We start from the raw sequence: 488,905 nt of genomic DNA, 5'->3' as shown, positions 1-488,905 counted from the left end.
GGGTCAGAAAATGAAAAGAAGGTTGTGTTCAAAGCTAAACAGATCCTTATTGGCCTCTGGCTCTGCCTTTTATCAGCTTTTATTGCCTGGCTTTGCCTTAGGCAAATCATTCTGTCTTCTTTGAGTTTTTACTTCATCATTACCTATATTTTTAGTGATGGTATGAAAATGAAAAAGATAATGTATGTGAAGTGTCCTTTGAGTGGTAAATAACACTGCAGATAATTAAGTTTTAGGTGAACCAGTACAGATGTTTAAAATGAACTGAATGACTCATCTGTTGAGACTTTTATGTGTGAATGGGATGGAACTGCAACGGAATGACTCCTGAGAAAGCATCAAGCTCTGTTCATCCCTTTTATAGTTGTGTCTCTAGGAAGTACATACATAGTTTGACAATGAGCCAATTGCTTACAACAGTTTGGAATTCCTGTTGTGACTGCCTTCAAGAGCAGTTCTGAGTCACATATGAAAACCCATCACACTGTTGCATAATCAGAGGCTTTCAACCAAAAATAGTATTGCCTAAACTTGATCACTCACTTTAATCACCAGACTTGACCCCCAGTGACTTTCCGCTGCTGTCAGAAGGATGGAAGTCTGTTACCAAAGGGGAAAAAACTGCATACAAATCAACCATGTTAAAGATGCACAGCCTTCCTCCCAGAAAGTTCATGTCTGGAAGTTTATTCTGAGGATATAATTGTGGGTTTAAAATTTTAACTACCAGGACATTTAGAGAAGCATTTGTCTGTAATAGTGATGGATAAACTACCTAAATATCCAGCAGTGGGTCATTAGTTAAATAAACTAGTATCGCCATCCAGCAGATTGCTGTGCTTACAAAGTCTGCAGGAATATATTCATACTATATTAAGTAATAGAAGGAGTGTAGAATAACCTTGGGGGGGAAAAGTGTAGACGTACAGAATATGTTTATGGCAGGAGGACTCGGAATGATCTCGTACCCGGGCTGCACACTAGCGCTTCTGCCTGTATGATTGAGGGTCAATTCTTTTCTCTTTTTATGATTTCTGATTTATTTTTAGTAGTAAGTGTATGTTGCTTTTGTAAATGAAAAAGCTATTTGGTTTTGCTTTAAATCAGAAACAAAAAGAATTCTGCAGAATTTTAAATTGCTTTTTGTAATTGAATGAGTAACTTGTTATGGTACCTACGTTTAAAGGAGTTGATGTTCATTTGCACTTACAGATTCTGGTGTGTTCATTTAAAAATCAGTCTTAACAATTTTAAACATGCTTTGTACAGATGTATGTAGAACTAGAATACTGGAAGAGGTCTTAGTAATTTGTTCTTAGCTTTTTGCCTATCCAGGCGAAAACCGAGAGAATTTTTGACTCACGGTAGGAACTATGGATAAGTTTTAAAGTTAGGATGAAGATGATTCCTTTTTGCTACTCCATATTGTGTCTCCGTGCTTTACTGGTTTTATATCCGTTCATTTAGCAACTACTTTTTGAGTGTCTGATGTGAGGCATTGTGCCGGTCCTGCCGGTACTCAAGTTTCTATTGCCAAAGAGCCTTTGATGTGAAGGAGAAATACAGGCAGGGAGGCTGGCAGTCTCAGTCTAGGGTGCTAGAGGAAGACATAGGAGCCTGTGGAACCATTGAGAGAGGGTGCATTTCCTCTCACCTTCCACGGTCCAGCCCAGGGACATCTGGTCACAGAGTCAAAGTGAGTTTCCCTTCGAGGCAGTCTGGGGAACAGGACTGGTTTCTCTCGAGGTACCTGGATTTACAAACCCCTGAGATCTGAGATTGATTTTCCTAGAATAGGAGAGCATGTTTAAAGTTTTATGTACTATCCTAGAGTTTTGCCCTGTTAAATGGTTTGAACTGTACCTTGCAGCTACTGAAGGATTTAAATTTTAGGTGTGCAGCATTATAATCCAACATCTCTGTACACTAGAAAGTGATGACCACCGCAAGTCGTTACCATCAATCATCGCCATACAGTTAACCCCTTACCCACTTTGCCCAGCCTACCTACCCTCTGGTAACAACTGACCTGTTCTCTGTATCTGAGACTTTGTTTTTGTTTTACTTTGTTTGTTCATTTGTTTTATTTTTTTTTAGATTCCACGTATGAGTAGTATAGTTTCTCTGTCTGACATTTCATTCACATAATACCTTCAGGGTCCGTCCATGTTGTTGGAAATATTACTGCATGTTGTAACATTCTTTGTTATATCTGAGTATTATTCCACTGCACACACATACCATATCTTTATCCTTTCATCCATCAATGGTGACACTTAGGTTGTTCTCATATCTTGGCTATTCTAAAGAGTGCTGCAATGAACATAGGGGTGCATATATCTTTTTAAATTAGTGTTTTTGTGTTCTTCAAATAAATACCCAGAAGTGGAATAGCTGGGTCATATCAGTTCTAATTTAGATTTAATTTTTTGAAGACATTCCATACTGTTTTCATAGTGGCTACACCAGTTTTTTCAGTACTCCCAACAGTCGACTCTTTGCAACTCCATGGACTGCAGCACGCCAGGTCTCCCTATCCATCACCAACTTCCAGAGTTACCCAAACTCCATTGAGTCGGTGATGCCATCCGATCATCTCATCCCCGTCCCCTTCTCCTTCGGCCTTCAATCTTTCCCAGCATCAGGGTCTTTTCAAATGAGTCAGCTCTTCGCATCAGGTGGCCAAAGTATTGGAGTTTCAGCTTCAACATCAGTCCTTCCAGTGAACACTCAGGACTAATCTGCTTTAGGATGGACTGGTTGGATCTCCTTGCAGTCTAAGGGACTTTCAAGAGTCTTCTCCAACACTACAGTTCAAAAGCATCAATTCTTTGGCACTCAGCTTTCTTTATAGTCCAACTCTCATATCCATATATGACTACTGGAAAAACCATAGCCTTAACTAGATGGACCTTTGTTGGCAGAGTAATGTCTCTGCTTTTTAATATGCTATCTAGGTTGGTCATAAATTTCCATCCAAGGAGCAAGCGTCTGTTAATTTCATGGCTGCAGTGTACAAGGGATCTCTTTTACCTGTATCCTCTCCACGTTCATTATTTCTTTTCAGTAACAGCCATTCTGACAGGTGTGAGGTAGTATCTCACTGTGGTTTTGATTTGCATTTCCATTATAATTAGTAATGTTGAACATCTTTTCATGTTCCTATTGACCGTCTGTAGATCTTTGGGAAAATGTCTGTTCATATCCTCTGCCCACTTTTTAATTGGGTGGTTTGGAGTTGCCTTGTTATAGTTGTTATAGAGGGTATTTTTTCTTAAAAAGGTGAAAGTGTCCTAGTCTGGGCCATGGATTGGATGGAACCAGTAAACCCTGGCACATGAAGGCAATCACCGTATCTTGTTACATGTGTTTACAGTGCTGCTCATTTAGCAGATAGACCAGCTCCATATTTCTTCCAAAAGATTTCAGCCCAGATCATACATGATTTGTTACCCTGTTATGCAAAGACACTGAGATAAAGCCTATGAAAAAGACAAGAGCATTGAGAATAAAAGCAGAAGGGACTGGGGCCTGGGTAGGAGAGAAAAGGAGCTTTTTCTGGATATGCTCCAAACTGTCCACACTTGCTGTCCACTTTATCTTTTCATCTTGACCTCTGGAGTTGGCCAGAGGACACGTAGGTAGCCAGGTTCCGTTTAGCAGAGATTCAGACTTCTGTGAAATTACATCCTAGTGGATTTGTTTCAATCCTAAATTTTTCTGTATTTCTCTGATTTTGTTCCACATAGAATTTGAAGCAGGCATGTGTGCTTGGACAGCATATTTTTCCCTCTTAAATGGCAGGGCTCCATTCCTGCTGGGCTGAGAAGGCTTGCTGGTGGTGGGCTGTTAAAGCAGATGAAGGAGCACCAGTAAGGAAGCAGCACCAAGGGCACTTAAGAAACCTCGGCTGTTTCCACTTCTTGAATCACAGGTTTCCGCTGTAAATTACTTCACTGTTCATAAATCTTTGCGTAGTTATACCATTCCGGTTTTGGTTGAAAACTTGCTCTGAGATAATTAGCCTATGCTTATTTAACCTCCCTCAGTCCCGCCATTCCTTAGACTCCATAACTAAATTCAAAGAGTTCATGTGTTTTGGATATTTTTTACTGTCTGAGCCACCAGGGAAGCCCTTTGGGATATTTTTAACCAAATTTTTCTTTTCCTCCGTGTACATAGAGCTGATCACAGTTTCTTCTACAAACAAAATTTGCTGGAGTTTGAAAGTTGGACATTTCTGATTTATTTCTTTATGTAGCTAATAAAATCACTGACAAAAATCCATGAGAAGAGTTGATTTACTCATGTAATTTTAGTAAAAAAAAAAAAAAAAAAGCTTTGTATTTTAAATACTTAAGCCAAAAATTAGGTGATGAGTTATGTATGTGCTGTGTCCACATAAAACCCTTTCTTTGTGAAGTGAGAATGTACTGTGAGGAAGAGTACGAACTGTGATAGTACCCACAGTAAACAGAACCTTTGGCCTGCTTAAATCATCTGTCTTTGAATTTGTTTTTCTGGTCTCATTTTATAGCAAACTCCTCAAAATTTGTTTTAGTTACCCATTTCTATACAACAGTTTACCCCCAAATTTATCAGCTTAAAATAGCAAACATTTATTATCTCACACAGCTTCTGAGGATCCACGAGCAGCTCAGCTGAGTAGATCTAGACCACGGTGTCTCTTGAAGTTGCAGTCAAGGTATTGGCTGGGGCTAGAGGATGCCTGGCTGTTAGCCTAAGGCCTCATTCAGTTCCTTCTCAGGAAGGCATCTCCATAGGGCTGCTTCAGCACAGCAGCTCGCTTCCCCAGAGTGAGTGAATGAAGAGAGCGAAGAGCACACAGAGGAAGGAAGTCTGAGCCTGAAGGGACCTGCTATCACTCTGCCGACGTTCTGTTGGTCACACAGGTATAATAGCAAAAACTTAGAAACAACCTGAATGTCCATCAGTAAGGATAGAGATGAACTGGGACCACACGATGGAACGCTACACAATAATTAACATTAATGAGTCTGAATGTTATCAGTGCTGGTAGAGCTCAAATAACGTTGAATGAAAAACAAAAGCCATTCTGGTGTCTTTGTAGGAAATGTTTAACTACTGTCAGTAGATACTAACTTCATATAGTTATGTAAAGTTATATGAAGTTCTTATGCTTCTGGGATGATGGTGGGAGAGAAATAAGAGACGTGAAGGAGAAACAGAAGGGACACCAGCTTTAACGGACATAAATGCTTTCTTTTTGTTTAAAAGCACATGTGACAGAATTTAATACTTGTTCATTTGGGATGACAGGTGCAAGAGTGTTGCCTATATTATAGTCTTATGTGCTTGTGTTTGAAGAAAAGAGTTCTGATTAAATAGACCATCTCTGTAAGAGTGGTGTATTTTACTTACGCAGGCTCCACTGTGACCAAAGTGTCGGCGGTAGTTGGACAGGTTTCAGTTGAGTAACCTAAAATCACCGTCTTTATTTTGCTCGGTATTGTGCCTTTTTTAAAAAGAGCTGTTTTAAATTCATTAATACCGTTTTATGAAATGCTGTCATTCTTGTGGGCGAAGGGACCATATTACACAGACTTTCAGCAGCTGGGCCTCAGGCAGGCTGACAGTATTCCTGATAATTGCCGCTTTGGCAGGAGTTGCTGTGAAAGTGAGAAGGAATTCTTAATCAAGCAAGCCCTTTTGTGTCATCAGCTAAGGAAGGAGCTTACTGAGTCAAGCAAGTTGCTCTTGGCCTCCCAGAAGCCTCTGCTGCAGCCTTCCCTACAGCTGCAGCCTCCTGATTGTGTGGAGGTATTGGCTAGGGCGGATAGTTTGTGGAGCTGGTGACCGGAAGTCAACGTAGGAAAATCAAGTCTCTGCTAGTCTGTCTGTCCAGCGACAGTGAGCCAAGCTGGGTGTTGCAGAGGAAATTGACTAGAAAGCAGAGAGGGGTACCTGATTCTTGGCTCCAGATGATTACATGCCCGGCATGACTATTGCCATTATCTTCTGAATTGTCAAGAGGACTGGAAACTGGACTTTATGTTCACTTTCCACATAAAAGGGGAGGGGAGAATGCACTCTGTGAAGCAAATAAAACATATCTGCAGGCTTTTTTTTCTTTTGCCAGTGTGACTAACAAGCTGGCCACCTCTGTTCTAATCAGGCCTAGATTTGTAAAGTACCAGAAGTGACTTATGCCAGAGTTGGACTTAGAACAATAAAAATGTTCCAGAAATTTTGGAACTAGACTTAGGGTTGCCAACATTTTATTTTGTCGAGCAGTAACATTTTAAATTTTTATTATAAACAAACCACAGCTACTATTTACTTTGACTCTAAAAAATAGGATGCATCTAATAGTGGTCTGTAATTCCTTATGAAACCCTGGAAGAAGCCAGATTTGTTTTGGGATTGAAAGTTTGTACATTTTGAAAGGTAATGTGGTGCATAGAATACTTCATAATAACATGTAAAATTTTTGCAGTGAACCATATGAATATTCAACTAAGTGGAATACGTGAAAGCTATAAATAACCATGTGTCAGTTCAGGACAGGATTATCTGCCAGATGAGTTTTGATGCCAAACCAAAGACTTGGTTTTCAGAGCTCTTTGGATTCTGGGACCTGTATCAAAAAAAAAAAAAACAAAAAAAACCAGAAGAACAGTCCTTTAAATGGACTAACTCTGTGAAGCCCTCAGCATGCTGCCCTTATGTTTTTCAGGTCACCCTACACCCTCATAGACTGCCCTGAGGATTGGACATTTGGGAGCTGCTTTTGTGGGCCAAGACAAATCTTTATATGCTTCCCCACTTTCACTTGGCTCCCTCTTGGCAATGGGAAGCACATAGCCAGCCGCATGTGGCAGCATCTCCTGTAACAGACAGTGTTCTTGCCACCAAGTCCGCAGTCCTTGTGTCTCCTGACTGCACGGGTCCCAGTTCCATCTGTTTGCCCCTAGAACTCACCTCCTCCTTCCATGACTACTCTGCAGCCAGGGAATGCACCCACCCAAGCCAGCCTGAGGTCCAGTGAGCTGGCTCCCCCAAACTGTCCCTGCCATGTGGCAAGGCCACCTCCCAGTCTGAGGCTCCTTCTCCAGCCACCAGTGCTTCGTCAGGATAGTCAGAAATGGCTCTCAGAGGGTCTGCACTGCAAAGAGTGTGGTAGGATTGGTCAGTTCAAAATAGCTTCCTCCATGCCTCCTGAGGAAGTGTCTACTGAACCCTAAGGCATACTGACGCCTCTCCTTTCAGAATCAAATGACTTCCAGGGAACAGCTGGAGACATTGGTAGGCGGAAAGGCTCTGACAGGCTTTGAAGGAAAGATTTGAGCTTTTGGGAGGATGTTACAGGAAGGCAGTGCAAAGGGGAAGGGAGGAAAATGTCAGGTGTGTGAGTGGTTTCGCGCACACTGGAGTGAGGCCTGGAGGAAGAGCCGGGTTTGGGAGGACCCCTGACATTTATTTGAGGTGGAATAAATGATCGAGACAGAGGGAGCAGGGTGTGCAGAGGGTGCCCCTCCACACTGCGCAGAACCAGCAGGCCAGCTTCAGCTGAAAGGGAATTTATCATGAGGCAACATTATATGCAGGGCATTTGTTGCTCTGTCTCTCCCAGTCGCCTTCAAAAATGCCCCAAGCAGCCTCCCTGCCCTCAGCCCCTGGAGGACTTTTTCTGTGACCCTCCTCCTTCCCCAGCACTTTCCATCCCAGGGGTCATCTTTGTGTAGCTTCAACCCCCTATTAAAATGAGCTTCTCCTGGCAGGACTGTCTGCTCGCCGCCCTGCCGCAGCCCCACACTGCCCTGTGAGTTTTCCGATTTTCTCCATGTTGACCGTGCTTTGGCCTCCCTGTGGGGAGATACCAAATTTCCCCTTCCAATCTCCTACAGTCCCTTCCAAAAATTCCGATCTCAGGCTCTGGGCATTTATTGCATTTTTATGATCAAAGCTCTTATCCAAGCGGGATGTTTTCCATACCAGGAAGCTTACGAGGATCCAGAGTGACTGACGGGAAGAGGAGTGAGATGATCAGTTTTCTCCAGTTCCTGGGTGAGTTTAGCTCAAGACAAGGAATTGGACTTTTAGTGTAGCTTCTGTGAACACTAAGCTAAGCACATTAGTTAATTCAGCACACATCTACTTCCTTTTCTTTGTAACTTTTTATTCTGATGTGATTTCAAACCCACAGAGACACTGTAAGAACAACACAGGGAGCTCTTGTTTACCCTTCACCCAGATTCACTGACTGTTTACACTTTGCCCCATTTGCTTTATCATTCACGCACACCTTTTTTTCCCTGAATTGTTTGAGAATGTCAGCTCGTCCATCATGTTCCTTTGCTTTAGTATGTTCCTAAGAACAGACACGTTCTTGGCTTTTTAACTTTACCAGAAGTGCTAGTTTCTTGACCCTACTGTGGTGCTTACTGACAAATCAGAGGATTTCGGCCCAGAGTTGTCCCAGGGCCTCCTTCCTCCTGACTAGACCCTGCAGGGACAGCAACTCACACCAAGGTGTAGAGGGCTGGGTTGTCTTCTTGGAAAAGTTTTGGATAAAAAATGCAAGCCCTGTGACTTCCCTGAAGGTGCAGGGGCTTGAACTCTGTGGTCCCAATGCAGGGGGCCCAGGCTCGATCCCTGGTCAGGGAACTAGATCCCAAATGCCACAACTGAGAGTTCGTAGCCACAACTAAAGATCCCACATGCAACTAAGGCCTGGTGCAGCCAAATAATTTTTTTTAATGCAAGCCAGGTCACAGCTTCAAAGCCAAGCATAATTTGGGGAAGGTGGCATAGATTAAGCTGGGATCAGACCTTGTAGCATATTTTTTTCTGGCTACGTGTTGCCAGAATCAAAAAGGTAAAAAAGTTGCATGGTTGCACATGCAGCGAGCGGTTTCTCTCCCATCTTACCCCTTGCTGCTTCTGGTAATAGTTGCGGTCCTCACAAGTGACCTAGAAGTTGTCTTTCTTCCACCGCTGTCTATGCAGGAGTCCCTAAATCCCTCCTGCTCTTAACCAGGTTCCCAGAGATTCTGGAATTCAGAGGCTCCCAGAAGGGCAGTGGGCAGTCGTCTTCTTCAGGGTCCCCACTTTGTGGTCAGGCATCATGGACAGATGGGCAAGCAAATCAACCTTTTTCTTTCTCTGATTGTAAAATTAATACCTGCTTATTGGACACTTCCCTGGTAGTCCAGTGGTTAGGATATCACCTTCCAATGTAGGGGGTGGGTGTTTGATCCCTGATCTGGGAGCTGAGATCCCACATGCCTCAGGGCCAAAAACGTAAAACAGAAGCAGCACTGTAACAAGTTCAATAAAGATCTTAAAACTGGTCACATTAAAAAAAAGTCTGTAAAAGATACCTTGTTACTGGGAGAGAAAAGCATACATTTAGAAAAATATGAAAAAGAGTTACAGATTACCTGTAAGCCTACTATAGTTCTTGTGTTTATCTTTTTAGACTTGCTGCCTCAGGAATGAGTGTCGTGTAGCTAGGAATCCACACTCCGGAGTCGTCAAATCTAGACAGTTCTGTCTCTGCCATTATTACCAGAGTTTAGAAACTAACCTCTGAGGTACAGTTTTCTCATCTGCATAATGGGGTAATGATAGTACTTGGTTAAATAAGCTGATGCATGGCAAGGGCTTAGTCCAATGCGTGGTGTAAAGCAACTGCCAACAAATGTCAGTTCTGGGCAACAAAAAGGGGGCTTCCCAGGTAATTCAGTGGTAAATAATCCACCTGCCAATGTGGGCTGGAGACAGATTCGATCCTTAGGTCGGAAAGATCCCCTAGAGGAGGAAATGGCAACCCACTCCAGTGTTCTTGCCTGGAGAATCCCATGGACAGAGGAGCCTGGTGGGCTACAGTCCATGGTGTTGCAAAGAGTCAGACACGACAGCAACACAGCACAGGTAACCGAAAAGGACTCATGCCGGAAAGGAAGCCTGCTGTTTTAACAGTGGTTTATTCATTTCAACAAGTATTTTTTGAGCACCCACTGCACGCTAGGCATCGTGCTAATCACTAGCAAGCTAACTAAACAAATCCTTATCTTTGTGAAACTTACATTCTCTTGGAGAGATAACAAACTTGTATATGTGATAAAACATGTCATGATCAGAGGAAAGATCTGCAGGAAAATTCGGCATGATACAGCAGATAGAAACACCATCAGGCAGTTGCCATTCAAAGCAGGAAATTCCCTGGCCATCCAGTGGTTAGCGCCCCAAGATTTCAGGAACTAAGATCCCACAAGCCGAGGGGAGGGGCATGGCAAAGAAAAAATTCAACAAAAGAAGAACCAACAAAGCCGTCAGAGAAGCCCTCTTTGAAAAGCTGATGTTTGAGCCGACGTCTGAAGGAAATGAGGGCTCTGAGTGACTATCTGGGGGAAGGCAGAGAGAGCAGCTTGTGCAAGAGCTTTGAGACAGAAACATGCTTGTCATGTGTGAGGGCGAGTTAGGAGGCCAGTGCAGCAGGGAGGTCAAGGAGGCATGGGGACCCAAGCTCTATGAGCCACTGAAAGGATTGTAACTATTTCTCTGAATGAGATGAGGACCCGGGAGAGGGTTGAGGAAGAGGAGTGATGTAATCAGACCCTCATTAGATCTCAGTACTTGTGTGTCGCTTTTTTTTTTCACTGTAGTGAAAAGCTACACACCTTAGTCCTCCAGACTGTCAACCAGCACTCCCAACCCTGTGGACGCCCACCCCACCCCCTGACCTGCAGCATCACTCAATCCACAGCCTGCTTCACACAATGCTCCCCGACAAGACCTCCTCCCCCGGCCCCCGCCTGCAAACCTGGACAGGATTTACATTCCGGAAACATGCCCTGGTGCCTCCAAGGCCAGGCCATACCCCCAGCCTTGCTGTAAGCTCCTCACCAGCCAAAACAGCCAGTGGCCAGCATCACCCCGGGTCTCGCCATAAGCCAGTTCCCTTACCTGGGAGCTTGTTCTCCACTCTGATCTGCCCTCGTGCAGCTGGCGTCATGACCGGTTAACCTGCACAAGATAAAGCCAGAGGGCGCGGAAGACAGGACCCCACCCCAACACTCAAGGTTGGGCAAAGCAGCGTGCCCTCAGGGCCACCCAGACAGCCCCCGGGAAGGAACTCTGTTCCTCCCCAAGCTCTCGCTCTGTGGAGAAAAGGGCCGAGAAAGCATTTTACAAGTTTGTGTAGAGCATTATGCAAATAGGAGAGCAGTTAGGGAAATGACTGGAGTTTAAAATCCCAGGTTCTAGTTTAATACCCCATTTTTCTGATAGCTGCCTCCTCCCAGACGTTGGTGATGTCAGCCCCAAACACCTGAACTCCCCCCAAACCCCAGCATATTCCCCAGCTTCTCCTTTGCTGTGCTTGACACAAAGCAGGTCTTGTATAAAGCGAGGTGGGGGCAGGGAGGGGAAGGTGGCCTTGCTTTGGAGCACACACTTTCACCTCCTCGCAGTTCATTGTTTTCATACAGAATTCCAGATGCACAGGGCAGGCAAACAGAAGTCTCATTCATAGCCAGCGGGCCCCTGGGCTGCTGTGTTTCCCCGCCTCCTCCCTCTTGCCTCTCATTTCAGTCCTGTGTGAAAGTTATGAAGGTGGTAGACTTGGGGCAGAGCACGCTGAGGGTGTCCTCCCCGGAGGCTCTGCTGGCCTCTGGACGTGACTGGATTCCAGGCACGTGCTGCTGACCACTAGTGAAATGACCTTGAATGAGTCACCTTTCCCTTCTTTCTTGAAAAGTGTGGTTCTCAGATTCTTTCACAGTCTGGTGCTCCTGACAGCTGTTCATCAAAGTTGACGCGTACTTATTATAATACTTCATGCCTCCTCCTTCCGTTCAATTCAGTTGGCACAGAGCTGAGCATGAGAGCTCCTGATGGTCCTGGGGAATCTTATCATGGGTTAAAAAGCCTGTCCTTGCATAGGACACACATTTCTGACTTCCCACCACTTTCTCTCTCTTCAGACAAGACCCCACACTTCCCTGTTCTTGTTACCTGAAACTAGTAACACTACAAACTGCACTGCACGTACATTTTTTTGTTTAAAGGCTTACGTCATGGACTCCCTCAGCCCCACACCTTCAGGTCCGCACAAGGCGCCACACTGATGACGGGGCTGGGCAGCAGGGGAGGCTCCAGGCCTGTGGGTCGGGGTGGGGAAGGCATCTGATCACAAAATCCAAATATGCACTGTGTTGCCCTATTTATCAATTTATTTATTTCTTTAGCAGCATCAGATCTTAGTTGCAGCATGTGGGATCTTTGTTGCAGTACACGGGGTCCCCGCAGAGCAGGGGTCCCCAGCCTCCAGGCCATGGACCGGTACCTCCTGTCAGATCAGCAGCAGCATTACATTAGAAATAAAGTGCACACTAAATATAATGTGCTTGAATTATCCCAAAACCACCCCCTCCACCCTAGCTCCGTGGAAAAATTGTCTTCCACAAAATCGGTCCTTGATGCCAAAAAGTTTGGGGACCACTGTTCTAGAGCACACAGGCTCAGGAGTTGTGGCACAGGCTTAGTTGCAATATGCCGGATCTTAATTTTCTGACCAGGGACAAACCCATGTCCCCTGCACTGTAAGGGGGATCCTTTTTTTCTGGCTGTGCTGGGTGTTTGTTGCTGTGCTGGCTTTTCTGTAGCTGAGGCGAGCAGGGGCTACTCTCTAGTTTCTGTGTGAGGACTTCTTACTGTGGTGGCTTCTCTCGTTGCAGAGCACAGGCTCTAGGGCGTGCAGGCTTCAGTAGCTGCGGTGTGTGGGCTCAGTAGTTGCAGCTCCTGGGCTCTAGAGCACAGGCTCAATAGTTGTGGCACACAGGCTTAGCTGCTGCGTGTGTGGCATGTGGGATCTTCCCAGATCAGGGATCAGACTCGTGTCTCCTGCACTGGCAGGTGGATTCTCTACCACCAAGCCACCAGGGATGTCCCTATGGGTTGCCCTCTTTAGGTGAGCATTAATTTAGCTCTGGCGCACTGGAGGAGGTGTGGGTGACTGGTCCGTGGAGATTTTCTGGGCAGTTAAGAGAATGAAAACTGAAATGTGCAGTCTCACACAAAGTGGGCTGTCTTCAGGGAGTGTGTCTTCAGGGTCTTCTGGAAAGTGGAATTTGGGCAACATTTATCATGTACACTTCCTTGTGTCTAAACGTTATACAGTGAGGATTTATCCATTTTAGACCACATTTCATAAATCTAAGATGCTATTGCTTGAAAGCTACACTACCATGAAGAAAAACAGTTACCAAATTATCCCTTTATGTCACCAATTAGTAAGACATGCCTGGGTTTTTCAGATGTTAAAATGTGTGTGGGGAGGGGAGTGGGGAACATGTTAGAATTCGTGAAATGCAGTAATTATTTTTTTCTGGAGGCTTTTAGAGGGATCTGTTCCCTGCCTCCATCCCAGCTGCTGGTACTTGCTGGCAGTGCTTGGGGTTTCTTGGCTTGTAGACATGTCAGTCCAATCTCTGCCTCTGTCGTCACATGGCCTCCTCCTTGTATTGCATGTATCTGTAGTTTCCAGACCTCCCTCTCCTTATAAGGATGCAGGTCATTGGATTTAGAGCCATCCCTAATCCAGCATGACCTCACTGTAACTTGAGTCCATCTGCAGAGAACCTACTTCCAAATAAGGCAACATTCATAGGTACCGGTGTTTAGCACTTGACCATCTCCTTCTGGGGTACACAGTTCAGCTTGTAACAGCACTTACCTAACTCATTTCCCAGGACTCACCATCACAGACCCCTGGCTTCTTGGGACAGTTTGAAGTGCTGGAAAGAGCAGAAAACTTGATAGTTCTGGTGTCAGCTACCAAAGGTCTCAAGTAGACCTGAGACCTTGATTGGTCTCGGGCATTCTAGGATTCCATGTAGGCCTATTAACAAGCCTCCAGGGAGAGCTAGGCAGCTTCATGGCTGAAGTCAGTACTGCACTGGGTAGAAAAATGGAGCTATCTTGCAGACTTCAGCTCCACTCCTCACTGTGTGTGGCTCTGAACAGTCTTCATCTCTCTGGACCTCAGTTTCCTCATCTGTGAAATGGAGGTGATAATGGTACCTGCTCCATAAGGTACTGTTTAAAACAGAACATATGACGCTGTAAACAAATAAATGTTCATTGTTATTAGTCTAATAGCTCCCACTCACAGACTCACAACTTTGCTCCTTTTTAGCGTGAGAAAGGCTGTCCTACTAAACCATTGGAAAGTTCCCCTTCCTTCCTAGGCCAGTCATTGAAGAAAAAAAAATTTATAAGTCTGTCTTCAATCTCCAGCATACACAGCAAGTTCCTGATTAGGGTGAAGGAGGCCGCTCTGATTTTCACCTGCCCAGGTGATGTGTAGGCAGATGCCAGCCCAGCCCCCAGCCTTGCTTCCAGACTTGCCCTGCTTTTGTGACCGGCCTCTTCTCTGGCTGGTTGCTCTGGGTCTGATGTGGAAGCTGATTTCGCTGGTCCCTTATCAGCTGATGCAGCTGGCAATTTCCTATTCAGACACTGGTGAACCCCGGTGAGTTAGACAGAGGGTTTGGGGCCTAGTAACAAAGGTTGGAAACTAGAGCCTCTCCAGCCAGAAGTAAAACTGACTGGCTAAGCCTGAAAGAGCAAATTAGAGGCCTTGGCCTTTGTGATCCCAGTTGGGTGGGGCGAGACCTCTTTGCACGTAGTGAGCACCTCACACACTGGTCCTTGGGAAGAGAGCAGCTCCTGCCCTCTGCAGACAGATCCACCCTCCCTCCTCATGTAGCCAGCACGGCCAGGCCAGGCCAGCACCCATCACTGCTGCAACTTTGATCATTGTCTGCGACATAAAAGCGCCAGCTGGTAAAGTGCAAAGGTCCCTCCCACCCGGGCCTCTTTGACCCTAAGTTCATCTGGGAGTTCTTTGAGAACATACCTTTTTGCCCTCAAAGTGTCCCCCTTTTCAGCCCTGGGATAGAGCAGGATTCTTTCTGGGCTTTCAACTTTTCTTTTAAGAGAGTGAGGATTTCTAGAAAAGGGAACATTATAGAGAAAGGAAACAGACCAGTAATTGCCTGGGGCTGGGAGTGGAATTGACTGCAGATGAGCAAACTGGGTAATGGAAGTGTTTGAAGACTGGCTTGCACTGGTGAATGAGCCACTGTGTAATTCACTCATCAAACAAGATTCTTCCTGTGGGTGAATTGTACAACACATAATGTACTCTGAGATAAAGGTGTTTAAATGTGTGTGTGTGTGTGTGTGTGTGTGTGTGTATGAATGTGTGAAAGTCACTCAGTCGTATCCGACTCTTTGTGACCCCATGGACTATACAGTCCATGGAATTCTCCAGACCAGAATACTGGAGTGGGCAGCCTTTCCCTTCTCCAGGGCATCTTCCTAACTCAGGGATTGAATGCAGGTCTCCCGCATTGCAGGTGGATTCTTTACCAGCTGAGCCACAAGGGAAGTCCATATATATAAGCTCATATACATAAAATGGATTCTTTTAACATTAAAAAAATATATATTCTTTGGCTGCATCAGTTATTTCTTCATTTAGTTATTTCTTCAGAGGGAATGGAGATCATAATTTTCTGGGTAAGTGGATGGAGGTTTGAGGAAAGGCTTCCTGGAGGAGGTGGCATTTGAGCTGTCCTGATATTCTGACAAGAATGATGGAGGCAGAGAAAGAAGCAGGTGATTACCATGTGGGCTTCTCTCTAGTTACAGTGCTTAGTTGCCCAGCCAGGGATAAAACCCACAACCCCTGCATTGGAAGGCGGATTCTTAACCACTGGACCACCAGGGAAGTCCCTTGAATGAATTCTTTTAAAACCAGAGTTGGTGAGGGATTGCCATCTTCTAGGTACTTACAGGATGTCCTCAGTCGATAGCTATGAATTTGGTTAAAAAAAAGAGTGGAGGAGAAGTAGAATTGGAAGTCTTGATCTTTGTGAAGTGACCAAGGGCAGGTCCACACTCTGTGACATCCTGAGATGATGTTCTTAGATGATGAGGGGTGCTCGGCTGAGGGAGTCTCTGCTGGGAATCCCTTGCCCGGCTCTCGGTGCTGCTGACTCTCCAATCATACCAGGCACCACTGTGAGCTTTGCCTTTGCCACAGAGCTCCTCTGTCTTCCTGTCTTTGTGCAGAGAATTTCCTCCCTCCAGCCCCGAGGAGCAAACGCAGCCAGGAACAATTGGAAAATCCAGATTGGCCTGGCCTTGTTTTCCCCTAAGCCTGGCTTAGTCCTTTGACTTGGACTAGAGAAGCAATCCCGAGAAAACCCCCTCACAGATGGAATGGGTTAAGCACCTACTGGACATTTATATACTTTTTAGGCTTTTCTCTCTCCTGGCAGTTCTGACAAGTGGCCTCACAAGAGATCAGAGATAGACACTTATCTAAGGCCACACTGGTGTTAAGTGCTGAGCTTCCTCCTCTTTGCACTAGAAGCCACCTCCTGGAAGGAGACCAGGCTGCATGTTCAGGTGGAAGGTGATTTGACTTGTTTGGTAATCACCTGCCTCCTTCTCTGCCTCCATCATTTTTGTCAGAATACCAGGAGAGCTCAAATGCCACCTCCTCCAGGAAGTCTTCCCTCAAACCTCCACCCACTCACCCAGAAAATTATGATATCCACTCTCCCTCTGGGTGCCAGCAGCAAAGACCCAGAAGCACGAGAAGTTTCTTTCCAGAAACTGTGAGTAGCTCCATCTGGAGCCTGATAGGAATGAGGCTTTGGGAGTCAGAAGAAAACGTGGTCTCTCCCCCAAGGGCAGTGGGGAGCTACAGCAGGGTTCTCAGCTGGGGTGGTTCAAGCAGATGTGGTTTTAAAGAGGGTGGTTCTAGCTGTTGGGTGGAGACTAGATGGATCAGACTGGGGCCAGGAGGGAGGTTAGGGGACCAATGAGGAGACTGCAGCCGAGACCTGCCCCGGGAATGATTCAGCAGGAGGGCACGGCCCAGCCCTTCCCTTCACCTTTTTCCTCCTTCTTCACCCTGTTCCTGTCCCATGTCCCACTCCAGAGTTTATCTGATGAGCTCCAGGAAGCACTCCATGGCTGCCTGGCTGCTCCTACAAGACTTTTTATCTGGCTCCTTCTGGAAAGAACGCAGAGCGATGAAGGGCAGACCCGCAGGGCAGCATGACTGTGGAGGAGAAGTGGAAGTACAGGGCTCTGAGCTCCCAGGTTGGGCTGGAAACAGGCCGCAGGCCAAGAGAGAGTCATGAAACAACTACTCCTGGCTGACTCAGGCCCTCCTGCCCTTCTTATCAAGCCCAAGGAGCGATAAGGGTGCAGTTACTGGACCGCAGGTTCTAGGCCTTTGTTTGGAGCGGCCAGGAAGTGACTTGTGGGTTTTATCATGCCTTAAGGAGAAGGGCTGACTCATAGGGGTGGGGGTCTGGGTGTGTCGGGTCCACAGGGTGGGGAGTGGGGTGCAAACGCCAGGCCCCGCGCCACCAACCACCAAAGGCCAGGGGAGAGAGGTCCCTGGTGGGAGAGGGTCCAGCTTCCACACCCACCTCCTGACAGCTGGCCACAGGCAGGAGGAGTCCTTGCCCTGCTGGCTTAGGATGGGAGGGGTGGCCCAGGGCGTCTCCTTTCCTTTTCAAACAGAAAATATTTCCAGAATATTATTCTGTTGACTATCTGCTAAGTGCCAGACACTAAGGGCTCTGCTGGCACCCATTTCCTTTCATATTTACTCCAGTAACAACCCTGGGGGGTCAGTGTTACCATTCTCCATGTTTTGCAGGTGAGGAAACAGAGGCTCAGAGAGAGGAAGTGAATCGCTCAGATTGATGCATCTAGGAAGCAGTAGATTCCAGATTCAAGCCCAGCCCAAAATTCACAGACAACTCTCTTGAAAAACCAAAATAGGCAGGAGGAGGGGATGGGCATCAGTTTTGTGAACCCCTGGGAGCCATCCATAGCTTGCATCGAGTTCTCAGGGAGCCACAGAAGACCACAGCCCCAGGGAGCCCTCCTAGTGAGGTGGGCAGGGTTCTTTTCCAGCTCAGTCCCCTCACCTGTATGATGTGGTGACAGACTGGCTCAGGTGTTTTCCACAAGCTAGAAGGGAGGTGATCAACCCCCAGTCATAAATGAGCTGTTGGATGACTGCAGTGGGCGGGCTCCTCTTTCAGGCTTTTAGAAGGGGTGGGAGGCGGGGAGGGGGGGAACGGGTGTGGCGGGGTGCTTGGAGATGAGATAAAAGAACAGGAAATTCCCAACCCAGTGGGAGAGACAAGGCCCTATTAGTCAAGACAGAAAAGCAATTTCCAAAAAAGGGAAGGTTCTGGTCTATGTCACTGAACCATCTATTTGCCAACAGGCCTCTGCCCCCTCAGCATTTCTCAGTCAGGTCTGACATTGATCTCTGCTCACTTGCTGAATGCCCCAGGCTCATGTCCTCCAGCTCGCTGGCCCTGGGGGAAGGACAGTCTCTGGCCCAAAAGTCCCAGAGCAAATTCTGACTGGTTTATCTAGAGTCACATGCCTCATGGGGTTTTATGATTGGCCAAGCCTGAGAAATCTGTATGTAGGTCAAGAAGCAACAGTTAGAACTGGACATGGAACAACAGACTAGTTCCAAATCAGGAAAGGAGTACATCAAGGCTGTGTATTGTCACCCTGCTTATTTAACTTATATGCAGAGTACATGTGAAATGCTGGGCTGCATGAAGCACAAGCTGGAATCAAGATTGCCGGGAGAAATATCAATAACCTCAATTATGCAGATGACACCTTATGGCAGAAAGCGAAGAAGAACTAAAGAGCCTCTTGATGAAAATGAAAGAGGAAAGTGAAAAAGTTGGGTTAAAATTCAACATTCAGAAAACTAAGATCATGACATCCGGTCCCATCACTTCATAGCAAATAGATGGGGAAACAATGGAAACAGTGACAGACTTTATATTTTGGGGCTCCAATATTACTGCATATGGTGACTGCAGCCACGAAATTAAAAGATGCTTGTTCCTTGGAAGAAAAGCTATGACCAACCTAGACAGCATATTAAAAAGCAGAGACATTACTTTACCAGTTAAGGTCCGTCTAGTCAAAGCTATGGTTTTTCCAGTGGTCATGTATGGATGTGAGAATTGGACTATAAAGAAAGCTGAGCGCTGAAGAATTGATGCTTTTGAACTGTGGTGTTGGAGAAGACTCCTGAGAGTCCCCTGGACTGCAAGGAGATCCAACCAGTCCATCCTAAAGGAAATCAGTCCTGAATATTCATTGGAAGGACTGATGCTGAAGCTGAAACTCTAATACTTTGGCCACCTGATGCGAAGAAACGACTCATTTGAAAAGACCCTGATGCTGGGAAAGATTGAAAGTGGGAGGAGAAGGGGATGACAGAGGATGAGATGGACATGAGTTTGAGTAGGCTCCGGGAGTTGGTGATGGATAGGGAAGCCTGGCATGCTGCAGTCCACGGGATTGCAAAGAGTTGGACATGACTGAGCAACTGAACTGAACTGAAGTTTTGTCTCATATGCCCATCCTTCCTGGGATCTTGTGCAGAAACAGCAGCAGAACCACACAGGATGGATGGGAGGTGGAAGGGGAACAGATGGAGGGAAGCAAAAGCCACAGGATCCCAGGAGCTCTCTCCACCCATCCACCCTTTCCACACCAGGGTTCTGCTTGACCATGCCTGTTTGTATGCTAGAAAGTTATCACCAGGGAGGGGCCACTCTTCATTTTCATTTGTTATTATTGTTCAGTTACTAAGTCATGTCCGACTCTTTGCAACCCCATGGACTGCAGCAAGCCAGGCTTCCCTGTCCTTCACTATCTCCTGGAGTTTGCTCAAATTCATGTTCATTGAGTTGGTGATGCCATCCAGCCATCTCATCCTCCCCTTCTCCTTCTGCCCTCAATCTTTTCCAGCATCAGGGTCTTTTCCAATGACTTGGCTCTTTGCATCAGGTGGCCAAAGTATTGGAGCTTCAGTATCTGTCCTTCCAGTGTATATTCAGAGTTGATTTCCTTTAGGATGGATTGGTTTGATCTCCTTGCTGTCCAAGGGTCAAGAGTCTTCCCCAGGATCACAGTTTGAAAGCATCCATTCTTAGGCACTGCTGCTGCTAAGTCGCTTCTTGTCCGACTCTGTGCGACCCCATAGACGGCAGCACACCAGGCTCCTCTGTCCATGGGAGTTTCTAGGCAAGAGTACTGGAGTGGGTTGCCATTGTCTTCTCCAATCTGTACATGACTCCTGGAAAAACCATAGCTTTGACTATACAGACTTTTGTCGGCAAAGTGATGTCTCTGCTTTTTAATACACTGTCTAGGTTTGCCATAGCTTTCATTCCAAGGAGCAAGCATCTTCTAATTCCATGGCTGCAGTCACTGTCCGCAGGGATTTTGGAGCCTAAGAACATAAAGTCTGTCACTGTTTCCACTTTCCCCCATCTATTTGCCATGAAGTCATGGGACCAGAATGCCATGATCTTAATTTTTTGTATGTTGAGTTTTAAGCCAGCTGTTGTCACTCTCCTTTTTCACCCTCATCACCCTCATCTTTAGTTCCTCTTCACTTTCTGCCATTAAGAGTGTTTAGTCAAAGATTTTCAGCCTCAGCACTATTGACATTTCAGTTCAGTTCAGTTCAGTCACTCAGTCATGTATGACTCTCTGCGACCCCATGAATCGCAGCATGCCAGGCCTCCCTGTCCATCACCATCTCCCAGAGTTCACTCAAACTCACATCCATCGAGTCAGTGATGCCATCTAGCCATCTCATCCTCTGTCATCCCCTTCTCCTCCTGCCCCCAATCCCTCCCAGCATCAGAGTCTTTTCCAGTGAGTCAACTCTTCGCATGAGGTGGCCAAAGTACTGGAGTTTCAGCTTTAGCATCATTCCTTCCAAAGAACACCCAGGGCTGATCTCCTTCAGAATGGACTGGTTGGATCTCCTTGCAGTCCAAGGGACTCTCAAGAGTCTTCTCCAACACCACAGTTCAAAAGCATCAATTCTTCAGCGCTCAGCTTTCTTCACAGTCCAACTCTCATATCCATACATGACCACTGGAAAAACCATAGCTAGATGAACCTTTGTTGGCAAAGTAATGTCTCTGCTTTTGAATATGCTATCTAGGTTGGTCATAACTTTGCTTCCAAGGAGTAAGCGTCTTTTAATTTCATGGCTGCAGTCACCATCTACAGTGATTCTGGAGCCCAGAAAAATAAAGTCTGACACTGTTTCCACTGTTTCCCTGTCTATTTCCCAAGAAGTGATGGGACCAGATGCCATGATCTTCGTTTCCTGAATGTTGAGCTTTAAGCCAACTTTTTCACCCTCCTCTTTCACTTTCATCAAGAGGTTTTTTAGTTCCTCTTCGCTTTCTGCCATAAGGGTGGTGTCATCTGCATATCTGAGGTTATTGATATTTCTCCTGGCAATCTTGATTCCAGCTGTGTTTCTTTGAGTCCAGCGTTTCTCATGATGTACTCTGCATATAAGTTAAATAAGCAGGGTGATAATGTACAGCCTTGATGTACGCCTTTTCCTGTTTGGAACCAGTCTGTTGTTCCACGTCCAGTTCTAACTGTTGCTTCCTGACCTGCATATAGTTTTCTCAAGAGGCAGATCAGGTGGTCTGGTATTCCCATCTCTTTCAGAATTTTCCACAGTTTATTGTGATCCACACAGTCAAAGGCTTTGGCTTTGACATTTAAGGCCAGATAATTCTTTGTTGCTGGGGACTATTCTGGGCACTGTAGGATGTTTAACAGCATCTTTCCCCTCTGCCGCTTGGACAGTGAAAACTGTCTCCTGACCATGCCAACTGTCCCCGGGGACAAGATTGCCCCTGGCTGAGAACTACTGGCTTAGATGATCCCAGAAGGCGGTCTTGAGGCAAGGATCTCGGGAAGCAGGGAAGTGGATGGGGAGGAGAAGATATTGGTGCCGCGTGTGTAAATGAGCAGGTTGTCATTGTGGGGCTTGGTCCTGAAGCCGAGTCCCTCTAAAACAGAGTTCTTCTGCTGAGTTTATGACTAACCTGTCTATCGAGAACTTTTTTTTCTTTTTTTTTTTGTCCTCCTCCCTTTCCCCTGAGAATTGAAACACGTCAAAGAAAAGGGGGAACTGAAACCGTGTGTGGTAATATAGAAACGAAGGAAAAACAACTGAGAAAAGCAATACTAGCGTGAATAATAGATAAAACAGAGTCCTAGTCTCTCCTCGAGGAATATACCTAGCCACCTGACCCATATCTGAACTGCTCTGCAGAAACTTAAGACCCGCACCCACCCACCCTCCCACCCACACAGATGGAGGATGGTGACCACATGCTGAGTACAAGCACTAGACCCCAGATTGATTGGAACCAGAAGGTTGATTTCAGAGAGTCCTGAAACATCACCCTGTTCCCTCACCACCAAACAATCAGAAGAAAGTCCATGAGCTGACCACACACCCTGCAGCCCTCGCCGCTACTGTTGCCTCTGAAAGTCCTTCCCTGAAGCCATCGGGCAGTTTGGCTCTCTTGAGCATGAGCTGCCCATTCTCCTTGCTTGGCCGTGCAACAGACACCGTACTTCTCCTTTACCACAGCCTGTCTCAGTAGACTGGCTTTGCTGCAGACCCGAGTTTGGCTTGGTTACAGCCCCACAGGGGAACTGGGAAATGGTGTGGATTAGGCAGACTCAGGAACCGGGGAGCTGGAGTATTTGGGTGCCATCTCCCATCAGACTCCTTGAGGACCCTGGGAGGGAGGGAGGTGCTGTTGGTTCTAGGGCACATGAGACCTGCTGTGTGGCACAGGGTGACCCCTAGCAATGCAGAGAAAGCAGGTGCTGGCAGCTGAGGATTGGGCCAATGGTGAGGGACAAGTGAGAACACACTCAGGAACCCTGAGCAGCGTTCCTGTTGTTTCTTCCTTCCCTTGTTTCTCCCCTTCTGGCAGATGTAACCACGCCAGGATCTGCTTCTCAGCAGGGTCTATGGGCTTCCTTACTCCCAGGTTCCCATGTTTAGCACTGTCTTTCCTAGCACTCCAGCCCCATCGGTCAACTAGAATCCTGATCCTCCTGCGTCCAAGCTGTGTGACCTCAGGCAGATTTCTTAACCTTTCTGGGCTTGAATTTCTCCTATGTAAAATGTGGCTAATGAGCTAATGATAACCTGGTACATGGTTCCAGGTTATGAGGCTGAAAAGAAATAGTGTGTAGACACACAACTAGCTTCACTGTCCGCCTGCCCATTAGGAATCTAGGGGCAAACTTCCCCACAAGGCACTGAAAGCAGGGCTGGCAAGCATGCCTCTGCTCAGGGCAGGGAAGCCATTCGGAGGAGGGCTGAGTCAGCAGACATGCTAGACAGGGAGTCAGGAGCCCTGAGTGATTACAGCAGCCGAGGCAGTCTGAGCATTTGTCATCCGTACCCAGATTCCTCATTCAAGGCCCAGGGAAGCTGGTGATGCAACCTCAGGGCCCTCTGTCGGGCCTTCCCACACTGTCTCTGTGTGTTTTCCTTTCTGAAAAATGGAGACAAGTTGGCCAAACCGGAACAATATTATCACAAAACCTGACATTTAGGTGCCTGCTGTATGCATGCTTGGCTTCCCAGGTGGCACATGGGCTCTAGTAGTTGTGACTCCCAGACTCTGGAGCACGGGCTCCGTAGTTGTGGGACATGGGCTTAGTTGCTCTGAGGCATGTGGGATCTTCCCAGATCAGGGATCAAACCCGAGTCTCCTGCATTGGCAGGCAGATGGATTCTTTTCCACTGAGCCACCAGGGATCCCCGATTTTTATGTTTTGATTCTGGGAAGATATAAGTCAGGCTGGGTACCATTTCTATGTGACAGAGCAAAAATTTACACCATTATACAATGGCTTTTGTTTCTTTTTCTCCAGCTCTTAAAGTTGACCATCGGTTAGGTGTAATCAATAAGATCAGCTCTGCATCTGGAGACCAGTTTCTGGTCCTGGAAAAGGGCCAGAGCAAGTTGGATTTGTCAGGATTTCTGGTCCCAGGCAGATGGCAGGACCAGACACTGTGCCCTAGCCCCAGGCCTGCTTCTGTCATCCCGGGTGGAGAGCCCCGACCTCTCAGCCGGCTTCCCCACCTGTAAAGTGGGAGATCTGTCATCCTGGGTGGAAAGCCCCGACCTCTCAGCCAGCTTCCCCATCTGTAAAGTGGGAGATCTGGCCTATGCCTGTGTCTCACCAAATCCAGTTATTTGTAAACAAACCACCTTTATTCTTTTTGCCATCTCCCATGTCTCTTATTCCATTTTCACTCACCACCCCTCCCCTGCAATTGACTGACTCACTTTTAAAACAAACGTATTTGAAAAGGAGACCTTCTGTCACTGTCACAATGGAAAAGCATTGTCATCAGATAAACGAAGGTAACCATAAATAAACCCCAAACAGTGTCATTAAATCCCAGCTGGTGCTGTTGCCTGTTCTCAGAGGGAGGCCTACTCTTCTGGTTAAAAGGGAAATTAGCCAAAGGTGAAGAGGTGTTCAAAATCACCTACAGCATGCTCGGAGAAGGCAATGGCACCCCACTCCAGTACTGTTGCCCAGAAAATCCCATGGATGGAGGAACCTGGTAGGCTGCAGTCCATGGGGTCGCTAAGAGTCGGACACGACTGAGCGACTTCACTTTCACTTTCCACTTTCATGCACTGGAGAAGGAAATGGCAACCCACTCCAGTGTTCTTGCCTGGAGAATCCCATGGATGGAGAAGCCTGGAGGGCTGCAGTTCATAGGGCTGCACAGAGTCGTACATGACTGAAGCGACTTAGTAGTAGTATAGCACACTCAGCCTTTTCCTTGACCTAATCCAAAGAGTTGAGAAAGAATTGAAAGGAGAATAAAGTTTTCCACCTGTAGCACAGAGTAGTAATATATAGATACCTTGTTCAGTAAAGACTTGTGAAGCTTCGGCTGTGCACCGGGAGCTGTGCTGGAAGCTCGGAGCATAGAGGGGATTGGGGTTTGGAAGAGTGGCCAAGAAAATGATTTTTGTTGTTGTTGTTGTTGTTGAAAATGATTTTTTAAAAAAATCTGAGTGTTTTGAATGAACAATAAACCTCTTTCAGTCCAGAATAATTCTGGGCTTCCCAGGTAGCTCAGTGGTAATGAATCCACCTGCCAATGTAGGAGACGCAAGAGGTGTAGGTTCGATCCCTGGGTTGGCAAGATCCCCTGGAAAAGAGAATGGCAACCTAGTCCAGTATTCTTGCCTGGAAAACCCCATGGACAGAGGAACCTGGTGGGCTACCATCCATGAGGTTGTAAAAAGTTGGACACGGCTTAGCGACTGAGCACACATGCATATGCACGTTTGTGTTACTGAATCATGAATGTGTTGTCCCCATTCTACATAGGCTCATCGGAAGTACTCTGTCCAGCTCCTGAGAGTCCATTCTTTGGTCCTGGAAGAACTCCTACCCCGCCCAGCACCAGCACAGTGCCTGGTCCCATCAACCGGCTCCCATTCCCAAGTGCCCACTAGCTGCCAGGTGCTATGCTGAGCACAAGGCCCCCAGGCCTTGTCTCCACGTCCTCCCGGAAAGACTGCAGAGTCAGTACTATTAACACACCCATTCTGGAAAAGAGGAAACTGAGGCTTAGCATGGTGAGCCGACCTCATGCTTGTGAATGACAGATCTAGGGCTTGAACTCAGTGCTACCTGAGTAATCATGAACAGACCAGTCCTGGATCCAGGCCAGCCAAGGAGAAGACGGCGGCAACCTCAGTACGGAGGAGGCACCCTTGCTGGCAGGATCTGAGACTTGGTGGCTGTTCCTGCCCAGACAGAACACCAGCTGGGCTGGGTGTCTGCTCTCTAGGAGGCTCCAGGCATCGTGTTCCCCTGACTCGTAGCCTGCCAGGCTCAGGAGAGAGGCCACTGCCAAGATTAGGGCTGAATGCCTCTGTGGTAACCAGGAAGGGTCAAAGCAAACTGTGGGCAAGGGCACCATTTCCCTGCACCATCTGCCTCCTGCTGTCTCAGAGAGCAGCTGCACTGTTAGATCCTGGTTGAAGTCCCAGAAGAGGGTACTGGGTTTACATTACTACCTCTGTGAAGCCCTCCTGGATTGTTCCATGGGCCAAGCCCCTCCAACCTGCTCATGCATGCTAAGTCACTTCAGTCGTGCCTGACTAGCACTTAAAGTTGTGCCACCGGGGAAGCCCCCAGTCTGCTCCTACTATTACTTAAAGGACCTAGTTGGCACTGATATTATCTGTGACCATTATCTCAGGTGGTGCTAGTGGTAAAGAATCCACCTGCCAGTGCAGGAGAGGCAGGAGACATGGGTTCAATCCCTGAGTCAGGAAGATCCCTGGAGAAGGAAGTAGCAACCCACTCCAGTATTCTTGCCTGGATAACCCTATATACAGAGGTACCTGGTGGGCTACAAAGAGTAGCCCACCTAGCTGGTGGGGGGGGGGTCGCAAAGAGTCAGATGAGCTGAGCACGTGCACGCTCATACACACACATGGTGGGAGAAAGTTCTATATACCTAGAAAGGCCTGGAGCTTCTTCACCAGGATTCCGCAGTCCCCAGCACAGGGCTGACTCATCACACAGTAAGCGTACAGTAAGTGCTCAGTGAATGCGGGCGCACTGACATCACCCCACGAGGTGTTTAAAAAGGACATGATAACCACAGTGCCACTCTTTGCTCCTGGAGTGGGAGGCAGAATGGGCCAGTGGTTAAGCTCTGGTGTGAAAATTGTTGGTCAGGTCTTGGCTCTGCTTCTCACTAGCTGTGTGACCTTGAGAAAGTTACTTGATCTTTCTGTGCCTCGGTCTCTGCATTCATGAAATGGGAATATAATATTTAGGGAGTGATTATCTAGGTTATTAGGTAGTGTGTGTAGAGCCTGGAAAGAGTGCTGGTTAGCTGTTCTCACTCTTGGTCATCAGAGGCTCCTAACATACTATGTTTCACTGACTCCAAGATGTTATGGATTATAAGAACACATTAGTTCATGTGCCACTAAGAATAAGTCTGCTGATTAAACTGACAGAAAGCTATTATCACTTAGGATGTTTGGGTTTTTTAGCATTGGGAAGTTTCCTTGATCATACAGTGTATGATCTATGAGTACCTTAAAAGAAAAACAGAGTTGACGTAAGTAGGTCAAGATATTTTTTAGGCAATGACAATTTTACCCTGACTGCCACTGTGTCAACAGCAATGGTGAGATTTATTGACTTGACTGCAGAGGTGGTAAAAATTTGGGGAAATGTGCATCTTATAATCAATGAAATACAAAATTCAGCAATACAAGAGGAAAGGCAGAACAATGTTGAGAGAAAAGGCTGTATCTTTTCATTCTTTGGTTCATGCACTCATCATAATTACTGAGCACATACTCTGTACCAGGAATTGCCCCTGAGGAGACCTAGGGGTGGGTAGGGAGGGGTGTGGGGGGCCTGAAGGAGATAATCCTCATAAAGGGCATGGTAAATGCCAATTGCACATTAGCCCTCACCAGATTTCCCTTCTGAGGCCCAGGCCCGGATCTCCCCCTGGGTCCAGCTGACAACCACGCTCCACCCCAGGCTCTTCTGCTTCTTTCCTGCTGATGGGCACATGCTGTCTTCTGGCTTATTTCACGTGGCTCAGTGGTAAAGAACACGCCTGCCAATGTAGGAGACCCAAGAGACGTGGGTTTGATCCCTAGATCAGGAAGATCCCCTGGAGTGGGAAATGGCAACACACTCCAGTATTCTTGCCTGGAAAATCCCATGGACAGAGGAGGCTGGCAAGGCTACAATCCATGGGGTTGCAGAGAGTCAGACACAATTGAGCACGCATGCAGGCTTCAGGGCCTGTTTAGGGAGTTTCATTAGTTCTCAGGGTGGCAAGGAGGACACTCTGCTCTCTCCTGTTAGGAGAGAGAAGTGTTTGCAGGTTTCCCCTAGGTTCCCCCCTAGGGTTTCAGGAAACCCTAGACAGAATAGACACAATGAGCTCCTTGTGTGACATCTACCATGTGGGTATTGGTTAGACATGACCTCTTGCTCAGACCAGTGGCTGGGGCTCATTAAAGTCTTGATCAGAGTGAGGGCTGTGCCTTCTGGGTCAGTGGGTGGCTCAGGGTCACCCTTGGGGGTTGGTGCCCTCCAGTCTCCCAAGTGGCCCAGAAATCCAACACCTTCGTATCCAAAAGGAATCATCATGACTACCTTGTCCACCAAAAAATGACACCCAACACACACGTGAGACCCTGCTTTGGATGCTCAGATTGGGAACTGTGGTGGCCATCAGGGGGAGCTCACCTTGGTTCCTAATGATAATGGGTGTGAGAGGTGGCTGCAACAGGTGCGGGGAACAGGTGCTTCCAGGGCCAGAAGGGCAAAGGGCCAGGCAATGGAGCCCCATCCAGTCTACACCCCTCTCAGTGTTCACATCAACAGATGCCATCGCCCAGTGCAGCAAAAACAATGTCTAAATGAAAAGCTAGGCAAAATCTGAAAACCCTCCCAAACTGAGAAGAGACTGGGTCCTAAACATGAGATGGCATGCCCCACATAGGCAAGGCTAAAGCCATCCCCCAGGCTCTGTCAGGTCTTACACCATGAAGGTGGGCAGGCCTGGAGGGGATGATGCCCTGAAGTCATCTGGTCTGACTCCTGGTCTGACATCCCCCTGACTCCAGGCAGGACAACACCCATTCAGGCCCAACCTGACTCACCCTCAGCTGTCACTGGGAAGTGGAGTTGATCCTCCTTATCCTGCCTTCCAGGAAAACCAGGCTTTCCAGAAACCCAGAGCTTGCCTCTTCTAGCCTGGGGGTGCTGGTGAGGGGAGTGAGTAGGGGAATGGTGGTGGAGGGGGTGGTAGAGGGAACTGGCTTGGGGCCAGCCCACCCTGAGCTCATCACACTCTTGTAGGCAGGGAGGGGCCAGGCCATCCATCATCCAGCCTCCCAAAGTCTGCTGCTGTGGACTGTCGGCTGGCTTCCAGACAGAAGAGCCCAGTGGGCCCAAGGAGCCAACTGTCTGCTTCCATTTGGGAAGGAGAGCAGCATAAGCCTCAGTTCAAGTCCCCACTCTGCCTGGTCCTCCTGTGCAACCCCGAGCAAGTGATCTAAGCTCTCTGAGCTCAGTTCCCAATTGCGAAATGGAGACAACAGTAATGCCTAACTCCTGGGGTTGCCTTGAGGAATAAAGAAGATCTCTTACTCTTTTGCATAGTTCCTGGGGCATTCTTTTTGCTCAGTAAATATTAGCTACCTGGAAAGCTAAAGTATTTAAAGACAAAGGGCGTTTTCCTGGTGCCCCCACTTCCAGAGGAGTCAGGAGAGCTGGCAATGGCTCAGCCCAGACCCTGGGGACAGGGGGCAGCATGGTGGTGGTGGCTGAGGGCTACCAGAGCTAGTGGGGAGGGCACAGGTTTTGCACCCAGACAGCCTGGATTCAAAACCCAGCTCCACCTGTCACTGTGATGTTGGGCAAACTGCTTAAACAAACAACCTCTGTGCATTTCAGTTTCCCCCTCTATAAAATGGGGGAAATAATAATACCAGCTTCCCAGTTATCATAAGGATAATACGACTCCTACTAAAAAGCACTTAGAACATGGCCTGTAACACACACACTAAGTCTGCCTGACCATTACTGTCTATATTTTTTGAGTCTGTCCAGAACCCTCTTCATCCACCCCCAGTCATAGCAATAACAATAATAATAACACTGACAGCCACAGTTAATTGTCCTCTCCCTTGTACATTCTCTCAACAAACCCACAACACCATCCGCACCTTCCAGGTGGGGAGACTGAGGCTCAGGGAGTCTGGGTATGGTGGCCAAGATCATACTGGTAGAGACAGGATTTGAACTCAGGTCTCTGACTGCAGAGCCCACACCCTTAGCCACTGACTAAGCTGTGCTTTTATGGGGACTGCAGGGGAGGTGGAGACCCAACATATAATCCCTCGAAAACCAGCAGCCCTTGAGACGGTGGCCTGGCAAATACTGACTGTCCCGGCATCCAGGTGCTGTCAGTGTCCAGAGAGAGGGGGTGGATGTAACCCTGGCCCTAAGGACTAGGTAGGATTTGAAGTGGAGCTTTGGAGGCTGTGGTTTCAGGTGGGGGCAAAGGTGTGGAGGTGGGGCTGGGCGGGGCGCAGGTGGGGCCACAGCGAGAGGCCTGGTCGGGGATAAAGTCAGGGGCAGGCGAGGGGGCTGGCCACCCTCCAAGTGGACTTCTGGCACCAAGTAAAAGGCTGAGGCCCAGAGCCGCCTCAAAAGCCCAGAACTGGAGACCCAAGAACAAAACAGATCCCCGGCTTGCACTCAGCCTAGAAGCAGGATCAAGGAGAATGGCTGGAGCCCTTCCACCCTGCTTTCTTAGTCTGTATTCCTCTCTGGGCCAACACACCCAACATGGCAGCTGGAATCCAGGGCTCACCCAGCGCACGCCGCCCACCGCACCACGCCCCCATCCCAGTCCTGACACAGGACTCCCTGTGAAAATAGATCCAACCCACCGTCAGCAGTGAAATGTCTATTGGCAGTTTCTTAGGAATATAAAAGGCAAGCTTCCTCATAGAACAAGAGTTCCCAAAAAACCCGACCTCCCATTCCCAGCTTCTTCTCTAGAAGTTGCTTCCCAAGGCCACAGCTTCACGTCTCCTCTCCAGCCCCAGCCACTCCTCTCCTTGCTCGCGAATCCCCAGTCGGCCTGTAGCCGTCACACACGCACACCGAGGGCGGTGAGCAGGACAGGCTACGTAGTGTGCAGGGCCTGGTGGAGAATGAAAACGTAGGGGCCCTCATTCAGAGGGTATGGAGAATTTCAAGACGGTGACCTCAGAGCATTAAGTCAAGTGTGGGCCCTTCCAAGCAAAGGGGGCATCCCTGTGGAGCTGACCCTGGCCCTTAGAGCGTGCCCTGTATGGACTAGAACGTCAAGTTCCATGACTTTTTTTTTCACTTTTTAAAACAGATTTGGTAACTTTACTCCTGGACTTTTTTTTTAATTGGAGGATAATTGTTTTACAATGTTGTACTGGTTTATGCCATACAGCAACGTGAATCAGCCATATGTGCGCATGTCCCCTCCCTTGTGGACCTCCCTCCCACCCCAAGTTTCATGAATTTTAAAACTGAAATCTGAGATTCCTCTCCTTCCAACCCCTCTCCCCCCAGATAAATGCATATTTTAAAGATAGCTGCCCTGGGCCATGCCCAACTCCCACCCTCAACTCTCAACAGCTCACATGCTGCCCTCAATCCCACAATAGAATTGTTTGAGGTCTCCTATTTGAACTGATCATGCCTTTTGCAAAGTGCTTTTCCATGTTCTTTACAAGAGAGGAGTTTATCATCTCATTTTACAAATCAGGCAAACTGAGATTCAGAAACGCCCACCTGAGCTGGCACCTTGCTGGCCAGTAGACCCATGGCACCAAACCTCTGGCCTCCAGACCCCTCATCCTGAAGCCACTTCCACCGAAGAAAACATCTGGATGCCATATAAGGTGAAAAAACAAGTGCAAGCCTCAATACCAAGGAAATTCATTTTATTTGTCTGGTAACAGCAATTTCTCATGTTGAAAGAGCCTCACCCAACCCAGACACACACCAGGCCTGAATCAGACCTGCATCAGCAGAAGTTCTGATGGAAATGTGGGAAATGTCCCCGTCCTTGCCTGACTCATCACACCTGATGCTCCTGCAACCACAGACAGAGAAGGAAAAAGGGGGCCCCAAGCTTCTACTCCAAAAGGGTATAGGAGGGTTAGCCACTTTGTTTTACTCCTCTTTAAAACCTGGGAAATCTTTTTTTTTAAGTGGACTGTTACTTTTGGAATCATTTTAGATTTACAGAAGAGTTGCAATGATAATATGGAGAGTTCCCTTAGCCAGTTTTAGCCATTAATTTTTTCTTTTAACCTCTAAATTTTCCAGCATTTATTTCCTGAGAAGGAAGCCATTCTCCTATTAATATATAACCATACACCATTATCACCCCATTATTAACATTTATATTTCCGAAGTGGATTTGTCATAGCCAAGAAACTGGCACGCGGCTATTAACTAAACTCCAGGCTTGATTTGGATTTCAGTTGCATTTTTCTACTAATGTCCTCTTTTTGTTCCAAGACTCAGTCCAGGGAAGAGCATGACGTTTACCTGTCACGTCTTCCCTCTAGTCTGCAACAGTTTCTCCCTGTTTCTCAAGACATGGATAGTCTTGGAATTTCCTGGTGGTCCAGTGGTTAGCACTCGGTGTTATCACTGCTGAGGGTCTGGGTTCAGTTCCTGGTCAGGGCACTAAGATCCCGCAATCACATGGCATGGCCAAAAAAAGGACATGGACAGTCTTAAGGAGGAATGGCAGGTCTCCTGTCGAGTGCCCACCCATCTGTGTGGTTTTTCTCCCCATTAGACCAGGGTTATACAGTTTTAATGTTTGAGTAATCTCGGGAGATGGTGATGGACAGGGAGGCCTGGCGTGCTGCAGTCCATGGGGTCACAAAGAGTCGGACAAACTGAGCGACTGAACTGAACTGAACTGATACATTTTTAAAAAGAACACCACAGAGATGAGGTGCTCTTCTCATCCCATCCTATCAGGGCTCTGCAGCACCCACACAACACCACTGGTGAGATTCTCCTTGAGCCTATGTGTAAGCTGGTATCTGTCAGGCTTTTCCACTGTGAAATGACTATTTTTCACTTTCCAAACTCGACTTTTGGAAATGAGTCCATAAGTCTAAGCCACCCTCAAGTGGGACAGGGCAGGAAACCTGGATTTTTTTCCTTCTCTTTTTTTGGCATGTAGGATCTTAGTTCCCCAACCAAGGATTGAACCTGAGCCCCTGCAGTGGAAGCTTAGAGTCTTAATCACTGTGAGGTGGACTGTGAGGGAAGTCCCAAAAGCTTGGTATTTTTAATGTTAATTAAAGTAACTTAAAAAAAAAAATTCTGGTTTAAAGTGCAAAAGGTATCAAAGGATACAAGGCAAAACTTTTTTCCCCATCTCAAACCCCACAAGTAACAATGTTAACCATTTTCTTATGAATCATTCCAGAGGTATTTTATCCACAGACAGGTAAACATACATACTTTGTTCCACCTTTTTTATACAAAGGTGGCACACTGGCCACTATTCTGCACCCAACCACAATGAGACCCTATAAACCACACAAATTGTTTGACATGATGGATGATTAAACAAATCACAATACTGTAGAGCAAGGGCCTGGCCACCACACCAGCGGTTACACAAATAAATAATATCTGTTATCATGAAAAAGTAATATGTCAAATGAAAATAAAATCAAGTGCAGAGCACATATGATTTCTTTTGATGAATGATATCTTTCAGGAGGATAAAGTTCAGAAGTCACAGGAGGCTGTAAATGCCCATGAAAATACAGAAGACTAGTGAGTATAATGTTTTGCAATATGTGAAGAAAAATAAAACGATGGGGTTGTGAGCTTTAGGGGAATGCAAACTTGAGGATCCTGAAGCCAGCCACTGGTAGATGGCAAGACCTTGTCAGTCTTTTCCTCCTCAGGGAATGAAGGGCTGTTTGACTTTCTAGAATCTGCCTCCTTGGAAGGAGGGTGTTTGCAGTTAACTGCATTGTGGAAATAGGAGTAGAGCAAACACCCCACCCAGGGCAGGGACAGGATATAAATTCCTCAGTCCTGAACTGTCAGGCTCCAGGCCACACATTTGTGGATGCCCCACACCCCAGCATGCCCACAGCCTGCAGGATGAGGTGCTATCTTTCAGCCTGGCATTTCTTCATTCATTCACCCATTTATCCACTCAGCCATCCATCCATTCATCCATCTGTTCATTCATCCATCCATCCACCCACCCACCTATCCATTCATTCATTCATCTGTCTGTCCATCCATTCATTCATCTATCCATCCATTCACCTTTCCACTCATTTGTTTCCTTCTTTAACTCAGCATTTATTATGTGGCTGACCCTTTTCCGGACAGAGGGACACAGCTGTGACTGAGATGGACCCAGGCCCCCCTCATGGAAGGTACAGTCTGGTAGAGAACTAACCCAGTGTGGGGAGTGCCTCAGCACCTCGGGCATTTTAAGATCACAGAAGGAACTATACCACCTGAGGAGCAGGGCTGCTCCATGGTGGAGATTACAACTAGGCTCACTGGGAGTTAGTCACTGAGCTGAAGGGAGAAAAGGGAAATTCCAGATGAAGGGAGCAAGAAAAGACCCACAGACCAGAACTAGCACCCAGTAACCAAGCCCTTACCCTAGTTTGGACCCTGTGCCAGGCTCTTGGCAGTCAAAACCCCTCAGTTCACCCAGAATAGCCCTGTGCGGAAGACAGTATGATCTCTTTTCTGTCCAGCTTTGTTGAGACATTATTTACATACAATATGTTAGTTTAAGCTATACAATGCACTGACTTGATATATATATGTATATTATGAAATGACTGTTACAATAAAGTTAGTTAATACCCCCACCCTCTCACATAATTACCATTTTCTTGTAGTTCTAACATTTAGGATCTACTCTCTTAACTTTCAAGTATATAATACAGTACTGTTAATTACAGCCACCATGCTGCATGTTAGATCTCCAGGATTTATTCACTGTGAGTCTGGAAACATGCACCTCTGCACCCAGCACCTCCCCATTTCCCTCACTCCCTGGCCCCTGCAGCCACCAATCTACTTTGTATCTCTATGAGTTCAACTGTTTTACATTCTACCAGTGAGAACATAGAGTATTTGTCTTTGTCTGCCTTCTATAGGGGCTTCCCTTGTGGCTCAGTGGTAAAGAATCTGCCTGCAATGCGGGGAGCCACAGGAGACGCGGGTTCGATCCCTGGGTCAGAAAGATGTCCTGGGGGAGGGCATGGCAACCCACTCCCGTGTTCTTGCCTGGAGAATACCATGGACAGAGGAGCCTGGCAGGTTATCCCTATAGTTCATAGGGTCGCAAAGAGTCGGGCATGACTGAAGCGACTTAGCATGCATACGTGATGCCTTATTTTCACTTAGTATAATGCCTTCAAGGTCTATGTATATTGTTGCCAAAGGCTTTTTTGCTTCACAATGTCTTTATCCAGTCATCCAGTGCTGGCATGCAGGTTGTTTCCACATCATGACTATTGTGAATAATGCTGCAGTGAACGTGTGAGCTCCTCTCTCCGAGAAAGTGATTTCATTTCTTTAGGATATATACCCAGAAGTGTGATTGCTGGGTCATATGATAGTTCTATTTTTAATTTTTTTGAAGAACCTCCATACTATTTTCCTGAGTGGCTGCACCAGTTCACCTTCCCGCCAAAAGCACACAAGGGTTCCCTCTTCTCCACATTTTGCCAACACTTGTTATCTCTTATTTTTTTTGATGACAGTCATTCTAAAACGTGTGAGATGATATCTCAGGGTGGTTTTGATATGCATTCCCCTGACGATTAGTGGTGTTGACTATCTTTTCATGTACCTGTTGGCCATTTGGATATCTTTTTTGGAAAAATGTATTATCTCCCTTTTAAAGATAAGGATGCTGAAAGTCAGGCCTGAGGTTTACTTTCTATTCTCTGTCTCTCCCTGGTGCCCAGCCCAAGCCCTGACATACAAAGTGTGCTCAGGAATTGCAGCATGGGCTGGAGTATATCAGATGCCCTCATTACCACGGAACATGCATATGTCCCCAAAACCCTCCACCCATCGCTTCCTGGTCCGTAAAGCAGGGACACTTTCAAAATCAACATTTGTAGAGCACTTGTGTGCTGTGCTGGGAAAAAGAGCGAACGATGCAGAGTTCCTGGCTCCAGGAACTTCTATATGGGAGGATCTGAAAAGTTCGCTGGAAATTATAATTCACCCCTAGGAGCTCACTCAGTAAAGAATCTGACTGCAATGCAGGAGACCCGGTTTTGATTTCTGGATTTAGAAGATCCCCTGGAGAAGGAAATGGCAACCCATTCCAGTATTCTTGCCTGGAGAATCCCATAGACAGAGGAGCCTGGCAGGCTACAGTCCATGGGGTCGCAAGAGTCAGACACGACTTCGTGACTAAACCACCACCACCATAATCCACCCCAGTGAGGTTTGCTCTGAGGGGGAATATAGTTCTCCGTGTGAGCACAGCTTGACTTGCTATCAGAATTAATGAGATGATACACACTAACTAGAGAAGTCAATGGTTATGCTTGGCACTGTGCTGAGTGTTTTCCATGAACTAACTTGCTTAGTCATCACAGTTCTACTAGGTCGGTATGATTATGATCAGCACATATATTGACAGGAAGATAGTGGAGGCTCAGAGGGGTTAGGTAACTTGCCCTAGGTCACACAGCTGGTGAAAGGCAGAGCTGGAATCAGAACCCAGGCTGTCTCGTCCTCAACCGCAGGCTGTCCTGGGTCAGAGAGGCTAACAGGCAGCACTGAATTTTCCTCTTCTGCCTCTTAAAAGACAGATAAGGATCATAGCTACAGATCATGGAGCCAGGGAGAGCCCAGGGTTAGAGGAGTACCTCAAAAAAGGCCTATTTTTTAGAAGCTCAAAAGAAGTCAAGATCTGCCCCAAATCCCAGTTCTCAGCAGTGGGCCACATTCTGTCAGCTGGACTTCTCCAGGGTTTATTTTTTATTATTTATTTATTTTTCTGAAGGTTTTTTTTTTTTTTTTGGCCATACCAAACAACATATGGGATACAGTTTCCCAACCAGGGATGGAACCTAGGGCCCCCTACATTGGAAGCATAGAATCTTCACCATAGGTTCACCAGGGAATTCCCTTCTCCAGGGTCTAGAGCAGAGAGATGCCTGGGAAGATATTGGGGTGCAGTGTCCCATAGCCTCGGCCTGATGTCAGAAACCAACCTTGCTCCTTGGGCTTCAGCCCATGGCCTGAAATACCTGCCAGGCCCTGAAATTGGAAGCAGCCTCACCGCTAAGGGACAGGCCTCCGAGGCTTCAAGTCGCAGTGACTGCAGCCTAGCTGGCCTTTCCCCGTCTCCTAGGACTAATCCCCACTTTCTGCGTCCACCCCTGCAATCTGAGCATTATTCATGCCTGAAACATCTCAGAAAGCCACAACAGCCCTGCCCTCCACCCAGACCCACACAGCCTCATAGATGGTGTTCTTTAAAAGGTCATCTTCCTCCCTGCCCTTACTGACAACCCCCCTCCCCTCCTCCCGCGGCCCTTCACACCTCCCTGTTTCCCTGTGCGGACCAGGGACATGCCTGCCTTTCCAGTTGTGTGGCCCCCATCAGGAGTTTGCCCGCAGACACCACCTTCCTATCTATCTCTAGGGCCCTCTGTGCCGAGCTGGCCTGTCAAGCACCTGCAGTCAAGACCTGTGGAATCTGCTCCTGTTTCCACCCCAGCCTGTCCTGGAGAAAGTATGTGACATTGAGTACAAGCCTGTCCCACCTGCTTCAAGGGACCCAGAAGGCCCTGCCCATTTCCAAAACAGGGAGCCACTTTATTTTATTTATTTACTTAGGCTATGCCTTGAGGCATGCAGGATCTTAGTTCCCGGGACCGAACCCGTGCCTGCCCCCTGCATTGGAAGCATGGAGTCTTAACCACTGGACTACCAGGGGAGTCCCTGAGCGGCACTCTTCAGTCATGGCCACTGCCGCGAGTCCCCAGGATCAAGGCTCCTGGGCGGGATGGTCCCTGTGAGGACAATACCACACACTCAGCGCACACCCAGATCCCTTCAGCCTATGCCAGTTACTTCCAGCTGCCAGTAGCCATGTCCTTCTGCCCGATGACTTTCTGGTCGCTTGCTCACCAGGTGAGTGCTTTCCATAAACTAACTTGTTTAGTCATCATGATAAGTCCCCACTCTGACTGCACAGGAGAGCCAGAAGGGCCTCAAAGGAACACCCCCACCCCCACCCCGATCAGTAGCCCTCCACCAATAACTGATGGCAAAACCCCCAGCTCCTCCCCATGCCACATTCCAGGAGCAGCCCTCTCATTAACTCACCCTTTATGGGCTGCCACCTTGCCTGTCTCACCTCCCACCTCCCCTGCCAGTACTTCCTGGGATCACTTTCCAGATAAATGTCTGGCATTTGAATCCGAGGCTTGGGTCTGCTTGCAAGGAAACCCCAACTAAGACAACACCTAATGTGCAACGTGTGTCGAGCGCTTTATGCCAAGCTCTGTGTTCAACACTTCACACGGCTTGACTCATTCCATCCTATGACAGGCAGGGCTCTGAGGTAGGGACCGTTATTGTCTCCATTTCGCGGATGCAGAAACTGACTCAGAGCTGGGGCTTGAAGCCAATCGACTCCTCCCTGACCCCATCCTCCAGCTGGCCTGAATTGCTTTCAGTTCCTCAAACTGCTCTGCTCACTCTCCTCCTTCCCTCTGCCTTCTGAGGCACAGGGAAGATAAGTCACTTGGTCACAGCAAGTTAGAACCACTTGGACTCAAGAGGAGACCTCCAGGCTGGAAGCCCTTACACTTCACCCTTGTGGTAGGTGAACAATAGCCCCTCGGAGTCCACGTCTGGACGCTGTGACTATAATTGTGCAGACATGATTAAGTGAAGGATCTTGAGGTGGGGAGATGATCCTGGGTTATCAGAATGGGCTGAATGTAATCACAACAGTCATTTTAAGAGGGTGTCCTCCACCCATCTCTTTTAGACAAAAGATGATGTGATGACAAAGCAGAACAGAAAGAAACTTGAAGATGCTACGCTGCTCCCTTTGGAGATGGAAGACAGAGTCTTGGACCAGGAGATGCAGGAAAAGGCGAGGAAACATTCTCCCCTGGAGCCTCTAAAAGGAACCAGCACCTTGACTCTAGCCCAGGGAAACTGACTTTGGATTTCTGGCCTCCAAAACTGAAAGAGAACACATTGGTGTTGAGCTAAGCCACTGCATTTATGGTGGTTTGTTACAGCAGCCACAGGAAATGAATGTAATACTGAATCAGTTCATCCCCGACCATCGGCTCAATAGCTGTGGTTCAGGACAGCTGACACCTGGCGGGCGCTTCACCAAGCCCTGGGCCAACTGCAACCCATCCCTGGGGACGCCTGGGGCCGGGAGCACAGAGAAGGATCAGGGAAGACCCCCTGGGCTTGAGTGCACTTCAGCATAGGCTGGGAGGAAAGGGCAAGGAATGCTGCCGAACAAGGAGCAAGCGAGTGCAGACGCCAGGAGGTGAGAGAAAGCTCAGTCATCTGAGGAACTGAAATGATTCAGCGTGGCCAGACTTTGAGGGAGAAACGGTAGAGGCCCCGTGGTGCGGTAGGTCGGAGGGCGGGCTCCGTGGGTGCCTGGGCGTGAGGCCGTGCCTTGCTATCTCCCAAGTGTGTGATTTGGGCAAGTAACTTGACCTCTCTGCGCCTAGTTTCCTCACCTGCCTGACGGTATTTTATGTGTCTGTTTATCTTCATTTATTTAAAAAGTTTTATAATTTTTATACAAATTTTAAAGGCTACTTTCCATTTACAGTTACTACAAAATATTGGCTTTATTCTCTGCATTATACAGTATATCCCTGAGCCTATTTTACTGTAGGTCATTTCTACAGCGTCCCCCACCCGCAACCTGATGGTGTTTTCCTCACTGGGTTCTGTGAGGTGTGAGTGCATCTACAGCAGTTGGAACAGTGTCTGGCAGAGGAACTGTAAGTCTGTCATTGACGCCCACCCCTATCAACAGCAAGGTGCCTTCTTTCTCTTTTATTGGGAAGCAGCATGGGATGAAGATTTTCTGGATACTGACGTGATGATGAACATGATGACAGCTACCGCTCCCTGATCACCTGCTGTGCTCAGTCCTCATTACCTACCCGATTTTGTAAGTGTGAGGTGGGCATTACTATTATTCCTGCATAACTCAGATTTGAACGTGGGTCTGAGTCTAGAGGCTTCCCAGGTGGCTCAGTGGTAAAGAATCTGCCTGCCAATGCAGGAAACTCGGATTTGATCCAGGGGTGGGGAAGGTCCCCTGGAGATGGAAGTGGCAACCCACTCAAGTATTCTTGCCTGTAAAGTCTCAAGGACAGAGAAGCCTGGTGGGCTACTGTCCATGGGGTCACAAAGAGCTGGAACACGAGTCTAGAATCTCTGCCTTGCCTGGACTGCCTATGTTTTCCTGGGAGGCAATATGGGGCTGTGACCCAGAGCAGGGGCCCTGGAGTCAGCCCTATTAATAGCATGCTTGGTCAACATCTCAGTTAACCAAGTTCTACTTCATGCGGCCTCAGTTCCTACTTCATGGGGTTGTGTAAGAATTAAATGTGTCAAAATGTGTTAGCACCCTGGTGAGCTGTTGCCATGTTGTCACCAGAGAAGTTTTGCATTCTAGAGAGCCACATGGTCCAGTAGACTCCCTCTGGTCCTAACCAACCTGGGATTGAATGGCTGGTCAACCATCGATGCCAACAGAGGTGCAAATTTCTCACACTTGGAGAACGGGGGCCCCTCAGAGACCTCGTTACGCTGGGCCAGCCATGTTCTGATTGTTCTCTTGTAACTTCTCAATGAGCTTCTGTAGCCAAGAGCTTTCCCTCTGCTTAGCAACACTAAGGAGAATGCTCTGGTTACTGCCAGCCCTTCCCCTCGCCTCAGTACTAAAGATCTATATGGAGCTTTTGAACAGGGGATTGACCTCCAGCTATTTTGGAAGGGCCTGTCTTCTATCTGGACCAATTCTGGTCTGAGCTCAGAGTGTATTTACTGGCCAAAGTCTGCTCCAAAGTAAACACGCCGTCACATTCCTCACAGCCTGTAACCTCCGTGGGGAGAAGCTGGGGGCCGTCATGGAGCGAGGAAACCTTATCTGACTTCGTTTCAGCAGGATTCCACTTAGCTTCACTTGGTGGGGTGGGGGACACGGGGAAAAAAAGGGAACAGATAGTCTTAAAATGAGCTGAATTAAAGAGCACATTGGATGCATTCCATGCAATGACAGGTCGAGACTAGGAGATTTAGAAGTGAAGGAGCACACATTTTAATATGGGTGTGCCTTTGCTTTTTTCTACCCATAAACATAAAACGGATCTGTTTTCTTTCCTTCCTTCCTTCCTTCCTCCATTCTTCCCTTCCCCCTCTCCTTCCTTCCCTTGCTCCTCCCCTCTCGTGTTTCCTTTTTCTCCCTTCTCTATTTCGTTATGATATACTCACAGTACCAGCTACACATACCTGTGCTGTTGTTGTTTAGCCTCTAAGTTGTGTCTGACTCTTTTGTGACCCCATGGACTGTAACCTGCCAGGCTCCTCTGTCCATGGGGATTCTCCAGGCAAGAATACTGGAGTGGGTTGCCATGCCCTCCTCCAGGGGATCTTCCCAACCCAGGGATCGAACCCAGGTCTCCTGCATTGCAGGTGGATCCTTTACAATCTGAACCACCAGGAAACCCATATATATATATATCCATATATATATATATATATCTCCATATATACACAAATATGTATATTCATGATACCATTACTACAATCAAAATGGAGACTATATCCATCACTCCAAAAATTTTCCTCATACTTTTTTGTAACCTCTCCCTTCCATCCCTTCCCACTTTCCCCCTACATCCCCAGGCACACCCTGATCTGCTTTCTGTCACTATAAATAGCTTGCATTTTCTAGAGGCTTACATAAATGAAATCACACAGCATGTACTCTTTTTTTGTCTAGCTTCTTTCATGGAGGTTACTAATTTTGAGATTTAGCTGCGTTTTGCGCGTCAGATCCTTAGTTTCTATTGTTGAGTACTGACTAGTTCATTGTATGGATGCACCGCAGTGCATTCGTCAATTCACCTGTTAATGGACCTTTGGGTTGTTTCAGTTTGGGGCAATTACAAATAAAGCTGGTGCAAACACCCAAGTACAAGTCTTTTTTATGGACACATGCTTCTATTTCCCTTGGGTAATTACCTAGGAGTGAAAGAGCTGGATCATAAGTTTAATTTTTCAAGAAATTGCTTTCCAAAATGGGTTTACCATTTTACATTCCCACCAATGATGCATGTTTCAAAACAGAGAAACATTTAAGGTAGAAAGTCCTTAAGGTAGAAAGTAAAACTTCTTATAATTCTACTTCCTAGGTAACTGTTTCCTGTAAGTCCTTCCAAAGTTTCTATTTTTTTTTTTTTTTAAGTACACACAGAACCAGACTGAGACATAGAAGTGCTCCTGCTGCTGCTGCTGCTAAGTCGCTTCAGTTGTGTCCGACTCTGTGTGACCCCATAGACGGCAGCCCACCAGGCTCCCCCGTCCCTGGGATTCTCCAAGCAAGAACACTGGAGTGGGTTGCCATTTCCTTCTCCAATGCAGGAAAGTGAAAAGTGAAAGTGAAGTCTCTCAGTTGTGTCTGACTCTTCACAACCCCATGGACTGCAGCCTAGCAGGCTCCTCCATCCATGGGATTTTCCAGGCAAGAGTACTGGAGTGGGGTGCCATTGCCTTCTCCAAGAAGTGCTCCAGGCAGGCTAATAATCTGGGATCCCCTCAACTTGATATTTTAAAAAGTGTTTCAGAGTGGTTCAAGGATGTGGAGAAACTGACATTTCTGTTCATAAAATAGATAATTTCTTTTTTTAGAAACAAAAAATTTTATTACATATACAGAATAAACTGTTGTCTTTTCCTTGGAATTTTCCTGAAATTGCAGTTGTCCAGGCAGTTTTCTGGGAGCTAAAGGGCATATGGTTCAGGTGACGAGTGTTGTGTGCTCAGCCGTGTCTGACTCTTTGCCACCCCATGGACTGCAGCCCGTCAGGCACCTCTGTCCATGGGCTTCTCCAGGCAAGAATACTGGAGTGGGTTGTCATTCCCTTCTCCAGTGGATCTTCCCGACCCAGGGATTGAACCCTCCTGTGGCTCCGGCACTGGCAGGTGGTTCTTTACCACTGAGCCACCTGGGAAGCCCAAGATTCAGGTGATGAATAAACAAACCAGCATGCAGCTCTGACCGGGACCAAGCTGACAGACCAAGGCTCTGAGAGAGCCGTCGCCTAGCTGGACTCTGGCGTGGTGGTGCCAAGGACGGGAATGTTCTAGTTTCCTCCAGAGGAGGCTATTTCCCTCTGAGCGTCGGTTAAGTCTCAGTGAGCGTGAACACTCAAGTTAACCAGCACTGTGTTTTGATCTAGACCAGTGCTATTTGGGTTCCCCTTCTAGTCTTGCACCCTAATAGGCTGCCTGGCTGATCAGTTCTGTGCATATATTCACATGTATTAGTTCTACCTTCATTTAAAAAAAAATGTGTACACAAATTGAATCATATAAAGTCACATTGATCTGTAACTTGCTTTTCTTTTTCCCCACATTACAATAAATTCTGAGATCCTTTCACATCAGCCTATGTGTAGATCCATCACATTCTTGTGTTAAAAAAAAAGAAAAAAGTACCAAGGTGGTCCACCAGATGGATGTACTGTAATGTGGGACTTAGCAACTTTAATGAGCACATGAATTGCCTCGGGGACCTTGTTAAATTGCAGCTTCAGATTCGGCAGGTCCAAGGTGGCACCTGGTGCCGTGGGAGCTGCTGGCAGGATCACACCACGTGACCTCTACCCACAAGCGAGGGACACTTGGCTGTTAGAGACAGTGTGCTGCAGGAAACAGGCTTGACTATCTGAAAGGAGTCCTAGAGAACAGGCTTGAGAGTCAGAAGACATAGTGTTGAACTCTGACCCTGACACTAACCATGTGACCTTAAGCAGGTCACAACCTTTCTGAGTGGCCAGTGACTCCCTCCTCCCCCAGCAATTCAGTAAGTGGTCACAAAGGCCTCCACTCTCTTAGACCCTAGGGATAAAGATAAACAATCGCTGTCCTTGAGTGCTCTGAGTAATACTACTAATCCTGGCCTGAAGAGCAGTGGGGGAGGAGGGAGTCAACAAGATAAGGATGGAAAAGGGCTTTGTCAGTGGTCCAGCCATCCACAAAAGGGCAGTTCTATTCCAGTTGGAAGGCTGACTGGGTTTGCCAGGTGAGAGTGGCTAGACAGGGTTTTCTTTAGCTGAAAAGTACTCTGTGACATTTGTCTGCACTTTAGAAAAGCAGACCAGACTCACATAAATCTTCCAAAAAAGTCAAAGCCAGATGGGATTGAGGAAGAGGGCCCAGTCATCTGCAAACTTTTTTTTTTTTTGGTGATTCCAACAAGACTGGGGTGGGGGCTGGGGCAGTGAGTTCCATCTTGGCCTAGGAAATTGCGGGAGGAATCCAAGGCCCTCAGTAGACCCTGACTCCTGCTCCTGCCGAATGAATACCACACGGATGTCCAGTGGATAGTGGCCACTGTCTTCAGTCCTTTGCCACCACTGGGCAAACTGTGCTCCTGGCAGTTGCGCTTAGAGACTCAGAACTGGCCTCTGGAGTTTGTTAGTTCAGGGTCTGCATCCAGGTTCTGACACCTGATTCCCAAGGGACTCTGAGCAAGTGACCTGATTTCTTCTTCTTCTTTTTTTTTTTCAGCCTCAGTTTCCCTACTTGTAAAATGGGGCTGATAATAACACTTCGAGCATCAAGCTCAAAGTGTTCTTGAGAAGATTAAAAAACTAAGCCCCAGGGCTTCCCTGGTGGGTCAGTGGTGAAGAATCTGCCTGCCAAAGCGGGGGACACAGGTTTGATCCCTGATCTGGGGAGATCCCACATGGAGGAGCTGCTACGCCCGTCAGCCACAACTATTGAGCCTGTGCTCCAGAGCCTGGGAGCTCCAACTACTGAGCCTTATGTGCAGCAACTACTGAAACCCACACACCCAGAGCCTGTGCTCTGCAGCAAGAGAAACCACCACACTGAGAAGCTACTGCAAAGAGAAGTCCGTGCACTGCAACCAGAGAGTAGCCCCCAGCTCTCCGCAGATAGAGGAAAGCCCGGGCAGCAACAAAGACCGAACACAGCCCCCCACCCAAAAAAGTATTAGTAGTGATAAGGATGGTATTAAAAACAAAAAAACAAAAAAACCCTCCCAGACGTGATGCTTAGCTCAGTACCTGGCACTAGGAAGTGGCCAAGTACTACAGCTGTAGGATCAGAGATAAAATCACGATCACGTAGCCCATTGAGTGGCTCCAGTAAAGAATGGCTTTCATGAACACTGCTCTGCCTGTTCTGAGCGTTACCTTAGCCAGTGGGTGAGTGGGAGAGTTGGGGTACCTTTTCGCAGCAACCTGCCTCCTAGCAGCCCCCACCTAATCTTAAAATCTCAGGGTAGGGTTGCCTGGTGGGGCCCCTGGACCTGTAAAACACCTCTGCTGTTGCCACCACTTTAGAGGAAGGCCAGCTCTCCCAACACCCCTCTGTCACCCTCCCCGCCAGAGTAGGCTTCCTCTTAGCACCCGACCCACGTGGCTCCAAGGACCTCTGCAATCAGGGCTGGCAGAGGAGGGTGAACCCTCCCACTTCTCCAGGGAGCTCCTGAGAGAACCAGCTCCTCTTCCTCTAGCGGGTGGAGACAGAGCAAATATTCTCAGTTCTATTTTGCTTCTCTTTCTTTCTGGCAGGGTGTGGACATTGGTGTAAAATTACAACTGAGGAGGCCCCCACCCTAGCAGAGAGGTGCATCTGGTGAGAATGGAAGTTCACCTTGTAAGTCCTGGTTCTTCGTCTCTGTTCCCTTTGGAAAGTGGGCTTCTAAACCTGGAACCTTCAGATTTCACTGTTTGATGTCTGTGACAATAATAGCAGTATCGGCCCTCTCAGCTGACATGTACCGCCAAGTGTTATACACGTGGTTTCTCATTTGTCAGAAATTCCTAGGAGGTACACTGTTAATGTAGGTTACAGCTAAAGAAACAAAATCAGGGTAGCTGTGGGTTCCTGCTCTTAATCATGATTACTGTATTGTCTTTCTTAGCCCTTCCTTAGAATCTAGTTTCTGTCACTCTGTGACCTTAAGTATCTGATTACTCTTCTCAACTTCAGTTTCCTTACTGGTAAAATGGGGATAATAACATCTTCTGGAGTTGCTGTGATAATTAAATGAGAATATCAGCACTTAAGAAGCAGAAGCTTCCATTATTATTTTTACTATTACTACTATTCTTATTATTTCTATTATTTTTTGTTAAATGAGAGCCTTGTCGACATAACTGTGGAATGCATTGGTGAAAATGCTCCCTGCAGAAATGCCTGCCCTCTTCTTTTATCAAATGTTGATGGAGAGCCCTTTGAAGACCTTGTGTGCTTCCTCCCCTTGCACCAAAGCCACTGATCACCCTCCTCCACCATGGTTATGGAGTCCCCTTCACTCCGCATAAACTGCTCCCTTGGGTGTCTCCTGATTGGATGTGGAGAATCACCAGACTCATCCTAAGACAGGGATGTCTCAGCTCAGAGTGAGGTGGACTAGATAGTTATATGCAGAACTTAGTTATTTGTGTCAAGACTTGGTGAAAACAGACATATCTCCTAAGAAAGCAGAACCTTAGTACATTATCAGCTGCTGAGTGAACTGAGTTGATCATATTAGCTCCAGTCTCACCTAGCAGGGAGGAGATCCCCTTGGGAATGAGACACTGGCTGATAAGTTTTGATGGATGCCTTTGGGTGGAAGAAAGCTTGAGGAACTAGAAGGCTCGCACATGGGGTAGGCCAGGTTACCCACAGTGCCTTTAGTGAATCTGCTGCTCAGGTTGTGTAGACAAAGACAAGGTCCAGGCTGGGAACAGCATGACAGCTTTTAGGCATAGTACAGACTTTGGTGTTAGACCCAGGTTCACGTCCAGCTTTGTCCAGTCCTTACCAGCTGACCTCCAGCAAATTTCTTCACTTAATCACAAAGAAGGGGAATGATTCTTCCAATAGTTACTGATCCTAACAATGGGCCAGAGCCAGGGCCAGGGCCAGGTAATACCTTCTCTTCCTCAAGACTCTTCTGGGCATTTCCAGTGAGTGAGGCACTCTATCTGAAGAAAGTGCTTCACCTTGTACACAAATGATCCGTTACATAAGGCTATAACCATACATCTGCGGGCTCCTCCCAGAGCTGGAAGCCCTTGACAGCTATCCATCCTGCCCAACCTCTTCCCAACTGGGTCCTTAAAAGAATTAGATGTGACTACAGAGAACCAGAGAGAAGACAGCATGAGAGACTCCGCCTCATGTTGCTGGCTTTGAAGATAGAGAAAGCAGCCTCTGCCAAGGAATTTGGGAAGCTTCTAGAAGCTGGAAAAGCCAAAGAAATGGGTTCTTCCCTAAAGCCTCCAGAAAGGAATGGATCCTTCCAATACCTTGATTTTAGTTCAGTGAGCCCTCTGAGGGACTCTAAACTACAGAAAAGCAAGATAACAATGTGTGCGTGTATGTTTAAAGACAAAGTTTTGGTAGTTTGTTACAGCAGCATTAAGGAACTAATATACATGGCAAACTATGGTTCATTTCTATCACCACCATTAGGGTGTTTGTGATAGTTGATTTATACTTTTTCTCCCATTAGTCTATGAACTCCTCAAGGTTAAATTATAAGTTTGTCTTATTTACCATTTGTTGGCAGGAGTCTGAGTAAACTCCGGGAGTTGGTGATGGACAGGGAGGCCTGGTGTGCTGCGATTCATGGGGTCGCGAAGAGTCGGACACGACTGAGGGACTGAAGTGAATGATAAGAAGGCTGATAGCCCTTCAGTTAGTAGGCAGTCAATAAATACTATGAACGATAATACTATAATTCATATGTGTTCAGTTAATATGAGAAGGAAAATGTCCATTTCAGGGACTTCCCTGGTCACAGTGGTTAAGAATTCGCCTTCCAGTGCAGGCGACAAATTTCAATCCTTGGTTCGGGACCTAAGATCCCACATTCCACCTGGCAACTAAGCCAGCGCGCCCCAACTACTGAGCCTGTGCTCTGGAGCCTGAGCGCTCCAACCAAAGATCCCACATGACGCAACTGAGACCCGAGGCAGCCAAATAAATTTATTTTTTTTAAAGTCCATTTCCTTCACGATGCTCCTAGTGCCTAACACGGAGCCTGTGGACTGTGTTAGTCGCTCAGTCGCGTCCGACTCTGCGCACCCGTGGATTGTTAACCCGCCAGGGTTCTCTGTCCGTGGAATTCTCCTGGGAAGAATACTGGAGTGGATTGCCATTCCCTTCTCCAGAGGGACTTCCCAACCCAGGGATCGAACCCTGGCCTCCTGCCTCGCAGCCAGATTCTTTACCGTTTGAGCTACAGGGAAGTCCTTAACACAGAGCCCACCTAGCACACAGCAATAGCTCAATAAAAGGTCTTATTGAAACTTATTGAACCTGCAGGTGGATGAAATACCCCTCCCCGCCAACCTCTCCCGTGTGACCCATGCCACCGTCCCTGCCCATTCTGTCCAGGTTCCTACCTCTGCACGTCCCCTCACTCTGGAACCGGGTGACCTTCTTGAGAAGCCGGACATCTCCCGCCTAGCTTCCTTTCACCGAGGCGGTGAGCACAGAAGGCGGGGACCCCAGAGGACTTGGGAGTTCTCGGGCCGCAATGCCCGCTTCGAGCGGCAGGGGGCGAGCGTGGCCCGGGAGCGCCCTCCTGAGGGTTGGGACGGGGCGGGGCTTCAGGGGCGGGCCGACTCAGTGCGCAGGCGCGGGGCCAGACGCCTCGCGCGGCCACGGGCAGGCGGGCGCAGAGCAGCCCTAGCTGCGGCTTCGGTAGCAGCGAGTTCGAGCCCCGCTCCCGCTCCGCTTTGGTTTTTTTCGCTCCCCGCGGCCCTTGGGCTTCCATACGCCAGTCTCCGGCAACTCGCTGCGCATAGCGCTCTCCCCGCCGCCAGAATGCCCGTAACCGAGAAGGACCTGGCGGAGGACGCGCCCTGGAAGAAGATCCAGCAGAACACCTTCACGCGTTGGTGCAACGAGCACCTTAAGTGCGTGAACAAGCGCATAGGGAACCTGCAGACCGACCTGAGCGACGGGCTGCGGCTCATCGCGCTCCTGGAGGTGCTCAGCCAGAAGCACATGTACCGCAAGTACCACCAGCGGCCCACCTTCCGCCAGATGCAGCTGGAGAACGTGTCCGTGGCGCTCGAGTTCCTGGACCGCGAGAGCATCAAGCTCGTGTCCATCGGTGAGTGCCCTGGCCCGGCCGGTACCCCTCGCCCTCCAGCCTCCACCGCGCGTGCGCCCCTGTGGAGGCTGAAGCTCCCTGTCGGGTGCCCCACCACCACCACCGCGCCGAGCACCCGCGGGCTCCGTGTGGGCTCCGGGACCGGGGGACATTGTCCCCCGAGGGCGCGAGGACAAAGGGGACCTAGGCCCCTTCGGGAGATCCATCCTCCAGGGCGCTCTCCTCGTGTGCTCGCTCCCTGCCGTGCGCCGGGGCTGTGCGCCTATTGGGGGCGGTGGGTTGAAGGTTCGGGTTGAGGCCGCACGGGGAGAGTCGGGGCTGTGGCATTTCTCTGCAGCTGGGGTGTCGCTGCAGGAGCTGGGGTGTCGCAGCGGGAGCCGGGGGACTGGAAGCCTCAGGTCCGCGGTCCCTGGGGGGTGGAGCCCTCCTCCGGCGCTCCCTGGAGCGCTCGCCCCTCTGCGTCCCGTGGCCGCCGAATGGGCGTTGGCTGGGAGGCCAGGTGGGAAGGCCCCGGGAGGGACTGTTCTCTGAATCCTGGGCCTCCCACCCAGGTGGAGACGGGGACCTGGCGGTCGCCGGAAGGGGTGTGGGCCCCGAGGTGGGAAGGAGAGCCGCGGGGGTGTGTCTTTCTCGCTCCCAGCTCGGCTCTGCCCGCGTTGTCGCCGCCGAAGGTGTCATTCAGAGATGGGTGGTGGTCACAGTAACCGCTGCCTTGTAGGAGCCCCAGCTAGTGCGCGCTGGGTGCCCTCAGCCTTCCCAGTCATCTCGCTCCTCAAGCAGCCTGCGAGCTGGGGCGCCGTTAGACCCCTGTTGCAGACGAGGCGGGGCCAGAGGGTTAATGGGCTTGCCCAGGCTAGCGAGGGTCCAGCTGAGAATTGAAGGAAGTGGGTGACAATTAAAGGAGACTTTGCCTTCCTCTCCCCGCCCTCCCCACACCAGGGTCTTCCTGAGAGGGGGGAGGGAGTTGGCGTTGGGTTCCTCTCCCTCGCCTCCCCCCGACCCGCAACGGGGGAGGAAGAGTGGGGGTGAGGTCCCCACTGTGACCTCGGCTGGTTGAGGGCTTCTGGAAGGGTCACAAGGCGGCCGATGGGTGTGGACTCTAAGGATCGGGGCAACGGGCGTGTAGTGTGTGTGCCCGCGCGAGTGTGTTTGTGTGCAGAGTGTATGTACACAGAGCATGTGTGTGGAGAGCATGTCATTGTGCAGAGAATGTGTGTGCAGCTACATTGTGTGTGTGTGTTTGCGTTCTGCCAGACGAACCTCGTGCCGTGAGTAGCTGCCTCAGGTCTCTTCCTGAGGAAAGCAGGCCTAAAGCTGGGTTCCGAGGCTGAGCCTCCTCGTCCTCTCCACCGCCCTCCCCCACGCCTGTCTTGGCAGGTAGGGCTGCTTCCTGGGCCACCGCCCAGTCAGCCTCCCATGGAGGGTAGCGTCCCTGCCCTGGGAAGCTGTGTGACATGCTGTCGCCTTTGGGGCACCAGTCTCCTGCAAGGAGGAAAGGAGAACCTCAGTTTCTCTGGGAATTATTTTCTTTTCAGATTCCTCAGATCCCTCTGAGGAATCTCAAAGGCCGGCTGGGCTCAACATGGATCCCTTCTTCTTTGCTTTGAAAATGTGTATTTATTTAATTAACTGAACAAAGAAATTTAAAGTAAACCAGGAGTGTCCGAACATGACATGAAATCTCTTTTAAAAAAAAACAAAAAAAACAAAACCACAGTACTAGAAAATCCTGGACCGACTAGTCTGCCAGCTGTTTACAGAGGCTGCAGCTGCCTGCGGCATGGTTTCCCATCAGCGCCCCCAAATTGAGGGCCTTATTCTAGACTTTGTCTGGCCCCATACGTCTTTCCCCTTAGCCCTCATGATTTTCATTCCTGAACCCAGCCAGGCCACAGCGACTTCTACCGTCCTGGCATTCCAGGGTTAGCGTTCCCTTCCCTGGTTGTGGTCTGTGGACTTTGGCAGTTTCTCGCTATGAACCTCTTCCTACCACAGTTTACACTGTTTTATTTTCTCCTTTTAAATAATTTCTTGGATCATATTCCCCAGAGTGGGATTCCTGGGTCAAAGGGTGTGATCACATTTATGACTCCCGTCACTGGCTGCCTAGTTGTTCTCCAGAAAGATCTTACAGCAAACAGGTTTTCCAGCCTCTGGAGCCTGGAGGGAGAGTTGCCAAGGGCCAGGACTCCCTGAGGCGGTAATGCCTGAGGCCTCTTCCCTCTGCTCCTGGGACTGTGCAGGATAAAGGCCCTTCAGAAAAAAAATCACATCCTGCGAGGACTTCAGTTCAAGCTTTCCCTGCTTATGCTGTGTTACATTGTGCTGACGATGACAAATGAGCTCCAAATGAGTGTGTTCTGTTGATGACCCCGCTGATCGCCACCTTGAATCCTTGAGATCTGGTTTCCTTGTCTATGTAATGATCTTCCCACCACTTCCCAGTCCAGGCCAAGTGCTTAGAAAATGGTTGTTATTACTGGGGATGGTGGTTAATATCATTGTCTTCAGTCGAGTCAGTCGAGTCCGACTCTTTGTGACCCTGTGGACTCTAGGTTGCTACTCTAGGTTGCTATCTATGGACTGTACTGCGCCAGGTTGCTCTGTCCATGGGATTCTCCAGGCAAGAATACTGGAGTGGGTTGCCATACCGTCTTCCAGGGGATCTTCCTGACCCAGGGATTGAACCTGTGTCTCCTGCATTGGCAGGTGGGTTCAAATTGGGGAGGAGCCTGGTAGGCTACAGTCCATGGGGTCCCAAAGAGTCAGACACAACTGAGCAACTTCATCTTTCACTTTTCTTTACCACTAGCACCACCTGGGAAGCTGGTTAGTATCATTGCCTCTATTTAAAGTTGGGGAAACAGGAGTGAAGTAACTTCTTGTGAGTGTCACCCAGCTGGTGAATGTTGACTGGAACCTATGTCTGACAAGTTGTTGATCTTGAGGCTTAACTGACCTATTTTTCAGGGTCAGAAATGAGTAAAATACAGCCCCATTGTCCCACCAGAGAGCTCATATGAACACAAAGTTTTGTAACTCTGGGGTGTAGGGGTTATGGTTGGACATCCATGCATTGAGCCTCTGACCTTGAACAAAGGGAGGGCTTAGGTGAGGGATGAGAACTCTGAACTGTGAAGAGGGTCCATGAGATGAGTGTCATGTCAGGAAGTGAGCAGAATCAGTTTGCACCTTTTTTTGTTTGCTTGGTTTTTTGCTTTTCTCTCTCCTTCCCTTCTCTTTCCTTTGTGCTGTGCTCAGTTGTGTCTGACTCTTTGCACCCTCGTTGTCTGTAGCCCGCCAGGCTCCTCTGTCCATGGAAGTTTTCAGGCAAGGATACTGGAGTGGGTTGCCATTGCCTTCTCAAGGGGGTTCTTCCCAACCCAGGGATCAAACCCTCATCTCTTGCATCTCTTTCTTTGGCAGGTGGTTTCTTTAGCACTAGCACCAGTGGGAAAGCCTGAGTTTGCAACTTATATCTTGTTTTGAGGTGAATTTGTTGAGGGAATAGCTGCCCTGTCTTCAGTGGTTTTGTTGTTTGTTTGTTGGAGATTCCTACTACCAATGGGAGAAATTTCCCTCCTGTGATCTGGGAAAGTAGCTATGCAGGGTTTTGTATACTTTGGGTAGCTCCCAACAACATAGGTTGTGGGACTCATGAGAGCTGGGTATAGGCGCCAGTGTGTGACATAGGTGGTCGGATGCTGAGAGCAGTGTGGCTTTTCTGCCTCGAATTCCCTGGCTGTTGTTTGTGTGTGTGATTCCTTGTAAGGTGGGCCCATCCTCGGCTTCATCCCAAAGTTGAAGTTACTTCTTATACCCTGGGCAGTTCATAATGAGGCCTCAGCATATTTAATTCCAGTTGTCTGCCAGGAGCTGGCAGGTTTATTTACTTGTTTTTCCAAAAGCTTTTCTGATCCTGGGCAGTGCAGCCAACTTGGAGAAGGAGTCTCCCAACCCAGGAATGACAGTCAGGGCAGCCTAGAAATTTGGGTGGTATGTTTTGGTTTGATCCTTTATATAAAGGAATTCTTTCCTTTTTAATGGATGTGGTCTGACCCTGATGTTTGCTTAAAGTACCTGTGCTGGGCCAGCACCCCAGAATAGGCGGGGTGCATGTTCCTAAGATCTCCGGTCACTGGGCAGAGTTTCCAGGGTGGTAGGTCACTCACTCTGTTTTCTTTCCTTTCGTCCCACTCCCACCAAAATAATGTGCAAGTAATAGTAAATCCTGCTCTGTCCTGTAAATATTTAGCAAACACCAGTGTGTCTTTCAGGCAGTGTAGTTCACATCTAGAAAGAAAAAGAAAGTGTTAGTCGCTCAGTCGTGTCTGACTCATTGCGACTCCATGGACTGTAGCCTGTCAGGCTCCTCTGTCGGGATTTCCTAGGCAAGAATACTGGAGTGGGTTGCCATTTCTCCCAGGGATTGAACCCAGGTCTTCTGCATTGCAGGTAGATTCTTTACCATCTGAGTCACTAGTTCTCATCTAGGAAAGGCTTAAAGAGCAGCAAGATAGCAGGCTTCCTGAGAAGTTTCTGGGCTACTTGTAACAACGTAACACATTAGTGTCAGTTTGTTAAGAGCTAGGATTCTTGGTTCAAATCCTACTTGCCACTAAGTAGCGATTAAGAAACTTCTGTGCTTTGGTTTGCTTATAGCTTAGATCGGGATAATAGCTACTCCTTAAAAGGTTGTTGTAAAAACTAAACAAGTTAATATTTTTTAAAGTGCTCAGAGCAGTTCATGGCACATGAACTGTCGGTGCTGTGTGTTTGGTTAAATAAATAAAGTGCTGTCCAATAATATTCTCAAAAGTCACACTGGAGAGTTTGCACACCGAAAGGACATTTAAAATTGATACCATGCTGGGGAGACCAGCTTGGTTGGCTAATGGCGATTCCTGTTGCTCTAATAGGGTTATGGATTGCCCAGAGGGTGTCCCCTCCTTTGCAGGGGGTGACCTCTGGTTGTGTTATGATTTTTTGCCTCCAGGACCCATTCATTCCGGCTTTGTTTCTGAGAGCTGGACAGGAGTTTGGAGTGGCTGGTCATTCCAGTCTCCCACCCGTTCAGGAATCCCAGGGCCAAATCATTTCCAGATGGTAGTTCGACGTCTGCAAGCTCCTCCAGCAATGGTGGGGCCAGCATGCCAGTCAGCAGCTGCCTTCTTTCTTGGAGAGTCTGTGCTGAAGGAGAGCTTTGATTTGGAGCCAAATTATGTCTCCTGGGCACTCCCTCTTCGCTCCCCACCCGGAGAGGGGGTCCTGATTCTGTGCTATGAAGCCGTATCTTGGGTTAGTCAAGGATGGCTGCCTTGCTCCTTGGGCAGCAGCTGCTCAGGAGCCTTGGGGCCCTGCTTGCATTGGCTCCATGGCCAGGGTACTGCATCGCCCTGCTTTCTCTATAAACGGACTTCAGGGTAGCACATACCTGAAGCTGTTTCTCACCGTCATTCTGACCCATAACCGTTGTGCAACTCTGGTCCACTGCATTAACCTTTCTGAGCCTCAGAAAGGTTTGTAAAATGGAGGCGAATGATAGTTCCTATCATAGTTTTGCCGAGAGCATTCGATTTGAATTGGTTAAGTTACAGCATAATGCTGGCGTCGTCATTATTACTATAGTGGACTTTGTCTTATCCTCAGTCTATTCTCTGGCCAGTCCTGCTGCCGTCAAACGGTGTGTTAGTTATCCCCCTCCCTCCAGCTTGGAATTTCCAAGGTGCCTCTCAAAATCCTTTCTCTCTTCCTTTCCTCATTTAACCAGCATATGAAAGACCAGCCCTGAGCCAGGCTTGGTGCTAGGGCCACAGGAATATAATGAGAGTCATGTCCCTGGCTTGCCTTACTGCTCAGCACAGAGGAGAGACAAGTCAGCAGGGAGTGTCCTTCTCAAACCTTCAGGCACACACAGATCACCTGGGAACTAGAAAATGGGGGCCCGTTAAAAATGTCAGCCTGATTCACTAGATATGGGGTGAACTCTGAATTCTGGTCTTCCAGAACAGACTGGCTCCCAGTTGTCAGTCTGCGGACCACCATGTAATAGTAAGGCCTAAGATGACAAGCCCTCTGAGGGGGAAGAGCACCTTCTGTCAAGCTGGACTGGGTAGTTTGGAGGGCTTCCTGGAGGAAGGGGCTGTTGTGCTGAAACCTGAAGCCTGACTATAATTAGTCAGGTGAGCCCAGAAGTAGAAGAGTGTGTCAGGTGGAGATTGGAGGGGTGGTGGAGAGGTAGGCAGGGGCTGGCTCACAAAGGACCCTTTGAGGCTTGAGGTTGCCAGTAGAGCATCTTCCTTTAGGGAGCCTAGGGGGAAGGTAAGTGAACCCAGCTGAAATGGCTCAGCTAATCTGAGGATCTCTTCACTGTTGCTCCAGTTACTCCTATCAAAAAAGAAAAAAAAATTGAACGTACCCCTTTCTCGTACGTGTATGTTTATAAGCTGTATACATATACCACTGTCAGTCTGTATATTAAATATTACTAAAGTTTAATTTCTTTTTAGGTAGCAAATCCAACTAGAAGATCTGGTTTTTCTTCTGCTGTAATGGATTATGTTTTGCATCCTTGGGGTGCATATACCCTGTTTGGGGGCCCCTGACAGCTTGCATATCTATATTTCCTTTTCCTTTTTTCCCCATATTGTTATTAATCTGTATTTGTTTATTTTTAAAAAATTTACTTGACTGCTCCAGGTCAGGATCTTTGGATGTGGCCGGTGAACTCTTAGGTGCAGCGTGTGGAATCTAGTCCCCTGACCAGGAATCGAACTCGGGCCCCTGCATTGGGAACTCAGAGTTTTAGCCACTGGACCACCAGGAAAGTCCCTGCATTTAGTTTTCATCTTTAATTTTTCTCCATTGAAGAGGTAGATCTATAATTATAACCTCTTCCCCCAACAAATTGAACCAAATGATTAAACCCAATTGGATGAGCCATTTCCATCTAATTGTGTGGTATTTCCTGCTCTTAAAAAAAGATTAAAAACTGTCTTTCATGACATTCTAGGCTTCCCTGGTGGCTCAGATGGTAAAAGAATCCACCTGCGATATGGGAGACCTGAGTTCGATACCTGGCTTAGGAATATCCCCTGGAGAAGGGCATGGCAACCGACTCTAGTATTCTTGCCTGGAAAATTCTATGGACAGAGGAGTCTGGTGGACTACAGTCCATGGGGTCACAAACAGTTGGACACTGTTGAGCGACTAAGTAACACTTTATGATGTTCTGCTACAAGCCATTTTACATTACTATTGTAAATCTAGTTATGCATTAAACATGTTTGATAATCACCAAATGGACTCACGTTATTGTATGATAAACAGCAGTACTTTCTTCTTTGGGGGCTGGGAAAGCGGCCTTGAGTGTATAAGGTGCCTGACTACTTTTCTTCAGAAATTGAGTCCCTGTTCTGGGAAGAGAGTCTGTTTTGACAGAGTGTTGACTTCTTCCTTCCCCCACCGTCCAATCCTGGCGCAGATAGCGTGGCAAGGAGGACGCTTGTGCTCCTCTGTTCTTGGTTGCAAGAATGCCCACCATGATGCCCTTCGTGTACCGAATGTTGCTGTGTGCACACATATCTCTAACATAAGATCTAGTGTCTCCCTGTGCCTGCTGTGTGCTAAGCATTATCCTGAGTGCCTTGCTTTGATTACTTCTAATCCTCGTTATGAACCCTGCACAGAGAGTGGCTTTATATCTATTTCCAAGTTATAGATGAGAAAACCAAGGCTCAAATCTACCTCACTTCACATGCCAGCCATGATCCTTGCTTCCATTAAGCTGTAGTTTTTGTTTTGTAGTGTCAAAGTTGGGTTCCACACTCAGAAAATAGATATATTGTTGTTGTTTAATTGCTAAGTCATGTCCAACTCTTTTTCAGCCATATGGACTGTAGCCTGTCAGACTCCTTTGTCCATGGGATTTGCCAGGCAAGAATATTGGAGTGGGTTGCCATTGCCTTCTTTAGGGGAACTCCCCAACCCAGGGATTGAACCCACATCTCCTGCATTGGCAGGTGAGCCCTTTACTGCTGAGCCACCGGGGAAGCCTGCAAATGTTACAGTGAGAGATTTTCTACTGCTTTACTCCTGTTCATTTCTATTTTATTTAAAACACTTTTATTTTACTTGAACATTTGGACTTGGTTAGTGTGAAATTGAAATTTCCTTCTATAAAACACAGCTTTGAGGGGCCCATTTGCCTTACCTCTTCTGGCACCATGAAGCTTTCATGGGGGTCTTCTTTCCAGTTCTTGGAGACGGCTCTCTGGTTCTTTCCTGCCTTTTTTTTTGGTTTTCAGGGGCAGTGATTTCATTGCAGGTCTGGACAACAGGGACCAGTTGAAAGTCTTCTTGGGGGAGCCAGGCAGAGCTTTCTTTGCGAGGCCTGGAAGTCAGCAGTGTGGAGGAGGCTGCCTCCTTGCTGCAGTCCTGTGGGGCTTGCAGTGCCCACCACCTGTGGGTATATGGGTGGGCTTTGCTGAGACCCAGCTATACTGGGAGATCCTTGGTGACAGTCGACATTGGCACAGCTGTGCTTTGTCAGCAGTGACCTCACCCCACATCCTTTCCTTCTGCTACCTGTAAACATTAACTGGCAGGAGCAGCAGGGTGGAGGTGGGGCATTGGGTTGCGATTGCCACTGAGCAGAACTTTTCTTTCCTGGCTGGCACTCAGCCTGTATCAGTCGAGCAGCCCTTGTACAAACTTCCAATCCAAGCCAGCTGTTGATTGCTCATATTCAAGGAGCCTGGGGGGCAGGCCCCTTACTGCACCACCAGGGCACCAAGCCGTGTGCTCCAGGCCTGCATTTGTGTCCCTAAGGGGCTTCTCCTGCAGTACAGCTCCTGAGCGATCAAGCTGGTCTTGCTGGCCGTCTCTAGGTGCTCAGCCTCCCCAGAAATCGCAGGGCTGGCTTGTTGAAAGGTCTGGGCGTTAACACAACACTCCTGTTCTCCCTCTCTGAAGGCCCTTTATGCTGGCATGAATTCCTTTTCTCATGGAGATCTGAAAGCTCTTTTGACTAAATGGGTCACCTTTCTGGGTATTTTCATAAGGCTGGTCAGCTTTTGCCACGCCAGACAACTTTTCTGGAATTTCCGTTTAGATATAAAGGCAACCAAAGAGGTTGGAATTATTTGGAACCCCGTGTGGAATTTTGGCTTTTGAGCTATAGGGAAATGGGTGGGGACTGTGGCAGGGACTGTGTAAATTCCCTGCGTCCCATAAATTAAGATTTTGAGATTAGCAGAGGCAGGCAGCGGTCAGCTTTCCTTCAACAAATGGGAGTGGTGCGGCTTTCTGCCTCGTGCTTATGGTGACCCAGGCAGAGGCAGGCCTCCCATGAAGCCAGGGGTATGAAAGGAGTCTCAGTGACTAGAATCAGATTCCTCCATCTCCCCTGCAGCCTCGAAGAAAATAACCAAGTTCTTATCATGCTGGTACTGCACTGCTTGTGCGCACCTCCCTGAAGTGATTTATCAGATATTCTGGGAAAACAAGAATTATTTGGCATTCTACAGCCTGCTGGGAGCACAGCTCAGACTGGTGCTTTTTTTTTTTTTTCCTGTCCTGGACCTTCATAGCGGCACAGGGCTTTCTCTAGTTGTAGAGCACCAGCTTCTCATTGTGGTGGGTTCTCTTGTGGGACGTGGGCTCTAGAGGGCAGGGTCGGTGGCTGTGGCACACGGGCTTAGTTGCCCCCTGGCATGCGGGATCTTCTCAGACCAGGGATCGAACCTGTGTCCCCTGAATTTCAGGGAGACAGAATTTCAGGCAGATTCTTAATCCTGGATCATCAGGGAGGTCCAGCTTGGTACTTCATGCACAGGAAGAAAGTGATTGTTCCCTCAGTGAGGTAAAAGCAAGCCAGAGGAGGAGGACCAGGCCCTGCTGCCCCAGGGGTCCTCAGGTGCTGAGGCCTTGGGGCTCCAACCCTAAAGGGCCTTTGTGACTTGGCAGTTCTGTTAATTGAACAGAATTAGTTCTGGGTTCTGTTTACAGGATTCCTTGTCAGAAGAGGCAGAGGCTGGAAGACCAAGGGTGTGCTGCTGGTGGGACTGGGGGCCGCTCAGTGCAGCTTCCAGCCATCCCAGGGCAGAACCCAGAAAGTGTTCTGGGAGAAGGAACCTTGGTGGATCCTGGCTTGCAAGCACCGGGCAATGGCTTGTCACTTTCCCATCTCCACTACAGCTGGATCTTGGGGAATGCCTCTTCTGCTGGGAAGTCCTTTACAGGAAGTGATTGAGGTGTTACGTTATACTTCCAGAGGGGCACAAATCTCTTACCGTAATCACCTCTCCTCTTCTTAGGACTTTTGTTTGAAAGCCGTGGGGAGTCACAGCCAAGGTGGGAGGGCACCCACAGCTCCCCCCTCCCCTGGTGCCCTTCCAGTTCATAGCTGACTGAGCTGTGTTGGTCTCCTAACTTGCCTGTCTTGTTCTTCTACTGGCTGACGACTGCTCCAGGTCAGGTGCTGTCTCTGGGGCCCTGGGCTTGGCTTTTAGTAGGAATATAATAAATAACTTATCGAATAAATAAACAACCTCCAGCATAGATGGGTTGAATAGTAAGTTTGGTACTTTGACTTGTTTGCAGCGTATTTGCTTTCAAAAAATGTATGATCATCAGGCTACAGAGAAATAGGAGTTATGTGCGGTGGACAATTGGATCTGGGGTCCCAGCAGAACACCTCAGTTTTGGGGACAGTGAGTGGTAGTCGCTCAGTCGTGTCTGACTCTGTGACCCCGTGGACTGGACCTTGCCAGGCTCCTCTGTCCATGGAATTCTCTGGGCAAGAATACTGGAGTGGGTTGTCATGCCCTCCTCCACGGAAATCTTCCCAACCCAGAGATCGAACCCAGGTCTCCCGCATTGCAGGCAGACTCTTTACCATTTGAGCTACCCGGGAAGCCCCAAAATGTTCATCTTTTGGGACAGTGATGCTGAACATAAAGAATTCAGCATTTTGTAGTCATTTTTCGAACATCCATAATTTACTTCAACTGTTAGAAAACAAGGCGTTTTCCAGGTTGGCCATGTGAGAGTCAGAAAAATGAACATCAAAAGAAGCCACTGAAAGACACTATGATCATAGTAATAGTTTTGTTAATAGTAAATATATATTGAGCATGTGCTGGTACCAGGCATTGGGATAAATCCTTTTCAATAATGGCTAAATGAAACTCCATTGCAACCCCGAGCTGTGGTTATTGTGGTAACCCCATTACACAGACAAGGAAACTGAGGCACGGCCAGTTCAGCCAGTATGTGGCAGACTGTGACTCGAACCCTCTCCTGAGATTTCAGTCCTCAAAGGAGGACATGTCAGCTCAGCATGTCTTTGAAACTCACTGCTAATAAGTTGGTTTTTTTTTAATGAAATGAAAAGTTGCATTTGTAGTTCTTTGTTTAAAAAAATTTAGAAACAAGAACATAGAAATATAAAGAAAAAAATGCATCACCTGTGAAGAATGTTAAGTCTTTTTTTTTTTTTTCTGTTTTTCCAGAGTTTTGCTTTCAGCTCTCTTTTGATCAGAATGTGGAAGAGGGGATGCATTTTCTTAGGAAAAAGACTGTGGGCTGGAAATGTTTTGTGAAATCATTTTGATCATACTGATGGTTGTAACAAGATTCATCCTTGAGTTATTGCTGAACTGTGGTCAGCATTAAAATTGGAGGTCTTGGTTGAGGCTCATCATGGTTTGCAAGTCTCCTTTCGTCTAGAAATATGTTTTGGTCAACCACAGAGTGGGGTGTTGCAGCCACTTCTGTCTCTTAAAAGTTTTTAGGATCAACTTTTATTGGGACTGCCAGGGTCTCTTAATAATAGTAATTATCTTTGGTTACATTGTGACCTTGTCTTGTGAACTGAAAGATACCTGTTAGTTGCTCAGTTCCCTTAGCTGTTTAAATGTCTCAAATATGCTCGGTAACAATGTAGTTGGTTCACTCTGGCGTGCTAAGTTGCTTCATTCGTGTCTGATCTTTGTGACCCCATGGACTGTAGCCTGCCAGGCTCCTCTGTCCATGGAATTCTCACCCTTGCCTGCCTGCAGACTCTCAGATGTCTGAAGATTGTCTGAAGCCCTGAGTTGTTCTTTGGTTTCTTGGAGACATTTTCTCAACAGCGCTCAGGACACCAGATCCCTGCAACCATCCTGTCTTGGTCTTGTTTGAGGCAAAGGAGATAGACTGTAAACCACTTTTAAATATAAATTGAGTCATTTCCTCAAGTGCTTAAGAGTATGGGTCAGTTAGACCCTGCTACTTAATACCTAGGAGACTCGCGGCAAGATGCTTGACTTATCCCAGGTTATGTGCCCCAGGCTGTGTTAGTACCCCGCTCTTGGTCTTACTGAGGGTAAATGATACAGTTCCTGTAAAGCACTCCACCCAGCCCTTGGTGGACACTAAGGGACCTGAACTGGTGGTCACTGCCTTCCTCCCTCCTCTTAATTCCTGGGCTAGTGGTGGCCACTTTTGACTGGAGGAAGACATGGCCTGATTATCTTCTAAGGGGAAGGGTGGGTCAAAGAAATTGGTGACTCAGAAATTGGTCAAAGATACCTTGTACCTTTTAGGGTGTTTTTTGACAAAGAAGTAGCCTGGATTTTTGAGGGCAGGAGTCATAGGCCAGTGGCATTTCCTAGTCTTCTGGACAAATCTCCCTTAAGAATAGAAAATAGGTGCCAACTGTTCTTGACACAGTCCCTGACTTTCCCTTTTTTCCTGTTTGGCTAGTGTGTATATATACATAGACTAGCTCCTTTGTCCTCCTTCCCTTCTTTAGCCTTTCTTTTTGTCTCCTAGCATGTCCTTTGCTCCCATTTCTTTCTCTCCTGATATTGCTCTCCTGGAAGTGGCTGTAACACCGTCCAGAGTCCAGGTGACTGCTCACGGGTTTGAGTCTTGACTCTGCCACTTGAGAACTGGCTGACCCCAGCTCACTGTTCTGCCTCTTATTGTTGTTCTGTCGCTCAGTCATGTCCAATTCTTTGTGACCCCATGGACTGCAGCACGCTAGGCTTTCCTGTCCACCACCTCCCAGAGCTTGCTCAAACTCAAGTCCATCGAGTCAGTGATGCCATCCAACCATCTCATCCTCTGTTATCCCCTCCTCCTGCCTCAGTCTTTCTCAGCATCAAGGTCTTTTCTAATGAGTCAGTTCTTTGCATCAGGTGGCCAAAGTATTGGAGCTTTAGCTTCAGCATCAGTCCTTCCAGTGAATATTCAGGATTGATTTCCTTTGGGATGGACTGGTTGGATCTCCTTGCAGTCCAAGGGACTCTCAAGAGTCTTCTCCAACACCACAGTTCAAAAGCATCAATTCTTCAGTGCTTAGCTTTCTTTACGGTCCAACCCTCATATCCATACATGACTACTGGAAAAACCATAGCTTTGACTATATGGATCTTTGTTTGCAAAGTAATGTCTTTGCTTTTAATATGCTGTCTAGGTTTGTCATACCTTTTCTTCCAGGGAGCAAGTGTCTTTTAATTCCATGGCTGCAGTCACTGCAGTGATTTTGGAGCCCAAGAAAATAGTCTGTCACTGTTTCCATTGTTTCCCCATCTATTTGCCATGAAGGGATGGGATCAGATGCCATGATCTTAGTTTTTTGAATGGTGAGTTTTAAGCCAGCATTGCATTATTATACTGAAGCCCTGCCCCTCCCACTAACCCTTTTCAGCCCCTAGTGGAGGAGAATGAAGAGAAACCAGTCGTGCTGGAGGAGAGGTGATGCTGACTGCCTTGAACACTTTCCGCCTGAAGCGCAGCAGCTTATCTTAGCTGCTCTCGCAGCCCCAGCCCCACTCCTTCAGCCTGGCTTGTTGGCTGACCTGGCCCTGGGCGCCGCCATCTTTCTCTTCTAGTCCTGGCCCTTTGACATCTGGGATCATGGTGGATCATGGCCTGAGCCACCTGTCAGGATTTGTGCGGCCCTGTGTGTGGTCTTGAACCCAGCACTGTCTAACCTCGTCTCACGGAGCCACCAACATGTTTTTACAGCAGTTCTTGGGAACTGGACTGCTGGGCTGACAACAGCCTGTATAGACAGCATCAAGATTGCCCGAATGGGGTGAAGGAAGGCACCTGGCACTGCAGACTGTGGTTGCTGAGACCAGGGGATGTGGGAGGTTGGGGGGCAGGCAGCATTCTCAGTTCTTGTCAGGAGTATGCTGGTCTTGGCCCAGACAGACTGAAGGGATCTGTGTCTCGTGTAACTACCTGCTTCTCCCAGTTACCCCTTGAGTGCAGCTGCCTGCTGTGTCCTTTGTTGGGCCACGTTTCTAATACTTGACTTTTAGGGAGTGTCATTTTTTTAGGTCATCTTTTGTGGGGGCAGGGAACACCCAACATCTTTCCCAGAGATAGAATTTGTGGAGGGTGGGGGGTTACTTCACTGAGTGACTAGTGCAGATTTTTATTTTTTATTTTTTAATGATTGTATTTATTCTTACTTCTTTATTTTTGGCTGTTCTGGGTCTTCATTGCTGCACGTTTTTTTTTCTTGTTGTGGCCAGTGGGGGCTACTGTCTACTTGGGGCGCGTGGGCTTCTCACTGCAGGGGCTCCCCTTGCTGTGGCTCCCGGACTCTGAGCCCAGGCTCAGTAGTTGTGGCACACGAGCTTAGTTGCTCTGAGGCATGTGGGATCTTCCCAGATCAGGGATCCAACCCGAGTCTCCTGCATTGGTCGGTGGATTCTCTACCACCGAGCCACTAGGGAAGCCCGATTTTTATGTTTTGATACTGGGAAGATATTAGTCAGCCTGAGTACCATTTGCATGTGATAAAGCAAAAATTTAAACCATTATACAATGGCTTTTGTTTCTTTTTCGCCAGCTCTTAAAGTTGACCATCGGTTAGGTGTTATCAATAAGATCAGCTCTGCATCTGGAGACCAGTTTCTGGTCCTGGAAAAGGGCCAGAGCAAGTTGGATTTGTCAGGATTTCCGGTCCCAGGCAGATGGCAGGACCAGGCACTGTGCCCTAACCCCAGGCCTGCTTCTGTCATTCTGGGTGGAGAGCCCCGACCTCTCAGCCTGCTTCCCCATCTGTAAAGTGGGAGATCTGGCCTATGCCTGTGTCTCCCCAAATCCAGTTATTTGTAAATGAACCACCTTTATTCTTTTTGCCATCTCCCATGTCTCTTATTCAATTTTCATTCACCACCCCTCCCCCGCAGTTGACTGACTCACTTTTAAAACAAATGTATTTGGAAAGGAGACTTTCATAATATGGAAAAGCAGTGTCACTAGGTAAATCGAAGGTAACCATAAATAAACCCCAAACAGTGTCATTAAATCCCAGCTGGTGCTGTTGCCTGTTCTCAGCAGGAGGCCTACTCTTTTGGTTAAAAGGAAAATTAACCAGAGGTGAAGAGGTATTCAAAGTCACCTACAGCACACTCAGCCTTTTTCCTTGACCTACTCCAAAGAGTTGAGGAAGAATTGGAAGGAGAATAAAGTTTTCTTACCTGTAGCACAGAGTAGTAATGCATAGATACTTTGTTCAGTAAAGACTTGTGGAGCCTCTGCTGTGCACAGGGAGCTGTGCTGGAGGCTAGGAGCATAGAGGGGATTGGGGCTTGGAAGAGTGGCTAAGAAAATAATTTTTAAATTTGAGTATTTTGAATGAACAATAAACTTATTTCAGTCCAGAATAATTCTGGGCTTCCCAGGTTAGCAAAGTGGTAAAGAGTCCACTTGCCAATGCAGGAGATGCAGGTTCAATTCCTGGGTCAGGACGATCCCTTGAAGTAGGAAATGGCAACCTGCTCCAGTGTTTTTGCCTGGACAGAGGAACCTGACTGGCTACAGTCCATGGGGTTGACCTGCAAAGAGTCGAACAAGACTGAGTGAGAACATAACAAATCCAGAATAATTCTAAAGAAACAAAACATATTGAAATTATATCATACTTGAACTATGATACATTGTTTCAACTATTGTATCCTAGTTGAAATTGTGTCATAGATCTTACAGTAACAATCCATCTTAACCATTTATGTGATGGTAACCGATTTTGCCTCCCTAAAGCTTGCTTTGAGTTGAAACTCTCTTGGAGTCCCTGTCAGTAGATAAAGTAAAACAAATATGCTGGATATACTGTTTGCAGTATGGTCCCTTCCCCTCAGATTAGCATGTCCCATAGTTCCTACAAAGCACGATGAACACAGGATTGGATCTCTGAATTACCTCTGGCTATTCTCCAGGAATGGATGGTATGCTCTTAAGTAGTCTTAAGATCTGAGAGGGAGCAGAGGGTGTGGACATGACCCCTGGGTATAAAACAAAGGGGCTGAGGGAGGTAGAGAGATAGAGGATAGGGGTATGAGGCTGAGTCAGATTTTTCTGTCCATCTGCTAGTTGATGACATGACGTGCCTCCCTTGGGTTTCTGGGAATGGGGAGCTCATGGTTAAGAGTGAGGACTTGGGAGTCGGGCAGCTCTGGGGTCGAATCTGGCATTTACTGTGTGATGTAGTATTGGGTTACCTGGTTTCTCTGGGTTAGTGCTCAGAGTTCTCACCAGTAAACTGAGGATAATCATAGTTTCTACCTGCAGGAGTGGGTGTGAAGATTTAATGAGTAAAGTACTTGCCACATGGGAAGTATTTGGAAAACACTGTCAGGGAATCAATCCCACACGTTTCTGGTTGAAAGGGTTACGTTTTTACTGCTCTAGGCTGGTGGGTGAGTGAGGTGAAGGGAGATGTCAGATTTGGGGTTTGGTTTGTTGGTGCTGATTGGTGTTAGGTTTGGGACAAATGGTGTCAGGACCCCTAAGACATTGTGTATGGATGAAATGGATGGCAAGAAGAGCCCTCGGGCTTCCCTGGTGACTTGGTAAAGAATCCACCTGCAAATGCAAGAGACATGGGTTGCATCCCTTGTCTGGGAAGATCCCACATGCCACAGAGCACTAAGCCCATGCGCCACAGCTGAGGAACCTGAGAGCCCGCAGCTACTGCAGCCTGTGCGCCTACAGCATGTGTTCCACAAGGGGAGCCACGGCAATAGAAAGGCCTCACAAAAAATCTAGAAGTAGCCCCTGCTTGCCACAACTACAGAAAAGCCCACACAGCAGTGAAGACCCAGCACAGCCAAAAATAAGTAAATAAAATTAAAAAAAGAAAAGAAGAGTCCTCAAGGAGAAAATGGGGCATTTAGAATCCTTTCAGTTGCGAGGAATGGGACCCTGAACTGGCTCACTTACAAAAAAAATTGATTGTGCATGTCAGCAAGCCCAGACAGAGTGGGTTATGGGTTTCTGGGACACAGTGACTCAGTGATGTCATCAAGGACATAGGTTCTTGGGGTTTCTGCTCTCATGGATTCGTTGTTCCTGAGACTGATTCCCCTTGTGTGTTTTCCCATAGCAGAGATTTCTTCCTTTGAGGTTGAGAGACAGTTCCTGGGAGTTCTTATAAGCCAAGAACAACTTTCCTGGAAGGTGGTAACAGATCCTCCTTATGTCCCATCGTCCCAAATTAGATCACATGCCTACTTTTGAGTCCATGTCTGGCAAGCAGGATGGTTTGTCCTGAGACCATGAGGCCTTTTTCAGAGCTGAGTGCACAGTCATTTCCTTGAAGGTGCACAGGTTCTATTCAGACTTCTATCAGAACTGTTCCAGGAAGGACAAGTAGGCTGGGTGCTGGGTGGGCCTGTTGTAGGAAGTGGAATCAGAAAAGGGGTTGGGACTTGCTTGGGGGGAAGGAGGAGTGTGATGGGGAAGATGTGTGTCTTATTCCACAGGCGTCTTCCTCTATCTCTCTACCTCCCTCAGCCCCCTTGTTTTATACCCAGGGGTCATGTCCACACCCTCTGCTCCCTCTCAGATCCTTCCTACTGTTTATCCTGCCTCAGTTCAGTTCAGTCCAGTTCAGTTGCTCAGTTGCGCCCGACTCTTTGTGACCCCATGGACTGCAGCACACGAGGCTTCCCTGTCCATCACCAACTCCTGGAGATTGCTCAGACTCATGTCCATCGAGTCAGTGATGCTATCCAACCATCTCTACTTATCCTGTCTTCTTAAGACCTCTGCCTTCACACAGATTTTTTGGTAGGAATCCTACTGATTGCATATCATTTGTAAAATAGAAATAATTTGTATTTATTGTTTCTTTCCTAGTTAGGAGTAAATGTACATTTTTGCATAGAAGTTGGAAAATTGCATAAAAATAGTAAAAGGGGAAAAATTGCTGATAACCTCACTGTTCATAGATAACCAAGGAATTGTTACCATCCCCTTCTGGTTTTCTCACCTGTATTTATATAACACGTTATAAATAGCTTAGGAGTCAGACTGGATGTAGTTTTGTATTTCATCATTTGATGATACTTTGTCATCAAGTATCACTTAAAAACTTGATTTCTTAAAGCACTCCATCATAAAGGGCATATCCTTTAAAATTATGTCAATAAAAATGGAGTACAGAGCAATAAAAATGAATAAGCTATAACTCTGCTTAGTTTGACACGACTGAGCGACTTCACTTTCACTTTTCACTTTCATGCATTGGAGAAGGCAATGGCAACCCACTCTAGTGTTCTTGCCTGGAGAATCCCAGGGACAGCGGAGCCTGGTGGGCTGCTGTCTATGGGGTCGCACAGAGTCGGACATGAATGAAGCGACTTAGCAGCAGCAGCAGCAGCTGCTTAGTTTGGGGTCTTCTGAGAATCGGCTGGGTGCAAGGACCTGCCTCCAGGTGGAGGTGCCTTTTGGGAGTAGGATGATCCCAGAAAGTAGGAAGGAGGGATGATGAGTAGAAGAGAGGAGGAGAAACCAATATTAAGGTAAATTATCAAGGTCATTGCTGTGGGCAGCAGGGACTGAGTTCTGCTGGGATCTCCTGAGGAGTGTACAGAATGCATCGAGAATTGTCTACCTGGAGAAGGACAGGAAGCTGGAGACCCACCAGCTCCTCTTCTCTCCATCTCCTTAAAGATGGAGACGTGAATTCCTTTGAACTTCCATTCTGGGTGCACACTGCATGATGAGTCTGGGGCGGGGGCAGGGGCAAAAGGGAAAAGAAGAGACCTGTGCTTGTGTAGACGGGTGGTTCCAGCGAGGAGATCTCAGCTGGCCCAGGAGTGCCCATCATATCTGTGGCTTAAATCAGACATGGGTCAATTGAATGGTCACAGCCATCAGCAGCCATCTCCAGGCTAATCACCCTGCATCAGTTCCACAATGTTTACAAGAAAAAGCAAACTGCAGAAAGATAGCCACTCTGTGATACTGTTTATATAAAGTTTTACATAGATAATAGAAATACAGCTCTGTTCATGGGAATAATTACCACCACACTTTGGATAGTGATTGCCTGCGGTAGGGGATAAAGGGTGCTGTCATGAAGGGATGTGCAGGGGTTTTCCACTCTTTGTAACATTTTAGTTGTTCAGTTGCATGGTGATTGTATTGTTTTTCTGCCTTTATGTGTGTGTGTGTATTATTTCCCTTTTATACTTTCAGTGGGCTTCCCCTGTGGCTCAGCTGGTAAAGAATCTGCCTGCAATGTGGGAGACCTGGGTTTGATCCCTGGATTGGGAAGATCCTCTGGAGAAGGGAATGGCTACCCACTCCAGTATTCTGGCCTAGAGAATTCCATGGACTGTATGGTTCATGGGATTCCAAAGAGTCGGACACAGCTGAGCAACTTCACACACTTTCAGTGCCGGTACAGTGTATTATTGAAAGTGATCAAGGGAAGTTAAAAGGTTTTGTTGTTGTCTGCCTGTTGGGCCTAGCTTGTTAGAAAGAAAACAGATCATCCTCAAGATGTCAGGATGATATTAGGACAGAAGACATTTATACTTTGCAAGGCTTCTACCCTCCCACTCCCCAAGTGTGTGTTGAAACTCCTGAGCTCATAACCTTAGAATGTAAGGCCCCTCCATTGTTTGTGAACACGGCAGGCTTGGGTTTCTCAAAGGCAGAGAGAATGTCTAATGTTTGCCTCTGGGAGCTTCTAGTCAATGGCTTTTTGTCTAAGTGAAGGCAGTATTTCTCAAGGAGCTATCTCAAGGGATTGCTGGTATGTTTGCATTGTCTTTAAAAGTAGGGGAGAAAGTCCAGAGTTGGGGATGGTTTGTTGATGAAATGAATGTTACCAGTTAGCTACTTTCTAAGAACACCTTTGCATTGTGACCAAAATCAAGCTTATCTATTTTGTGGTTTTGTGGTTCCTATCTATGGGGGCTGTGGTCTTGGTGTTCCAGGCAGCTGAACGTATAAGCTCAGAAATTTTTAACTTAAAAAAAGATTACTTTATTGAGTTATAACCAACATATAACAAATGACACGTTTAAAAGTGTACAATTCAAAGGCAACAAAAGCAAAAATGAACAAATGGGAATACATCAAATTGTTAAGTTTCTGCGTAACAAAGGAAACCATCAACAACGTGGAAAGGCAACCTACCAAACAGGAAAAAATATTTGCCAAAGTCTGTATCTGATATGGAATTAATATCCAAAATATAAAAGAACTCAAAAGCAGAAAACCCCTGACAATGGTGCCAGAGGATTTGAATGGACATTTTCCCAAAGAACACATACAAACAGCCAGTGAGTATGTAAAAACATGCTTGGCATTGCTAATCAGTTCAGTCACTCAGTCGTGTCCGACTCTTTGCAACCCCATGAACCGCAGCACGCCAGGCCTCCCTGTCCATCACCAACTCCTGGAGTCCACCCAAACCCATGTCCATCGAGCCGAAGATGCCATCCAACCATCTCATCCTCTGTTGTCGCCTTTTCCTCCTGCCCTCAATGTTTCCCAGCATCAGGGTCTTTTCCAATGAGTCAGCTCTTCGTATCAGGTGGCCAAAGTATTAGAGTTTCAGCTTCAACATCTGTCCTTCCAATGATTTTCAGGACTGATCTCTTTTAGGATGGTCTGGTTGGATCTCCTTGCAGTCCAAGGGACTCTCAAGAGTCTTCTCCAACACCACAGTTCAAAAGCATCAGTTCTTTGGCGCTCAGCTTTCTTTATAGTCCAACTCTCACATCCATACATGACCACTGGAAAAACCATAGCCTTGACTAATCAGGGAAATGCAAATCAAAACCACAGTGACAGACTTCCCTGGTGGTCCAGTGGTTAAGACTCTACTTCCACTTCAGCGGGCATGGGTTCCATCCCTGATCTGGGAACTAAGATCCCTCATGCCCCAAGGTGCATCCAAAAAAAATGAAAGGGAAATGGAGCAACAAGCTGTCACTTCACAATTGTTAGAATGGCTATTATCTAAAACCAGAAGAGATAGCAAGTATTGGTGAGGATGTGGAATAAAGGGAACCCTTGGATACTGCAGCCACCAGAGGAAAACAGTATGATAGTTCCTCAAAAACATTAAAAGGGGGACCACCCTATGATCCAGTGATTCCACTTCTGGTGTTTATCTCAAAACAGGAACACTCAGGAAAGGAATATGCACCTGATGTTCGCTGCAGGATCATTTACAATAGCCAAAATAAGGAAACAGCCTAAATGTCTAACAATAGATGAATAAAGAAAATGTGATATATGTACGTCACATATTCAGCAATAAAAAATGAATTCTTGCCATTTTCAACAATATGGATGAAACTTGAGGTCGAATAAGTCAAATACCATCTGATCTCATTTGTATGTGGAATCTTAAAAGAAAACACACATATACGCCCACACATAAAAAAACCAAACTCATAGATACAGAGAAGAGATTGATAGTTGCCAGAGGCCAGTGTTGAGGGGTGGGCAAAATGAGTGAGGAGGATCAAAAGTTACAAACTTCCACTTATAAAATAAGCGAGTCCTGGGGCTGTAGCATACAGCATGGTAGCTATAGTTGATAATACTGTGTTGCTGCGTATGGTGACAGATGTTAACTAGAATTATTGTGATCATTTTGCAATGTATATATACAAATATTTTTTAAAAGAGATAGAAATGATTGTATGTGCTGAACTAAGGGCAAAATCTCAGCTTCTAAATGTCAGTCATGTGCCATGTTTCCCCTATTTTGCTCTGAAAGAAATCTTGCTGAGTCTCTATCTCAGTGTCTATATAAAAAAGTGTACAGTTTGATATGTTTTGAGATACACACACACACCCATTGTGAAGCATTGTGAAACCACCACCATAACCAAAGTAATGAACATATCTATCCAGCCTCCAGAATTTCTTGCATCTCTGTAATTCCTCCCTCCCATCTGCACACAGTCACTGATTTGCCTTCTGTCAGTAGGTCAGTTTACAATTTTTAGAATATTATATGAATGGAACCCTACAGTATATACTTAAAAAAAAAAAAACCAAAAACCTCCTTTCACCCAGTGTAATTATTCTGAAATTCATCCTTGATATTGCATGCATCAACAGTTCATTTCTTTTTATTGCTAAGCAGTATTTCACTTTATGCATATACTGTAGTTCTGTTAATGATGTCTGGATTGGTTCCAAATAAAGCTATTATGAACACTTTGTACAAGTCTGTATATGGACAGATATTTCCTTTTTTCCTGAGTGAATGATTGGATCATATGGTAGGTATATGTTTAACTTCTTAAGAAACTGCCAAACTGTTTTCCATTTTCCGTTTCTACCAACAGTGTATGAGAGTTCCAGTTCTTGTACATCCTAGCCACAAGAAGTGATTTTTTTTTTCCCCATAAAAGAGAGTACTTTTTAAGCTAGTTCGTAAAAGCAGCTGTGGCTTTAGTCACTTTTCATTTGTCTGTCCTCCACCACAAATGTTTTCATTCTCACTGTCAAAAGATTCTATAACTAGTTTACTTATAGGAAAAAGTTCCTGAAGTCCTTATACCATGGTGTAAGTGGTGGGTGCTTCTTGAGGATAAAATAGAGTGTCTCAAAGCCATCATTCAAGGAGAGGTAGGAGAACTAACATCTGCTGTGTGCTGGAGACTGCTAAGTGGTGCTTTTCATCAAGTATCTCGTGAATTCTAACAGCCCTATGAAGTATGTATTTTCTGTTCTTTACAGATGGGGAAACTGAGGCACTGAGCTGTTTAGTGACTTGCCACATAGCCAGGAAGCAGAAGACACAGACTGAAAGCAAATGTATCAGTGAGGGTGTGCATGGTTCCATGTCATAGGAAGCCCAGCTAATCCTGGCTCATCCAAAAAGGAAGCTCATTGGCTCCTGCAGCTGGAAAGTCCAGCAGTGGGGCAGGCTGCAGGTACCTTTTGATCTAGGGGTTTCCGGATTGTCAGAACCTTGGCTCTGTTTCTCTAAGATTCTTTTGTCTCATGGACAGGCTGGTATAGAAGTTCCTGGCCCCCATAGCCACACCTGCGCTTCCCACAGGCAGGCCCTGGTCCAGGAAATCTCAGGAAATCCCTGAGGTTCTCTCTGATTAGACCAGCCTATGTCATCTGCCCTCTTTTCAACCAATCACTGGTGTTGGGATAGGCTTAACCTAGATCACATGTCCTGTCTTCCCCCACATCTGGGAGAAAGGACCTCAGAGGGGTTTCTCATACTGAATCATTTCTACCTTAAGTTGCTCTTTGTTATTTAGAAACCTCCTTCATTTCATGAAACTGGTATCATTGGCTGTGGTATTATATGGCCTGTGACTTAGAGTGATCACTTCTGTCCCCCCTTGAAGCAAGACTACCTCTTCACCTCACAAGCAGATCAAACAGGAAAAAAAAAAAAAAGAGCATAAATTGTAGCATGCTTGAGGTTTCTTTTACGTTATCATCTGTATAATTAAAAGGTGTTAGTTAGACTTGGATATTAAAGTTTGCCTTTAAATGACATAATTTTCATGCCTTTGAAAATTAACATCGTTTGTGACCCTTGGGATTGCAGATTTGTTAGAGTGCCATCTCAAGAATGTATAAAATGGCAGCAAGAGGCACCCCATTCCCCTTTCTAAGGGGAAGAATTGAAAGAAGGAATGAGTGAGGAATAGGGGATTTGATTACCTTCCAGAGTCTTCATTGAAGGAGAGGAAAATGTAGCTCAGCCTTGGTGACTTTTCCCAATTAAAAACTAAAAAAAGATCGTGGTTATGGGGCTTGGACTTCTGACAAACCAGCAGCCTGGGTCATCTTGAGTGTTATTCCAGATTGGAAGGTTCTGTTAGGTGTAAAGTGGAAGCTTCGAGAATTCCTCATTGGAGAGTCAAGACTGTTCCCTTATCAAAGCCCCAGCCAGAGGAGACCACCCTAGTCACTGGACAGATGAGTTGACCACATCTGATGTCTGGCTCAGCACAACATACGTGACCTGAGGCGGCAGCATGGGAATGAGTCTTACTGGGATTAACTTTCTATTGTGATGTACTTTCAAATGAGACCATCCTTTTCTCTCTGGTGATCTCACCAGGGCCCTTATGCTATAAAGCATAATTGTTTTGGACCCATAATTTTAAGCCTCTTAATTAATTGACTTAAGACCTAAGAGCAGATTTGCTGTCTTTGTAATGAGTCCGTGGCTTTGCATGCTCTGACTCAGATGAAAGGGGACTGCGGAGCCCAGAATGAGAAGAACTTGGAGCTGGCACACCTAGCTCTTCTGACTGTGCTCTTTGTCAGCCCTGCCCTTGGGCCTCCGTTTCCTCATCTGCAAGCTCTGAGCACTGACCCAGAATCAGGGCAGCAATTAGCGGGCTGCACTTTTCTCTCTTCTCGGCAGACACTGCTGGATGCCCATACTGTTCTTTCCTGCCGAGCCCAGACTTGACTTTCGAGTGCCTTTGCGGTGTGGTGCTCCGGGTAACCATTTAGTTCTTAACTGTCTCCAGGAAACTACCTGAACTTGACCTCCCCTTCATCTACAATGGCTTGAATTTTACCCTGTGAAGAGCCTACAAAGCCCATTGTGCCCAGTGGGCTGCTGGTGATGGCCTCAGTTTTCACATCAGCTGCCCCGAGCACCTTACCCTGACAGCATGCTCTCCTTCATAGCCCAAACCTTGGCCCTTACTCTTCCCTCTTCTATTTGAGCACTCATTTAAAAAAAAAAAAATATATATATATATATATATTTATATTTATTTATTTATTTATTATTATTTATTTATTTGGCTGCATCAGGTTTTAGTCGCAGCATGTGGGATCTAGTTCTCAGGCTAGGGATTGAACCCAGGCTCCCTGCTTTGGGAACTTGGCATCTTAGCCACTGGACCACCAGGCAAGACCCCACTCATTTTTTTCCTCTTAGTTCGGGAACCAATTCAGGTGCCTCTTCCCTTGGAGAATCTGTCTTCAGATCCCCCATGTGGAGGTCATCATTTTTTCTTGTGTTCCCACAGCACCGTCCACACAAATTGTAATAAGTATTCTTATTACAATTATAAAATGGCCACAATGCTGTTTATGACCACAGCCTTCCACCAGACCAGCCTCAAAGTCCTTTGATCTTCTTATATTACCATCATGATTTCCACCTGCTAAGAGTGCCAGGATTATTTTCTGCATGTTTTTTCTTTATATCTACTCATTTTGTTGTTGTTGTTTTGTTTGTTTGGTTTTTATCCTCATGACACCTGAAGGCATGTGGGATCTTAGTTTTCTGACCAGGGATCAAACCCATGCCCCCTGCAATGGAAGCTCAGAATCCTAACCACTGGACCACCTATATCTACTCATTTTTATGTTCTTTCATTTCAAAAGGAAACTATAGAACACAATCATAAATGGAAAACCACTATCACTTGCTATAAAGGATCAGATCAGATCAGATCAGTCACTCAGTCGTGTCCGACTCTTTGCGACCCCATGAATCACAGCATGCCAGGCCTCCCTGTCCATCACCAACTCCCAGAGTTCACTCAGACTCATGTCCATCGAGTCAGTGATGCCATCAAGCCATCTCATCCTCTGTCGTCCCCTTCTCCTCCTGCCCCCAGTCCCTCCCAGCATCAGAGTCTTTTCCAATGAGTCAACTCTTTGCATGAGGTGGCCAAAGTACCGGAGTTTCAGCTTTAGCATCATTCCTTCCAAAGAAATCCCAGGTCTGATCTCCTTTAGAATGGACTGGTTGGATCTCCTTGCAGTCCAAGGGACTCTCAAGAGTCTTCTCTAACACCACACTTCAAAAGCATCAATTCTTCAGCGCTCAGCCTTCTTCACAGTCCAACTCTCACATCCATACATGACCACAGGAAAAACCATAGCCTTGACTAGACGAACCTTTGTTGGCAAAGTAATGTCTCTGCTTTTCAATATGCTATCTAGGTTGGTCATAACTTTCCTTCCAAGGAGTAAGTGTCTTTTAATTTCATGGCTGCAGTCACCATCTGCAGTGATTTTGGAGCCCAGAAAAATAAAGTCTGACACTGTTTCCACTGTTTCCCCATCTATTTCCCATGAAGTGATGGGACCGGATGCCATGATCTTCGTTTTCTGAATGTTGAGCTTTAAGCCAACTTTTTCACTCTCGTCTTTCACCTTCATCAACAGGCTTTTGAGTTCCTCTTCACTTTCTGCCATAAGGGTGGTATCATCTGCATATCTGAGGTTATGGATATTTCTCCCGGCAATCTTGATTCCAGCTTGTGTTTCTTCCAGTCCAGCGTTTCTCATGATGTACTCTGCATATAAGTTAAATAAACAGGGTGACGATATACAGCCTTGATGTACTCCTTTTCCTATTTGGAACCAGTCTGTTGTTCCATGTCCAGTTCTAACTGTTGCTTCCTGACCTGCATACAAATTTCTCAAGAGGCAGGTCAGGTGGTCTGGTATTCCCTTCTCTTGAAGAATTTTCCACAGTTTATTGTGATCCACACAGTCAAAGGCTTTGGCCTAGTCAATAAAGCAGAAATAGATGTTTTTCTGGAACTCTCTTGCTTTTTCCATGATCCAGCGGATGTTGGCAATTTGATCTCTGGTTCCTCTGCCTTTTCTAAAACCAGCCATAAAGGATAGGTCACTCCAAAAATAAAATCCATGGAAACAAATGTTACTACATTTTTGAAAACCTTGTTTAACACTCTGAGCCTGAGGCCTACCTAGACTTGGGATGTGAGTCTTCATGAACCAACCCAAATCTAGCAATTTTCACCTCAGTCATCTGTCCTGCCCCTTCTTGGGAAAAGCTGCCTTTTCTTGGAAATGGCTGTTGAGTCTCAGCAGGAGCATAGCACCCAGAAGAGACAGATCTCTGGAGATGCTGAACGATTTGATTCTCTAACCCCTTTGTTTACTGCAAAAGTAAGAATTGTTTAAGGATCATGAGAACAGTGAGTGGAAAGTATGTGACTTGGGTAGCCTCTGACTCCCTGATGGCTCAGCAGGTAAAGAATCCGCCTGCCATGCAGAAGACACAGCAGATACAGGTTCAGTCCCTGAGTCGGGAAGATCCCTTGGAGAAGGGAAATGGCAACCCACTCCAGTATTCTTGCCTTGGAAATCCTATGGATAGAGAGAGGAGCCTGGTGGGCTACAGTCCATGGATTTGCAAGAATTGGACAACTGAGCAACTACGAAAGCCAGACTGATAGGAAGGACTTGGCTAGATTAGGATTTGATAGTTAAAAAAAAAAATGATAGAAATGTGATTCCACGTTTAGTAAACTCTTATGGAAAATGATGTCTTGGGTCTCTGTTCTTTGCAATTTACATCTAGCGAAGGCCTGATGATGCAGATACCCCCATTTCATAGATGGGAAAAGTGATGCCCAGAGGCCTGACTGGGTGGGAATAGGTCACCACTGTCACACCTTGATTTCCCATGTAGGATATTTCCTATTAGACTTATGTTGTTTACTCACTGAGTCGTGTCCAATTCTTTTGCGACCCCATGGACTGTATTTCGCCAGGCTCCTCTTTCCATGGGATTCTCCAGGCAAGAATACTGGAGCAGGTGGTCATTTCCTTCTCCAGGGAATCTTCTAAACCCAGGGATCAAACTTGTGTCTCCTGCACTGGCAGGTGGATTCTTCACCACTGAGCCACCTGGAAAGCTCCCAGACTTTTTCTCTACTGTAAGTCAAGTTGCTGAGCAACAAACTAGAACCACAGTGGCTTTCTTGGAAACTTATCAGACTTCTTGGAAACATATTGGGGCTTCTTTTCCTTGCAAAGAATTCAGAAGTACTCTGATTTGCCCTTGAAAGAATGCCAGTGAGTTTATTGCCTGTTCTCCTCTTTGCCCAGAATGGTACCATACCATTTTATTGGTGTTTTATTAGTAGGTGGGGAGCTTCAGGGTTTGGCCTCAGTTATTCAACACTTGCACATGTTCCCAGCGAGAAGGTGAGATCTCACATTGTGAAGAGATGCACCAGAAGCGAGCCAGATCCTTGGGACTCTGCCACAGCAAAACTCCAGGCTGTGCTGGGATGTCTCACCTCTTCAACTTGCCTGTAGGATTAGTATTTGTTGGATAATAGCACCCCACTCCAGTACTCTTGCCTGGAAAATCCCATAGATGGAGGAGCCTGGTGGGCTGCAGTCCATGGGGTCGCAAAGAGTCAGACACGACTGAGCAACTTCACTTTCACTTTTCACTTTCCTGCATTGGAGAAGGAAATGGCAACCCACTCCAGTGTTCTTGCCTGGAGAATCCCAGGGACGGGGGAGCCTGGTAGGCTGCCATCTATGGGGTCGCACAGAGTCGGACATGACTGAAGCGACTTAGCAGCAGCAGCAGCAGTACACTCTGACCCAGGGAGCAAAAACCAATAGGACAATTGCTGAATCTGGAGGGGTGTGTGAGTAAACAGCTGCGTTCCACCCCCATGGAACTGGCCTCTGACCAGCAGCCTGATGGCTGTTTACCTTTCACTGTTTTGGAGCGTTTGGCCTTCTCCTTCAGTGGGCTGGGCAGCCTCCTGGTCTATGCATGCAAGTCCTGATGGGGAGGGAGGGACTTAGATCTCAGGGCACAGCTTCTTTAAAACATATTCCCCCTCCATCCCATCCTCTTCATAGGTGAAGGTTGAGTGTATTTGATTTTTTTCTTTTCTCTCTAAATCTTCATTGTTTTAGATCACAAAATAGATATTTGCTTGTTAAAAAAAAAAAAAAAGCTGGAGTATTATGCATTATAAGTGAGGTAGGATGTGACTTGAGTACTAACCTTAGTGACTGAGTGCCTAGTATGTACTCGGTGGCTTTTTATGCCTCATTTCAGTCTTCGCACACAGTCAGAGGAATAGTGTTAATCCCCATTTCACAGATGAGGAACCAGAAGCTCCAGTGAAGATCACTCCACTGGTACGCAGATGACTGAGCTTGGACTAGTAGCACCAAGTCCGTGGACTCCGGAGACCAGAGCTCTGTGCGGTGTCTTTCTGGAGGAAAGAATTTAGTTTGATTCAGTATCACTTTCCTTGTAACAGAATGAGCTTGTACTGTGTGTTTTCAGAAGAGAAGCCATACAGATTATTGTCATTTATAAAACAAGAAGGCATGTGAGCAAAGATCTCCAGAGATGAATTGTCAGCTGTGTGCATCCGTCTCAGGCCGCCCAGTGCCCCTGGTGTGCTGGTTAGTCTTGGAACCAAAGCATACCCAGGCTGGGATGCTGGCAGGCTTTGGTAGGCTGTGACTCCTTGCTTTTCCTGAACAAGCCTCCCCACTGCCCAAACCACACCACCAATGGGGCAAGCCCATGAGGCCTAAGCCAACCTTTGCATTCCTAACTTAGCTTCCAAATAACGGGAAGCTTATCCACTCCCACTGCTTTGGTATCTCAGGCAGTCTTCAGCTGGAAAACAAACATTACCTGCCTTGAACCTTTGCCAAGCAGCCTCAATTGCAGCCTTGGGATCTGTGGACCCTCCTTGTAGCAAGCTGAGGCTGCAGCAGCAGTGTGATTGTGCAGAGTCCTCTGGGCTGTGCTTTACAAACCCACCTCACACATCCGTGCGTGGCTGTCTTTGCTGGCTTCCCTTGGGAGGCCTCACAGCCGGTCTGGAGTGTCAGCGGCTGGGTGGTCCCAGCTACACACACTGTCAAGCAAGCCCCGTAAGGGACTCGCCCCGCTGGCTGCATTGCCCTGGATGGCCTCACTGCTTTCTTTTTAGAGAATCTCATTAGAGAGGTTAGAGATTTTAGCATTCCTGAGATTCTTTCTGCGGCCAGTTGGGTAAACCATTTCATTTCTTCAGTTTCCCAGTTGACCCCATTCTTTTCTCGACCCTCCGTGGGACTGCCAGGTGCAGGCCTATTTTGTATTCTCGGCAAAGCCGCCTGGGTTTGGTTTCTGTGGGTTTTCTGCCACCGAGGTTGAACACATCTTCTTGACTTCTGAACAGTTTCTGACCCATCCCAGCTTGATTTCTAAATTTGGCCTGGAATGCAGCTGTAGAGAACTTACTGTCCTCTTTCACACTCTTGAACTCCTGATTCGCATTCGCCGCTTGATTATTGTGTCTCTTAGTCTTTGCTGTGGTTTGTTCCCCTTGTAGGAGCTTTCGTGTCTGTAAGTTTGTCCTCTCTTTCATCTTACGCCGTGAAGCAGTTCTCAAGTTCTTACCCTACAGGTGATTTAATGCTGGGAATATTTATGGCAGCTAGCATGGTGCTGGGAGGGAATTCATTCTAGAAGGCCAAGGATTGGATCATGTTGTTCTGTTGACCAAAGTCATTAGACTTCTCTTCAGTTCTTCTGATGGACTGGAATGGAATTGGGAAATTTCACGGAATTTTCTCTGCAGTGTTGAGTAATATTGAGAAAATGTGCTTCTCACTTTAGCTGTGTAGACTGGATAAGTCATTCTCGTGATATATTAGGCACCATTTTTTTAAGTGAAGTGAGAGAAACTCACTTTGAGCCTGTTTAAGTGATAAAATTGTTCTTTTGTTAGGAAGGTTTATCAAGTTTTTGTTTTTTTTTTTTAAAGTGGTGTGTGGTAGAAACCCATATGAAGCTACTTAAAAAAAAGCCACTTTTCCCAGGAATTCAAAAGTCCCAAAGTAGAGCTCCTCCCAAGCATGGCTGGGTCCCCAGCTTCAAATGAGTCATAAGGGTTTGATTTTCTCATCTCTTTTGGTCCTTTTGGGCTCCATGTGGTGGCAGAATAGCTTTTGGCCTCCCAGATTCAAGTCCAGCCAGAAAAGAGAGAGAATGAGTGGCAAACACAGAATTGTTGTTTGTGACTCCCATACAAGTCCCAGGATTTGATGACCCCTCTAGTCATATATTGGAGAAGGCAATGGCACCCCACCTCAGTATTCTTGCCTGGAAAATCCCATGGACGGAGGAGCCTGGTAAGCCGCAGTCCATGAGGTCGCTAAGAGTCGGACATGGCTGAGCGACTTCACTTTCACTTTTCACTTTCATGCATTGGAGAAAGAAATGGCAACCCACTCCAGTGTTCTTGCCTGGAGAATCCCAGGGACGGCGGGCCTGGTGGGCTGCCGTCTATGGGGTCACACAGGGTCGGACACGACTGAAGTGACTTAGCAGCAGCAGCAGCAGCTAGTCATATATGCCTAGCTCTGAACCAACTTCTGTGCTTAGGGGCACCTATTACATTTACCCTACCCAGTGCCTAGCATCAGAAACAACCAGTGACCCTTACAGACAACTGTGGGTTCACAGACCTGGGGCAGTCCTGCGGTGGGGCTCAGGAAGGCTTGGAACCAGGAATCAGGAAGCCATGGAGACTACCTCTGGTTTCTGTTTCCCTGGAGTCTATTTTGTTTCCTTTTCTCTTTAGACGAGCCCTACTAGCACCCCACACATCACGACTGCCCCACGGCTCCTGACTGTTTCCATTTCACTCACTCCTCAAGGGAGAATGTGATTCAGCTCATATTGGAGATCCCACCCCAGTTCCTTTAGCTGTGGAGATTGAGACTGGGGCCCTTTAAGACAAATCTGGGTGGGTGGAGCCGATTCTAGGAGAAGATGTGATGTAGGCTGATGGTTCAGGAGGGACAGATGCTTCTCCTCATCTGGGTGAGAAGCCTTCTCTCTGCATCCTAGCTGTTGGTATAAATAGTGTCAAGGGCCTGTCTCCCAAGCTAGACTTCATTGGACGGAGTTCCAGTCCAGCAACAGGGTCCCTACTTCCTGCCTGGAAGCACCGCCCAGGCTCAGCACCTCGGGACCTCTCTGAGCACTCCTGTCTGCTCCAACGTGGGCCCTTCCTTCCTGCAGAGGAGACGGCACCGTCTAAGAGGCATGAATGGGAATTTCCTCCTTCCAGGCCCCATGACTCGGGATGGCTTCGACTGGAAAAACTGAATCAAAGAGTGTGCTTAGGCCAAGGATTTCCCCAAACACTAATCAGCACTGATTACTTCCAGCGTGTTGCCTTTGGCTCTGCAGAGAGTTTTGTCCGTTGTGGCCGCAGTGTCTGGCTCCTGCTGCTTAAAAGACAAGAAATGAGTTTGTAGGGATGAGCCCGAGCGAAGGGCTGTCCCTTTGCCAAACCGACCTTTACTAGGTGTGAAAAACCCTAATTACTGAATTCATAGGTCATTGGCTGGCCTTTTCCTCCAGCATTAACACTTGGGGGTGGAGGGTCATGATACTGCTGCTGAAATGAAATCCTGAAAATGTGTTGAGGGAAGCTTCTATAAAAATCCTTGCTCATTGTTGAAAATGACTTTTCTCCTCTGTCTTTATGTCTTTTGAATTGAGCCCAAATGCTAAGTATGAATAGAGATGCCATGCTCCAATCCCGAGGTCATCTAAAGGAAGTAAAGCAATTCTGTGTACCTGAAACTTGATCTTGGATGAACTGAATGCAGTTTTATTATTGAATCTGTGAAAGTTCACTAACTGTGCTGTGTAAAACAGTGGTGAAAAACTGGTAGTTGGTTCTCATAGAGTGGCGTGGAGAGCCTTGAAATGCTTTGTGGTCAGCTCTTGAGTTTACAGCCTGGAAGGTAAGAGTCTGAAAGGGACAGGATGTGCTCAAGGTCACACAGGGCATTGTGGCTAGGTTAGATCCCAGACCACCGGGTCCCAGGCCTCGGGGATTTGGCTTGTCTTGGTCCTGCCTGGTCAGGTCTTGAATTTAAGGCTTCTCTGGTGGCTCAGATGGTAAAAAATCTGCTTGAAGTACAGGAGACCCGAGTTTGATCCCTGGGTAGGGAGATCCCCTGGAGAAGGGCATGGGAAGCCTCTCCAGTATTCTTGCTTGGACAATCCCATGGACAGAGGAGCCAGGTGGACTACAGTCCCTGCGATCACAAAGACCAGACACGACTGACTAACACTTTTTCTTTTCTTTTTTCTTGGTCCTCCCTGTAACTGCCTTCTTCTGGGAAGGATGAAGCAGAACTTAGAGTCTGGAGTAATGGATAGGATTAAAAAAAAAAAAGCAGCTTTACTGAGATATAATTCAAATGTCATAAAATTCACCCCTTCAAACTGTGTTATTTTTAGTATGTTCACAGAATTGTACTACCATCACCAGTATAGAATTTTAGAACACTTTTATCCCTGCCCCCTACCCTGCAAAGAAACCCATTAGCAGTCACTCCCCATGTTTCCCTCCACCCAGGCCCCAGTAGCCACAAATTTGTTTCTCTGTATAGATTTGCCAATTCTGTACATTCATATAGTAGAATCATACAACATGTGGTCTTTTTGTGATTGACTTCTTTTACTGAGCAGAATGTTTTCAAGGTTCACCGATTTATATCTATGTTTCATCCCTTTTTATGGCCAAATGATGGAACATATAGGGATTGAATTTGAAAATAAAGCTTGAACGGTTTCAGATTTATTTTTCCTTTGCTTGGTAAGATTTTTCCTGAGAAACCAGTCTCTAATGAGAGACCTTCTCAGCCTCCCTAGATCTAAGCAGTTGCTATTGATACTGTTCTTAAATATTTTGACACCTGGGAGAAAAGTTGGTCTTTGGAAGAAAGTGTACTCTTTCTTGTATTGCCAAGAAAATTAATACATGCTAATTAACGCAGATGCTCAAAAGTCAGAGTTGTAACGAACTTTTTCCTTATGTTTATTTTCCAAATACTTGACTTGTTTAAACATTTTTAATTTTAGCAATAACGTAATTTTTCTTGCTGTACCCAAATTCACTGGAAACTTTCAACCCTGCAGACGATATGAAAGAACAGTATAATGTACTCCCATGTAAATTTCTCCTGGAGTCTCCGCTTGTTAACGTCTTTCTACATTTGCGTACTTTTGTCACTCTCTGTAAGTATAAACGTCTTTCTACATTTTATACTTTCCATAGGAGAGGACCTAGATCATGACCGTTCACTCCCACATACTTCAGCAGGTGTCTCTAAGATGAAGGTCAAGGTTCCTAACCACAGTGTCACTGCATACCCAAGAAGTTAGCTCTGATACAGTAATAGTATCTCACATAAAATCCCATGTGTCCTTTATGGTCAATTAAAAAAACCTAGGAACCAGTTGAAGATTATTCAGTTGAATTTGGTTTCAAAGTTACTTCAGCCTTTTTCTTTAATTTAGAACAGCCCCCATCTTTAAAAAAAATAATTAATTTTTTTTTTTTTTTTTTACCTTGACATTGCCATTTTGGAAGAAGTTGGGCCAGTTGTCTTGTAGAATGGGTGCTTCTTAAATGTGACATGCGTGAGAATCACAGAGTTGGAGGATGTCTTGGTGAAGCACACACTCTGATTCTGGAAGACACCGAGGGGCCTAGGAGTTAGCATTCCCAGTAGGCATCCAGGTGATGCCAGGGCTACCTGCCTGCAGACCACACTTGGAGAACCGAGGCTGTAGAATGTTCTATATTTTAGATTTGACTGTTTCCTCAGGATTAAGTTCAAGTTAAACATTTGTAGCAGGTGCACTTCCCAAGGTCATGGGCACTTTCCCTTGCATCATGCCAAGAGGCCCATCGCATCAGTTTGTCCTATGATTTGTGATGCTCAGTGCCATTGAAATGGTGTTTGCCAGCTCTCCATTGAAACAGCACCTTCCTCCTGGTGTAATCAATAAGTGATCTTTGAGACTGCATGAATATCTTGGTCCCCAACAGTTTTCACCCATTAATCAGCTTCTTGGGGGGTGGGGGAACATCTTGGGTTATAATCTCCAGCTGGCAACACTGCCTCTTATGTAATTAGCAATTAATTATATGGGTGTGTGAATAATTTTTATTTTTTAAAATGTAGCTAGTGGCAGGTTCATTTCCATTTGTACTGTTAACATTGGCTTTTACAGTTTCCCAAATTTGGAAGCTTTACAGTCCTATTTTGTATGATTCCCTTGAGAAGTATTTACATCCTGCAGCCACGGGTAGTATGGCGTATTTTAAATATCCACTAAAATAATTTTTTTAGCACCTCCTGCAGTTGCTTGCTAGGACTATTATTGGGACTCTTAAATATCCCACTGACTTCAGAAAATCACTCTTCTATGCTGGACAGGCAATTCTCACATGTTATAAGCTGTTTTTTTGTTTTTTTTTTTTAATTGAAGTAAAATGTTGGGTGGCCAGGGAGGGAGTGTTTGAATAGGATCCACTGGAAAAGTGTCTCAGAAAGGTCTAGCCCTTCCCCGGCCCCCGGTCCCTAAGAAGCTGCCGAGGAGGGATTTCCACGTGAGGGCTGGGTTGGAGTGCATGACAGTTTTTCTAATCAGTCTAGAACCTTGAGCAGCTCCTTCACTATGTGGTCTGGAGGTAGAAAGATTAGGGCTGGAGAGTATTCAAACATCCCCCTGCCCCCCGCCCCCTGTCAGAAAGATGCTGTCCGAAATTCCACCCCTACGTCTCAGCAGCAGTATGACCAAGTTTCTGAGCCTCAGTTTCCCTGTCTGTGAAATGGGGATAATGATGGTCTTGGCCTCTTAGGGTTGTTGGACACATGAAAGGAGATGACTGTGTGGAGTGCTTGACACAGGGCTGATTACTCTGTGGATGCATGTTGATTGAATGGATTTCTGATCCTTAAAAAAGAGGTTTAAATCCTATTTTCACTTAAAACCTGTAAGTATATATTTTCAAGTACACATATTCTTGATTTTATTTTTCACTGTTCAACAAACGAGTATTGGTCCATACTAACAGATTCTGTATAACATTTTGGTTTACTGAGCTAATTTAAGAAATGAGATCTTTAAGTTATATATATTTATGCTTTTCTGTGCTGGGTATACTTAAGCTGACAGCAGGTTAAGTGAATGGATTACCACTGGCCACTTTCAGAATCACCATTATTCTGGAAATAAGGTGCTAATCAGGGAGATTCATCCCACAGATGTTACCTGAGCTTTTCACTCTGTGTCAGTCACTTCTTCAGTATCTGTGGAACCCATGTGTGGTGGCAGATCACCACTGTTTTGTGTAGAACCAGGATGTTTTCTGACAGTCACTGCCTTGGCTGGAGGCCCATGGTTTTCTTGCAGAAACCACATTCACAGTGCATCATCCAGCTTCTAGCTGTGGCATCTTTAAGGTGGGGTGTGCTGTGCTGTGCTTAGGCTCTCAGTTGTGTCCCACTCTTTGCAATCCCATGGCTTGTAGCCTGCCAGACCCCTCTGTCCATGGGGATTCTCCAGGCAAGAATACTGAAGTGGGTTGCCATTCCCTTCTCCAGGGGATCTTCCCAACCCAGGGATCGAACCCAGGTCTCCCCCATTACAGGTGGATTCTTTACCATCTGAGCCAGCAGGGAAGCCCAAGAATACTGAAGTGGGTAGCCTATCCCTTCTCCAGGGGGTCTTCCTGACCCAGGAATTGATCCAGGGTCTCCTGCATTGCAGACAGATTCTTTACCAGCCGAACTACCAGGGAAGCCCCAGCGGGTGGGGTAAGTTGGGGTAAGGACCTGGAAAACATTGCAAGGGAACCCGAGTCTCCTGCATTGGCAGGCAAGTTCTTTGTCACTGAGGCACCAGGGGAAGCCCGCATTGATTTTTACCTACAGGTAATTCAACAGCCCACATCCCACCCCCAGTCTTTGTTTCCCCTAAAAACTACTTGATATGTGTGCCTTTTTTCCCCCACACCGTTTCACATTTTGGGAGTTAGAGCAACTTACACATTTGTTGTAATGTGTAACTGACAGTTTAGGAAACGGACGTCAAACGAAGGGGTTAAGAGTCCCCCGTGGTGGTCCCCCAAGACTGCCAGAGAAAACAATTATATTTGAAGTTCAGATAAACAGTGAATAACTGTTTAGTAGAAGTATGTTCCAAAAATGGCAAGCGGTTCTCTCATATTACAAGTCATTGAACAGGACACACACTAAACAGTTGCTTGTACGAATTTATATGTAACTGGATGTTCTGTATTTTATTCGCAAAATCTGGCAACCCTAGGTCCAGCTGTCTGCTCAGAAATGCCCAGGGTTTTCGTGTTTGCTGCAGGGTGCTATTTGCAGCTTCAGGAGTGTCCTAGGAGAGATCTGCTAAGGCATCTCATTAGGCTGTGGTTTAGCACGCCAGGGTAGGGGCCAGATTAGTAATTAGCTAACCTGACCTCACTCGTGAGGAATGTGCTCTTGCTAGGTATTAGCGGGAGGTTTAAGCTCTCAGCCATTGTCAGAAGCCTGTCAGTGATGTCATCAGCTGGAAAAGCCAGAGCTCCAGTTTTGGTAATAAATGGAAATGGAGTTTCACAGGTGGGGCGTAGAGGAATTTATTCTGACAGGAAGCCTGATGGAGCCTCTCAGCCGTACGCAGCCCCCAGCCAGGTTTCTGAATCCTGAAGAACAACCAGAAGCTTCTGACGCGGGGTGCGATTACACCGTTGGCCCAAGGCCCTGGAAAAATTGGCTTGCTCTCAGCGAACACGCCAAGAGCTACAAAGGGGGTGTCAGGACTGTTTTGCAGCTCTGAGTGGGCCCATAATTGGGGAGGAAGGGAGGCTGATGTGGATATCGTTCATTAAACTGCTCAGAGCAATTCTCAAAAATGTGCACTTGGTACCACCTGGGCCTGCACCATCTCTGGCATCTTGCCCTCTACTGGGTGCGTGTGTGTGGGAGAGCTTGGGCAGTGGGCACAAGTCCTTAGGATTTACTCACTCACAAAACTCCCTTTTACCTTGAAATAGAGTGAACTTTACTTATTTTTTTTTTATAAGGGTAATTTGTTATGCATGAGTGGGCTGTCAAACAAGTCCTGAGTGTGGTAACTATAGCCATTTCATTTTATCTGGAATCTCCCATAAAACATTCCGGAAAAAGACAGGTGGGAGTTCTTTCTGATCAGGTTTTGCATTCAGGTTTCTGCGTCCTGTTGGAGGTTCCGCTTAAGCCGCTGCCCACAGGAGCAGGGCTGCTCCTGGAAGCGTTGCTGGCAGGCATGCTCTGCCAGGTTGTGAAGGCTCTGGTGAGCAGGCAGGAAGCTCAGAGCATCGTTTCTGAAGGTCTGGCCTCCATGGTCTCTGGCTTTCTTGTTAAATTAGAATTTGGAAGCATTGACCCTGAGTCTCCTGGTTGGCTCACGTAATGGGGAGGCGGAGATGGATCTTCCCAGGCCCCTCTTTTCTTCCACATCATCCCCCTGGGGCCCCACCACTCACTGGGACAGTGTCCCTGTGTGCTGGGCAAATAGTACAGCCTCTGGGAGCCTCTCTTTTGGCATCTGTAAACCACGATGTTTATGCCTCCTGTGGGCAAACTGCCATAGCCAAGATGTTCAGTATTTTGTGAACTCTTACTCCGTGGGTGGCTTTTGTTGACTGGGTATTTTAGAGGATGTCATCGAAAGAGTTTGGCCTGGTCAGACTTTAGCTTTTGAGTATACCTTGTCACAGCCTGGCCATTTATCATTTGGGACCCTCACCATCTCTCTGACCTGTCTATAAAATGCAAGTGCCTCAGGCATGGCTTACCCCTCACTTCTGCAACACCCTTCTACTCCTGTGTACGAGAGTTCACTGTTAATGTTGTTGTTCAGTCACTCAGTCGTGTCTGACTTTTTGCAGCCCCGTGGACTGCAGCACACCAGGCTCCCTGTTCTTCACTATTTCACATAGTTTGCTCAAACTGATGTCCATTGGTTCAGTGATGCCATCCAACCATCTCATCCTCTGTCACCCCCTTCTCCTCTTGCCCTCAGTCTTTCCCAGCATCAGGGTCTTTTCCAATGAGTCGATTCTTTGCATCGGGTGGCCAAAGTATTGGAGCTTCAGCTTTAACATCAGTCCTTTCAATAAATATTCAGGGTTGATTTCCTTTAGGATTGACTGGTTTGATCCCCTTGCTGTCCAAAAGGTATTACCCATTATTCATGGGTATTCTCTAAAAAAGAAAAAGAATTGCAGTGCAGTTCTAAGAGGACCCTTCAGATTCTTTGCAGCATCATTCTTCCAAGGAACTGGCAGGATCATCCTTTCTTTGTTTAGAATATAGTTTCATTACTTTAAGACAAGTCTGTGAGAAGGGAGGCTTGACCCAAGAGCTGAGGGCTGCACTGGGCTCCAGGCCACACTTGTTTTCTTTTCTCTCTCCTCGTTCACTCCTCTTGGGGTCTGACTCAGCCTCATTCGCTGTCAAAGAGAGGGACGAGGGATGACCTCCTGGGTGGGGATTCTGGTGTAATTGGATTCACGTGTGGTCTGGCTGCTGCGTGGTTCTGAACCCTGGCTGCGACCTTAGAACCAATGGGAAAACTTTAACCATTAATGGTATTCTGGCCCCACCTCCAAGAAATGCAAATTGTATTTTCTTTTGGAGAAGGGGCAGTGTGCTTTTATATTATTACTGTATTTTCTGGATTGGAACTCAAATGGTTTCTGTGAGTAGAAGTGTTGAGGGTTAAAAAGACAAGTTGGACTAGCGAAGCCTGATTGGGACCACAGTCATGACCATCGTTAACAGTAAAGCAGCCCTGATCTCTTAGGGGGCTGCCTGGAGGGATGGGATCGCTGGGGGAGACTTCTTTTCTCACACTTCGAATATAATTTGAATTGATTGCAACACACTATTTGATAACTAGGGAAATTTGATGATGATCAGGAAAAAACACTTTATAAATATATATATATATATATATAGCAGTACAAACATATGAAATGACTGGGATTCCTTCAAATTTAGAACTCCTTCCAACAAGGCTGCCGGAGTTCAAAGCCTTTCTTTGTAACTAGACTTAAAAGGGCCCCAGTCCCAATCATTTGAATTCCCTCAGAGGTGGCTGATCTCTCCCCCTCCTCCCTCTGAGGGTGGATTTGATTGTTAACAATGGCCCAGCTACTTGGCACCCAGCCTGGTGAGTAAGACAGCTGAGTAAGAGGGGAAAACAGGGCCTTGGGTCAGAAAAACCAGGATAACAAGTGGCAGGATTTTCTTATCTGTTCAGAGAGGCCCCAGAAGCTGCAAAAAGCTGCAGCCTCTGGACTGTTCTGTGGGCAGTGGCCGTGACATTTCTGGGGAGGGCAGGCTGTCATCTCAGCAGCTGGGGCAGCGGCCCTCAGCTTAGTGGCTCGTGGGCTGGTGACCGTCTGCTGTGCACAGTGACCCACCACTCTAAGTGACTTCAGAGCTGGTGTGGCCAGAGTGCTCAGAGGACACGAGGACGCGCAGCTGCTGTGTAACACCGCGCCCTGCCTGTCCTGAGACAGACCGTACAGAAGGCTGCTTCAGATTCCCGTGTTCGTCCTGCTGCTTTTGCACTCTGCTCCTGCCAAGTCTGGTTTATGTGCCTCCTCCATTCCCATTCCCTGTGTTCATGGAGTCGGGGGCAGGCATTTGTGTCTCCCAGGACACTGCTGCTTATGTCTCTCGGCACTGATGCCAACAATGAATGGGAGTTAAGTGTTCTCTGTTTCTCCCAGGTCTAGACACTGTCAACCCATTTTACAGATGAGGAGAATTGAGGCTTGGGAGGGTAAGGTCTTGTGATAGTCAAGCTGGGTGTTAACCCAAGTGGTAGTATCCCTCTGTACTTGTAGATCTGAAATTCATCTGGTAAATCTTTTAATTTCTGAAAGAAGTCTTTTTTTTTTTTTGGCTTGTGGGATCTTAGTTCTGTGACTGTGGATCAAGCCTGGACCTGCAGCAGTGAAAGCATGAAGTCCTAACCACTGAACAGCCAGAGAATTTCCCCAGAAAGAAGTTTTTAAATGACAGCTTGTGTTAGGTACTCAGGTCTAATTACAGTTTGTTCATTTCACAAACTTAGTGCTTTCTTTTTAATTTTAAAGCCCCTGTTCTAGGGATATGGCCTTATCTTCAAATCTCTCACAGAGAAGAAAAACAGCCAGAGAATGTGCCCAAGTTGCTATGGCAGGTTTTATAGGACACGGCTTCTCACAGTGCCTCCCAGAGAGCAGTAAATTTCATCTGGGGTGTCTAGGAAGGCCTGAGGCAAAGGTGGCGTTGGATGGGGCAGAGTCAAGAGACAGGACGTTCTGAGCTGCAGAACTGCTCAGGCAGAGTGTGGGGAGTGTGGAATGTGAGAGCGTCTGGAATCAGCCTCTGGCCTCAGTGCTTCGGACTTGATGAGGCTGGGATGGACCATCCATTGTGCCATTGGCCAGGTTGTGAAGAACCTCAGAAGGGTGGAAAAGGTCTTGGATAGGACTGTCTAGACATGTGCTACCTGCCAGCCACTTAGGGTGGTTAAATTGAAATTAACAAATTAAATAAAATGTACAGTTGAGCACTTCAGTCACACTAACCACATTTCAGGTGCTCAGGAGTTCTGTGTGGCTTGTGGCTACTGTATTAGAAGGTGCACATATAAAACATTTCCATCATGGCAGAAAGTTCTAACAACAGAACAATTCTGTTGTTAGCAGTGGTGCTGTAGTTTGAACTATGGTCTTTGGGGCCAAATTTGGCCCTCTGCCTGTTCTTGTAAAATTTTATTGGCACACAGACCACACCCATTCCTGCATATTGTCTCCACTTTCTCACTCAGACGGTAGTTTTGAAGAGTTCCAACAGAGACCTTATGGCCAATCAAACCTAAAACTTGGTGTGCAGTTGCTAGGTTGTGTCTGATTCTTTGCAACCCCATGGACAGTACCAGGCCAGGCTCCTGTGTCCTCTCCTATCTCCCGGAGTTTGCTAAGATTCGTGTCCATTGACTCAGTGATGCTATCTAACCATCTCATCCTCTGCCGCCCTCCTCCTCCTTTTGTCTTCAACCTTTCCCAGCATCAAGGTCTTTTCCAGTGAATCTTCGTGTCAGGTGGCCAAAGTATTGGAGTTTCAGCTTCAACATCAGTCCTTCCAATGAACACCCAGGACTGATCTCCTTTAGAATGGACTGGTTGGATCTCCTTGCAGTCCAAAGGACTCAATTCTTTGACACTCAGCCTTCTTTATGGTTCAACTCTCACATCCGTACATGACCACTGGAAAAACCATAGCTTTGACTATACGGATCTTTGTTGGCACAGTGATATCTCTGCTTTTTAATACGCTGTCTAGGTTTGTCATAGCTTTTCTTCCAAGGATGAAGTGTCTCTGGCCCTTTAATAGAAAAAGTTTTCAGGTTCCCTACTATAGACCCAGGGGAACAATAGAAGCTGTCCAGGCAGAAAGTGACAAAAATGGCTGTCTATGGCCTGAGAGGATAACTAGGGTGGTGGTAGGTAGGCCATATTGGTGAAGACACCCATTCATAGTGACCTCCAAGTGTCCCATGAGAGAAAAATGAGACCTTGCCCTGGCAGATATACTTCCACTGATCTGTGGTCCACTTACAAAATGTCCGTCACTGAAGTCCTCTAACTTCTGGTTCTAAAAATTATTAATTGGAGCCAGGATTCTTGTCTTTGTGTGTCTTAGACTCCTGTGACTCTCTGAAGACTGCACTTTTTCTTTATGCATCAGATACTATACATGGGGTTACAAAGGAAACCAGCTATGTTGAAATACAGTTACCAGAAATAAATTTTGGATCTAGTAAGAAATGCACATCTGTATTGAAATGTTTAGTAACAAAATCTAGCAGCAAGTCTAATGGCTACCATAATTTTGACATAGTGTTGAGTACAGAGGATATTTTGAGATATTGCTGACACTGTAATATGATGGGAAAAGACTGATTTCGTTGGTGGCAAAACCACAGGTGCTTCTAATAGTACACCTGTGTTTTATGGTCTACATTCATATAGAAAAGACTTGCTACATTGTAGTCAGAGGTTACTGAAAACAAAAGATTAAACGTTTTTTCCTATTCCAGTTCATAACCTTCCCCCACCCCAACCCCAGCTACCCCACCTTCTCCTGCAAGAGTCCCTGACTTAGGCCATCAGTCATGGGAAGTTAGAGGCCAGCTGAGGATGGTGGCTTGTCTTGCTAAGTGTCTTGGACACTTAATTTCATTCTAGTTCCACTTCTGTCTAGTTTGTGGGAGAATATTTTTTTACTTTTTTGGCTGCACTGGGGCTTTGTTACTTTGTGCCGACTTTCTCTAATTGGGGTGAGCAGGGACCTCTCTTCGTTGAGCTGCGCTGGCTTCTCATTGTGGTGGCCTCTCGTTGCAGAGCACAGGTTCTAGGTGCTTGGGCTTCATGCGCTCTAGAGCATGGCCTCAATAGTTGTGGCTCACAGACGTAGTTGCCCCACGGTGTATAGGATCTTCCCAGATCTAGGATCCAACCTGTGTCTCCTGCACTGGCAGGTGGATTCTTTACCGCTGAACACCTGGGAAGTCTGGGATATTCTTGATGTATATCATGAAGCGTGATGCCAAAGGGAAAGGGAATGTGTCAGAGGAGACTGAATCTTGAACAGCATTGGCTAAGAAAGAGCCACGGAGTGAACGGTGGGAGAGGAGGACATTCCCTGCAGAGGGACAGCCTGTGCAAAGACCTGCAAGGGTGTGCGGGTGGCTGCTGGCCCAGCCGCTAGGGCAGGGAAGAGGACATGTGGAGGCGTGGGGTGAGGGCTCCCCACTAGGGGAGCCAGGCAGAGACCTGTTGCAAGGGGCCTGAGACCTTCCAGAGGAGTTTGGACTGTGTCCAGAGCTGCTAGGATGTTTTGAGAATTTTGGCCCTGAGCCCATCTTATCAACTATAATAAAACACACCCGTTTCTCACTTTGCAAAAAGAATATATTTATGTGTAATGTATAATAATTTGAAACGTAAAAGAAAATAGTTTTGCCTCTGCTTATATCTGTTCTTCGTTATATTATTCGGCTATGAATACTTCTTTATTTTACTACTGACTGATGTTTCAGCAGTCATAATGCATATTTGGGGATTCCTGGGATATGAGAAAGCTAACCTATAACTCATTTTCAAAATGTAGTGAAATTTAGGACTTCCCTGGCAGTCCAGTGGTTCAGACTATGCTTCCACTGGTGTGGGTTTGATCCCTGGTTGGGGAACTAAGATCCCACATGTTTTGTGACGTGGCCAAAAAATTTTGGGGAAAAAAAGGTAATGAAATTTCTGTGAATGCCAAAGTTAACAATTACTAAAGAATATATAATGTTAAATGTAGGCATTTAATAAAACATTTATTAATTTCAATTTCTTTTGCTTATCGTACTTTTGGGTACCAATACCCCTAATCTGACTATACCCAGCTTTCAAATTGTTTTGTAGATCCCTGACAAGGAGCTGTGCCTGAGGGCCATGAGACGGCCCTGGTAGGGTCAGTGGGGAAATTTGGGTAGAGGTTTGATATGTGGGCTAAGATCAAGTAGCCAGTAAAGTGGGCCTGACATTAGCTGATGGATGGTGAGCTGGGGATGCATTCAGAGGTGGTCAGCAGTTTTGGAGGAGAGAGGGGATTTGGTGACTGAGGGTTGTTAAGGGGTCCAGTTGGGCTTGGTAATTGGTTGTTTAGAAGATTTGTTGTTTACTGGTTGTCTGGTCAGGTTGGCTGGTGATGATCTGAGGTGGCCTCAGCCTGCGATGGTTTGGAGTGGGACTTGGGTTCCCAGAGAAACTGAGGCTAGGTCATGGTGGTGAAAACACCAGATCCTGTCTACTTGGCCAATGGTCAGTGACAAGGGCCCTGGCCTTCGACTTTGCAGAAAAGAATTTCCACAAAGACGGAAAGCAGTGAAGCAAAGTATTTATTAACAGGAAAAAAAATACAGTATGTGTAGATAGACACATGGGCAGATGCAGAGGGAGAGTCCCTGAATTGTGCCCTTGTAGTGGTCTGAATTAATTTATGGGGTATTTCTTCTGGTTTCTTTTGGCCAGTCATTTTCATTTGCTTGGTTCACAGTCCATATTTGGTATACCTCAGGATTCTCCCACATGTGCACAGTTATCTCCTAGCCAAGATGCATTTTACTGAATAGGCAACTGGGTAGAACATTCCTTGACATAACTACCCTTTGGCCTACCAGGAGGTTTTCTGCGCATGTGTGGTCAGGGAGATCTCCTGACTTCAAAAACGAGAAGTATGTGGTCTGGGCTGGGCCCAGCCTTCTCCCTTAATTGTCCTGCTATTCTTATCTTGGAGTTTTAGGCAATAGGGAATGACTCTCCAGTTGCTTTATCCTGTGGGGTGGGGATAGGGGGTCATCTGCCTCCTGCCTCAAATCCCCGCTGAGAGACGTAAACCCCCAAAAGTCTTTTTTGGGAAGATGAAGGGCGAAGGGTCTGACTTTTGACTTCTTCAAGCTTGGAGAACATACCTAGTTGAGGTCACAGAGCTCTTGACCCTAAAGGGCCCAGGGCGACTTCTGCTGTTGAGTCAGAATCTGCTGTGGGGAGTGGCTGGAGCACTTGCATCAGTGGGTTGTTGACTGGTTGGTTTATTGATGAGTGGGTGGTTGTTGCTTGGGTAGAAGATGCCTTCTTCTTCCTATGTGAGTGGCATCGTACTGAGTACCAGGATCACATTGATGCTGCAGACAGAGTCTGGGTCCTGACCCTAGGACGCTTTATTACAGTTGAGTAAACCTCAGATTCGGATCCAGAACTACACAGAGAGTGGATTTAATTAGCACCCACACTGTATTAGCACTCACACTGTGTGGCTAGTTGCTATTACTATGCTTATGAGTATTTCATTCCTCAGTAGCAACTAGGAATTGGGTTTGGTTCAGTTATTTCACAAATATTTTTGTTAACTTTTCCTAAGTTCTCCCATCTCCCCTGTATAGAACATTGAGAGCTAAGTGGAATTTGGGTGGAGGTTCTGGAGATTTCCCCAGATCACATAATTTAATATTCCTCTTGCTCACATCAAGATGACCCTCCCCACCCCCCACCCCCCACCATTTCTCCCAGTCCAAATTGCTGGGTTCAGTCTCTGACTCTTCTTGCTTGACAATGCAATGTCTGAAGGATTTTGACATTAGAAGCTCTAAAGCAAACCCAGGCAGGAGGAGGCTGGCTTGCCTCTGTTTAAGAATTGCAATTTTCACAGGATCAGTAAGACGTTTCTTAGTGTGGTTTCAAAGTGAGAGGGTTTGGCCGGAATTTCATAAACACCGTGGTTAAGGAGCGTGCCGCCCTTTGACACTATCAGCGAGAACCGCCCTTTGACACTATCAGCGAGAACCGGCCTTTTGAGACCTTGCCTTCATCTGTGGAACTGGTGGCTTCCAAGTCACAAGAGTCTAGTTTCTTAATTACTGCCACCACCGCAGTTGTAGATTAAAGACAGCCTTTGTAAGTTCTTCCTGTTTTCTTTTTGTGTCTCTTTGTCTCCTTCAACCCCACACCTACCGGTTTCTTAAAACACAATTTCCCAGCCTATGGGAGGATTTAGGAGGAGTATTTATAGAGATCTGAAGGCAGTTTACTGTAGACTTTCCAGAATATCTTCTGGAGACTAATAGTGTCCTTTGGGATAGTATTTAAAAAGTTATCTAGTCACATAAAGTTGGGAAGTCCCGTGTGACATCCTAGTGTTCTCTTGGAGACTGTCCAGGTACATTGGCTACTAGAGGCTCTGAGAAGTCCTGCTGCAGGTTAAAATTGCTCAGCTCCATATGTCTTCAGCTTGTTTGGCCACAGAAACCCTTTTGTCTTAGAAAACTGGTTAGTGTCTACTGCACTCATTTCTCAAGTTGTGGTGCTTGTGATACTCGAGATGGTTTCAGGTGTTATGCGACTGACATTGAAAGTTGAAACAGTTACGTGCGTATTTCCACAGGTAGTTTAAACAAAAAAACAACTAGTGCATCATCCACTCATTCTTTCATTCATTTGGCTAAAGAGAAAAAGTTTGTTTAAGGTGGGGTAGGAGCGGGGGAGACTAGTAAATGGCCCAGAAAAACATCTACTTCTGCTTCATTGACTACACTAAAACCTTTGATTGTGTGGATACCAACAAACTGGAAAATTCTGAAAGAAATGGGAATACCAGACCACCTTACCTGCCTCCTGAGAAGTCTGTATGCAGGTCAAGAAGCGACAGTTAGAACCGGACATGGAACAACAGACTGGTTCCAAATCAGGAAAGGAGTATGTCAAGGCTGTATATTGTCACCCTGCTTATTTAACTAATATGCAGAGTACATCATGTGAGATGCCAGGCTGGATGAAGCACAAACTGAAATCATGATTGCTGGGAGAAATATCAATATCCTCAGATATGCAGATGGTAGCACCCTTATGGCAGGAAGCAAAGAGAAACTAAATAGCCTCTTGATGGAAGTGAAAGAGGAGAGTGAAAAAGTTGGCTTTAAAACTCAGCATTCAAAAAACGAAGATCATGGCGTCCAGTCACATCATTTCATGGCAAATAGATGGGGAAACAATGGAAACAGTGACAGGCTTTATTTTCTTGGGCTCCAAAATCACTGCAGATGGTGACTGCAGCCATGAAATGAAAAGACTTTTGCTCCTTGGAAGAAAAGCTATGACCAACCTAGACAGCATATTAAAAAGCAGAGACATTACTTTGCCAACAAAGGTCTGTCTAGTCAAAGCTATTGTTTTTCCAGGGGTCACGTGTGGATGTGAGAGTTGGGCCATAAAGAAAGCTGAACACTAAAGAATTGATGCTTTGGAATTGCGGTGTTAGAGAAGACTCTTGAGAGTCCCTTGGACTGCAAGGAAATCAAACTAGTCATTCGTAAAGGAAATCAGTCCTAAAGATTCATTGGAAGGACTGATGCTGAAGCTGAAGCTGCAATACTTGGGCCACCTGATGCAAAGAACTGACTAATTGGAAAAGACCCTGATGCTGGGAAAGATTAAAGGCAGGAGGAGAATGGGACGACAGAGGATGAGATGGTTGGCTGGCATCACCGACTCTATGGACATGAGTTTGAGCAAGCTCTGGTGTTGGTGATGGACAGGGAAGTGTGGCGTGCTGCCATCCATGGGGTTGCAAAGAATCGGATGTGACTGAACTGAACTGAAAATGACCCAGGTGGTCAGAAGATAGAGCCAGGTTTCTGAATGTGACTTGTGGGACAGATGTGCCTCAGAGCCAAGTTCAGGCAGTGCTGGTGTTCTTGCTAAGGCAGGAAGCAGCTTCTGACCCAAGAGTGGGACTCTTTAGATGAAGAACTGGTGATGAAGACATTTGACAGCAGGGTGTGTGTCTCTAGCCACGGCGGCAGCTGCGGTTGGGTGATGTTTTGCGTGTTTAGCGTGTCACTCACCGGCCCTGCACTCGGACCCTGTGCCTCAGGAATGTTAGGACGTGTTCCCATTTTAGCAGCAACGCCGACCTGCTGTGTGCTTGGTCTGTTTATCTTACTGCCGTGGCCATTTATCATGGGACAGAGTTCAGGGCCCGGAGACAAATCTCTTTTAGGAGGATGATGTAACCCCTCAGCGTTTATTTCCTCCTTGACTTTTGCCGGTTTTGAAAGCCTGTGCGATACCATCATGTCCACGTCTGGGTCCCCTCCTCTGCAGCCCAGCCTTGTCTCCAGGCGGAATGATCAGTGCAGATACTGGAGTTCAGATCCCCTCCTCTTCTTACGTGCTATGTGACTCTGGACACTACTTTTGTTCTTACCAGTTTTTCCATCTGGAAAATGGGGCTAACAGTGATACTTCATAAAGCAGTAATGAGAAGTCAGTGGGAGGAATTGCACTGGGCTGGACCCCAGGTCTTCATGTGTAACTGAGAGGCTGGGCCTCTGCATCATGGGAAGGACACTCTTAGGCTACAGGGATGTGAAGGGAGCAGGAAGGTGGATGGGTTTTTTTTTTTTTTTGGTTGGCTTGAAAGACATGCCCAGAGGCACCCAGATGTCTCCATCTTTGTGCAATGTAATCCTCAACATCTTCCACTCCTCCAGCAAGCTATTTGGAAGTGGCCAAAGGCCACCTCCTGAGGCATGGAGCTTGCTTGTCTGGGATAGGTGTACCTAGCTGGGGAATGGGAAAGCAGTTGGATGGCCAAATATGGGAAGATGAGCAGAGGAAGTCACCACAAGGACAGCCTTGCAAGCCTTGCAAGCCTCATGTATTCATTTGTTGGTTGGTATCATCGCCTAAGGTGACGATCAAGGGTGTTGTGAAAAGGTGAGAAACTGGCTCCCTTCTGCTCCCCTCACCGCTGTCCCCTGCTTCTCCACTCAGATGCAATGGCAGTGTTGGTGGGAAATATCTCTTTTAGAGCAGTTTTATAGATATATGAACCCAATTATGTCCTTTCCCCTGGCTGGCCACCCCTTTACTGCAGTTCCAACTTGTCATACCCATGGCTTTCATCATTTGATAAAACCTGTCAATTTTCCCACATCAGTGCCTATAGATCCCGACAAGCAACTTTGTCCAAACAAAGAGTTCCTTAATGTTTGCATTACTATGCTGCTTTCTTCTGGGGAGTGTTTGTCAAAATTTATTATAAAAGTGGAGGGGAATTTGGGGGAGAATGGATACACATATTTATATGGCTGAATCCCTTTGCTGTTCACTGAAAACTATCACAACATTGTTAATCATCTATACCCCAAAACAAAATAAGTTAAAAAAAAAATACAAAAAAAGGAGTAAGGTTTAAATTAAAAAAAAAAAAATTCAAACGACATAGGAGCATGTAACAACAGGACAGAAAGCCCATCTTTGCCATCACCCCGAGTCTTTTACCCAGGGAGAGCCAGTGAGCACTGTTTGTGGTGCAGGCTTCCAGATCTTTCTGCTCAGACGGAGAGTCATGCCTTGTCAAAACCAGGATTGCACAAACTAAGCTTTTCTACACATTGCCCTGTTCCCTTAATATATCATGGAGGCCCGTCTCTGCTGGAATACACGTATCTTTCTCCTTCTTTTCACAGAGGCCTGTTGCCTGTTATTCTCCTGCACGAGAGTGTTCTATATCCTTTATTTAACCATTTATTCTTGGGAAGGCATTTAGATTGTTTTCAGTTTCTGCTCTCCCTTGCGCCACCCCCACCCCCACCCCCGCCATTTTATTATAGTTATGAACTGCTTTAATGGTTAAAGGCCATTTTCATACCCAGACTTCTTCTTTCCTCCACTAGGAAAAGAAATCACGTTAGGGAACCTCGCTGAATACTTTGTGCCTCCAGTTGAATTTTTTGACTTTGCTTTTAATTTTCTGTCAGCAGTGGCCCAGCCTGGCCTCTGCAGACTTCTTAGGAATCTGCTGGAGGAGTCGGGGTGGCCTGAAGATTTTAGCAAACTGCCAGTTCATTCAGCAGTTCCCTGAGCAAAGAACATCTTGATTCTATCAGGCTTAATCCTGGGTCCCTGATGGGCTGGCTTTTGTGGTTGTTAGCAGATGGAATGCTGCGTTGGAAGGCGGAGTTCTGGGGTATTTGGTCTTCGGAGTGGTCTGGAACCAGAACTGAATGGCAGTGAATCTTTCCCAGTGCTCACGGGACATGGGGAAGTCCCCACACTCGTGTGTGTTTACAGTGACACAGTGGTGGTCGTCACAGTCCTTGCTGAAGAGGCGGCACCCTCATCGGTCAGACTGCTACCTGCTTTACTACGTTATCTCACAACTGTTTGATGAGAAATGAGACGAGTCCAGTTATGACGCTCCTCTTACAGATGAAGAGACAGAGCAGGGTGGTGACCCATCCTAGTCCCACGGGCAGGGCGTGGCTGCGCCTGGGAGGGGGACCAGGCTCACTGACTGACTTAGGATCACTGGCCTCTGGGCTACTTGGCTACCAGTTATTTCAGCAAGTGAGCGCCCCTTTATTTAAGTAGGTTCAGCCCTGCCCCCCACGCCCATGCTCTTTACACGGTGGAGTGGGAGATGCTGGTGGTGTGGAATTAATTTACAGGAAGGAGCCCCATGTCTGGGCTGAGACAGCTCTGTTGTGATTGGGTGGCATGTGTATCCAGAGGCTCATGTAATTGTGGGTTGAAGGTCCAAATTCAGGGATTTCCCAGCCTTGAACAGAGCTGAAGACCCGATACAGAAAATGGCAATATAGGTATCTGTCCCTTGAGAACTTCCTCTCCTCCAGTCTCATCTTCTTTCTGTTGGTAATGGTGAGAGCCAGCAGTCATAAATTATTTGGAATTTCCCTCAGCTTGGTTCCCATTCAAGACTTTAAATTGGGAGTTTTGTTCCTTTTATGACTTCACAATCTTTGGGCAGGCTGCCATTTCTATAACTGGTTCATATGAGTTGTAACATGAGGTGAGGTATGGGGGGAAAAATGCAAACCGATTTCTCTCTTTTAAAACTGAGGAAGTCACCTTGATCTGATTTTTGTAACAAGGCTCAACTTTTACAAGTTTGCAGAAGAATGAATCCCTATCCTATTAATCATCATTATTATTTTTTAGTTTTTATTCTTAATTGTAAAAGGAATAAAGAACCCTCAAGGGACATAGCCTAGCATGAGACACAAAAGGCAAAAAATTATGTGTGTGTGTTTGTTTGTTTTTCTTTTCTTTTTCTTTTTTTGCCTTAAAAGGTCTTCAGTGTCTTGCCTTGGGGTGGGAAGCTAATGCTGGTTTTCATTATAATGATGCTGTATCTTTTTGTGGAATATTTTAAAGCCAATCTAACTTATTTTCTTATTTTAAAGTGTAATTTGTATTTGGCACAGGGCCTGACACTCAGTAGGCAGTTAGGAAGTTATTTGTTGGCTGCAAGAATAGATGAGTAAAGTGAGCTTTTCAAGCATGCGTCCTAATTTCTGTTTTCCAGGGAGAATGCAGGTTAATATATTGGTTTGGGTCCGCAAGAGCAGAGCTGAAGCGTCTCCCTTGTAACTCAGTTTCCCTGCCGAGCAGCCGTTCTGCGTGGAGGACTTGCCAGATGAAGGGCCAGGGTGGGGATTTTAGAGTCTCCAGTCCCGAGGGTGCCACGGAGGCTGAGTCAGTCATGGATGAGGCAGAGGGGACTAATGCTCCCGCCCCGCCTCCTGCTTGCACCTCCCAGGTCCTGAGCTGTCTCTTTCCGCGCTATTTACCACGTTCTTTCCCTGGAGCCTCAGCAGTTTGGGGGTGGTGGGAATGACTGGGGCCAGATCAGAAGGCCTGCTGCACTCCCCTCCCAAGCTCAGCTGCTCACTGGCCATGCAGCCCGGGGGTGCGGCCTGTGCCTGTGCACAGTCTCCTCATCTGTAGAGTGAGAGTCATAACTGTGCCTGCCTCGTGAGAGTGGTCATGACATCACGTGTGTTCAGAAAAGTCAGGAGGATAAGAGTTTGGGCTCTGGGGAATTCCATAATTTTTCTTGCTAAAATGATGCATAAATACATTTTCATCAGTTAACATTACTATTACAGAAGACTTTAGAAAATATCTATATAGCTTGATGACTTTATGCACTGAAAGAAATAGTTCTGCTTTATCCTCTTTCTCTTTAGAGTAGTATTGATAATAAAAATAAACACTGGGTTTTGATATCTGAGAAGAAGCATATTGTAGTTCCTGAATGGGAAAGAAAACAGAAATCCTTGATAGGAATTTTTTTTTTTATGCCAGCATGTCCTAGATCAGCTATTCCCTGGTAACTCAGTAGGTAAAGAATCTGCCTGCAGTGCAGAAGACCCAGGTTCAATCCCTGGGTCAGGAAGATCCCCTAGAGAAGGAAATGGCAAACCCCTCCAGTATCCTTGCCTGGATAATCTCATGGACAGAGGAGCCTGGTTGGCTGCAGTCCATGGGGTCACAAAGAGTCGGGCATGACTGAGCGACTAACAGTATCAGCATCTGAATTTAAAAAAATAAAGAGTTTGGGCTCAGAGCACAGCAGAGAGAACTGTGGTTAAATTTAGGCTCTCCTATGTCATTTTCGGGAGACACCTCTGTGAGCCTCTGCTTTCTCATCTGTAAGATGGGGTTAACTGCAAAAGCCATCCTGTTAGGGTGGCTGTGAGGGTCACATGAGGCAATGCCTGTGGCCCAGAGGAGAGGTCTGCAGGGGGGCTGCTGTCCTGCTTTGGCTGCTGTTGATGTCAGGAGAGGACGTGTTTAGAAGTCTTTCTCGGGTCTTTCCTCCTGCCCGTGCTCCTTGCCTTGTGGGCTTCCCTCTGGGCTCTGCACAGGATGAACAGTGACAAGCTGAGCTGGAGTTAAAGGTGATGAGGGCCTCCATTCACAGCCAGCGTTTATTATTTCAGCTGGATGTGTTCTCAGAGCATTTGTGGCCGGAAGCTGTGAGGGAGGGACAGACGCCTCCATGCTGAGGCCTTTCCAGCTCACGCTGGGGTTTACCCACACCTCCCAGTGGCTGAACTCTGGGCTCCTTGACTCGGGGCTCAAGCTCAGGAGTCCCTGCGGCCCTTGTCCTGCTGGCCACTCAGGAGAACTGTGAAGCGGCAGTGGGATGACTTAACGCAGGGACCTGAAGTTTTAGGGTCAAAAAGCTAGTTTAGATGCGCTGCTTTGACCATTTTGGAGCATCTTTCCATGTTTCCTTCTTTCTTTTACCTTTCTAACAGGTTAGATTCCTTGTTATAACTTCTTAGGGATTTCCTACTAATAGTAAATGGGAAGAGACTTACTGTCTATAAACCATCTTGTTTAGTTCAGTGTGACTTCATTACTGAATATAAAATAATCCTCAAAAGTGGTAACTTTTCAAAAATGGCATTGAAAAGAAAACCCACTGGGATAATGCAGATAGTTCCCCAACCGGGGATCAAACCTGGGCCCCTGGCAGTGGAAGCACAGAGTCCTAACCACTGCACCATCAGGAATTCCCATAAATGTAACTTTTAAATAAAAGATACCTCTTAATCAGAAAGTAGGTGTTTCAGATAAATTATGAAGCAATGCACTATCATAGTACCTAAGATCTGAAAGTCCACCCAAAACTGTGTACCAAAATAAAAATAAGATGTTTATGGAATACTGTAATTTGTTCTAATTATTCTCAGCAAAAATTGTCCAGCAAGTGAGAAAGAACAGAAGGAGTAGCTGGCAAATTAGAAAATTTGACGTCTAAAGTGACATGCAAGAAATGTTTTATGGACATGTAGGTGAAACCTCGAAGCGGGGATTTTGAGAAGGTTTACTCTGTTCTGCTGCAAAGAAATACTAGCCACCATTCCTCATGCCATGCCCAGGGCAGACATTGCTAATCTGCACAGTGATCTGTGTCTCTATATTCCTCGTGCCTTGTTCATGGCAGGATTACTAAGCCACTTCAGCAGCCTTTCTCACTGAATCCAGATGGGGCCTCAGCACCTTTCTCAGCTCACCTCATGTGCCGACACCAATGACCACTCTTGGTCTACTGAATCTTCTCGTGAAAAATTGCTAGCATGAAAAGGCCTTCTGAGTGAACTCTCTTAACTGAACCCTGACGCAGGGATGTGTAAAACGTGTTCATTCAAACAGCTCCTTTGTCATCCTTGAGTAGTTCATGAGTAAGAAACAGAATCAGAAATCCAGCTGACCCCCATGCCCCGATCCACCCTTATTTTCATTGTGGTCTATATTTTATCTTACTGACATAAATGGGAATAGGCCCCTGTGACTTCAGGTCTTCAAAGCCCAGAGCATCTTCTTATTATAGTCAAACTGCTGTGACAAAGAGCTTTTTAGAAGAATACAGTGGATTTTTTTTTCAGTCTTTAGGTTGGTGGGATACCCTATTCTGGGACCCAGGTTGCTTCCATCACCTGCCTGGCCTCTTTTAGGACAGGTCCCGTTCCTGGGACCCAGGTTGCTTCCATCACCTGCCTGGCCTCTTTTAGGACAGGTCCCGTTCAGTGACTGTGATGCTGGCCTGAGAGGAGGCCCACCCGCTGCCCAAGGCTACGTGACTTGAGACAGAGTGTATCAGACACAACTGAAGGATCTGAGCACACACACATGGCCTTGATGAGTTGTCCCCAAGAGCACATTAGAAGGAGGTTTCCTGAAACCCCTACCTGTCCTGGACTCCTTCAGCCACATGTCATCTGCTTCTGACCTGGCAGCCGGCTGCACTGTGACTAGTGAATGCCTTGCTGTCCTTATAAGGGATGGTGTCCCCCCCAGGCCTCTCCTCCTGGGTTGCCACTTCTGACACCCTGGCAACAGCTGGGAGAGAAGGTTGACATCATGAAGGTAGCAGGAGTATTGATGGTTGTGTGGGTCCACACACCTCTACTTGTAAGAATAGAGAGAGGTGAAACAGCACCGTCTTTCTGACCCAGTGGGGACTTGTCCACAAAGGAGGTATTTCTCAAATGCTGCTGAAGATTGCCTAAGAGAAGCTGGTTTCTGTCCTCATATCTGCACCCATTCCAAAATGCTGCTTACCAGGCCTGGGGAACTGACGTGCTGAAAGGATGTGTAATAGATGGGGTTTAACTTTCTAGCTTTAAAAAACCCAAAAAACAAACATAAAAGCACTAACACGACCCTCACTTACATATAACTCAGGCTAATTTGAAGTAGTTGCCGAAGGTATGTTCACAGAAGGTGTTTGTGGCTTGAGAGCTAGTGTTGTCTCGAGCCATTTATGTGGGGACTGTGATTGGCTGGATCTGGGGAGGAGAAACTTGTGGCCAGTTACCAACCCGATCTAAGCAGATTATAGGAGCTTGGGCGTTGCCTTATTTTATTCCTAAAAGAGGCTCAGTAACTCAGAAGGTGGAATGCTGCCCAAGAGGCTTCCAGCTGACCTGGCCCTTGCCTCTTTTTACGTCTCTGCTCCATGTTTACACTCGGCATAAACATCCCAGAGCACGCTCACGGCTGCAAATTCTGTAGTCAACTGTGATGGTTACACAGGGACACTGTGACGCTGTGTAGCATTTCATTTTCAAGGCGCAGGGAGTCTCCTATTTCATGTGGGTGGAAATGGGGGAGGCCTTTTGGGCAAGTCGCCATCTTTTTATTGTTCCAAGAGCTCGGTGAAGCATTTGAACTCTCACCTGTCAAAATCACTTTTGGAATGAGGACCGCTCTCCTTCCAGCTTCTTAGAATAGCAGAACGAAAGTATCATTTATCCCAATGAGACCTTAATGGGGGCTTTCCCGGTTGAACACCCACCTTGAATTCATTGGAAACAGACGTTCTGGGCATTGTACATTTCATAAATTTGACTCCGACTTTTACTGGGTCATATTTCCCCCAAAATCGTTTTGGAAAAGACTCATGTCTCATTCCTTTAAACCAACATGTGTAAGCTGGGTAAAAATAGAGCAAACTGGTTTCATGTTTTGATTTATGGATGAAATCTGCAAGTTTGCATTTGTAAAGCAGTTAGCACATCACTCAGGAAAGTTTGAGCTTTGCACATTGATGCCTGTGGCTGGGTGACACTCTGACCTGTTAGATACTGCCTGCTGCAAGATCTGACCCCGCGTGTTACACTCGTTTCCCTGATTAGCAATAAGTACGCATACTCTCTGCTTCTATCCCCTCCCTTCCCCCCATAAAACTGCTCTGTGCTCTTTAAGTTGAATAAAGGAAGTGGACATGGAAAATTGTTTGACCCAATTTTTTTTTTGCCATCCATAGGTAGTAACTCACTAATCAGTAGCACTTTAAAGACAGACTTGTAACAGGGCATCTAATCCAAAAATCTCAGTTATGGTCAAGGACTGGCAGTTGGTCCAGGAGAATGAATATGAGCATCCAAGGATGCTCATATGGAGGGTTCAGTGTTTCATGCAGATCGCTGCTCCTTTATTGACTACAGGACCTCAGGAGCAGAGCTGCCTTTGTGGTTGCACAGACTGGGCAGCTGTACAGGGCCCCATACTCACAAAGGTTCTATGTGCTTGGTTTCATGCTCTGCTGTTGCCGTCTTGATATTCTTAATGCTTCTGGACAAAGAATCCTGCATTTTCATTTGTTACTGGGTCCTGTGAATTATCGGACAGTCACGTGTAAACGTTAGTCGTACAGTTCATCGTGTAGAAAATCGCTGGGTACCTTAACTTTGAATGAGGATCACTTACATTCAGTGCGTCTTACCAGCCCTTAACTCTGTCATTTTATGGGATCAAGTTTTGTTGTGACTAAATCTGTAACCATGAAATTACCTTTGATTTCTGTGGGTTTGGGTGTGGGGTTTTAAGAGGGTTTTTTTTTTACCTTTGTAAGAGGACATAACAGTAAACAGTTTGATTAAAAACAAGAAATACCCACCCTTTCAGTTTTGAATGGCATGCCATTTACTCCTGCAGAGCATGTGAGTTTATTTTTCATGTGGTTGCAGTTGAGTTTCATTCAGTGAATTTTGATGTGTGTTTAACCAACATTCAGGTGGCTTGCGGTCAGTGGGTGGGAGGGACAGGGCGTGGGGAGCTGCAAGATGAAGAAGCTCAGTTACTCCCCGTCCGGTGCTCACAGCCCTGGGGGTTGGAGGAGGCTGAGGGTAGAGTGGTCCTTGCCGTAAGAGGACCCTGGTGTGGTCACACATAGGCTGGTGGGAGTGAAGTGCACTGTTTGTAATAGATATGGCCCTTGAATGGTGCCCCAGGGTTTATCCTGCAGGAGGTTAGGGTAAAGGGCCTTCCCATCAAAGGGGATACAGAACAGGTGGAGATGTCCAGGGGGTTCAAAGCAAGATGTGCTTCAGGAATGGGAGTCTTTGAGCCTGGATTGTAGAGGGTGGTGGGTGATGGTGACAGAGGTAGAAAAGCAGGTAGAGGTTATGTGGGTCTGTCAAGGTGCTGAATGTTTAAAGAATTTGACTCTGGGCAGTTGGTGAATTGGGAGGCATATAGGTACCCTACCAGAAGGATGGGTCTGGGTTCTGTGAACAATGGTGGAGTTTTATGGCTGTTGAGGAATCAGAGGGGAGGAGGGGCTCCATATTTGGGGGACAGTGTAGAAAAGGATTTGCCAAGAGGTAGGGAGGGAATTGTGAGAACTGCACCAAGGCTTTGAAGGAGAGTCCAAGAAGGTTCTGACATTTTCACTTTGGGGTCCTGGCAGAATGGGGGATTGCAACAGAGGTTGTTTGGTGGGAAAAGGTTATAAGACATGGAGAGACAGACAGACAGATAGTTATCTTGGAGATAATGTTTGAATTTTGGTGGGTGTAGTTGGAGGTTGGATAGAGTCACAGGGAAGCCAAGGGGAGTGGGAAGTAGAAACAGTTTCAGTGAGAGTTCCAGGAGGGGCTGGCCAGTGGCAGGGCATGTCCCGTTAAGCTGGGAAATGACTAGAAAGGGGGCCATGCCTTTGTCTAGTCACCTGTCCTCCTGGCAACACTTTGCTCAACTGTTAGTGACTTCCTTTTATGAATGACTAACTTGTCAGAGAAACAGAGATGAACATGATTGGTAACACCCAGTATTGGTGAGATTTGAGGGACAATGGCCTCTGAAATCTGTAGATGGGTGTGTAAACAGAAGCAACTTTTTTTTTTTGTCTGTACCAAGTCTTAGTTCTCTCATGTGGTATCTTTTTAGTTGAGGCATGCAGAATCTAATTCCCTGACCAGGGATCAAACCTGGGCCCCTGTATTGAGAGAATGGAGTCTTAGCCGCTGGACCGCCAGAGAAGTACCAGAAGTATCTTTTTATAGGGAAAAGATATCTGTGACATTGTGATTAGTGAAAAGAAAGATTTCAAGACTGATCATGTAGTATAATGTAAATTCAGGACAACAAACACACATACATGTATACACAGTCTGTTAGCTGGCATACTGCCTGGTTAACAGGAATGCAGCCACCTCTTTTCATTGTCTATATTTCTGAAATGATTTCTTGAAATTAAAAAAAAGATTTTTTATAATGGAAAATTTCAAATGCATCTAAAAATAGAAACAATGGGGGAGCTTCCCTAGTGGTCCAGTGGTTAAGAATCCACATTTCCAGTACAGAGTGTGGGTTTAATCCCTGGGCAGGAACTGAGATCCCATCATCTGTGCGTCAAAAAAAACCAAAACAGTGATCAAAACTAGAGACCACAGAATAATGTGTTCTTACGTACTCATGATCCACTGACACCAGTTAACAACATTTTGGAATTTTATCATCTCTGCACCTCAAGTATTTTGAAACTGATGCCAGTATGACATCCTTTCACTCTTAAATAGCTCGGTGTGGGTCTCTAACAGTTGAGGCTTTCATTTACTTTCTAAAAAGACTGATTCACACCTGGGTGGCTAGAGGCTTGACCCTGCCTGTGTTTCTCTGCTCAGACAGCAAAGCCATCGTGGATGGGAACCTGAAGCTCATCTTGGGCCTGGTGTGGACGCTCATCCTCCACTACTCCATCTCCATGCCCGTGTGGGAGGATGAAGGAGACGATGATGCCAAGAAGCAGACGCCAAAGCAGAGGCTGCTTGGGTGGATTCAGAACAAGATCCCCTACTTGCCCATCACCAACTTCAACCAAAACTGGCAAGACGGCAAAGCCCTGGGAGCCTTGGTAGACAGTTGTGCTCCAGGTAAGTGCCCATGGCTGCCAGAGCCATCTCTTCCAGAGTGGGGGGATTGTTGACCCCTAAATCACCTGGTTTTCAGTGGGAAAGCTAGGTTTGCTGTGACTGCTGTATTTGTCCTGGTTTTTAGCTGATTGCAAGGTATCTAAAGGAACTAAAAATGGCTTCATTTGCCTTCTGATGAAAAGTCGTACAAGACTTTCCATAGACTTGTTTGAGCATGGAGTTATTTACCCAAATTCTGAATGAAGGCCTTCATGCTCTAAGCAGACCTCGAGTGTAGCTTCCAGACCCCAAGTCCTGCTTCTTCCCCGGCTTCCCACAGTGGTGCCTAGTTTCCCGTTGGCTTCAACATGTGCCCTATTAGGTGGTTTGGCATGAAAATCTAAAAACATTTATTGAGTGGAAAGTACCCGTTTTTATCAACCACTGGGTTGACTATATATGGCTTTCTACTCCCTTTTCTTTCTGCATTGCTGTGAAATAGTTCTTGGTCAGAATCCAGTTGGAGCCTTTTCCACCCTTGATGGGCTCCTCTTTTCTGAGTGGTTGAATGTACACCAAGGTAGTAATTACCCTCACTGGAGGGTTTAGATTGATGAGTAGAGTTTGCTGTTACACTCAATAGAAAAAACAGAGCTTGTGTTTGTGTGCACCTCCAAAATTGTTTTTAATAAAAAATCTACTCTAACAATCATATTTTTGATTTACTGATTGCTTTGTATATGCTGGGCACATTAGTATTAACTAAGCTAGTGGTTCTCAATGAATACAACTAGCTGGTGTCAACTGGAGAGAGGGAAGGAGGATGGTCCCAGTCCCCAGTCTTCCTTGAGAGCCTGTAAGCTGTGCCATCCAGAAGTAACTAGAAGCTCAGCATTAGTTCATTTCCCAGTGCCCTTATCCTTGCTTTCACCCAAAGACACATTTTAGGATGCCTCTTTCCAGTTTAAACCTGGGGATTTTTAGTCCAATCCTGTACTTCTTGTGCGTACAAAGATTTTGAGATGATTCTAGATTTAGATCTTTGAGCAAGTGAATGTTTTAAATGTACAGGATCCTAGTCCAGTCTTTGTAGCTATATCCAGGCTTGGAATTTTGATATTGTAACTTATAATAAGAAATATATGTTTGGTCTTTGTCACCTTTCCTGGCACAGAGCTCTTAAAACCCTTGAAATTTACCAGGTGGTGTCTTTCAACCATGCCTGAGTTTATTAATGAGGTAACTTTTGGAATGCCCTTAAGGATGGGGGCTGGATGTTAGGGGAATCAACCAGTGATTAGAGGATTGGAACCTTTGCCCCTGTCTCCTGACCTCCAGGAAGGGAAGAGAGGATAAAGACTGAGTTAGTAACTAACATTAGGTGATGTGATCAGTGCATGTAATGAAGCTGCCATAAAAATCCCTGAACTACAGGGTTTGGGAAGCTTCCAGTTGGTGAACGCGTGGTCCTGGGAGGGTGGCATGCCTGAAAAGACATGGAAGTTCCTTGCCCCTTCTCCCACCTGCCCTATGCATCTCTTCCATTTTATAAGATCCTTTATAATAAACCAGTAACCCAGTAAGTAAACTGTTTTCCTGAGTTCTGTGAGCCACTCTAGGAAATGATCCAACCTGAGGAGCAGGTGGTAGGAACCTCTGATTTGTAGTCAGAAGCCCAGCTCTGAATGAGTTAGGGGTCAGGGAATCTTGTGGAACTGAGCCCTTAACTTGTGGCTTCTGATGCTATTTTTAGGTAGATACTGTCAGAATTCAGTGAAATTATAGGACACTCAGCTGATGTCAACCCAACACATTTGGTCACCAGAGCAGAGAAATAGGAGTGTGATGTGTCAAAAAAATCTCACTTCCTAAAAGACACCAGGCCCAAATGGTTTTATAGGCTTTGTTTGTTTATTTATACCACCCCGTCAAGGAATGGATAATCTCTATCTGAATGCAAGAAGAACAACCGGAAGAAGTCTCAGCTCAGGCAGAGTGATTTCTACCCTGGTGTAGTCATACCCATGATACATTTGGCCCAGAAAGCATACAGTTCACTAAGATTTTTGGAAGAAACTGTTCTCTCAAGAGACTGAGTTTAGTTTAGGCACCGAGTTGCTTTCACCTCTCAGTTAGTTAACACCAAGAGCATCTTTTGTGTGCTGTTAACAGGTCTTTGCCCAGACTGGGAATCCTGGGATCCACGAAAGCCTGTGGATAATGCACGAGAAGCCATGCAGCAGGCAGACGACTGGCTAGGCGTCCCACAGGTACGTGTACAGCATGCATGTCCCACCAAGCTGCTTCCTCTGATGCCCTGTGCATGCCTCGTGGTCTTGCAGGCAGTCTGACCTCCCCAGTGGTCAGCTTTCAGGGAGCATTGTCTGGGGCCCTCTCCCATCTGTCTCAGTTTATCCATTTTAATAGATTCTCATTGACTTAGATACTTGTCTGTCTGTCTGCTCAGTCGTGTCCGATTCTTGGCGACTCCAGGGACTGTAGCTGACCAGGCTCCTCTGTCCATGGAATTTTCCAGGCAAGAATACTGGAGTGGTTTGTCATTTCCTACTCCAGCCAATCTTCCCAACCCAGGGATCAAACCCACATCTCTTGCATCTCCTTTACTGGCAGGCAGATTCTTTATCACTGCACTGCCTAGGTACATGTAGATTCCCTAAAAATCTTTACTGTTACATGTGACAGATTTTCTAGTATATTTCTTTTCCAAAGATCACAGAGGCCATGTTTGGAAGCCAGACTGCAAATCTTGACCTTAACCATAAGAAATTGCCAATATTTGACCATTTTTCAGCTATGAAACATTTGTAAATCCAGTATCTTTAAGAAAGTCACTTAGAACTCTTAAAGAAATGTAAACCAAGATAATCTGCCATTAATGGAAATCGTGGGAGAATTTGTATTGCCTGTAATCCTAACACAGGAATATAACAAGGGAACTTAGAAATTGAATATGTCCTGGACACCATCTGCTGTAGCCACGTTGCTTAGTTGAGGTCCAATCTTCTAAGCCCTCCAAGGAGTTTAAATAGCATCTCCTGACATCATGACTCCCATGTTCAAAGACTTGGTCAAGAAAAGTTATGGGTAGCCCGTGCCAGGCAATGAATGACCTCATTACAGACTCTTTTAAGGTCTTAAGTTGGTATTCAGAGCTGAGGTCAGTGTATTTGTATCAGGATCCCTTGGAAGGTAGAAAATCTTGCCTGTATTTCTTTGGTTTGGCTTTGGCATCATGTCTCTGCTCCAAGGCCCATTCCTTGGCTCTTCCACCTTCAAGAAGTTGTATGATTTGTTTTTCATCTCCCTTTAAACCGAAATCTATCTCCTTTTGGTGTTCATGTGATTTTGGCAGTGTGTAAAATTGTTGAAGGAGCTGCCTAAAAGAAATGCCAAATCAATGCACATCCTGCATTTTGCGGAATGTATTGGAGGCAAGTGTGCAAACCCAAATAGCTATCTTGTTGCCGCAGGCTAATTATCAGAATATTTCCTGTTTGGGCTTTTTTTTTTTTTTTCTTTTACCATGGAGTGGGAGAAGCTGGGCACATAATGTTGTTCATCTGAATTTGGTTGATCTGGTGCATGAGAGACTTCTGTTACTCCGAAGAGGTATGGTTTACTGGGTGCAGGTGCAGGAGAACTTGTTTTTGCTATTTAGGGCTGGATCAAGTGGTGGAACTGGGGCTATGACACCTTTAGGGAGTCCACCTATTTAGCAAGGATCTAATCTTGCTCCTAAGCTGAATGTCAGGAGAAATTTTCCCCTTTCCTATTTTGAAAATGGCTTTAAACGTATTGAGACGTGTCTTAGCTCAGGCTGTTTTAACAATACTATTGACCAGGTGGCTTAGACAACAGACATTTATTTATTTCTCAGTTCTGAAGGTTGGGAAGTCCAAGATAAAGGTGTGACAAGAAATTAGGTTCTTGGTGAAGGCTCTCTTGCTGGCTTGCACACAGCTGCCAGCTGACTTCTGGCTGTGCCCTCAGGTGGTGGTGAGAAACTGAGCACAGGCCTTTCTTCCTCTTCTTGTGAGGGTGCCAGTCCCATCGTGGGGCCTCCACCTGCATGGTCTCATCCAGACCTACTTACCTCCCAAAGGCCCCACCCCCTAATACCATCACACCCGGGGTTAGGCCTTTAACATATGAATTAGGGGAGGACACAAGCATTCAGTCTGTTTCTTAGACCACATATCTAATGTCATTGCATTATCTCATTTTGGTTTTATTTATTTATTTGTTTTTAGTAGAAGCTGAGTAAATAGAAATGTAGACACTAGATAAAAGAGTAAATATTTTGGCAATATGCTTTAATCCCATATGTTCTTGTTTCTTCTTCTGCCTTACTTGATAGAGATTAGTCTTTCTGGAACGGAGAGTGGGTAGCCTTTTTTGTGGGGAGGTTTGAACCTCTGGAATTTACATACAGAATTGTCTGGAGAAGGTCTTTAGCTTCCAAAGGTAATGGTGACACTTCTAAAAGGTTTTTTTAAAAAAAAAAAAAAACACACACACAAAAACTAATCTTGGCATGCCAGTTTGATGCAGTTTCACTTTATTGAGAAGCTGACTCAATGTCTTTATACTTGTAGTTTTTAGTTTAAGAGATGTTTGCAAAAACGTCAGTACTTGCCAAGTGCTATGTTCTGGGTGTTCATCTATCCTGTTATTATTCTAGGTCATCACTCCTGAAGAAATTATTCACCCGGATGTGGATGAACACTCAGTGATGACTTACCTGTCCCAGTTCCCCAAAGCCAAGCTCAAGCCTGGAGCTCCCCTTAAACCCAAACTCAACCCCAAGAAAGCCAGGGCCTATGGTAGAGGTAAGCACTGGTCATGTTGGATTCGAGGCTTGTCCTCTGGTCTTGATTATTCATTTTTATTTGTGTGTTTATTTAAATTTGTTTATTTTTAATTGGAGGATAATTGCTGTACAATATGCTGTTGGTCTCTGTCATATAGCAACATGAATCAGCCACTGTGGTCTTGATTATTCAGGATCGAGAATGTGTAAGCTTAATATTTAAAGACATCCCAGGCCTCCTTTGTCAGATAGCTTTTTTTTTTTCTTCTTTACCTAAAGGTCCTTGTGTTTATTTCCATCCTTTTCTGTCTTGTGAATCTAGGCTTCCAAGAACAGTGCTACTTTAATGTAATGGAGATGGATGAGTTTATACTTTGTGATTTGGATGCAGTAACCCTGAGATAAAGAAAGGGCTCTTCCTTCCATTTTTCAGATGAGCAATCAGAGGCCCAATCCACAAAGGAAAGGGGATGTTGGCGTGGAGGGAGAAGGTGAATGGGGAGGTCTCCCAGATTACCATGGTTGGGTGTAGCAGGAGCCTGGGTCTTCTGACTGCAGATTCATTTCTCCTTTTGGTTATGTGAAAGCTCTGCAGGTTTCCAGATGCAGTGGGAGCTATTGTTAACCCCTGGCAGATACTTCCTTGCTAAGACATCCTGTTTATAATCTCCCAGCCAGCTGCCAGGAGTGTTCTGCTCGAAACGTTAGAGTAGGTCAGAGGCATTCTGAGGAATTTGGTTTTCTGGTTGGCACCTGACTTCAAGCCTGTTAGCTTTTTTTACAGAAAACAGTTGCATTTCAGCCCAGTGTGGTTTCTGGTAAAAATTAGTACAACAGGATACAATTTATTCTCTTTTCTGTGGTGACGGGGAAGAGTACATTCTATTTTCATAATTGCAATTAGGGTAACACACACACAAAGTATTTCCCATGTTTTCCCAGATTTCCTATAATCTGCCTATTGCTCTTAACATTCTAATGTGTTCTCTTGCTATGTGTGTGTGTGCATGTGTGTGATTGTTGAACTGTTCAAAGATATATTGCAGGCATGGCAACATTTTGCTCCTCAGAACTAAGCAAACCTTTCCTAAGGATAGAACATCCTCTTATGTAACCATAGTATTCATTATCACACATAAGAAAACAGGACAATAATTTCATAACAGCTCATATGCAGTTTATAATTAAATTTCTCTCTTGTCCTACAGTTGTCTGTTTTACAGTTTTTCTTGTTTTACACACCGAGATCTGATTAAGACTCACTTTCTACATTTGCTTGTTACTTTATCTGAAACTCTTAATCTAGAATAATTTTCCCTAACTTTCTTTTCTTCTTTTTTTAAATGGCATTGACTTTCTAAAAATGTAGAGCACTTGTCTATCCACTCATTCCCTTTGAAGTTAGCAGTGCCCTACTTGGCATCAGCTTAGTCTTGAAATGACACACGACCAGGGCAGTGTGCTGAGTGTGCGCTGTTGTAGCCCCATTCTTGTCTTTTTCAGCATGATTAAGAGGACGGAGAGTTCTGGAACAGACCTACTTGCCATTTGAAGTCCTTTTGGCAATGAAGTGGGCTCTGTGCCATCATTTGTGTTATATCGAGACAGGGGACTTTGTTCAAAGCCGTACCCACAGTGCAGTCGAGTGAAGGTTGGCACGTCCCTGCATGCTTTAAAAGTGCTCTAAGCCATAGTCAAAGACGCTGGCAGGAATAAGGAATCTGATTTGAAAGGTTATGCTTCCCTTAAAGGCAGAAAAGTTGCAAACAGCCAAACCTCTTTGTCAACAAAATTGGTCAAATGGATTGAATCTAATCAAGGCATAAAGTGCTTGTTTGCAATAAGCTTATCGCTGGTGTCCAGTTTCCCTGTTGTTAATGTGAAACGGTTTCCTTTCACAGTGCTGTTTTCTAGAAAATGACCTCTTGTTGCAGCTAAGGAATGTGGCTAGTCATTGCCATTTCCTTCGTTTGACTCTGTAAGTTTTATATACTTAGGGAGGAAACACACACACACACATATATGTATCTTTTGTATTTTTGTACCATGGTAAAATGCCTATAACATAACATTCACTAATTTAACTCTTTTTAGGTGCACCTAAGACGTTAAGTATATTCCTATGTTCACTGTGTTGTGAAACCATCACCTCTCTCCATCTCCAGAACTTTTTGCATCTTCCCGAATTGAAACTCTGTATCCACTAAACGCAACTCTCCATCCCCACTTCCCCGGGCCCTGGCAAGTGCCATTCTGCTTTCTGTTTCTATGTTGTTGTTGTTGTTCAGTCACTGAGTTGTGTCCAACTCTTTGCAACCCCATGGACTGCAGCTCAGCAGGCTTCCCTGTCCTTCACCATCTCCCCGAGTTTGCTCAGACTCACGTCCCTCGAGTTGGTGATGCCATCCAACCATCTCATCCTCAGTCGTCCCCTTTTCCTGGCCTCAGTCTGTTTCTATGGCTTTACCTCTTCTGGGTACCTTGTAAGTGGACTCACACAGTATTGATATTTGCCCTTTTGTGTTTGGTTTACTGTATGTAGCATAGGGTTTATAAGATTCATTCATGTTGTTGCATGTATAAAAATTTCACTCCTTTTTCAAGCTGAATAATATTCGTTGTCTGCATATTCCACATTTTGTTTTTCCATTTTTCTGTTAGTGGACATTCAGGGTTTTTTAATACCTTTTAGCTATTGTGAATAATGCTGCTGTGAGCATATGTATACAAGTATCTGAGTCCCTACTTTCAGTTTTGGGGGGATATATGTACAAGTGGAATTGCTGGATCATATGGTAATTCTATGTTTAATTTTTTTGTTAAGTAGAAAGACAGAATGGTCATTTTAGGGAACAGGGCCACATGTGAGGCCACGTGGGCAGCACCTTAGGTATTACCTTGTCCTTGATGAAACAAAGGGGAGGGGCAATTTGTTCTCTCCTGTGTGGCCATGTTGCTTTGTTTCTGCTGACAGAACCAAGACCTAGAGAATGTTTCATCTTCTTTAAAGAATTGGTGTTAACCAAGTTGCAGTTACCAGCTGGTCAGCATTTGCAGATCTGTTCACTGAGACCCATTGACTGGAAGGAGGGAAGGCTGGCGTGATATGAACCTACAGCCACAAGCAGGCCTTTGTGATGGGCTCCCTGGCAGGGTTCAGCATGCTGAAAGCGTGTATCCATGGGCAAGCAGAAGCCTTTAGTGAAACCTGTGTTCTGTATGGAGCATCCACTGCATAGGAAGCCCTCAGCACATTTAGTTCTGAGTAATCCTAGGGAACAGTGGTTTCTCTGCACGGGAAACATTGTCTCTCAAATAGATGTGGTTCTGCTTCCTAACCAACCATGGTTAGCCAGAGATGAGCCCAGTCTCCGGCCTTGGATAGGCTGACTCTGCAGGCTGTTGGAGTTACATGGAGTGGGTATTTATAAATATTTATAAATATTTTAAGTGCATGATCAAATCTCTGTTAAATGACATAATTGTTATATAAATTTTAAGCAAAAGAAAAAGTTAGAAAGCAACAATTCAAAGTCCTATTTCTTAGCTGCTAGCCCCATTTTTTCCCTTCAGAGTTGGAGGTATTCCTTTCTAGCCATTTTTCTATGCTGAAATGAGTTCAAACTGTATATTTTCTTCAATTTGCATTTTTTTACCTAACAGGATATGTTATATAACTATCTAATCACCAGTTTTTCTTAAATTATTTATTGGAAAGCTAATATACATCCAGCTATAGTAACAAATGACCCAATGTCTTCAAGCAGACCAATGGGAAAGAAAAGAAGAGATGAAGAGAAATCTAGGGAGTACATGAGGTTTGAGAGGTTTAGCAACCAATTGTAACATGTGAACATTATTTGGTCTTATTTAAACTGTTAAAAAAAATTTATTAGACTTTTTTTTAAGATCCAAAATATTTTATTTATTTATTTTTGTGATACTTCTAAGACACTTCTAAGACTTTGAACACTGAAAATTTGATGTTATTAAGGAATTCCATTTGATATTATTAAGGAATTATCTTTATTTTTTGATGTGGGCATTCTAAAAATATCTTCTAAAGATACGTAGTGAATATTTATGGATGAAAACTAAGAGGACTAGGGTTTGTATCCAAATAATACAAGAGGAGAAAAGAGGTGAGAATGAAGCGGTGAAACAAGATAGGCTGTGAGTTGACAGTAGTTGAAGCTCAGTGATAGGTACGTGGGATTCATTTTAATATCTCTCTTTGTCTGTATAGGTTGAGGATTCTCCATAATAATAATAATAAAAACTTTTAAAAAAGTAATACTTCTGGGAAGATGGAGTAGAAGTACTTTTTCTAATGCTTCCCACTAAGTGCAACTAAAACCCCTGGGAATTTTCTACAGGGTAAATGTAAGGAGTCTCAGAAAGAGATTAAGGCAAAGCAGCTAGAGATCCTGGGTCTGAAGACTGGCACTGTAGTGAATTCCTTGAATGGTTGAAAAATTCCTAAATTTGGCAAAAAAAAAAAACAGAACATAAATCTACAGCTTCAAGACACTGAGAGAAACCCAAGCAATTTCGCTCCTTAACATTTAGCCAGAGGAATAAAAGCTTAACATTTGCACACAGTCCTGCGTATGAATGTTTATAGCAGCTTTATCAGTAATAGACAACTGGAAACAACCCAGATGTCCTTCGCTGGGTGAATGGTTAAACAAGCAGTGGTGCGTCCATATCGTGGAATATTACTCAATGGTAGAAAGAACAGGCTTCTGATACAGGCAGCATCCTGGATGAAACTGCAGAGAATGATGCTTGTGGATAAAGCTAATCCCCAAAGGTTATGTAATGTGTGATTCCATTATATGACATTTTGAAAATGATAAAATTAGAGATGAAGAGCAGATTAGTACTGTGAAGGGTTACAAAAGGGATAGCTATGAAAGATCGCTATGAGAGTTCCCTGTGGGGTAGAAATGTTCTGTATCTGGATTGTGCCGTGACTTGTGATATTGTACTAGAGTTTTGTGGGATGTATCCATTTGGGAAACTAGGTAAAGGGTATTATTAATTCTTACACTTGTATGCTACTCTATCTCAAATTAATTTGCTCAATCATTCAACTTACAAATTTAATTTAAAATAAGTTCAATATTTAAAACATTTTAAGTAATACAAAAATGATCTTTAGGGAATTCTCTAGTGGTCCAGTGGTTAGGACTTGGAGCTTTCACTGTGATGATCTGGGTTCAGTCCCTGCTCAGGGAACTAAGATCCTGCAAGCTTCATGGTTCAGCCAAAAACAAAACAAAACAAAAATGGTCTTTAACAAAAAATGAATCACACTTTGTCTTCTTCCCCAAGGCAAGCCCTACTTCTAGTTCCCACATCATTTTCACAGTCACACAATGTAGCCTTTTGACTGAAGTTCTCTGAATATTTCAGAACTGAATATTGCTTAAATACCAAGGGCAAGATTTGAGTTATTTTACAAAATTTATTTGGATGCATTGAGTCTTAGTTGTAGCATGTGGGATCTAGTTCCCCGACTAGGGAACAAACCTGGGCTCCTACATTGGGAGCATGAAGTCTTAGTCACTGGACCATGAAGGAAGTCCCCAAATTCATGAGTTTTTGACCTGATTATCCCCATCATGGTTTGTCACCATCTCCCACATGGCAGAAGCAGGAATGGGTTTCCTGTCTCATTTCCCTGAAGGAGACACTGTTGGGGCCTGAGCCAGTTTGTAATGTGCTTGTGTAAACCTGTGAACAGGTATCGAGCCCACTGGGAACATGGTGAAGCAGCCGGCCAAGTTCACCGTGGACACAATCAGCGCCGGGCAAGGTGATGTCATGGTGTTTGTTGAGGACCCAGAAGGGAACAAAGAGGAGGTATGTTGGAGGAGGCTGCCTCTCCTGTTAGTATCCCATGGAAACTTTGGCCCTTATAACAGGGCCAGGAACTAGTTGTGTCTCTATTTTTCTTATTAAAGCTCGAAATAAAAGCTTTTTTTTTTTTATTTAAAAAAAAAAAAAAAAAAAAAAGAATCCTGAGTCTTATAGCAGTTAAATTCACTTGCCTAAGGGTTGTGTTTAAAGTATCATATAAATTGATACCCAAGGACACACATTATATAATACAATAAAATATTGCATTTAACTATTGTTACTGATAAAGTACAGTCCAGTAGCAATACTGATTCCCGACGCTTTCCCCATGCTGATCATCCTCTGGTTCCTCCCTCAGGACCTCTGCACATACTGTTTCTTCTGTCTGCCTATCTTCTTGAGACTGTATTTTATTCCTAGCGCTGAGCACCATCTGAAGTCCTACGTTTATTGGTGTGACTGTCTGTTTCTCCCACTGAGGCAGGAATTGTGCCTGATTTATTTTTGGCACCTGTCCCTGGGCTTGGTGTTTCATAAGCTCTTAATAACTACTGGGCCAATAAAGGGTTAGGTTCCTAGCTTCATAGTCTCTCTCATCTGGAAAGGTAACAGCCCTGAGACGATGGAGGCCTGACTTGTGTGCTAATGTGACATGGTTTCCATAACTTCAGGCTGCTCCTCTCGGAGCTTCCTGCAGGAGTGGTGGGCCAGAGAAGAGCCAGGGCAGGTTCTTGGCCTGGCACCTTGCCATGGGCCCTTGGTGAGCACAGCACACTTTTACTCACACCGGTGCCTTCCTCTAACTGTCACTCATCTTCCCTCCTAGGCACTCGTGACCCCTGACAGCGATAAGAACAAGACATACTCTGTGGAGTATCTGCCCAAGGTCACTGGACTGCACAAAGTAAGATAAGACATCATGGCCTTTGCTTGAATGCTCTCTGTGCTTGCTTTGATAGATGCAGAAGAAGCGTGGTTTTCTTAAGTTCGCGTCTATTTATCATCTATCTATCTATGGTTGCACTGGATTTTCGTTGCTTCTTGCAGGCTTTCTCTTGTTGTGGCAAGTGGGGGCTTCCTCCAGTTGCGTTGTGCGGGCTTCTCGTTGCGGTGGCTTTTCTTGCTGTGGTGCGTGGGCCCAGTTGCTCCATGGTGCGTGGGATCTTCCCCGACCAAGGGTTGAGCACTGGCAGGTGGACTCTTCACCTTCGGACCATCTGGAAAGTCCCTTAAATTCTCTTCTGATTTCTCTTTCTGTTTATACAAGTATCCATGTTCATTGTCAAAAATCTCAGATCCCTGTGAATCAGACTTGAGATAATCGCTACTCCATGCAGATTGGTTCAATTCCATTAAATTCTTTGCAGTGTCGTAAGATTTTTCTGACTCCACTGAGATGACTAATAACTGGAACTGCAAGCCTGGCGTGTAAATGCTGAGCTATGGGCTCTTTGTCTTTAGCGCTTCCTTCAGTATCGGTCTTCACAGTGCTCCGGAGGCTTTGTCAGCATCAAAGCCTGGATGCGGAGAAGGCCAGCTGACTAGAGTGGAGGCCAGTGGCCCACCCAATCCGATAACCCTAAGAATTTAAAAGATGAGGACTTCGACTCAGAGTTTAGATAGAAATCTATCTTATGTCTCAAATCCATGTATCTGAAAATGGTCTTGTTCCTGTGAAAAATACTTTGACTCTTAGATTTGAAATCCTACATGATATTCCACAGGGACAGTGGTCCCTTTTGCAGCTGCCTTAAAGAATCTGGTGTCTAGAGACTGAAGTGCTTGTGCATATGCCACTATAGAGGCTAGTCTAGGCATGTCTGGTGTGTTTTAGTTGGCTAAAGGCCTGATGTCCCAGGCCCAGCTGTGTGGTTGGTAGAGTCGGATGGGAGTCCCACTGAGGCCGCTTCCCCAGAGCTCCTGGTTCCAGGACCTTTGTGTGTATGATCAGGAAGATGGAGGAGGAGGTGGTCTCACCGAGCAAGAAGTGATGATGTCTCCCCTGCCTGTCATTTGTAGGTCACAGTCCTCTTTGCAGGACAGCACATCTCCAAGAGCCCATTCGAGGTGAATGTCGACAAGGCCCAGGGAGATGCCAGTAAAGTCACTGCGAAAGGCCCAGGCTTGGAAGTTGCCAGCAACATCGCCAATAAGCCCACCTATTTTGACATCTACACAGCAGGTACACCTCTCCTCTTCCAGAGCCGGAGATAATCCTTAGAAACCTGAGATGCTGGACTTTTTGTCTTTTGAATCAACAACAAAACTACAAAATTGCTTTTTCAAATGTGTTGGTTATATTTCTAGATTTTTCAAAACCAGCTTTTCTTCTCTAAAATCTCATATTCAATCTTAACTTTGATTATTAATAATCAATTTCTGACTTGACTAAATTAATACTCCAAAGAGACTAAGGTTTAACAATCATCTCTTGGACCAAATTCTATGCAAGGTCCGGTGGGAAGGAGGGGTAAGCAAAGGAATGAATAAAACACAATTCTTGAATTTTCAGCTTTCTTTTCAATATAGAAATTTTAGGAAATAGGGATTGTGGGAAAATGAAAGTTGGTTATGACCCTCCTCCCCATAAGCAACTTTCCTTTCTCCACCTTCCTTATTTCTGCTAGGAAACAGGTCTGGGTATGCATCTTCTGAATGCCTCTCTGTCTCCTGTGGTTTGCATTTTATACCTGCTTTTGCTCTCACCAACAGGGAACTTTCTAGAGGGCGACTTGGACTCATGGCCTGTTCTCTCTTTCTCCTAGGTGCTGGCGTGGGCGACATTGGTGTGGAGGTGGAGGATCCCCAGGGGAAGAACACCGTGGAGTTGCTCGTGGAAGACAGAGGAAACCAAGTGTATCGATGTGTGTACAAACCAATGCAGCCTGGCCCCCACGTGGTCAAGGTTTCCTTTGCTGGGGACACCATCCCCAAGAGTCCCTTCGTTGTTCAGGTTGGGGAAGGTGAGTGCTGGGGTAGCTGACCACCTCTGGTTCTGGCATTCAGGCTGGCTGTGCATGACAGGGCCCAGCACTGAACTCAGACTTGTCATTTTGCTGCCAGGGCCCCTTTGGCAGGAAGTATCCTCAAGACATTAATACTAGTATCTACTTTGTCCTCAAGATACTAACACTAATAGCTTCCTACACGCTGTACAGTGACCTAAGTGCTTTACTTATATTAACCTGTTTAATCCGCCCCCAAAACACGTCTGCCGGGATTCATGGTCCTTACTGAGAGATGCAGGATGGAAGCTGTGTGAGGAGAGGGTGTCTGTGGCTGAGGTTAACAGCAGGGACATGGCAGGTCCCCCGTGGCCTCTTTTACTGGCTGTCAGGCAGATAGCATGACAGCAGCTAGTCACGACACCAGCCACGGTGACCCAGGGGCTGTTGCTGTTCCCCGTGGGCGCCTGAGACACTGAGGCTTAGGTGTCGTAAGGTATGAGTATGGACTAGACCAGTGGTCCCCAACCCCTGGAACCGAGCTGCACAGCAGGAGGCGCGCGGCAGGCCAGGGAGCAAAGTTTCATCTGTGTTTACAACTGCTCTCCATTGCTTGCATGACTGCCTGAGTTTTCCCATCTGTCAGGGCAGCAGCAGCATTAGATTTCTTATAAGAGCATGAATCCTACTGTGCTTGAATCATCTCCAAACCACTCGCCTCCACCCTGGGCCATGGAAAAATTGTCTTCCACAGAACTAGTCCCTGGTGCCCAAAAGGGTTGGGGGCCGCTGGACTAGACGTCAGTAGGAATAGAACCGTGGTCTCTGTCAGCTCCTTAACTCCCGCTGCAGCCAGAAGCATGCATTTTTCTCTAATGTTAGACTCTGTCCTTCTGACTTAGTTACTCTCTTTTTTTACCCCCAACTCTGCTGCCTTTTCTAACCAGTACTTGCCTTTCCTGTTCTGTTCTGTGCAACTGCGTCTGCAGACCTGGCTTCCTCTTCTGAATCCTGCCTCTTGGCCAGCCTGGAGCCTGAAGCTGCTGGCTTCCTAGTCGAAAGCACTGGGCCAGAGGCATCTCACTGGGTAAGGGCTGGTTGGGTGGGCATCTCTGCCAGTCTTTGTGCTGCCTCCGGTGTCCACCGGGCCTGTGCTCTTCATGACTGTGGGAAATTGCAGTGCAGGTGTTAGCCCCACCTGTCTGGCCAGACCCCAGACTCACTCTCTGATTACATCTACACATCTCTAGGTCATCTCAAGATGCTGGAAAATCCGGTAGTTTCCTTCAAACTTTTTAGTTCCATTTAGTGTTTATATGAACTGAGCAGTTATCCTGCTGATGTTGAGACTCTTGCCCATACTCAGGATTTCCATGACTTTTATTTTTTTAAAGATACATTTAAACCTTCCAGGGGAAGTCCTGTCATCCTGTTGTGACTTATTTCTGGTATGACCAACTTCTCTCCCCTTGACAAGGGAAAAAATAAACGTATTCAGAAACAGAACTTCATTTGACACAATGCAAGAAAGAATATTGAACAGCTTTCCTAGTTTTAATGATGTTTTCTGACTTCCTTTCACTTGTAGATTACTTTTTTCATTTCTGGCATATCCATCTATCACTTGTACTAGTTAATACTTAATAGAGTTTTTCTGTTGATGTACTGACCCTTCCTTCCTCCACTTAAATGATTTTATAATAAACAATCTTGTCTTCTGGAGTCTGTGACACCCTAGTGTATAGAGGGAGCCTGTCAAATATGCAGTGTCAGGTTTGGAAAGGAACCACCTGACATTTTACCCATTAATCTCCCATTTCTGTATTTAATAAGGTTGCTCATGTTACCAAAAAAGTCCCAGGCACATCGATGTCTTTTATCAACCTTCGACAAACCCCATGGAATCGTTTTGTGAACCTCTTATGTAGGAATGTTAGAAGCTACCTTTGCCCTAGACTTACAAGTTTAGGTTTTTTAACTGGATCCAGAAATCAAATTGAGAGTGGAGTTTACTCCTAATTATAGAGTAGCCGCCTGCATTCCAAGGACCTTGTAACAGCACTGATATGTTTGCCTGCCTTGGTTGAGGTGGGGTTGATCTGGTCTCTTTTTGCACCATCCTCTGGCTCTTCCTGTGGAAGAGAACAACATTTAGACTTTTAGAAACGACTGATCCAAAGTTTGGAACCAGGTCAGATGTTTTCAAGTGCTACATTTTCCAAGTAGACCTGAAAAAGCCCAGTCTTCCCAATTACTGGACCCTTGAGTATGGCAGTGAAGTTTGAGCAATGTCCAACCCCAGGTCTTAACTCTCTTTTACCACGGAGAGGATAAATGCCAGGATTCAGCAAATACCAGGAGTCCAGCGAATTCATGCTGTGCGCTCCTGCTTTCTTTGCCAAAGTAACTTTTCCCCAGTCCCTGGACAAAGTTATATTGTGTCTTTATTTGCTAGCCTGGTGTGCTCCCTGAACGAGACCCCTGGTCTCGGGCAGCTGCTGCACACTGCAAAGCAAACGTTTTCTTGGCGGGTGGCTCAAAGTTACCTTGGCTTACTCAACTCAGACTAAAGAATAAAAGGTTAAATTGATGTCGAAACTGTGCTTGCAGCCTGCAATCCAAACGCCTGCCGGGCCAGTGGCCGAGGCCTGCAGCCTAAAGGCATTCGCATCCGAGAAACTGCAGACTTCAAGGTTGACACCAAAGCTGCTGGAAGTGGAGAGCTCGGCGTCACCATTAAGGGTCCTAGTAAGTGCTCCTTTGCTTCCCTGTCTCAGTGTGATTTCAGCTTGACAGCCATGACATATGGGTCTCATCACACAGCCAGTTCTGATCAATTTATCCCAGAGAGCTGTGTCAGAGATTGGAGGCTCTCTCTGCTCATGTAGAAGGAAACTGATTGTTTAGTAATGTCTGCCCTGGATGTGGGAACAGTGTTGGATTGACAGCCTCACATTATGTTAGGATTTCCGGAAAAAGAAATAAATATTGGACCTGGAACAGCAACATGAAATGGCCCATTTTTTTAATCTGAGGAAACCTAGGCTCAGAGAGGAAGGGTCTTGTCCACAGTCACAAAGCTTTTAAGCATCTGAGCTGGAATTAGCCTGATCTCCAAAGCTGGAATAAGCCTGATCTCCAAAGCCAGTAATTTACCCCTCTACAGGTTACATTTTATAGACAATGAAATTATGGCAGATACCTAATTACTTTGATGAGTGCTTATAGAAGGAGAATAAATTCCCTACGATTAAGTCTTCTCCGTAGATAAATGCCACCTGTGGAAGAGTGCATTGCACCTTGCAACTCATTCTCGCTCTTTCTTGAGAAAGGAGACAGGGGAACAGGTATCTACTCTCTTCATGAGTTCCCCGCCCTGGGTCAGAGAAACAGCTCGACATTTTCCAGTTGTGAGTGCAGTAGCCTCGGCAGTTTTACTCCCAGGCTTTGTAAATCCTCGCTTCCTCTTCCGGGACTGTTCTCACTCCCCTATGTTCCTAACAGGCTGTGGCAGGAGTGTTCTGAGCTCCAGAAAGTTAATATTTGATCTCAGAGCACTGAGTTTTGGGGCAGCTGTGCCCTGAAGGCAGCCAAGGTTCTAGACTGCCCAGACCTGGAGTCAGGCTGCTCTGGGGCTGGCCTCCCTCTTGGCTTGTTGCTACAGGAACTGAGGAGGCGTTCTTTTTTTTTTTTCTGACCTTGGATTCTTACTTGACTAAATGGCTTTCCCAGCCAAACCTCAGGGCTCAACATAAAACAAGTTCCTGCCTGATGGCTCAGTCTGGAGTTTGTGAGGTAGCCTCTGAAACCTGTCTTCTTGGAGATAGCATGCAAGAGCATTCTTGCTTTCATTGTCCAGCTTTAGTTGAAAAGGATATGCCAGGATCCTAATGCCAAATACTCATAAGCATTTACTCCTTCTACAATTTTTAAAAACTTTTCTTTGCCTTTTTTGTATTGGAATGTAGGCTTCCCCAGTGGCTCATTGGTAAAGAATCTGCCGATGCAGGAGACATTGTTGATTAACAATGTTGTTATATTAGTTTCAAGTATACAGCAAACTGATTCAGTTATACATACATATGTATCTATCCTTTTTGAAATTCTTTTCCCATTTAGATTATTATAGAATATTGAGTAGAGTTCCCTGTGCAATTTTTGTGGGCAGCTAAAAAGGATGGCTTTTTGATCATTGAAAAATATTACCTGCCTCAGGGGTTTAGGACCTCATAGGCCCCTCATACATGAGAAAGCTTTCTAAAGCCAGTGAGTTGGGAAATCTTCAATTTCCCCTTACTTTGAAGTAGACATGTGTCTGTTTTCAGCTTTGGAGTAACCTCCCAATTTGGGGTGGGGGAATCCCACACTCTGAGACCATCCACATGGTTTTATTTTGTGGCTGTTGCTATCTTTCTGTTCCTGTCTTATGGATTCTCGTTCTGAGTCTGGATGCCTATTGGAAAGACGGTGTGCTTCCTTCCCACAGAGGGTCTGGAGGAGCTGGTGAAACAGAAAGGCTTTCAGGATGGAGTCTATGCATTTGAGTATTACCCCAGCACCCAGGGGAAATACAGCGTCTCCATCACGTGGGGAGGACACCACATTCAAAAGAGGTGAGTCTCTAGCCGGAATTGTGTCATCTCCCAAGGCATGCTCGGCCCAGGACAGGCTTGTGGTGCTCATTTCCCAGGCCACAGGAGGGAAGGGGAGCTGCTCTGTCAAAAGCTTTTTTTTTTTTCTCTTTTTTCAGAACAGTACACAGTCATTTGGCCTGTTCTCAAATGCAGCAGAAAGTCGCTGTGGTTTCAGCTGCCTCGTTTCAAATCAAAAGCTGGCGGTTTAAAGCTGTGGGGAGGCAGACAAGCCAGGAGGAACAGTGATACAGAGCAAATGGGCTGTGTGTCTATACCCCTAATTTAAACAGATTCTCTTTCTTTCGATGTGTGCCTCTCTGTTCATGAATGCCATGGGTAAAATGGCAGGATCTGCTATGGTTGACATTAGAATCCTCACTGTGAGTGTGGTCAGGATGCGAGGGGCACAGTCTATAGCTCTGCCTTGTGGGCTTCACTTGCCTTCCCTGTATTCACATGCTTTCCAGCTTTCCTGGGGGCAACTTTAGGCTCTGAATAAATTCCATTTACTTCAAGAGATGTCTGTGTATATTTTAAGCTTCTGAGAATCTAAGCAATGTTTTTTAAATCTCCTGTGCCGAAGTTAAAGCACGTTTATTCATGTTTGAGATAAAGCATATTCAACCCAGTTTTTTTGTTTTAGCACTGGCAGCAGATGGAATGTAGGCACTCGCTTGGCCTTCCAGGGCTCACAGTCTGGTGTGAATACAAGGCAAATGACCAGGATAGTGCCAGGCAGTGTGGTTTGAAACAGTCCTATTACATGATATTGTTGACATAACAATGGTTGTGGGGGAACCTGTATGGAGGAAGGGCTTGGCTGGAGCTTGGGGCTGCAGATAAAAGGATAAGGCCAGTGGAAAGAGCGTGTATAAAGAGCTTGTGGTTGTATGTAGCCCTTTCTTTGCTTCTCTTTAATGCTTCCTCTGTTCCTTTCCTTCTAGCCCTTTTGAAGTTCAAGTTGGCCCTGAAGCAGGCATGCAGAAAGTCCGTGCATGGGGACCTGGCCTCCACGGCGGGATTGTTGGGCGGTCAGCGGACTTCGTTGTGGAGTCCATTGGTTCTGAAGTGGGGTCTCTGGGTAAGTGGAAGTGGCTTCTGGTGGCTGAGATTGCAGGGTGACTGAGTCACGTGTTAGGCTGTGTATTGAGGCCTCCTCTGAGCCTCCTAGCCTCCTGACCACCCAAGACCATCTCTGGACACTCCTGATGAATTGCAGTTCCCATGTTCTGCTTGTCCTCTGCCTCTGGCACCAGCATTCATGCATTCGCTAGACCATGAGGGCAAAGGCTGCCTGTGGATGTTGTGCCTAAAACAGTACCTGGAAAATAGTTGACACATGGAGGATATATTATTGACTGATCCTTAGTTTAGATGAATGAATGAAGTTTGCTGACATTAGAAATTTGGAAAGTGAATACTCTTTGGAGCATAGTTGAATGTATTTTAAGTAAGCATCTGATGTAGATTTGATCATTTTAGAACAAGGGTCGGCACCTCTCCCTGTTAAGGAACAGATAGCAAATATTTCCGTATTGAAGGTCATATTCTCTCTGTCACAACTATGTGACTGTCATTGTAGCCTGATAGCGACCATAGATAATGCGTAAGTGAAGGGGTGTGGTTGTGTTCCTTATTTACAAAAACATGCATTGGGTCAGATCTGGTTCAACAGTTTAATGATGCCTAGGTTAACAAATAGAAATAAGCAAAGAGGAAAAATTAGGAAATCAGATTTAATTTTTCTGTTTAGAGAAATGATAAACATCTTAGTATATCCTTATAGACTAGAAGCAGTATTAGACCTTTCAGTATATCCTTCTAGACTTTATTCCTGTACATAGGCATACAAATGTTGATCTGCTGCAGAAGTATCTTTATGTCTTTCTGCCTCAGGCGAATATAGGACTTGTCTCAATTTCCCATGGCATCTATGGAAATCCAAGGCGTGGATATAACTACTGTTAGGCCCTTCAGCAAAATAGCTGAAGAGTTTTGCTATAAAAACAATGCTGAATATATATCCTTGTATCTGACTGTTTACACACATCCTTGGTTATTTCCTTCAGATAAAAACCCAGAAGTGCATTTGGTGGGGGCAATGGGTGGGTATTGTTTTAAGGTTTTTGGCTCGTGTTACCATATTGCCAACAGAAAGATCTGCTGGTTGACCTTTCCGTTCAATGATGTTTAAAAAAAATATGTTAAATCCAACCTTCCATCTCTTTTGAAGACTTAGTAAGCTTGATTTTGTGGGAAAGGGACCCTAGCAGATATCAATCTTCTGGCTAGCACTTGGTTTTCAGGGAGGCAGAAGGAATGGGTTGGTAATAACCCAGACTAGATACCTTGTAACCAGAGGGTCTTCCCACCCCGTCCCCAGGGTTTGCCATTGAAGGCCCCTCCCAGGCGAAGATTGAATATGACGACCAGAATGACGGGTCATGTGATGTCAAGTACTGGCCCAAGGAGCCGGGCGAATATGCCGTTCACATCATGTGCGACGATGAGGACATCAAGGACAGTCCCTTCATGGCCTACATCCACCCGGCCTCGGGAGACTACAACCCGGACCTGGTGAGTCAGTGTGTCGTGTTTGTATCCCCTCTCCTCTGGCTCCTGGCATCCTTTCCTGTGCCCACAGAGTTTCCTTGTGTAGCATGTGAAGAAATCACAGAGAAGAGCCTTTTAAAGCTTAGGAAGTTTCGGAAAAGACCTGAATTAGAAGCCTGGTAGTACCTCTTGGCGGCCTTCCCAGGTGGTTCAGTAGTAAAGAATCTACCTGCCGTGCAGGAAATGTGGGTTCGATCCCTGGATTGGGCAGATCCCTAGGAGAAGGAAATAGTAATCCACTCCAGTATTCTTGCCTGGGAAATCTCATGGACAGAGGAACCTGACAGGCTACAGTCCATGGGGTCGCAAAGAGTTGGACGTGATTTAGTGACTGAAAAACAAGTACCTCTAACATGTGGCAAGTAACTTACCTCTCTGGCTTCTGTATCGTCCTCTATAAAATGGGAACGATTCCAGTGGCTACTTCCTACAGTTTCTGGCATGATTCAAGGAGGTAACATGAACAAAACCTGCTCTTATTAGCATAGTGCCTGGCCCACAGAGGGGGCTCCATAAGCTACTATTTTTCTTGTACCCCAAGCATCCCATTTCAGTTTCACCACTTTCTATAGGTGTTATCTCAAGGTGCTCCTTAGATAAAGACTTGTTAATTTTTACCCCCAGCTCCCTTTCTCTTCAGTTGGAGCCGTGTTTGCAGTGTCTTCAGGAGCTTCTCTGAATCGTTTTGCAGGCTGATAAGCATGAAGTCTGAGCCAGCTGGGCTTTCAGCGGCACCCCCACCCCCCACGTGTGCTGTTTTTGGCCCACATGGACAGCTGACCGTAGGCTGACATCAGTCCAGCCTGGTAGCTGCTCCTCTTTGTCCAGCTGCTGGTTCTTTGCTCTCTGGGGGCTGCAGGCTGTTGGGATGTTGTCAGTGGGAAAGGCTCTGAACCCCCTCCAAGCAGGAGCGTTGAAACTGAGCACAGCTGGAGGTCTGTGCACTGGTTACTGCACACATTAATACAGGGAGCATGGGCTGGTGTGGGGCCAGGTTTTACAGTTCTTCTCCTGCATGTTTTTAAGTTCTAGGTTGCGTGTGTGTGTGTGTGTTCAGTCGCTCAGTCGTGTCTGACTCTTTGCGCCCCCGTGGACTGTAGCCCACCAGGCTCCTCTGTCAATGGAATTCTCTAGGCAAGAATACTGGAGTGGGTTGCCACTTCCTACTCCAAGTTCCAGGTTACGTAGCATTTTAACTACCATAACCATCCTGTTATGTAGGTACAGTAAGTCTCTTATATACGAATGAGTTCTGTTCTTAGAGCACTTTCCTAAGTCGAAGGATGTTATCCTGGGTGCCTCACTAACACAATCAGCTCTATGGTACTGTACTGTAGTAGGGCTACCCGGGTGGCACAGTGGTAAAGAATCTGCCTTCCAATGCAAGAGACGCAAGAGAAGCAGGTTCGATTCCTGTGTCAGGAGGATCCCCTGGAGGAGGGCATGGCAACCCACTCCATTATTCTTGCCTGGAGAATCCCATGGACAGAGGAGCCTGGTGGGCCACAGTCCATGGGGTTGCAAAGAGTTGGACACGACTGAGCATTCATGTATGTACGTACTGTAATAGATTTATAATACTTTTCATACAAATATGTACATAAAAAACAAACACAAAAAATAGACAGTTTTAATCATACAGTACAGCACCTTGAAAGGTGCAGTAGTACCTTACAACAGATGACATACAGGGGCTGGCACGCATATTCCCATCTTTGAAAGTTCACAACTTGAAAGTTCATGTGTAGAGGACACTGTACTGTGAAGCCAGACGTCGTTTCCTCTCTCCCCCTTCCCTGGGCGCCCGTCTTCTGATAGTGTAGTTAGCGCATTACAAAGACAGGGAGTCACTATTAACCCTTTGCCCCAGGTGCAAGCATACGGGCCAGGTTTGGAGAAATCCGGATGCATTGTCAACAACCTGGCTGAGTTCACCGTGGATCCTAAGGATGCCGGAAAAGCTCCCTTAAAGATATTTGCTCAGGTAAGTTTCGACCTGCCACCTGTGCAGGTAATTGTCAGGTAACGGGATACATATAACAGCGAGTGACCAGTCCCTTGGATCTTCAGTTTCCTCATTCACACGTTGCAAAAATGATTATTTATCTCAAAGGGTTTATGTGAGGACTAAAGGGGATTCTAATATGTAAAGCAGGGTGCTTTTCTCATCTTTATGATTTGTGTTCTGTGGAAATCAGGCTTGTCTGTTTCAGATCTCCCCGTAAATGTCCTGTAGTGTGGCTGTGATGGGAGGGTTTGTAAACAAGAGTGTAGCAAATATGTTTCTCTCATTTAATTGAATTTTGGCCCCAGGATTTGAAGGCAGGACTCACAGTTAAGAAGCACTGAGTGACCACGGCTTTCCTTTGGGAGACCGTTTGTTGTTAGCAATTAAAGATAATAAATGCACATAGTGTTTTATCACTTGTGTTCACTGTATTGAGAACATGGCCCATCGTAGGCGCTCCGTGAAATTTGGTTGGATGAGTGAGTGGTGATTTGGGAAGACCCATGACCCTGTTTGATGGAGACAGTGTGAGAGCCAGCTCTGTACTTGGCCCCTGCTCTTCTGCAGGACGGGGACGGCCAGCCTATTGACATCCAGATGAAGAGCCGGATGGATGGCACCTACGCCTGCTCATACACCCCAGTTAAGGCCATCAAGCACACCATTGCCGTGGTCTGGGGAGGTGTCAACATCCCGCACAGCCCTTACCGGGTAGGTTATGAAGTGGAATCCTGGTCGTGGTATGAAAAAGCCCGGTCCTGAGGCAGGTCTGGACTCCATGCTTGATGGTCAATGCAGATACATGGAAACACCATGCTTGGTGTGCCTTGGAAGATGGCGTGGCCAAAAGGGCCGGGTGCTGTCGATTGCCCCCACGTATAACGTTCTAACAACTGATGGTGTCTTTACTGGGTCCTCATGGAGCAGAACTTGATTACAGCTTTTGTCCCTGTCCTCTCTAGGTCAGCATCGGACAGGGTAGCCATCCCCAGAAGGTCAAAGTGTTTGGGCCAGGAGTGGAGAGAAGTGGACTGAAGGCACACGAGCCTACTCACTTCACCGTGGACTGTACTGAGGCTGGCGAAGGTGAAAGGGGTTTCTACCCAGTGCGCTCCTTGTTGCTTCTTGGGAAAGAAGTTCTCTTTGTAACGTTTCAAGGGCAATGAACTTTGAACTGAGAAACAGTCCACCTGAATAGATGATTGTTCATCTAATGAGTGTCTGAGTCAGTTCGGTGGTGAGATCTTTGCTAATCCTCCGTTCCTGCTCCAAAACCCTGATTTGAATACCATCCCTTTCTCAGGTCACTTACTGGAAAGTTCCCAGCTGCTTTTCTGGGGTGTGAGCTTGAGCTGGAAGTGATTACATGGGACGTGCTGTTTCTTGTAAATCAGTGCTAATAGGCTGGTCTGTTCCAGGTGATGTCAGCGTTGGCATTAAATGTGATGCCCGGGTGTTAAGTGACGAGGAGGAAGACGTGGATTTTGACATTATTCACAACGCCAATGATACATTTACTGTCAAATATGTGCCTCCTGCTGCCGGGCGATACACCATCAAAGTTCTCTTTGCCTCTCAGGTGTGTGGGCATGGGTTCTTTCTGGCCACCTGTGTGTGTATATTTCCTTTTTTTTTTTTTAGCAACAGAGAAAGTATCTTGAGAACTGTGCCCAATAGTTTTTCTCTCTGGTTGCTTAAAACCAAGAAGGAATAACAACACCCAAAACTAAAATGTTACCACTTTCTAATGAAAGTAGGGATGCATAGTCAGTCAGTGGTTGAAAGCCAGGCTCTGGAAAGAAGTTAGATTTTTATAAACTATCATCTAGTTTTTGAATGAAATGTAATGAATTTCTAGATTGTGTTCTACTTCATTGTCTTTGAAACAATGACCTTGGCCTCAGCCTTAATAGGAAGTGTTTAGAAGTTTCAAGTAGGGTTCATATTTACATGTGATAATGAAGACCAGGAGGAGCAGTACCCGTTTTAGGAACCATGGAATCTTGATGATTCAGATGCATCTTACATAAACATAGGGACCTCAGGAGAAAGCTCCGTGCCTCAAATATTGGTCTTGAGTTGGCTTCATCCATTTGACCTGTCCTGCCTTTATAGTATAAGGTGTTTTTTTTTTTTTTTCTAACATCAGATTTATTATATTTTTAAAAATATTTTGCCAGGAAACTTGACATTTGGCATCATAGTTGCCCGACCAGGGAGCAAAGCCATTGCCCCCTGCAGTGGAAGCATAGAATCTTAATCACTGGACCACAGGGAAGTCCCTGCAGGATTCTTTTGGAAGCATTACAGTCAGTGCCTTGCTAATCAGTTCCTTGCATTCCTCTAACCCTAGCTCTCTGCTGTCCTTGAAGGACATTTCCTTCCTCTGATCCCATGTATTATTGTTTGAGGTTTTATTCTTGTTAGTGTTTCTGCATCCTAAAAGTACTCAGCATTTGGTATTAAAGGCTCAGAGTTTTCAGGGTGGTTTATGGACACTCAGGACCTTTAACTGTGAGGTCAGGGATCCAGGGATTCATGAGTGACCACTGATGGCCCTTACCTGATGCTAGCATGTAACGACTTGACCGATCATTACTTAGAAGTTACTCACCACCCGCTAGACTGGAAGTGCTGAGGTCTCCCTCTTTGCTTTGGGCAGAAGTTTAAGCTCAGGCAATGGCTTCAGGGACTTTCCTCCTGAGACTGTATCTCTGCTACAGGAAATCCCCACCAGCCCTTTCAGAGTCAAGGTCGACCCTTCCCACGATGCCAGCAAAGTGAAGGCAGAAGGCCCAGGGCTCAGCAAAGCAGGTAAGAGGGCGTGTGCGCGAGTTCACCCTGGAAGCAGTGGGCCCAGGGCCGGAAGTGACCTGCCTCCCCTAGAGCAGGCGCTCTGTCTGGGCTTCAGTTCAGCAGAGGCTGTGCTCAGCTGAGCTGCTGGCGTGGCTGAGTGCCAGCCCCTGTCTCCACCTCCTGCCTTCTGGAAGCTGCTGTTGATGAACCTGTCAGACTAGTTCTAAAAGTGAAACTCCTCCAGCTGAGCCTGTCTCCTCACTTCACTGTCTCCTCCCAGGTGTGGAAAACGGGAAACCCACCCACTTCACTGTGTACACCAAGGGGGCTGGAAAGGCCCCGCTCAACGTGCAGTTCAGCAGCCCTGGCCCTGGCGACGCCGTGAAGGATCTGGATATCATCGATAACTATGACTACTCTCACACCGTTAAATACACACCCACCCAGCAGGTAGGGCCCTGCCTGGCTGGGCTGGGTCACTTTGGACACCAGGGGATAATCTCAGCTCAGATCCGTGCTCCTATGTGAGAGAAGAGATTCACCCTTTCCTTATGAACCTCTCTAGGAATGCTGACACAAAGCCTGGCTGGTTCTACCAGGAGGGCCAGGAGGCTTCCCCAAGGACCGGCAGGAAGCTTGCCGTCCCTCCTCACCCCAATTTCCCGCCTCCATTCTGGGTTTTAGCAGAGAAATGCTGAGCTCTTGAAATTGGACCTAGTGTCTGCCTCTCTCTCATAGACATTGTCCCCTCCTTACCAGCTGCCTTTGAGTCTTTTGTTAGTTACTCAGGGGGAAAGAATCGCCACACCTCTGTTTATCCTTGCTGGTCTTTTTGCCTTACCTCACCCTTTTTTTACAAGGGGGTACAGTGGGGTCTTTCTCAAAGAGCTTTTAGTCCCTCAATCCTGAAGCAGTCCTTCAAGCTCTAAATTATTCCCTTTTACAAAATAGAGGAATACAGACAGGATTTTGTCATGCCACGTGCTTTGCTGTTTGTTCTAGACAAGAAGGGCCTACAAATCTACCTCTCCATATGAATTTATGCCTACTTGTTTAAAATGTTGTTTTGATTCATGCCTACACCTCTAGGGTCTGTGGAGCATGTACTCCTGTAGAAAAAACTAGATTATGCTACTTCTGCATAGTGTTTCAAACAGTCACTCCAAACCTCTGAGAATCCTTCATTTTTTAAAACAATTTTTGACAATGATTATTATTTTTTGACCACACCGTGTGACATGCAGTATCTTTGTTCCCCAACCAGGGGGTGAACCCACACCCACTGCAGTGGAAGCGTGAACTCTTAGCCACTGGACCACCAGGGAACTCCCCCTTCATTCCTGAAGCAGAGCCCCGCCTATACGAGAAATGCCATTTGTAAGAGAGGAAGGGCAATGTTTTCTGCCAAAGCACTGTTTAAGAAGCATCACTCCTACCCCGGGCCTTGTCAGTGAGGACCTCGCTGGAGTGCAGTGGGGCAGAATGAGGGGTGCAGTGAGGATGAGGGAATGGTGTGGGTGTCCCCGTGCAGTGGGGGCTACACATCCTTGGAGATGGAATCTTTTCTATGAAAACCTCCCTGGCGGTGCGAGGTTCTCTAGGGCAGGTTCTTGTGTGGCCTTTCATCTCCATGTCTGCTTCTTTCAGATCCTGTGTCTATATACCTTTTTGTGTTTCGGCAGAGCTGCTAGAAATTAAGTTGCCGACATCAGGACAGGTTTTGACTTGCACCCCCAGAAAGGACTTTGGAACTACCATTGCCCTGTCTCTATGGTTTCTTTCTGTCCTCAAGAGGGTTCATTATTAGTAATGGTAAAAGGGAAGCTCTCGTAGGTGAATGCCGTTTTCTCATTAGGACCTCAGTGCTATGTAGGTCATTGTTTTCCTGCTGATGCTTATCAGGGCTGATGGAAGCCTCAGCACTGGCGACACCAGCTCGATAGCATCTTTGTTTTCAGTTCTCCACATTCCTGAGGAGAAGGTACATGGCCACGCTCACTGGTCAAGATCACAAGATCATAAGTTCTTCTAAAAACATTCTGAGACCCTTGATCCTGTATCTATAAGCCTTGTTGGGTTTCGGCTGAGCTGCTGGAAAGTGGCTAAGTAGCAGATGTCAGGGCAGCCTCAGGTTTTGACTTGCCCCCTCAGAAAGGACTTTTGGACCCAGTGCTCTATTAGTAATATGGCATTACTAATAATATTAGTAATATATGTGTATATATTTTATTTACTTATTCATTTTTGGTTGTGCTGGGTCTTCGTTGTTTAGTCACAAAGTCGTGTTTGACTCTGTGACGCTGTAGACTGTAGCCCGTGAGGGTCCTCTATCCATGGGATGTCCCAAGCAAGAACACTGGAGTGAGTTGCCATTTCCTTCTCCAGGGGATCTTACCAACCCAGGGATGGGACCCACGTCTCCTGCATTGGCAGGTGGATTCTTTACCACTGAGCCCCCAGGGAATCCCTAGTCGTGGCATGCAGGATCCTTATTGCAACTGAGAACTCTTAGTTGAGGCATATGGGGATCTAGTTCCTTGACCAAGGATCAAACCCAGGGCCCCTTGCATTGGGAGCGCAGAGACTTAGCCACTGGACCACCAGGGAAGCCTTGAGATGTGACACTCGTGGGGCAGGGAACCCAGTGGTTTTGTGCAGAATCCATCCTAGAAAGTCAATACTCCCTCCTTCATAGAAGCACCTCATTTTTATCTTGGCTTTTCCCTGCTTCTTTATTACAAAAGGAATATAAGAAAATATTCCATAGGTCAAAAGCTACACCCTTTTAAAACTCCATCCGTGACAGCTTTCAGCGGGGGCTGAATTCCAGCGAGCCCTCTGGCGATTCCCCCTTGCTCCTTCCCCTCCCACATCCTCTTACGTGATACCCAGACGTTTGAGGTGAGGACACCTTAATCCGCTGAGACAGCTGTGGGTTTTCATGGGGCCTTGGTGTGGATGGAGGCACTCAGCCGACCGTGGCAAGAGGAAGCCAGCCGTGAGTGGGCCGGGACTGGCCGTGCCTCCTCGGCCACAGTGCTGCTGGCGGGGGGCCTGCTGAACTCATAGGCACAGTCCGCCTTCTCACTGGCAACTCTTCTCTCCTTGACATCGATGTGGGAGTTTCCATACTGTGCAGGGGGTCTTAGAACAGCTCCAGGCGAACTCTTGCAAATTCGTTTTTGCAGCGTAGTGGCCTGAAATCCCAGGCCATGGGAAAGAAAGATTTTGTTCAGTTAGAGGCCCCCAGTCAACCCCTGCCTTGCCCGTGGCCGGGCTGGGTGTGTGTTCGATGAGGAGCTTGTGTGGCAGAGCATCTGGGACTCAGGTTCAGCTGCCACAGGTGTGAGGCCTGGCTCACACTTAGGACAAGTGACTTCATCTCCCTGAGTTGTAGTTTTATTGCCTGGAAAAATGGTGACCACCTCTTAGCACCGTTTTCAGATGGAATTGAGGAAATGCTTAAAAGCATACCTCAGTGGTGTGCTCTTGAAGCTGTCCCTCTTGTTGAGAGTTGCTTTTTTTTTTTTGTCTGATTTCTATGTCATTCTTGCCATGGGGCTAAAAACTTAGATATATCTGAGACACCTTCTAAATCTACTGGGGTTATATACCCTGCATTTCTGGGAAGAATGAAAATCCTGGAAGGCAGGTTGAAACATCGAGTGAGTCTGTTGGTACCCATGTGTGTCCTTGGTTTTCTCTCTTGTTCCAGGGCAACATGCAGGTTCTGGTTACATACGGTGGTGACCCTATCCCTAAGAGCCCATTCACTGTGGGTGTGGCTGCTCCGCTGGATCTGAGCAGGATAAAAATTAATGGACTGGAAAACAGTAAGTGTGTCAAGAGTGGAGGGGGAGACGGGTCATTGAAGAGCAGTCAGAGTCCCTTCAAAGACAATTCGCAGAGGAGCAAATTTTGCCGTATGAGACTCTGCAGTCAGGCAGACTTCGAGATTGAATTAGGGCCGTGCTGTGGAGTAGCTCTGTGACCCTGCCTGTCCCTTCACCTCACTAAGCCTCCCTTTCCTCCTTTGTTCAGTGGAGGTCGGGGAAGAAGACTCACAGGCCTATTGTGAGAATTAAACGAGCCAGTAATTTAGGAGCTGACTCAGAGGCAGCCCTCAGTAACTGCTGGCCTCACAGGGAAGGTTTTTATGACAAGGAGAATTGGAGGCATGCCGCTTTCCGCTAAATGTCTATTGTACCAACTGTTTTTGATCGCTGAATCTACCTTAGGGTCAACAGTCGAGCGTAAAAACCAATGCCCAGGCACTCAGAAACCACAACTATGATGCATCTCCCTATTCCCATCCAGATGATCCTTTAGTTTGTTAGGGATCTTATTAGTACAAGCTCATTTCACGTAATGAAACAACTGAATGAATCAATAATAAAGTAAAGAGAATAGCATAATAGAGGCACTGATATGCTGCTCACTTAGCTTCTCTAGTTTAACACATGATCACAGAGTACATCATGAGAAACTCTGGGCTGGATGAAGCACAAGCTGGAATCAAGATTGCTGGGAGAAATAGCAATAACCTCAGATATGCAGATGACACCACCCTTATGGCAGAAAGTGAAGAGAAACTAAACAGCCTCTTGATGAAAGTGAAAGAGGAGAGTGAAAAAGTTGGCTTAAAGCTCAACATTCAGAAAACGAAGATCATGGCATCTGGTCCCATCACTTCATGGCAAATAGATGGGCAAACAGTGGAAACCGTGGCTGACTTTATTTTTCTGGGCTCCAAAATCACTGCAGATGGTGACTGCAGCCATGAAATTAAAAGACGCTTCCTCCTTGGAAGGAAAGTTGTGACCAACCTAGACAGCATATTGAAAAGCAGAGACATTACTTTGCCAACAAAGGTCCGTCTAGTCAAGGCTATGGTTTTTCCAGTAGTCATGTATGGATGTGAGAGTTGGACTGTGAAGAAAGCTGAGTGCCGAAGAATTGATGCTTTGAAGTGTGGTGTTGGAGAAGACTCTTGAGAGTCCCTTGGACTGCAAGGAGATCCAACCAGTCCATCCTAAAGGAGATGAGTCCTGGGTGTTCATTGGAAGGACTGATGCTAAAGCTGAAACTCCAATACTTTGGCCACCTGATGCATCTGTACATACTTAACTGCCAACAGAAAATGTTTAGCAAAATTTACTGCGCACTAAAGTTGCCCTGAGATACTCGCATGTCTTCAGCTTCCCTTTTTGCCATCAGTGTATCTTGAAGAACATTCATACCTCGATCCTTTTTTCGGCGTAGCCACAGCCTGGCTGCATTTCAGTGGCATGTGTTTTCCTAGTTTCGGGGTCACATGGGGCTGTGTATACACCCATAGGACAGCATTCTTGTGCTTATGAGGGTTTCTCTGGATTTTGGGGGAACCCTTGGTGAGCACTTTCAGGGTGCTGTGACCCAAATGTACAAGTTGTGAGTGAGGCTAGCTCCCAGATCCAGGGCCTCTGAAGCAAGAGCTTGATGCTGGCTTTTGTCCCTGGGGAGCAGCCACTGTCTAATCCTTCACGTGTCCCCTTGGTACTCCTTTCTCCAAGACACTGAGGATTTTGACTCAGACTAGGATGAGAACGAAGCCAATTAGAAAGAGTCTTTGGGATGTGGATCTCTGAGGCCTCTTTGTTTGTGGCTTGACACCATTCATCTTGGCGTGCCCTGTATTGCCCCAGTCAGGACTTCCATGGGTTGTGCTAGAGGCCCTGGGCTCCCAGTGCTTTTGTTTTGATGCAAAGTCCCTTCCTTGTTATTGTCAAGTGGAACACATGGGTGTTCTGTGGCCCTGCTTTGCAAATACTTTTCAAGTATCAGCACAGTACAGAGAGTCACTTCTCAGGACTTGCTTCAGTGCCTCTGCGTTGGCCAGCTCTGTGACTTCTGCCTTCTTTGGCTGTAGAAAGGAATTTGCTGCCAAGAACCAGTAAATAAAACATTGGCTTCTGGGAGTGTTTTGATGCAAAGTTAATAATGAAAGTAGGCAGAGAAGCGGCAACAGTATCAGGTTATAACTTACTGCAGATCATGGGTCAAGTCAATTTAGATCAGTGTCCCAGCTTTGTGGTCTGTGAGATAGGTACCTCAGATGACTCACTTCACACCCCCTGTCCCCCAAGGCTCAGTTTCCCTATCTGTTAAATTCTTTGGTTGCTAATACATACACTGCAGGGTTGTGATGAAAATTAAGAGAGATGATATGCTATCCGCATGCCTGGTATAGAAAATGCATTCAGTGCATGATGGCTGTCATTATCATCAATGGTTACTTCATGTTCTTGTACTGGTTATTATTGAGGCTAGAATGCTGATTATCCTTATTCAGTCTTGCCTCTCATCCTGAGTCAACCGTTTGTTGCAGAAGCTGAGAAAACATTCCGTGTCCAAGGAACCATGTCTGCTCTCAGCAGTGTTTTTCCTGCAGGGTCAGCTCATCCTTCTGGCTTGTTTCTCTTTGCAGGAGTCGAAGTTGGGAAGGACCAGGAGTTCGCCGTGGACACCAGGGGAGCAGGAGGCCAGGGGAAGCTGGACGTGACGATCCTGAGCCCCTCAAGGAAGGTCGTGCCGTGTCTGGTGGCACCCATGGCAGGCCGGGAGGGCAGCACAGCCAAGTTCATCCCACGGGAGGAAGGGCTGTATGCCATCGACTTGACCTATGACGGACATCCTGTGCCCGGAAGCCCTTACGTGGTGGAGGCCTCGCTGCCACCTGATCCCACCAAGGTCAGTTTTTCATTTTTGTTCCAGAACGTGTCGTCTCTTGGCAGATGTAACAGTCCTTCTTCGGTTCTGCCTGGTGAAAACCTTTAGAAAAGTCTTTTGTAGTCAAAGGCAGTTCTAGGTTTTTCCTGGTTATCCACGGGTTAAGACTTTTTGCCCTCAATGTAGGGGGTGCAGGTTCAATCCCTGGTCAGGGAACTGAGATGCTGCATGGCCCCCCCAATAAAAAAGACAACACCCATGAAATTAAACTGCACTAAAACCATTAACAAAATAGAGAACAAGCCCATAAGTCAGTGCTCAGTGACTGATAATAGCTGTCTCCTGTAATCCAGCATGAAGGGTCCTATGCGAAGCTGGGTCCTAGTCCTGCTCCTCCTCTCACTCTGGCTGTGAACCTTTGGTGAGGGACTCCTGTCCTTCATTTATCAGCATTATAACGGTACTCCCTGCAAAGTGGGCCTTCAGGGTGAGGTCCTATGGTGGGTGTGGAGGCCTCAGTCTGGCGTCTGGCACATGCAGTGAGCTCATCCTACACAAGCTATTATAATGAAACTCGGCTAATACAGAGAAAAATAGATTCTTCTCATTATCATGTCTTCCTTGTGGCCCTGAGTCAAAAGTTCCAAAGTATTTCCAGTGTTCTGCATGGCATGAATCCTATAAAAGTGTCTCATTTGTTGGATCTCACATGAAAGCCCCATCCTCTCCCTCTTTTACAAGCATTTTTTTAAAATGTTGTTCTTTTTTTTTAATCTGACTTTATCCTTTAGAGCAATTTTAGGTTCATAGTAATATTGAGAGGGTGGCACAGAGATTCCCCTCGCCCCACATGCTAACCTCCACATGGTCACCACCCTCCCCAGGGTGCTACAGCTGTTACAGTGGATGAATCTATGCTAACATCGTTGTCACCTGAAGTCTGTAGTTCATGTTAGGGTTCACTCTTGGTGTTATGTGGTCTATGCGTTTGGACAAGCATATAATGACATGTATTCACCATTACAGTTTAGTATTTTATTATGTTGAATTTGTTGAGGGAGGTGTGGCAGCCAAAGCCACAGTGAAATCTACGAAAGGCATTCAGCGAGTGCTCAGCCCAGGAAACTGGAGTGCGTTTGTTGGACTGGATGTTGGGTGTCCAGCTTCGGCACTGGAGGCGAGGCTGGCAGGACATGGGACCACGCCTCTGCCGGGCCCTTCCATGCTGAGTGAGTTCACAGTCAGGTCTCCCTTTGTTGGCCATTTCAGCGTCCACTAAGGGAAACATGGCAGTAACTTGGCACTGTGGGTGAGCAAGTGTGACACATTAGTCCCCAGGGAGAAGGACCACTTCATCCAAGGGCAGTTGAGTGCCGAGTGCAGGCTTGGCTGTTGAAAGCAAGGCTTGCTCGGTGGCTGATACCAGCATAAAGCCAAGTCTGACTTTTATCCTGTGTTCAAACAGGTGAAGGCCCATGGTCCTGGCCTCAGAGGTGGTCTTGTGGGCAAGCCTGCCGAGTTCACCATCGACACCAAAGGAGCTGGAACTGGAGGTCTCGGCCTAACCGTGGAAGGCCCATGCGAGGCCAAAATTGAATGCTCAGACAACGGCGATGGGACCTGTTCTGTCTCCTACCTCCCGACAAAGCCCGGGGAGTACTTCGTCAACATTCTCTTCGAAGAAGTCCACATACCTGGCTCTCCCTTCAAAGCCGACATTGAAATGCCTTTTGACCCCTCCAAAGTCGTGGCGTCCGGCCCGGGCCTCGAGCATGGGAAGGTGGGCGAGCCCGGGCTGCTCAGCGTGGACTGTTCAGAAGCTGGGCCAGGGACCCTGGGCCTGGAAGCTGTCTCGGACTCAGGGGCAAAAGCCGAAGTCTGTATCGAGAACAACAAAGATGGTACCTATGCGGTGACCTATGTGCCCCTGACGGCCGGCATGTACACGCTGACCATGAAGTACGGCGGGGAGCTGGTGCCACACTTCCCCACCAGGGTCAAGGTGGAGCCCGCCGTGGACACCAGTAGGGTCAAAGTCTTTGGGCCGGGAATAGAAGGAAAAGGTAGGTTTCGTGAAAAAAGAAGGAGGCCACCAGAGTAATAGGGGATGCCCCTGAAGCTCAGAATGTCAGGGCTGCAAACTCAAATGTCTGCAGAGATCAGGCCAGGGAGAAGAAAACTCACCTGTGGTCTCTGCATCAGCGAGTGGTAGAGGAGACCAGAGCGGAGGGGTGAGCACGTGGTGTTTCTGATGCCCAGCCCCACTTTCTTCAGAATCCCGGCACTGTCAGCAGATTTCCCCCGCCTCTTTTCTTTCTGGCAAAGCTAGAGATCTTAATTTTTTTTTCTTTCAAATATGGATACAGAACATATTGCATTTTTGGCACTTATCTGAAAAAGGTTTAAAATGTGCTGCTGGCTGATACCGCTCTTGCTGTCTTCACCCTTTGGCCTGTCCTGAGTCTCACGTTTCTCTCAAGAAGTGGGCAGGTGGTTATGTTGTTACTTGGGGAGCCTACCCTGAAAGAATCATCTTTTGCCAGGGAGATTGACGGTCGGGGGGAGGGGCATTAATATTCCTGATTCTGAGACAAAGAAACTGGTTGTTTTAGCAGTCACTGAAATTAGAATAAAGTGCTGAGAACCATGCCTCTAGGGTTTGCTGCCGAATAAGAGGTGTTAGCTACATTCTTTCTGTTTTTTTCCTTTTTGGCCACACCACACATGTGGGATCTTAGTTCCCTGACCAAGGATACAGCCCGAGCCTCCTACCGTGGGAACTCGAAATCTTTTTTTTTTTTTTTTTAATTGGAGGATAATTGCTTTACAATAAGAAGCTTAGACTCTTAATCACTGAACTGCTGAGACAGCCTCTGTCTGAGATATTCATTCTTTTTAAAAAATATTTTTAAAAATTTATTTGTATGGCTGTGCTGGGTCTTAGTGGCAGCATGCAGAATGTGAGCTCTTTAGTTATGCCACAAGGGATCTAGTTCCCTGACAAGGGATCAAACCCGGGCCCCTGCATTGGGAGCTCGGAGTCTTAGCCACTGGACCACCAGGGACCTTCTTACCTGTGTGATTGTTCTACAGACGTGTTTCGTGAAGCCACCACCGATTTCACGGTGGACTCACGGCCCCTGACGCAGGTCGGAGGCGACCACATCAAGGCCCACATTGCCAACCCCTCCGGAGCCTCCACGGAGTGTTTCGTCACAGACAATGCTGATGGGACCTACCAGGTGGAATACACGCCCTTCGAGAAAGGTGAGTTGTCTTCTTGGAACGTGATTCTTGCTTAGATCTGTGCTAGACCGCCTCTCCCGGTGACTGGCGCTAAGTCCAGCCCCCTATGCTTTGCCTGCCTCAGCAGAAGTATGGGCACAGTGACTGGGGAATGTGGAAACCTGCCTCCCCAACAGAGCCCTCTGCCTGCTTGGTGCCTGGTGTTTTGGCTCTGTTGTGTAACAACAGTTGGGCTGACTTTAGCCTCAGACTCATCTGAGCAGGTTATGGGGTGATGTCATGGCATGTTGCTCATTTGTGCAATTTCTTAACATGATTCTTTTTAAAATTTATTAATTTTTTGCTGTGCTAGGTCTTCGTTGCTTTCTTTGCATGGGCTTTCTCTAACTGTGGCGAGCAAGGGTTACTGTTCTCATTGCAGTGGCTTCATTGTTGAGGAGCATGGGCTAGAGGCATGTGGCCTTCAGTAGTTGGAGCAGACGGGCTCAATAGTTGTGGCCTACGGACTCTAGACTGGGGCTCAGTAGTGGCACACGGGCTTGATTTCTTCTTGGCATGTGGAATCTTCCCAGACCAGAGATCAAACCCTAGCCCCCTGCATCAGCAGGCAGATTCATATCCACTGCACCTCTAGGGAAGTCCAGTTTCTTTCTTAATATTAGGAATTATTAAAAATTTTGATAAATCATAAAATCATTAAAAAAATATAAGCAGCATATGTCCTCATTCCCTGTGTATATAATCCCTGGACGTTATGGTGTAGATATTTTCTGTTTCTTTTCGTGAATGCTTTTCTATTTCATGGCTTTTCTTTGTCTTTTGATTAGTGACTGGGTATTTTGTCATATCAAGATGGTGTGTTTAAGATGACTGTCTTGAAAATAAACTTAGGGATATTTGCTTGGTCAGGCCTTGTGTGTGTGTTAGGAAATGGGATTGGTATGTGATTGCCAAGTGAACAAAAGCATAAAGAGTTTGTATTTTTTAAACTCAAATCATAGCAGCATTGCTATTTATTTAACCTGTCCTTTCCGAATAGCTTGAAGTAGCACATAGACTTGAAAGCTAGAGTGCTATTTTCTGCAGACAAGTGGCTCTTATGCAAGTAAAATTTTTTGTGTTGTGTTGAACAGGCCTTCACGTAGTGGAGGTAACCTACGATGACGTGCCTGTCCCAAATAGTCCCTTTAAAGTGGCCGTGACCGAAGGCTGCCAGCCTTCTCGGGTTCAAGCTCAAGGACCTGGATTGAAGGAGGCTTTCACCAACAAGCCCAACGTTTTCACGGTGGTTACCAGGTAAGCAAAGGCCTGGGATTTGTGTGTTGACTCTGTAAAAGGAGAGTAGCCCTAGGTATTTTAAGTGCTCTCAAAACGTTTTATAGGTGTATCATGGTTTCCCAACTCTTTTTTTCTTTTGAATTTTCTCTTTGTTTTGGGGTATAGCTGATTAACAATGTTGTGTTAGTTTTACGTGAACAGTGAAGGGACTTAGCCATACGTATATATGAACCTTCTCTCCCAAACCTCCTCCTATCCAGGCTTCCATATTACACTGAACAGAGTTCCGTGTGCTATACAATAGGTCCTTGTTGGGTTTCCATTTTAAATGTAGCAGTGTGTACGTGATCTTCCCAAACTACCCCTTCCCCCAAGCAACCATAAGTTCGTTTTATAAGTCTCTGAGTCTCTTTCTGTTTTGTAAGTAAGTTCTTACTTATGATTTCCCAACTTTTGAGAGGCTTTTTATTTCATGATTTGTGAGACATCTTCCTCTGTAGAGACTTATTACAGAGGAAGACCAGGTATGCTTTTAAAAGTACCAAAAAGCTGTTGATAATGGTCATAAAACTGCTGAGAAAAGCAGGCCTAGATGGAAGCTCATTAACTTGATAATTCAGAAATGTAGAGCCAATGTCATAGTTAAGTGAAATATTAGAAGTATTCCTATTAAAACTGGTCACAAGTCACATACCTGAATTGTCCTTTCATTTCCAGCCAGTACAGTTAGATAAGATAAACAAATGAAGGGTAAGCGTTGAAAAGGAGGGGTTAAAGCTGTTTTTATTTGTATTACACTGTTGAGAAATTCATATTACACTGTGAGAGGTATCACAGAAGTTGAGTCCAGTTGGCTAGGTTGGATAGTTTATAGAGGGATTTACATGAATTTTGGCAGTAAGCAGACTGGCATGAACCACTAGGACAACTTGGCCTTATTTCTCACACTTCGCAGAGGGGCAGGAATTGGGGGTCTCGGCATAACTGTGGAGGGACCGTCCGAGTCAAAGATAAACTGCAGAGACAACAAAGATGGCAGCTGCAGTGCAGAGTACGTTCCCTTTGCTCCGGGAGATTACGACGTGAATATCACATACGGAGGTGCCCACATTCCTGGTAAGCTGTCCTTCTGAGGGGAACCCAAAGGAGAACTGAGTTTTGCATGAAAGCAGGTTTGATTTAGCTTATCTCTCTGAGTAGGAAAAAATGTCTGATATTTAAAGTAGCTGCAAAGGGAGAATTTTCCTTCGGGCTGCATTTCCAAGAATATTTCAATTCCCAAGAGGATCAGTAATAGGGCAAAAAACATTGGCTTAGAGTTTTGACTGTGAAAATTCAGTTTTGACTGAACAGCATGGTTGTTCACATGTTGAAGGACCTAGATCTTAAAGAAAAGCTGATTCTTCACAAAGTTAAAAATTTCCAGTTTATTTTGTGGTTAGTTCTTACTCATCTTATACACATCTTATTTTCTTTCTTCCATTGACAGTCCTGGTAGCTAATAAAGACGCACAAACTCAAATTTTTATATGTAAATTTCTATTTAATGATGTAATATGGACACTTACTGTGAAAAATAGGAATAATTTAATAATAATTTCCTGTTCATTACATGGTATTTCTGTATTTCATATTGTGACAACCAAAAATGTCTCCAGATGTTGTCATAACATCTGTTGTGTCATAACATGTTGTGCTAGGGGACAACGTCACCTGTAGTTGAGAACCACTGCTATAGATGATTCAGACATTTAAAAAAATGACTTATATAGTGAAGAGCTCTCTAACTTTCATGCTCCGGCCAAGGAATCTTCATAGATTCTAGTTCTGTTTATTGAATGAAGTGGTTGCCACCCAGCACCCATCCAGAAAGTAGATGAGTGCGCATGGTGCCGGACACAAGACTGTGGACTCCAGGGTTGCTCTTGGTCAGCTTATCTCGGGTCACTCTAGAGGTAAAGAACCCACCTGTCAATGCAGGAGAAATTAGAGATGCAGATTCAGTCCCTGGGCCGGGAAGATCCTGTGGAAGAGGGCCTAGCAACCCACTCCAGTATTCTTGCCTGGAGAATCCCACGGACAGAGGAACCTGGTGGGCTACCATCCATAGTGTTGCAAAGAGTTGGACACTACTGAGCAACTTAGCACACCTTGTCTCAGGTGTGGTGAGAGCAGGAGAAACCTTGGGTGGGTCATTTGTTCTGAAGGCCATAAGCCAGGACGAGACTGCAAGGAGGGGGCAGGGTGAGGGCCCTACCTTTGGATTTCTGGAATGACTTCCAGGAAGGTGGGATGTCCCCTGACTGCTTGCCGGTTATCATATACAAACATGCACACACACCCATAATCACTCCTCCTTTTGCATATTGATTGGGAAATATTGACATTCAACTCAAATTCATTCTACTCAGATGTTTGTTGAAGCCTTCAATTCAGTCGCTCAGTTGTGCCTGACTCTTTGCAAAACCCTAGGGCCTGAAGCATGCCAAGCTTCCCTATCCGTCACCAACCCCAGAGCTTGCTCAAACTCATGTCCATTGAGTTGGTGATGCCATTGTTGAAGCCTTAATTCATTTAAAATGACATTTCTCCTCAAACTTGTCCTTACAGCTCTTTCAATATAGAGTTTTTAATTTCTATAATCACTTGCCAAAGAGAATTCAGCCACGGACAAGACAAAGCTCCTGCCGTTTGTGAGCTTCTTGTCTAGTATTTACAAAGGCAGCCAGGCTCAAGACAATACAGAGCCAAGGGGACCTTTTGGAGCTTTGCAAGTGTGCAGTTCTTGGGATGGGAAAGTAGAGCTTTGAGAATGGGTGGATGGCTGTCACCAGGGGGATGACCTGGTGACTCCTACAGGGAGACAGCAGTGGGGATGAGCATCTCTTGGTTTTGATGGCAACAAAACTATTTTGACTTTATTGAGAAGGTCTTCTGGATGCCTTCAGCTTTGGAATTCCCCGTGCAGAATCAGGTGAGAGGTTGGGCCCCTGTGGCTGACTCATGAGCTAGATTTAAATGGCCGAGTTGGAGCATAACAACAGCAAGAGTCCCGATTGGAATTTTCTCATCAGATGTAGATGGTGCCTCTTTTTTTTTATTTACATTTTTCAGGCTTTGTTGCCTCCCAGAACCAAATGCCAACTTCTAGACCCTAGAATTTTCCCAGACAGAATCATTCAGTAAAGCATTGGTTGGTTGTCTTAGTGTCAGGCTTCACAGTGAAGAGAATGCAGAGTTTCTGCCATGAAACATTCAACACCCTGGTTCTAATTTATTTTCCTAGGAATTCTGGTTGGTTAAATATTAGCATGGTTTTTCCTGGTGTGACACAAACAAGGTATCTGTCTTACCCACAGTGGCATATTGGTTTCCTCTGGTGGGCCAGCTGTGGTCTGTTGGTGGTGACTGTTTCAACCACCAGATTGACTGGAATGAGTGCATCAGGAAGAAAGACTGTTGTGATTGATTGGTCATGTCTGCCTGGATCACAGAGCAGGAGAGTGGCATAGATTGCTTGATAGCTACCACTCTAGATCTTAAGTTACCTTGTTGGTTCTTGGCTACTCTCCTGCTAAGTTCAGACCACTTCCATGGGAGGCTAACTTCGTGATTGGCTTTAAAGTTTGTTCATTGCCATTGCATTGAATGCCTCAGCTGTATTTAAAATAAAACTCCTTTTTGTTTCCAGCATGGAGCATGGTGCTTGCCTTTGCCAGGGTCAGCTGTTTACTTCACTTAGCCGAAAAACCAGATGCCACTGAAGCCTGGCTGTTATTGGGGGGAAAAAAAAAAAGCCAGAGCCTTGGTTCTTTGTATGGTCTTTGTTATTTACCACCCTTGATTCTATAAAGTACAAATGTTGTGTGGTGCAAAGCAGAGAAGCCTCAACTTACATGGCAGTTAACATCATTAACTTTGCCAGGTGTCTCGAGGAGCCTGAGGTCTCCTGTAAGAGGTGAATGTCGCTCCTTGGTGATGGACTTGACAGCCTGAGGTGTGGTCCTGGGGACACTGCAGCTCCTGTCTCTGGCTGACCTCTGGAGAGGTCTTTCTTGGTCTTCCTTGATAGAGGAATCCCTAAAGGGTTCTGGCCCAGCTCTTATTTCTGTATTTAGTGTTTCGCTCAAATCTCAACCTCCCTGCCTTTTGCAAGTTTCAATAGTCTTTTTTTTTTTTAATTATTTCTCTTATTTGCCCACACCCGAGCAACTGAACTGAGCTGACCTTAGTTGTGGCACAAGCCCAGATTCATTACCTTCAGAGTCTACTGACACCTTGTACACAGCCCCAGTCTGTGTTACATGTGATGGTGTAGTGACTGGTTTACCTAAATCTTAGAGTGCTGTTCAGTACTATGGGCCTAGCACCTGGCACCATGTCTGCACACAGTAGGTACACATGGATGCACACAGCAAGGCAGAAGGAGCTGACACAGTGAGAGCCTAAGTGGGGCAGCAGGGCGGTTCTGGGTGCACACAAGCTCTCCAGTCACTAAGGAGGTTGTACTTAGAATCCCGTGACCTCTTTTCTAGGCAGCCCCTTCAGGGTTCCTGTGAAGGATGTTGTGGACCCCAGCAAGGTCAAGATCGTTGGCCCTGGGCTGGGCTCCGGTGTCCGAGCTCGCGTCTTGCAGTCCTTCACGGTGGACAGCAGCAAGGCTGGCCTGGCCCCTCTGGAAGTGAGGGTCATGGGTCCACGAGGTAGGTACACACCCTTCCTTCCTGCCAATGCTCTCCTGCCCAGGACAGGGACAGCCTGATCCAGAGCAGGCTGTTTGCTTATGAGTTTAGTCATGAACTTAAATTTCTTAAATTACTCTATTGCTCTGTTTATAGCTAAACAGTGGAAGTTCATGCTTAAAAAGTAGGCAGGTCTGTTATTTTTCTAGCAGCCTATCTTTCCCCTCCTTTAATAATGTAACCCTAAATGTCTTGTTAAAATTTTATGTGTATATTTTTTCTGAAGTAGTGACATGAAGCAAGCACTATTTGGGCTCTCTCATATGAAATGATCAGAACTGTGTGTTTTGGCGTTTGTGGGACTCTCTTCAGGCTGCCTTGGTGCTCACGTAGGATCACACTCCAGATTTCTGGAAAGGACCAACACTTAGTCCACGTGGCACACCGCCTTGTCGTTGTCCCAGCTCCCAAGAGAGAGGTCTCTTAGGGAATGGGCTTCCTTGGCAGTCTGACCTGCCCTTTTGCAGCCTGGAAAGCAATTTGGGTTGGGTGTGGCCAGCAGGCCCTTTTGGGACAAATGCGGATGTGTGTTGAAATTTACCTTTTTTGGTAGGTGATCGCACGTCCTCTCCCAGCATATAAAAATGTGCTGTTCTCTGCCTCATCTCTTGAGTTATCTGGATTTTCCCTCAATGATGTGTTCTTGGTTTCACAGAAGTGGTGAATAAGGGCTTCCTACTTTGAAGAGGAACTTTCTCCTTAATGGGGTTCAGCATGAGGTTATGCCCTTTGAAGCTCAGTGCAGAAGTGGTTTTGGGGAAATGAAGTCATAGGGCTGGAATTTGATTCCACTGACTTGCTGAGCTTCAAGACCTCTGCACATGCGTGTGTGTGTTGGGGGTGGGGTGTGCATGAGAGAGAGTGAGGAAGAAGAAGAAAGAAAGAGTGAAAAGCTCTATTTAGACATCTACCTCTATTACAGAGGACACCGAAATAACAGCCTTTTAATTTTAGCTGATCAGACGATTTCCTGGTCAAGGCGCAGCCCCTTGAAAGCCATTTCAGGGTTCTTTAAGCGTGACCGGAAGGGTGACTTTATGGAGACAGGTTTGCATTTTCCCACTGGCTGCTGCTCTGATGTATGGGACCTGAATGCCTCTTGCTGCCCTTGCCTCTGAAACTGCCTTGGGCCTGCCTCATCTGCATCATGAGTATGGCATGCTTTGATTAGGCTCCCCTTCAGTTGACCATTTCTTGACTCTTGATTAGAACTGGGATCTAGAATCTATCAACCTAATGCATGCCTTGACTATGATTTAATGTACTCTCACTTGCCCTGCATGCTACACCCAACATGCTGGCGCCATAGTGGTTTTTGCTCAAAGGTGGATACAAGTCTTGACTGGCCGGCCCATTGGTTACCTTTTGCGGTTCGGAGTTCTGGATTCTTTGGCCTTCTTTCGGCTGTAGACTGAAATTGCCACATCCCAAGCATGCCTAACCAGCTTGAAAGGATAGCATGTCTGCAGCATGCACCCTCCAGCAACAAGTGCAGGCAGTCTCCTTAATTATACTCTCGGTCTGACTGAGTGTACTTGAGCCAACAAAAAGCTAAAGGTGTCTCTTAGGTTCATGGTTGCATTTGTGCAACCATGAATTGGCCATCCTGTCTCCTGTGATTTCTTAGACCTCTGATTATGGCCTGCTTGCCTGTGTGTTACTCATCGGTGGAAACCCATAGCTCTCAGGGATGAATGTAATGGTTTTTGAACTCAGCCCAGGGCAGAGTGAAGGGCAGGCCAGGCAGTTCCATCAGTCCTCTCGTCTGTTTTTAGGCCTGGTGGAGCCAGTGAACGTGGTGGACAATGGCGATGGCACACACACAGTGACCTACACCCCATCCCAGGAGGGCCCTTACATGGTCTCTGTTAAGTACGCGGACGAAGAGATCCCGCGTAGGTAAGCTCCTGACCCTTAGAGAAGGGGTCCAAGTCAATTTCAAAACCTCCTGTCTCATGATTAGCTCTGCTCTGGTGGCCTACCCATCTGTTTATCTACCCATGTATCTATCCATCTAGCTATCCTATCCATTCATCTATCCGTGTACCCATCTATCTATCCATCCATCATCCACCCATCCGTGTATCCATCTGTGTATCTATCCATATATCCATCTACCCATCCATTTGTCTATCCATGTATCCATCTATCCACACATCCATCTATCCAAGTATCCATCCATCCAGTCAGCATCGCTAAAAATCTGCATGCCCTACACAAGCGTTAAAAATACACTAGCCTTGTGTCTCCTTCTCTCTTGGTGCTCCCTTACATTTGTTCCTTTCAGCCACCTTTAACGTAAAGATGAAATTAAGAAGTGCATTAGTTCATTAAAGTCTTCTTTCTGGTGACTGTGCAACTTGTTTTCTAATCAGGGCAAAGATTTTTTTACTTTTTTACTAGGTGAGAATTTGGTTGACAATAGCATTCTCAAGAGATGTTGTTCATATTAATACAAAGCATGTTATATAAGTTCTTTATCTCTCAGAACAGTCTACAAAGAATTTTTTTTAGCATAGTTAAAATTTGAAGTTTCACCTATACTCCTAATATATATATTTTACATAAAGCTCTAGCTCTGTGGAAATGTATAAATCATAAGTTACATTTGTAGTATTATTAATGCTTGATTAATAGGTTTTGAATCATCTAAAACACACTAAAATATATAAGAGGACGGGATAATATTGAAAGCATCAGTTTTAATATTTTTTCTTTCCATTTTGGTGACCATTGTGTTAGCAAAACAAAAGTGGGTTATATGTGTTTAACCCCATGTTTCCCAAAATATTATGGATATTAGTTGGTGTCCCATGGAATTCAGTAAGGGAAAGCTGATTTGCTATATGATGGTTACATGGTTGTAAATTTCTCTGGATTTAAGGCTCTTGAGTCCTAAATGCTGTAGAAATCCTGCCGCTCGATCCCAGTCTTTTTGTGTGAGAGAGGTCAGATGTAGCTGGACTGAAGTGTGTCTATACTGACTTGGGATGTGCATGTGTCTGTCAAGTCCCTTTAAGGTCAAGGTCCTTCCCACATACGATGCCAGCAAAGTGACCGCCAGTGGTCCTGGCCTCAGTACCTACGGTGTGCCTGCCAGCCTGCCTGTGGAGTTTGCCATCGATGCCAGAGATGCTGGGGAAGGCCTGCTTGCTGTTCAGATAACGGTAATTTTGAGTGATTTTTCTGGAGCCAGACTGCGTTAGTAAGATCTCATTTCTCAGTCAGGGATAAGAATCAGATTTTAACAACCAATTCCCGATCTCACGAAAATGTTTGTCAGATTTCCCCACTGGAGAGTCAGTAATTGTGCAGGGAACAAACATGCTCGCCTGAGAAATCTAAGGGGTTTAACTCCAGGCACCACTTTTGCTCCCTAGTATTTTGTATTTGTATTTGTATTTTGCTCCCTAGTATAACTGCTTCTACATTTTAAATTTTTGAATGTTTAAAATTGCTCTTTGGATTAGTTAGGACTAAGTTCTGCTGTATATCACAGTAAACCCCTAAATAAAAGTGGCTAAACACATTCATAGTTCTCTCTTGTTAGAGAGGTTTGGAGGCCAGGTAAAGTCCCTGTGTGCTGCGTGACTTAGGAAGGAAGTAGGCTCCACCTCTCTGCTCCTCTGTTCTAGCATGTGGCTTCTGTCCCTGAGTTCTCCTCATGAACCTTGAGGCTGCTGGTGTGCTGGCCATCCAACCCACTTGGCAAGCAAGAAGGAGGAAGAGAGGCAGAAGGGACCTTCCAACTCAATCAGCTCTCTTAAGCAGCCCAATTAGAAGTCCCTCCTAAGACTTTCACCTTCTTCTTGTGTACTGGAAGTTTGTCACGAGTCATGGCTGTACCTTGTGGCCAAGGATACTAGGAAGTGGCATCTCATGTTCTGGGAACAGCACACCTAGCTAAGAATTAGGGTCCCGTTAGTAAAGAGAGAAGGGGGAGTGAAGGTGATGGTGTGCATGCAGGAGCCTCTGCCCCCTTGTCTCCCTACATTTCAGTGGATTTGGAGATAGAACTATTTGTTCCTTTGACAGAAAAGTCACTAAAATTATTCATGTCCATCACAGTGTTAAAAGATCTGTGACCCTCTGCTTCCCACCACTCCCAAAATGGATTAAACCAGAAATTCTTTCCCCACATTAATTAATGTGTCAAGGTTTTTCTTGAATGGTTAGATGACAACATCCTAAATAGCATTTCTCTGTGATCCACAGGACCAAGAGGGGAAACCCAAAAGAGCCATTGTCCACGATAATAAAGATGGCACATATGCCGTCACTTACATCCCGGACAAGACTGGACGGTATATGATTGGGGTCACCTACGGTGGGGATGACATCCCATTGTCTCCCTACCGCATCCGGGCCACACAGACGGGTGATGCCAGCAAGTGCCTGGCCACGGGTGAGTGCAGCTCAAGGACTTGGCCATCACAAAGCCAGCGCATGGCATCTCATCCCTGTGTGATCAGGGCAAGATGCTCAGCTATTCTCAGCCTCAGTCAGACTTAGATGGAAGGCCTTTCTGGAAAACATTTAAGTTCATGAAGTTTTTCCAAGGATCAGAGACTTTCATAGGGCTATTACAGAGGGATCAGATGAGGTCATACTTGAGAAGTGGTTAGCACAGTGCCTGGCACGTAGAAACTATTATAATTACTTTCAAAGTGGGTGATTTGTTGAGATTTCAACTGTCATGGCAGCTCTCATAAAAAATATCAAATGTACGCCTTTCATGAGTAGATGGTTTAGTTTTAGAGATTTACTCAAGAGCATTTCAAGCCAGCACTAGAGAAACCCATTAGAGAACCTAGGTTTTTCCTCAGTACTCAGGACTAGTTAATATAACTAGTTTATAACTGTTTGAGTGTCTTGGGAATTTTCTAGGAATATTTGAGCATCATAGTTCCTTCCGTTTCTAAGACACAACCATTTGAATATCATAGACAACTCTGATGCTGCTTCAAGCAGATTTCAAACCATGAATCCTTTCTCTGAAAGGAAACAGATTTGCTTCTCTTTAAATAAAACTTTAACAGAGGTCCACCCTGGATGTTTCCTGTTTCTCTCATCTTATTCTGAATGGAGAAATGCTTTTGGCTTTTAGGTTATAAAAGCCAAACCTTTGGCAAGGTTATAAATTGTTCATATTGGCTCAGCACCCACCACAAAATTGAGAAATTCTCTAACACTGGCTAGTCTGCCCCCTGTTAGGTCTGTGCTGTTCCAGGGACAGCTGGATTGTGTTTTGGTAATCTGTTGTTGTTGCTCAGTCGCTAAGTTGTGTCCGACTCTTTTCAACCCCATGGACTGCAGACGCCAGGCTTCTCTGACCTTCACTATCTCCTGGAGTTTGCTCAGATTCATGTGCACTGAGTCGGTGATACCATCCAACCGTCTCATCCTCTGTCACCCCCTTCTCTTCTTTCCCTCAGTCTTTCCCAGCATCAGGATCTTTTCCATTGAGTTGGCCCTTCGCATCAGGTGGCCAAAGTATTGGAGCTTCAACTTTAGCATCAGTCCTTCCAATGAATATTCAGGATTGATTTCCCCTTAGGATTGCCTTGCTTGATCTTCTTGCTGTTTAAGGGACTCCCAAGAGGTAGGGACTTCCTCCTGGCTTTCCAGGCTCTTCTGCTTCTCCCAGCTGAGGCAGGAGACTGTTCAGCCTGGGGTCTCATTTGGCCCCTCCTCTTAGTCTGTCATTCAGGGCCAGACTGTCATCTTCCCTCTACTGCTCACTGTCTCAGTATGCTCTTATCACTCCCTGCTGCTTCCACACACTTTGGTTTCTTTCTCCAGCGTGCTTCTTGCACTCCCTGATCTGTGGATCATCAGTAAAGGGGTGCCATAGATGAGGGGAGGCAGACACTGGTCATCATTTGGAGGCAAAGGTTGTGAGTCTTCCTTAGCCTAGAGTGCCCATCCTTCAGAATGCCCTTTCTCAAGAATGCCTCTGTCAGTGGGGCAACCCTGGGATGTATCTTTAAACTTTCACCTAGGAGGCTTCTCTGAAGAACAGCCATTGACTGCTTTTTGTTGTTGCACCACGCCGCTCTTGGGGTCTTAGTTCCCCAAACAGGGATGGAACCCACGTCCTGGGCAGTGAACGTGAGGAATCCTAACCACTGGACTGCTAGGGGATTCCTGGTTATTATATTATTATTTTGTGTGTGACTTAGTCCTCCCTCGGTGTTTCCACTGCAGACTGAACTGTCATTCTTTGTGTCCACCTGCCTCCATCGGCCCAGTTAGATTTTGAGCATCTAGAGAGCTGAGACTGTGGTGTGCTCCCCTTTGTATGTATCTGGCACTTAAATGCCCAGTATGTGTTTGCTGATGAAAGTCAACCTTCATGCCCATACCCTGGAATGCCAGCAAAGCAGGTTTAGCATACTCAGAACTCACAGATGTTCCTTATTTAGTTAATAAGTGATGGATAGAATGCTCTCTGGAGAAGCATCTTCTCTCTAGGGCATTTCTGGGTCATCCCTCTGCACAGCAGCAGCTGAGGGTCTGACGTTCGTTCAAAGATACAACAAAGGTGTGCGGTTTGTTCTTGGGCCTCTACGGCAGATGTCTGTGGTTTAAACTCCCATACTTTCCTCTTAAACTTTTCTCCAGGGCCTGGAATCGCCTCTACTGTGAAAACCGGCGAGGAAGTGGGCTTTGTGGTCGATGCCAAGACCGCCGGGAAGGGCAAAGTGACTTGCACAGTTTTGACCCCAGACGGCACCGAGGCTGAGGCCGATGTCATCGAGAATGAGGACGGCACCTATGACATCTTCTACACAGCTGCCAAGCCGGGCACCTACGTCATCTATGTGCGCTTTGGTGGCGTCGACATTCCCAACAGTCCCTTCACTGTCATGGTAAGGAAACTCCCTTCTCTAGAGCATGCAGTTGTTAGCACAGACAGTAACAGCTGCTGATTGTTAAACCCCAACTGAGACTTCCTGGGCCAGTTTTTTTTTTTCTGTTAAAAAAATCTCCTTAAGCAATCAGGACCTTGCAATAATCTCTAGAGACCCAGGGACACTTTGTCTCTAAGTGGTTTTAAGGAATCATATTGTCAATCAAAGTATCCATCATGCTACTGGGTCTTAGGCCATGTTGTGGCCTAAGCCCAGTTCAGAAAAATTACACTTTGACCCAAAAAATGTCCATAAGTAAAACATTACAGTTTTTCCTTCTGCTGGTTCTTCCTCCTCCCTTCTCCCCTGGAGGAGAGAGGCTCCCATGCTCTTGATATTAGAGACTTGTCTCTCATGTCCGAGGACTCAAAGTACCTCCAGTTGTGTTTTGGAAAGATTCAGAACTTTGATGATGAGAGGGAAATAGCTTGTCTTTTGAAGCTGGGAACATCTGCAATAAAAGGAAGGCATTATGCAAATCCTCTGGGCCAGAGAATGGCTAGACCCTTTAATTTTCAAGTCTCAGTGACATTTAGATCTTCCTTTGATTACCTAGGTTCTTACACCAGGAAAGGGGGTTAGAAACCTTAGGAGCAGTCCTTCATTTCACCCCTAAAACGAAGCATTGTTGGCCCTGTTACAAATGCCACATAGGAGCAGGGAGCAGACTGAAGTCTGCTGAACTCAGACTGCCTGCTCGGCACTGTCGCTGAGCACTGTCCTCACTGACGTCCTTTGATGTAACAGGAGCAGACCACAAGGTTCACAGACCTCGGTGGTCTGGCCCTGTGCATGGCCTGCAAAGCTCCTTCTAATGATTTGACTTTACACAGCAACAGAGAAGGGTGTGAAGACCATCGCAGCAGAAGGTCACGTCTGTCTCCCACTCTATACACAGCTGTACCTTTATTCTTTTCCATAGATGTTTGCTTATCTGTAAACATTGTGCCCGAGACCTGGAGCCCTTTTATGTCTCAAGGATGGAGATTCTTGTCAGCGTTTGACACTGTTGACTTGGGAGTGTTTTTCTCCTTCAGGAGAGAAAGAGATGCAGCTAGAGAGTTTATGTCCTAATTTACAGAGAAGTCCCAGTTGTAGCTTTAAGGATCTGTTTTAGCCCACAGGAGTCTTTTCTGGTTGGTTAGATTGGGCAGAGGTTGCCATCCTACTGGAGTAATGTGCTGGGGATTAGAGACCACATTTAGAGGGTGGGAATGAGAAAATCTGGAAGAGAACACCAAGGACCATTCTAGCAGATGAGTCAGAAACCTGAAGTGGGGGCCGCCAAACTCTTTAGGAATGAATGTCTCTTCAGCCCTGGGATGCATACAAAGCAAGACTGCTTTGTGTAAATGCTCCCCTCCTCGCCCAGCGACTGCCAAAGGCAGAAGGGGGTGACACTCAGGGCACAGATTTAGGTCTTCATTCTTTGAACTTGCTCCAGCCTTTCCTGGCTGGGGTGACTTTTTGTTAATTGGCCTCTTGTGGGTAGTTTCCCTGCCTCCCCCTATAGGCCTGGGGCCAAAGGGACATGAACATCCAGTACTTCCTTTGTAGCCAATGTGTGCGGGAGTCCCAGCAGGCTGGTTCATTTACATACATCACATGGGTGCGCACAGCAAGGCATGGGTTTTGCAGCTTCTCTGCCTGTTGCCACTGAGGAGTCATTGATCAAAGGCTATAGCATAGCCATTGAAAGATCTTACTGGCTGAGGTGTCCTGGACTCACCTCCAATCTGAGATGGTCCGGGAATTGGGGAATAGGGCTGTTTCAAATGTTGAAGTTTACCAAGCTGCCTTTGTAAGTGAAGCACCTTTCTGAAATGCCAGAATTCACAGGAAAGACCAAACTTGGGCACAGAAGTTTTCCTCCATAGAGGAGGATTTCTAGTTCTTATATTTTTATTTATGTTTTGGCTGTACCGTGTGGCATGTGGTCTTCGTTCCCTGACCAGAGATGGAACCTGTGGCCCATGCAGTGGAAGCATAGAGTCTTAATCACTGGACCACCAGGGAGGTATCGACGCATACCAAGTAACAAGAGACCCCTTTCCTAATCTCATGCTGCAGGGGTGGCCAGTGTTAGGTTTTTTTTTTTAAAACTTGTACAAGAAACATATCAGTTTCGGGATTTTCCTGGCGGTCCAGAGGTTAAGACTTCATCCTTCCAATGCAGGGGCCACAGGTTCAACCCCTGGTCAGGGAACTAAGATCCCACATGCCATGTGGCATGGCTAAATTAACACCACCACCAAGAATACGTCAGGGACTTCCCTGATGATCCAGTAGTTAAGATGCTGTGCTTCCAATGCAGGGGCTATGGGTTTGAACTCTGGCCAAGGTACTAAGATCCCACATGCTGCATGGCCAAATAAATAATTTTTAAAAATAAATGGCAAAATATTAAAAACAACACATCAGGTTACACCGTGCACATTGCTTTGCATTTTGCTTCCTTCACTCAATGTGCTGTAAATGCCCTTCTATATTAATTGATCAGACTTGATCACCTTTTCAGAGTGGCTACACTGGGGTCCGCTGTGCACACTTACATAATTTCCTTAACCAGCTCCCTTACAGAGGGACATGTGGGTTGTTTCAGCCTCTCCCAACAATGAATAGCACCAGTAAAATCCCTTGCATACATCACATACCTATGGACTCTCCCGCTAGTTCTGCTTCCTAGAAGCGGCGTCACGGGTCCAGGGGGCAGGTGGATATGAAATTTGAAGAGAGGAGGCCAGCTGGCTGGCCATAAAGGGAGGGAAGAATATGGGCTCCCGCTGCAGTGAGTGGGTCCCTGCTGGGCAGGATAGATGGGGGTGGAGGGGAGACCTTGGGTGGTAGAATCTACTGAGTAGTGATGTCCCTCCAGTGTGATTCCCAACTAACTTGCATTTGCCACTGACCAGGCCACAGATGGGGAAGTCGCAGCTGTGAAGGAAGTACCGGTAAATGCATGTCCCCCTGGATTCAGGCCCTGGGTACACTTTTGGTTTTTGTTTTTACGTTTTCCCTTTTCCACGTCTGTGTTTACTCACCCTTCATTTTAGAAAAGCTACAGCCTGCTTTTGGGGGACTGCTTAAGCCCTCTGGGTGTCCTGGTCATTGGTTTGTCCCCACTGATCAGCCCATCACCATGACCCCCGCTTTCTCTCTAATGAGACCCACCCGTGTCATCGTCTGCGCTCCACGAATCGCCCGCACCCATGTCTGTGATCACGCTCGGTGTAGTTGGTCTCCACATTTAAAGAGAAAGACGGACAGCTGTTCTCAGCCCCCCTGCTGACTCTCAAAGCCGCCACTTGCACATCTGGTTTCTGTTCAGGGAGAAAGCCACTGCTGCTCCTTTCTGCCACTTAAAATGCACCTTCTTTTCCAGGCCACCAGCAACTAAACCTTTCCAGGTGGAACCTCTTGGGACTCACAGACATTGCTGTCTCTCACTTTTCCACTTTCCTCATGGGCACTGCTGGGAATTTCACAACCAAACAGCCTAGGAATTTTTAGCAATTGGTCAGCATGACTCCTCCAATCCCTCAGGTGCTGTCCACTCTGGCCCCAGAGCCAGTTAGCAAAGCCCACAATGCATGGGCAGCCATATCCTTGAATCCTGGCTGGACGAGCTTGCAAAATTCCCAGTTGCTTTGACCTGCCCCCTGCAGCTTCCTCAGCCCACACTGGGGAGGTGTTGTCCACTTTACCCAGTGACCGCTGCTTCCTGTTTCTAGGTAACAGAAGAGGCCTATGTCCCAGTGAGCAACATGAACGGCCTGGGATTTAAGCCTTTCGACTTGGTCATTCCATTTGCAGTCAGGAAAGGAGAAATCACCGGTAAGCGCTATTGGGAAAGCCCTCTTGTCCTCACCGGCTCTCACTAGCTATCCATACGGTGCCCAGGGGCTGGTTCCACCTGTTCCCCAGACCTGGGTTCAGAACCCAGCATCCCTGGCTGTAGGGAGTCGGTCCATGAGCCCCTGAGATCACAGAATGTTCTGTGTGTTTCTGAAGAGCGGGTTCATTTATAACTTGCATGCTGAAGAAAGGGCCAGAAATTGTCTATAGGGGGAGAGCCACTGTGTTGATATCTCTCTCGATTGTCAGGTTCCTCTTCCCCGGCCTGTTCCTGCCTTTTCTTCCTCTTCCACTCTTCCAGATGTGACATTGTCCCTGATGTCTGCTGTGTAAGAGTTACTTTTCCTTGCCTTCTTTCATTGCCTGCTTCTCTCTGACTTGATGCTTTACTGATCTGATTGGTCTCGTGGTCTTCTCAAGTCCTGTTTAAGCTTCTGATGGCTGTCAGTTCAAAAGACGATTTGCTTGTGAGTTGCCTCCTGCATTTTGTAGAAACATAAGAGAACAGAATGAAGGCAGGTGTGTCTCTGCTTCCTGTTATGGAGCTTGGTGTTTTACGCAGCAGTAAGTGTTCTTGAGTCTGAGAACCTTTGTTGTGAAGGCCACCTGTGCCTCTGTGCTCGGCTCCTCCAGGGACAGTCTTTGGTGGGGTCACCGCCCTGTCTCCTGTGCTCCAACAGGAGAGGTCCACATGCCTTCCGGGAAGACGGCCAAGCCCGAGATTGTGGACAACAAGGACGGCACAGTCACTGTCAGATACGCCCCCACGGAGGTTGGCCTCCACGAGATGCACATCAAGTACATGGGCAGCCACATTCCTGGTGAGTCGGGTTCCGTGCCGCTGCCGCGCGGCCCCACAAAACTGCAGGAGTCAGGGCGGAAACACCCGGGAGGTTGTCTTCAGTCATTCAGTCAGATGCCGTGCGGTTCTTGGTGGCAGATTTGCAGATGCAGTGTGGGCCTCCCTGCAGAACCAAGCAGCCTGTGACCCCAGCAGATCCAGCTAACTGCCAGCAGGGACGATGTGGCTGAGTGTCCTGGGTCACAGTGCAGGCCCTTTGGTCTGGGATTGTCTGTCTTTGTCACTGTGCCTAGCATGGCCAAGGGATGAAGCAGGGAGAAAAAACGTGAGACTTGTCGAGGGACTTTCCAGCCTGGCCTGCAGAGCCTGAAGCAGCATCAGGGTTTGGGACAGGAGAAGAGGTTGTGAGAAGAGGATGTGTTGTTTTATTGTCACTCTGCCCTTGACAAGGAAAGCCAGCTCACATTTCACCTCCATCTGGTGGCACATGTGTGCTTGTGCTCAGCTGCGTCCGGATTTTTGTGACGTGTTGGACTGTAACCAACCAGGCTCCTCTGTCCGTGAGGATTTTCCAAGCAAGAATACTGGAGTGGTTAGCCATGCCCTCCTCCAGGAGATCTTCCCAACCCAGGGATGGAACCTCCTGCATCTCCTGCACTGCAGGCGGATTCTTTACCACTGAGCCACTGGGGAAGCCCAGCACAGTGTTACTTTCTTTTTCTTTAAATTGTTTAAATAGTTCTTTATTTTTTAGTGTAATATTTTAAGTATGTAACCTAGCCAGATAATTTAAAAATGATGTGGAGGAAGGTTTCTTTCCCACCCACATCCCCTATCTGCCCTCTCCTTGAACCCTATCATTACTGATTTTTTACGTTAGATTTCCAAATAAGTTTTAAGACCTTCGAGAGATGGGAATACAGATTTTTAATCCCCCTTTGTTTGTTTTGTAAACAGTAGCGTTCACTGCTCATTATTTCAACCTTACTCTTGTCATCTAATGTTATAACCTGGAGAGCTTTGTACGTCTGAATACAGTAGACTGTGTTCACAGTGTCTCACCGCTCAGATGGACATCACGTGTGCACTGTTTGTCCGTGAGACAGGGTTCTTCCCTGCCTTTTGCGACCACTGGTCCTGCTGCAGTGAATAGCCTTTCACATCCATCCTCTCACACCTACAGGGTGTATCTGAGAGTTTGGTTTTCAGGGGAGAAATCGCAGGATGCAATCACAGCCATCTGCTTGACAGGTCTCAGCAAAGCACCCTTCACCCAGCCTCCTCCTGTCCACACATCCACCCACCATGTCACAGAGCACCTGGTTTTCCACCAATTTGCCAGTGGAATATGCCATCAAATTTCTAGATCTTCGCCAAATGGATAGTTGGGAAACACTATTGCTTTGTTTGCATTTCTCCTATGAGTAACCTTGAGCAACTTTCTATATCGCTAAGTACTGTATCTGTTTCTTTTTCTTTGAACTAGACATTTGTATCCTTGGCTCAATTTTTCTGTTCAATTATTGACCTTTGTCATATCAGTTTCTGAGGGCAATTTAAATATTGGAGAGATTAGCCCTTTGTGATAGGAGTTGCAAATATTTCTCCCAATTTGATGTTTGATTTAGTTTATGTGTAAGGATAATATTTGTTCAAAGGAACAGTATATTTACCTGCTTCTATTTAAATATTCTAAAGATGCAGATACAGAAAAAGTGAAAAAATGTCTTTCTACCATATTCTTTCTGCTTCCACAACTGTCTCTCTATACCAACAAATACACATGCGATTTTGTCCTATTTTGGACTGGGATAATGGTATTAATATTACATAAGGATCTATTATAATGGGTATGTATTACTATATGGACTATAGCCCGCCAGGCTCCTCTGTCCATGAGATTCTCCAGGCAAGAATACTGGAGTGGATTGCCATGCCCTCCTCCAGGGGATCTTCCTGCCCCAGGAATCGAATCCAAGTCTCTTATGACTCCTGCATTGGCAGGCAGGTTCTTTACCACTAGCGCCATATTACTATATAGGGTGTTATTATATAGATATTATAGCAGGTATTAATACTATACATGGTATTACTATAATGAGATATGATATTAATATTATATAGCAATTATCCTATTTATTTTTGTCTTCTACTTTTACCAAGTATTTAATTAATCATAATTAGCCAAAGCATAAAAGAATAAAAATTTCCCATTTAAAAGTCTTTCCTTGGGACTTCCCTGGTAGCCCAGTGGCTAAGACGCCACACTCCCAGTGCAGGGGGTCCAGGTTTGATCCCTGGTCAGGGAACTAGATCCCACATGCCACAACTAAGGGTTTATATGCTTTGCAGCTAAGACCCAGTGCATCCAAATAAATAGATATTAAAAAATAAAATAAAATAAAAGTCTTTCCTTCTCCAGCATACCAAAAAAAGGACACAAGTTTTAGGAAGAATTGTTAAATTTTAATTTTTCCCCTTTTGCTAGTTCCCTACCTTGATCTGGTTAATATTAAAATACTAAAAAAACCCAGTCATCTTTCAACTTGGTGAACAAGTATTTTCATTGCAAGTGAAGTATGTCTTATAAAAGATTAAACAGTAGTAAAAACACCTTTTTCTCTTTTTAATGCAACACATGTGGATAATCTCTTGAGTTAGTATACATAGATCTCCCTCATTATTTTTAATGACCTACAAGTCCAGTGTTTATTTAACCAACCCCCCATCATTGGACTGTGGCATCTTGTCCTAATTTACATCTGACCACTTTGAAAATGGAAGTCCTTGTGCAGGGTTGGGGGTTGGAGTAGGTGGGCCAGAGGACCACAGTGAGATGGATTCCTGGGGCTGAACGCACAAATTTTGAAAGCCAGAAGCAAATGTCCTTCCCAAAGGCCCTCCCAGTCACGTTCCATGCAGTGGGGGTCATTCCCACCCTGTGGAGCTGTTCCCTCCAGCTCAGGACTGTTCGTCTCGTGTGATCACAGAAGGGTCCACAGTGAGGAGCCCCGCCTTGGTGTCCTAGGATGGAGCCCCGCAGTTTCCTCTTGCTTCTGCTCTGCTCAGGACATGCCTTCCCCTGCTGTTAGGTGAATCATCCTTCATGAGTTCCAACACTGTGTGTGTTCTTTGCAAACCCAGAGAGCCCCCTCCAGTTCTACGTGAACTACCCCAACAGTGGGAGCGTGTCTGCGTACGGCCCAGGCCTGGTGTACGGAGTGGCCAACAAAACCGCCACCTTCACCATCGTCACCGAAGACGCCGGAGAAGGTACTGTAGTTCTGGGCTATCGGAGAGTTTAGGGAATGCAATTCCACGGAAGCCTTTAAAAATAAGACTCCTGAATGGTAGCATCTATCTTGTCTTTTCTCTCATATGAATCTCTTATTAGAGCTCCTCTGTCTTTCACCCGAAACTGAAATTTTAAAGTCCTTTATGTTCTGATTAAAGTCACAGTCATACTATGAAGTGTTGTTTGTGACTCGCCTGAAATTTAAGTGTATTTCATTAGATACCATTTTTCTTTTTTTGTACCTATACATGTATCCCCAGGGCCACGTGAATGATGTAGCAGTTTATTCTAGATAAAGCTCTATGCCTGTGCCCTCTGTCACCACAGACATTTCTCATGTGTGGTTCCAATGGGATCTTCTTGGTGGCATCAGCCAACCAGCAGTGAGTCTGTGTGTGACACTGTCTCCTGTATGTGTGATTGGCCTGTGGGGTTCCATCCCTTCCTCGTCCCACACATCTGGAAGAACAGAACCTCTGGGTCACTTGCAGGAAGAATTCAGAGGGTGGAGTGTCCTCCCCGTGACACTTACACTGTGTGTCAATCACTTTATTCTGACCTACGTGCCTTGCCTGTGGCTTCCATGGCTTGTGTCTGTCTGTCTGTCCTGGCATCAGGGCTGTTCCAGATGAGTGATGATCCACTTTAAAACAAAGAAACCCTATCCCTGATGGTCTCTCCCTCTCCTCCCATTCACAGGTGGCCTGGACTTGGCTATCGAGGGACCCTCAAAGGCCGAAATCAGCTGTATTGACAACAAAGATGGGACGTGCACGGTGACTTACCTGCCCACCTTGCCGGGCGACTACAGCATCCTGGTCAAGTACAATGACAAACACATCCCTGGCAGCCCCTTCACAGCCAAGATCACAGGTAGAGTCGCCTGGCTTCCTGGAGGCTCTGCTCCGATAAGGACCTCTCCCCTCAGACCTGGAGCAGCAGGCTAGGCATAAGTCTGAGATTAAGTCTCACAGCAACTCCCTGGGAACAAACTAGGGGTGCAAGGCCAGCACTGGATGGGCTAAATTCCTCCTTCAGCTGGCAATCCCAGGAAAAGCAAGCGCACCATATTTCAGGCACTTATTTGTTCCAGTCTGACTTCAGGGTCCAAAAAAGAAGCCCTCAAAGAGAGGCATTCAAACAATATGTATTGCATGAGTGAATGAGCTCAAAGATGCCCATCAACGTCACTCCTAGATAGATTTTTGTCTCCCTTTTAATGATGGGGAAACTGAGGGTTGGAAAGACAGCGGCTCAGCTAGGTTCATGGGTATTCTGGGATTCAGGTGGAGATTATCTGACTCAGAGCTCTGCTCCTGACTCCCATTGTGCTGTGTGTTTGAATCCTGCTCTCAGTGGGATATAAACATGGTCTGTGTGGACCCAGGTCTCTAGTTCCTGCCAGCTACTAGTCTTCCCAGTAACCAGGCATAAGTAGCAATCATTCTTTCTTGGTTAGGTCTAATCATTGTCTGGGGCACTTTTTTTTTTTCCACTTAACTTTGCTTAACTAATTCTTGCCTATCCACCTGTAAATGGTGTGTGATATGAGGGCTCTGGAGAGTCAGGGTGACCATGTGTAACCGAGCTGTGTTGGGGTGGTGTTTCCCAGACGACAGCAGACGGTGCTCTCAGGTGAAGCTGGGCTCAGCCGCCGACTTCTTGCTTGACATCAGCGAGACTGACCTCAGCACCTTGACGGCCAGCATCAAGGCCCCGTCCGGTCGTGACGAGCCTTGTCTCCTGAAGAGGCTGCCCAACAATCACATCGGTGAGCCCAGGTTGCCATCTTGAGTGGGAGCTGGGGATTCCCACCATGTCGAGGATCCCAGCCATTGCATGGGAGATTGGTAGCATCCTGAAATATGATGTGATAAACCTGCTGGGTCACATGCATGGTCAGAATCCAAACACTTCCACCTTGGAATGTTGACAACCCTCTTGGACATTGCTAGAAAGTAAAGAAAGAAGTCCTGTTTCCATTCTTTCAAGCTTGTCTCCCTTCTGCTTCCTCCCCTTTACTTCACCCTCCCACCCACAAACCCCAATTTGTGCTCCGGTCCAGGCATCTCCTTCATTCCCCGGGAGGTGGGTGAACACCTGGTCAGCATCAAGAAGAACGGCAACCACGTGGCCAACAGCCCCGTATCCATCATGGTGGTCCAGTCGGAGATTGGGGATGCCCGCAGAGCCAAAGTCTATGGCCGTGGCCTGTCAGAAGGCCGGACTTTCGAGATGTCTGACTTCATTGTGGACACGAGAGATGCAGGTGTGTATGGGGGTGGACCCAGGGGAAGAGGCCCAGTCCTTTGGAACTGGCTTCTTTTGCTCAGATTGTTTTGCCTTTTTATCCTGCCAGCTTTCTTTTCTTTCTAAGCATCCTTCAAGCTATCGATCTTTAGACATGGTTATCATTGCAGCCCAGGGTTAGGCGTGAGCTGCTTCATTATCGATACTCCCACCATTGTTCTCAGCTTCCCAGGGTCTCCTTGCCTCATCCTAAGCTAAGAATGTTGGGCCAGCTGGCCCAAGGTCATGTTTAGCTGAGCAGGACTTTCAAGGAAATGAGGAGTTTCTTCCTGTTTGCTCTTGGATGGTCTGGATTAGCTTGGCGTGCTCCAAGCTACTCCACCTTCCAGAGTCATGATCTTCTGCCTTCGTGAGTGAAGGACTGCTTCACTGACTTCTGGACAAAGTCACATTCCCCAGGGAAGGAGCTGGAGAATTTCTGGTCCTGATAGGCTGATGTTCTCTGTTGATTCCTCAAGTTCTTAAAGCTTTAAATCTGCTGTCTTAGTGGGTCCCTGGCAGGACAGCCAAGGCATCTAGGAGCAGTTAGAAATGTCAAATTCTCAGGCCTGCAGCTGGTAATAAACCTCCAGGCAGTGCATGCCTTTCTTGGAGGCATAGGGGGAATGTATCTTCCCCAGGTGGTCGGTGGGATGTTAGTAGAGAGCCTTGAGAAAAAGGTATGGTCAAGGCCATATTCAGCCAGGTTATTTATTTCAGTGCAGAAACCTGTAGTTGACTCTTCTGCCCAGGGCTGTCCCACAGGGCCACTGTTACTGTCTTTTCTGTTGTCTGGAGCATTTGCAGGGGTGGAGGTCCTTTATGCTCCCCTTGGTGATGAGTTGCTGTCACAGCGGCCCCGGGCAACTGTGTTGCAGGTTACGGAGGCATCTCCTTGGCGGTGGAAGGCCCTAGCAAGGTGGACATCCAGACCGAGGACCTGGAGGACGGCACCTGCAAGGTCTCCTACTTCCCCACTGTGCCTGGGGTTTATATCGTCTCCACCAAGTTCGCTGACGAGCACGTGCCTGGTGCGTGTGGTCTCTCTGCTGTCCGTGTCCCTTGCTTGGTTTTCCGTAGACACTGTTTGTGGGCTCTGGGCTGCTCTCAAGGGCCCTCTCGGTTTTTGCAGGGAGCCCGTTCACCGTGAAAATCAGCGGGGAGGGAAGAGTCAAGGAGAGCATCACCCGTACCAGCCGAGCCCCGTCTGTGGCCACTGTTGGCAGCATCTGTGACCTGAACCTGAAAATCCCAGGTGAGCCTGAGGGGCTCGTGGGTCCAGGCAGTGGGCGCTACTGGAATCCAAGTCCGGGCTTGGCCCAGAAGGTACCGTCCGTGTCTGCTATGGGGGACTACTTTTTGAAAGTGAAAGTGAAATCGCTCAGTCGTGTCTGACTCTTTGTGACCCCGTGGACTGTAGCCTACCAGGCTCCTCCATCCATGGGATTTTTCAGGCAAAAATACTGGAGTCGGTTGCCATTTCCTACTTTTTGAATTTAATTTTATTTATTTACTTGTTTTCACAGAGGCCTATCCATGAAAAGTAAATCTATTTACTTATCCTTCTTCCAGGTGAAAATAGCTTTATCACATCCCATGGGGGAAAAATAGATAAGCTTTGAGAATTTACTGTCTGTTAGCTGGACTAACAGTGAGAGAAGTGACCCTACTGATATTCATATTTGCAAAGAGGTGTCAGCCCAGTGACATCTTTCTGATTCCCATTTGTCCCTTTCATTCTTAAAATTGGAATGAGGGCTGGGATGCGAGCCTGGGTGGGTGGCTGGGCCACAGCTAGCCCTTTGCCCAAATTAGCCAGTCAGCAGCCTTAGTCTGTCTGAAATGTGGCCCAGTTTCTTTCTATTAAGCAGTGACTGTGTAAGTCACTTGAGGCTCCTCTGGCATGCGGTGTGTAGAGTTGTAGATTTTATGAGGACAGAAAAACAGTCTTCAGATGAAGCTCACGTTGTGATGAACTTCTGGCTTCTAGATAAAACTCCAGTGTCTCGCATCTTTCCTAACTTGTCCCATGTCCATTTGCTCTGCCTTCGCAGCAATACTTGATGGTTTCTTCCTTTCTGGATGTCGGTAAAAACCTCATTACTGGAGTGTCCAGACTAAGAGACCTTAAAGAGAGATGCATGGATTATGATCATAAAAATTCATGTGCCAGACTTCCCTGGTGGTCTGCTGGTTAAGACTCTAAACTTCCACTGCAGGGAGTATGCGCTGGTTCAATCCCTGGTTGGGGAACTAAGATACTGCATGCCTTACCATGTGGTCAAAAAAAAGAAAGAAAGTTCATGTGTTCAAAACCGGGGGAAGTAAGTGTCACCTGGTATCCCACCGTCCATGGAGACTGTGGTTCATGTTTGAGGTCCAGAGCTGGACCTTGGGTGGCTCCAGCCTCCTAGACAGACAGGTTCCATCTCTGGTCGCACTGATGCAGTTCTTGCTCACTATATTGTAGGCATCTTTCCACACTAAAATACACTTCCCCATCATCTTTGATTGGCTGCGTAAGAGTCCATTTCACCTCTAGGTACATACACCATCATTTCAGGTACTCTCATCTCCATCCCTTGACCTCTTTAATCAGTGCCCTGTGACATCTCTCATCACGGTGGACTGATGCCCAGGAATGGGATTGCTGGGCTCACACATTTCAAATGCCGCTATGCCTCAGCAGCCAGTCCTCCAGAAAACATATTGGTGTTTCTCCCTTTCCCCACCGGTACTGAGTAGCACATTCTCACACTGATCAGTCTGATGGAAAGAAAGTTTGCAGCTCCATTTCTCCAGTCACTGGGCAGATGAACTGTGTTTTCATTTCTTCACTTTCCTTATTTGGGGAATTATGTTTCCTGTTCCCTTTATCTGTCTGTGTCTTCTCTTTGTGTGATGAGGACGGTTACCCTTTCTCTAAAGTCTCATCTGACTCTTGACTCCTTCCTCTTTTCAGTGTTCCCTGATGACTCTGGTGGAGACTCACTTTCCCCCTCCTTACCTAAAGCATCCCCTCTCGCCAACTAGAAGGGAGCAGAGGCCCTGCAGACCCAGGCCGTGTGGGGACACCTCCCCTCAACCTCCTTCCTGCATCCTCAGGGCTCAGAGTCATGAGTTGCTACCCGGAACCCGTAGGGCTGCAGGATGCGGTTTTGTGCTGCCCTCGATGATGGCATTACTTGGTCACCTTGCTTGCGGCACGCCTGACTCCACCGTGTCATGCAAGCACAAGTCGCTGGCATGGCTGAGCACGTCGTGTGGAACAGACACAGTCTGCTTCCTAATGCTGGGGACCCAAGGCGCTGTGTTTCTGGAAGCGCAGCCTCTGGTCTTCAGTTTGCTCAAAGCTTTGCTCACGCGTGGTTTTCCCTTTGCCACTGGAACCAACCCAAGTTCACTTTCTCCTCTAAATGCATTTAGACTTGTTACTTAGAAGAAATGCCAATGCTTCTTGACAGTGCTTTTTGTGTTGTTACCTGTGGAAAAGAGCCCCTGTAAGCATGCCGATAGCCCCATGTCACGTTGGCTTAGAAACATCTGAGCCATCATCGTTGTTATTTACACCCTGTGACTATCAGCTCAGGCTCTGGTTTGATACCTCTGTATGGAATTAACTCTGAGTTACTTCTGACTGAATTAACTCAGCTCCAGCCAGGAGGGCTGTACAGTGCCCCCAGAACGTTCTCTGCACTGAGTGGCCGGAGGGGCCCTGCTCTCTCCATGCTGACCACAAGCACCCGGGGGTTTGAGGGAGACAGGAGGGCAAGCATCCAGCTGGGATGAGAGGAAGCCTGAGCACCCCACACCCCTGGGCTGCACTCACTTTGCCTTCTTCTGCTTGCCCTGCATGTCCTGTTCCACCTCAGGCCCTCGTCCTGACCCTTCTGTTTCTCCCTGCCCCCTTTCAGAAATTGACAGCAGTGACATGTCAGCCCACGTCACCAGCCCCTCTGGCCGCGTGACCGAGGCGGAGATCGTGCCGGTGGGGAAGAACTCGCACTGCGTCCGGTTCGTGCCCCAGGAGATGGGCGTTCACACCGTCAGCGTCAAGTACCGTGGCCAGCACGTCACTGGCAGCCCCTTCCAGTTCACTGTGGGGCCGCTGGGCGAGGGGGGTGCCCACAAGGTCCGGGCAGGCGGCCCTGGCCTGGAGCGAGGAGAAGCCGGAGTTCCGGGTGAGCGTTCTGGGCAGCTTTCTTTTTGTTTGAGAAGACTGAGCTCAGCCTGGCGGCGTGAGCACCCTGTACCCTTCACCCTGTGCTGAAAGGAAGACTTTGTATGTGTGATTCTGACTGGTGGTATGAAGGGGCTTTCTTTAAAACAAGGCTTCCGTGGCTAAAGACATTTGGGAGTTGCTTGCTAATCCAAAACTAAACAAGTGTCTCCCTGAGGGACTTCTTGGAGCCTGTAATTTAAGGGTGAGTGCTGTGAGTGTCTCAGAGAGGATCAGGGTCATGAAACTGTTTGCAGAGCATCTTGCAGGTATGGAACATGCTAGAATTCTTTAAAACTGATGGCAGTGGTCCCTTGCAGTAGTGGTTGCTGGGTGGGAAAATCTGTACAGTCTGCACAATCTCATCTTGTTCTGGCTTGGTTTGCGTGTATTCAAAAGACGCTCTGATGCCATGAACTTTGTGTAGTCACGGATGGTGCTTAGCACACATCTGCAGTGCCCTTGCTTGGGCTCTGCTTGGGATTAGAGAAAGAGGAAAGCGCTGGGAACAAACGAAACCCAGCACCAGGGCTCAGTCACTGACCAGATGTTTCTCTGTCTCAGCGGAGTTCAGCATCTGGACCCGGGAGGCAGGCGCCGGGGGCCTCTCCATCGCCGTGGAGGGCCCCAGTAAGGCCGAGATTACATTCGATGACCATAAAAACGGATCTTGTGGTGTGTCTTATATTGCCCAGGAACCTGGTAGGTACTCAGGGGCCAATGGAGGACATCATCCTTGTTTGGGGATGGTTGGTTGTAAGGAATAGAAACTCGTCAGGCCAGCACCAGTAGAAGAGGAGTTTTTCTGTATGGGCACATGGGCATGTCTCCTAGAAATCCAGTTGTGGTGTATCCTCCAGGCCTTGCAGGGGCAGGAATTCTTGTTCTCCCTGTCTCTTGGCCTCTCTCTTGGCCTCACTCTGTGTGCTGTTGTTCAGCTGGTTCATTGTCCCCACTGAGCAGCCTCTCTTGACCCGCCCTTCACCAGTGGCCGGTGTGTCTGCCCCGGAAGAGGGGCCTCAGCCTCTGAGCTCCCTTGAACAGGGGTTTCAACCTGTCCTGTGCCATGGATTCTTTGGCATCTGGTGAGGGCCCTGGGGACCATCTCAGGAAATATCTTTAAACACATGAAATAAATTTCTTTGGATCATAAAAGAAATCAATTAAAGTATTGTTTTCAAAATCTTTTTAAAGGAAGAGATAAGTAACTTAGCAATATATACAGGTTTTCATGAATACATTAAATCATATGACTCGGTGATGGTCTGTTAACTCCTGTAGTTTCTAAGTGGTAATGAGTATAACTGCTGTGTCAGGATACATATAAAACTGAAAAGTGATTGTTTTTTGGTGACAAAAATCACAATTCTTAATGCACTGTGGTTTCTTGTCAGCATTTCTAGGAGAGGGCAATGCTGAAGTACAGTTAGGGGTTAGTAGAAATAAAGATACAGGTTTCTCCCATCCAAGTTTGGATCTCCTGAGTCCTGCGCACAGACCTTCGTGCAGCAGCCCTGCTGGGTCCAGGTTAAGGGTCCCCGCCCTTCCTCTTTGAACTTTCTTTAGTCATCACTCTGCTTCTACCCCTGTTGTCACAGTTTCTGTCCTACTCTTCATCGTTCAGGATCAATAATGGGATCCTGGCTACATGAAACATTCTTATTCATAAGTATATAATTTCTGATACAACGCTTGGTCATAAGCCTCTCTTTTGCAAAGAAATTGGGCATACAGGCCAGATGTTGATGTGTGTATGGGCTCACATATACGCAGGCAAAGCACAAAAGACACACTTCAGTGATTTAGTCTTTGAAATTGTTAAACACAGTATCTAAGATGGAAAAAAAATAAAAGAATACGTGCCCTCATTCAACTACAAAAATCGCGTTGGCCTGGTGTGAGCCGGGTGACCCTCTCTGAACCAGCCAGTTATACAGCCATGGGCAGGGGGTGCTGTGGGCTGTGCCGGGGGGTCTCTCTTCTCCCAGAACCAGGCAGCTGCTCTGGGACTGCCCTCCCGGGATCTCTGACACTGTGGGACTCTCCTCTGCCCACAGGTAACTACGAGGTCTCCATCAAGTTCAATGACGAGCATATTCCCGAAAGTCCCTATGTGGTGCCGGTGATCGCGCCCTCGGACGACGCCCGCCGCCTCACTGTTCTGAGCCTTCAGGTGAGACGCAAGGAAACATCCATCTCCTTGGCCACAGCCTGACCAGTGAGGCCCTGGACTCCCACGGCCCCTTCAATCTCCGACTCTGTGCCAAGGGCCCCGGCGCATTCTGACCACAGATGCCGCCAGTCGTAGGGGAGCTTTCCCGGGGCAGAGTCACATTTAGGACAGGAGACTGTTGGGGCAAGCAAAAAGCAGCCATGGTCAACAAAACTCCTTAGCATTTGGGAATGAGTTTGTTTTCTAAATATTTATCCAAGAGAAACAAAGAAGGCCTGTTAATCGTCGGTTAAGGGATAAGGAAGGCTTTTAAAACAAAACAAACGCAAAACTAACAGTTCTGTGATGTTCAGCTTGCTATCATTGGCTTCCTTTTCCTCGAGAAAGTCAATTGTGATTTCTTTTACGAGGCTGATTTATTTATAAGTGTGTGCAAGCCACTGTGTTAAGAATTGTATTGGTGTTACTTCCCAGTCCTTGCAACAGCCTGGTGAATAGGTTTTTCTTGACCCTCCTTTTAAAGATAGAAAACCTGAGGTGCAGAGAATATACAGCTCATAGGAGCCAGCTAGAGTGAGGCTCCAGAACCTTGCTCTTAATAGCCACCACCTTAATGCCAGTCCTGGCATTGTGGCAGGTGGTTACGTAGCCCAACCTATTAGAATGGCAGGAAGTGCAGTTTCTCACCCTGGCTTAAAGAGGGCACACCATTCAAGGTTGCATTAGAGTCTTCAGCAAACTAAGAACATTGGGGATCCCTTTGGGTCTTAGGACACTGAAGATAACTAGCTGTCTGAGTCAGCTATAGCAATTTGGCTGTGAAATAATACCAGAATCCCAAAAGATGATTTCTGGTTAAAGGGATTTCTCTAGAACCATCGGTGGCCCCTGGGTCTTGAAAATAATGGATGGATGAAAACTCATCCTTGTATCTCAGATTGATGATTGGTATCTTTGGACCTGGGTCCATGCACTCGGTTTAAAATATTTGAGAGTCTGACTCTTCCTGAAGGGAAACTGGTACTGCTAGCTGTCCCAAACATTAGGGAACCCAATCAGAACCCCAGCCAGAGTCACAGTCTGCAGATTGGAGCGGCCTCCGGTGAGTGCCACGGGTGCTGACTGGTCATGGCAGTGCAGATGTTTTTCTTGTGTTTCATTTAAAGGCTTCTTAACAGAAGTCGCTTCTGTGGCCAACTTAACTAAAACCTACGGAGGGAGATAAACCCAGCGTTTGTTGAGGGGCTCAGAGCTGCCTTCATGCATCTCGAAGATTTCTTTTGGATCTTCCGAGGTGTTTATCTCCCTCTTGAGGATTTAGTGGCAAGCGGATTCAGGTAACGTAAATGGTTCCATCCAAAAGGAGCTGATGTGGAGTAGTCACCTCCAAGAGACTTCTGTCGAATCCTCTTACGACAGCTTGGTCATGAAATACTGAAATAAGTGTGCAGTAGGCTGGTGTGTCCATTAAGCTTGTGTAACCCGCTGCCACAACAGGACGGACTTGTGTGTCAACTTGGTCCCCTGTTCTCCCCTTGTTACTTGATGCCAAGGGATATGTAAAGTATTTTCTGGAGGTTTACTAGCAGGCTACATGGCAACATCTGGGCCTGGTTAGGAAAGACAGGCTTGTTTTTGTCTCGCGTTTGAGACTTTTTAGAAAATTGGAGTCGGCTGGCATTCTGTAGGGGAGGCGGTTGGATGGGGGTGGTCTGGTGATCAAAGACTCTGTAATTTTGGGTTCGTTCCTCCCTCGTCTGTAACTCTAGGGCGGCTCGGTCTAGTAGAATGTTCTGCAACAGTGGGAATGTCCCATATCTCCAGGGGCAGCCGTGAGCCACTTGCAACTCTTGGGCACTTGAAATGTGGCTAGTGTAACTGAGGACTTAATTTTACAGTTGAACTGATTTCAGCTTATATATATGTTTGTTTATATATATATATTTCAGTTTATATATATATATATATAAAACCACATGTGAGTAGTGACTACTCAACTAGACGGCACTGCTTTAGCGCCTTGCCAAGGTGTAATCCTTGGACCAGCAGCCTCAGCATCGCATGGGGACTTACTAGAAACCTGGAATCCCAGGCTCTGGCCCCAACCTACTGAATCAGAATCTGCATTTTCACAAGACCCTCGGGTGCCTCGGTGGCACGTTGAGTATGAGCCGTGCTGCTTGAGAGTTATCATCTGAGTAGCCGTCCGACCAAGTTTACATCAAAACTGTTGCCTTGTAAAATTTTGCTCTTCAGGACTGGCCAATCTTGAAATACCTCAAGCATCTGAACTTCTAATCCCTTTTTCCCAGCAGAGGATACAATTTCCAGGCGAAACCATGGAGAGTGAAACTCATCCAGTAAAGAGCAAAAGCTATACTTCTCCCATGTTTTTTTTTGGTGGAGGGGGGGACACTGAAAACTTCTAAATGTGTGTTAATATATAAGGAGAAGCTGACATTTCTGTTTTAAAACTATTCGATGTATGGGCCAGGTCCTATGCTGAGTGCCTTGAATGCACAACTTCGTTTAATCCTTGTACCAGCTCTCTGAGGTAGATTTTAGTTATCATGCCCATTTTTACGGATGAAGAAACTATGGCTCAGAGAGGTTCAGCAGTAGTTACATACCTAGGAAACGGCAGCAACCCCAGGTCCTGCTGATTTTTAACCACCGTGCAGTACTGCTTGAAAGAAAAATCATGGGTAGCCCTTTACAGATTTATTAAAAGTTCTCTCCATCTCCACCCATGAGATTAAAAAAAAAAAACTTTGTTCATGTTAGTGACTGCATGGTTTTATTAGCTGCTAGGTTACTTCTAAAACTGGGGTGGAGAATGGAAGGGTTTTTTTGGTCTTTCTTTTTTTTTTGGTGGTTACTGGGGGTGGATCTGGAAGATCCTGGGTTTTCTGGCTTGTACAGGTTTCTTTGGGATGCTGAAACTGTAGTCCTGTTGACCAGGATGTCTCGAGTCTCCAAACCCAGGAACCATGTCTGAGTCAAGATGGTTTAGATACAAGACTGTGCAGATGTTTATCTCTGCTTTCCTATATTTAATGCTGGAAATGTGGAATTACTCACCTGCTCTTTTGTTGGCAGATAATACATAATAAAACATGTTCCAGGCCTATTTGCATGAGAACTACCCCCCGCTAGGAATCCTAGGTTGGCATGGTGTGTGCTGCTGAGCAAGAAAGCCAAGGGCTGTAACAAGTCTCATGTGTTGACTTCTAGGAATCGGGATTAAAAGTTAATCAGCCAGCCTCCTTTGCTATAAGGTTGAACGGGGCAAAAGGCAAGATCGATGCAAAGGTGCACAGCCCCTCTGGAGCCGTGGAGGAATGCCACGTGTCTGAGCTGGAGCCAGGTAAGTGCCAGCGCCCCCACCCAGGGATGTTTCTGCAAGTGACTGCCCCAGCGGAGGAGTCGTCGGCCTTTCCGGGGCCTTCGGATTCCCTTTGCTATTGCCAGACGCTGTTTACAAATGAGGGTATAAACATTTGCTAGGGACAGGCTTTGAGATATAACACCCCTTCTATTTTTTTTTTAGCAAATATGTCTTTATTTTCGGTTGTTTTTCAAATTCTTTCACATGATATTCATTGTGATGTTCTCATCTTTTAAGTAAATATCACAGATTTTTACTGTTGACCTTATGAAATGAATAAGTACACTTTGACTTCAGTTTACTCTGAAGGGAAGGTTGATTGATGTAAATGATAATCTGTAGTATTCCCTGGTGGTCTAGGGGTTAGCGCTCTGCACTCTCACTGCTGAGGGCCTGGGTTCAATCCTTGGTTGGGGAACTATAACCCTGCAAGCTTTGCTGCCAAAAGAAAAAAAAAGAGAGATAATCTGAGTCCTCAATAGGACTTAGCATGGGATTTTCTTGCTCGCCACCTTGGTTGGTGTATGGAATTGTGTGATGTCAATCAGCTTTAACAAGACCATTTTGCAGTGAGCAAATATGAAGTGTCAAGAGTTGACAGGAAGGTAAGACTGAGGAAGACATGACTCCTGCTCCTCAAGGAGGAGCACAGACTCTAGGGAGGACCTAGAGAGAGTGAGCCAGAAAAATGCAGTGCCCTGATGAGGATCCCTGCTGATCACCAACAGCACAGGAGATTTGAGAATCTAATGGTAAAGATGATCAGAGCAGGAGAGGAAAAGGGTTTCTGCCTTGACGCGGTCAGGAGGACTTCTCAGAGAAGGTAACATTAAGTGTGGGCCCTGATGCATGAGGACGGGCCCTGCGACCACTGCCCTTGCTGGGTGTTTGCTGTGTGCCCTGCTCTGTGCACAGTGAGGGTAGACACTTGAAACCTGGGTTAGCATTAGATAATCGGATTAGACCAGATTAGAAAGAGTGCTTTGGTTCATCTGAAAGACATGGTCATGAGCTGATGCTCCCAGAGTGGTCCATGTGAGAAACTAGCATTAATCAGCAGTGTTAGAAATGCAGAGGAAGGACTTGAGGGCAGAGTGCAGTTGGCCATAAGGAATGAAAGTGAATTCAGGAAGGTTACATGTAGCTTGGCGATAGGGTAGAAAGACGATGATGCAGTTAGGAAAACTCAGGACAGTGGCCGTGGGTGGACGAGGGTTGGTCGATGCCTTATTACAGAGTTTCAGTTCAGTTCAGTCGCTCAGTCATGTCCAACTCCTTGCGACCCCGTGAACTACAGCACGCCAGGCCTCCCTGTCCATCACCAACTCCTGGAGTTCACCCAAACCCATGTCCATTGAGTCGGCGATGCCATCCAACCATCTCATCCAAAACCATGTCCATTGAGTCGGTGATGCCATCCAACTATCTCATCCTCTGTCGTCCCCTTCTCCTCCTGCCCTCAATCTTTTCCAGCATCAGGATCTTTTCCAGTGAGTCAGCTCTTGATAAATTACAGAACACCCATCTCAAACCAACTCATATAATAAAGGGGGTCCATTACACACATTAAAGGGATCTGTTCAGGATCTAAGATGGGTTTCAGTGACAATTTAATTCAGCCATTCAGCTACTTTGTCCATGGCCCCAAACATCTCTGCTTTTTCTTCTGATCTGTGGGCCTCATTTTGCAACAGCCTTCCTCTTGGTGGCAAGATAGCTGCAGCAGCACACAATGCTAATCAAGGGAAACATCCTCTCCTCAAGATTCTTTCTCAGAAGATGCTCCTTTTGCAGAAGTCTTCAGCAAACCTCCCTTCTTATCTCACTGAACACACATGCTCCTTCCTGGTCACTTCCTGTGGCTAAATGCTATGTGCTAATTGAATTAGGCTTGGGGGAAAAGGGATTTCTCCCCTCACTCTTCCCCATTAGCTTGACCCAGTCAAGGACCATCCCTGGGGGTGGGATCAATTTCCCTTGAAACACATTGGCTTTCTGAGAGGAGGAGTGGTTCCCTGGTGGGGGATGGTGCAGTGCTGAAGGATATATGGGTGACAGTTCCATGTGGGGAGAGTCCAGAAGAGACTAGAAGAGGGTTTGGGTGGAACTTTGAGCAACAGAAGTTCTAAAGCGGGTGGAGGGTACGAGGAGCCAGGGAGCGGCCAAGAGACCGACTGGAGGAGAACAGACTCTGCCTCCCAGCTGAGAGCCCTTCAGGAAAGAAGTAGGCTGTTGAGGGGTGCGTGATGGGAGGATATTCTAGGAGCCCATTTCAGCTAACAGATCCTCTTGCCACAGGCTGTGACCCAAACACAGAGTGAGAAATCTGGCTGTTGCCTTGTGGGGCAACTGCTAGCTTGGAGCTTACTTAAGGAGCATTAATGTCCGATGAAACCATTTTTCCCCCCTACAAGTGGCCAAGCGGAGAAACTTTGCCAGAAGTGAGCTTTCCATAAAAGAAGCGTCCCCCTGAGGCTGAGGCCACAGGGGATTAAACACTGCGTTCGGGACCTGGATGCATTTCCTGCAGGGCAGCCTAGGGACATGCAGAGAGGCCCGTCTGGTTTAGATCACCAACACTGGGCGCTAGGCTTGTGGGAGAACCATGGTCTCGTTAGTAACCTCAGGTGGGCCCTCTCAGGTTGGCCTCCTCTCTCTTGTCCCCACCCATCAGGGTTGTGTTCACAGGCCCCGTTTTACCCTGTGCCTTTGCTCATTCTCGCAGATAAGTATGCTGTTCGCTTCATCCCCCACGAGAATGGTATCCACACGATTGACGTCAAGTTCAACGGGAGCCACGTGGTTGGAAGTCCCTTCAAAGTGCGCGTCGGGGAGCCTGGACAAGCGGGGAACCCCGCCCTGGTGTCGGCCTATGGCGCAGGGCTTGAGGGAGGCTCCACAGGTAACATGCTGCCTCTGCCTCTCGTGTGCAACGAGCCTGCCCCAGGGAAGAGCAGATGAAGCTTTGCAAGCCCTGGGAAGCCAGCTGCCTACCCTCCCCAGGGAAACTGCAGTCAGCTGTCTTCCTTTGCCAGGTCCTTTTAGGATCAGGACACTGATAGGCAATTCAACACAGCATCTCTCGTTTTGAGGATCCGCAGAGTTTGTGATGCATGTAACGGGCCTCCGGAGAGGTCCCCTACCTGCCAGCTCCCTGGGCTCCTAGAAACATATCAGATCCGCAGTAAGACTTGTCTCAGCCAGGCTCCTTCTTATTCTGATCCTAACAGAGGAGGGGAAAATCCCCAAACAGTCAAATTCATCTTTAACCCTTGACACAAATAGGGCGTGTTAGCTTGTAAAAAATATGGGCAGAGAGGAAATAGGTAAAGTTCCATAGTGCTTTTCGCCCCTCCCTCCCTCTGGGTCCAGGAGGAAGGAAGGCTAACGCATCAAGGGAGGACCTTCAGATTGTCTCTCTGTTGGTCTTCAGTCTTGATCACTTGGTTTCTTGGCTAGTCGGTTCATTAAAGAAGCAGACATGGAGTTTTGCTTTTATTAAATAGCTATGGTCTTAGTGCTGTTTGTGTTGTAGTACAACTTGCTGTTGTCACCTGACATCCTAAGGAACTTTCTGTGTCAAGACCTACAGAGCTGCCCACCGCGTGGTGGCTGCAGTTAGTGTCCGTGCTGTGAACACAGAGGTGGGTGTCGGCCACGTCCAGTGCGTCACTATCAGGCAAGGTGCCAGGGTGGGTTTCTCTGCAGGCCTGGATCCACTGGGGCACGGCTGGCGTCTGGGTGTTACTTTGGGCTCTCTTAGGAAGGCAGCCCAGTTTCTTGAGTCCCTTGGGTGTACACATTCTGCTCTTAGTGTTCCCCGGTTGGGTGAGTGAGACAGAGCAGACCCCTCTCGCCCATGGGCAAGGAGATGAGCAGCTGTGGTTGCCTGGCAACCACCCCGAGGAACAAGCATCCTAAGGGCCTGAGGGACCTGCCCAGGTGCAGGAGTGACTGACCAGCTGGCTAGCCACACTGAGACTCTGGGCCAAAACAGTGGCCTCAGCAGTACTTCTCACGGGGTCTGTGTGAGGACTCCCCATCTCCCCAGGCCCATCTAGTCTGGCTCCACACCGAGCTCTGGGCCAGCAGCTTGCCCTTTGTAAGAGGCACAGGACTGCTTTGGCCTGGGACATGTCCACTTTACAGATTAGCAACGTGGGGCTTAGAAAGGTTGGGCTGCTCCCCAACACTACTTAGCTTGGAGGGGCAGAGCTGAAATCTGTCTGGGTTCACAGCCTCGAGGCCTGTTCCCTTAGGCTCTTAGTTCTGCTTTCCTAAGTGGCTGACTCGCCCGAGGCAGCAGCTACACCCCTGGCCCGCTTTGTGGGGTGTCCTACACCAGGACCCCTGTTTTCCCAGCTGCTTTGAAAGGTCCCCAGGCAGCAGCAGTGCAGGCATTTGGCCCCTGATGCACCATCAACCCTTGAAGCCCAGGCGGGGTCCTCCTGGCACTTGGAGCCCCAGCAGGCCTCAGGCCAGGCCCCACCATGGCCACTGTGGTCTCCTGCTTCGCCAGCAGCCACCTCATCCCCTGGTGGATCACACCTGCAGTGCTGGGGCCTGTGGTGCTTCCTCTAGGCTGTTGGCACACAGGCCTTCTCAGGAGCTCGGGTTTCAGACTGTGCTTTGCAGGCACTGGATGCTGCTGAGGGAGGGAGCTGGTCTTCCAGGGAGACTCCCAGCCCGGAGCAGGAGGTACAGAGCGCGTCTGTTTCAAGCCCTGTGTAAATATTGCTCTTGTCAAGGGGAAGGCGTCTTGTTTTTCTAGCCCTCCCGCTCCCAGGCCTTTTCCCAAATCTCCATCCCCGGCTTACACAGCTGCAGTGTGTGTGGAATGAAAAGGTGTCTGTGTACGACTGCCAGAGGGCCCGCATCCTGACCCTCGGCACAGAGCGGGCTTCCCTGTGTTTTTATGGGTGGGTTTGCTGTATCTCTTGGCTCGAGCTTTGAATGGTCCATTCTGCAGGTTTTGAAGCACGGGAATGTGGAGAATTTGGGGTGGAACTCTTCGCTGCAGAGGGGCTGAGAAGGCCAGCAATTACACCAGGGAGTTCCAGGCTTCTCTGCTTGGAAGAGCCATTTTCTTGATGAAATGTTCCCGGAACCCCGCTCTGCACAAGGTGTATGAGCACAACCTTGGCCCAGCACCCTTCACCCACCTTCAGGATGTAGTAGGGCTCCATCACACTCACAGGGACTCATCTGTACACACATGGCAATGCGGGGGGACACTAGAGAAAGCCTGAGAGCAGCAACGAAGATCCCGTGCAGCCAAAAAATTAATTAATTAAAAAGAGCAGCAGTAATTTTGGACTTCATAAAACAAACAGAAAAAGCAAATATTACACTAGAAAAATAACGCGTAACAGGGCCATGCCCACAGATGTCCTGGGTCCTGGTTCTAGCTGGAGGCAGTGGTGAGAGGGAACTCCTGTGTGTGGATTTTTTTCCTCCCATCCACTCTTGGGTGAGTGCACTAGCTCTGGGTTAGACAGACCTTCTGTTTAAATCCCAGTTCAGTCAGTCCCCAGCTGTGTGACTTGGGATGAGTGGTCTGACCTCTCTGAGCCTCCACTTTCGTTCTAGTAAAACGGGGATAGTAAGGAACCCCACCTGATAGGTCGCTCTTGTCCTGTAATTCCTTATTTCTCTTTTTGCACCTGGTCTTCCTTTCTGGGCCCTCACAGTCATGATGAACTGATGCTTCTCAGGGATGGAGCAAGAGCAAGGCCAGGTCTTTTCATCTTCACTTTAAAAGTATCTCTTTTTTTCCTTATTGTCACTTGCAGCTACTTCCTGGAAATCCTGTCCCTTGTTTGCACAGCCTCCTCCCTTTACCTGCAAAGCCTTGCTTCAGCAGCAGCTGTCGTGAGGGCTTCTGAACGGCACATTTGAGATAGTTGGGGGAAACAGGATGGGGGTGGGTGTTGCTGGGACAGGAGCCTCAGGAGCTTCCAGAAACAGCTGGGTTGTGTTTGGGGTTGTGTGATAGCAGTTCCTTTGTTTTATTGATAACCAGAACAATAATTCTTTCTCTGGCCTCAGAGCTATAATTAAACCAAAATAGTTCCCAGCTGGGGCGGGGTCCAGGGCTCTGGGAAGAGCACAGCCCTGCACGGGAATGCTATGCCGAGGGTGCCCCATAGAGGGCACTGCAGCGGGTGTCTGGGCCCTACCTCTTCCTGCCTGGAACTGGAAAGGGGGCTGGGGGCTTTTGCAGGGCCTTGGGCTCAGGCAGGAATGCCACTGTGATCGTTGGCTGGCACTCTCTCTTGGCCCAGCTTTCCTTCTATCACAAGGCAGGATGTCTGTGCAGGGGGCCCTTGTATACCAGGCAGGTAGGAAGTAGAATGTCCTGGAACTGGGTTAGGGCTTCCGAGCCAGCCAGCAGATAGGCTGGGGCTCCGGAGCCGCACACACATGCTCCGATACCAGCTCTGCCACTTCTCCTGTAGCTCCGACTGGCATGTGGTTGAACTTCCCTGAGCCTCAGTGTTGTTTGCTAAAGAGGAATCACTGGGCGTGTAGAGCGCTGGGCACAGGATCAAGAGTCAGAGAGGTGTGAGTGGTAATTAGCAGAGCTGCTGTTTCGTCGCCTTCTTGTTGCTGGTGTTCAGGGCACAGTGCGGGGGCCGGCAGATCCCGGAAAGACGGCTGGCCCATCTACAGGATGGTGTCTGGGGTGAGGAGCCTGAGGAGGAAGGAGGCAGCTCTGGGCGGCCTGGGCTTCTCCAAGTCTACCCAGAGGAGAAAGAAAAGGTCAGAGGGGCCCACGCTTGCCCCACCCCTGGAGGCAGAGCTGGCCTCCGGGGGCTGAAGCAGCACTTCGGGAGCACAATGGTGACTTGGGCTTCTCGCCCTCAGCCACGGTTCGTGCCCGGAGGAGAACGGGGGTGGGTGCTTGCGGGCAGAAGGTCAGCCACACTTCTGCCTGGACCTTGGAAGGGGTCACCATTCCCCAGGACCTGAAGTTCTCTGTGCCAGGAACTCAGAGCTAGTACAGGTGGGTTCCCACACCAAGGTGACCCCTCTGTGAGGGGACCTCTGTGTGCCCCACCGCTGCTTCAGGGCCCCCAGCACACTCCCCAGAACCCCACCACCACCAATCCCTCCAGCTGTTCATGTGATCTTTATTCCCGCTTCCTTTCTTCCAGGTATCCAGTCAGAATTTTTCATCAATACCACCCGAGCAGGGCCAGGGACATTATCCGTCACCATCGAAGGGCCGTCCAAGGTTAAAATGGATTGCCAGGAAACCCCCGAAGGGTACAAGGTCATGTACACCCCCATGGCTCCTGGAAACTACCTGATTGGCGTCAAATATGGCGGGCCCAACCACATCGTGGGCAGCCCGTTCAAGGCCAAGGTGACAGGTAACGACCAAATGACTTTGAAGTTAATCTTCCGCTTGTTAGCAGGGGAGGTGATCTTGTTACAGTATCGGCAGAGCTAACCACTGGTAGAAACTGGATGATTTTAGATACGTTGAATCTGCCTTGAATCTTGGGGTAAAGAAGTAATAGGACATGCCAACAGGGACGGCATGTTCAAAACCTGCAGAATAAGGAGGCAGAGCAGGGCTGTAGAAGTTGAGAAAACATGTTAGGTCTCTAACAGAAAAGGAGGAGTGCTTACATATTTGAAATCGTATGTATTTGTTTTGATCAGGGCCTGAAAAATCCTCTCATTTCTAACCTTCACTTTTAAAAGAATCAAAAGTGGTTTGTTTGTTTTTTTTAATAAATTTATAAAAACGTGCCTTCTTCAGAACACTGAAAAAAGTACCAAACAGTAAAAACCACCTCACAGCCCGCCACCCAAGGTAACCACCGTAAATATTGTGGTGAATTCCATCATCATGTCTCTTTCTGCTTGGTTCACTGTCATGCAAGTAGTATAGGTTCATAGCAGACAATTACATTAAAAATAAACTTAAAATGTTAGGGAATTCCCTGACAGTCTGGTGTTTAAGACTCCATACTCCCACTGCAGGGGAGCTTGGGCTCACTCTGTAGTCGGGGAGCTATAAGATTCCACATGCCGTGGGGCATTGCACCCCGCCAAAAAAAAAATTCAGAGAAAAGAATCACTTTCTAATATGTAGAGGGAATCATTTTTGATATTTTGTCAGTGTTCTCCCATACCTCTACACAGCTTAGAAATATTTTATATAAATGGAAGATGTCCATAGGATGGCACATGGTTATATGGGAGGGATTTCCAGATCAAGGATTTCTGTCAGGTCAACCAAGGCCAGACTTCCTAATATTCCCAGAAAGCCAGATCTTAAGTTTTGTGGAGCAGGACCCTAGGACTCCACAGAAGACAGTGGGCAGGTTGAGATGGCTAAGCTGTGGCATTTAGACCCAGGTGTTGGCGGGGTGTGGGAGAGGTGTGGTGGCTTTTGGATCCCATTGTTGGGGAGTTGGGGCTCTCCTGGGATTTCTGCTCGGGGCACTTGCCTTGTCTGACCAGTCACACCCATTTGCTCCCTCCTGGTTCCCAGGCCAGCGTCTGGTCAGCCCCGGCTCGGCCAACGAGACCTCCTCCATCCTGGTGGAGTCAGTGACCAGGTCCTCGACGGAGACGTGCTACAGCGCCATCCCCAAGGCATCCTCAGACGCCAGCAAGGTGACCTCCAAGGGCGCAGGGCTCTCGAAGGCCTTCCTGGGCCAGAAGAGCTCCTTCCTGGTGGACTGCAGCAAAGCCGGTAGGCACCCTGGCCCTGCCCGGGGAAGGGAGGTGTGGGGGGACACCTTCTGTGTCACACGCTCATCATCTTATTCTGCGCTGAGTATTTTTAAATGATTTGCCACTTGATGTTTTTCAAATGACCTCAAGGTACATAGGAGAGGTTTCATTATCCCCATCACACTGAATCAGTAACCTGGCCTCTTCTCTGCCACTAGCTGCTTTAACTGCAGTCTGAACTTGGGTATTTATTTGGGTGTCAATGTGATTTCGTTGCCTGGGTCCTGGCATCTGGCACATCTGGCTGGAAACCTGGCTCCACCACTTACTTATTTTTCTCTCCCTCCCTCCTTTCCTTCCCAGTGCTTATTAGCCATGTGCCCTTGGGAAAGTTACTAAGTGTCTTTCTGAAAGTCAGTTTACTCTTCTCTAAAATGGGAATAATAATATTCCTGAAGGTTCTCAAGAGAGTAAATGAGATTAGAGTAGTCAGCACTTACATAGCTGTTTTACTATGTGCTAAGGGCTTCACATATAACAATTCCTCTAAACCTCACCAGTAGCCCAGGAGGTCTCTTTTTTTTTAAAAACACTTTCACCCTCTGTTTACAGTTGGGGGAGCTAAGGCAGAGAGAGGTGAGGTTCCATGTCCAAGGTCACCCACCTAGGAAGCAGCAGGGCAGAGATTTGAACTTGTATGAGTCCTCTGCTCTCCTGCCTCTCACTGGCCCCAAGCATCATCCAAGAAGTGTAGGCAGTAACCCCTACCTTTGCTTTGGCTCCCACCTCCCCTCCTCTTCCTCCGCCTTCTTGGGTGCATCCTTGTGACATCACCACCTTCCTCTGCCCCTCACCCCCACCCCCAGGTTCCAACATGTTGCTGATCGGGGTCCACGGGCCCACCACCCCCTGCGAAGAAGTCTCCATGAAGCATGTGGGCAACCAGCAGTACAACGTGACCTACGTCGTCAAGGAGCGGGGGGATTACGTCCTGGCCGTGAAGTGGGGAGAGGAGCACATCCCCGGCAGTCCGTTCCACGTCACCGTGCCTTAAAACACTGCTCGTCGGGTCCCGGGAGCCATGCTGGCGGCTGCTTCTGTTGCTTGTCTGTTAACTCGTTTTATACAAAGTCCTCTGGCCTGTTTGTGGGTCTGAGAACCCCATCCTCAAAACATTGTCTCTTTTTTTTTTCCCTTTTAGTACAGAAAGAAGTCCTAAACTTGACTCTTTAGGGACATGTTGGGGAGTAAAGAAGTGAAAATTAATGCAATAGGCCTGGCTAATCAGACCTCTTGTGGCACAGATCACCCCCTCCAGAGAGAACCGGAACAGACCAGGCTCGTATTTTTAAGAAATGAAATTAGTTAGTTTACAAAACAAGGCTGGGAGGAGGGGCAGGGAAAAAGAGGAGACCTAGTCTATGCTGTCATTTAGAGAAGATGACCGTATCATGTGAGAAAGGGGTACTAGGTGGACACCTTTGTTTTAACACTACTACCGCCCCCGCCGCCCCCAAGGGCAGAGTCCAAGGTGACAGACCGGCCGAAACGGCCTCCTGGTGCCTCTGTCCTCATCCTGCTGCTTGCTTCCCTGTGGGATCATTCCGTGTGACCATCTTGACAGCTAGATCTTGGCTTTTGTTTTCAAAGTCCATTTCAATCACCGGGTCTGAGTGGTGAGCAGTCCCCCACTTGCCAAAGATTCCCTGCCCACCCCCCCCACCCCTGCTTTTTTAAACCAACACGAGTCCCCGTTCTTAGCCACGCTCCAGCCGTCGGTCTGTCTGTTGAGTTTCCAGCACGTCCGGAGAGACCGCGTACGGGTCTGAGGGTTAGCGGAGGCCTCCTGCGCCACAAGACACTCCACACCCACCCCCAGTCGGCCCCAGCGTGGCCCTTTTCTGGAAAATAATTATAGAAGGGAAACCCCTGCCGACCTTTGGCCTGGAAGTCAAGGAATGACAGGGGAGGGAAGGACCACAGCTCACTGGTGGTCCTTCGCCATTCGCAGAAACAAGGAAAACATTCGGCCCCAAGGACATGCCACCCGAGGCTGTTTGGAAAGCCAGGGGCAGCTGCAAAATTCCGAAAATGGGGTATAAGGCATTTTGCGTGCCTTCTTGCATACCTGCTTTGGAATAAAAATGAAAGTGTTGGGGGGTTGCTGGCTGACTGCAGGGCCCAGATGTGCGGTGTGGTCTAAGCAGGCCGTCCTTTCAGACTGGCTGCCGACCCCTCCCGAGGCGGCTGCTGTCATCTCGATTGCATTCGTGGGAGGCATGGGGCGCGGTGGGTGACCCTCCCCGAGGTGCAGCAGCTGGGGATGCGTGTTGGCAAAGCCTACCTGTTAGAAACTGGAACTGCCCGAAGCCTGATGTGGAAGGACCACAGGCCTCATGAACTGGGACGTGGAAGTGAAACTGGAACCAAATGCCGACTGTAAATTGTATCTTATAACTTATTAAATACATTTGCTCCATAAGCTCCCTGGGTGTTCTTGAATGGTGTCCTTCCCTAAGTGGTTTGAGGCTCTGACCCACCCTCCCAAAGCCTGGCCGAAAGGATGCAGATTAAGCCTCTCGACAGGGAACTTCGTCTCTTTTCACTGGGGGATGTTCTATTTCTCCGCAGGCCCCGGGGGGTAGTTTATCAGGGTGAGGCGCCCTGGCACCAACACAGCCTCCCGGGGAAGTCTGCTGAGGTTTGCCCTGGTTAAGAGTCCCAGATACGAAACCCACTGAGGGGAAGGCTGTGGTTTTATGAGAGAGAGAGGAAGCCTTTTTCCTGATGAGCTGTGAAACCCTCGCTGGAGGGAATGTATTCAGGCAAGAAGTGGCATCACCTGTCAGTCCTTGGGACAGCAGGGTTTGGAGGTGGTGGTGAGTCTTCCCTCGCTCTGCTGCTCCTTGCTGTTTGGGAAGCTTCTCCTTGCCGTGTGCTTACGACACTCTTTGCCCCTGCTTCCTGTGCTGCAGCAGTGCCGTGATATGATTTCATGGTGAAGATGCTAACTCAGATGCTGCGGTAACATGTTTGCAGTCTTGGGGCTCACTGGGGGCGGATTCTGGCCCCTGCCTTTTGTCCCCAGAGTAGGAGCTCTACTTCCCTGCTTATCCTGCTGTGGGAGCAAACACACAACAGGAACCCAGGATCCCTCTCTCTCCCCCTGGGCACCAGCAGGTGCCATGATGACAGGAAGTCCATTCTGGACCCCCAGCCCTGCACTGGGGGTGAGGGGTGGAGAGAAAGGCTTCTTTTGGTGTGTTTCTTCCCAATGCCCAGCTGGTGATCAGGACGGTGATGCATTGTGTACCTCTGAGAGGTGGGAGGAAGACTGCAGGGATGGAGGGTCTTTCTGCCCGTCGTTCTGGATAGAGCAGCCTTGTCTGTGGGCCTGTGCTGTGAACGTCTGTTCCTGGACTCCAGGACGTCCATGGGCTTTGCAGAATGCAGGCTGTCTCCAGTGCATCTGGAGAGGCCATGGTAGGCTGCGTTTGCCCAAAGAGGAGACCAGGATCCCACCCTGTTGAAGCCTGGCTGGTTTCTGGGGAGGCAGCATTGGTAAATTAACATCTGGACTTTAGCATCAAGTAACTTAGGGATTATGTCCTGGCTCTGCCACTCACTGGCAGTGTGGCTTGGGGAAGCTGCTTCACCTCTCAGAGTGTGCTGTGAGCCCTCTGGGAGCTGTGAGAGTCTTGGCCACTGCTGTCTGTGATCAAACCCTGCCAGAGGTAATGGGCCTCCTCCACAGGCTGCTTGTTAGTACAGAGGTGCTGCTCCTGGCGTTCCCCCTGCCAATTACATGAAGGACGTCTCAGGATGAAACCTGTGCATTTCTCAACAGGTCAGTGGCTAGTACCACAGGGCAGTTGTTATCTGTACCTGGACTTGCTGCTATGGGAACCAGCTGTTGTTTGTACAAACACCTTGAAAACTTTGAAACCTGACCCTTTGAAACCTTACCCTTTATCACCCTTTACCGCGTGCCAGGCCCTTTCTGACTTTCACTGGTTGACTCTGCCCCTTTCCTTCCCAGAGCTGGCTGGACCATCGCTCTCTGGTGACCCGTGGAAGTTAGGCGCACAGCAGCTTCCAGCTGCCATGCAGAGACCTCCAGCTCAGAACAGGCTCGTCTCCGCCACGCCCAGACCCCCTCCTGTTCCTCAACCAGTTTCTCTCTGCGACTCGGAAGCGATGCAACCAGGGAAGAAACCTTTTATCAACATGGGCCCTTGTCCACATGTCTGGTCTTAAGACTTCAAAGGGGCCTTGAAAGCCACATTTTGATGAGTTTGGTGTAAAATGAGTTGGGCACACAGGGATTTAATTTTCCTTGAAAACTGCACAGCCTTAGAAATTAGCAGAGTAAAAATTAATGGTGAAATGGGTGCTTAATCCTCGTCAACCCCCCAAGTTTTTATTGAAAATGGGCAAGATTGTTAATTCAAGTGCTCTTTGGCTTTGGTGCTTGAGCAGAAGGATGGACTCTCTCCAAGTCTCCATTAACTCGTGGGAAGATGGGGCTTTGTAATCAACTAATTTCAACTAATGAAAACTCTCCCAGAAACACAGCTTGTTTGGCTAATTTTTTTCTGTTCCTCACAATAGCAAATCATAACTCCAAGAAGGAGTGAAAATGTCACATCGCTCAAGGCAAGGCTGAGTCCCATTTTTTCCCTCGGCTTTGTCCTCAGGGTGCTGCCCAAACACACGGTGGGAGGAATCCTTCTAGACAAAGAGATCCTTTCTGCTTTGTGATAAGGCTTTTGTCTGGGCCCCTGAGCCCACAGGGGACCAGCTCATGTGCAAGGAATTTAGGGTGGCCCACCCTACACCCCTTCTTTCTTCAAGAGTTCTCTCAAGCAGGCCTGCAGGAGGTGGGGAATTTACGAGGCTGACTTGTGGCTCGCATCCAAGGGCGTTCTGTATGTTGGGCCTGCTTGTCTCCCCTGGACAAAGCTGGAAGATGAAAGAATCTGCAGCCTTTTATAGCCCACATTACTCCCTCTGCCTTGACCATGACCGTCGCCTTCCCAAGCACCAGACACCTCTCCCTGTCAGCGTGGACATTCTTAGGGCAAAGCTGATGCTGGGCGCCAGTGAGGTGATAGCAGAGAAGGAAGCCTTGGCAGAGGCACCAAGCCCCAGAAATGCCTGCTTCACAGGAAACCCATGTGTGAGAAACACTCAGAAAGCAGCAGGTCAGGAAGTCTGGATTCCAGTCTCAGTTCGCCCACCTCAGGCAGTTACCTTCTTTTGTGCCTCAGTGCCTTTATCCATAAAATGGGGAGATAATGGGGAAATCCACTCTAGGATGAATCTTCAGAAAGATCTCACAACACATCCATCTCCCAACTGACCTAGGCAAACCCTGAGCTGCCGGGAGAGGGGCTGCGTGAGTTTTGAGGAGACTCAGCTGCCCGAGGTGAAGTGGAAGGGGTACCTCACAGGGGGAAGCACGGTTTGTGGAGAAACCCTTTAGCATGGGGGCTATGAGCACAGGCCGGCAGATTCAAATCCATGACCTTCGGCCGATCGCACACACTCAGAAAACAGCGCCTCCCTGATTTTCTCCGGTGACATGGGGTAATGGGACCTACTCCGTAGAGTGGTCTTAGGCTTAACCAACAAGATGCTGTAAAGAATATCACTGACAAGGTTCACAAAATGATTATTACTCGCTCAGTGCCTAAAAGGATTCTTCTGAGAGCTTAATTCCGGGAGAAGCTACTTTAAAGACACACGTACTGAGTCCTAGGAGAGGCCCTTGGACAAAGTTACAGGTGGGGGATTAGGGTGGGGTCATCAGTGGGAGTGGACAGCATGGGTCCCTGGTGGCCTGGGGTGTGGCCAGAAGGCTGGGTGGAGACTCAGGTGCACCTTTGACCCTGCTCCCAGAGACCAGAGGCAGGCCTGGGGGCTGCCCCCACACCCCAGGGGTGGGTGGTGGCTTTTATTTATTTTTTAATATTTATTTGGTTTCACCCGGTCTTAGTTGCGGCATGTGGGATCTAGTTCCCTGACCAGGGATAGAACCTGGGCCCTCTGCATTGGGAGCACAGAGTCTTAGCCACTGGACCACCAGGGAAGTCCCTGTTGGTGGCTTACAAATCAGTTTCAAAATCTAGAGTAAGAAAAATATAAGTAACAATGCTAAGCACTGTTAGGATCATCTGCAATTCTTTACAGGGGAGTGTGTCTGGGCTCAGAAAGGATAGTGATGATCAAGGCTGTGTTAAAACTCCGGAAGTCTAAACTAAAACTTGGGGTCCTGAAGCTGTTTCAAGGGGCCTCGCCCAGGTTGGACACCTTAACACGGGAACAGAATCTGAAGGCCGGTCGCCTTGTGGGTGGTTGGCTGTCCTTGGGCCCACTGAAAGGCAGCACTTTAGGGGTGCCTTTGCACCTTCCCATGGAGGCGGGAAGCCTGTCCACTGGGTGAGAGGACAGCTGCCTGGGCTGTTGTCACCTCGGTGACCACCGGGGGTGGCCTGAGACATGCAAACTGTGGCACCGTGGGGAGCCCTGGTGGTGGGGAAGGCACAGGATCTCCGATGCTCCAAGGGAGAGGGATATCCGCCTCCACCCTCTTGTGCTCTGAGCACCTGGTCTAACCAGTCTGTGGGTGGGGGCGGTCTGGGCCATGGACGCTTTCTTGAGTTCTCCACCCCAGCACCGTTTGACCACAGGGTCTTGGCACCCCCGAGCCCCTAACTCTAGACTTTCCTCCCTCTATCCTTACTTAACCTGCCTCGTGGCAAGAGTTGCAATGAACCGGTGTTCGTGGTTCAGTTCTCAATCAAAGGACACCTCCTCCAGGAAGACTACCCAGACCATCCCCCTAATTCCCTGCCTACCCTTCTATCCATCTGGTTATGTATCTGTCTCCCCTGGACGGAGAAACACTGAGGGCAGAAAGCCTGTGGGCTCTGTCCCTTCTCATCTACCTTTATTACCTGGCTGGGTGCCTGGCACAGGGTCAAGAGAAAGTGACTGTTTGTTGACTGAATAAACGAGAGCACACCCAGCAGAGCAGAAAGGTGAGTGGCCTCAGGGCACTGTGGGTAAACTTCTGTCTGGTACAGGGAGGCAGAGTGTGAGGGTCCGGGAGGCTGAGCTCATGGTCCTGCTGGCGGACCCCGTCCCGTCTGTGCCTCTCTCACGATGCCTGTCTCCCAGGAGGGTCTGTAACGGAGCTGTGGGTTTTGGAGTCAGTCCCAGAGCGACCGTTTAACGGTGCTGAGCATCACTTTTCTCACCTGGAGAAATGGCATAAGGAGCCTATTAAGAAGTCACTGAGTAGGGTTATTCAGTGAGGCCCCCAGCCCAGGGCCTGGCGCCCTTGGGCAGTGTGCCCAGGGCATAGCATTTCTCCAGGCCTCCCCTTGCCCACCTGAGGAGGAGGCTATGAGAGCCCCAGGAATCGAGTGGGTGGTTTAAGGCTCGTGGAGCTCAGCCTAGCAGCTGCCGCCTAGCAGGTACTTGTTGGTCATCAGCTGACATTTACCAAGGGCTCCCTCTGTGCCAGGCGCTTGTTCCCATTGCTTACACACGGTCCTAATGTCACTGTCTGAGCATTTAAGTTCCCACCATCACCTCGCTGCACAGATGAGGCCGTGTAGCTGTCAGGTGGCAGAGCTGTGTGAGGGGTTGGCTCCCAGCCACGTGTCCAGAGTTTCCTGGAGTGGAGACCGGACCTCTCTTTTAGACTCCCTTGGGTGCCTGGCACACAGTTAGGGATACACTTGGGTTTGCCGGATGGAATAGAGGCTGTGGAACCTTGTGTGTCACTGGGGATCCTCTGGGTATGAAGGGCAAAGGTGCCGGCCCTGGTTCCTTTAGGGGAGAACGCGGTCCCCTGCCAGGCACCCCGGCTGGCTGTGGCCTTCGGTCCTGTCTGTCCCACTGCCTGAGGATGGCCCCCCAGTGCCCCGAGCAGCCCAGCCCCTCCTTGCCATCAGGGCCTCGGCAACTCAGTCCTCATTGGCTGCACGTATCCCTGGAGACGAGGCCCAGGCGGTGCAAACACAGGCTGCAGAATGTTTCCTCCCTCCCCGGCCCCTCCCCCACACTGCCATGAAGGATCTGTTCACCTCCCAGAAGCAAGCCTGCTGGCAGGAGCACATCCGCAAGGAGACTGCCGCTCGAGTGGCCTGGAACCTCAACTATGGCCACGAGCACCTGAAGGAGGGAGCCTTGCCCAGGAAGCAGCCTCAGAAGGCCCCCTTCCGGTCAGCCTTGGGAGCAGGGCCATCGCAGGCCACCAGCTCCCCTGACAGCAAGGAGGTACCTGCTGGACGGCCAGAGACCAGGGAGCTCCAGGATCAGCTGTCCAGGGGAGTGGGTGTCCAGGGCCCTGCACCCAAGGTAGACAGAGGCTGGCAGGCCCAAAGCGCAACTCGGGGGCCTGCAGATCAAACCAAACCTGTGGGCTCAGGGATGAGGCAGGTCCCCCCCTGCACCCTGCAGCTGCTCTTCCAAGGCATCTCCCACGACGGCCAAGGCCGGGCCTCGTACCTCCGGGAGCGGTATCGGCAGAAGCCGGAGGAGAAGTTTCTGTACCCGATAGTGTCATCCTGGGAGTACGGCTGGCACATGGGTAAGAGCCACCACCCTCTTGCCATTCCAGGCCTTGGCAGGCGGGCCCAGCCTTGCCCCTCATCACATTCCTCTGGTTCACTATGCTCTGAGCAGGGCTCCAGATCTCTCACACTCTGGTCTTTCTTCTGCCCTCCCTCTGCTGGCTAACTTTCAGATGTCACCTCCTCTGAGAAGTCTTCCAGGTGACCTCCAGGCAGATGAGCCCATCTTTATGCACTCATAGCTTTCTGAGTTTGTGCAAGCACCATTGCCATTCCTTGAGCATCCCTCTAGCCTGGTGAGGCCTTGAGGTTCCAGGGCTTCTTAGTGAAGGTCATTAATGCCCTCCCAGCTCCCAGGTTGGGGCTGGGACTCAGGGACTGTGGGAGAAATGAATATGAACTAGGGAATGAGAATGTGATTTGGAATCAAGAAGTGTGAGTTCACATCCTGGCTTCACGACTTTCATGTTGTGTGAGCTCAAGCAAGAACCTTAACCTCTTTGGGCCTCAGTTTCCACATCCAAAAAATGGGGACAAACAAGTACTTCCCTGCCTTTGTCACAGAGTTTTGGGGGAAATCTGGTAGGAGAACACCTTGAGCAGGAGTTAGCTCTCAGAAAGCTGCATGAGGTGGGAAGGACACACATTCCTTCTGCATGTAATCCTGGTAGAATCTTGTTCAGAGCAGCCAGCAGAGGGAGATGTGGAGCCATTGAATCCCAGCTCTGCCCCAAAATGAGTCAGTGAACCAACAGGCACAGAGCTATGCAGGTTGATATTATCAGACTGGGTTTGAATTCTGGTTCATTCATTCAACAGATGTTTATTGAGCACCTCATATATGCTCCTCTTTTTGTCCTGGAGTGTCTGGCAGAGAGCAAGACAGACATGGCCCCTCACAGAAGGCTGGTGACAGATAGATGAAGTAGAGTCAGGCAGTGGTCCATGCTACAGAACTGTGCTTTTTGATCTTTATTGCCACCTGGGGAATCACCTGGGGATCTTGTTAAAATGTGGGTTGTGATCTTTCAGTGAATTTCAGGGATGGGGTGAGATTCTGCATTTCTAACCAGCTCCCTGCTGACACTGATGTTATCAGTTCGGTCCATGGGTCACAATTGAGGCTTTAACAAGCGGTAAATCAGAAGAAAGAGATAGAGGCTAAGGGGCTGCTCTGGTAGTACACAAGGTGGTCAGCGAAGGCCTGCTGGAACGGCGTGTTGGAGTAGAGTCCCAGGCCGAATTTCCTCCATCAGATTCTTCTGAGAAGGGCCTGACTTCCTCTGTCTACAGAGTGAGATAGGCATCACATAGGGCTTCCCCGTTCCTCCTCTTCTGCTGGGCCCCTGGGTCCATGCCCACTGCTTCTGAAGCCACTGCCAAGCACAGGGTTGCCGATGGAGCAGATTAAAATACAAACGGCCCAGTTGCATTTGTGTTTCAGATAAGCAATAACCTTTTAGTGTAAGTAGGCCCCAAGTATGGCATGGGACCTACGTGAAATTCAGATGTAATTGGACACCCTGCATTTATCCAGCAACCCAAGTGCTGGGGTCAGAGGAGCTGATTCTGAATGATCCCCTGGGTACAAGGGCAGTACAGGTTCAGGACAAAGTTTAGTTTTCCCGCACAGTGTTCTGTTGAAGCCACAGCTGCTCCCAGAATTTCCGGAACATTCTGTCAGCTGTGTCTGACTTCATGCCCCTAAGCCAACCGGTTCATAGGCCAGAAGGGGAACAGATGGACAGACCTTCTGCTGACCACTTCTCCCCTCCCCAACAGTTACAGACAGGAGCTGCGTCTTCCCAGTGGGTGTAAACAGCCATGGAACAGAGGGGCTGAAGGCACTGTCTGGGCCCCAGCTGGGTCAGCCCCAAGTGACTTTTACGCATAGAAAGCACTCATCTAGTGCCTGGCACACAGTAAATGCTCAAGAAGTGGTTACTGGTATTATTTTTATTATTAATTCAACAGGCAGGATTTGCAGCCAGTGGGCATTTGGGGAGCTTAGTTCAGCCTTGGCCAAGACACTGGACGTGTTTGCCGTGGAGCACTGGAGTGGGCGGGGAGTCTCTGGACAAGGGGAGAAATGTGATGAGGGGGAAGTGAGCTTGGGGTAGGGATGCTGTCAAAATAGTTAACAACTAGAGAACCCTAGGTGCCACCCATCAGGGCAGATCCTGGTCCTGGGGCCAAAGCAGGGTGTTGAGGTTCCTATGCTTTGCCAAGCATACCGTTTAGTTAGTAGATTCTAAGAAGGAAGGGGAGGGGGGCCTCAGATAGGGATCAGGGGCTACTAAGTGCACCGGAGCATTTCGCTGTCCAGCACCCAGAGCTGCTGTGGCTGTATGCTGTGCGGGGCTAGAGCTGGGATGGCAGGAGGCACGGTGGCCCCGGCACCACCAGGCCCTTGTTGTGTTCCAGGGGAAGCCATGAAGGACACCAGGCCTCCGACTTATGCCAGGTTCCAGCCCATCACAAAGAGCTTTTGCATCAAAAGTAACATCTTCCATGTTGCACGGCGAACAGACCAGCTGATGTGAATGAGCTGGGGGCTCAGAAGCTGCTCCTTCCTTTTCCCATGGTCCATGTGGACCCTGCAGGGCAGAGAGGCTGCCAGCCCCACCCACCCTCTCTCTGTTCTGTCCAGCCCTGCCTCCTCTGCCGAGCAGGGGAGGGGCACAGGTCTACTCTAAGGTGGGATTCAGGGGGCCTCACCTGCTGCGGCCTGTCTGCCCTCAGAGACCCTAGCTACTTGCAGAGTTCCCCACCCTGCCGTCACCGTTGCCAGCCAAGTCACTCCTGGGAGGGAAACAATGGAACCTGCAAGTCTTTCACCAGCAGACCTGGGGCAGAGGAAGTGCTATGTGGAGCCTGGTATGGGGTGGGGGCAGGGGAGGGGCGGGCACCTCCCTGTCCTTACTCTACATTCGGTTGAAGGGACCCGGAGCAGAAGTGCTCTGTCCCAGTGGAGCCCACACTTTAGGGAGGAAGTCGTTTCCGTGTTTACACACCGCCCTCCCCTCACCCCAGCCCGAGAACCTGCAAGGGTCAGGGTTGCCTCACTGCTATAACAAACAGCCCTGAATCCCAGTTGCTCAAACTTATTGACAAAATAAAGATATATTTCTTACAGCACAGTGCAATCTGAGGTTCAGCGGGTCACCCACCACAAGGTGATCAGGGGACCCAGGCTTCCCCCATCTATCTGGTGGCTCTGCCATCTCCGAGGGCCTCAGAGTCCTCGCCTGAATCCCCTATACCCAACTGGGGGATGAGGGAAGACAGGCTGAAGGACCGGAGACAACACGCCCACTCTTGACTACCCTGGCCTGGAGCTGACGAAACAAATCGGTGGAACAAATCACACGACTTGTTGAGAAGGCTGGGAGTGGTGTTTGACCAGGAGAAGAGGAGAAAGGGTCCCCAAAATTGTAGCCCATCTCTGCCAGAGCCCAGTTGGCCCTGCGGCTGCTCTGGGGGTGTGTTTGCGTTCCGCTACTGCTGAGTATGGAGTCCACGGGTAGACTGGTAGTTGTTTTTCGGGATTATTTGGACCTGCACCCTCTTCAAGCGAAGTTCCTAGAAAGACCACTAGGTGGTGCTGTTGGACCACAAGGGTCGTTGCCACGGTTGGCCCCTGGAAACCTGTCTTCTCTGCTTGCCTTCTGCCATCCATTTGTTGTGTGGCCTTGGACTGCAGTTTTCACACTTGTAAAAACACCAGGGGTTGGGCTTCCTAGGTGGCTCAGTGGTAAAGAATCCACCTATCTCTACCATGGAACAAGCAGGGGATGCAGGTTCGATCCCTGAGTCGGGAAGATCCCCTGGAGAAGGAAATGGCAACCCACTCCAGTGCTCCTGCCTGGGAAATCTGATGGACAAAGGAGCCTGGCAGGTTGCAGTACATGAGGTGGCAAAGAGTCAGACACAACTTGGTGACTAAACAACAGCAACAATGTGGAGTTACACTAGACTAGTGAAAACACAAACTTTGGGGGCATACTTACTTGATTGTACTTCTGACTCCACCAAGGTCAGGTTATGACCTCTGTGGGTTCTTAGGGTACTTCTGCCTTAACGAATCTCTACATAAAAAAATTATTAAAAATTATATTTTACAACACTTGTACAAATACATTTATATTAATAGTAAATGCAGAAAATGTGTCTTCAACCTAAATTTTGAATTTCTTTTCCTCCTTATTCTGAAACAAATTACAACATTCCTGTGGCTTCTAAAGGTATTGTGGCCCTGGGCCCTGAGCCTACTGTCTCATGCAAGAGGCACTACCTCCATTACTCACCAGCTGTGCGACAATGGGCAAGTTGTTTAACTTGTCTGGGCCTGAGTTTCCTCCTCTATAAAATGGACATGACAACAGAACCCATAACAGCCTGGCACAGAGTAAGCTTTGGCAAGACGGCAAGTGCTGCTGCTGTTATTATTATCTTTAAAGACCTTTTAGGGATTCGCCTGATGGTCCAGTGGCTAAGACTCTGCGCTCCAATGCAGGGGGCCTGGCTTCCATCCTTGGTCAGGGAACTAGATCCCGCATGCCGCAAATAAAGAGACTGAGAGCGGCAAGGAAGATGAAAGATCTCAGATGCCACAGCTAAGACCTGGTGCAGCCAAATACATATTTTAAAAATTCTGCCCCCCCTCATCCAAATAGAGACTTTTTCAGCTCTAACTTTGATGAAATTATTAAAATATTTCAAACAAGCAAGAATCGTAAATAGGATGGAAAAATAACATGAAACTTCCAGGGTATTTGATGGGGAAGTAAAAGAGGTTCCTAGAGAAAAAAGGCTCAGCAGAAGAACTTTTTGCAAGGGACTAACACATATTTTCTCCTGTCATCAGGGAACTCAGATGAGGTAGGAACCTGGGCTTGTAACAATAAGCAGAAACCGTAGCCTCCTGGGGCACGTGCGCCAGGTGGGGGCCCACGTGAGCTCGGGTAAGAGGCTGGTGCGTGCGTGCTTGCGACCGTGCGTGCGTGGGCCGGCGTGGTGCGTGCGGACAGGCGTGCGTGCGTCTGAGAGCGACTAGAACGCTCCTCTCAGTGAAGGGAGGTTGGCCTGGAAGTGTTTGAAAGCCTTAAAGAGTTGAGGGACTTTGTTCTCGCAGGTTAGAAGGACAAAGAGGGGAGGGCAGTTTTGGCAGAGGGAACGGCGTGACAAAGACCTGAGGCAGGAAGGTGGGGGGCGGGGGGTACGTTTGAGGAACCGCAGTGAGGTTTACCTTTATCTCGGTTTTACGCTTTAATTCTTCTGTCTCTGATGCCGTCCTATTTTATTTGGCCATGCCCCGAGGTTCCCCGACCAGGGATTGAACCTGCTCCCTGGGGAGTGCACGTTTGGTTCCTAACCACTCCAGGGAATTCCTGCCGTTCTATTTTATATCCCTCACATGTTCTTTGAGAAACTGCACTACACTGGAAGGCCCTGCTAGTTTTCTGTTTAATCCCTAGTTAGTACCAGCAAAAATTATTCCCTGCTGGACTGGAGGAAGCACAAGCTGGAATCAAGATTGCCGGGAGAAATATCAATAACCTTAGATACACAGGTGACACCACCCTTATGGCAGAAAGTGAAGAAGAACTAAAGAGCCTCTTGACAAAAGTGAAAGAAGAGAGTGAAAAAGTTGGCTTAAGGCTCAACATTCAGAAAACGAAGATCATGGCATCCGGTCTCATCACTTCATGGCAAATAGATGGGGAAACAGTGGAAACAGTGGCTGACTTTATTTTTCTGGGCTCCAGAATCACTGCAGATGGTGATTGCAGCTATGAAATTAAAAGATGCTTACTCCTTGGAAGGAAAGTTATGACCAACCTAGATAGCATATTGAAAAGCAGAGACATTACTTTGCCAACAAAAGTCCATCTAGTTAAGGCTATGGTTTTTCCAGTGGTCATGTATGGGTGTGAGAGTTGGACTATAAAGAAAGCTGAGCACCAAAGAATTGATTCTTTTGAATTGTGGTGTTGGAGAAGACTCTTGAGAGTCCCTTGGACTGCAAGGAGATCCAACCAGTCCATCCTAAAGGAGATCAGTCCTGGGTGTTCATTGGAGGGACCGATGTTGAAGCTGAAACTCCAATACTTTGGCCACCTGATCCGAAGAGCTGACATTTGAAAAGACCCTGATGCTGGGAAAGATTGAGGGCAGAAGGAGAAGGGGACGACAGAGGATGAGATGGTTGGATGGCATCACCGACTCAATGGACGTGGGTTTGGGTGGACTCCAGGAGTTGGTGATGGACAGGGAGGCCTGGCGTGCTGCGGTTCATGGGGTCACAAAGAGTCAGGCACGACTGAGCGTCAGAACTGAACTTTGTAAAGTAGATATTTTCATCTGGGAGGGTTTCTAAAAGAAAAATTATAATAATTTTCCTACCCAGTGTCTACTACCTTTTGCTAAGAATATTTTTTTTAAGGAGAACTCTGTAAAGACTATTGCATTTTACTCCAGGATGGTACTGTAGTACTCCCTGAGTTTAACCAACAACAGTGTATTAAGCAGTGACTAAGAAGACATAGTTCTGTCCTTATAGAGGTAGTGGTTGGGGACAGAGAACAGACATTGGCCAGGTGATTACACTTGTGATGAGGTATAGGAAGGGAACACACAGGGCACCATGGGAAGATGTAATCGCAGATCCCAAAACAGTTTGGGGAGAAGTTGGCCAGAAAAGGCCTCCCTGAATGAACCAGGCTTAAGCTGAGTTTCAAGGAATGAGAAGGTTATTAAGTGAAGGGGAAGAAGAGCAGTGCAGGAGGAAGGAAACAGCATGTGAAAAGTCCCAGAGGCTGGTGAGAGCATGAACAAGGAGCTAAGCCGTGTGACTGCAGAGTGTACCCGGTTGAAAGTGGAGTTGGAAAGGTAAGTGAAAGCCAAGAACTATTTTGTCAGAGCTTTGTGGGCCGTGGTGAAGACTTGGTAACTGATACAGGTGTGACCTCTCTCACCCACACATGCCCCTGCCCTTGTACTTTTTCTGGGAGGGAAGAGAGACGTGACCTCCAGTTTGTCCTTCTTTTTCCCCCTGGTTTTGCATCTGCCCTTTACACTTGCCTTGTGCAACCTGAGGCAGAGATGGGAGCCAGGGTGGCTGAACTGGAGAAGCTCCCTTCTGCATCCCCCTCCCTGCCCCTTCCAACCCACAGGGACAGGATGAAGGGCACTAGAGAGCATGTTTGTTTGAGGTAAGAAAGGAGTGTTGATGAGGATGAGAAGATAGCAAGGACTGGAAGTAGGGACATCTCCATTTCTCAAGACTGATGCCAAAATACTTACGCCAAAATACTTGCTGTGGTGAATGAAAAAGAATTGGAAACTTGGCCTGATCCTTGTATGGCAGAAATTCATTCTAAATAACTGAGAGCCTTAAATAACTGGGTACATATACCCAAAGGCTTGACTGGCTTACCCTTTAACGAAACAAGTCTTATTAATAAAAATAACACCTCCATTTGTTGAGGGCTTTTGAGGTGGTCGGTCACATAGTGTTTTAAGTGCATTATCTTATTTAAACTTCCTCCAGGAGGTTGATTCTTTTTTAACGCCATTTTATACATAAGGAGACTGAAGGCTGGTGAGCTGCTCAAGGTCCCCCAGTTAGTAGGTGATGGTGTACACCATGCTACAACTTTTCTCATCTAGGAGGGTATAGGAGTGTGGGTGAAAAATTTGGTCCCCAGTAAATAATGAAAGAAAAATCTGCTCCTCATATCACCTAGGTCATTCAGAGTGAAAGTCACTCAGTCGTGTCCGACTCTTTGTGACCCCATGGACTATACAGTCCATGGAATTCTCCAGGCTGGAATACTGGAGTGGGTAGAGCCTTTCCCTTTTCCAGGGGATCTTCCCAACCAAGGGATCAAACCTAGGTCTCCTGCATTGCAGGTGGACTCTTTACCAGCTGAGCCACCAGGGAAGCCCTCATATCACCTAGGAGCTTATTAAAAATGCAGGTTCCGGGGCCACCCCAGACCTACTGAGACAGACTCCAAGGGTGCTGGACCCTGGGGAATCGGCATGGTAACTGGTTCCCTAAGATTTCAAACCCTCTGGACAAAGCCAAAGCTGAATACATAGGACCAGGGTACACCCCACTCCCCCAAAGTCACAGGAACTCTTTGTCCCAGCCAGGCCAAATGAGCCAGAACAATGGGAGGATGTCTGGGGCTTGTTAAGTTGCAGCCCGTGAGAAGAAGCCGCACTTCGTACCCTCTTGCTTGGCATAGTTTGCCCAGAATGGGAGCTGGCAGATGTCCGTGGGCCCAGTAAGTTGCTCCAGTGCAGGGACAGAGAGATGTCTTATAGCCAAAGAGGCTGCAGGGTGGCAAGACCAGGCCAGAAACATGGACAGACTCAGGTAGTGTCTGGCTCACTTCCCCTGCCTCCCCCTTCTGGCACAGAGTCTTCCCAGCCACGTTGCTGGCCTTTGGGACAAAGGGATGACCTTTTCTTCAGCAGTGAGCTCATTTGTGAATTGCTTGCTTGACCATTTTGCGCCTTGGAAACTGGAAGTTTTCCTGGGACTGTGAGCACTGCTCATAAGGGGTCACGGAAGGTTTGTAGCCTTGCCACCGCCGGTTCCAGCAAGACCTCTGAGGTTCACTGGATGTTTGGAGAAATCAGGGCATGTTTAAAGCAGGGCACTTTTGATTTTATTCTCTCAGCCAGATGTAACCAGATCTCAAGTATCAGGCTTACAGTCTCTGTTATATCAAAAGTCACATCGCCCTCAATATAATTAGGAAAATCAGCAAAAAGTGGGACTGCGCATATAGTATGCCAGGCTCTATTTCTCAAGATTACACATGGTGCTTATTTTGCAGAGTCTCTCAGGTGGAATGCATCAGCTGATAAGAGGGACCTCTTCTGAGACAGGAAACCAGAGATGGAGGGCTGGGCACAGTGTCCCTTGTCATGGCTTCTTTCTTGGTACTGCTTACAGATTTAGTCCTGCTCATGTACTACTCAAAGAAACAATATAAGGGAAGACAAAGCAAAACAAACCAAAATGGTCACCGTGGATATGGATAAAACGGTGCCTTGCTGCTGGACTCCTCTGCAAGTCTCCAGCTGCGGAAAGATAACAGGGTCCTCCAGTCCCTCCCAGCCTGCTGGGCCTTTGTCCCCCCAGGCCCCCACAGAGCCCAAATAGTGGCCCTGGTAAACATATGACGAGGTGTACGTTAGAGTAGGGTATGGCGTATGGCGGTTGCTGAGCCCAGAAGGAGGGAGAGCTTGGGGCATGCAAGGAAGGGGCCGTCCTGCTGGGCTACAGTCCATGGTGGGCAAAGGGAAGGCCGACACGAGAAACCAGGAAATGGAGACCTTCCTGGGCATCCGGATACCCTGGGTGCTCTCCACGTGGTGTCAGGAGCTCCTGAAGGATTTTAAAATGGGGTGGGGATGGGGCTGGGCTGTGGTCAGATTGGAATTTCAAAGGATGACACTGGTGATCGCTGGGCTAGCTGAGTTGGAGGACTGTTTGGAGGCAGGGAGACCAGTGGGAATGGCCTCACCCTGCATCCCTGCAAGATGCGATGGTGGCCTGACCTCACACATGAGGGCCAGGTCCTAAAGCAGTTCATTGCCCAAACCATGGGGTACTGTTGGGGCCTTGGCATCTTGGCCTTTAGGGTCGTTTCCTGTGGAACAGGATGCTCAAAACAGAAAGCCGATGTTCCTCTTCGTGTAGCTTCTCAGCCGTTTGAGCAGTGACACCTGCTGGGGTCAGGATGTGAAGCCCCCAGTTTCCTTTCTAGACATTCAAGGGCGGTTTGGGCTCAAGAGGGAGAATAAAAGACACTCTTCCCAGTTTGGCTTAAGATGAAGTAGATTCAGGTTGAAAAATGGAAGCATTTGGGCCAGTCTTGTTTCCTGAGCACAGGGAACAGTTCATACCTGTTGGAGCTGCTTTATTTAGAGGCAAGAAATAGTTAATAAAAATGGCACCCTTGTATCTAGGCATGACTGGTCTTTTTTTTCTTCTTTGAAGAAACAGATTTTTTGCTGTTGGTGAAGGCCCTCGAAGACTGAAGTTTAAATTCAACTGGAAAGTGGTCACTGACATCCAGGGCCTGTAGAGAAAAGGGAGATAGATTTGGGAATTAGGAGACACCTTGATTTTAGTGACAAATGAATTCAAGCTGAGGGAGGCTGAGAATGAAATGCCCCAAGTCACCCAAAGGAACACACACTGGGAGCATCATCCCTGGACCAGATCAGTCAGAAGTTGAGGCAGGTCTTCAAGTCATGGAATCACAGGCTTTGAGACTCAAGGCCCAGTGGCCCAGGGTCAGGTCTCCATTGGTGACTTAAACCATCGCTGGGTGACACCAACCCATCTTCCCAGGACAGTGGCACAGAAAGATGAGATGACAGCTGTACCTTCGATTCAGACAACCTGTAAGCTTTCTGGAAATCAAAGACGAGGTTTGATTGAGGAACAACAGAGTTGACAATATTTTGTCCTCTAAGCACGATCCTGGAAAAGGAAAGAGAAAAGAATCCCATTAATCCACGCTGTTGTTATCTGAGATCAAACTGGGCTTCTTGCTTGACCTCTGGAATGACTGAACTGCTTGGCCCTTTCACATGGAGTTCAAAAGTCCAGCCCTGGTTTTAGCTTGTGCTGAAGCTCAGAATAGGCCACCCCCAAAATAGGCCACAATGGCATATGAAGAAACAGCTAATGTAAGAGGAACACTCCTTTCTGTCTCCTTGAAAGTAGGAAATAAATCTCCCCTGAATGGTACACTCCCTGAATCTGGAGGTAGAAGGAAGGACAGGCACCCTTATCTCCAGAAATAGGGAATTCAGGCCAACACTTCTGTATAAACAAACTTTGTTACTTATTTAATTGACTACCCCCAAGCCAACACTGTTTAAATTCTTCACTAATTGAGCACCCAAACCTGAGTTTTTGTCCTTTCAATTCCTTGCAAATTTGTTGTTCTTTGTCTAAAAATTATAAAAAAGCCTTCTGTTTTGACCACTGTAAAAAAAATTTAGTTTTATTGGAGTGCATTTGATTTCCATTGTTGTGTTAATTTCAGGTACACAGCAAAGTGATTCAGTTATACATATACATATATTCATTCCTTTTAGATTCTTGTCTCTCACAGGTTATCGCAGAGTATTGAGTAGAGTTCCCTGTACTATGCGGTGGTTGCTCATTGGTTATGTCTTACAGCAGTGTGTGTGTTCATCCCAAGCACTTGATTTATCCCTGTCTCCCACGTTTCCCCTTTGGTAACAGTAAGTTTGTTTTAGAGATCTGTAAGTCTGTTTCTATTTTGTGAATAAGTTTATTTGTATCTTTATTTTTTTAAAATTAGATTCCACATGAGTGACATCATATGATATTTGTCTTTGGTTTACTTCGCTTAATAATCTCTAGATCTACCCATGTTGCTGCAAATGGCATTATTTCACTGCGTATGGCTGAGTAATACTCCATTGTGTATATATATACACCACATCTTCTTTATGTGTTCCTCTGACAATGGACATTTAGGTTGCTTCCGTGACTTGGCTTTTGCAAACAATGCTGCAATGAACATTGGAGTGCACATATCCTTTAGGATCATGGTTTTCTCTGGATATATGCCCAGGAATGGAATTGCTGGATCATATGGTAGTTCTATCTGTAGTTTTTTAGGGAGCATCCATACTGTTCTCCATAGTGATTGTACCAATTTACATTCCCACCAACAGTGGAAAGTTCCCTTTTCTCAATACGCTCTCTAATATTTATTATTTGTAGACTTTTTGATGATGGCCATTCTGACCCTTGTGAAGTGATACTTCATTGTAGTTTTGGCTTGCATTTCTCTGAAAGTTAGTGATGTTGAGCATCATTTCATGTGCTTTTTGGCCATTTGTATGTCTTCTTTGGAGAAATATCTATTTCGATCTTCTGCCCATTTTTTGATTTGTTTCTTTGACATAGAGCTACATGAGCTGTTTGCATATTTTGCAGATTAATCCCTTGTCAGTCACTTTGTTTGCAAATATTTTCTCCCATTCTGAAGGTTGTCTCGTTTTCTTTTGTTTTAGGTTTTGTTTCCTTTGTTTTGTTTATGGTTTCCTTTGCTGTGCAAAAGCTTTTAAGTTTAATTAGATTCCATTTGCTTATTCTTGTTTTTGTTTTCATTACTCTAGGAGGTGGGTCAAAAGAGATATTTCTGCAACTTGACCACTTCTTAGGTCCCATTTCTGTAAGCCCTCTGTGTGTACAAATTGAGATTTGTTTCTTTTTCTCCTATTAGTCAGTATTGTGCCACCTTTATTGTCAGTCCAGCCACAAGAACTCAAGTGGGGTTGAAGGGGGCATCTCCCCCTCCCTGACGAAGACCCTCAGCACAGCACCTGTGGTTGAAACACAGGGTCATCCCTGCTGTGGCCTGTGGGCACCAGGACAGTGTCCCCTGTCCAAGCAGGAGCCCTGGCAGCGGAAGAGATGTGGACATCTCGGCACATAGCAATGTCTGGAGTACTGAAAGATGTTTCCTTTGCAGTTATTTTCATTTTTCCTGATTCAATTTTAGAAAAAGGTCCTGGCTTATCTTTAATATTTCCCTATGCTCCTATTTCATCCGACAGAGTATTCTGCTGACAAGAGAATGAAGGCATAATTTAACATTTTTTGGTTTTCATTGGGCTTACTTTTACAATTATTTTTTGATTGATGACAAGTAATGCTGTTTCCTTGCCTTCAGTTTTGTCAAATTTTCTCTTGAAATTAATTTTATTTCAGTAATAATGGAATAGATTTAAAGACTAATACAGAGAAAAAAGACTATAGTACTGTCGCTTTGCAGTGCTGACAGAGAACCGGAAAGTGGTGGTTAAGTGGAGTCCAATATACCTCAAATGTGGTGACGTGGTTAGGGTCTTCATGGCCCTAACCAGCTGGCTGAAGAGGGACAGCCTGGGCCGGACTGCTCACCCATGACTGTCCACTGAGCCTTCCCCGATTCCAGCCAGCTGACCTAGTTTCCTTTGTTGGCTACCAACACCACCTGGCTAATTTTGACCTCGTCTCCATAAGTAAACTCTTGGCATTCAGGCAGAGGTTTCTTGAAGCCATCCTTTCAGACCCAGAGTGTGAAGAACAGCATAGTTAGGGCTCCCCTATCTTGGACTTATGTTGGTTTTGTGTGTGGGCGAGTCAGGGGATCCCACTAAGCTTCCTGAGGCTGCTCCAGTGCCCAGCTGGCTCTGAGCATCTTGGCGTGTCCACCAGCACACAGCACACAGAGCAAAGACTGCCCCTGAGGCCATGTCATCTTCTCCCTTTATGCCTCTTTACAACCATAAGAGACATATACTGTTACGGAAAACACAGAAAATTCAGAGCAACGAAACAAGAAAGTAATGTTTAAAAAATCATGTAACCCTGTCATCCTTTGGCATACAAGTGCGTAAAACTGGAGGTCCTTTGGGGACCTCCCTTGGGGTGCACTGGCTAAGACTCAGGGGGCCTGGGTTCGATCCCTGGTCAGAGAACTAGATCCCACATGCCACAACTAAGAGTTTGCATGCCACACACACACACACACACAAAATCCCACATGCTACAGTGAAGATCGAAGATCCTGCGTATTGCAGCTAAGATCCAGGGCAGCCAAATAAATAAATAAATGAAAATAAATGTTAAAAAAATACAATTAAAAAAAAAAAATCTGGGAGTCCTTTAGTAAACATCTTTTTTGACCTGCCCCACTGCCCCATCTAATCTATCTTTTCCTGGGATGCACTGTTCTTCTGTGGCATTGCTTTCAGTCACCTCCCTTTCCTCTGCCAGGGAAGAGAAATGGAACCACAGAAGGGATTTACCTGCCAAGGCCACACAGCTGGCATATGCAAGTGGGCGAGGGAGCAAGCAACCCTTTTCAACCAGCTTTGAGGTAGCCCCTCATAATAGGATGGAGGGGGCAGTACCCAGGCCGCTCAGTCTCCTGTAACTCCCCACCTTGGTTCTGCTTTTCCCAGGGCCAGGGCTGTTTCCATTTAGGGAAGCTGGAATGATGAAGTCAGCAGAAGGCACACTAGCCCTCAAGCTCTTAGAGGTAAAAAGGAGGTCACGGGATGAAAATGAAAGTCAGAACTTAAAACTAGAGAAGTGAGAACTGTCCTCTGGGCCACATCATGCTCCTTGGTGGCGTGCTGAGCTCAGGGAATAGCAACCACTCTGAGGACCAGGGCTCCTTGGGACTTCCCCACCCGTGGTTTCTGCTGTGGATGGGCCAGTCATGAATGTTCCCACACTTCAGGTCCTTCCTCACTTTCTAACTTAAGGATGCAACTGATTGAAAATCTCCAAGGAGAGTTTATAAATACTAAAGAATGCTATTATTTAGTTGTATATATTTGCATTTAGAATGGTAAAGGATTGCAGATCCAACTCAATACAGGAGACCTGGGTTCAATCCCTGGGTCAGGAAGATCCCCTTGGAGGAGGGGGATGGCAACCCACTCCAGTATTCTTTGCCTCGAGAATCCCATGGACAAACGAACCTGGCGAGCTACAGTCCATGGAGTTGCAAAGAGTCAAACACAACTAAGCAACTAAGCACAGGACAGCATAGGAATCCCTGGCAGTCCAGTGGTTGGGACTCAGTGCTTTTACTGCCGTGGCCCAGGTTCAATCCCCGGTCAGGGAACTTAGATCCTGCAAGCTGCACAGTGCAGCCCATCCACCCCTCCCCCACCCCCAGTGTATGGTAAAGCATTAGAAGTATAAATTATCTTGCAGTAACTACTCTCATTTTTAGACTTTCATCCTGAGGAAATCATAAATACAAAATGCATATATATGTAGGGGGTTCGTTACACTTTGCTTTTAATAGCAAACCCTTGGTAATGACCTAATATGCCCAGTAACAGAGAATTGAATGAATAAATTGCAGTATGACTTTGTGATGTAGTACTTAACAGCCAGTGAATATATTGAGCGCTTAACTATATTCCAGATACTGTGTTAGAAGATATAGAAGATTTATACTTTTTTGTTTAATATAGTCTCTGTTTTACCACTAAGGGAACAAAGACACAAAGAGCTTAGCTCTCTCGGTCCCTGACTTACTAAGTGGTAGAGACAGAATTTGAATCCAGGCCCGTCCAACAGCAAAGCCCGCTCTTGCCACTGCTAAGCTGTGTGTTTAAGGCCACCATATATGGCCATTCACTTTGCATGCTTCACAAAGTACCCAGCGGAAGGGCCTAAAGTCAGAGCAGCTCGGCTCTCCGAGCAGGAGCGTCACCTGCCCGGGAGGAGCCGCCTTTCCCAACGTGCACCAGGCACCGTGTGGGCTCATGGTGGTCTGGCAGACGCCTCCTACCTGTCATAGGCGCAGTTTGTGCTCTTCTTGACCGTGGTGTCCTCTTGGTCCCCGATCAGCCAAACGAACTTGGGGTCCGTCCTCAGGCGGATGTCCTTCCAGGCCTTCTTGGGGACGTAGCTGCAGCCAGCATTGAAGTCACCCATGAAAATGAAATTCTGAAAGACAGGATTTATAACTGTCTCATATAGGCATTGTTGTCTAACACTTTTATGCAGAACTGGTAGCAGGGACTCCACCTTGCATACCCAGTAAATGATGAGTTCAGTTATCAGCTAAATGTGTCCCCCCGGATTCATATGTTCTAGCCCCCAGTATCTCAGACTGTATTTGCAGATGACCTTTAAAGAGTTAATACAGATAGAATGAGGTTACATATGGGGTGGGCCTACTCTGATATGACTTGTGTCCTTATAAAAAGAGATTAAGACATGGACACAGAGGGAAGACCAAGCCAAACCCTGCTGCCATTCTGGTCTTGAACATCCAGCCTCCAGAACTGTGAGGACAGAAATTTTTGCTGTTTAAGCCACTCAGTCTTTGGGACTTTGTTATGGCAGCCCAAGCAGACTAATATAGGGTCTTAATTTCTTTTTGTTTTTTAAAAGAAGAGGCCACAGTTTAAAACCGAGCCACAGTTCTGATGAGTATTGGATGGGTGAGTATGACAAGGAAGGATGTTCTTAATGGGAAGAAGGATATTTGTTGTAGCTGCTCCCTCCTGTTCTTAATCACCGAGTCACTCCGATTGGGAGTACAGATTAAAGATGAAAGAACACAGCTCAGTTATTCCCTCACATCTTTTGCCTCTGTGGGTATAAACATCTGAATGAATCCACGCCTTTTGTTTCCAAGAAAGGAAAAGTGAACTCAGGTGGTGTGTTTGGCACTGCTCTTTCCTCTCTCGTTGTGAAGCTGGGAACTTAACTCCTCGTGGGAATTCTGCCTATTGAGGAGGTGCGAAGAGGCTTACGGGGAGGGGCTGATGGAATGAGTTGTCCACCTCTGCCCCAACGCCACCGTCAGAGTCTTCTGTCTCGGAAGTGGTTTCTCCTGTAGGGCTTTTGGAACAGAATTTTAGTATTCTTATGAGAGGAAACAGATTTCCTTGTTAGTGCTGTTGTTTGGTGCTGTTGCTGACCTCAGAGTTTTCTTCAAAAACATTTTCCTTTGACTCTGGGTATCATGGTTTTCCCTGAGACTGGTGGGTGCAGTTGAGACAGGATGTCATCCTTAACTGGAGTGTCAGGCAGCTTCTATTTATGTAGGCATGATTTCCTGAGCACGTCCTGTGTGCCAAGCCAAACGTTAAGTATTTTATGAAGTTTATTTTAAATCTGACAATAAGCACTAAGAGGTAGAAGGGACCTTTGTCCCCTGTGGAAAGAGTAGAGGATATAGTGACCTGCTGTAGGCTACTCGACTTGGAATGAAGTTAAGGACTGAATCCAAATCAGCCTCCCTGAAAGCCCCTTCCTCGCTCAGCACAAGAGTTTCCCCTCTAGGTCACTTTTGTACCACTGAGGCCTCCCCTGTACCTGGCATTTAACAGATGCTCCATAAATTCTTGCCAAATGAGTGAATGGAATTTATAATTTAGAAACAAGTGAGTGTTTCTCATACCCTGCCTTTTACAAAACAGCAGTGAAACACACCCCTGCATGCACCATGACCCAGCTCTGTGTCCACGCTGTATTGGACTGATTTTGCACTTTGAGCAGCAGAACTGAGGTGGAGGGATTGTGTCATTGGAGTCACATCTTAAAAGGAGAAAGAAGAATGAGGAAGAGCCCTCTGGATCGTTTCCATATGTGCCACACACTTTCATACACCTCACAGCGTCTGGGGGTGGAGGGTGGGGTGCCACCGCTGTTTTCCAGATGAGGAAATAATTGAGGCCAAGACGGGTGGTGGACATATTGTTATTCCCCTCTGTGAAAGCACCCCTAGTTTCTTTGAGACACCATCTTCCTCTTCTACCTGGGTCTGTGAAGTTGGTGTGGAACTGACACAGACTTAACCAGTCAGAGCATCTCAACCACCTCATCAGTGATTGGTTCAGGGATGAACATGTGATCCAGACTTAGTCAGTGAGACTCCATCCCATTATATTTGTTCCATTGTGGGACAGAAAACTTGTCAGTTGCTTTAGAAACTGCTGGTGACTATCTTGCCATCATATGGGTGGAGACAGCCTGAAAATGGAGCCCACCAGGGGAATGGGAGGCTAAGGGGAGACTGGAGAGAGAGAAGACAAGCCCTGATTGCCTTGTCCAACTCTGCCTTTAACCAATGAATTGCTCTTTCTTTTCATGAGCCATTTTGGGATTCTGTCACTTGTAACTGAAAGATTTCTGACATCTCTTTGTCTCACTGTTCTCAATTGTGAAGTTGGAATGATCAAAGTCGTTACCTCATCTGGCTATTGGGAGGATTAAGTAAACTTATCCATGTCCAGCCTTAGCATAGTGCCTGGCACCAGCTATTCATTTGCTCAGTGAATGTTGGCAGCCATTATTAGTGGAGCAGGGTGTGAATTTCCCAAGACCCCCAGGGAGCGTACCTAGGCACATTTAAGCAGAAAGATATTTTGGGCTGAGAAAAGGCCTAAAATGAAGCTCTCAAGTGGTGGTCGTCTGCACAGACCCCGCCTCCTCACCCTCCCTCAGAATTGCTCATCCCCTCTCAGGAACCAGATTCTGCCCCTGCTAGATGGGAATTCAGCAGACATAGAGGGTCATCACCTCTGCATTCCAGCGACGTTTCACATCTGTGTAGACATCAGCCAGCTCATCAATCTCTCTAACGGATGTCTCAGGGGTGGTGTGCAGGGGGACAATCACGAAGTCCTTGACAGCTGAGGAACAGGAAGGAGGCAGAGGTCACACATTTCCTTGTCAAGATTCCATGAACACTGCTTCAGGGAAACAGGCTGTCCCCTCAAAAGGCACGGACTGTGTCATCTAGGGCCCCCCATTTCCAGAAGGTCCAGTGGTCGAGATTTAAATAACCTTATGGTCATTAGGCTGCCATTTTCAGCACACCAAAGCCTCTTTTCTCCCAGTTGCCCTTCCTGACTAAGAGAAAGCTGGTAGACAGTGTTCCTCACTGGCATTGTGGGTGTTTTTATTTTCTCATTTTTAAAAAAATGCCTTGTATTTTCCATTTTTAAAAAAACATTAAGCCTGTTTGACTTTATACTAAGGAAAAAAAACTTTCTAAATAAAAATTAAGAGTTTTCAGTTTATACTCCTTTTATAATTAGAAGGGCGGGGGCGGGGGGGGGGAAGCCTGAACAATTTTATTTAAAAAGCAGAGTGGCCCTTTGTGGGCCTCCCCAGCAGGAGGGGCTGAGGGAGCCTAAGTGAGGAGGTGGTGTCTTTCTTAACACCTCCTCCTCAGGCTCTCCCTTGGTCTGCACCTGAGGGCCCTCTCTTCTCAGGAGCTACGTTCTATGAGGCAATCCCTGCTCAAGTCCCACAGTGGAAGTCCATCAGACCAGCAGCCTGCCTCCAAGACCTGCCCTGCTTCAGTAGCCTGTCTCTCACGCTGCTCCTCCCTCCTCCTTCCCACTCCCCTGCCTCTTTTTGGGCCCATGAACATCCCAACTCCTTTCCTCCTCCTGAGCTTGGGTGCTCACTGTGCCCTGCCGCCAGAATGCCTTTCCACCAGCAATCTGTGACTGGCTTCTTCTGGTCAGAGCCATTGTCACCTCCGGGGAGGTGTCCCCCAGTTGCCCTAAGGTGGCCCCTTACCCTGCTATTCAGTAAGCCCTGCTTACTGCCTTCATGCTCTGAAATTACCTGCTTAGCCCACTGGAACCTAAGTTCTCTGAGGGCAGGCTTATCTTCTTGTTCACCCTCTTGGCTCCAGAACCTAGCACCATGCCTGGCACGTTGGAGGTGCTCAGAAATGTTTGTTGATTGAACTCATGAATGAATGATTGAGAGAATAAATGAAGGAAGAAAAGATAGATAAATGGCGAACTCCTTCCTCTTTAATCCCAAACAGAGGCGACATAAAGACATTTACTTGTTCAGATGGAGAGAAAACTCCAAACATGGCAGAGCAATGCCATCCCAGTGCGGGTGGGTGTTGTGGGGCGAGGGTAGTAGGGAAGGGTAGAAGCTCCAGACAAACAGGTCTGTTCAGCAGTTCACGAAGGTTGAGTACTCTCTCAAAGAAGAATTGTTTGGTGGGAAGGGCCTCTCCTAATGCTGCCAGATCAGCTGAATGTGAATCACGTGCGTGACAAAAATGATTATTGAATGTCCTCTCTGAAAGGCACTTCTGGTTCCTCAGTAGCCCTCACCTCCTTCTCAGTTTTTTGTTTGTTTCCTGCTGAAAAATCTCCTGCTGTTCTTCCATGTTTGTTTTCCTAAAATACTCTGTTCTGAGCTATTAACCCTGTGCAGAAATAGTTAACTTCATAGTTGAAGATGTTAATATTTGTGTGATGTAGATATAGATGTTCATATGTACAGCTCTGACTATTTAGTTATTATCTGTCTCCCCTGTTGCACAAGGACAGGGACCTTTTCTGTCTTGTCCAGTACCCATGTAGTGGGTATTGAAAAAAAGATCTGATTCTCTATAGTTCCAGTCTACAAATCAAAGTAATTCTTGACTTTCTGTTGAGTATTGCATGGTGGTTAAGAGCGTGGGCTCCTGAGATGGAAGTTTGTGTTACAGCCCTGGCTTGTCCACTTCAATAACTGCTGGATGAGCTTGGGTGTGTGACTCCATCTATTTGAACCTCAACTTCCTCCATCATAAAGCATAGACAGTCCTAGTTGCTATCTTTTTGGGTGTTGCAAAGATGAGAGGAACCTGGCATTCATCACAGATGAATAATTGTTAGTGACTAATACAAGTACTACTGTTGTCAGAAATCAGGGTGCTTCTTCCCCCAGTCTGTGGGGGAGATGGCTCTGTGATCACTGGAGGGGCCGTGTGGCTCTAGGTTGGGAGATCATCTTCGTTGGCCAGTGTTCAGATTTTTCAAATGAAGGAGCAGCTGTCCTTGATTGGGACTGGGGGATTTTTCTAAATAATTGCCATCAGCCTAAACGCTCCAAAGGTTACTCTTACCAGGTAAGAGTAAGGTTATTATTGATTCCAGAAAGTGGCTTCTAGGACAAGGAAGTCTTGAGCTGTGGCATTCTAAGCAGCCAGCCTGGTGTCATCAAACTATACTGTGTCCTCCGCATTCAAGTGTTAGGAACCCCTAATGGTCATCTCAAGCGAAATGCCTCCCTAAAGATGCTGCATAAACCCTGGGATCACAGCTCACAACTCAGGGCTGCTGCCCATTCATGGGCTCTCTGGGGAAGTGAGGAGTGAGAGGGGCCTGTAGGTCTCACCGGTGTAGGGTGACTGGAACCAGACCACAAAGGGTTCCCTGGAAAACACATCTGCGTCTCCAGCCTGATAGTCGTGGTAGAGGTAGCTTTGTTTTACAGACACTAGCTTTTCTCTGGAAGAAAAAAGAAAAAAAGACAGTCCTCCAAGATGAGTTGGCTTTCTTCTTACTTCTTTGAAGAAGCAGAGATGAATGTTCCCACAGCTTTATTGGCCTCCCCTGCAGAGTTGAGTGCCGAAAGGGATCTTTTACCTGAGGACAAGGCTCAGTCAGTCTCCACAAGGGCCAGAGCCCTTGGGGAACTGAGTATCTGGGGAGCTCAAAACTTAAAGGTCAGACTCAGCAGAGATTATTAGTAGGAAGAAAATGAGAATGTGATGTCCCAGAGCAGCCATGCTGGGCAATTCATGTTTCCATCCCCTGCCAGGACTTGACCATGGGGGATAAAGAACTCTTTGACTTTCCTGACCAGGTCACCAAGTCATCCAGCAAATTAGTTTTGAAGAGTTAATATTATCCTTTCCATCAGCCCCACTTTTAACAGCTCAGTAATTTGATCAGTACTGAGAGCTGGTTTGACATCTAAATTTGGTTTTGAGGAAAAGATTTTTATTCCATTCACGGTCATATTGATAAGTAAACCATGTTCCGGGAAGCATAATTTATACTTACTTATAGAGAAAGGCATACTGTTCTTTATATGTGTTTCTTCCAAGGCGAGAGCTAATCACATAGTTGTATGTTATGCCTTTTCTTGAATTTCTGGAAAACAAAAAGATTTTACATTGCATCTTAAAGAACAAACATTTCTCTCTGCCTAGGTTCCGCTCCCTCCAGTCAGCTTCCGTATGCCCAATGGCATCATGTAGAAGGGCTTCTGTTCATTATAACCTTTGAGTCTCATAAGAAGGGCCACCACTTACTGGGAATGTGACACCTGCCATTGTTTCTTGTCCTGATAAGAGGAGTACTATTATTACTCCATTTTTATAGTTTGCAAGTGCAGAGCTGGGATTTGAATTGAGATCCTGCTCACCCCCAAATCCACCTGCTTTGTCCTGTACCTGAAGACAGGTACAGGACTTCACTGAGACCATAGAAGATTCAGGCCGTAGTCAGCCCCGAAGGTTGTTCTGGCCTGTGGCTGGACTGCATCTCATACTTCCTGGTAGAATTAACTTCACCGGGTTACTCCTGAGCATTTATCATATGCAGGATTCCTACTAAGACTTTTTGTAAATTATATTTATTTTTTTTATTGAAAAATAATTGCTTTATAGAATTTTGCTGTTTTCTGTCAAACCTCAACATTAATCAGCCTTAGTTAGACATATATCCCCTCCCTTTTGAAGCTCCCTCCTGTCTTCCACCCCTCTAGGTTGATACAGAGCCCCTGTTTGAGTTTCCTGAGCCATACAGCAAATTCCCATTGGCTATCGTAAGTTTCCTTTTTTCTCTTTCCTTACATCTCACCCTCTCCTCCCCTCTCCCCATGTCCGTAAATCTATTCTCTATGTCTGTTTCTCCATTGTTGCCCTGTAAGTAAATTTTCTAGATTCTGTATATATGTGTTAGAATACGGTATCCATCTTTCTCTTCCTGACTCACTTCACTCTGTATAATAGGTTCCAGGTTCATCCACCCGATAAGAACTGACTCAAACGCGTTCCTTTTTATGGCTGACCTACTAAGATTTTTTTTGGACATTTCTTTTCTGCTCTGAAACCTCCCAGGCATTTTTTTCACAAGTCCTGAAACTGTGATTCCAAATGGCTATTGTTTCTGTTCTGGGGACTGAGGATACAGTCATAAAGTCCCATTGATCCTCTGCCTCACCCTTATCAGGAAGACTTGACTCACATGTGTGTGCCAAACCTGCTGATAACTCCACCCTGGGCAGAGTCTACTTCACCATCCCTCTAGAAGATCTGGGGTATGTCTAAGCTGTGGCATATTCTCAGGTTCCATTGGGAGAAACTAGAGGGGGCTTTTAGGGGCCAACTTAGAGCCCGCAGAAATTCCTGGAAATTAATATTCTAAGGCACATCTGGCTATGGGGGCCCCAGGAGCGCAGACAGTGGATTCCGCTCGGCTTCCAATTTGGAAAGACTGGCTCTGTTCTAAATCTAGCCTGCCAAGTCCTGGGTTGGCAAACTGCTTGCAATGACTCGGCTATGAAGTGACGAAGGCCCTTCCTGGCTTACAGAGAATTAGGAGACACACAGGCCTGGCTCTGCTTGGAGTCCACAGCACAGTCTAGGGAGGCTGGGGAGAACTGAGACCACCGAGGGTGGGAGGGCTTAATCCAGACCAGCTGCAGGTGGTGCCTGTAACCCCCGTCCCCTCGGCCCTCATACTTCTGAACACTGGCCCGGGCCACTTCAAAGAAGGTTGAGGGGACTCAGACCAGAGCACTGGCTTGGACTCAGACACCACCCAGGCACAAAGGTGGGTTTGGCCATTTATTGGCTGGATTACCTGGCAGATCCTTGCTGTCTGTGCCTCTGTCCCTCAGCTATAAGGGAAGTAGTGGGAGAACCTGCTCCACAGAGCTGTTGTGAGGAGCGAATGAGATAGCACACACAAACGGATTGACGGGATGCCTGGCCTGTATGGTGCCGTTGTGGTCATCAGTCGCTGTTTCCTGCGGGCCTCTGGATCATCACTTGCCATTACACGCATCCCCTTACTTCTACTAGTGATGAACATCCCAGCACTTAGTTGCCACTGCTCCATACCAGGCACAGCTTAACCATTTACATGAATGATTTGGTTTAATTATCACCACATCCCAGGAAGATGAGTTCTATTATTAGCTTTATTTATAGATGGGGAAAATGAGGTACAATGAGGTTCAGTAACTTGCCCAAGATCATAGCCAAGCCAGAATCCAAGCCCACGTGGTCTGAGCTGAGTGGAGGTGCCTAATGCCTGGGCTTCATCCCCTCTGTCATTGTCAAGAGCAGACCTGTGAGGCTAAAAAGGAGATGCTTTGCTCCAAGTCTGGACTCTCAGATGAGAAACTGAGGCCCAGAGAGGGGTGGTTGCCATCAGCCCAGGGGCCTCGCTCTGTGAAGGAGAGCATCGAAGGCTGTTTCTCTCAGGCTTAAGACTTTTTGTAAAATACTCAAAAATTCAAATCAAATCATCAAATTCAGACTTTGTAAAATACTCAAATCGTACAGAGGTTTATGTCCATGGGGTATATGTCCACGGGGTTGCAAAGAGCCAGACACAACTGAGTGACTGAACTGACAGAGGTATATAAAATAAAAAGCAAATGTTTCCCATTTCTTCATAGCCCCCTTCCAAGTGGTTCTCCAGTCATACCCACCACGCCCAGGAAGTAACCACTCTTAACAGTTGAGCACATCCTTCCTGTCTTTCTTTTATGCCCATGCAAACTCCACCACACCCTTATGTGTGATGTAGTGTGATTACTAAAATGGGCTCTTCTACGTATAGTTCTGGACTTGCTTTTTGCCATGTATTGTAGCCATCTTTCCATGCTGGAATGTTTAGCTCTAACCTACTCTGTAGTAACCATGACTTTTAATCGCAGTGTAATATTCCAGCCCGTGGGCATATCATGTTTTCATATTTGCACTCAGTCTTTTCTTTGTAACAGTACTTCAGCTCAGCTTCTAGTCTGTTTCATTTCTCTCAGTCCTGATTCCTCACCCATTTCCCTCTTTTGTTTTATCATATTAGAACTAGCTGGTTGAAAACTCTCAGGGCCGCAGTTAATACAGTTGAAAGCCTGGGCAGCGTGGGCCACGTGACCTGGTGGTCTGGGCCAGTGCTGGTGCTACACTAGTTTCAGTTCCCAGGGGATTTTCAGATCCTTGCACTTGGCTTTGAGCCGGCAGAGGGTCCGGGGCCCCATCTTTACCCGTTTAGCTTCTCCATCAGTGTGGGGCAGATCCTGTTGCTGCTGTCCTTGATTTCCATCAGGAGTATGATATCACAGCGTTTGATGACCTGCAGAGAGAGAATTCCCCGGGGGTGTGAGGCCATTTACTACAAATAATGAAACCTTTTATTGGGCACTTACTCTTTTTTCATTGTAGTTGATTTACAGTGTGGTGTTAATTTCTGCTGTACAGAGCAGCGAGTCAGTTATACATATGAAAGTGAAAGTTGTAGTCGCTCAGCCTTGTACCACTCTTTGCTACCCCATGGGCTGCAGCCCAGCAGGTTCCTCTATCCATGAAATTCTCTAGGCAAGAATACTGGAGGGGATTGCCATTCCCTTCTCCAGGGGATCGAACCCTGGGATTAAGCCTGGGTCTCCCGCACTGCAGGCAGATTCTTTACCATCTGAGCCACCAACAATGTCAGAGGGTTCCCTTTTCTCCACATCCTTTCTAGCATTTGCTATTTGTTGACCTTTTAATGATGGCCATTCTGACTAGAGTGACTGTAGTTTTGATTTGCATTTCTCTAATAATTAGCAACATTGGCCATCTGTACGTCTTCTTTAGAGAAATATCTGTTTAGATTGCCCATTTTTCGATTAGATTGATTGATTTATTATTTGGGGGGCACTTACTATGTTTTAAGTATCAGATTGGGTGCTTTGTTAAATTAACTATCCTCTTCTCTGAAATAAATGATAGACGCCCTGAGCATGGTAGGCTACAGTCCATGGGGTCACAAAGAGTCGGACACGACTGAGCGACTTCACTCACTCACTGAGGTAAGTACTATTATGATATACATTGTGAAGACAAAGAGCCTGAGGTTCTTTCTGGGAAAGCTGAGATACTATCCAGAATCACCCAGCTAGAAAGTGGCTGAGCCAGAATGTGAACCTAGGCAACCAGAATCCAGACCAAAAGCGCATGATCCCTGTAAGTCCTGCAAGTTGGCTTTGTTTGAATAATTACAATAATAATAATAAATATATCTATTAAGGCCTTAGTAAGTAAAGAATACCAGGCTGGATACTGCAGAAATGAAGAAGTACAATTATAATAATTGTAAGAGTTAACATTTATTGTGAGCCTACTCAGAGCCTCACCAGCTCTGAGACAGCTATGATTCTGAACTCATTAAGCATAGGAGGAAACCAAGCTCAGAGTGACTGAAAGACTAAAGTCGTGAAGCCAGTATAGGTGATAAGAGTAGGATGTGAAGTCAGGTTCACATGACTGCAAAGCCCACCGTGCTGCTGCTGCTGCTGCTGCTAAGTCCCTTTAGTTGTGTCTGACTCTGTGCCACCCCATAGACGGCAGCCCACCAGGCTCCCCCGTCCCTGGGATTCTCCAGGCAAGAACACTGGAACGGGTTGCCATTTCCTTCTCCAGTGCATAAAAGTGAAAATTGAAAGTGAAGTCGCTCACTCATGTCTGACTCTTAGCGACCCCCATGGACTGCAGCCTACCAGGCTCCTCCGTCCATGGGATTTTCCAGGCAAGAGTACTGGAGTGGGGTGCCATTGCCTTTTCCCACCATGCTGTACTATTAAAATGTACTCCCTCCCTCAAAGACTCGTTATCAGTGAAAAAGACAAATGGAAAGAACTAGCTACAGTGAGAGACCAAAGACAGTTGTGCTAAATAAAAGTCAGGCCTATGAGAGTGTTGAGGAATAATTAGTTACATCGGCCCAGAGGATCAGGGAAGGCTCCATGGAGGATACTTTTGAACAAGCCCTGAGAGGCAAGAAATAATTCAGTGTGGGGACTTTCCTGGTGGTCTAGTGGTTAGAACTCTGGGCTTCCTCTGCAGGGGTCACAGGTTTGACCCCTTGTCAGGGAACTAAGATCCCAAATGCCTGCCATAGGGAGTGGCTAAAAAAAGAAAAAAGAAGAACTCAGTGGGTAAAGAATACAGGAGGGTCCCCTTCAGAATGAGCAGTAAGCTGAGGACCAGGGTGTCAACCCCACTGGAGGCCACTGGGATCTTCCTTTGTATGGAATTCTAGTGGGCTGGAATTTGGTTGTCAAGGACAGAGCATCCTCAGTATTCATTTTGTCTTTTCACATCAGTTCCAGAAACACGGAGCAGGGGGATTATGCCACTGGTCCTATTTCCAGAGCACATATATATTCTAGTTTCCTCTCTATAAAGGGCAGAGCAGAGAGGGCCACCGACACTGGCCTGGTGCCATTAAAAAGTGCCAGGGGCTGAAGATATACCAGTGTAGTGACAGAGGAGTGAGACTATGTCAGAGTCTGCATCCTTCCATCAACAGGCTTGCATATCATGGCGTCAGACTTGTAGGGTTCACCAAAGAGAGCTGGGTGCTGTTCTCCCAGCCAGCCTCCTGATTTAGTCACTTAACCACTGTCAGATCTTTCTGGAAAGCACTTTAGAATATGTATATGAAAAGTCAAAGAAAATGTTAGTCACTCAGTTGTGTCTGACTCTGCGACCCCATTGAGTGTAGCCCTCTAGGCTCTTCTGTCCATGGAATTTTCCAGGCAAGAATACTGGAGTGGGTAGAAGATCCCGTCTTCAGGAGATCTTCCCAACCTAGGGATCGAACCTGCATCTTCTGTACTGTGGGCAGATTCTTTACCATCTGAGCCACCAGGGAAATGTATTAATACTTTGATCTAGTTTTCTCACTTTGAGGAATGTCTTCCACTGTAAAAAAGTTCCTGCTACTACTCTGCATCTGTTTCCTTATCTGTAAATTGGCATAATAATAGTCATTCCCTCACAGGATTGTTGGAGGATAAATGAATACTTAGAACAGGGCCAGCCATGTAGGAGGCAAACAACAAAATGTTGTTATTATTATTATTACTGTACGGGATTTCCCAGGCAAGAATACTGGAGTGAGTTGCTATTTCTTTCTCTTGGGGATCTTCCTGACCCAGGAATTGAACCCACATCTGCTTCTTGGCAGATGGATTCTTTACTACTGAGCCATCTGGGAAGCCCTTATTATTACTTATGCAGATCAAAGAGGAAGATGTATTGCAACAGAAAAACTGGAAATATCCTAAGCATCCCCAGATAGAGAAGCGTTGAATGAAACACGTTGGAAACGCAGCATAAGGCATTAAAAGTTGTGTTTTAAAAGAATATTAACAACGTATGAAATGCTTCTTATATAAAAGCAGAATAGGGTATCTCCATGCTGCAAAATAGATGCATGTTTATGTATTATTTTTGGATAGAAAAACATCCGCAACAAAGTTACCCAAGTGCAACAACTGTTACCTTCAAGTGATAGGATACTTCTTTATATGTTTCTGTATTTTCAAAATAGTCCATATTGACTATTTTTAGTGTAATAAAATTAATTTGTAAAATATAAGTTTATAATTTAAAAAATTACAGTCCTAATTTAAACAATTAAGATGTTATTTTACAAAAAAAAACTGATGGGGAAGAAATTGTAGGTGAGGAGGTGATAGTGTTTATGAAGACGTGACAGATGTGATCATGGCTTAAGTTAAATAAGTTGTCTTAATATAAAATGCCTAATACAGTGACTGGCACAGAGTGGGCTCTGCAAAGGCTCTGTCAGTGTGAGCTCTCACCGTGGACTCATTACACTTTCACAGTAACCCTGCATGCTGGCCAGGTTGTGTGAGGACCATCTTACTGAAAGGCACTGAGGGGCTCAGGGAGAAGGGACTGGCAGAGCTGGTGCACCTGGCTGCCTAGTGAAAGGTGAGCCCAGGGCCCCTGGTGCTCCCACCAAAACGTGGTGTCTCTGGGGTTTCTAAGGTAATAAAACCCAGAGTCTTGGGAAGGGTTTCAGCCCCAGCATCAAAAATAAATTAACCTAGAGGATAAAGTGGAGAAGGCAATGACACCCCACTCCAGTACTCTTGCCTGGAAAATCCCATGGACAGAGGAGCCTGGTAGGCTGCAGTCCATGGGGTCGCTAAGAGTCAGACACAACTGAGCGACTTCACTTTGACTTTTCACTTTCATGCATTGGAGAAGGAAATGGCAAGCCACTCCAGTGTTCTTGCCTGGAGAATCCCAGGGACGGTGGAGCCTGGTGGGCTGCTGTCTATGGGGTCACGCAGAGTCGGACGTGACTGAAGCGACTTAGCAGCAGCAGCAGCCAGCATAGGATAAAGAGAATCAACTGACACGAGAAGAATGTGAACAGTCTCAAGACATTGATCAGATTACCCAAGGGAAGTCTTAGCTAAGTGGGGAGAAAGATTAGACTTGGGAATTGGAAAAAGATTGATGGCTGTAGGGGGAGAGAAGGAAAAAGAAAGGGAGAGGAGTGGAGGGGAGGGAGAGAGTGCACAAGCTTCCTTCACCCTAGGGGCTAACTTCAGTTAAACAACTCTTGAGTCTCTTAAAAGTCCGAAAGCTTTAGAGAAAGCGTGAGGGGTATCCAGCAGTCCTTCTAACAGGAAAATGGGCTTACCTTCACAATGACATCCATGGCATTACAGTTTGCCTTCTTGGATTCCCCAAAGGACCTCACATTGAAGGAGCAGATCTTGAGGGCCAGGGCACTGTGGGTGGAGAGGAGGAGAAGCAGCAGGCAGGCCAGCGGCAGAGGCATCGTGGCTCCTCTGACTTCAGGGCTCGGAGAGAGGGTAGCAGTGTCTGGAGAGCGGGCTCTGAGCCACCTGCTCAGACTCTGCTGACTTGTAAAGCTTGCTGATAACAAGAATTACTGGATTCCTTGTTGCTGCTTTCACTTCTCTGAGGAACTGAAGATCACGCGTTTCATTCCCCAAGGGAATGAAGGAAATGAGCTAGTTTTTAGGATCCCCTGTTTTTGTCACTCAGATGAGGAAACTGGTCCACTTAATCTAGGCATCAGTCTCTGCAGTCACTCTTAACCCAGCAGGAAGCCAGCCCTGACATCTGGTCCTTTCTGCTGTGATCGCATACCATATCCCTTCTCCTGGAAACTGATGAACTCGGAAATGGTCCACCCCAGAGAGCACCTGGGGTGTGGAGCCTTCTGTGTGTGGGTAGGAGGTCAAGGAGGCAGGAGACAGTGGGGAATTCTGCCAGGTTTGGGGATTTGGCAGTTAGCTGTCCCTGGACACACCCAGATTCCAGCTCGCCAACAACTCTGATGGGCGAAATTAAAGTCAAGTCTGGTTTGAATAACATAATTTTTAAGGCAAGTTTTGCTATATACAATTTAACACACCAAATACTAGCAGTGTATTGCCAGAAAAGCAGTTGCAGATCTGCTGGGATGGGTCAGTCTTTGGACTGAAAGGACAGAGTTAATTAAGCCTTTGGGGAGAGCCATGATTCAATCTGATATTAGTTAATGTTTGTGAGAGTTGTGTGGCCCTGTGAAAGGAAGGTTTTGCAAGAACTGTAGGATTTCAGTCCAAGTAAAATGGCTCTTGGGGCTTCCCTGGTGTCTTCCCACCGGTAAAGAATTTGCCTGCCATGCAAGAGATGTGGGTTGGATCCCTGGGTCAGGAAGATCCCCTGGAGAAGGAAAAGGCAACCCACTCCAGTAATTTTGCCTGGGAAAATCCATGGACAGAGGAGTCTGGCAGGCTACAATCCATGGGGTTGCAGAGAGTTGGACCCGACTTAGCGACTAAACAACAACAACAAAATGGCTTTTAGAGATTTGGGCAGGAAGATGAGAAGATCTGAAAAACAAAAAAGTACAAAATCCAGTCAGTTTATAAACCCAGGTAGGATTTGCAGACTTTGTCATGGAAAAGTCTTCTGTGAAGAGAGGAAGTAATAAATTGAAGGCAGTGTTGGCGTGTGATGGGCGTGTGATCATAGTCACAGGGAAGAGCGTGCAGGTATCACCAACATGCATCCAGTCAGTATCCTGGCCAAATCACTAGCCAAGCACACCCAGGCGTTCTAGGGAGATAATCCCAAAAGGTTGAATATGTGGAAGGAAATAATGACTTCCTGAACTGGTGGGGATGTTAATCTCCCCATTGGCCACAGTCCAGACCTTAAGCCTCGTTGAATCTCTGGTGAAAAGCCGGTGGTGATTGTCCTCCCTGGTGAGTGGGTATCTTCCGACCAGAGGAAGGTTGAGAATTCAGTGGGTACAGTTTTTTGTGTCTTTCAAGAAGGAATTTCTACATATGTGGTATTTTATGACCTTGTAACATATGAAAGATTTTAACCTATTAAACTGGCAGTCTTGTAACTACAAAATAAAATGTGCAATTGAGGGAATGTATTTAGATTTGTAACTCTTATTTGAAACCTTCCTAAGTTTCTGTACAGTTCTGGAACATTTATAAGAATTCTGGGTTAACAGTGTTTTATAAGTTGAATGTATTAGGATTATTTGGTGTTAAAAAGGGTGGCTTTCTTTAATTCAGATAACTGAAGAACTTTACAAGGAAATAGATGTATAAAAGAAGTTTAAAATGTTTGTAAATGGGTCTATAACCCCTTAGAGGTAATTATTTAAGTTTGTTGGATATAGAGTTGCCAGACTTAGCAAATAAAAATACAGAGCACTAGGTCAATTTGAATTTTAGATAATTCAAATTTAGTTAGGCAGCATGTATTTTACCTGGCAATCTTAGCTGGACTTATCAATGAAATAAAAAACCTTTATATGTCGAACTTATAAGCATGACATTGTCTAAGGCAGTAATCACCCTGCCAGTGTCCTGGGAAAGGTGTTCATTCTCAGCATCAAAAATAACCTAACCTATAGGATCAGAGAGTAAATTAATGTTTTTGCCTTTTTTAACTTTGATAATTTGAATATTAATTTGAAAAATAAAGGAACCTCTGAATAATGGTTTCTCTATATAGGACGTCAAAAAAAATCAGATGAACAGATGAAGAGTTTGACCCCTTTTTGTAATTAGCACTTGAACTTTTTAAAAAAAGTATCTGGAAGTAAAATCTTGAATCAAATTTAACTGAATCAGGGTAAGTGCGGGGCTTCGCTGAGTACCTTCTGTTTCATCTCATTACATGCTCCCCCAGACCCTTACCATGGTCCCTCCGTTTTGCAGGTAAGCACACTGAGGCTTGTGTTCGAAGATACACAGCTAGCATGTGGCAAAGCTGCGATTTGGTCCCACTCATTCTCACTCCAGACCAGCATTCTCCCCGACCAAACTAGGCACACCAAACTCAATAGGAAACCTGCAGGTCAGGGGCTGTGAGGAGGAAAAAGAGAACTTCCAGGTTTTATTATATACCCTTGGGTACTGTTTGAATTTTCTTTTTTAAATAAAAGCATGTACTTGTTTAGTAATTAGACAAAGTGCTAAAATGCTCTTTATTCTTTTAAGTTGATTAAACAGTGTCCATGCCAACATGCCCTTCTGGGTCAGCTTAGCCTCAGATGACTCTCAGCCAACCCCAGGAGTTCCTGATAAATATGAGGGGCTGGAGTGACAAAGCTGCACTGGTGACCAGGCACAGCAGAGACCTTCTGCTTTTCCTTCTGTTGGGCTCCAGTGTTGGGAAGTGGAAGTTTGAGACTGTCTCTTCCAGAAGCCTGGAGCCTGGAAAGAAAGGCAGACACTGGCCTGACCCACGCTGAACACTCTGAGGTGTCCTTCCTTCTGCTATTCAGTGGCTATGGATGACATTTCCTGTGCCTTGTACTTCCAAACAGTAGGGTATAGATGCTCCTGAAAAAAAAAGAATATGTATATATACCTCCTTGGAGATTTATAATACACGTTAGCATATTAAATGTCCTAAAAAGTCCTGCAAAGCTGGAACAAAGCTGCTTAACTATGTTGGAACAGTATGTCCTGAATTTATTGTCCATGGAACCCTTTATTCACATAACTCCTTTTAGTATCTTGAGCTCCATCCACTTTGGGAAGCGCCATCCTAATTGAGCAGGGACAATCGGATTCCCTCAAAGACTTAAGCTCTAGTCCTTGTCAATAGACCCTACTGAAGATTTGCACACGTGTCATGTGAATGAGCAGATGTGAGGATCAGAGGATGAGACACGTGGCCCCAGACACCACCGGCAGCCACGGCCATTCACCATGGGTGCTGGTGAGGCGGGAGTCAGTGGAGACAAAGGACGCCTTAGAATTTGAGGGAGGCAACATGGGGATTCCGGGGGGATGAAAGTGTCACCAGTCAAGTTATCCAAAAGCAGCAAAAAAGAAAAGAGGCGCGGTGGGAAAGTTTTTACTCTTGGCAGGTGACATCCTCGTGACTCAAAACAGGTGTTTCCAGTGACTGATGCCATTCCGTGTGTAATAAGGAGTGTGTCCTAGTAATGATCTTGTATAGCATGCAGACTACTCCAGTCATTATGTTTCACAACCAGCCTGGGGGTTGGGGCAGGAAGCATGCATTTTATGTAAGGTTGCATAATTGTGACAGATCACATCTTTGTTTCCAACTGGTGAAGCAGGCTCTGGTTTGGATCTCACACAGCGTCTTCCACACCAGGCTGTGTCTGGACCTCAAGCAGGTTGCTCTCGGAAGGCAGTCAGTGCTCTGACTAGAACCCTTCAAAGGCTCTTTGTTTGACATAAAGACCAAACTCCTTGTGGTGGCTTCTACCTACTCACCCCTTCAAGGTCACATCCTCTATTCTCTTCTTCCCCCGCTGGCCTCCCCTCACTCTGCCTGGCTTTCAGTTCCTGCCGCCGGGCCTTTGCACAGCTGTTCCCTCCACCTGCAGGGCTCTTCCTTCCTTCTACTTCTCAGTCTCAGCTTAAATGCCGTTCTCTCCCTGGCCCCCCTCAGCCCATGAGGAGCTTCCCTCTTATTCTCTTTCATGGAACACAGGTCTTTGCTTCATGGTATCTGTGACGATGTATTGTTACCTATGAGCGCACGTGTTGTCTGTTGTCTCTCCACCCCACCCCCGACAGTTCTCACAGGCAGGGATACCTTCATGTGTCTGCTGCCTGGGACAGGACTGGGCATGCAGCAGATGCTCGGTAAGCCTTTGCTGAATGCATGATATAATCCTCTGACTGACTCTGGAGCCTAGCTTCTCTACCACCCATGGGAGGGTTCTGAGCCTGGGTAACTCAGGTCCCTGGATAACCAAGGGAGACCCCAGGCCACTGAGACAAAAGAAATAATAACAGCAACCACTCCATACCATCTGCCTTTCTCAGAGCACTGGGTGCTGAATTATCACATAACTCCCTGACCTTGCGAGCAGAGTGGAGCAGGAGTCTCACCCTTGGTACTAATGCTATTGGAGGCCAAAAAATTCAGTGTTGTGGGGACTGCCCCATGCATTATAGGACGTTTAATAGCATTCTTCGCCTCTATCCGCTAGATGGCAGTAGTACACCCCCCCATCCGGAGTCACGACAAGCAAACATGTCTCCAGACATTGCCAAATGCTCCCACAAAGGTGGAGATCACCCCATGTTGAGAATGCTGGAGGTTAAAGCATGCATCATTTCATTTATAGCTGTTCAACCTCAGGCAAGTGTCTAAACCTCTCTGTGCCCATTTCCTCACTTTTGAAAATGGGGATGATTATAGCTCTTACATGTTAGAGCTGTAAAGATTTTGTGAGTTTATAGCTAAAGGGAAGACTCAGCACAGTGTCTGGCCCTTAGGGGTATTCTATTAGGATGATACTCTATCTTCAGAACAAACTGTACAGATAAAGGATTGCCATTCCCACTTAACAGATGGGAATACTGAGACCTAGAGATAAAGAAGTCAGGCCCCAGTTGCTGATAGTGAAGTGACATAAAAGGCAGGAATTCAGGTTCTCAGGATTAATTCCCTTTGCCAGATCATGTGGGTATAAAATGGTCCATTAACTCCAGACCTCATGTGACCAGTTGCAAACTCTGAGCTGGTGGTGTTGGAATTAGTGGGTTAGATTCACCAGGGTGGGGCTAGCGTGAGGCAAATGAGGCACCGGCTTGGGTGCAAACTTTAAGGGGGTGCCAAACAACTCAGTAATCAAGATAAATAATATTTTATGCATTGTTTTGAATAATTAATTTTAAGAATTATTCAAATTAATGCAGATACATCTATAATGATCAAAGTATCAAAATCTTAAAGACAAGATCCAACCTTGCATTTTTTTTTTCTAATTTTATTTTTAAACTTTACATAATTGTATTAGTTTTGCCAAATATCAAAATGAATCCGCCACAGGTATACATGTGTTCCCCATCCTGAACCCTCCTCCCTCCTCCCTCCCCATACCATCCCTCTGGGTTGTCCCAGTGCACTAGCCCCAAGCATCCAGTATCGTGCATCGAACCTGGACTGGCAACTCGTTTCTTACATGATATTTTACATGTTTCAATGCCATTTTCCCAAATCTTCCCACCCTCTCCCTCTCCCAACCTTGCATTTTTATGATTCTTCCTCATTCAGCTCACGCTGAGCCTGCTCCTGGGATCTGCAGATCTGTGCACTCAGTGGGCAGACTTGGGAAGGATGACATTGGAGAAAATAGCACCCTCTTTTGGCTGGTAGTGAGCACTGCTCCTTTTCCAGGGAGCCAGTTCCCCTTCTTTGCCCCTTGAAGCAGCAGCATCTCCATGCTGGAAGAGTCTCTTCTGGCAATACAGTGCCTTTTGCCATGATGCTTTAATGAGGCATCTAGGCTAAAAGGTAGCAGGCAGGTCAAATGATGCTGTTGGAGCCCCAGGCCCACCACTTCCCACTGCCCTTTTCTCTGAGCTGGGTCCTGTTGCTTTTCTTGTTACCACCTGTGTGGACATGCCCTATGACCTGTCTCCATTTCTATGGAATATGCTAAAAGCTGCCTGTTAATGGCACCCCACTCCAGTACTCTTGCCTGGAAAATCCCATGGACAGAGGAGCCTGGTGCGCTTCAGTCCATGGGGTCGTGAAGAGTCGGACATGACTGAGCGCCTTCACTTTCACTTTTCACTTTCCTGCATTGGAGAAGGAAATGGCAACCCACTCCAGTGTTCTTGCCTGGAGAATCCCAGGGACGGGGGAGCCTGGTGGGCTGCCGTCTGTGGGGTCGCACAGAGTCGGACACGACTGAAGTGACTTAGCAGGCAGGCCTGTTAATAGAAAGTTGGCTTTTCCAGCCTCACCATGAAATGGGACAGTGAAGAAACAGGGCCAAGGGGCAGTGGGAAACAGGACCAAGAGGCTTCTCAGAGCCGCTGACTGGTGAGCAGGGAGCTGGCTGCTTCCTTAACTGCAGTTTCTTACTCTTCTTTTAAAGGTTTGGTAGCTTCGTTTTATTTATGTTTTACTTTTTACTTTGAAATAATTTCAAACATGCATGAAAGTTGTAAAAAAAGCCCCCTCGCTTACATATCCTTCATCCAGATTTACCAGCAAAACTTTAGCCACATTCACTTTTTCATCATTCGTTTCCTCTAAGCATAAATTATTTTTTTCTGAACCTTTTGAGTGTAAGTTTGGGACATTATGACCTTTTACGGTAAACCTAAATCCTGTAGGGTGAATTCCCAAGAATAAGTACATTCTCCTACATAATCACAGGACAATTATAATTATAAAATATTATAGCAATTATAAAACTTGAAAGTTTAGCAATTATATATTATTACCTAATCTACAGACCTTATTCAAATTTTACCAATTATTCTAATCATGTCCTTTTTTTTTTTTTCTTGATTTTTATTGGGGTACAGTTGCTTCACACTGTTGGGTTAGTTTCTACTGCGCAGCAAAGTGAATCAGCTATGTGTATACACGTATCTTCTTTTTGTTGGACTTCCTCACAGAGCACCGAGTTCACTGTGCTGAACCACAGATTCTCATTCATTACCTATTTTACAATAATATCAAGGGTGTATGTACATCAACTGCAGTCTCCCAATTCATCCCACACCACCTTTCCCCCTTGGGATCCACATGTTTGTTCTCTATGTCTATGCTTCTATTTCTGTTTCCCAAATAAGTTTAATATACCATTTTTCTAGATTCCACATAAATGCACTGCTGCTGCTGCTGCTAAGTCGCTTCAGTCATGTCTGACTCTGTGCGACCCCACAGATGGCAGCCCACCAGGCTCCCCCATCCCTGGGATTCTCCAGGCAAGAACACTGGAGTGGGTTGCCATTTCCTTCTCCATAATAATGTCCTTTATAGCAGGATTTTCTTTCTGATCTGGAAGCCAATCTAAGATTAAGCATTGTTCTTAGCAGGCTTGTCTCCTTGGTCTCTACTGTGTCTTTCATATCCTTGACATTTTTGAAGTGTACAGGCCGGTTATCTTGTTGAAGCTCCCTCTATTTGTCTGAGGTTTCCCCATGATTGCAATCATCTGATGCATTTTGGGCATGAATACTATGTATGTGTCTCATAGAATTTTGTTTTTATATTTATTTTTATTTATTTATTTTGGCTGCAGCGGGTTTTACTTGCAGCAGGTGGGGTCTTCAATCTTTGTTGCAGCATGCGGCATCTTTAGTTGTGGCTTGTGGGATCTAGTTCCCTGACCAGGGATGGGACCCCAGCTCCGTGCATTGGGAGTCCGGACTCTTAGCTACTGGACCACCAGGGAAGCTCCTCTTGGAATGCCTTAAATGAGCTTTTCCTTGTGTTCACAGGGCAGCTATGTGATTCTGAGACACAGGAAGTAGATTGATTTAAAAGCTCTTACTAACAGCTAACATTTATTGAGCACTTGCTGTTTGACACTCCTCTCAGCATTTGTTGATTTGGGGGGTTTTCTCCCCTTGAAACAATATTATATGTGATGCTTATGTTGAATCACAACAATATAAAACTAATAGCAGTTATGGACCCTGTTAGGGTATAGAGGGTATTAAGCTCTATTTTAGGCCCCGTATTATACATACTCTTTACATGTGTGTGTGTTGTTGATAAGGTCGTATCCGACTCTTTCACGACCCCATGGACTGTAGCCTGCCAAGGTCCTGTGTCCATGTGATTTCCCAGGCAAAAGTACTGGAGTGGATTGCCATTTCTTTTTCCAAGGGATCTTCCCAACCCAGGGATTGAACCCAGGTCTCCTGCATTGTCAGGCAGATTCTTTCCCACTGAGCCACCAGGGAAGCCCCCTCTTTACGTATTCAGTTCAGTTCAGTTGCTCAGTCGTGTCTGACTCTTTGTGACCCCATGAACCGCAGCACGCCAGGCCTCCCTGTCTACCAACTCCTGGAGTCCACCCAAACCCATGTCCATTGTGTTGGTGATGCCATCCAACCATCTCATCCTCTGTTGTCCCCTTCTCCTCCTGCCATCAATCTTGCCCAGCATCAGGGTCTTTTTCAATGAGTTAGCTCTCTGCATCAGGTAGCCAAAATATTGGAGTTTTAGCTTTAGCATCAGTCCTTCCAATGAACACCCAGGAGTGATCTCCTTTAAGATGGACTGGTTGGATCTCCTTGCAGTCCAAGGGACTCTCAAGAGTCTTCTCCAACACCACAGTTCAAAAGTATCAATTCTTCAGTGCTTAGCTTTCTTTATAGTCCAACTCACATCCATACATGACTACTGGAAAAACCATAGCCTCGACTAGATGGACTTTTGTTGGCAAACTAAGGTCTCTGCTTTTTAATATGCTGTCTAGGTTGGTCATAACTTTCCTTCCAAGGAGCAAGTGTCTTTTAATTTCATAGCTGTAGTCACCATCTGCAGTGATTTTGGAGCCCAGAAAAATAAAGTCAGCCACTGTTTCCACTGTTTCCCCATCTATTGGCCATAAAGTGATGGGACTAGATACTAGGCATTTAAAGCCTCCCTACAACCAAGTATTACTACTATCCTCAATTTGCTGTAAGGAATTAGAGTCCCAGAGAGGGTGATTCACTTGCCACAGATCTCACAGCTAGTAAGGGGCGCAGCCAGGATTGTTAGACACCGGAGTCCGAGCACCTGGTCAGTCTCCTGTACCATGTCTTCCCTGGTACATAGCAGTGACGTGGCCCCATCAGTACTCCATCTTAGAACACCAAGAGCCATCCACGTCCTCCTCCCCTGACTCCCTGTAAATATGGAGCTTTGCCCCATTTTCTGAGGCCTTCTGCTTACTCCACACAGAAGCCACATGAGAGCTTGGGAGACACCCCAGGCTGTGAGTAGGAGACCTGAGTAGGTGTGTGGTATTCTCTAGGGGCAGATACCCCTTTTGGGTCATCACGCATTAGGCAATTATTCATAAACCATTGAAAACCACATCAATCATAGAGACAGGGTGAGGAGGGTATTTATGAGCAGAAGGTGTCAATCTTTAACCAGTTAGTGATTCATGAGTGTCACAAAGCTGAAATTCAGTCTTTAACCAATTAGTGATTCATGAGTGTTACAAAGCAGAAATCCCATTTAAGACTGGAATTGTCCCCGCACAGGCAGAACCTGCTCCAGAGTCATCCCCAAACTGGATTTAGATGCAGGCCAGCCATTCATAGCACATGGCCTTAAGAAATCAGCCTTCTAAGTGTGCAAGGGGTACAAAGATATATAAGGCAGCTTCTGCCCTTGAGGGACTTAGAAATCGATACTTAATGGGATTCACCTTCGGTTTCAGTGAGTATTCTGTGCCTCTGAGCTATCATTGTTTATCCTGTGGCCACAAAACTGTCATGATTTTGAATTACCAATGTAAATCTGGGACCCAAACCTTCTTGAGTCCCATTGGCCACCATTTTATCTGGACTATTGTGATTTCTCTGACTGTAGAATCACGGAGGGTGGTCAGCAATTCTGGTTGGCCCAAAACTGAGAGGAGTGGAGTGGTATTCAGTGTAAAGACAGGGAAAGTCCCAAGCAAATCAGGATGAATTGGTCACGCTGATGTTGGGAACAGGCGTGGCAAGAGGGGAATGGGTAGGTGGGAGAGGAATTATAGTAGCCAACACACTTATTTTGTTAAGAATTTAGAAACACTGAGAAGAAATATATGAATTAAATACTTTATTACCCCTGTTTCACAGAGGTTTAAACTGGGACCCAGAGAGAGTAACTTGTCAGAAATGCACATTTAGTAAATGGTAGTCAGGCCTTCCAGAGAGCAATCTGTGTTTTCAGCCATTACTTTGCTGCGTCAGAGGTCTCACGTGTAAACATGATGCAGATAAAGTCTCAAAAAATATATTTTAAAAGTTGTCCATTTCTGTGAAGCTCAAGAAAATACAGTGTCTCTCTGAATGCCTAAATTGCTGGTTAAATCAAGAATTCCTTTTGGGGAATAAAGAGCATGCAATTTTTTAAAAAGTAAAAAGAAACCATATTGCAAATTAATTCTCAGATTGGAAGCAGACTCTGCTGGAAACAGAAGTGAGCAGAAGTTGTGTTTCCATAGAGACCCAGTCACATCCAACTCGGCATTGATCACATGACATGTAGCCACAGTGATGTGGAACCGCCATCACTAAAACGAGGCTCAGCAAACGCTTGGTTTGGCTCGATCATCTTCGTAGCCCTGTGAGGTTGATGCCATTATCAGTTCTTCATCATCGTTCCCTGTCTGTACATGAAGAAACTCAGGTTTACAGAGAGAGTTAATAGATGGTACAGTAGGCTTCATGAAACCAGAGCCCACCATCTTCACTAGAAATGTGTTCAAGTGACTCAGACACCCAGATCTATTGTTTCCTCATCTGCACCACCATCTGTGGGTTCTTGCCAGCCCAGAAGTCATTAGTCACAATTCAGTACCTATATCCCTGGTGTCCCTGGGGTGTTACATCTCCCCTAATCTAGCCACGTGGCTCAGGCTAGATAGGAAAGGGTTTCTTAAACAAGACATAAAAGGCCACTAATTAGAAAGGATAATTTAACTAAATTAAAATTAATGTTTTTTTAATTCCAAAATACTAAAGAAAGAGATGGACTTCCTTGATGGCTCCAATGGTAAAAAAAAAAAAAAAAAATCCACCTGTAATGTGGGAGACCTGGGTTGGGAAAAATTGCTCAAGCCTGTTAATCCTGGACATGAAGATTAAGATTGCAGTGAGATACCATCTTTTGCCCACCAGATTGAAAAAGCCTTATTGTGTCAAGTGCTGGAAAGATCCTAAAGATATTCTCTTATATTGTCTTCTAAAAGTTTACAGTTTTGCCTTTTATATTGAAGTCTTAATCTATCTTGAATTACTGTGGGAGAAGTGAGAATCATTAAATTCTGTTTTTTTCAATATGAATAATTGTTTTAGCAAGTTTTACTTAATTGTCTTCCTTTCCCTGGTGATCTGAAATGACAGATTTGTCATAAACCAAGTTACCCTGTGTACATGAGTATGTTTTTCTGCTTTTTGTTTCATTAGTGTTTTTGTCTATCCTTACCTGAATACATGGGCTTTCCAGGTGGCTCAAATGGTAAAGAATCCACCTGCCAATGCAGGAAACTCATGTTCAATTCCTGGGTCAGGAAGATCCCCTGGAAAAGGAAATGGCAACTCACTCCAGTATTCTTGCCTGGGAAATCTCCTGGACAGAGGAGCCTGGTGGGCTACAGTCTGTGGGGTTGCAAAGAATTGGGCGCAACTAAGCAATAACAGCCTGAATACATACTGTCCTAATAACTGTACATTTTAAATAAGCTTAATAGCTACCTTTTCTTCTTCATTGGGAGTATTCTGGCTTTTCTTGGACCTTTGCTCTTCCAATAAATCTTGGAATCAGCTCATCTTTCTTGAAAAGCCCTGTTGAGATTTTGATTAGAATTACTTCTGATTTTGAAGGAAGTATTCCTAATTTTTCATTATTCAGGCTCATATTTGCTGGAGGTTTTTGGTAGATGCCATTTAACTAGTTAAGGAAGTTCTCCACTTAGTTTACTATGAGTTATTGCCATGAGAGACTGTTGGATTTTATGTTAAAATTTTGAAACTATTTAGAGGATCTTATAATTTTCCTTTTATGTGTTGATGTGGTTAACTGCAAGAATGTTTTCCTAACTTGTTATGAAGTATCATCCTTTTATGTGTTGCTGGACTCAGCTTACTAGTATTTTGCTTAGGATTTTTACTTCTGTGTGTTTGAGTTATTTATGAGTCATAATTGGTCTGATTGTTTTGGTATCAAATTTAGATTGGCATCATTAAGTGAGTTGAGAATACATCTTCTCTATTTTCCAGAGAAACTGATGAAAGAGTAGAATGATCTATCTATCCGTTGAAAGTTTAGATATGCTTCCAAACTTTCTTAATATTTTTGGACTTAATGTTTTCCTTTGATTAAAGATTTCATCCATTTCCTTAGTAATAAATTATATATTTTCTGTAGTTTAGAACTGACATATTTTGTTGTTGAATTGAACTCTTTATCATTATATAGTGATCCTCTCCATTCTTAATAATTTTTTTTGTTAGTCTATATTCAGTTCAGTCGTTCAGTTGTGTCCAACTCTTTGCGACCCTGTGGACTGCAGCACACCGTCTCCCTGTCCATTGCCAACTCCCAGAGCTTGCTCAAACTCATGTCTGTTGAGTTGGTGATGCAATCCAACCATCTCATCCTTTGTTGTCCCCTTCTCCTGCTTTCAATCTTTCCCAGCATCAAGGTCTTCACCAGTGAGTCAGTTCTTCGCATCAGGTGACCAAAGTATTGGAGTTTCAGCTTCAGCATCAGTCCTTCTAATGAATATTCAAGACTGATTTCCTTTAGGATGGACTGGTTGGATCTCCTTGCAGTCCAAGGGACTCTCAAGAGTCTTCTCCAACACCACAGTTCAAAAGCATCAATTCTGTGGCACTCAGCTTTCTTTATAGTCCAACTCTCACATCCATACATGACCACTGGAAAAACCATAGCTTTGACTAGACAGACCTTTGTTGGCAAAGTAATGTCTCTGCTTTTTAATATGCTGTCTAGGTTGGTGATAGCTTTTCTTCCAAGGAGCAAGAGTCTTTTAATTTCATGGCTGCAGTCACCATCTGCAGTGATTTTGGAGTGTTAGTCTATGTTATCTAATACTAATTTAGCTACACTACCTTTCTTTTGGATGTTTGTCAGGTGTATAACTTTCCGTACTTTTACTTTCAACTTTTCCAAATTCCTATGTTTTAGGAGTACCTCTGGAAACAATGCCTCTTAGACTTTTTTAACATTCAACTTGACAACTTCTGACTTTAACTGATGTGTTAATTTATGTTTATTGTGATTATTAGTATATCTGGCTTTATTTTTACTATCTTTTTTTGGGGGGGAGTGTCACTTTTTAATATACTTCTTTTGGGTTGATAGACCTTTTTTTGTTGTTGACTTATGTCATTTTCTTCCTTCTATTAGTTCAAAAGATATATATGTATGTACATATGTACATATATAGATATATGTCTTACTTTAGTGAATACCACTGACTTTTAAACATACATTTATTAATGAAGGCGAAAATTAATGTACTAATTCACTTTCTACACATATGCAAAGGCATTAGGATACTTTAACTTCAATCACCTTTTTTCTGATTTATTGTTCCCAGCATTTTAGTTCTGACTTTGTGTTAAACGTACAAATTATATATGATTTTTTATCATTATTGTTTTCTACGGAGAGTTTTGTTTTGATTTGACCATATTTACCTGTGTCTTCCCTCATATTTCTCTTTTCAGTTCAGTTCTTAATCGATTCCAGCTTCTTCTTTCTGAAATGTATCTTAGAAGTTCAGTTAGTCAAGTCTTCCAGTTGTAAAATCACTTTGCTTTAATCTGTATCTCACTCTCATTCTTAAAATGGTGAGTATCCAATTCTCAGGTCTTTGAAGATATTATTCTATTGTTCTTTAGCTTCCAGTGTTGCCATTGAGATATCTGCTATCTAATTCCTTTTTCTTGTGAGTAATCCTTTTTTTTTCTTTCTTTTTTTAAAATCTAGCTGCTTTTAAGATCTTTTGTTTTTTAGTGTTCGGCAGTTTCACTACTAAGTTTCTTGGTTTGGATTTCTTATTATTTATCCTGCATTATATATAGGTTTCCTACATCTGTGGAGTCACATGTTTTTTATGCTTTGGAAATTCTCAGCTATTACTGCTTCACACTTTGCCTCTCCTTCCTTCTCCCCTTCTTTGATGATTAAATGGAGTTTTAGATCTTCTCAGTCTATCCTGCACATTCCATATCTTTTTTCATATTTTTTATGTCATATCATTCTTAGTTGATATATCTGACTAATTTCTCCAGAGATGTCTTCCTGATCAGTATACTTGGTTAATCATGACCTGTGAGAATACTGGGTGCTCTCTTATAGAGAGCATCCTTATTTGTGCTTGGAGTGAGGAAATGCTGCTCCCCCAAGGCTGCTCTAAGCATTCGAGGGTCCTGAGAAATGTGGGCTCTCAGGTGCTGCTGCTTCAACTTCGAGCTCAAGTATTAGTCTCCCAGTATTGTTTATGGATCTGCTGTACATATTTGGTCTGGGGACAACCATGTGTTTCACTTTTATTTACTGCTCTCTGCCCCCTACTCTTTAGTGTTTTGAGAAAGGTGCCTCAGAATATCTGGTCTACCATATGCTGAGATACCATTTGAATTTTAAAAGCCTAAAGATGGCACTGCAAAATTTCACCATGTTTTTGGCATATTCCTTATTATTGAAACAATTTTGAACCCTGATTTTCCTTCCTTTGATTTAAAATTAATGACAAGATTGGATTTCTATTTATCTAAATTAAAAAATATATATATCTAGAACAGAGAATTGGGGAATTTCCATTAGAAAACTGCTTCCAGTATGAAATTGTCAGACTAAAGAAAGTTGGGCCCCTGTTGTTTAACCTTCTACGAATCCACTGAGCTGTGATGTTATGCAGCCTTGATTGCTTCATCTTGCCCATAAACAGATAATAAAATGTTTTGTCCAAAGCCTAACTAAAATGTTTTGTCCAAAGTCTGTAAACAATTCCCACCGCAGTCTTCAGATCTACTCACGCTAGTAACTGTTGAAATATCCTTCCTTTGTGATTATATGAGCTCTTAGTAGTTACCTCTTTTGTTTTAGTTTCATAATCAAGCCCAGAACTTTGCTAGAAATCAGCACCAAGCCTCTCGGTCTCTAGATTTCTGTATCACTCTTTCTATTTGAAGTAGGACCCCTTACTCTAATTAGAGTCTTCTGGCATGACTTACTGAAGATCACCAAATATGTTTCTGAGATCATATCTAAATATCCTTTTGGTTCCCTGGGCAATAATTTCATGACTGGGACTAATTTTTTAGGTTGTTGGGTGTTCTTCCCATGTCTTTTCTTCCTGTCCTGGGCTTGTGATGTCCTCTTTGTGATGTTCTAACCTGACCAAATGGAAATATTCCGCTGTGATGAGGATTAAGTAAACAGGAACTGGTAGCTTCGCTTTCCCTTTGCCATCTGTTAGTATTACATGTGCTCAGTTCTTTTTTTAAATTCATCTTCTTGATCTAAATCTGCTTTTAAATGAAACTTTTCTTTGGCATTCCAGTCTCAACTATTTTAAGTATTAGTCTCTCTTGCTTTTTGTTAATCTTTTGGAAAATTTCTATCATTTTCTAACTTACACAGAGGTGCTTGGAAAATCTGGGCCAGAAGCTAGTTGTGTAGTGTTGGGGAAGGAAGAAAATTTTCTCTACATTTCTAAGTTCTTCTTGCTGGTCTAATAATTAAATTGACATGAAATACATTAACAGAGTAAAATCAAACAAAGTTTAATAACATGTATATATGGGAGAGACTCAGGAGAACTGAATAACTTGCCAACATGGCCAAAACCCTCACCTTGAATATCATCTTTGGCTAAAGACAACAGAGAATATTTGGAGGTAGTGGTTTGGGACTTCAAAGGGGAGAAGGCAAGTCACATGAAGATGGGAAAGCAAGTGCTCAGTAAATAGGTATTTGTTGGGCCAGGCAGAGACAGTGGACACAGAGTGGAGTCTTAAGATATGTCTTTTGATAACTCTATCCTGGGAACAGGCCTGTTACCTGAATTCTTTAGGGAGCTAAGGGGGAGGTAAAAAGAAAAATTTCCTGAGTCTTCTGTCTCTTAAAAGTAATCAACCTAAATTAATCCTCATGCCAAAGAGACATACTTTAGGGTGGCAAATTTTGCTCCCCTACAGCAGTCACACTGTTGTCTCAGAGGCTTCCCTTTCCTTCCCATCCAGGATCCTCTCGGACTTAGGGCTGTTCTCAACTGGCATTTTCAACAAATGAATCAATAGTTTAAGAACTGATAACCTCCTGATTACTAAGTCCTTCTTTCCAGGATCATATGTTACATTCTGACATATGTTGACTTGTCTCATGATATAATTTCCTCAACTCTTTCATTGATGTATAATAACTCATCCTGTAATTTATACCAGAGTCAAAATATATCCCCTACAACTTTGGTCCTGTGCATAAACAGATACTTGACAATTACTTAAGTTACAAATAAATGTATAAGTATTTTGAATTGTTTGTAAAGAAGTTTTTTTTTTTTTGCCTAAAAATTTCATAGGTTTCTAGTTGTAAGCTCTTTTAAGGTGAGACTTTGCCATATCTTTCATAACCAGTTCCATTACTAGTTATGGCAGTAGGCATCTTAGTGGTTAGGACATGGACTGCATTCAGACATACACAACTTGGTTTGGATTCTGGCAGTATCACTTATTAGCAGGGTGATCGTGGGTAGATTCACCTCTTTGAGCCTCAATTTCCTCAAATGAGGCTAATTTTCCTTTAAAATGAGGCCAATAATAGTACCCACCTCATAGGATTGTTGGGATGGTTCATTGAGATAATATATGTAGCACCTGAGGAAAAGTGAGACACTCAGGAAGAGCTCAACACATGATCGCTAATTATTATTTGCCTGCTCTGTGCCAGTCATCATGCTGGTCCCTGGGGAGATGGAGATGGAAAAGGAATTCACAATCAGTGGAGTCAGGAGTCACTGAAATGAGTAAATGCAGCTTCATTTACAATGTGCTACAGGGATATGCAGAGAAGGCAATGGCACCCCACTCCAATACTCTTGCCTGGCAAATCCCATGGACGGAGGAGCCTGGTAGCCTGCAATCCATAGGGTCGCTAAGGGTCAGACACGACTGAGGGACTTCACCTTCACTTTCATGCATTGGAGAAGGACATGGCAACCCACTCCAGTGTTCTTGCCTGGAGAATCCCAGGGACGGGGGAGCCTGGTGGGCTGCCATCTATGGGGTCACACAGAGTCGGACACGACTGAAGCGACTTAGCAGCAGCAGCAGGGATATGGGTGATGAACTAGTTCTTTTTTGCATAGATAATCTGGGAAAACTGCTTTGAGGTGGTGACATATGAATAGCATATTGTGCAGGGGGCTCAATGGTTGGCTTGCAGATGCCATGTGGTAAACTTTTGGAGACTGGATTGTGCGCATTGGCCATAGACCCAGGGATGCTGTCTAGCTGGTATCCATATACATGTGGTATCATGTATTTCATTTTTCTCCTATGTATATTTCCATATGATATAGCATGTAAGTCTCAACCATGTTGCATTTGTACTTGGCCCAAATTTGTACCTGTTGTTCCTCGTAATTCCACCATGCTACTGCTAAGTCGCTTCAGTCGTGTCCAACTCTGTGCGGCCCCATAGACAGCAACCCACCAGACTCCGCTGTCCCTGGGATTCTCCAGGCAAGAACACTGGAGTGGGCTGCCATTTCCTTCTCCAATGCATAAAAGTGAAAGTGAAGTCATTCAGTCGTGCCCGACTCTTAGCAACCCCATGGACTGCAGCCTACCAGGCTCCTCCATCCATGGGATTTTCCAGGCAAGAGTACTGGAGTGGGGTGCCATTGCCTTCTCGGTAATTCCACCATAGCTTGTGTTTAATCCTTGATCGAATTGTTACTAATATTTCATCTTATTAAAAGACTCTTAAGTCCTTGGGGGCAGGAAGTGTTCACCCAGAGAGTACGCAGCATGTAGTAGGTCCTTGGTAATGTTTGATGAATGAATGAACTTCTTTGACTGCTGACCCCACCGCTGGCTATGGTATCTTGAGTGAGTCTGTTAACCTCTCAGAGCTCTATCTGTAAAGTGGGTTGGCATATCTCCCAGGGTGATTGTAAGGACTAAGTGAGGTGATGCCCAGTGCCCGATCAGTAATAAGCGTGCATTAAACAGTGGTGACCATCAGTATCACTCTGTTCTGACTGGCATGCCGCTGAGTCCAGGAGCTTTCCGTAGACTGCATGGCAGGGTGAAGCCTGGGCCTGTTTGCCGCACATGCTGGCAGAGGAGAGGTTTCTGAACTCTTTCCTAATGCTGGGATGAGACCTGTCAGGTAATAAGGAGTTTATACTGAACATGACTGAAGGCGCCTTTTGGAACCTGGATGGCCCCTTGGACTGCTCCCTGTCCTCCCACCCACCCTTGATTCCTCTGTGAGTGTTCAGGGGTGTTATTGACTCCGGGATGGACCACACATGAGTCCCCTCCTCTCCTCCTGCCTCCTGAGCTTCACTGTGAAATGGGAGCTATTTAAGGCTTCTCTTCTATCAGTCACCAGCTGGAGAGGAGTCACAGAGAAGGTGACTCCCATCTGGGGCTCAGTGTATCTAAATATAAAACTCTGGGGAAAAAAGCCTCTTTGAATATAGAAACTGCAGACCCTAGGAGGCCTCTGGGGCCACAAACTATGAATTAGAAGAAAGATAACTTACCCATTTTTAGGTTTTGGAGAGGAAAAAAAAATTAAATTTAAGCTTTAAGTGTTTTTATGTGTTCAGACCCACCAAGTGAAGCTTATCGGTGGTTTCGTGGGAACTTCCAGGAAGTTATCCATAAATTTTATTCCCTTATTTATTCATTCACCCCCTCAGCAGCTGTTTGGTGAATGCTCCCTGAGCCGGAGATTTGCTAAAAAATGGTAAGTGAGGATTAAAGGTCAGTTTTAGTCCTTGCTGCCTCTCTGGACCTGTTCTGAGGGTGTTGAAGGACTGCTAGCTTGGAAAGACTTTGGCAGTGAGGAGAAGTAAGGCCAGAGAAGGTACATGGTCTTTGATGAGTAAATTGTCCCCAGAGCTCTGAGAACAGTTCCATGAAGCAGGTCAGATGTAACTCTTGACGTCTGAGTGATGAAATGTCCAACATGCTCTGGCCCCAGCCAGGGAGATTGCCCCATACTCTGGATGCATTCCAGCAGCCCTGACAGGCAGATTTTACAGGGCTTCCAGTGGCCTTGGAGATTCCTCTTAGCTACATTTCTGGTGCTTCTCATCTGTGTCCCATTCTTAGAACTCAAGACCTGCCCAACTCAGCCAGGTTTTGCCAGGTTGGCAGGCCTGAGGCTGCCTTTGTGGTGGATTGAAACGGCCGAGAAAGTCCTGTTGAGTACTGATCCCACCTAGATCTGGAGCAAGAAGCAGGCAAGCCAGAGACTCAGGACAGTAGGAAGACACCTCTGCTGCTGCAGCCGCCGCTACCACTGCGCGCGCGCGCGCGCGCGCACACACACACACACACACACACACACACACACACACACACAGGCTCAGCACGTAGTAAGTGTTCAGTAAATATTTGTGAAATGAATGAATAAATACTTTGATGGAAGGAGCCCACAGTATAGTGTGGGTCCAAAGGGAATTTAAGGAAGGCTTCCTGGAGGAAGTAGCATTTAAATTGAGATATGAAAAAGAGGTCCTGATGGAGGGAAAGACGAGGGCAGAAGAAGAGGGCGTCAGAGGATAGATAGCTGGATGGCATCACAGATGCAATGGACAGGAACTTGGGCAAACTTTGGAAGTTGGTGAGGGACAGAGAGGCCTGGCATGCTACAGTCCATGGGGTCACAAAGAGTCAGGCACCACTGGGCAACTGAACAACAATATGGAAAAGAGGAAGGCGTAGCCAGGCCAAGTGGGAAAGGATGAGAGTTCTTGGCAAAGGCTGAGGTGGTAGAGTTCAGCCCCAGTGCCCCTGGGGTGCTAAAATGCTGTTGAGGGGGTAAACTGAGGCCAGATGTTCAAAAACGTAGGCTTGGTGGCAGATAAACTAGACAGAAACAGTATTTGAGTTTTAATGGGTGATGACTTTTATACACTCCTTCTTTTTTTTTTTTTTTTGCCTAGTGAGGTTTAATTGTCCTTAAAATGAAGAAATGGCCATAGTGGGGATTTAACCCATGGTGCTTGAAAAATTTATAAGATGGTGAGTTTTGCACCCAAGAACTTTGGAGGTGGATGATCTAGGGTTGGGATTCCCAGTTCTGTGCTTTTCAGGGCAAGTTCCTTGTCTCAGAAGAGCACAGTGCCCACCTGACAGCACCAAATGAGATGCCCCACATAGGGCAGGGTTACTTTGCTTGCCTGTGAATCTGTCTGTCCCTCCAAGCCCTTCCGAGGTAGAGATCTAGCCTGAGTCACTGGCGGGTGTGGTGCCCAACAATGCTAGGCACACAGTAGGTGCTCAGATAGCATATTCAAAGGCAGAGACATTACTTTGCCAACAAAGGTTCGTCTAGTCAAGGCTATGGTTTTTCCTGTGGTCATGTATGGATGTGAGAGTTGGACTGTGAAGAAGGCTGAGCGCCGAAGAATTGATGCTTTTGAACTGTGGTGTTGGAGAAGACTCTTGAGAGTCCCTTGGACTGCAGGGAGATCCAACCAGTCCATTCTGAATCCCCCAACCCTGGGATTCTTTGGAAGGAATGATGCTAAGGCTGAAACTCCAGTACTTTGGCCACCTCATGCGAAGAGTTGACTCATTGGAAAAGACTCTGATGCCGGGAGGGATTGGGGGCAGAAGGAGAAGGGGACGACAGAGGATGAGAGGGCTGGATGGTATCACTGACTCGATGGACGTGATTCTGAGTGAACTCGGGGATTTGGTGATGGACAGGGAGGCCTGGCGTGCTGCGAATCATGGGGTCGCAAAGAGTCGGATACGACTGAGCCTCTGAACAGAAAACGGCTTGGCGGTAAAGAAATCAGCCTACAAGGCAGGAGACAGGGGAGATGTAGATTCGATCCCTGGGTTGGGAAGATCCTCTGGAGAAGGAAATGGCAACCCACTCCAGTATTCTTGCCTGGGAAGTCCCATGAACAAAGAAGCCTGGCGCGCTACAGTCCATAGAGTCGCAAAGAGTTGGACAAAACTGAGCGACTTGAGCACGCAAAATAAACAATGCCGCAAAGGATTCTGTCGTCGTATTGTGGAAGTGTGTGTGGCCCTTTGGGTTCCAGCCCTCCCCCAGGCTCCAGTCAAAGCTTTGGGGCCGAGGCGGGGGTGATTGGGTTCTGCCACCCCTTCCCCTTCCCCGGCACCTGGGGCTGCACAGGGAACACGGTAGGTGCTCTAGGATGTCTAGAGACAGGTTGGTGGGATCGGGTTGTGTCAAATACCAACTTTATCCTCCGGGCTTTACCCTACGACCTGGGAATGCCCAAGAGCTAGGAGTTCTCGCCCCTGAGCCTCCAAGACGGAACGCGGCAGCCTGGGAGCAGCGCGGGGGCGGAGCCAGCTTTTCTGTCGGGGGACGTAGGCCCGCGCACTGCGCCTTTAAGACGCCCAGCAGAGGCGGGCCTGGAGCTGAGAGCGGATGCGCTCCCAGGCTCCGCGCAGTAGCCGGGTCCGAGCTGGGGGCCAGGACCAGGGACGGACGTCTGGATAGCGCAGGGGTTGCAGACGGCTGAGGTCAGGTGAGGTGAGTGCCGGTCGGGGTGGGAGGCGAGGGGGTTGGTGGTGCGCATTTAGGAGGGAATATTCCCGGGCTCCCCCAATGGCCCCATGACCTACCCTACACTTCCGAGTCCGGACTGCCTGACCTCTTTCCAGAAAAAGGGTTGGGGACCTGTACCTCCCTTTTTCCTCCGTTTCCCAGCCCCAGCACCAGCCCCTGCGCTCTCCCTTCCTGCACCTGGATAGGTTTGACATTCCTGAATCCCTGGTCCCTACTTCCCGGGGCCGGGCTGCCTGCTGCCCTAAGCACCCAGACAAGATGAGGACTGGTCGGGACCTGCACGCTTCTATTCAGCCTCCCCGCTGCTTGCACCAGCCCGTAGGCGCCCCTCCCCAAGTGCCTCAATGGTTTGGAGGCTACAGCTCAGCTGCCCTGCCAGCTGCTGTCATCTGCCTCCATCCTGCCCCAGACATGTGCACCCCTCAAGACCTTTCCCAACCATAACTTACCTCCAGCAGCCTTTCAGCTCTTTCTCCACCCTGCCTCAGTTCCTTTGCATCCTCTCCTCCGCTCAACCTGTCAGTCAGGTTGCTGGTCCAACCACCCCGACTGCACCGCCCGGCAACCTCGGCATCCCCAGGGCTTCCTGGCAGTTGGAAATGCGGATTGTGTAACGCTGGCTGCTCCTGCGGGTTGTGTACCCCTGAACCCGCAGGGGAGTAGAGGAGGCCTGGCCGAAGGAGGCAGGAAGAGGTTGTAGACTGAAAGGCTGTGCCAGCAGGCCACTGTATGAATCCTTTTCTGTGCCCGCGGGCTGAGTGGTAAAGAAAAGATCTCACCTCTCACCGGCTCAGAAATCCCTAATGGCAGACTCCACCTGGCTGGGGTTAAAAATAGCTTCTTCTTAATAAGAGCTGACATACAGTAAGCAAAAACAGGGTGTTAGGCCCTTTCCTAAGCACCTTTGAAAACCTTACCTGTCGAACTCCTACCAATACCCCCATATGAGGTAGGTGCCTCCATTGTGCCCATTTCTCAGAGGAAAAATGAGAGGGATTCAGAGATGGGTCCCTCCCAGGACACACTGAGTCACCTCAAAGCCCCCATTCTGAACCACTGGGCTTACTTTATTGTAACTAATAAATTTTTATCAACATTTTTTAATATAGAAAGTTAGAAATTACAGAAGTTAATAACCTGTGTCCCTGGCATAAGTTTATTTTTCTAAAATTAGGTTTTTGGACCAGCAAGGGATCCTTGGTACCCTCTTTAAGAATATTGATGCCCAAAGAGGAGAAAGGACTTGCGTGAGGCCACACAGCCTGAAAGTGCCAGGACTGGGGTGCAAAACAGGTCCTGGGATGGTTAATTGGTACTTGCTAGGTTCTCTGATGGCTGCCTCAGCCCTTCAGTCTGGGATCTTGGAGACCCTGCCCACCTCCCCTTCTGCATCGTGATGTCCTTCCTTTTCTGCTTCCTTTGCTCTAACCCAAGCTAGTGAACACACATTCTACCCTCTGCTGCCTTTCTTTAGGTTGTCACCTGCTCTGGGAATGCTCTTCATGGAATCTCTAATGTCTAAATTGTCAAAAGTTCAGAAATAAAACAAGTAAAACCAGTAAATTACCAGAGTAGTAGTAATTAGTAAAAATTTATTGTGCACACTCCAAAAAGACAAAACCAGGAGCGTAAAAACCAAAACAGTGGAACGAGGCTCAGGGATAAACTGTTTTAAAGCAGCTTCAGTTCAGTTCAGTTCAGTCGCTCAGTTGTGTCCGACTGTTTGCGACCCCATGAACTGCAGCACGCCAGGCCTCCCTGTCCATCACCAACTCCTGGAGTCTACCCAAACTCATGTCCATTGAGTCGGTGATGCCATCTAACCATCTTATCCCCCTGTCGTCCCCTTCTCCTCCTGCCTTCAATCTTCCCCAACATCAGGGTCTTTTCAAATGAGTCAGCTCTTCGCATCAGGTGGCCAAAGTATTGGAGTTTCAGCTACAACATCAGTCTTTCCAATGAACACCTAGGACTGATCTCCTTTACGATGGGCTGGTTGAATCTCCTTGCCATCCAAGGGACTCTAAAGAGTTTTCTCCAGCACCACAGTTCAAAAGCATCAATTCTTTGGCGCTCAGCTTTCTTCATATATCCATACTTGACTACCGGAAAAACCATAGCCTTGACTAGATGGACCTTTGTTGACAAAGTAATGTCTCTGCTTTTTAATATGGTGTCTAGATTGGTCATAGCTTTCCTTCTAAGGAGTAAACATCTTTTAAATTTCATGGCTGCAATCACCATCTGCAGTAAAGCAGCTTATATAGTGAGAAAGAAGTGGTGGTTTATTCTTTACAGTAGATGGTTATAATATTAGAATTTTCTTAAATAATAGGGAATTAGTCAGTAGTTACCTCATGTCAACCTTGGGAAACAGTTCAGGTTTTGCGTATGATTTCTAGGGACATGAGCGAGAACTGACATAAGTGAGTCTTCCGAAATAAGTTAAATTAAGCTTTGTGTAGCTACACTAGTATCATCTGCTCAGGGAATCTTCAAGGCTGGTCTCCATTTGTTTTTGATTTAACAAAACATTACCTACCCCTTAGAGTCTTAACTTGTCTGTCCCCTTGAAAACACTCTCCTGATTTCTCCCCTACTCCCACCTAAAATCTCTTTCTTTCTCCCTTGGGATGTGTAGCTGGGATCCTACCACCTTCTACTCCCATAATGGTGTTTGGAAAGTTCTGCAGCACACGTCTGCCTTATCCTCTTGGGTGCAGTCGTGCTGTTAGGATTACTAGTGTTCCCCAAGACTCCTCTTCCCACCTGCCTGGTGAAGCCCCAGGACAGAGAGAGAGGTCCATGGGGGATGGGGTGGTTTCTGAAGTAAGGATAAGCTCAGAATTTCTGAAGCCTGCAACCCCAAACTCCCTTCATTGAGCTGCAGCTGATCACAGGGAGAATGACTCAGTGAGGTACTGAATATTATAACTACATGTTTGTTCATAACGCTGAGGGGTCCCACCAGAAAAATCAGAGAGACTCAGGTCTAAATCCCACTTCTACCACTGGGTAGCTTTGGGGCTGTGGGCCAGTTACCTAACCTCTTTGAGCCTCAGCTTCTGGTAATAATACCTGCTTTAGAAGGCAGTGGTGAGATTTAGATAAAGTAAAGCACAGGGCCCAGCACATGATAAGCACTCAGTAAATACCTATTAGTATGAAGAGTGACCACTACTTTGAATTATTGGAGAATTATTAACTCATTACTATATGGCTCATACTAATTTTGCTTAGCGATGGGTCAGGGGAGTTCAAGCCAAGAAGAGGTAAGAATTTTTTGTGCTTGGAAAGGCCTGCCTTTGAGAATGTCTTGAACTGCGATATATCATCCGTTGCCTTTACAGTGCGATAAAATTGCCTATTTTTTAAGCTTTAAAAATATATGACCTTCTAGCTCTGTGAGAATCTGTGTTACCTAGAATGAATGCGTCAATGTGGTTTGTGCAGTTGTAAGGGATTATGAAACTTAATGATAGGAGGGAATAAAAAAAAAACCTTAGAGATGACCTTGGTTTGCAGTGTGTGTGGTTGGTTCAGGCCTATCTTGGGAGTAAGAGGTTCGATTCAAAGGTTACCTGGGTCTGGAGGAAAAGAAAGCAAACGAATGCTTTATCCTAGTAGGCTAGTAAACTGCTGAGACTGTGGAAATCCACTTCCACGTGCCATATACTTTTCCAACTTCTGGTTATTCTGACGACTAGATCAGTCATTACAGCGGTGAGTGTTCAGAAGAAGAGGCCAAGAATGTCACCTTCAAAGCTAGTGTTTGGAATTTGATGGGAAGCTAGTTCTGCAAATTAAAAAAAAAAATTTATTTAAAAATTTCTCCTAAGATTCTTTACTGGAATATGTTAGGATCCCATTTGATAATTTAAGGACTGTCGAGTTTAGATGTTATAAGACATAAAGTCAGCACAATATTGTAGAGCCGTTATCCCCCCCCTCAAAAAAGAAAAAGTTTTGTAAGTTTCACAGTTGTATGAAATTTAGTAGCTGTTACAGCTTTTCTTTATTTCTATGACCCTGCAGGGATGTAAACACTTTTCATACTGTCCTTTACAGTCAGACAGTAAAGCGTCTGCCTGCCGTGCAGGAGACCTGGGTTCGATCCCTGGGTTGGGAAGATACCCTGGAGAAGGAAATGGCAACCCACTCCAGTACTCTTACCTGGAAAATTCCATGGACTGAGGAGCCTGGTAGGCTTCAGTCCATGGGGTCCAAAGAGTCGGACACGACTGAGCGAGTTCACTTTCTTTCTAGCCACATATGGCTATTAAAGTTAAATTAATTCAAATTAAATAAAACGTACAATTCTGTTCTTCAGTCACACTAGCCGCATTTCAAGTGCTCATGTGCCATGTGGCCAGCAGCTACCATATTAGGCAGAGCAAACAGAGAACATTTCTTTGTTCACAGAAAGTCCTATGGAAGGGACTTCCCTGGTGGTCCAGTGATTAAGACTACGCTTCCTACATAGGGGGCCCTAGTTTGATCCCTGATTGGGAAATTAAGATCCCACATGCCGCATGGTGTAGCCAAAAAAAAAAAATAGTCCTTTAGGATAGCAGTCTTTAGATCTATAAGGCTATGGGAAAGTCACGTGGTTATAGAGTTAAATTCCCTTCTTTCTGGCAAGTCATCTGCAGGCCAAGAAATTGAGTATGCAGAGAATGTTTTATTGTTAAGAATGAAGATGTTAACAAATTCCCTTAGCCTCATTTTGGCAGAATGGCTTGCTGGCTTTTAACAATGCCAGATTCAAAGGATGGGGGAGAAGGGAGAATCAAATGAAATGTCTCTGGGCAGTGCATCTGGCTGCCTGTTAGAACCTTCTCTGACCTCTGCCCCAGTCAGGCTGAATCTGAATCTCTGAAGGTGGGGCCTAGGAATTCCAGGAATCTGTTTTTGTTTCTTTTCGTAAAGCTCCCTGGGTATTGTGCAGCCAGGGTTGAAAGCCTGGCAAGGTATGTATATGGAATCTGGAAAGATGGTATGGATGATCCTATTTGCAGGGCAGCAGAGAAGACACTGACAGAAAGAATAGACTTATGGTCAGGGAGAGGGTTAGATGACTTGAAAGAATGGTATTGAAACATACAGGGCTTCCATGATGGCTCAGACAGTCAAGAATCCACCTGCAATGCAAGAGACCTGGGTTTGATCCCTGGGTCAGGAAGATCCCCGGGTCAGGAAGATCTCCTGGAGAAGGGAACGGCTACCCACTCCAGTGTTCTGGCCTGGAGAATTCCATGGACAGAGGAGCATATACATTCAGTTCAGTTCAGTTCAGTCGCTCGGTTGTGTTCGACTCTTTGCGACCCCATGGCAGCACGCCAGGCCTCCCTGTCCATCACCAACTCCCGGAGTTCACTCAAACTCACGTCCATTGAATCGGTGATGCCATCCAGCCATCTCATCCTCTGTCGTCCCCTTCTCCTCTTGCCCCCAATCCCTCCCAGCATCAGAGTCTTTTCCAGTGAGTGGCCTTTTCGAATGAGGTGGCCAAAGTACTGGAGTTTCAGCTTTAGCAACATTACCATATGTACAATAGATAACCAGTGGAGATTTGCTTGTATGATTCAGGGAATGCCTATGCTCTGTGACAGCCTGGAGGGGTGGGATGGAGAGGGAAGTGGGAGGAAGGTTTACGAGGGAGGGGACATATGTATATCTGCGGCTGGTTCATGTTGATGTATGGCAGAAACCAACTCAATATTATAAAGTAATTATCCTCAAGTTAAAAATAAAATGCAGAAAAAAAAGAACAGCTTCAAGACTGTGCCCTTAAAAAAAAAAAACTCCTGAGCACTGAAAGAAAATGTTTCAAAGTAGATTTGGGGAGTGACTAAAAATGTTCCTCACTGATTAACTGCCGTAATAAAGATTGGAGTTGAGTGGGTTCACTTCCTGTAGAAATAGGTCTCCAGTGAGGGCAGCTTTACGCCTAGGGAGTATTTGGCACCATCTGGAGACATTTTTGCTTATCAAAACTTGGGGGCCTCTCTCCACTGGTTAGAGGCAGGGGATACTGCTAATTACTCTCACAATGCTTAGGAAGTGGATAGGAAAGCCCCTCACAACAAAGAATTAATCTGGCCCCAAATGTCCTTTGTGCTATGATTGAGAAACCCTAATTGAGACATAGGGTCCCCTAGGGGCTTCCCAGACGTTGCTAGTGGTGAAGAATTCGCCTGCCAATGTGGGCACACGCAAGAGATGCGGGTTGGAAGATCCCCTGGAGCTTTAAAATAGCTCCTCACTCTAGTATTCTTGCCTGGAAAATCTCATGGGCAGAGGAGCCTGGTGGGCTACAGTCCATGGGGTCACAAAGAGTTGGATACGACCGAGCACACACCATCTAGAAGTAATTTTTGCAAACCAAAGTCTTCCTTAACCATGAAGATAGTCCCCGCTTCAAGAAAGATCACGATATTCTCCTAAACTAGACCTTCGGAAACCCTCTTGATCATATATTCAGTCCCGGCAGCCATGGAGCATGTTGTTGCCCGTCATCGGAGCGTTTTCAGCTGTTCCAAGGAAACTGCTTTTTCAGGAAAACAGTACTGCCTGCAGAAGGTGTGAGCAGAGGTGCTTACAGGGCTGCACGTTGAGATCCTCTTCTTGTAAAATGTTCACCCAGAGTGACAGCAGCCTTGCTCAGGTGGTTTTCCAGAAGCTGTGGCTCTTGGCTGCTGGTGTTGGGTATCTGCCTCGTGATGTACCCGGAAGAGGATTCAAGCCTGATATGTGATGAAGTTTGGGAACTGAGCTATGGGCTAGACTCTGGGAATATAAAGATAGCGACAGAGAGCTGCTTACTGATGAAGCGTCTGAGCAGACCTGGCACAGCAGCAGTGCAGGGTGATGGAGGCGTATTCCTGAACACAAGTTCGTGTGGACAATACACAGTGCGGACAGACACCCCAAAATGGCGGAGTCTGGAGCAGAGTACATGTATTGCAGGGCCAAGCGAAGGGGACAGGTTACTCCCCCAGTGGGTTGAGGGGAGACATTTTTAAAAGGCAAATTAGAGCTGAGGGCTGCAGGGTTTGTGGCTTTCTTCTGCTTGGTTGGTGGTGAGGTCAAAGCTGTGCTCCAGGAATCTTACACTCAGCCTGAAGTTACCATCCTCAATCTGGGTGGGAGCCTTAGTTCCTATAGAAGAGATCGAAGATAGTGTTCTGTGTGTTCCTTGAGGAGGAACCAGGACCCTGCCCCAAGGCTGAACTTTTCTTTCTCGACTACTCCTCTGTTTCTGCAGCCCCTCTCTTCCCTGATTAGCAACTGTTTGAATCTGCCCTGTGGAACTCAGGGAAAATCAAGGAGGCTGAATGAAACCTATTTCCTACAGATAAGGAGGGAGCACAGAAAGGCTTTTGTGCCCAGGAGGGCCCCATAGGGTCCTGCTCAATTTCAGTGGCACGGCTGTGCAGCTCCTCCCAGGAGAGCAGGCCAGTGCTTCCCAGCTGTGCAGCGAGTACTCATCATCGTCCAGTCCCTGCTTTGAGCAGTCTCCATGCATCATTTGATTTTCTCCCCACACTGAGGCTCCAAGAGGTTGTGTGACTTGCCGAGGTCCCAAAGCTGGTAGTGACAGAGCAGAGATGTGAACGTAGGTTATGGAACTGCACAGCTGACCCTCAGAGAAGCATTTACAGGTGGGGTGGTCCCAGGTGGCCCAGTGGTAAAGAATCCACCTGCCAAGCAGGAAATGCGAGTTCTATCCCTGGGTTGGGAAGATGCCCTGAAGGAGGAAATGGCAGCTCATGCCAGTATTCTTGCCTGAGAAATCCATGGACCGAGGAGCCCGGTGAGCTGCAGTCCATGGGGTCACAAAAGAGTCAGACATGACTGAGCAACTGAACAACAACAACACAATGTTTTCCTAGCCGAGACTTGAAGGATGTAACCTCAAGTCCCCCAAGCAAGGCTGTGCTGGGGGTAGGGGAGCCACTGTGCGGAAGCCCTGTGGGTGTGAAGGAGTATGCCATGTCAGGATTGTAGATCTTTCAGGAAAATAGGGGGCAGGATACAAGAGGATGACATGTGAAGGATGGGCAGGCTCCAACTTGTCCATGGCCTTCCATGTCACGCTGTGGGCCACTGTGAGCCACCAATGGAGTGGGGCAGAAGAAGAGAAGAACTGTGTGCCATTGGACAGCTTGCTTAAGCTCTCTGGGTCTCAGCTGCCCCTCTGGAGTCTCTAAAGCTACTCTGGTGAGGAATGCTCATTTTGTTAGTGACCATAAAGAACAGAGTGAAGGAATGGCCCGCAGTGGCGCTGGTGGGGCAGCACTGTGATTCATGGCTTGCCTGTTTGTCGTTTGGTGTTATACTAAGTGCCCACCGAGGGAAGGCGTGGTGATGCTAAAGTGCCGTGGCACCTGCAGAGATGTAGTAAGACTTGTCTTCACGGAGCTTGCAGCCTAGTGCAGGGTGCCGCCAGTGTTTTCATATTACAGCAGAAGACACAGATCACAAATACTTGTTGGCATGCAGAAGGAAGTCAAGGTTACTGACAGCTGGGGGACTGAGGGAAGGTTCACTGAAGGAGATAACGCCTAGTTCTGCCAGAATGATTTGTTAGAAGATGGGGGTAGATAGAGTGTGTAGTTCAGATCAACAGAAAATGGGGAAGTGGAGAAAAATACAAAGCTAGTTCAGGTGCCCCCACCAGAAGGTCAGATTATCAGCCTATCTGGTAACGAATTCCCCGGAGTTTCCAGGTTTTAGGGGGAATGTGGCAGTTATAACAGGAATCTATCCATTGCTGGACTTGCCACTTATGCACTTGGGTCCCACCCCATCATGCCTCCTCCCTTTTTAACCCTGGTGTCCAGCCAGGCTCCTGGAGCATCCATGTCTTGGTTATCTGTCCCTCCCAAGACATAAGGACATTTTACAAATATGAGACCTACCTTAGAAAGTGAAATTATAACTCTTGACAGAGACAGAATTTCATGAAATCACAGCAAGGGATGTTGGGGGGCTGGTTGACTGACGTGTGGAGATTGTAATGGGTGGCAGTCTGGCAATGTGAGACCTGTTAACTGATGAAGAGAAGGGAGGGACTTGAAGCTCAAAGGATTGGGAGGCCTTTGGGAAAGCTGTAAGTAAAATATTTTTGCAAAAATGTCCCCTGAATGATAGCACTGTGACAACCAGATGTTAAGTGGAAGGATTTAGCATACTTTTAAGGCAATCCACATGAGATTCATTCGCTGTTCTAAGAATTAGCATAGGCGGCAGTTATTTTGTTCCATATTTGCTTTTGATCTTAGAACTGACAGCTTTTGATTTTTACTTATTTGGATAGAGTTCCAAACAAAAGTGTGTTTTATTCTTAACTATGAAGTTTTTTTTTCTGATGCTGATTTTCCCAAGTTACAGAGATCTCTGGGGAAGAGCTTCTGGTTAAGGAAGGTAGGGACCAGCTCACAAAGGGCTCTGAATGCTGGACCTCGTACTGGAAGCCAGAAATCTTATCCTGATCAAAGTGCTGGCTGTTTATAAGAGAGCTCCTTTTTGTCTCACACTAGCTAGAAAATACTGTAGACCAGCTTCCCTCCTTTAGAAACGTCAGAACCCTCTGTAATCTCGTTGCTTTTCCTCTTTTTAAACAATAGTCTTTTCAGCTCGCTTTTTGATTGGAGGACGGTTGTTTTACAGTGTTGTGCTGGTTTCTGACATACAACAACTCAAATCAGTCATAACTTCAGAGCACAGCTTCCAGAGATGGGAGAGTGTTTTGGGGCTCTGAGGTTCTATTTCAGGCCTCTGCCACTGCATGCCCATACAGAGGGCTATTTTAATTTCTTTGAGTCTTGTGACAGATAGTCACTTCTGTGATGCTCTAGCACTTTACCTTTGAGAACAGCCCTCAGCCAATGACAGTGCATACACTGGCACTCATTCGTAGAGAAGCGTTCGAATGAAAGCTTGTCCCAGGCTCCCCAAGAGTCGGAAGACTTGGGTCCATAGAGCTAAAGGATCAAGTGGCTTTTGGCTTCTCTTTTATCCAGTGGGAGACTGGCTTGTATCCCTGTGGGGTTGCCTGGCTTAAAGTATGGTTTCAGGCAGGTGGTTATTTCAGACTATCGCCACAGCTGCATCTTGACCCCAGAGGCTGATGCTTTGAAGGTGCTGGGCTAGCTCAGGGCACATGGCGCATGTTTCATTGCCCTGTCTCTTTGCCAGTATGATTTTTTAGAAGATATACCGCAGGGTATATAAGCTACCTGCCTTCCAGCTGAGCCCCTTATTGATCTGCCAGCCTCTCCTCTGGCTGTGCCCCTTCTCCCGAGGATTGAGTAGCAGGATTTTCCAGTTCTCTGATCCTCTGTCCACAGGCCCTGCCTGGCTCGGCCAAGTTTCCTTGGCCACAGTACTGCCCTAGGTGGTAGAAGCAGGGGAGGGGGCCGTGGGCTTGGATGGTTCTTAAAGCAAAAGCCCCCATGGGGAATCAGGTGCTAGTGATTTGGTATAAAGCAAGACAGAGTGAATCCTCTTATCAGTACCTTTCCCAGAACTATAAAGGAGATAGAATTTCTGTGACTGTTGAACATGTGAAATGTGACTAGTGCAGCTGAAGAACTGATTTTTACATTTTACCTAGTTTTGATCCGTTTAAATCTAAACAGCTACCATGTGGCTAATGGCTACTGTATAGGATAGACCATTGCATTTGAGGAGTTTATATTTTTTATTTTATTTTTTAAGAGTTAATTATTCTTGGCTGTGCCGGTCTTTGTTGCTGTGCGGGCTTTGCTCTGGTTGCAGTGAGCACTACTCTTTAGTTGGGGTGTGCAGTCTCACTGTGGTGGCTTCTCTTGTTGCACACAAGCCCTAGGGGTGCAGGGTCAGTAGTTGCTGCACATGGAGGTAGTAGCTGTGGCTCCCGGGTTCTGGAGCACAGACTCAGTGGTTGTGGTGCATGGGCTTAGTTGATCCATGGCCTGCAGGGATCTTCCCAGACCAGGGATCAAACCTGAGATCCCTGCAGGGATGTCCTGCATTGGCAGGGGGATTCTTTACCACAGAGCCACCACGGAAGCCCTATGTTGTATTTTGTAATTAAAGAGGGAAAACCTTTTACACACACATGGTAGCAACTCAAGAGGTATGGTTCATGTCAGTGAACAGCCTCCCTCATCTCTGCCCCTAGCCTCTCAGCTCCCTTCCCAGCCTGACTCGTTTGGTTCTCAGCTGCTTCTGCATCCATTCAGAAACATTTTACACATAGGTAAGCAATAACATGCGTATTTTCCTCTCTTTCACACAATACAAGAGATGTTATCCTACCCATTCTCTTCTGTTCCTTGCTTTTGAAAGTTAACTATGTACCTTAGGGGTCATTACCCACAGAGACAAATAGAACAGACAGCTTCCCTGGTGCCTCAGGCAGTAAAGCGCCTGCCTGCAATGCAGGAGACCTGGGTTCGATCCCTGGGTTGGGAAGATCCCCTGGAAAAGGAAATGGCAACCCATTCCAGTATTCTTACCTGGAAAATCCCAAGGATGGAGGAGCCCAGTAGGCTATAGTCCATGGGGTCCCAAAGAGTTGGACATGACTGAGCGACTTCACTTTCACTTTTCACTTCCATGCATTGGAGAAGGAAATGGCAACCTACTCCAGTGTTCTTGCCTGGAGAATCCCGGGGACGGGGGAGCCTGGTGGGCTGCCGTCTGTGGGGTTGCACAGAGTCGGACACGACTGAAGCGACTTAGCAGCAGCATATATAATTATTTTTTGGAAGTGCTCAGCCTATTTATTTCACTTTATGCCCAACCTATAATACGTAATGGCTTATATTAATTTTATTTGCATTTAATGACTGTACACTATAACTTGTTTATAAAGTTGTACCATCGCTTACTTAACATGTCCTTTATGAGTGGGCATGTAAGTTCCAGGTTTTTTTGACATGATAAGTAATACTATAACAAATAACCGTGCACAAACTTATTCTCACATATGTTCAGGTATGAGCATAAATAAATTCCTGGAAATTAGAGATGATTTGATCAAAGGTGTGTGTATTTTACATTGCTGCAGGTTTTGTCAAAATGCCATCTGTAGATTTTGTTAATGGGAATGTAAAATTATGTTGCTGAGGGCAACCCCACAGCCCCAGCTACACTGTCTGTTGTTACACTTTTGTTGTTCGCCAGTATGGTGAACAGAGATCACCATCACCTTGGAGGTTTAAATTGTGTTTCTCTTGTAAATGAAGTTAAGATTGAGCATCTTTTTAGCTAAGACTCATTTGTATTTCCTTCCTGTTCAATTATCTGTTCAAATCTTTTGCCCATTTTTCTATTAGATTTTGTTGTTTTTATTGATTTGTAGGAACCCTTTGTTAGTCTGTTGCCTGATATGTATCAACAGATTTTAATCTTATTCATGCTATCCCTTTCCGTGTGTCATTTAAAAAGATTTTTTATGCAGTCAGCTTATTAATCTTTATGTTATGGCCCCTAGGTTTTATATCTTACTGAGGAAGATTTTTTCCAGAGTTCTCATGTTTTCTTCTAGAACTTTCGTACTTTTTCCCCCTTATGTTTAACTCTTTGATCCCTCTGGAATAATTCAGGGGTTTTGTGGATTTACCTTCCATTACCCATCTGCCTATCTCCTCATTTTTCTGCTGTGGTGTCTTGGCCAGCATCTCTGTACTGTCCAGCCCTGCTTATGAGCTTTGTAGTCTCCTCTTGTTAGCCACTCTAGTAGAAATATTGTATTCATTTGCCCATTGGTTTGCCAGCTTCCTCTCTTTTCTTTCTGAGTAGAGCTTTTAGGTAACCCTAACCCCAGACAGTTTTCCGACAAAGGTCTGTCTAGTCAAAGCTATGGTTTTTCCAGTAGTCATGTATAGATATGAGAGTTGGACTGTTAAAGAAAGCTGAGCGCCGAAGAAATGATGCTTTTTAATTGTGGTGTTGGAGAAGACTCTTGAGAGTCCCTTGGACTGCAAGGAGATCCAACCAGTCCATCCTAAAGGAAATCAGTCCTGAATATTCACTGGAAGGACTGATGCTGAAGCTGACACTTCAATAGTCTGGCCACCTGATGTGAAGAACTGACTCATTTGAAAAGAGCCTGATGCTGGGAAAGATTGAAGGCAGGAGGAGAAGGGGACAACAGAGGATGAGATAGTTGAATGGCATCACCGACTTGATGGACATGAGTTTGAGCAAGCTCCGGGACTTGGTGATGAACAGGGAAGCCTAGCGTGCTGCAGTCCATGGGGTTGTGAAGAGCTGGACATGACTGAGCAACTGAACTGAACTGAACCCCAGACAGAGAGGGGAGTTTTAACCTTTATTTGAAGGTCTTAGTTAAGTTTGAAGCCTCCGGAAGCCCCTCTCACCCAAGCATGCCTGTTTCCCTTATTGCCTCTCTCATTTGTGCAGCATAGTAATCACCAGCTCAGTCCCATACTTCGTTTGCATCACAGAATACTTCTTCAGCTTGCATGCCCTCCTGGTCAGGCTTTTTATCTCACATGCCCTGCGTGCCCTTTGTGCACGTTGCTTAACTGGGGGAAGTGACCCGAACCAGAGGCTACTTTAAAACCATAGGATGTTTGCACTTTGCCTTTGCAAAGGAGGAAAGGCTCCGCCTCAAGTGAGGCTGGCATTATTGCCGACTGTTAGCACTTAATTCATATTCTCTGATATGATTTAATGCTTTGTCATTTTCTTACTTGTGATTCCAGAGTCTCCTTTTCAGCTTCTGCCAGAGCCAGTAGCAGTTGGGAAAGAAGGCTGTGCTCTTTGAAGAGTGAGTATGGATTTTTCACATCATAGATTGCAAAAAAAAAAAGGAAAGAAACAGCCCTTAATGTGATGGGACTTACTCTGTAAGCTCCCTGGCAACCTTCTGCAGGCCAGCCTGTTAGCAGGTGGGGTGTTCGCTGGTTGAGTAGGTCTGGTGGGAGTGGACTGGAACCAAAAATTTTTTGTTTCTCTTTTTCTGGCTGAGCTGGGTCTTCATTGCTGTGCACAGGCTTAATTGCTCCACAGCATGTCAAATCCTCCCAGACCAGGGATTGAATCTGTGTCCTCTGCATTGGTAGGCAGATTCTTATCCACTGTACCCACAAGGAAGTTCCACCCTGAATATTTTTAAAGCTCAAGATATGTATCCAAACCCCACCCCCAACTCCTTTCTCAGATACTGTGCAGGGAGCAGGGCTCTGAGTCTGAAGGGAGTCAGAAGACCTGGGCCTCTGGGCAGTGGGATGCTTTCCTGGGGAGTGTAACACTTGAATCAGTCCTGAAGGCAGACAGGAGTTCATCAGGTGGGCGGGACAGGAGAGCGCTTGCCCCGCACGAAGTGGGCAGCATGAGAAAGATGAGGCCTGAGGCTCTGTGGGTGCAAACAGAGGTGTGAGGCCAGGAAGTTGAGTTGGGATCATAAAGGTGATCAGCGTTTACACTAGACAAGAGGCCCCAGTCCCTGGTGTGGACTACAAAGATTCTTCTGGCAGCTGGTAACAACTGAATGGGGTATGACAGAGCAGCCTTCACAGAAACGGGAGCAAGGAGAGATGACCCAGGCCTGGTCGGGTAGTTGAGGGAGCTGGGATCTGACTCATGAACTCTCATATTTGGTGGGAATGTTTCCTCCCTTGAGACATTCCTAGTAAATGTTAAGCCAAAGGAATTGGTTGTAAGGGGCTTTTGGGGCCATAACCCCCATAAAACTGTGCTGTGCAACACACTAGCTGTTATTCATACATGACTCTCAAGGATTTAAGGACGTGATGGACGTGACTGAAGGACTGAATTTTGAATTTTATTTACTTAATTTAAATGTAAATAGCCACATATAAGCTGCATTTTGTCTAGACTCAGATGAATTGGCTTCAGTGCTGACACCTTCTGGCCATCACATGGCAGGAGTGATGAGCAAGGAGGAAGAGTGAAAGATACATCAGTCTGGGAGGCCAGACTGGTGGGGACACTGTCGGCAGAAATCAGCAAGTCAGGAGGAGAGGAGATGCCCCTGAGACATTGTAGGACTTTTGCATCGTGGAGATAGTCAAGCAGGCTTTTGGAAAAGTCTGGAAGGAGGTCCTGGCCAGAAGTGTTGACTTTTTGCGTTTCCTGGTAGTAGTGGAGGGTGTAGAAATGGTGAGTTCTTCAAGGAAGACAATGAAGAGTGTATCGTGGGACTATTCAGCACTGAGAGTAAGGAGAGCATCATGGGAATATCCAGGGGAGAGAGGGAGCAGAGAATTTTAGGAACCAGGCCAGGCGTGCTCATAGCCATAGCTTGTTTATACATCAGGGCTGTCAGGGCTGCAGAGTACAGAGGAAGAGTAGGCTTAGCCAGAGTGAAGGGGAGACGAGGCCAGGAGGAGAAAGGTGAGCATCTCATGGCAATAATCCTAGGGTCATGCCACACTTTCAGTGATGGACCGGACAAGCTTAACTGCTTCCTTGGAATGTTCGGTGTGGTTTTCCTCCATAATGGAAGAGATAGATGTGACAAGGAGTGTGAACTGTTTGTGTCTCTAATTATTTTCTCTCTTCAATCCTGGGACTTCCACACAAGAGAGTCTTAGTGCCTTTATGTTTGTTTTTTTTTTAGCTATTGATCATTACTGATAGTTTTGAGAAACTGGTTTATCTTTACAAGAGTCTAGTTTCAGAAATTAGTGTTGGGTAGATGCAAAAATGTTTAACAGCTGGGATTTTATACTCAGATTTCAAGAGTATATTCTTTGGAAAGAATTTGCATATTGCAGAATTAAAAAAAATCATAAGCAGCACTGGTTAGTTTTTAAAAGACACCAGCAAGAATACGGTGGTAACTTGTTAACTTGTAAAGTTAGCATGTTACTTGCTCTCAGAATACTTCTGGAGAAGTACAAAGAATGTTGAAGGGGACAGTGAACTCCGTGCCTTTTGTGTAACTGATGCACAATAAATACCTGCTTAGTAAGTGCTGAGAGAAGGCAAAGAAGCAGACATACTTGCAGGACTGGACTGAAATGCAGCCCATGCCGCATACCAGTCAGGTGACCTTGGGGGCACTCGTAAACTTCTTTAGTCTTTATTCCTCCATCTTTAAGGTGGGAGAAGTGCTTCCTACTCCCAGCATTGTGGGGGATAAAATGAGAGGCTGTATATAAACCATCTACGCAGAACCTGGCATGCGACAGTCACTCAGTACATGGAGGCTATTGCTCTTCTGTCTTTGGCCACGGTGGTAGTGGCCATGGTCATTATTTTTGCTATTTTGTTGTTGTTCAATCACTCAGTCATGTTCCAGCTCTTTGGGACCCCATGGACTGCAGCACGCCAGGCTTCCCTGTCCATCACCAACTCCCGGAGCTTGCTGAAACTCATGTCCAGTGAGTCAGTGATGCCATCCAACCATGTCATCCTGTTTCAGGGGACTTCTCTTCCTGCCTTCAATCTTTCCCAGCATCAGGGTCTTTTCCAATGAGTCAGTGCTTCGCATCTGGTGGCTAAAGTATTTTTGCTATAGTTTAAAAAAAATATTCCTCTTTTTGAAGAGACCAGGACGTTAGTGTGTCAAGTCTGATGGCCTATGAGTAGATGTCTAGGGGAAGCCAAGATTCCATGAAAGTGTTTTATGTTCTGTTTGGAATTTTGCTTTATATCTTAAGATTTAACGTGTCAGTACTCAGAAGGACAGGTTTTAAAGGTCAGAGAGTATGTTAAAAGACAACTGTGACGCATTACACCTAACCTCTCACCCCAGACTAAACTTGGGAACTTGAGTCCAGATGTTTATTGGAGTCTGATTAATCTTTGTCCCTGCATTCAGAGATAAAGGCCCCAAATGCACAGCTTAGATGATACCCGGGAAAGGCCATGTGGCAGGTCCGGGTCTCTGGGTGAGAGTGTGTTACCCTCCCTCATGCCATAAAGGCGGGCTCTCCTTGCTGACGTCCCTCATTTCAGACTGTGCTGCAGAGCTGCTAAAGTCACTGTCTTTATGTGTTGGGAGCCTCACCTGATGCACCAGATATGTAAAACGGGTGCATTTTTCTTTTTCAATCTATTCAAACATTATCAAACACTCAAACATTACCAAGCACCAAGTATTAATATTTCCTAGATACTGTTTTTGGTTCCAGGGAAAATGTAACAGGCAGGAAGATTCTCCTGCTGGGCAAGCCAGATCCTAGTCTTCAGTTATCTGGCATAATTTCAGAAGTGTTTTAAGCCACCAGAGTAGGAAAAGACAGAAAAGGTGTTTTGGATGAATGTTCTCATTACTATGGATGAATGTTCTCATTATTAAATGAGGAAACCAAGGTCTCACAGTCAAAGTGTGGAAGGGCCAGCCTGAGCACCCCGCCCCCAACCTGGGGCCTGTCCATCACTCACATCTACCCTGGCAGCCATTCATGTCACCACCAAGATGTTCACCAGATCCATGTATCACCTAGTTAGCATTTTCTTTAAATTAGTTCCTCCTTTTAAATTAATTTGCATCACTACCATAAATTGAAAATATCCATAAAAATCAACACAAAGAAACAGTGCTATTAAATAGCTAGGTACTGTTCCCTGCTGGAGGCTCAGGGGTTAGATAGCTATTTAATAACCACCCTCATAGTTTCTCTTTGACCTAAGCAAGGCAAGAAAAGAACTGAGAAAAAAAAAAAGATGACTTTCTCAGGTTGTATGGGAGTGTCACCTGGTGTCAGATAGCCTGAGTGTTCTGCTGCCTGAAGTCATCTTGCAGACGCCTGCTGTGTGGGCCTGTGCTTAGGGGCGCCCCGTGTTCTACCCCTTAGTTGATGTTCAGTCATTGGTGATTCCAGGCTCATAAGGCTTCAGTTTTTCTGTGCCCAGCTTCCCCCTTGGGCACATAGAGCTTCCTGTGAACAAACCCCAGCAGGGTAGGCAGCTGCCTTTTTTTTGTTAATTTTTTTTTTCTAGGCAGCTGCCTTTTTAAATACAAGTCCTTTGTCAGAAGAAGGATGTCATAGAGGTAGGAATAATGGCCAGACCTGTATATAGACACCTCAGAAAACATTAGTGGCTTCACTCAGGGCCTGGCTGTATTTGACCTCATCAGGGAAAGTACGCAGGAGTCTCTGTAACAAGTCCAAGACTTGCTAAATTGATGCTGCTCTGCAAAATCTCCTTCGCAAAGACTTTATTCTATCATTGAATGCAGAATGGAGCCAGATCGAACCTTCCCCCAAACTGACTGTGACGTCCGTAGCAGGCACTGATGAAACCATGAGGTTTTTTTTTTTTTTTTTTTAATGAGGTTTCTTTTTGATGATCATGCCTTCAAGTTGGAGTTCCCATCGCCAGTGTCAGAGTCAGTGACGTAATATGGCTTTGGGCATAAAATGTTCTAATTCCTAGTCTAAAAGAACATCATGTAATTAACTTCCTGCGGCTCAGGAATCAGAATTCATGGTGACCCTCAGCACTCTTTATGTGATGAAGAAAAGTCCTCTTGAATCTGACAGCCCCCATCTTCATCAACTGTTTTGTGACCCACAGTCTTCAAACAGATCTGTAAAATTCCCTTCACTCTGCCATGAATTTGCTTACCCTTTGACAGTGAGGCCTTTTTAGCATCATAAATTGTACCCAGCATTAAATAGGTGACTCCTCTTGGGAGTTTTGTAATTATTGAAAGAGAAAATAGTCAACATCATTGGGGATGGCTGTCCCTAAAACAAACAGGATTGAACCCACGTTGTAACTTTGTTATTAATTCGTTTGTACCTTATTTGTGTCCTGTGCTATTCTAGGCACTGAGAACACCCATGTAGCATTATTCCTATCCTCAAGGAGCTCTGGTTCTAGGAAGAGAAAGAGGCCAGTGAGTGATATAAGTGGGCTGGAAAAAAGCTGTTTACAGTGACTGAGAAACGGAGGGAAGAGTTGAGTCAGAAGCACAGGCAGTGCTCGTGCCACTGAGAAGGCAGCAGCTTTCATTGCTGTAGACTCAGGGCTGTCCCCAGGTAGAGTGTGTATGGAACTGAAAGGACCATCTACAGATGCCTCTGCCTCCCCCTCTGGACTAAGGAGCTTGTTTCACCAAGTCTCTCACAAGAGACCAAACATCTAAATGGAGACATCACATCTTCGTGAAGAAATTTGGGGTGATGAATGTGGTTATTTAACAGCAAAGATGTTATAAAATCTGAGGAAAGGCCATTTGGAAAAAAAAAAAGGTCAGAGGATGTGGAGTTAGGAGCAAAGAGAGTGGGTCCAAGTCAGTAATCTGTTACTCAGCCTCTCTGTACCTTTGTTGCTTCAGCCTATTCAGTTCAGTTCAGGTCAGTCACTCAGTCGTGTCTGGCTCTTTGCGACCCCATGAATCGCAGCACGCCAGGCCTCCATGTCTATCACCAACTCCCGGAGTTTACCCAAACTCATGTCCATCGAGTCGGTGATGCCATCCAGCCACCTCATCCTCTGTCGTCCCCTTCTCCTCCTGCCCCCAATCAGGGGGGCATCAGGGTCTTTTTCAATGAGTCAACTCTTCGCGTGAGGTGGCCAAAGTATTGGAGTTTCAGCTTCAACATCAGTCCTTCCAGTGAACACCCAGGACCAATTTCCCTTAGGATGGACTGGTTGGATCTCCTTGCAGTCCAAGGGACTCTCGAGAGTCTTCTGGAACATCAGAGTTCAAAAGCATCAATTCTTCGGCGCTCAGCCTTCTTCACAGTCCAACTCTCACATCCATACATGACCACTGGAAAACCATAGCCTTGACTAGATGGACCTTGGTTGGCAAAGTAATGTCTCTGCTTTTGAATATGCTGTCTAGGTTGGTCATAACTTTCCTTCCAAGGAGTAAACATCTTTTAATTTCATGGCTGCAGTCACCATCTGCAGTGATTTTTAATAGTGGATAAAGCTCTCACCATGCCTGTTTGATGAGGTTGGTATACTGTGTCAAGGTTTAGCAAATTACAACCCGAAGCCTGTTTTTTACAGTAAAGTCTTACTGGGATATGGTCACACCCATTCATTTCATGTTGTACGGCTGCTGTCTCACTGCAAAGGCAGCTTGAGTAGTTATGACAGAGACCTATGACCCACAATGCTGAACTATGTATCATCTGCCCTTTGCAGAGGAAGTGGGCCGACCCCCACACTCAGTGGGCTTGAGGTCATACTGTGCCATCATGAAATCATTATATAGTTGAAGTACACATCAGTTGATAGAGGTGTATGGGGCAGAGCTCTCTGTTTCACAGGAAATATAAAGAAGACCATGATTTGCTAGATGTGTGCTTTTTCTTGAAGAAGAGTCCTTTTTATGTTAGTGAGACGCACACTTAACACAAGTGACGGAGTCCTCAGGTGACAAAGGGCCACACCTGACCAACAGATCCTAGCAGGCGTTGTCTTCTCTACTGGGGAGGATGATGGAACTTGAAATACTTTTTAAATTCTATGGAAAATAAACTGTGTTGTTCATGAGACAGAACTGGGTGGGGGCCTCTAATTGAGAGGTGACTTCCAGAGCCCTTGGAAATGGGTAAGGCCCCAGTCTGGGTGCTGGGGATACAGTCCCTGCCCTCCTAGGGCTCCCATTCTAGCCTGCACATGTGTCCTCCAAGTCTTTGGGAGGACATCAGAAAGTGCATTGGAAGCTCGGATGTTGACGTGTTCCCTCCTAAATTTTTATTGTGTTACTTATTTTTGAATAGCCCATATATGAATAGGGCTTCCCTGGTGGCTCAGACAGTAAAAAATCTGCATGCAATGCAGGAGACTGAGGTTTGATCCCTGGGTTTTGGGAAGATCCCCTGGAGAAAGTATTGGCACCCCACTCCAGTAATCTTGAAGATTCCCATGGGCAGAGGAGCTTGGCGGGCACAGTCCATGGGGTCACAAAGAGTCAGACACAACTGAGCAACTAACACTTCATTTCATGCATGTACATGATAAATAACCAAAAGATTTTAAAAGGTAGACTGTGAAAAGCAAGTTTCCCTCTGTCCCTGACTCCCAGCTACCTGATTGCCCACTTCAGATGCAATTGCTATTACTGGTTTCATGTATACCTTCCAGTGATATTCTGTATATAGATAGGCATTCATATGCACGTGTTCTTTCTTTCTCTCTTTCTCTGTCTTTCAGGTCTTCTATCCTCTAATTTTTATTTTTTAAAAATTGCAAACCTAATAGGAAAGTTGAAGGTTACAGTTGGTTTCACCAGTACGTTTCACCACCTTCACTTTATTTCTCCCTTCTCTATACACACACATACGCACAAACACATATATACATTTTTTCTTCCTCAACTTTTAAAAGTGAGTAGCAGATATTACTATATTTTAGCCCTTAATATTTACTTCAGCAAATGCTATGAACAAGGATGTTTTCTTACATATAAACATAACCACTACTTCATCACTGCAGTCACTGATCTAATAATATTGTCTAATAACCAGTCCTTACTCAAATTTCCCCAATTGTTCTTAAAATTTCCTTTATAGCTTAAAAAAATATCATCTCAAGGATTCCTCATTACCTACACTTTTTTCCTCCTGATCCTTCTCTTCATTCTGGGTTGTTCACTTCTCACTTCCACTTTGCTTCTTCACCTTGTCTCTTGAGACAGAGTTTCAGTGCTGTCTGTCTTTTCAGCCCCTCTAGGTATAAGCCAGACCTAAAGAGCAGGATGGATCTTGACGTGGTTAACATGTTTGTGATTGCGGGTGGAACACTGGCCCTTCCGATCCTGGCATTCGTAGCCTCTTTTCTCCTGTGGCCTTCAGCCCTGATAAGAATCTATTACTGGTAAGTTCATTTTACAGTTCAGAATTTTCAAGGGCATCATGATCATACCGCTTTCTTTGCTTTGTGGTTGTGGCTGTTCGACATTTATCATGAAATATTCCAGACGTGGGGGCTTCCCAGGTGGCGCTAGTGGTAAGGACCCTCCCTGCCAGTGCAGGAGACATAAGAGACATGGGTTTGACTCCTGGGTTGGAAAGATCCCCTGGAGGAGAAAATGGCAACCTACTCCAGTATTCTTGCCTGGAAAATCCCATAGACAGAGGAGCCTGACGGGCTACAATCTATGGGGGTCGCAGAGTCAGAGATGACCGAGTGACTGAGCACTCATTTCAGACTTACAGAAAAGTTGAAAGGTGTCCTTTTTGTCCTTGGGAACGTTGGGAATGTTCCTGAAGAATTGGTACTGGTAGCTTCTCCCCAGGTAAATTCTTCCAGGTTTCCAATGGTGTCTTTGCTCAGGAGACCACTCTCTCTCCCAAAATCACTGATTCTGCGTGCATTCGTAGGAAGGCATTTGGTTTTTCTTGGTCATTGGATTCTGATCCAGTGATGTTTTGACAGGTATGGTGATAATCACTGAAAAATGAGTTAGAAACACCAGAATCATGGACATGGCATGGATAGGACAGAATGTTTTTTGATTTGTCTAAAAGTGTTCATTAGTAAAGTGACAGGAAAAAAAGTTTCCAAAACTTCTGTCATTCTTAAATCATTCTCATGCTTCTTTCCTTGTTAGCACACCACCTCTAGTTTTCTTTTGTGTTTTCTTTAGAGTAAATGACTTTAAAACAAAATCTTACATTAATTTCTGAGTGACATAAATATCACTACCTTTAGTGGAAAGCTTGCCATCCTTGCCACAAACAATAAATTAATATAAAAAGTAAAAATGAGCACAATGCTTTACACTCTGTTCATGAATTCTAGTCTAGATACCATTGCCTGCCAAGGATTGACTCCTTTCTCTTTGTTACAAAAGCTGAGAGGTGTGAGAGTTGCAGAGCTTTTCTCCTTTGATGAAAGCAGGTTTATGGTTGAAAAGAGAGAGGATTTCTCATGATGTACTTCAGTAACTTTTCATACCGCAGTCCATTTACCAGAGAAAATCACCCCTCACACGCGCATGAATTTATCCCATGAAGGCGGAAGTACTGAAATCAACCTGGTTCGTCTCTGTGCCATAGGGAAGCACACTGAGATTTAACCAGGACTTCTGGAACATAGGACTACCTTCTGAGCCCCACAAGGAAGAGTGCAGGGAAACTGTGCTTGTGCCCTTTATCCACCCTCCCTTCTGGCTCCCTTTTGTTTCATTAGAGTGTGGAATTTTCCGCCTGCCAGCCAGGCTCTGATCCTTGAAAAGAAGCTAATTGAACAGAAGGGAGCTTTCATCTTTCACTCTCTCTTGTGGGGAGGTGATGACCCCTTTAGTGGGTCACCCAACACCCACCTCTGTGTTGGTGAAGCTAAGACTCTGGCTGCTTAGAGGCCATTGCCTTGCAGCACTCCAGCACAGCAGGAGTGCTGTGGGGTCAAGACGCCTATGGGACCCCTGACGGGGAGAGACCAGAGTGGTGTGCCCCACTCAGTCCTGCAGAGGCACTGTGGACCTGCACACACAAATTCCATGTTTCTTAAGTCAAAGTGAAGCAGAGGGTGCAGCTCCACGATGTGTCCCATAACCTTGGATGTGGCTGCAAACAGAGGTGTGATTGTTCCACCCAAAGGCTGTTTCTACCAACCACGTGTGGAAACCAGCCTCTGTGCTGCACAGTCCCCCACCCCCAAGTTCCTCAGGCCATCATGGAGAAAGCTTTAGGACTGTTAGAATAATTTTGATGCTTGATTTTTCAAGAGAAAATTAATGTCATTGCAAATAATTGACTTTTTTGAGTTAAAACTAATGTGGTTTAGACTTCACATTTTAAAGCATACATTTAATTGGTTTTAACATATTCACAGTATTGTGAATTACCACCATCTAATTGAGAATATTCTCATCTCCCCTCAAAAGAACCCCTATACCTGTTAACAGGTACTCCCTGTTTTCTCTCTTCATCCCCGGGCAACTAGTAATCTGTCTCTTTGGATTTTCCTGTTGGTGACATTTTTGTGTCTGGCTTCTTGCACTTTTCAAGGCTCACCTGTGCTGCAGCATGTATCTGTACTTCATTCATTGTGATGACTGAATAGTGGTCCATGGTATGGTTTATACCACATGTGATTCATTCAAATGGACATTTGTGTTGGTTCCACTTTTTGGCTATTATGAAGAATGCCTCATCGCATAGAATTCACTTTTATTAACAAGTGAAGTTCAGTGAAGTGGAAGTCACTCAGTCGTGTCTGACTCTTTGTGACCCCATGGACTATACAGTCCATGGAACTCTCCAGGCCAGAATACTGGAGTGGGTAGCCTTTCCCTTCTCCAGGGGATCTTCCCAACCCAGGGATCAAACCCAGGTCTCCTGCATTGCAGGCAGATTCTATTAACAAGTAATACCAGCAAAATTCAGAGAGGCCCCACAGAGAACACTCAGCCCTTTATTTCACCCCACAGACGCATGTGACTGTAAATCCTGCCCCGGCCTGTCACTCTGCTCAGAGCTGTAGCTGGAGGATGAACACAATGCTCTTTATTTCATGAACTCGGCCACACAGGCCAAGAAGCAACCCCAGTTGGCTGTTGGATGGAAATCCTGGAAATCCTTGCGGATTATGCCGGGTAGTGTTGTGGCATGGGGGCTGTGATTATAGTATTAGAACCCATAATACCACTGCAGAGAGCTGCCCAAAGTCCTGTGAGCGGCTCCCCCCACCCCACCGAGACGCACAGCCTGTTTCCTTCAAATCACCTCACCGTGAGTGACGCTGACACAGTGGTTGTCATAGGATGAGCAGCTTTATGTCAGTCCCCATGTCCCTTAACCACAGCTACTCCTCCAAAGGCCTTCAGTCACTCAGCTGCCCGTCACCACCGCCTGTAGGTTCCCCCTGCAGACTTGGCTTAGTTTAGTTAATTTTCAGGATCGCAACATGAACAGGAACAGCAGGCAGCACGGGTAACTGCTGTTGCCGCTGCTTAGTCACTCAGTTGTGTCCAAGTCTTTGTGACCCCCTGGACTGTAGCCGCCAGGCTCCTCTGTGCGTGTGATTCTCCAGGCAAGAATACTGCAGTGGGTTGCCATGCCCTCCTCCAGGGAATCTTCCCCACCCGTGGATCGAACACACGTCTCCTGTGGCTCCTTCATTGCAGGTGGACTCTTTACCGCTGAGCCACCAGAGGATCCCACAGAGGTAGCTGGGCATCCCAGAGACGCCGAGCCTCCCTGCTGAGTGAGCACGCAGGTGTGAGGAGGGCCTCTCAGGTTCCCTCTGTCCCCGGACTTCCCTGTGGGTCTCCTGAGCTCCTCAGGGCTCAGCAGCAGTGTCCCCAGTGGGCCACAGCCAGTCTTGGCAACAGCCCTCTCTGGGTCTAAGTGTCCCTGGAGTGTGGCCGGCACAGTCCCACAGTGGTGGGGACTGTGGTTGCTCCTGCAGGAGGCACCATGTGCTTGGCCAAGAGAGTCCACAGAGAGCCATGCTGAGGATGCCATTGCCACTGTGGGTGACATCAGGGGCCACTCTGGTTTTCATTGTATAAGCTGTCAGTACTGTTCACAGGATGAAAAAAACTGACATTTTAAAAGATTTTTGTTTTCCCAAAGAAACTCAGTTGTGCAATCAAGAAATCATATAAGTAAGAAAGAAGCAGATAAGAATTAGAAAAAAAGAAATAAACTGATGTTTCAGATGGTTTGATTGTGTACATAGAAAGTCTGGAATAATAATGATATCTGTCGATTATTTATTAGAATTAAAAAGTGAATTTGGCAAGATTGCTAAATACAAGATAAGTTAGCAGGGACTTCCCTGGCAGTCCAGTGGTTAAGACTCTGTGCTTCCACTGCAGAGGACATGGGTTCATGGTCTGGGAACTAAAATTCCACATGCTACACAGTGGAATTAAAAATAAATAAATTTAAAAATGAATAAATAAATAAAGATAGTTCAGGAATGTTGGCTTGAGATAAAGAAAGTCCAAAACCTTGCATTAGTCAACATGGCAATGTATTAAAAAAAAATCAGTTTTATTCTTATTTTATAGCAACAAACAAAAAGAACATTTAAAGTCTTTTACTGATACCATTTACCATAAGGAAAGAAATAGTGCTATCTTTTACAACATGAATGATCCTTACAAACATAATATCAAGTGGAAGTAGTCAAATACAAATAAGAACTTACTGTATGATAAAGTCCTACACATGTAAAACCCTCTTGTTTGAAGGGGAGCCAGTGGTCACCTTTAGGAGGTAAAGCATCTGTGATGCTACTCGTAGTCTAGACCCTGATCTGGGTGGCAGGTGGTGGGCTCATTCCCTCTGTGCAGATTCATCGGGCTGTACACTTATAATATGTGTGCCTTTCTATATTCTTTATACTTCCGTGGAAAGTTACTCTAAAAAACAAAAGTGAAGGATGTAGAGCAATTGGGTCCCTCGTATTTTGCTAGTGGGAATGTGAAATGATGCAGGCATTTTGGAATACAATCTGGGAATTCCTCAAAAGGTTAAAAAAGGTTAAAAAAAAAAAAAAAAGCTGCTATATGACCCAGAAATTCTACTCTTAGGTGAAATGAGAACACTCAAGAGAACAGAAAACATATATCCACAGGAAAACTGGTATATGTATGTTCATAGTGGCATTATCCCTACGAGCTGAGAGGTGGAAACAACTCAAATGTCCATCAACAGATAAGTGGATAAACAAATGTGACCTATCCATACAATGGAATATTATTTAGCCTGAGAAAGGCATGAAATACTTTTGATTTCTCCATCAAATATGAATGAGAGTCTTGGTGGGTAGAGTATTCGTGGTTGTATGTTCTTCCCTTTGATCATTTTAAATATATCACACGATTCCCTTCTGGCTTGTAGAGTTTCTGTTGAGAAATGAAAAACTTTCCAGAAAAGCAATAGTTAAGAGAATTCAGCGCCACCAAACCAGCTTTATTAAAAATGCTAAAGGAACTTCTCTAGGCAGGAAACATAAGAGAAGGAAAAGACTACACAAAATAAACCCAGAACAATTAAGAAAATGGTAATAGGATCATATGCATTGATAATTACCTTATCGGTTCAGTTTAGTTCAGTCGTTCAGTCGTGTCTGACTCTTTGCGACTCCATGAACCACAGCATGCCAGGCCTCCCTGTCCATCACCAACTCCTGGAGCCTACCCAAACTCATGTCCTTTGAGTCGGTGATGCCATCCAACCATCTCATCCTCTGTCGTCCCCTTCTCCTCCTGCCCTCAATCTTTCCCAGCATCAGGGTCTTTTCAAATGAATCAGCTCTTTGCATCAGGTGGCCAAAGTATTGGTGTTTCAGCTTCCGCATCAGTCCTTCCAATGAACACCCAGGACTAATCTCCTTTAGGATGGACTGGTTGGATCTCCTTGCAGTCCAAGGGACTCTCAAGAGTCGTCTCCAACACCACAGTTCAAAAGCATCAATTTTTTGGTGCTCAGCTTTCTTTATAGTCCAACTCTCACATCCATACATGACTACTGGGAAAACCATGGCCTTGACTAGATGGACCTTTGTTGGCAAAGTAATGTCTCTGCTTTTGAATATGCTGTCTAGGTTGGTCATAACTTTCCTTCCAAGGAGTAAGCTTATATGTAAACACATTAAATGTACCAAGTACAAGATGTGGACTGGCTGGGCAGGTGAAAACCTGTGTACATATGCACTTCTACTTAACACATCACTCTACTTAACCCCCCAAATTGTATGTATGTATTTTATATAGTTAGGTTAACCATGTTTCCATTATGGCTTGCAACTGTAATTATCTTTTATTTTTTGTCTGGCTATTGACTGTGAAAACTGAGCATCTTTTACTATTGTGGATATATAACTGTTATTTGCTTAATCCTATTGTATCATGATGGGTCAACCGAAAATGACAGAATTCTGTATCACTTACTACCATTTAATAGAAAATCCTGTAATCATTTTTTAAAATCCAAAAAAAAGGAAAAAAGGAATGAAGTACTGATACATTCTATAATGAATGAACTTGAAAACATGTTAAGTAAAATGTATCAGACACAAAAGGCCACATATTGAATAGACCCACTTATAGAAAATGTGTAGAATCCATAGAGACTTGAAGTGAACTAGTGGATGCCAGGAGGTGCAAGGGGAGGGAGATGGGAAGTGAGTGATAATGGGTATGGATTTCTTTCTCTTTTTTATTGTGGTAAAATATACACAATACAAAATTTACCTTTTTAACTGTTTTTTAAGTGGGTAGTTGAGTTTCTTTTTGATGGAAATGTTCCAGGATTAATGGTGATGGTTGTATAACTTTATGAACACTAAAAACTCATCAGTTGTACTATTTAAAAGGGTGAATTTTAGGGTATATAAACTGCATTTCTATAAAAAGAAATGAATATTCAACATCCTTATTATTAGGGAACATGCAAATCAAAACCTCAGTGATATACTATACACACATTAGGATAGGTGTTAGTTTTTAAAAAAATGAAAAATAGCAAGTTTTGGTGAGTATGTAGAGAAGTTGGAACCCTTGCACTTTGCTGGTAGAAATGTAAAGGGGTATAACTACCATGCAAAAGTTTAGGGGTTCCTCAGAAAGTTTAACACAGAATTACTCTGTGTGCTTGTGTGCACGTGTGTGCACTCAGTCATGTCCAATTGTTTGAGACCTCATGGACTGCAGCCCGCCAGGCTTCTCTGTCCTTGGGATTTCCCAGGCAAGAATACTGGACAGGGTTGCCATTTCCTCCTCTAGGAGATGTTCCCAACCCAGGGATCGAACCTGCATCTCCTGGCTTGCAGGCAGATTCTCCGACACCGCTGAGCCACTGTGGGAGCACCATTAGGATTACTATATGATCCAACTCTTCTACTTCTGGGTATATACATCAAAGTATTGAAAGCAAGGACTCAAACAGATCCTTATTTACCAATGTACATAGCAGTGTTATTCATAATTGCCAACAGAATGGAAATAATTCAAATGTCCATCAACCCATGAATGATAAACAAAATGTGGTATATACATACAATGGGATATTATTCAACCTTACAAAGGAAAAAAATTCTGATGTAGTGTAGAAAATGGATGAACTTTGAAAGCATTATGCTAAGTGGAATAATCCAATCACCAAAGAACAGATACTGTATGATTCCACTTATATGGCTGTCATATGTGTTACAAAATTTTCCACGTTTCTCCCTTGAATTTTGGCAAATGATATATTTGAAGGACAGAATCTTTTTTATATAATACTGAAACTGCCATTTATTGGCTACTTCCTGTGTGTTGGGCTGTGTGTTGAACAAAACTGTAAATGGCTTATCTCATTAAAAAAAATTTTTTTTTGGATTATCTCTTTTAGTCTTAACTGTATCCTCAGTAGAATGCAATAGTTTTCCATATTGTAGATGAGGAAATTGAGTTTCATGATCATATAGCCAAAAAATGAATGAACTGGGATGTAAATGAGTGAACAAATTCATGTTACCATGTCATGACTTAGAACTTTGAAATATGCATATTTTGTCATAAATAGAGCTGTTAAGCTAGCCAATTTTATTGTATCTTTAATGTTTTGAATAGAGAATATATTCATTGAAAAAGTACTAGAAAGAACATGATAAGTCTCCCTCCCACCATTGTTCCTTCTCCATCTACCTTCTTCTCAAAAGTACTTCATACCTCCGCTCCAGATACTCATATTAATAGCATCTTGTATATGATCCCATGCTTTTTGTATGCAAGTACAAGTAAATATAAATATTTATCTTCCTCTCCCTCTCCCCTTTTTTTTATACAAAGGGGATAAAGTTGATCCACTTAGGCTATTTGCTATTGCATGTCTTGGCTACCTCTTTGGTACAAAGTGTACCACAAAGTCAATCTCTGATTGAATTAATTATCTTCCATCTTGGAGGGATTCTTCATGCAGAGTGTTCAATTTGTTTAGATGGTAATTTCATATTGAAATCATTTTCAGGCCAAACTCCAGCACTGCCAAGTCTTATGTAACCAACAGAAGCTGAGCTTTCAACCAACTGCCATATGTTGTAAGGAGTAAAACCAGAGAACAGATAAGATAATTCTTAAGAAACAAGTTCTTACTCCCAAAGTCTGTAGGAAAAATATATTTGGAGTGGACGGCAGAGGAGGGCATATGACTTATATTGAGCTTATGTACCATAGTGGTAATAATGTCTCTGCAAAATCAAATGTGTATTACCATAAATTCTGCATCACAATTAAAATCCACACTATTTTGTGGTTTAATTTTTTGTCAGTTAAAATCCAATTCTTGAGAACAATCAGCTTCTTTGAAACCACAGTATCACTAAGTATGAGAAAGGTTCTGTTTGGCCAGCCCTGGTCTGTAAGTGATTCCCTGGACCCAGGAAAGGGACCAGGTTTGCAGAGCCCTGAAGACAAGGGATAACACCCCAAAATATGGCCTCATTTCCACTCCATGTTCATTGGCCAGGCAACCATCAAAAGCAAAGGCCACATCTCCCAATTCCTGGCAAACAAATACTGTATCACCTTATAAACTGATTGCTTCTCTGAGGTGCCCTCAGCTATATTTGTGGAAAAACTTGAAGAGCAAGCTGAGGAACAGCTGTCCTTCTATGAGACTGAAGAGGTGCCCTGCAGGAATCTGGATGTTGTGATAGAGATAATTGTTCAGGCAGAGGAAGCCGACGCTGAGATTACTAGGAAGCTGGAGAAACAGGAGAAGAAATGCTTGAAGAAGAAAAAGAAAGGCTGGTTGCAGTTCCCTTCACATCTTTGGAAAACTACAGCAGTGCTCAGGAGGAGTGCCAGGAGACGAGTGCAAGACCGAAAAGAAGAAAGTGGAAGCCTCAGGAGGCCCATCGGGAGGATAGAATGGAAGAGTCATCTGTATCTTTCTCCAAACCCAAGAAAAAGAAATCCTCTTCCAAGGAGGAGCTGGTTAGTAGTGATCTTAAAGAGACAGCTGGCGGTGGAAGTCTTCCCAGAGGAAGATATCTTTCCCAATAGAGGAACCAGTTAGTGACCGTGAAGAGTCAGGAAACAAGAGTGTCCCCAAGAAAAAGGGGGAGATTCTCCCCCAGGGAGGAACTGTAACCAGTGGACCTGAAGAGGTTGCTGCCAGCAAGAGCATCAGCTCCCAGGGATGAGAAAGTTCCTAAAAGCTGTCCCAGGAAGACTAGAATGGATGTTTCACTGACAGATCAGGCCCGTGGAGATGTCTCACAACCCATCCCCTGTGTCCCAGTGAAAACAAACTTCCAAGAATAGATAAATAAATAAGGCTAAGACTCAAATGCAGAGATTTTGTTGGTTGAAACCAGCTTGCTCAGATAGAATCACAAACAGGCAAATGTGTTTCTCACAGAGAGGCAGTCACTGGAATCATTCAAGACAACAGCTGTGAGGTGTGTGGAGTCCTGAGACAACAAGGAATTCAGACATCGCCGGTCAGTCTCCGGTTGTCCTCTCTTCCCATGCAGGGATGTGTGGGCGTGGAGTAACCTCTCCACCAGCAATGGCAGCCTTGACGACAGAGTCTGATTCCTCATCTCCACAAATAAACAGCGAGTTGCAGGTGATAGGAGGGAACACACTTTATCTTTAAGTCTTTCGATGCATTTCCTGCCAGTTAAAGTGCCTCTGTGGTAAGGTCTTCCAGGTCAGCTGCACTGCGCCCTGTGGCACTCAGGCCCACGAGTCCACGGCTGCTCGGCCCAGATTTTAGGCTTCGGTGAACATGGCCCACCAGGAGCTGCCAGCCAGCTCTCTGAAGGGGAGGCCACCCTTGTCTTGGCCTCTCCAGAGTCCTCCCCAGGCTTACCACCAGCCGTTTTGAATTCTCCTGAAACTCAGCTGAGCAAGGCACATACCCGTGAGGTCCCACAGCCTTCTTTGCCCTGTGATTCAAACTACTAGAAATATGTATTAACAGAGGATTATTGTGTATCATGCTTTTTTTTTTTTTTTTTAGTTCTACCAGTTTATTGCTACCAACCCGTCACCCTCCACCCTCATGCACACATGCTCAGTCATGTAATCCCATGGACTGCAGCCTGCCAGGCTCCTCTGTCCATGGACTTTTCCAGGCAAGAATACTGGAGTGGGTTGCCATTTCCTTCTCCATGTGTCATGCTTCTTAAGAAAACGCCCCCTTTTCCCTTCCTGATAGCGTGCTTAGGAATATTTATACCAGAATATTCATGTAAGGTACTTTCTGGAATGGCCTGACTTAGTGGTCCTCGAGGGTGACTGTGTAGAGGACGAGGGCTGGGAGAATCATTGCTCTTAATTCGAAGTAAAGCTGTACAGAGTCCGCCTCCCGAAGCTGCTTCTCTGGCGCTCGCTGACTTTGATTTTGCCTGTATTTCCGTCCCCAGGTACTGGCGGAGGACGCTGGGCATGCAGGTCCGCTATGTGCGCCACGAAGACTATCAGTTCTGCTACTCCTTCCGTGGCAGGCCTGGCCACAAACCTTCCATCCTCATGCTCCACGGGTTCTCTGCCCACAAGGACATGTGGCTCAGCATGGTCAAGGTGGGGTGCCAGAGCCTTCCCTCCTCAGAGGGTGTCACTCAGCAAAAAAAAAGAAGAGAGGGGGTTCTACTTAAATATGATGTCATCAGCAGTGGTAGAGAGCAGAGGGAACCCGGTATAATGGCTCAAAGCACCCTAAACTAGTGTAGCATATTATTCAGATCCTTTTTCAGACAGAACTTACTGAGCTGAATGTTGTTTATAAAATCAGTGCCTCACCAATGATTTCACCTTATGACTATTTCTTTGGAAAGTTTCTGATACTCTGCTTCATATTTGGACTGTCATGGCTATCAAAGGCCAGGTTTTGAAAAGTCATTTCTGTATATTCCAAGATTCCCCTCTTCTTCCCTTCTCTGCTTCTCCTTCTCTCTCCCTGTCTCCTCCTCCTCTCTTCCTTCCATTTCTGCTTTCTCTTTTCCTTAGCCCTTTAGAGAGCAGTCTTGATCTGACAGCTTTCTGGGATGGTTTCTCAAATCACTCATTTCTCTCCTGGTTTATTTGGTTGTGTCAGTTTGCTTTAGTTGGTAAAAGTGAACAGCTGGTGAAGATGGGGGCTGGGAGAGGTCTGGCAGAGAAGGACCCCAGGCTCCCACCTCAAGCAGTACCTGACTAATCCCAAGCATGCTCTCCATTAGGACGAAAAGGCTCACACATCCCCTAGTTTCTTATTTCCAAAGTTCAGTATCAGGACAGTCATCGTGCTTTAATGAACCTCTGACTTCCTCTTCATCTTTCATATAACTGGTTAGTTGTTTATTGATAGCTGATCTATCTCAAATTCCTGGTTAAATGTGGCATATATTTAAATGGAAGAAGGTGTTTAGGATAAAAATACCTAGGGAATTAGATCGTAATGTAAAAAAAAAAACAAAAAAAAAAAGAGTTGAGACCAGAACTAGGGTGATCAGACATGGTTCTTAGGAGAAGTGTTGCTCCTGTGGGCTCTGAAACTGGCTGGGGCTCTGGGAGAACAGAATCACCCAGTGTATTAATAGTGGCAAGTTGGTGGCTGCAAGACTGGGATAAGCATAGAGAGGATGAGGGAAAGGAGAAGGAGGCAGGGCCTGCCAGCTGGTGTCAGGAAAGAGCAAAGGACACAAGCTGCTCCCCGACCTCTGCTCTCCCCTTTCCAGTCATCCCGAGGCCTCTCCCATTGTGTATTAGACTGTGGGGGCTTCTGCTGTCTGTAAGGCTCCTGGCAGTGTTTATTCATGTCAGATGTTACTAGGGGAAGACACGGGGCGGTTTAGGTTCCTCCCTCCCCAGCGGGGAGGCTGTCCAGGTCACTTGGTAAGTGGGGGGAACCTCCCCAGAAACATGGGCGGACATGCTCCGCACACCACATTCTGACTCTTTGGTCATGTGTGTCCCCAGTTCCTCCCGAAGAACCTGCACCTGGTCTGCGTGGACATGCCAGGGCATGAAGGCACCACTCGGTCCTCACTGGATGACCTGTCCATAGATGGGCAAGTCAAGAGGATACACCAGGTAAGCAGAGAGGCTCCACCAAAAAACTGCCCAGGTGGGTCTTGGCCACCGTTGCATCCCCAAGTCTGAAGAACAGTCAACGTGGGTTCCGTTTTGACTCATAATTGCAAACAAAATGGCAGCAGCCCAGGGTATCCCCGGTCAGCCATAGAGGGCCAGGGCTTATTGCTGACTTCTTTCAACCTATTATAACTGTTTCTGGAGAAATACAGTCTCATTTTCTCAACTCTTCAAAAAGGGAGTTTAGAATTCCTCAAGACCGTTTATTTTTTTAGAGTGTATTTTTTTGGTTACCAGCTGCTTGATGATGGTAACAGCATGTCTGCCTGGTTGTGGAGGATGGGGAGGGTGATCTTTTCATTTTGTTCTGATTTAGTATCTTTCTTCAGCCCTGTCTGACTGAGCTTTCAAAGTCATGGGGCTCATGAACCATTTCAAAATTTAATGGTTCATACTCTTCAGGTTGACATTAAATATTTTCTCCACTCAAGGATGTTTATTTAATGTCTGCCCCTCTCCTCTCTTTAAACTGTGTATTACTTGGAAGCAAGGAACCTTGTTTCTTTGACTTTTGCTGTATCCTGAGCAGCTGACCGTGGTTGCTTGTACATAATAGATATCCAATAAATATTTTTTGGATGAATGGGTAGATGTAGGGGATAGTTGGTTGAATGATTGGATAGAGGGAAAGTTGGATGGATGGTTGGATGAATGGTCGAATGGTTGAATAGATGAATGGATAGATAGTTATATGAATGGATATTTGGATGGTTGAATAGATGGATGGGTGGATAGCTGTATGAATGGATGGGTGAATGGTTGGGTAGACAGATGGGTAGGTAGTTACATTAGTGGACGTTTAGATGGATGAAAAGTGCTGTAAATTATAGCCAGTCAGCAAACTAGGGCCTGTGGGCTTCATTTGATCTGTCACTGAGTTTTGTAAGCTGTTTATTGGAAGACAGCTGCAGTCACCCGTTTACATGTTGCCTTTGGAAGACAGCCACATTCACCCATTTACATGTTGTCTTTAGCTGCTTTTGTGCTACAGCAGAAGAGTTGAATAGTTGCAGCAGAGATAATAGGCACGCAGAGCAGAAAATATTTACTCTTGGGATCTTTATTTTTAAAATTTGCTGGCTCATGAATTTGAGGGATCTTTGTTGATTTTACACTTACCAACGAGCCCTCAATAACCCATGTCAGGTAAAGAAGAGTACATGCATGTAACAGGGCTCATCTGGATAATCTAGTAGATTTCAGATCCCCTTTCATCAATAGCCCTTTTCTGCTTGTCCCCATGGGAAGTACAAAAGTTTTCAGCTCTGGAATCCCCATTGTCATTGTCCACAGTTGTGTAACCAAGCCCCTTTCTCACTTCCCTTCCTAGTTTGTAGAATGCCTCAAGCTGAACAAAAAGCCCTTCCACCTGGTAGGCACCTCCATGGGCGGCCACGTGGCTGGGGTGTATGCTGCTCACTACCCATCAGACGTCTGCAGCCTGTCCCTTGTGTGTCCTGCGGGTGAGTTGTAAGACTCAGATCACCCTGTGAGTGATGTGGACGCAGAGGGAGCTGAATCTCTGAAGAAGTTAATGGTGGTTTCTGCTGTGACTGTCTTTTTAGAATCATATTTTTGACAATATTGTAGAGATACTAAAAAAGTTTGCCTTAGTGGTACAATCAAGCAATAGTTGCATAACCATAATTGTAACTATATTGAGCTTTAAAATACAGAGCCAGCTTTGTCTCACAAAGAATCGGAGCTGGTTATTTTAAAAGTGTATAAAACTTCACAGCATGTAAATACTTTGAAGTATAATGATAATATTAACATCTAACATTTTATTGAATTTTTATGAGCTAAACTCTTTATATGGATTTAATCCTTGCCATAACCTTGTGAGGTGAAAGTACTGTTATTATGTGTCTTTCTTTTTTGGCTGAAAACTCAGAGATCTTTTGTCATTGCAGGCTTTTTTTTTAAATCAACAAACTTTGGTGTCTGATCTTAAATGTGTTCATGTCTACTTGAGCTATAACATGTCCTCAGAAATTATGATCTGAAGTTGGATTTTTTTTTTTAATTTTTAAAATATGGAACACTTCATGAGTTTGCATGTCATCCTTGCACAAGAGCTATGCTGATCTGAATCTGTATTGTTCCAGTTTTAGCATATATGCTACTGAGATGAACACTAAAATTGGATTTAAAATTTATATACATATATATGTATATAAATCTTCATACTTGAATTTATAGTATGTTAGTAAGAAAAATGTTTCTCTCTTTTTCCTTCTCTTGCTTCCCTCTTCATCGCTGGTAATTTACTGGAGTATGGTTTACACATAGTAAATTGTCCAGATTTTCAGTACCTATCTCAGTGGCTTTTTACCTATGTAATTATTGTCCAGATAAGGATAGTATGCCCATTTTATAGGCGCACATTATGTTAGTGCTGGAGCCAGGATAGGAACTGGCCCTAAGCTATCTGACTCCAGAACTCAAGCTGTGGGTTTTGGAGAAGTCCTTTCATATTCACTACCTCTTTTATATGACTCATATCCATTACCTTCTTTACCCACTAGAACCCAACCATGAACTGAACTTGTGCACCTTCTACTGAAACATAACTAAATTTATCTTTGAAACCTTTCAACTCATTCAGAAAGTTAAGTTTTCAGGTCTAAGGCAATGGCACCCCACTCCAGTACTCTTGCCTGGAAAATCCCATGGACAGAGGAGCCTGGTAGGCTGCAGTCCATGGGGTCGCCAAGAGTCGGACACGACTGAGTGACTTCACTTTCACCTCTCACGTTCATGCATTGGAGAAGGAAATGGCAACCCACTCCAGTGTTCTTGCCTGGAGAATCCCAGGGACGGGGGAGCCTGGTGAGCTGCTGTCTATGGGGTCGCACAGAGTCGGACACGACTGAAGCGACTTAGCAGCAGCAGCAGCAAGCTCGTTGAAATTGAAGGCAAGTTCCCAAAGGGTTTTCCTTTTCCCAAGCACTGTGTCTGAAGTCGTTTGATCTTATAATGATACAGTCTGAGAATTGGAGGGGACTTACCAGGTGGTCCAGTGGTTAAGACTCTGTGCTTCCAAAGCAGAGGGCGTGGGTTCAATCCCTGGTTGGGAAACTAAGATCCCGTATGTTGCACAACTCAGGCAAGAAAAAATGAAGAATTGGAGCCCTCTGGAATGTTATTAGATTTTAAATCACTTGTGGAAGGTCAGCTCTAACTGACTAACTGACTTTTTTGAGTGTATATTGATTTGCCCAGAGAAGAGTTTTATACCTGAGTTTCCATTAGAAAGTTATAATTGAATTTGTTTGTATGTAAAAATGAAAAGATACACTTTTTTTTTTAGTTTGAAATAATTTTAAATTTATAGAAATGTTGCAAAGATAGTACCCTTCATCCAGTTCTCTCCTTTAACAGCTTACATAGCACAGCAAATTTGTCACAACCAGGAAACCAACATGGGTGTATTACTATTAACTAAAATCAGGCTTTATTTAGATTTCATTAGTTTTTCTACAATTGTCCTTTTCTTTTCCAGGATCCTATTCAGGATATACCACATGACATTTAGCTTAGGATTATTTTTAAAGCAAAAAGAAATAGATCATGTAATCTGCCCATGGCATCATGAGAGCTGCACGATACGCACGTTAGATTTAGAGGAGTTGCTGAATATAGGAGATTTATGAAATGTAGGTTTCTCTAGCACAGTGTGGCTTCCACTGCCTCTCTTTCTAAGCTCTAGCTCTTCAGCTAAGTTAAACACCTAGAAACTTGTTGAGTGTTTGAAATGAAATTAATTTTACGCCCCTTCATAGACCAGCTTGTGTGAACTCTCGTGTCCTGTGTCAGGTGATAGAAAATAATGGTCAGTCTCAAGGCTCTTCCGGCTCCGGATTGCCTAATGGTCCCCTGGAGGAAGAGGGACTGTGTAGAGGGCACTCCTGCCCTCCTGCCCCAACGTGTGGGACAGCTCCAAAGGGGACTCAACTTTCACTGCATTTTATGTGCTGACCCCAAATAAGAGATTGTTAAGTGGGTCCAGGCTGAAGGAAGGAGTACTCAGTCAGTCCACTCTAGTCATGCATTTCACCAGGTCTCCTCTCAACCCTTACAGATGTGTGAGAGGGGCTCAGGCAAGTTGTCTTCTAGACTCTCAAACTCTTCTTAATTTTGGTCCTACGGGTGAATCCCGTGGCAACTTAAGTGCAGATTCTGATGAAAGAGACTTAGGGGAGGGGCTGAGGTGCTTATGGGCTCCCAGTTTGCGTAGCCAGCCCTTAAGATGTTCTGAAGAAGAAAATTTTTTTCCTGTGTTTCTCAAATTGTGGTTTTGACTTTGAGCAAGGATGCCAGTACCAATTAAAAAGAAATCTACCAGTGGAAAGCACCTAAGATACATTAGGTCTGGGGCTGATTTTGGAAGTTCTCTATATACAATGGGGTTTGGTAAGAAGGTAGATATATTGCCAAGCTTTTTTGGTTTGAATCCCCCAGGTCTGCAGTACTCAACTGATAATAAATTTGTGCAACGGCTCAAAGAACTGCAGGAGTCGGCCGCCGTAGAGAAGATTCCCTTGATCCCGACCACCCCGAAGGAGATGAGTGAGATGCTGCAGCTCTGCTCCTACGTACGCTTCAAGGTGCCCCAGCAGGTACCGTGGCCTCCACGGCAGTGTGCCTGCCTCTGCCCAGTGCTCAGGTGGCCAGGGCCAGCATCCCCCAACGTTCCCTCCTTGTCCTCAGCTTCCATTCATTCAGCAAGTGCCATGTCTGCGATGTATCCAACACTGTGCTTGGGCACCCTGGGGAAGAAATGAGACAGAAGGCCAGGGGGAGAAGCAGTCAATTAACAAGACAGATAATTTCACACTGTAGTAAGTTTTCTAGAGGAAATGAAGATAGTGCTGTGCTTGAAAACAGAGAGGCAGGAGAAACTTTGATAAGCCTCTGTAAGAAAACAGCCTGAGCAGGGATGCATAAAACAGTCAAGTCCAAGATGCTGGAAGGAGAGGCCAGGGTGACTGGAGCCCAGAGTGTGAGGGAAAGAATGGGTTGAGGTGAGGTTGGAATAGTACACAAGGGCTGAATCAAAGATTCTCATTAAAAAAAAAAGTTTCAGGGCCCTTTTAACACCCTTAAGAATTATTGACAACCCCAACGAGCTTCTTTTTATGAAAGCTGTAACTATTGATGTGTACCACATTAGAAATTAAACCCCAGGAGAACTTAAAATACAAGAATACACAAGTACTCATTTCATTAGCTGTCAGAATGGTGACATTATCCATCATTCTGTAGACTCTGAAAATCAGCATGCTTTTGAGAGAATCAAAGTGAAAAAGGCAAGCGACATTTAGTGTTATTATGAAAATTGTGTGATGTCTTATAATCCCAGGAACCGCTTTGAGAACCACTAGGCTGGATCATGTAGAACTTTTAAGAGATTATGGGAAGGAGACTGGAGTTCTTCTAAATACAGTAGGAGAAACACTTAAGAGTTGTAGGGGAACACAGACAGAAACGGAGAAGCCCGTTAGTGTGCTGTGTTACTCCAGGATGAGGGTGTAGACGGCGTAGTAGTAGTGGAGAATGAGATCCGAGAAGCTTTGGAAGGAAGGAGGTAGGACTTACTGGCCAGTGGGAAGTGGAGGATGAGAGAATGTGAGTCACAGGTGACTTCTGATACTTTAGTTGGATAAAGGTAGTGTTTTCTTCCTCCTTTAAAAAATTTTTTTATTATTTTCTGGCCACGCCACGTGGCACGTGGGATTCTTGTTCCCCAGCTAGGGATCAAACTTGTGTTCCATGCAGTGGAGACATGGAGTCTTAACCACTGGACTGCTAGGGAAGTCCCAAGGTAGTGTTTTCTGAGTAGGGGAAGGGGAGGGAGGGTGGGATTGGGGCATCTGCTAAGAGCTCCATTTTGGATATGCTAAGTTCAAGTTCCCTGAGACACCATCACATGCAGGGGTCATGTAGACAGTTAGAAATATGAGTGGAGCTGAGGGAAGTCTGGCCTGCGCTGTAAAATGAGAGCCATCAGCCAAGGATGGTATTAAAAGTCATGGGTCTAAATGAGGTTGTGCAGGAGATAGTGTGGGGAACCGAGAGTCCATGAGTGAGACCTCACAACAGCACATTCTCTCACTCTGTCTCAGGAGCTGGATGCTGCCTGGGGTGGGATGGGTCCTCCTGGGAGCTGAGAGAATGGGCTCTGTGCAGAGGTCGTGAACATGACTCATTAATGGATGTGGCCCATCTCTGAGGAAGCATCACAGAATCAGATTCTGTGGCATGTTCTGTCCATGAAGTTCTCTTTTCAGTCATGACTTTACACTGGTCCTCTCTCAGCACTGATCTCTTTCCAGAATAGAGTAACCAAGTAGGGTTTTAGAAAATTCCATGTTTTGAGTTGTCAGAGAAGTGAAGACACTGGGGAAAAAGTAATGCAGATCCCAAAATCTTGCCCTTGTAGTCAGGGAGGAGCCCCTAGGCACTCAGCCTACTGTGTCACGTTGTGTAATGACTGTGTTGGCTGCCTTGCGTCTTCTGTTCCTACCTCAGTAAGAGCAAGGACTGTGTCTTCGGTTGTTCTGTTCCCAGCCTGCAGCAAAGTGCTTGCATGAAATAGGTCCTAGGTATAGAGGGGATGGATCAGTGGACGGGAGGAAGCCTGAACAATGCAGAGATGGAGAATGGATGTGTGGGGAGATGCAGGGTACAGGGGTGCATGAACGGATGTGTGTGCATACATCACTGATTTAGGGGTTTAGAGAGATGGATGGCCGAGTACATGGATGGATGGGAGGGTGTCTAGAAATGGCAGAGATGGAGGATGATGGGTTGGTGGATGGAGGACAGATGGATACATGTGTAGATGTATGCATATGTGATTCAGAGGTGCTGCGTGGGTGGGTGACGGATAGGTGGAGGTCTGCATGAAGCAGGGATGGAGGATGGATGGGTAGCTGCAGGCTCAGTGGACACACGGATGGACATGTGCATGTCTGAATCAGAGGTGTAGGATGGATGGTAGGCAGGGGTGCGGAGCAGAGGTGGAGGGTGGATGGGTGAATGCAAGATGGAGAGATGCGTGGGTACAGGATGGACAGTAGAACAAAGGAAATATCTGATGCTGAGCACCGTGTTTGGGACAGTTTGCCATTGGTCTCACCTCTGGGCTTCCACTTCCAGAATAATCAGATGCTCCAGCGGGTGGGTTTCATCCAGAGCAATTATGACTGGGTCTTCCCACTTCAGTCAGCGCGCAGGACTCCTGAGAGTGTATTGAAGGGGTTCAGTCCATTCCTAGGGAGATGAGAGGAGTGACGGCTGCTAATGTGGCCCTGGGACCCTGCCTCAAGCACCCTGAGGTGGGGAAGAGGCAGGCCGCGTTCCCTGGCCGCAGCACCTCTCCGGGTGGTCTCCCAGGTCCAGGAGCCCTGGCCGTCGGCATGTGCTGCAGCGCCACAGCCCGCCTGTCACGCAGTGAGCTCAGGACACCGAAAGCCTTCCCAGAACTTCCCCAGTGGTTGGTTTCACTGCTTAAGAGGCCCATCATCCCCAGTGGTTAATTTTTTTTTAATAGACCTTGTTTTATATTGGGTATCACTGAGTAATTACTTGATATTATTTTCATTCTGATTATGTCTCAGGATAAGCAGAGAATTCCTCATAGGTGAGGCAGCTTACATGCCACCGGGGTCCTTTGGCTTCACAGTTATTCCCAGAGTTCCTTCCTTATGAGAAAGAAAAAGCCTCTTATGAACCTAAGTCCCCATTACACTGCATGGCCATCAAGGGAATTTGGAGACCAGGCCTTACAAACCTTGACAATGCCCGAAACTGCTGGCCTTTGATTTCCCCTCTTTGTCCCAGACCCTTCTGAGGCCTGAGAATACGAATCCTCCCTCGCCTTCTGACTTTGGGTTATTTATCCCTAGATCCTGCAGGGCCTTGTTGATGTCCGCATCCCTCACAACACCTTCTACCGAAAGCGTAAGTAGCCCTGTGTTGACCTCTAAGCCTGTGACACATCTTATGGGTGGCCTGCTCGTCTTCCTTACATTTCTGAGACTTTGAGAGTTTTCTGGGACCCCTCAAGAAAGACACAGTGCCTTAGACTCAAAGACTATATACCCTGTATATATCCTGTATATACATAGGGACCCAGCAGGGAAGCCCTATATATATACATACACACTATCTAATTTCTGTACTTGGTGGTGTCCACAGCACAGCCCACACTCACTTTATTTTCCTTCCTTACGAAGTGTTTTTGGAAATCGTCAGTGAGAAGTCGAGATACTCCCTCCATCAGAACATGGACAAGATTAAGGTCCCCACGCAGATCATCTGGGGGAAACAAGACCAGGTATGTGGCGCGTCCCTGGGGCTGCCTGTGCCAGTTACACTAGCCTCCAAGGACAAACTCGTGGTCCTTTATGAAGGGAGCCTGGCTGCTCTCTGATACCAGGGAGAGGTGGCGCACGCCTGGTGCCAAGTGCCGGCCTTCACAGGGAGTTGAGGGCAGTGACGCTGACCTCTTAAAATGTAAGACAATTTGAAAGCATTTTCATAAATTATCTTTCTCAAAGCCAGATAGTCACATGGTACAGAAACCTTGTAAGACTACGGAAAGATGGATAAGAGTACACTCGGTCTCTTTGACATCCTAGATCCCAGTTCCCATTTCTTCAAGGCAGCACTTACAGTTTGTGTGTGTTTCTTTTAAATTTTCCAAGGCAGCGGTTGGCACACGCTTTCTCTAAAAGGGCCAGATAGTAAATATTTGCAGCTTTGCGGGTGATAAGTTCCTGTTCATCTATTCAGCTCTTCTGTTGTGATGGTGACATGCAGAGCAAATGGCAGGCAGAGCTCCCGGGAGCCTGCAGTCACAAAGCAGGCAGGGGCTGTTGTTTGCCTGTTTCTATTCTAAGCATTTATCAGTGTGCATAAAGAAGTGTTGTGTATAAGATTTTCAGACATGCAGTATATACAGTTTCGTACCTTAATTGCTTAATATATATGAGAAATATGTACCTTGGAAATCATTTAATATCAGCTTGAAGAGATCCACACATTCTAGTGCTTTAAATATTTTATTTTGAAAGAATCTCAAATTTACAGGATAATTGTAAAAGTAGTACAGAGTACTCCTGTATCTGCCTTTACCCAGTTTCATCAGTTTTAACTGCTTGTTCAAAAGTTCACGTGCTGTAAAATTTACCTTGTTGCCCACCCCACTGCGGCCCCGGTGCAGAATGCTTCTGTCATCCTGTAGGTTCTCTCTTGCCCACTTGCAGTTCATCTCCATTCCTGCCCCAGCACTGTTCAACCACTGACCTGCTTTCTGTTTCTGAAGTCTTGTCTAGAATTTAGTTATCTAAAATTTTCATAAAATGATATTTTACAGTGGTGGTCTTTTGCATCTGGCTTCTTCCACTCAAGCGTGATGTTTCTGAGGTTCATCCATATCGTCGCCTATGCCAACAGTTTGTTCCTTTCTATTGCTGAGTGTCATTCCATGATACGTATGTGCCACATCTTACTTACTACCAACTTTTTAACATTTACCGCCTCATCTAGGCAGGTCTAGAAATATGTGTTTTGGGGCCATTTGGAGTGAGCTGCTTACGTCACGTCCCTTTACCTCCAGTGCTTCAAGGGGTATTTACTGCAACCCAGAATATTATCTCACATGATCACAGGACATTGTCACACCTGGGACATGTAACATTGATGACATAGCTTTTAACTAACGTACAGTCCCTATTTCAAATGGATTCCTTGTTCCAGTGACGTCCTTCCTAGAGTGCTCCTCCTCCTGCCCCTGTAGCCAGGATCACATGCTGCATATTTTGTCTTTTTAGTTTCCTTTTATATAAAATGATGCCCACTTTCTGCCTTTATCCTTCATAACACTGAGATATTTGAAGAGTGTGGGCCAGTTATTTTACAAAATATTCCTCAGTTTGAGTTGGTTGGCTGTTTCCTCATGATTAAATTCGGGATACATATCCCTGGCCAGAATATCTCATGGGTAGTAAGACTTCACATCCTCAGAAGGAGAATGTCTTTACTTCAGTGGTGGGAATTTTTAAAACTGTTATTTATTTTGGGGGCTGCACTGTATGGCATGTGAGATCTTAGTTCCTCAACCAGGGATTGAAACGGTGCCCTAGGCAGTGGAAGCCTCTTAACCTCTGGCCTGCCTGGGACATCCCAGTGATGGGAATTTTTGATTGTGACATCTGATTTCTTCATTATAGACATTATTTCTCCACTTGCAACTAATAAGCAGTCTGCAGGGAGGCACTTCGAGACCATGTGGGTATCTTGGTCCTCATCAAACATTTCCCTCTAGATTTACCATCTGTGAATGGTTGTTGCCCAAAACAAAATTTTATGTTCTTTTTGGGAGCTGCATAGTACTCCATTACCTGCTGCATTAGTGCCCTGTTGATGGTCACTTAGGTCATTTTCAGTTTTTTGCCGTTAAACCACACCTTGATGTGCACCATTATACGTGTGTGTTTGCAGTGTGAGAGCGTATCTGAGGGTCAGTTCTTGGATGTGGAATAGCTTGATCAAAGCTTTGTGCGTTTTAAAATGCTGACGGGCTCTTTGACAGGCTTTGTCAGATGGCTCTGTTAGTTTGCTAGGCCTGCTGTAACCAAGTACCGCAAATTGGGAGGCTTAAACAACACAGTTACGTTGGCTGCCAGTTCTGGCATGCAGATACACTGGGGGCTTTCCTGGTGGCTCAGATGGTATAGAATCTGCCTGCAATGCAGGAGAGCTGGGTTCAACCCCTGGGTCGGGTAGATCCCCTGGGAAGGAAACAGCAACCCACTCCAGTATTCTTGCCTGGAGAACTCCAGGGACAGAGGAGCCTGGTGGGCTACAGTCCGTGGGGTCACAAAGAGTTGGACATGACTGAGCGACTAACACTGTGACACCGGTTCTGGAGACTATGATCCAAGACCCAGGCCTCAGCAGACTGGTTCCTTGTGGGAGCTGGGAAGCAGAGCCTGTTCCCTGCCTTTGCCTGAGCTCCTGGGAGTTTGCTGGTGAACTTTGGTGTCCCGTGCCTTGTAGACGCCTCACCCTGGCCTCTGCCTCCATCTTCGCATGATGTCGTCCCGGTGCCTGTGCATCTCTGTGTTGAAACCTCTCATTTTTGTAAGACGCCAGTTACGATAGATTAGGGGTCCACATACTAGGTTAGGAGTTCACCCTGCTCCAGAATGATGTCATCCTAACTAATTACATCCATGATGACCCTGTTTCCCAGTAAAGTCACATTTTGTTAGAATTTGAACATATGAATTTGGGGAGGGGGCACAATCCATCCATAATAAACCTGCCAATGAAATACTGATTTATACTTAAGAAACTCCCTTTTTGTCTGCAGCCGTTCTTTAGAAATCATATCTTACTGAATGTTCTTGAAAAGTTTAAAACAAGAGGTGGTGGTGGGAAATGGAGCCTTTATAAGGCCCGCAGGCAGACAGAATTACACCGTCTGTCAAAGGGTATCTGGTCGTCTCACGCTGTTGACCATCGTGAGAAGGGAAATGGGAGCAAAGCTGTCCCTGTTGAGAGAGCGCCCCTGTGGACGCTGAGGTGAAAGCCACCACTGTGAGCCCTGGGCAGACTGCACATGCCCATCGCATGTGTGGTGTGAGCAGAGGCAGGAAGTCAGGCTGCACCTCAACTGTCCTTGACTGTGGGAGGCCCAGGAGAGGAGACTGGGGAGAAGCCAGGTGTGCCCCGGCGCAGGGGGCAGGAGGGGCAGAGGCACCGGTGTGCAGCCATCTCAACATCAGCCAGGCGCCCGAGAATGCCCAGCACGGGAACCAGGGCGTCAGGAGCAGGGAGGACTCATCTGCCCCCTTCACAGCAGCCAAGGGACTCTGTGGACGCCTGAGCAGAGACGCGGGACTCAGGTGGGGCCAGGAGGCGGTTAGTCAGTCAGAAACCAGAGCTGGGACAGTGACGGCCTTGCTTCATCTCAGATCCCCAAGGTGACCTGGGCTCTCAGGGACCAGCAGGGAGAGGCGAGATCACGTCATGCTCCCCGTCAGCTGTTCCTTCCTGTGTTTTCTCAGCCCGGGTGCCCTGCGCTCTGCTCACCCCACTTCCTGGTGGGCAGCAAATCTTAGTATTACCAGTCTGGGTTGGGGAGAATAAAGCTCAAAAGCAGACAGTGCTCGAATTTGTTGGGATTTTGCTTTTGGCGTTAAGGCCAGAGCGGAGGGGCCGCCTTCTCTGGTCTGGGGGGTGGTGAGGTGAAGGTGAAAGCGGTGAAGCGAAGAGGGTGAATATAAATCTGACCCTGAAGGAGAAGAAAGTCAGTTAACTGAGTTGGTAATAGCAAGGTGTAACCCAGGTGGAAATGAAAGGGAGTTTGAAAACCTGGAAAAATGGTGGGCTTCACTTGGGAAAAGCACTGGCTGTTATTCACACACTTCAGGGTCTGAGGTCACGCAGCTCGGGGATCCCCTGAGGGCCTTCAGGAGCTAGTCCTCTGGCTTGTGATAATTCGTGTCTGCCTCTTGCATCTCTCCTGTGTGGCCTCCTCACAGCTTGGCCTTCCCTGGACCAGCTGCAGGGTGCATTCTCCTGGCCCAGCCTGATCACGTCCCTGTCCTTAATACAGCCCCAAGGCTCCCCACCGCCCTCAGACTGAGACCCGACTCCCAGCACGGCCAGATGTACTCCCCGCTCACACGGCTGTCCCTTGCACGCACCATCCTCCCACCCTTGTGCGGGTCCCTCTTCCACGATCCCCCTCCCTTGTGGCTTCTCAGCTCCCAGGATCCTCCCCCATCAGAGTCTTTACCACCTTGCGCTGCTCTTGACTGCTTTCCAGTCTGGCTTCCCCACCACACCAGGGCATCCTCAGGGCAGGGCCTGTGTTTCCAGCACAGTAACCCTGCAGCAGCACACCTCCTGCCACCGAGCTGCAGAGTAAAACGTGAGGCACGTGGTTACTTCCATCAGACAGCTACAGGCCCCAACACCGGAGTGACTTGGTTCAAAAAATCACCCCTGCCAGGCCTGGACGGGAGTTCTGTCCACGGAGTGTGTTCGGGCACCTGAACCCTTTCCATCTAGTTTCCTCTCTTGTCCTGCAGGTGCTCGATGTGTCCGGGGCAGACATGTTGGCCAAGTCAATCGCCAACTCCCAGGTGGAGCTCCTGGAAAACTGTGGGCACTCAGTGGTGATGGAGAGGCCCAGGAAGACAGCCAAGCTCCTTGTCGACTTCTTGGCTTCTGTACACAGCACAGACAACAGCAAGAAGCTGGACTGAGGCCCCGGCCGCAGCCTGAGCTCCACACCCAGCCTCCACTCCTGTCTCTAGAACCTGATGCGGCCACCACTTCTCAGGGACCCTGCCCTAAATGCAGAGGGAGCACCCCAGTCCCTGAGGAAGCCAGCCCCCACTCCAGCCCTGGTCTCTATAGATCCACAGAGCCTCAGGGGCTATGAAGAAATCTCCAAGATGTTTTTTCACAAAATGCAAATTCACATGGAACAACAAAAGAAACCCATCCATGAAATCTCCTCAGAAGTCCTCACGTTCCTGCTGCAGAGCGGCCACATTGGACCACTGAGGACATCTCCTTTAAGATGTTCCTCACAGACTGAGATTCCAGGTGTTTCTGTTGCTTCCGACATTCTCCCAGGCGTAGTTAGTGGCTGTTTTAGGGGCATTAGCCCCCCTTCACCAAGCCCTTGTTTATGTCTGATTGAAGTTTTGCGTCCCATGTGTGACTGCCCCCGTCAGCTGCAGGACCGTGGAGGAGCGCGTCAGGCTGGAGGAAGTACACGCGCAGAAGACACGGTGTGCCTCAGCAAGCTTGCAGAGCAGCAGGAGCACAGGGGGCTGATCTGACCGGCACCCTGTGTCACATGATGTTCCCCGTGATCCTGGGTGGTGCAGTACAAAGAACCCTGGCAGGGTGGGTTTCCTGGGCATAATTTATTATTAAAAAAAAATAATAATAAAGCAATAATATTCTAGACATCTATCTAAATAATCAGACTCGGGTTCCACTCCAAAGCACCTCTTTTCTATCTTGCTGTGCTACTGAAAAACCTTCCTTTGGATGTTTGTTAATGAATTCTGTGAATTCTGTGAACAATAATGTAATTGAAAATCTAAACTGCTGTAAAAGTGACCACAATGACATGAAATAAATATAATAAGTCTAGATCAGCAACATGCCAGTGGTTTCTGTTTCTAAGCTCTTAATGAAGTGCAGTGTTGGCAGATTTTCTGTAAACTTTAAAATGTGTTTCTTGTTTGCTTTCTTATTTATTTATCTATTTCCAAAGTGTTTTTACTTTTTGTTTGGCTGCTTCAGGTCTCAGTTTCAGCATGCAGAATCTTTTTGGTTGTGGCATGTGAGCTCCTGGTTGCAGCATGTGGGGCTAGTTCCCTGACCAGGGACAGAACACAGGCCCCCTGCGTTGGAATCCAGGAGGCTTAGCCACTGGACCACCGGGGGAATCCCCAAAATGGGTTTTTTAAAGTAAGGCTGTTCTACAGGCATTAGAAGACCTTACTTGCATGAGTTACTGGTTTCATTTCCAGCAATCATGTTTGCAGGTTTTTTATTTTAATATTTATGTGTTTGGCTGTGCCAGGTCTCAGTTGTGGCATGTCGAATCTTTAGTTGCGGCGTGCAAACTCTTAGTTGCTGCTTACAAACTCTTAGTTGCGGCCTATGGCATCTAGTTCCCTGACCAGGGAGCCAACATAGGCCCCGTACAAGTTGGAGTGCGGAGTCTTAGCCACTTGACCAGCAGGGAAGTCCCATGCTTGCAGTTTTTATTCAGTTGAAATTATACATCCAAAATAAAAGGTAAGGGTCATCAAACTGTTCTTTTGACTCTACTATGGCATTTGGAAACCTAAACTCCTCAGAATATTCACTCTTTCAAATCTTTTTACAGAGTCTGAAACCCAGTAGTTCTGGAAATAGAGTGAGAACTTTCTGTGGTGAACATTGTGGTTTAAATTGAAATTCAGGGCTTGGTCTGATTATTTTTAATATATCAAGGAAGAGCAGAATATAGGTCTTAAAAATAAGAGATGTGAAAATGTGACATCAGACTTGCAGGATGCAGCTAAAGCAGTGCTCACAAGGAAATTTATAGGCTGAAATACAAATACTAGAAAAGAAGAAAGGCTAAACATTAAATAATTTAAACTTCTATCTTAAGAAGCTAGAAAAAAAGTAAATCAAACCCAGTGGGGAGAAAATAGAAGGAAACAGAACAGTGAGAGCAGAAATCAATGAAGCAGAAAAGAAAGTATATATTTGTCATGTTGCTTGTTCCAGTCTCTCATATTCACCAAGAGCTCTGAGCTTAATGAGGTTCCCAGAGGAGTCAGTCACGACAATCACGACAGATATGACTGGGGACAGATGAAGAAGCCCCAGACCTGGGATAAGGTTCCCAGATTATTAGCCCCGGGTGAGGACAGACAGTTTCCTCCTGGGATAAGGATCCCAGATTATTAGCCCTATTAGATGGGTTGAACTAAGCATCACGTCCAGAAGCCACTGCGCTGCACCCTCAGTGGAGCCATCCAGAAAGGGGCACGTGCTGGCCATCGCCCTGGAAGGAGAGTGGGCAAGATCTTCAGGACACGGCTCCCGCCTCCTCCTGTCACTAGAAACCGTCACTGGAACCCACTCCCCCTGCAGTAGAAGCGCAGAGTCCTGACTACTGGACCACCAGTAGTCCCTGGAGAGTTCTTTTGTTTGCTTGTTTATTGAATTATTTTTGGCTGTGCTGGGTCTTCGTTGCTGTGAGCGGGTTTTCTCTAGTTGCGGTCAGTGGGGGCTACTCTCTAGTTGCGGTGCGTGGGCTTCTTGCGGTGAGCTTCTCTTGTTGCAGAGCACAGGCTCTAAAGCACAGGCTCGGTGGTTGTGGCACATCAGTTTCGGTGCCCCACAGCATGAGGAATCTTCCTGGACCAGGGATTGAACCCATGTCCCCTGCAGTGGCAGGCAGATTCTTAACCACTTGACCACTAGGGAAATCCCATGAGAGCTGCTTTTGATAGACCTGCCAAGTGGATTTTCAAGCTTTTCTCTTAACCCTGTAATTGTGGTCCTATGGTGCTAGGAAAATGCAAAATCAGGAAAGCATGTCTCCCTCTTGAGCCCCATTTCCTGCCTTTGTGATTAGGAAGAGCCTGCAGGTTCCTGTGGAGTGTCTTTATTGATGGGTCCGGTGGAGCATCTTTAATGACAGTCTTAGAAAGAAGGAAGGGGTCACTTATCACAGCCCTGCCTGAAAGACTTCTGGAAGCTTCTGAAATAACAGTGGAAAGCCCCAGGCATCACACGTGGGCTCTTGCCTCACTGCCTGGATATGGGTTGTTAGTACTGCTGAGGATGGACCCTCCGGGCAGACGTTGAAGAGGCTGAGGGACCAGCAATGTTTAGAACTCAATCCGCCATTAGTCTGGGCTCCTTGTTTGGGCAGAAGTGACACCAGGAGTGACTGGTGCAAGACACTGGATGGGCTGCCTGCCAGTGTCAGTCTTATCTTCTATTTGAGCCCCTGAGATCCTCCTCCTTCCCAGGGAAGCTTACTTGTTGCTTTGTCCAAAGCAAGTCCCTGGAAATTACTGGGAGATCGTAATGTGTGTCAGGCTAGGCTGAATCTTGTAAATAACACGACTGAATCAGGTGAGCCTGCCAGCTGCTACTCTGTGTTTTCCATGCATCACCTTGTCAGACTCTCACGTAGCCCTATAAGAGACAAGGGGACACTGTGCCCATTTTACAGCCAAGGAGACCAAGGCTTGGAAGGGTAAAGTGCCTTGCCCAAGGTCACACAGATAACAAGTAAAGGGAAGCCTCTTGGTTTGTGACTGAAGGTGACTTGCAAAAGCAGTGCTTTCACCGGTTCAGACAGGAGCGCTATTGCTTGATTTCCATGGGAGCCTGGAGCCCTGTTGGCTCACCTGGACCAGGCCATTGTGTGGCTGCTTCAGCCGCAGATTGCTGAGGCCACACCTTGGGCCCCTGCCGAGGAAGGTGACCTGCCTGTTTATTCAGATAAGTTCGGGATCTGCCATTGCTGAGCTGCCTGTGAGGCTGGAAACCAGCTCACCTGGATTCCAGGATCATGTTGCTAAAGGGCACGTCAAGGTGCCTGCCCTCCTCATTCTAGCCTCTTAATGACTGGAACTTGTGTTATTCGGTCTCTGCAAGGCTCATTTACCTTGCTGGTGCCCTCATCCCTCCTCCACACTCTGGAGATAATCAGGATTGTTTGTCCAAAGCAGATTTCTGGGGTGGGGCAGGGATGTTTCTGGTTGCCTCAGAAGTCAGGCCGCTGCTCTTGACTGGTGATCATCTGAGGAGCTGAGGGACTAGACCCCACACTGGTTGGAACTGGAAGGCTGGTTACTCAGGTTCCTGAAACATCACCTGTCCCCTCACCACCACACAATCAGAAAATCACCCACCCTGTAGCCTCCACCCCAAGTGTTGCCTTTAAAAACTTGCCTAGGAGCCGTGGGAGAGTTTGGGTTTTCTGAGCATGAGCACCCTCCTCCTTGCTTGGCCTTTCCGTAAACCCTTCTCTGTTCCACACTCTGACCTTTCAGTGGGTGTGGCTTCACTGTGCCTCAGGCACACCAACTAGGGTTGACGACAGTAGTAAACCAAGTCTTTTATTAAAAGCAGTCGTTTATTGGGTCTGTTTCAGAAACGTTTGCTAAAATACTCTTTGGCCAGGTTTGGGACCATTTTTAAAGGGTCTCTTGGACTCTGTCTGTTTCCCAAGTTTTTCTGTCTCTCTCTCTTCCCCACCCCTTGTTCCATCTCTTTTTCATTGTTTATCTCATATCTGTCTGCTCCATCACCCACACAAACACTCTCTTAACAGTTGGAAATCTGACTCTTCTGATTCATCTTTCCAATCTTCCAAGGTCACTCCTTGAACCATAGAGACTAGGACTTTCCCATCAGCCACTTCTCCCTCCCCCACTCTCATCCCTCCCAAATTGGATGATGTTCATATAGCCTCTCCATTCTGCCGGGAGCCGGTATATTGCATATTGAGTGCAGCACTTTCCACAGCATCATCTTTCAAGATCCGGAATAGCTCAACTGGAATTCTGTCACTGCCAGGAGCCGGCATGAGGAGCTCCACCCATGACAAAGGTCATGAGGAAGGAGGCTCGGCATACGCAAAGGCGGGATCGAGCCTCAGGAGTCCCCCTGGAAATTCTCCAGCATTTACACCCAAAACCGGAGTCTGCCTACTTTCTGCTTTGTGCCTTCACCTACACCTCTGACTTTACGGGGGGCTGTCCCCCACTACCTCTCTGAAAAAAGAGTTAGCTTACAGCTCCAGTTAATAATTCCTGGGTGTGACAGTGTTTCAACCTACAAACTCCTTTGGAAATCCTCTAGCCTGCCTGAATAGGTTTTTCTGGCCACATGTGATTGTTCAGAGCCTCCCAACTGTGAGAGGCAGGAGATGTTCTAAACTGTCTAAACACAGATTCTTTTGAGTAGAAAGATTGATTAGAAATTGTATTGGTGAAGGGATTTTCACTTGTTGGGCCAATGTTTGCTGCTAAGTTTTCCATATCCCTTACCTGCTGTGTCCTTGGCAGTGTATTGATTAATATAATTGGTGTAAGTAGTAGCTTTAATGTTTGTAACCTGGGACCCTTGAGTTAATTCTTTTTCTTGTTATAGCCCACCACACCTTTGCTCTATAGGAATGCAACTTTATCTAATGCTTTTGGAGGGTGGCTACCTGACAAATCACCTTTAGAGAAAAATAAGTTTTCTGAAGTAAGGGTCTTAAAATGTTAACAGGGCTCCGGGCCAGAAGATGATGCAAATCACCTAAGCTTTTGCATATGATAAGTTTGCAGGAAGAAAGCCTGGCTTGCTGCTTGACTCTACCCCTTCCCCCATTATCCTCTATGCATAACTTAAGGTATAAAAACTGCTTTGGAAAATAAAGTGCGGGCCTTGTTCACCGAAACTTGGTCTCCCCATGTCGTTCTTTCTCTCACCTTCTGGCTGAATTATTCAGCCTCTTTTCTCCACTGAATTTCCTCACTGAGCTATCCTTATTTCAGCCTCTTTTCTTCACTGAATTTCCTCACTGAGCTATCCTCATTCTATTACTCTTTATATCCTTAATTAACGTTCAATTAAGCAGTTGTTTCCTGATCCTCGCCGACGCTGTCCCCGCTTCGAATTCCCTGGATCCACTGGGGCTGGACCCCGGCACCATTTCCTGAAAGGAGGTTAAAAAAGAGCAGAGGGGGTGGTCACAGATGGGGCAGTGGGAAAGTCCTCAAATTACCTGCCCTGGTCTGGGCCAGAGGGCAGCCCTGCTGGGGCTGTGGTCCTGGTGTTGCCAGCTTCCCCGGGACCCAGCGTTGCTGCTGTCTGGGCTAGAAATCATCATCAGGCTGTGGGCCTGGGGTTGCCAGTGCCTGTGATAGGCTGAGGGTCTCGTGGGACCTTATGCGGGGGGTGGGGGGAGGGAAGGATGTCCTTTGAGCAACAGGACAGCCCTGTCTGTTGACTCCTGGAGGAATCTTCCTTTTCCTCATTTCTGGATCTTTGGTCTCTAAGCCCTCAAGACAACGACCAGGAACCTCAGGGCACACCTAGACGTCTCCCGAGCTCCAGTAAGGACGAGAGGAGAAGAGATTCTTAGTGGCAGAAAGTGGCAGGAGGGACTTCTGTGGCAGTCCAGTGGTTAAGACTCCACTGCAGGGGGTGAGAGATTGATCCCTGGTTGGGGGACTAAGACCCCACATGCCAAGTGATGCGGGCAAAAAAGAAAAAAAAAGGGGGGGTGGGCACAAAGATGACAATCCCAGTGACCCAAGTCAGAGCTGACTGGGATTAATTAACTCGCTAGAGGGCAACTCTGAGTGTCAGACTACAGTCCCCCACCACACCTCACAGAACCAGACGTGGTACTGAATACAGAAATTTTCAGATTGTACAGAGGTATGACTGCATGTGCACCACACATTGTGCAGCACGCCCAGTGAGGTCCGGGGCTGCCTTCTGTGGTCTAACGCATTCGTAGTTCTGCTGTATGCTCTGTGCATATCCGCAGCAAACGGGACAAAAGCTATAAAAAGCTTCATCTCAGTTCAGATTAAGCATTATGCCAAATGAAGAAAGATTTGGTTTCCAGATTTTTCTTGGATTCCAGGGTGGTCCCCTCTCTCCTGCTGTGGGGAGTCGGGATGGGAGGTGACATCTTGAGGAAAATCTGTTCTTCCAAGTTGGAAAGAGGGGCATGCAGATGGCTATGGTCCAAGGCTCCCTCTGGTGACTGTAAGGGGCAAGTCCTGAGTTTTATTTAACAGGTTTTAACAGTGTTATAAAAACGATGCCTCCTCAGTTTAAATAAACAAACTGGATGCTAAAACATTGTGAGCATCTCCTCCACCTTCTACACGGCCCCACCCTTCTTCCATCAGTCCACTTGGAACCCTTCTAGACATCACACTTATGTATATATGTATCCATGTGTACACTAGATGCTGAGGCCAGTAGGAACCCAAGTTTGGTTGCTTGCTGCTCGAAAAGTCAATACTCAGAGATGAGTGTTGGTGAAAAAAAGTTGCTTTATTCAGGCACTATTGCATGGCGCCTGGCACAAAGTAAGCCCTTGATTAATATTAGCTATGATGGACTATGTCTGAGACCATCTCCTAGTTGTGGGTTAGAGGAAAAAGGTTTTAAAGGGGAGTTTCAGGAGTGCACAAGCAAGGGGCTACATGCAGAACAGCACAGTCAGTTCCAGTAATTATCTCCAGACTGATTGTGCAGCGGTGTGGTCAGCATCATCTTGAAGGTTTTATGTGTAATCAGTCAGTAACTCTACTCCAAGGGTGGGCTGTTTCCATCTCCTTAAGGCCAGCCCCTGGAATTCTCAAGTGAGCGAGATGAATTCTCTTCTACTTACACATGGAAGGACTTCTGTTCCCAAGAAGGGCTCACAGGCTCCTGCTTGGTTTCCCTCTTCCCTTTTTTTTTTTTTTTGCTGCTTTTCAATCCTGAGGGGAACACGGGCAGGACAAGAAAGGGAATAAAGTTTTGGATCGAGAGACTCATCATAAACTTGTCAAGGGAACTCATTTTAGGGGTCCTTGGTAGGAGTTGAGAGCTGGGCACCGGATGGCAGTGGTGGAGCCAACACTGACAAGGCCCCAACCTCACGGGCTTTACATTCAAGTTTTGGCAGTCCCAGGCCCTGTCCTATAAATACCCCTGACATATCACGTAAGTGGTGGTAATATGGTGTAGTGTGGAGAGAACTGTCTAGAGTCAGATGTACTTATAACTGTGTGCTCTTGATCTTAGCCTGTTGTGCCTCAGTTTCCATCTCTGTAAAATGGATCATAATAATAGTGTCCTTAGGATTGTGTGAGAGTTCAATGAGATAATGTAGTTTTTTGCATAGTGCCTGGCCACAAAGTAAGCACTTGATTAATATTAGCTATAATTATTGAATACACATGGTATGTTTCATGAGTACAGGGGCCATATCATCTTGTTCCCAGTACTTATCACGTAATAGGGGCTCAGCAAGTACTTATTCAGTTAACGAATAGATGATACTTGGTTTACATTTGGAAACAGAACCATCTGGGCTTTTTATGTTAACCCAGACAGAATACCTACTATGCGCTGGGAGCCACAAGAGACACCGAGAAAGGGTCTTGCCCTTGGTGAGTGCTTTACATAGGAGATGCTCACCAGAAGAGATGCCAGATACAAATTTTTTTGAATGAATGAAGGCATGAGTGAGTGAATGCTCCTGGGCAGAGTCCCTTACCCCGCGCAGACATCTGCACACACGGCTTTCTGCAGAGTGGGCACTGCTGCTGCTGCTGCTAAGTCACTTCAGTCGTGTCCGACTCTGTGCGACCCCATGGACTGCAGCCTACCAGGCTCCTCCATCCATGGGATTCTCCAGGCAAGAACACTGGAGTGGGTTGCCATTTCCTTCTCCAAGAGTGGGCACTAGAGGGCACTAAGCATGGCGAGTCTCAGATTCAGAGTTACTCCTTGGTCCTTAGGAGAACTCCGCGCGGTGGCGTCACATCCGCTCTCCATGTCACGCTTCCGGGGGCGGGGCAGAGGAGCCAAACGTAAACACCCCGGAGTTTCCCCAGGCCGCAAGCTGCGCGGTAGCTCCACGTCTTGGTGGATTCTTGCAGTGAGTAAGAGTCCGGGAGGCGTCAGACTAGTCCGACGGAGAGCCGGTAGGCGGAAGCCCACAGCGGGGCGACTGTTTTCCGGGAGTGGGCTCAGTTGGCCGCCCTGGTGACGTATGGACGTGCGCGCCACGGGAGCGTGCGTAAGGCGGAGGGACGGCAGGCAGCGAGGAGCGGCCTCGGGTATCTCCCGCTCCGGCCGCGGACGCCACGGGCTAAGGCGAGGCTGGGTCGCGGACCATCCCGGGCTTCTCTGCAACACGGTCTCAGCCGCACCGGACGGCTGAGAGGACTGAGCGAGACCACGTGTGCAGAGCGCATGCGCCTGGCCTCAGGCGGGCGCGAAATCAGTGGCGGAAGTTAGAAAAAGTTGAAAACGTCTTCACCTGCCCAACAGTAGGGAATCGAGAGCTTTTTTTTTTTAATCATTGATTTCGTCTCAAAATCATATATTGAATGCTTGCCTTATGCGATGTATTGCTTTAGGTTTTTGGGAAACAACAGAACACGACAGAAAACCCCGTTTCTTTTGGAGCGTATATTCTAGTAGGGCTGGGGAGGGAAATTGAAATAAAGAACAAATGAACTTGACAGTTAATATTGGAGGGTGGTGAATGCCTTGAGGAAAAAGTAGAGCAGGGGCACGGGGCGGTGACATAAGAGAAAAATGCCACTGGAACAGATCGGGGGCTGAAATTGAACAAAGTCATGAAAGAGGCAAGGGAGTGAGCCACGTGGCTATCTGGAGGAAGATTATTTCTAGCATGTGGAAAAGCTAGGAGATACGTCCAGAGACCGGAGGAAAAAGCTGGAGCTGGGGAGGCCGGCGTGGTGGAAGGAGCTGAGCAGGGGAGAGTGGTAAGACACGAGGTCAAGGCGTTGGAAGTACCGGGTATCGATCAGGTTGGACGTTACAGGGCTGTAAAGACTTTGGCTTTACTCTGAAAGGGGAACCTTTGCAAGGCTTCGAGCAGAGGAATGATGTGGCCTGTTTAGTTTTTAACAGGGTCACCCAGGCTGCTGTAGAGACGAGACTGGGGAAGGAAGCAGGGACACTTGTTACTAATAAGTCAGGTTATGAGTATCCCTGCAGCTACCAAAAAGGCTGACTTGAGAGATGGTGATGACAGCCACCGTGGAAGTGCTCACATTTTCCCGATGAGCCTGGTGACTGAGCCAGGCTGCAAGGGAGAGCTTCCCAGCCGTCTTCTCCTTTACTCTCAGGACAACCTGCAGAGGGCAGTGCTGTCAATGACGCTGTGGCTCAGGCCTATCAGAGGCCAGTCAGAAGTGACTGCTCAATAAACACCTGCTCCTTAAGTGTTTTGTGTTTGTTTTTTTTTTTTTTTGTAAAATAAACGTAACATAAAATTTTACATTTTAAAATGTACAGTTTGTTGGCATTAAGTACATTTATATTGTTGTACAGCTATCACCATTATCCATTTCCAGAATACTGTGTGAGCCTTTGTTGTTATTGGCATCCTAAGCCCCAATCTCACTCATCTGCCTCAGGCAGCCAACTCTTCTAAAGTACTCAGTAACACTTCAAAAATAGCTGTTGTGTGCTGGGCAATAAGTGGAATGACTGAGAGTCCTGTTCTCCTTGCCCTTTTAGTTAGGGAAGACTCTGGTGGTGGGGAAAGAAGCAGTAGGTACAGTCTGAAATCAGAGATACTCTTGAATATACAGGGCTCACACTACTACCAATTGGTCAGTTGGGTATTTTAGTAAGTGTTGGTTGAATATTCTGTGCCAGACTCAGTTAATATTCATGATTGTTGAATGGATGGTTGGATGTAGCTGCTTGACCCTGACTTCTCCTTTTCTCTTGCAGTCATCATCTGGGAGTGATTGGAACTGGGCCCAGAGATGTGTTTGTAAATGCTGGTTTATAGTTATGTGACTTTGAAAAAGTCCCTTTCCATGGTTGGGCCTCAGTTTCCTGGTCCCTTTAGTGGGGGGAGCAGATATTAAATAAATAGGCAATATTAAAAGACTCCATAACAAGAGAACTTAAAACAGGGTGTCAGAGGAGACCTCCTTGAAGAGATGATATTCCTGGAAGAGGTGAACTTTAAGTTAAAAAGTGAAGGCTGAGTAGGAGAGGTCCAGAGTGAGAGTGAGGCGGGAGTGGAGCCAAGGACAGGATTCTGTACAGGGGGACCAGTGTGTTCTGAGTTCTTGAAAGTCCCATATCTGTTAGAAATGGCTTGAGTATCCATTCCAGACATTCCTCTGCAGACCTTTGCTGTTGAAGCTCAGTCTTTCAGGAGGCTGCCAAATAACCCTGTGCAGGCCTGGCCTCCAGACAGAGAACAGGCAGGTTCAGCGTTGGGGGAGTCCAGCAGAGGTGCCACCCCTCATTCTCCTCTTCGTGTTCTATGTTGACTGAGAGGAAAGAAGAAGAGGTCCCAGATTGTACTCCTGGATGCTTTTATTTTTATTATTTGCATTAAGAGGCATCATGCCTGGGTGGTCTTGAGGGGACTCGGTAGCAGTTAGAATCTCTTTGTGCCTTTGGGCAGGTAGTAGCCATCTTTGCCAGCGCTCAATGTTCTCATCTCAAAAATGGGGTTACTAATAGCATTTACCTGCTGGGATCATTTTGAAGATGTGACCTAAAGTGTGTGAAGTATTTAGCACAGAGCTGGGTACTCAGTAAGGGAAAATGTTTGCTGGGATTTAAATAAGAATACAGTGTCTGGTATATGTAAAATATAGAAATTTCCTTTGTGTCTATACAGGTAACATCAGCTTGACCAGAATTAGATGAGGTATTGTACTAGGAGTTCTTTTAAAAAATCAGATAGCTCAAATTATCTTTTAAAAAAAAAGTGAAAAATGGCTTATATCTTTGTAATTTTTAGCCTTCTTGACTCAAGGTAGATGTGATCAGCACTGGAAAAAGATGCCAGCCCCAGCTACCACATATGAAAGAATTGTTTACAAAAATCCCTCTGAGTACCACTACATGAAAGTCCGCCTGTAAGTTCCGTCCCTTAAGTTTCTTATTTTTTTAATTGAAGTTTAGTTGATTTACTTAAGTTTTATTTTGATTACTTTTTTATGAATCTGAGTAGTATGAAATTTAACACAGTGCATTTAAAATTTTTTTCTTACAGAGAATTTCAAGATGGTGGTGTTGGACTGACTGCTGCACAGTTCAAACAGCTGCTTATTTCAGCCCTAAAGGACCTGTTTGGTGAGGTATGAAGTCACTTGGTAGTTTGAACACCACTGAGATTTTGTAGGGACTTCCCAGGTGACACTAGTGGTAAAGAACCCGCCTGCCAATGCAGGAGACAGAAGAGACTCGGGTTTGATCCCTAGGTTGGGAAGGTTCCCTGGAGTAGGGCGTGGCAACCCACTCCAGTCTTCTTGCCTGGAGAATCCCATGGACAGAGGAGCCTGGCAGGCTGCAGTCTATAGGGTCGCACAGAATCAGACCTGACTGTAGCGATTTAGCCTGAAGATTTTGTAAGACATACTGGAAGGAAGGACATTTTTCCAAAAATTAGTTTAAAACCACATTTGAAACTGCAGAAGCAGAGTTTTAGAAGTGATGAGTTTTGAGTAGGCTTTTTCTAATATGGCTTTTAGTTGACAAGAAACTTGTGAAGCAGACGATTTAGTGTAGTGCTACTCAAACTGTGGTGCAGACTGGCAACCTACAAACTGTTTTCTTTTTCTTTTTCTTGCCCACTGTGAGGATTAGTGGCTTGTACCAGAATGTCAGGCAGCACACCATTTCCTTTACTGAGAGTCTTCAGTGAGAAAATGTGACCTGAGCTAAACAGTATGTCCACTGATATTGTCAATTTCCACTCTGGTGTGGCTCCTTATCACAGACCAGCGCTTGTGAGTAGCGCTGTTTTAGCATTCACTTGAAAACAAGTAGAGTTTTGAAGAGAAAACAAAGACAGATGATTCTCAGGAATTATTTCCTGGTACATATGTTTTATTAAATTAAGATCTGTCAAGCACTCATCAAAATGAAAACCTTTTACTTTGCAACAGCCTTGGTTCAGAGGCTGAAAAAACAAATTACAGACTGAGGGGAATATATTTGCAAACCACATAAGGACTGATATCTGGAATATATAAAGATCGCTTAAAACTCAAAAGAAACACAAACAGTCTGATGAGAAAATTGGCAGAAGTGGGCATTTCCTGGAGGCCTAGTGGTTAGGATTGAGACTTTGACTGCAGAGGCTAGGATTTGCTCTCTGGGGAACCATCCCACATGCCACGTGGCTTGGTGCAGCCAGAATACAAAAGCCAGTCCCCAAAAGTGGCTTGCTATGTTGAGTGATTCCATTTATATAATGCTCTCCAAATACTGTAATTATCATACATAACTATATAGTCTGGAGACAGAGGAGTGTTTGCATGTGAGGGCTGAGGACAAGTTGAAAGAGAACCTTGTGATGGTATAGCTCTTTATCTTGATTATGGTAATGGTTCCCTTAAACAATCTATATGACAGTGTTGCACAGAACTACACATATGCACATGTAAACAAATGAGTGCATGTATCACTGGCAAAGTCAGAATAAGCTCTGATTTATTAATTTTGGTTTTCCGGTGTTGATGTTATACTGTAGTTATGCAAGATGCTGACAGTGTGGGAGGCTGAGTGAAGGGTGCATGGAACCTTCCTGTACATTTCTTTGCAATGTAATATGACTTTAGTTTTTCAAAGTAAAAAGTGTGAGGGAAAAAAAAAAATCCATGCACCTTCTATATGTCAAGTATGAAACCTGATTCCTGGGGATGTAGCTGTAAACAAACAGACATAGCTTGTGCCTCACGGGCTGTCGGTGTTGGTTATGTTAGTAGGAAACCATGGTGAACAATTAATGGCAAGAATGGTGAGTATTATGAAAGGAGTGGTGGGTCCTGTATGTGAAAGAGCATAGCAAGCTACTGAACTTAATCTTGGGCATCAGGGAAGGGACAATGTAAACAAAGACTTGAGAAAAGTAGAGAGGTCTTAGCAACATGGAAAGGTATAGGAAGAATGATCCAGGCAGAGGGAGCTGTAAAAAAGCGGGCCTCGTGCTCCAGCACCATTAAATAAAATACAGATTTTTTGGAGGAGAAAAGCAACTAGAGTTCAAGAGTAAGGATGATACTCATCTGCTAACGGCATCATTCTCTACTTAGGTCGATGCTGCCTTACCTCTGGACGTTCTGACCTATGAAGAGAAGACCCTGTCAGCTATCCTGAGGATATGCAGCAGGTATGACTGACGGTGGAGCCCTTCTAGTGTAACAGCAGAGACGGATGGTAAAAAACAGAAGTGCTCCCTTCTGAAAATGAGGAGAGTTTTGTCCCTGTGAACTCCAAGCAGCTTTTGAAAGTTTAAATGGGGGAGAATGTGAACAGTTACCCACCAGGAACTTACAGTCCAAAGAGCCAGACTTGGGATTTACTTACTGTTGTAGTGTTTCCCAGTTGATAGTCATGGTTGCAGAATCAGAAGTGGGAATTTTACAAACATGCCTGATTGAGGTTCATTCTGTCCTCTGCCTTGACATGGTATGCTTTTATTTGTAAAGTTTTCTTATTTAAATCAGGTTTCTGGTAGAAACTACTTTCTGGACCATCACAGAAAAAAGTATGAGTGAGATGCTGCAGGAACAAATCTTTACTGACGCTTTCTTGATCTTTCCATAGTGGTCTTGTCAAATTGTGGAGCTCTCTGACCCTGTTAGGATCCTATAAAGGCAAGAACTGTGCTTTCAGAGTGATTCAGGTAAAAACACCTTCACATACTCCAGTTGAAGCTGAGTAGTAGACCAAATTGCTTATTAATACATGTCCCATTTCGGCTTGCATAAATCTAGTGTGGCTAATGCCATCCAGCTGGGAGGGGGAAACCCAGGGTGTCAGTAGTTATGAAAACGTGAGACAGAATGCTTAGGCTTTAGGTGTATGGGAGAGGTTTGGGGATAAAACTTGGAACACCTGTGGAAAAGTCTTTTATTGCTTAATGCCTCGTGCCTAATGTATTGAAATGTTCTCTCTGAGCTTGTCATGCCCATTTATTTATCTCAGGCTAGCTCTCAAGATGCTCTTTAAAATGCTACTGCATCGATTTGGCTTATCCTATAAAACAGGGCATATTTCTACACTGTCCTGGATTTCCAGGCAATTTTCTCCTGATACTGCCTTAAAATTTCTTTTCCTCTCTTACAGGTTTCTCCATTTCTCCTTGCATTATCTGGCAATAGTAGGGAACTAGTATTGAATTGAGTAGTCTTCAATTTGAGAAAATATTCCTCACTCTCAAAAGTACTTTTTGGTGCCAGCATAATGTTTGGAGACCGAAGCAGCCCAAAAGCTCCTGTCGATGAGATTTGAGAGTGCTGAAGATGTTCCCAGTAATGTCCAGCCATCGCCTTTGGTGGGGTAGGCTTCACAGGAGAATCTGCCTGAGCCAAACAGTGCTGAACAGGCAGCCCTTAGGGCACATGCACCTCAGAGTTGGAGACCGGGCTGAACTCAGGAGGGCCTTCACACAGAGGGACGTGGCCACCTTCTCAGAATTAACAGGGGATGTCAATCCTTTGCACTTAGACGAAGATTTTGCAAAACACACCAGATTTGGAAAGACAATTGTCCATGGAGTTTTGATCAATGGACTTATTTCAGCTCTCCTCGGTACTAAAATGCCAGGGCCAGGCTGTGTGTTTCTTTCCCAGGAAATTAACTTTCCAGCCCCTTTATATGTTGGGGAAGTTGTTTTAGCTTCTGCAGAAGTGAAAAAGCTGAAGCGGTTCATTGCCATTATTGCAGTATCATGTTCTGTACTAGAAAGTAAAAAGACCGTTATGGAAGGCTGGGTTAAAGTTACGGTCCCAGAAGCTCCCAAATCCTGAAATACGTCTTTAGAGGTACAAGTTCAGGCATCAGTGTTGTTATTGAAAGCCTCTGGGGAAAACAGGGATTGCTGTTCATCAAGTGCAGGCTCATAAACCTGTACTGGGGGAAGGGAGCAGGTAGAGAGATGTTCCAGTGTCCACTTAGGCTTCACTCCTGCTTAAGTATATTCATCATCTATCTAGGTTTTCAGCACTGAAAAAAATAGGCAATTCCCTGGTGGTCCAGTGGTTAGGACTCTAGGCTTTCACTGCCAGGGGTATGGATCCAATCCCTAGTCAGGAAAGTAGGATCCCACAAGCCATGTGGCACAGCACGCCCGTGCGCACACAGACACACACACACAAGTGAACAGAGGAGATCAGAGGTGATTCTAAGGTTGCACACTGTTAACCAGGCTCCCATAAGGTGCCATTAAAAAAGAAAAAAGAAAAAACTGAAAAAAGTGTTAGGAAAGTTATCGTTTAGCTTAATGTTCTACTTTTAGGATTTCAAACCTAATTAGATTTGCATTCAGATAACACAAACCTACCTATATCCGTGTAGAATAAGAATTTACTAAAGTCACTGAGTTTATAAATAGCAAGCATTTAATTATTAAAGGCAATGATGGAAGATATGTCATCTTTGAACACCTATCTTTTAACAGTAAATATTGTTAGATCTTGTTCTTCAGCAGTTTCTGAATCAGAGTTTATTATAATTTGTTACTGTTTACACCAACATGGTGATTTATTGACTCTTCAGTGTCACCTGCCCTTCAGATTGTTTTCCTGTCACTGGGGGAGGGCTTGTGTGCATCTTTGGACTCGGTTCTGCAAGCTCTCTTGGTTTCATCTATAAAGCAGTGATAACGACTCCATACAGGAGTGCTGGAGATGACAGATAAAAATAGGTAAGCACAAGGCCCAGCCTTACTGCTGTTGGCATTCTCATCTGTGAGCAAGGCTACAGGTTTCCTGAGTTTGGAGCTATCTGGCCAAAAATTAAAGAACAGATGAATCTTTCAGGATGTCAGCCAGTCTCCATTGGTTTTCTAAACCTGGAATAGATCTTGAGTGCAGAGTTTCTATTTTAGCAATCCAGGTGATTTTCTCTCTCCCTTGAAAATATTTTGGGGGTCCCCACCCATTATATAAATAATACATGCTTTTATTAAAATAATTATAAGATTAAAAAAATTGAAGGAACACTGTGGTGGCCAAGTTCTTAAGCATTGAGGGGTGTTAGAGAGGAAACGTGCCTAATTTGTTATTATTGGTCATCCTGTACACAGCCAGCACTATTAAGACAATCTATGGTAGAACATACAAGTAGTCCATCTGTGCTCTGTGGCTTTAGATGGTGGCTCAGACCACAGCTGGTTGCTTTGATCAGGAAGATAAGATCAAATTAATTGGTTGCATCCACCCACATTTCCTGGAAAAAAATTTTCCTGCTGCTGGATGGGTTAACTAGATTTTTTTTGTTGTTTGCATCAAGGGGATCCTTAAAACAGACTACTAGAAAGAATTGTTCTCATCACCAGAGGGCAGTGTTGTGTATAAATGAGTAGTTTAATATTGTACCATAGTCCAGTTTGTGTTGGTAATGTGGAAAATACCAAAATCAGGGTGCAGAGCAAGGATACCGTTATCATGAGTTTCAGAAGGGAAAGCTTATATGGCTTCAGGTTCACCTAAAGAAGGTGTATGTGTAGGTGAAACACGATACATGCAGATAATTGGATGTGACACTGGAAAACAAAACGGAGAACTTGAGTCCCAAACACTTGATGCTGAGACCATCTGTTCCTGCAGAACTCATTCTCTGGGACTTAATGGGAATCTTGAAGGATGGGTCTGCAAGTGGAGTGTGGTGTGATCATTGATACTATAAGTTACCATTCTTTCAATGATAAGCCAGGTTTCTACAGTAATTCTAATCCTTTAAACAGTTTTATGAATTTACTGTTCCATTTTATGGGCTCTATGACTTGCCCAGGGTTGTCAGCTAGTATGCAGTGGAGCTGGGATTCACACGGGCATGCCTGGCTCCAGAGCATTTCTTTTTTCCATTACCCTGTGGGTCTTAAAATGTTCCCATACTGGAACACTATCAGTTTCTATAATAGTATATTATGTTGCATTTGTATTTGGAACTACCATCGTACATAATTTTTTTTCTATTTAGAATATTCTAGATCTTATTCCCTGTTACAGTTTTAATGTTTTCCTCGCTGTTACTTGATGGCTTCTACCAATACGTATTGCCTGCACTTTTTCTAAGTTGATGTTCAGTGCGTGTCTTCAGAGCAGAATTACTGAAAGAGTTATTCAAGGATGAAACTGTGTGCAAGTCAGGCGTGGTGGGGACTGTGTACATGAGATCTGATGGATAGCTGATTAATAGTGTGTAACTTAAAGTAGCTTCTCAGTAGGAATGTTTCTTTTTTTTTTTAATTCTCCATAGATGTCATGGTCTTTGATCTTTATAAACCGAAAAAAGATGGAACAGAGAAGTAGGCAAGGATTTAGGGAGACTCTGTAAATGATGACTTGTTATTTTTAACGCTGAGCCAAGATTCTCAGACCACTTTCGCTTTGTTGAAGCTGACTATAACACAAACTAGCTGGCTGGCTTTTTCATTTTGAGCTCTCTACAAGTTGCCAGAAAGAGTGACTCTTCTAATGAAAGCACGAGTGACTCTCATATAGGAAATCCTCTTCCAAGTAATTGAGAGTGGCCTTGACTGTCCAGGGTCACCAAGAGAAGTGAGTACCCAAGTACCACCTGAAAGAGCAGGGCACATTGTCCCAGTGCTTGCCATGTAGGGGCGTTATAAGACTGCAGTTTATAGGATGTTTGATCACCACAGAAATACACCCATCGTAAGCAATTGCAGCCTAATGGACTGGAAAATTGCTTAACAGATTTTTGTATTTGATTAGAAACATTTCCATATTGGTGAAACGCCACTCATTTCTTTTTCTGAGCAGTGAATCTTAAGTAGCAACAGGGAGAAAGCCTCCCCACAGCCACCATTCATCTTGCGTATTCAGCTAGAAAAATAGAACTGCTAAAGGCCCACTGGTACCTCTTAGGTAACCACAGGTTTTCATTTTGTGCTGAATTATTAGACATTTTTCTTTTTACATTCTTAGAGCATGATTAAGAGACCAATTTACTCCCAAAGAAAATTGCTACTAAATTACATCTATTAAGTTTTTATATTAAAACATACTCTACCAAAGGTTGACAGTCACTGAGCAGCTGTGCCACTCTGAATGCGTCATGTGCTGGCATAATTTATTAACTGACTGTATGCAAGTGCCGTGAAATTACTCTGGGGCTGCATTTGAGTATCTCCAGGGTCCCGGATGTTTCACTCCCTTTGTCCTTGGATTTTCTTCCTATGGATTACACACAGAGACCAGAATTCTCAACATCTTCAGAGAAATTTTGGTTTGCAGAAAAATCATAAGAAAACCCAAGACGAATGTGGACACTACATAGATAGAAAAGAATTAATAGAAGGCTCCACAAACAGTCGATTTCTAGGCCACAGTCAATTTCTTGGGTGGCTCTTAGTGAGGCCACAGTTCACATGACCTTATAAACCATGAGCAAAATTCCTCTGCGATGTGATGAAAAATTCCAGTATGTAAGGGAAGTAAGAATGATCACAAGTGACTTGAATTTTTTTTTTTTTTAATCCAGATCATGAATATTTAAAGAAAGAAAATAATTCTGAATGGGGAGGCAATGCTGCTTAGGAACCACTGAGTTTTTCACTAGGTTCTATGAGGATTTGTAGAACAGTTGCCAGGTCCAGAAGCGTCTTCACTAAAAATCATTATTTTCAGTCAGTCTGGCCAAATGTCAAGCTGTTTAACAACCTGTGGACTATCTAAACATTTGGCAGCATACAAGAATATAAATCTTTCTTTATTTTCCCTTGCAGTCCTGAGTAGTTATGTATATAGCAACAGAAGTACTGCATATCTCATTTGCTTTACCCAGTATGAGACTGGAAGCAAAGTAGATTTGATTCACATCAGCTCTGGACTAGGGAGTTTCGCCACATTCACCGTGAGCCACTTCAAAAGCCAAATGGCTTTTCAGACTATCATAGCCTAGTCTCCAGAGGATCCAGGGATCCAGTTAAGTCTAGGCTCTTTAGGGCACTGATTTGGGTAGTTGAGATTATAAGGCTGCTATAGTATTTTATTCTCAGAGGCTTCAGGCAAGAATTCCTCGAGAACAGGAAAGCCTAGATTTAGAGTTGTTAGTCCCTGGCTTCATTCCATCAAATACCTGATTTCTGACTTTCAGTTTCATTTCCTTAGTAAGGAAGAGGACAGGCTGTCATTTGATGACCTTTGCAACTCAGTTGTATATTGTTATGTTTTTTCCTAAACATACAAGTAAAATATTTTTAGAGACATTTTGAAAAGTGCAGAAAAACAAAATAGCATCATGATTCTGTTTACTAAAGACCCTCAGCTAATATTTTGGTGGGCTTCCTTCTGATGTTTTTCCTATGAACATTTTAAAATCTTGAAATCATAAAATGCATACATTGGGTTTTTTTCCTACTTACTGTTGTATCTAGGGCTTTCCCCAACATCATTAAGTATCCTTTGATAATCTAATTTTCAACCTTTGTAAAATACTTATGATTGTATCACGATCTGTCCAGTCTTCTGTGTTAGATATATACCTTTGAGTGCTATGTATTTGTACTGATCTCTGAATATCTCCTTAGGATAATCTACAGGCAGGATTACTGGGTGAGGACATTTTGATGTGTGTGGTCAAATCCCAGCTGCTAGTGCCAGACCTCTTACATGGTTAAGTACTCAGTAAATAATTGTTGAGTGCATAAATGCCCCAATTTATATTCCCCCAGCAGTATGCAAGAAGAGCCTTGTCTCCGGTCAGCCCACATGATATGAATAATGATTAAAGCCAAATTTTGGTTTCTGTGAATCTGTTAATGAAATAATGCATTTGCCTTAAACAGAAGTAAAAAGTGAACCCTCCCTAAGTGATACATAGTTTTAATAGGCTGCTGCTTTATTATCTCGGTGTTACAGATGGGGAGCTGGGGCTCAGAGGGGTTGGGTAACTAATTCAAGGTCACACAGCTGTTAATTCCAGCTCTCTCTTTTGTCCTGGGATGCTGCCTTGGGAAACAGCACTGTGGGTGGGTCAGAATCATGGCCTTGGGTTCAGGCAGATTGGGGCAGATTTGGGTCTGAGTTGATCGAAGTTCTCTGGCTCTGGGTTTTGAAGTTGGAGCCAGTACTGTGGGATGGAGCACCCCAAGTCTGAGGTTGAAAGTTTGAAGGCCTTGTGTGCTGAGCTTAGAATTGGGCCAGAGGGTAGAGACTGGGAGTTCTGGACCAATGCCCAGGTTTTAGGGGCTCCAGTTCAAAGAGCTTTGGGTCTGAGTGTACTGGAGTCTTAGGGCTTCAATTCTGAGGGCCCAGCTCTTAGGTTTTTGAGTCTGAAGAGCCACGTTCGAGAATTCCCCACAAAATCTGAATCTGAGGGGCTTGTAGAAAGTTTGTGGGTCTGCAAGGCACAGCATGAGATTCCCATTCTGAAGGTCCATTTTTCTGGGTCTTAGGGTTCTTTGGCCTGGGAGGCCTGGAAAGGGTCAGTTGTAAGTCAGGGTGTACAGTTTTGAGGGCCTAATATGAGAAATCCATCAAGGAAATGTTTGGGATTGTTTGGGCCTGAGCGTTCCGGGAGCCTTGAGCCTTGAGCCCAAGACGCCGTCTCTTAGGCTCTGAGGACCTCTGGGGGTGATGGCTTAGGGTGAACTGTCCCGAGATCTGAGGCCGGTGCTGAGGGTACCGAGCTCGCAGTGCGGCTACGTGGAGCTTGGAGGCGCAGATCCAGGACAGCTGTGACAGCGACGGTTTGGCCCTAGGACCCCGCGGGAGGTGGCAGCGCGAAAGGGTTGCCTGTGCCGACAGCCAAGGCGGAGGGGGCGGGTCGGCGCTAGGACCCCGCGGGCGCGGCGGCGGCGGCGGCGGCGCGTGGGGCGGCGCGTGTTGACAGCGGCGGCGGCAGCAGAGCCCGGCGGGCGGCAGGAGTCGGCGCCCCCGGTTCCTGCCCCAGGTCCCGAGGCGGTGGCGGACCCGAGTCCCGGGATGGCCTTCATGGAGAAGCTGCCGGCCGGCAAGGTGCTGCTGGACGACACGGTGCCGCTGACAGCGGCCATCGAGGCGAGCCAGAGCCTGCAGTCTCACACGGTGCGCGGCCCGCCGGTCGGGGCGGGCGGCGCGGGGCGGCCCCGGGCCTTGAGAGGGCTGCGGGCGGCCGGGCTGGGTCGCCCGGGAGGGGCCCGGGGCAGGGGTCGGCGGTCCGGGCCGAGAGGGCTTGGGCGTGGCGTCGCTTCTGGGCCAGGGTCCCCGGGGCCCAGGCGGCAGCCGAAGAAGTCCTGAGGGGACGAGGGTGGTAACCGCAGCCCCTTGGGCCAAGGGAGTGGGAGGGGCTCGGCGGTGCCCTGGGAAGGGATCCCGAGTCGGGGGAGGTGAGGGACCCCCGGGCCCACCTCGGGCCGACTGAGGAAAGGACCACTCAGGACCCTCTCCATTTCTCCTCTTTGGGGCGGCTGAGTTTCCCTCCTTTCAGCTGGGCATCCGAGTGGTGGAAATGAGGGTGTGCCGGGTCAAATGGAAGGATGACTTTATAGAGCCTACTTGTTGGGATGGCAGAGTGGCCGGTGTCTGAAGCTCCCTTTCCAGGTCAGCTGCTTGCCTGAGGCACGGGGAGATGGTGAGGGAGGCAGTTTGGGCTCCTGCTGAGGCAGGTGTTTGAAATTGCTCCTTCCCTCCTCTAACTTGTTCTTTAGCAGGCAGTGGTAGCATTCAATTTAGTTTAAAACCCACTGGAGTAGCATAAAGGAGTAATAGGTCCTCATAGTAAACACAGACAGAGTTCATTTCTGTTACATAGTGTCTTTTATGGGTCTTTAAAACCGTGGTTGTTTTCATGTGCTGTACCTTTTTTTTTTTTTTCTTGAAAAGCACACTGTGCATTATAATTTACCAGCAATAAACCAGTAAAAAAAAACCCCCAAAAAACCAGGAGCTGCTAGCCAGTGGGACTTTGTTTGGGAAATAATGAATGGGGAGAGAGAGATTCCTTAGATTGTAATGTTTTGTTGGGTCACCAAATCAGATTCCGGCTAAGAGGCTTGTTTGTTTACCATTGCAGGGTGTTTGGGGTTCATCATCTGGAGCCTAAAGCCCCACAATAGCCTTCTGTTTCTCTTCTTGCTCAAGCTGTTCTGGCGACTTCAAAGATATCTTTTATTCTGTTGTATTAAAGTGGGACTTTTTTGAACCTCAGTTTCCTCTTCCAACAGTCATGCTTTGTAGGGTTTGGATCGTTCAGAGTGTTCACTTCCAGTTTAGGAAAATGATCATGTATTTTTTAAAGTGCATTTTATTTCACTGTGCATGTCTTTAATTCTGTTCTACAGACTTGTGAGAAGGCACTGTGTGGGATAGAATTTGTTAACCCCTCTGTAATTTGTGCTAAGGGAATAGGGGTTAGGAGTTGAAATTTAGTGCTGGGAATCAAGAATAAATTCTGCTTTTTAAATTAGATTATTATTTTAACTTAGCTGTTGACCAGTACATCTTATAACCTTTCAGGGAGTGGGGTTGGGTCTTAGGCTTATTTTGTACTGAAAGTCCAGAGAGAGTTGGTTATAAATGCTCACAGACTACTTCTTCCAGAAAGCATTTCATGATGGATGGCCATTGCCCCACGCCCTGTGTTCACCTCCACCTTAACCTTGATCAGTTTATTCTGTATTTACTCCTTTAGTTTTCCACTCTACCGGGCTGTGAGAGGAGGGATGATTATTGTTCATTTTTGGGCCCCAGTTCCAGGCATCTGATAGGATTTCATGTGTCTGTTGAATGACTAAATGAATGAATTGTAACCGTCCTTCGTCTTCTTTTCTGTTTGTGTTAAACTGTAGTGATAAAAAAGTGAAACAGCATGACATCTGAGGCTCTACATTGAGGGGTCAGTGCTTCAGCAAAGTGGTGAAAGATGTTATAGGATTCTGTTTTTGCAGAGGTTTTCTTTAAGAAATAAAATAATTTAGGGTAGAGAATGGGAGTTCCTATAATGATGACTGAACACCAAAGACAGTGACTCACAGGAGACACATAGAGGCAGATGTGGTGGAGTAAAAAAATTGCAGCATTGTCTTGCGTAATTTTTTACTGTTCAGTGTTCTTGTCATTTTAGCTGTAAAATATGAGACTGAAAATTATTGCATCAGCCCCGAACTTTATTGAGAAAATCCTATGCTGATGCAAACTTTTTGGACTAGTAGACTCTTAAGGGTAAGTCTCTTTAAAACAGGAACTGTTGGAAATTGTTTTGAAAAGCAGTAGTTGTTAAAAGTGGTATACAGAAGAAAAAGGCATTGTTTTCTGTTGGGAAGTTGGAAGATGGTTTTCTGGCTTGTTAACTGAAGGGAGACGGTATCCCCAAAGTCAGAGGATCATCCTCCCTTTCAAATGCCAAATCTCTGTGAAGTTACTCCTTGACTGTATGTAGGACAGAAAGCTATGGAGAGGGTACATGGTAGACATCCTTTGGGTTGGACGAGGCAGGGCCCTAATATGGGTTTGGGGTGACATGTCATGTGATGACATTGGTTGGGCAAGGCACTTAAGCCTTTTTTTTTTTTTTCCACTTAAGCTTTTTGATGTTTAGTTTTGTCACCTGTAAATGGAGTAATAAAATGCCTGCCCTGCCTGCTTCCCAAGGTTGTTAAGAAGATCAGATGAAAAAGTCTTTACGAAGTATTTGTAAAGTACATCCCTTCCTCCTTCCATCTATTCATTGTATGGCCACATATATGCAAAGGGTTAAATACATTAACATGTTTTGATTGCAAGTAAGCTAATTTCTGTCCATGGTTGCCTTTTTTTTTTATCAAGGTTTTATAGCAGAAAATGTTTTGTTCCATATGATTTAGAATTTATGGACTTGGGAAGGGAAAATTGTGTGGATTGGAAAATAGAGATGCCAGAAGGATGAAGGGAACACAAGGTCACCACCAGAAAGGCATGTTGGGATGAAAAACCGGCAGAAGGTGCAGGTTGGTAGGTGGTTCTGTGCCTGAATGTGGTTTGAATGATTTTATTTTCACATTTATGGAGCACGATGAATTTAGCTTCAGGAAATAGAGCAGGCTTCTGCTGCAAGGAAATGAAACTTCCATAAAATCAGAAAGGACAATAGTTAGAGATGCTTTCAGCAAGGGGAGTAGGGGAGTGGAAAGGGAAGAATTTTCCAGACAAAAGAGATTATGGTAAAAGAAGCCACCCAGGTAAATTGTGGGAAACTTTGGGAGCATTATGAATGAGATATGTAAGTTCTCGACTACATGAAAGGGAAAACTTTGGAAGTCAATAGACTGAAGAAAAATGCTTACCTAGCTGAAATAGAAACCAGAGGAGAACCTCCAGTTTTGGAGAAGGTTGTTGTCAAATGTCTGTATCCAATTTTTGCTGGTCACTATGCTGTAGTTTGATGGGTCTTAATCTCCATTTCCTCCCTTTTTAACTGTTCTTCCTTGAGGTTCATCAGAATTAGGGTCCATTGACTCTGCATTTGGTGCATTTTGTTCTTGAGAAACAAAAGATGATTTAGTGGTATTTGAGGCGTAAAAGAGTATTTTACAAGTCGGTGGAAAAGATAATATTTCATGTTAAAATCTTTACTGAAAATGGATCTTACCTTGAACTTTGATTTTGGAAAGTGCATTCCTGCACAGCTTGTTTATTCAACAATACACGTTCCCTTAACAGAGATGTGCTGAGCACCTAGCATGTGCCAGACACCTGCTGGAGGTGAACTTCACAGCTCCTGTTCACATGGAACTTTGTTCTGTCAGATTCTGAGGTCTTCTGTTTTCCAGGGTGTTTGCAAGTCGACCTGAATCTTTACCTGTCATAACAAAGAGTTTTGAAGTTCCTTTTGTGGCTTGGTTTATTGAGCTTCAAGCTCTTCTCACCTTTTGTTTTTTAAATAGTCTTTTAAACTCTATTCCCATATCACCAGAATACCTTTTCAAATGTGATGCCAAAACCGGAGACATGGTTGCTTGAAGGCCTTGGCAGTTTAAATAGTCCAGTGCTCAATATCAGAATCCATCTGGGCTTCCTTTGGAGATGTTATTTGGAAACTTATTTTGATTACCAAATTATATTGAATATTAACATTTTTTCCAGGGTGTTTGCATAGACAAGTGGAAGCAGAATGATCATTACCTTGCAGCACTCGCACACATTATAATAAGATAATAATAGTGATTTTCTGGGAACTGAATCACTCATCTTCGACTTGGTTATATATTTTTCTGTGATTGTCCTTGAAACTCCTGATGGATGCAGTCAGAAAACTGAGCTGGATGCTTAGAGACGTGTAATTAGTTAATTCATAGATTCAGTCTCTTCTTCAGTCTCTTTCTACTAAAGAATCAGTTGTTTTGTACCTTGATGTAGGGGCTGAGGACTCATAATTCTCATACATCACCTCTTTTGAGGATTATCCCACTAGAAAGCTTTCTTGCCATAGGAATACAGATAATAACCTGGCTGGAGTTACTGGGAGGAAACAAGGATTCTGGGGCTGAGGTTTATTTTAAGTGAAAAGATACTTACCTGCTTTGCTCCCCTGGGGGAATAATGAAAACAGCCACCCACGTGTACATAGCTTCCATGTGTACTGTGATCTTGAGATTGTTCAAAATACAGGTTGTTGATTGAGCGCCTCAGTGGGTGCATCTGGGGCAAGTTAAACAAACCCTCTGTTCTCCACGGCAAGCAGGTGGTGTGAGCGGTTTCCAGGCAGCTTCCTATGAAATGAAGCTCCTTTCTGTTCCATCCTGAAAATGGGCAAGCTAGACACACAGGCATTGTTTCAGAACTCGTAATTGATTAAGTGTAGGGGGGGTGTTGTGGCAGGAAGAGCAGTAGGCTTTTCCTATTGTTTTTCCCCTTAAACTGGCATTTGTCCTTGTCAGTGACTTCTTTCATGGATGACGTGCCCACGGTTTGGGGAAATTAAGACAGCTCCTCTTCAGAGGTGATGAGGGGGGCCCTGTGTTTTCAGCTTGAAACTTTTAACGAAGGGCTAAGAAACAATTACTTGACCTTGGATAAGTACTGGGACCTGAGTCCCTGCAGGTTGGCCACTTAATCTCCGGCTGACTTTCTGACCACCAAATTTGAGGTAAATCTGGCCATTTCTAGCTCAGGATCACGACATCATGCATTTCCCCCAAAAGAGGACAGTTGAAAGCAAAAAAGAATTCCATTGTCATTATTGTCTTCAAATAATCCAGTAGTTATTTTTTTAGTGGCTAACAGAGTATTCATTAACATAATGTTAGCTTGGGAAACTCACTGCAGAGTAACAGGCGTCTTCCCCGGAAGCTGTTTGCTTGTGTCACAGCTTTATGTAATTCACATACCATACAGTTTACCCATTTAAGGTGTATAGTCTATGGCTTTTGGGTATAGTCACAGAATCATATATCTGTTGCCATACTCAATTTTAGAACACTTTTTATTATCTTGAAAATAAGCCCCTGACCCCTTAGCCCTCACCCTGGAAAGTTTTATGACATTGCTGGATGCTAACCCCAGGATATATTCTGAGTCTTTTATCTCTTTGGGTCCAGCTCCTTCCAGGTATCTGATTCATCAGAGGGACAGATTCTCTGTAAACACGTGTAAATGTGTAAACGTGTGTATATGACCTCTCAGCACCTCACTGACCTGAAACCTGCTCATGGGCTCTGGGTCTTCAGGCTGGAATCACTGGAAGAATTTTGAAAACTGTTAACTTGGAGAGTTACTTATTTTAATTGGTGAGAGATGTGCATTTTAAAAATGCACTGCACTGTCACATATATTACCACTTAAAGAAAATCCTCTAAAAATGACTTTTGACCAACACAGGGGTTTGGGCACTGGCCCTTCTTACACTGGGAAATCTGCATGTGACCTTACAACCTGCCCTTTGTGTTGGTGGACTCAACCAATCCCACGTGGTGTAGTGCCACAGTACATATTTATTGGGGGAAAAATTCTCGTGTAAGCGGACCCACACAGTTCAAACCCATGCTGTTCAAGAGACAGCTGTGTTGAAAACAGTACATGAATTATGTCCTGTGAGTGTGAAGAATTGCTCTGGGTCGCAGCCTGCCTAGTGCATGTAGGTGTGAGTGCCAGGTGACTTAGTGATCAGAGTACACAGGGGAAGGGCAAAGGGCTCTGGGCCGGAAAGCCCTGGCCTCAGACCCGCCTTTTACCACAGCACCTCTGTTTATGATATTCAAACAAGGCTGCCCACATTTCTTTGACATGGCTCATCAGAAAGAGGCCATTTCTCCTCATTTTTCAGCTGAGGCTTTTTCAGGGGGCCGGGGAGAAGTGGGGCTATGCTTAGACAGCTCGCCTCTTCCCCTTCCCACTCCCTAAATGGAGAGGGCCACATGGGCCGCTGTTCAGCCACTGTGGGTGCTTTTCTTTCCTTTTTTTTTTTAACTTGAAATCTAGCCTTTCATGTCTGTCTATGTATTACTATTTTGATTCAAACTAGCACAGTCTCTGCCACAGACAGGAAGCATTCAGTAAGTATTGCTGAACCCATGAGTTTGTTGAATGAATGCATTTCTTCAGGGCTCAGCTCAGGAAGCCCTGCCTGTAGACGGCTACCTACTGTCTTACCTACCAAACTACATGTCATTTCCTTCCTCTGTCATTCCCACTTGGTTTTATTTGTGTGAAAGTCACAAGCATTTTACACACAGATTATTTCTTATTCCCTGTTCTCTGTTTATGGCCTCTCTCTCCAACACAGGGGAAACTGTAAATAGCTGGAGGAGCGGGGCAGTGCCTTAGTGATCTTGCTTAATCTCTCCAGCCTCAGTTTCTTCTTTTAAATTTATTTGGCTGCATTGGGTCTTAGTTGCAGCATGCGAGGTCTTAGTTGCAGCATGGTACAGGGGTTCTCTAGTCGTGCTCGTGGGCTCAGTAGTAGGGCCGCAAGGGCTTAGTTACCCCTTGGCATGTGGGATCTTAGTTCCCCAACCAGGGATTGAATCCATGTCCCCAGCATACAGGGTGGATTCTTAACCACTGGATCACCAGGGAAGTCCCAGCCTCAGTTTCTTCATCTGTGAGGTGGGGTTAGTACGAAGATGCTCGGGCTCTGATGATTAACTGAACTCAGACACATGGGTCATTCTGAACAGAACTCAGCACATAGATGTCACTGTCTTGGTTGTAGTTTACCCTCTGTATTTGTTAGCGCCTAGTAACTTTTTAGGTATTTGTACTTTTTTAGGCACTGAATGGAAAAAGGAAAATTATTTCTTTAAAAGTTCGTCTCACTGTCACCTGTGACTGCTAGAAAATAGCAAAAAAGACCAGTGACATTTCAAAGACCCCCTCAGCCCCACCCCCTTCCCTGACTCCTTGTTTTTCCCTTTTACCCTGGAGGGACACGTTCTGGCAGCCAGGCTCAGAGATAGAGCTCAGGGTCTCCTTACCAGGCCGGCCTGGCAGCAGAGCTGGCTGTTGTTGTTCAGAGACGGCAGGGGAGGTGGAAGAGGCAAGTGGGCAGGCCATGGGCTCAGCCACCAGACCAGCAGAGGAGTTCCCGGAGGCCAGGCCCACAGGGAGGTCCTTGGCCAATGCCCACTTCAGCTCCTTGCATCCCAGCTTTTGTTCATCATCAAAGGAATCCCAACATCAGGTCACACACACTTGATCTCTGGTAGCAGGGTGAAAAAATAAAATAGAAAGCCCTCTGCTTTGTTCTTTTTCCTGCCACTTTCTCTGACAAGTGACCATGCTCATCGCCATTCGTAGGGGTGGAGGGGGAACAGGGAGCTGACATCTTCTGAATGCTGCCTCCTGAGAAACATGTGAATATTCTGTGGCCTGACTGCCTTCCTTTCCCCTAAGACGAGCACAGTCAGGCTGTGGGCTCGTGTCCCAGGCTTGGACGCAGCCTGCTCGATGAAGTGCACAGTTTCTGCCCTGTCAGAAAGCCTCGAAGACGTTGGGAACATTAGCAAGCACTTAGTTTTCTGTGTGCCAACCACTGTGTTGAGTATTCAGCTAAAAAGATGAATGAAATAGTGAGCTTACAACCCTGGTAGATGTGGTAGACCCATAAGCCAAAGGAGAAGTAGGTATGGAAAGTGCCAGTCTGCCTGGGAGCAGGGAGGGCAGGTGGGTATGGCCCCACCCACTTCTCCTGGGGGAACTAGGAAAGGCTTAACAGAGCCTTCCAGAGAGCTTGTTGTAAATCAGCATTCCACGGGCCTTTTTTTCCCCTTGCAGACTCTTTTCATAATAATACTGAACTGTAAAAATCACCTCTGGAAGTGATTTTTAAATTTAAACAATATTCTATTCAGATTAGCACGTTTTTAAAAATTATAGTATTTTATCTTTGGGATCTGAATTACACTGGCTTCTGAAATCTTACAGTAAGAAATGTGATAAGGTAAATACACCTGCTGCTTCAGACAGTTTTCAGAATAACCATTTCTACAATGATTCCCATTTCTTGTCTTACTAACTCATATTTTGCCATTGGCTTTTCCTTAAATCTGCCTTTAGTCACAGTCCATTATGGGTGTAAATGAAACCCTATATGGCTAAGAAGAAAATAATTTTAAAATCTACATAATGGTCAAAACCATCTTAAACCAACTGGAACTATGAGCACTTGGAGACCTTTTGTTTTGAGTTAAAGGGAAAAAAATACTTCAATATTTATTGACAGATTTTTTTAAGTAGAAATAGAAGCCTTATAAGCTTCAACACATAAATTTTGAAACACTTTCCAGAACCCCTAGTTGTTTATCTTGTTCCAAACTATTACTAACCCACCAAAAGGATCTCAGTTAAAAAAAAAGAATGAGAGAATGAGCAGCTGTGTTCTCTGAGGTCAGGATGCATTTTCAGGGTGCAGAAGGTCTTTAGTTCATTCATCAGATGCTGCTGAGTATACCCCTGTGTTCCTGGCACCATCCTAGGCACTTGGGATGTGGGTCTAAGCAAGGCAGACTCAGTCCCTGCCTTCATTGGTTCATTCATCGCACAAAGATTTATTGTAGAGGATTCTGGTGTCAATGAAAAGATGGAAAATGAGACTAGAGCCAATTGTGGGGTCCTTCGGATGCCACACTAAAGGATCTGAATAGCAGGGAAGGGCTCAAAGCACACATGTGGCAGAAGGTGGTATTTTAGGAACTTCATTTGTTGGCAGTGTGCAAGGCTCAGTAAGAAAGGTGGAAGGAAGAGAAGAGTCCAGAGTGATCATGAAGCGGTGAAGTCAGAAAAGCCACATCTCAAGTCGGTGGCAGGAGGGAAACAGGGACACTAGAAATGATTACAAAAAGAGTATAAGGTAAGCAGTGGGTAGCTGGTCTTCCCAGAAGGATGGTGAATCTGAGTTTGGTTTTAGACAATACTTGTCATGAGAACAGTTAGCATTGTTAAAGCACTTTTTATATGCCCTGTGCTAGTTTGATAAGTTTTAACCCATGAAATTCATGGGGTCGCCAAGAGTCAGACACGACTGAGCAGCTGAACTGAACTGACACATGTAAATGTAACCACTGTGTAACGTTTTCATTACTTGAAATACTTTCTTGGTCCTCTTTGCAGTCAGTACCTGGCAACTGCTGATGTGCTTCCTGGTTACTGTTTCACCTTTTCTGGGATGTCACAGATAAATGGAATTTTGTAGGATATAGTCTTTGGTGTCTGGCTTCTTTCACTTAGTTTAGAGCTTTGCGCGTCCTCCATACTGTTGCATGCTTGTTGTTGTTTTTAAGGGGAAGCAGGTTTATTAAGAAAGATACTCCATAGGTAGAATGCGGCTCTTCTGTTGCCTGTTTTGTTTGTTGTTGTGTGTTTTTCATTACTGAGTAATGTTCCACTGTTTGAAGGTTCCATAACTTGTTATCTGTTGACCAGTTGGTAGACTCTGGGTTGTTTCCAGGCTGGGGCTAATCACGAATAGAGATGCTGTGAACATACCAGTCTTTTGTAGATGTGTTTCCATTTCTCCTGGGTAAGTACCTAGGGATGGAATTGCTTAGTCACGTGCTAAGTGAATATTTAACTTTATAAAAAATTGCCAGACTTTTCTAGATTCTCATCTGATCCTCATAATCCCTCTGAATTGTGTCTGTTATCATCACCGTTTTTTCAGTTGGAAAAAAGTCAAGTGCAGGAAAATTGGAGGAAAGTAAAGTACATAATTTGCTCCAGGCCATAAGGCTGCGGGGCAGCAGAATGAAGGTTTGTCTGATGCCTTTGGGCGATGTTGGGAGCCATTCCCAGCCTGATCTGTTGTTAGGGCCACACCTGTTTGGCAGCTCCCCTACGCCTAGGCCTAGCCAAGGACAAATCAGTGGGCCTTCCCTAATCTACAGAACCAGACACTAGCTTGAGTGACCATTTTCTCAGTTCCTCTATTCGAGTTGCTAGGAATGGAAGTATAAAGAAACAGGTGAAATTAAATAGTACGTTCTGCCTAACCCACTCTCTCTGAAATACTGTCATTGGTTATATGCAACCAATGTAAAGGTTGTTAATGTATTTTACATTGCTTGTCATATGAAGCTTTTGAAATCTGGTGTGTATTTCCCAGTTACAACATATCTCAGTTAGGACTAGCCTCATTTCAGGTGTTCAACAGCCACACATTTTTTGCGGCTACTGTACAGGACAGCACAAATATAGATATTAAAAATAATATCCAGAGGTACAGTTACTGAAATGGAAAAAAATTCATGTTATATTAAGTGAAAAAAAGCAAGTCGTAACACTGTATTTAGTATGCTTATATTTTTATAAATACATGTTTACATCTGCAAATATGTCATCTATAACCATATTGGCCAGTACTGTAGCCACTGGACTACTTAATTTTTTAAAAAAATAGTTTTTCTTTATTTTTGGCTGTGCTCCGTTGTTGCTCGGGGTTTTCTCTAATCGTGGCGAGCGGAAGCTGCTCTCTAGACGCGATGCACGGCTTCTCAGTGCGGTGGCCTCCCTTGCTGTGGGGCACAGGCTCTCGGTGCGTCGGCCACAGTAGTTGTGGTCCTGGGCTCTAGAGCACAGGCTCAGAATTTGTGGTGCGCGGGCTTAGTTGCACGTGGGATCTCGGATCAGGGCTAACACGTGCCTCCTGCATCAGCAGGTGGATTCTTTACCACTGAGCCACCAGGGAAGCCCTGGACTACTTAAATTTAATAAAGTTAAATAAAAGTTAAAATTCTGTCCTTAAGTCAAACATGGGGCACGTGTGCCTGGTGGCCGCCACATTCAGCCTCGCATCCTTGGGTCACTACTCTCTTCAGTCTGCCAACCCGACTGAGAAAGACTGAGTGAGACAGTAGGGTCTGCCAGCCCTGCCTCCAGCAGGGCGTGGTGACCTTTGAGATCCAGAGCCTCCACGGGCTTTAACAGTGAAACACAAGGAAGAGGTTCACTTATCCTGCAGCCGCTGTTAGCGTTTAATGGGAGCAGCGTGTGGAAACACGGCAGTCCAATCAAAGACCCTGTTCTGCTTTGGTGCAACTGCCATTCAGATTGCCGAGTATTCAGAGCATCCACTTCAGGCACGTTCATGTAAAAGTGTTCCTTTCTGCTTAAGAACATGCCTAGTATTCATGGTGGGGCTTGTTTAAAATCGTTTTCTTATTTATACACACTTTCTATGCAGTGCCCAGATGACATCCATTCTGGAAGCGCATAGACAACAGTTTGTGTACATGTAGCAGGAAGTGGGTTGCAAAGTGCGGGGTATTAGTGTCTGGGGGGTGTTGTGAGAGCTCCACAGCTGCGTTAACTCAGATCCCTCAGGCCCCAGGTACCCTCCTCGTTTGGCCCTCACTCTGTCCCAACCTCTTCCCAACTTGACGGACTGGTTCTGCTCGTTCAGCCAACCTCAGAATGAGGGGTAGATAGTATGAAAGCATTCTGCCCAAGGCCATAGAACCGGGGAACTCCTGTGCCCGTGGGTCAGACAGGCCTGGGGTAGAGGCCGTTCTCAGCACTTACTAGCTGAATGCCCTTGTTTAGGGCATCTACCCTCTCTGAGCCCCGGGATTGTTGTAAAAGAGTGACATCTGTCTCCATGCATTGCTGGGAGATGGACTAAGCTGAGGAACAGAAGGCGTAGAGTAAGCGCTCCATGAACAGCAGTTATTACCTTGAGCTCTGAAGACAGAAGTGGCAGTATGGTGTGCATAGTCACATATGTGGTTGGTTTGAATTGGAAGTAGTGTCTCAGGAGAACACGGTGACATTTTTAGGCCAGGCAGAACGAATTTCTGTGTAGTCAGCTCTCTGTTATCCTTAATGATGGTGACCAGTTCTACTGCAAATTATTGAAAGCAGGAGGGACTCCCCTAGCTTGACTTCTACTTTCAAGCTTTTTTTTTTTCCCTCCCACCAAATGTTTTACTGCCCCTGATACAAGGAGAAGAGTTCATTTGTTTGACTTTCATCTTCTGTTTTTCCAGTCTTCCCAGCATAGTAAAAGTGCTGATGAATTGTAAATTGACCAAAAGTTCCCTTGCCAAAGGAAAAAAGATGCTACTTTGCTTTTATCATTGATAACATACTATACTCTTATCCAAGCTTGGATAGTTTTGATCCTTATCTTACTACTTGAGATTCTTTACAGTACCATGTTTTAAATGATATATATGACAAACCAAGGAACTTAAAAAAATGGTTTTTCCTGATTTGAAATGTAATATATGCTCATTGAGGATAAAGTGAAAAACAAAAAACAGAAAATAGCTATGAGAATTTTAATCACAGATAATTTCACCTCCGGAGACAACAGATGTTAACGTTTGGTGTAGTTCCCTCTTTCTATGTCATCCCAGAATTTTTTATCCTTTTTTTAATAATTAACATCAGAGCACATACCTTTTCCCAGGTAATGAAAATCATTTCAGTACGTCCTTTTAAAGTCTTGCACGTTCTTCCACTATGTACATAAACCATAAATAACTTGCCCATTCTCTTATTTCTGGTATCCAGGTTATCCTGGGCTGCCCTTGTGGCTTAGCTGGTAAAGAATCCACCTGCAGTGCCGGAGACCCGGGTTCAATCCCTGGGTTGGGAAGATCCCCTGGAGAAGGGAAAGGCTGCCCACTCCAGTATCCTGGCCTTGAGAATTCCATGGACTGTATGGTCCATGAAGTTGCAAAGAGTCAGACACGACTGAGTGACTTTCACTTTCAGGTTTTCTTAGGGAGGAGGCTTTTTAATTAGCCTGCTTTAAAATCGGGTGTAGAAGCAGGGACGATTGAGGCCAGGGGAATGCTATTCCTTGTTAGCAGTCGGAGACTGATGAAAATTGTTTTCCATGTTCCTAGGGAATGGCTGTTCCTTCTTCCCTCGGTGTTCTTGGTGCTGCTGCTGACTCCTGTACTTGCAGGTTAAAGCTGTGACAGATTCCCCCTTGAACACCTTGCCTTTGCTATTTTTTCTTTTAATATTTATTTTGCAGAGCTTCCCAGGTGGCTCAGTGCTAAACAATCTGCCTACCAAGCAGGAGACTCAGGTTCAATCCCTGGGTCGGGAAGATCCCTTGGAGTAGGAAATGGCAACCCATTCCAATATTCTTGCCCGGAGAATCCCATGGGCAGAGGATCCCGGCCAGCTACAGTCCAGGGGGTTGCCAAGAGTTGGACACGACTGAGGAACTGAGCCCACGCGCACACCGGGTCTTAGTTGTGAGATGTAAACTCTTGGTTGTGTCATGTGGGATCTAGTTGCCTCACTCGGGATTGAACCGGTGCCCCCTGCATCAGGAGCCTCAGCCACTGAGCCACCCAGGGAAGTCCTTCGCTATTTTTTTAGCAGGAAAGAAAACGAAGTTACAAAGCTGGCCTTTGTGCTGGCTGCTTTAAGTATGCGATGTCACTGAATATTTGCCACAGCCCTTTTGGAAAGGTATGATCTTGCAGATGAGGAAACCGAGGCTCAGAGGAGTTGGGTCACAAAACTGGTAAGTGGCAGAGAGCCGCTGTGCCTTCCCCTGAGGCCCTGTGGTCGTGGCTGATCACCACACAGTGACCAGCTAGAAGGACTTGGGGTGGCCTGGCTTCCAGGCAGTGGCAAACGAGGATAGAGCGAGAAGCAGCCCGAGGGAGATGAGTGCTTCTGCCCTGGTACTTAGGTTGGTAGCAGCTGAGAGTGCGAGGGGTGAGAAGTTGGCCATCTGAGGCACCAGAACCCACATAAAAGTCACGATCGCCAGCCAGATCAGAATTTGTGTGTTTGTGTTTTCTAGCCAATTACATATGGTGTGTGTGATTCTGAGTTCATGTTGTCTGCATCTGTTTCTACCCTTTCAGGGCATTGGCCTAAGAGATGTGAGGGCTACTGAACAAGCAAAGGTCATATTTCATTTTTAATTACTATTTAATTGAGTCTCCAGATTTTCTAGGGTTTATTTTCTTTGCTCTGATGTAAGATGGAATTCATGAGTTTCCATCCTAGCAAATTATGTAATGGTTTTGGTGTCATTTAGGGGTCTCTGTACTAGAGAGCAGCTACAGGAACTGCTGATTAAAACACTGCATCCATCCTGTAGTCATGTCTGAGGTCAAAAGCATTTTTGAACGCTGCTTTGCAGTATCTCTCCTGGCTGGAACGTGGGCTGTCTTTGAAGTCGGCGTGGAGACCAGCTCCCCCTGCAGAGCAGCAGACCATCTGGAAGGGGAGAGCATGGGCTTCAAAAGGCCTAAGAGAAGGATGCATGCGCAGTCGTTCTTTTAAGGACGCTGACTCAATTCCGGGATCAAAGCATGTTTGTGACGTGGTCCTTGTCCCTTCTGTGACCGCTGAGTGGAAACTGGAGACTTTGTTTTGCATAAAGTTAAAGCACAAGGTTCTATGATTCAGTCAGTTAGGTGTTTTGTTTTTTTTTTTCCAGTTAGGTTTTAAATGAAATTTATTTCATGTGGTTGAAAAGGAGATACACTTGACTTCACTCAGTTGCCAAAACCTAGGTGAACATAGCAGTGATTGTTCAGATGGCTTTTTTTTTTTTTTTTTTGGCCTTTATTTATTTTACTATGTTTGTTTCTTTAATTGGAGAATAATTGCTTTACAATATTGGGTTGGTTTCTGCCGTATCAATGTGAATCAGCCACAGGTATACATATGTCCCCCCTGTTTTGAACCTCCCTCCCATCTCCCACCCCACCTCACCCCTCTAGGTTGTCTTGAGCACTGGGTTGAGCTCCCTGCCATATAGAGCAAATTCCTACTGGCTATCTGTTTTACATATGGTAATCTGTATGTTTCCACGCTGCTCTCTCCTTCCTACACTGTGTCCACAAGTCTGTTCACTACGTCTGCATCTTCACTGCTGCCCTGCAGATAGGTTCATCAGTACTGTCTTTCTGGATCCCATACGTATGCACTATTGACAACAGCTAGGACACGGAAGTATCCTACATGCCCACTGACGGATGAATGGACAAAAAAGCTGTGGTACACAAATACCATGGAATATTAGTCATAAAGAAGAACGCACAGTCAGTCCTAATGAGGTGGATGAACCTAGAGCCTGTTATACAGAGTGAAGTAAGTCAGAAAAACAAGTATCGTATATTAATGTGTGTATATGGAATATAGGAAGATGGTACTGATGAGCCGATCTGCAGGGCAGCAGTCGGGATGCAGACATAGACAACAGATGCCTTATTAAAACCGTAATGCTTTCATTTGTTTGGGGGCAGGTTTTGTACATTATTGGCTTGCACAGCAGTTAAAGCACAGGCACATTCTAGCTCTGAAATCTGCAAGTGAAATGATGATAATGATTATTTAGTAGAGCAAGGAGTAATCATTTGTTCTCAGTGAAATGTTAAGGATTGTAAGCAGGTGGCCTGCACACTGAGCAGAAGTCCTGCAACCGTGAGAGTTTCTTCAGGAAGCTTGCTGTCCTGCAGGGTTGTGCCACCCACTGCCCTGCTATAACTGTGTGATGGCACAGGTCTGTGTATTGATTTCCGTGAAGTCTGAGGGCCTGGGAGATTGTGGGGATTTTCTGGAGAGCACGTTTAGACTTTACCTGGATGCGGGTGCACATGAGGGTGGCAATATGCCACCTGTTCCCCGAAGGGGCATGTGATCAGTTAACAGACACCCTTCACCGAGCATTCACTGGGCTCCTGCCCCTTGGCCTGACCTTGTGTCGAGTGCTGTTTGGAATACAGAGAAATGTGTGATTTTAGCCTTTGAAGAGCTCAGTCCAGTTGGAGAGAGACTCCCTCCCCAAACGTAGACAGACGTGGAACAAAGATAACCCTGATATAGTTAAAATGCTGGACGTCCCAAGTTTTGGCTAGGCAGAACAGCGATGGGAGAGAAATAAATAATGGGTGTTCAGGCTGTGCGGCGTCTGATTAGGTGGAGGAGGGATCAAATACAAAGAAAGGGTTAGGACAGTTCGGGCAGGCGATAGAAGAGCATGGACGCCAGGCTGCGGAGTTTGGGTTTTATCCCGTGGCCAGTGGGAGCCCCTGCAGGCTCCTGCCCAGGGAAGTAGCACAGTGTTGGCTGTCCAGCAGGGTCACTTGTGCTCAGCATTCCCTGGGGGGTCTGGCAGTGAACTGGGAGTGCTGTGGTGCCTGGTTGCTGGAGACCCAGACCTGGCCTCCTACCCCAAATCTCCTGTTTTCTAGTCAAGGTATTGATCATTTCGGAGACTCTGCCCCTGGCTGTAAATGAAGCTTCCTGGTTCTTCCTTGCTCTCCTGAAGGGACACTGGTGAATCCTGTGAGTGGGGCCACCACCGCGGGACTGTGCGGGGAGTGCTAGAGGGCTCAGGTTAGGCACCTCCCATACCCAAGAAGCGGAGAAGGCGATGGCACCCCACTCTAGTACCCTTGCCTGGAAAATCCCATGGACGGAGGAGCCTGGTAGACTGCAGTCCATGGGGTCGCTAGGAGTCAGACATGACTGTATAACTTTCAAGTAGACAACCTGACTGACTTCACTTTCACTTTTCACTTTCATGCATTGGAGAAGGACATGGCAAGCCACTCCAGTATTCTTGCCTGGAGAATCCCAGGGACAGGGGAGCCTGGTGGGCTGCCGTCTCTGGGGTCGCACAGAGTCGGACACGACTGAAGCGACGCAGCAGCAGCAGCATACCCAAGAAGAAAGGAGAGTTCCTGCGAAGAGGCGGGGAGGGCTGGGGATACGGGGCAGAGGGCACTGTGGATTGTGGCGGGTGCTTGGTTCACTGGTTCCCTTCCTCTCAGGAGAGGGTTTTTATTTTTGTAGTGTGAAGCTGCTTCCTATCTACAAGGTTTAGAACAGTGATTCTTGCCTCTGGCAGCACATTGGAATCACTGGGGAACTTTTAAGACTTACTAATGCCTGTGCTTCTGTAATGAAAGGACATCTTTTTTTGGGTGTTAGTTCTAGAAGGTCTTGTAGATAGATCTTCATTGAACTGTTCAACTTCAGCTTCTTCAGAGTTACTGGTCGGGGCATAGACTTGGATTACTGTGATATTGAATGGTTTGCCTTGGAAATGAACAGAGATCATTCTGTCATTTTTGAGACTGCATCCAAGTACTGCATTTCGGACCCTTATGTTGACTATGATGGCTACTCCATTTCTTGTAAGGGATTCCTGCCCACAGTAATAGATATAATGGTCGTCTGAGTTAAATTCACCCATTCTAGTCCATCTTAGTTCACTGATTCCTAGAATGTCAATATTCCTGTTTGACCACTTCCAATTTGCCTTGATTCATGGACCTAACATTCCATGTTCCTATGCAACATTGCTCTTTACAGCATCGAACCCTGCTTCCATCACCAGTCCCATTCACAACTGGGTGTTGTTTTTGCTTTGGCTCCATCCCTTCATTCTTTCTGGAGTTATTTCTCCGCTGATCTCTAGTAGCATATTGGGCACCTACCGACCTGGGGAGTTCATCTTTCAGTGTCCTATCATTTTGCCTTTTCATACTGTTCATGGAGTTCTCAAGGCAAGAATACTGAAGTGGTTTGCCATTCCCTTTTCCAGTAGACCACATTCTGTCAGACCTCTCCACCATGACCCGCCCATCTTGGGTGGCCCCACATGGCATGGCTTAGTTTCATTGAGTTAGACAAGGCTGTGGTCTGTGTGATCAGATTGGCTAGTTGTCTGTGATTGTAGTTTCAGTCTGTCTGCCCTCTGATCCCCTCTCTCAGCGCCTACCATCTTACTTGGGTTTCTCTTACCTTGGACGTAGGGGTCTCTCTTCAAGGCTGCTCCAGCAAAGCACAGCAGCTGCTCCTTACCTCGGGATGTGGGGTAGCTCCTCTTGGCTGCCGCCCCTGCCCTCATCGCAGCCACCCTGCTCGAGCACCGTCGCAGCCGCCCAAGTAGGAAGTCAAGAAACACCTGGAGTAACAGGCAAATTTGGCCTTGGAGCACGGAATGAAGCAGGGCAAAGTCTAATAGAGTTCTGCCAAGAGAACGTACTGGTCATAGCAAACACCCTCTTCCAACGACACAAGAGAAGACTCTACACATGAACATCACCAGATGGTCGACACCGAAATCAGATTGATTATATTCTTTGTAGCCAAAGATGGAGAGGCTCTATACAGTCAGCAAAAACAAGACTGGGAGCTGACTGTGGCTCGGATCATGAACTTCTTATTGCCAAATACAGACTGAAATTGAAGAAAGTGGAGAAAACCACTAGACCATTTGGGTATGACCTAAATCAAATCCTTTAAGACTATACAGTGGAAGTGACAAATAGATTTAAGGGACTACATCTGATAGACAGAGTGCCTGATGAACTATAGATGGAGGTTTGTGACATTGTACAGGAGACAGGAATCAAGACCATCCCCAAGAAAAAGAAATTCAAAAAAGCAAAATGGCTGTCTGGGGAGGCCTTACAAATAGCTGTGAAAAGAAGAGAAGTGAAAAGCAAAGAAGAAAAGGAAAGATATACCCATTTGAATGCAGAGTTCAAAAGAATAGCAAGGAGAGAGAAGAAAGCCTTCCTCAGCGATCAATGCAAAGAAACAGGAAAACAACAGAATGGGAAAGACTAGAGAGCTCTTCAAGAAAATCAGAGATTCCAAGGGAACATTTCATGCAAAAATGGGCTTGATAAAGGACAGAAATGGTATGGACCTAACAGAAGCAGAAGATATTAAGAAGAGGTGGCAAGAATACACAGAAGAACTGTACAAAAAAGATCTTCATGACCAAGATAATCATGATGGTGTGATCACTCATCTAGAGCCAGACATCCTGGAATGTGAAGTCAAGTGGGCCTTAGAAAGCATCACTACGAACAAAGCTAGTGGAGGTGGTGGAATTCCAGTTGAGCTATTTCAAATCCTGAAAGATGACGCTGTGAAAGTGCTGCACTCAATATGCCAGCAAATGTGGAAAACTCAGCAGTGGCCACAGGACTGGAAAAGGTCAGTTTTCATTCCAATCCCAAAGAAAGGCAATGCCAAAGAATGCTCAGACTACCGCACAATTGCACTCATCTCACACGCTAGTAAAGTAATGCTCAAAATTCTCCAAGCCAGGCTTCAGCAATATGTGAACCGTGAACTTCCTGATGTTCAAGCTGGTTTTAGAAAAGGTAGAGGAACCAGAGATCAAATTGCCAACATCCGCTGGATCATGGAAAAGGCAAGAGAGTTCCAGAAAAACATCTATTTCTGCTTTATTGACTATGCCAAAGCCTTTGACTGTGTGGATCACAATAAACTGTGGAAAATTCTGAAAGAGATGGGAATACCAGACCACCTGATCTGCCTCTTGAGAAACCTATATGCAGGTCAGGAAGCAGCAGTTAGAACTGGACATGGAACAACAGACTGGTTCCAAATAGGAAAAGGAGTACGTCAAGGCTGTATATTGTCACTCTGCTTATTTAACTTCTATGCAGAGTACATCATGAGAAACACTGGGCTGGAAGAAGCACAAGCTGGAATCAAGATTGCCAGGAGAAATAGCAATAATCTCAGATATGCAGATGACACCACCCTTATGGCAGAAAGTGAAGAGGAACTCAAAAGCCTCTTGATGAAAGTGAAAGAGGAGAGTGAAAAAGTGGGCTTAAAGCTCAGCATTCAGAAAACTAAGATCATGGCATCCGGTCCCATCAGTTCATGGCAAGTAGATGGGGAAACAGTGGAAACAGTGTCAGACTTTATTTTGGGGGGCTCCAAAATCACTGCAAATGGTGATTGCAGCCATGAAATTAAAAGACGCTTACTCCTTGGAAAGTTAGGACCAACCTAGACAGCATATTAAAAAGCAGAGACATTACTTTGCCAACAAAGCTTCGTCTAGTCAAGGCTATGGTTTTTAGGTGGTCATGTATGGATATGAGAGTTGGACTATAAAGAAAGCTGAGTGCCGAAGAACTGATGCTTTTGAACTGTGGTGTTGGAGAAGACTCTTGAGAGTCCCTTGTACTGCAAGGAGATCCAACCAGTCCATCCTAAAGGAGATCAGTCCTGGGTGTTCATTGGAAAGACTGATGTTGAAGCTGAAACTCCAATACTTTGGCTACCTGATGTAAACAGCTGACTCATTTGAAAAGACCCTGATGCTGGGAAAGATTGAGGGCAGGAAGAGAAGGGGACGACAGAGGATGAGATGGTTGGATGGTATCACTGACTCGATAGACATGGGTTTGGGTGGACTCTGGGAGTTGGTGATGGACAGGGAGGCCTGGCATGCTGCGGTTCATGGGGTTGCAAAGAATCAGACACGACTGAGCAGCTGAACTGACTGAAGTGAATGCCTGTGCTTTGGCCCAAACAAGTTAAATCAGAATCTCTGGGAGGTAGGGTCAAAGCATAGGTATCTTTTTTTTTTTTAAAGTTCTCTGGGTGATTCTAGAATGTAGCAGGGTTGGGACCCTTTGCATAGATGTAGAGAAGTAGGAACACCGACAAGTGGAATACCTCCAAACAGCTTCCTGTTCTCTCTGTGCTCTGAGTCTCAGTGAATATGATTGTTGGGCCTAAGGGGAAGAGAAGAATGCTGTCGATTCAGTGGATTTGAAATTTGGCTTTAAGTTTTGACTTTAGCTTCTTTTACACACTTCTTTCAAAGTGGTCTGTGTTTGTAGCCTCACTAAAGTAATTTGGGGCCAAAGTAAGTTTTCCTCCCTAGTTTTTCCTGAAATCTCATCACACCGATGCAACTTTGAATAGCAGCTACAGTGCAGTAAAATCTTGAGTATCTTTTTGGAGACTCAGGAAATACAAAATGTCAGTCAGAATGCTTATTGGGGAAATGCCTACACTGAGGGCATTGATCAACTCTTGTGGAAATGACAGCTTCTACCCCTGCCCCTTCAGAGTGAGTCCATCTGAGTTCCCTAGACTGGTGAGGACCCCCATCATTCAGGACTGCAAAAGAGCCAGGCTCAGGGCATCCCCAGGGCCCTGGGGGTTGCCAGCCATGCGTGGTAGGTTGGAAAGTCCAAGGAATCGATGTGGGTTCCAGCTCCCAATCAGCTGCTTCCTGGCTGTGCAACCCTGGACAGCTCACTTAATTTTGCCCATCCTGTTTTATCAGAGCTCTTGCCACAAGATCAGTGCTTATCTGTGGCAATTCCATCTTCTGTCCCCTGGCTTAAGTCAGAAGTCATGTGGTCCCAGTGCCTTTCCAGATTGAAAAACTTCAGCCCCCACCACACTGACTTGCTGCGATGCCCACATGCTAGGGCTCTCTGCAGGGCAGCCGCCCCACCCCCGGCCAAGTAAAGGGATGTGGTGTCCTGAAGAGGAGCAGGAAGGAGGTCCTTTGGGGAAGTGGCCGCAGATGGCAGCCCGGGCAGCCGGCATAGATCTCTGATGCAGAGCCGCCCTGTGGGGCCCTTAGCTCTCCCTTCTGTGCTAGTGCTCTGTCATCTCTTATAGAGCCTGCAGGTTCTGTTCCACATCAGAGAGGGTGGCAGAGATGGAGGTGATACACTGAGAGATTCTGGGCTGCTAACTGTGGCTCTGGAGGTGGAAGCCTGCCTTCAAATGTTGGGTTTCTGCTGGTCTCCAGGGCTCTCTTCTCTCGGTTTTCATCAGAGCTTCAGCCTGGTAGCAGCAATAGAACAGCTGTGTTCTGTTTGCTCTACAAATCAGGGATTTGAGGTGAAGGTATTTCCTTTTAGTAAGGCTTGGTGGTGACATTCAGGCACTCTGAAAAAAAAATTTTTTTTTTTTAATATTTAGGGGTGAACTTGCTCCTTTCCAGTGGAATGAACATATTTCTGAGCAAAATCACCCTACAATATTCCACTGTCTTTCTATATCTGTAACCACACGGCAGATGGGACCTGAGGGCAACACTGGGGCCTTAAGGTGTCTTCATGTGTCTTTACAGGGGAAGCACGGTGAGGTTTCTGAGGCCACCAGTGATTAAGTGAGCCCTCTGGTGGGTGTGCACGTATCACCCACGGTGTTGGTGTGGAGCAGGCTGCGGGAGAGGACAGGTGATGACAGGTGATGACTCTTCCACCCGCTGCGTCCCCAGCCTTCATGGACTGGACTGACCTGTTTCACTCGATGACTCTGGACCTGGGGTTCTCTGTCAGCACTGTCGACGTGTAGGGCCAGGGTGTCTTTTGTTGTGAGGCTGTCCCGTGTGCCTTGTACATGTTTAGCAGCATCTCTGGCCTCTAGCTTTCAGGTTCCCATAGCATTTCTTCATCCTGTGACAACCAGACATGTCTCCAGGCATTGCCAGATCTCTGGGGCAGATCCACCTTCTTTGGGAAAAAACACTGATGTCAACATAAAGAGTGTCTTGGCAGAAACATTAGTTAGGATGTCCTTTGGGGACATCCCAGTCTGACTATTTGTGACCCCATGGACTATATGGTCCATGGATTTCTCCAGGCCAGAGTCCTGGTGTGAGTAGCCATTCCCCTCTCCAGGGGGTCTTCCCAATCCAGGGATCGAACCCAGGTCTCCTGCATTGCAGGCAGATTCTTTACCAGCTGAGCCACCAGGGAAGCCCAAGAATACTGGAGTGGGTAGCCTATCTCTTCTCTAGGGGATCTTCCTGATCCAGAAATCGAACTGGGGTCTCCTGCGTTACAGGTGGATTTTTTTTTTACCAACTGAGCTACCAGGGAGACCCCTCTGACCTCAGGATCCCAGCCCCATCTTGTAGTTATTGACTTTCCTTTTGCTAAATGCTTCCCTCAACATTATTGCATGCCATTTTATAGCCAAATTACAAAACAAAACCCCCCTAAACTGTATATCTACAGAGGGAAGATTGGAGTCAAACTGTGGGAGTTATACCCCTAGCATGAACAAAAGTGCAGGAATTGGGACGTGATAACTGTTTAATTGATGTTTATCATTTGCAGCAACATCTTTGTACAACACAGGTCTAAAGTTTAAACTCAAAGTATATCAAGCAGGACAGCAGTGTTTGTTTTGCATCTACCAAGTGCTCAGCGTTGAACTGCACTTTATTTATTTACTTTTGACTGTGCTGGGTCTTTACTGCTGCAGGGCTTTGCTCTAGTTGTGGAGAGTGGGCTGCTCTGTGGTCGCGATGCACGGGCTTGTCATTGCAGAGCATTGCTCTTGTGGCAGAGCATGGGCTCTGGGGCGGGAACCAGTAGTCGAGGCACGTGGGCTCAGCAGTTGCGGCTCCTGGGCTCCAGCACGCAGGCTGAACACTTGTGGTGCGTGGGCTTAGTTGTTCTGTAGCATGTGGAACCTTCCCCGATCAGGGATAGAACCTGTGTCTCCTGCATTGGCAGGCGAATTTTTTACCACTGAGCCACCAGGGAAGCCCTTGAACCAGAATTTTGAAAGTTAGTATTATTCCTCTGACAGATCATAGTGAAGCAATGGATGCTTGAAGTGATTTTTGAGAAATAACAATTCCCCCCAATTTGAACATCAAAACTTGTTTGTGTGTAGTTGTTTGGAAGTACTCAATTATATGTGCTGATTTTAGCTTTACTATAAGACTATAAAAGCCCAGACAATCTGCCAGTAAGAGAACCCTGAGAAAAAAGAAAATGTCAGAGCTAACAGACTGATCTCCAAATACAAGAAAGCCAGGTATTTTTAGCATTTTATCTTTATGTATTCAGAAATAATTGCATTGGCATATTGCTTAAGGGATTTGCCATACTACACAAGCCAGTTTTGAAATATTCATATTATAACCTGACATGAAACCAGCTAAGCAGGATGCCAGCCACGTAGTTGATTCACTCGTAATTGAGTGGATATTGTTGAATGTATCATTCTTAACATAGTCGAGAGTAGGCAGAAATTTCTGCTTATGTGAACTTTATCAACCTTTGCAAACTAAACAGAGTGGAAATGAATGATAGTGTAATAAGATCTATTTTAAAATTCAGCTGCCAAGTTAACAATGCTTATTTGGCTTTATTTTCTCCATAACCTATTTAATTCAGAATTAATTCAGTAGAAAGGATTTGTTGAATTCTGTGTTGATTAAGCATTTGTTGAGTAGTTACTGTGAGTAATACCTGAATCATTACCATCCCAAAATGTTAAAACAATTCTGAGCATTTGAGGAAAAAAACGTTTCTGTTTTTTTCTGTGCTTCATCCCTGTGTGTGTAAGCAGAAGGCTGAGCAAGGTCTCTTGTTTCCTGCTTATTTGATTACCTGGGGAAGCTCTGAAAACTTCTGATTCCTAATTTCTATCTTGTAGATTCTGATTTACCAAGTCTTGGGAATGGTATTTTTAACTCTCTCGCTTCTCCTGGCTCCCCAGGATCAGGCAGCTTCCAATGATGAGGCAGCTTGGGAGGAGGGGGAGGTGTCACTGAATTTGGTTTCTTTGGAAAATGCTATAACTGCATACCTATTACTACCTTTTTACCTATTTTCTTAACCATAGCCTTTTCTAACCGAAAAGCTTATATGCAAACTTTGAGCAGGAAAAATCATTGATCTTAGTCCTCTGACTCTACTAAACTAATTTTGAATGCTAAGGTTAATTTTTAAATTTGAGATAATTGCAGATTCACATACAGTTGTAAGAAACATTGAAGAGATCCCATATCTCTGTTATCCAGTTTCTGTCATTGGTAGTGTCTTGCTAAACTTGATATGCTATCACAACCAAAATATTCACATTGACCAGTCAAGATACAGCACCTTTCCGTCGGCCCAGACATGCTCATGTCTTAGTCCATTCAGACTGCTCTAACAAAATACCAAAAACTGAGTGGCCTATCCACAATGGATTTGTTTCTCACAGTTCAGGAGGCTGAAAGTCCAAGACTGAGGTGTGAGCATGGCTGCCTTCTGATGGTCCTCTTCCTGGTTCAGAGCTAGCACCTTCTCAAATGATCCCATGTGGCGGAAGGAGTGAGGGACCCCTCTGGAGCCTGTCTTGTAAGGGTGCTGATCCCATTCTTGAGGGCTTTGCTCTCATGACCTAAGTAACTCCCAAAGGTCCTCCCACTTTCTAATACCATCATTTTTGGGAGTTAGTATTTCAGTATGTGAACCTTGTGGGGACTGAGACATTCAAACCATAGCACATCACCTTGCCCTTCTGTAGTCACACCTGATTCCCTTCCACACACACCCTGCTACCCCAGCTGTAACTGTTGACAACCAACAGACTGTTCTCCATATCTGTGATTCTGTCATTTCATAAATATTGTATAAATGGAGACATGTAGTTTATAATCTTTGGGGATTGTCTTTTTCACTCTGTGTAATCCTCCAGAGGGGCTTCCCTGGTGGCTCCGATGGTAAAGAATTTGCCTGCAATGGGGGAGACCTGAGTTTGATCCCTGGCTTGGGAAGATCCCCTGGAGGAGGGCATGGTAACCTATTCCAGTATGCTTGCCTGTATAATCCACATGGACAGAGGAGTCTGGTGGGCTACAGTCCATGGGGTCGAAAAGAGTCTGACATGACTGAGCGACTAAGCACTCACACACAGGATCCTCCAGAGATTCATCTAGTTTGTTGCATGTATCAATAGTTTATTCATTTTCATTGCTGAGTAGTATTCCCTGGTATGGAAGTAGCAAAGTTTAAACATATACCTGTTGAAAGACATCTGGCTTTTCTACTTTGGGGGTATTACCAATAAAATAGCTGTGAACATTCATGTAAAAGTTACTGTATAGACATAAGTTTTTGTTTCTCTGGAATGAATGTCCAGGGGTGTAGTTGCTGGGTCATAATAATGGCTGCATGTTTTAATTAAAAAAAAAAAAAGTTGCCAAACCATATTATAGAGTTTCAGTGCCATTTAAAATTCCCACCATTAATTTATGTGATCCAGTTTCCCTATTTGGCTGTTTCCCTAGCCAACATTTGGTGTTATCATTATTTTTTTGTTTGAGCTATTCTGATGGAAATACAGTGATATCTCATTGTAGTCTTACTTTGCATTTGATTGATGACTGGTAATGTTGAATATCTTTTTCTGTGCTTATTTGCCTTCTGTATGTCCTCTTGAAAGGAATGTGTATTCTGCTGTTGTCGAATGGCGTGTTCTATAAATGCTGATTATATTTGTTGGTTGATGATGACATGAAGTTCATATTTTATGACAGGACAAGAAAAAAATGAGATGTAAAATTTTTTTTGCCCATTTGGGCCTCCCAGAGCACTCCCCTATAGTATGTATTCTGCTTCTGCATTAACTAGACCTGTTTAGGAAACAACATTCCTTCTTCTTCTAGTAAGAAGTCACCATAATCACGACTTGCTTTGTGTGACTTGTTTCTTACCTGCAGATCTGGGTTGTGTAAACAGTTGATGTGTCATTTGGTGAATAACTGTTTGTCCGTAAAACTTGTGGAACTGTGCCTCGACCTCTAACAGGCCCAACAGTCCTCAAGAGTTTTCTGAAAGAATGTCTCCTGGGTTATAGTCCCCAGGTCTTCAATAAAAATGTTCATTGTTTGCTTAGGTCAACTGTTGATTAATTTTTCATCAGCAGTGGTTTTGTTGAATTCTTCTCTACCCTTATGGGTTTCTGTTGTTCTATCAGTTGCTGCGCAAGGGGTGTTGAAATCTCCGACTCTAATGGTGTATTCGTCTGTTTCTTCTTGCAGTCCTTGTCAGTTTTTGTTTCACGTGTTTTACAGCTCTGGTGTTTGAATGTGCATACACATTCAAGATTGCTGTGTCTTGGGGACTTCCCTGGTGGTCCAGTGGTTAAGACTCCATGCTTTTAATGCAGGGGGCACGGGTTCATCCCTGGCTGGGGAACTGGGATCCCACATGCCACAAGACTGCTGTGTCCTGCTATGACATTACCCTTTTATCTTTATGCCCCTCTCTGTCTCTAGTCATCTTTTCTAAAGTTTACTCTGATGCTTTCATATCATATTTTTGATCCCCTAATTTGGGTTTTATAATAGAGACATTTTTGTCCTTCTTTTTTAGGAATATATCATTCGGGTACAAAGAGGAATTTCCGTAGAAAATAGCTGGCAGGTAAGTTGTTTTTTTTTTTTTTTTTGGTCATAGGAAAAATATTTAAACAAAATTCTGGCCTGGAATCATCTAAAAATCTGCAAAAACTAAAACACACAAAAATATACATCATATTTCTTTTATAAACTTTAGATCTAAGACATCTCTTACAAAAGGCTTTTCTGTTCTCAGTTGTTTGGTTTAATTCATGTAAGATGTTACCACAGAGAGTAGGAATGTGTTCCCCAGTTGGACACAGAGTAAGCAGAGTAGGCAACTGACTTGTTTTGTTCCTCGTGTTGAATAATTCAGGCCTCCTCCCCTGAAGCCATGGTGTGGGTAGGGCAGGTTAGTAGTCAGTCCACCAGTTTGAAAGATGAGATAGTGCCCTAGTCATTGTGCAGTTCGGATGCTGCATTTCATGGACTCTTAAATCTAGTCATAGGCAGTTTCTAGTGCTAGGTCCCTCACTGACCACAGGTGATGTCTGTTCACAGCTCCAAGGCCTGCTTTCCTGATGGACTGCCTCAGAGAAAGAGAACTTGCTATATAGATCTAGAGGTCCTTTCCAACCCAGTTGACTTGTAGAGAGTGGCTGAATTCTATACAGGAGCCATTTCTTTCCTGTTGTAGTAATTATAATGACCTTTGTATTCCGTTTTCCAAAAATCTTACCTTGTCCTTCACAGCCCGGCTTGAACCTTACCTCTCACCTTAAGAAGTCTTTGACCTCAAAGGCCGGTACTTAGTCTTGTATTGGCCTGAAAATTCTAACTACTTTTAGTTGGAATAATTATAACATCACAGACTTGATGGACATGAGGTTGAACAAGCTCCTGGAGTTGGTGATGGACAGGGAAACCTGGTGTGTTGCAGTCCATGGGGTCGCAAAGAGTCAGACACAATTGAGCGACTGAAGTGAACTGAGCATTTATTGTTAGGCACTGGCTCAAGCACGTTAATTCACTTAGCCCGTTAAAGCCAGTTCTGTGCCATCACATTAGCCCCATTTTGCATTCAAAAGGCAAGTAACTAGTCCAAGATCACACTGAAGTTTATGATGGAACAGGGTTAGAATTCAAGTATTCTCTGTGCCACCTTTTGCTCCCTTGCACTTATTAGGTATGACCCCATGTTTAACTTTTTGATATATATGTATGCCAAGCAGGCCCAAGGACAGTGTCCTATGAGAAAAATCAACCTTATATGTAGTCTTGTAAATCCAGTGCTTTAGAGGCCTGGGGAATACTTAATAAAAATGTAGATACTTAACCTCCTGAATTTGTTTCCCTTTGGGTGGGTGGGGTCCTCGATGATCTCCAAGTAATTCTTCTGCACACTAATATTTGAAAATCATCAGTAAACATTAGAAAAGCTATTTGAAAGCCAAATAGCTTCCTTCCCCTCTGACTGAAGAGCTAGTGTAATTTGCGGTGGCATAATCAGTGGCATCAACATAACTAAGAGAAAATGTGTGGACAGTGGGTGTGGACCGTTAGCCAGGAGGGGAACTAGTGAAGGGTGGTGCCAGCAGGTGCATCCAGTCTCTAAACTGGTGTGGTCTCAAAGAGGGCAGTTTTATTCAGGGCAAAGATGGAATAGCTTCACAACTGTCTACATCCATTTACTTTGTTTTCATGTTCAGTTAAACTTCTTTTTTTTTTTTGGTAAATTATTAACTCATCTTTCTAGTTAACTAGGTGCCTAGGTAATTGAAAAAAAAAAATTAAAGGGCTATTCACCCTCAAAACATCATCCTTCTCTCTTACCTGTTGGCATCTTGCGAGTTTGGCTGTCTTTAACCAGTTTCCCACAGCCCAGCCAACTCTGGGACACTGCTCGGTCTGTTTTCTGGGGCTGCCAAGTGAAACAAGTTAGGCTCCAGGTATAAGCCCTGCTACCCTTAATGCAAGTGCCTTGACTCCCTTGATGCAAGTGCCTTGACTCTAGAATGCCAATAAGTATTAAATAAGGAAATGAAAATTGATGGTTTGTGCTGAATCAAAACACCACTGTTTTCTTTCTTACAGATTGTTAGGAGATACAGTGACTTTGATTTGCTGAACAACAGCTTGCAGGTAATTATTCTAAAACACCAATGACACACATTTATTGCTTGGGGTATCTTAGAAATGGGTTGGAAATGGCAACGTCAGGAACAAGAAGTTATTAGATTTCCCTAGCAAAGGAGATAAGCTCATACTTCAGACAGATGATGTGTGACTCTAAAAATAAACTTGGGGAATAAATGTCATTTATAATAGTCACCGTACAGCCGGCTACCTTTGTGCCAGACTGCGTCCTTAACTGCAATCATGGGATGCTGTGTGTTATCTCCTTTTTACAGGTTAGAAATGCCTAGATGGATAATAGAATTGTTCACTGAGAGCGGGGACTCTCAGACTCTCTTAAACTCGGCCACATAGTCAGCAGTACAGATCAGCACTCAGCAGTAACTAGAGACGCAGCCTTTTTTAGCATTAACTTTTTTCCCTTAAGTATGTAGTTCTAGATCTCTTTGGTTAAATGTTTGTAACTTGGTGGCCATAATGGAAAGAGGGGTGAGCTGGAAACACATCTGGCACTGCTAGTGTCACAGGGTCCTAGAGAAGTGTGGCCCCGGGGCAGTGCTGGCAGTACTACCACACCCTCACCTGGCAGACGGGTCTTCAAGCGCCAGGATTATTGAAGCCCACTGGGGCTTCCCTGGTGGCTAAGGCCGTGATTCAAGAAAGATCTGCCTGTAATGCAGGAGACCTGGGTTCCATGCCTGGGTCGGGAAGTTCCCCTGGAGAAGGAAGTGGCAACTCACTCCAGTATTCTTGCCTGGAGAATTCCATCGACAGAGGAGCCTGGTGGGCCACAGTCCATGGGGTCGCAAAGAGTCAGACAGGACTGAGGGACTAACAGTTCCACTGTCACTTTCATCGGGCCTTTATTGTATCTCAACTTTGAATGGTGGCATAAACCCTTGAACCGGCTTGCTAGCTTATGACTAGCTCACCCGGGAGGTGCACCGTCTCATCACTGATTCCGAGTGATCTCTGATCCTGTCCACAGAGGGCAGGAGGATGGAGGGCTGGAAGGGAGTGTCATGCTGCCTTTCCATCAAAAGGCCATTTTTTACTGACCAGCCTTTGGAAAAAGAGCATTTGTAGAGTCCAGACTTTCACGTTATTTACAACACTGCTGAATGCCATGTTCTCCATCCAGTAGAACTGGCCTGAGTGTCTGCAGACCTTTATGTCATTGACGTATGGTCTTCTTCACACGTGTTGTCTGTCTCCATTTTAATTGTAGTGTGACCAGTTTAAATATTCAGATAGAATATCGGCAGAGGTCAGATTCTCAGAGATGGCTTTAATTGGTTTCACTTGTGGATTTTAAGAGCCTAGTCTTTCCACTCAGACAAAAACTGGGCTTCTGATGACTATTGTAGGTAAGCCACTGACTGACATGCTGTTTATTCCAGCAGTGGATCTTCCCCACAAGGCTCTCCAGACATTTCCATGTGCTCAAAGTGGCATGAACATCTGGGAGCTAATGTTGGGCCTACTATGTGCTTTCACCTTTATGCACAAGTGAACCCTTGCCTGGTTTTAAAAGAAACGGTCGTGATTTTATGCAGTGCTATTCAGCCAGGGCTGAGTAAGAATCCTGAGAGAGATCCTTCTGAAATGGAAACTGCCTGGGCCTAGACCCCACGAATATGGGGTGGGAAGGAAAGTCTTTTCTCCTGTTTGTTCTTACTTTGGACATATAAAGTTGAATCTCCATGACTATTCAGTTACAGCCTTATTTAATATAATAGAAATTTATTTTTACATCAGTGTAATGTTCCCTTATAAAATGGGCACTTTCAATGTGCATCTTATTTCAAATGCAAATATCCACATGTATTGATGTTGGCTTGTGTTGGGCAGGATATGGCCAGACAGCACTTCAGTGGGAGGTTTCCTGGATCCAAGTAAACAGACAGAAGAAAGTACATACAACTTTTTGGCAGCAAAATAATTTCAAAACAACCTCCATAAAACAGACCCAAAAGACTCCAAAACCACAAAATAAAACTGTGACTATGAATTTCAGTTTCTGATTACCCTTCTGACAGATAAATGAGTTCCTGCTGAAGGAAGAGAAATATAATACACATATGCAGGGTTGTTTGAATCCAATAGAAAACATATCTAAGTGAAATAAAGCACTGTGTAAAAGTATACATGCAATATAATAATTACATGAAATGTTTAGGAAAAATGGTTGGGAGGAAGTATGCCAGAATGTTAACAATGGGGACCTCCAGGTGGCAGGATTATGGGTTCTGTTGTTTTTTTTTTCCCCTGGTCCTTTGTACCATTCTGTACTTTCCAGGTTCAGTACAAATAAGCACGGGCAAGTTATATAAGTGGAAAAACAGAAGAAGAGCTGTATTTTCCCAATTTTTTATAGCGAATATATCTTGTGATAACAGTGAAGAGAAACCACTACCTTATTTTAAAGGTACCATCAAATCAATGACCATACAGGGAGATAGAATGAGACACGGGAAAAGACAGCAGCAGGAGCTACAGTGATGAGAACTGTAGGGGACCCTCAGGCTTGAGACGGGGACCCAGCCTCTGCCTGGGCTCTGGTACTTCCTCTCTGTCCTTACTGTCTCCCTATGAAGCTAAGAGGCTGAACCACATGACTTTTCAGGTCTCTTATAGCACACATGTTTTGTGATTTGGTTTCACTGCCCATTTTTCACATGGGAGAGGCTCTACTGAACACTGGAGGGAAATGGGGACAAATTAGGGTCTGATGAGCACTTAGCACTCCTTGGAATACTTGCTGGAATGGAGTTCAAGGCAATTTGCAGATCATTAACGGAAGTGAGACATTAGCTGATAAGGAGGTAGAAGATTTTTTCCTCCAGACAAAAAAGCTAGTTTTCTTGAAACTGATAGAGTTTGCCATGGAGTTTAGAAGTTTTGGCTAGGCTAGCAAGAGTCAGGTTACGGACTCAAGACCCCACTTTGCCTGTCAATACCACTTTGCTTTGTCACTCTGCAGGTGTTGCGAGTAGAGGAACTCTGGGGATTCTCTGCTGGCTTTACTGTTCTCTTTCCTTTATACAGGGAACTCAAGAATGGAATCCAAAGGGCACTTTAAAAAGGGAACAGTTTTTTAAAAAAATGTCATGATGAGGTGCCTTTGCTTGAAGCCGTCCCTGTGGAGGTGTCTAGGAAGTCAGTGGCTGAGGGGCTTCATCATATGTGTGCTAGTATTCTCTCACCCTCCTTTCTAACAAGTCACAGGAGTTCTAAACTTTATATTCTGTGATGGGTAAGCATTTGAGAAACTCTGGGAGAAGCTGAAAGAGAAAGTTAACTTCTCTTGAATGCTAGCCTCCTGTCAAAGGCAAAACTTTAAAATCACACTCAGATTGCAAAGTTTCAACACTTGGATAAAAATTTCTTGTGAGAACCCAAACCAGGGCAGAAAAACACCTGCCATGTGCCTAGCAGACTGACATGGCAGAGACACTCTACTCACAGCTATTGGCGAAGAAGTCTTTGTTTCACCTGCTGATTTGGAAGAGCTGATGAGGTATCTGGGCAGAACAGTACATTTCAGTTCAGTTCAGTCACTCAGTCATGTCTGATTCTTTGTGACCCCATGGACTGCAGCATGCCAGGCTTCCCTGTCCATCACCAACTCCTGGAGCTTGCTCAAACTCATATCCATCGAGTTGGTGTGCCATCCAACTATCTCATTCTCTGTCGTCCCCTTCTCCTCCTGCCTTCAGTCTTTCCCAGCATCAGGGTCTTTTCCAGTGAGTCAGTTCTTCACATCAGGTGGCCAGAGTATTGGAGCTTCAGCTTCAGCATCAATCCTTCCAATGAACACCCAGGACTGATCTCCTTTAGGATGGACTGGTTGGATCTCCTTGCAGTTCAAGGGACTCTCAAGAGTCTTCTCCAACACCACAGTTCAAAAGCATCAATTCTTTGGCACTCAGCTTTCTTTATAGTCCATAGTCACGTCCATACATGACTACTGGAAAAACCATAGCTTTGACTAGATGGACCTTTGTTGGCAGAGTAATGTCTCTGCTTTTTAATATGCTGTCTAGTTTACCTAAAAAGAAATGATGCTTGACTTAAAAAATAATAATAATTTTTTTTAAGCTTGTAAAAAAGGCCACAAAGTTTGAAACAGATAGCTTGTCTAATTCATTCTGACATCCCCACTGTGAGTGAAAAAAATAGCCCTTTTGGGGTTTAAATCTGATCTTGTCAGATGTGACTTTCCATTCTGAGTAACCTGGGCTTCAGCTGAGTCTGCTCTTGAGTGAGTAACGCAGGCAGATGTGCTGATATTGGCTGATGGTACCCACTCCCAGAGGTAGCTGCTCTAAAGCAGGTAGAGCAAGTCCTTTTAGACATTTTTCATGTATATGTAACTATATGCCTGGGCTTACACATAAGTGCACACAGACACGCAAATGAGATTATATCCTGCAACTTATTAAAAGAGTTTTTAAAAGAAATAAATCAATTATAACACATTAGCATTGATTCCCTTATATTACGCAGTGCTCCTGAACAAAAATAATAATAAAACAATTGACTTGGATGTGTACCAGAGGAGTGATGTGCTTTCTTCATAACTTTGCTTTTCTATTTAGTTAATAAAGAAACTGCTATTCCATAAAATGTAATTGTATGAGAGAGGAAAACAGCCTGAAATTGAGTGTCTTATCTGGCAGTGAATTTGGCCATGGTTGAAAATTCACTCTAAGTGTGTTCTGACATATTTTCATAAGTATGTTGTAGAAACAGGCAGTTCAGAATTATCAGCCAACCTTTTCATCTTGCCTAATTCAAGTTCAAGGCCTAATTCAAGTTCAAGGTTCAAACTTGCCTAATTGCCAAGTTCAAGATCTTCATTGTTTGAAAAAATGGAGTGAAGCAGGCTCAGTTAGGTTTGCTCACATGGATGATTTAGATGACATGCTTGTCTGAATTCAAGATGCCTTTCTGTTTTAGACCTTTCCCTCGATCCGTACACATGCCACTTGGACCACTCTCAGCACAAGGGTAGACTAGTACCGCTCTTTGAAAGCAGTTTTTTGCTCATTAAATTATGATACCAATCGGATATTTTGTTTTTTACGTTTAAAAAATAGACTTAAAGTTTTAAATGATCTGGAAAATGATAGTAGATTGCACACCTGCATTTCTTTTTCTTTTCTCCCCAAGCCACTCTAAAACAACAGTAAATTTGATCTTGTGTATGTACACACACACACACACACCCCTTCAAGGACAAATAGGAGAGGAGAAAATTATAACAAAAACATTAAAAACTAAAAATCCAGTGGATGAGAGCTAACTAATTAAGCAGATATGGGAAGGCAGAATTACGAGATGGCAGTAAGGGTGGATAAACCCACTGGGTCCCAGTTTTCACCACAGAACCTCCAAAAGGTTGACAGCACCAAGTGCTACCTCCAACGTGGGGTGAGGTCAAGCTAAAATCAGGAGTTGAAAGTATGTTTAAACAGTTGGATCCCCACAGCTCCCCATCTGAGCAACTTATGCCTGCTCTTCTCCAGTGGAGAAACTGGGTTTTTTCCCTCTGCAGAGGGTTGAACATTCTTTGGGCTGGAGAATGCAGGCACAGTTGGAAATATTTACATAATAAAGAGGAGACCTGTCCAAATAAAGACATTTTTTATTAACGTGCAAGGTTTCAAACAATTCTCCCTTTCTAGGAAGCTGACAGAGGGTATCTCCACCAAAAGTGAGGGGATTACCTAAGATAAAGGCAGGCATGGATATGGAAATGGGGTTTAGCAGGAGAAAGGACAGAGGCTTCTCTAGCATGGTGGTGAAGGAAGGTCCTGGGATGCCAGTCTTGACGCAGGTCTAGGGACCACCTGTCCTGCGTGGAACAGGTTGCTGGGTTCTGGAAAGTGCTCTTCAAGAAGATGACATTGATTCATCTTTGTATCTCAGTGTGTTGAAGAAAGGCTTAGATGGAGAGTTTGGAGTTGAAGAGAAAACTAGGAAAAAAGAAGTTGACAGAAAGGAGTAGTAAGCATGCTCTTTGGCTCAGTTGTATCATTTACCTAATGTAAGTGTGCATGCTGCACTTATTTAAATGATAGCATCATGATGGTGGAAGAATTAGGTCTAGAATGTGTGTGGATGAGATCAGGTTGTGAAAGAGAACTTAACCCTCATCTCCTATAATGAGAAACTTGCAGATAATGCCTAAAAGTGAAAAATCGAGGCATAACAATGTAAACCGTCACTTCTTCCAAAAGATCAGCTGAAAGAGTTAGATGTGGCCACCTTTGGGGAGTGGGGAATGGATATGTCACCTTTCGGCTGGGGTGGTTGGGGGCGAGCATCATGGGACTGCCAGCAGTAATAAACAAAAGTATTTGACTCTCGGAAAATATGTTCATGTGTAAATTTCATTAAAAAAATTAAGTCTTAAAGTGCTACACTTAGTATTTTATCAGTTCTAAGATGCACAGGTTTTCACATTTTTACAATACAACTGATTAGGATGTATCCTGAAATGTTGTAGACCTAACGAAACCTGTTGGCACAGGGATTCTGCTGTTCGGTCTTATTTGGGGATGACGTGAGTATAATACTTTTCTTTTTTCTTTTTAATTAAAGATTGCAGGCCTAAGTCTACCTCTTCCTCCCAAAAAATTGATTGGTAACATGGATCGTGAATTCATAGCTGAGAGGCAGAAAGGTCTTCAGAACTATCTCAACGTTATCACCACAAATCATATCTTGTCTAACTGTGAGCTGGTTAAGAAGTTTCTAGATCCAAACAACTATTCTGCAAACTACACTGGTAAGTAGAAGGATCTATCAGCTACATTCCTGGGACAAAAGAGGCACTTTTCTTTGCCGGAGATAATATATGTGGGACAAGCTCTCCTTCCAGATGGGGAGATGTGTTCTAGGACATTATTCATCTGCTAATACTTACCTGATTGTAATTTACTGTAGATATCTAAGAAGAACATATTTTTAAACTGGAAGATAATTGCTTTACAATGTTGTGTTAATTTCTGCTGTACCATAAAGTGAATCAGCTTTATGTATACGTATATCCCCTCCCTCCTCAGCTGCTGACCACCACCCCCAACCCACCCTCTAAGTCACCACGGAGCGCTGAGCTGAGCCTGCTGTATTTTATTGCAGTTTCCTACTACCTCTCTGTTTTCCTTATGGTAGTGCATATATGTCAGTCCTAATCTCCCAACTCATCCCACCTTCTCCTTCCCCCACTGTGTCCACATATCCATTCTCTTTGTCTACATCTCTGTTCCTGCCTTGGAAATAGGTTCTTCTGTACCATTTTTCTAGACACACTTATATGTGTTAACATACGATATTTATTTTTCTCTTTCTGACTTACTTCACTTGGTATGACAACACTCTATGTCCATCCATGTCTCTATAAAACAAAAATTATTCTAAAATGTTTTTAATGCCTGTTTAGAAAAATACAGAAGGGAACTTGTCTGTGTACAAAGTCTTGTCATTATTATCTTCCCTGACAAAACTGAGAGTAAATAGTCCACAATGATCTGTACAGTAATGTCAGTTTGATTTATATTTGCCTGTTTTTGTGTTTACAATATATATTATGCCTGGCTCTTCTGGGAATTACTTTAAACACAATAGTGATTCAGAAGGGGCCTTTCTGTGTCTTCCCAGTTGCTTGCTGAAACCTGCTGTGAGCAAAGCCTAGGGAGCAGGTGGTTCCTTTCCAAACCTTCCCTGGACAGAGCAGCAGCCAGAGGCCTGAGTGGGAAAGGGTGCCAGTCACACACACGGCCAGCAGCAGTTCTGTAAGCCCATTGTCAGCAGAATGAGTGATTAAATGTTTAATACACTCTGGCATGGTCTTGAACAGGCCAATAGAAGCTGTTGTAAAACCAAACCAGTGACTAGAATTCAGCCAATTTGTTAAAGCTAAACCATGCTGAGAGTCTAAGTGGAACACTGGGTATCATTAATAAGCTGATTTCCTTGCTAAGAGAATAGACTGTTTAGAGACTACATTTTGGGTCCTTAGAACACTCCTTTTGAAGTAATTAGAAGGAGACACTTTTATTCTTGTGTCAGATAGAGGGAAACAGAGGACTACTTATCAGGCACGAAACTTTTCTTTATCTTATTTTTAATTAATTAATTAATGTTGGCCATGCTGGGTCTTCGTTGTTCGGTTGTGATGTGCGGGCTTCTCACTGTGGTAACATGTCTTGTTTCCGGGCACGGGCTCTAGGGCGTGAGGGCCTCAGTCGTTGTAGTACGTGGACTCAGTAATCGCAGCTCCCAGGCTCTGGAGCACAGGCTCAGTAGTTACGGTGCATGGACTTTGTTGCTCCTAGGCCTGTGCAATCTTCCCGGATCAGGGATCGAACCGGTGTCTACTGCGGTCTACCAGGGAAGCCTGAAACTTCTCTGCATAATGGAATCACCTGGGGAGCTTTAAAAAAAATGCCAATGCCCAGACTGCATTCATGCCAGTCAAATCAGAATCTCTGTGGATGGGGTTCATAGTTTGTAAGCCCGCCCTCCCCAGAGATTCTAATATGCAGCTGAGTTTGAACACCACAGTTGGAAATTGCTACTCACTTCATGGGTCCTCTGACCAGCCGCACTGGCACCATCGGGAGCTTGTTAGGGATATAGCATTCATGCCCCACCCCAAACCTAGAATCAGGATGTGGTTTTTAACAAGGTCCCCAGGTTGTGTGCATGCATATTAAAGTTTGAGAAGCCTTGCACGAGAACATGCCTGTCATCTTCTAGTGAAAGTGCCTGCAGGGGTAAGAAAGTGCCTTTATAGAAAGCAACCCACTAAGGGGAAGTTTATTTCAAACTCATATTTGCTGTAAGTTATGAAACTGAACAAGGCTTGCATTTTTACCCCACTTGTTTCTTGGAGCTCATTGGAAAAAAAGCATCACCGGCCTGGGGCTCCCAGGACAACTCGTGTTCTTTCAGAGCAGGTCTCCCTTGGCTTTCATTTCACCTTACTTCACCTTACTTCTCCTCACTTGTTCCAGGACTGTCACACCATGGACTCTGGGTTGACTTTTATCGAGTCCCTTGCAGCTCAGGCCTGTTCACTGGTTTGTTTGTCCACGTCGTTTCCTGACAGTGTCTGCTAGTGTCCTCCTGAGGTCAAGCGTCACGGTGTACTGTACATGTGATGATGCTGTCCATTCTGTACGCTTGACTCTCTGCTCTGCCATCCATGTGCTAGGTGCGGGGCTGGGAGTTGGGGTACAGGTGTGAGGAAAATGTGCTCCTTGTTCTCAGGGAGCTTGTACTAGAAATACCTTGAGTTGCCAGGGGATCAGAGCTAGCAGGGACCTTGAGCAGATGCATCTAGACTAACCCTCTTGTTTTATTTATTTTTTAATGTAAGTTTTTTGTTGTTTTCCTTCCAGTTTTATTGAGATATAATTAACATACAGCACTGGGTATGTTTAGGTGTACAGCATAGTGATTTGACTTACATACATTGTGACATGAGGATCACAGTAAGTTTAGTGACCATCCGTCATCTCATAGAGATGCAGATTAAAGTAGGAGAGAAAAATTGCTTCTGTGTGATAAGAACTCTTAGAGTTTACTCTCTTAGTAACTTTCATGCATAAGGTACAACAGAGTTAGTTACATTTATCGTGCTGTGTATTGCATTCCTAGTACTTATTTATCTTATAGCTGAAGTTTATACCTTTTGGCCACCTTCATTCAATTCCCCATCCTCCTACCTCCAGCCCTACCTCTGGTAACCACAAATCTGATCTCTTTTTCTGTGCGTTTTTGAAGAATAATTGACCTGCACTACTGTGCTAGTTCCTGTTACACAACATTATGATTTGATGTTTCTATACCTGTCAAAATAGTCATCATGATGAGTCTACTTACATATGTCACCATAAAAAGATATTACATAGTTGTCAACTGTATCCCTCCATGTTGTTGCAAATGGCAAGCTTTCATTCTTTTTTGTGACTGATTAATATGCCACTGTGATACTTAGGTTGCTTCCACATCTCAGCTTCTGTAAATAATGCCACAGTGAACACGGTGGTGCGTATGTTTTTTTCTAGGTAGTGTTTTCCTTTCCTTCTGGTAAATACCGAGGAGTGAAATTGAATAACCGTGTGGTATTTCTGCTTATAAAGTTTTTGAGGGCTCTCCGTATGGTTTGCTGTAGTGGCTGTTTCAAGTCACCTTCTCATCAGTAATGCACAGGGGTTCTTTTTCTCTGCGTCTTCACCAAAACTTGTTATTTATTTGTGGTCTTTTTGATGATAGCCATCCTGATGGGTGTGAGGTGATACTTCACTGTGGTTTTGATTTGCATTTCCCTGATGAGTACTGATGTTGAGCATCTTTTCACGTACCTGTTGGCGATCTGTCTTCTTTGGAAAAATGTCTATTCAAGTATTCTGCCCATTTTTTAATAGTGTTTTTTGTTTTTTGATATTTAGTTGTATGAGTTCTTTGTATATTTTGGATATTAACCACTTGTCAGATAAAATGTTTGCAAATCTGTTCTCCGATTCAGTAGGTGGTCTTTTTGTTTTGTTGATGGTTTTCTTTGCTGTGCAAAAGCTTTTAAGTTTGATTAGGTTCCATTGGTTGGTTTTTGCTTCTTGTGTTTCCCAAGGGGACATATCCAAAAAAACATTGGTAAGACCAATGTCAAAGAGTTTGCCACCTGTGTTTTCTTCTAGGAATTTTATGGGTTTAGGTCTTCCATTTATGTCTTTAATCCATTTTTAGTTTATTTTTGTATATGATGTGAGAGAGTAGTCCAGTTTGGTTCTATTGCGTTTAGCTGTCTAATTTTCCGGAATTTATTGAAGAGGTTGTCTTTTCTCCATTGTATATTCTTGCCTCCTTTGTCGTATTGATAGATTAATTGCTGATAGAAGTGTGGGTTATTTCTGGGCGCTCTATTCCGTTTCTTCACGCTCTGTGTGTGTGCTTGTGCACGTCCTAGTACCATGCTGTTTCGATTATTGTACCTTTGTAGTGTGCTTTGAAATCAGAAGCATGATACTTCCAGCTTTTCTTTTTCAAGATTGTTTTGACTATTCAAGATCTTTTCTGTTTCCATAAAAATTTAGAATTATTTGTTCTAGCTCTGTGAAAAAAGCTAGTGATAGGGATTGCACTGAATCTGTAGATTGCCTTGGGCTGTACAGTCATTTTAGCCATATTAATTCTTCCAGTCCATGAACACAGTATATATTTCCATCTGTTTGTGTCTTCTTCAATTTCTTTCATTAGTGTCTTAGAGTTTTTAGAGTACAGATCTTTTACCTGTTTAGTTGGATTTATTCTTCTTGATATGATTGTAAATGGAATTGTTTTCTTATTTTCATTTCTTTCTCATAGTTTCTTATTAGTATACAGAAATGTAACCAGTTTCTGCATATTAATTTTGTATCCTGCAACTGTGCCAAACTCATTGAGTTCCAGGAGAACCCTCTCATTTTATACATGAGCAGTCTCCCAAGAAGGGCCTTACCTAGGGTTGCACATTTGTATGATTGTACAAGTGTCTAGTGTCTGAATGTTTCCCAATTAAAATGCTGCTCAGCCCCTGGAACATTGTCTGATCCCTATATCTCCTCCTCATGTGCCTCTCTACATGCTGCTCTTGTCCTGATCTTTCCCCTCTCTCCCAGGATGCCAGACAATCAGGAATCCAAAGGAGATGAGCATGGGAGTGTGAGAAAACTGTCAGAGACTCCTGCCAGAACCCAAACACTTAAGTAGCTGCCACTATTTAGAGGGCACAGTCCTGATGAAACAATAAGGGTTGGGTGCTGTTTTCAGAGAAGTGCTGATTAATTTCCCCCTTTGCATGAAATTTAGAACTTTGTCTTTTCTCTGTGCTGACTCACCAAGTGTCTCAGGAAAGGGAAACCCAGGCCACCTCCTCCACGTCAGCTTAACTGAGCTGTTCCCCAAAGAGCAGGGCAGTCTTGTCTAGGTTTCCCAAAACTTACAGTGTGGCCCATGGCCCCCAAGGGCACCCTGTGCACCTCCAGCTCCTGGCATTTCCCCTGTAATGTGGATACTGTCTGCACCTCTCCTTAGTTTCTGTGGTCACTGTCCAGCTTCCCTTCAGCAGGATCTGAGTTCTGTGTTCAGGTGTGGCTGAAACCACCGAGGCCACGTTTCCTGCCTGTTGCTCTGACTGAGCCTGTGGGTGTTTCGTCAGAGGAGACTCGTTGACGCCACCCATTCCCCAGGGGGTGGGTGACCAGTGAGAGAGTCAGTTCCTAGGCAGGTTGATAGGGAGTCTAGGGGTCCCCAAGGAGAGAGGGCTCTGGAATTCTTAAGGAGGAAGAAAGGACAAACTTTTTTTCTTTCTCCACATTCCTTAGGATTATATAACAATAATGTATCCTGCCTAAGGACAGTCTTTGGATTAAACCTTCTGGCTAATTCTGTTATCTTAAAATGTAAATTATGGGAGTAGGTCTGATGAGGTCTTTACAACCTCCAGATATTCTTTGGATTCATTGGAGAGTATATAACTTCATTGTTAACACTAGCAAGCGGGTACTCTTTCTGCCCCCTTCTGATGCCTATGTCAGAAGCTTTCTCTATCTCCTTTATACTTTAATAAAACTTTATTACACAAAAGCTCTGAGCGATCAAGCCTCGTCTCTGGCCCCGGATTGAATTCTTCTCCTCCGGGGGCCAAGAATCCCGGTGTATTCGCGTGATTCAACAACAACCTTTCACCAGCAGCTCTCAGGACATCAGCAGCTCCTTGCTCTCCTCTCTGGGACCCCAGCCTGGGATTGCTGGTCCTTTTCTTCCTTTCCTTCTGTTTTTGTTGTTGTTCAGTCGTTCAGTTGTGTCCGACTCTTTGTGATCCCATGAACTGCAGTATGCCAGGCTTCCCTGTCCTTCATTATCTCCTGGAGTTTGCTCAGACTCATGTCTATTGAATCCATGATGCCATCCAACCATCTCATCCTCTGTCATCCCCTTCTCCTCCTGCCCTCAGTCTTTCCCAGCATCAGGGTCTTTTCCAGTGAGTCAACTCTTCTCATCAGGTGGCCAAAGTATTGGAGCTCAAGCTTCAGCATCAGTCCTTCTAATGGATATTCAGGATTGATTTAATTTAGGATTGACTGGATTGATCTCCTTGCTGTCCAAGGCACTCTCAAGAGTCTTCTCCAGCACTACGTTTTGAAAGCATCAGTTCTTTGGCTCTCAGCCTTCTTTATGGTCCAACTCTCACATCTGTATGTGACTGCTGGAAAAACCATGGCTTTGACTGTATGAACCTTTGTGGGCAAAGTGGTATCTTTGCTTTTTAATATGCTCTTTGGGTTGGTCATAGCTTTCCTTCCAAGGCGCAATCATCTTTTAACTTCATGGCTGCAGTCACCATCTGCAGTGATTTTGGAGCCCAAGAAAATAAAATCTGTCACTGTTGCCATGTTTTCCCCATGTATTTGTCATGAAGTGATGGGTCTGGATGTCATGATCTTCGTTTTTTGAATGTTGAGTTTTCAGCCAGCTTTTTCATTCTCGTCTTTCACCATTATCAAGAGGCTTTTCAGCTCCTCTTCACTTTCTGCCGTTAGGGTGGTATCATCTGCGGTTGGTATATCTGAGGTTGATACTTCTCCCAGCAATCTTGATTCCACCTTGTGATTCATCCAGCCTGGCATTTCGCATGATGTACTCTGCATAGAAGTTTAATAAACAGTGACAATCTACAGCCTTGATGTACTCCTTTCCCAATTTTGAACCAGTCTGTTGTTCCAGGTCTGGTTCTGACTGTTGCTTCTTGACCTGCGTACAGGTTTCTGAGGAGGCAGATAAGATGATCTGGTATTCTAATCTCTTTTTACTACCAAATTCACTGAAAGGAAATATGGGTCCTTGGTGCTTTGTTGAGGGTTGGTTTGGGGTTGTTCATTTGAATTAAAAAGTCTAATTGAGGGCCAGCTATTGTATAGGGAAATCAGTTGTCTCTTGGCCAGTCAAGCGGGGTTTATGTTGAGAAACACATACACACACATCGCTTTATTCATCTTGTTAGCAAAGTATAGCCATCACTGCACTGTAACCATCTTCCCACCTTAAACCACTCTGTAAATAAGCTTTTTAATGTCCATGCAGAAGTCACTTGGACCAGAAATCAAGAGGCCTGCATCCTGGCCCCAGCTTTCTTATTAGCAGCAGCAGCATCTCCACTCTGTAGGCCTCGGGGTCCTGACTGATAACATAAGAGATGGAGGTGGGGAGAGTGGACCACATAGCATCCAAAGCTCTCTTCTAGCTCTAAAATCCCAAGAGTTCTGTGAACAGGTCAGATAGTAGTGGGCTCCAGGATGGAGTGGAAGAGAGAGGGAGGGTTTGGGCAGGAGGGAAGGGTGGGAGGGAAGGTGAGATTATATTCAGAACAAGAGCAAGGTGCTTCAGAAAGGCTGCAGTTTGCTGTAGCATACCAGCTGGTCTGTATTGCCTGCAGTCACTTCACGGGGCTGAGATCCAGGGGGTCAAAGGCTGCACACACTGGGGGCAGCTGGTACTTTCTGAGCTGAGAAGCCTGAGGTCTGTGGGGAGCATAAGGTAGACTTGAAGGCGTCACTCTGCATTTCCTGTCTGGGGCTTGTTTGTCAGCGTCTAGAGGGCATGAGCAATGGCACCCCACTTCAGTACTCTTGCCTGGAAAATCCCATGGATGGAGGAGTCTGGTAGGCTGCAGTCCATGGGGTCGCTAAGAGTCAGACATGACTGAGCGACTTCACTTTAACTTTTCACTTTCATGCATTGGAGAAGGAAATGGCAACCCACTCCAGTGTTCTTGCCTGGAGAATCCCAGGGACGGGGGAGCCTGGTGGGCTGCCATCCATGGGGTCGCACAGTCGGACACGACTGAAGTGACTTAGCAGCAGCAGCAGAGAGCGTGCAGTTTTCCCCTGGGTCAGTCAGTGCTAATGAAATGGAGGGCAGACGCCTTCCTTTTCATGGATTTCATGTGCTCATGAGTGAGTGTGCACACCCATGCGCATGAATTCAACCCTTGCTACTGTGGTGTAGTCGCTTAGTCATGTCTGACTCTTTGCGACCCCATGGACTGTAGCCCTCCAGGCTCCTCTGTCTATGGGATTTCCCAGGCAAGAATACTAGAGTGGGTTGCCATTTCCTTTCCCAGGGGAATCTTCTCAACCCAGGATCAAACCCACGTCTCCTGGTTGACAGGCAGATTGTTTACTACTAAGCTACTTAGGAAGCCCATTGAACCCTTGGTTAGTTCTTACTTCATCAGATATTTATTGAGCACCTGCTGTGTGACAGGTACTATGACTGCAGCACCAAACAGGGCATAGTCTCCTAACCCAACTCCTGCCCCAGGGCACTTCTGTAGGGAGATTGACGGGTAAAGGCTGTGCTAGCTTAAAGACGTGATAGCACCTCGAGGGTGGGGGTCCAGGTGGGGATGACCCAGCTCTGAAGGTGGAGGAAGGCTTCCCAGAAGAGTTGACACCTGCATGGAGCCCTGAGGTGAGTAGAAGTTAGCTAGGCCAAGAGGCAAGGGCCAGTACTCCAGGAGAGAAAGAAGTAAATATTTCTGTATGGCTGTGGGCTCTGCCATGTCTAAGATATTTCCTTCTAAAGCCAACGATCACAGTCTCGTGGAAGACTAGTAGGACAGAATGCCATAGGAGAGGGCCATGTGGAGCACTGGAGAGTACAGAGGAGGGAAGGAGGAAGCCCTGGCTAGGGGAGCAGCAAGTTTGGGTTGAGCCTCAAAGGTTGGATGGGCAGGAATAGAGAATGCTGAGGATTAGGGTAGGCCAGTCTTCAGGGGCCATGGTAGGTACACTCTCAGTGACAGGAGTGTGAGGCTCACACATTATTGGTCGGTGGGGGTAGGGGGGCTAAAGACAGAAGGTGTGAGGTTTAGAAGCTTGGTCCTAATTGGTAAGGACATGGGGCGCCAACAAAGACTTCTAAGCAGAAGACGTTTAGGATTGAAATGTGTTACCTGAATCTGGGGAGGGAAGGGATTAATATTGGGAGCATGGTGGTCGTGTGGCTTACTTGAGAATAAATCATACTTCAGAGGAGAGAAAATATCCTGTCTATAATTTCCTGATCCCAAAGATAAAAAAGAAGGAAAAAAAAAAGCTATTTTCTAATCCTTAATTTGTCAGTAACAAATCTAAACATGTTCCATTTGCTCACAGCTACTTCCCCCACTCCAAAAACAATGAACAATGCACAGTAGCAGACAGTAAACGTGGTGGAATAATGAGATTGTAGGGGATTATGAGTCACTGTTAGTTCTGAAGCAACTGTCCTTTAAAGTCTCTGAGAATGACAGTGTATCACATTTAGAAGATTATTTTTCATTATCCTTCTCAATGTTGTGATTTTCACGTAAAAGAATATCTTTTGAAGTAGCTTACATTCAGGTTATTTTGGAAATTCTGAAAGCCTTTTATATCAGCATTACTTACAGAAAAAGTTCAGAGCTTCCAGTGTTGGTTATGAAAATTCGTCTGCTGCCGCCACACCCAACCTCTCCAAGTGGTTGTCACAATGGAGTAGTTAAAGCAAATGTAAATGGAGTCTGTTCTGTATCTGTCATCTCATGTTCAAAATTTAGGTGCAGACAGCACTGACACTTTACATATTGAGTCAATAAGATTGTTTTCTTCCCCAAATCTCTTAATTGATAATGTACTCTAAAATATATCAAAATAATATTGTCTGCCAAGCTCTAGGCATAGTAGTTCCAGACTAGGTCATTTCAACACATGGAAAGCGTTTCTGCGGAATCCCTGGTGCCTGGGATGTAACTGATGCTTTGGCAGCAGTGCAGTTCCACAGTGGCTGTGCAGGATTGCTGTTTGCTTTCAGGGATCCAGTGTGGCTTTCATTCGCTCACTACACTGAGGGGGAAAACAGCAAATTACAGATGTTGCTTTGCGCAGGAAATGTAAAAGCACAGTTATTCTCATGATTTTTTATACTGTGAACTTTAAAGAACTTCCTCTTTTCATTGTCTTCGTAGAAGGGGGAAACGTTCTCATGATAAACACAAAGAGAAGGACGGATTTTTTTTCCAGTAAGCAGATGTCCAGTGGTTTCCCACAGCAGAGCCATGTTGTTGCTGTGCATCGGTGTTTTTCTAAAACACTGGCTTTTATTCCCAATATATATATTTAAGGCTAATCGCTTCTTTGTTGGTGAAAGCTATAATTTCATGAGGAATGAAGATGGGATAAATACCACTTGAAACAATGTTTAATGCTATTCCAGGGTGACCTTAGGACACATTTTGAGTTTTGTGCTCCAGTTGTTGTCTGGTACATATATTGAATTCTTGGCTTAAGACAACTAGTTTGCATATTTTAGATCTTCCAGTTTAATTATTCTGTTACTAATTACTTTCTTTAATAAACTTTTGACTTTAGAATAATTTTAGATTTACAGAAAAAATAACAGCAGTGATAGTATAGAATTTCCGTATATGCCCTCACCCAATTTCCCCTAATGTTAACATTTTATATAAGCATGATACATTTATATAAAAACTAAGAAATTAGCATTCACACATTACTATTAATTATAGTTTTATTCAGATTTCATTAGATGTTTCATTAATGTTGTTATTCTGTTCCAGGATCCAATCTAGAGTCCCATGTTTTATTTACTCTGTGTTCATTTTTTTATAATTAAATTTTTAAAGAAGGTCATAGACCATAAGAATTTCACTTGCAAGAATAACATCTTAAGCGTATGGCACTTTCCTGATATGTTTGTCTAATAAATACGTTTCCAAAATATCTTTGCAGAGATTGCCTTACAACATGTTTCCATGTTCTTCCGATCAGAGCCAAAGTGGGAGGTGGTAGAACCATTGAAAGACATAGGTGAGAAACTGGTGTGCCCATTGTGTTAAAAAAGGATCACAGACAGAACTGGGTTCTTTGTCATGCTTTCTTATAAGTATCCCAGAAAAGCTTTTATGCAGGTGAAATGTATAAGGAATGCAGGTGATGTCTTTTTTGTGTGTTTCCATACTATTTGAGGATTCAGTCCTTAACTTTTATTGGTGAATGAATCTTGGTTACAGACGCATCTGGGGATTTGGATGGTGGTAACTAAGTTTCAGAACCATCATTCATTCCTCTTATCTTTTCCATTAAATCTAAACTGAAGTGCTGTTTTCCTTTTTCCATGAGTAATTTCTTTTATTTTTTTATTTATTTTAGTGCAGCTTTTACTATTTCAGTATTGCCAAATGGTTGCTTACAGGTTCCTATATATCTATGAATCATATTTCTGAACTTAACTTTTATTAATTATTTGGTCAGTAAAACAGAATCAGTTGGTGTTAGATCATGTAGCTATAAACACATCTCCTTTTATGACAGGTTGGAGGATAAGGAAGAAATATTTCTTGATGAAGATTAAAAACCAGCCAAAGGAACGGCTAGTGTTAAGCTGGGTAAGCTAATTTTGTTTTGTTTTGCTTTAGACTAATTTCAGGGACTTCAGGTGGGTTTATGAAAAAGCAAGAGAACTGACAAGACAAAATTGTACTGTGCTGCCGAGAGATGTAAAGGGCCCCTTGCTGCTGCTGCTGCTAAGTCGCTTCAGTCGTGTCCAACTCTGTGCAACCCCATAGACGGGCAGCCTACCAGGCTCCTCCGTCCCTGGGATTCTCCAGGCAAGAATACTGGAGTGGCCCCTTAGTCATACATCGAAGAGTCATTTTCAGTCACTTTGTTTATGCATTTGGTAATACCAGTGTGACTACATTTCATCAGCTAGTAAACGTTTGGAAAGAAATACGAACAGCTTAAAATAGTTTTCTTGAACCTCTTTAGGACTGACACTTCGGCGGTTTTTTTTTTTTTAATGCTTGAGCATTATTTTTGTTTTATCTATCACTTTGAGAGCTCTAGTGATACACTTGGTTAATAAAATTAGGTAACATTACAGTTAGGTGCTAGTATTTGTATGTTTATGTACTCCAGAAAGGCCATGAGGCAACACGGATTACTGTGGTTTTCATCTTCGGTTTACAGTCATGTATTTGGACAGATTTTTTTTTTAAAGGAAAGGCTTGTAAGGAATTTTTCTTTTGATGACCAAAACAGCACCCTGATATTTCCTCCCATGTTTGCAGGCTGACCTTGGTCCAGACAAGTATCTGTCAGATAAAGATTTTCAGTGTCTAATCAAACTTCTGCCTTCCTGTTTGGTGAGTACAAGTCCTTCTGTTATTCTTGATGCCGATGACAGATTCACAATGTTTTATTGTGGGTGGGTGGAGCTGGAAACACTCTCCAGGCTTGAGAATGGAGAGGTAGAGTGGATTTCTCTTCAGACTGGAAGTGCTCAGGGCTACTCCCACAGACCATTGGCCATTTAAATGACATTCATGACTTCCAGACCACCCACAAAATGTGGTAATTTATTTAATTTTTTTATTCATTTGGCCACACGAAGTGGTATGCAGGATCCCTACCAGGGATCTAATTCACACCCCTTGCAGTAGAAACACAGAGTCTTAACCACTGGATTGTCAGGGAATCCCAAAATAGTATTTTTGTGTTTTAAGCAAATATCAGAGTAGGAAAGCACCCACTTCTCTGAGCCTCTTGTTCCTGGTGAGGATGTTCATTATCAATGAGTTGAGAGATCTGTTTCCAGCCTGAGAAAGCAGAACTGATGCAGATTTGGATTAACTGGAAAAGGGATTCTAATCCAAGGCTTTCTGTGGTAAGAACCTCATGAATGTCTTTCAAAAGATATGCAGATATTCTTAAGGAAAAGACTAACCTGGCCAGAAAAAATTGAGTTAGTGTTTTTGAAGAGAATGTCTTGTCAAGCTAGCAAGACCATGTGTTTAATGAGGTGTGATACCTGGCAGAGAAAAATACTGTGGTCTTTGAGTGTGATAGGTTGTGTCACACAGGCTGTGAGCGCTCAATCCTAAATTTCTTTTCTTGGATATGCTTTTTTAAAAAAGAAGATAATGCAAGGCTAGTGGTGCATATTAATAGCAGAAAGTCAGAAAGCACAGATAGGGAAAAATAAAATAAAATTTGCCCATAATTCCAAGTAACCTGAAGTATGGGCCAAAGTGTCATGTTCAATTGTTACTTCTCTAGAATTTTATTTTATTTTTGGCTGTGCCTTGTGTCTTGTGGGCTCTTAGTTCCCCAAACAGGAATTGAATCAAGGCCACAGTAATGAAAGCCCAGAATCCTAATGACTAGGCCCACCAAGGAACTCTCTTACATGATTATTTTTGAAAAAATAGATACTGTTCTAAAGCTTGATTTTTGTTGTTGTTAGTGGTATACCCATGAACATCTTTTGTTGTTAATAAATTCAGTATAATACATCATTATTACTGACTGCATAAAATTATCATTGGCCATACCTCATTCACTCAGCTAATCCACTAGACATGTGGATCACTTCTAGTTTTTTGCTCTTATTTTTTTAAAAAATGCCATGGTGAACAATTTTAGCTGAACATTTGTACCCATCCTTAGTTATTTTTATAAGATAACTAGAACTAATTAATAAGCAATTGTAGGGAGGTTTTTTTTTTTTTTTTTTTTTGAGACTATATAAGTAGCATGCTGCTGCTGCTGCTAAGTCACTTCAGTCGTGTCCAACTCTGTGCGACCCCATAGACGGCAGCCCACCAGGCTCCCCCGTCCCTGGGATTCTCCAGGCAAGAACACTGGAGTGGGTTGCCATTTCCTTCTCCAATGCATGAAAATGAAAAGTGAAAGAAGTTGCTCAGTTGTGTCCTACTCCTAGCGACCCCATGGACTGCAGCCCACCAGGCTCTTCCGTCCATGGGATTTTCCAGGCAAGAGTGCTGGAGTGGGGTGCCATTGCCTTCTCCGTCTTTATCAAACCCACTAGCTGTAGCATTCATAGAGGTTTTCTTTTATTTTTTTTTGAGATTTTCTGACTCCATCATTTCTCTTATATTTACTGGTTGTCATTCTACTATAAGGAAGAGCTTCATGTTCTCTTTTCTTTATTTATATCAGTATGAATTCCAAGGATTTTTATTTTATTCATTGGGTTTCATTTTGCGTTGATGAAAATGTTCTAAAATTAGACTGTGTGATAGTCACACAGCTCTGAATATATTGAAAACCATTGAGTTGTATACTTTAAACAGGTGAATTATATTGGGATGTGAATTGTATTTCAGTAAAGCCATGAAAATATCCACAACAATTGCTTTGTTGTGATGATCAGGAGGAACTTCATGATCAATTTTCTGTATTTCCCTGGGCACCCCCTTCCATCCCATTCCCATCCAATCCTCACACAATCCAGCTCCCAAGGGTTTAAATCTTCCTGGTACTCCTTTGAGCTCAAGGCCATTGTAATACTTGAAGTCAGTTGGTCCATGTATCCACAATTCCAGGTCACATGAGGACTTTTCTTTTAATCATTAAATAATTTGCCTTACTCCCCACCCTGCTTTGTTGACACCCATGTCCGCCTCTCAGGAGGGCAGTGTCACTCAGACTGCACACTCCAGGGGGGACAGGAAGACGCATGCTCACTGCCCTGGAAAAGGCCACGGTGCTGAAAGATGCTGCCATTGCTTGTTTTCTGGCTGTCGTGCTCCCTGGCTTATCCCCAGACAGCAGTGTGGAGTGTTAGGCAGCACTGTGAGGGGAGACACATGTGTCCTGGTTCCCACTTGGCTGCTCTAGAATTTGGCTGTTTTTCTTTTTATTTATTTATTTATTTTACCAATTTACAGAGGGAGAATATTAAAACCACCTTTCCTGTCACCTGAACTGTGAGACCACGTTAAAGCAGATACCTTCCCTTGGAGAGCTTAACTTCTAGCCACTTTGCTTAATCACTGTAGTTTACCTTACTTCTCTCATCTAAAAAATGATTTAGTAATTGATCATCTGATAACTTGAAAGTATCATGTGTTCAGGGAACATTCTGCGTTTACGTGCAATTAAACTACCAAGCTGGCACTTGATTCTGTATAACCAGATCCTGGATCTAAAAGGAACCTAGATGCTGATGCAGATTAAATGTGAATTTCCTTTTTTTTTTGTTTTCGCAGCACCCTTACATCTATCGTGTTACCTTTGCCACAGCTAACGAATCCTCAGCATTGCTAATTAGAATGTTTAATGAGAAAGGAACCTTGAAGGACCTGATCTACAAGGTACTGCTGGTGCAAGTTCCTGGTCATCAAGAAGTTCTCAAATCCCTTAAGAGCCTGTGATTGATACTTGAACCCTAAGCTTCTAGAAGCTAGGCCCTGAGGATTTAATTTTAATTTTATTCGGAAGTTGAATTTATTTTAGCAATAGAAACTACCCAGTTTGGCTAAAGAGCATTCCTTTACGCACACGAGGAAAGGTTGAGCATTTCACGATTATATTCATTAGATTGTAGGCTGCTCTTAGGTCAGTTTTAAAGTTTAAATTTTTTTTTAAAGGAATACTGAGAAGCTTTACAAACTCGTAGAAAAAGAGATCAGATTTGTGGTTAATAGAGGTAGGAGAGGATATTTAAGGGAAATTAGATGAAGACAGTTAAAAGAGTAAGATGGGTAAATACTAGAGGTGTAAAACACAACATAATAAATATCATTAACACTGCACGCTTGCTAAGTCACTTTAGTTGTGTCTATTTCTGTGCTACCTTGTGGACTGTAGCCCACCAGGCTCTTTTGTTCATGAGATTCTCTAGGCAGGAATACTGGAGTGGGTTGCCATGCCTTCCTCCAGGGGATCTTTCCAACCCAGGGATCAAACCCATGTTTCTTATGTCTCCTGCAATGGCAGGCGGGTTCTTTACCACTAGTTCCACCTGGGAAACCCATAATTAACACTGCTATGTGGTTTTTTTTTTTTTAAAAAGCAATACTGAAGAATTCTAACAGTATACAAGACTTTGGGGTCTGCTAAAGTGAAGACCAGGCACGTCTTCACTGGACTAGAAAAAGGCTGGAACCCTGGTCAGCCTCTTTCTATTAACTGTGCAGGCTGCTGTATTTAACAGTCCACGTCCTGCCAGCTGGACTCATCTGATGCCCGCAGCCCCTTAGTGTGTCCTGTCTGTTTAAGGAGGCCATGTGCGTGTAGAGTTCAACGTCTATACTGCCTTCTTATGTGCTCTTGGTTCCTTTCCAAAGGCAAAACCAAAAGACCCATTCCTGAAGAAGTACTGCAACCCTAAGAAGGTTCAAGGCCTTGAACTCCAGCAAATAAAAACATATGGGCGGCAAGTATTAGAGGTAAGAGGTATCTGCCTTTTGTTTAAGTTGCATTGGAATTTCACCGAGCATCCCAGTATTCTTTTGGGAAAGTTTTCAGGCAATATCTAAAATAGTTGAAATTATCTGGTCACATACAAACTGGTGGCATTGTCATATTTTACCCCCAAAAGCAAATATTTGAGACTAAAGCAGTAATCTAGACCAACACAGTTCCAAAATCTTAGCTATTGGAAATTCCTAAATTACTGTGTGATTTTTAAGAACTTTATTGTGTGAATACCAAGTTTTGTGTTATTTCTGGTTGATTTATCTTTGTGCCAAGATTCTTGCTTTTGTTATATCCTATACGTAACCACTGGCCCCCTTACAGAAGTAAAGCTAACGTGAAAAAGCCTTTCCCACATCACTCTCTAGAGCAGCATTCACCAAACTTCTTGGATTATGCAACCCTATCAGTGAAAACAATTTAAGCATAAACACTCCCATGTTATATATGTTTAATTTATATACATATATATTATATATATTCTATTAGTAATGTATTTTGTCCAATATAAGTTAAGAAAGAATGAGATTAAAATCAAAACAGACAGGGGACTTCTTAGGTGATTCAGTGGTTAAGACTGTACTTCCAACTCAAGGGGTGGCAGGTTTGATCTCTGGTCCGGGAACTAAGATCCCACATGCCACACGGCATGGCCAAAAAGTTAAAAAATAAATAAATGAAAAACAAAAACCAGAAAAGCTGTAATACTTTTCTTCCGGTTCTCAACGGATCGTCCTGGGCACCTGCTTCCGCAGGGCACTGCTGTGGTTCCCAGGTCTTTTGCAGGGCTGCATCCAGGTGTCTCTGTCACTGGCTGAACCACTGTTTATGAAATGGCAACTGAAAAGTTTGCTTCTTTTTGTGGGAGGCTGTCATGTGTTTCTATTAATAAACAGCCAAATATATTCTGAGGTGAGACAGGACTAGAGATGTTTTCAGCTCAACCCTTTTTCCTGAATAATTGGCAGAAGCCCTGGCAGGATATCTTTATTCATCTGTGCGGGAGGATCTTTGCCCTGAAGAGAGCTGGGATGTGGTGCTTAGGTAGAGAAAGTGCTTACAGTAGAGGCTTTTGGCATCAGAGCTGTTAACCCGAGCAGATACAGGCTGCTTCTCTGTTCTTTGGAAATGAGGGAGCTTGGCTTGGATTGGCTTGGCGTGTCCACAGCTGGAAAGCACTCAGCGTCCGTCTCTTTTCCAAAGAAATGCACAGATATGTACTCTTTCTTTAGGAATCTCTCAGGTGACCGGTTTGGTCTTGTTTCAAAATATATTGACTGAAAAAGCAAAGTTTAAGTTTGTCTTGTGTCGAATGAGTTGGAGGGGAGTGTAACCACTACATACTTTTCCATAGGTCCTAAAGTTTTTACATGACAAGGGATTTCCTTATGGGCATCTTCACGCTTCCAACGTGATGCTGGATGGGGATACCTGCCGGCTGCTGGACCTGGAGAATTCCTTGTTGGGCCTTCCTTCCTTCTACCGATCGTATTTCTCACAGTTCAGGAAGATCAATGTAAGTTGATGAAAGTGGTGAAACAGCAGGCTTATTTTTAGGTGTAAATTATCCCTGCGGCAGGATGCATGATCTGTCCCTGTAAGAAATGTGTGCTAAGCAGGGTTGGGTATGGTTGAGGCAGGCAGGCCTGTTGGCCCTGTCTCTCCCACGGCACTGCTATATCTGAGAGGCTGGTTGGGCAGGGCCAAGGAAGGGTAGAACCTCTGAGTGCACCATCGTGAAGGTAGGACCAAGACTTTTGCTCAAAACGATGCTTTGTGAGCTTTTACAAAAGGCCTCAAGTGGTCACTACCAGTTGTGGGTGGGGTTGCCCCTGGGCCATGTTTCTTAGTGGAAGCCCCGGGCTAGGGATTCACAAAGCCAAAGCCTTCTGCTGTCTTTTCTTCTGCAGACATTGGAGAGTGTGGACGTCCACTGCTTCGGCCACTTACTATATGAAATGACTTACGGACGACCGCCCGACTCAGTGCCTGTAGACTCCTTCCCTCCTGCACCATCCATGGCTGTGGGTCAGTATGGGGTTTGTAAGGGTCTCTGGGCCCTGGTCATGCTCGGAGCTTCTCATCCCCTTTTCCAGAGTCCAGGGAAGGTCCAGAGGAAGTTACTGTGCTCCATAGCCAGGAAGTCTTACCAGGAAGTAGAAGTTACGGAAGTAACTTCTTAAATGTATTTCACTGAAAATTCAGATCGCTCATTTGTTTGTCAGGCTGTCTGAAATCTCAGGAGTCCTTCTGTAACATGCATCAGAATTTTGGAAGCAAGAGGATGTGAAGTATGGCTAGTGAGAGGTCGAAGCAGAAGCTAGGAGCAGACAACTTGCATCCAGTCTTGTGGACTCAGGCAGAGTCGGGAGGTATCCCAAGGCTGGAGGGTGACCTGCGAGGACAACCACAGGCTGGACACCCGGCAGAGGACAGCCCGCCAGGCCCAGATTAGGAAAGGCAGGCAGGAAACCCTGGATCCAGGAGTTCTCCCAGCATCACTGAGGGGCTCCTGTAGGAAGGAGGGATGTCAGGGCTGATGCAGAGTCACCCAGGGACCCTTTCCTCCCCCCAACAGCCAGCTCACAACCCCCTGGGGCGGGGGTGGCAGGGGGCAAGGCAGCTCTTGGAACATCACACCTTCCACGCATTCGGGTCAACCTCCACCAGCGTCTTTTTTGTGTCGTGAGATGGTTCCGAGAACAGGCCCCGAGACTACTTTGGGTTGAGTTTGAACAGCTGAAATGGAACAAGCGACCTGCAAGTAAAAAAAAAAAAAAAAAATCTGGCTGTTTTTGTAAATAAAGTATATGGGAGGATGTATATAGTTTGTATGCAAATATTATATACCAATTTGTATAAGAGACTTGAGCACAGATTTGGGTATATTTAGGGATGGAGAGGTTCCTGAACCAGTGTCCCAGGGAGACTGAGGGATGACTGTATGTAATAAACGATAGTTGTGAAAACTTGCTCCGTATGAAATGTCTTTTTCATTTGTGATAATTTTTTTTTTCCTGGTATAACCAAGTATTATATTAAGTTTAGAAGTTTGCCTCAGTTTCCTTGAATGTATCTCTTTACATAAAGTAAGAATTCATTTGGATATGTGAAGAATTAAATGTGTGTATTTGTGTGGGTAAAAAGCATAATGTTAATAATAGTTATTTCTGAGTGGTCAAATTATGAATGGAAAAAAAAATCTGGCTGCTTCTGTTTACACTGTCCAAGGTGTTGGATGGTGAGATACCAACAGTTGGCACTTCGTATGTTGGTTTTGACTAAAAGCAGGCAAGCAGAGACATGTCTTTCAAGTTCAGAATTTTACTCATGTGTGGTGTTTACTTCTCTTTTATGAGAGCAAACACATTTATGAATGATATCTTGAGTCCTTCCTCCAATTATCTGTGCAATATACTTAGCTTTCTGTCAGCATGTGGTTCCTAAATCTTTTTTTTTTTTGAGTCATTGGGAGTTGTCAGCATTGCCAGCAGCCCCCCTTCCCCCTCCGCCCCCTGCCACCACGTATGCCATCTGTCTGTGCGTGAAGAGTTTTGACACTGTCCTGATGAGCCCACAGACAGTTGAGAAGTGGTGTCAAACTTTTCATCACCAAGTGGGTTTGCCAGCATGTTCTGTGGAACTAAAACGTGTGTCTGTTCATTTTAAGTGGCCGTGTTGGAGTCCACGCTGTCTTGTGAAGCCTGTAAAAATGGCATGCCCACCGTCTCCCGGCTCTTGCAGATGCCGTAAGTCAATCCCACGCCTTGGCTGTAACCTTCCTAACCATGTCGAGCCCCGGACCACTGGCCCAAGTGTCCAGGCCCAGTAGAGACTCATCTGCAGTCCCCGCAGAGCCTGGGTGGCCTGCTTGCCGGTGGTCACTTGCCACATGACATCCTGACCTTCCCTCGTGGCCCCTGCGCACCATAGTCTGACTGCTCTGTCTTCACACCCGTGTCGTCTTCACGTGTGTCTTCATGTGTGTCTCTCCCTGTCCACGCAGGCATTGTGTGTGTGGACACATGGCAGCCCCCCACTTGGGAAGTACTGAAGAGGGGCAGCCCTGTTTCCATTCATCGCGCGGCCCACAGCGGTGGCTGCTTCACTCGGCGCTGGTCGGGCAGGGTCTGGCCTCCAGGAGGGGGGCTGCCTGGCTTCGGCCTCACCTGCATGTGTTTATTCATTTCTTCACTGGGTAGCGTATGTCTGACATGTGCCAGGCCCTGTGCTGGGGCTTAGAGATGAATGGTCAACTGAGGCGGGTCAGATAGTGCTTTGGGGTCTTTTTTAAGGTGCATGTTCCGCTCCTTCACGGAAAGGCAGTAGGATGGTTCAGAAACATGTGTCTGAGTTTAGACAGACCTGGGTGTGGGCACAGCTTTAGCGCTTTCCCCAGGTGACCTTGGGCAGGTTTCCTAACCTCTGGAAGCTGAGTTTCCTCATCTATAAATGGGGATAATAATAGTCTCCACCTCAGAATGCTGGTGGGAGGATTTATTGGGATGATTCCTCGTACAGGCCCAGTTACTTAAGAAGTGCTTATTAAAGGATAGTTAGACAGAGTCTGTTTTGTGCTCTGAGATGTACCCAGTGCTCTGTGAGCAGAGGTATTCGGGAAACAATTACATGAGGAAATGAGGCAGGACAAAAAAAGTACATACAACCCGAGTTCAGGGGAGGCGGTGACACTTCAGATTCCTGTGTCCCAGTGGGTCTGTTCCAGTCCGAGGCCCTGGGGAGGATGCGCTGTACAGAGCAGCCCGAGCCCCTGCCCCGTGAATGTGACTTTTCAGTGTTTCACTGACATTGGGGCATGCCTCTGTGAACCAGGCACAGTCAGCAACAGTGCAAACGTGGGAAAATTATTCTAGTCATTTTCACTATTCACATGCCTTTGTAGTTAGGAAACGGCCTCTATCCACGTCAGTTTACTTGGGTTTGTATTTGCACCCCCTGCTCCAAAGCGCTTACGTTTTCCTCCCAGCCTTCCAGTTCTAAAGCGAATCCAGTTTTTTTTTTCCTTCACTTAAGTCTTTCTACCCTGTGGGCTTCAGCCTGGGATAGCATTTGGCGAGGTGTGAATTCTGCTCAGTTAAAAACGTGTTGTCTGGGAAGTAAGTGGACCCCTTGGCCTCGAAGGGGAGAGTTTTGTTTCTACCTCTAGGCCGCCCAGGGAGCGCTGTGGGGAAACGCTAACCCTGTCTCTTCTACTTGAGATGTAGTTACCCTTTTTCAAAAGCGGCGTAAGGAGAGACTTACGCCGAACCATTTGGGCAGTGCCCAAACAACCATTTAGTCAGAACAGTTCAGAATTCCTCACACTATTCTTCTTAATAGCATACTTTCAAGGAGAGAATTGATATTCTCCAAAAGCTGCTATTTCTTCTTAAGAGAGCATGAGAAGCACTACTTATCCTTAAAAGAAGATTATTTTCTCTTGTTGGATTCCAATCAAAACAATTCCTTTTTACTTACTCACACATTTTTATTATATTGAGCTCTAGAATAAATTTTATCCTCCTCTGGGACCAAAAAAAAAAGGAAAATCAATCATTCTGTTTAGAAATATCTGCTGCATATATTAATTGCAGTATAATATAAATAATGGGTTCTGTGGTGGGTGGCTGAGGGGTAAAGAATCTGCCTGCAGTCCTGGGGCCCCAGGTTTGGAAGGAAATGGCAACCCACTCCAGTATTTTTGCCTGGGAAATCTCATGGACTGAGGAGCCTGCTGGGCTGCAGTCCATGAGGCCACAGAGCTGGGACAAGTCTGAGTGACTAACACTTTGACTTTTCATAACCATAATAAGTAACTTGCAAATTTCTTTTCAAAATGTGAATTAATTTACATGAGAAGACTGTTGCCACTCAGTGGGGAAGTCACCTTCCCTACAAAGCTGACCCAGCCCTCCTGCTGAGCTCGGAAATAATGGGGAGTTGGGGTTTCTGGAGGTCACTGTGGGTGGCCTGGAAACTCCTTTGAGTTTATTGATAAACCTGAGGTGGTAGGTTGGACCGGGGCTGGGGGCAATGTGGGGGTTGGGGGGGACTTGATGGGCTAAAAATGTTGTCTCATTCTGCTCTGGTTCTGTTCTGAAAATACACCTTGCTTAAGAAAGATATTTCTGTTTCTTTTCTTTACAGATTATTCAGTGATGTTTTGCTTACAACTTCCGAAAAGCCACAGTTTAAGGTAAAACAAATTATATCATTTCTTGGTTTGTGTCATGAATGTTTTCTTAGAAAGTTAGTTTTTTATTCAATAAAGAGAAGATACAATATTTATAATAGATGTGGAGTGGGAAAACACATACTTAAGAGTGTTTTTATTGATTTTGGGGGACCTAAGTGAGGACAGTAGCTGGGGAACAGCCTCTCTCACAGCTCTAAGGAACGACTGTGAAGAGGCAGGGGAGCAGCCAGAATATGTATGAACTTTTTGCTGGAAAAACCACTTGTAGTCAAGCATAAAAAGATTGCTGCTAATCACAAAAGACAAACATCTCTAGTTAATGATTTTAATCGCTTTTTTTGGTATGAAAGATGCAGGAATCTGGGGTCATTGAAAATTTTCCTTAGGTGTGCATCTTAACTCTCTAGGGTCTGCTTTCCTGTTTTTCTCCACCCTGAGTTCTTATACCCCCCAACCCCCAGGGGTGGGCAGTTGCAGTGGGTTGCAGCTTAATCCTTGAGGAAGAGGAATGGCCAGCAACATTTTTCATTTTACATAAAGAAAAATTGAAAAGAATCTAAATGTTTTACAATCTTGAAGTAGTTTAATAATTTACAGTACATGGATTGAGTGTGTTTTATCTAATGAAAGTGAAATTTACGAAGACATTCTAGTAGCATGGAAAGTGATTATTATTTGGGCTAAGGGAGGAAAGCAGAATATAAAATACAGTGTGTAGGGACTTCCCTGACAGTCCATCGGTTATGGGTCTGCACTTCCAATGCAGGGGCACAGGTTCGATCCCTGGCTAGGAAATTAAGATCCCACATGCTGTGTGGTATGGCCAAAACAAAAATAGTGTGAAAAAATACTTCTGTCTAGAATAAGGACTGGAAGCAAGTATCCTGGGAAGTAGCCATGCTATGCAGTGTTGTGGAAACAGCAGGAGATTTAGAGCTCCCCAAAACCAAGTTGATGCCTTATTTGCTTTGGTGATAGCCTCTAATCACCTCCCAAAGGTTCCATGACATTTGACTCTTTGGACCAGGTCGGTTTTTACTGCTGGGGCTGCGCTGTGCATTGTGGGATGTTGAGCAGCACCCTGGCCTGTGACCCCACTAGAGGGGAGTGGTACTCCTTTTCCACCTCCACATTGTGTGGCAATCAAAACTGCCTCCAGACGTTACCAGCTGTCCCCTATAGAGGGGAGGAGGGCAAGATCACCCCCATTTGAAAGCTGCTGATGTATGGGCAAAGACCTGTTCTGTGGGTCTATGTTTACTCGTGTAGAGTTGGTGAGTAAAACCTGACAGCTGTCAGTGGACAACTGAAGTGATCCAGAATACCTAGTACAGGGCTGGGCCCCCCTCAGCGCTCACTTTTAGCATTGTTTTGGATAGTAGGGTGTTGCGAGTATGCTCAGTCATGTCCGACTCTTTGTAGCCATTTGGACTGGAGCTCTCTAGACCCCTCTGTCCATGGGATTTCCAAGGCAAGAATACTGGAGTGGGTTGCCTCTTCCTTCTCCAGGGGATCTTCCTGACCCAGGAATTGAGGCTGCGTCTCTTGCATTGCAGGCAGATTCTTTACCACTGAGCCAAAGGAAAACCTTTGGGTGGTAGAATGAAGGGTAATTCTCTTTCTCCTTTCTACAGTCTCCCCAAACCCATAATCTTACAATGAAATTAAATTTACTGGGAAAAAAGAAAGAAAACACCAAACAAGGTGGTGTCTGAAGACTTTATAGGCAAGGGAGAGGCTTTCTGCTGTCCTATTTTGCCAGTTAGAAGGGGCTTCCCTGGTGGCTCAGATGGTAAAGAATCCACCTATAGTGCAGGAGACCTGGATTTGATCCCTGAGTTGGGAAGATCCCCTGAAGGAGGGCATGGCTACCCACTCTAGTATTCTTGCCTGAAAAATCCCCATAGACAGAGGAGCCTGGTGGGCTAGTCCATGGGATTGCAAATAGTCAGACATGACTGAGTGACTACGAATAGCACACAGCAGAAAGAATAGCTTCTTTGGATCTGAAGTTGGAGCGAAGGAAAAACTTTGGAATTCATGTCTTTTTTACTGAAGCTCTTCCGGAAATGCATTCAGCCTTGTAAATATACTCTCCTCAAGTCTAGTAGTCCAGCCCAGGGGTTATCATTAGCCCTTGTTCTTCCCCCAAGCTAGAGAGTCTGTGGCAAAGATACTGTGATCTTAAAAACCATGTTAATCTCTTGTGTGTCTGTTTTCTTTCTGGAAATATATACAAGAGACTGGTGATGTTGGTTGTCTCCATGGAGGGGGACTAGGTGGGATGCTTTTTTCTGTGGATATACCCTTTTTATGCCTACTGAGTTTTGAACCATATCACTGCATAGTACCTACTCAAAGCTTTTTTAAAGTTAAATTTTTAGAAGAATTTGTTGTTCTTGTTCAGTAGCTAAGTCATGTCTGACTCTTGCAACCCCATGGGCTGCAGTATGCCAGGTTCCTCTGTCCTTCACTATCTCCAGGAGTTTCCTCAAATTCATGTTCACTGAGTTGGTGGTACCAACCAACCATCTTATCCTCTGTTGCCCACTTTTCTTCCTGACCTCAATCTTTCCCAGCGTCAGGGTCTTTTCCAGTAAATCACCTCTTTGCATCAGGTGGCCAAAGTATTGGGAGCTTCAGCTTCAACATCAGTCCTTCCAATGAATATTCAGGTTTGACTTCTTTTAGGATTGACTGGTTTGATCTTGCAGTCCAAACGACTCTCAAGGTCTTCAGCACTGCAATTTGAAAGCATCAGTTCTCTGGCACTCAGCCGTCTTTATTGTCCAACTCTCATATCCGTACATGACTACTGGAAAAACCATGGCTTTGACTATATAGACCTTTGTTGGCAAAGTGATGTCTCTGCTTTTTAAAATACTGTCTAGGTTTGTCATAGCTTTCCTTCCAAAGAGCAGGTGTCTTTTAATTTCCTGGCTGCAGTCACCATCCACAGTGCTTCGGAGCCCAATAAAAAAAATCTGCCACTGCTTTAAACTTTTCCTCTTGTATTTACCATAAAGTGATGGGACAGGATGCCATGATCTTAGTTTTTTGAATGTTGAATTTTAAGCCAGCTTTTTCATTATCCTTTTTCACTCTCATCAAGAGGCTCTTTAGTTCCTCTTCATTTTTGCCATTGGAGTGGTATCCACATATCTGAGATTGTTGATATTTCTTTTGGCAGTCTTGATTCCAGCTTGTGTTTCATCCAGCCTGGCATTTCACATGATGTACTCTGCATGTAAGTTAAAATAAGCAGGGTAACACTGTACAGCTTTGTTGTACTCCTTTCCCAATTTTGAACCAGTCCATTGTTTTGTGTCTTGTTCTAACTCTTGCTCCTTGACCCCCATATAGGTTTGTCAGGATTCAGGTAAGATGGACTGGTATTCTCATCTCTTTAAGAATTTTCCACATTTGTTGTGATCCACACAGTCAAAGGCTTTAGTGTAGTCAATGAAGCAGAAGCAGATGTTTTTCTGGCATTCCCTTGCTTTTTCTATAATCCAACAAATGTTGGCAATTTGATCTCTGGTTCCCTTGCCTTTTCTAAACCCAGCTTGTACATCTGGAAGTTCTCGGTTCATGTACTGCTAACACCTAGCTTGAAGGATTTTGAGAATAACCTTACTGGCATGTGAAATGAGCACAGTTGTGCAGTACTTTGAACATTCTTGGGCATTGCCCTCCTTTGGGATTGGAATGAAAACTGACCTTTTCCAGTCCTGTAGCCAACGCTGTTTTCCAAATTTGCTTGCATATTGAGTGCAGCACTTTCAAACATCACCTTCTAGATTGTCTCTTTGTTCCATAGGTCCGTCTTTATGCCAGTATCACACTCTTTTCTGTAGCTTTACAATAGGTTTTTGATATAAATTTATTTATTTGCAATAGATTTTTGAAATCAGGGAGTGTGAGGCCTTAGGTTCCAACCTTCAAGATCATTTAGGTAATTTGGGATCCCTTGAGAATTGACACACTTGAAATTATCCATCATGTTTATGTGTTCATTTAGTAATATACTTCTTGCTGAAAAATGCTAATGAGGTGAGTGGGTTGGGATAGCAAGAGTGGGCAGGATAGGAGTGAAGTGGACGGCTTGTAAGTGATTTCCTTCCAGGAATCCTCCTTGATGAGCAGCCATTTCTTCATTCAAACCATGACTTGAGAGAACCTCCAGCCAGTTTCCTCTGTAGATTATGTACTTTCTCTTTTTTCAGATCCCCACAAAGTTAAAAGAGGCATTGAGAATTGCCAAAGAATGTATAGAAAAGAGACTGATTGAAGAACAGAAACAGGTAAACCGCTAATAGTTCCTCTTTGTCTTTTGGTGTTTTAGCATCCCCATCCTCTGCTGTGGTGATCACAGTGATTTACTTTTAACAGATCGTTCATTCCATAAACATGTCTTGCATACTTGCTCTGGACCGGGCTCTGTGTTCAGTGCTATGAGAACTGAACACTTCACAGTCCTACCTGCAGAGAGCTCAGCCTGTGGCAGAAACAAACGTGTTCACAAAGGATGGTCACTCTAATGACTGGGCAGACTGGGTGGTTGGGGGGTCATACATGTTTCATACTCTGATGGTTCTGGGGGCCACACTCATTTTCTCTGAGAGGGAAAGGCATGTAAGGACCTGGGGGTGCAGAGGGAACAGTCTTCATCTGCTGGCATACTCTTCTCCCCGACATCCAGACCCAGTGTGGAGGCAGACAGGCTGAGCACGGAAAGCGTTTTCATCCAGATAATTTGATTTGGCGAAACATGGTAGAAATTTTCATTAGCGTAGGATATGCTTACATTTGTGGTGAACTGTGGTCTCTTAAAGATCCACCAGCATCGAAGACTGACGAGAGCTCAGTCTCACCATGGATCTGAAGAAGAAAGGAAAAGGAGGAAGATTTTAGCTCGAAAGGTAAGCCTGATGTCTCTGTGAATTCTTTCTTGTGAATGCTTGACTCCACGTGAAGAAAGTTCTAGGTCAATGACGTGCATTTAGTTCATGACAGATCTCTGTGCTATATCTTTCTGAAAGCTTAAACTTTACAGATGGCTGGTTAGCTGCTTCTCAACAAAAACCATATAATAGTGTCAGCAGAGAAACGGACCATAGAATTTCCTGGCTTGCTGGCCTGATGATGGCCTTACTGTAATTGTGGGGAAGGGTTGGCCTGAGATTGTAAACTCAGCATTCTTGGTTTTTATTTCTCCCTTTAGTTTTGGCTTGTGGCTTCTTCACTGTTATGAGGCCCAATATGACCTTGTGTGTAGCTAGTTTATAACTCTGTGCCTAGAAAATGTTTTTATTCCGGTATGTTCATTCTTTGCTTCCTCCCCCCTTTCTTTTTTTTTTTAAAGAAGTCAAAACGATCTGCTGTTGAAAATAATGAAGAGCATTCAGCAAAATACAGCAACTCCAATAATTCAGGTAACTGATTATAGGTTATAGTGGGGCCTGGGTCCCAAAGATTAGTACCAGGAGTCTAGGTTCTTGGGTTCTTCTACTGTATATAGCACAGGGAACTGTGCTGAGTGCTTTGTAGCAGCCTGGGTGGGAGGCGAGATTGGGGGAGAATGGCGTATGTATGGCTGAGTCCCTTTGCTGTCCACCTGAAGCTTTTATAACATTGTTAATTTGGCTATACCCCAATATAAAATAAGTAAAAAAAAAAAAAAAAAAGAGTTCCTGGGTTCTACTAGGTGGTGTGGTGACAATTACAGAAAACAAAAGAACTCTGTTCCCAGGGAGGAGTTGCCATAGCATTGAAAGTCTCACAGGACTCATGTACTAGAAGGGACTTCAGAGCTTAACGGGCAACGAGCCTCTTCACCGATCACAGGACTCGATCTGTCAAAGATGAGCATCAGCCCTGGAATAAAACCCCACCCAGTAATGCAGTGCAAGGCCTCCTGCTTATCAGGAGAGGCTACACTAACTGAAATGGCCCTAAAGCCTGCCCTCCGCTCTTTCCCCACGTGGCAGAAGGGCACGCCCTCCTCCATTAAGGAGAGGTCTTCCCAGTGTGCGGGGATCGCAAAAGGAACATTCCAGAAGGGCGAGCAAGGCACAGAGAGCTCTGTCCCTGCCCCACCCAGCTGGCTTTGGGCCTTCATGTCCCCATCTCTGGAGATCAGATCAAGGGACCCCCTGGGACCTTGCAGTTGTTCTTCCTTTTGAGTCTGTGAAGTGGAGTTCCACATGGAGAAGGGAAGGTTTCATCCTCATAGGTGCAGCTTTGGCTCAGCCCTGGAGGCCAAAGGAAGGGGATTTTTTTTGTTTTTTTAGGTTGAGGGATAGTTGCACATACTTCCAGTCAGGATAAGGACCCAGTAGAGACAGAGAACCTGAAGATGCAAAAGAGAGAGTGATTGTTGAGGGAGGCAAGGTGAGAGGGTGCTGGAAGGCCACGGAGTTAGGATCAAGAGCCCAGCTGTCAGTCTCAGCCTTGGAGAAAACCCATGCATCCTTTCCTGGTGTCAGGAGCAAATGGAGTAGGTGAAGAGGCAGAGGCATTTGAAGTAGAAGGGAGAGAGGAAATTAAGGGTGTTCACAGACCATGCCTTCTCAGACCTTTTCAGGGAAGTCAGTGAGGAAGACATCTGCCAGGGGCAAGAGAAGAAGTGAGGGGTGTGCTAGACCTAAAGGCTGGGCTGGCCGCCGCCAGAGGATGCAGGCTGTGTAGGTAGAGCTGGAGCTAGAAGAGTTGGGGTGGGAGAAGATTCTAGACTCCGGGAGGGTGGAAACTATGCTAGCACCACTGCTTGGAGAGTCAAGCCAGAGAAGGGCTCAGGGGGAGCTAGCAGGGAGGAGAAGGAGCCCCTGGAGGTCCGTGTGAGGACCAGGGCTGGCTCCCTGGGGATGGAGGCTGGGAGAGGAGGAAGGGGCTGGAGGCTATTGTGGCTGGTGCATAATTTCAGAGTTGGAGGTCTGTTTTCTCATGGTTGATGGAATGGACATGGGCCAGTCATTTTCATCATTAGCCTGAGACTCGAGTCTTCAGTCAGCCTGTCACACTGGCAGACACTCTGTCTGATGTCTGCTTCTTTATAAAGTGGAGAAAGCCTGGCTCAGTGTCTCCACCTGCCTGCTTGCAGGGCTCTATGCCAGATACATAGGGGCTTCCCTCATAGCTCAGTTGGTAAAGAATCCACCTGCAATGCAGGAGACCCCGGTTCAATTCCTGGGTCAGGAAGATCTGCTGGAGAAGGGCTAGGATACCCACTCCAGTATTCTTGGGCTTCCCTTGTGGCTCAGCTGGTAAAGAATCTGCCTGCAATGTGGGAGACCTGGGTGCGATCCCTGGGTTGGGAAGATCCCCTAGAAAAGGGAAAGGCTCCCCAGTCCAGTATTCTGGCCTGGGGAATCCCATGGGCTGTATAGTCCTTGGGGTTGCAAAGAGTCGGACACGACTGAGTGACTTTCACTTCACTTCACTTATGCCAGATGCAGCCAGGTGGGAGGCTAAGGACTCCAAGACACCACCTCAAGGAATTTAGGAAAGCCAGGAAGCTGTTGATAGAAATGTATAGATCATCTCCAGATCCCACTGAGTCACAAATGCAAACCTTCTCCCCTTTAAAACCCATGTTAGCACTATAAGCAGTGTCCTATCACAGTGGGCTGGATTTTGCCATCTTTTTCAGTAAAACACCTCCCATGTTTTATAGGAGATGAGAGAATATTGCAAATAGTGGAAAGGGATTCAGCCGGGGGGAGGGATGGTTTAATTAGGACATTTCTCCTTGTGCTCAGTGTCTGTGATGTGGATGATGGGAGAGCTGGTGGTAGGAGGCGCCCCCAGGGCAGGTGGTGGCCTCAAAGGGGCGAGGTCTCAGTTACCTGCAGGGAGCTCTGGTAGTCCTTCGCTAGGACATCCATGTGAGGGAAGGGGCTTGTGTGGGCTATTCTATTTGTTCACTGGGCTACTTCCAGGTTTAAGTCAGGAGGGTGTATTCTGGGGATTTCTGAGCAGTGGAAGTGATGCTGGGGAATTTGGGAATATTTGAAATATAACAATGTTACTAGGTCCAGGAAAAGCATACAACTTATGGGAATATGCACCTTATTTTGTAAATAAGGGTATTTGCTGAACTTCAGGTAAGAAAAAGCCTGGGAAATCCACACACTGAGGAGGCTGATCCTATCCAGTTTGGTGTGCCTGCTGGTAAAACGGCACTCCACAGGGAGCATTGCCGGGTGGATGCGCTGGAGAACTCTCGCTTCCTTTGAGGAGGCCTCCACCAGAGTGCCCTGCGCCCCTCTGTCACCTGTTCTGCTGTGGCTCTCTCATTTGTCGTTCATTACCCCGGGATAGGGGTTGGGTCCACAAGAGAGGCTATAGCTAATTGCATAAACTGTTGGATGGCACAAAGCTGATTTCAAACCAGGCAGGCTGTGGGGAGCAGTGGGAGGCAGCGAGGCCTGGGGAAGGAGACGTGCCCTGCACTGCGGTGGACGCCTGCAGTCATGGGTCCAGTCCCTGCACTCTGTCCCGCCTGCCTTTTCCCACCAGGTCCACACGTGAGCCAAGTGCAGAGGTTCAGACAGTGGTGGGTCCCAGCTCAGGCCACATTCCAGATGTCTTTCTTTGGTCCCCATGAGGGTTTTCTCTGTTTTCTCTCTTAGCAGGATCTGGGGCCAGCTCACCTCTCACATCCCCGTCCTCGCCGACTCCACCCTCCACAGCAGGTCAGTGACAAGGCAGAGTGACCTGCTTGCCTCCCCTTCTGCACCAGTGGGGAGAAGTGTGGGGCTCTTGCTCTTCGTACCTTGGCTCAGACATTTGAGGTGTTAGAAGGGACCATCCTCCTCCAGAGAAACCAGTCGGGGTGCAGATCAGCAGTGTCACTTGGGAGAAATGAGGGTCTCGATTTCCAAATTCAGATTTCAAGGGGAACGAAATAGTTGGTTTTAGGGCCACTCACCTACCCCCTACCTCCAGCTCGCTCTCTTTGCTGTAAAGCCTCATGCAGGCTCCTTAGATCAGACCCTGTCTTGGTATAGGCTCAGGCTGAACAAAACAACTGTGCTGCTGCCCAGAGGCCCTATCCTGCCAGGACTCTCTCCTCAGGGAGCCCAGCCACACTGCTGGCTTTGTCACAGAGCGCAACTGGTTAAATGCCCGCCTAGGAGTGAAATACCCATGGAGCTTCTGATTTCCTGATAACCATCTGTGCTCTGTTCTGCTCTGCATTTCATCATCTGACTACTTTTCTGTGGCTAGCCAACCTTTGTTTCACTTTTCTGACTTAAATCAGGTTTCTTGGAGTCTTTTGAAAAAATGTAAAGAGTACCCCCCCACGCGCCCCCCCAACCCCAGGGAATAACCTCTAAATGTGTGCAGTGGCCTCATAACGCTATCTTTTTTCTTTTTTTTGGAACTAATATCTCTCTCCTAACTACTTTGCAAGCCCCATAAAAATGCTTTGGGGTACCAGAATCTCCTTTCAACTCCTTAACTGAACCAGATGTCCTAGATGTCAGAGGAACTGGTTCTACCACTCAGAGCTTGCTGGCTGTGTTTGGAGGAGTCTCTGCAGCCATTGGAAGGGAGAGTGGGCTGGGGTTGATTTATGAGTTGACAATACCATACTCATTAAAGCTTAAAGTGGTGCCTAGCAGCTACCAAGAGCATTACCCAACCCCTCTCAAATGCTTCTAACAGACCTTCCAAAAAGAAAAAAATAAAAAGATGACCATCAAATGTAAGGGGACTGGTTTGAAGGGCTTACATCTGGCTGTCGGGTGTCTTGATCATGGAGGCTGGTTACTGGTGGTTTGTTGTGGAGTGTTCTGGGGCTAGGGTTTATTTTAATAAAAGTGCTTGTCTCATGGAGACGTAATATCCTATTTCCTATCTGACTTTGTCAGCAGATTTTACAAGAAGGCCCCCACATATTGATCCATATAGAAAGTAGACTTCTTCTCTGTCTTTTGTAGAGGTGACCTCTATAGGCTGATCAGAAATTTTTGGAGAGCCACTGCCCACGATCATGTTGAACCATTTTCTAGATGAGAGGATGGATATTGATTTCACACTGCTTAGACATATTAAGGAAATAGGAGAGAACTAGTAGTGAGAATCCATGAAGCCTCCTTTGAGAAGTGAGGTGTCTGCTTAGAAGTGCAGACCACCTTGCTGTGTGCATTCGAGGTGGGCAGTTACCTGCCAGTTCTCATTTTTAAATACCTTGGAGAATTCAGTCCATTTGGATTATTTTCGATGAATCCTCTAATCTGAGTTCTCAGTTGAGTTCTCAGTTCTGATACAGTAGCTGGTTTGCATGAAATGAGGCAACTTTTAGAATGAGAAGAAAAAGAGGAGTCTTTTGTAATTAGAATCAGTGTTGGAATAAACTTCATCTGAGGTGAGAGGGAACAGTTGGGAATATAGTTCCATGTCCTGAAGGGTAGTCACAAGTATTCAGAGGGAAACACATGTGAGGCCCCAAGCACAATGCCTGGCAGAGATGAGAGGTGCCCAGCAGGTGTTGGCTGTCTCTTTTCCTCTATGTTCTTTAATGTTTTATTGATGAAATGATTGACTCAGCCCCAGAGACTATACTCTGACCTCTGCTGGGCATTTATCATTAATGCGACTCATAAAAATAATAACTGGCATTTGCCTATCAACCTAGCATTTAAGGCCCCAAGCAAGCCACCCACAGGGAGTTTATTCATTCAGTTACTTTCGATGCATTTATCCAGAGCCTGAAGTATGCTTGGCACTGTGCTAATAAGTCCTGGGTCACAGAGATGAGCACGCAGACAAGGCCCAACTGAGTGGCCTGGCTTTGCCAGCACCTCTCAGGAGCTCCAAAATGATAGATACTGATCAGGCAAATGCTTTCCTCAGGTCCCGTCCACGGTAACTTCCTCCCCCAATAGTTCTTCTTAAATAGAGAATCTCCTCCTGAAAAAAACTACCAACAAAGCAGCATCTCGAACTTCTGTACTGTACAGGGCCGCACAGGTGGTACCGTCATGCTACCGTTCCCATGGGAAGTGCTCCACCAATGCTGGGGAAGATGGAGAAACTCTATACGCAAAAACAAGACTGGGAGCTGATTGTGGCTCACATCGTGAACTCCTTACTGCGAAATTCAGACAAATTGAAGAAAGTAGAGAAACTAGACCTAAATCAAGTCCTTTACAATTTTACAGTGGAAGTGAGAAATAGATGCAAGGGATTGGATCTGATAGACAGGGTGCCTGAAAAACTATGGACGGAGGTTCGTGACATTATACAGGCGGCAATGATCAAGACCATCCCCAACAAAAAGAAATGCAAAAAGGCAAAATGGTTGTCTGAGGAGGCCTTACAAATAGCTGAGAAAAGGAGAAAAGCTAAAGGCAAAGGAGAAAAAGGAAAGATACATCCATCTGAATGCAGACTTCCAAAGAGTAGCAGAAAAAGATAAGCCTTCCTAAGTGATCAATGCAAAAAATAGAGGAAAACAATAGAATGGGAAAGACTAGAGATCTCTTGAAGAAAATTAGAGATACCAAGGGAACATTTCAGGCAAAGATGGGCTGTATATTGTTACCCTGCTTATTTAACTTATACGCAGAGTACATCATGCGAAATGCTGGGCTGGATGAAACGCGCTGGGATCAAGATTGCTGGGAGAAATATCAATAACCTCAGATACGCAGATGATACCACCCTTATGGCAGAAAGTGAAGAGGAACTAAAGAGCCTCTTGATGAAAGTGAAAGAGGAGAGTGAAAAAGCTGGGTTAAAACTCAACATTTAAAAAACTAAAATCATGGCATCTGGTCCCATCACTTCATGACAAATAGATGGGGAAACAGTGGAAACAGTGAACAGACTTTATTTTCTTGGGCTCCAAAATCACTGCAGATGGTGATTGCAGCCATGAAATTAAAAGACGCTTGCTCCTTGGAAGAAAAGCTATGACCAACCTAGACAGCGTATTAAAAAGCAGGCACTTTGTTACTTTGCTGACAAAGGTCTGTCTAGTCAAAGCTATGGTTTTTCCAGTGGTCATGTATGGATGTGAGAGTTGGACCATAAAAAAGCTGATCATCGAAGAATTGATGCTTTTGAACTGTGGTATTGGAGAAGACTCTTGAGAGTCCTTTGCAAGGAGATTTAACCTGTCCATCCTAAAGGAAATCAGTCCTGAATATTCATTGGAAGGGCTGATGCTGAAGCTGAAGCTCCAATACTTTGGCCACCTGATGCAAAGAACTGACTCACCAGAAAAGACCCTGATGCTGGGCAAGATTGAAGGTGGGAGGAGAAGGGGACAACAGAAGATGAGATGGTTGGATGGCATCACCGACCCGATGGACATGCGTTTGAGCGAGCTCTGGGAGTTGGTGATGGACAGGGAAGCCTGGCGTGCTGCAGTCCATGGGTCACAGAGAGTCATACATGACTGAGCGAGTGAACTGAACTGGACTGGGTGAGGGCAAGGCTTTCAGCCTGCTCGCCGCCTGGGCAGCCCTTACTTAGACTGGTCCTTTCCCTTTCAGGACAGGCGGCCAGGCTTCTCACTGGGCTCATCTCTCTTGCCGCCTCTCTGCACTCTACCTGTCTTATTGCTGGAATCACAATTTATTCCAATTTATGTCTTTACTTCTAGGCCACATTTATGCTGTATCTGGAAACTAAGTCAAGCATAGTATTAATATCTTCTGGCTTTATAATATGCCATTTTCTCAAGAAATGAAGGAAAAGTCTTCATTTTCAAGGGCTAACTTTGAAAAGGAATTCCTGCTGAAGGTAGCATCTCAAACACAGCTCCATCTGGGAGCCCTTGAGATCTACATCTTGGCCTGCAGAACGTAAACTTGAGGGTCACCACTCTGTAGTTCTAGATAGAACCTTGGAGAAGACACTTGACCTCCCTGGGCTTCAGATTTCAAAATCAAGTGAGGCCCCATAGGGCTCCTGGGCATGGAGCCCCTGTTGTCCCTTGTTTCTTGTAGGCAGGACACCAGCCTGCATGACCTTCCCGGAGTTTCAAAGGGTAGAGTTGCTAATCAAGGGAGGAGCATCCAGAAACCTGCTGAGACGAGATTAAGCCCTGCACACACCTAAATCTTGTCAGGGACCCCACCCTTAGATTCTTGTTACAAAACCCCTTACCAAATCCCCTGGGGGTAGAGATACATAGCTTTTCAAGGCAGGAGCCCTCTGTGTTACCTGTGCCTGGCAAACTAATAAGGCTGTCCTTTTCCGCTTTCACCCAGAGAGGTTTGATTTAGTTTGATTTAGCTCGGGCGTACAGAGAGGCAGAGCTTTCACATCAGCTTTCCGATTGTAAACAAAGATAGCAACAATGCCTGTCTAGTGGATTTACTCTGAGGATCCAGAGAGTCCCAGGCCTAAGAGGCTAGAACAGCACCTGATACACAGTCCGTCCTCAGGGCACTGTGAGTTACTGGGAGGCCTTGAATAAGTCGATTTCTGGGTTTGGGTTGTTGTTGTTTATTTGCTCAGGCACGTCTGACTCTTTTTTGACCCCATGGACTGCAGCCCGCCAGGCTTCTCTGTGCGGGGGATTTCTCAGGCAAAAATAATGGAGTGGGTAGCCATTTCCTTCTCCAGGGAATCTTCCCGACCCAGGGATTGAACCCTAGTCTCCTTCTTGACAGGAGGATTCTTTTGGGTTAAAAAGGCAAAAGGGAGAGGGTTAGAGGAGCCCATCTCAGTTCTTTCTAATCAAGTATCCTCTAAACCCACTGTTTGCTGGAAAATAACATCATTTATACCAGTGGCTCAGCGGGTAAACAATTCTCCTGTAATGAAGGAGGTACAGGAGACATGGGTTGGATCCCTGGGTCAGGAAGGTCCCCTGAAGACGGAAATGGCAACCCAGTCCAGTATTCTTGCCTGGGGAATTCCATGCACAGAGGCGCCTGGCAGGCTACAGTCCGTGGGGTCATAAAGACACAGCTGAGCATACACACACCTACATAAACTCACTGTGGACCCACCCCTGGCAGTTTGCTCAGCAATAGATCAGTTGAGGCAAGATCAGTTTGACAGCATTGACTTTCTTCCTGAAATCATCAGTTTTAAAAGCATTTGTGGTAACTAAGGGTGGTTTTAAGCTCAGTTACTTTCAGGACAGGGCAGAAGAGACAGGTGTTTCTAAGCAAAGGAGTCTTACTCTCCTGAGTCCTTTCCAGCATTTGTGTAAGGACTGGGGCCTCTCCTGTTTCTCTCTGAACCTCCCTGCCCTGGGCCTTTTCTTGAAATCCTTACCAGATTGATGGGAGAAAGAGTAGAAAGATTTCCTTAAGTTTGTTGGTAGTTCTATTGGGTAGGGTGGAATTCTCTAAAGCCTTTTTTTTTTTTCCCCCCAGTGAGAACATTCCTAGCACTTTCTTTTTTCTAAAGGATAGGTTTCCTGTCTCTAGAAGGCCATTCTTTCAAGAACTTTGAGATACTTTATTCTGACTGGTTTCTGGGTCAGTGTCACCAGCTAGTGTTTACACTCTGTGTTCATGGAGCTGAGTGGTTTAGAAGGTCCTGATTTACATGCAGATATTTGCTCCTACTCTCCCTTTGGGAGGAGACAGGCCTGCTGTCTTGCTATTGTGTGTGTGTGTGTTTTTAAAAAGATTTGCAAAAAAAACCCCAAAAGATTTGCAATAGAGTATAAAGAGTATTTGGGGAAATCTTAGGTAAGCAGGAAACCCAAATTATTATTGTTGTTAATAATCATATTTCACATGTTTTGAGTGCTTATTTTGTCATAGGCACTGTTCTAGGAGATTTATAGTTACTGTTTTATTTAATCCTCATGAATACCTTCCTATCCAAGGAGCAGGGATTATACTTCTAGCTCCATTTCACAGACAAAGACATTGAGGCTCTAGTGGACCTTGACTAAGGTCACACAGTGGGAGGTACTGGAGCCAGGACTCAGTCTTGGTTTCTGCCCCTGTTCATCTCCCTGATTTCTCCTGAGCACCTGCTCTCTTGGTGCACTGCAGGGCCTGTGCTGCTAAAAGCTGTGCTTGGCTGGTTTGGTAAGAGCCCTGAAAGTAGCCCCAGGCTTGGGACGTAGCTCCACCACTTGCTGGGTGACCTTGCACAAGTAATTTCCATTCTTTGAAGCTGTCTTTTAAGAGAATTCCTGGTCTTTATGAGGTAGATAATGTACACAGGGCTTGATAAGCAAGAAAGTACTGTGAAGTTAAGCTGTGAATACCTTGCAAGAGAATTTAGCCCTTCTTGCTTGCAGTTTATCATTTTTAAGCAATAATTTTGAAGAGGGAGAGCTGGCAGTTTGTAGAAGGCTGGTCTGTGAGAGTGACTAAAAAGAGGGAAGTTTCACGAGTGCAGGACTGGAGGAAGAGGCAAAGCGGGGCCTTGTGGGCACAGAAAGACTGAGAACTTGAGTAACAAGAAGGAAGATTTAGGACAAATAAGACACAAGCTATGATGTGTAAAATAAGCTACCAGGATATACTGTACAACACAGGGCACATAGCCAAAATTTTATAATAGCTGTAAGCGGAGTATAGCCTTTAAAAATTCTGAATCACTATATTGTACTCCTGTAACTTATATAATATTGTACATCAACTATACTTCAGTAAAACAAATAAGGTACAAGAAAAGGGAGAGATTCTTTTAGAATGTTGCAGCTCCCAGGATTTATCTAGCCACATCAAAGTCTGAAACCCACTCTAGGCTCAAAATAGACATATGTGGCCCTAAAAATTGCCTTTTTCTCAAAACCACATAAAGCAGTTTCCATGTGGGGGATGACCAGGTCTGTCTGTGGTGCTTCTTTGCACAATGTGTTGGTTCTGCTCTGCTGCCTGCCTGCAGCCCTCCTCCCTGCCTCCAAGCCCAGTGTATGAGCTCCTTTCCTGGGTCCTCAGTTGCTGGAGTGTGGTGGGCAGGCAGTGGCCCTAGCATCCTCCTGAGCTGCCCCAGGTCAGTGGTCAGCCTGCTGCACCCCACATGGGCCTCTGACCGGCCCCTTCTCAGAGGAAGAGATTCTCCTTTAGGCGAGGGAGCAGGTTGGTTCATTCAGAAGTCAGGGATTCACTGTCAGGGAAAAGGTTATCTTTCACAATTAACCTGGAATCTAGTCAGTTAAAAGGAGACAAGAAAAAAAATGTGTCCTGTTTTTTTTTTTTTTTTTCCGGCATGATCTTTGGTCCCCTGGCAGTGAAAGTGTCAAGTCTTAATCCCTGGACTGCCAGGGAATTCTTTCCCCTCGCCCTTTTTAAAAATAGTTTTCTAGTCTTAAGTAGATGCTGATGCCAAAGGTAAAACTCCGGCCACCTGATGCAAAGAACTGACTTACTGGAAAAGACCCTGATGCTGGGGAAGACTGAGGGCAAGAGGAGAAGGGGGCGGCAGAGGATAAGATGGTTAGATAACATCACTGACTCAGTGGACATGAATTTGAGCAAACTCAAGAGGATGGTGAAGGACAGGAAAGCCTGGTGTGCTGCAGTCCATGGGGTCACAAAGAGTCGAACATGACTTAGTAACTGAACCACGAGCAAGTCTTAAGTAAGCTACTTCTGCTCACTCTCCTGTTTAGCCTCTGGATCTAAGCACCTTCAGGGAAGGGGCCCCATGTTCCTGCCCAGGTTAGACTTCCCCATGCTTTTGCTCTTTCCAGCTTTAAAAAGACACATCCCTATTTTAGACTGTAGAAGACTTGTGTGGAAAAGTGATCAGTTCTCATTGTTCTCCCTTCTTCATAAACTGGTCTTATTTAAGTAATAGAACTAGGTACACTCCCAGGACCCATTCCACTTTTCAGGGGAGATAAAACCATGTGGGTCTTCTGAATAGCACCTAACTGGTTCAGAAGAAAGAAAAAGAATGAAGAGAAAAGTGACTCATCAGTTACTCTGTTAGTATTAATATGTTTGCCATGTTCTTAAGAGGATCACTGTCGTATTTACAAACCGTGCTTCTTGTGATTCACTTAAATATACCCTAGTTTGCAATGAGAATAATCAGCATGTGATTCAGACTAATATTTTATTGTCTCTATTTGATTAAATGACACTAAATAATGTCACTAAATAATGACACTGAATAATGACTTGTGTCCCCCCTCTCTCTCTCTTTGCTATTTTCAGTAGAGCATGCACCATTTTGAACGTGAATTTTCGGTAAAGTAAGCTATACTGATTTTTCTAACTTTAAAGATGCTCTGTTTCTGTCTGTGAAATGGGACAGTGTGTCTAGATCACTGAAGTGGTGAACAAACAGGAAAGCTGATTGGAGATGATTTCCTTGTCTGGATATTTAAATGAAATACAGCATCTTTAAAAGGCGCCCCAATGACTTCATTTACATTCATTTCATTTTCATCATGACCTTCAAAATTTTCATTTTCCACTCTGATTTTAGTTTTAAAATACAGCCCTAAAACCTACACATCAACTGCATGGGCATTTTGGTATTTTAATTTTGGAAGCCAGCATCTCACAGTCCTGTTGTTGCAAACGTGCTGGTTCCTTGTTACTCTGACGAAAGGGAAAGGACGTTGGGCAGTTGCATTCCTGGTCACAGGGAAACCACTTACTGGCTTTATAACTGATATTAGGGAAAACAGTTCTTTTTAAAGCATCCTTAATAATAATTGTGACATGAATACAGCCTCCCCATCTTTCTGAGGTAAAAGCAAAGGCAGTTTCAAACAGCTGGGGGCTGCCTGCTTCGGGGGTCGCTGGCCTCCAATTCCCTCTGAGGGTCGCTGGTTGGTCTGAAGGCCAGGTGGTCTCCCCTCCCGAGTGTGGGGACCATGAAGGAACCCAGATCCGCAGGCGGGAGTTGACTGCCCACTGTCAAAGTTGGCCCAGGGAAAGGGACTCTCAGAACTCCTTTTGACACGGCTGGGGAAGGTGTTTCTACCTGGATCTAACCTATGATCTTGCTGCAACAGTCTGTGGCCTGTTTCAGGGCCACTGCTGGGCTGCTAGGCTCCCACTGGGGTACTGCGGAGGGTGGAACAGTTAACTCTAGGGGTTTTTGTCTAAGAGAAGGTGAGATGGGACAGATCATGACTGACCTGGTTATCACTGTAGATAAGCTGTTTTTGAGCGTTCCTCCACCTTGAGTGTTGGAGGCCAACATTTTTGAAAGCTAGATCCAGTTGGCAGTCATTCTGCTTTGGAATTTGGTGATGTCCACTACCTCGGGATGGGGCTTTAGGAAGCCTCTGGAGGGGCACTCACTCACATCTGGGGAGTAGGGGAGCTCAGGCATCAGGCAGTTGTCCCAGATTCATCACAGGCCCAAGAGACAACTCTGAATTTGGACGCTGGTAACATTTCCGCCCCCCTCCCCGCCGCTCTGACATTATTAGCCATGTGTTACAGCTTAAGTTCCAGTGAACCTTTAAAGGAATTTTGTGGACCATAGAAAAGGCAAAAAAAGAAAAACTAAAAAAGGACAAAAAAAATCAATGGGACCTGTAATTAGACTGAGAGTCCCTAGGGTGTGTGTTTTTGCCTCCTCCAAGGTCAAGTGTTGACCTGGACCTCCCTGCCCGCCCCCAACCTTCCTGAGGCTTCTGAGCTGCTCCTGGGCCTGATCCTATGTATAGAGATCTGCCCTGGTTGTTGCAGGCCCAGTGAGGAGAGGCGGACCTCATGGGACATGGGGCCCTTTACGATTGGTCTGGCCCTCTGTGAGAGCACCTCTGGTGACCTTAGTTTTTTCCCTTTGGATGAGCAGACTCTCCTTGCACAGCCCCCAGCAGCACAGGTTACCCTGTGGCACTTTGGACAGTGGATTTATTTATGCTACCTACATATTCAAAGCAACTCATTTAGACAGTCTTAGCCTTTACTTGGGAGAAGGCAATGGCAACCCATTCCAGTACTCTTGCCTGGAAAATCCCATGGGCGGAGGAGCCTGGTGGGCTGCAGTCCATGGGGTCGCTGAGAGTCGGACACGACTGAGCAACTTCACTTTCACTTTTCACTTTCATGCACTGGAGAAGCGAATGGCAACCCACTCCAGTATTCTTGCCTGGAGAATCCCAGGGACGGGGGAGCCTGGTGGGCTGCCGTCTATGGGGTCGCACAGAGTCGGACACGACTGAAGTGACTTAGCAGCAGCAGCCTTTACTTGGACAATGAGGGTCCGTTTCCTGAGCACCACCCCGTCCCCAAACTGTGGTAGTGAATGTGCACTTCTAATTTTGAGTGCCAGGTAGTATTGAGGCCACAGTCGAGGGTTGGTTCTGCGTGAGAGCCGAGCAGGTTAGTTCTGTGCCAAGATGGCAGCCTGTACCAAGTCTAGTCCCTGAGGCCCATCTCTAGCCTCCCAGAGTCCTGGGCTAGAAGGGTGGCTGGTCTCTGGATAGTCAGTCCCATGCCTTTAGTGGGACAAAGTGCTGTTTCAGCCCTGTCTTCTGGTCTGTAACCCACCCTGACGCTTCTGCCGGGGTCAAAGCCCAGAGCTGGGAGGCAGAAATGCTGGCGCTCATTCAGGTACATGTTGGGCCCTCCAGGTCAAGTCCAATTCTGCTGCCCTTTTTTGGCCATTGGCTGAGAGTGCTGGGGAGGGGCGCTGGGAGGGTATTGGCATCCACTCAGTCCTCTGGGCTCTGCACTTGAGTTCCAAGAGGCTTCAGAGGCCATCTCCCCTCCTGGTATTTCAATGGTCACTTTCCAAGAACACCCTTCAGAGGAACGCTTATATGACACACCGGTTTTCCCTGTTCTTCTCATCTTCACAGTCATGTCAGGTTGCAAGTCCTCTTTTATCTCTGTAACCCTGTAACACCAGGCTGGGAGCATCTTCCCATAATCCACCCTGGCATACAACATAATAGAACTTCATTAGTTGTCATTGTATAGAACCAGTGAAAATGACGTTTTGTTCATCTGTCTGTGTTCACTCTTTATTTGTATTGCCATATTATTATTTGAGAATTTCAAGAACTCCAGAGCATGAGTGTGTGTATCTGTGTGATTCTTTAATTTCAGCTGCCTTTAGGTTTGGGTAAAAGATGTAAAGGAAGGTAAGTGGTTTTCTATGAAATACTTTAACCATGGCTTCTCACAGTTGGTAAACAAAGGTTGCTCTTGCTGAAGTATGTTATTGATGGTCCTGAACACCCATCCATATAAAGTCAAGTTGTGGCAGGTATGTCCTCCTGTTGCCACCACAGCTGGGGAGGCGGTGGGGGAGCCACCCAGCAGACTGTCTTGCTGGGGTGGCCCTAGGATAGGGCAGAGGGTGAGGCTGGAACAGAGGTGGGGCCACAGGGAGCTGCCCGGGCCACAGGGAATGGGGCAGCTCCCTGTAGCACAGGCAAGTTCTTTGAAGCAAGGCCTTTTCTGAACCGAGTGTTTATTTTGTTCGAAGAGGATGAAATTCATTTGTTGATTTAAAAGTATACAATTCAAGTGCACAATGTCTGTGTGCCTGGAAGGAAGACAAGAGAAGTTTCAGATACCTGTTCAGTTTCCTTCTCCTTGCCCACCAGGGTAGAGCCCGCCATTCCAGTCTCCCCCAACACTTCAGCAAAGATGTAGGGTTAGTGCATTTCTGTCTTGTAGGGTTGGCTCCCAGTGGATACAAGGGTGTTTGAGGAAGACGCCTCCTTGAGAGTGCCATTGTGGGAGAAAGTCCTCTGTCCCTTGCTGAGCATTGCTGACAATTATCAGCATTTTATATTTCTTTCAGGCAACCTAGTATATTCAAGACAGATGGAAAAAAAAAAAAGACCCTGAGGAGCCCATAACCCAGCAGACAGTGGTTCCTTGCTGAGAATCCTCATTTGTCATTTCATGTTAAATCACATCCTTCAAATACAGTGTGCTTTGCAGCAGCTAAAGAACTGTTCATCCCTTTCTAGTAATCGGTATTTTAGGTAGCCCAGCTGTGCATACAGATGTCTGTCTTTCATTGCTAGCTCAGGAGTAGGTGGAGCTGTATGGAACCTGGAAAAAGTAGGGAAGGGAACCTTTCTTTTGGGATCATTTTTAAAATCTGGAAATTCATCTATGCAGAGAATGTTACTGTGTAATTTTATGTAATCTGTGATATTTGTTTAGTCTTTTCTCACATGAGTGTTAACTTGGGAGAAATGGCAACTTCAAAAAAAAAATCACACAGTTACAAAGTATCTCGGCCCCTCTGAGGGAAAATGTTTGCAGTCTTCCCCAAGTCCTTTCTGCCAAGGACTGAGCAGTAGCACGTGTGCAGGGTGCGTGCAGAAATACTGACTGTCCCTTCTCCTCCACAGGGATGTCCGCGTTACCTCCACCTCCTCCACCTCCACCTCCACCAGCAGCAGCTCCCTCACCTCCTTCGAGCACAGAGGCGCCCTCACAGTTTCCACCCCAGGCTGTGAATGGCGTGAGCCGAGGGGCCTTACTCAGCTCCATCCAGAATTTCCAAAAAGGAACTTTGAGGAAAGCCGAAACCTGTGATCATAGTGCTCCTAAGATTGGCTAAAGCTTCGTGTTTACACTCGGAGGGAAAAGTTCTTTTTTTTTTTTTTCCTTTCACCTCCACCCCCTGAAGTACCCTCCTTCTGGATGAATAATTGCTGAGCCAGTACAGCCACATACGACTTTGCAGATGCTCACATAAGGGGCTTTTCAAGAGAGAAACACAGTCTTCAAGTAGAATGAAGTCAGGCTGGCATTGCTGCCTTAAGAAATATTTTGCTCCTTGGTTACTATCGGAATCTGGTTCACCCTCTTTTGGTGGGCAGCAGCATATCAGAATCAATTATTTCCACCAACTGAAGGAAATGGACAAAAAAACAAAAACGATGACAATATTCAGTCACCGAGGTGAATGGCCTTGGTGTTACAATCCCTCCCATCCCACTAGACAGCTCCTAGAACTGTTCCTCTCATAATTTCTCTATTCTAAAGCATTTTCTGGTTATTTCTTAGATAAAACTGTTTTTTGCTACCTTTAATTACATCTTAGACATTAACACCATAGCCCAAAGCATAGTGATGTCGCTGAGAGTCAGAGAAGCAACCGAGTTCTTCATTTCCCCCTCAAGTATAAGGTGAAAGTTCGCAACATTCTCTCAAGTTCAATCAGGAACTCCATTGTGGTTACAGAACTCAGGGCTGCTATAGGAACTACTCTAGGCTCTTCATTCCTTTTAGTTAGTACATGTTGAACAGACAAAAAAATGTTAACATCAGGAAAAGCTCTTGCCAATTCAAGGATCTTCTTAATCCTTAGCATTTAAGTCAAGTTTGGGGTTTGTGGGGGGGTCATTATTACAAGTAAATTTGGCATCTATAGAAATCAGTTCTGATTTTTAAAGATTTATCCAAATATATCATCTTTTTAACATTACTCATTTATTAGAAAGATCCTTTATCCTATGATTTGCTTAAACCCTTAAATAAATTGCACTTTAAAGGATTATAAGTAATCCATCTAAAAAAATCAAGTTATACCCATCAGTGTTGGTTACTATGCAGAGAGAATGTCATTGTGTATAGTTTCATGTAATCTGTGATAAATGTTCAGCTGTATTTTTTATTAAAATAAACTGTGTCAAGAAAATGTGTTGTTTTAGCTTGGCTAGATATTTTAATGCGAAGTTTTTGTACCACTTACGTGCTTCTGTAACTAACTTACATCTATCTTTTCCATCTCAACTTCTGAGGAGAGCAGTGTATGGCAGAATATTATGTTTTTTGGCAGTGGGAAAAATACCTGACATGGATCTTGGTTTAACTTTGAAGAGAACCTACTGGAATTAGGCATCTGAAGAATCGGTGGGCAAGTTCCTGTTGTAAGTAAGTGATGCAGTTTAGGAGATTAGCGTTTAGTTCCTGATGGCACTAATTTCTTAACAGAATTTTAGGACTTCTATGCCACATTAATTATCTCAAGAATATAAAAATACCATTAGTCATAGTTAGGAATTCCTTTATTCCTTATCAAAACAATCTTAACAGTAAATGTAGATTAAATGCTTTTATTTTTTACATATAAGTTATCCTTTTTTGGATATATCTTTCATCAGGACTCTGCCACATTTACACCATGTTCTTCCAGTGAGAGGGTAAAATTGCACATGAATCTTATTCAAAGAACATGGTACTGTAACAGACCAAAAAAATATGTAACTTAGGAGAGTGGAAAGTTTTACCACAAACACATTTAAATTCTTCCCAGTAAAAAAAAATCTGTTGTTGCTTCAGAGATAACTTTATGAATTAAAAGGTCTTATGGGATAATCCAGATGAAGAGTCAGCAAGTATTTTAAGTAAATTCCAATGACCTGAACTTCAAGTCCAAACTAGATATTCAGTGTTTTCTTTATTGCAAATATGATGTCCTTAACCTGAGGTACAGAGTTGTCTTCTAGAATCTTTGCATAAGGCATAGGCACATCGGCACCAGTGACGCGAACTGCAGGAGCATCCAGGAAATTGAACGCGGGGCCTAAGAGGGAAGGAGGTGCAAGTCAGAGAGGCAAGGAAAACCAGCTGAGCACCACCACCTCAGCACAGCAGGTATGGCTGCCCCGAGAAGGGAAGTCTGAAATCTATGCTAATTACAAAGAACTGTTTATGGTTTTGCTTTTTTTAATTACCCAAAGGAAAAATAGCAAGCTGACAAGTTGAAAATTTCAAGTCATTTGATCATCCCTAGCTTTTGCTTGTTTTGTCCTGTAATAAACAGTGTTTATTACAGCTTAACTCTTCTGGAATCAGTGTCTCTGAAATACCTTCCATGATCCTGGCACAGATTTCAGCTCCTACTCCGAACTGTGGCCAGCCTCCTTCCACGGTTACAAGGTGATTGGTCTTCATGACACTGCCTTCTATTGTTTCAATGTCCATTGGCCTGATGGTTCGCAAATTTATCACCTAGACAGAAAATACAGTAAATAGCTTTATAGAGCCACTGCCTCACAAATACATTTTATCCCCATAAAGCCACTTCCCTTATGTGTGCGTTCTCAGTCGCACAGTTGTGTCTGAGTCTTGACAACCCCATGTACTGTAGCCTGCCAGGCTCCTCTGTCTGTGGGATTTCCCAGGCAAGAATACTGGAGTGGGTTGCCATTTGCTACTCCAGAGGATCTTCCTGACCCAGGAATGAAACCTGCATTTCCCATCAATCTTTGAGTCTAGGGAAATCTGACTATGTCAAAAGGGGAACTAATTAAAACTTTATCTCTACTACAAGCAGCTCTGTTCACTTACAGAACTCACTTGTCCTCCCTTGGCTTTAACTTCCTCCTCATCAAAATAGTAACTAACACGTGACTGCTTACCAAGTACCAGACACTACAATAAGTATAATTCCACAACCACCCTGATGGGACAGTAAATATTATCCTCATTTTATGGCTGATGACACTGAGATTTATTAAAGTACATAATAACTTGCTCAAGCATAACCAGCAAGTGGTATCTCCTGGATATCAAAGGGTTAGACTCAATGACTTCTAAGTTTTCCATTCTCCCAACCTCCAGCTCTAAGTTTGGATCTTAACTTGATAAAACAGATACTAAAAAGATCCAGACATTAGTGTGGTAAAAAGCTAGGTGTTTAAAAACCAAGTAGGTTCCCACTGTTAAGCTGAGACAGAACTAAATGACAAAGCAAGATTTTATATCTAATTAACCTGTTAACAGAATTCAAACTCATCTTTCTGGGTCTCTTTAAATTTAAAGGGATCTTTCTGATTCTTTAAGAACATGTGTATGTCCACTTACCTCACATTCAATTCCCTCTTTAGACAGTACTGTTGCAGCTTCTAAGCAGTGGCCCACAGGTCTTGAATGAGCAACTATAGTTACGTGTGTTCCTGAAACAAAGTTGTCACAGATCAGAGGTCAGGTTGAAACCAAACACACTGTCCTTCTCTGTAGCCAGCTGTGGTTCTTGTTCATTTGTAAAATCTTAAACTCAACTTCATTCCAGTGAGATGAGGAACGTGATAGCCTTCCTGGAAATGAAGTACAAATCCACTAGGCTCGGATTTAGAAAAGCACAAATACGCGGTGCAGTCAGGGCATAACACACTTTAAACTCATCCTGTAATTTTCTAGTCAAAGTTAAGGCCAGTAACTTCTAGATCGAGTCTGATCAACATAAACAGAAGGAGCAGAGTGCTAATACTGTTGAAGTATATACTGATTTCACTTACCTTGCCTTTCTATTTTGGCTTTTCCAATAGGGATCAGAAAATCTTTTGACTGAGCTTCTGAAGGAAGTTCAAAAGGTACTCCGTACATCAATTCATTCTCCAGCACCACCACTACAATATATAAATATTTAAACCAGCGTAACCACATGACTAAGAATATCTATAAACACAATCTATTCATTCTGTGAGACGTTTCACTGATTAGGAAGCATCATAGTGTCCTGTAGCCTTATGGATGGCTTAGATACAAACATCTATAGTCTGGTCAATCCTGATTTTACCTCTGGGGTTAAATCAGTGTTATAGGTGTGTAGTAAATTTCTCTCATACCTAATTGGCCCCCATATAGTCATAGATAAGAAAAACACTATTTTTCCCCTATGTTTACGACATCTGAGATCTCTAACATATGTCTATGCCTAACTTAATGGTCTTTAATGGTTCCTTCCATGCAGATATTTCATTTTAGTACTTTAATGTTCAAAAGAGATGCACGACACACCCCTCTACTGACCTGGGTTGTTATCCCGAATGGCTGATTTAATAAGCCCTTTTGCATCCTCTGAACTCCAGGGGCTGACCACCTTTAAGCCTGGGCAATGCCCATACCAGGCAGCAAAACACTGTGAGTGCTGGGCAGCTACACCTGCTGAGGCGCCATTGGGCCCCCTGAAGACTATGGGCACAGACTGAAGGCCCCCTGACATGTAGTACGTCTTGGCAGCTGAGTTTATGACCTGGTCGATGGCTTGCATAGAGAAATTGAAGGTCATGAATTCACAAATGGGCCGTAACCCAGCCTGTCAAATCAAAAATGTTGAAAAGACGTTGAAAAGACTGGAAAACATCAGTTTAGAGTGGCAAATAACTACTTTGCCCCCCCAACACTCAAGCAATGATTTTAAAAGGTCTTGTTAAAAGAAACCTTTTGGGTGAGATTCACAAAGAAGACTACATACCATAGCGGCACCTACAGCAATTCCAGCAAAGCCCATCTAGAAAGTAAAATGCAAATATAAGTAAAAACCCACAAAAATTAGAGTAGTATCCTTTAACAGACATGCCCCTCCAAGGTCTGCTTCCTGATGGAAAGCTTACCTCAGATATGGGAGTATCTATGATCCTCTTATCTCCATATTTCTTCCACAGGCCTCGACTAACCTATAATTAAGCAATGACCCATTACTTCTAATTGTACTGGGGGCAAATGACCACCTCAATTCTGTATAGTGGTTGTTTTTTTTTTCCTTACTTACCTTATATGCCCCATCGTACTGGGCAACTTCTTCCCCAAGGAGAAATACCTTCTCATCTCTTTCCAGCTCCTCATCCATGCCTTGATTTATAGCCTCACGAACTGTCACCTGTCACAGGCATGGGAAAGCAGTCAATAAACTACAGGATTACTTAGGATACTACTGAGATTCTCTCTTGACCTAGGCTGCCCACAGCACACGATACAAAAACCATCAGTAGAACAGGCTTCTCTTTAAAAGTTCAAAGAATTTAAAAAGTAACATTTCTATTGCTCATTGCCAGTCTATGATTAGATCTATGAATGAAAAATATACTGAACACTTCCCTTTTTAATATTTACTGGCTGCACTGGGTTTTAGTTGCACATACGGGATCTTCCCGTTGTGTCACGCAGGATCTTTCATTGTGGCTCACCGACACAGCAATTGCCATACAAGCTCAGTAGTAGTGGTGCACAGGCTCAGTTTCCCATGTGGGATTTTGGTTCCCTCAACAGGGATTGAACCCACGTCCCCTGCATTGCAGGGTGGATTCTTAACCACTGGACCAGCAGGGAAGTCCCCTTTTTCTTAATGACTACCTAATCTTGAAAAATCTGCTTGCTGGCCAGACCAGTTCACAGGTGCTTTCCTAAGTAGAGAGTACACTGGATAATTTTATTTCCACATTTGGTATACTGTGGGGCAGAGAACAGTCAAGAAAGCCTAAGTAATACTACATACTGAGCACTAACTAAGTGCCAGACACTGCCAAACACTTTGCCTTCAGGATCTAGGAATTTCTCAACTATAAAGGTTGGTAGAATCCTCCAGTAACAAAAATGAGAAAAGAGGGAAATTCCTCATAAACTTGAACACAGAATTACCATATAATCCAACAATTCTAACTTCTAGATTTTATACCCCAAAGAACTGAAAGCGGGGACTCAGATAATTGCACATCAATGTTCACAGCACCATTATTCAAAATCCAACAGGTGGAAACAACTCAGGTGTCCATCAATGGTGAGTGGGTAAGAAAAGGTGGTATATGCCTACAACGGAATACTATTCAGCCTTAAAAACGAATGAAATTCTGACACATGCTCCGACATGGCTGAACCTTGAAAACTTGGTAAGTGAAAGAAGTCAGACCTATAAGGAAAAATATTAAATGATTCCATTTATAGGCCATCCCTGCTGCTGCTGCTGCTGCTGCTAAGTCGCTTCAGTCGTGTCCGACCCTGTGCGACCCCACAGACAGCAGCCCATCAGGCTCCTCTGTCCCTGGGATTCTCCAGGCAAGAATACTGGAGTGGGTGGCCATTTCCTTCTCCAATAGGCCATCCCTAGAATACATGAATTCATCATCACAGAAAGTGCCGAGAGGTTAGAGGTCACCAGGGGCTAAGGGAGAGTTACTGTTCAATAAGTACAGTTTCTGTTTGGGACGATGATAAAGTTCTGGTGGTGAATGGACGACGTGCTAAATGCACTTAGCGCCACTGAATATACAGTTTAAAATAGTAAATTTTGTTATGTATATTTTACCACAATAAAAAATTTTAAGGGGAGGTGAGGGAAGAAGTGTCACGTCTTGTTCCCTCAGATCAGCCAGCTGATTCCGTTAAGCCTCGCATGGGTGACATGCGACCCCAGCCTCTGCCCTGGAACCAGGGGTCCCTCCCGGCCCGACTAGAGTCCGGGCCAGTTACCTGCAGTGCAGCCGGCGCGGTCCGGTGGAACCGCCTCCTCAGCAGCCCGGAGACCTGGCAGGGAGAGAGAGAAGACGCTCAGAGGGCAACAGAGTGGGCAGGGGTCGCGCAGGGTCATAGCAAGGGAGCCGTTGCCTACCTGCTCAAGGGGTTTCCGCACCAACACAGCAACCACCGCCATCTTGGCCGTGTCCTCTAGCCGCTGCCAAATGACAGCACAGGAGGGCCGCGGACGAGTCGGACCCCGCTCCCCCGCCGGCGCGGGCCAATGGCAGGGCACGACGCCTGCGTGCCCCGCCTCCCGCAGCGCGTCATGGGCCGAGGGGGCGGGCCGAGGGGGCGTGTGGGTGGTCCCAGTCTGCGGCGGCCGGAAAACAACTAGGGAGCGCAGGCGGTTCCTGGCGCTAGGGCTGCACCCCCGGAGCGCGTCCGGAGCGCGTCCGTCCGTGTTGGTATTTTGGACGCGGGGACCGAAAGTCAGACGCTGAGGAGCGTAACTCGAGGCCGTGAAAACTGCAGGCACAGAAACGCTTTGGTACGAAGCAGCACTTTATACATAATCTGGTGACTGGGTATTTACAGTCTGACAAGTTACCCTGGAAACACTGTCTTTTGGTTCCTTAGAATGTGAACTGGAGCTAGCTTTCATGTGTGCCAGGCATTATGTTAAGTGCTTTATGGCTCACTTTATTCTCATAGGAGCCCTTTCAGGTAATTAGTGTTAGTATTATTAGCTCTATTTCTCAGATGGATAGAGTGAATGAAAGGGATTGGTTAAAGGAGCCAGAATTTGACTTTACGACTCCTGACTGTAAAAGGTAGTCTTTCCCCACTGCTTCGTAAAGCGGAATTTGGGGTCCCTACCTGGGAGGGAGTTACAACAACCTGCATTTAGAGAGGGCCTATCACCTGAGAAGAGGGCGTCAGAGAATGAGATGGCTGGATGGCATCACCCATACAATGGACATGAGCTTGGGCAAAGTTTTGAGAGATGGTAAGGGACAGGGAGGCTTGCCGTGCTGCAGTCCGTGGGGTCACAAAGAGTCGGACACGCCTAGTGACTGAACATAACCTGTCTAGGGAAGCCTCTGGAAGCTTTATCTCATTGGTCTCATTTCGACTTGGGGGTGAGGGGAACGGGTCAGGTAGGACCTCTGGGGACTCCCCCAGCCCTCGCTGTTATCCAGGACATTTCAGAAATGTCTATGAGGGCCGCGAGCTGCTGCTGGTCTGCAACCTGAGAATCTGGGTTTACTGTAAGGGCCCCGAGAAGCCAGTGCCGCAGGGAGAGACTAGGTCACAGGAATCTGGTTGCTAAGTGAGAGTGAGAGGAGAGGGGTGAGGGCAGAGGCAGGGAGGCCCCAGGGAGTCTTGGGTAGAGAGAACTGGAATAGAGGACAGCTTCAGCATGGAGAGGAGGTGACAGGTTTAAGATCTGTTTGGGACTGGAATCAATAGGGTTGCCGTGAGGGAAGGGGAAGAGTTGAGGAAGATTTGGGTCTTCTTTGTTTTTGTTGTTGGGTGGGTCGGGGAAGGGAGGCGCCTAGACGTAGGTGAGAGGTAAGACTATTCTGAATAAGCTGTATTTAGACAACTGGACCATACTCAGGTTGAATGTTTGGAGCCTAGAGCTAGAGGCTAGGTAGTGCTAGAGAGAGAAATTTGGACACAGCTGCTTGGGCATGGCTTTTAGTCTCTGGGCTTTCGCTTCATCATCTTTAAAATGGAAAATTTGTCTCTAAGATGTGAAGTCAAGACGTTCTGTATTCCTCATCTGACATCATTGCCTAGTCCCTTCAGTCTGTGGACTGAAATAAAAACATACAACGTGAGAGCTGTGAGATTCGTTTTATTTGGGGACTTAATGAGGACTATACCCCAGGAGACTGCTCTCAGATAGTGCATAGTGATTTGGAGAAGGGTATGCAGTCTGGCACACATCTGGGTAGAAGATTACTGCTAGTCATGAGTAGATATTTTAGTTAATGATTTTTAGTGCTTTTCCAAGTATGGTGAGATGCAAGAAATTGGGTTCATAAGCTTTTCTCCTGAAATTATCTGAAGGCCTGTTTTACCAGGTTTTCTCAGACCTTGGAGTGCCTCATTTTCAGTCTTTGTCCTGAATTCTTTCAGGGTATGTTGATGGTCAGCAGTGGCAGTGGCTAATAACTCAACTGTTGTAGAGCAAAATGGCAAGCAACGGTTTTTACTTGTCAAGTCCTTGACAGGAAACTAGTACTTCTCTGGCAGCCACACAGCATCCTCGGGAATAGCCTCAAATTTGAGATATCACCCCTCACTGGTTCCTGGGTTCTGCTTAGAACAAAAATGTAAGTCAGTGCTCTTGCCTGTCTCACCTCTCCCACCGTCCAGCACTAAAAGATTTCAGAAGTAAAATTACAAAGCAAAAGGAGGTATTAAGGTAAAGAAAGAAAGGCCTAAAGAGAAACCAAAAATATGGACTGTGATGTAGACAGAGGACAGTATTCCTGGACTTTATTCACACAGAGATCCTAAAAAGCCAGGAATCCTGAGACTGTGTAGCCAGCCTGGCCACTTGAGTCAGAACGGCAGTAGCAACTCCAGAGGACTCAGCTGGCCTCAGGTGAGAATTTCCTTTAAAATAATGACTGCAAACAGTTCAGACACATTGAATATCTTTATCTGTATATATACATTCCTTTCAAACTCTATAAATGGCCAGTTTGGGAAAACCCAGCACAATTTTATGTTTTGGAGTAAAAAGCACAAAAGTTGGAAGTGCTAAAGTATAAATCCATAATCTTTTTAAAGAGAATCTACATTCATAGGCTCACTGAATTTTACAGAAAAGGATTGGAAAGTGTAAGTTGGCTAACCACTTCACTCTTGCAATTAAATCTTTCCAAAGTTCCAGGAACATTTGTCCTCCAGTATCTTTGGGCTGTCACTCATCAGAAAGTCCTTCATCCAAAGTTTCAATCTCCACAGGGTTCCACAATTATTATTATTATTTTGGTCATTGCAATCAGGGTTTATTAAAGATTTTTCACTCCAGCTTTTTAGCTATAAGTTAAACACATTAAAATGCACATTTCTACCACCTCAGAAGTTCTCTCATGTCTCCTTCTAAGTAATTCTCCACTCAATTCAACAGGCAACCACTGATGTGATTTCCATTGGCCTGTTTTAGAACTTGAAACAAATGGAGTTATATTTGTTTATATATATATTTGTTATATACCTTGTGCTCTTGTGTTTGGCTTCTTTAGCTTAGCAAATGTTACTGAAATTGATTCATTCATGTTAAATCTTAATGCTTTACTCCTCTTTTTATTCTCATAACTTTTTCTTTTGGGAGATCTTAAGACCCACAAGAAGTATAAAAATACGAAGAGTGTACAAGAGTTTTCCTGTATCTTCCTTCCAGCTTTGCTCAGTGGTAATATTTTATATTGTTTGTTGTTATTGTTCTGTCACTAATTCATGTCTGACTTTTTTGTGACTCCATGGACTGTAGTCCTACCAGGCTCATCGGTCCATGAGATTTCCCAGGCAAGAATACTGGAGTGGGTTGCATTTCCTTCTTCAGGGGATCTTCCTGACCCAGGGACTGAACCTAAATCTCCTGCTTTGCAGGCAGTTTCTTCACTGCTGAGCCACCGAGCAACCAACTCCAGTCTTGCCCGGGAAATGCCATGGACAAAGGACCCTGACTGGCTACAGTCCATGGGGGTCACAAAAAAGCTGGACATGACTTAGCAACTGAACAACAACAAAAATATTTTATGTACTATAGCTTGTTGTTGAAACCCAGAATTAACATTGGTACAATACTAGTTAGCTAGACACGAACTAACATTGGTATAATACTAGTTAGCTAGACACTAACATTGGTACGATACTAGTTAGGTAGACACTCTATTCTGCTTTCACCTGTTTTTATATGCATTCTTACGTGTGTGCGTGTGTGTGAATAGTACTACAAAACTTCATCATCTGTACAAATTTATGTAGCCACCAGCACAATCAAAGTACAGAATCGTTTCATCACTGTAGAGAAACTCCCTCTGCAGACGCAGGTAGACACCTTCTCCCACCCCTAACTCCACTGTTCTCTTCTTAACCACTTTAGTTGTTATTTCAGGAATGTTTTTTACATGGAATCATGCAATATGTAATTCTTTGAGACTGACTATACTTACTCACCCTAATGCCCTGGGGACCCATTCAAGTAATTCTGTGTATCAACATTTCATTCTTTTTTATTGCTGAGTAGCTGTATGGCTTTGTTGGTTTATCCATTCGTCCACTGAAGGACTTCTGAGTTGTGTTCATTTTTAGTTATTTCCAGTATAGCTGCTGTGAACATTGGTTTACAGGTTTTTATGTGAACTTAAATTTTCATTTCTTTGGATATCCAGCAGTATGATTGCCTGTTAAGTGTATGTTTAACTTTTAAAAAATTGTCAAACTTTTCCCAGAGTGGCTGTACCATTTTAGGTTTCCTCCAGCAATGTATGAGAAATACAGTTGCTCTGGGATCCTTCCCAGCACCTGATATTATTAATAATTTTTATTTAGGCATTCTAATCAATGTGTAATGGTGGCCCTTGTGAATTTAATTTGCATTTCCCTAGTATTTAATGATACTGAACACCTTTTAAAATCCAGCATCTCACACGATATATCCTGCATATAAATTAAATAAGCAGGGTGACAATGTACAGCCTTGACGTACTCCTTTCCTAATTTTGAACCTTTCCAGTTCAGTTCAAACTGTTGCTTCTTGACCCACATACAAGTTTCTCAAGAAGCAGGAAAGGTGGTCTGGTACTCATATCTCTAAGAATTTTTCAGTTTGTTGTGATTCCCACAGTCAAAGACTTTAGTCAGTGAAGCAGAAGTAGATGTTTTTTTGGAACTCCCTTGCCTTTTCCATGATCCAGTGAATGTTGGCAATTTGATCTCTGTTTCCTTTGCCTCTTCAAAACCCAGCTTGTACATTTGGAAGTTCTTCGTTGATGTTCTACTGAAGCCTAGCTTGGAGGATTTTGAGTATTACCTTGCTACCATGTGAAATGAGTGCAGTTGTGCACTAGTTTGAACATTTTTTGGCATTGCTTTTATTTGGGATTGGAATGAAAACCGACCTTTTCTGGTCCTGTGGCCACTGATAAGTTTTCCAAATTTGCTGACATATTGAGGGTAGCACTTTAACTGCATCATCTTTTAGGATTTTAAATAGCTCAGTTGGAATTCCATCATCTCCACTAGCTTTGTTCATGCTTCCTAAGGTCCACTTGACTTCACATTCCAGGATGTCTGGGTCTAGGTGAGTGACAACATCATCGTGGTTCAGTCAGTTCAGTTCAGTTCAGTCGCTTAGTCATGTCTGACTCTTTGCGACCCCATGGACTGCAGCACTCCAGGCTTCCCTGTCCATCACCAACTCCCGGAGCTTACTCAAACTCATGTCCATTGAGTCAGTGATGCCATCCAGCCATCTCATCCTCTGTCATCCCCTTCTCCTCCTGTCTTCAATTTTTCCCAGTATCAGGGTCTTTTCTGGTGAGTCAGTTCTTCGCATCAGGTGGCCAGAGTATTGGAGTTTCAGCATCAGTCCTTCCAATGAATATTCAGGACTGATTTCCTTTAGGATAGACTGGTTGGATCTCCTTGCAGTCCAAGGGACTCTCAAAAGTCTTCTTCAGCACCACAGTTCAAAAGCATCAATTCTTTGGCCTTCAGCCTTCTTTATAGTCCAACTGTCACATCCATACATGACTACCGGAAAAACCACAGCTTTGACTAGACGGACCTTTGTTGGCAAAGTAATGTCTCTGCTTTTTAATATGCTGTCTAGGTTGGTCATAGCTTTTCTTCCAAGGAGCAAGCATCTTTTAATTTCATGGCTGCAGTTACCGTCTGCAGTGATTTTGGAGCCCAGAAAAATAGTCTCACTGTTTCCATTGTTTCCCCATGTTGGTTATCTAGGTCATTAAGACTTTTTTGTATAGTTCTTCTGTGTATTCTTGCCACCTCTTCTTAATCTCTTTTTCTGCTTCTATTAGATCCTTACTATTTTTGTCCTTTACCTTACACATCCTTTCATGGAATGTTCCCTTGATATCTCCAATTTTCTTGAAGAGATATCTATCTAGTCTTACCCATTCTGTTGTCTTCTTGTAATTCTTTGCATTGTTCACTTAAGAAGGCTTTCTTACCTCTTCTTGCTAATCTCTGAAACTCTGCATTCAGTTGGATATATTTTTACCTTTCTCCCTTGCCTTTTGTTTCTCTTCTTTCTTCAGCTATTTGTAAAGTCTCCTCAGACAATCACTTTGTTTTCTTGCATTTCTTTTTATTTGGGATGGTTTTGGCCACTGCCTCCGGTACAGTATTACAAACCTCTTTCCATGGTTCTTCAGGCACTCTGTCTACCATATCTAATCTCTTGAATCTATTTGTCACCTCCCCACTATATAATGTTAAAGGATTAGATTTAGGTCATACCTGAATAGCCTAGTGGTTTTCTCTACTTTCTTCAATTTAAGCCTAAATTTTGCAATAAGGAACTCATGATCTGAGCTACAGTCAGCTCTAGGTCTTATTTTTACTGACCTTATAGAGCTTCTTCATCTTTGGCTGCAAAGAATATAATCAGTCTGATTTTAGTATTGACCATCTGGTGATGTCCATGTGTAGAGTCATCTCTTGTTTTGTTGGAAGAGGGTGTTTGCTATGACCAGTGTGTTCTCTTGACAAAACTCTCTGTTAGCCTTTGTCATGCTTCATTTTGTACTCCAAGGCCAAACTTGCCTGTTACTCTAGGTATCTCTTGACTTTTTACTTTGCATTCCAATCCCCTATAGTGAAAAGGACATCTTTCTTTTGGTGTTAGTTCTAGAAGGCCTTATAGATCTTCACAGAACCATTTGACTTCAGCTTCTTTGGCATCAGTGTTTGGGGCATAGACTTTGTTTACTGTGACATTGAATGGTTTGCCTTGTAAATGAGCTGAGATCATTCTGTCATTTTTGAAATTGCACCCAAATACTGCCTTTCAGACTCTCTTGTTGACTGTGAGGGCTACTCCATTTCTTTAAGGGATTCTTGCCCACAGTAGTAGATATAATGGTCATCTGAATTAAATTTAAACATTCTTGTCCATATTAGTTCACTGATTTCTAAGATGTCACTGTTCACTCTTGCCATCTCCTGTTTGACCACATCCACTTTACCTTGATTCATGGACCTAACATTGCAGGTTCCTATGCAATATTGTTCTTTACAGCATCAGATTTTACTTTCACCACCAGAAAGTAGAAGTGTTAGTCGTTTAGTTGTGTCCTTCTCTTTGTGATCCTATGGACTGTAGCCTGCCAGACTCCTCTGTCTATGGTATTCTCCCGGCAAGAATACTGGAGTGGATTGCCTTCTCAGTGGCTCTTCCTGACCCAGGGATTGAACCTGGGTCTCCTGCATTGCAGGCAGATTCTTCACTGTCTTAGCCACCAGGAAAACCAGACACATCTACAATTGAGCATCATTTCCACTTTGGCCGAGCCGTTGTATTCTTTCTAGAGCTACTAATGATTGCCTCTGCTCTTCCCCAATAGCATATTGAACACCTTCCGATCTGGGAGGGCTCATCTTCCAATGTCATATCTTTTCCCTTTCATGGGTCACAGCCTTGTCGTAGTGAAGGGGACTGTGCAACTCAGTGAAGCTGTGAGTTATGCCGTGCAGGGCCACCTAAGATGGACGGGGCATAGTGAAAAGTTGAGAAAAGGTGCTCCACTGGAGGAGGAAACGGCAACCCACTCAAGTATTCCTGCCTAGAGAACCCCATGGGCAATATGAAAAGAAATTACAACCAACTAACAATAACTGCATGCATGTGCAGCTGGGGCAAAACATGAACAGTAAGATACAAAAAGACCAAAACAGAACCCGCTTCTTTATTCTTAACTGGAAAATCCCATGGCCAGAGGAGCCTGGCGGGCTATTGTGTATGGGGTTGCTAAGAGTCAGATACAACTTGGCAGCTAAAGACAACTGCCACTTCTGTGGTGTGGGGAATGAAAGCAGGGTACCATGCGTGATCCCTGCACACAGTACCTCCAAGGGTGTGGGCAGAATCCCTTAACCACCCCCCTCTATCTTTGCGCCATTTAAGGAGCCACCTCACAATTCTCCCTTGGGGAGGGGGGACGAGCAAGAGCATCAGTCACTTGTCAGTCCCTTGTGCTGTGGCCCAAGTCCCCATAAAGCTTTACCCAAAATTCCTTGTCTGGCCTCTTACCTATTTCTGTTGATTAAAGAGTCCAAGGACGCTGACTGGCAACAGTAGGACCTCTGACATAATGCTCTGTTGATTGAATCTGCAGGTGTGGAATCTGGATACTGAAGGCTGACAGTATATTCTCCTAGTCTGTGGCATATCTCATCATTTTTCAACAGTCTTTCAGAAAAAAAGGGTTTACATTTTGATGAAATTCATTTTATCGGAGTTTTCTCGTATGGATCATGTTTTGATGTCATCTCTAAGAACTTTGCCCAACACCAGGTTGCAAAACTTCTTTGATGCTTTCTTGTAAAGTTTTACAGTTTTCCATTTAGGTCTGTGGTTCATTTTGAGGTAATTTTTGACGGTGAAGGACAGGGAAGCCTGGTGTGCTGCAGTCCATGGGGTCACAAAGAGTTGGCCACAACTGAGAGGCTGAACAAGAACAACAGTGAAGTTTAGGTCCAGAGTTTAAAAAATTTTTTAAATTATTTATTTAATATTTGATTGCACTGGGTCTTCATTGCTGTGTGCGGGCTTTTTCCAGTTGTGAAGAGTGGGGACTGCTCTCTAGTTGCAGTGCGTGGGCTTCTCTTTGCGGTAAAGTTTTCTTGTTGATGAGCGCAGGCTCTTGGCACACAGGCTTCAGTAGCTGTGGCCCTCGGGCTTAGTGGCTGCATGGCATGTGGAATCTTCTTAGACCAGGGATTGAACCTGTGTGCCCCTCACTGGCAGACAGAGTCTTATCCACGGTTCCACCAGGAAAGTCACGAGAGTTTCTTACGTATGCATATCCACTTGTTTAACGTTATTTGCTAGGAAGACCATCTTTTCTCCACTGAATTGCTTTTGCACCTTTGTGCAGAAATCAGTTCGTTGTTTTGAGTGCTGAAGTGGGACTCTTCTGTCCCATTGGTCTCTGTGTTTATCCCTTTTTCAGTCTTGCACTGTCTTAGTTACTCCTGCTGTGAGGTAGTTTTTAAAATCAAGTAATGTGAGTGTTCCAACATTTCTTTTTCAAAGTTGTTTTTTTAACAATCAGCTTATCTGAAGCTACCCAAAAAAATGTTGATAGAATTTTTATTGGAACAGTGTTGAATCTGTAGAACATTTTAAAAAGAGCTAGTATCCTATTTATTTCAGTCTTTGATTTTTTTTATCAGCCTTTTGTAGTTTTCAGCATGCACATCTTACACATATTTTATTTCTGTCCTTTTTAGGCTATTGTAAATGTTATTTTTAATAATTTTGGTTCCTAGGGACTTTCCTGGTGGCTCAGTGGTTGAGAATCTGCCTGCCAATGCAGGGGATGCGGTTTCAGTCCCCTATCTGGAAAAATGCCGCGTGCTTCTGGGTAACTAAGCCCGAGCGCCACAGCTGTGAGCCCAGGCACTGCAACTTCTGAAGGCTGTGCGCCCTGGAGCCCGTGCTCTGCACAAGAGAAGCCGGCACGCTGCAGTTTGAGAGTAGAGTAGCCCCTGCTTGCCACAGCTAGAGGAATCCTGCACGCAGCAATCAAGGCCGAGCGCAGCTAAAAACGAACAAATTTTAAAAACTTTATATTTTTAGGTTTCTGATAGCTTACTCCTAGTATGTAGAAATGCGGTTGATTTTCAGGTGTGGACGTGATGTTCTGCCACTTTGCTAAACTCATTTGTTGTTTCCAGAAGAAGCTGGTTTTGTATGTTCTATGGGATTGTCTGCTTAGACAATTATGTTTGTGAAAGATAATTTTTTTCTCTCTTTCTAATATTTTGCCTTTTGTTTCTTTTTCTTCCCTTTTTTGCTGCCATTCTAGTACCTATGTTGAGTAGAAGTGGTGAAAATGGACATCTTCACCTTGTTCCCCACATTAGAGGAAAAGCATTCACTCTTTGACCAGTAAGTGTGATGTTTGTTTAACGTTTTTGTATGGATGCTTATTCAGGCCAAGGAAGTTCCCTCTGTTTCTCAGTTGCTGAGTCCTTTAATCATGAATGGCCATTGCATGTTTGTCAAATACTTTCTCTGCATCAATTTATTAATATATAATCATTTGATTTTTCTTCCTTGGTTTGTTAACATTGTGGATTATGTTGATTGCAGCAGTGTTGCATTACTGGTATACACCGTCCTGGGTCATGGTGAGATACATGTAAAGACACACGTGTGCACGCATATATATTGCTGGCTTTTGATTTGCTAGTCTGTTGTGGAATTTTATGTGTATGTTTATGGAAGATTTCTTGTGTTGTCTGATTTTGGTATCAGTGTCATGGTGGCCTGCCTCAAATGGAGTTGGGAAGTGTTCCCTCCTCTTCTGCTTTGTGAAGGAGGTTGTATAGAATTGGTTTTATTTCTTCCTTAAATGTTTGGTAGAATTTATATTTGAAACCGTCCAGAGATTTCTTTCTCATGGAGCTTTTGACTACAAAATCTGTTTCTCTAATGATATAGAGTTATTCAGGCTATCTATTTATTCTTGGGTAAATGTCAGATGCTGTTATTTTTCAAGGACTAAGTCCAGTTCATGAAGGTTGCCAAATTTATATATGTTGATTTGTTCACAAAATTCACTTTTATGTTCTGTAGGGTTTGTAGTGATATCCCCCTTTTCATTCCTGAAATTGGTAACCTGTGTCTTTCTTCCTTATTTTTTTGTCAGTCTGGCTAGAGAATATTCATATTTTACATTTCTGCAGGTAATCAGATGATTTGGATTTCCACCTGCCTGCTGTGGGCTGTGGTTCCAAAGTCAGCTCAGTTTTTAAAGTTCCAAATTTTTAAAAACATTTTTATTATTTCCTTCTTTTTGGCTGCACTGGGTCTTTGTTGCTACAGGCAGGCTTCTCGTCGCATTGGCTTGTCTTGCTGCAGAGCATGAGTGCAGGCTCAGTGGTTGTGGCTCAAGGGCTTAGTTCAGTTCAGTTCAGTTCAGTCGCTCAGTCGTGTCTGACTCTTTGTGACCCCATGAATCGCAGCACACCAGGCCTCCCTGTCCATCACAAACTCCCGGAGTTCACTCAAACTCATGTGTATCGAGTCAGTGATGCCATCCAGCCATCTCATCCTCTGTCGTCCCCTTCTCCTCCTGCCCCCAATCCCTCCCAGCATCAGAGTCTTTGCCAATCAGTCAACTCTTCGCATGACGTGGCCAAAGTACTGGAGTTTCAGCTTTAGCATCATTCCTTCCAAAGAAATCCTAGGGCTGATCTCCTTCAGAATGGACTGGTTGGATATCCTTGCAGTCGAAGGGACTCTCAAGAGTCTTTTCCAACACCACAGATCAAAAGCATCAATTCTTCGGCGCTCAGCTTTCTTCACAGTCCAACTCTCACATCCATACATGACCACTGAAAAAACCATAGCCTTGACTAGACGAAGCTTTGTTGGCAAAGTAATGTCTCTGCTTTGCAATATGCTATCTAGGTTGGTCATAACTTTCCTTCCAAGGAGTAAGCATCTTTTAATTTCATGGCTGCAGTCACCATCTGTAGTGATTTTGGAGCCCCAAAAATAAAGTCTGACACTGTTTCCACTGTTTCCCCATCTATTTGCCATGAAGTGATAGGACCGGATGCCATGGTCTTCGTTTTCTGAATGTTGAGCTTTAAGCCAACTTTTTCACTCTCCACTTTCACTTTCATCAAGAGGCTTTTAAGTTCCTCTTCACTTTCTGCCATAAGGGTGGTGTCATCTGCATATCTGAGGTTATTGATATTTCTCCCGGCCATCTTGATTCCAGCTTGTGCTTCTTCCAGCCCAGCGTTTCTCATGATGTACTCTGCATAGAAATTAAATAAGCAGGGTGACAATATACAGCCTTGATGTACTCCTTTTCCTATTTGGAACCAGTCTGTTGTTCCATGTCCAGTTCTACCTGTTGCTTCCTGACCTGCATACAGGTTTCTCAAGAGGTAGGTCAGGTGGTCTGGTATTCCCATCTCTTTCAAAATTTTCCACAGTTTATTGTGATCCACACAGTCAAAGGCTTTGGCATAGTCAATAAAGCAGAAATAGATGTTTTTCTGGAACTCTCTTGCTTTTTTGATGATCCAGTGGATGTTGGCAATTTGATCTCTGGTACCTCTGCCTTTTCTAAAACCAGCTTGAATATCAGGAAGTTCACGGTTCACATATTGCTGAAGCCTGGCTTGGAGAATTTTGAGCATTACTTTGCTAGCATGTGAGATGAGTGCAATTGTGTGGTAGTTTGAGCATTCTTTGGCATTGCCTTTCTTTGGGATTGGAATGAAAACTGACCTTTTCCAGTCCTGTGGCCACTGCTGAGTTTTCCAAATTTGCTGGCATATTGAGTGCAGCACTTTCACAGCATCATCTTTCAGGAGTTGGAATAGCTCAACTGGAATTCCATCACCTCCACTAGCTTTGTTCAAAGTGATGCTTCCTAAGGCCCACTTGACTTCCCATTCCAGGATGTCTGGCTCTAGGTCAGTGATCACACCATCGTGATTATCTGGGTTGTGAAGATCTTTTTTGTACAGTTCTGTGTATTCTTGCCATCTCTTCTTAATATCTCCTGCTTCTGTTAGGTCCATACCATTTCTGTCCTTTATCAAGCCCATCTTTGCATGAAATGTTCCCTTGGTATCTCTAATTTTCTTGAAGAGATCCCTAGTCTTTCCCATTCTGTTGTTTTCCTCTATTTCTTTGCATTGATCGCTGAAGAAGGCTTTCTTATCTCTCCTTGCTATTCTTTGGAACTCTGCATTCAGATGCTTATATCTTTCTTTTTCTCCTTTGCTTTTCACTTCTTTTCACAGCTATTTGTAAGGCCTCCCCAGGCAGCCATTTTGCTTTTTTGCATTTCTTTTCCATGGGGATGGTCTTGATCCCTGTTTCCTGTACAATGTCACGAACCTCTGTCCATAGTTCATGTTGGATTAGGCCATGAACCATGTTGGATTAGGCCCTCCCCTAATGACTTCATTGTACCTTCATTACCAACTGCTGTGACATTCTGTGATACTGAGGGTTATGACTTCAGTATAGGAATTTGATGGGGATACAAGTCCGCCAGTAACAGTGTGGCTTTAGTTCGTCTGCTCTGTTGTTCACCGCTTACTGCTGTTTCTGCATCTGGACCAAGGAGGACAGGAGAGAAACAGCAATGGTATTCTCTCCCTGCTCTTGGAATCCCAGCTCCTCTGCTTAGAGACAGAATCCCCACCCCACCCCCCCACCTTAGAGTGTTAAGCCAGAGAAGGCAATGGCACCCCACTCCAGTACTTTTGCCTAGAAAATCCCATGGACGGAGGAGCCCGGTGGGCTGCAGTCCATGGGGTCGCTAGAGTCGGACACGACTGAGCGATTTCACTTTCACTTTTCACTTTCATGCATTGGAGAAGGAAATGGCAACCCACTCCAGTGTTCTTGCCTGGAGAATCCCAGGGACGGGAAGCCTGGTGGGCTGCCGTTATGGGGTCGCACAGAGTCGGACACGACTAAAGTGACGCAGCAGCAGCAGAGTGTTAAGCATCTGACCACCCACTGCTGCCACCAGCACTAAGGTATTGCATGCAGGCTAGGGCAGGAAACAGAGAAAAGAAAACCAAGATTGAAATGGAATATTCTCCCAATGCCCCCACCCGCCAGATCAGAAAGAGGGCTTCTCTTGGAACTCTTTCTGTCTGCACTCGATGAAAACTTCTGAGTTTTAAGCAGGTGCCTTTGAATTTAGGCCAGGCAGTGCTGAAGGGAGAAAACCGAACTCCCCACCAGTTTTATGGACTTTTGAATTCTGGTCTTTTTTCTGATTCTCCTGATACCATTTGCTTTCCACCATCCTTTGGTCATTGCTGTCTACGTTGAAAGGGTCTGTAGTTGCAGTTAGTATGATAGCTAGGGCAGCGTGTGCTTGTCTTTCCTTGAATCCTCACCATGTACTTTGGCATATGCGTTAACTTTTCTTAAAAAAAAAAAAAAAAAATATATATATATATATTTATTTATTTATTTTATTTACTTACTTGGCTGCACCAGATCTTAGTTGCGGCACATGGGATCCAGTTCCCTGATCAGGAGTTGAACCCAGGCTCCCTGCATTGTGAGCAAGGAGCCTTAGCTACTGGAACTGTGCATTGTAAATTGTGTTCAGTATTGTTTTGTTGATTTCCAGATGTAAATTCCAATAAAGAGTATCTGAAAGTGGCTTTTCCCCTACAGCTTTGCTGATACTCGTAAGTACACATTTCTACATTGACATCGGTATTAAAGGTCCACAGGCAGGAGAAGGCATCCCAGCGCTGCCACTCACCTTGAGCTCATTGCTTATGGCATCTGTACATCATCTCTCATCTGTCAAATGAGTGTCTTGAGTCTACTTGGGCCACTGTAACAAAATATGGTAGACATGGTAACTTAGAAAACAACAGAAACCTTTTTTCAAATTTCTGAAGACTGGCAAGTCCTAGATCAGGGTGTCAGCAGATGTGGTGTCTGGTGAGAGCCTGCGTCCGGGTTCATAGCTGTCCATTTTATCAGTGTCTTCGATAGCAGAAGGCATGAGGCAGCTCTCCAGGGTCTTCTTTTTTTTAAAATAAGGGCACTGATCCCATTTATGAGGGCTTTGCTTTGGGACCTAATCACCTCCCAAAGCTTTCATCTCTGTCACATTGGGGATTAGATTTCAATGTATATATTTTGTTGGGGGGGTGCAATACGTTCAGTTTATTGCAGTGGAGATAGTAGTGCCTACCGTTTAAGACTGAGGGGCAGGCGAGTTCCCCAGTTCTCTCTCTACAAGGACTGGAGGAAATCTCTGGGTTCGTGGGCAGCTGGCAGGCCCACGAATATCTGTAGGCCTGAGACCTCAGAGAGATATTGGTCATGTCCAGCAGAGCAAGTGGTGACTCAGCTGGTTTATCTACGGCTTGTTTCCCCACTAGGGTGGGAAAAGGGTTAGTCTGACCAAATATAGTTCAGTATGTGGTAAAAACCCACGTAGTCAGAGATGCTCAGTAGGTCTATAAATTGATCAATCGGTATATAATGTAAATAAAGGAACATAATGTGTCATATATTGCATTTAAGTGTGTAGAGAAAAAGAAAGGCCTAGCTAGCATTGAATCTCTACTTCATTTTTACCACATACTGAATTGTATTTTCCCTGGAGAATTTTATGCATGGAGGAGGCTGGCGGGTTACAGTTCATGGGGTCGTAAAGAGTCAGACACAACTGAGTGACTTTCATTTATATATATATATTATCTGATAACATGTATATTATTTATACATGTTAATATATATTAATATATGTATATTGTATATATGCATATTATGAATTACATGTTATTTGACATATTTAGAAATCTAGATTGGAGAAGGCGATGGCACCCCACTCCAATACTCTTGCCTGGAGAATCCCATGGGCGGAGGAGCCTGGTAGGCTGCAGTCCATGGGGTCGCTAAGAGTCGGACACGACTGAGCGACTTCACTTTCACTTTTCTCTTTCATGCATTGGAGAAGGAAATGGCAACCCACTCCAGTGTTCTTGCCTGGAGAATCCCAGGGATGGGGGAGCCTGATGGGCTGCAGTCCATGGGGTCGCTAAGAGTCGGACACAACTGAGCGACTTCACTTTCACTTTTCTCTTTCATGCATTGGAGAAGGAAATGGCAACCCACTCCAGTGTTCTTGCCTGGAGAATCCCAGGAACGGGGGAGCCTAGTGGGCTGCCGTCTATGGGGTCGTACAGACTGAAGTGACTTAGCAGCAGCAGCAGCAGAAATCTAGATAGCGTGTTTGTTTTTTTTACTACATACTGAGTTGTATTTTATATTTATTGTACTTTTTTTGAGATCAGAAAACAGTGAAAACTCATTACAAGATGGTCTGTGGGAAGAGGTGAATATCTGTAGTCATGGAGGGATTTTCCCAGAGCAGCCCAGAAGGGTCTAGTGTCATGGCCACCCCCTGCCTCCTCCCTGCTCTGCGGCCTGCCTCTAACAGGGTGGTCTGTAGGCTTTGTCACTTTCCTACGACTAAAGTGACCCTTCTGCTCTGGACCTGCCAGGAGCCTTTCAGGAGCTGAGAGTTTGGAAAAGTGGGGAAAAGGCTACATTGGGAAAAGGCCCAGATGCCAGGCCCTGCTGGGGGCCCTTGATGCCTGGACAGGTTGGAGTCACTGAGCTTTTTAGAGCCCTGTTGTCTGCTCCATAACAGCCGTTTCCTGTCTGTGCTGCTCGCCTTGGGCTAAGCAAAGGCAATGAGTTGACTATGGAATCTAAGAGTAACAGAAGGGAAATATAAGAATGATTATGCTGTTGCTGCTGTTTACTCGCTAAGTCGTGTCTGACTCTTTGCAACCCCATGAACAGTAGCCTGCCAGGCTCCTCTGTCCATGGGATTTCCCAGGCGAAAATACTGGAGTGGGTTGCCATTCCCTTCTCCAGGGGATCTTCCTGATGCAGGGATTGAGCTCGCATCTCCTGCTTGGCAGGCAGAGTCTTCACCACTGAGCAACCAGGGAAGCCCAAGAATGACTGTAGGTAGCATTTATTTATCGAGCGGGTGCTCTGTGCTTGGCACTATGGCAGGTATTTATATACTGTATATCTTTTTTGTGTGTGTGTGTGTGTATATCTTATTTAATGTAGTGTTCCCTCACAACTTCTCTCAGAGGTGGTTGTTATTACTAATATATTTATTTCTATCGATGATATACTCTATACAGAATTCAAAGGGCATAAAGATTTTTGCTGTGATTCTCTAATTGAATAATTCTGGTAAATTAATAGTAGAGATAAAACAAATATGGTAAATGGTAACAGTTGTAGAATCTAAGTGGTCAGGATGGTCGTTATACTATTATACTATTCTTTCAACTTTTCTGTATGTTTGAAACTTTTTCATCCCAAATTTGGGGATAGAGAAAGTGAATTTCCCCCCATCCCCATCTCTCTTATGACATTTACCTTGCAGGAGACAAGCATTGCTACTAATTTCCTGCTTCTCCTTGGAGAGATAATGCGAATTTTATGAGTGTGTTCACACACACTTAGATTATGTCTGGTATTGCGTTGATAGACATTAGGTTTTGGAAGCTTATAAGGGTGCTGCCTAGAAAAGGCCATGCAGGTGAATTCCCACAGACCCTTTCCCGGGGGTCGGAGACCGTTTTGTTCCCCAGTTTCACCTGTAGAGGGCACTCTCTCATCTTGACTGGCAGCAGCAAGCTGCAGCAGGTTCAGAAAGGACCTTCTCAGGGCTGCTGCCACGTGTCTCACGAAGAAGGGGTCCTCTAAAAGTATAAATACTTGTGTTCTCTGGCCTTAGCCACATTTGTTGTGGGAAGCAAAGCTCAGACTCTGAGCGCACATTTTGGTTTTGCAGCAGCAAAGGGAAAGGTTGCTCAGAAAGCCTCACCCACGTGCTTGCTATACCACGAACTTTCACAGGATGGATAAAACTCTCCATTTCCAGGCCCGAGAAGCACTTCATAGCATCCTGGACATTTTGATGTAGATTACTTGACTAGAGTTAAAAAATTCTTTTTTGACCAAAGGAAAGCCATTGTGTTTAATATGTTGAAGTGAAGTGAAAGTCACTCAGTCGTGTCCCACTCTTTGTGACCACATGGACTATACAGTCCATGGAATTCTCCAGGCCAGAACACTGGGGTGGGTAGCCTTTCCCTTCTCCAGGGGACCTTCGTTAGACCTCCTTTATGAAACCCTGGGGTTGGAAGGTGTCTGTGAATTAATAATACTAGCCTTATTCTATGTCTGGTTGTTATGCAACTTAGGGAGACAAGATTGCATCACATTATCTCCGAATCTGTATAAAAATGAAGAGTAGTATAATAGTGAGTACATAACTTAAAGTTTTTCTTTATTTATAAAAATGTTCGTGTATTTGGCTGTGCTGGGTCTCGTTGTGGCGTGTGGGAACTTTTTACCTGTGGCATGTGGGATTGAGCTCCCTCACCAGGGACCGAACCTGGGCCCCCTGCACTAGGAGCGCAGAGTCTCGCCTCTGGACCACCAGGGAGGTCCCAAGAGCTTTGTCAGTTTGAGAATGTTATATAAGTGGAATCATGCAGCATGAAATTTTGTTTTTTTCCCACTTAGCATAAAGCCCTTGAAATCCATCCAAGTTATTGCCTATATCACTAGCTTGTTCATTTTTATTGTTGAATATAATTCCATGGTCAGGATGTACCACATGTGGTTTGTTTAATCATTCACCTATTGTAGGACATTTTTTGGTTGTTTCCAGTTTGGGACTATTGCAGAGCAAGTGACTCTGAACAATCCTGCACAGGTTTTTGTGTGAACATAAGTTTTCATTTCGTTGGGATAGATGCCCAGGATTGCAATCGCTGGGTTGTAGGATAAGTGTATGCCTAGCTTTTTAGAAGCTGCCAAATATTTTCCAGAGTGCTGTACCATTTCACATTCCCATCCACAGTTTTCTTTTCATACAAAATGCTATTGACTAGTGTTAGCACAACGGCACGAGGCCAAAGCCACGTGAGACTCTGAGATATTTTTAATTTCTAGAGAAAATTAATATACATTAGATGGAGAAGAAAAGAGAGCTCAGGACTAATCTCTTTGTTAGTCCACAAGGCCTCATGTTTATTATCCTGGGTTTTCAGAATGATTCTTCCCTCACCATCAAGCTAACCTTTGTTGGAAAGCCGCAGCACATTGCACAGGCCACTGGGGTGTGCCCCTGACCTCTGACCCCTGCTTGTATTCTGTCCCAAGGCTCCCTAGGAAGCTTGGTCTCATTGTGGAATCTTCTACCTCCGAGAATAGTCATTCAGACACCTTTCATTTCAGGAGTCATTTCAGAACCACCTCCTCCCAGGGGCTTCTGTACTTAACCTGCTCACCAGGTCCCCAGCACTAAACAGCATGAATGTGTCTGTCCACCCTGACCCCTATCCTCCAAGCTTTAGTTAGGGTCCAGATGTCAGGTCACGCCCTTCCTCGTGTCAAGAATGCAGGCTCCAGGTCATGCTGCCCTTCCTGATGTCCTTGGACAAGTAGTAACAGCTGAACCTGAATTTGCTCCCCTGTACAGTTGAGATGATAGATTATAACAATACCTACTAGCAGGGCCATTTGGTTGTCCTGAAGGTAGTAACAGGGCATCTACCATGGGCTGGCTGAGGACACAGTGGTGAACAAAGATGGGCCTTGTCCTCAGGGAGCAGAACTAAAAGAGAACAAAACTACAGTGTTCAGCCCAGCCTTTGACATGTAGTTGACAAACGTTAGTTGTTTGATTATTGTAGTTAAACTCAATACTTGTATATGGATCTGAATGGAATATGAACCCAGTATTATACATCAGGTCTAGTATAGACTCGTTCATTGTAGTCAGCCATTAATTACTATTAATTGTTAGGAGGTATGCTGGTTAATTGCTGACCAAGGTCACTCCATTTTGAGCTTAACACTTAGAATTATTCTGAATTTAATATCTTATGTCAAGTTCAGTAAAAGTCTCTCACTGTAAACATATAGCTTAGAAAAAAGTGTTGTTATTCACACTTGCAAAAAAGTCCCTAACAGTGTGTTCAAAGGTTCATATATTATCAAAAGCCTCCCATAACAGTAAAGAACAATTTTATTGTTCATAAAAAGTAACACATTCATAAATAATTAATCAGAATACAAAATTTAGCAGGGGGAAAAAACCCTTAGAGGAAATTAATTTTTTAAATTTGTAAAGATGTCCAAAAGTTGGCAAGAAAAAAAAAAAGAAGCAGCAGCAGATGACAGCTGAATGAATACTGACAGAGTATTTGACTTGGAGGCAAACTGTTCATTATGCACTTGGTTACTGAGCAAGCTGGTCACTAGGACATGGAGCTCTGGCCAGAGTACTCTGTTCGTAGGCCGGAACCAACATGATGGCCGTGGGCGGGTTGGCTGCTGTTGGTAGGGCTGGATGGAAGTGTCCTCTTGGATGAGTCTTAAGCTACACCTCTGCTTCCAGGAAGTGGGGAGAGGGATAGGGGGCCTCTCTGACTTCCACATGGTAAACTGGGGCCTTGTTCCCATCACAACCACAGATCAGATCAGATCAGTCGCTCAGTTGTGTCCGACTCTTTGCGACCCCATGAATCGCAGCATGCCAGGCCTCCCTGTCCATCACAAACTCCCGGAGTTCACTCAGACTCACGTCCATCGAGTCAGTGATGCCATCCAGCCATCTCATCCTCTGTCGTCCCCTTCTCCTCCTGCCTCCAATCCCTCCCAGCATCAGGGTCTTTTCCAATGAATCAACTCTTGACATGAGGTGGCCAAAGTACTGGAGTTTCAGCTTTAGCATCATTCCTTCCAAAGAAATCCCAGGGCTGATCTCCTTCAGACTGGACTGGTTGGATCTCCTTGCAGTCGAAGGGACTCTCAAGAGTCTTCTCCAACACCACAGATCAAAAGCATCAATTCTTCGGCGCTCAGCTTTCTTCACAGTCCAACTCTCACATCCATACATGACTATTGGAAAAACCATAGTCTTGACTAGACGAACCTTTGTTGGCAAAGTAATGTCTCTGCTTTTGAATATGCTATCTAGGTTGGTCATAACTTTCCTTCCAAGGAGTAAGCGTCTTTTAATTTCATGGCTGCAGTCACCATCTGTAGTGATTTTGGAGCCCAGAAAAATAAAGTCTGACACTGTTTCCACTGTTTCCCCATCTATTTCCCACGAAGTGGTGGGACCGGATGCAGTGATCTTCGTTTTCTGAATGTTGAGCTTTAAGCCAACTTTTTCACTCTTCACTTTCACTTTCATCAAGAGGCTTTTGAGTTCCTCTTCACTTTCTGCCATAAGGGTGGTGTCATCTGCATATCTGAGGTTATTGATATTTCTCCCGGCAATCTTGATTCCAGCTTGTGTTTCTTCCAGTCCAGCGTTTCTCATGATGTACTCTGCATATAAGTTAAATAAACAGGGTGACAATATACAGCCTTGACGTACTCCTTTTCCTATTTGGAACCAGTCTGTTGTTCCATGTCCAGTTCTATCTGTTGCTTCCTGACCTGCATACAGGTTTCTCAAGAGGCAGGTCAGGTGGTCTGGTATTCCCATCTCTTTCAAAATTTTCCACAGTTTATTGTGATCCACACAGTCAAAGGGTTTGGCATAGTCAATAAAGCAGAAATAGATGTTTTTCTGGAACTCTCTTGCTTTTTCGTGATCCAGCGGATGTTGGCAATTTGATCTCTGGTTCCTCTGCCTTTTCTAAAACCAGCTTGAACATCAGGAAGTTCACGGTTCACATATTGCTGAAGCCTGGCTTGGAGAATTTTGAGCATTACTTTGCTAGCGTGTGAGATGAGTGCAATTGTGTGGTAGTTTGAGCATTCTTTGGCATTGCCTTTCTTTGGGATTGGAATGAAAACTGACCTTTTCCAGTCCTGTGGCCACTGCTGAGTTTTCCAAATTTGCTGGCATATTGAGTGCAGCACTTTCACAGCATCATCTTTCAGGATTTGAAATAGCTCAACTGGAATTCCATCACCTCCACTAGTTTTGTTCGTAGTGATGCTTTCTAAGGCCCACTTGACTTCCCATTCCAGGATGTCTGGCTCTAGGTCAGTGATCACACCATCGTGATTATCTGGGTCGTGAAGATCTTTTTTGTACAGTTCTTCTGTGTATTCTTGCCATCTCTTCTTAATATCTTCTGCTTCTGTTAGGTCCATACCATTTCTGTCCTTTATCGAGCTCATCTTTGCATGAAATGTTCCTTTGGTATCTCTGATTTTCTTGAAGAGATCCCTAGTCTTTCCCATTCTGTTGTTTTCCTCTATTTCTTTGCATTGATCGCTGAAGAAGGCTTTCTTCTCTCTTCTTGCTATTCTTTGGAACTCTGCATTCAGATGCTTATATCTTTCCTTTTCTCCTTTGCTTTTCACTTCTCTTCTTTTCACAGCTATTTGTAAGGCCTCCCCAGACAGCCATTTTGCTTTTTTGCATTTCTTTTCTATGGGAATGGTCTTGATCCCTGTCTCCTGTACGGTGTCACGAACCTCATTCCATAGCTCATCAGGCACTCTATTTCTCACTTCCACTGTATAATCACAGAGGCCCCCAAATAGTAACCAAAAGATGTTCATTATGGTAAATGAATAGACAGAGTAAGGTAACATTGACTCCAGTCACTGTTCCTCAGCCATCCAGCAATGTGACTTTGCAAAAGTACTCTAAGCTCTCCTCAGCCTGAATTTACTCATGCATAAAATGTCAGTGGACTTAGATTGTCGCTGCCATCCCTGTAAGCCCAAGATTTCCTGAGATTTCACTGCTGTCGGGACTCCTCCCATGCTCTGACCTTTCCAGAAGGCTGGAGGCTAGAATGGAGATAAGGAGTACCATTTTTTTTTTTTTTTTTTTGAGGCGTTTGAAGACAGGCATGACTTTGCTATAGCAAAGGTTAATGTTCCGTGTCTCTAAGATCCATTTCCCTAGGCTCTCAGAATGTAAATGTTAAAGCGATGAAAACAGCGAAATCTAGCTCTGGTTCATTTGAATCAGGGCTCCTCACCCCTCATGGTGCAGTCCTGGAACAGAAGGCCTCCTCTGTGGCCTGCAGCTTCATAAACTTGGGTTTAGGTTGTCAGCACTGATTTAAACAGATTTGGTAGTTCAGTTTGCTTCTGGGAAAGAACTGACATTCACAGTGGGGTTTGGGGGCTAACAGTGAAACCTGAGCTGACTTCTTCCCTCCCTGGAGGGGCAGAGTGAGTCAGATGTTTGCACAGAAGGCTGTGGTGTCAAATCCTCAAATTCACAGGCCTTATGCTTTCTCCACTTCAAACCAGAAAGGTGTTGCAACACGGTTTTAATTGCTAAACCCTAGCTGCAAACCCAAATCTTGGGATTTATTAAGAGTTGGGTGTGAAAGGCAATGAATACTGGCTGTTTTCTGCCAGGTGTGTTTCTTTGTTCCTCCTTCACTCATTTGCTTCTGTGTTTGTGCCTAAAATCCCGGATCAAAGGGCTGCTGTCCTCCAGGCTCTAGGCCTGTAGTGGTGGCTACTTTTTGCCTTCATTTCGCTTCCTTGCTGGAATCTGTAGACCTTGTATTCATTCACCTCAGTCTGTTGAGAATAAGCAACTCTTGAAATCTTCTTGCCGTAGCTGGTATGCATCTCAGCCCGCAACTCAGGTGGGCAAGAAATAAGGCTTGCTTTCCTAGAACTGCACTCTGAGTGCAGGTCTCTGTCCTGCTAAGCTGGTGTAAAGCCTCTAACAGCAGTCTGTCCTGGGCACATCCACCGTCTCCTCGGCAGTACATACATACTGAGTGTCTCTCGGTCCTGGGGTTTAACCAAGGGGGAGAGGGAGAACTCTGGCTCTGGGTCATTAGTCACATGGTTGTCATTCGTCACAGGACTTGTTGGCTTCGCCCATGTTGACTTAAAAATATGAGTAGTTACGATCTGAAAGTTGAGAGTTATGTTTTATTCAGTAGGAATTTTTAGGACTTCAAGCCTGGGAGACAGCATGTCAGATAACCCAGAGGGCACTGGCTGGGAAGGGTGGGGCTGTTGGATTATATGGAAATTTGCAACAAAGGGCAGGTAGTCTAAATATCAAAAATATTTTTGTGAATTAAAGAAAACCAGATATCTCAAATTAAGGAATTTAGTGCTTCTCTGTATGTGGGAAGATGCAAGTGTCTGGGCTCACTGAAATCATCCCTTTCAGCTGCACCTCAGCTATCTGGGGCCAATATCCTGTGGTTTTCCTCAGTGTTCACCACAGAGAGTGGCTGCTGGATTGCAGGTATCCTTCTCCTTCCTGGTTGCTCTTAGGGCTCAGAAATTCACAATTGGAGGGCCTAAATTGCAGATGACTGTGACATCCTTGTTTATGGATATGACAAGAAATACTCCATTTCTCACCTGTGTGGCCCCTTTGGCTCCAGGGTTCTCTGCTGCTTTCCTGACATTGTGGGGCCCCAGGAATATTTGAGGTTGTCCCTCAGGCTCTTTGCACCACCTTTCATAGGCTTGCAGACTCCAGGCAGCATTCCCAGAATCATTTCCCTTTTCAGGTAAGAGGAAGGGAGAAAGGAAAACACAGGAAGAACTGACGGTGTGGATTAACAGTCTTGGCATAATCCAGGCTGGTAGTCAGTTCACCCTTTACTCCAGCTCTGTGTTTCTACATGGGAGATTATAGGCATCTACTTTTTAAAAAGGGATAATTAAATGTTAAAAAGTAGTCTCCTTTTAACATCCATTGAATACATTCTGAACCCTGGCATTATCCAATTTAATCAGCACACCTGCCTTTTGAACTAAGAACTATGGTTATATCCATTTTTTACAGATCTGCACACTGAGGTTCAGGAAGATAAGAAACTTGCCAAAGGTCACACAGTCAGTAGTGAGAGAGTTGGGATTTGAATTTCAGTCATCTGGACTCTAAAATCCAAATCCTTATTTGTAGGCAGTGCTCAGCTACATCCTAAATGCTCAGCAGTAATGCCAGACCTGTAAGCCTAGGATAGAGTTTAAAAACTTCTGTTTCTATGAAATTTGTAGTATAGTTTAGCCCTTCTCTCAATGGGCTGTAAAACAGCACCCAGCAGTTACTCCAGCAGCCAGGCCCATGTTATGAGCCCCATAAATGCTTGTTACCTGATTGATTATGCATCTCACAAGCAATTTTGCACTTGAAATACTTGTGACTGGTTCAGAAGTGGCCAAAAAATGAGAAGTTGCTGGCGGCATTGTGTTCCCTAAAAAAAGTAAGAAATACCCTTCTAGATCTGTTAATTTTTTTTTTTTGCCTGTTGAGGTTCCTTTAATTCTTCTTTCATTTGGATTTCCTAGTCCCGCCAGACTCACTCAGAATGGGATGCCCTGCAGGGTTTTGGCAAGACAGTAAGAACTGGCCTTTATATCCTGGCTTGGACACTTGCTGTTTGTATGATCTGGGCTCATCATACACCTGTCTGAGTCTCCACAAAATTTCTATAAAACAGGGGCAATAATAATAACCTATGTCAAGGATATTATGAGTGTACATAATAGTTACTCGATTCCTAGTTCTTATCTTTATTAATTAAACCTGTCAATTTAGACATTAAGGTCCTTCTGAAAACTCTTTACAAATGCCATGCATGAGAAAAAAGAAGAAGAATGTCATGGATGGATAGATTAAGGAATTCACGTTAACCAATACAGCTTAAAGATGACATGCCAAAAGGATGTTTTCAGCTGCAAGGAAGAGAAAATGCCGACCCAGACTGGCATAAATAGTAAGAAAATATGTCATCCAAAGGTGTGGCTGTTGAATCAGTGGCTCACTGGTGTTGGTAAGGACCCAGGTTTCCCTGCTCTCTCTCATCCTTCTCTAGAGTAGGCTGTATCTACTGGTGGTCACAGGTTAACTGGAGCAGCAGGTAAAGGCATCCTACCTGGATACAGCAATATCCAGAGGTAGAGCAGGGGGCTTTTATTCCAGTTTCTTCTTCTTAGGAGGGCTTCCCTGGTAGCTCATTTGGTAAAGAATCTGCCTGCAATGCAGGAGACCCCAGTTGGATCCCTGGGTTGGGAAGATCTGCTGGAGAAGGGATAGGCTACCCACTCCAGTATTCTTGGGCTTCCCTTATGGCTCAGCTGGTAAAGAATCCGTCTGCAATGGGGGAGACCTGCGTTTGATCCCTGGGTTGGGAGGATACCCTGGAGAAGGGAAAGGCTCCCCACTCCCATATTCTGGCCTGGAGAATTCCATGGACTGTATGGTCCATGGGTTGCGAACAGTGGACATGACTTTCACTCACTCACTCACTTTTTGGAAACCAGGAAACCTTTCCCACAGTCATCCCATCAAATATACTTGACATTGCAGTTGGCAGAACTGAATTACATGCTAGAGTCTAATGAGACCCCTAAGGTGGAATTAAACCAGTTAGGATTTTAACTCTGAGCTGGGGATAAGTCATGTTAGGGAGGATGGCTCCTTGAATGAAACGCAGGTTCCATTAGCAAAGGAAAATGCGGGGTGGGGGGGGATTGTTTTGATCACCTCCTCTTCTCCCCATTAGTGAGGAGGTATTCCTACCCTATGGTTGTGGGGATGGCCAGACACACGACCCTTGCTCTGGGCAGATGAGACTGACAGCAGTTGTTAGTCCCTGGTTGTCTCAGCCTTGGGAGGAGGACGCCACACACCCACGCAGGACCACATGAGAATACACTTGGGGACCAAGAATGCGTCGTCACAAGAGGCGAGGTGCCACTTAGCTGCTGCAGGAGGATCTGATTGGCTTTTTGGAATAATTCCATGGGCTGGCAGGAACTGAAGCCCACTTCTCAGGGTTAAGCAGGAACTGTGCCTGATGCCCTCAACAAGAAGGGTTATATGGCTAGGGGACCTTATGGGTGCAGAAAAATGGATAAGGAGACTTGTGGTTAGGCCATTTAAGGTCCTCCCAATTTTATCAGATGTCAAGGCAGCACATAATACAGAGCTTTAATTTTAGGACTTAACAACACAGGTATGGATGTGGAATATCTTACATGTGGCAGATGACCATCCATCTAAGCAGCCATCCTTTCCTGCCTTTGTCATCCATCCAGCTGTCCAGTATCCATCTGTCCATGCAGCCATCCTGCCGGCCTCTATATCTTCCACAATGGATTGACACTATGACTGCTTCTCTGGTTAGTTTCCATGGCGTCCAGTGCATAGTTGTTTGAGAGTAGTCAACATTTGGATCAGCCCTTCTAGTCCTGTTGCTAACTCTTCACCTTTCTCAACTCTGCATTTGCCAGTAGAATCAACTCTTTTGACCCTGGAATATGTTTGTTTTCTGCTCTACTTCTGCTTTTGCTATAACCATCCTCCTTTCTTTTAAACTATTGTCCAAATTTCCCCTCCCTTGAGCCAACCCCCTCATCACTCAAACACACTTTCTCTCCCTTCCCTGAATTCTGGTTCTTTCTCGTGTCAGCCCAGAACTGGCTGGGCAACTGCTTTGTCAGAATGCATAACCACACACTCCTGTTGTCACTGCATTTACCATCAGAATGAAAATGAAAGTGTTAGTCCCTCAGCCGTGTCCAGTTATTTGTGACCACGTGGACTGTAGCCTCCCAGGCTCCTCTGTCCATGGAATTCTCCAGGCATGAATGCTGGAGTGGGTTGCCCATTCCCTTCTCCAGGGGATTTTCCAAACTCAGGAATCAAACCCACGTCTCCTGAATTGCAGACAGATTCTATACTGCCTGAGCCACCAGGAAAGCCCATTTACCATCAAAGTCCAGTAAAAAATATTTATGATGTAGATACAAAAGTGGTGTGACTAAAATCTCTAAGTGAGCATTTATCTAGCATCTGGCATGTAGAAGGCACTCAATAAAAAAGTGTAGAAATGGTCAATAAAACACCTGAATAGCCCTAAAATTCTAAACATTATTTTTAAAAGCCTGCATATTGATTGATCTGTAGAGAATTTCAGAGCTCAGAGAAATGATTTCTCTCAATCTAGGTCACTATTTGACTGGCTTCAACATTTGCTGCACACACCCTTAGAATTTTCACGTTATCTATGAACTATCTATGTTATTATCAACATGTTTTTTTAAAATTGATTCATTTTAAAACCTATTCTAGCTCAAAGCAACAGTATCTGTGATACTGAGGGCTTTATGTCGTAGTTATTTTCCGGTATCTTAGAAAAAAACACAATTCAGGTATCAACTAATTGTCTAGGTGACACCTGAACGTCTTTCATGCGCCACAGTTAGGAAACTGTAATCTTGCTATATTCATATTTATTCTTTTATGATAAAAAGCCAGTCAGACACAAACATACCATTGGATGTTGGCTTCTGTATGCTTCTCTATGAACATTTTATTAGAGGCAAGAGACAGCGCATCAGTGGTTGCCTGGGGCTAGAGATGGAAGTGAGGTTGGCCTTCAGCAGGCACCAGAGGACTTTCTGGGGGTGATGGAAGTATCCTAACACTGGGTGGTGGTGATGTTGTACACTATACACGCTCAGTCATGTCTAACTCTCTGTGACGCCGTGGACTGTAGCCCACCAGGCTCCTCTGTCCATGGGACTCTCCAGGCAAGAATACTGGAGTGGGTTGCCGTTTCGTCCTCCAGAAGATCTGCCTGACCCAGGGGTCGAATCCACGTCTCCTGTGTCTCCTGCGTTGGCAGGCACATTCTTTACCTAAACTAGCGCCACCTGGGAAGCCCCCTGCACACTGTATGAATTTAGAAGAATTCATCAAACTGTGTATTTTAAATGGATACATTGAGTGGTTTGTAAATTGTATCTCAAAGAAGAGGAAGGAGGAGGAGAAGTAAGAAAAATGGTGTATGAGGGAATTTCTGGCGTCCTGGTGGTAGCCTGTTTCTTGATCTGGGTGTTGGTTACAAGGTGTGTTTACTTGGTGAAAAATTCATCAAACCATTCATTTATGTTTTATGCACATTTGATATATGAATGTTATATCTCAGTGACAAAATTTACTAAAAACAAACAAAATCAGCCAAGGTTGGGGAGGGGGACACAATTCCTCTCCAAATGATAAAAATTTATTACTTTCCTATGTATTATTTTGTATAATCACATTACCCTGCCAATTTAGTCTCGTGACATTACAGGATCAGGTTTGGTCTATCTTTATAACAGAAAGGGTTATAAGAAGATAATATTTAGCTTGTTACACAAATGCTGTAAGAATGTCAGCGGAAGCCATTGTTTCTTAATTATCCACTGCTATTATCAAGATGGACAATATTCAACTTGCAACCAAAATAAATAGATGTCTTAAGAGACCTTGGTGGAACAATCACATCACCAAGTCTCAAAAAGTAACCCCCTCTCTTAGCCCAGTTCTCCTGCTGCCTGCCAGAGTTTCGATTCTATATTTATCTTTCCAGATCAGCAGTAGAGCAATTAGTTATTAGAATAAGAGCTGCCAATTTATTGTGTGCCGACTTTATGCCAGGCTCTGCATTAGCAGAGTTTTTCATACTCTGATTGCCTCACTTCACTGTCATAACAACCCTGCCCCAGAGTTGCTTTATTCGACTTTATGATGGAAGAAACTGTGGCTGAGGGTCCAGACACATACTGCTGGTGACAGGGCCAAGTGAGTCAGCTGGAGCCCCACCCTGCGTGCTCCGCTCTATCTCGGAACCTGACGTCAGGCACAGGAAATCAGTGACATGTGTAGAATTCTGAATCCTGAAGCATGGCTCTTTACACGGTTACTATAGTTACTTCTCTACATGATGCTCTCTTTTTTTTTTTTTTGGCCAGGATAACAATGGATCCAGTATTAGCCAGTGAGGTTTGAACCCCCACCATCATCATGAAACTCAAGGACATTTCAGTAGGTTTAAAATAATGTTCCTGCCTTTTAAATAGACCTTATATTTCAGAAGCCCCTGGGACATGAACAGATCCTTTTCTGTGGCAGCTTTACTAATATTGTTATTTGCTCCTTGTGTAAAACATAGGGGTTTTCGAAAGGTAATACAGCTATAGTTCAGGCAGAGTCCCACAGGACTCCTTGATAAAAGCAATGCATTTGGGTGTTGGGGGCGGGGTACACAGGTGTTCCCATAGTACATGAGGTTAGGGGGAGAGCATCCAGGCAGGAGGGCATGTGGAAAGAGAGGCCTTGGATGTGTTAAGAAGAAGAGACTCAGCCTGAGAGGGACTGGACAGAGAGCGGTGTGCTCTGCTAAGTGAATAAGGCTCTTGCTAAACTAGGACTCCCATGCCGAGGAAATGGTTTGGATTAGCAACAGGCAGGAGGGCAGCAGAGGCCTGAAATGTGTTACTGACAAGCATTTAGAGCACTGAGCTGTCAGGGAGGGTGAGAACTCAGAATCGGGAGTTGTCTTGCCTCCTGCGTGCCAGCTGGCCATGCCATGGTCAGGCAGTTTTCTTCCCTTTTGGCACAGAAGGACTCTCAAGGCCCGTGAACTTCTCACATGTGGCCCACTAAAACACTCGGGGGACTAAAGACAGAAGCTGACCTCCTGATCCCTTTAATTACAGAGTCAGAATGGTGAAGAGGCTGGTGACATCCAAGGACGACCACAGGGCCTCTCTCTCAACACTGGTGAGAACCAGATTCCTTCCCCTGGTTCTGTAGCTCCAAGCTGAGTTTTGGAAGCCGATTAAAGAGAAGATTAGACGTAATAGGTAATTAGAAACCTTATAAAAAGGAAAAACGCTCTTGTCAAATTTACCAAAGTGTCTCCATGGCTGGAAGTGGGGGAGGCGTTGGAAACCTTGCCGGCTGCAAGAGGGTGGCTTAGGGGCTGGGGCAAGCGTGCGGAGGAACTGGAGCCAGGCCCCAGGGTGGAGCCAGGAGACTGTTTAGAAATGGATTTCCCAGTCAGGGCAGCCAGTGGGCAAAAGGCTAAGGAAGCCTTTACCAGTCCCAGGAGAAGCTGAGACAGTGAAACCAGTGGCCCAAAGACTGAGGGGGAGAAAGGGAGAGACGCACACACAGAAGAGACAAGACCGAGCACCGAGAAAGGCAGAGTGGAGTGGGTTTCTCCACAGGCCATCCCCTCGGCTGTTCAGCAAACCTCAGGAGGGGTAGTTGGGAGGAGTTCAGCCAAATCTTGAAAAGTGAAGCATAAAAGTCGATCAGTCCTGTGACTCCTTGCGACCCCATGGACTGTAGCCCACCAGGCTCCTCCCATCCACAGAATTCTCTAGGCAAGAATACTGGAGTGGGTTGCCATTCCCTTCTTCAGGGGATCTTCCCAACCCAGGCATCGAACCCGGGGCTCCCACATTACAGGCAGGTTCTTTACCATCTGAACCACCAGGGAAGCCCTCAGCCAAGTCTTGGGTCCAGATAATTCACACAGCTGCTTTAGGGTCCCTTACCTCCTGAGGTCCCGAAAGAATGTCTCCATCCTGGGAGGGGTTGTGAGGAGGGTAATTGAATCACCCCAAGTGGCCTAATGTAGGTTTAGCCCCCAGATGACTTGCTTGGACTCTCCAAGCAGTTGGTCAGCATCCCCTAACTTTTGGGGGGCACCTTCCAACCCAGGGGATTTTCTCAGCCTCTCTTGGATCTTTGAGACATACACTCCCTCTCTGGTTCCCACAGGACCCCCATTTGAACGCTCCGCAGTCTGTTTGGGGAACCTCCTGAAGGCGCACAGACTTTCTTTTTGCATATGCCTGGCCCACCCATCCTAGGGCCCCAGGAGGCTGCGGGGACTCTGGTGCCACAGTTGAGGTAAGGTGGCAGGGGTGCTCCCCGCTGTGGTAATCATCCAAGAGATTCATGCTGCTCTGGGGGCCACATTTCATTTGCTGGTTCCATTTCCCATCTTGTTCGAGCTTTTCTCTTTGGTGCTTTTTCATTTCTCCGCTCAGTAAACCTCACCACCCAGGCTTGTGGCTGGGGCTGTCCCAGGTGAAGCCAGACTCCCTGAATGAAGGCTGAGACACGGCCTGCTCTGTCAGCAAAGTCACATTCCACTGGGTATCTGACAGTCATAAACAGACTGAGTGTTTATGCTCAGTGGGGGCAAGCAGAGGGGATGGTCTTGGAGCCCAGGAATGGGGAGGGGGTGAGGCAAGGGAGGTCTCCCAAAGGAAGGGGGAGCCCGTTCTCATTCCTGCTAGAGTTCCCAGATAAAATACAGGACCACTTGTTATTTAGTGCAATATTTGTGACATACTTAAACAATTATTCGTTGTTTATCTGAAATTCAGATTTAACTGAGCATCCTGTGTTTTCCTTTGATAAACCTGGCAGCCCTGGTTTCTGATGAATTATACAAGAGTTAGCTGAGTAAACAGAGCGACTGGAGGGAGGGGCACCCCTGTGGCGGGAACAGCATGTGCAAAGACGCGGTGGTGACTGTGCTTCACTTAAGGAACTAAACATCGTCCAGGGGCAGAGAGGCATGGGGTTTGGGTTGGGGGGAAGGGAGGGCGTGGAGGGAATGCACTGAACTGTCACATGGGTGTCGAGCAGGTGCTCAGCGCCAGGCATGTGGCGAAGACCTCGGGTGCTGTTGTGAACCAAACGGACAAAACAGCTCCTGCTCTCAGGGAGCTCACGGTTCAGCTGAGAAGCAGTGAGGTGGACAGGAAAGGACTGACGCTGTGGAAGTTACTGCTGGGGGACGTCAGCTGGGCTGGGAGGTCAGGGAAGGCCTCTTTGGGGAGATGACAACGTGCTGAAGGAGGAGGAGATGGGCTTGCCCCGGGGGCTGGGGGAAGAGTGTTTTAGGTAAGGGAACAGCATGATGGCAGCCCTGAAGTGAAAATGTTTGCTGTGGATTCCCGATACCAGAGGGGCCAGGAAGGTGAAGAGCATGAAGAGGTGCCTCGGGAAGAGGCTGGGCCAGTGGGCAGGGGCCGGATCACACGGGAGGGAGGGGATGGGGACCGGCTCCCCAAGGCAGTGGTAGCCAGGGACAGTGAAGTTGAAAGGAGACAGGGTGACACAGCCAGCCCTGTGTTCTTGAAGGTGACTCACGCTGGAGAGAGGAGGACAGAGGGATAGCGTGGGGGCAGAGAGCGCAAGGGAGGCCTGGGTGGGGCTACGGCAGATGCCCAGGATGGACAGTTGGGTGGCTCGGCCCCGCGCAGTGGTAGTGGAGACAGAAAGAAAGGGAAGGCGAGATGGATCCCAGCTGCACTGAGGAGGAAGACTTGGCAGGGCTGGGTGATCTGGTGCTGGGAAGTGAGTGGGTGGGAGAAGCAGGCGTGACTCAAAGCTGCTGGTTTGGACAGATGGGAGGACGGTGGCGCCACTTGCCCAGCTGAGCTGGGGACTTGGGAGGCTTGGGGGTGGTGAGGCGAGAGAATTCAGGTTTGTACATGTCGAAGGTGAGAGAGCTGGTGGTGGACTGCGGAAGGGGAGCCAGGCAAAGCGGTGTTCAAACCTCTTTTCTCGGACTTGGCCGTGTGGCCTTCATCACCAACTTGACCTCTCCTTGCCTTCGTTTTCTCATCTGCATTCATGGGATGAGGTGGGTCGTCCTGCTGGTTGTGAGGGTGCAGCGGCCTCCAGGATTACCTCAAATGATGCTGTCTCCCGGTATTCGCTCCCATGCTGCAATAGTATTGGTCTGTGAGACCAAGAGACTGTGGGTGTGTCACTCAAGGCTAGGCTATGAAAGATGCAGGACTTTCCTGGTGCTCCAGTGGCTAAGACTCTGCGCTCCCAATGCAGGGAGCTGGGGTTCCAACCCTGGTCAGGGAACTAGATCCCACATGAAAATTACATGAGTTAGCTAGAAGCACATGTCTGTGCCCCAGCCAACAGCAGTCCTGACATCCAGACTGCAAGATCTTCTACCTACCTAATCCGCTTTCAAATTCTTGACCTTCAGAAACTGTAAGATAAAAAAGCATTTGTTGGGAATTCCCTGGCAGTCCAGTGGTTAGGACTTGGCACTTTCACTGCCCTGGCCTGGGTTCAGACCCTGGTCTGGAAACTAAGAGTCCACAGGCTGAGTGGTGTAACCAAAAAAAAAAAAAAAGGAAAGTTTGTTGTTTTAAGCCCTTAAATTAAATTTTGGGACAATTTATCACGCAGCCACCCTGAAAATTCATTGGAAGGAATGAAGCTGAAGCTCCAATACTTTGGCCACCTGATGCGAAAAGCCGACTCATTGGAAAGGACCTTTGCTGGGAAAGATTGAAGGCAAGAGGAGAAGGGGATGACAGAATGAGATAGTTGGATGGCATTGCTGAATCAACAGACATGAGTTTGAGCAGACTCCAGGACATAGTGAAGGACAGGGAAGCCTAGCATGCTGCTGTTCATGGGGTCGCAGAGTCAGACACGACTGAGGAACTGAACAGTAAGAAGTAGATAACTGATACAGAGGATAAAAGCATTTAGCATAGGTCCTTGGCACATAGCAGGGGCTTTAGCATACACAGCATTTATTGGTCTGGAGTTCAGGAGAGAGGCCTGGGCTGGAGGTATGGATTTGGGAGGGCTTTGGCTTTAGAGACAATAATGGCATTCATGGAGGTATCTGAGTTAGTCCACAGGGAGGGTAGATGGAGAAGAGAGTACAGCCTCAGCCAGACACCGGGGCATAGGAGTGGGTAAACCGAGAGGAGGAGCATCTTCATGAGTCTGAGACGGAGGAGGAAACTAGAACAGGGCTGGGGAAGAGGTTGTCCCCAGGAGAGTGTGGTCAGTGATGTCACTTCAGGGAGATCTGAAGGGTATCTTTCAGATTCAGCAACAAAGAGATTCCTGGTGGCCCCACAAGAGCTCTGCAGGTGGAGAAGTGGGCCCTGAGATCAGGTTGAATGCTGTGAGTCAGGATACAAGGGTAAACTCTCTACCCCCAGGCCCCAAATCAGGATGACCTATAGGAGAATCCTCTGGAAAACCCAAACAACAGAAAAATCTCAGTCTTACAGAGCCTGCTCTAATGAGTAGACACCCACTCCTTAATTTATTTTATGAGGCTCATGTCACTTTGATAATGAAACCAGACAGAGAGAGAGTATGATAGGAAAAATCGTAGGCATATCTTGTTCATAGCAATGGATACAAAAACTCCAAATAAAATATTAGCAAATGAAATCCAGTACTATACGAAGAAGAAAAAAAGCACACATCATCAAGGTGTGTTTATTCCAGGAATGCAGGGATGGTTTAATACAGTAAAAGCCATGATTGTAATTAACTACATTGGGGGGGAAATCTCACATTTGATAAAATTCACCAGGGCTTCCCTGGTGGCTCAGATGGTAAAGAATCTGCCTACAATACGGGAGACCCAGGTTCAATCCCTAGGTCAGAAAGATACAACACCCATTCATAATAAAGCAGAATAGTACTCCCTTATTCTGATAAAGGGAATCCACCAAAAATCTGCAACAAACACCATATTTAATGGTGCCATATTAGAAACAGTCAAGAACAAGATAGAAATGGCCACTATCATCATTATTCAAATTTGTGCTGGAGGTTTTAGTGCAGTAAAATAAGGAAAAGAAAATAAAGACTGGACAAGAAGATTCCAAATGTTATTACTTGCAGACTCTATATCTGCTTACATAGAAAATTCAAGAGCGCATATAAACTTATTAGAACTCAATTAGAACTAAAAGAGTTGCTGAATATAAAATTACAGATAATGAACCACATTTCAGTAACTATCAATATGTTATAAAATGTAAATTTGATAAGTTACAATAGCAATAAAACTTCTAGATATGTAGGAATTGTAGTGACACAACCACTGAAAAATTAATTCCTCTGAGTTTTTAGATGAGGAAATAGACGTCCTGAGAGGGGAAATGACTCCTTCAGGGATACCAGTAAGAAAAGGGCAGTTTTGGATTTTCATTGGCACCAAATCCTGGAGGTCTGAGTGTTGGGTAATGTCAGAATTATCTTTCTTAAAAAATAAAACTTTTTTTTCTAATTATAAATTCAGCATCCACGCACTCTAGAAAAGATAGAAAATTCAGAAGAACATTTGAAAGTAATGTCACTAATATTCCCATCCTACTGCCTAGACTATGATCAATGATTTGATATATTTCCTTCAAAATGTTTGTCTATGGATATTTACATTTTTGAAAATAAAATCAGGATTGTACCATATATACCATTGCGTGCACTGCTTATTTTTACACACATTCCCCTGTATCCTCACCTGGTCTTCTTGAATATAATGGTGCACTCAGGTATATTAATGAAGCGTATGCCATTTATGGAACCTTTTCAGCCAGCCAGACTCCTCTGTCCGTGGGATTCTCCAGGCAAGAATATTGGAGAGGGTTGCCATTTCTTTCTCCAGGGGGTATTCCTGACCCAGGGATGGAACCCGCGTCTCCTGCTTGGCAGTCAGATTCTTTACCACTGAGCCACCTGGGAAGCCCACTGAGTTTTTCAGAGAAAACCAAATATCATATAACTGCGATGATCGTGCAGATAAACACCAGAGGCAGTCACATACTCGAAATGGTGACGCACAGGTGAGTTTCCAAGGCAAGTGGTTATACTGGTAAAGTTCAGTACAGTTCAGTTCAGTTGCTCAGTCATGTCCAACTCTTTATGACCCTATGGACTGCAGCACACCAGGCCTCCCTGTCCATCACCAACTCCCTGGAGTCTATCCAAACTCATGTCCATTGACTCAGTGATGCCATCCAACCATCTCATCCCATCATCCCCTTCTCCTCCTGCCTTCAGTCTTTCCCAGCATCAGGGTCTTTACCAGTGAGATAGTTCTTCACATCAGGTGGCCAACGTATTGGAGTTTCAGCTTCAACATCAGTACTTCCAATGAACTCTCAGGACTGATCTTTAGGATGCACGGGTTGGATCTTTTAGTCCAAGGGACTCTCAAGAGTTTTCTCCAACACCACAGTTCAAAAGCATCAATTCTTTGGCACTCAGCTTTCTTCATAGTCCAACTCTCACATCCATGCATGACTACTGGAAAAACCATAGCCTTGACTAGACGAAATTTTGTTGGCAAAGTAATGTCTCTGCTTTTTAATACGCTGTCTAGGTTGGTAATAACTTTTCTTCCAAGGAGTAGGCGTCTTTTAATTTCATGGCTGCAGTCACCATCTGCAGTAATTTTGGAGCCCCCCCCAAATAAAGTCTGTCACTGTTTCCACTGTTTCCCTATTTGCCATGAAGTGATGGGATGGGATGCCAGGATCTTCATTTTCTGAATGTTGAGCTTTAAGCCAACTTTTTCACTCTCCTCTTTCACTTTCATCAAGAGGCTCTTTAGTTCTTCACTTTCTGCCAAAGGGTGGTGTCATCTGCATATCTGAGTTATTGATGTTTCTCCCAGCAATCTTGATTCTAGCTTGTGCTTCATCCAGCCCAGCGTTTCTCATGATGTACTCTGCTGCAGCTGCTAGGTCGCTCCAGTTGTGTCCGACTCTGTGCGACCCCATAGATGGCAGCCCACCGGGCTCCTCCGTCCCTGGGATTCTCCAGGCAAGAATACTGGAGTGGGTTGCCATTTCCTTCTCTGGGATGATGTACTCTGCATATAAGTTAAATAAGCAGGGTGACAATATACAGCCTTGCCGTACTCCTTTTCCTATTTGGAACCAGTCTGTTGTTCCATGTCCAGTTCTAACTGTTGCTTCCTGACCTGCATACAGATTTCTCAAGAGGCAGGTCGGTCTGTTATTCCCATCTCTTTCAGAATTTTCCACAGTTTATTGTGATCCACACAGTCAAAGGGTTTGGCATAGTCAATAAAGCAGAAATAGATGTTTCTCTGGAACTCTCTTGCTTATTGTGAAGGAGAAATGGCAAAAACCCTATACCTGATCTCACATGGAAAGGGATGGGGATTTGGTTAGCCGGAAGTGAGTTCCGTTTGGAAGGAATCTATGTTTGGAAACCAATTAGCTCAGAGACTTTAGGTAATTCCCCACTCTTGCAGCCTTGGCTTCCTTCGTGGTGAAATGAGGACAGTATTGGTGCCAGCTTCCTCTCGGGCTGGCTCCTTCAATCCTCAGAGCCTTTGCACTGGTCGTTTCCTCTGCTGCCCTTCTCTCCAGCTGGCTGTCTTTCCCTACTCCGCCCACAAAAGACTGGAGAGGTGACCTTATCAATCCCACAGAGGGCAAGGCCAGGAGTCCTGGGACCACAGTCCCAGAGTCCAGATCTTGTATAGTCAACCGTATCTGCAGCAGAGGCCCCCTCCGCTTATTCTCCATCGAATTCATGTACCTCCCAACATTTTATAATCATAACTTTTTTTGTGTGGTCATTGTTTTGTCGGCTGTTTACTTGGGTCTTTAATGTTTCTCCTTTCATTAGGAAGCCCCTCCTTCTTGGTGACCGCTTTACTCGCCAGGCCTGGCACTTGGTCGGGGTCCCTTAAGTAAAATGACAGGAGAAACTAGGCTTGAGTCCTAGCGAAAAGTGCCGGGGGCTGGGCAGATCCCCCAGTGCGGGCGGAGGCGGGACGTCGGGCGAATTCTGGGCGGAGCACGTGGGTCTTGGGCCCGAGCTTCGGGGGCGGGATCGGGCGTCGGGGCGGGGCTTCAGGACCGCCGCGGAGCCAGGATGAAGGAGCCGCCCAGGCTACGCCTGGTTTGAGTTTCTCCAGCCGCTCGGCCCTTCGGTCACTAGCCCGCGCCGCCGTTAGGGGGCGCCCGCGCCTGTGGCGCCGCGTCTCCGCTGGAAAGGCGCCGCCCGCGCCGGGCGGCAACAGCCGCAACTCCGGGCGCGGGCTCAGTCGTCCCTTCTGCCGCCGCCGCCGCCGCCGCCGGGCGCGGGCTTGCTCGTCCTCGCGCTCGCGCTCTCCGGCCGCCGGCGTCTCCCGGCCCGGCAGCCACCGCCGCCGCAGCGCAGTGAGTAGGGGCGGGCCCACGGCGCGGAGGCCCGGGGCTCGGGAGGGCCGGGCTCTAGCAGAAGACCGCGCGGAGCGGCCGGGCAGCGGGGTTGAGGGGAACCCGGGTGGTGGCGGGGCCGCGCTCAGGGGACCTTGGGGAGTCCAGGCGGCGCGCTCCGGGGCTGGCACGAGCCCGCCGCGGGCTGCCCGCGACCAGAGGCCGGCCTTGGGCGGAGGATCCGGGGCCTGCCCCGCTGGGACTTGCGGGTTCGGCGGACCCGGGTTCAGGGCTCGGGTGCGCGCCCCATGCCCGGGCCCCAAGTGTCTCCCGTCCCACGCCCGGGGCCCGGGTCGGGGTGGGGGACTCTGCCAGTGGGCAGCAGTGAAGCCGGGACGGGAGCACCTCGAGGTTTGCTGGAAAATGATTGATTGTGGGTGGTGCTTATTGGCTACAGTTTACCTTATTTTAAAGCCTGCGGCAGGACTTCTGAACCCTGCCTTAGGGAATTTTTCTGCCCCAAAGAGAGACTGACCGCAGCTGAGTTCTTAATGCCCAGATTTGTGTGTGCCAGGGCATTTTTAATGCTGGACGTCAGAGGTGATAAATGGCCATGGTAATGAGGAGCCCCTGAAGCACCTGCCGGGCTGTCAGTGGTGGAGGCTGTGTCTGAGGGGTGGGACTCGAGAAACGAAGCAGAGATCCTTTTTGGATATTGTGCTGAAGTTATAATGTTTCTGCAACTATACCAGTTCTAGAACAAGTTGGATACTTCCAGTTTTAGGGCTTTGTGATGGAAGAGGTTTGAGTGCCAAGAGACCCGAGGTAACTTGGTTTGGCTAAGAGCGTTTGGGGTAGCCTGAGCGTGTCTTACCGTTTCCCCCTGGCATGTTCATTTTCTTTGCTGTCACAAACGCCCGAGTATATGAACGATTCCAAGATAGGAAAGAAGGGAGGGGACAGCGTTTAGCACAGGGCTGAGCCCAGGACTGAGATGCTTTCAAATAAACAGATGTGTAGCTAGGAAAAGGAAAATCTCTTTTTTAACTTGCATGGTTGGTAGGTTGAGACAACTTGCTCTTTGGTCAGACCATACTAGTACTTCATTTTGCATAACATCATAAATATTAAGAATTGAGTGGTGAGGACTACCGTAGATGCTGTTTCTAAGGTTCATGTCATTTAAATTTTAATTTGTTGCAGCTTAAAGCATTACTTCATAAAGAAATTCTAGGGTGAATCTGTGAATCACTGAACGTGTCTTGGATTCTGATATTTGGAGTCTATTTAAAATGGAATCCAGATATTTATTTGGATTTGGCTTTGCCTTGGACATAATCCTGAGTCATGCTTTAGAGTTCCTTCCTTCTGTGATGAAGAGTTCAGGCGTCTGGTGGTCTCTGTGAAAGCCAGATGCTCTCTTTACCTGTGGTTCTCCCTTGTGGTGCTCCAGGAAAAGGAGGACTGATGAGGGAGACTGGAAGCACATTAAGTGCCCTCCTCTTCCATACTTGCCCGGTCTCCATGCCCAGGCTCAGAATTGCTTGTGTTCACTCGCAGGTTTCTCAATTAACCACAGAAACTGTATGTATGGTACTGCCACTAGCATTTTCACACTTGCCAGTTTACCCATAACTGTGGGTAAGTGATCTCACTTATTTTTTCTCCAAGCAGCAGCTGGGCAATACAGAGTGATTTACTCTGGGTCTTATAATTAGTAATGAAGCCAAGCTTGCTTAAGGATCCTCACCTGTGGCTTCTTCTCTCTCTCCTGCTCTGGCCTGCCCGTGACCTCAGACCCCAAGCCCCCATCTGTCACCCTATAGGCCAGGTGTTGCCTCTGTGCTGTGCTTAAGTGGTACTGTTCTTTTGGGAATGCGGTATTATTCTGTTTTATCTTACAGAAATTAAGGTAAGAGGAATGGTATGGTTTTGTGACTATTTGTGGTAGCTCTTCAGTAGGAAAAGTCACTTTTAACTTACAGCACCTTTTTTGTAGACCACATGGAGAGAGCAGAGAGAAAAAAGGATTCGTTTTTGGATGAAATGATCTGTTTGTGTAGTGGTTGTGGTCAAGCATCACCTAACACCATAATCATATTCTCCTTCTGTGCCTGGCTACTTAAACCAGCCTGTATGTGAATGTTAACCCCAAAGACTCCTTTAGATGTTGCGGAACTAGTTACTATAAAAAGTATTTCACTTTCAAAAACTCCCACATTTCAAGAACAGAGAAATTCAGCACAAAGGTGATTTTGAAGGTATGTATAGATGGAATTTCTTGAGTTGTCTCTTCTGAATGCCAGCCACAAAGATTTCAGTAGAAAGAAAGGCATTTTAAAAGGGCTACCTGGAAACTTAGGGAAGGAAATAGTGATGTGTTTATTATTTATTCAAGTTTGGAGGTGTGTATTGCAATGTGTAAGTTATTATGTAGGATAGGAGCAGGAGTTTTATTCCAGAGAATTCTTAGTCTGTAGCAGAAATGATAAGCCCAGAATATGTGTGCTAAATTAGTTCATCATAACCACGAACCCTGTAATTGAGTTCTGCTGTGGTAAGGAAAATGAGTTTCAGGGGTTCTTAAGTTATTCTTTAAGTCATTCACTTGTTGAATTGTGTGTTTTTCACATTTGCTAATGTAGAAAATTGTTAACAGTTTTTTTTAAGGCTTCCATAAATTCTTGAGTTTGTGTTTTCCTTAACATAATTATCTGCTAACACTACACTGTCAGAATTTATATATTAGTCATAATTAACCTTTGAAGTTGCATCTGGGTGAATTTTCAGAACTGCTGTACTTCCTTTGGGAACACTCTGCTGGTTGTTACCACATGTATTTTATTTGCACCAAAGATCAGATCTTTTCAGGTGAACTTGATTTTACAGGGTCAGAAGTCTTTGAATTTTTGTGTTTGGTTGCATTCATTGTTTTTTAAAACAAGTTTTAGTAAGGCAGGTCACTATAAAGGAAAGATGTTTTTCATTGGTACCTTCATGATCTCCATTCCTGTCTGTTTTTCTGAAATATTAGGGGTGTGTTCCTCAAATAAGACAGGCACATTTGATGCCCATTTCAAGAGCTTCCTTCTGCTGTCTGTCTCGTGGTCCTTCAATTTCTCATTAAGTCCTCCACTGCTGAGTGCCAGAAGGGAGAGAAGATGAAAAGCAAATGAATCATTTCTAATTGTTAACGGCTCTGGAAAATGACTTAGTAGAAGAGATTGAAGCTATTCTGGAAATTCTTTTGCACTGTGTTTTATTTCATTCATCTGCATTGTCTCTAAGATGGTCCTGCTGCTGCTGCTGCTAAGTCGCTTCAGTCATGTCCGACTCTGTGCGACCCAGTGGACGGCAGCCCACCAGGCTCCCCTGTCCCTGGGATTCTCCAGGCAAGAACACTGGAGTGGGTTTCCATTTTCTTCTCCAGTGCATGAAAGTGAAAAGTGAAAGTGAAGTCGCTCAGTCGTGTCCGACCCTCAGCGACCCCATGGACTGCAGCCTACCAGGCTCCTCCATCCATGGGATTTTCCAGGCAAGAGTACTGGAATGGGGTGCTGTTGCCTTCTCCTAACAGTCATCAGTTCAGAGGTTGATTATCCGGCTATTGGTTGACCAGGAATGTCCTTGCTTTTTTTGTTTGTGCTGTATCTGAGCATCTCTACAGAGGATGTTTAGAAGTAAGGCATAGAGATAAAATGTAAATTAATCATTACTATTTTTCCTGCTCTATAGCTCTTAAGTGAACATTTTCATTTTGAGGGTACAGTTTAGTAGTTGTTGAAAGTGACTGATAGTAACTTCATCTTATTTTGATGTATCTTATACGGGAATGAAGGGAGGCTTTTGGGTACTTTTTAAAGAAATATGGACTTATGTAGATCTCCATAATTACTTTCCTGAATTATTAAGCTTTGAGGTTTTATTACATCTTTGTACAGGAATAGAACCTTGCCTTTTGCTGTAGAACAGATTCAGGAGCATCATCTAACTGTGTGTGTGTGATTGCCCAAAAAGCTATCTTGTTTTGATTTAGCAGTAAAAAAAAGAAAGGATTAATAGTGGACGGTCCTTGCATAACAGCCGTGACTTTGATGATACGTGTTTCTTCGTTTGTTTTTTACTTGTCTTTGGTCTCCTTTTTTTCTTTTTTGGCATCTCCGATGTCTTATTCAACTGTTTGGATATTCGCAGAGTGGAGTTGTTTAAGATCGAAGATAGCAGTCTCGAATCACACTGGACAGTAGGTCCTTGCTATTTTGCTTCAAGGGAATTTTACAAATCCATGATAACTGCTCACTTTGGCTGAGTTACTGTTATATTTGTAAATAAACCTTTACTAGGTGGATAGCATTAATAGATGGCTGTTAGGGGTTTTTAAGTTAATCCTTTGGATTTCTCATTTCTTGGATATTATTCTTTCAGTTTCTGTTGGAGGAAGAGGTTTGTGGAAAGATTTGGACTAAGAATCAGAAAACCCCAACTCCTGTTCAGTTATTTCTAGCCATGGGCCCTTGAGCAAATCTCTTAAAGTGCCTCTTTGTTACATCTCCGAAAGTGGAAAGTGAAATTCACTTAGTCGTGTCTGACTCTTTATGATCCCATGGACTATAAGGTCTGTGGAGTTCTCCAGACCAGAACACTGAAGTAGGTAGCCTTTCCCTTCTCCAGGGGATCTTCCCACCCCAGGGATTGAACCCACGTTTCCCGCATTGCAGGCAGAAACTTTACCAGCTGAGCCATGAGGGAACCCCAAGAATACTGTAGTGGGTAGCCTATCCCTTCTCCAGGGGATCTTCCCAGCCCAGGAATCGAACCGGGGTGCCTTGCATCGCAGGCAGATTCTTTATCAGCCGAGCCACCAGGGAAGCATCTCCACTGCTACTGCTAAGTCACTTCAGTCGTGTCCGACTCTGTGCGACCCCATAGACGGCAGCCCACCAGGCTCCCCCGTCCCTGGGATTCTCCAGGCAAGAACACTGGAGTGGGTTGCCATTTCCTTCTCCAATGCATGAAAGTGAAAAGTGAAAGTGAAGTTGCTCAGTCGTGTCCGACTCTCAGCGACCCCTTGGACTGCAGCCTACCAGGCTCCTCCATCCATGGGATTTTCCAGGCAAGAGTCCTGGAGTGGGGTGCCATTTCATTCTCTGAATTATTCACATTCTGCTTACTATATCAGGGATGTTGTAGAGGAGCCCTCAGCCCTTTACTTAAATTCTTTCTTTATTCTAGAATCCCCTTTCAGGTTGTCCAAACATTCCTGCTGAGTTCCATTGAGACGATCCCTTCCCCAAAGTCCTCCGTTTTCATGTTTGGCGTTCTCGCTGGCTCCCAGAGCTCTCTGCTGGTCCATCTTTTATATGGGACCTTCGAATTCTGTACTTGAGTTGTTGCGTGTGGCCCTTCTTCATAGACTGAAAGCCCTACCTGGGCAAGGACCATACTTTCCTGTTTCTGTGTATGTGGATTGCACACAGGCCCCCCACCTCCCCTTCTACCCTCCAGTGAATGTTGGTCGACTGAATTATTTTTGAGGCTGCCAGTAATGAACCCTTTGGGTGATGGGAGAAGGCCAGAGGTGGGCATCTTAGCAGAACTTTTGGGTGACTGACCTTTTAAATCACTCAGTTGTTCCATCTGCTGATCTGTCTGTTGCATCAGTAACTGAATTAGGTGCACATAATACAAATTGGTAAAAACCTGTTTCTTGGTTCTCTTAAAATTCTGTTGTTGAAGTCAGTCAGAGGAATGAGAGATTGTCATCGCAGCCCTGCATTTGATGTTTGCTCCATTTCTCACCCTATAGCATGTGGAGCCCTACCTATTCCCAGCTGCTGAGTGTGGAGAAAAACTGACCGCACAGTTGTCTGGTTTACATTTTAGCTGGTTTGCTTTGAAGAATTTGCAAGGTAGAGAAATGGATGCTTGAGGCTCTGATTTCAGCCCCTGCTGTGCTATGCAAATGTTCTCTACATGCCTGAGTGACCTTTTGAGAAAGAGCCTTTGTGATCTTCTGTAGCCAGGGCCTGTTCTGGGAATTAGTGTGCCAGATTCCTCTAAAAGTGGGAAAAATGAATCTGTTAAAAAAACAAGACCAAACAAACAAACAAACAGTGCTTTTCCTGGTTAAATACCCTTAAGTCCATGTTTCTTATTGTCTCTTGCCAAAGCTTTTGAAATTTGCCCTGGAGTTTGCATTGCCGGGAGGTTTGGGGATTAATGTGCGTGAAGGAGAACGGACTGAAGCAGTTCAGGAGCTGAGAAACTGTTTAAGTGCTTTTAAATTGTAGATAAAAATAAAATAAAAATGGCATCATGAATATCTGGGTGTTTATCAATGTCTTCAGGCTGTCCCTTCCTAAGTGCCAGCCTAGTGACTCTCATGATAGATTGGTAAGGTTCTTTTCTGCCCCAAATTGTGCTCTAATGGTTCGGCATTTAACTTGTTTTGTATTTGTTTTGATTATTGTAGAAAATGAAATGTAATTAGGTTTTCTGTGTTACAGCAGAGCTACGTTTCTGGTGTATTTCTCTTGGAAGGAGATGCTAGTGTCTTGGAGGTTTATGGTTTTTAATGCTTTTACTAAGATGTTTAGTTTATGTAGCTGAAATGCTTATGAAAAAGAGTGTACTGTTTCCCTCTGTTAACCTTTTTGATAAGGATCGTCATAGTTTTGTACCAGATAAGGTTGTAGGGTTAATCATAATGTTCTCCTGCAGGAATTCTAAAAATTGAATTTTCAGAGAAGACAGGTAGAATTTTAATAACTGGTTTACTCCCTAGACTCTCTACCTTCCTCTCAAAGTTTAGGATAACTCTTTGCTCTGTATAAACATTTGCCAGTCTCTTAGGTACCCATTGTGGTAAGGATGTCGGGGGACCCCAGAAGACCTTTGGGAAATTGTTTCTCCCCTAGATCTTTGCCTTAGAACAAAGATGAGTGTTTCTCTGGTGTTTGGCCTGCTGTTGGGTGAGAAACCTGTCTTCTGTTTTCATAGTGATATGCACTGTCTCATGTCTTTTTCTCTTCCCCAAGTTTCCCTGGAACCTGGGCTCCCCGAGACGCAGCACTGGAGCAGATGGATAATGGAGACTGGGGCTATATGGTGAGAGGCTTTTGAGGATGCGTTCTGAAGGCTGGCAAATTATTCCTGTGTGTCTTTTCTCGCTTCATATGTATTCTTAGGTATAATGCATCTCAATGAGAATGGAACTTACGAATGGTACAACCCTTCCCTCCCTCGCAATTAGTTCCTGTGTATTTTTGGGTGTTTTAACTTTGGTGTTTTTAAGTAAGCCAGCTCAGCGTGGACTCTCCATGTAACTTGTAATAATCACTGTGTTTTTGGTCTTAAAGTATCTTTCTCTTAAGACGCTTGCTTCGTAGAGTACTGACTGGTAAATGAGTGTGCGGTGGGTGACAGTCGGCAGGCCATTTTCCTGTGGTGGGAGGTTAATGGTTGAGAGCCACTTGCCCGCTGGTACTTTTCTTTTGCATGTGCATGTGTCTTCCTATGTTTTTTTTTTTTTTCCTTTGGTAAGAAATGTTTTATTCGCATATTACCTGTCTTTACCTGTCTTGCTTTATTTCTTAAGTATGGTTTTAAAAGCCAAAGGTATGTATTATTTAGAGAAGCTTGCTTTTCAAAATTAAAGGTCAGATTGTGACATTAATGTTACAAAAGTGATTATACTATCAGATTATGAAATTTGAAAGCTGCTCTTAGCCTTTGGGTATGTGAGAACCCACTCCAGTCTTCTTGCCTTAAAAATCCAATGGACAGGAGCCTGGCGGGCTGCAGTCAGTGGAGTTGCAAGGAGTTGGACATGACTTAGAGACTGAACAACAACAAAATATATGAGATTGTTTTGACCAAACTGTGTATTTTAAGTTAGTATTTGGCACTATTTCTTCCATGGAAAGTTGAGATTAAGTCCACACAAACTTTTATTTTTAAAATTTCATCTTAAAAAAAAAAAAAATTTCATCTTTTCCCTTCTTGAGGGGGAAAAGACAAAAATACTGAAAATAGGTATCTTTATGTTATTCAATCATTTATATTGTTTTATGTTAAATTGAATTAAGAAACATAGAAGTTTTGTTTTTTTTTTTTTTAAACTGGGGAGAAAATGAGTATATTTTAAGTTTCTCTTCCTCTTCCCATAATATACTCTAACCTGAAAACCTCTAGACCCTGGGCCTGAAATTAAATGGCTTCGGAAGTCATGCCCTCCTTTTTCAGTGTAAGGCTCTGAAGCGGTGGACATAGCTCTTTTTTCTGTTGGAAGTGAATGTTCGATCCCTTCATCTGGGTGGGTTTCTCACTGAAACTAAAGCTGTTTTGCATCAGTGGCTTGCTGGATGTGCTGTAGCCTGAATCTTGCGCTTTGCTTGTTGCCACTACTTTTCTTAATTGGTCAAAGTTAGGATTTAAGAAAAATGTATTTTCAGATGACTGATCATGTTTTAAACAATTTCAGATGACTGACCCAGTCACGTTAAATGTAGGTGGACACTTGTACACGACATCGCTCACCACATTGACGCGTTACCCGGATTCCATGCTTGGAGCCATGTTTGGGGGGGACTTCCCCACAGCTCGAGACCCTCAAGGCAATTACTTCATTGATCGAGATGGACCTCTTTTCCGATATGTCCTCAACTTCTTAAGAACTTCAGAGCTGACCTTACCCCTGGATTTTAAGGAATTTGATCTGCTTCGGAAAGAAGCAGACTTTTATCAGATTGAGCCCTTGATTCAGTGTCTCAATGACCCCAAGCCTTTGTATCCTGTGGATACTTTTGAAGAAGTCGTGGAGTTATCTAGTACCCGGAAGCTTTCTAAGTACTCCAATCCGGTAGCTGTCATCATAACCCAGTTAACCATTACCACCAAGGTTCATTCCTTACTAGAAGGCATATCAAACTATTTTACGAAGTGGAATAAGCACATGATGGACACCAGAGATTGCCAGGTGTCCTTTACTTTCGGACCCTGTGATTATCACCAGGAAGTCTCTCTCCGCGTCCACCTGATGGAGTACATTACAAAACAGGGTTTCACGATCCGCAACACCCGAGTGCACCACATGAGTGAGCGGGCCAACGAGAACACGGTGGAGCACAACTGGACTTTCTGCAGGCTGGCCCGGAAGACGGACGACTGACCTCAGCCCTGGGGGAGGTTCCTGGAAGTGGACTTCCCAGGACATCCAAGAGGCTGACTTTTTTTTTTTTTTTAAATCACAGTGTGAGATTTTTTTTTTAATATTTGTATTTATTTGAAGGCATTGGGGACCAGAAGGAAGTACTCCTCTATATTTTGTTCCCTTCACCCCAAGTGTGCATGTGCCTGTTCCGAGCCTCCAAATACCGTTTTTTTTTTTTTTTTTAATACAAAGAAGTCTGAAAATCATTATGGTCTATAATGATTTAACAAAGCTTTTTTTTTTTTTTTTGCAGTGCTAAAATGATTTCTGATTAAATAGCCCCTAAATCAACTAGAAGGCTAAAAATGCAGGAGTGAAAGAATAAACAGAGTACTCATGATGCCTTGGGGAAAAATCAGAACATCATGTAGACATCATGTAGGGTGACCTAGTTTTCAGACCAATAAGCAGTATTGTAATATTAAAGGAAAACTATTCCAATCATGTAAAAGTACTTGTTAAGTACTGCTTTTTACAGTTATGACAACTGTTTCTTTCTATGCATATAAATCAAGCAACCAAATATCTGTAGCCATGGAGATGTCTGACTAGAAATATTTATATTGGATTCTGAATACAAAACGTCCCTGTGGTAGAAATCTTAACATCTTATGCCTGGTGCAGTATAATTGTCAAGTGGTACTGTCTACCAGAAAAAAAAAAAAAAAAACAATAAAAATTGAAATATGAGAATTAGGTGTGTATTGGTTGATTATTGTTAAGGGGGGAAATCTTAATCCTTGTCTAAAAGGTGAATTGTTTTATGTCCTAATAAATACTGCCTATAGCATGTTTGTATTTGATTCAGAAGGACCCAGTGGGAGCTTCAGGGTGCAGTTTATGGAATTCTACTGTGCTGTCAAGTCAGGAATTGATGAAATTACTAGTTTAGTTTAAAACAGCGCATAGTTGGACAGCGAACGTACAGCTTGACAATTTTTTTTCCAATAGGACTTATTTTGAAGATCATAGATTTTTCTCCGGTTGTCATTGCTCTGTGACCCTTGTTCTAGCTTTGTATTGAGCACAGGGACAAACCAACTCGAGCCATTTTATTCTCACGTATTAATGGTGACCCATGAATGCAATTTATTATTAAGATTAACTTTCTGAGGAGAAGGAAACTGGAGTGAACGAAGGATCTAGAACAGTTGGAGATACGGTGTACTTTTATTTATTTCACTGTAGTCTTATTTTGCATAGTTCATTTGATTCTGTTTCTTGGAAGTTGCTCACAGGAAGGATTATGTTAACTATAGTGAAACTTCCTAGTTTACTAGAACACCTTTTAAAAGACAGTTCAGAAATTTCCCTGTTGTCTAAGGGAGGAGTAGGGTTCCGAGGCTGTGCACCCCAGACTCCCTTTTCTTTGAGAAGATTCTGAAATTCTCTTCTTTAAAAGGAGGATGAGAACACTGTCTTACATCCGTGTTTGCCCACTTCGTTCTGAAAATTTAAGGTTTGACAAGTGACCAATATCTAGAAACCTGTAATTACCCCCATTTTCACCGTTTTCAAACTAAAATCCCTTAACGTTAACTATTGGTAGGTGGCTGTGGTTTCATAAGTATGAGGTTATCATTTTAGAAAATTGTCTCCTACTTCAAATTGATTAGGGGTTACCTAAAAAACAAACAACAAGGAAAGGAACAGCTTAGCCAGTCAACGCATTGTTAACAGAGGTGAATGAAAGATAAAATTAATTTGGACTGAAAACTGGTATGAAGTATGACTATTAGTTGTTCCAGGGTTTTAAGAGTTAAACGTTTATAAGGCCTCTCCCTTGTCCAGATTACTGGAGATAAGTTTGCTTTTGGTAAATTTTCTAAGATTTATGTTATTAACGATTAAATGATTATATGAGTATATTAGGAAAAGTAGCCTGCTGAGGTTTTTTGCCATTTGTTTGATAATATTTAGTTTTGCGTGTGTTAACTTGGGCAGTTGAAAATGATGTGAAAAATGTAGCGTGGTTATATTTGGATAATTTGAGACAGTTATGTCTTTTATGAAATTTTAAATGATTTTTATTGTAGAAGAGTTGATTTTTAAACATTTATGTTGTATCCCTAGGGCTGTTTTTTTTCTTTTCAGGTTTTAAATTGAAGTATAGTTGACATACAATATTGTGTTGATTTCAGGTGTACTACATGGTGATTGGACATTCATATTCATTATGAATCGATCAATCACGGTAAATCTGGGGATCATGTGTCACCAGTCTCCACAGTGTTGCTGACTGTACTCCCTGTGGTATCCGTTACATCCTGTGACTTATTTTATAACTGAAAGTTTGTGCCTTCTATTCTTTCACCTGTGTCCTACCTCCCCAACAACCACTGCTGTATCTTTGAGTCTCTTTCTGTTTTGTTTGCTCATTTTTTTTTTTTGATAGAATTTAATAGAATTGAAATTATATGGCCTTTGTCTGTCTTTTGTCTGATTTATTTTACATGGCCTAGTACTCTCTAGGACCGTTCATGCTCTTGTAGATGGTACAGTCTCATTCTTTTTTACGGCTGAGTAATATCGCTGTTTATGTACACCATAATTTCTTTGTCCGTTCATGTGTTGGACTCTTAGATGGTTCCCATATCTTTGCTGTCGTAAATAATGCTGCAGTGACTGTAGGTGTACACAGGTACCGTTCAAGTTAGTGTCCTTGTTTTCTTTGGGCACATACTCAGAAGTGGAATTGCTGGACTGCATCATAGCTCTATTTTTAACTTTTTGAGGAACCTCCATACTGTTTTCCACAGTGGTTGCACCAACTTACACTCCCCTCCAACGGTGCACGAGTGTTTTCCTTTCTCCATATCCTTGCCAGTACTTGTTATTTATTACCTTAAAATTTTTTTTTTTAATTTACTTTTAAAGTATTTATTTATTTGGCTGTGCTGGGTCTTACTTGTGGCATGTGGGATCTAGTTCCCTGACCAGAGATCGAACCCCTGCCCCCTTGAGCTGGAAGCAGAGTCTTGGCCACTGGACCATGAGGGAAGTCCCTATTTCTTATCTTTTTAGTGACAACCATTCTGATTGGCGTGAGGTGATTGACATTTTATTTAGACTATGGCAAGTATATACACTTTTAGAAGAGGATTGTTTAGGTGCGTGTGTGTGTGTATCAGAGAAGGCGATGGCACCCCACTCCATCACTCTTGCCTGGAAAATCCAATGGGCGGAGGAGCCTGGTAGGCTGCAGTCCATGGGGTCTCGAAGAGTCTGACACGACTGAGCGACTTCACTTTCACTTTTCGCTTTCACGGAATGGAGAAGGAAATGGCAACCCACTCCAGTGTTCTTGCCTGGAGAATCCCAGGGACGGGGGAGCCTGGTGGGCTGCCGTCTATGGGGTCGCACAGAGTTGGACACGACTGAAGTGACTTAGCAGCAGTGTGTGTGTGTGTTTTCTTTTAAGCCCTGGGATGAATACATGTGTGCTGTGACAACACAAGTGATAACTAATAGATCTGTTGGCTTTTGCTAGATCTAAAGCAAAACCCTGGGATTTCACAAAACAGATGCTACAAATGGATAGTGCTTTGTTTTTAATTGTGGGAAATTTCAAACATTCGGAAGTAGAATAGTGTAAACACCCACGTACCCATTGAACAGCTTTAACAATGATTCACTCCCCCTGTTTCTTCCCCTGGATTATTTTGGAATAAATCAGATATTTCACATGCTTCAGACGGTCTCTGAAGGATAATGATTCTTTTAAACAATACGTGCATGTGTGGTTGTAGATTTTAAGGACACCTGCGCCGTAGCATGACGAGCACACGGTGGTGCCTCTCCAGTGCTGCGGGTCGTCTCAGAGCCTGGCTCTCCGGCCTTGTAATAGTGGTCTTATATATTTCTCATAGGCAGGGTTCCCCTGTGAGTAGAAAGAAGTGCATTATTAAAATAGACTTTTTCTGCCAGGATTAATGACTTTCACTTTCACATTAAGTTTGTAATTTCAAAACAGTAATGTTACATAAGATTCTTAATTTTTAAATGTATTTTTAAAATCCATTTTGTGATGAACATATGGGGAAACATTTTTTTCCAAAGGGCATCCTTGCTTTTCTCATGCAGATTTCAAATTGTGGATGCAGGTGGCCAATTAAAAAAACACAGCTTACCATTTTGCTTTGGGGATTTAATACAAATAAAAGGCTTGACTCTTTGAAATTGAGCACATTAACCAAAAAACAAGAAACCAGAAGGTGGAATGAAATAAGCAGCGTTCTGTGTCAGAATTGGGTGTTCTTAATATACCTTGTTCTCTCTCTCTAAAAATATTCATCTATTTATTATTTTTTGGCCCCATCGCACAGCACGTGGGATCTTAGTGCCCTACCAGGGATCGAACCTGTGCTCCCTGCGTTGGGAGTGTGGAGTAGTCTTAACCACTGGACCACAGGGAAGTGCCTACCTTATTCTCTAATGTGATGTCTTCATTTCACTGCTCTACCCTCATCTTTTATGATATTGTTTCACTTTTTTGCCTGTCTGAGCTGAAACTGTAAGCTCCCTGATGACAGGGGTTCTCCACTGTGTCCTCAGCACCTAGCATAGCTTCTGGTATACCTCATATGCTCAATAACTATTTGTTAAATGATTGAATGAGCGAATGAATCGGTAGGTGTGTTGAACATCTGGCAACCATTTTAACAGATTTCTACAGTAGAATAATTGGGGGGAGATAGGATTCTTGTTTAGAAATTATCCCCAGTGGTGTCTCTACTGCTTGCATCTATAGGGAATCTCTTAGAGGAGTTCTAGTGGGGAAGGGTTAGGGTCACTGCAGATGGTGACTGCAGCCATGAAATTAAAAGACGCTTACTCCTTGGAAGGAAAGCTATGACCAACCTAGACAGCATATTAAAAAGCAGAGACATTACTTTGTCCACAAAGGTCTGTCTAGTCAAGGCTATGGTTTTTCCAGTGGTCATGTATGGATGTGAGAGTTGGACTACAAAGAAAGCTGAGCGCTGAAGAATTGATGCTTTTGAACTGTGGTGTTAGAGAAGACTCTTGAGAGTCCCTTGGACTGCAAGGAGGTCAGTCCTGGGTGTTCACTGGAAGGACTGTTGTTAAAGCTGAAACTCCAGTATTTTGGCCACCTCATGTGAAGAGCTGACTCACTTGAAAAGACCCTGATGTTGGGAAAGATTGAAGGCAGGAGGAGAAAGGGACGACAGAGGATGAGATGACTGGATGGCATCACCAATTCAATGGACATGGGTTTGGGTGAACTCTGGGAGTTGGTGATGGACAGGGAGGCCTGGCATGCTGCAGTTCGTGGGGTCACAAAGAGTCGGACATGAATGAGCGACTGCACTGAACTGAGTGGGAAAGGGGAACAGCCTTTTGCAGTTCATTACAAAGAAACGGGCTTGAGATAGCATCCAAATCGGGGAAAGACGGAAGACACCGAGGAGAGAGTAAACCATGAGAGTGCATCCTGCTGTCTGGGTTAGAGCTCAACGCTTAACCTCCCCTAGACAGAAGAGATGCTTCCAGTTCTAACACATTTCACTCAGCATAGCATTTTCCTTTTGGTAGGAATGTCAGGGAAATAAATTCCCATTTGTACTTTTGTGTCTGACGAGGCATATTTCAGAGTAGCTTTCATTTAAATTGATTTGAAATACCTGTAGTGTTCCTTTTTCTGCTAGGGCAAACGAGGGGGGCAAATGTCTCTTTCTGCAGTTTCAAAATTACCTACAGCAGATTAGACAATAACTCTTTAAAAGTGCTATTTTGGTAGTCCGTAGAGGAGCTGCAAATGTAAGATGAGGGGGCTGAATATCGGTAGTCAAACAAGTGTCATTTCAACTAGCTGGAAACAGTCCTTCAAGGTCAGGTGTGAACTCACGTTCCTGAAATCAGCGTGCGAGCAAGAGCCACACTGCTCTCCCTTTCCCCTTTTTAGCGAGGTGAGGTGCACTGGGATGGCGGGAGTGGCGTTACTGTGTGTGCAGCAGGGTCCTTGCCCCCTGTGCAGGTCGCAGAACCATGTTCATGTACTCCATAATGAAAGCATCTACTCTGGTAGACCCTGGAGTTGGGACGATGAATTCCATCCTTGTTCACAGTCAAGTGGCAGGAGATCGGGGAGGGTGCCTGGGGTGTCGAGCATCCACATCCCTACCCAGTGTGCTGATGCCCTGGGTCAGTGACGCCCCTCACTTAGACAAGCCTGCAGTCATACAGTGTCCAGAGTAAATTCTTTCAAGAAGAAGGGTAGAAACAAGTAAAAGAGAGCCCCCTCTGTTCTTTGGTGAAGATGAGGAACAGGAGAACTGGCATGCTTCCTCGCATTGCTGCTAAAGCAGCTTTGAGCTGGATATGGCAGTGCTCCCTGACAGGTGTTAAGGCAGGGGAGGTTTTTCTCTCAAGCATCAAAGGGCATGTGTGTCTCTTTAGATCACAGGGGCTAATCTAGAGGGATGGGATCGCTGTAGCTCTTTGCCAGGGTTTAAACGTTAGAAAGTAGAGATCTAATCATTAGAAAAAGTAACATAATGTAAGTAGCTTGACTGTGCTAACCACTAAATGTACAGTCTTTAGGTAAGTTCTTGATATTTCCTTGCTGAGTTAGAAGGGTGCCTTCCTGGAGACAGGGAAGGACCGAAACGGATTGGCCTTCTATCTGATAAGCTTCTGGGGGGTAACTGGTTGTGGTGCAACTTAAGATAACCATGTTAAATTAAGCTGTGAGGTATGACAGGATGCAGAACGTTAAGAGCAAGTCTAACACCATGCTAAGTGTGAATGGACGCCTGAGAGGTGCCAATTTGATGAGGTGTTAAGACACTTTTTCTGAAATTTGACAGAAGAGGTAAAAAAGTAAGCTTCATCATCTGAATAACACATTTGCAGTATAGAATTCAAAATAGCCTGTTGTGTAGCTATAGAGAGCCTTTGTTTTGATCATCTGTATCAAGTCAGCTATTAAATGTTGGTTTCCCAAATTCTAAATGCAGGATCCATTTCTCTCCTCCAGTTAATGTACCCATTGATTCCTCGAGGCTCACAGCAGAGAGTCTGGGACCCTGCCCCTAGGCTGTTAGGATTTATTGGGTCCTCCGCTGCCTTCTGTTAATGAGTTCTGGTGGTCTCTCCTAGGCCGGCTGGGGATCTTTTCACCGTCACCTATGTACTTGTCATTCACTTGGCTTCCTGGGACACTGATGCACTGCGGCAGCCCCTCTGTCCCTGGGGTGCTGTTCCTTAAAGAGGAAGGAGGGCATCTCTCCCAAGTGGTGAGATCTGAGAGAGACACCCCCCCCCAAGCTTCCTGTCCCTCTCAACACCTGCTGTATCAACACTAAACTGAGAGTTAAAAGGCTGAAAATAAGGTGGTTAAATCAGTGCAGCCGTTTGTCTTCTTATTTCTGTTACTTAAACGCCAGCCTGCCTCTCTGTGTGTATGCCCTTGGGTATGTCAAGCTGTGATTTAGAGCTTGGTCCTTCCTCCTAATTCCCTTCACCAAATTCTGAGCAGTGCATTTTGCTGATTACAGTTCAAACTCAGAGACGCTGCCAGGCCACATCCCTGCTCCTGTTTTTTGTGTTTTTTTTGTATTCTTAAAATACTGTAAAGAGATATACTATGCCAAGCAATTTCTAACCTAATGGACATCGATTGCCATGGGAAAGCATGGAGGTACAGTCACTGCTTGTTCCCTGCTCTCTTAGGTAATTTATCAAGTGTTCTAGTCAGCTACCTCAGTATTGGTGGGTGACTTCTGAGCCCACTGGAACAGACGTTCATAGGCATGTCCATCATAACAGCCGAGTGCTGAATTTAAACACTGATCCGTGAAGTCAAAAGCATCAGTTAACAAGATAGCATCCTTCCTGAGAGGAAAAAAGAGAGTTTGTGAGTATATTAGATTGCTTGATTCATCTGGAATGGTGAATAATAACATCTAATTAGAAGTTGCACCATTATCCACTTTTTGAACAGCTCAGTTTTAATTTTTTTTGCAAGTTTTAATTTTTGATCAGTTATATAGGCACAGTAGAAAGAGTCAAATAGGTTTTCAAGGCTTGTTATTTAAACTCAGCATATCCCTGCCTCTCACCTCCATTTCTTCCCCCCAGCCCCTAGAGGCAGTCGAAGTTTTACTCTCTTAGCGGCTTTTTAGGGAACTGACCTGAATGCCTCTCAGTGTCTTGTTTGTATTACTACTTCCTGTTCAGTGTTGCTAGATATCATCTGTGCCTGTTACAGAAGATTGAATTTGTTTTAGCACGCCTCTCCTCGCTTGCGCCACCGTGCCCTCCCCACCCCCAGCCTCTGCCTCCTCTCCTTGGTCGTCCTGCCTCCTAGTATAGTTAGTTTCGGCCAGACTAACATTCAGTGCTTACCTTGTAACGGCTGTGTATTCTATATGTTATTATGACTTTAGATGCTCTCTGTTCACAGCTCGGCCGTGCTCCACCAACGCTCTCCTGACACAGGGATCGCTCTCCTGGCCCTTCTGTCATAATTCTTAGTGATTTCACTGTCTGTGTGGATCCTCTAGAACTTGATGCCTCAATTCCTGACTCTCCTGCACTGATCTTCTGCAGCCTCCCTCTGACTGCCAGGGTCACACACCCGGGCTTGTCATCCATGTCTTCATTTCACCGTAAGCCCAGCCGTTTTCTTTTTCACCGTTTCTTGTCTTTCTAGCTTACTCCCTCTACTGCTCTGACTTCTGTAATTCTCATTTTACCTTTCAGGCAGCAAAATTATTTTCTTTTAACCTATGGAATGAAGTTATTTAAAAACTTGTTTACATGCTTCTCTTCCTTTTTTAGCAGAGGATATGAAATAAAATACATGACTGTTTACACTCTTCCTTAACCCTCATTTCACACGGCATTTGAGGTGCGTGGGATACTGTACTTACTTTAATCCTGGATGGCCTTTCCTCATCATTATGACATGGTTTTCCTACAGGGCTGTTCATAATTCTTTGACACTACTGGCACCTACTGCCTCAAGTCCCCTATCTATGTGAGCTGTCTTTCTTCATCCATCTGAAATTCCATGGTCTGTTATATTCACTCGCTGCAAGATACATTCAACAGGTTTCTTGCTTGTCATACTTGTTCAGCAAAATACCGTCCCTTGTTATATCCCGTTTTCCACCGACTTTGTCCCGCACCTTTGTAACAATATATGCCTGAAAAACCAATACTGACTGCCCTGAAGACTCGAGCGGGCCCTGATCGCTGCTTGGCAGTCACTCTTGGTGGCTTGAATTCATTCACTTGTTCATTCTCTTACCTTCTCTCCCACCTGCTCTTTGATCCTCAGATCTGTGGTGCTCACTTGCCCATCTCTCTTAACCTAGGTGACTTTGAGTCCCGTTTCACTGGTGTGAAAATAGAAGTGGTAAGAGGAGTCCACAAGTTCCCAAGCGTGCATGTAAACATACGGGGTTTTCTCTCTGAACAGGTGCACTGTCCTAGTTACCAGCTCCGGCCAGTCCCCCTTGTGCACTGATACCTTCCCCGCTTGCCCAATAGAGCCGTGTTCCAGAAGTCCTCCTGTATTTCCACCGCAATGTCGAAATTCCCGTCTGTACTGGGTCGTGTCCATCGGTGTACAAACAGGCTGCCATTTCTCCCATCTGTATCAAAACACTCATTTGACTCTGTTTCCCTCCCCATCGTCTCACCTGTACCTCGCCTCCCCTTTGTGACAAAACTCCTTGAAAGTGTCCAGCTTCTTTATGCTTGCTTTTTCCAGTTGTTCTTGTCTGGCTGTTCTCCTCAGCTAGATTCAGGTTTTCATTCCCTCCACTCCGCTTAAGCAGCTTTTGTCAAGGTCGTCTCCTCCTTGTCTTTGAAGGGTCCTGAGACTCAGTGCCTGGGCCTCTCCTCTTCATACACTCACCCCTCGTGATACTGTCCTTCTGGTGGCTTTAAATACCAACCGCACGCCAGTGGCTTCTGCATTTCTCTCTCCAGCCTCACCTGCTTACTAACGGTTTACATGATTTCTAGCGGGCTCTTCAAACTTGAGGTATTCAAAAACAGCCTCCTGATCTTCGAGAAATTCTGTCCACCCTACCCAAACCTGGCTCTCCTGTAGCCTTCCCCGTTTACAGTAAATGGTGACTCGGTCCTGGCCCCAAACCTGAGCTCCTCTCGGTCTCTTACTTTCCACGTCGGATCTGTTAGCAAATCTTGTTCTGTCTCAAGAATAAACCCAAACTTGGACCGCTTCCCCCGACCTCCAGTGCTGTCACGCTGGTCCAGTCCGCCAGCATCTCTCACCGGGCTTATTGCGGCCTCCTAACTGGTCTCTCCGGAGAAGGCAATGGCACCCCACTCCAGTACTCTTGCCTGGAAAATCCCATGGACGGAGGAGCCTGGTAGGCTGCAGTCCATGGGGTTGCTAAGAGTCGGACATGACTGAGCAACTTCACTTTCACTTTTCACTTTCATGCATTGGAAAAGGAAATGGCAACCCACTCCAGTATTCTTGCCTGGAGAATCCCAGGGACGCGGGAGCCTGCTGGACTGCCATCTTTGGGGTTGCACAGAGTTGGACACGACTGAAGCGACGCAGCAGCAGCAGCAGCAACTGGTCTCTCTGCTTTTCACCCCTCCCCAGTCGGTTCCTAACATGGCAACTGGAGTGATCCTTTATATACACACCTCAGATTCCCTCAGATTGCGTGTGTTATGCTCAGAACCACTCACAGCGAAGGGCAGAGTCTTGTCTTTGCCGTGCCCTCCAGCCCCTGCACTGCCCTTGCCAGCACACCCGCAGCTCGCCGACCTCTGCTCTCATTCTCCACCTCAGTCATGCGACTCCAGCTGCTGCGGCCTTTTCTCTTTCCCTGGGTGTACGTGCCGAGCGTGCTCTGCCTGCCAACGTTCGTACTTCTCCCTTGCATGGAGTGTGCTTTTCCCAGCCAGCCACACGCTCCTCCTACCTCCCCACCTTCAGATCTTTCTTCAGATCATCACCGTCCCTGGGAGGCCCTCTCTGACCTCGTAAAACTCCGGTCCTCCGTCCCCAGCCGCAGCGTTCCCAATCCCCGGCCCTGTTGTCCTGCCTTTGTAGTGTTTGTGACCGCTGCCTAAATGTTTGGCCTGGTTCATGGGTGTGTGTTGCTTCTCCTCTGGCCTTTTCAGCCTGAAACTCGTATGCTTCATTTGAGGAATGTTTTCTTGCACTGTTTTATTAATGATTTGCTCCCTTCGGTATTTTCTGTCTTCTCTTTCTAGTCCCATTCTTAAGATGGACAGTTAGAATCAGTGCTCTCACTATTTTTTGTCTTCTGTCCTTTTTCTGTCGTCTTCGGTTTGCTTGCTTTCTACGAGATTTCTGCAGCTTTGTCCTCCAGTCCTTCAGCTGAGCTTCTCATTTTCGCTGTCATTGATTTCACAGAACTCTTTCTGTTGCTCTTCTCTGAATATTACTTCTTAAGAAATGACGTTCTTTTCTGCTTGCCATACGTCCTGTGAACTCTTTGAGGGTGTTACTGATCTTTCAAAAAAGTTTTCACCCGGAAGATTCTCTTGTGTCTTTGGAGTTGCCTTGTTCTTGCTTGGTTTCTGTCTTTTATGACGGGTTTTCCTCGAGTGCTGGCAATCCCTGAGTGTCTGGTCATAGCTAAGAGTAGGACAGTCTAGCTGATGACACGTCTGGTGTACTTGTCAGTGTGGAATTCCCTGTGGGCTGAACTGGGTGGACCATTGGGGAACCCGGGTGTCAGTATCTTCACATCTCTCTTCTTTGGACTGGTCAGATTCTCCAGAGGACCATGATGGCATTTTCCTACAGGACACTGACCTGGCCGCCAGTTTGCTGGGCACTTGTGGGAAAAGGGAGCTTGCCAGGTGGTGCCAGAGGTACAGAACTGCCTGCCAGTGCAGGAGACATAGAGAGGCAGGTTCGATCCCTGGATCGGGAGGATCCCCTGGAGCGGGGCATGGCAACCCACTCCAGTATTTTTGCCTGGAGAATCCCAGGGACAGAGGAACCTGGTGGGCTACAGTCCGCAGGGTCACAGAGAGTCAGACATGACTGAAGCGACTTGGCACGCATGCACATGTGGGAAAAGAGGGCTGGGGGAGACGGCTGTCAGCATTAGCCTATAAACATGTCTTCAGGCCCCTGGTTTCTGTAGGGTGGCCCAGTGGTCCTCACCCTCAACTAAGCCTGAGGTCTTCTAGTCTGCAGACCCTCTGCTCAGCCTTTGGCCAGGGTTTGGTCAGGGAAGGTCTTACCCCTGCTCAGAGAGGAGGAGGGGAGCGGGGATCCGGCTCCTTCTGAAGTAGACTCCAGCCCACCCTGTCGGTCCTCCCTTCACCCCCATTGCCAGAGGGACCTGGTGCTGCAGCTCTTGGGTTCTGTGGTGGCCCTTGATGGCTTCTCGGCTTCTGCTACTTTTGGTTTGTGATTCAGTGTAATCAGGTCTGCCGAGTCACTGTTTGTCCATCTCCTCTCCAGAGTTCCTGTTTCCCTCTCCTGCGCTCTCTCTCTGGGGGTTTATGCCTTTTAACATTTTAAAATTAATTTATTGATGTTTTTAGTAGGGTTTCAGGAGGGAACAAAAGTAAATGCACATGTTCAGTCTGCCATCTTTGCCTAAAAGTGTCACCCCTGGGATTTTAGGACTGTTTAAACCACTAAAAACTGTTTTAGTCGCTAATTACCATGACGCAGAGAGCTGGTTCTTAGTGTCACTTAGAATAGTGTGCCATCCTTCATTTGTCAGCTCAGAAATCTGAGGGTGATGCTGAATAATCAAGGCGTGGAGTGTGGCACAGGACTGTTAAAAGCCTGGAGTCTCTTAGACTCCTAATTACCCGGCCGCAGTAGGAAGGTTACTTTAGAAACCGTAATGTGAATAAATCCGCGTGTGGGTTTGATGTACGCACATTGTTTGCGTCAGTGCTTTCTTGTCTGAATTGTAAGTCTCTGGGCCCAAGGGAAGCACTCAGCATGCTGTTGCAAATTTAAAAAAAAAATCATGCTTATCGGTGATCTTTTGTGTTTCATTATCACCAACAGTCAGGGCTAGAACGTTATCATCTTCATGTGCTTTAAATGCCAAGCGTTTCAGAAAGTTAGACACACTTGGGCTTGAAATGTGCAGTACTCAATTATGCTATTAATGGTTCTAATCACTGGATTCTCTCTATTAGGGACAGTTTCATACCTGGGACATAATTTTACATCTGATATAGTTTTGATAATTTTTGAGTTTCAATTCACTGAGCATCAACTTGGAGTCACAAGTAACGTGTTGGATATTGTTCAAAATGAAAAGAAGTTGGTCTAGCTTTTTTTCTTTTAATCTCCTTCATGAATATCTTTTTTTTTTTTTTTTTTTTTAAGTTCAACTCTTTATTGGCTGTGCCTTGCTGGATTTGGGATCTCATTTCCCTGACCAGGAGGGATTGAACCTGTGGCTGCTTCCTGCAGTGGAAGCGTGGAGTCCTAACTGCAGGACCATCAGGGAAGTCCCCTTTTCTTTTGTTCTCCTATTCTTGTTGATGGTGTGAACTACTGGAGGTTTTTGGGGAAGAGTCGTACACTTATGCGTCATGCCCTGCGTGGCTTCCAACAAACACAGCAGGCATCGTCTTTTCTCAGAAAAGCAATGTCACAGATTGTTTCCTTTTCCATCTTATGGACAATGGTTACTAATTAGTAATAATTTCTATTTCTTCCAGTATCCTGGTCATTTGGGGCTTTGGTTTTCTTAAAGTGATCATTTTGATTATATATAAAGTGACAGGATGAATGTATTGCATTAGTATGTCATGGCGGTCAACTGCACTGCTTATGCTGTCTGTAAAAACTATATTATTGTTGAGCAAAGTCCAGGAGATCATTAAGAACAGCGAAGTCTAGCATGCTGCAGTCCATGCAGTCGCAAAGAGTCAGACACGACTGAGTGACTGGACAACAACAAATTGTTTTACAAGTCAGGACACGAATTACTAGATTTTAAAAATGTCATCTTGAAGCTGAGGGAGTATTAAAGTGAGTTTAGTCAACTAAGCACATTCAACAAAAATAAGGATATATTTGAAATAAACAATAGCCCAGCCTTCATTTTAACATGCAGTTTAAGAGCACGTGCTCTGGAGGTAGATGGGTCCTAGACTGTGCCCTGCCCCTCTTCTGGCTGGTTGTGTGACCTTCAACCCTAAGTCCCAGTTTTCTCCCCTTTATAAAGTAGGGAAATTAATAGTATCCACTTCGGAAGCCTATCAGGATTAAATGAGATGATGAATATAGAAGCTTTTGGCATACTGTCTGGTAAACATAAGTGTTCCTTAAGTACTGCTGCTGCTGCTAAGTCGCTTCAGTTGTGTCCAACTCTGTGCGACCCCATAGACGGCAGCCCACCAGGCTCCCCCGTCCCTGGGATTCTCCAGGCAAGAACACTGGAGTGGGTTGCCATTTCCTTCTCCAATGCATGAAAGTGAAAAGTGAAAGTGAAGTTGCTCAGTCGTGTCCGACTCTCAGCGACCCCATGGACTGCAGCCCACCAGGCTCCTCCGACTGGAGTGGGCTGCCATTTCCTTCTCCAGTGCATGAAAGTGAAAAGTGAAAGTGAAGTCGCTCAGTCGTGTCCGACTCTTCAAGACCCCATGGACTGCAGCCTACCAGGCTCCTCCGTCCATGGGATTTTCCAGGCAAGAATACTGGAGTGGGGTGCCATCACCTTCTCCATCCTTAAGTGCAGTGTCAGACTTTATTTTTTGGGGCTCCAAAATCACCGTAGATGGTGACTGCAGCCATGAAATTAAAAGACACTTGGTCCTTGGAAGAAAAGTTATGACCAACCTAGATAGCATATTACAAAGCAGAGACATTACTTTGCCAACAAAGGTCCGTCTAGTCAAGGCTGTGGTTTTTCCAATGGTCATGTATGGATGTGAGAGTTGGACTGTGAAGAAAGCTGAGCGCCAAAAAATTGATGCTTTTGAACTGTGGTGCTGGAGAAGACTCTTGAGAGTCCCTTGGACTGCAAGGAGATCCAACCAGTCCATTCTGAAGGAGATCAGCCCTGGGATTTCTTTGGAAGGAATGATGCTAAAGCTGAAACTCCAGTACTTTGGCTACCTCATGCGAAGAGTTGACTCATTGGCAAAGACTCTGATGCTGGGAGGGATTAGGGTCAGGAGGAGAAGGAGACGACAGAGGATGAGATGGCTGGATGGCATCACTGACTCGATGGACGTGAGTCTGAGTGAACTCCAGTAGTTTGTGATGGACAGGGAGGCCTGGTGTGCTGCGATTCATGGGGTCACAAAGAGTCAGACACGACTGAGCGACTGAACTGAAGACTAAGTAAGACTCATTAATACTATTCTTGATACACAGTATTAATATGTAGTATGCTTTATTTTATTCATATTCTATGGATTCTATCATTGCCGGATCATGTTAGAGTTTGAGGTAGCTAGATGATTTACTCTGAAACATTTTAGTTGTGATTTTTTTCCCCTTATTTTTTCCCCTTTCTTAATCCATAGTGTGTCCAGGACTGTTGCTGCTTTTGCCAGACCTCCATTTAGCAAGAATTTTGGAGCTGAAGGTTTTGGTGTTTGAAATGAACAGAGGGTTGAGGGTGAAGGGCAGCCACTCACCGGATGAAGGGGAGCAGGTCCAGGTAGGCTTTTCTCGCCATGTCTATTTGGGCACCAGACAGGAAGCCGTCATGGAGGAAGTCGCCCGCGTTAGTCAGGATGCCATGTAGGGCATAGAGGTCAGAGAGGCGTTTGAGCACCTGGTGAATCGCTGGCTGGCTTTCCAGTTTCTCCAGAGCTTCTGTGAAAATCTTCACAGTGACATAATAGAGGTGTGCCTACAAAGATGCAGAGATGCGTTAACCTCTGATTTCTGCCTCCACAAATCATCCCGGAAGCTTGGCAAGACTGCTGGAAGAAGGTTGCTGTGGCCGTGTGTTTCCCAGCAGTCTGACAAGCAGCCGCCTCTCTCCTAGCTCACTGCGTCTGGCTAAGCCTTTTCGACGGTGTCCGTGTGCGTGCTAGCGGCTGGTGGGCTCTGGAACTTGGCCCTTCGCTTCTCATTGTGCTTGGGGCAGTTTCAAGTTGGTTTGAAAGAAAGAATACAGGAGTGTTGGAGGCTGACCTGGGCCAGGGGGGACAGCACCGCTTTTCTCGAGAAAATAGCCGTTTATTGTCTGCCGTGTTCACCGCCTTGCCGCCTGTACCTGGGCCGCTGACCCCATGCCGAGTTCGCAGCAGTTGGATGTGGTTAAGGAGCGGAGGTGCTCCGCCGCCCTCCCGGGTCAGATGCCTTGGTGCTCAGGCTGCACCCGGTGTGGCAAAGTTAGAGACCCTCACTTTCCCACTTACACCCTGGGTCCCTTTTCTCACCTGAGAGCCGCATCCCTGAATTCTCAGGGCTCTGGATTGAAGAGTGGAGTGATGAAGAGCTGCCCGAGGGTGCCCGCCTCTGCCTTATGGAGCAGGAAGGGGGCCAGAGAGAGGAGGGGCTCCTTGGGGCAAGGCTGAGCTGCACCCTGGCACCGTGCTCTGAACACAGTCAGCCTTAGTTTGTGACTGTATTGGTTTCAAGCTTCTCTCCTGTCCAGGTTGGGGTGGGAGTGGGATTTATACTCTGTAGCATTTATACTCTGTGATCGGTCATGTCTGACTCTTTGCCACCATTAGACTATAGCCCACCAGGCTCCTCTGTCCATGGGATTTCCCAGGCAAGAAGACTGGAGTGGGTTGCCACTTCCTCCTCCAGGGCATCTTCCCAACCCAGGGATCGAACCCACGTCTCCTTTGTCACCTGCATCGCAGGGGGATGGATTCTTTACCGCTAAGGCACCTGGGGAGCCCTGTTTATGTACTCAAGCTGGCTCTCTAAGTTTTACATCTATTAACTCATATAACCTTCACAATAATCCTACAAGGTAGATCCTATTGTTAGCTCCATTTTGTGGAGGAAGCGTGTGAGGCATCTAGAGAGTAAGTTCCTCACCTAGGCACTGGCTAATGAGTGGTAGCAGTGAGTTCTGAACCAGGGCAGTCAGTCTCTCGATTAAGAATTGGTAGCATTACTCGCTACCCTGTGTTGCCAAAGCCACCAGAGACTGAGGCTGGATGTTACTGGGCCAGGACCAGAACTTGGGCCAGGGTTTGCTCCTGCTTGCCCACCCCTCTGCCACTGTTCCCACCAGCCCCTTGTGTTGCTCTGCTGGGCACGTCTGGTTTCCAGATGAGACCCCGTTGGGTCCTTGAGGTTTCTGTAGAGGACAGGGCCTCCCAGGGCCCAGAGCCCAGAAAGTGCGGGTTTCCCTGCCCATTATGACTTTAGAGGGTCGGCATCAGCACCGCCTTCCCAAGAAGCTGCTCATCCTTAAAACTGAGATTACGCGTCTCTCCCTCTTGGTGTCATGGATATTAAATGAGGTAACCCCGGCAGTCGCGCCTGGTGCCTTTGAAGGCAGGGCATGGGTTTGGAAAGCAGGTGAACAGTGGGCAGGTGCGGTTCCTTTCTAGGTGTCTGGTGAGACTGCAGCCTTTGCTTACCCTCTCCTGTGCCGATGGTGCATTGAACACAGCAGGCAGCACCTCTATGGTGGACAGAGTGGAATGGAGGTGGCAGAATCACACCCACCCCACCCATGCAATGGAGGTGATGGGCCACCAGGTGGCGCTCCTGTCTGCCTGCCGCCGGGAGCTGCTGCAGAACCCTGGTGGGCTCTCCCGTTCTAAGGCGGCTGTCTTCTGGGCGTGCTGCCTGAGGATTGAAGCGACCACCTTGGTTCTCCAGCCATAGGTAGGCCCAGAGTCCCAGCGGCCTGAGCTAGAGCTCAGGAGCCATTCTTAGCTCCATGCCACTCCACTGCTGTCTGAAGCCTGCCCCTTCTTTCTTCCACACCCTGAATATTTCATCCACCCATCATGCATCCACCCACTTCTCTCCTTGCCCTCTGGCAGGTTCATGGTCTGGGGCACCCTCAGCCCTTTCCAGACTGCTGCCTGCTCTGTACTGGCCTCTAGCCTCCAGTCCTCTCCTCCCCCTGCAGCCTGTATGATCCTTCTAGCATGAAACTCATCGCTACACTCCTCTGATGGAAACCCTGCAAAGGCTTCCCACTGGAGTGAACACAAAACCCAGACTTCTCACAGTGCTGTCGGAGGGGCCAGGCCGTGCCTATCTTTCCTTCTCGCCTCCCTCCTTCCTCTCCAGATTCGTCGTCTTCCTTTAGGTTCTCCTTGGAAGGACGTGCATTTCCTCCCAAACGCTGTGCCTTTCCTTGCCTCCACGTCTTGCATCTCCTGACCCCTTTGCTGGAAATCCTTCCTCTCCAAAGCCACAGCCTCCGCCCACTGCCTGGCTGATTGCAGCTCGCCCTTGCAGTCTTGGCCTGTATGGTTTTTCTGAGAAGGCTTTCTGACTCCTTAAGGGCGGTGAACTTGGACCTGCTGTGGGACCTTGGGGCAGCCTGTATTTCCCTGTGGCAGTGCTTTCTTGATCGTAGCCATGCATGGCCTCTCTTGAGCCCCCCAGAACCCAGTCTGACGGCGGGTGTTGGAGTGCTCTAGTATTTGCTGGCAGACAGTGAATTATGCACAAACACAAAATACAGTGTAAACGGAATCAGACATCTATGGATTGTCTGTGGGGCTAAGGGGAGACTTGACCTGCTTTTCTCTCTGGGAGGAAATATTTGAACAACCTGAAGCAAATCCAATAACACTGCCTCATTACGTTTTTTCTCTAAGAGCTGCCAGCAAGACTGCTTTGGAGTTAAGTCCTTGAATTAAAATACCCGGGGCTAAAGGCTTGAAAGTGAAATGAGGGCAGCCACTGAGCAGGGCTGAGGCATGATGGCAGGTTTTCTCGGCCTGGCGGCTTGCTGGGGAAACAGAACGGGGCCCTTTCAGCTCTGGCTGACTGGCAGCTCACCTTGGTGGCCTGGACATGGATGACAGTGGTCTGGTTCCACGCATCGTGCTCATCGGCCCCGGCTTGCCTCAGCGTCTGTAAGTGATGCACTGAGTCCTTTATGAGCCTAAAGGCCGGAGAAAATAAAGGTTCTGTTTCTTGACTGAGTGGAGAAGGGATTGATGGCATTTGATCCCAGGATGCCTGGGGTCCCACAGAAGTAGAACAGTTCTATTTATTGACTGTTTGTTGGTGTTGGAAACCTAAACAATGTCCTTGTTGTATATAAACTCCTTAACCCTTTTAAGGGTAAGGCATTCCCAGTTTGCAGTGGGAAACGTGGAGTCCTAGAGAGGTTAATTAAGCGAGTCACGCAGTGAGGAAGGAGTTCATAACCCCCTAGCTGCGCCAGGCGCCCTCCCCTCTTTCTGATGTGGTCTCCACCCTGATCCCAGTATTTTCAGGCCACTCAGTTGACTGGCTTCTGTGCCGAGCAAGGAGAGTGATTTTCCTCTAAGGCTAGTTGAAGCCTGCCAGTCACCCACTGTGCTCCAAGTTCCACCTAAGGGACTTTAGAAAGGAGGAAAGAAAACCATCCTTTGTTCTCCAGACTACAAAATTGGTCATTTGTTTAGTTAACCTTTATTCTCTTATCTTCTGTTCCCTGCCCATCCCCTCCTGACCCTTGGAATTTGTATGCAAAACAAGCTATTTATTAGGCAATACTTATGTTGCTTTGTCACGGGATATGTAAGCACATGACACATCTGAGTTCTGAGCAAAAAGCAATACACAGCCATCCCTTGCTATCTCTGGGGGGTGGGTGGGGGCAGGGAGAATGGTCCCAGGACCCCCACAGATACCAAAACAGAGATGCTCAAGTCCCTGTATGAAACAGTGTGGTATGGTCACAGGCTCTGCGTCCGCGGATATGGAGGCCAACCGGGGTGGCATTTTAATTACCCCGAGCAGCCTTCTTTTGCCCACCCCTCCACTCCAGCTGAAATGTTACTTCTGTGAAGCCTGAACTTTGGTTTCTATCAGACTGGTTTACTGATGGATCCTCAGAGCCTGGTGGATTATTAAGTACTTGCTAGATATTTGTGGAGAAAATAGATGAATGTTCCAAGTTGCTTTTGATCTTGAAATAACTATTAACCATCCCTGGGATCACCGGTTGGGATGTAATAAGACCTCTTATTATGTACTGAAGCTGTTTTTTCCGGGTTGTTTTTGGTGTGCTGGTTGGGGAGGGCTCAGAAGGTGTCCCTCCTAGGTAGTTAAGTCTCTTCTCCGTGGGACTGTCTGTGTTTGGCCACGCCCAGTCTTTATTCCCAGCCCCTGGCACATGTGGATGTTCTTGGAACATAGTGTCTGACAGTATTTACTGAATGATAGAGTGGAGGAGTCTTTGGTCTTGTCTATGTGCCCTGAAGCTTACTAGACCCTGGAAATAAACAAAATCTATCCTTTGTTATACTCATATTTTAAGCGTTATTTTTAGATTGTGGGATGTTTTGACCATGAAAGTACCATTATCCCTCTGTATCCAGTTTTCACATCTTCACATTCAACCAAGGATCAAAAATACTTGGGAAAAACAAACTCCTGAAAGTTAGTTCCAAAAAGCAAAAGTAGAATTTGGTGCACACTGGTAACTATTAACATATCAGTAACGTATTTATTCCTGTTCACATAATATTTACATTTTATTAGGTATCATAAGTAATCTGGAGATGATTTAAAGTATATGGGAGGGTATGCATAGGTTTTATGCAAATACCCATAATATTGCAAATTTGCAAATATTCCATTTTATGGAAGGGATTTGTGTGTGTATCCTGAGAGTTTGATATCTATAGAGATCCTGGAACCAATCCCCTGCCGATACAGAGGGATGACTGCAATGCTTTATTTATTAGTATTAATATTAGTACTGATAGCAGTACTAGTATTATCAGTATTACATTATATAATTATATATAACTATTGCATATATAATTATTATGTTACATTGTCATATATAATTACATTATTATGCTATAATATTGTCAGCATTAGTACTGATAGTTTTTGTTATTTGCATTGTATGGGTACATTCTCTGTATTTCAAACCATAATAAGAGCCTAAAGATTTAAAAAATTCCTTGCACTGGTTTGAGAGCTAATGTCTTCCTGTTATCTTGAGCAGGATGGGGAAGTGACAGGTGTGAATTTGCCTTCTCTCTGCCCCTCATGGCAGAAACCGAGAGGAGTGAGGAGGTTGGAAAAGGGGGCTGGTTTTTGGAAGAGTATCCAAGACTGTACCCCCCAGCCAACCCCAAAGGCCCTAAGTGTAAAGGAGCCTGCCTCCAGGTGGGATAGTTGGTTTCTCCGCATGGCTCACCTGACTGCCACGTGTGCCCAGGCCGTGGTGTAGAGCTCGGGTTGGAGGAAGTCGGCTGCCGTTTGGGCTGGACACCTGGCCAGGTCAGGTGCGGTCAGGTATGCGACAGACTGAGGGAGAGACCCCTTCGATGCGGAGCCTGGGGACTTCTGAGTGTTCAGGTAGCTCTTTATCAGAAATCTGGGGGGCAGAGGTACCAAAAGGTGAGAGGGTTGGGGGGCCCCATGGGACAGCCCAGCACCCCTCTCTCCCAGCATCGTGCACCCTTAGGCTCCCCATGGGAGAACCAGGGCCACCCACGCTCTTTCCTGGGTCCCTGCTGGTGGCTGCTCCTCACTCAAAGCCACAGTGCATCTGAGGCTATAATTTCTTTCACAGTGAAATGGGCCTGGAGCCGCAGACCTTGGCAGACATCTTCAGATCCTGAACGTAAAGCCTTTTGATAATGGAACAGAATCTTCTGTCTTGGCTAGGATCTTGTGATTTGGGGATTTATGACGATTATACTGTGACTGCGGAAATTAAATTTTCTTAGCTGATAAAGGGATAGAGGCAAGATTGCGAACGTGAATGGGAGAATTACAGGTGGCTCTTAGCTTCTTCTTTATGATAATCCAGTGATTGGAGGCTCTGGGCCAGAGAAGCCTGGATTCCCATGCCAGTCCACTGAGACCTCTGTGACCCTGTAGAAGTCACTTCTCTTCCCTCAGCCTCCTTGCTTCCAGCTCTAGATGACGATGATAGTCGTCTGATGGGTCTGTGAAAACTGGATGAGATAGTATTTTCTGAGCGCTTGGCACAGTGTGGGGCATTTGTATTCCTTTTGTAATTTGAAAAAAAAAAGTAATGTTGTATAGTTACAAGTTTTTAAAGAAATGTTATATAGCAAATTTGCCAGTCCTTTCTCCCTGCCTGGAGAAGTATTTGCCCTCTGTAGTCCCCTGAGATGGAGGCACGTGAAAGGCCCCGTCAGCCACAGAAGCACGAGAGAAGAAACTGCCTGTTGAGGGGATAAGGAATGAGTCATTCCTCCCTGCCTTTCAGGGTGGGGCCTCCGGCGCAGACCGTGCGCTAAACCTGGGCATGCCGCAGGGAGCCCCCCAGCACACAGAGAGAGACGCTCAGATCGTGTAACCGCTCCAAGGGAACGGCAGTTGCTGCCCTAGACAGAGTGGTCAGGGGGAGCATCTGGAGGAGGTATCGTTTTAGCTGAGACCTGAAGGGTGAGGAAGAGCCAGCTGGAGGGGAGTGAGGCCCCGCAGAAGTGAGCAGAGGAGGAGGTGGGGAGAGGATGGAGGGAGGCAGGGCCAGATCGAAAGGTCCTTTTAGGCTGCAGTGTGGGGTGTGGCCTTTTCCTGGGAGCTGAGGGAAGTGATTGAAGAATTGGGAGCCAGGGAAAGAGGTGATCTTCTTTAAGCTTTGAGAAGGTCCCTTGGCTGCCTGTGGAGAAAGGACTGAAGTGAGGCAGGTGGGAAGCCGCAGAGCAATGAGGAGACTGATGCTGTGGTCCAGGGGGCGGGGCTGGTGGCCTGGCTGAGGCTGCAGGGTCTGGGGAGAGGGGATGGATTGGAGACACGGTGTGGGAGCTGGGCAGCCCCCACGTGGCTTTCCCAAAGTCTGCTCCCTCCGTGGGCGTGAGATGATGCTTCAACCCAGGCAGCAGCTCGGTGGGATCCCTGGGGGCCAGGCAGAGGCCTGGGCCTTACCTGGCCGTCTGCAGGTAGAGCACCGTGTTCTCGCCCTCATAAGTGCAGGAGGCCGTCACTCTGGTGAGCAGGGAGGGCAGGCCGCTCAGCTTCGAGTAGCCGTGTCCACCGCAGGCCCTGCGGCACTGCTCGACCCCCTGGGTGCAGAAGTCCGACAGCATGGCCTTCAGACCTGCGCTCAGCGCGTGAAGCTGCGAGAATAAGAAGGGGGTCAGGTGGCGTCAGGAACGACGTGCCTGCCACTCACAGAGCGCCCACGGGTGCTGAGCACCGCTCTGTGCGGTGAGAACTGTCTCCTCAGCCCATGACTTGATGAATGAGAAGACAAAGGCTCGGGCCATAGAGAGAGGCAGTGTCACTGGAGGGCTGATAAGAACAAAGGATAAGTGTCCAGGCCAGTGTCTCCGGGATCTCAGGTAGAGAGTGCTTCCCAGGTCGGTCTCGCCATTATCCAGGAGCTGCAGATTGTCCCCACAAGCAGAGATTTTGGAGAGCTTGTCTGTGAGCGTGTGGGTCCACTGTCAACCCACTGTTTTGGGTTGTAGGAGTGGCCGCCAGGCAGTAGACCTGGTTTGAGTTTTTGGTTCTTGGAGACCCTTAGCCGTCTGTCAGACTTTTCAGGTCCTTGGGAGGAAGGGGCATGTCCCTTAAGCTCTCTGTGCTTCACTTTCCTCATCTGTAAAATGGGTATGGTGCCTGCTGTAGCGTGGACAGATTACTGAAGCAATGCTCATAAAACACAGGGCCTGGACGGACTAAATCTTAGTGTGTGTGTGTCCACAGTCCTTTATCTGAGAGGGCCTTGGAGCCAGATGTGTTTTTGGAATCAGAATATTTTTTGAATTTTAGAAAGGTAAAACAGGGCATTTAAGGTGGATTAAATATAACACACTTATAGGAGCCAGGGGCATCTTAGTGAGCTGATTGATGTACTGGTATTTCTGCTGCAAAATGTATTCACAGCGAGTGGGATAAATCTGGGCAGTTGCGGTCAAACCGTGCCACCCGGTGAGTTCTACGTGACTTTTGGTTTTCAGAACTTTCTGAGTTTCAGAGACACACCAGGGATTGCCCCCTGTGTTCTGTACACCGTCTGTGATTACTTCATCTAACATATTTAGAGCTTCCTGGGGGCCAGACCTGGGAGGATTCTATGTCAGAATACGGTTCACCCGGGGCGGGAGGTGGGCTGGGATGTTGGAAATCTCCTGTGGGCGGGGAGGCAGGAAAAGCCCAGGGCGGGCAGGACTGGGGCTGTGTCCCGGGGGAGGACAGTTTCAGCCACGGTCCCAGCTTCTGCCCCGCAGGAAGCAGGTACCTCAGGCAGGAGTGCGAAGTCTCCGTCCAAAATGAAGCTGTAGGAATGGTGGAAGAACTCCAGGAGGTTGTTGGCCACGAAGTGGAACGCATAGGCCATGGCCAGCGGAGGAAAGAGTTTCTGCTGCTGAGTCTGGTAATCTAGGACCTTCGCCTCTGGGTCGCTGAGGGAAAGGAAAGCAGATGTAGAAGGTTGCTACCTGCCCCACCCACCTTCCCCGAGGCCATAAAAGCCTTAAAAATGACAGTTGATAACTCACTGCCAGACTTGACGTAGAGGGACATGGTACCACTAATAGCCTTAAAATTCCATCTCACATGAACACCCACACGTTTCACTGTAGAAATGCTGGCGTGTTTGCTGGTGGGTGCTGCCCCTTGTGGAGGTTTACAGAATTAGAGCATATGTACCTGCGAAAATCTGGCAAGTTCTGAATACCAACATACCTGGTCTCAAGGATTTGAGGTGAGGGCTTGTGGCCCTGAAGCCCGGGGTATTTGACCCTTGACCTTTCACTGTCCAGCTTCATGTGCTGTGTGCTGGGGAACACCGTGAAGCCTAGTCAGTACCTCTTAGGCTGTGAACGTGGGTTTGATGCAGTTCCGAGGTAGGGATTTCTCCTGCCTCGTCCATTACTGTGTCCTCAGCGCTTGAGACTCTGGTCAGCATTTGGGGCCTGTGGTAGGTAACTACTTGTGGGTTGAGAAAAAGTGTGACCATGAGAGGCCTCCCGTTGGGGATGGGGCGAAACCTGGTGTCTCTTCCTCAGGCCAGCAGCCCCTCACCTGGACATGCACTGTTATAACCATCCTCAGGGCGTTTCTGCAGCCCATAAACCTGGGCCCCAGCAGGACGGCACTGGCGATACCGTCTTCCCAGCTCGCCTGTCACCAGAGACGACTCCCTCAGCCCAGGATTCTGAAGCCAGGCTGGCCGAGGTGCCTTGGGCTTGCCAGCGAAGGACCCTGGACTGAGGGCCTGGCGTGCCTCACTGCCCTGGAAGAGCATTCTTGTCAGGCCCATTCGTAGATGGAGAAGCTGAGGGACGGGAGGGTTGGGCGGCTAGTCTGAGGTCCCGCAGCTAGCGAGCAGCCGAGTTGAGGGTGGCCCCAGGCCTGCCTGGTTTCGCCCCTCAGTCCACTTTGCATTAGTCACCTGTGGATCCTTGAGCCCATGGTGTGAAACTCCACCAGATTCTTAGACCAGATGTTCGCAAGTTCCGGTCCTGGTGGTCTCGCTCTTCCCTTTAGAAGTGAGGAAGTAGGCCTAGAGAGGGCAGAGGACTTGCCCAGGGTCACTTAGTGGAGTTGGGGCAAGAACCGCCCTGACCCCGCCTGTCTCTGCCCCACAAGTTCAGTCAGCTGTGCCATGTCCAGCCCAACCTCTCTCCCTGAGCTCACACTGCAGCCCTGTAGGCCCAGACTCCAGTTTGCTGCATCGTGGGTGTGTGCCCGTGTGGTTTGTTCTAGAAGATTCTTTGTCTACCGAAAATTGAAATGTAATGGGCAGTTCTATATTTTTTTTCTGGTGAATCTGATAACTGCGTGTGTGTGTGTGCGCCTGCATGCTTGAGGGAACATGGCTTTGTACACGTACACATATTAAAGCAGAAAAACTTATGTTTTTCTCCTGTGGATTACCTGCTACTTTTAAAATGAGAAAAATAAGTGCAAATCATTAAAAAAAAAAAAAGAAGCAGAGGGTATAGTCAGCCCCTCAGTGCCGTGGAGTAGACAGAGTATTGGCCAGACACAAGCGCAGACAACAGAAGGACCTGGATGTGGACATACCACAGCCAGAAGCCGACAGCCACAACCAGACAGAACCGTCTCCAATACAGTCGGATGTCACAGCGGGCTTTTCTAGACACAAGCATTCACAGCTGACAGAACAACCTCCAGGGCCATGTTCACCCACAGCATGGCGCCCAGCCCATCAGATGGCACTCAGCCTGGCACAGCCATACGGGACCCGTGTGGACAGACTGAGTCCACCCTGGCGGTGCGGGGCAGACACTGACCCGTGTGGACAGACTGAGTCCGCTGCAGGGCAGACAATGACCTACAGATACAGGTCGGGCCGGCTGGTCAGCCAGGGTTCCAGGGAGCCAGGAAGACCCCACAGACCGGATGGGCCAGGCCCAGGCGACTGTGTGTGCACGAGGGGGCTCACGTGTGCTCCTGGCACCCCACTCTGGCAGAGGGCTGGGGTCAGGGGGCAGACACTGTGGGACCGAGGGGGCCCCGGCTGCTGTGGTTCCTCTGGGCGCCCCTTGCCTGGGCCGGAGGCGGGATTGGCGGCGGATGACGGCGTAGCGGACGGCAATGGTGCAGGCCTTCTGCAGCAGCGGGAGGACCTCGCCCAGCAGAATGTCCACACGTACCACCACCATGCTGAGGTAGTTACTCTTCGGCACTCCGAGCTTGACATAGGTGCCATCTGGTAGGACCTAGTAGACGGGGGCCAGGCAATGGGTCTGAGCTGGGGCTCCCCAGCCTTCCTGCGCCCAGAACCGTGGGCCTCCCTGCACTGTAGACACTGGCGTCCTCGGGCTGCTCACCCGGAGTAGACCCAGCCAGCACCAGCCGTGTGCTGGTACGGCCATTGTTAAAACTGACACTCGCCTGTACTTGCTGACACATACCCACTGCCCACATGCCTCAGCTCACAGCTCCTCCCTGGTACGCCCCAGACCCCCCACAAGCCACAGCTTCCCTCATATCCATGGTCATGCCTGGCAAAGTGGGGACCCCCCCAGAACTTCCTCCAGCACTCAGCTGATGTCTGTTCGAAGATTGGTTGTGTGCAGGCTGTACTGGAGGTGTGTACGCACACCATCCTCAACCTGTTTCTCTTTTCCTCACATGGCCTTGCCACCCTACCCCGTGACTGCTCTGCCACCTAATGCGGTGAGCATTTACTCTGAGGTTCAGCGAGGCCAAGTGACGTGCCCAAGATCACACAGCTCCAAAATTGGGACCTTACTCAGGTCTGCGGGACACTAGAGCCCCTCTGGGAGGGATGCCCCAAACCCAACTCTCTAGAGAAGGACCCAGGGGCAGCAGCAGCTTTCTGTGGGGTGTCTCTGCCCCCTCGCAGGCAATGCAGGCTTGCGCCCTCCCCAGGACCCACCTGTGCGAAGCGATTCAGCATGTTCTCCCTGGGGATGCGCACGTGGTCCAGTTTGAGGAAGCCATTATCCGTGTGTTCAAAGTCCATCTTGGGCCCAATGTCCCCAATGGTGATCCCTAGGAGGATACGGAGGAAGGGGTGGCCGTCAGTTGAGGGGTCGTATGTCAGCACACAGCCACATGCTGGCTCCTCCGAGCCTCACAGCGGCCCATGGTGTTGGGGTTATCACAGCTGCTGCAGATGAGCAGGCTGAGGTCAGGTGCTCAATCTTGCTCGTATCCACCCAGCCTGTTAGAGCCAGGTCTGTGCAACTGGACCGGTCCCTGCCCAAGGGAGACAGGCCCCAGTTTCCCCCATGGACCTCTGGGGCCCAGGACAGGGAGGCCTGGTGGGGTCTTCTGGCAGGGGTCCTAGAGGAAGGAGCAGGAGCTTACCTGGCAGCGGGCTGTGGTCGTCAAGGCTCCGGATGGGGACAATAAAGGCATGCATGCCCTGCCGGGCTCCAGAGCAAATCAGCTGGGCCTGGACCAGGGCATGGGTGGCTGACCGTCCCACTGCAGGCAGAGAGGGGAGAAACCCAGTGTGACCCCTCATGTTACAGAGGAGCAGGCCAAACCTCCCCATCGGGACCCTGGAGGAGGGCCCAGTCTGTGAGGAGGACCAGTGTGGTGGCTTGGGGGTGGGGGATGCTCTGTGAGGCTGGAGCGGGGCTTTGTTTGGTCTGCCTAGGAGGGTGGGGGTTGGGGAGGCTGGAGGGCAAAGAGTATTTTCCAGGGGAGCCACACAGGCCAGAGTGCAAAGCAGAGGGAGCAGCATGTTCAGAAGCTTGGGGACCAGGTCAGCCTGGTGGGTCCCAGGTCGTGGAGTTGGTGGAGCCAGGGAAGCTTAGGGGTGCTTAGTCAGGATACCCCTCAGTTTATACAGCCTCCATTCATCCTTGGAAATGACTGGAACCACCCCAAGAACTTTAGTGTGAGTGTCTCGCTTTAGAATGGATGGGGTTGGAGGGATTTATGGAGAGTTGGTGGCTGGGGCTACAGAGAGTTCCGTCTAAATGTTTGGTTTGTATAGCAGCCACCCTGCGATACACGGGCAGAGTCCCCATGGGCTCGGGAAAGGAGGAAGGCTGATGGAGATCTTAAGAGGGCCCATTGCCCTCCATCCCTTCTGGCTGCTTTTCTAAAGGCAAAGCTTGACAAAGGCTACGGATTTTAATGAAAATGCCCTGAATGGAGCAATCTGGGAAAGCTTGGCATCTTTTAAAACTTGATCCTGCCACAGTCTTCTGACTGGAGTACATGCTCTTGATTATTTTCTTTGGGATCAGGGGGACAGGATTTTTACATCATGGCTGCGGGGGGGAACGTATGTAAGGATCTGTGGTCGGAACACGGGTCCCAAATCACAGGGAGATGTGTGCCTTGCTGCCCCCACCCCAGCAGGTGGGCACCTTTGAGACCTCAAAGAGTCACTGATTGCAAAGAGAGGGAGCTACCCTCAAAGAACCAAACAAATCTAGCAGTGACTTGCAAAAGGCATTGTGACAAAAGCAAGCTATTTTTTTTTGCTCCCTGTCCTCAAAAACCTATCAATGACCCTCTGTGCCATCAACCTGATAGTAGTGAATACAGATAACCAGCATTTCCAGTCTTTGCGGGCAGGTGTGCCCAAGTCCCGTTTTCCAGAAAAGGAAACTGCGGCTGAGAGAATAGAGGGCTGTGCCAAGGGCACCGACCTGAAGGAGGCTGAGCTCAGGCTTGAGCCCTGCCTGATTTCAGGGTCCCTTCTTCCCTGCAATTTTGTCAGTGGTCGCTGCTCTCTCATTTCTCTGGCCTCTCTCTCTCCACTGGTCTCTCCTCTCAGTATTCATCCCTCTCTGCTTGCCTCACCTCTCTCTCTCCCCCCCCCTCTCTCTCTCTGCTTTAGTTGGACTGCTCACGTGTGTTATATCTTTTTTTTCCAAAGACAAGTGAAACTCGCGCAGTTGTGTCCAACTCTTTGCGACCCCATGGACTATGCACTCCATGGAATTCTCCAGGCCAGAATACTGGCATGGGCAACCTTTCCCTTCTAGAGGGGATCTTCCCAACCCAGGGATCGAACCTGGGTCTCCTGCAATGCAGGCAGATTCTCTATCAACTGAGCTACGAGGGAAGCCGCTTTCCAAAGAAGTATTCTCAAATCAGAGGAAGAGGGCCCTGGTGGAACCCGGCTCCTCGGGATTTGGCAAACCGCCCACACTCTGGGAGGCATCGGGTGGGGGCGCAGCCTCCACCCACTGTCCGCAGGGGTGATGTGGCGCCAGTGGCCTGATGGACACTGGGGTGTCCAAAGCAGAAGAAGGCAGGCTCGTTTTTCTCACTGGTGTGTACCCTGTGCGCTGGCTGCTGGCAAGCTTAATCATTAACTTGGAAGACAACAAGAAGAATGGTGAGTGCCTGGGGCCAGGCCAAGTGTGTGTAGGGTGGCAGCGTGCACATGAGAGAGGCCTTGACCTTCATCCCCAAGGTTGGGGTCAGTTTCCTCAACTGTTTCAAAGTGCCTCTGGTGGCTTCTTAGCCACTCAGTGATGAAATTTTTCATATCCCAACTGTTCTACCACGTAAGAACCTGGGGCTCTGGGAAGGGACTTGCCCAATGTCATCAGCCTAGAACAGTGCCTCCGTCTGAGGTCTGCTGGACACCACCGTCAGCGCTATTCTGCGGTCCAGCTTCGCTGTCCTTGGGGGATGAGGGGGGATACTCACGGTCCCCAGGCCACCATTTGATGGCCGTCATCGTGGGGCTGTGCACCACAAACTCCTGGGTGGCTGCATCGTAGGTGGCTTCAGTCTCCAGGCCCTGAAGATACGTCCCTGGGAATCAAGGCGGGTAGGTAGACGTTGGGCCAGGGCGGGAGTCTGCTGGGCTAGCAGCGTCTGGGTGTCCCTGGAGCTCCCAGGCACCAGCCAGTGTGGAGTGGGGCACACTCCCACTCCAGTGTGTTCCCGGCATGTCTCTCCCTTCACTGGTGGGCTCTGCGGGGACACATGGCCAGCCCACGATAGCGGGTGGTGGCTGACATTTCCAGTAGGAAGGACTTGTGCCACCACCAGTTCATACGGTATGTTCGTGTAAATTAGAAAAAAATCACCCCCTCTTAAGACCTTTACACTGCCACCTGCTGTGACATCTTGCTAGTATATCAGCCTGTGACGACTGAGATGGAAATGGGCCCTCTGGAGCTGAGCAGGGCATTACCTGTACGCTGCATGCAGCAGCCCCTGCTCACCGTGCCCCAGTTCTGTCTGGGCGTATGTCCCCAGGATCTGGAACTTGCTGCAGAGTGGGTCCCACTTTGCAATCTGCTCCTCTGAGCCCAGGCTCCTGATGGTTTTCTGGAAGATGTGATGTATCGCGAAGCCCAAATCTCCAGAAACACTTCTGTAGGGGAGACACACAATGGTTGAACAGCCCAGCGGAGACAAGTTCCCCAGTACCCTCAGGCTGGCAGGGGGCAGGAGAGAAGGGACGCCTGGCCCTGGCTTCCCAGGAAGTGGTACCCTTGGCATAGAGCTGACTCACTCCCAGACCCTGATGCTGGCAAAGTGTGAGAGCAGGAGGAGAAAGGGGCGACAGAGGATGAGATGGTTAGATAGCATCACTGACTCAATGGACAGGAGTTTGAGCAAACTCCGGGAGATGGTGAAGGACAGGGAAGCCTGGCGTGCTGCAGTCCATGGGGTCGCAAAGAGTCAGACACGACTTAGTGACGGAACAACATCAACAACCAGTAGCTTTGCTGGGGAACATAGCTCATGGGCTGGGTTTTCTGGGGGCTCCCAGGTGGACCCGTCTCTGGTGGAGGCACCCTGTGAGTAAGCACCTGGAGGCGTACTGTAATTCACTGCTGCCTTCGGACCAGCCCAGGCGCTGTGCTAGCATGAGGATGTGGAATTTCTTCTTAATGGCGGCTTCGTAACGTTCATTCTGGGTCATGAAGTAATTATCCTTCAGGCTAAGCTCTGGTTCACTGTGGATGATGCTTTCTGTGAGAGGGACAGAGAACAGAGAGCGTAGCGTCCTGGGTGAGGTTCCGGGTACCTTCACAGCTTCCCATCCACGTGCCTCATGAGTGTGGAAAGGCAGTCAGACACCACTGTCAGTGTACAGATGCAGTCAGAGGTCCTGAGATGGGGAAGCGACTCGCCCAAGGCTGCGAAGCTATGCCGTGGAAGAATAAGTACCTCAGGGAATACTGACATGTTAAAGCTTCCTTCATAGTCCAAAGGGACAAATCTCTAATAGTGGAATTTTAAGAGCAGAATTTGTTATTTGAAGATGTATACCGTGTGCTAAGTCGCTTCAGAGGGTGTCCGACTCTCAGCGACCCCATGGACTATATGTAGCCCGCCAGGCTCCTCTGTCCACGGGGATTCCCCAGGCAAGAATACTGAAGTGGATTGCCATGCCCTCCTCCAGGGGATCTCCCAACCCAGGGATCGAACCTGCGTCTCCCACGTCTCCCGCACTGGCAGGCGGGTTCTTTACCACTCGGGCCACCTGGGAAGCCCATCTGAAGGTGGGACTGCTATGAAGGGACTGTCTTTCCAAGAAACGCACGTGGGCAGAAAGCCGGGGCTCCGTTCCCCAGCCTGCTCTTACCCACTTTCCTCCGGAGTGCGGTGTTCTGGGCGCCTCCGTCAAGGATGTTGGTGAGTTCCTCCACGTTGAAGGACTGCGAGTGCCTCTCGCTCTCTATGTCAGGATGCATGCTACTGCTCCAGGCGTCCCCCGCTGACACTCGGTGCACTGGATTGCCCTCCATCGCCTGGCTCTGCCTGGCATCCAAGAAGAGATACTTCCAGCCCAGCTGCTCTGAGCCTTGGACTGTGCTGAGAACCTGTGTGCAGCACGAACTGCTCAGGGCCGAATGTCAGCTCAGCCTGCTTGGGAGGAAAGCAGGTTCCTTTAAAGGCTTGCGGGCCCTTCCTCCTGCACACCCTCCCCTGGGGCCCTCGGTGGTGTGCTGGGCGCTGTCCAGCGGGCCTGCAGTGACTGCTCAGTACCCGGTGCCGCAGTCAGCTGCGTTCCAGCTGAGGTTTCGACAGAGTCTGAGGACACAGCTAGTGTTCTGCCATTGCGGCTAGTGTTCTAAGCATTGCCTGCGGGGCGGGGGATTCTCAGAAAACATCAGTGAAGGTCATGCATGAAGAAATTTCACCTTAGGGAGGCGAGGTGTGTGGCCTCTAGCCACACTGCTGGAGCTGACCAGGAACTGGGTGGTGTCCAGCCACAGAGCACACACTCTGTCGATGCTATAGCCGCACCTAGGGAGTGGGGAGGTCTCACCGGGGGGACCGGTGACCCCATTCACCAGTCCCAGGCTCAGCTGGCCCATTCCTGTGAGCCTGGATGGGTACTGTGGAGCTGAGGGAGGAAGCTTGCCTCTTGTCTGTGACGTGTTGCCCCCAAACCTGGGTGTCCCCCACAGCCACGGTGGACCCTGCATCCTTCACAGCACCCCCTCGGCCTCCTAGAGCCCCTGTTTCCCCACAGCAGAACAGCCCCCAGGTTGAGTCTCTCAGACCCCCTTGTCCGGCCACCCATCCCCTCTGCTAACCTCCTGTGCTGCCCTCGCCTTGCGCTCACTGCCTCGGCGCCTCCGCCCGCTCTCCCCGCGGCCAGGGTGAGCTCTGACACTGCAGTCTCCTCTCCTGCTGGCAGTCTGGTTCCGGGTGCTCACTGTTCATGGGCTGGAGTCCGTGCCCTCTGCCATCTCACCACCTCTCACCCACATGCCCCTTGCCCCGTATCCACGCCTCCCCACTCCCCTCCTGCCGTTTGCCCCCTGCTCTTTCCCCCACTTTTCCTAGTGAGCCCCAGCCTCCGGGGCCACCCCTTCGCCTCCCTGATGGCTGGGCCCCCTGGGAGAACCAGGCCCCCTTTTGGTTACCGCCCCACCCCGGCTGCTATTAGAGTGAACAATAAGGAAGGATTCCTTATTCATTCAAATGTCCCTCTCCCAAAGTGTGAGTGCCTGGGTGGCCAGCGCTGCTTTTCTGGGGTCCCCAGAGTCTAGCTCACAGGATGCCTGCTGTAAAGCTTTCCCACAGGTGGCCTCTGTTGATTCCCACTCTTCTTCACAACCCTGCAGATGCAATGGTATTATCACTGTTTATTAGAGAGGGCAGGCGCCTCGGGAAGAGAGGAGACTTTTTAAGGTCACACAGCCACCTGTGGCACATGGGATTCATGCACGGACTGAGTGGGGGAGGTGGGGAGTGCCACGGGCTGCAGACAGAGGGCCCGAAACCTTCGAAGAACCCCGTCATCTAACACCTGGATCCCCGCAAGCCCTCGTGGCCTGGCCTTGTCCCCTCTGCCACTTCCTCCCTGCGCTCCAACTGCTGCTCGCTGTGCTCAGATACACGCAGCCTCACCCCCTCCAGTGGCCAGGGCTGTGTCCTCCGCCCAGAACATTCTTTCCCGATGTTCTCACCGCTCCCTGCCTCCCTGTGCAAGTCCTTGGTCTGTGCCATCTTGTCAGTGAGGCCCACCTGACCGCCGTCTTTAAAACCCCACACCCCTTCCTCTAGCCTCCCCAGCCCCCCTCACCCTGCTCTGGGTTTCCTCTGCATCCCTTATCGTAACATACAAGATAATTTGCTCATTTACTGTTTTGTTGTTTGTTTATTGCTGTGTCTACCTGAGGGCCAGGATCTCGGTCACATTCGAGCCGTGGCGCTCATACTTGGCTCCCAGGGAGCGTCTAGGAGCAGGCGGCCGGGGAAGGACGGACTCTGAGAGTCCGTAGGGGTGGCGGCAAGTGCGCAGTGAGTCCCACTCCCTCCGGTGCCTCTGACTCACCTCTGTCCCATGCCTGCACGGTAGGCCTGGCCTGACCTCCGCAGCCGTGGCCCAGGCCTCTCAGCGCGGCTCGGCCAGCCCCTGTCTCCTCCCCGGGAGGGGCTGGACCACAGAAGACAGAAGGCGCTGCCTGGCAGGCTCCCAGCTGTACACTGCCTGCCAGGCTCCCTCTGCTGGGTGTGGCCGGGCTCTGCCTTGCCCGGGTCTGCCCTGGGAGGATGGCTCAGAGGGTGTGAAGTGGGACAGATAGCTTAGCACCAGGCTGGCCCAGCACCTCAGTGCCAGCCTCCAAGCCTCTGTCTTCCCCTTCCTCTCACTGCCCATCCGGCAGCCTCCCAGAACCTGGTCCTGGTCAGATGCACATGGTTTCACTCTGTAAAAAAAAAAAAATAAAAAAACACCACAGGTTGTACCCAGAGTCAGAGACCAGGGTGCAAATCCTGGAGGCGTGCCTCTTGGGGGACCACTTCTCTTAACTCCTTTCCCTTAACTATAACTCACAGGATGAAGGAAAGCTCTTTTTGTTTTTTTCTTTTTTAAAAATAAATTTAAAAAGCTCTTCATTTTTGGCCGTGCTGGGACCTCATTGCTTCATGGGCCTTCTCGAGTTGTGGGGAGCGGGGGCCACTCTCGTCTCTCGTTTCCGAGCACAGGCTCTCGGGCGCTTGGGCTTCAGTAGTTGTGGCTCGGGGACTCTAGAGCACGATAGTTGCGGCACAGGCTTAGTTGCTCTGCATGTGCCATATTGGGCTTCCCAGGTGGCACTAGTGGTAAGGAAACTGCCTGCTAGTGCAGAAGTTGTAAGGACATGGGTTTGATCCCTGGGTCAGGAAGATCCCCTGGAGGAGAGCATGGCAGTCCACTCCAGTATTCTTGCCTGGAGAATCGCATAGAATGAGCCTGGCAGGCTGCAGTTTATGGGGGTCGCAAAGAGCCGAACACGACTGAAGCGACTTAGCACGCGTGCACGTATGAAGGTTCGGCTTGTGCAGGATGCGCAGATTCGGTTATTTGTCAGTATTTATTTTTAGAATCCACGGTGATCTGAGTGCTGGGCATAGCAGGAAGCCCAAACCAGCCCTGCCCTTGGGAATCTTCCAGACTGGGTCAGGGAGCTGCTGCGGGAACAGAGGATCCCATTAGGAATGGGCAGGCTCGCCTAGCTGGATACTCACAGCCGCTTCTAATGAACTTATAACTTTTTTGAACTTAAGGTCTCCTTGCCCTCTCTTGCTGCTGCTGCTGTTCCCAGGGTGTTCCTGCTTTGCCCGTCTAGTTTTTGTCTTTTCGGCTCACCACAGTGTCACACTCTTCTGGGAAGTCACGCTAGTCTGGACTCTGGGACTTGCTTTCTTAGCTCCAAGCTTTGGCTCCTTGTGGTATAATAAAAGTTATAGATTCAGCCTTTGCCCTTGGTTCCTGGCAAAGAGCTCCTAAAAATCCTTGTCATCTCCTGAGTGATAGAATTCTCTTTTGTATCCTGGCTGGGGGCCTGCACACACCTTCGGGTTGGGCGGGGGGAGTTGCTGTCAGACAGACCAAGCCTTAATAATGCTAGGGCTGGACTAGCAGTCCTTCCTACCTCCCCCACCGCTAACCGCCTGGCTGGGAGAGTTGCTGGAGACTGAACAAGTCACCAGTGGTCCATGATATAACCATTTATACCTGCATTGTGAAGCCTCGGTAAAAATCCCTAAAACAGTGGGCTTTAGGGCTCTTCTGAGCTGGTGAACACATGGAGACACTGGGAGGGTGGCCTCCCAGCCATATCTTGTCCTACCCGCCGCCTCTTGCCCTGCCTCCCCCCCGCCCCGACCCCCGCACAGTGGCTGTTCCTGAACTGGGTCCCTTACAATAAACCCACAAATGCAATTCAAGTGGTTTCTGAATTCTGTGAGTCATTCTGGCAGGTTATTGAACCCCTGGGAGGGGGTCATGGGAACCCCTGAATTTATATGTAGCTGGTAGGTCAGAAGTCCTGGTGCCCCCGGGCATTTGCAGTTGTTGTCGGAAGCAGGGGCAGTCTCACGGGACTGAGCCCTGTTCCCCTCGGGTCTGCACTGACGCCCAGAGGCAATTCGAATGGAAATGTTTGGACGTCCAGTGTTGGGGAATCAGAGAACTGGTTGCTGCTGGGATGGGATACCTCATGTTTGGTGTCACAGGTGGAGGTGGAAACAGACACCACACCCTCGGTATGAGAAGTGGCTGTTTTTCCTTTAATTACTGGTTTTTGTCTGAAGTATCATTGAAAACAAGGACTGTGTCTGCTTTGCTCTTGGTCCTGAATGCAGTCCCAGCCCCAGCTCAGCAAGTAGTTCAGTTCAGTAGCTCAGTTGTGTCCGACTCTGTGACCCCGTGGACTGCAGCACACCAGGCTTCCCTGTCCATCACCAACTCCTGGAACTTGCTCAGACTCATGTCCATCGAGTCGGTGATGCCATCCAAGCAACTCATCCTCTGTCGTCCCCTTCTCCTCTTGTCTTCAGTCTTTCCCGGCATCAAGGTCTTTTCCAGTGAGTCAGTTCTTTGCATCAGGTGGCCAAAATATTGGAGCTTCAGCTTCAGCATCAGTCCTTCCAATGAATATTTAGTACTGATTTCCTTTAGGATGGACTGGTTGGATCTCCTTGTAGTCCAAGGGACTCTCAAGAGTCTTCTCCAACACCACAGTTTAAAAGCATGAATTCCTCGGTGCTCAGCTTTCTTTATAGTCCAACTCTCACATTCATTCATGGCTACTGGAAAAACGATCTTGGACTAGATGGGCTTTTGTTGGCAAAATAATGTCTCTGCTTTTTAACATGCTGTCTAGATTGGAAATAGCTTTTCTTCCAAGGAGCAAGCGTCTTTTGATTTCATGGCTGCAATGACTTTGGAGCCCCCCAAAATAAAGTCTGTCACTGTTTCCATTGTTTCCCCATCTATTTGCGATGAAGTGATGGGACTGGATGCCATCATCTTAGTTTTCTGAATGTTGAGATTTAAGCCTACTTTTTCACTCCCCTCTTCCACTTTCATCAAGAGGCTCTTTAGTTCCTCTTTGGTTTCTGCCATAAGGGTGGTGTCCTCTGCATATCTGAGGTTATTGATATTTCTCCCGGCAATCTTGATTCCAGCTTGTGTTTCTTCCAGTCCAGCGTTTCTCATGATGTACTCTGCATGTAAGTTAAATAAACAGGGTGACAATATACAGCCTTGATGTACTCCTTTTCCTATTTGGAACCAGTCCGTTGTTCCATGTCCGGTTCTAACTGTTGCTTCTTGACCTGCATACAGATTTCTCAGGAGGCAGGTCAGGTGGTCTGGTATTCCCATCTCTTTCAGAATTTTCCATAGTCTGTTGTGATCCACACAGTCAAAGGCTTTGGCCTAGTCAATAAAGCAGAAATAGATGTTTTTCTGGAACTCTATTGCTTTTTCGATGATCCAGTGGATGTTGGCAATTTGATCTCTGGTTCCTCTGCCTTTTCTAAAACCAGCTTGAACATCTGGAAGTTCATGGTTCACATGCCGTTGAAGCCTGGCTTGGAGAATTTTGAGCATTACTTTGCTAGTGTATGAGATGAGTGCAACTGTGCAGTAGTTTGAACATTCCTTGACATTAGTAAGTACTTGGTGGATGAGTAAATAAACAAAAGTTGGCTGGATGCACCAGTATTCTCTACCCAAGGGCACAGCCCGTGCTTGAAAGGATCTGGAGTTTGGACCCTCTTTTTTTTATTTGGTAAAGTTTATTGATTCTTCTCTGCTTTATTTTTTTCTGCCTTGATGTAATGTTTTAATTGAAGTATAGTTGATTTTCAGTGTTGTGTTTCAGGTTATAACAAAGTGATTGCATTTTTTATATATAACAAAGTGATTCTGTTTTTTTATATATATGTATATCTTTCTCTCTATAGATAGATATAGATATTCTTTTTCAGATTCTTTTCCATTGTTGGTTACTAAAAGATACTGAATACAGTCCTTTGGGCTATACAGCAAGCCCTTATTGGTTATATATTTCATTCATAATAATGTGTTGATGTTAATCCCATACTCCTAATTTATCCCTCTCCCTCTTTCCTTTTTGGTAACTCTTAAGTCTGTCTTCTATGTCTGAGAGTCTGTTTTCCAAGTAAGTTCATTTGTAACATTTTTTTGTCTCCCCATGTAAGTGATGTCATATGATGTTTGTCTCTGATTTACTTAACGTGATCATTTCTAGGTCCGTCCATGTTGCTGCAGATGACACGACTTCATTCTTTTTCACGGTTGAGTAGTATTCCATTGTACATATGTGTCCATCCTCTTCATCCATTCATTTGTTAAAGGACATTTAGGTGGCTTATGTGTCTTGGTTATTGTAAATAGTGCTACTATAGACATTGGGGTACATGTGTCTTTTCAAATTACAGTTTTCTCTGGGTATATGCCCCAAAGTGGGATTTCTGAGTCATATGGTGACCCTGTTTTTAGTTTTTTAAGGAATCGCCATACTGTTCTGCATACTGCCTGAACCAGTTTGCATTTCCACCAACAGTGGAGAAAGATCCCTTTTTCTCTACACCCTCCGCATAGACTATACAGTTGACTCCATATACTGTACAGTCCATGGAATTCTCCAGGGCAGAATACTGGAGTGGGTTGCCATTTCCTTCTCCAGGGGATCTTCCCAACCCCGGGATCACACCCAGGTCTCCCACACTATAGGCAAATTCTTTGCCAGTTGAGCCACCAGGGAAGCCCACACCCTCTCCAGCATTTCTTATTTTAGGATTTTTGATGATGGCCATTCTGACCAGTGTGAGATGGTACCTCATTGTAGTTTTGATTTGCATTTCTCTAAGTGTGTTAGCCATCTGTATGTCGTCTTTCAAAAAAGCATCTATTTAGGTCTTCTGCCCACTTTTTGATTGGGTTGTTTCTTTTTTGGATACTAAGCTGCGTGAGCTGTTTGTACATTTTGGAAATTAAGCCCTTGTCAGTCGCATTGTTTGCAAATATGTTCACCCATTC

The 488,905-nt window shown here is 45.9% G+C and overlaps 10 protein-coding genes and 3 non-coding genes across 65 annotated transcripts; 8 read left to right on the top strand and 5 right to left on the bottom strand.

The window, feature by feature from the left end:
- Positions 1 to 48,531: 48,531 nt before the first annotated feature.
- Positions 48,532 to 188,352, top strand: FLNB (filamin B). Of its 7 annotated transcripts, none has more exons than XM_005222904.5 (47): positions 48,532 to 48,970; positions 108,237 to 108,485; positions 110,637 to 110,734; positions 113,167 to 113,314; positions 119,045 to 119,163; positions 119,987 to 120,064; positions 121,180 to 121,342; positions 121,926 to 122,123; positions 124,716 to 124,853; positions 126,592 to 126,718; positions 127,684 to 127,820; positions 129,123 to 129,316; positions 131,223 to 131,336; positions 131,928 to 132,071; positions 132,323 to 132,446; positions 132,779 to 132,939; positions 134,084 to 134,174; positions 134,437 to 134,606; positions 137,872 to 137,989; positions 140,623 to 140,885; positions 142,330 to 142,927; positions 143,958 to 144,131; positions 145,244 to 145,406; positions 146,344 to 146,504; positions 149,924 to 150,091; positions 151,085 to 151,177; positions 151,906 to 152,029; positions 153,141 to 153,297; positions 154,346 to 154,535; positions 156,755 to 157,002; positions 159,957 to 159,995; positions 160,776 to 160,878; positions 161,580 to 161,720; positions 164,846 to 164,974; positions 165,696 to 165,869; positions 166,609 to 166,767; positions 167,062 to 167,265; positions 168,164 to 168,316; positions 168,418 to 168,540; positions 171,200 to 171,466; positions 172,069 to 172,206; positions 173,562 to 173,677; positions 176,912 to 177,044; positions 179,791 to 179,967; positions 184,223 to 184,441; positions 185,575 to 185,778; positions 186,626 to 188,241. In XM_005222904.5, the coding sequence occupies exons 1-47, from the start codon at positions 48,679 to 48,681 to the stop codon at positions 186,811 to 186,813; spliced, it is 7,869 nt and encodes a 2,622-aa protein (XP_005222961.1). In that variant the 5' UTR covers positions 48,532 to 48,678; the 3' UTR covers positions 186,814 to 188,241. The 7 variants fall into 7 exon arrangements, with proteins under 7 accessions (XP_005222961.1, XP_005222964.1, XP_005222963.1 ...); NM_001191460.3 differs by having other exon boundaries at positions 48,547 to 48,970; positions 159,957 to 160,028; positions 186,626 to 188,352; XM_005222907.5 differs by lacking the exon at positions 151,085 to 151,177.
- Positions 121,701 to 121,779, top strand: MIR2370 (microRNA mir-2370). Its single transcript, NR_030980.1, has one exon. It is a non-coding gene; the product is annotated as a microRNA mir-2370 (primary transcript).
- Positions 188,353 to 191,737: 3,385 nt separating the features above from the next.
- LOC112443489 (protein ATP6V1FNB) lies at positions 191,738 to 203,452 on the top strand. Its single transcript, XM_024983290.2, has 2 exons — positions 191,738 to 194,361; positions 196,769 to 203,452. Exons 1-2 carry the CDS (start codon positions 193,839 to 193,841, stop codon positions 196,885 to 196,887), a joined length of 642 nt encoding a protein of 213 aa, XP_024839058.1. The 5' UTR covers positions 191,738 to 193,838; the 3' UTR covers positions 196,888 to 203,452.
- On the bottom strand, positions 191,778 to 191,850 carry TRNAG-CCC (transfer RNA glycine (anticodon CCC)). The gene has a single exon. It is a non-coding gene; the product is annotated as a tRNA-Gly (tRNA).
- On the bottom strand, positions 203,003 to 223,922 carry DNASE1L3 (deoxyribonuclease 1 like 3). The gene is given in 8 exon segments (NM_001205724.2): positions 203,003 to 204,447; positions 204,758 to 204,854; positions 209,716 to 209,873; positions 212,460 to 212,572; positions 215,079 to 215,191; positions 215,750 to 215,839; positions 218,970 to 219,058; positions 223,430 to 223,922. Coding segments are annotated over 8 exon segments (918 nt in total). The 5' UTR covers positions 223,571 to 223,922; the 3' UTR covers positions 203,003 to 204,330.
- Positions 223,923 to 245,379: 21,457 nt separating this feature from the next.
- On the top strand, positions 245,380 to 293,736 carry ABHD6 (abhydrolase domain containing 6, acylglycerol lipase). 5 transcript variants are annotated; one of them, XM_005222730.5, is made up of 10 exons: positions 245,380 to 245,509; positions 259,275 to 259,339; positions 267,175 to 267,327; positions 277,831 to 277,987; positions 279,365 to 279,478; positions 280,869 to 281,001; positions 284,003 to 284,160; positions 287,452 to 287,506; positions 287,782 to 287,882; positions 292,651 to 293,736. In XM_005222730.5, the coding sequence occupies exons 3-10, from the start codon at positions 267,209 to 267,211 to the stop codon at positions 292,825 to 292,827; spliced, it is 1,014 nt and encodes a 337-aa protein (XP_005222787.1). In that variant the 5' UTR covers positions 245,380 to 245,509; positions 259,275 to 259,339; positions 267,175 to 267,208; the 3' UTR covers positions 292,828 to 293,736.
- LOC112443550 (U6 spliceosomal RNA) lies at positions 281,569 to 281,676 on the bottom strand. The gene has a single exon (XR_003031962.1). It is a non-coding gene; the product is annotated as a U6 spliceosomal RNA (small nuclear RNA).
- An 8,168-nt stretch (positions 293,737 to 301,904) lies between the features above and the next one.
- Positions 301,905 to 309,325, top strand: HTD2 (hydroxyacyl-thioester dehydratase type 2). The gene is made up of 6 exons (NM_001435385.1): positions 301,905 to 302,157; positions 304,632 to 304,749; positions 304,887 to 304,971; positions 306,931 to 307,007; positions 307,445 to 307,523; positions 307,967 to 309,325. The coding sequence occupies exon 6, from the start codon at positions 308,143 to 308,145 to the stop codon at positions 308,647 to 308,649; it is 507 nt and encodes a 168-aa protein (NP_001422314.1). The 5' UTR covers positions 301,905 to 302,157; positions 304,632 to 304,749; positions 304,887 to 304,971; positions 306,931 to 307,007; positions 307,445 to 307,523; positions 307,967 to 308,142; the 3' UTR covers positions 308,650 to 309,325.
- On the top strand, positions 301,905 to 309,325 carry RPP14 (ribonuclease P/MRP subunit p14). The gene is given in 6 exon segments (NM_001077924.2): positions 301,905 to 302,157; positions 304,632 to 304,749; positions 304,887 to 304,971; positions 306,931 to 307,007; positions 307,445 to 307,523; positions 307,967 to 309,325. Coding segments are annotated over 5 exon segments (375 nt in total). The 5' UTR covers positions 301,905 to 302,157; positions 304,632 to 304,672; the 3' UTR covers positions 308,024 to 309,325.
- On the top strand, positions 308,092 to 396,298 carry PXK (PX domain containing serine/threonine kinase like). Of its 13 annotated transcripts, none has more exons than XM_024983005.2 (20): positions 314,682 to 314,895; positions 342,159 to 342,209; positions 344,219 to 344,266; positions 350,870 to 351,056; positions 362,086 to 362,163; positions 362,668 to 362,741; positions 363,426 to 363,500; positions 366,369 to 366,473; positions 367,449 to 367,550; positions 368,933 to 369,094; positions 369,489 to 369,606; positions 371,249 to 371,327; positions 373,726 to 373,774; positions 378,001 to 378,078; positions 378,610 to 378,696; positions 379,140 to 379,209; positions 382,411 to 382,470; positions 389,699 to 389,707; positions 393,749 to 393,773; positions 395,004 to 395,190. In XM_024983005.2, exons 1-20 carry the CDS (start codon positions 314,794 to 314,796, stop codon positions 395,188 to 395,190), a joined length of 1,746 nt encoding a protein of 581 aa, XP_024838773.1. In that variant the 5' UTR covers positions 314,682 to 314,793.
- Positions 396,299 to 396,650: 352 nt separating this feature from the next.
- PDHB (pyruvate dehydrogenase E1 subunit beta) lies at positions 396,651 to 402,064 on the bottom strand. The gene is made up of 10 exons (NM_001035435.3): positions 401,993 to 402,064; positions 401,854 to 401,907; positions 400,160 to 400,267; positions 400,002 to 400,064; positions 399,863 to 399,898; positions 399,418 to 399,703; positions 398,904 to 399,014; positions 398,470 to 398,561; positions 397,473 to 397,614; positions 396,651 to 397,186 (listed from the first exon to the last, which is right to left on the bottom strand). Exons 1-10 carry the CDS (start codon positions 402,032 to 402,034, stop codon positions 397,041 to 397,043), a joined length of 1,080 nt encoding a protein of 359 aa, NP_001030512.2. The 5' UTR covers positions 402,035 to 402,064; the 3' UTR covers positions 396,651 to 397,040.
- A 126-nt stretch (positions 402,065 to 402,190) lies between these two features.
- Positions 402,191 to 450,308, top strand: KCTD6 (potassium channel tetramerization domain containing 6). Of its 16 annotated transcripts, none has more exons than XM_005222912.5 (6): positions 402,191 to 402,388; positions 431,387 to 431,459; positions 432,134 to 432,280; positions 433,206 to 433,337; positions 447,442 to 447,511; positions 448,887 to 450,294. In XM_005222912.5, the coding sequence occupies exons 4-6, from the start codon at positions 433,276 to 433,278 to the stop codon at positions 449,571 to 449,573; spliced, it is 819 nt and encodes a 272-aa protein (XP_005222969.1). In that variant the 5' UTR covers positions 402,191 to 402,388; positions 431,387 to 431,459; positions 432,134 to 432,280; positions 433,206 to 433,275; the 3' UTR covers positions 449,574 to 450,294.
- A 2,841-nt stretch (positions 450,309 to 453,149) lies between these two features.
- On the bottom strand, positions 453,150 to 483,966 carry ACOX2 (acyl-CoA oxidase 2). Of its 16 annotated transcripts, XM_015459570.3 has the most exons (17): positions 483,905 to 483,966; positions 482,259 to 482,364; positions 481,700 to 481,980; positions 480,921 to 481,083; positions 480,327 to 480,478; positions 479,803 to 479,910; positions 477,490 to 477,609; positions 477,056 to 477,171; positions 476,200 to 476,372; positions 473,924 to 474,086; positions 472,606 to 472,796; positions 471,483 to 471,665; positions 470,900 to 471,079; positions 468,535 to 468,640; positions 465,234 to 465,451; positions 457,340 to 457,472; positions 453,150 to 453,495 (listed from the first exon to the last, which is right to left on the bottom strand). In XM_015459570.3, exons 3-17 carry the CDS (start codon positions 481,860 to 481,862, stop codon positions 453,433 to 453,435), a joined length of 2,232 nt encoding a protein of 743 aa, XP_015315056.1. In that variant the 5' UTR covers positions 481,863 to 481,980; positions 482,259 to 482,364; positions 483,905 to 483,966; the 3' UTR covers positions 453,150 to 453,432.
- Between the last annotated feature and the right edge of the window lie 4,939 nt (positions 483,967 to 488,905).

The sequence above is a fragment of the Bos taurus genome, chromosome 22 (genome assembly GCF_002263795.3).
Source record: "Bos taurus isolate L1 Dominette 01449 registration number 42190680 breed Hereford chromosome 22, ARS-UCD2.0, whole genome shotgun sequence".
Taxonomy (NCBI): Eukaryota; Metazoa; Chordata; class Mammalia; order Artiodactyla; family Bovidae; genus Bos; species Bos taurus.
This window is presented reverse-complemented; position numbering and strand designations above follow the sequence as displayed.

Bases quoted from the DNA above. Each gene is read 5' to 3' on its own strand.
- ABHD6 (XM_005222730.5), top strand. From the start codon at position 267,209: ATGGATCTTGACGTGGTTAACATGTTTGTGATTGCGGGTGGAACACTG. The intron at 281,002-284,002 runs GTGAGTTGTAAG...TGAATCCCCCAG, and splicing joins GTCCCTTGTGTGTCCTGCGG to GTCTGCAGTACTCAACTGAT. The intron at 287,883-292,650 runs GTATGTGGCGCG...CTTGTCCTGCAG, and splicing joins TCTGGGGGAAACAAGACCAG to GTGCTCGATGTGTCCGGGGC.
- ACOX2 (XM_015459565.3), bottom strand. The intron at 480,479-480,920 runs GTGCTTACTCAC...TCTCCCCTACAG, and splicing joins GAATTACAGTACGCCTCCAG to AAGTGTTTCTGGAGATTTGG. The intron at 477,172-477,489 runs GTAAGCTCCTGC...GTATCCTCCTAG, and splicing joins CGACCACAGCCCGCTGCCAG to GGATCACCATTGGGGACATT.
- FLNB (NM_001191460.3), top strand. From the start codon at position 48,679: ATGCCCGTAACCGAGAAGGACCTGGCGGAGGACGCGCCCTGGAAGAAG. The intron at 129,317-131,222 runs GTGAGTCAGTGT...CCTTTGCCCCAG, and splicing joins GAGACTACAACCCGGACCTG to GTGCAAGCATACGGGCCAGG. The intron at 137,990-140,622 runs GTAAGTGTGTCA...TTCTCTTTGCAG, and splicing joins AATTAATGGACTGGAAAACA to GAGTCGAAGTTGGGAAGGAC.
- PDHB (NM_001035435.3), bottom strand. From the start codon at position 402,034: ATGGCGGTGGTTGCTGTGTTGGTGCGGAAACCCCTTGAGCAG. The intron at 399,704-399,862 runs GTATGTAGTCTT...TTGATTTGACAG, and splicing joins TTGCTGTAGGTGCCGCTATG to GCTGGGTTACGGCCCATTTG. The intron at 397,615-398,469 runs GTAAGTGGACAT...TTTTCTGTCTAG, and splicing joins AAGAGGGAATTGAATGTGAG to GTGATAAATTTGCGAACCAT.
- KCTD6 (XM_024982951.2), top strand. From the start codon at position 444,499: ATGATACGTGTTTCTTCGTTTGTTTTTTACTTGTCTTTGGTCTCCTTT. The intron at 444,648-447,441 runs GTAGGTCCTTGC...CTCTTCCCCAAG, and splicing joins GTCTCGAATCACACTGGACA to TTTCCCTGGAACCTGGGCTC. The intron at 447,512-448,886 runs GTGAGAGGCTTT...AAACAATTTCAG, and splicing joins ATGGAGACTGGGGCTATATG to ATGACTGACCCAGTCACGTT.
- LOC112443489 (XM_024983290.2), top strand. From the start codon at position 193,839: ATGAAGGATCTGTTCACCTCCCAGAAGCAAGCCTGCTGGCAGGAGCAC. The intron at 194,362-196,768 runs GTAAGAGCCACC...GTTGTGTTCCAG, and splicing joins GGAGTACGGCTGGCACATGG to GGGAAGCCATGAAGGACACC.
- PXK (XM_059879842.1), top strand. From the start codon at position 314,794: ATGGCCTTCATGGAGAAGCTGCCGGCCGGCAAGGTGCTGCTGGACGAC. The intron at 342,210-344,218 runs GTAAGTTGTTTT...TCTTTCTTACAG, and splicing joins CCGTAGAAAATAGCTGGCAG to ATTGTTAGGAGATACAGTGA. The intron at 382,471-384,744 runs GTCAGTGACAAG...TGTACTGTACAG, and splicing joins GACTCCACCCTCCACAGCAG to GGCCGCACAGGTGGTACCGT.